This window comes from Neovison vison, chromosome 3, assembly GCF_020171115.1.
Source record: "Neovison vison isolate M4711 chromosome 3, ASM_NN_V1, whole genome shotgun sequence".
NCBI classification, from domain to species: Eukaryota; Metazoa; Chordata; class Mammalia; order Carnivora; family Mustelidae; genus Neogale; species Neogale vison.
In genome coordinates this window covers 233,099,610-233,656,923 of record NC_058093.1, presented here as the reverse complement: position 1 = coordinate 233,656,923, position 557,314 = coordinate 233,099,610, and the positions used below count along the sequence as shown (strand labels likewise).

The following is a 557,314-nucleotide window of genomic DNA, read 5'->3' as shown; positions in this document are numbered from 1 at the left end:
ATGTGATTTTTTTGCCAAATGAACCATATTCTTAGAATGAATGTGAGGCCTCTTCTTCTTCATTTCTCACGGGGCCTGTCTAAGCACATCTATGGGAGAAACATTCCAATGGCATCCTAAAGGAGAGGATGTCATGGAAGCTAGGCTCTGCAGAAAAGGGCTGTGGCCCTCTAGTTAACACTCCAATAAATCGTGGCCCTTGATAGAAATAGTCCTGAGTGGCTGTGGAAGATCTATTTCAAATAAAGAGTTACAAGGATTCAATAATAATGACAGCAGGGGCATCACTCGCTCATACTCTGCCTTCATGGGAACTAGCAAAGGATCCTCTTTATTCAAGGCACTTCTGTCAGAGAAACACCAGGAACAAATACACAACATCCTGTTTATTTGAACACAGCTTCGGGATGGATTTCTAGCTGCGGGATGTGTGGCCGTGTGGTATCTATAGGCCACTGAGGCTGCAAAGAAGATGGAAATGGGTAACAAGGCAGCCACACATCTGACAGGCCAGTAGTAGGGACGGCAGCATTACCGGGCAAAGTGAGAGGACAGCAGGGACCACCTCCCCACCGAAGACAAGCCCAGGGTTGGCTGGTGAGCCCCTCTCAGTCCTTCTCTTCCCCATGGGTGATGATGTGCACCAGGTTCTTATAGTCCAAGTTGCCAGTCACATCTGGGGGGAAGGCGGCGAACATCTGATCAATCTGTAATGAGGCAGCAGCACGTGCTCAGTGTGACGGGAGGGAAAGCAAGAGGGACCACTGTGTGCAGGTCCCTGTGCCAAGCCAGAGGCAGCAGGCCTGGGGTGGGTGTGGGGACACGACGCTCAGTTCCCCCTCCAGGAAGGCCTTGTTACCCCACTGCTGCATAGAGCTGTCAGCCCCAAGGTCATGGCCTTCCTGGACGGGGCAGCCCACAGCCAACTGATCAGGATGGGATCCAATCTGGGGGCCTCTCTCCATGGCTCCCTGGGAGGTTTGGTGCAGCCAAGACACTCTTTGGGCCTGAGCTGGGGGTCAGCAGCTCCCTCCGTGCCTCCCTCCTTCCTTGCCCTTCCTTGCTTTTCTGCAGGTGCTGACCCCATGGGCTGTCCTGCGGGGATGTTCTTGGGAACCCAGCCCACAGCAGGTAAAGCGAGGATGACAAATGCATGTGCACAAAGGGGCTGAGCAGGTTGTGTAAGGGAGCAAGGGGGCCTGGTGGGGACTGTGGCTAAAAACAGTCATACAACCCATCCAGGCAGAACCAGCCAAATGCAGCCAAATGCGCTAGGAGGTCAGACTTTTTGAGGGAATCTGACTCTTGGAGGGAAACAAGAAATCTAGATTTTTTTTTTTCAACATGCAATTTCCACATTTAAAAAGTATAGACTAGTTATTTTTTAAAATATCTCTCAGCCGGGGTGCCTGGGTGGCTCAGTGGGTTAAGCCTCTGCCTTTGGCTCAGGTCATGGTCTCAGGGTACTGGGATTGAGCCCTGCATCGGGCTTTCTGCTCGGCAGGAGACCTACTTCCCCACCCCCTCTCTGCCTGCCTCTATGCCTACTTGTGATCTCACTCTCTCTGTCAAATAAATAAATAAAATCTTAAAAAAAAATAAAATACCTCTTAACCAATACTAGCTAACACTTAACACTGTCCTTGTCATATACTTCAACACTTTATACATCTTAACTGGTTTAATCCTCACAGCATACTACCAGGAAAGTTTTATTACCCTCCCCACTTTATAGATGAGGGAACTGAGGCACAGGGAGGTTAAAGAGCTTGACCCAAGTCACCAAGCTGGTAGGAGGTGAAGGCAGGCTCTTTCAAGTGCTTGAGTTTCAGGGGGAAACCTAAATACAGTGTTTAGTGAAATGTGGAAACTGATGGCTTCAAGCCTGAGAAGGGGTTATTTTAAATACTTCACTAATAATATCAACAGGGCCGTTGATATTATTAACAGGACTTTGGGCAAATTAGCAAAAGTGCCCCTTCTTCCAGGCATATTACTGCCTCCTACCAGAAAAAGTCATATATACGGCTTAAAATACATATATATATATATATATATATATATATATATGTGTGTGTGTATAATAATATATAAATATATATATAAAACAACGGACACTTTACTGCCATCTGCTGGAACACAACTGAAACCAGCAGATAACTGGGTAGTGTATTTTACGAGCATAACAGCCAGAAGAATTGCACAGTGTGGAACCTACATGACAGTATGTGGCCCCCTGCAAATGACCCTCACTCCATCAGGAAATTGGTGCTCAAACCAGGGCTCCGAGCACTGTGAAGAAGGTGGACCTAAAGTCAGACAGAACTAGGTTTGAATCTAGACCCCCGCATTTAGCTCTGGTGATGTCCTTTCAGGCAAGTGACTAACTTCCCTGCGCCTCAGTTTCCCCATCTATAAAGGGACAATACTCGTAGTCCCTACTTCATAGGGTGCTTGAGAGAATGATATGAGGTAAAGGGCCCAGAAGCAGGGTCTCTGTCAGTGTGGGGTCAGGGGTGTTTTAAGAAAAAGAGGGTCACACAGGAGCTAAGGTGATTGTGTGTCCAAGATGCCATTACCTCCTCTTTGGAAAATCTCTCTGCCTGTGTGGTCAGCATCTCCCGAATGCTGCCAAGAGAAAACAGCAGTTGTTGGCACCAAGTGTGTCTGTGGGAAGCAGGGAACCCCCATGTTTTCCCCTACACATCCTACTCACTAATCAGCCTTGAGTACTCCTTTGCCTTCAGGGTCAAAAACTTTGAATGCGTTGAGAATGGTCTCTTCGGGGTCTGCCCCTGAAAGAGAGAACAGAGTTGAACATGCCGTGGGTGGCTGGGGACCCATGGTACCCCAGGAGGCAGGGCCCAGCTCCCTCCAAAGATGGAGGGGCCAAACCCAGGCTGTTTTGCTTGGAGGAAAGGCCCTGCCTTCCTCTGAGCGCTGAACCTTGGTAATCAGAAAGAGTGGGCTGGGAATCCAGTCACTTCTGAGCAAACCCGTGCTGAAACGTGAATCTAGATTTAGAAAGACTGGGATTTGAATCATAACTCCAGCACTTGCTAGCTGTGTGGCTGTAGGCAAGTGGCTTTCCATCTCTGAACCTTAGACCAAGGGTAAGAAGAGAACCTACCTCCTAGAGGCTAAACGAGGGAATGCATCCAACGTGTGAGGCATGAGGTCTGGCTCAGGGTAAGCCTTGGAGCAATGGGATCTGCTGCTTTTATTCCCGCCCCCCCCTGCAGGGTTCCTCTGCCTTCATCTCCTGCCAACCCTTGTCTGCCCTCCTGGTGCCCCTCATGCCCAAAGATGAAAATACACACACACACACACACACACACAGATGCACAAATGCAGACACACACGAATATACATATATGGACTTACACATGAACTTACCCTTAAGTTTCTCCCCAAACATTGTTAGGAACACAGTAAAGTTAATTGGACCTGGAGCTTCCTTGAGCATTTCATCAATTTCCTCATTTTTCACGTTCATACGCCCTACATCAAGAAACACACAGAGCCCCCCAGGCTGGGTCAGAAGTAGCTCTGAGGACCCTGGCATCTGCCCTCATAATTACACTGTAGGGAATCTAGAATAGGGACAATCAGAGATGGAGTGGGCACGATCAGATTCACTGGAAAAGATGTTCTCCACAGTGTCATTTATAATAGCCAGACAGCTGGAAACAACCCAAACATCCAATGAGGGGAGGGGCTAGCTATTTTTATAATAGTGTCTTCAGAACCCAGAACATTTTAAACAGATATTTTAACTTTTTACTTAAATGGGAAATGCTCATATTATAAATTATCCCTCTCAGTTGGAGGTGAGAGAGACAGATCAGAATCACCGGAGGGAACTTTTTCTGATGATAATTGCTGTAACCCACACAGCCTTGGAGATTCTGATATTAGCATTGGCCACAAGCCCATATAGCGCCTTTGTGCAAATTTTTAAAAGCCACTCCTTCTTAAGATAATTTATGTTTTAAATATAAAAATCTGCAGTGGCTTCAGACATGAATAGTAATCTATAGAATGGTGTAGTGCACATCCTGCACAGCTGTTCATGGTGGCCCTGAGTTCTGGGAGTGGGAGTGGAGAGGGGTGAGTGGTTGCAGGTTGGACACATATATTTTGAAAAAGCTCCATATACTCATGCTCACACTGTTGAGATGCTAAAGAGGTGAATCCAAAATAGAATGATTCTAATCTTAAAACAACCACAACAAAAAACCCACAAAAAACCAGATGTACCTAGAAAAGACTTAGAGGCTGAAATGTAACAGTGGAATGTGACCTAATGGTTAAGTTTTCTTTATACTTTTCTCAATTTTGCAAATTTTCTACAGCGAGCTGGCATTGCATTCAAAATCACACACACATAAAAAAATTTTTTAAGAAAAATGAAAAATATGTCAAGACACTTAAAGCCTCAACACTTTGCTGTCTTCCGAAGCTTGTCTTAAAGGCCAGCCATGATTGAGCTGTTTCTTTGAAAAATGACAAGCTCTTGACCTTTACAGTGGTCCTCCCTCCCGAGGGGTGGGAGGGATAAGGAGACCCTCCTGCGGGCCTGGCAGGGGGACATACCAAGAGCAGCAAAGGTGTCCCTCAAATCATTCTTGTCGATGAAGCCATCCCTGTTCTGGTCCATGATGGTGAAGGCCTGTGAAAGGGGGAGGTTGGTTGGTCAGCCCAGGAGAAGTTGAATGGAGGAGCCCAAGAGATTGGGCTATAGACTGGGGGAAAGGAGATTCTGGGATTCAGGGAGCATGAAGGCCATGAGATCGAGAATCAAAAATTGGAAACTGTCTGGCCGTTCCTTAAGATGTTAGGCATAGAGTTACCATAGGATTCAGTAACTCCAGGGCTAGGCGTTTACCCAAGAGAACTGAAAACATCTGTCCCCATGGAAACCTGTGTCTGAACGACCTAGCAGCTTTATTTACAATAGCCCCAACCTGGAAACCGCCCACGTGACCATCAACTGATGATGGATCCACCGTGGTCCAGCCCCGTGATGGACCCCTCCTGAGCGAGAAGAAGGAAGGAGAGCCTGACACCTGCTGGAACACGGGACACGGAGGAGGCCTGGCTCAGGACACTGAGTGAGAGAAGCCACGGCAAAAGGCCACGTGCTGTACGATGCATTTCCACGAAATGCCCAGAACAGGCAAATTCATGGGGACAGAAAACAGATGGGCGGTGGCCAGAGGCTGGGGGAGGGGGGCAAGGGGAGTGACTGCTAATGGCTACGTGGTTTCTTTCTGGGGTGAGGAAAATGTTTGGAAGTCACAGCTCTGCGACTTCAGTAAATAACCACCGAATTGTGCTCGTAGCATACAAAGGTGAATTTGGGATTGTGTGAATTACATCTCCACGAAATTGTTATTTAAAAAATCAAGTTAATACCCGGGTCTCCTCCCCCACCCCGACCCCTACCACCAGAGCCCAGTTAGCTATAAAACGGGGCTGGTAATCTTTCCCAGGGAGCACCCATGAACACTCCCAAGAGCCTTTTAAATGCCCAGGTCAATTTACAAACGACTAATCCTTTGCATGGTTTTTTGAGTTCTTTGCAGCTGTTTCTGAAAGTATTTGCGCCCCCTGCCCATGCCCTCCAGCAGCTGATCTCATTCAGAGATTGAGACAGGATGAGGGGGAAGGGGCATGGCGTCTTCTACCTGCAAGGTGACAATTTCAAGTTCAGATATGAATATTTCGTCCTGGGAATTCTTTCCCTGGTGGCCTATGGGACACAACATTCCTGTGATCGGAACATTAGTGAGGACAAAAGGGTACAAGTGTTCACGTCCCACTTGGAGCCCCAAATTGTTTCCCTTTTGATACAGAGCCCACCTGTCTCTGCGGTGTATTTTCCTCTAAAGGCCCAGGTGGAAGTGTGGATGACTCAGTGTGAGCCATCACGACTGCTGGAAAATTAATTCAGAGTCTATCCTTCTAAGCCTGCGGGCAGTGGCTTAATTTGGCCTAATTGGTACTTAGGTTTACTTAATAAGGCTCACTCCCATAGAATGCGATGGCGTTTCCACCTGGCTAGTGTTCAACAATGGGGGACTATATAATTTAAGATCCAAGAGATACTCTTTATCATCTCTCAGTTTGGCAGAAATAATATTTTAGGCTATAAATATCCAATGTTGATGGAGGTATAGGGGGGAAAATGGCACTTTTTCCTTTTGAAAAGGCTGATGGGGGCAGGTATTAGTACAGCATTTCTAGAGGGCTGTTGGTCTGGTTTTTAGTTCCTTGACCCAGCAGTTCTGCTTTTAGGAATTTACCCCAAGAAAACAAGCAAAGATGTGTTATTCATAATCGTAAAACAGTCTAAACAAAGGTAACCTGCAACCGTAGGGAGTGGTTTCAATAAATGATAGAAAATGTTGATGAGGAATTGCCCAAAGAAAAATAGCAAAATAGTTTAAAAGTATATACGCGCAATACAAAAATGACAATATCAGAATGTTAACTGATTATGTCTGGGTGGTGAAATTGTAGGTCGTTTTTATGTTCTTCTTTGTGCTTTTCTGAATCCCCCACACCCCCCCGCCAATATTTTCCACAAGAAACGTGCTTTGCTTTGATGATCGAAAAAAATATTAAAAATTTCTTTAAATAGTCCACGCACATGTTGAGGCGGGATCTGGCGTTGTTTGGAGGATTAAAAACATCTAGCCCAGAGGTTCCTGCCGGGAGTATTCTCTCTAACAGGTGGGAATCTCCCTCTGGGCGGATTTTTCAACAGCTGCACCCACCTCCTTAAATTCCTGGATCTGGGTCTGTTCGAACATGGAGAACACGTTGGAATTGGCGCCTTCTGCTCTCTTCTTGGCTTTCTTTGGTGCCTGGAGGGGGTTGCGAGGGAGCATCAGTGAAAGGAGTCAGAAAGCTGGGGAGTTAGAGTACTAGGTCAGGTGATCTTATCTCTGAGCGGGCCTCAGCTGCTCATCTGTGAAATGGGAGTATGAGGCCCACACTCATCTCCAAACCGCGATATTGGAGGGATCAGAGGACACGGAATAATGTGTCCCTAAGCACACTGGTTCTGCTGGAGCTGTAAGCCTTGCAGAACCTCCTTTCCAAACTAGGGGAGGTGGGGAAGCGTCTCGGTCTCCGGGAAGGAGGCAACACTTTCGGACCAGCCCCAGCAAGATCCAGCCGCCTTTGTTTCCGTGCATGTCACAAAATTTCCGTAATGCACAGAAGGAGGATTGATTGGAGAGGGGGGAACATCATGCTCGCTAAACCATGAGGGACACCCTTATGAAATGACACTTTTTCAGGGTGTTAAAGCCCACTGCTCCCTCCTCCCCCATTCTCCTTTGATCCGGGTGGCAGCGAAATCTCCAAATCTCTGCTCTAAATGTTCTGTCCTTGCATAGGCAAACAGTGCAGAGAAGAGCGGAGTTAACTTTTGTCCCCACCCTGCCCCATGTGAAATAGAGCAAATGCTTGAACACCATCCATACGTGAATTAATTTAATCCCCCAGTCAACTAGATGCGATTTTTTGGTAAAGATTTTATTTATTTATTTGAGAGAGAGAGAGACAGGTTCCCCACTGAGGGGGAGTTCTACTCGGACCTTGATCCCTGGACCCCTGGGATCATGACCTGAGCCGAAGGCAGACGCTTAACTGACTGAGCCACCCAGGCGCCCCTACTACTACCATAGCCATTTTACTGGAGAGTCAGCCTGGGCTCAGAGAGGTTGGGTCATTTGCCCAAGGTCACACAGTCACAGAAAGGCAGAGCGGAATTGCACTCTGGAGTCTGTGCTCCTAACCATTCCCCCAGGCTGGCCCTGATTTGGCGGCTCCCTGCTTTGGGAGGGGGGACACCTAACCAAACAACCCAGGGAGACAGGTTTTAAATTTGCAAGTTCAAAAGGTGAAAACAAAAAGATTCTTTTCCCCAGCTGCCTGAACAAGAGAAAAGAATTACAATTTGATCCTTAAAAGCGTTCAATCCCATTTTGCAAGCCCTGGGAGTTATTGATTCCTCGAGAGGTCAGTAGACAAGCCATAAAAAAGCCAACTCTCTTATTTTGTTTTTGCGAGTCCCTGGGAGCTGCTGTTATTTGTGGCTTATCGGGGCATTGATTGGGGTTCCTCTGTGCGCACATACCAAGCACTGCTTTTTTCCCCAGGGTCTGGGGCCCTCAAAAGCCACCTTTCGCCCCCTCCCCTCTTGTCCTCTACTCACAGGTGCTGTTTCCTAGCCCCCCCTACCCCCCACCTCACCCCCACCTGCGGCATCACACCTCAGAGCCCTCACTACTCACCATGTTGGAAAGGACACTGCACTGCTTCCCAAGAAGAATCCCTCGGGCTGCCTAGCTCTCCTCAGCTGGGGAACAATAAATACTTCCTCTCCATGTTTAAAAATAACCCCATGACCACTTTTGGCAGTAATAGGTGAGGCGGACACCACCTAAGGCCCCCCCCCAGCCCATGCCGTTCTTCTGAAGTAAGGGGAGCTCACTCGCCACCCAGTGACACATGAGACCCAAAAAGGCACTCAAGGTTAAAGAGACAGGCGGCTGGGTCACAGGAAAAGATGCAGCACGCTCTCGGCAACACTTGGGCGGCAGGCACTTGTGCTTGTCAATTTTGAGAAAGAAAACTGCAGAGAGGAGACTGCTACATTCTCTGACGTGATCAGGGTCCCACCCCAGGGCCTTTGCACCTGCACTTCCCTCCGCCTGGAGTGTTTTCCCATCAGACCTCTGCGAGGCTCTGTCCCTCACCTCCCTCAGATCTTCACTCAGGTATTCCCTCCTCAGTGAGGGAATAGTCACTCACTCTCTGCCTTCCTGAACCCCTTCTCTGCTTTGTTTTTCTGCAGAACACTTATCCCTTCCTGACATACTGTGGAATTCACTTATTTATTTTGTTCAGTGTCAGTGAACAGTCAGGTCAGGAGAGCAGGGTCCTTTTCAGTTTTCCCAACTACTCCCTCCCTGGCTCCTAGCTCATGATAGGTGCACAGCAGATGCTCAATGAATACTTGTTGATTGAGGAAATAGCATCTTTTACTTACCGAGTGCTTGCTCTGTGCCAGGAACCATGCACACACGTCTCATGCTCATAGTTCATTTTCCAGACATGCTGTGGGTTGAAACCACTTTATTCTCTGTGTCCCCAGCTTTCATCCCCCCCCCCCACTGTGTGCCAGGCACCGTGCTAGTGAGGGGGAGACTGCTTGCTGCCCAGTGACCAACTCCCTGCCATGGTGACACTGTGAGTAAGGAGTAGATGGACAGAGATAACCCATGCATAACCCAGATAATTTCAGGTAGTAACTCATCCTACATAGGAATGAGATAGATTTCAGTGAAAGTAACATGCAGGAGCTGCCTCTCATTGGCTCAAGGGTTCTCTCTGAGCAGAGACTGGAAGAGAAAGCTCCTAGCAGTGGGAACAGCAAAAGCCTCGGAGCAGAGGTGAATTGATTGGCTTCTTTGAGGAGCAGAAGGACCTGTGTGGCTGGAGCTGAGGGAGTGAGGGAGTCGGGGGGACCAGGTGAAGCCAGCAAGGCAGGCGGGCTGATCACAGGCGTGGGATTTCATTCCAGATGCAAGGAGAGCCCTAAGGGAGTTCAGAGCAGGAGACCCTTTGTCTAACCTGTCCTGGGGGCTGCCAGTGCCCCAGGACATACTGATTTGGGAACAAGACCAACAAGCACCACCGTGGAAGGAGAGACCCTATCAAGCAAATGAATCTACAGATACCTTCTCAGTTGCTCTGATGTTCTGGAACCTTCCATGGGTGATGAAGGGAGAAAACTGACAAGACCCTTGGCTCCCAGGAATGAACAAACTAGTTAATAAAGGAGTAAGGCAAATTCTGCCCTTCTGGCCTGAGTAGGGGGCTGTTAGAATGTCTCCAACCTGAGAAGGTTTGAAGCAGGAAGAGTGGAGTGACGTATCCTGCAGGCTGGGAAAGCAGACACAATTGCATTTGAACCTGAGCTCTGTGTGACCTTGGACAAGTGACTTCACCTCATTCAGTGCATAAAGTGGGAATGACAAAAAGACCTCCCTTATGAGGCTTCGGGCAGGGTGGAAAGAGATGAGGCCCAGGCAGGCATCACTCACCACCCCTCTCAGCTGAAAACAAAATTCGGTTTTGAGGGCACGAACCCAGGAACCATTTATTGCTGTGACAAAAAAAGATGTAAATTTTCTTTTCCCTCTTTCCAGTCACACGTGCGTCAGAATTACCCAGGAGCATCTTCCGACAGAATCTTTGGTAACAGAAGGTATGTTTTTTTTTTTTTTTTAAAGATTTTATTTATTTATTTGACAGAGAGAGATCACAAGTAGATGAAGAGGCAGGGAGAGAGAGAGATAGAGGGAAGCAGGCTCCCCGCTGAGCAGAGAGCCCGACGCGGGACTCGATCCCAGGACCCCGAGATCATGACCCGAGCCGAAGGCAGTGGCTTAACCCACTGAGCCACCCAGGCGCCCCAGAAGGTATGTTTTTCTGTGCGTGTGCAGGTGTGTGTACACGTATCTGTGTGCATACACACGCAGCACATAATACACACACACACATGCGCACACGGGTGCACACACCCCCCCACGCACGTTCTCACACCCATGCCTGTGTACACAGCTCAGTCAAGAAGAGCTTTTCTGTCCAAGATTCTCTGACAACACCAGAATAAATGTTTCCTTAGCTAATAGGCATACCATGGATTTTCGTTAAAACCCTTGTGTGAGCAGTCAGGGGCGATAAACGGCCAAGCAACATGGTTGTTGCAGCCGCTGTGGCTGTGCAGAATGTGGCGGGGGGTGGGGGGCCAGGGGGGTGGGGGGCCCCGGTTCAGAGGTTCAGATGGGCTCAGGCCCTCCAGAGGTAGGTGAGTGTGTCAGTGTGGCCCCGAAGGGCACCCACACAGCTAGTCCTCAGTGGACATGTTGTATTCAGCTGGATCTTTGGGAGGCGTTGCTGGGGGAGAGTTCTGGTTCAGTAGCTAGAGATGCAGGGTCTCAAACAGGGCTGTAAACTTCCTGGGACCTCAGTTTCCTCTTCAGGAAAATGGAGACCATAATAGTGCACACCCCATGAGGCTACTGGGGGGTGAGTGAAATTATGTATGTCAGTTGGATTCTGGGAACATGGCGGCCTGAATAGCACAGAGCCCCGGGGGCTGTTGGGACTTACAGCCCATAGGTCGTGTGTCAGGCCTTGGGATCTGTTGAGAGAACTGGAGACCCAGAGGTGTCCCCCCTGCCCGTGGGTTGGTCACCACTGAGGAGACCCCCCGGAGCCCTGAGACAAAGTCCTAGGAGTGGAGAATCTGGGAAGACTTGGGGTTTGGGTCTATGTAGACTCTCAGGTGTTTCAGCATCAACCTCAAGAGTGCATTGGAGAGGGATGCTTGGGGGGCTCTGTCGGTTAGGTGTCTCCCTTCGGCTTAGGTCACAGTCCCAGAACCCTGGGATGGAGTCCCCCATCAGGCTCCTTGCTCATCGGAGAGCCTGCTTCTTCCTCTCCCTGATGCTCCCCATGCTGTGCTTGCTCTCTGACAAATAAATAAATTAAATCTTTAATAAATAAATAACACATTTTATATATAAAAAAAAGAGAGAGTGCATTGGAGAGAGTGGGTGGGCTGGAACCTTTCTGTCCTCAAGGCTGAGAGGGCTGTATCTTACCTATGAGCCATAGGCTCACAAGACCCAAGTCCCCCTGGAGACCCTCTACCTTTCTACTGCCTGTGGGATTCCTACAGCTGAGAAGTGTTCCCCCATCACGCAAATCCCATGGAGCCAAAGAGAAAAATAACTAGCCCACCTGAGGTACCCAGAAGTCAGAGAAGAAGGCTGGGCAGGTGAATCAGAATAGCAACTTCTAGGAGCACCTGGGTGGCTCAGTGGGTTGGGCTTTTGCCTTTGGCTCAGGTCATGATCTCAGGGTCCTGGAATCGAGCCCCACATTGGACTCTCTGCTCAGCGGGGAGTCTGCTCCCTCCCCCAACTCTCTGCCTACTTGTGATTTCTGTCAAATAAACAAATAAAATCTTAAAAAAAAAAAGATTTCATTTCACAATGTAATCTTTAAAAAAAAAAAAAAAGAATAGCAACTTTTAAAATGATCAGAAAACAAACCCAGTGTGTTGGTTTCCTATTGCTGCTATAAAAATATTATCATAAATTTGGTGGCTTCAAAGAGCACCAGTTTACTATCTCACCATTCTTTTTTCTTTTCTTTTTTTTTAGATTATTTATTTATTTATTTGACAGAGAGAAATCGCAAGTAGGCAGAGCAGCAGGCAGAGAGAGGAGGAAGCAGGTTCCCCGCCGAGCAGAGAGCCCGATGCGGGGCTCGATGCGAGGCTCGATCCCAGGACCCCGAGATCATGACCTGAGCCGAAGGCAGAGGCCTTAACCCACTGAGCCACCCAGGCGCCCCCTATCTCACCATTCTTGAGGTCAGAAATGGAAACTGGGTTGGCAGGGGTGGAGAATCCTTTCTTTGCCTTTTCCAGAGGCTGCCCACATCTCTTGGCTCATTTGGGGGCTGCATCCCTCCAGTTTCTGACTCCAAACTCTCTGACCCTCCTGCCTCTCTCCTGTCTTCTAAGGATCCCCTGTGACTCTACTGGGTCCACTTGGATAATCCAAGATACTTCCCCGATTGCATCCTCAGTAACCACATCAGCAGAAGTCATGTAGGCTAACATAGTCACAGGTTCCAAGGATTAGGATGTGGATGACTTTGGGAAACTTTGATGCCACCCACATACCGCATCTGGAGAAACAGAGCAGCTGGAGAAAAACAGATCAACCGCTGAGTAATATTAATTACAACAATAAAAGTTAAGTTAAAATTCATGCAACTATACACCAGAAAAAGATCAATTTTATTGAATGGTAGTTTAAAAAAATTATCCATTGACAATTTCAAGAGAAGAGGTAGAGGAGAGGGGAAAAAAATGTAAGTAGTGCTTGTAGATGGACTCTGTTTTAAAGCAAGAATGATTTTGATCCCCAATTTGAAGGATATTAATTACTTAAATATTTATTGAAGCCTTACTATGTGCTGGGTCCTGTTTCCAGGGCCTGGTATCAGTAAAAGTTCATTCAGGTAAGCAGAGACACATATATAATAAGTCTGAAAGAGTGGGTAGTTATCTTCAACTGTAATATGGCACAATATTCTCCTTTAAAAATGTAGCAGTGTATTAATTTGATTATTTTTTTTAAATCGAGTATGTGGTTTACTCCCTAAAACAAAATAAAACAAAACACCAAGGGAAATTCAAGTGAAACTCTATAAAGTGACTTCCTAGAGCTTTAAGACCTGATTTCTAAGCTAAAATTTAAGTGGATGAATTGCAAAAATTGGGTGGTCCCTACTTTGATCCAAATATGAGGTTTGAGTTCAGGCCAGCTTGCCTGTGTGATCTTCTGCAGTTTCTCCCGAGTCTCAGTTTCCTCATCTGTAAAATGGGGATGATAACAGCACTCACCTCGTAGGGTTTTCATGAGGTTTGAATCAATGGGCCATTGTGAGCACTCCATAAATGCTAGCTATTTGACTGGTTTTTAGACCGCCACTTGGGTCCAGGAAGTTTCCAACCTTTTCCCAGGCCTAGGGGCAGGAATTTTTGAAAGGGAGACAGTCTTTTTTCCATGGACCATTTGGAGCCTTGCCATGGAGCACCATGGAGTGTCTCAGGATCCATGTCTCCATGTGAACTTGGATTTAATGCCTTTGCCTTGTTGACTGTGTTTTCAGTGGGTAGAAGGGAGGCTAAGGGTTTTATTTTTTATTTATTTGAGAGCGAGAGAACGAGCCGGGGGAGGGTCAGAGGGGGAGGCAGAGGGGCAGAGGGAGAGCTGCTGAACAGGGAATTGAAGCAGGGCTTTCCTGATGTTCTCCTAAAGTAAACATTAACATTTTAAGTGTCAGGGCCACCTGGGTGGCTCAGTCGGTTAAGCATCATCTGACTTCCTTCAGCTCAGGTCATGTTCTTATGGCCCTAGGATGGAGTCCTGTGTCCAGATCCCTGCTCTGCAGGGAGTTTGCTTCTCTCTCTCTCCCTCTGCCCTGCTTGTGTTCTCTTTCTCTCTCTCAAATAAATAAAATCTTAAAAATCTTAAAGAATTTTAAATTTCAAAATGATTCACGGTCAAATAGGCAAAATGAATCTACGGAGTTCCTGGGTTTAGTTGAAAAAAATATATATATGTAGTCCAGTTAAATCAGAATTTGAGATAAGCAATGAGTAATTGGGGGGTTTGGGGGGTGCTGGGGATGTTCTGTATCTTGATCTGGTTGCTGGTTCCACAGATGTACTGTGTTTGGGAAGATTTGTGGAGTTGGGCTTCTCTGTCAGTGCCCTTCTCTGTGTCCATGTTTCATGTCCACAAAATGTTAAATCAGTGCTATGTGAATGAGTGTATTCTTTTTTTAAAAAATATTTTATTTATTTATTTGACAGACAGAGATCACAAGTAGGCAGAGAGGCAGGCAGAGAGAGAGGAGGAAGCAGGCTCCCTGCTGAGCAGAGAGCCCAATGTGGGGCTCCATCCCAGGACCCTGAGACCATGACCCGAGCAGAGGCTTTAACCCACTGAGCCACCCAGGTGCCCCTGAATGACTGCATTCTTAATATAAAACAATTTGAAGTACCACGGAAATATATCAACTACAAAGCTTCCTTTCTATCACTGTGGCCAAATCCTCCCTGGAGGGAATGAATGTCTTTGTTTGGTATAAAGTCTTCCAGACTATATGTTTTTGTGTTTTTATAATTTTTTATTTTATTTTAATTCCAGTGTAGTGAGCATACAGTGTTCTGTTAATTTCAGGAGTACAATATAGTGATCTAACAATTCTGTGTATTATTCAGTGCCCATTGTGATAGGTGTGCTCTCAAGCCCCTTCTCCTTTCCAACCCTCCCCAGCAGCCACCAGTTTGCTCTCTATACATAGTTAAGAGTCTCTCTTTTGTTTTGTCTCTTTTTTCTCCTTTGTTCACTTTTTTTTTTGTTTCTTTTTTTTTTTTTAAAGATTTATTTATTTATTTATTTGACAGAGAGAAATCACAAGTAGATGGAGAGGCAGGCAGAGAGAGAGAGGGAAGCAGGCTCCCTGCTGAGCAGAGAGCCCGATGCGGGACTCGATCCCAGGACCCTGAGATCATGACCTGAGCCGAAGGCAGCGGCTTAACCCACTGAGCCACCCAGGCGCCCTTTTTTTTGTTTCTTAAATTCCACATGTGAGTGAAATCATGTGGTATTTGCCTTTCTCTGGTCTATTTTGCTATACTCTCTAGATCCATCTGTGCTTTTACAAAGGGCAAGATTTCATTCTTTTTTATGGCTGCATAATATTCCAGTGTAGAGAGGTATATACACACATATGTAAACCACATCTTCCCTATCCATTCGTCAGTCCTCACTTAGGTTGCTTCCATAATTTGGCTCTTGTGAATAATGCTGCAACAAAGCTCAGGGGTGCGTGTATCCCTTCAAATTAATGTTTTTGTATTCTTTAGGGAAATACCCAGTAGTGTAATTGATCGCTAGATCATAGGACAGCTCTATTTTTAATTTTTTGAGGAACCTCCATACTGTCTCCTGCAGTGGCCACACCAGTTTGCATTTCCACCAACAAGGCATGAGGGGTCTTTTTTCTCCACATCCTCACCAATACTTATGTTTTCCAGATATATTTTTAATCATTTGCTTTTTTAACCTGAGTTGCCCCTGTGGGAAACTGCGTGTCTCTTAAGTGTCTAGGGCAACGAGCTTTTGCCTATGTCCACGCTGTGTCACCACCCAAGTCAACACAGAACATTCCAGCTCCCAGAGCTTTCCCTAGTGCCCATCAACATCCCCCACAACTGTAACCTTTTTTTTTTAAACTCTAGCACTATAGATTCATTCAGCATTGTAGAACTTCATAACATACCTTCTAGACTTGCTTGAAATAAAATTTCCATTTTAGAATTCACAGAAAAGTTGCCATGTTCCCATATACATCCCCTCAGTTTCTCCTAATGTGGGACATTGGTACATGACTATTAACCACACTCCAGAGTTTCTCTGGATTTCTCTGATTTTTCCACTGCTGTCCTTGTTTCTGTCCCAGGATACCACCTTGCATTTCCTGACCCTTTCTCTCTCTCTCTCTCTCATTTGTACATGCAAATAGACATTTTTTCACACTGATATCATGCCACACACATGCGTAACATACAAATACACTTTTTCACACACATACACGCATGCGCCACTTGGGCCTTTCCACTCTAGGACGCACCTTGGAGACCTTGAGAGGAATCCTGGCCCTCACCTCACTAATGAGATGGGATGCATGTCTTCCCCTCTGTGCCCCATTGAGGGGCTGGTGACAGGGCCGGGTCACGCAGCCAGCCCACTTAGTTCGTGCTCTTTAGAACGCCAGCTGAGCGGGGCGCCAAGAACAAAACAGAAACTCCACAAACTTTTTTTGGAAGGGATTAGCTGTATTTTTAAAAAGGTTTAAAACAGTCATTGTGGGGGGAAATCAGAACATCGTGGGATGTTCTTACGCTAGTTTGACCATTACGCACTGTTTTTATCTTTCATTTTATATGAGGCTGTGGGAGTCAGCGTCTTTTCTGTTTTTAGGTTTTTCAGAAGTTTTAATCCAGCCCCAGCTGGGGGTATTTTAAAATTAATTTCTTTTGTAGGGTGCTTTCTCCTCTCTAGCTCCTGGATTTCAGATCCAAGCCGTTATGCCCCACCTTGTAACGTAAACAGGAAAGCCTTCTCCATATGGTTGTTTTGTAAAATTCTTTGACAAATCAAATGAGTTCATATATTAATATTAGTGAGTTAAAGAGTTAATCTAGTAACACATTAAAATTTAGGACAGAGCCTAGCTCAGAAAAGTGCCAGATACACGCTCACTATGTTACCACTGGAAGTAACTGGCTTAGCAGGTCAACTTGCCTTGGGGCGTCATGTGCCTTTAAGGGGGGTGGTGAAGTCAACCATCTCCAGATAGAACAAAGGCATACCAGGCCCTGCCAGCCCCAAGCCTGGTGGCTGATAGACTCTGTCATCAAGTGATAGAACCTATCTCCCTGTGTCAGGGCCCGCAGGCGTCAGCGGGAGCCACCGAGTGGGGAAGGCAGCTTCTCCAGCAAGTCAGACGTGGGGGGACCAGGCCTCGTGCCCAGTGGAGACGGGTCAGCCACATTAACCGGGACACTCGCTGTGTGCAGAGTGCAGTTTGGGCAAGCGACATCAGTTCAGCCTGCCTCAGTTTCCTCATCTGTGAAATGGGGAAAATAGTGGTCCTTACCTTCAACGTTCTGAGGAGGTTTGAATGAGTATGAGTATCGTTAGCTGATATTTGGAAAGTGCTAAGACAGTGCTGGTCCTACAGGGAGTGTTCAAGAAACTGTCAGCTCTTACTCTAGGCTGTCACCTGGATCCGGGGAGATGGGAGTCAAAGAGATAACATGATCAAATACGAGTTCATTTTTTCTCCCCTTCCTCTCCTAAACCCTTTTTCTATTAACGACTACTGCTCTTTTAGGCACCCAGACCAAAATCCTCAACCAATTTCATTCTGCCCCACCGGTGACAAAGTCTATCTATTTTGCCTCTAGAATGTCTTTTTTTTTTAAGATTTATTTATTTTAGAGAGAGTGCACATGAGTGGTGGGGCTGCGCAGAGGGAGAGAAGCAGACTCCCTCCTGAGCCACTCGGGTGCCCTGTGTGTAGAATGTCTTGCAAATTCACTTCCCCCAGTCCTGTCCCAGGTCTGGACTATGTTAATAGATCTCTATTGGTTTGAGGCCTGTCCTCTTATGACTTTCTACCCCTATCTTTCATACACACCCAGTCTAAATACTTTCCTCCATGCCTCACTCTGATGATGACCCATACATGTTCCAGAACCCTCAATGGCTCCCCATCACATCGGGAAGAAATATCCCCTCCTTGGCTCAACAGTGGAGATCTTTTACCACTTGACCCTGCTCTACCAGAATGGTGCAATGATTGAAAGCTGGGTTCCAGGTCAGCTCCTCTACTTCCTTAACTGTGAGGGCCCTGAACCAATGACTTAACCACCCTAAACCTCAGATTCCTTACTTGATAAACAGGGGAAACAGTGATGCTGACCTCGGAAGATGGTTTTTAAAGTAAAACTAGAAAATTGTGATACTAATGATAGCAGCTAACATTTATTATATGTTGACTCTGTGCTGGGCACTGTTCCAAGTGCCGTCCACATGGCAACTCCTGCTGTGTGTGTGAGGGGCTTTACATAATGCTGGGCATCGAGTACACACACGGTGAGTGTGGGCTCCTGTATGCCTATGCACGTGCATGTGTGTGTGTGGTTATTATGGTTTACCTTTCCAGGCTCATTTACTGTTCCAGCACCCCCCATCCCACACACACACCTGCTAGGCTCCTCACACAGAGCTCTCGCAGGAAGATGCTCTGTGGTGCCTGGAAAATGTGTTTGTTTTTTGAGTTGTTCCTCCTTCCGTGACAGCTTCATGACGGAGAAAGGACACCCTTGAACTGGCTGAGTACAGCAGGCATGTGTTGGCTCCTGGAGGGGTTGTAAAATCTGGTGGTGGGTCCTTAGGGATAGGCAGTAAAGACTGGGGATAGGAGGGCTGAGCAGGTCCCCAGTCACTGCCCCTTGAGCTTGCCAATCTGAGGTCCGCAACAAATCCAGACCCTCCCTTATCTAGAGTTTCCTGTGTGACAGGAATTGTGCTCAGTGCTCTACCCATCATCTTAGTTCATCTTCAAATAAGGTTTGAGGAAGGTACTAATATTCGACCCATTTTCCAGATGAGGAAACAGAGGCTCAGATAGGAGCGGTCAGTCTTCAGGGCCCACTTCAAGTGCCTGCCAGGTTTCAAAAGAGAATGTCAGACCCCACCCCTGCGCCTTTCCCCACCCTGATATTCTGATTTTGGGGCTTGGGGATCTGGGCCCCAGCTCTCACCACTCAACAGGGAACCCAGAGGTCGGATCTGGCCCCAGGCAGCCAGACAACCCTTTGGTGGCTTTTTCTCTCCTGGTATTTTTAGCTCTAGGTCACCTGCCTTGCCTGTGTGGGGGACAGAAGCACCCAGACAATTCCATTTTTACTGGTGCCCTTCAGACGCCCGCCTCCCCACACCCGCCCGCCCCACAGGCTCAGCTGTCTTAGTGGCGTGCCTGGCATTCCGGGGGCATTGTTCCTCTCGGTGAGGCCCAGATTCCAGCAGCAGCTGCTGCCCCAGCCTCCCCCCACCAGCTTTTCTGCACCCTCCACGGCCCGCCTGTCAGAGCCCCTTTGCTGAGGCCATGGCATCGTGACAACCAAACCTGTCACCATGGCCCCACTCTGGAGCTATATAAAGGTCGCACTCCTGGCTCATTCGTCATCCGACCTGAGGTTCTCAGGTGAAGGACCTTCAGCTAACACACAGCTTTGCAGGCCCGGGGCCCCGTACCTTCCCTGCACGGACATAGGTGTTCATGGGGCTTTGATTCTGGTGAAGGAGCCTCTGCCTCAGCTCTACTGATATTTGGGGTCAGGTCATTCTTTAATAAGGGCAGGGAGGCTGTCCTGGGCATTGCAGGACACGAAACAGCATCCCCAACCTGCACCCAGTAGAGGCTAGTATGTAACAACACCCCCGCCCCTTGCCCTGCCTTGGGACAACCCACAATGTCTCCAGACACTGCCAGCTGTTCCCCTTAGAAGGGAAATGATCTAGGTCGAGAACCACTGACCTAGAGAATTATTACTATGATGAGAGAGAGGGTTCCCTGACAGTAGAGAGTTTGAGGGTGATTTAGGGGTACTGAAGTCCACCAACCCACCCCCCCCCCACCTTGGCCCTTCTTCCTGGTGTCTTGTCATCTAGCGCTAAGGAAGAAGGGAAACTTGGAGTGAGATCTGGGATAGAATGATCCCTCAGCCACTTGCTAGCTGGATGAGGGATGGCAAGTATTCCTTGTACAACCTCTCTTTTCTCATCTGTAAAATGGGTTGGTAAGATTACTGACACCATGGGGTCAATGCTGTGAGGCTGCATTGAGATCATGTTGAACAAAAGGCTACTTTGTTTTTGCCTTCCTATTTCCTGTGGTATTCTAGCCTGCCCTTAGATGAAAAGGCAAGACTTTTCTGCTCATGGCTTTTCTGCTCACTCTTAGGTAAAGGACGGCTCTATGGTAATTTAATCCCCAGCAGTCTTACTTCAGTACTTAGAATGTTCAGCCCCAAATGGGTGCCCAGCTCAAAACTTCTCCCTTGATTTCATGTCCCTCAGTTCAGGCCTGCAGAGACTGCACAGCTATCCCGATCAAATATCTGCCACCACGACCTGGGTGACTCCAAAAACTTCCCCAAGTGTCTCCTTGCTTTCAGCCTTTGGCCCTCTGCAGACCATTGCCACATGGCAGCCAGAGGGACCTAATCAAAGCTGGTTGTCACCAGCCATACTTTTAAATGACTGCCAATGCTCTTAAGATAAAGACTCTTCCATTCGTCTAGACCTTTCTTCCCTTCTCTCTCTATCTAGATCAAGGTTTCTCAGTGTCACCATGCATGGCCCTAGAACTTTCTTTCAGGTCTCTGAGGGTACCTACAAAGGAGGAATAGCAAATGCACCACCCCTACCTCATTCAGTGCCCATGGCAGACATCACTAGCCAATCACAGCACCCTCTCTAATTGAGCCAGGATGACCATGCTAAATTGGAGTTGGCAGGGGAGATGAGCTGACATCCTTGACCTCTCCAACATGGTTGGATGTGGGGGATAGAGTGAGGTCATCAGCACTATTGACATTTGGGACTAGCTAATTTTTTGTTGTGACTGACTTGTGCACTGGAAGATGTTGAGTAGTGTTCCTGGCCTTTCCCCACTAGATGCCACCCAGTTGTGACATTCCAGGATGTCTCTAGACATTGCCACATGTCTGCTCATGGCTTTTCTGCTCACTCTGAGATAAAAGAGTGCTCAGGCCTTTCCCACAAATGTTCTGGAATCACTCTAGGACTGTCTTCAGTCCCTTTCATATTCAGTTTTTTAAAATTTTATTTTATTTATTTATTTGACAGAGAGAGACACACACACAGCAAGAGAGGGCACACAAGCAGGGGGAGTAGGAGTGGGAGAAGCAAACTTTCAGCCAAGTAGGGAGCCCCATGAAGGGCTCAATCCCAGGACCATGGGATCATGACCTGAGCCAAAGGCAGGCAAATGCTTGACTGAGCCACCTAGGGGCCCCTCATATTCAGTTTTATGGAACAAGTCTATAGGCATACCTATAATGTGCCAGGATGAAGGGCTCTGGAAAGATGAATGAATCCTGGTCTCTGTCCTGGAAGGTTCTAGAGAAAGAGACAGACTAGCAAGATGATAAGGCAGCATGCAGTGAATGTAGCAACAGGGCATTCAGTCAATTAACAAATACTTACTGAGGGGCCACTACATGTCAGGGGCTGTGTTGGGTGCTGGGGGAAAATGATAAACAAGATAGGCACCATCTCTGTCCTGTAGCCCAAGCAAACAGTCAGATGCTCATCAGATAATCAGACAAATAAATGTGAAATCCAACTGTGCTAAGCGAGGGAGAGAGGGGCCTGGTGCTGGAGACCTTTATCTGGGGAACTGGGTAAGAATGAATAAATTAACTAGACCACCAAAGATGTCAGCTTATCTTCCCAGCTCAACTCCAACTTAGCATGGCCATCCTGGCTCAGGAAGAGAGAGTGCTGTGATTGATTAGCAATGTCTGCCGTGGGCGCTGGATAAGAAAGTGGTGGCGCATGCCACATGCTCCTGTATTTGCTATTCCTCCTTTGTAGGTATCCTCTGACACCTGAGACAGAAAGAGAAATTCTAGGGCTATGCGTGTTGAGGAGAACAGGAGAGAATTTGGGGGTTGGGACACATAATGGAGCCATGTTATTTCCCCAGGAAAAGCCGGACAGAAAAACTAAGTTTGCCCTGTTCTCTTAGGTGACTTTGGACAAGCAAACAGGAGCCTGAGGGATTAAGGAGGAGTACATGCTAATATTCCTGTATCCCAGCCAGGGTCCGGGGCATTTTACAAAAGACAAAAATAGACAGGAGAGACAAGAAAGACAAAGAGGGACAGATCACAGAATCTGCTGTGGAATGAAGGTGTGAGGCCAATTAGGGCCTCTGAGGTGAATCATGGTCGTATCAGGGGAACAGGCCCCAGGGAAGGCAAAGGTTCTGCCTGGTACAATGCCCAGAGACTGTCCTCAGGGTGAGTGAGTGAGTGTTAATACAAATGGAGAGAATAGGCTGAACTTAATTCTGAACATAGAGCTGGGACCCCTGGATGAGTAAGGGATGCTTTGGGCTACAGGGGACAGAAGACCATTAACAGCAGCTTAAACCAACAGACAGTTATTTTTCACTTATAACAAGGAGTTTGGGAATAGGGAGTTCCATGGCCATTTGGTACCTGAATGGGATCAGAGATCCTGGTGGTGTTTCTGTGATTCTATTGGCTTTCCCTTAACGCTACCAAGACAGTGGCCACAGATCCAAGTAGCCTGTCTACTTCTGGTCAAGGAGGGAAATACCTTTTAAATACCACCAAAACAAGGTGAGGTGCCCATGTCTAGACCAAGCCTCGCCTACTTTCTTTGAGATCAAAGGCTCTTTGGCCAAATCCTGAATGGAGACGGAGTTCTGTTAGCAAGAAAATAGGTGGCAAATGGATTTGGGGTAGGCACAGCTCACCCCACCCCCTATAAAACAGCTGAAGTAATTTTTCCCAGAAATATATGGTGGAATATAAGATGTTCTGTAACCAGAAGCTTCTCTAGCCAAAGCGTCTAGTTAAATAAGTTCCTCCATTATAGAAGTTCTCAGGGGTGCCTGGGTGGCTCAGTGGGTTAAAGCCTCTGCCTTCTGCTCAGGTCATGATCTCAGGATCCTGGGATTGAGGCCCGAATGGGACTCTCTGCTCAGCGGGGAGCCTGCTTCTCCATCTCCCTCTGCCTGCCTCTCTGCCTACTTGTGATGTCTCTCTCTCTCTGTCAAATAAATAAATAAAATCTTCAAAAAAAAGTTCTCAGAGCCTTTTTAGAATAACAATTAATATGTACAGAGTACTGACTACTTGTCAGGCACTGTATTAGTTGCCTTATTTCTATTATCTCATTAAATCCTTCATAAGTCTATGGGACAAAGGATGTGGAAATTAAAGAAGTGGGCAAAGCCAGAACATGAACCCAAGATCCCAATTCTAGACCACTCTGCTAAACCGTATCCTACAGAGCAAACATTTACTAAAATGGGCAAATTATTCCTCTCTCAGAGGATGCTTTGCTGAGGCTGAAAGCCTGGAAATTTCCTCCACCAAGACTGCTTCTGGCTACTAGGAAAAGAATTCAGATTTAAATATCATGTCCTCATGTGGACCCCACCCAAATCAAAGTCTACCTCTGCTTCTCTTTTTCACAACATCCTGCTCTTCCCTTTCAGACCCCTTACTACAGTGTTAAATTAGATATTGGAATTTATTTATGGGCGAAGCCTCTGTCTCCCCACTAGAATATCAACTTCATGGAGGCTGAGATTTTTGTCTTTTTCTTGCTGTGTTCCCAGCACGGAGCACCATGTCCCGCCCACAGTGACTGCCCCGTACAAATGCCAAGTCAGTGAACAAATCTGGCCAATCCATTTCCTCTTCTGTAACTGCACATCCATTTGCAAGTCTGGGTAAAAATTGGGTTTAAAATTATTTTTTTGTGGCGTGGGTTGGATAGAAGAATACATGCTAAACGCAAAACCGGGGAAAAACTCTGGACTTGAACTGACTCTAGAGAAACCAGAAGTTTAAGAAAAGATCACTGGAAGCTTGATTAACTGAGAATTATGGCTGATTTCCATCAAGGTCAGGCCAGACCAAATTTTTCAACAGGAGAAATCCATCCATTGTGAGGGATGGACTTGGCCTGAATTAGGACTCAGAGCCGTGCAAGTGGGCCCCAATTCCTTCTTAGCCTCCCTTCCAGCCTGGAAAGTCCCCCACAGGCTTATCTAATGGTCCAGAGGAGAACACAGGAACCTCCTCCACCTGGTTCCTTTCCAAATTCTCAGGCTTAATTATTTGAAATGCATCTGGGCCATCAGCTGAGCACTGCAGTTCTTCACATTTCCCAGCAGGGGGCGGTGCAACTTTAGAGCTCAGCCCAGCTGGATCTGGTCACAGGCAAATTCAGGGAGAAGGAATATGGAAAGATGAGAGGGACATCTTTTCTCCCCCTGCCCCTCGCAGGCCAGCCAGATCCATCTCATTCCACCACTTTTGAAAATCAGAAGGGCGGGGATGAAAGTTCTTGTAAAGAAAAACCATTTGCTTCTTTGTCTCTCTTTCATTCATTCATTCATTCATTCACTCATCCCTCCAGGATTTATTGAGCTCCTACTATGCTCCAAGCCCTGCTTTAGACTCTCTGAATCAAGAGGGAACAAAACAGACAACGATACCTACCCCTCTGGACCTGATCTAGGTAGGAAGGAGTGGGGAGGAGATCAGAGGTGCTGAACATAATAAGCGAATTGCATATTAGGTTAGAAATGTTTATGTTCTGGGGCGCCTGGGTGGCTCAGTGGTTTGAGCCTCTGCCTTCCGCTCAGGTCATGATCTCAGGGTCCTGGGATCGAGCCCCACATCGGGCTCTCTGCTTAGCAGGGAGCCTGCTTCCCCCTCTCTCTCTGCCTGCCTCTCTGCCTACTTGTGATCTCTCTCTATCAAATAAATAAATATCTAAAAAAAAAATGTTTATGTTCTTCTGTGGAATAAAAGAAGGAAATACTATATAGCAAGAGGGAAGTGAGAGAGGTGTGTGTGCATGATTTTAAATAAAGTGGTCAGGAAGGGTCCTGGAGAAAATGACATTTGAGCTAAGACTTGGAGGAAGTGGAGAATAGCTGACGGAGAACATTCTAGGCAGAGGGACCTAACGGCGAGGACCAAGGTCATGCTGGTGTAATCTAGTTTACAATTTTAAGAAGTGCAAAAAGTGATATTTACCTACTGTGGGAAAATCAGATGTTGAAGAAGAAAATTATCATCTGTAATCTCTCTTCTCAGAAATAACTTGTTAGCGTATATTTTAGTGGTCTATTTTTAAGCACACGGTTATACAGATGTCCATATATGTTCTTTTTTTTTTTTAACAAAACGGGGGGGGGCATTTCACTCATATAGTTCGTTTCACAGCCACTTGTGTGTTTACTTATGTAACCAGAAGTTTGTTCTGTGTCAATAAATATTGATCCACATATCAGCTTTAAAATGTCCCATTTATAGATACCCCATATTTTATTCATTCATTTTCCCCTGTAATAGCATTTTGACTATTTTCCATCTTTCTTTATAAAATGGTGATGCAGCCACCATTCCTGTAACATTTTTTCATTGTCCAAGTATCTGATTATTTCCTTAGGAAGTACTTTTACAAAATGCTGGCCCGAAGTTCGTGCACCCTTTGAAGGCTTTTATATGTGAGATCTATGTGTTTGTCACGAAGACATTTGGGATGGCTTCAGGGGGACCCTATGGTGGCCTGAAGATGTGATCCTTCGTGTGAAATTGCCTTTTCTGAAGAAAAATAAATATCCTGTAGGAGGGTTTGTCTCCAGGGGCTGGCCATATGGATAATTTTTATTTTAATTTTCTTCTTTACACATTTCTATATTAATTTTTTCTATATTGGGCATGGATTGCTTTTTATATTAATTTTTCTCACCAAAGCAATATTTGCTTCTTATAAAAACCAAACACAAGAGAAGTGTGGAAAGTAGAAAGGGAAGGGTCCTATCTCTACAGAAGTTGCCATAATCGATTATGTGGGTCCAGGTTTTAGACATGGTCCAGCTCCTGTCCACATTTCTACTTTTAGTGACACATCTCTCTCCCCTGTGCTCACTCTGCTCTAGTCACACTTCTTGCTTGTCCTCAAGAACACCAGGCTCACTTGGCCTCAGTGCCTTTGCACCAGCTGTCCTTGGGGCCTGGAGCCCTTCTCTCAGATCTTCACTCAGTTGATTCTTTGTCCTCTGTGTGTCTGAGCCCAAAGGACCCCTCCTGAGAGAGAGCCCCTCCCTCCGACCCCCAGAGTAAAGAAGTCCTCCTCTGACCCAATCACGTTGTCTTGCTTACTTCCTTCTTAGCACATAGGGCAATCCGAACAGGTCTTGTCTTACTTATTTGCTTCCTTATTTTCGGTTTCCCCTATTAGATTTGAAGTTCCTTATAGGCAAGGATTTTTGTCTGTCTTGTCTACCACTGTCCAGGGGCTGGCACATAGAAGGTGTTCTTTAAACATTTATGAGTGCTGTTCCCTAAATGGACATACATAAACATGCATATGGTTGAAGACTAAATGAAGAACTCTCACAAATCAACAACAAAGTGATAAATAACCCAATTTAAAAAATGGGCCAAAGACTTGAATAGACATGGCCAAGAAGCACATGAAAAGATACCAACATCATTAGCTATTAGGGAGATGCAATCAAAACCATAATGAAATGTCACGTTACACCCATCAGGATGACTGTTTAAAAAAAAAAAAAAAAAAAAAAAGAACCCAGAAAAGAAAGTGTTGATGAGGATGTGGAGAACTTGAAACCCTTGCAAATTGCTAGTGGGAATGTAAAATGGCACAATTGCTGCAGAAGACAGTTTGGCATTTCCTCAAAAAGTTAAACAGAATTACTATATGGCCCAGCAGTCCCACTCCTAGATGTAGACCCAAAAGAACTGAAAGCAGGTCCTTGATTAAAATCTTGTTCACAAACGTTCATAGGAGCACTATTCGCAATAGCCAAAAGGTGGAAACAACCCAAGGTCCAGCGACTGAGAAATGGACAAACAAAATGTGCTCTACCCAGACAATGGCATATTAGTCAGCTTTCAAGAAGAAGGAAGCGCTGACGCCTGCTACAACGTGGGTGAACCTTGAAAACAGGATGCTTCGTGAAAGAAGCCAGATCCAAGAGGTCACATGCTATATAATTCTCTTTATATGGAATACCCAGACTGGGAAAAGCCATAGGGACAGAAAGCAGATTGGTGGTTGCCAGGGGCTGGGGGAGGGGACTATATAATGGGTATGGGGTTTCCTTTGGGATGATGAAAATGTTTTGGAATTAGAGGCAATGGTGGTACAACATCATGAATATACTAAATGCTACCGAGTTTTCTACTTTAAGACGGTTAATTTTATATTATGTGAATTTTACCTCATTAAAAAAAAGAATACTGTGATAACAATAATCAATCAATCAATCAAATTAAGATCATGTTACACATTTTAAAAAATCAAAAGGGCTCGTTTAAAACATAGCTTCTGTTCTTGCTTTCTTCACTTAATATATCTTCGATATTGTTCTCTAAGGGGCTACTTTAGTCTTTGTAATGGCTGCAGAGATTTCCATGGTGCAGAAGTCTCGAGTTATTTATTCGATCTCTTGCGGATGGACCGCCGGGGGTTCGGCCACTATAAACAACGCTGCATGGAGCTGCATGGAGCGTTTCGTCGAGGGCAGGATCAGACTGAGCGGGGCTGGGCAGGGAGACAGACTTCAGCAGCTCCCTTCTCTGTGAGCTTCGCACGCCTAGCAGAGGGCGTCACTTTCAAGCTTGTTCAGGAAGGAGGGGCAAAAGGAAGAAACAAACCAGATGAAGGCATGAGATGGGAGCCGGGTGAGGGGAGGTGGTGGGGAGAGAGGAAGGAGAGAGCAGAACATGGTCCCAGCGTGGGGGTGGGAGACAGGCAACCGGGGCTTGAGCCCACTCTGTACTCCCTCCTACATGTGAGACTCTGGGCAGCACACCTAGCCTCTTGGAGCCTTTGTTTCCCCATCTGTCAGACAGGTGCAATCACAGTCCCCACCTCACGGCATCGTGAAGATTAAATGAGCAGTTTCTGCAAGTGTATGGTCCAGGGCTGGGCACATAGCAGGTTTTCAGGAAGTAGGAGTTAATATTCGTGCTGGTGTTATTTCTAGCATCATTGCTATTCTACCTCGAGGAGCAGCTAGAGAGAAGTCCAGTATGCACATTCTACAGATAAAGAGGTTAAAGGAAAAGGCCACCAGCGGGGTCACATAACCCAGAACACACACGTGGCCAAGAAGAACTCATTCAGAGATGCACCACATTCCCAGACTCCTTCAGCTTCTCCCACAGCATCCTTCCCCCGCCTTGATGAGCTCCCCCAGATGTCCAGGATGGGAACTCCCAGCATTCCCAGGGAGCCAGCATCCGGTATCCAGAGAAAAAAGAAATGGGCTGCTCGGAGAAGGTTGGCATCTGGAGGTGTGGTTTGACCATCTCTGCTCAGGGCAGCTATGTGCCACCAACTTGAGGCACGAGAAGCAACAGCAAGCAGTGAGCACAGCACTGGGAAGGGGCAGTGAATGAGACCGTGGATCCTCAGGAACCTGACTGCACCGGCCCTGGATGCTGGAAGACTCCAGGAAGGTCCGTAAGTGAGCTGTGGGGACAGACCTGAGATCTGGGGCTCTCCTTCAAGGACACTTCCAGGCAAGACGACTTTGCCCAAGACAACTTTAGGGTCTGCCAAGACTTCAGCAGATGTTTCAGGACGTGTTTTGAGATCCACAGATGAGAACAGCCGTGGGATTCATAGGAGTGTTTTCAGTTTCCAGCCAGAACCACATCTGTGCTTTTCTGTAGTTGTAAAAAAAAAAAAGAAAGAAAAAAGGTCTGCCTAAAATTTTCTGATAGAAGTAATACATGCTCATAGCCAAATAAAGGTTAGAAAATGCAGATGAGTCTAAAGAAGAAAAAAAAAAAAAAACTGTCTCGAGCTCCCCCACCCAGAAAAGAGCAGGGGTAACATTTCTTCTAGACTTCTAATGTATTCAGACTCATGCCCTTCCCCGCCCCCGTACTGTACATATTGCTTCTTATTCTGCATTTTTTTACACTTAAAATATGTCATGAACACCTCTGCATGTCAATAAATAGAGCAGAATGTATCCTTTTTAAATGTATCCTTTTGAAAGGTTGCACTGTGATCCATGGAGGTGCCGGCATTTTTTCGCAAGCCCCCTCTGCCTGGACCTCTAGGCTGAGTCAAATTTTTGCCCGATTATAAGCCATTCTCCATCGCTATCCTTGTCTTATCTGACTACTTCTTTGGAATTAATTCCTAGTAGTGCAATTGTGAGGGTAATGGCACAGATCTCTTTCTAAAGAGATCTGATGCATGGAACCAAACTGCCTTCCAGAAAAGATGCTCATTTACACCCCAGCTCTACATTCTCCCACACCCTCACTAAAACCGCTTACTTGAGAGCTTGAATATATTTCCAAAGTGCTTTTTAGCCATCTTGATTTCCCCTCCTCTACGTCCTCGTTCTTCTTGTATTGCATTGCAGCATTCTGCCACATTCCACATTAAAAAAAAAAAGGTACTGTATTACCGTTATTTTTTTCTTTTTGCAAATACATTGCAAGTATTTTTCCAGTTTTCCGTGTCTTTATTTCATTTTTATTGCGGTAAAACATTTGTGTATTAAATATATCGTTGTAACCATTTTTAGTGTACCGTTCAGGGGCCGTAGGCGCACGCGGAGGGCTCAGTGGCCACCACACCCATCTGTCTCCAGAAATTTTTAATCCTCCCAAACTGAACTTTGTACCCACTAAACACCGACTCCCCATTCTTCCCTTCCCTCGGCCCCTGGTAACTTCTTCTCTTCTTTCTGCCTCTCTGACTTTGACTATTCCAGAAACCTCAAGTAGGTAGGAGTCATACCATAATTGTCCCTTGGTGACTGGGTTCTTTCACTTAGCATGACTTCATGGCTTATCCAAGGTGTAGCATAGGTTAGAGTCTCCTTCCTTTTTTTCTAAAAATAATTTTATTTATTTATTTATTTTAAGATTTCATCTATTTGTTTCACAGAGATCACATGCAGGCAGGGCAGCAGACAGGGCGGGGCGGGGGAGCAGGCTCCCCGCTGAGCAGAGAGCCCAATGCGGGGCTCAATCCCAGGACCCCTAGACCATGACCTGAGCCAAAGGCAGAGGCTTTAACCCACTGAGCCACCCAGGTGCCCCAATCTCCTTCCTTTTTAAGGCTAGATGATATTCCCTTGTATGGCTAGACCAGATTTAGTTTATCTATTCAGGCCTCAGTGAACTTCGGCTCTTGTCTATAATGCTAATATGAACATGATGTAGAAACCTGTGTCTGCGTCCCTGCTTTCAGTTCTTTGGGGTATGTGCCCCGAAGTGAATGTCCTTAACTTTTAACTTTGCCTCTTAACTTTATGACTTCTTCTTTCATATGCAGACGTTTTACATTTTGAAGTATTCATCTATTAATCTTTTCTTATTGCATTGGCTCTATACTGTTTTAAATACCTCTAGGCAAGGACTCTCTTTATTTATTACTGTGTAACAAACCACCCCATACTTTAAGGGCTTGAAAAAACAGTCCCCATTTCTATCGCTCATGAATCAGCAATTTGGACAGGAACCAGTGGGGTTGGCTTATGTTTGCTCCAAGGGGCTTCGGCTGAGGCAGCTCAGTGTTAGAATCCTTCTAAGACAGCTCACGCATGTGACTGGCATCTTGGTCCTGTTAGCTAGCCACTCGGCCAGGGCGCTACACTGAGGATGTCAGGTCCTCTCCATGGGAACCTCTGTAAGGGCCACTTGGACTTCCTCGCATCATGGTGGATGGGTTTCAAGAGGGAGTATCCCAAGAGATAAAGGTGAAAGGGTATGGTATTTCTGGGACTTAGCTTCAGAAGTCACACAGTCACTTTTGCTGTACTTCGTTTGTCCGGGCAGTCATAAAGGCCAACCCAAGTTCAAGGGGATAGGGCATAGATTCCCCCTGTTGATGCATGCTAGAAGAGCACATGGAATGGGAAGTATTATTGCAGCCATTTTTGGAAAACATAATCTTCCAAGTTTGCTCTCCGGTTCCAATAATTCACACCCCTCTCAAATGCAAAATACATCCCTCCAAGATTTCCCTGAAGTTTTAACCCATTAGAATTCAGGCTCAGAGCCAAGACGCAGGATTTCAAGTCCATGTACAGATGAAAATTTCCAAACATAATGCCTTGGGTATGGCTCCTAGAAACCTATCCTTTTGACCTGAAGATATGTGAACTAAAGAGCACGTCATCTGCCTCCCGCACCCAACATACAATGGGGGAACTTGCATAGAATAATTGATATGGACATATCCATTCAAAGAGGGAGGAAATGGGAGGTATACAGCAGTCATTGGTCCATAGCACTTCTGAATCCAGCTGGGCAGATGTTGCCCATTCCTGGGTTAGGACCCAGTATTGCTTCCTGGATAGGACTCTGAGCCGTCCTTCTTTTTCCATAAAATATAGCCTGTGTTTGCAGCTGAGTGGTTTTCTCAGCTTACTTCCTACCCATAGAAAGTTTGGAATCCAAAGACCTCATTTCATTTTGCATTGTTTCTGTTCCTTTTAGCCCCAGCTGGCGCTGCTTCCACTAGTACAATTCTATTAAAAACGTTGTGAGTTTTTTACAAATCTTACTGAGGCTCATACCATGAAAGAAAAGCCAAAATAACAACACCTTAAGATAAACCCTTCTCTACCTCGGGCTCTCATTGAGGCAACTACCTTTAAGATTCTTAGAAGCCTGATTGTACAGAGGAAAGTATCTGTGAGGCATGGCCTTTATCCCTAAAGGGACTTTTGTCTACTTAAAAGGTTCAATAAGGCACTGCATTGTATATTTCCGATGCCTTAACCAAGGAACTTATAGTTCCAACCCGGATTTGATATTTGGCCCAAGGCTCTTCTTCTTTTCATCCTCTCTCCTTCCTTCCATTCTTTTTTTTTTTTTTTAAAGATTTTATTTATTTATTTGACAGAGAGAAATCACAAGTAGACTGAGAGGCAGGCAGAGAGAGAGAGAGGGAAGCAGGCTTCCTGCTGAGCAGAGAGCCCGATGTGGGACTCGATCCCAGGACCCTGAGATCATGACCTGAGCCGAAGGCAGCGGCTTAACCCACTGAGCCACCCAGGCGCCCCTTTCCTTCCATTCTTTTCTTCAGTCGTTCCCCCCGACCTTTACTACATCTCTTCCCTCTCCTTTTACTAAGTCAGATTTATTGAGGCATACTTTACATACAATAAAATCCACCTTTTTTAGGGGTACAGTTGTGTAAATTCTAACAAATGCATAGAAGTGTATAACTACCATTACAATTTAAGTATAGGGCATTTCTATCACCCTAAATTGTTCTGTTACACCTCTGGAATCACTTCCATTTCCCACCCCAGCCCTGGAATCCCTCTTTTCTTTGTATTTCTTTTAAGATTTTTATTTTTAGGTAATCTCTACATCCAAACTAGGGCTCTCATGACCCCAAGATCAAGAGTCACATGCTCTACCAACCAAGTCAGCCAGACACCCCATCCCTCTTTTGTTTTCTGTCCTTCTAGTTCTGTCTTTTCCAGAATGCCATACGGAAAGAATCATATGGTATATGGCTAATTCTATTGCATGGATATTCCATGATTGTTTTATTCATTCACCTGTTGATGGGTAATTGGCTATTACAAATAAAGCTGTATGGTATTGGTACACAAGGCTTTGTATGAATACGTGTCTTCATGTTGGTTTCCTATAGTTGCCATGACAAAGTACCACAAATGCAGTGACTTAAAACAACACATATTTATTATTTTATATTTCTGGGGGGTCAGAGGTCTGAAATGGGTTTCACTAGGTGAAAATCAAGGTGTCAGCAAATGTGCATTCCTTTCAGAGGCTCTGGGGTAGAATCTGTTCCTTTGCTTTTTCTAGCTTCTAGAAGCCACCAGAAATTTCTTTTTAAAACTTACTGGTCCAGGGATACCTGGGTGGCTCAGTTGGTTAATCGACTGCCTTCGGCTCAGGTCATGACCCCAGCGTCCTGGGATCGAGTCCCACATTGGGCTCCTTGCTCGGCAGGGAGCCTGCTTCTCCCTCTGCCTCTGCCTGCCACTCTGTCTGCCTGTGCTTGCTCTCACTCCCCGCCCCCACTCTGACAAATAAATAAATAAAATTAAAAAAAAATAAATAAAACTTATTGGTCATTCCTCCATCTTCAAAGGTAGTCACCAGGCCTCACTCTGATACTTACTCTTCTGCTCTGCCCTTTCACTTACAGTGATCCCTGTGATTACACTGGGCCCACCTGAATAACCCAAGCCCATCTCCCTGTCTCAAGGTCCTTAACTTGATCAGACCCGCGAAGTCCCTTTCGATATGTAACATAACATATTTATAGATTCTGAGGCTTTGGACATGGGCATCTTTGGGAAGAGCATTATTTTGCCTCCCACAACTTTTCTCTCTCTCTGTCTCTCTCTCGGGTAAATACCTAGGAGCAGAATGGCTAGATTATATGGCAGGCATATATTTAACTTTTTAAGAAACTTGCCCAACTGTTTTCCAAAGTGGTTGTACTATCGTCCATTCCCATCAGCACCATGTGAGAGTTTCAGTTCCCTCCACATCCTTGCCAACATGTCAACTGGTCAATAAATTAGATTCCAAGGGTCTCTGTAACAGGCTGCCACAAAATGGGGAGCTTAAAACAACAGAAATGTGTTCTCTCACAGACCTGGAAGCTAGAAGTCTGGAATCAAGGTGTCTTCGCATTTCTTAAGGACACCACTCCTTGGATTAGGGACTACCCTAATCCAGTAGGACCTTGCTATAACTAATTATATCTGTGAAGACTCTATTCCCAAATAAGGTCACATTCTGAGGTTTTAGTGGACATGCATTTTAGAGGGACACTACTCAACCCACTAGTCTTTTGAATTTAGCCATTCTAGTAGGTGGGTGGTAGTTTCTCACTGCATTTGATTGTTTGTTTTTTAAGGATTTTATTTATTTATTTATTTATTTGACAGACAGAGATCACAAGTAGGCAGAGAGGCAGGCAGAGAGAGAGGGAGAAGCAGGCTCCCTGCCGAGCAGAGAGCCCAATGTGGGGCTCGATCCCAGGACCCTGGGATTAGGACAGAGGCTTTAACCCACTGAGCCACCCAGGTGCCCCATCTCACTGCATTTGTAATCTGCATTTCCCCCAGGAAACTAATGATACTAAGCATCTGTCCGTGTGTTTATTTGCCATCTGTACATATCTTTGGTGAAATGTCTGTTCAAATCTTTTGCCCAGTTAAAAAATTGCGTGGCTTATTTTCTTATTATTTAATTTTGAAAGGTCTTTATATATTGTGTATACAAGTTATTTTTCAGATATGTGACTTCCAAATATTTTCTCCTAGTCTATGACTTGGAGTTTTTTTTTAAGATTTTAAAAATTTATTTATTGGACAGAGAGACACATTGAGAGAGGAATACAAGCAGGGGGAGTGGGAGAGGGGGAAGCAGGCTTCCTGCCAAGCAGGGAGCCCAAAGCGGGGCACCATCCCAGGACCCTGGGATCATGACATGAGCTGAAGGCAGACATTTAATGATTGAGCTACCCAGGCGCCCCTGTTTTCATTTTTTCAATAGTGTTATTTCAAGAGAAGAAATATAAAAATTTCATAAAATCTAATTTACCAGGTTTTTTTTTTTTTTTTAAAGATTTTATTTATTTATTTGACAGAGAGAGATCACAAGTAGGCAGAGAGTTAGGCAGAGAGTTAGGCAGAGAGAGAAGGGGAAGCAGGCTCCCCGCTGAGCAGAGAGCTGGATGCGGGGCTTGATCCCAGGACACTGAGATCACGACCTGAGCTGAAGGCAGCGGCTTAATCCACTGAGCCACCCAGGCGCCCCTAATTTACCAGGTTTTTGATGGTTCACGATTTTGGTGTTATATTTAAGGAATCTTTGCTTAATAATCCAAGGTCTCAAAAGTATCTCTTTCTTCAGGAAGTTTTGTAGTTTTATATTTAGGCCTAGGAACCATTTTATGTGTGTGTATATATACACACTATATACACTTTTATATATCCACATATATATATGATAAACAGATATGGATTAGTTGTAGAATGTCTTCTATCACCTCACCGTTTCTATTCAACTTTGTACTGGAGGTCATACTTTGATAAGGCAAATATGAGAAATAAAAGACATTATACTGGTGAAGAAGTAAAATTTGCAGATGACATCAACCCACAAAGAAAGGCCTGATGGAAGCTACCAAAAAAGCTACCTAAACTAGTAAGTTTAGCAAGGTTGCAGGATACAAGATCATTATACAAAACTCAATTGCATTTCTTTACACAGGAAATAAATAGTTGGAAATTGGAGTTTTAAAAAACAATACCATTTACAATAACATCAAAAGTAAGAAATATTTAGGGATAAATCTGACAAAAGATGCATAGGACTCAGACTGAAACTGCAAAATATTATCAAGAAAAATTTTAAGAGACCTAAATAAATGGAGAGATACAGCTTGTTCATGGGTCAGAAGACTCAATTTTGTTGAGATGTCGATTCTCAAATCGAACTATAAATTTAATACAATCCTGATCAAAAATCCTAGCAGGCTTAAAAAAAAAAAATCCTAGCAGGCTTTTTGTAGAAACTGACAAGCTGATTCTAAAATTCATATGGAAATGCAAAGGACCTAGTATAGTCAAAATAAGGTTGAAAAGTAATAACAAAGTTGGAGAACTAACATTACTGATTTCAAGACTTATAAAACTACAGTATTGAAGACAGTGTCATATTGGTGCAAAGATAGATACATAGATCAATGATACAGGATAGAGTCAGAAATAGACCCCCAGGGGCGCCTGGGTGACTCAGTGGGTTAAGCCGCTGCCTTCAGCTCAGGTCATGATCTCAGGGTCCTGGGATTGAGCCCCACATCGGGCTCTCTGCTCAGCAGGGAGCCTGCTTCCCCCCCTCTCTCTGCCTGCCTCTGCCTACTTGTGATCTTTCTCTCTCTCTGTCAAATAAATAAATGGAATCTTTAAAAAAAAAAAAAAAGAAAAGAAATAGACCCCCATATAAATGGACAAATGATTTTTAATAAAAGTGCAAAAGCAATTCAATAGAGAACAGATAGTCTTTTGCCCATTCTAAATCGCTTTGTTTGTTTCATAATAAAACAATTTTTTAAAAATTGAGTTTTGAGAATTTTTTTAATCTATTTATCCTAGTTACCAATCCTTCTTAAGATATGCGTTTTGAGGGGGTCCTGGGTGGCTCAGTGGGTTAAGCCTCTACCTTCGGCTCAAGTCATGATCTCAGTCAGGGTCCTAGGATCGAGCCCTGCATCAGGCTCTCTGCTGGGTGGGGAGCCTGCTTCCCCCTCTCTCTCTGCCTGCCTCTCTGCCTATTTGTGACCTCTCTCTCTCTGTGTCAAATAAGTAAATAAATAAAATATTTTTTTTAAAAAAATGTGTTTTGCAAGTACTTTCTCCCTGTGTGTAGCTCCTTGGCTTTTCATTTTCCTGACGGTGACTTTGAAAGAGCAGAAAGTTTGAAATTTTGATGAAGTCCACTTTACCAGTTTTCTCTTTATGATTTGTGTCCTATACAAGAAGTCATAAGCCACAAAGATTTTCTCTGATGTCCTCCCCTTGAAGTTCTATACCTTGAGATTTTACATTTAGGTCTATGATCTGTTTCAAGTTAATTTTTGTCTAGAGATGTGCTTTTGTTTTTTCCTTTGTGGATGGACATCCAGTTGTTCTAGCACTATTTGTTGGAAAAACTACCCTTTCTCTATTGAATTGCCTTTGCACATCGGTTGAAAATCAATTGACCGCATATGAGTGGGTCTATTTTTCCTGGCTCTCTATTCTGCTCCATTGATCTATGTGTCTGGCCTTTCACCAGTACCACACTGTCTTGATTACTATAGCTTTATAGTAAGTCTTAAAATCAGGTAATAAAAGCCTGAGGTCTTTTCTCAGTTGGAGAATATTTTTTTCTTTTTCTTTTTTTTTGGGGGGGGGGCATCTGGAGAGGCTGGGAATGAGAAACGCTTTTGTTTGGGGGCCAGCAGGCCCTGGCTCCTTTATATTTAATATATTGTTCTTTGGACATCTTTCCCCTTTAGCATTTATCATAGGTAGCAAGAAAAAGCCAGATGACACTTTTAATATTCTGCTCTATTATGGAATTCATTACATAGTTTTTCTCTTTTCCGCGTTACTGCCGGTGACAATCTTGCTGCTAACCAGAAGGTTTCCCCTTCTTTCAGTTTCAAACAGCATTTTCCTTAGGTCCTCACTGATGTCCTCCACAAAGCTTCATAGACTTTTAGTATCTCCAAGGCCCTGGAAAGATCTCAGATGTTTGTTTGGGCTCAGGGTCTCTTGTGCAGTTGAAGACAGATGGAGCTGGAGATGGACCGGCAGGGGACATCTCTCTCCCTCAACACGGAGTCCCAGGGCCTCTCCTTGGGGGCTCCCCACATAGGCTAGTTGGGACTTCCTCCCCGCATAGCTGTCTCAGAGGAGCCAGACAGCCTGGCTGGGAGCTGAATGTTCAAGTGTGAGGGTTCCAGCTCACAAGGAAGGGACTGCGCCATCTTTATGACCTTGGAAATGACGTGTGGATAGAAGCTACTTCCAGCATGCTATATGGATCCAAACAATCACAAGCTCACCCAAATTCAAGGCAAGAGGACATTGATTCCACGTTTTGGTGGGGCAGTAGCAAGCTTCTAGGAGAGCATCGGCAACAAGAAATATTTTTGTGGCCGTCTTTGCAAAATAGAATCTGACATAGTAAGGAAACACCTCACTGATGAAAATTCCTCACTTATGAAAATTAAAGGAAAAAACCCTCCCATATTTGATAATTATTTTGTGCCTTTCCTCTTTTTGTCTTTCTTGCAACTTCCTCTGGGGATTTAGGTATCAAAACCAGTGGGATGTTGGAAGTAGCTCACACCGGCTCCTGAAAGCTGATTGTAAAATTTTCAGGAATTCTGCATGCTGGTTGTTAAACACAGCAATTATATTAAATTGCATTATATAATCTCACATTGGAATAGATTAAATTAAAAAACAGGTAAAAATATGCAACACTCATTACTTTATAATTATTTTATAAATTTTGCTCTTACCAAGGCTCTTGAGGTTAAGTAGTTTGTCGTGTCTATGTGGTGGAACTTCTGTTCAATGGTACGTCCTTGCGCGCCCCTTCCCAAGTCCACATTCAATGACTCTGCTCTGGTAGCTTGCCTCTGGCCACAGTGGGAACATTCCCACCACAGAAACTGGTACTTGCTGCAAATCAGGACTTCGTGCGTTTGCTTGCCTAGCGCTAAGAAAAGACCCAGAGAAGGTGTTAACAATGCAGGTGTTGTACACACCAAAAATATTCTTTTTTTTTTTTTTAAGATTTTATTGATTTACTTGTCAGAGAGATTGAGAGAGTACAGGCAGGCAGAGTAGCAGGCAGAGGCAGAGGGAAAAGCATGCTCCCCACACAGCAAGGAGCCTGATATGGGACTCGATCCCAGGACGCTGGGATCATGACCTGAGCTGAAGGCAGTCGCTTAACCGACTGAGCCACCCAGGCATCCCACCAAAAATAGTCTCCAGGTATTCAAAAACTATTATCTACTGTAGTCGCTCAAGTCATCAATGGATGAGTGAAGTTCTATTTGTGTTCCTCCTTCCACTGTCATCTTCTCCATTATGTAAGTGGAAAATCAAGGAACGTTCATCTCAGAACTCCGCTCGTGGCTGGAGTACCTCCCACCCCGATGGTCAGATCACGATGGACTTGCAGCCTCAGGTGGACAATGGAAACAGAGTTTGGCAAAAATCGATGAAATGTTATCATTTATGACAACATTTAATATGTATTATGAATATTATCAGTAACTTTTGTGTTATACATCCTTTTATTCTTTAAGTTTATGATTTAAAAATGCATGTACGGGGGTGCCTGGGTGGCTCAGTGGGTTAAAGTCTCTGCCTTCCGCTCAGGTCCTAATCCCAGCGTCCTGGGATCGAGCCCCGCATCCGGCTCTCTGCTCAGCAGGGAGCCTGCTTCCTTTCCTCTCTCTCTGCCTGCCTCTCTGCCTACTTGTGATCTCTGTCTGTCAAATAAATAAGTAAAATATGTTTTTAAAAATGCATATACGTACATGCCTGCCTACATTTTTTGAGGAGAACCAGTTGTTACCATCCACCACTGATCAAATCCTAACACCGGCAGAGTAAGTAACGGGGAAGTTAGCGGGGGTCAGAAATTGTAATAGCTAATGCTCTTTGGATGCTAGCTCCATGCAGGTGCCAGTCTCAGTCCTTCATGTACCTTCTTTCATTTCTTTCTCACAAACCCCCGTTAGGTGGGTACCATTTTCAAGATCAAACAACTAAGGCAGAGAGAATTAGAGTGATTTGCCCAAGGTCACACAGCTGAGAAATGACAGAGCTGGGACTTAAAGCCGTGGAGACTGGATCCAGAGCCCGTGTTCTTAGTGTTACCTCTTTGCTTCCTCCCCAGGGGCAGGGTGCTAAGTGTCCTGGAGAGTCGTTAAAAAATTGTAATGATTCCAATAACAACAGTAGACTTCTACAAAATCAAATACTTACTTTGTACCAGGCTCTGTGCTAAGTGATTTCCACATCTTGGCATGTTAATTCCCAAACATCATCTGATTTCTGCTCTCACCCCCATTTCATAAGGAAGGAAACTAAGACACAGAGATTAAGGTCACTTGACCAGGAATTGGTGGGCTGGGACTGGAACCATGGATCTGTCTGTATGAAGGGCCTGGGCTCTGTAACTACATTCTCAACCGGGACTCAGGCTATCCAAAAATGATACACCTCCCATGTAGGAAGCTGAAGGTAATGGATCCTCTGAGAGAACTCAGAACCCCATTTCAACCTGACCCCGTTTTGGGACCGTTCTTCTTTTTGATAAGTCTGCTTGTTGGGTTAAATCTGGAGCAGAGGCCAGGGTTAGCACAGGACTTCCCAAAATTGAGATTCAGCAATACAGATACCGCATTTGAAGGGCTGCACAAATCCAGCTGGGCCCTTCTGTCCACTGTCCCTGCCTCCAACTGCTTCCATGCAAGGATCGACAACAGAGGCAGAGAGAACAGCAGGGCTGGGCCACAGGGAGGAAAGGCGAGTCTCGGCAGAGGTGGGGAGGGCTGGAAGCGGCGAGGCAGAGAGAGGCGCGGGGCTTTATTAATTAATTAAGGGAGGGATGTAAAGTAGGACGGAATCCACAGAGGAAGCCAGCGCTCCGTCTTGAATTTATGGGTCACATTTCTGGTGGCAGTTCAGGTTGCCTAAAGAGAATAGTACCTTGGTCCATCGCCTCCCGACAAGCAAATGCGGCCTCCTAGGCAAAGTGGAATGTGCCCCATCCTGGCTTATAATCGAAAGAACTCCCTCCCGAGATTCCAGGGAGCAGCCTTGGCCACGCAGAGTGGTCATGGTGGGCTGCTCTGGAGCCACACTGTTGGTTCCAATCTTGACTGTGCTGGTACCTGCTGTGTGACCTCAAGTGAGTGAGTTGACCTCTCTGTGCCTCCATAGCCTCCCCTGTGAAATGGTAATAATAGTACCTTCCTATAAGTGCTTGAAATGACGCCAGATGCATAGTATGCATTCAACAACTGATAGTTACTATTTATTAATAAAGGATGGGGTCTTGGTGCTGAGGAGGAGAAGAAAGGTGCCTCAGTTTACCATGGATTCCACATTTGGTCCAAATGCCAGTGGGTGGTGGTGGTGGCAGTATCAGGTGCCACTAATAAGAGAAATGTAGTGGGAAGAAGAGTTATGGCAAGTACGGCAGTTGCCCACTGACAGCACACCCCTCTTTTCTTCCTTGCAAGAGGCAACCTTGGGGGGATTCTGGGAAGTTTATCTTTCTTAATAAGGGGAAAGTAAGTTATAGAAGAATCTCTCTCTTCTAAGACTTTGGTTATTTCCTCCTCTGAATGTAGTTGTGTGAAGATGTGATGCCTGGAGCTGTGGCAGCTATTTTGTGACCATAAGGGAAAGACCAAGAAAATGACACAGACACTAGCCCAGGGCCCCGAGTATTTGCCATTCTTCAAACCAACCCTGGGAGCCTTCTTCCTCGGATTTCTTGTTATATGAGAAAAATCAACCCCTGTTCATTTAGGCCAAGGTCTGGCAAATCTTTTTCTATAAAGAACCACATAGTAGTTTTGTTTTTGTTTTGGGGTTTGTTTTTTTTTTTCCATTTTTAAAGTGGGCTCCATGCCCAGTGTGGAGCCCAACACAGGGCTCAAACTTCTGACCGTGAGATCAAGATCTGAGCTGAGATCAATAGTCAGACATTTAATCAACTGAGCCACCCAGTCACCCCAAACATAGTAGATATCTCAGGTATGAATTTGTGGGCCCTATGGTCTCCATTGCAATGATTCAAGTCTGTTGAATCATGAAATCAGCCATAGGCAATATGTTAATAAAGGGATGTTGTTGTGTTCCAATAAAACTTTATTTTCAAAATTTCATGGGTGCCACAAATTTGCCCTGTGGGCCAACCCTTATTTTTGGCCATATTTCCTGAATTTACTGTTCCTTGAACCCAAAGCATTTATTTTTTTTTAATATTTTTTCTTTTTCTTTTTAAATTTATTTTTATTAGAGAGAGAGGTCATACGTAGGCAGAGAGGAAAGCAGAGAGAGCGGTGGAAGCAGGCTTCCTGCTGAGCAGAGAGACCGATGTGGGGCCCGATCCTAGGACCCTGAGATCATGACTTGAGCCGAAGGCAGAGGCTTAGCCCACTGAGCCACCCAGGCGCCCCGAACCCAAAGCATTTCTAAAAGTATATATGGGCTGCCTTGGAGGGCAGTCTCTCATCCTAAATGCACAAGCCCTCATTGCTATTAGCACTTACAAGTTTCTAATAAACTTATGTATATCAGTTCATTTTCTTCTACCAATATTCCTTCCTTCCTTCCTTCCTTCCTTCCTTCCTTCCTTTCTTCCTTCCCTCCCTCCTTCCTTCCTTCCTTAAACATCTGTTAAGCACTTGCTAGGTATCAAAAACTGCTCAAATGCTAGGGCTATAATAGGGAATGCTGGATCCTACCCTTGGGGAGCTCTCATTCTATAACAAAGGGAGTCCAGAAAGGCTTCCTGGGGGAGGTGCTAAATTAGCTCCAAGGAATGAGTAGGAATTGAAAAGGTGAAAGGCAAAGAGAGCATGCAGCGTTGGGTAGGTAGAAGAACATTCCAGGCAAAGTCCTAGGGTAGGAGGAGACCTGGCAACACATGGTTGGAATGGGGAGAGTAAAGGAGAATGGAGAAGAGCCTAGAGAGGTTATGTGGGGCCAGATCACATGGGTCTGCAGGCCTACCAGCTTTCGTACTGAGTGTGATGGAGCTCCTGCAGGCTTTTGAATACAGAAGGACATCAACTTATTGATAGCAGCTTAAACCAGAGAGATAGCAGGGGAGGTGGAAAGGAAATGGTGCTGAGAGATCTGAGAAGATGAGAATTTAGAGAGTAGATGAGGGAGGCGTCAAAAATGACAGGCAGGGCTCTGATTCTTGACTGTTCGATTTCACCTCCAAGAAGTAGTGCTAGGGCAGAGGGGAATTCAGGAAAGTGTTTTGGAGACTTTATGCAATGACTTTATCAGAAAGAAAGAAACAAGCAATGGAGAAGAACTCAGGATTCTGCTCTATAATCAAGCCTTGGCTTGTGTTTGTTCTGGGAAGTTAACTGAATTAATTGGACTTCAGCACAATTATCTTAATTTACAGCATTAGGTAAAATCTATACATGTCAAAATGTGCAGCACAGGAACCTAGTGGGGATTGTCAAAGGGGCTACTACATCTGCAGTATTCTCCACCACCCATCAGAGACGTGTTTTGAAAGATCCCCCGGGGCTCCAAGCACCCCGGAATGGACCCCTTCTCAGGAGGAGACCCCCGGACCCAAAAACCAAGCCGAGTCCACTGATCAGATGCAAACAGCACGAGGTTTATTGAGTTGACACAGGTACCCGCGGGCGATCAAGTCTTAGGAAGACTCGCGCGCCAGCCCTTTGTTCAGGGCCTTTTTATGGGGTTTGGGGAAGCAAAAGCATACGTACAGAAGCAGAAACATAGTTACAAGGTTCTTATTGGCTGGTTTGAATGTAAGGCATACTCGGTGTTTGTAGATTGGCTTTGAAGGACCCCGGCGCGAAGAGAAAGGTGGGGAGGGGGAGTGAGGAGGGGGAGTTGGACCTTATTACTCAGCAGAGAAACATCCTGCCTACGTGACTAGGCCCATGTACCTAGGCGACCCCCCTTGCCTATGTGACTATGCGCATAAAGTATCCTGTTGAAACAGGAGACCAGTATCACCCCCTAAAAGCCAAGTGGTTACAGAAAGGCAAGGGAGTGGTTAAACAATTAACTGGGGGAGGGGTCTAACAGGGGAAGGGCAAGCGATTACAGAAAAGCCAAGAAGCAGTTAGTTAATCAATGGCTGGGGGGGGGTGTCTATATGCGGAGTCTTTCATTCCCCCCTTTTTCTTTATCATGGATAGAATCTTATATCCATTCGCTCTGGTCCTGTACCAGGTCAGTTTGGGATCCGGTCTGTCGAATTAGCTGATATTGCTGTGTCACCAGTGGTTTTGCAGCCCCAATAGCGACAATAAAAGTGGGATGTCCCACTACAGTAGGTCCACTCTCTGGGTCTGTGAAACACGGGGCATAAGTGTTCTTAACATACTTTGTTGACTTCAGTCCCCATAGCTTCCCCAAGGATTTAACCCGAGTCACCCCGGGGGGGATGGTTGTGAAGGCGGTCAAAGTAATTTTCTACGTCCTAATTGGCTGGAGTTCCCATTGCTAGCTTGCAGATGTTAGGGTGTACTAGCTGCAGGGCTTGCAGATGGGCTTGAGGAACTGAGTTATGTGTCTTTGGAAATTGGGCTATTGATAAGGTAACTTCTTTGTTGTAAATCTCAAGGACATTTGCAAACAAAGGGAGACTCCTGCCTTACAAGACTGTGATCTCTGCAATATAAACATTTGTTCTTTTTTTTTTTTTTTCAGGGCAGTCAGGGGTGCCTGTGAAAGGTCATACATATTACCAAGGGGAGGGGTGGAGAGGGGGTGCAAGGCGCCAGCCCCTGCTCCCTCTTCAGCCAGCCTCCTGAACAATTTTGACCCTTAAATCTTTAAGGTGGTTGAAGGTGGAAGGTCTTATCTTCTGTAACTTCTTCCTGCTGAATAGGGGCGTAGAGCTGTCCCTACCTACTCAGGTCAACATTGATCAGTGGAGGAATGTATAGGGGAGTTACGAAAGGCGGAGGCAGCTGAATCCAGTGCTGACAGTGAAAAAGTATCTTTGCGCATGGTAAGGATCATCTGTCATGGTGAAGTCATTGCAGCGATGGAGTCTCGGCACCAAGTAGAGAAACAGCGAACAAAGCAACATATTAAGGCTAATAAGGCAATAAGAATGAGAAGCCCAAAAAGGAGATTTGGCTACAGTCCTCCTCCAAACCAGTAAGCTAACCAATTGCTGAGAGAGAGAGAAGGATCTTGTAGAGCTTTAATCTGGGCATTCATATCCTTTATTAATCCTGTGACATTTTTGTGATAGTCTGGGATGTACACACAACATTCTGTCTTGATAATTACATATATGCCACATGACATCCTCTAGTCATAAAGATGGAACAAAAATGGATGCTAAGTGATTATACCATTTAAAAAATAGATCGCATCCATCTTTGTTTTAAGTTGGGGAGACTAGCTGGAGTTGTAATGGTTTTAGTAATGCCCCATGAATCCAGGCAAATCCTAAGGTACAGCGACCTATCCACCCTGGAGGAAGCCAGGGCCACAGGTTTGTTTCACATATCCAGTGGGTTCTGTTTGGAGCTGGCCATCTAATGCCAGGTCACCTTGTCCAGTTAATAGCCTGGAGTACTATTATTTGGTAACATATTTCTAATGATAGCCATCCCAGATATCGTGTGTTATTTGCCCAAATATCACTCGTATGATTTCTTTGTTCCCAGCATAAAACTGCCTTCTGACTGAGCCGTCCAATCGTGGGTGTAAGCCACAGATATGCATCCCAGATTTGATATACACCATCCTTAGTAAGTTAAGGAGGGTTTTGTAACTTAGGCTCATATTTGATTGGGGAGTTATGGCTTGATAGCAATCCCCTTTTTTTTCCAAATTGCTCCATGGGCATGTAGTACCAGGAAGGCATATTTGGAGTCAGTGTTAATGTTTATTCTTAGGCTTTGGCAATTGCAAAGTGCTAGTGAACACTACAGTATACCTAGCTTTTCTTATTTTTTTTCTATGAAAACTATTGTCATCAGTAAACTGTCATTTATCTGGCATATCTGTAAGTATAGCCCAATATTTAATTAGTCGGCCTTCATCATTCTTTGGTGGCCTTTGAATTCTAGGAAAAATCTGGACCTGATGTGAACTCATTAGTTAGGGGCTGTTTTAGGTTTCGCTAAAGCATCTGTTTGCAATTGCACCTCAACAGAGGTGGCCTCTAGGATAAATATGACTAAGGGATGAAACCAATAAGAAGACCTTTGAGTGGTCCAGCCTTAACAATATCCTGATTACAGAGGATCACTGGCAAGTGAGAAAACTTGTCAAGAGATAAGGGGAGTTCCCCATGCATCATCCGATCTAATCATAAAGAAAGTGGGGTCATCCATTATCTCTATAAGTCCATAGTTAATCCTATGGAGTGCAATAGGCTGGCCTTTAGGCAATTTCATTATCCCAGCCACAAACAAGGTGTTAGTTAAGTTATACAATTATAGGGGAATCAATCCCATTTTCCAGTTGTTTAATCATGTGCCGTGGGGTCTTGTTAATATACCCACAAGATAATAAGATTGATTAAAGAAGCTATTGTGTAACTTCTCTGAAGTTTACCTCAAATTGTTTAGCTTAGGTAAACAAACATTTAAAGACAATCGAATCTAGAATTTAATATCCATAAAGGTGTGTTATTAAAATATAATTTTTCTCTCTAAGATAACCCTCATTTACAGAGATACCCAAATCAGGACTAAGTCACTTGTGAAACAAGTCCAGTTTTAACAAACTTGGCCCATTATTTACATAAGCTCAGCAAGAACAGTTGAGTGTGATCATATAGATCTTTTAGAATCTGCTTTGCTGGAACTTCTTATAAGGAATCTCTAGGTTGAACTTCTAGTAGCCTCTCCAGGCCAGAAGCCAAGCCACATACTTGCCATCAGGCATGCCTGCAATACCTGTCGATTTGGGCATATGCCTCTTCATGAGATTCTGCACCTACCAAGGAGTGACATTCTTTACTCACCTGGTGAGGCTGCTGGGAACTCTGTAAACAAGGTATCAGGCCAATAGTCCCAAGGGGCTTTATGGCTCCAGGTTTCATAAAGTCAACCTTAGTTCCTTAAAGCTGTCTGGTCATATCTGAGTCTATGCATGTCTTTTTCAATTATGACATTCCAGTCAAAGCCTTGGTAAAATAACCAGTTTCCAATGCTGTCCTGTTACAAAGAGAACAGATTCTTATTGAACTTATGCAAATGACTGATTGCCATGGAAGAAAGAATACTTATTGAGACCTTTTGGTTTCAGAGGGTTTAGATAGAGAGAAAAGTTGAATGCCTTGAGCACTTTTACATCTCTGTGAGTTACAGATAACTTAAGAAAAAGTATTCCTAGTCTGGAAGAGCAAACATTAGAGAACCAGCAATGTCTAAAACAAGACAAAACATTAAGAGACATAACACTATAATCTTGTAGTTCATTTAATCCCATGTTACTAAATCTGGTGAATGCACCTTTAGTTAGTTCTGGAAATTCTTACCCATTTCAGTTTTAGGATTTTCAAGTATATCAAATATCTGTATTTGTCCTGGAAGTCCTTTATATAAATCTCCTTGAAGATAAAACTCATTTTACAAGAGAATTAAAACAATTACAAATGACAAAACTCGGAATGGATATGGTTAGAGCTGATGAGACAAGAGTTTACAATTTAGCTGGCAAGGAAATCAGGTTACTTCTGTGACATATAACATTTCTGTAATTATAATATCAAGCGATGATCTTTTAAAACATTTAAAACTTTAGGAAATGTATAGAATCTCTAGAATAATTATAGCATTTTCCCAAATGTAACCCAAGGTTTATCATTGGTTTAAATCTTGTCAACAATTGCTAAAATCTTAGAAAGTTTTAAAGCACATGCCTAAATATAATTAGGGATGTTAAACACGTGATAAAACAAAACATAGAGACTGGGTTTTCTGGGCTGGCAAAGAGAAAACCATTTACATTCTCTTATTTGATCAATTAATCTAAGAAAACTTTGTCCTTTTAAACAAAGAAAATCAGCTTTTTTTTTTTTTTAAATACCAGTGTCTTTTCCCTTTTTAATTTTATTTTTAAGTGTGCAGTCTTAAGATAGGAGTTTTCTGGGTTTTTCTCCCATCATGAATGATGTCGCAGACAAGGGAGGGGGATCTTTTCCCTGCTGTCCTGCTCGCATTCCCCACAGGAACTTAGGAGCGTTTTAGCTAAGGCCTGTCTGAATAAACCCTAGACCAGGCTACTCCGTGGAGTAGATGACCGTTCTGCCATATGACGCCCTGCGAGACTCAGGGTGCAGCCCACTCAGACTCCGTAGCCGAAGCAGTGAAGCCGTACAGACAGATTTACACAGTCAGGCACTCTTCAGATTCAAACAGGTTGGATACCCTCCCTTTTGGGTATCTCTGGCTAATGGGAGGTGATCAATCTCCCTTTTTACTCTTTACAGATTAGAGTGAATTTCTATGGTTACAGGCAATGGAGGATGGCAACCGGGTGTTTTTGCAGTCTCTCAAGGTTGGGCTGCTTTCTTAATCTCTCAAGGCCAAATGGCCCTTATACTTGGAAGTATAATCTATGTGGAGGCAGGTCAGGAGAGTATTAAATCACCTTGGAGGCTGTTTTTCTTTTTTTAGTCTGTCCTGACCATATCTAAAATTCCTTTTCTGAAGATTTCCCTTCACAAACCTTTTACATCTTTCCTTTGCATTCAGGTTTTGTCCCAAGCCATTTTCTTTCAAACAACCATTTTATTGAGGACAAAATTACCTTCCCTAACCTTCAACAAAATGTATTCCCATTCCTTAAATCTTTCTTACATATCTCCTACTTTCCTATATATAGTTTCCCTTTATTTTCATCAGTCTTAGTTACACTAAGCAGAATTTTGTATTGTTAGAAACACCTTTAGTTATTAGCCATTTGTGAACTGTTACAACAGAATTCTTCAGGTGGCAAATTTATGAATCAGTTAAGTGGAAAACAAGTTTACCAGCAGATTTAAATACTCTTAGTTTCTTTGCAGTTAAGAAGTCAAAAGCACAAATCTACATCCAGTAATTAATGACTTAGCATTTTATCCTGTTTGGTTAAGATATAGATGTCCACAATTCAATTCCGTTTGTCATCCAAGTAAAACTTTAAAACTTTCAGGTTACCAAAGACTTTGAAAGCTACTTCAGCAATTACCCATTAGAACTTTGAGACAGACAATTAACCATCAGTTTAGTCATCTCTTTGCTAACAAATTTTAACAAATAACATGAGCTTATTTGACCTTCAGTAAACTTTGATAGAATAAAAGCTTCACATTTACTGCTGTAACTTTAAAGACACATCTTATCTTAATTAAACCAACAAACTTAACTTAGTTCCAATAGTGATTCATGTTCCACCTGGGCCCACTCCACTTTGAATGTTTACCTGAGACATGCATGGGAAGATCTGGAGTGGGGGTTTTAGGTCCAGGGGGTGCTCTTTTTGCTCCTTGACAGTGGAGAGAGGAGCCATGGTGCATGATCTAGAGGCTAGTCATGCAGGCTGCACGCACGTTGGTGCAGAAACATGATAAGGGGGAAACAGAGGAAAACAAAGTGCTGCCAGGAGGCAGAGAAAGGATTCCCGGTTTTGGAGCTCATAAGCCCCAACAGAGGAGCAGATGCCATGCTTTCCCACCAGCAAGGGGGGAGGGGTTAAGCAGTCCAAGTCGGGCCAGAGAACACAGGGAAACTTCCCCGAAACAAAGAGAGTTTCGGCAGCTGCTTGGGAATATTCCTTATGGTCTCTGTCTCGAGTTAGACCAACCCCAGTTGGTTCCAGTTATAGCCATTAACATGAGAAGTGAGTGAGGGAGAAACCCCCACATCTATTAGGAGAAACTCAGAATTTCTCCAGTGACCTAAAGTGAGACTTAAGGGGGTGGTAAGTGTTTGCCCCATTTTAGAGTCAAAGAAAACACCAAGGACAATAAGTAAGACACACAAAACAGTTAACAAGAAGGACGCTGTGCGATTTCGGTACAAAACCGAAAGCAAAAACTCAAGCGGAGATCCCGGGGGTCCGGATTCCCCCTCTCCAACCAAGGCCACGTATCTCTCTGATACAGGCTGAGCTCCAAATGCCCCGCTGCACCGGGGCCCAAATGTCCCGAAGGACTCAAATGTCCCGCCCGGGAGGACTACAAACGCCTCTGGAACGTCTTCCAGGGCTGCGAGGGAGAAGTCCGAGCCCGTCAGCTCCTTCTGGCCCCCGCCAAATACAAATGGATCCAATCGAACCCCAAACCAAACGCATGCGCAAATACTCAAATGTCCCGTCCGGCGGGACTACAAACGCCTCTGGAACGTCTTCCAGGGCTGCGAGGGAGAAGTCCGAGCCCGTCAGCTCCTTCTGGCCCTCGCCAAATACAAATGGATCCGATCGAACCCCAAACCAAACGCATGCGCAAATTCACAAGTAACAGGTTCAGACGCAGCCACAGACGCAACGAACAGACACAACGAATAAAGTGCTGGCCAGCTTACCTCCTGACAGTGGGTCGGTGGTCCTTGGGTGGGGGGTCTCGTATCCCGGACGAGCCCCCAAATGAAAGATCCCCCGGGGCTCCAAGCACCCCGGAATGGACCCCTTCTCAGGAGGAGACCCCCGGACCCAAAAACCAAGCCGAGTCCACTGATCAGATGCAAACAGCACGAGGTTTATTGAGTTGACACAGGTACCCGCGGGCGATCAAGTCTTAGGAAGACTCGCGCGCCAGCCCTTTGTTCAGGGCCTTTTTATGGGGTTTGGGGAAGCAAAAGCATACGTACAGAAGCAGAAACATAGTTACAAGGTTCTTATTGGCTGGTTTGAATGTAAGGCATACTCGGTGTTTGTAGATTGGCTTTGAAGGACCCCGGCGCGAAGAGAAAGGTGGGGAGGGGGAGTGAGGAGGGGGAGTTGGACCTTATTACTCAGCAGAGAAACATCCTGCCTACGTGACTAGGCCCATGTACCTAGGCGACCCCCCTTGCCTATGTGACTATGCGCATAAAGTATCCTGTTGAAACAGGAGACCAGTATCACCCCCTAAAAGCCAAGTGGTTACAGAAAGGCAAGGGAGTGGTTAAACAATTAACTGGGGGAGGGGTCTAACAGGGGAAGGGCAAGCGATTACAGAAAAGCCAAGAAGCAGTTAGTTAATCAATGGCTGGGGGGGGGTGTCTATATGCGGAGTCTTTCAGTTTGACTAAAGACTCTGGGAGGACTTGGCCCAGGAGCTGTGGGGAACTAGAAGGGGATGGAAAAGTGACAGGAACCGTGTGTGTGCCAGGCAATCTCTGCAGCCAGATCCAAACACGCTACCTATTTTTAAATTTAATTTTAATGTTTATCAAAATATTGCAAACATGTTGATAAATAGCCCTTATACCTGCCATGGTTTGCACATGACTGCAAATAACAGAAAACCCAAATGCTGGTAACATAAACTGGAAGAGTTGATTTAAATATTTTAGTTGTTCACAAATAGATGTCCAGAGGTGAGCAGTTGGTTAAGGTATTCAGTGGCATTAGGTCAGATGTTTCTTTCCTTTCTTGGTCTTTCCTCATGACCACAAAAAAAAAAGCTCCTCCTCAAGTTATCAATCACATCTGTGTTCCAGGCAGAAGGAAGGTGCCAGAAGTCTTTCCCAGATATCCCCCACAGGTTTCTGATTATGTCATCAGTCAAAACTGTGTATTTTGATCCCTCCTAGCTGCAAAGGAGTCTAGGAGATGAGAGTTTTTCTTTTTTAGTTTTTTAGCCTCTACAGAAGAAAGGCAAAGAGAAGGAGGTTGGGATGGGTGTGAGGCAGGTCAACCCTCAGTGTCTTCTGCTATCATCCCTGTCCCATATCTTCTCACCCTGAACTCTCATCTCTCTGAAGCAATTATTTTCAACTCTTTTAATGGTCTCTTCTGATGAGGGAGCACGGGGCTGGCTGAAGACAAAACAAAAGCTGGCGCCTTGCACCCCCCTCTCCATCCGCTCCCCCTCTGTCATATGTGTAGCATCCCTCAGGCAGCCCTGACTGCCATGAACAAGAAGCAAATAGTTAACTTGCAGAGCTCACAATCCTGCTAGACAGGAGTCTCCCTTGGCTTACAAATGTCCTAAATCTCACTAACAAAGGCGATTGATAGCAGGATTGTGACATCCCACCAAAAAGTCTCCCAGCTATCTTAATGTTAATAGCTGGTCTAAAGACAACATTGATCAAGCCGCAAGGGCAAGGCCTCCGGTATGCCTCTGACGTCCTGGCACCTTGTAGGCCCTCTTTAGCATATGAAAACTCCGTTGAACCCTCCCTTCCCCTCACCTTCCCCCAACTGCAGGGTACATAACCTGCCATCCCTCACAACCGGGGGCAGCCGCATCTCTGCCTGCCCACGGGTCCTGTTCCCGTGCTCTAATAAACCACCTTTTTGCACCAGAGACGTCTTAAGAATTCTTTCTTTAGCCGTCGGCTCCGAACCTCACCCCACCAAACCTCACCTAGGTTCGAGAACTTCATCATCTTCTTCCTCTGTTTTATCTGCATTTTCCTAAATGCAATGTTTACTCTATTATTTCTTTTTTTTTTTTTAAAGATTTTATTTATTTATTTGACAGACAGAGATCACAAGCAGAAAGACAGGCAGGCAGAGAGAGGGAGAGGAGGAATCAGGCTCCCTGCAGAGCAGAGAGCCCGATGCGGAACTCGATCCCAGGACCCTGAGATCATGACCTGTGCCGAAGGCAGCGGCTTAACCCACTGAGCCACCCAGGCGCGCCTACTCTATTATTTCTTGATTCTTTTTCCAGACAGACCTCTATTGACTCTCAACTATAAAAGGTAAAGATTTCTTTTTCTTCAGCCCTCCCCCACTACTCCACATGCTACAGACACCCACAGACTTCCCCACTTAATTTTTTTTTTAAGATTTTATTTATTTATTTGACAGAGAGAGATCATGAGTAGGCAGAGAGGCGGGCAGAGAGAGAGGAAGGGAAGCAGGCTCCTCGCTGAGCAGAGAGCCTGATGCGGGGCTTGATCCCAGGATCCTAGGATCACGACCTGAGCCGAAGGCAGAGGCTTTAACCCACTCAGCCAACCAGGAGCCCCCCCACTTCATATTCTGAGTATAGTTATGGTACTACTTTATTTTTCAAATAATATTTTATTTTTATATTAAATTTAACATTTAAAAAATAATCAACAGATGTTATTTTTATCATATGATCAAGGTCAATATGAGGAGTGAAAAATCACGGTGGTAGTATGTACTCTTGACATGATATGACGAAAATAGCACTTCACCTCTGTAGGTCTCCCTCTCAACGTCTACAACTCAGGCTACTCATGAAGGAAGTACCAGAGAAACCCCAGCTGGGGGACATTCTACAAGATACTTGATCAGTACTGCTCAAAACAGTCAAAGTTATCAAGAACAAGGACAGTCTGAGAAATTATCACAGCCAGGAGCAGCTTAAGGAGATAAAACCACCTAAAGCAATGTTGATTTCCTAGAACAGAAAAAGACATTAGGTAAAAACAAGGAAATCTGAATAAACTATAGTCTTTAGTTAATAACAATGTATCAATATTGGTCAATTAATTGTAACAAATTTACCAGCCTAATAGAAGATGCTAGTGGTAGGGGCAACTGGGTCTGAGGTATATGGGAGTTCTCTAAACTCTCTATACTATCAATTTTCCTGTAAATTTAAGACTTTTCTAAAAAGAAATTCTATTAAAATATTGAATTAATACAATGTTTATATTATGATGATTGCTTGTATTGTTCACAACAAGTCCTTATGTACTAAGACTACAACATTTTGTTTTCCCTGCCTCACTTTTTTTTTTTCTTTTTCTCTTTTTTCTTGGGAGGGGGTCTTTTTCTGTTTTTATCAATAACTTACCACAGACTCTACTATTAGTACAAATCTCTGAATACAATCAAGCACTTCAAGTAATTCATTGGTTATTTTTCAGCTCCAAGCACTACTGGATTGTCCTTTTAATTCTCCCTTTGTCAGAAGATAGCGGGTTTTTTATTTTTTTAATCTCTATTTTACTGCTGAAGAATGACTCATAGAATTCATTAGAGAGGGAAAAGAAATTGGATTCCCCTGTATCTGCTGGACAGTCCTTTCTTTCCAACACCTGGCTCTTCTCTGTAGGTTCCTTTGTGGCTGAAGTTGGGAAATTGATGGGGCATTGGGCTTCCTTGGGACTTGGCAGTCTTTGGTTCAGGACTCGTCTTTTTTTTTTTTTAATGTTTGTTTTTTAAGTAATTGTTATACCCAACATGAAGCTTGAACTCAAAACCCCGAGATTAAGAGTCCCATGCTCTATGGACTGAGCCAGCCAGGTGCCCCCGGAACACTCCTTTAGACTGAGGAACAACAACAATAATCATAGATTCCATTTGTTGAGCAAGGTCTGGGAACCAGGCACTGTGCCAAGCATTTAATACAGGATCTAATGTGATCTGGAAAGCAAGTCAGTGAAGTTGTTACCTTGGGTGGGGCACATGTCCCCTCCAGTGAGGCATTACCCCCAGGATTCTTGTTTCACATTTGGTAACTTTATTCATTTATTTCCCTGTCTGGCCTCCTAAAAGTCCTCTAAATTTGGGACCCCATAGACTCTCAACTCTAGGTAAGACTCTGTCTCCATGTTCCAAGGGAGAGATGACGTGTGGCCTCCTGCAGCTGCTAACACACTCGTTCATCTTGTAGGACTCTGCCCTCGGCTTCTTTCCCTTCCTGCATGCTGGGTGTGATGACAGCTGTCAAGAGGGGTCAGGCATTCGAAGTGGGAAGTTTTCCAGACCCAAAGAGGGGATTAGTACTTGCTGGCTGCAAGTTTCAGGGCTTGCCTTGGGGCTGATTTCTCTTGTAATCATTTACTTTGAGATTCATGATTCCCTTTAAGAACCACTTGGGTCACCTACTGTGAATCTGGCACTTTGTCAGACATCAAAGCATCTGTCCCATAAGGTCATGTGCCTCTGGAATCTTCGCTCTCATGGGTTTCCATCCAGTTAAGTTCCTGCTCCTGTGGCCAGGGTCAAATGCCATCTCATCTCAATCTATCCACCTTTAGTGAGCACCTACTATGTGCCAGGCATCAGGCATTATTGTGGTGTTTAGCCGACTGCAGTCATTGAAATTCCCCTTCTGTAAGTTCTAGCTGTCCTATTTTTGACTTAGTATTTTCTTTAAATTGACCCCCCCTTTAAAAAATTATTTATTTATTTAACAGAGCTCACAAGTAGGCAGAGAGGCAGGCAGGGAGAGGGGAAGGGAAGCAGGCTCCCCGCTGAGCAGAGATCCTGATGCGGGGCTCGATCCCAGGACCCTGGGATCATGACCTGAGCTGAAGGCAGAGGCTTTAACCCACTCAGCCATGCAGGTGCCCCCTAACTAATCTCCTTTTTATTTCAATAAATTATATTTGAGAAGAAACTTTACACCATTGCCATCACTGAAAAACCAGTATCAGTTGCTAAAAGCAGACAGTAACCTTAAAAATAAAAACAATGATGAAAATAAAAACTGTTGGGGTGCTTGGGTGATACCTTTGATTGAACATCTGACCCTTGGTTTCAGCTCAGGTCACAATCTCCAGGTCCCAAGATTGAGACCCGCATCAGGCTCCATACTCAGCACAGTCTCCTTGAGATTCTCTCTCCCTCTGCCCCTCCCACTCAAGCTCACTCTCTTTCTCTAAAATAAAAATATATCTTTAAAACATAAAATAAGAACTGTCAATGTTTGTCCAACTCATAATTACCTCTAATACCTGCCAATCATGTACATAGCCCGGGTAGGATTTTATCTCCTTTATACCTCACCATGCCCCCACAGGGTGGGTTCCATCATCATCCCCATTCTAGAGAGGTGAAATTGAGGATCACAGAGTAAAGGACTTGCCTAGGAAAGAGGGCTGGTAAGTCGTAGGACTGAAATTCAAATCCAGGTCTTAACCATAAGGCTTGGGGTCCAAAGCCCAGTCCTGGTTCTTGAGATGCCTACTCGAGTCTATTTCTGTTTCCTTGGCTGTCACTGTCATAGGAACTGAACTTCTTCAGAACCATGAAATCTACTTTTATACCCTTCAGGCATTTATCCACACATGTAAGAGGCAGAGATCACTGAGAGAGCTTCCTGATGATGTGGGAGAGCCCTAAGATTCATGTGGGACATCACATGATCCAGCCTGGTTCTCCACCCATCCACCTCCCTACCCCCAACCACCAACTGCACTGGTATCTCCAGAGAATCCTCTATCCTCTGATTATTCCAAAAGCCTTTTTCTTCTTTAGCTTCAAGGAGGTGGTACTGGTTTGGGGTGTATAAAATGCTGCATCATTCATGACTCCATTATTCCAAGTGACACTCAATGGCTTACATGCATAAGAGGATTTATTGACTCATGTAACTGAGAGGTCCTGGTGTAAAGGACTTCAGGCATAGCTGGATCCAGGCATTACACTATGTCATCTGAACTCTCTCTCTCCTGCTGTCATTCACTCTTCTCTCCACCTGCTTCCCAGATCTCCTCCTTCCTCTCTTCTGTATTGACTTATTCTCTTGCAATGGCAAAAGTGTCCATCAACAGCTCCATGCCTACAACTTAATCAGCTCAATCACTCCTATAGAAAGAGAGCACTTTTTTCCTAATAGCTCTGGGAAAAGTCCCGGCCAAATCTCAGTGACCCATTAGACACCTTGTAACCTCCCCCTCACCCCCACTTCTGGGTGGGACATAAGTGACATTCTTTAAGAATCTCCCAACTATCTTAATGTTGATGGCTTGCTAAAAGGGAAAAACAACCTTGACACCAACAAGACCTCCTGTATCCTGGTACCTTGTAGATCCTCTTTAGCATATCAAAGTTCTGTCGAATCCTCCCTTTCCCCTACCTTCCTCCAACCCCATGGTACATAAACTGCCACCCCTCACAACCCCAGGACAGCATCTCTTCCTGCCCACGGGTCCTGTCCCCGTGCTTTAATAAATGACCTTTTTGCACCAGAGACGTCTTAAGAATTCTTTCTTAGCTGTTAACTCCGGACCTCGCCCCACCTCACCTCACTTATATTCTAGAACTTCATCACTTTTACCAGAGGAGGGCAAGGAGATGTCCAGGAGGCTAGACAACAGATATCCCCTCTGGACGTAAAACTGGTATTTGCAAAACAGCAGCAAGACCCAGATACTCCTATTATTGGAGCAACAAAGAGCTGGATCACCTCAGTTCGTCAGACTCCCATAGTGTTTCTGAGGGGAGGTTACCAGGGCCCAGTAACTGTGAAATCAGCCCCTCTTCCCGGTTGCTTGAAAACGTTGACCTCTATCCTCTCCATCCCTTGCCTCTCCCAACTGGGAGGTGGGGAGGTTCTGTCTAGATACACCGCCTTTTAATTGATTAACCCAGACATCTTGAACAGGTTGCTTCTCTCTCACCACAAACCTTTAGCCAATAAACAGCCTTTGGGCAAGAAGAATTTAGACGGAGGCCAGAGGGTAGCTGAGGTCAGAATGAGACTAAGAAGAAGGGATTGTCAAAGAAATGGTGATCCTCCTTCCCCCTCCTCCTTCCCCTCTCTTCCTTCCTATTCTCCATCTCCATTTCTTTCACTAACCTTTACACCCGATTCTCTCTCCCCACGCACATGGCCCTACCAGGGTTCCCCACTGCCCTGTTTCCTCTATTTACGTCTTAGCACAGCCTGAGTAGCTCCCCTAACTGATTTTTGGACGAGAGAATCTGATTGGACCTGCCACGGCCAGGAAGCCCCAGCCTGAGCCAATCAGCTCCAGAAGGGCCAGGTCATGTGATCTCAGGCCCCGGCGTGAGAGAGACCACCGGGACTCTTAAAACAAGGTGGCAGCAACCAGGAAGCCATCCCCGGAGTATCCATTAAAATCCGCTAGCCTGACACTTAAAGCTGGTGACTTTTTACGTTTTATTTGAAAAGCAAGCCTTCCGGAAGGTATTCGTGAGGTGGAGGGTGTGCTGTTTGCCTTGCTGGTCATAGAAAAGAGATTTAAGAACATCGTCCAAATTTCCCCCAAAAACCCTCTACCGGCAATCGCCCTTCCGCGAAGACAAGGCTGCGGGAGCCACCGCGCTCCTCTGCGCAGCGCTCCTGGGCCCGAGATAACATTTATTTGGGCGCTTGCATCACACATGTGCCACATGACGGATTGCTGGACGTTGACAGCATGGCTCGGATACTAAAAACATATGACTCCATATGGAACGCCGTGGTGTGGGGTGGAAATCCTGGACGGCTCGAGGCTGCAGATGGCCATGTATAATTCACGGGATTTGTAAGACTCTGCATCTGCTCCGTTGCTCATTCTTCAGTTGTCAGACAGACATAATCCCGAGCCTCTTATTTTATAACACAGATCTGCCAAAGGGAGTGGGGAGGGGAGGCGGGGGAGGCAGAGCCGCTGCCAGGAGAACTCAGAAATAATTTGGGGGAGAACATTCGGCGTGTCAGCGAGGACAGAAGCACGCACCGCAGGAAGCCCAGGCGAAGTTGGAAACCGGCTGCCGGTTCCCTTGTCCCTCACGGGAGGCCAGGCTCCTGAGGAGATTTCTGGAAGGAGGTATGTTTTGATCTTGTCTCTATCCTGGAGCCTCGCTGTGGGGTTTGGGTTCCACCTGGCTTGGCCTGGTGGGCGAGCCAGCGGGTCAAATGTCACGATATGGAGGTGTTTAATTCCCTCCAGGCAGCGCTGCCTCGTGTTGTCAGATTGCAGCGTTGCGTGGCGAAAGGAGGACCGATTGCGCGTCACTTCCTTCCCAAGCCTCTTGAGCCCTTCTTCGCTAGAGGAGGTCCCTGTGGAAGTCTTTGCTGGTGCCTGACTCCTCCACCCCACGCTGGGGTCCCCTGCACCCAGATTTGGTGCAGGATAGGGGTTTCTTGTCTGGGGACTTTATTTTGGACGCCGGATGCTTGGCCCTTGGGTAGGACAGGCCAGAGCGCCAGGGAGGTAACGCCCCCAGGAGCTGCTCACTACCGACAAGGGAGGAGTGGTGGTGAATAAATAGTCCAGCTTTTCACCCGCCTAAGGCAGCTCTGAGCTGTGTTCTACACAGGTCTGCAGAGGGCCCTGCGTCCCAGTGGAGGGGGGAGGTGAGCCCTGGCTGCCCTCTGGGTAGAACTTGCTTATTACCATAACTTTGTTAGCACGAATACTCTTCTTGCTTTATCTTCTCTTCTCTACCTGCACTTCCTGGAATCACCTCCCTCCAATCTATCTGGTCTCAAATTCTCGCCTCAGGGTCTGCTTTTGGGGAACAGAAATTAAGACAGCAACCCTCTTTCGTGTTTCCTCAGACTTCTAGATTTCCTCTATCATACTCTTGTTCATATTTGGTTGCCAACACCTGGTTAAATGTCCGTCCTCCCTCTTATGCCAGGGGAGCAGAGACTGGTTCTGTATCTTGTTCTCCATTGTGTCCACAGTGCCTGGCACCTAGTAGGTGCTTAATGAACCTTTGTGACAGTAACACTGTGAACTTCTCCTGGCTTCCCTGCTCACCAGCAATGAGAGCCTTAGCAAATCACCTAACACCTCTCAGCCCCATCCATTCCCTCATTTGTAACAAGTGGACAGTATCTGTCTCATCTACTTCATGGAGTTGTAGTGAAGATCAAAATAAAGGATCATGGAGAAATTATAGTGAATTCTGAAATAATCAAAGCTGTGACCTACCAGGTTGCAATTTCTAAAAGTGTGACCCTCCTCTGGTTTATAGGGTCAGTTTCAGATGGTACTCAAAAGCAATTTTATTTGAACAATTGCATATTCGTTTGAATTAAATTAGAAAAAAAAAGTAGCCCATCAAACTTAAATGTGTTAATTGGGGATGCATTTGGTTTCAAATAACTGAAAACTCAACCAACAGTGGTGTAAACAAGTAAGGGGTTAAATTTTTTTCAATTACCAGGATTTTTGGACATCAACAGTCCAAGGCAGGTGCAGCTATCCAAATATGTTGTGAAAGATCCAGGCTCTTTCTAATTTCCTGCTTTCATCCTTGGCATGAGGCTTTTATCCTCATGGCCTCAAGTTGGTTGCTCTCCTCCAAGCATTGCACCCTCATTCCAGGCAGGAAGAAGAGAAAGAGGGGGAAGGGAAAAGGCTGTACCAGCTGAGTGTGTCTACCATAACCACCACCACCATTATCATCATCATCATCAGGTTTTTAAAAAAGATTTTATTTATTTATTTGAGACAGAGAGAGAGACAGAGAGAGAGAGGGAGCATGAGCAGAAGGAAGAGGGAGAAGTAAGCTCCCTGCTGAACGGGGAGCACAATGTAGGGCTACATCCCAGGACCTGGGATCATGATCTGAGCCGAAGGCAGATGCTTAACCTACTGAGTCACCCAGGCACCCCTTTCATCATCAGTTTTTTAAATTAGGAAAGCAAAGAGTTTTCTAGGAGCTCCACCCAGTGGACTTCTGCCTACATTTTATTGGCTAGAATTAAGTTCTCTGACCACTCCTAGCTACAAGGGAGTCTGGCAAGGCATTTTTACCCAGGCATACTGCTTGCCTGACAAAATTGGTTAGACTTCAGAAATAACTTAGTGAAATAAAAGGAGTAGATTTAAAGACAAATATTAAATAGACAAGAATATTGCTGGAACCAAGTTTAAGAAAAATCCAGTCCCTTTGCCCCATTCCTCTGTACTTATCTTTATTACTCAGAATTACACCTTGGTTAGCCTCTTTTCTTTCCTTCTGGCTCTGGTACTTGTGGTCTCCTTGAGGGCAGGGCTGGGTTTTATTCAGCATTATATCCCAAGCACCTAGCCCATTGCCTGGCATGGAGCAGGTGGAACACATATTCCTAGTCATTGTTTCATGTATTTTTTATTTATTATTCCTTGTTCTCAGCAGGTGCTAAAACACTTTGAACCAAGTCTTATGACTTTCTTAAAATAAAAATCAATCAAAAATATTGTATCAAGTGAAGGAAGGCTTATACAAAAGAAGTATATATCATATGATTCCATATATCTGAAGTTCTAGAACAGGCTAAACTAACCATATTGAGAAAAGCCAGAAGAGCAGTGTCCTCATGGGCAAGCAGAAGCCAGTATTGACTGGGAAGAACAGGAGGGAACTTTCTGGGCTTGGTGATGGTCTGTATCTTATACGGGTTAAGGTTATGTGGTTTAGACGTTTACCAAGACTCATGAAAAATGACATACAAAAGATTTGTACCTTTCTTTGTATTTCAATTAAAAAAATGGAAAACAAATATTGAACTCTACAACCTGATGCACAGGTTGAAATGTTGAAAAAGGATGTGTATGTTGCTTGCAACTTATTTTAAAGGGAAGGAGAAAAAAAGATGAATGGCTAGGTGGATAGAAGGATGGAGAAGTTGATAGTCATATAATGTGACAAACAGAACCTTATGTTAATTGTAGAATGTCTGAGGTGGGTACCTGGGTGTTCACAACGCCTTCTACTTTTCTGTATGTTTAGCGTTTTTTGTCATAAAATATTGGAGGGAAAAAGACCAAAAAAACATGTGACAACACCAAAATAAGATTGACGAAGGCTGCTCAGTTTGTTAGGGCTGCCATGACAAAATATCGCAAACTGGGGGCGCTCTTACGAGGTAGCTCAGGCCTCCAAGAATGAGGATCCCAGGGAATAAGGTGATGAACCTTCATGAGCTAGCCTCAGAAGTCACAGACACATCACTTTCTCCAGACTCCACTGGGCAAAGCTGTCACAAGCCCATCCAGATTTCAGTGGAGAGGACAGAGGAGCACCACATCTCAATGGGAGAACCATCTAAGAATCTGAGGTCACATTTTAAAACCACCACCCATCCAGAGAGACATTATCTAGCCCGTTTTCCTCAGGAGAAGGAGAGAGGAGAAAGAAGCTTCTCATCTCTGCAAAGAGAAAAATGAAATTGGGCCGTTACTCAGTAAACACATTGCTGTGACCTGCTTTTACTTGGGCGGTGAGGGCTTCTTTTGGCCATGCTGCTGCTGGGAGAGCCAGCGGACACCCGATCACAGCGCTGGACATGGCAACAGCTGATTTTCCCCCTTCTGCCCCATCTCAGTCCCTGACATGTTGACTTTGAGTGCGCCACCCATCCTTCTGTTCAGTTCCTTCCCTCCCTGCTCCCTGCAAACCTCCTGCCCTCAGTCTCCAGCCCGAATAGACTCTCTTACTTGGGAACAATGGAAGCCTATGTCATCCTTCCCTTCCTCGGGTGGGCCACCATCTGTATGAGAATCCAGATTACCCTTGCAGCCCGTGCTGGCGATTACCTCTGAGAATCTCCTCATACCAACCTCTCCTGGCAGGCTGGGGGTAAATCAGGGTTGCACAAAGGGAAGAATGTTATCACCGTAAACCAGGATGGGCCCGGCTTGGCTCCGTTGCAGAAAACACACTTCACTCATGCAGAACACGCCAAATTGAAAAGATTGTGGGTTAATCAAATCCTTTTCTCCTCTGTTTTTATCAAACTCAAGAGGGGCTGGCCTATTAATTAGAAACGCTTTTTCATGTAAAACACGGGCACTTTGGAGATAAGGAGGGAAGACCCTTGATTCTAGTCACAATGACGTTTTAGTTATTTCATTACAAGATGCCTCATTCACTGCCGGCCCCACGGACACGGTGCAGGCCTCCCATGGCTCTCCTGGAAACACTCCCTGAGACTCAGAAAGTTTCCCTGCCAGCAGACAAGGGCAGGAGTTTCTGTTCCTGAAGTCAGGAAGCATTTCTATACAGTGCTAACAGGAAAATGTAGCAGGCTTTTACGGTAGCCACTAGCCTCATGTGGCTCTTTAAATTTAAATTAATTAAAATTTAAAATCTGCTCTCATTTCAAGTGCTCAGTAGCCACATTGTGGCTAGTGGCTCCTATACTGGACAGCACAGATAGCAAATATTCCCATCATTACAGAAAGCTCTATTGGACAGCACCGTTTCTTTCAATGAGCTCACAAAACCTCCTGTTTGTCATTTGGGAGCAATAAGAAAAGGATGTCAGGATGGCTTAATATGAGCCATCTCCTCTCCTGAAAAAAGACAGGACCCTACTATATTTCTGAAGTGACACTTGTTGGTGCTTCCTGCCCAGCACTATTCCCCTTCTTTTGGTAAAAGCATCCTGATTTTTTTTCTGGGAGACACCCCTCTCCTACCTGCTACTCACCCACTCTTGTGTGGTTCAGGCGGGGCTGACCTCCCTGCCTAGCTCCAGTGGAAGGACATAAGCCTGAACAACTGAAATATTCTTTTCCCTTGTCCTTGGTCATCGGTTGAATCCTATTGGCCAGTTAGGCGTCAACTCTGGGACTTTGGCAGGAATCAATTGGCAAGGGTACGCTCTTTCTGTTGGGATTGCCAAAGTGGTGGGATATAAGCCAGGAAATACAGGTGGCCGTCATAGCTTATCCTGGAGAGTCAGCCCACAAGGGACTTCCTTGCAGAAGAAGACAGAGCAGAGAAAGACAGGGAAAGAGTCTTGGTGACACCTTTAGATCCAGCTGGATTTGGTAGCAGATCTAGCTCTGATGAAGCTGTCACCATTAATACCTTGGGGCTACCGATTCTCCCAAATTCTCTTCCACATCCTCGTGCTTCAGCCTGTTTAAACCGGGTTTCTGTCACTCACAACCGAAAGAATTCTGGCTAATCAATGCTCTGAGAATGCAGATCCATTTACAAAGGAAAAGGAGGCTATTTTTTTTCCTCTACTGACACATTTCTAGTCTTAAGCTATTATTAAGATCCTTTTCATCAGATGGGTCTCCCTGCACCTCCCTGGTTTCAGGTGGGCCCTAGTTCCATCATGAAACTCCCTGACCCAGGGAAGCCAGTGCCTTAGCCTGAGGAAACACCAACCGGATTCCCTCTTTCTTAAGAATTTGGATAAGGTTGTAATCAAGACTGACTGAGTTGGTGGTGGGGCCATGTCAGTGGGAGTACTAGACTGAATGACCACATACTTCACACTTTGGCTGCTGGAAGCCTTTGGAAACTCTGTTCTCCCCTGTGCCTGAGGCATGTGTGCCCTTTTTGTAACCCACCTTGAACTTGAGCTAGTTAAAGAAGGTGTCTGTTCCCAACAACCAAATATGCCTGGCTAAGAGAATATAAAAACTTGAAAGGTGTTATTTTTGGACCAAGCAATTCCACTTCTAGGAATTTATTTCCAGAAGGAGCCAAAGTATATGTCCAAAGATTTAGCTACGAGGATATTGAGGGCAGTGCTCTTCATCCTAGCAAGAAGCTGGGAAGAACCTATTTACAATAACAGAGGCTCAGCTAAATGCTTTCTGAGCCAAAATTTTAGGCACTCAATAAATACTCGCTGAGGGAACAAATGAAATACTAGGTAAACACACACAGACACAGAAAAAGAAATACTAGGTAACCATAAATTTCTGTTGGAGAGAGAGGCTGCTTAATGTGGAATATAGTTGTGATATAGTAAATGAAAAAGGTTAGGAAATGTTACATATATTCTGTATGATCTTATTAAAAAAGAAAATCACCATATGTTTGCATACGCACAGAAGAATGTTTGGAAGAATCGTTGGCACCAAGGTGTGAATAGTGATAGCTTCTGAGTAGGTGCAACAGTAGTTTTTTTTTTTTTTTTAAGATTTTATTTATTTATTTGACAGAGATCACAAGTAGGCAGAGAAGCAGGCAGAGAGAGGGGGAAGCAGGCTCCCCGCTGAGCAGAGAGCCTGATGCTGGGCTCCATTCCAGGACCTTAGGACCACGACCTGAGCTGAAGGCAGAGGCTTTAACCCACTGAGCCACCCAGACGCCTCAAGTAGTTTTTGTTTTCATTGGTTCCAATGTATTCTTGGTTGTTTGCTTCATTTTCATGTTGATTTTTGATAACAAGTGTTGGTCTCACTGCATGATAGTACGGGCCTTCTCTCTTATATAAAATATTCAAATGGTAAAATTTCTATCAAAACAGTAGTAAGCCTTCAAATGAATTTAAGTTCTGGACTACCAACCAAGGATTCGTACCTGCTCTCGATAATAACTGGGTGAACAGCACCATGAGAAAGAGGGTCTCGCCCAGCTGCCTCCTGTGTCCCCTTCCCGCCACCCCACTGTGAGATTTGGGAGGAAGGCTGCCTCTGGTGGTGGTCAGGAGCAGAGACTCTGGAGTTCAACCCTTGCTCCACTATCCCGTGGGTTTGTAATTTGGGGCAAGTTGCAGAACCTACCTAGACCTCAGTTTCCCCATGAGGAAAATGGGTACAATACATATATAGCAGAAGGTTGCCGAAGGCTCTGAGGAGGTGATGCAGATAAATGTCCCAGCCCCGAGCCAGGGCTCCATGACCAATACTACGCTTGCCTGAAGATCGGGAGATGGAAACGAGAATTCCCAGGTGATCAGCAATCCCGAGATAGAGACCCCAAAAGAATTGAAAATGGACAAAAAATACTTGTATGCCGGTGTTCACTGCAGCATTCATTATTCACTGTAGCCAAAGGGCGGAAACAACTCAGATGGCCGTAAGCTGATGAACTGATACACAAAACGTGGCATAGCCATACGATGGAATACTCTTCATTCATAATAAGGAATGAAAGCACCGATACTTGCTACAATGGGGCTAAACCCTGAAAATGTGATGCTCCATGAAAGAAGCCAGACACGAAAGGCCCCATGCTGTGGGATTCCACTTCCATGAAATGTCCAAAACAGGTAAATCCGTAGAAACAGAAAGCAGGTTAGAGGTGATCAAGGGTTGGGGGGAGCGGGAGGGAGGAATTATGGCTTCATGGGTGATGAAAAAGATTTGGAAATTGATAATGATGATAGTTGTATCACATTGTGAATATACTTACTGCCCTTGAAGAATATTTCTTAAAAATGGCTAAAACAGGGGCACCTGGCTGGCTCAGTGGGTTAAGCCTCTGCCTTCGGCTCAGGTCATGGTCTCAGGGTCCTGGGATTGAGCCCCGCATCGGGCTCTCTGCTCGGCAGGGAGCCTGCTTCCCTTCCTCTCTCTCTCTGCCTGCCTCTCTGCCTACTTGTGATCTCTGTCTGTCAAATAAATAAATAAAATCTTAAAAAAAGACTAAAATAGCAAATTTCATGTTATATATATTTACCGCAATAAAGTATATTCCTTTCTTTTTCTTTTTTTTAAGATTTAGTTATTTATTTTAATAAATAGAGAAAGAGTGGGGGGGCAGGAGGAGAGGGAGAGTATCTCCAGCAGACTCCCCGCTGAGCAGGGAGCCCCATATGGGTCTTGATCTCTCAACCCTGAGATCACAACCTGAACGGAAATCAAGAGTCAGACACCCGACCGACTGAGCCATGCAGGCATTCTCACAATAAAATATTTTTTCAAAAAACATGGGGTGAGGGTGAGTTCTGATTGCTGAATGCCTGCTTCAAACAACTCACCTCTTCTCTTCGAATTCAACATCCCATTTGGTGACCATATAAACACAGATTGCCAAATGCAATCAGCCACATTAATTTACCTCCAAATTGGGCCCTAGGGCCCTGTCCAGGGTTGGAATGGGGTAGAAATGCATGTTTCAGTCTCTCTATTCAGGGCAGTGTTTGTTGAACCTCTACTGTATGCCAAGCACTGAGCCAGTTGGTGGAAATGCAGTGACTCACACCATTTCTGCCCTCCTGGAAATTATGTACTAGGTAAAAACTACCGCATAGGGGTGCCTGGGTGGCTTAGTCCGTTAAGTGTCTGCCTTTGGTTCAGGTCATGATCCTGGAGTCCTAGGATTGAGTCTTGCTTTGGACTCCCCGCTTAGTGGAGAGCCTGCTTCTCTCTCTCTCTCTCTCTCTCTCTCTCTCTCTGCCCCTCCCGCTGTTTGTGCTCTGTCTCTGTCTCTGTCTCTCTCTCTCAAATAAATAAATAAAATCTTTTAAAAAATTACTGCATTATCACTTTGGGCTTAGAGGAAGTATCAAGAGCTCTGGTAACCTAGAAAAAAGTTACTAACCTTGATGGATACAGGATGTAGTCCCAGGAGGTTTCCTGTGGAAAGCTGCATTTACTCTAAAACCTGAAAAATAAAGAAAACTAACCAGAGACAGAAACCAGGTCAAATTAAGAACTTTACCTCAGACCTAAGCATGGAAGAGATTATAAGAGGGCTGTATGTAGGGCTCAAAAGAAAAATAATACTAAACAGCAAAATAGGTACAAGGGAACACTAAAAAATGTTATTTCTTCTGTGTTCTATGTTTTTCCAGAGAAAGATAAATATTTAAATTATTTCAAACACTCGGAACATCTGCTTTGCTGGTGTCCTATGCATGAACTGAATGTTTTCACGACAATCAGAAAAATATTCCAGACAGAGGGAAGAGTAAGTGCAAAAGCTCAGAGGCAGAATGGGCAGGCTTTTCCTGGGAATTTTTAGTCCTTGAGTGGTGGGATCATAGCATGGGAGAGGAAAGCAGCCAAGTGTGGAACTGGACAGGAAGATAGGGCCCAGGCCTGAAGGTTCCTTGCAGGTCATTTGAAGAATTTCAACTTGATCTTCAGGGCCATGGGAAGTCACTGAGGTTAAGCTGGGAAATGACACGGCACAGTGTTTTTAAAAAGATCTTCTTTCAAAGTTAACAAAATGAGATATTATTAGTCATAGTGGTTAGAGAAATTGCTTTAAAAAACAAAAAACAAAAAACAAAAAACCCTGCAGGCACAATTTTAACTTGACAGTGTTTCATAGACATTCTGGAAAGGGTTTTTTTCTTTTTTTTAATTCATTATGCTGACACTAACTATCAAACCCCATTCCCTTGAGCTCAGCTGTGTTGTAGCTGAAAACTTGTTCGGTATGTTTACTCCACACACCACCCAATTTTCCAAATCTCTGCAAATTTGCCCTTAACAGTAAAATACTGGGTACAGAGCATCTTCCCACTCCACCCAAATTATCCCCCTTGGTGTGTGCTAACAGTCTGATGCTATGATAGTTGTTACGATGGAAAAGATTGGAGCCCTGTCTTATTTGTAAGCCTTTCTGGAGGAACTTGTGGGAGTTTCCTGCTGTAACTTTGTTGATATCTCAGCCTGGGGTCACTGGTGGTTCATTGGCCCCCTCTAGCAGGAGAGACTGGGTATGCTGCAGTAACAAACATCTCCTGCCTTCTCAGCTCACGGCAACACGGGTTTATTTCTAGCTCATGTTATATGTTGTTCATGGGCAAGTTGTGTCTCTGTTCCTTGTCTCCTTGTTGGGATCCAGGCCGATGGAGTGGCCTCTCTCTGGGGCATCATCACTGGGCTCGTGGCAGAAGAAGAAAATAACATGGCGAGCCCTGTTTGCTCTTAAAGCTTCTGTTGAAAAGAAACGTGAACTCATCATCACCCCATCCTTTCACGCTCCGCCCTCCATTGGCTGTCTTTTAGCCATTGTTAATATTATCCTGAATAATTATAATGATAATGAAAATAATTAGACTAAGTCTCATTTACTGAGGACCTAATGAGTCCCAGACGTTTTGATAGTGCCTTCTGGGCCTGTGCAACAGGTGCTCTTATTATTAGCAATTCAAAGACAGAAGATAGAAAGCTTTGTGAAGTTGAGAGACTTGCCTAAAATCAACAGCTAGAGGGGCGCCTGGGTGGCTCAGTTGGTTAAGCAGCTGACTCTTGATTTTTTACTCAAATCATGGATTTCAGGGTCCTGGGACTGAGCCCTGCTGGCAGGCTCTGCACTCAGCAGGGAGTCTGCTTCTCCCTCTTCCTTTGCCCCTCCCCTACTCATGCTCTCTCCCTCTCAAATAAATAAATACAATAAAATAAAAAAATAAAATCAACAGCTAGTATGTCAGGAGAGTGAATTCAAGCCCAGGCGATCTCACTCCAGAGCCCATGTTTCCAGCCGCCTTGCCTTTGCTTCCTCCTTTCAACTCCTCTCTCCTCCTTGACCTCTACACCCATTGGTCATATTATTTAAGGCCTCTATCACCTAATTTCTTTATTGTTGCACGCCCTGGTACTTGTTGCCCAAACTATTGCAGTGTCTTCTAAACTGCTTTCTCAGCCTTAAGGCTTTGCCTCATCTTGGTCACACTGCCATATTTCTCTTAGGGAAGCTTGGGTTTGGTAATGCTCCTCTCCTGCTCAAAAATCCTAGTGGCTCCCCACTGTCTGCTAAAATAAGCTATAGCTTGGCATCCAAGCCCTCCATGTCTGACTTCAGCCTTGTGGAATCCCAGTTTATTCTTCTTCTGTTCCAGCTAGATTGGATTAATTGTGCTGAGAACATTATTTGCACTCTTACATTCATTCTTAGAGATTCTCACCACCACCACTCCCTAATTCCCACTGGAATTTTCTATTACTATTACTTGAATGCGAATCTCAGCTTCCCTTCTGGATCGTGAACTCTATGGGGAATCATGTCATGCTGGGGGAGGGCAAGCTATAAAAGTAACTTAACATCGTGTTCCATAAAAATAAGTTGACAGATGTAAAAAACAACACTTCTCTGCTAATAAAGCAAAGCCAATAGGACAAAAGACAGCAGAAAATAGAGAAGTTTTATACTAACTTGCATTAGAAAGAGACTAGCCATCATATATTTTAAAAATTAAGGTATAATCGTATAAAGAGCACTTATCTTGAGTGCCCAGTTCAATGAATGTTGGCAAATCTGTACCCTCTATAACCACCACTCAGCTCAAGGTATAGAATGTGCCAGTATCTCAGACGGTTCCCTCGCCTCACTTGCCCATTAATATCCATCCCTACCTCACCAGAGGGAATCATTATTTTAACCTTGATTCATTTTGCCTGTTCTTATCCTTTGCATAAATGAATTCATACAGTGTCTGGCTTCTTTCACTCAACATAATTTCTGTCTCTCATGGTTTTGATTACTGCATAAAGCATAAAGTGATTTGCACAAACTTAAGAGAAAAAGTTAACATTAAAATAATGGTTTTCACCAAGAAAGGACATGGAGAACCCAAACCAGTTTAGGACAATGAATCCCACCTCTGTAGCAAGATGATGCAATGATGGAAGGAACCAGAAGTTTGGTACTAATTTAACCCCAGGGCAAAGTACACATTCCCACATTAAAACTTCTCAAGAGGTTAAGGGTGGGAACTGGGTGGAAGGAAGAAAGGGGACAGAAGAAGGAGAGGTTTGTAGTTTTGTGTAAAATATTCATGTTTGGGGTCTTTTAAACACTATAGACTTTTCTTTTAAACACTCTGACTTTTCTCCCTGGCTCTAGGGGGTCAACACTTGTATAAGTCAAGTTGCCAGGGTGTCGGAGGGATCTAGGATTGGCCTCCTGACAACTACCACCATCCTGGACATCCAGGGGAGATGGGCAGGAGAAGGAGCCAACAAGCTTCCTGGGGATGTGGAAAATCTCCCCCACTTTCACAGCACCCTCCCTAGCACATGGCCCCAGAGGGAGGAGCCCGAGTATTTGTACCCATGTCATCAGCAATCGGTTAAGAGCCGGATTTGGGATGGGACGTGGAGGAGAGAGGAGAGGCCATATAATAAATTCCCAAGCACTTGAGGCTCTTCAGGTACTCAAGCTGAGAGATTTCTGGAAGCCTGAGGGCAGTGCTTGGACCAGGAGAACAGATGCAGACTGACAGGAGTAAAGCACACGGTGAGACTGTATGCATTAGAATGGAGAAGGGCTATGAAGGTAGACAGCTGGAGCCCTGATGGCGTCTGCTCCGTCAGGAAAATGGGAACACACCAGCACATGCCTCACGTGTTTGCCTTGTGGCTCACGAGAGAACCTGCTACTAATGCATTTAGCCAAGGTCCTGTCATGCAGTTGAAGGTCAGTACCGGACAGCGGCTACTCTTCACGCCGTACACTGAATGGGCAATTTGCGGGAGTGGCAGCCCCAGCTGGGCCCAGTGAAGGAGGTGGACAGGAGGCATGGACTGGAAAGGGAGGCCTGTAATCCGCAAGTCCCCTCTGCCAAGCAATAACTGAACCAAGCTGGAACACTTGGTGCTTTCTCCATAGTGCATGATTTGGATGCAGTGATAGAGGGAACCAGAAGTGTGTGCCTAATTTAATCCCAGAGCAAATAACACATCAAGACCTTGCCAGAGGGGGCTAAGGATGGAACAGGGTAGAAGGAAGAAAGGAAGTAGAGGAAGAGGGGTGGATTAGTCAGGGTTCTGCAGAGCAACAGAACTGGTAGATACATAACAGGAGATATGTCATGACACATTGGCTCACAAAATAATGGAGGCTGAGATGTTCCACCATCTGCCATCTGCAAACCCCAGGAAGACTGGTGGTATCACTCGGCCCAAGTCCCAAGGCCTGAGAACCCAGGGAGCTGATGATTTAAATCCCAGCTGGAATGCCTGAGAAGATAGACGAGATGTCCCAACTCTTAGAGCCATGCAGGAAGCGAAAAAAGGGGGTGAATTCCTCCTCCCTCTGCCTTTTGCTCTGTTTGGGCCCTCCGAGGATGGAATGGCGTTCACCCACTTGGGGGAGGACCATCTGCTTTTACTGAGCTCACCGAGTCAGGTGATAATCTCATCAGGAAACATCCTTACAGATTTACCTCGAAGTCATGCTTCCCCAGCTCTCAGAGAGGCCCTCAGCCCAGTTCGGTTGACACATAAAATTAACCATCACAGAGGAGTTTGTAGTCTTATGTAAGGCATAAATTTGAGCCTGACTCAAGGTCCTGGAATGGAACTCTTCCTTTACCTAAGGCCCCAGCTTGTGAGCATCAGTGGAAGAAAGAAACATCAAAGGTATGATCCGTGTTAGCACCGGGGCCAAAATGAGCAAGCCTTGCAAAGCAACGCCCAGCCCTGCCTCTCTGAGGCCACCTACTTGCAGGCTCATTGAAAGGCTGTGACTCTTGCTAACCAGCTCTTTCTCAAGTGAAAATGACAGTATTTCAGAATAGAAATTTCTGAGGCAGGACAAAATTTCAAAGACCAGGTTGGGGAGAGAGAGACATGGAAACGAGAGAGGAAGAGCATATGGAAGGACAGACAATGGGGAAGAAGTGAGGCAGAGAAGGTTGCTTGGCTCCAAGAAGAACAGGGATCTCTCCTTGCCTGGGGTGAATGACAGCAGATCAGTGAGCCCAGCGACAGAGTTGTGAGCCCCAGGCCAATGGCTGCTCCCACCTCTATTTCTCAGAACCATAGACCTCTCCTGCCTTCTGACAGGGCTGGCAACTCTGTCAGTTTCCTTTGAGGACGCTTCCAGAATGAAGAAGCTTCCCTGATCCAAACTACTTTGAGACCTGGGACAGGTCACTCTCCTCTCTAATCCTTTGTTTCCTCCTCTGTAAAATGGACATTGAAGGGCCCAGTCCCCCAATTCTCCTCAACTCCCTATCTTGCACTTGACCCACTTTATCCTGTATTAATTCTGTTGGCCCCTAAAGCATTCTGGTCTGGGACCCCTGATCCAGAGACTTCATAGCGTTTTCATTCTCTCCTGAGTGTCAGGTATTATTTCTGAGTCCCATATCTCTATGGTATCTTGAGATGAATGCAAATGCATCCAGATGGTGTCTTGAGATGCATGCAAATAGTAGGAGCCATCCTGCAGATCCTTTAGAAGTTTCTTAGTCCCCTTTTATTAGATCAACAGCAAATATTAAGCAGCTCTTTATCTGTTATTTGGAGATATTGCCACAAAACAGAGAACAATTCCAGTTCAGGCACCTTTGGTTGGGATTCTCTACGTGGTTGACTGGAGTATATCTTCAAGTAGCTTTCTCAAAAAGATTACATGAGCATTATATACTTTGAGGCTTTCATTCTCTTAGAATGTCTTTTTGTTGCCTTTTCACACAAACCATCATTTGAGTATAAAATTACTGGGTCACACATACTATTTTCTCTGTGATTTTGAGAATGTTGTTTTAGCATTTAGGGTTGCATATGAGGAATCTGATTTTTATTTTTCTCAGGTAACCTGTACCTCGCAATCTGGATCCTTGTAGGGTTTTCCTTCAGATATTGTCAAGTGTATGTCAGTGTGTGTGGGAGCTTGTTTTTAAGATGGGCAATATCAATTCCTTCCTTCCTTCCTTGTACATACATCTTTCCAGATTGAGAAGTGGAATCTTTCTTCCTCCTCTCCTTTGATATGGCCAATAGAACAAAGTGGTGACATTTGAGGTTAGGTCATAAGAAGTCCTGAAGCTTAGTTGGATCCTTTTATAATGTTCCCTCTGGAAGAAGCCAGCAACTCTGTGAGAAGTCCAGCAATGGGTCAAATCCGTTACATGCCATAAAGAACTACGGGAGAACATTAAAAATGGCAACCCCCAGACACTCTGTCTTTGTGCCTCCCTCACCTGTAACATTCCTGGAAGCCATTCCTCTCAGGAAATAAAATGCTTTTGACATTCTTCCCTCCATTCCTACCTGTACCCCCTGAATTTTTGTCTTCTGGAAATTACAGTCTCTAAATGGTGGCAGCACAGGTCAGCAAGAAGGGAGAGTATTTTCCATACAGAATTGTCCCTCATACAGTGGAGAAAACTCCCTTTCCTCCTCGCTACCCTGATTTTCTTGTTGGCACAGACTTTGGCTCTCAGAGTCTGGGGTTGCAAGTGGGAAAGGAGTTGAGTGTTTTCCTCCCTCCTTTTGTCCTGGAGGGGTGCCCTGTTTCAGACGATAAAACTTGAATAGGTTCCCGATTGTTTATCTCAACCCAGCTCCATCTGCCTTATATTTATGGAAATTCCTCCCAGATTCTGGCAACAGGCGCCTGTCAGTCTTGGGTGTCAGCACTGTGAGCTTTCAATTCTTGCTGTCTTCTTAGGTATTTTAGTAGAAAGCTGGGAAAATATGTCTCAGGGGCTGCTACTCTGGTGCCAATTTAAATCAATGACACCAAACCTCTTCCTTTTACAGTTCCACCTACTTTTTCTACTCACTCACTCATTCGATCAACAAACGTTCATAGAGTACCTAAAATGTGTGGGGGTACTGTGCCATGCACTGGGAATAGAAGGTGAATTGCAGCTTCACCTTACTCTTGAAAGGGACTGTCTTTTGGAGGGAGCAGATTCACAACGGGAGCATTAGTCCCAGAGTGGTGTGTGAGACCTATATAAACCAGAGAGGTTTGGTGACCTCTGGAAGGCTGCACAGTAAATCAGAGCAAGATCCAGAGAAGAGGCTGGTTCTCCTGGTTCTCCAGTGCACATTCCTGCCACTGTGCCTCCCGGGATCCTCCTTTCCCAAGTTTTTCCCCCAGCTTTCCTGCTGCCAGGATAACCCGTAGCCACTGCTCCCTTCCTCAGAGATATTTCTGTGTGGAGATCGTGCTCTCCCCAGCTCTCATCCAGTCCCTGGTCTTCCTTACCCTAGAGCACCTTCCAGGCCATAAACATCTTGTTCTACCGTTAGAGAGGGTGTCCATAAATCTCTGCTATCCCCTCCCAACTTGGTGGCTTAACTCCTTTGCTCTTCTGCTTTGACCAGGGAGTCTTTAGCATGCACAACATGAAGTCTGTGGCTTCAGGATCCAGAGAATCTGACTCAAAGCACCGCTGTACCACCTCTTTGCTGTGTGCCCTTAGCCATGTTGCTTGCTGTCTCTGAAGCTCCTATCTTCACTTGTAAGATGCGAATAAGAACACTCGTGTCCCTACTGAGATGTTTAAATTAGCTCATTTAAATAAGCCATTTAGCACAGTATCTGGCATACAGTTGGGGCTCAATAAATAATATCTACTATTATGGGTATTGTTATTGTTGCAAGTGTTCTCCCTGTTACACTGTATTCTCTTTTTAAAAAAAAGATTTTATTTATTTGACAAAGATCACAAGTAGGCAGAGAGGCAGGCGGGGGCAGTGTGGGGGGAATAGTGGGCGGGGAAGCAGGCCCCCTGCTGAGCAGAGAGCCCATGCAGGGCTGATCCCAGGACCCTGAGCTCAAGCCACAGGCAGAGGCTTAACCCACTGAGCCCTAGACTGTGTTCTCTTGAAGGGCAGGGACTATGTCTTTTCTGGGCTGCCTCCCCAGCACCAACAAAGTAAGTCACTGATAAACAGTTCAACCAATGTTTTAATTGGCATATTTAAGCCCAATCAAGGTTATCAGACTGTACTCTCAATTGTAAGAAAGTAAACTTGAAAAGGAAGTTGTAATCTAGCAGTTCCCAAAGTGAGATCCTTGAAGCCCCAGTTCTGTAGATTGCTCTGGGAGAAAACGATTCCTTGTACAACTCAATCTGGGAAACACTGACCCATCTATCTCTTTCTGGAAAAGTCAAATGAACCTTAGGATTTTAAAGGCTCTGACAATTCCTGCATGAAAGAAAACTGTGGAACTTTGTTGATCCTCCTGTCGCCTAAACTTAATTGACTGAGAAACTCTTTCCTCACAAAGCATCTATTATCAGCCAAGCCCCTGATGCACACCATTCCTGAGTCCCATCCTTTAGCTACCACCCTGGAGGGTTATAGCACCAATCTGATTGCCTTTAGGAATATTTTTAGGGGCTAAGTTCACATTTGATACATCCTTCATGGAGCACTACTACAAAAAGCTCTGCCAGCATCTCTCATGAAGCCAGGAATCTATGGGAAAACCAAAGGCTCTGTGACTTCTGTTTTAAAAATAGAGTAGTCACCAATGTGTATTTTTTAAAAATCCTCCATCTATTGTACAGACCACAAGGCATAATTAGTTTTCTATAAAGACAGAATGGAGATAGTTCATGGGTACTTACCAAAGGTCACTTGGAACAGTGGGACATTTGCAAGTGACCTGAAAACTTGCTATTGTCAAGGTCCCTTTCAAAAAGTCACACACATTCAAGTTCCTGGCAGAATGGCTGTTTTCCTTGTCTGGTAAGAAATATGACACGGAAACTACATAGTTATTCTTTGCAATAAATATTATGGTCAAGGGACGCCTGGGTGGCTCAGTGGGTTGAGCCTCTGCCTTCTGCTCATGTCATGATCCCCTGGGTCCTGGGATCAAGCCGCACATCAGATGCCCTGCTCAGCAGGGAGCCTGCTTCTCTCTCTCTCCCTCTGCCCTCCCTGCTATTGATTTTCTCTCTCTCTCTCTTTTTCAAATAAATAAATAAAATCTTTTTAAAAATGTAAATATTATGGTCAAATGAGATCTGAGGACTCCCAGAATTCCCCCCTAGCATGTTAAGCTAGATCAAGAGAGAGGCTCATTTCTCCCTCCTCCCCCTCCACACACTCACAGGCATCTACAGCCCAACCAATCACTTTTCAGTTCCCAGCCTATGCTGTATCTCCACCTAACTCTCTGCCCTTGCCATGACTCTTCCCCTTGCCTTGAACACCTTTCCCCTCACCAGCAATAAAAACTACCACCATACGTTTATTGCCTACTGTTGGCCAGCCTCTGCCAAGAGCTCTACAAATGTAACCTGATTTAATGGAACTTTAGGACCTCAAATTGGAAACTGGGGAAACTGTGGCATCAAGAGCTACATAACACGCCCCGCTTCACACAGCTTGGCAGGAGTAAAACTGGGATTTGAACCCAAGAAGTTGGGGTCCAGATTCCCTACATTTGCCCCTACATGTTCCCAGTTGATTTTTATTTTTATTGAGGTGAAATTCAAACAGCATAAAATCAACCATATGAAATGCGTGATTCAGAGGCCATGAACACATTCACAGTGTCATGCAGCCACCACCTCTGTCTAGTTCCAGGACTTTCTCAGGACCCCAAAAGGAACCCCTGTAACCTGTACCCAGTCACTCCCCGCCCTACCTCCCCCTGCCCCTGTATCCACCTGCCTGCATTCTCCTAGTTATTTTGCCTGTCCTGCTAAGCCTCCAGTTCCCTCTATGGATCAATGCCTCACTTCCCTGTAGGGAAATCATTCTTTGTTCACACACAATACAGCCAGGACCTGGGTTCCTGTGGGACAGTGGCTGGGTGTTGCTTACTCCTGTATCTCCAGTGCTCAGCCCTGAGCACAATGCTTGTTGAGACAACACAAGCTGGGAGTCTCACCCCTTTCCAGTTGTTCTTTGCCACCAATTGAATTTATCAAGGTCCTACTATGTGCCACTGAGTAAAAACTCAGAATACCTGTATGAAGACATGGGAAAGATTACCCCTGTCATACAGATGAAGAAACAAAGGCTCAGAAAGTTAAAACCATTTTTTAATCTTTCTTATGTGCCTTTGTAACCGTTGTTCCCCTTGCCTTGAAAACCCTTCCACCAGAATTTTCTGCTCCCAATGTTCTTGCCTTCTCTCCCCTGTTTGTTTGGGTTAAAGCCTCTGCCTTCGGCTCATGTCGTGATCCCAGGGTCCTGGGATCGAGTCCCCCATCGGGCTCTCTGCTCAGCAGGGAGCCTGCTTCCCCCACCCCACCGCCTGCCTTTCTGCCTACTTGTGATCTCTGTCTCTCAAATAAATAAATAAAATCTTTAAAAAAATAAAAATAAATTTAAAAAGCAGAAACCCAATTCACAAAGGAAATTCTCACATTCATCTTCTTATAAGGCTACCCAGGCTCCTTCAGACCCCAGCTCCTCTGCTTTTGGCTGACAGGAGCCTCCTGCTAATCGGAAGCCCTGGTCTGCAGTTTGTGTGTCTTTGATGAATAAAAAATGGAGACACGAATTAATTATTGCCTAATAAATTCAGTTTGGTTGACAAAAATCTTTCAAAACATAAGGCCCCCAAGTTGGAGCCAGCCCAGATGTCCATCAGCGGGTGGCTGGTGAAGTAGGTGATGGCCTGCTAGCATGCCAGGGAGGGAGATCTAACGGGCACAGACAGGGAAACATGGCCAGGATGTGGTGCTGGAAAAGAAAATTGCAGAAGAATTTGGACAGAACAAACTCATTCTCATAGAAGAGAAATAGACGTGTGAGAATGTAGATATAGATGTATTCATGGAAACAATGCTAAAAGAACACCATTTAAAAAAAAAACATTTATTCATCTGAGACAGAGAGAGCACATGTGTGTGAGTAGGGGAAGGGGCAGAGGGAGAGAGAAAATCTCCCCAACAAGCACAGAGCCCGATGTGGGTCTCCATCTCATGATGCCAAGATCACGATCTAAGCTGAAACTAAGAGTCGGATGCTCAACCAACTGAGCTACCTAGGCGCCCCAAGAACACCATATTTTAATTGTGGTAAAATACATATACAGTTGCCATCTTGACCATTTTTAAGTATGCAGCTCAGTGGTACTAAATACATTCACAGTGTTGCACAACCATCGCCACTATCCATCCTCAAACTCTTTTCATCTGTAGAACTGAAACCCTGTCCCTTTTATACACTAAGACCCCATTACCTCCCCTACCGCCTGCCATCCACCATTGTATTTTCTGTCTCTATGATAGTGACTACTCAAGCACCTCGTCTAAGTAGAATCGTACAGTATATATTTTTTTGTCTGGCTTAGTTAATTTGATGTAATGTCATCAAGGCTTATCCTATGTTATAGCAAGTGTCGGAGTTTTCTTCCTTTTTTTTTTTTTTTTAAAGATTTTATTTATTTATTTGACAGAGAGAGATCACAAGTAGGCAGAGAGGCAGGCAGAGAGAGGAGGAAGCAGGCTCCCCGCTGAGCAGAGAGCCCGACGCGGGACTCAATCCCAGGACCCTGAAATCATGACCTGAGCCGAAGGCAGCGGCTTAACGCACTGAGAGGCTGAATAATGTTCCGTTATGTGGACCTGCTCCATTTTCTTATTCTTTCAGCTGCTAATGGCATCCACGTCACTTCTGCATTTTAGCTGTCGAAACGGGAGAACACCAAATTTTAACAAAAACTAATCTTTAGGTAGGAGGATAGAATTATGAGGAAATTTTACTTCCTTTCCCTCACTGCAAATAGTTTAATTACCAAATGTACAAAAACATCTAAAATCTAGAGACAGCCCTGACCCCCACAAACATCTTATAGAAGTATAGCCTCAGTTTGGGAGATATGCTTTCACGTGTTTTTCTTTGCACATGTGAACATAATAATATGCATATAAATACTTTCAGAAAGAGAAAACCCAACTGTAAAATTACTCAGTCTGTCCATGGACATCGTATCGTGGGCATCTTTCCAAGTCAGTTCATGTGGATATACTTCATTCTGTTCAACTGCTTCTTAATAGTCAATTACTTATACGCTCCAAGTATATTTAATCAGTCCTTTATTGTGTAAAGTTAACATTTAGGTTGTTCCCAGTTTTTTGGTGTTATAAGCCATGTTGTCGTGAATATCCTTGAACAGTTATCTTTGCACAGGGGTGTATAAGTGTTGCAAGACAAGCGCCCAGAAGCAGAGTTGTTGCTCCAAAGGGCATACACTCTCAAAATCTGGATAGGTATTGCTCACTTGTCTTCCAAAAGAGTTTATTCTGGTTTACCCCCATCATCAGCGTGGATGGGAAATAACTTTCCACGCATTCTCAACCAACGCCAGATAATCTCCCAATTTTTAATTTCATAAAAATGAAGCTTATTACAGTTTCAGTCTGCCATCTTCCATTGTAAAAGCAGTCAAATTCTTTTTAAGTTTACTGACCAGTGGTTTTTCTTCTGTGACTATTTCTATGCTTTGCCTACTTTTTGTTTAAGGGGGAGGCTCTTCTGTTTCCTTAAGGCTTTCCCTTTCTACATGATGTCATTTGATTTTTTTATTATAACTAGCTAGTTCAAATCTACAATCCCTTATCTAAAACCCTTGGAGAAGATGTGTTTCAGAATTCAGAATCTGTTTGGCTCTTGGAAAGGCATCGGGCTCCATGTGGCTTATCTAACACTCCCAGGAAGTCTGGGGCAGCCCTCTTCTACTCAAACACATTAATATTTCTGCAGTGAAAAGTATAAACATTCCCACAAAGTGGGATGAATAAGGAATATAAATAGCCTCACATCCTTTCAATTCAGGTTTTGCCACCAAATGTGTTAGCAATAAAAACTCACAGTTTTCAGAGTTTTTTGGACTTTAGAATTTTGGCTAACAGACTGTGGACCTGTTTCTATCACTTTTTTTTTTCCTTTTGGCAGGAAAAAATAGTAAAGATTACTTTTTTTTTTTTTAAAGATTTTATTTATTTATTTGACAGAGAGAAATTACAAGTAGAGAGGCAGGCAGAGAGAGAGAGAGGGAAGCAGGCTCCCTGCTGAGCAGAGAGCCCCATGCGGGTCTCGATCCCAGGACTCTGAGATCATGACCTGAGCCGAAGGCAGCGGCTTAACCACTGAGCCACCCAGGCGCCCAGTAAAGATTACTTTTAAATTAAATAAATAAAGGCTCATGCAGGGAAATTCATGGCAAGGGACAAGATCAGAATTCCTTCTCCCATCTGCAGGCTTTGAGAGGATCTGGGCAGGTGGGTAGAGGCATGGATGTTTACACTTAACCTGAGGTCATAGGGGCAAGAGCCTCTATGTCCCTGTCACTGGCAACTTTATCCAGCTAGCCTCTGCCTTCTCCCTTGCACATTCTTTTTCCAGCTTAGTGGCCCTAAGCTCACTGCGCATCCCATATCCCTCAGGTCTGCCTCCTCTGCCCAGCCCAGCTGGGCCCACCTTCCCAGCAGCCCCTTCTTTTGTGTGACTGCTGCAGGCAGTCTCCTTAGCTCCACACCCAAATGCAGATGAAATTAATTCAGCCCCACGGAGTAGCCCAGCTGGGGGTGCTCTCCCCTTTGCCCATCCAGTGACGGAAGTCAGTGATTTCCGTGAGGAGGCCCTGATGCTAATTCTTCCCCCAATATATAAAACCAGGTGCTTCCAGGAACTGTAAATATGAATCTACTTTGGGCTTTTAGAGCTACTGTGGAATTGAATAATCATAAAAGATACTTCTTCAATGGAGATTTATGCCCTCCACGCACCCCCACCCCCAGTTCCCAACCGATAAAAAAACCATATTTTACCAAAATATATCTCCCATCAGCAGTCCTGGAACACCTCACTAACTGACTATATTTATTGGGAAATGATTCACATTAATTTCAGGCGTCATACTAATATTATATTTATGACAGACTGTGTGAGCTCCGGCAAGAGCCCTTTCCTCGTTCCTGGCATACATTCTCTGTTTCTGCAAATACATATTGTAAACACTGCCTGGAGAGATAAAATCATAAAACCAAAATAGGTTATCTTTGGAAAATCTGTTAATCCTAATCAAATAAGACAACTGTTTGCCTGATTTGAGAAGCTGAGAGGCCATGCCCAGGGTCTATGGGAGTATTTCTCTTGGAACTTTCTTATTCCAAATCTCATGACTACCCCCCCCACCCCCCGCCAAGCAAGATGTGATGTGACTTTTTCATGCTGGGGAGACCTTCATAGAGAAAAGAGGTTTGACTTATAAATCCTGCCAGTAAATAGTTGCTTAACGCACAGAAGGAGAAACCATAGGGAGAGAGGAGACCCGAAGTGGGATAATATGGTAGCCAGTTTGTCCAGTAAATCCATCTCTTGTGGCCAGATTTAGGTGAGTATGGGTATGGACTCAGATAGGAAAAAATGCAAACCGCCTGCCCCTAAGGACAAATCAGAGAAAGAGAGGAACAGGGGGCTGTTCTCTAACACTAGGAGAGAAAGACTCAAGGGTTTTTAAGAATAGATGATGTACACACACACATGCACACACATATCATTGCAGCTGTCATGTCCAGTAAAAGCCAGCATCCAGGACAATCTCCAGTGGGTGATATTTTGGGGGAAAGGGACAAACAGCTTTGTTCCACTTTGGGGTTGCTGTAGTTGGCTGTAGCTGTTTCTGCCTGTCTTCTGTACATTCCTGTATCTGAGAACAGCATCCCTCACCCCTCCCTCATCGCAGTCCCAACACTTGGTTGAAGCCCACCTCGACCTTTGGTGCCAAGGATGGGCATGTGACTTAGACCTGACCAGCCAGAGTGTGCATTCCTTCTGGCTATTGCAGTTGCTTCCAGGAGAGATACATGACCCAGGACTGGCTAATAAGAACAGCTCAGGTACCTAACCCCAGAGTTTGGCACAAGAGAGGGCAGAGTTTAAAGCCAGGTTGAACAAAGCCACTCCAGAATTTCTGCCGGATTGTTAGGGAAGAAAAAGACAAACTCTCCTTAGGCTGGGACTCTTGGGGGCTGGATATAACCTTGAGAGCCTGGCAGCCGTTTTGCCACCATGTGGGAGAACCTGCCTGAGAATAAAGACCGGAGAGGAAAACAGAGCGGAGTGGTGGAAAGCCAGATTCCTAGTGATGATAAAGGTGATGACCGTAATCCTACTAATAGTAATGGCTGACTTCAGCACTGCGCTTACCATCGTGGAGCTCTTCTCTAGAAACTGCACCTGTTGTAATCCATTTGGTCCTTCTAACAACTCTAGGAGATAGGCACTTTTATCACTTCCATTTCACAGGTCAGGTCACTCAGAAAGTGGTAGAGCCAGAATTTGAACCCAAGTAATCTGGGCCCAGGTGTGTGTTCTTAACTACTAGGCAACACTCCACAGACATGTACTATGTGCCAGGCTGTGTGGAGGCATGGAGATGATTCAGCCCTGATCCGTAGTCTCCAGGAGCTCAGGATCCAGGAGGGACATCAGGAAAGCATTTCGATTTTTAGAGAAACTCATTCTCTTCAGGAGAGCAGCTCCAGCGCTAACAGGCCTTCAAAAATGTCAGGGGTATTTTTAGCTCCTAGAGTTGGTAAGTCCGGTGGCAGACTAGAGAAATGAGACTGTGGTCTGGGGAAATGAAATGTGAAGTCATAAGAAACTCTATTTCAGGGGAGGCCTGGCAGCTTCAGGGAGATACAAGGAGAGAAACCAGGCTGCTGGGCATCTGGAACTGGGAAGAAGCATCACACTCAATGTGCCTGGGCCTGGAACTTTCCCTGGTCCACTCCCAGGAGGGTATGGAGGTCCTCCAGAAAGTACCACCTTAAAAGGTATACACAGGGAGTAACAACGAGATGGCCAAGTGAGAACAGAACGTAGGGAGGGGCCCTTTAGTCATTCAACAAACTCGTGCTCTTGCCCTAGAGCCTGATATACCATCCTTCCTCAAACATTACGCTGAATGAATGAGTACCCATTCCCTAAAGGAGCACCCATGCTAGTTCAGGACCATGCTAGAAGCCAGGAGTACAAAGGAGACAGCACATTCTCTACCCTCTTGTCGATGGAAGTGAGAAACTGTAGAGTGGTGTGGTCAAAACTGCTGCGGTTTGGTGGACCCATGGCTATGAGAACTCCATAGAGGGCCATTTAGCCCATTTGCAAGGTCAGGGAAGGCTTACTGGAACAGGTGACCCTTGAATTAGAGGCTTGAAAAACAATCTGAAGTGAGCCAGGCAGGGAGTGGAGTCAAGCTCAAAGGCAAAAGGTGTATCAAGAAGAAAAATAAGAAATAACAAGTTAGGAGTACCTGTCTGGGTCAGTTGGTAGAGCATGAGACTCTTGAACTCACAGTTACAAGTTCAAGCCCCACACTGATTTTAGAGCTTACTTCCAAAAAAAAAAAAAAAAAAAAAGCTAAAAGAAATAACACATTAAAATAATAGCTCCCTTTTCTTGTACCCTTCCTGGGGGCTAGACACTGTCTAGGTATATAAAGGCCAGATCTCATTTAATCCTTCACACAATCATAGGAGGAAAGAGCTATTATAACCTCCAACTTGCAGAGAAGAGGTCTAGTCCCAAAGAGTACAGGGCATGGACACCGAAACCAAGTGGCCCAGATCTGAATACTGACCCTGACACTTACCAGCTGTGTCACTAGGGACAGCGACTTCTCCTGGGCCTGGGGTTCCCCATATGTACAATGGAGAGATAATAACAGCACCTTCCTTGTTTAGGATTGTTGTCAGAGTCCTATCAATTGCTACAAGCGAAGAGCTTAAAACACTGCAGCATGTAGTCATTGTTCAGTAAGTGTTGAATGAATGAATGGAGACATCAAAGAATGAAATTGGGACTTAGAGAAATATAGTAACTTTCTTTTTTTAAGATTTTATTTATTTATTTGAGGCGGGGGCAAGTGGGGAGAGGGATACGCAGACTCCACACTGAGCACAGAGCCCAACCCCAACACAGGACTCAGTCCCACGAACCTGGCATCATCACCTGAGCCGAAACCGAGAGTCCACACTTAACTGACTGAGCCACCCAGGTGTCCCAACTATAACTTTCTAAGACCACACAGAAATTAAAACCAAAGCCAGAATTTGAATCCAGGTCTGACTCTGGATTCTGAACCTCTCTTCTTTATTGCCAGCTCAGGGTTTAGTAAAATCAAACAGCGAGGAAATTCATAACCCTTGTGGCTCAAATGGACGGATGGAGCAATTACCTCATGCTGGGAACTGGGCTGGTGATGGAACTTTCCATGCATCACCTCCTCCCTCAGCCCTAATGCAACCCCATGGGGTAGACCAGAATATTTACTTCATTTTACAGATGAAAAAACTGAGGGTCAGAGTGACTATGAGACTTGCCTGAACTGCATAACTAGCAAGTGGCCCTGCTGGGATTCGGCTCCAGCTGTGTGTCACCAGTTCATGATCTGGGCACACACAAGCCATGAAGCAGTTGATAAATGATTGTGCTGGAATGCACAGCTGGTTCTCACACACTCCTTGTTCTGTTCTCACCACAACCTTATGAAATTGCTGATGGGTTGTCAGTGTCATTTTAAAGACAAGGAAACTGAGGCCGAGAGGCTAATTAATTTGCCCAAGGCCTCACAGCTGGTTGGCTGCAGTGCCCTCCTTCCAGCACACCTCAGTTGCATTTAGTCAGACCAGCAGCCTCCGGACCTGGACAGACTACAGACCCCAGCTCCCGGTTTTCCCAGAGAGCTTCACTGGACTCAGCTAGGTCCAGAGCCTCTCTGTCCCTCCTCTCCACTTGCCTCCCCCTGGCCCCACCAGCCATGTGCTGTGTTCTCCAACCCCAAATGCACTTCCAACACTACAGCTACTGCAAATCATCTGTTTGCTGGTGCCCACCCCTTTGGTCTCAAGGCCAGTGTCCATTCATGGGAAGCTGATTACCCTGTGCACGGCCCGCACTGAATGCAATTCCATGCGGCAAGGTGTGGCTGCGGCTGCCAGGAAAGCCTCTGGGACCCTAGTCAGGTTCAGGGCTCCACATCTGGTGGCTGCAGCTGGCAGGCCTGGGAGAAGAAAGCTCCTTGACCCTGTCTACCCTTCCAAAACATGTCCCTTTCCATCCTCTGCTTTTCATTTTGTTGACACGATCACAGTCCTGGGTGGCACCTCTCAGGCATCCTGCCATGATGCCTCCTTCCCCCACCCTGTGGACACAGAGTCCTTTCTCCCCTGGCAGCCACCCTGAGCTCTGCTTAAAACCCATTGGTACCACATAGAACCAAGAGAACCAAAAAACAGAACAGGGACTCAAACCACTATTTGCACACTATGAGCACAGCCAAAAGGTGGAAACAACCCGAATGCCCATCAACACATGACTGAAGAAACCAGTTGTAGTCTATCCACACCACAGAACACGATTCAGCCATAAGAAAGAGCGAGAGAGGCTACACAATGGATGAATGTTGGCATGATGTTGAGTGACAGAAGCCAGACACAAAAGGTCCCATATTGTATGATTCCCTGCGTACGAGATATCTGGAATAGATGAACGCACAGAGGCAGAAATTAGATTGTTGGGTGCCAGGGACTTGGGGAGAAGAAGAAATGGGGAATGACTAATGGGTGTGGGGTTTCCATCTGAGGTGGTGAAAATGTTCTGGAACTGGATAGAAGTGGTCACACAACATTGTGAAACTATTAAATGAGACTGATGCTCATTTTTAAGTGGTTAATTGTGTGTGTGTGTGTGTGTGCGTGCGCGCCTCTGCGTGCATAACTCTCAGCTTATGAAAATTTTGTTTTTACTGTGGTAAAATATATATAAAATTTACTATTTTAATGCATTTTCTCCATTTCCATCGCCCCAAAAGGAAAGTCTATGCCCACTGAGCAGTCATTATCCTCCCCCCCACACCCTGATGACCACTAATCTACTTTCTGTCTATGGATTTGCATGTTCTGGACATTTCATATAAATAGAATCACAACATGTTATCTTTCATGTCTGGATTCTTTGACTGAGCATAATGTGTTCAAGGTTGATCCAATGTTGTGTAGTAGGAATCAGTGCTTCGGCCTTTTTTACAGCTGAATACTACTAGTCCGTTGTATGGACAGGCCACATTTTATTTACTCATTCATCAAATGTTGGACATTTGAACTATTCCCACCACCTTTTGGCTATTGTGAATAGGGCTACTGTGAACATTTCCATACATGTATTTGTTTAGATATCTGTTTTCCAGTTCTCTGGGGGAGATAGGTAGGAATGGAGTGGCTGGTCATACGGGTGACCTTATGTTTAAATTTGAGAACCGCCACACTGGTTTCCACACTGGAAATGTAAAATGCACAATTTTACATTTCCCACCAGCCGTGTAGGAGGGTCTGGGGTGGCTCTTAGGTTTCGATGCAGTAACACATGTGGAGGGCCTAGCAAGGGCTTGAAACACAGGAAGCACTCCAAAAGTATGAGCAATTGTGATTATTCTTGTGAACAGTTATTACTGTGCCCCTCCCCCAGGCCAGGCACTGGGGGAACCAAGATGAAGACAAAATTGTTTCTTTCAAGGAGCTCCCATTCACCTGAATGACTTCTCTTTGGGCTATTCCAAGAAACTGGTTTGATGAACAAAAATAACAATGATGAGAATAATAATAATAGTACAGATCTAATGCCTGCTTATAACATGTCTAGCGTTGTGCCGATTTCTTTATTCATTCCCCTGAGGTCCTCACAACAACCCTGGGTATAGGCAATATTATCAGTCCCTTTTATAGATCAGAAGACTGAGCCTCCAGTAGGGTGAGTATGCCTGAGCCTCACGGCTGGCATGGAGCTGGGATTTGATGGTGAGGTCGGTGCCTTGCCAGCCGCCCTCTCTGGAAATGAAGAGTGGGTCTGTTTACTCTTGATTCTTCCCAGATCTTGAGATTAACTCAATTTGGGGCTTTGCGTAGACACACCTAGATTCTAGCTGTAGATTTCAGCGTGACGGAGGCATCCAGTGGGCAACTTCTGGCACCATTGTCAAGCCAGGGCCAGGCTCTGAAGGCTCAGTCTTCGTTGAGTTCAAGGGGCCACTTTTTAGACCTGAATTCAGGAAGTGTCTGGGCCTCAAATACCCAAAGAAGAGGTGCTAAATTTCATTTGATTCTTCCTCTCAGGCTGCAGGACTTTCCCTCCTCAGTCCCCCATACCCTCACCAGCCACCAGCCACCTTCTTGGTGGCCCTGCCTCTTCGTGCATTCCTCCTTCTCTGCCAGACTCCACCATCCAGTTTTTTCTCAGAAGAGCAAACACCCAAACTGGTCTGCCTTCCTTGTTGCCCATGCATCCGGTTCTAGAAGGGGTTGGGAGGGACTCTTTCTGCGGGGCCCCAGTTTATATAGACTGCTGGGTGGGTTTCCATGAACCAGGATTCACACTGAACTTCTGAAAGCTTCCAGACTTGCTGGTGGCTTTCCTGGCATTGCCCGCTGGGGACTGAAATAACTGTGCCCACCAGGCCTTCAGGGCCAAACAGAGGCCAGGCACAGGGTCCCTGGGCCTGGGGGAACGTTACACACCACAGAAAACACCCTGAGGCTCTCAAGACCCCGGGAATGAGCCCTCTCTGCCCCTGCAGCTTAGCTCCAGCACCCTACAGTGGCAGTCTCCACACTGATCCTGCGTCCCTACAATAGCTATTTGGGTACCATACTTAGCTGTATTTTGCCATATCCACGAACCACCTATACTTTTCTTCAGATTGACTCACTTTTTCTTTTCTCCCCCCCACTTTCAGTTTGTGTTTTGGAGAGGGAAATTATGTCGCTACTGTAAATAAAGCAGTAATTTTCCTTTGCAGGAACAGAAGGTAACCTGAAAATAAATATATAAATATTAAATTTTAAAATGTTTTAATGTCCAACTTGGCACAGTCTTATCTATAGTTTCTCCCCCCACAGATTTCTTACTAATTACAAAGGGAAAAAATTATAGTGGAGAAACCTGGCAGATACCGCCCCCCCCATTCCAAGAGGTTAGAGATTGCAACACGAGAAATGGGACAAATTCCCATGAGCTACCTCCTGAAACAATGCACCCATGGAACCTGGCATCACTTTGATGGCATTCTTGCCAAAAGTGTACAACTTGAATCTAATTACAAGGAAGCAGGTTCCTTGTAATTCCTTTGGGGCAGGTTCCAAAATGGACTCTTCAAAAATGTCAAGGTCAAGAAAGACAAAGGGGAAGGCTGAGGCACTGTTCTAGATTAAAGGAGATTAAAGAAACATGACAAATCATCTAGGATTAGATCCTAGACTAGAAAAATAATTGCTACAAAATACAGTTCAGTTTTAGGTCAGTTGATGAAATTTGAACATGGAACCTAAAATTCAGGTTCTAGAACCATATTAATGTTAAGTTCCCTGAATGTGATAATTATATAGTAATTATATAAGAGGATGACCTTGTTCTTAGAAGATACATACTGAACTGTGTGTGTAAAGGATTGGGTAGTGACTACATTAACTCACAAATGGTTCAGGGGAGAAAGTATACACACACACACACACACACACACAGAGAAATACAGCAAATGTGGCAAAATGTCAGCATTTGGTAAATCTGGAAAAGTTCAAAGAGTTCATTGTATTTTTCTTGCAACTCTTCTATTATAATTTTTTTTTCCAAATAAAAGTGAAAAATGTCTGCTTGAGGAGCGCAAAAGGAGCTCACACATCACAAGGGAGGGGGTTTCCACACTTTAGGAAACATTACTCAGTTGGTGCGCGGTTTCTCCATCTCTAATTCTCTTTTGTCTTTTGTTGTTCTTACCTTCTTCCTAGTAGGTTCTGCCTCTTCATTCTCCTCAGAGAAATTTAGTGCCTATGTTAGCATCTCAAAGGCTCTGATGAGTCCTGCAGCCACAAAAATGTGTGGAATGCTTTTATTGGGGTGAAGGACTACTGTTCCTCTGAGCCTTACTATGTCCTTGTATGCCTGGTAGCCCTAGGAGATGGATGGTGTTCATTCTACCCATTTAAGATGAAGGAATTGAAGCTCAAAGAGGCAAAGTCACTTATCCAAAGGTTCCTAGGAAGCTACAGAGCAGGGGTTGGGATACCTTCCTCAATTGCCATGATACATCTGCTTTGGGACCCACAAAACAGTTGCTGGAGAAAATCTAGTGGCTGAGAACAGGGACTGTGGAGTCAAATCTCTGCTACTCGCTAGTTGTATAATCTGGAACAAGTTACTTATCTGTACCATAGGGCTGTGGTGAGAATCAGTACCTAGACAGACCTTACAGCAGTGTCTGACACAATGCCTGGGAGCAATGGAGAAAGGTTAAGTCACTTGGCCAAAGCAACAGAGGAAGTATCAGTCTCAGGGTTTGAACCCAGGCCTGGTAGACCCCAGTCTGGGTCCTAGCAGGCAAATATGAAAATACACTCAAATTGGCATTTTTGAGAAAAATTTAATAAAGAGACTATGATCCTGTGTCCTGCTGACCCTGAGCTAGCTCACCTTCTGGTTCTGGCTTCCATTTGCTCCCAGGTCACAGTCTCCTTTCCAGCTCCTCTTGCCCTAGTCAAGGCCAACAACCATTTTCCTGGTCTCTGGTGGCTCCAGTCAGTCCTTATGAGGACAGGACATATTACTTCCGGGCCTTTGCTTGGATCTCCAGCTCATTTCCCACACCCAGCCTCAGTGGGGATGATGAGTGCACCTCACCTGCCACCAAGGGAGTTTTAACAGCTGTGGAAGTCAGCACATCCATTTGCAAACCCATGAGTTACCAGAATGTTCCTCAGGCTCAGCCACCTGCATTCCTTCAAGTGAACTGAACCACAGTAAAGCCAGCGTGGGAGATAGATATGCAGTGAAAGAGAATAAAACAACAACAACAACGACAACAACAGGGTCAGAATCCATTTCAGCCTAACCGATATTTTACACAATTGGATACGTTTGACTAAACTAATACATATGTATGGAGACTGGTGCATTTCCATTCAAACCAATGTAAATTACCTTTGACCAATATATTTTCCTGGAAATCAATGCATTTTAACACGAGATAATATTTATGAAATTGAATTTTTTATTGAAGCTAATGCAATTCTATTCTATTTTATGCATTTTTATTAAACTAATGCATTTTAAATTAATCCATTGTATATTAAGTACAACAGACATTGGTACTTACAGTAAAATAATATATGCCCACTGAAATCAATACAGTTTCAAAACCTGGTGTTTTCCATTTAACTGAAAGATGTCAAGAATATGTAGCCTTGAGTTCAGGGCATGTGAATGTGAAATTATGTCTTTTCCTTTCTTTTTTTTCAAAATCATTATCACTTAAAAGATATTGTGCCTTGGATATGGCCAGAGACCCACGGATATAGAATTAATTCACAATTCTAACCACCATCTCAATTGAACATCCCACTTGACCGACCTTTTGACCAAGTGGACTGGTGATTCTCAATCATGAGGTGTGACATAAGTCACTACTTGTCACTACTAATAAAATCCTGAAGTTTGCAAACAGTTTACTTTGGAATAAAAGCGAATATTTTGAATCAGTCTGGGTACTAGCAGGCAAATATGATACACTCAAACTGGTATTTTTGAGAAAAGTTTAATAAAGAGACTATTAAGGTGAGAGCAGGTTTAAGAAAAGTAATGGTACAACCCCCTGGGACTAGTAACCTGGGGAGCGGTTATCATCTGGGCATTACTGGGACCTGGAGGGAGCAGCTGGCAGAGAGAGAGAGAGAGAGAGAGAGAGAGAGGGAAGCTAGAGCTTTCAGTAGAGAAACTCAGCCTCCTTTGGCATCCCACAGAGAGGAAGCTATAAAAATAAATAGCTGACCTATCTACTCCCCCCTTGTCTCCTGTTGATACTTTCCATTGACCAAATCAACTGGAAGCCAGAAGATAAGGGACACTGTTGTTGCAGTTCCACGGCAGCACAGAAGAAGGAGAAAGGTAAAGGAGAGTGAATCTGGACAGACAAAAAGAAGATACCCATATAGCTACTGAGTGTTTATTATACACGACGTGCTTTCTCGTTTAATTCTCACAACACCCTATAAGGAAACTACAATTATTCCCTTTTCCAGGATGGAGAAATTGAAGCTCAGAGATTGAGTGGGAGAACTAGGGTTTGAACAGAAGTCCACACAACTTTGTGAATGCAGTTTCTGGGAAAGAAAATGAAATTTAATAAAAGAAGACAAGATTTTTTTTTTTTTAGCCCCATCATACCCCTTCCCTTACTGCTTGAGACTGTGACATGAGAACCTGATATCTGGAGCTATGGCAGCCATCTTGTGACCATGAAGGGAGACATCACCACATTCATCACACTGAATACGGCAGTGCAGAGAGCACAAAGGAATCTAGGTTCTTGTTAATATTGTTGACTCCCTAAGCCAAGTCCAGAATCATCTACCTTCAGGCTTCCTGCTAATTAACCATATACTTTCATCTTTTGGGCCAAGCTTACTAAGTTTCGTGTTACTTGTCCTAAATGATACACCATTACTTATACATTACTTGAATTTATAACAAATATGTATTATCTTTGTGAAAAACACAAAATCAAATAATAACTTTAATCACTCCTCTCATCCAACTTCACCAAACTGGTGGAATTTTGGTGTTTTTTTTTTTTTTTTTTTTGGTCTTCTTCAGGACAAAACCCAGATGCACATGATTTTTTAAAGGCTGAATTCACAGACCTGTTTCATTACATTTTATACAAGTTTTTTTCATTATGCACATTTAGATGGCAGAACAGCTCAAGCATATGCATTTCTGTATTCCCTCTTGCTGAGGACCCCATTTGCAGCTCTCACAGGGCATAGCACTGCTATTGTTGCATTTTCTATGAGACTCCATTAAAAGCCAACTCTCTTCCACTTCCATCAGCTCTTAGTTCAGAGAAACTTCCAGAATTTTCAGGTCCAACCACAGTCCCTGTGGGTATGGCAAGGGTTGGCGGGGAATGACATTTCCCAAGAACTCTCAGCTGACACTCAGCATCTTCCTTCTATGAGAGGAGAATTTTGTTCTAAATTTCCCTCTAGCCTCTTTCTCTCTGAATACAGACTCAGAAGATTCTAGCACCTCAAGGGTTTTGGAGAAAACCTTCCACTTTGGAAAATTTACTAACTCCGCAAAGATTTGTGAGATGCTCTAATTTCATTCACTCATTCATTGCTTTAGCTCCGCTGAGCCTCAAATCTCTCACCTGGAAAAGGCAGGGGATGATGGTAGGACTTAGCTCACAGGATTGTGAGGGGAAGAAAGTTAAAACATGTGGAATGACTGGCACAGAGTGAAACTCAATAACTGTAAGCTCATATGAATAACAAAAGTGATATCATTACTAACTCTTTGAGAGTCAATAAAAAGTCTTAATATATCCATTCATATCACAGCTAGCTTCCTCGGTGGTAGCTGTCCTTACCATGGAGAAATCTAGGTCATCATAATCTCTCAGCTTTAGATGGGTATCTCTTTTGTAATCCATCCACAGCACTGATTAGCTAAGGAGATTCAATGGGAGTTAAACGTTTGGACATTAAAATCAGATCTAGGTTCAAATCCTACCTCTGCTTCCCAGCTGTGTGATCTTGGACAAGACACTTGCCTCTCTCAGCCTCTCCGCTTCCTCATCTGGGAAATAATGGCTGCCTCACCAACTAACTTGAAGATTAAATGAGGTTATACATGGAAAACTCTGAACACAGGGCACTTAAGAGCATCTGCCATCTCTTTATAGCTGTCATTTTTTTTTTTCTCTTGGCATGCACGGAAATAAGTATGGAGAGATGGATGCAAAGTTTTGTGGTCTACGTGCTATTCTGTCTCTAGAGACAGATGGAGAGGAAGAAAGTGCAAGGAGGTTATTGGTTGAGTTGGAAATTTCTTTTCTTAAATAAAAGTGATCTCAAAGTTTACAGAAAAGATAGAGGAGATCTATTATTAATATTTTAACATTGTTTTTAGATTCCAAATTCTTTGTGGGTGAAGACCCAGCTAATGAACCTTATCCTGCACAGGGCCTGGCACTCAGCAGGCACCGAATCAGCGCTTATTGCTCTAAATTCATCCCTGTTTTGGTTAGCTTGGGCTGCCATAATAAAATACCATGCATTTATTTTCTCACAGTTCAGAGGCTGGATGTCCCAAGATCAAGGTGCTAGCTAGCATGGTCAACTGGTGAAAACCCTCTTCCTGACTTAAAGACAGCTGCCTTCTTGCTATGTCCTCACATGACAGAGAGGGAAAGAGAAAGAAAGAGAGCTCTGGTGTCTCTTCTTATGGGGGCATTAATTCCATCATGGGGGCCCTACCCTAATGACTTCATTTAAACTTAATTATCTCCCAAAGACACCATTTCAAATACCATGATATTAGGAGTTAAGGCTTCCACATTGAATGGGGGAGGACAGAATTCAGCCCACAGCAATCAATTTGCAGTTCAGGCGCAAAGTAGACCAAACCTCAAAGTGAGAAAAGTGGGTGAGACTCATTGGAGAAGGAGGATGGGGAGTGAAAGAGTTTGGAGTGGGCACCATTAGGAAACCACAGGCCCACCTACCCTCATGGCATGCCCTGACTGTTGGTGTAATGGCTAGACCTTCAGGAGCTGGAATTCATGGCTAGGATTCACTGTTGTGACACTGAGTGTCTTACCTTCTCTGGGTGTACGTTTCTCTATCAGTAAAATTCCGACTGTAGAAAATAGTGCTGCTTATGCCCACAAGCCATTCCCCTTTCTTGTGCAAGCAGTCTTTTGGTTTTCCTTTGATCAGCTTATGCCCTTGTGGCTTTACCCTCCACCACCACGCTGCCCCAGCTTGGGAATTGGGTGCGTCATCTGGGCCCAATCTAGGAGAGTGGGGTGATTGGCTCAGACATAAGCATGTGATCTCACCTAGACTAATGAGAGTCTTCCCTAGGATATCTGATGGAAACTTTGGGTTCCATCAGAACCTTTGGGAGGAGGCTTTCTCTTTTCCCTGGGGACAAGAACCTGGAAGTTTGGACCCCTGGGCTAATGGCAGCTCTCTTTGCCACCCGAGGGAATAGTCTGCCTGAGGATGAGGCCAACACAGAAGAAATCAGAGCCCAGAGAAGGAGAATGACAGTGTCTGAAACCGAACCTCTAGGCGGTGCCAGGAGCCTACTGCATTGTTAAACTTTCCAGTTAAACAAACTAATAAATTATTTTTGGTGTTTCTCACCTGTACCCGTGTCACCTTATTGTCTCAGGTTTGGAAGCGCCACACTGCCTTTCAGTGCAGAAGAGAATTGTAATGTGTCCAAAATCTCATAGGTGTCAGGAACTAATACCCTCCTTGACCCTCACAACACTCGGTAAGATAGCAGAGCCACTGTTCTTGGGGATGGTAGGCACTATGGGTGCCCCCCCCCCAACATCTGCAAGTCAGGTGGTCCCACCTCTTCCTAAAGTACTGAATCAGGGCAGGCATGTGACCCAGTCCCGACCACTCAGATGTGAGGAGAAACCTGCTGGGTGGGGCTTCCGAGCGCCACCTCTGGGGTCCTCGAAGAAAACTTCCCGTGAACTTGCTTCTGGTGAGGAGGAAATCCTGAGGCACTGCAGAACAAAAAGTTGGAAAGCGCCAGCCTCTGGGGTTGAGCCATTAAATTAGCCACCTTGTGATATGTTCTATGTCAAGACTCCCCAGAATGGGAGATAACAGTCATCTCTTTCAACCAATTTGGAGTCAAGATTTCCGTTATACTCAGAACCATTGTGAGCAATGCACTCCCATTTTATAGATGAGAGAGGTAATTTCTGAGAGAGGAAGTGGCTTTCTCCCCTTTTATTGTCTAGATCATTTTGGCTGGGTGCAGGTGACAGAAACCCAACTCCAACTGCTTAAGAGAAAGGGAAGTTCAGAGTACAGGAGTAAACCAACGTCCTGCAACTGGTGAAAGGGTAAACTGAGGTACAGTCATGCAATGTTTTATTATTGCCTAGCAATATGAAGGAACAGATTACTGATATACCAATGACATGGATGAACTTCAAAGACGTTATGCTAAGTGAAGGAAGTCAAACTCACAAGGCCACAAACTGTGCGATTTCATTTATATGCCATTCTGGAAAAAACAAAACTTTAGGCACAGAAAGCACTTCGGTGGTTGCCAGTTGGGGGGAGAGCAGAGAGCAGATGACCAGGAGAATGTGGGATTTGGAAGCTGAGGTTAGAACTGTACTACATCTCGATTATGGTGCTGGTTAAATGTATGTGTTTGTCAGTACTCATAGAACCACAGTGAAAAGGGAGAATTTTGCTGTATGCATATTATACTCTAAAAACGTTAAATTAAAAGTCCTGGGGTCAGATGGAGAGTACCTACTTAATGGGTACAGAGTTTCTGTTTGGGGGGGGTGACAGTTTTTGGAAATAGATAGTGATGATAGTTGCATAACATTGTGAATGTAATTAATGCCACTGAATTGTATGCTTAGAAATGGTTAAAATGGCTTTTTTATGGTTTGTTTTTATTCTTTTTTTAAAAGATATTTATTTATTTGAGAGAGTGAGAGATCACAAGCAGAGGAAGGGAGAGGGAGAAGCAGACTTCCCTGCTGAGGAGGGAGCCCCAACTGGGATTTGCTCCCAGGACCCTGGATCATATCTGACCTGAAGGCAGACGCTAAATTGACTGAGACACGCAGGCTCCCGTAAATGGCATTTTATGGGACGCCTGGGTGGCTCAGTCGGTTGGGCCACTGCCTTCCACTCGGGTCATGATCCCAGTGTCCTGAGATTGAGTCCTGCATCGGGCCCTCCACTCAGCAGGAGTCTGCTTCTCTCTCTGCCTCTGCCTGCTTGTGTGCTTGTGCTCTCTCTCTATGACAAATAAATAAATAAAAACCTTTAAAAAAATAAAATGGCATTTTATGTTAAATATATATATATATATTTTTTTTTTTTAAAGATTTTATTTATTTTATTTGACAGAGAGAGAGGAGGAAGCTAATGCGGGGCTCGATCCCAGGACACTGGGATCATGACCTGAGCCGAGGGCAGATGCTTTAACCCACTGAGCCACCCAGGCACCCTGCCTATGCTGTATTTTCATCCCCATAACTTATTTTATAATCGAAAGTTTGTTTCTCTTAATCCTCTTCACCTTTTTCTCCTCTCCCCTCTTCCTTCCCCCTCTGACAATCACTACAATTTTTTTTTAAGTGAAAAAAAAAATTTTAAAAAAGGACCCAGGGATAGATTTCAGGCATGGCTAGATCCAGGATTCTCTCCATCTCTCAGGCTTTCTTTTCCACTGCCTTGATTTTATTCCCAGGAGGCTCTCCTCAGATGATAATGACAGAGATGGCCTTGGAAAGTTCCCAATATACTTCCTCTCAGCTTAGCAACATAAGAAGGAGGGAAGTGCTTCTTTCCCACTAGTCTCATTGGCTTGCCTTGGGACATGAGCTTGCCCCTCACCCAACCACTGGACCTGGAGTACTCCACTGGCCAGCTCTGGGTTATATGTCTATTCCCAGAGCTGGGGTGAATACTCCCACTGAGACCCCTTGGAAAGAGTTCAGAGGGAAGGATCTCAAAGAAAACCAAGGAGCTTTGCCAGGAGCCCCTACACCCAAGATAAATGTTGAATGGCCCAGCCGCAATTCTCGGCCCGACATTTATGCAGGCTGTGCCATTCTGTCCTTACATTCTCTCCAGCAAAGCCCACGTAGGTACAACATACACTCATCATTCCATCCCTGGGTTTGCATAAAAACCCACGTCCACGAAGTAGCAACTGCAATGTTTTTCAATCACACAGCAAAGATATTTAAAAATATCACCCATATGTGTTTTAAATACAGGCAAATAGCTGGCAAGGCAGTCGGCTTCACACCCGCGTGCCATTCTGAGTTATAATCTTCTCGTTTCCAACTCTCAAAATCACACGTTGAAGGCCAGACAAGCTCAGAACACTGCTAAGGCTGTGCGTCTACCCAGAATCTTCCCAAACCACACAGCCTTGCTTTCTTTCCTGGTAGAGGAACATCTATGATCCCGGGAAGGAATTTAAGTGCTCTTAGACTTGAGCTGAATCATTTGCCCCCCACTGAGAATACAGAAATGGAACCAGGAAGTTTTTTAGTGAAGTTTGAGGAAGTTTCCAGCCTCCTTAATGAAAGCCATTTCCTTACCAGTCCAGCCCACACCAGCTTTCTCAACACCCCCCTGTCTGCCTGTCTGCCTGCCTGCCTGCCTGTCTATCTATCATGCTATTTGGTATTAAAGTCTTTAAAATTCAATCTTGTTTATATTACAATCTTATAACTTAAGACTCCCCACATTTTCTCATCTTCCAGATTTATACTTTCTTTTAATAACCAAAATAATACCCTTTCACTATAAATAACAGATAACTGCAACTCTAACTGTTTAAAATTATAATAAGCATTCTTTATCTCGTACAAGAAGTACAGAGGTAGCTGGGTCCAATTTTGGTGTGATCAGTGGCTACATGATATCAATTTTCTATCCTGCCATCCTCTGTGTGGCCTCTACCGTCAGCCTGCTTTCCATCACGGCCCCAATATGGCTACCCCTGCGCCAGACATCACATCTAGGGACAGAAATGTCCATAAGAACCTTTCCTAGAAGCACTTCAGCAGCTCTTACCTCACATCTCTTGACTATAACTTAGTTACATATCCACTCTGAGGCCAGACGCCAGCAAGGGAAATGAGTGGAGCAGCACCAGGCAGAGAAGTAGGAAGAAGAGGAGAAGGAATGGAGGAGTTCGGGTCACGGGGAAGGAGAAATCAGAGAAGTCTTGGAGAGCTTGTGTAATTTTCTCTTTATAATCTCTCCTGAGATGGGTGCACATTTTGCTGATTGCCTCTCTTCTCTTCCTAAATGCTCCCTCCTGGCCCCTGGCTGCTCCCTGATCCTTCTGCCACCTCACTGCATGGGCTTGACTAAGGCAATTTCAAGTTTCACTAGTCTTGTCAACTCCCTGCGCACTTTATATGAAGCTGGTCCGTGCTCATAGCCCTTATGTATAATCCATAAGCCCCCAAACTCTGGAATATGGAAAGTTTTTATTTTCAAGTCTGTGGCAAGCATTTGGCCACAAAAATCTGCCCAGGACTGGTACAATGTGTAGAGTTAAACAACAACAACAACAACAAAACAACAACCCACTTAATGTGGACAGTCATACATTTTGCTGCAGAAATATTGATGTACTGGGCCACATAGGGCTTCCCAGACCCTACATATAATATACAGTATATGGTTGCCTGCCTCTCTGCCTACTTGTGACCTCTGTCTGTCAAATAAATTTAAAAAAAAAAGATAAAATCTTAAAATATATATATACAGTATATAGTATTCTGAAAACCTGAGGGAATTTGAATTCCAAAATACATCTGGTACTGCGGTGTTTGGATAAAGTTGGTTATGAAGTTTGACGATGAGTATCATCATTCCCATTTTACAGATGAAGAACTGAGACGCAGCTAAGTTCAGCATCTTGCCCAAGTTTACATAGTGAGTATGGCCTAGATTTAAACTTGGGATGTCTAATGTCAAAGCCAAGGCCATAACCCAATGCAACGCTTTAATCTTTCACATACACATGCACCATTTTTCCTGGACCTATGTGCCATATATTATTATTTACTTAATATTTTTCTTTAACCTGGCTCACTTTTTGCTTAAATAAATGTCTTTGTAAAAGGAAACTTCCTATCACCATTCTAAATGGAAATCTGGCATCTCTTGCCATAAATAGAAAATAGCTACATGTAAATAAATACGTTGAGAGTAAAGTAATGAATTAAAGCCTTGGATGCCAGAAGAGCTGAACCAGAGACATGTTCTCTGTTTAAAAGGGAGATTCTTTTTCCAGAGACAGAGGTATTATAGACATTCTAGCCCCTCAGTGAACTGTGGGCTTCGGAGTGATCAGAAAGGCTGAGAGACACTTGAAAGATAGCCATCTTCCTCCCCGTGGGATTTGAGGTTATAGAATGTCCTGTGGATGCTCTAGAAATATCTGAAGGTCATAGACCACACTTCGGGAAATACAGAGCTCTGCACACTTGAGCAGTTGCCAGCTCGCAGCCACCGCATGGTGTCTGTGCATTTGCTGTCCACCTACTGCCCTTGGACGACAGACCCTATCGTCCACGATCCAGCCTTGACTGATCAGCCCCTTCCCTTTCATTTTTGGCCATGACCCTGAAAGGATGTGGATCCAGAGCTTCTAGAGGCCTTGATGTCAGACTCATGGACAGAGTAGAAAGAGCAAGATCAAGCTGACATCTAGACAAAAGCAGACGGGAGGCAGCTCAGCTGAAAAAGTCCTGATGCATTGACATGAGCTGATCATTAAGCTGCACCAAACTTGAGGGCGCTGCTGAGAAGCTTTCAGGCGAGGTCAGTTTGACGGGTCAGCCGGGGTGAATGAGGGTGCCCATTACTCACACCACTAATCTGGGTGTTGCTGTAAGGGTATGTCCTAGATGTGATTGAAGTTTATAATCAGTTGACTTTAAGGGAGATTTTTCTCTGTCACCTGGGTGGGTCCGATTCAATTAGTTGAAGCGGCCCTAGGGGCAGAACTGAAACTTTCCTGAAGAAAAGAAACTTCCTCCTGTGGACAGCAGCTTCACCCTAGACTTCCAGTCTGTTCTTCATCATGGAAATCCCAAGGATTTCAGACTTGGCTATTGAGCCCCACAACTGCATAAATCAGTTCCTTGCAATAAATCTCTTACTATGTGTATCTCCTACTGGTTCAGTCTCTGGAGAGCCGTGCCTGATACAGTAGCAAAGGAGAACTTACGTGGAAGACTATGCATGTTTAGACCATTTTAATAAATAAATGTAACTATTTTATATTTCATTCATTCTTTACCACACTAGCAGGGTTTAATAGTTAAGCCTTTCCTGCCCTCAAGGAAAAACAACCAATTTCAGTGGATTTGACCATCCTAGTCCATCATGGAAGAAGAAGGGAGAGGGGGAGACTGTAGAGGGTTATCAAAGGCCTTAGTCTAGAGCATGCTGTGGGCAGGGACTGAACCTTTTTTCAGCACAGGTACTACCGCTTGCGTGTGGGCTGACTACAAAACGGAGTGCTCACCAAGACAATAGCCACTTCTTTCTTGCCCTCCTCAATGCTCATATTTTTGGGGACCCCAGGGCACCTTGCCTTAAGAAAACTGACATTTGGAAATTGGAACCTACCCAAATAATCAAACCGTCATCTTCAACAATTACTGTGTACTCACTGCGCACCAGGTATATTCACTACTCGATTTCAAGACCCTCACAGTGGCCCTGCAAAGAAACCCAAGTTCAGAAAAATGAAATGTTCCCAGGGCCACATGATAAGTGGCACACAACAGGTTTAGCCCTGGTTTTTGTCATGAAGCCAAACAATGCATCCATAAACAATATACAGTATAGGGTCACCTGCTTTTAAATTTTACATAAATAATATTGTACTGTTTGTAATCTGCAACCTGTTTCCTTTGCTAAGCACTACTATTTGTTAGAATTGTCCATGTTGAATAGTGTGGTTCTGAAGCATTATTCCCTCCATTTATAGATTTCCATTGTGTGAATACAGTACGATTTATTCTATCCAGCCTACTATTGATGGGCATTTGGGTTGTTACTTTTTTCCCCCTTTGTTTTTGTTTATTTGTTTTGTTCTTTTGCTATTATGGGCAATCTTTTGTAAACAATCTTATGGAAAGATACAAATCATTTATATCCTGCTGGATACACTTGGACAAGAATTCCTGGTGAATTTATCCTTAGAAATAGATTGCTGGGGCAATCGGCATGAGTGGCTTCTACTTCGCTAGATTCTGCCTGCCTGATTCTTTTCTAAGGTAGTTGTACCAATTACACCCCACCAGCAGTACATGAGGGTTCCAGTTGCTCTACATTTTTTTGAGATTTTATTTATTTATTTGACAGACCGAGATCACAAGCAGGCAGAGAGGCAGGCAGAGGGAGAGGGGGAAGCAGGCTCCCCGCTGAGCAGAGAGCCCAATGTGGGGCTTGATCCCAGGACCCTGCGATCATGACCTGAGCCAAAGGCAGAGGCTTTAACCCACTGAGCCACCCAGGTGCCCCCAAACATTTTTTATATCATTTAGTATTATCTGGCTTTAAAATTTTGGTCAATCTGATGAGTGCAAAATGGTATCACATTTTGGTATTAATCTGAGTTTTTCCTAACAACTAGTGAGGCTGAGCTTTTTGGGTACTTGTTGGCAATTTGAGTGTCCTCTTCTGTGAAATACATGTCTGGGGCTGTCACATGGAGCTCTAGAAAGAAATCTCTTTGCAGTAGGTCGTCTTGGGATATTTAAGTCTTTGTTTCTTTTGAAGCACCAACTTGCCAAAACAGTTGACATTTAAAACCTTAACAAAGAAGAGAAATAGGGTGAGGGCTAAGGGGAAGTTGAGGCAAAAGAAGTGGGATTCTTCTCTGTTTCTCTCAGTGATGCCCCTTAAGAGTCAGCATGATGGGGACGCCTGGGTGGCTCAGTTGGTTGGACGACTGCCTTCGGCTCAGGGCGTGATCCTGGAGTCCAGGGATCGAGTCCCACATCAGGCTCCCAGCTCCATGGGGAGTCTGCTTTGCTCTCTGACCTTCTCCCCTCTCATGCTCTCTCTCACTGTCTCTCTCTCTCAAATAAATAAATAAAATCTTAAAAAAAAAAAAAGAGTCAGCATGATGGACCTCATTCTAGCTATTTCTACAGGATTCACACGTTTCGGTTTGGATCTTCATGCTCCCACTCTGGAGTCAGGAAGGAAGCAGCACTCCCCTTTCTCACATGTGAAAAATGAGGTTTGAGAGGTTCTAGGTGGGTTGCCCAAGGCCACATGGCATGGGGACTGAGTGGCTCAGGTATAAAACCGGCTAGGATCCCAGAACCCAGAACCAGGGGTGGAGACCACCAAGAACACTGAAGAGAGCACCAGGGAACCTCACTTGTGGGCCAAGGTGGATCCTGTCAGGGCAGTTGGATGGCCTAATAGCGGGGCTCATCAGATTTCAGGGGGATCAGAGTCTTAGGTCAGGCTGAGAGCACAAAGCCACATGGCATCCAGGTTGGGTGAAACCACAGAACTGGCTCAAGAAGGGGTACAGGGTCTGGCCTGTCAGTGGGACAGCACTAGGTCCACTTGCTGCAGTGATAAGTAGGCCCCAGTGGTCCAGCATGAGAGGTGTGTTTCGAAGTCATGGGATAATCCTTGGCAGATTTTCCTGAGTGAGGGGTTCTGTCCTCCATGTGCCATCCAGGAAGTCAGGGTCCTCCCTACCCTTGAGTCTTGCATCCTTCTGGAACCAGTGGGCCAGCCCAGGCATATTCTTTCCATGGTAAAAGGCAACCATGCAAGAGGGCAGGTAGAAACATACAACATATCTTGAGATGGAGGCTCAAACTGGCACAGCAACGCTTCACCTCGTTCTGTTAGACAAAGCAGGTCATGTGGCCGGACTCAAGCTCCTGAGAGGCAAAGCTCCTGGATCTAAGCCACACAGCCAGGGAGCCAGAGGTTCAGGGTTCAGACATAAAAGCCTTGAGTCAAGGCTTCTGCCGAACGCCATGCCATATCCGAAAGTGTTTCCCTTGAGCTGGCATCATCAGGCAGCCAGTGCCCAGCAACTGACTTTTAAATAAAATGTGGAGCACCCAGTTTCCTGTACCTAATCTCTCTTCTACATTCGTCTCTTGTCTGAGCCACCATCTGTCCCTCCACTCTGTGGTGATGCTTCAGCAGTGGGGCGAAGCCTCGCCAGCCAGGTTCCTTCCACCTTCATGCTACTTAGCAACCTCCAGCAGATGCAAGTTTTCTGACACAGGCTCCCATGATTAGCAGATTCTCTTTAGTTAGCTTTATTTCCATTGCATTTATTGCCTCCCCAAGATTATCGTAATTCCATAGCCCTCCAGGATACACATCTCGTACATGGCCATTTGCCTCCCTTGGGATTGGGAGGAAGAGTGGGACTCTGGGGGGGGGGACTTTCTGGGGAGCACCTGCCCTCGAGCAGACTTCAGACTCTGGGGAAGTTTCCCTCTCTTAGGAGAGGCTGGGAGGTCAGAGCTGATAGGACAGCTCTGTAGGATTAGGGAACGGGAGAAATCCAGAGGACTCTGCTTGGATCTTAATCCGCTCTCTGGCTCTGTGGCCCTGGGCAAGTTTTGTGCCTCACTGTCCTCATCTGTAAAATGGGAAGAATAATAATGCCTACTTGATGGAGCTGTTGTGACATTAAATCATTTAATTCCTAGAGAAGGCTTAGTACAGCACCTGGCACATGGTGATTAAATTATAGTTAGTTCTAAACATACAGATATTATATGGAGCTCCTGAGGGTCATCTATCACCCAGGCCTCCAGATATCACTTGTTTCCCCCAAACCTCACTGCGGACAGTGGCAGTCTGCATTTATGGAATGCTTACTCATGTCAGGCTCTTTGCATGCATTATCTGGTTAATTCTCACCACAACACTAAGAGGTGCCACTGTGCATATTGGTTGGACAAGGGGAGTGACTTGCTCAAGGTCACATCTCAAAAGTGGCAGAATCAGGATTTGATTAAGAATTTGAACCAAGGGGCTCCTGGGTGGCTCAGTGGGTTGAGTCTCTGCCTTCAGCTCAGGTCATGGTCTCACTGTGCTGGGATGGAGCCCCATGTCGGGCTCTCTGCTCAGCGGGGAGCCTGCTTCCCCCTCTCTCTCTGCCTTCCTCTCTGCCTACTTGTGATCTCTCTCTGTCAAATAAATAAAAATTAAAAATCTTAAAAAAAAAAAAAAAGAATTTGGACCGGGGTCCTTCTGATTCCAGCCCTGCTTCTATTACCCCTGAACTATTCCTGTCTTTGGTCTGAGAGAAATGGAGAGGGTAATGGATTTTGTGTCCATGATGTTGTTTCCTTCTTCCAACCACTTGTTGGGGACTTTCCCCCACCTTACAGTTAATGAAGCCCACTCAAGGGATGGAGTGACTTGCCCAAGGGCCCACACCCAGGAAAGTTTAAGCCCTGGTCTCCATTTAAACACAGGTCTGGGGCATCTGGGTGGCTCAGTTGGTTAACCATCTGCCTTCGTTTGGGTCATGATCCTGGGGTGCTGGGATAAAGACGCACATGGGGCTCCCAGCTCAGTGGGGAGTTTGCTTCTCCCTCTCCTTTCCCTGCTTCTGTGCTTGTGTGCATGCTCACTCTCTCTCTCTCTTCCTGTCTCAGATAAATAAATAAAATCTTAAAAAAAAAAAAAAAAAAAAACAAGGGACTCCTGGATGATTTAGTCGGGTAAGCGGCTGCTTTTGGCTCAGGTCATGATCCCAGGCTCCTGGGATCGATCCTCGTTTTAGGTTCTCTGCTCGGTGGGGTGTCTGCTTGTCCCTTTCCCTCTGCTCCTTCCCCCACTTGTTCTCTCTACCTCACTCTCTCTCAAATAAATAAATAAAATCTTAAAAAAACAAAAACAAAAACAAAAAAACCCAGGTCTGACTTCAGACTCATTCTAGGCTGTCCAATGCTGAGATACACGGCAGTTGATTTTGTGTCCATGATGTCATTTAGTTCTTCCAAATGCCTGTTTGAGGACCCTCATTTTATAATTGAGCATACTGAGGCATGGGAGAGAAACTAGCACATGGCAGAGCAGTGATTTAAGCTCCTTCTCCTGCACCCAGTGTTCTTTTCCCTGACTTTGGCCAGGGAAATTGTTGCCCAGGGAAGGGAATAGGAGGAGAGAAGGCAACTCTAAAGGAATAGGGGTGCTCCGAAGTCTAGCTTTGGGTTCACTCTCTTCCTGTTAGCCAGCCTGGGTACTCACCAGAGCCTCAGTGGTCCCAGGGCACTTGGCTTGGAGGCGGGGTTGGCGTATACACCAAGTGTCCACCAGGTGGGGCTTTTGCCAAAGGCCGGGCTCCAGGAGGCCCCAGCAGAGGCGTTGCTGCCCCACCCTGGAAGGTACCACTGGGCACACACAAGTGCATGTATCACGCAGTATGCTCATTCACATGCACACACAGGCTGTGTAAGTCTGTGTGTGAGCACACAGGTGTGTCCCAGAGAATATGTTTCTGGCTTGTGTTCAAATGTACACGAATGAATGTGTGGTGTGCATGCAGGTGTGTGTGCACATGCGTATGTAAAGGTCTATGCATGAGAGTGTGCACAGGGGTGTATACAAACTATGTGAGAGCAGGTGTGTATATGTGTGTACACGAAAGGGGGGATGGTACATGGGTGGCAGGTTAGACCCTGGCCTGAGGTACTGAGGATCATTTAAAAGTCTCTTTCGTATGCTGTTTTCACAGGTAGGGTCTGGGACAGGGCCCCCGATGCCTGGCCCATTTGCCAAAGATCCTGATGGACCCCAAGGGTTTGGAGCAGAAGGGCTCATGCAGGAGGGTTAGATTTGCTTCCTGGGTCATGGAGCATTTGAAGTGGAGGGGAGGCTTTGCTCCCCCAGGCACTGAGGGGTTCACAGAGGTTTCTGGGGTTGAAGGGATGGGGACCCAGCCTCAAAGGAGAGCTTCCAGAATCTTCATCCTGGGCCCCCTGAGCTCTGGAGAGAGGCTGGAGACTGTGAGTTTAAGGGAAGGCTCTGAATTTCAACCCAGGCTGAGCCCCTCACCAGCTGGGAAGTGAATTAAAAAATTCCAAGTGAGTTCAAAGCCCCACAGAGATTTACAGGCTGCTGAGAAAGGGAAGGGGGTGATATTCAGGGTTGAGAACCTCAACCTTGACATCAAACAGAATAGGATTTGACCCCCAGCTCAGTTGCTTACAGGCTGGATGACCTTGGGCAAGTCACTTACCATCTCTGAACCTTTGTTTCCTCAGCTATTAAGGGGAGGAAATGACAATACTTACCTCCAAGTGCTGTTACAAAGAGGAAATTAGATAATGGGCAGAGCGAGCCCAGCTTGGGGAAAGCAGGCCATAAATGGCAGCATTATTATTTTCCTGTCCTTTGGGGACAAGTGGATCATCTTTTGTTTTGGGGAACCTAAGAGCCGAGAAATCAGAAGGTTTAAGGAGGCTGAGAGAGTGGTAATTTAGGGACTGGCTCCTGGGGTGACAGAAACAACCCCTATTAGCTACGCTTTGTCTGAATGGCATCTTCCAGAAGTACCTACATTGCTTTCCCTCCTGCCCTGAGCAGAGCCAGCAGGAAAAGCTAAAGCTAGGGTCAGGGCTTCTGTAGCACGACTAAAAGTGCATAGTTTCTCACTGCGCTTCTAAACCATGCTCAGCCACTGTTCTGTTGAGTGAACTTGGACAAGATATTCTGTCTTCCTGACCCTCAGTTTTCTTACTGGCAGAATGGATACAGCCATGATAGATGTGAGATTTGGGGAGAACGTTAGAAAGGTCCCTGGTGCATAGTAGGCATCAATATGACCGTGATGATGACAGTGCAGCAGTAACACAAGGACAAAATGAAAATTGTAACGATTCACATCTCGCTATCTCACCTTCTTCTTCTTCTTCTTCTTTTTTTTTTTTTTTTTTTTTTGGTTTGGCTTCCTATTTTGCTGACTAAATGAAATGTGAGAACCTCAGATGTGAAGAAGGAGCAATGAGAGAGGGAAGGGGCAGACATGGAGGACAAGGGAGAAGGCACCAGGGAAGACTGAGCAAATAAGAGTGAGCGATGAGTGAGAGAAGATGGACGAGACGTTTGAGGGGAGAGAAATTAAAAATAGAGACTAGAGTGGCTGTTTTAATGAAGGGAACCTCAGGGAAGAAGCAAAAAGGATTGTTAAGATGTTAAGTGCTTCATACCTTGCCCCTTAAGAAAAGCTGCAATGACAGTCTACACTCTTCATCAGGTTTTAGGGGTACAATTTGTGGAGTTTTATTTAAGTGGGTGGGTGGGAGTGCTGGTGGGGGTGCTCAGTTCTTCTCAGGGCACAGGAAAGACCTATGGCTGTCCTTGGGAGCTCACAGTCTTGGGAGCCGATGGAGGAATCAGTGCCCTACTGGGCATGAAGCCAAATGGGGACACTCGTGCCAGAGATGTGGGAGCTAGGAGAGATGGAGAGCCAAATGGGTTCCCTCAGTTCCGTGGTGGTTGTTTGGGAGGTCTTAGGTCACTGTCTGGTTTGCACACTCCACTGCTAAAATGGGATGCAGAATTGGAAGGCAGGTTCCTGCCCAGGGACCAGCTTCTCAGGGGCTCAGCAAAGCTGTGTGCATGAAGAGGAGCCTGTGCCAGTGAAGAGCAGAGTCCTAGAAACTCTAATTAGCTAATGTTTCTAAATCTCCTGGAAGCTGCCAAGTGCCAAGTGGTGTTTCATTCCGAGGATGCTCAAAGAAAATTCAGCCTTGGTTCTGCTATAGCTACAGCTCTGAAAGGGACCCTGGGCTATTACATGAGCAGAGCTGTTAGGATGCTTAAACAAACAACCAGACATGGCATAGTCAAGTCATTTTAATAAGGATATAGTTTTTAGTTAAAATGTTTTGTGCTGTTGGTAAAAAAGGAACACTTTTTTGGTTTGTTTCCTTAAATTTGTAGCATGCAGACACCTCTACCTGGGGCTTGATTTTTGTGTAGGTTGTGAGGTAGGGATCTGATTCTATTTTCTTTTTCCCATATGGGTAGTCAGTTGGCTCAGCACCATATTGAAAATGAAGTTGTCTTTTCCCCACTAGTTTATAAGGCCAGCTCTGCGATGTAAGTCCATTCTGTATTGGTATGAATCTATCCTAGGCTTTTATTTTTTATTTTTTTAAAAAATATTTAATTTATTTATTTGACAGAGAGAGAGATCACAAGTAGGCAGAGAGGCAGGCAGAGAGAGAGGAGGAAGCAGGCTCCCTGCTGAGCAGAGAGCCCAACATGGGGCTCGATCCCAGGACCCTGAGATCATGACCCAAGCTGAAGGCAGAGGCTTTAACCCACTGAGCCACCCAGGGGCCTTTATCCTAGGCTTTTAATTTTGTTCCCTGAGTCTATTTGTCCTTCTGCCTCACTGTTTTTATTATTATAGCTTTATAATTAGTCTTAATATCTGATAGGAAAAGTTCCTATACTTTATTATTCTTTAAATGCCCTGACCTTGGCCCTTGCATCTCCATAAGAATTTCAAGATGGGCTTGGCCTGTTCTGTGAAACACTTTATTGGGATTTTTATTGGAATGGTCTTAAGTTTATTGATTAATTCGGACAGAAATGACATCTTCATCGTATTAAATCTTTCAGTCCATGAACAGTCCATGTTCATGGACTGCCTCTCTATTTAGTCCATTCTTCTTTCATGGACATCTCAGATGGATATGGCATTCTGTGGTATGTTTATCTGTCAGGGTCTCAGGAGAAAACAGATTCCCTCCCACCCCAAAAGAATAAAGATTTCTGATGATAAAGTATTTGTGATCGTAAAAAATTTTAGATAATGATGTGAAAATTATAAGTGGCCTCTAAACCCATTTTCTAGAACTAATTCTGTTAACTATATGATATCAAGTTTTCTTTAACTTTTTCCTAAGTACCACATTTTAAGCAGAGATGGGACTATTTCTTAATATCCTATAGCCTAGATATGTTTATTTTGTCTTATATCCTAGATATCACTTCAACACATATAAATAACATTAACATTTCTTAATAATTGAATAGTGTTGTGTGGTAGGTCAGAGTCCCAGAAGGTACACTCAGCCAAGATTTGTAAATGAGACCATTTACAGAATTGTGGGCAGGAGAATGTTGAAGCACCCAGATGCTTACAAGAGGAGGAAGACATTTCCACCTCAGATCTGAAAGGGTGTGGGGAGGGAGAGAGCCTAGTGAGAGCAGAAAGACAACTTGACCAGGACTGTGTCTGTAAGAGACCCCATCACTGTCAGAACTGCAGTGAGGTAGGGAAGGAGCTGGGAAATAAATACCCTAACCTTTCCCTCTTCCCACCTTCTTACTACCAAACAGGTCCCCCATTGGCCAAATCCATCTGGATGCCAGAGAACAAGGGGGCCTGGGAGATAGAGTCCACAGAGGCTGGCTTCCTGGGGCCCTGCGCAGGGGTAGAGTGAATGGGGAAGGAGAGACAAAAGGAGAATAATCAGCACATTACAAATACACTTGTTTAACTAGTCTCCAACAGGAGTCAGGCAAAGGGAGACTGACCCTCTTGTGTTGTTCCTCTCCAGTCTGATTGGTCAATGAGAGTTGGACTTGGGTAACACTGCAGCTCTGCTTTCTGGCCATCCGCTTTTTCACCCATTTTTCCTCCCCCTAAGAGACAGGGCAAGCTCAAGCGCCCCAGGCCTGATGTGAGTGAACTAGGTGTCAGGCCTGGCTCTGCTCTTTCACAATCATTTGACCATTTCTCTCTCAGGACCTTATTCTTTTCACCTGCAGTTTGGGAATGCAGATTGCTGTTCCATGGATTGTGAGACCGCGAACAACGATAGCTACTAGATATGGCACATTTACATAGTGCTTCACAGAAATTAACTCTTTTAATCCTCAACATTTTTGTACGCTTATTAGCACCATTGTACACCTGGCACAATGAGGCACAAAGAGGTAAAGTCACTTGCTCGAGGCCACAGAGCTTGTAAGTGGCAGAGCTGGAATTCATATCCAGACAGTCTGACTCCAGAGTCTTGCTTCTAACAATATATTATGCTAAAGATTTACTTAAAAGCATCCCCAAACCAGTAGGTACTTAGTAATAGTAGAGGTTGACAGCATTGTGTTTGCACATAAGGAGTTGGTGGTTTGGTCTTTAGAGTTGGTCACTCCAACCTCTGGATCTGGGACCTAACCATGGGCCCACGTCCAGGAGTCCACATCCCTGCAGGTGTCAGCCAGGCAGTACCATATCCCCTACTCCACTCGGAGGGCTATCTAATGCTTCCAGATAAATTTGGAGTCTCTAGCTGTCTTTCTCCCTGCCTGGCAGCTGCGGTGGGCAGTACAGAGCTACCGAAGGACATTTTCTTTTGTTTCAGCTTTGATGCTGGGGATTTCGCATATCATTATGTTCATGGCTAAGGACCTGCCATTATCTTCCCTGGGATTCTTACACAGTTTATGAATTTCCTAAAGGATTCAGCTCTCTGTCTGCTTCTGCTTTCAGTATAGTCTATCCCAAGCCACACTCTTCTTCCTCTGGGGCAGGGAGAGGGTGTCATCTTTTCCATTGTAATTTTTAAAATACTTACCTTGATAAGTGGATCTTTGAGAATCAGGAATCAACAAGGAACCTGCTCAAGTGTTTTTATATCTGCACGTGTATGTGTGTGTGTGTTTGGGGCAGGGAGTGTGCACGAAGAACATGAAAAACAGCTTTTTGCAAAAACATTTAATATTTTAGTACTTTAGTTTTCAAATCTGAGGCTGATTACTAAAAGAGTGTTTCCTGGTTTACCGTCTTTCATTAAGGACCACCCATAATAATATCATTTCCCCAGCTAACTCTGTTTGGGGGTAAACACTTAACTGCTTAATTCATTATTGCTGAGCTTGAGACGGTAACAGATGCCTTTGGAATATAAGCCCTCACATCTAATAAGGCACTGGCTCATGATGCGCTTGGAATATGGTGGGGAGAGACGGCTGAAATTTATTTTGTGAATAAAGCAATAAGCCACTAAGCAAAGCTAATATGTTTCGGCCCAGGCAGAAAGACACGATCATTCAGTATTTATGTAGCAACCCGTTCCTCAGTGGGACTGCAAGTTTCTACCATTAAAATTGTCAGAATTCTTCAGAGACCCACTGCATTAAGTCATTTAAAAATATCACAGACTTAAAACAATCTGAATTATTGGATTTTCTTGCTGCTCTTCAGTAAGCATGTTTGCTGTGGCAATTTCCTGCTCGGTCAAAGGTGCAGCCTATGTCAGTCAGGAAAGTAGAAAAGTTCCATGCAAAATTTTTATTCTGAAGCCCAGTAGTCCTAACAACTGAAAAAAAGTCAGACATAAATTAATTTTTTTCTTTTAACTTTTTCTTTTGACATAATATTAAATTCCCAGAAATGCTGCAAGGAAAGTACAAATTGCTGTGTACACATCATCTAGAGTCCTCAGGTGTACCATTTTGCAACATTTGCTGTATCATTCTAGTAGATAGATATAAACAAATACTTGCATATTATTTTTGCCTGAACTATTTGAGAGTTAGTTGCAGACATGATGAGGTCTGTTCCTTTACCCCTAAATATATCACTCTGTTCTCTAAAAACAAGCCTCTTTTGTTATATAGCCACAATACAATAATCAAAACCAGGAAATTAACATTGATACAATGCCATTATGCAATCTATTGACTTTATCCTAAATTTCTCATTGGCTCTAATTAATGCACTATACAGTAAAAGAAAATCCTGGGTCATATGTTTTAATTGGTTGTCAAGTCTCTTTTGCTTCTTTAATCTGGAATAGTTCCTTCATCTTTCTATGTGTTTCATGTGACATCAACATTTTTAAAGAAAACAGGCTATTTTGTAGAATTCCCCCTTCACTTGGGTTTGTCTAATATTTCTTCACAATTAGATTCAGGTTATGTACTTTTGGCAGGAATATCACAGAAATGATACTGTGTCCTTCTCAGTACATCATATAGGAGGTACACAATGTCAATTTATTCCATGACTGCAAAGTCAGACATAAATTTAAAATTATCTTTCATCAAAACCTTGGTTTGTTAAAAATTGCTTTGAAGGGTTTCACACTCACTCCAGATTTTCTATTACAGGTCTTTAAAAAACAGACTCAAAGACAAGGAAACTGCAAGCTTTACAGATGCTCAGGAGAAAATGTAGCCATTTAAAAAAAATTGCAATGTGATAGTTATGAAATTTCTCTAAATTCATTTTGCAGAATGAGAGCTGTAATTTAAACGTGAAGTTATCGAGAGCTGAGATAAACCACACATCACGTGCAATTTAATCTGGCAAGGAAACAGGCCACTCGGAATTGCTAACTAGGCCTAATTCATTACATCTTGGTGAATGCTGTACTTTTGGTCTTACGAGTCTTTCAAATTGTGCATTAATATATTTACCCAGGCCTCATGGAAAATGTATGGGGATGGTAACAGAAATACTGTATCCTTGTTTAAATCACATTACATTTTTTAAACAGCTCAAGTGATTGCTCAGAAAGATCACACCTTCTTCTGAAGCATTTATGAAACAATTATTTACATTACATTAAAAACTTTAATTGCCTTGAAGCACGTGCTCCAAGACACAAATATTGGAAAATCATCAAAAATATCCATCACGATTCTCTCTCCTTTACAACTCTTCTAAACTTTATCTTTTTTACAACCTTCTGTATTGATCTATTGTCCCAGACCAAGAGTGATGTCAGAAGTCCAAGCTGGGTCATAAAAAGAGAATATAATTTCCATTTGCTGTCTATAAAAGCAAATCTTTTGACCAGAGAAAGAGGGAGGAAGCGTTCTTTTTGGGGGAGTAGGGAGGAGGGTGGGGTGGGATTTGGCAGGGGACTTGCCAGAGAGGGAGCGTGACCCCAGGGTCAAGAGTGGGGGTGGGATAAGTGGGTTAGTGATGGAGGGTTTTAGGGGGTCTGAGATCCTCCTGAGGGTGGGATGTTGGGAGGGGACTGGGAACCTCTTGCACAGAGGCAAAAAGAGGGAAAAATGTAAAGGAAGAAACTTATTCCTCATCCCTATTGTCCAAGGTCAGAAATTGCAGAAGAGGTAACTTCCCTCTAGCTGGGCTAAAGACTTTCTCCCAAAAGACAGTCGGAATAAAGGAGCCTCATACTGCAAAGGACCCTCGGATTATAATGATGATAACAATAGCAGAAATCTCTGTAGTTGTTGAGAATCCTAAAGACCCCATAGCAGGGCTACGGCCCCCTCAACAGATCATAACATCATAACAGATCATAACAATAAGCTAACCCATTCTACGCAAATTATAAAAGCCAACTCACTGAGGGGTTAAAGTGCTCCAGAGATTTGGCTAAGGATCCCTTCTAATAATCATCGAAACAGTAAAAGGGCTTCCCATTCTAAAGTTATGAGGAACCTTTATCTCTAGACCCCCAAATAATATCAGTAATAAGAATTCCTATTGCGAAGGATCTGAAGCCCGCCCCCATCCCCTCGCCCTGCAAGGAACCCTGATCTCTGGCTAAGGCGCCGCTCCCCAATAATAATCAAAACAATATAATGGCTTGGAAACTGCGCGCGGCAGTCGTGATATTTCCCACGACTCAGTGGCGCCCCCGGGCGGCCTCCACCCGCCCGCTGGCAGGCTCCCACACGCCCGCCGGCCCGCGAGTCTACGCGGCCCTACCTGCGAGCTGCAACCCTCCGATCCGAAGCTTAGCTGGCGGAGGAGCGGTAGCAGCCCGAGGCACGTGTTGTGTGTCCTCTGATTGCAAAAGAAAAAAAAAATCATCGCAAACTATTAACTTTTTTTTAAGTATGCAATGCAGGGAGTGGGGGGAGACAGGTGCGAAGTGGGGGGTGTTGGCGTTCCGCTTGCCGGCCTCCCGCAGCCCCCCCTCCCAAACTTCCCTTTGCATTGATCAGCACGTTACGTCAGTATTGATAAGTTTGCAAAAAGCCAAAGTCAAGTGCAATCGCGCGGCACACCGACCCCGGACTTGGGGGGGAGATGCAGCGAGCGCTCCGCGGGCCCGGGAGCCGGCTGCAGGCAGGGCAGCGGCGGCGCCGTCGCCTCTCGAAGAGGCTGCCTCCCCCCCACCCTCCCCTCCCGCCCCATCCTCGGCCGCCTCCCCCGGGCGGGCGCCGAGCTCCCCGCCCGGCGCGCTCCGCCCGCGCCCTCCGGGGGTCGGGGGGGCGCACGACTCCCGGGCCCGGCGGCGGCGGCGGCGCGGCGGCGCCGAGGGGCAGCGAGTGGAAGGAGGCCGGGGGACGCCCAAGGGGCCCCGGGCGGCGGCGCTCAGGGCCCGGGCGGCCGGCGGCGGCCCCGGGGCTGGGGGGAGTCCAGCCCGGATATTGAGTGCAGCCATTGAGAAAAGCCAAACTCTTGTGTGTGTGCGTCTCGAATAGCCCCCAAGATGGCCGCCAATGTGGGATCGATGTTTCAATATTGGAAGCGATTTGATCTACGGCGACTCCAGGTTAGTGCGGGCAGCGCCGGCCGCGCGGCCGTGGGGAGCCCTAGGGCGCGCCCTGGGCGCATTGGGGAGGTCCCCGGGAGGGTGGGCGGGCGCCCCGGGGCGGCGGGCGGCGGCTGCTGGGGCTCGCTGGGGCTCGGCTGCCCGCTGCCCATCGATAGGTATTAGGAATTGATCTCGCCGCTGCTCTTTGTTCGGTTCAATCATCGATTAGCCGCCGCGACCATGGAGAAGCGCTAGTGAGCCCTTGGCCCGGGGAGCAAGCCGGCGGGAGAACGGCCGAGCGAAGCACGGGGAAAGCAGAGGCTGCGGTCCCGGGCAGGGGGCTGCCGGCGGGACCCCCGGCAGCCCCCCTTGCGCTGCACTTTGCGCGCCTCCCAACTTCGCGGCGCCCGGGGAGGCCGCGGAGCGCGCCGCGTGCCTGTCCGCGGCCGGCTGGGGCTTAGGCGAGGGAGGGAGGGAGCTGGTGGGTAGGGAGGTGGAGGAGGAGGAGGAGAAGGAGAAGGGAGGAGGAGGAGGCTGCTGGGGTTGGCGTGGAGGCGGCTCCGCGCCCCGCCGGCCGCCGGCACCTCGGCCGCCGCCGCCTGCCTGGCTGCGCAGCCCGGACGCGCCGCCACCCAAGGGCCGTCGCTGCTGCCGCTCCTGCCGCAGCTGCCACCATCACCGGACTAGCCGCGTGCGCCGGCAGACCTCTTCTCGGGCCGGGTTCTCGGGGTTCGTCTTTGCTTCTTGCCTTTACCCCCATTCCACCCTCTTTTTAAGTCCAAATGGGGCGGGCGGTGGAGATGGGCCCGGGGCGCGCGCAAGTTTGCGCTGCCGCCTCCGGGGCCATGGAGAGCCTGGAGCTGCGCAGAGCAGGTGACTCCCGGCTCTCGGGCCCATGGGAACTTTTAAATGGGAGATTCCCCTGCAGTCTTCTTCCTCCTGCTTTCCCTCCCGCCACTCCCCTCTTTTCTTCTTTCTCTCTTCTCTTTCCCTCTCTTTCCCCAGGGCTACTCCCTCCCAAACACCAGCGCTTTATTCTCCACTCCACCTTTCTCTGGAAGTCTGTATGTCTCTCCTAGATTTGGGGGTGTTCTGTGCTAATCCCCTAGGAGGTGGGACTGGAGGTGGAATCTCAGAGAACACCCGCGGAGGGTACTGCTCTAGGCTCTGTACTTTCTGGGGTGCCCCAGAACGCTCCTGCCAAGTCCTCCCAAACCCTGGAGTCTTGCAAAGTCTCGGCATGCAGTGGGAACAAGGGGCGGGGAAGTGTTGCTGAGAACCAGGCGATTAGAACATCCTGCCTTGGCCTTGACATTCGCAGAAGAAGTGAGAGCATCAGTCTGGAGATAAAAAGGGACACACTTATTTCTTTTTTGAAAATCCGCCTGCAGATCTTAAGTTTCTTCTGATAAGTGGTTCCTATACCCTCCTCCTCCTAGCCACTTCCCAGCCCCCTCTTTTCTAACCCCCCACTCGTCCCCTCCCCCAGCCATTGAGCTGGAGAGAAAATCGGGGCACTCAGGCATGCAGTTAATAACTGCAAGTGCCTTGCAATTCCAGGTCCTCTCTCGAGTTGGGGCTACAGTTTGGTGACCAGCTGAGGCGGGCCAGGCTGTGAGCTGTGCTTGCCCGTTTAAATGATGCTAAAGTGGCCTTTCTGGAAGAGTGGGGGGTGTGTGTGGGAGGGAGGGAGGGGGGGAGAGAGAAATAGAGAAAGAGGGAGAGAGGGAGTTGGGCAGCCACATTGGGCTTGGCACGAAGGCCAATGGTAATCGTATTCCCTGCTAATGTTTGTAAATGAGACCGGGGCACGGCTGGGGGACAGCGTCTTTATTTATGATTGATGTTCTGTAACATAAGGAATGACAAGAACGTGGCAGACAAGAGGAGAGGAACCAGAAGGGCTGGCGAAAGCCCTTTGCAGGGTCCTATTGTTATTCTGGGCTGGAGAAAATTTCCGCGTCGAGATTTACAGCGCTGGTATTTGCTCCCGGTTGGCCAGAATGTCAGTTAACACAATTTTCATTAGATAACTCGTTTTCAATCCAGGGAGCTCCGGCTGCAGCTGGGAGGGGTGGCTAGAGCTGGGGCTGGGTGCTGAGGGGTGGGTGCGGCTCCCAGGGGGCCGATTTCTGAGCTGGGGGGAGGGGGTTTGAACCTCACTCGCTTCCTTCTCCAGCTCCTGGGTCTTTTGTGGAGCTGTTGAGGTCACCCAAATCTTGATTCCATTTGGACTCCGTTTGGACTCCCACTGATCTAGGAACCCTTTGTTAGGGTTTTAGAAGATGCTGAGGTAGAAAAGCAAATTTGAACTGGAAATGATCAAGGTGGAGGGGTGGAGAGTCTTGTTCAGGTGAAGGGGAAATGGGACCAACACCCCCACCCCCACAGGAGGATGGTGGTGGTGTTTATTAAGAAAATGGCTGGTGTGTCTGGCACAAAAGGAGCAGGCTCTCAGGGAAGGGGGTAAGCTCATTTACATGGATATTAAGTGTGGGGGGGTGTCCCTGAGGGAGTCTGAAAGGCTGCACACTTCTAGAGAGCAGAGAAATAAACGTGGCAGCCTTAGCTGCATGCAAACATTGAGACCTTCACATCTGCCACGGTCCCCACCCTCGGCCTGAAGTGTTCAGTGGCTCCCCTGCCCGACAGGCCTGCGGCTTCAACCTGCATTCTCACTGATGGCATTTTTGTTGGAAACGGATTATGAGCCTAAGCACTTTTGCCGGGATCATCTCTTGTGCATAATGCTAATGACTCCTACGCCACACTTTTATTTTCATTTTTTTCCCTTCCCACTTTCCTCTTATAGGGGAGATAACCAGAAAGGAAAACTTCTGCTGGCTTGTTCTGAGATCCCGGTAGGAGAGGCGGGCCCCCACCCCAGGCCCTGTGCAGGCCGACAGCTTTGAGCCCACTCGTCACGCGGCCCAGCTGCCTGTGAGTGTGAGGAGGTGTGTGGCTTCAATTCTTGGTTGTTCAGGTTCAGTGGTTTCTCGAAGCCTGGTTGCCGAGTGTTAAAGTGGCCGAGGCAGCAAAGGCGGCCTGTGTCCCCAGGCCAGACCATGCTGCTGACGCCACCCCAATCCTGGCAAGAAAGGTGACCTTGTACCAGCCCAGCATACAGCCCTCCGGAAGTATATATTTTTTCAAATATGGAAGCAGTCCAGTTATTCCTTCCAGTGCCGTCTCTGAACACAGCAGGGCCGTTTTCCTAGGATGGAAGTCAGTCAGCGAGTCTTAATGACTTACGGCTGATGGTAAAGATGCTCTGACATGTGATACCCTATTCCAGGACCCCCAAAACTGCTTCCCCCTTTCTTTTCTCCTTTTTTTCCCTCTGCTGCTAGCAGTCCCGGAGACAAGAAATAAAATTCCATCCCAAAGATAATGCTAGGCATATTTCATTTGGTTATAAGATTGCTTTATGGTGAACATTACTAACGCAGTATTTTTTTATGGCTTTTCTGTGTATAATCATTGTAACCGGATTCATACCTTTATGATTTTCTTTTTCTGCTTTACTTTGCCACTTTTTTAATGATGATCCAGGTCCAGTCTCCTGTGCTATCTTTTTGGTTTTTTTTCTTTTTTTCCTTTAAGAGAGCTAATCAAGCTGATGAGAGTTGACGGTGTCCAGTCGAAATGAGGTCTCCCACTCCAAATTCACATCTGTGTTTCTTAGGAGGAAAGAGTTTGGCTGGAAGGACCAGATAGGACAAGTTTTGGAGGGAGAGGCAAATTCTGCTTAGGGTTTGGGTGTTCAGGGAGGAAGAGCAACAGGGAAAGCAAGAGAGGCTAGGCTTTTAAAAGGAGTTTAGAGGAACGTTTGGGAAGGTGCACATGGGAGATGGTGCTTGATGGAATGTTTTTGCCTGCTCAAAGTTTAGAAAGAGCGTGGATGTGATTAAAATATTATAACCTTATGATATTCTGAAGTGCATAAATTTTACATATCAGCCACAGAGAGTTTAGACATCCATTAGAGCCTCTGACAGCTTGACTTATCTAAATGTGCTATCATTTAACAATGTGTCAAAATTCCTCTTTCTATAGATGACAGCAGTAAATAAGCTATCAGCCCTGTTGGCGGAATCCTAACTTTGGAAACTTCGCAGTAATAGAATTGCTGCCGGGGTGGGGAGCATGAGCAGACTGGGCTTGCCATAGCCGGGGGCCATGAGATAGGTTGGCATTAGGCAAGGGCTGTGGGTGGGTCCGAGGGAGGAGGACGAGGAGAGGTGGGGGGCACAGGGGGTGAAGGGAGATTTCTAATAGCAGCTCTGTGAATAAGACCAAACAATTGGATGGCCCCCTGGACCCTTACAAATCCAACCAGTGGGGGAGCCCATTCTATCTTCCTCTCCCATTGGGCCTTTTTTTGCAGAAGGAGCTAGAAACAGGTGTTAGAGAATTTATTTAAAGAACCCAGCAGTCTTTTCTGGGCATCCCAAAATTCTGATTTCTCATCTCGACAGAAATTGCTTCCCCAAGATGGGCTCTGTCTTTGCTAGAAGAAAAACAAGCACTGTCTCATCTCTGACCACCTTTGCTATTGGAGATCTTGAAGTTTCTTTTATAAATACCTGGGTTCACTGTAGAAAATTGCGAAACCACAGACAACCCTAAAGAAGTAAATAAGCTTCTCGGTGGGTTATTTCAGATGAACATGGTGCTATTTAGCTTTTCTAGTTGTGGTGGTGGTGGTTTCTCTTTCCTTCCTTCCTTCCTTCCTTCCTCTTCTCCTCCCCCTTCTCTCCTGTTAAAAAGAGGATTCTGTCTTTGAACTTGTGTCATTATAACCTTTCTTCTGGTGAATGGGATAGTAAACATGAACACCTTGCCTGGTGCTGATTTTGGTCCTGGATATTATATTGGTGGACATGGCTGTCCAGAGACTGGTTTTCTCTACTGGTTCCTGAAAGGGCTCAATTTCTGGTGGCTTCCAGTTATCTAATTCACAGGCCAAGTCTGGCAGAGGTTGAGTGTGGGAAGGGGACTCAGGTGGTAGCTTGCCTTTGTTCCTGGTTTTGGAATTCAGGATACACTCTCCTGTTTGATTTTTCTCATTGGGGTGTGCTCTTTACTTATGACCGTGGTTTATATTGCAGGTGTCAGGGAAGGTGGAGGTAGTTGGCAGAGGGGAAATGCCCCAAGAGCTCTTGTCTGTGCAGCCTCTGGCACTCCTGGATGAATCATCCAATATCCCAAATGTCCTGTTTCTTAACCCATCACATAGGCCAGTTGTACCCATCTGGTCTGCCATATCAGGTTGTTGTAAAGGTGAAGGAAGCTGACACACTTTGTGTGACAGTTAAATGCATTGTCTTCTAATGACCTTGGGGCCCACTGTGTGGTGATGGGTGGGAGGGTTTGACTTTCTAAGCAGTTTTGGAGACAAGAAATTATGTTCAGGATGGAGTTCTTGGTTTCTAAGCCTTGATGAACTATTCACAGAAATGGCTTGTAGTGTTTTGTAGGACCAGGACAATATTCTCATTATACGTAGATCATCCCAAGTCTTCTCCCCTGATTACAAGTCTCCACATCCTCTGCCCCCATGTTATCTCTCTGGCTTCATCTCCAGCCTCTCTCCCCTCCTCACTCTGCTCCAGTCACAATGGCCTTCTTTTTGTCCCTCATTGGCATTGAGCACTTTCCTACCTCAGGGCCTTTGGACTTAGAATTCCCTCCACCCAAGTGAGGCTCTTTTCCCCCAGATCCTTCTCTGGCTGGCTCCTTCATTTCATTTAATCTCAGCCCAAATATTAAGACCACTCAGCCTAAAGAGAGCTAAAGAAGCTTCTACAACCTTTTGTATTCTTTAATATGCAAATGTGCTTCTGTATCTCTAAGGAAAATGTTTCCCCAAGGGTTTTGACCTAGGAATCTTCTCCTGGTGTGGCATCTCTAGACACTCTAGGAAACCATCTAGATGGCCCTCAGAGGTAGCAAATGTTCTGTGAAAAGACAGATAATGACATACTTTAGGCTTTGTGGGCCGTTTGGTTTCTGTAAGTTCTCCATTCTGCCACTGTAACATGAAAATAGTTGTACACAGTGAGAATGAACAGGCATGGCTGTCTTCCCATCAGACTTAACAAAAAACACGCAGAGGCCTAGATCTGCCCCGTGGGCCAGAGTTTGCTGATCCTGGTCCTCTGGTTTTATGGGATGGCTGTCATACAGGCTGTGGCATGGCTGAAGTTTTTCACTTGCCAGTTAAGAGTATTAGGTGGATCAAATCTAATTACAGGAATTTGTTCTTTAGTCTTTACCTCAAGAGGAAAGTACAAGGAGCCAGGATGGTGAGGGGCCCCTGCCTGGCTTCTAATCCTGGCACTGTGTCATCTACTAGCTGTGTGACATTGGATGGGTCAGTTAACCTCTCTGAGCTTTGCTGTCCTTGTTTTTAAATGGGACTACTAATAGTCTCCACCTTCTAGATTGTTGTTGAAGATTAAAGCACTTTGAACACAAAGGTGTTAAACACATACTGGGCACACAGTTACCTACCGTTCTGCAAGTGCCTAACGGCTTATTTTCGGTGGTTATTTTGCTTGTAAGACAGGGTGAAAAACCAAATAAACAGCAGTTCCTAGAACTTGCTGGACTTGCAAGCTCTTTCAGAGATTTCTGGGTAAGTTTTCTTTCTTTCTCCATTGGGGACTCACTAGATTAATACATTACTAATATTGTATGTAATGTCTTATATTTTGGGAGCTGTGATCACAGAGGTTGCAGACCAGGAGCTGTTTATGGTCCACAGATGTGTCTGTTTAAATTAGTGCAATATTTAAAAACACTGTCGTGTAAGTTGTCAGCATTTACAACCCAGGAGATGTTATCTATGAAATCCGGATGTCCAGGGTCCCTTACGAATGAAGAGCTCCGGCCACACTGGGCAGGGAGTGAAGACCTGGGGAGGCATGCCAAGAAGAGGGAACAGCCAGTGCCAAGGGCCTGGGTTGGTCTCCAATAGATCAGGCCAGCTGTAGGGGTCATGAGGCAGGTCACAAGGAAGGTGAGATGTTAAGGCCACTGGCTGCCTTTTCCTAAGTGCCTAGTGTCAGAAGAGGCTGTACCTCCAGAAAAAATGAAAGGCCCTTGACCAGCTCCATGAAGATACAGGATTAGGAGAGCACAGAGCCTGCTGTCTCTGCTTCTTAGCAGCTCAGGCACCCCCCAGAGGGGGCCTGTGGCTGCCCCTCCTTCCTTTACAGTTCCTTTACTAACCCCCCCACCCCCGCCTCTGCCATCCTCCAGTTCAGCCAAATGAAAACAGCAATTCCAGGATGTGCGTTTGTCATTAAAGAGAAAGAAAGAAAGAGAAAAATCAATCCTTTGGCCTCTTTGGCCCGAGCTGGTCGTCTGCCCGAGACGCCCGGAGCCGAGCAGTGCTTAAGACTCTCCCGAGCCGCCGTCGCTCAAACTGGATAGGGTGAATGGCTCCCCGGGAACCATTATGGTCGATTGACTTGTTCAGCCACCTGTTTGGAGCGTGGGTGCTGCGGGCAGGGAGACCACAGGGGTCACCAAGGTGGCTCGGTCGGGAGCAGATTTCCCCGGGCAGGGCAGCCACTCTGAGGCCACTCTGCTGAGAGCACATATTTGGGGTACCTGTTGTCTGTTATGAGCACCGGTGGGTCCAGGAATCTGAGGGGGTGTGGCATGGGCTGCAGAATCCAGCCTGGTACCCTACGCCTCCCAAAGACATAGTGGGTGCTCTGGAACCGGGTGGCCTGGGCTCAAGTCTCAGCTCTCCCACTTACCAGCTGTGTAACATTGGGCAAGTCACTTAACTTCTCTGAGCCTTGGTTCTCTCATATGTCAAATGGGGATAGTAGTAGCATCACTTCCGTAAGGATTGTTGTGAGGATTAAGTGGGTAGATACATGGCAAATGCTGTGATATCTGTGCCCAGCATGTAGACGTTCCATATAATGTTAATCATTACTGTCATCCTCTACCCTACACTTTGTGGCATAATTAAGAATTAAAACTAATAATTATATAAATAACAATAATTAACAATAAATAGCATGAATATTATAACCAACAATTATATACTGGAGATGTCACGGAACAAAGAAGGCAAAGTGACAGCTCTCACTGAGCCCATAGACAGTGGGGAAGGTGGATGCATGGGACAGACGGGTATGTAGTCATGCGCTAGAATTAAATTCTGAGGTCCTGAGATTCTTGCTGGGAGAAGTGACCCTTCAGCTGAGATCTCAAGGATGAGGTCAGGGAAAAGCATCTCGGTGAGGGAATAACATGTGCTAAGACCGTGAGGTAGGCAGAAGATGAGTGCGTGTGAGGAACTGCGGGAAGGCCTCGAGGCCAGGCTGCACGCAAGTTCTGAGCAGGCCGGTGGACCCAGCCCCGTCCTTACGCTTGTCATAGGTCAACTGGAGGGTAAGGATGGAGAATGAAATAAGATGTTGCTGAGCTCACATGTGGCTCAGAGTGAGTGCTCTGTCACTGGACACCATGTAAGCAAACACTGTAAAAGCTTTGGGTAATGCTTTTATTTTTTTAACTAGATATTCAGCCCAATTCTTTGCTCTGTTGCAGAATGCCTCCTCCCGACCCCCATCTCTTGTTTCTATCTTGTGATTATTCACAGGGCAGCTAGGGTTCAAATCCCAGCTCTGGTCCTTCCTAGCTGTGTGTCCCGGAGCAAGTTACTTCCCCTGAGACTTGCTTCCTTCTATAAGATGTGTGTGGTAACGGTGACTTTCCAGCAGCGCCGTGAGAGTGCACCGTGCAGATCCCTGACCATAGGCAACATGATTGGTTGGTGCCCCAGATGCTGTTCTTAGAGATCCAGCCCCAGTCAAGGAGTGAATGCAGGTCTAACGCAGACCTGTTCCGGGGACACAAGGATTCCTCTGCTGGCTCCAGACTCCTCAGCAATCTAGGACACTTCCACCAACCAACCAACCACCAACCAACCAATCTTCCTTCCTATCTTTCTTCTGGCTCTTCTTCCTTCCTTCCCTCTCTTCTTCCTTCTGGCTCCTTCCCACAGGCATAGGCATTGATCTGATAAATCTCTTTACCTGTTAGCCCTGGCTTTACATCTGCTTCCTGGAGGACCACAGTCTCCAGCAGGAAAGAAGTGAGATTCGGACGTCTACCTAAGGCACCCAGTGCACAAGAGGCGCGCACTCGAGGTACCTGCTGTGTCTTGGAAGCCTGGGGAGGTGCCACTCTGAGCATTGCCTCTTCCTGGTTGCTTGTTCTGGCTTGGTCCACAGGCCCTGCGTGATTCGGTCCCCCTTACCCTCTGTTGTCCTGCCATTGTCTGTCCCTCTCATCTCCTGCTACTCTCCCACTCTGTTCAAGCCCCTCTGACCTCTCCCTGTTCTGTGAACATGTCAAGCCCATTCCAGCCGCAGAGCCTTTGCACTTGTTCTTCCCTCTTCCCGGGTTTTCTGTAGTTCTAGCTCTTTCACTGAGCCCTCAGCTTAAATATCACCTTTTCAGAGGGGTCCTCCCTAACGTCTGTTTCCAAAATAGCCTTCTCCCATCTCCTTAACCCCACCTGCTTCATCTAATGTGATAATGTGTATTTATTTGCTCCTTTACTGTCTGCTTTCCTCCCTGGGGAGGGTAGGGACATAATAAGTTCTCAGTCAGTGTTTGAATGATGGAGTGGTTGAATGCCACAGGAAGGGTGATGTGGGGCAGCTGCCTTGACTCTACCTTGGGGAGTGGCCCTGGGGGCACCAGCCCCTCCTAGAACCCCAGCTGTTTCACCCATCACTGGATCTTGAAAGTCGCCCACTCCTCGCCTGGGAATTGAGCACAGGCCTCAGGCCGGCAGTGAATGAGGGTTTATCTTTAGCTCCGTCAGTCTCGCTTTAGAAACTGGTGACCCCAATTCCAGCCTGGGAGGCGGCTCCCATCCTAATTAATAAATCCATTAATTAATTGCCAGCAGGCTGTGGACCATTAGCAGTGGTTTGGTGGCCTCAGTCACAGACAGCTCAAAGCAGGTCCTTGTGGCCTATGGGACAACTGTTATGGGGGACACAAAACAGCCAGTTAATGTTTTAACCTAGAAGATGTTACTCTCCCAGTGCCTGGTTCATGATGTTTCCCTTATCGGCCCAGGATTGAAGTCTCCGCTTCCCTTCCATGACCAAAGGACCATGTCTGGTCCTCAGTTTCTCTGTCTAGAATGGAGCTTCCCTGGGTTGTTGAGACAGGTCATTTGTTCATTTATTCATTAATTGCATGCTGTGTTAGGAGCAGTACGAGGTGCTGGGGGTGTGGCATCATAAAGCTCCTACTTTATAATTGTTTGGAGAGAGAAGTTCTTTAAGGGTCTAAGAAGTAAAGAGAAACAACCCAATACAGACACTTAGCTTAGGGCTGGGCATGCTGTAAGCCTTTCTGAAGTGGTGACTGTTATTAATTAGTATATTTATTAACATATACAAATTTCAGGTGCCTTGAGAGCAACCCCTGAAAGGGTTTGAACATGGGTATGGGGCAGTGGGACCTCCTGGTGGGCCTCACTGGCCAGCAGCTAGGTGGAAAAACTCCTTGCGGAGAAGCACTGAATAGGAGGTCAGACCCCTCCAGACGCTCTCTGTCTGGAGCTTCTATCCTTAGCGAGGCCAGGCTTGGCTTTTGCAAGCTTTGGAGCATAAGGGAATCCTGGCAGTTCTTTAATAGGTATCTGTTGAACCCTTTTTGCATGCTAGGCAGTAGTCAGAGCCCTTAACGAACAATATCTCATTTAATTTTCACAACAATCCAGGGAGGGAAAACTACTACTGTCCCATCTTACAGCTGGGCAGACTGAGGCACAGAGGGCTCAGTCCAAGGCCTCATTGCCAGGAAGTAGCAGAGCCTGGACTCAAATCCAGCTCCAGGGTCTTTGGCCACACTGTCCCAGCTCTTGATCTGCCCCTGACCCAGGGTACCTCTCCCAGAGCCCATCCCCTCAGTCCTGCCCCCTGCCACCAACCTGGCATTCCCCATCTATAGTCACTATGCTTGTCTTTTTTCCTTTATTTTTTTTTTTAAACCTCTTAAAACACCTTACCACTGTCAATTCATGGCAATGAATCCAGGTTCACGAGCCAGAGAGGCATGGGTGGGGTTGGGGTGTGGGATTTATTAATAACACAAGAAGGATTCCCTTCTCCTGGCCTGGAAAATGAGGGCCACTTGGCCATCCATCCCCAGCCTGCGCGCTGGAGTGCAGAGCCGCGTGGCGCGCCCTGTCGTCGGGCCTGCGTTCCGCAAGATGGAATTCTCGGCCTGGGCTGATAATAAGCAGGTATTGATTGCTGCCTTGGTCATTATCAAGATTTATTTAGTCAATATGGCCTCCCTGGTCAATAAATTGTGTCGTTGATAAAGAAGGAAGGGTATAGACTTGTAGGCTTTATTAAAAAAGTTTTTTAGATTTTTTTTTTTTTTTTCTTTTAGAAGCTAAGTCCAGCCCGCATTTCTGTGACTATACCAGCCATATTCTACATTTTGTATTTGGCTCCGTAAGCTCTCTCTTTTCCTGGTGGAGCTTTCCCCTGTCACTGTGGTTTCTGGAAGCTAAGACTCAAGGCCATGGCTTCGTCTGGAATGGCCCTTGGGGGACAGATTTGCCCTCACTTTTCTGTTTGCCGCTCAGTGCAGGCTGGGAGTCCATTCCCTGGATCCAAGGTATATTTGGTTCCTACTGGGTTTAGCCTGATAAGGATCACTAGGGCTTAGGGAAGGGCTGTTTGGGAAACAGAGGAGTGTCTGTGACAAACTGATGCGTTATCTCTGCCCAGAGAGGGCCTTAGCTATGGAGATGCTTTGGGCACACAAGTGTTTAGAAGATCAACACCATTCAGTGGTGGCAGAGGGGAGAGGGTTGCATGGGACATGCCTGATGCCTCCCAGCAAGGTGGCAGGTGCTCTTTCCCCTGTGCAAGTGGCCAGCTGGTGTGAGTTTTGGAGACCTCTAAGTGGCAGCTATGCAGTGGACCAGGGGTGTTGTGTCCCCCTCCTCAGAAATAGAGTTGGTGTAGGGGGGCCAGGGCTTGAGTTATAGTCTGAGAAGGGCTCTTTGCACCTGGCCTTGTGGATCTGGTTCCTAGTGTTTCCCAAGTGTTGCTCATGAGGAAGGACAATGAACAGGTGAGGTGACCCAGACCATATGAGAGTGCTCTATCCATGTCTTAGGCTTCCTATATGGAGATGCTATTGGGCGGAAGAGGGGTTAGATGTCTTCATGGGGGATTATAGATGATATGGTCTGGAATACAGAATAAAGAGGACTTTTCTCACTCTAGTTTTGTCCAATCTGTGAGCACCCACGTACTCTAAGTCTAGCAGGGACTGAGTGATTACCCGCCTACCATCCATCCAACATTCTTGCATCTCTTCATAAACCCGCTCACCCATTTTCATCCATCCACTCAGCAGTTCATCCACCTATCCACCTGTCTACTTTTTCTTCCTACTGACCCCATCCATCCATCCATCCATCCATCCTTCATCCATCCATCCATCCTTCCATCTTTCCATCCATCTGTTTGTCCACATCAACCAATGCACCCATCTATGCATTCATCCACTCAACCACCCAGCTACCCATCACGCCCCAATCACTTCTCCCCTGGATTTTGGTCTCTAGTTTGCTTTCCCGGTACCCACTCCGGCCACTCCCACTCTTTTTTGGCACATGGCAGCTTAGTGAAATTATTAAAAACCTGTTAAGACCGTACAGCGGCTCCCCATTGCCTTTGGGGCAAAGGCCCCAATGTAACCTTACAGGCTTAGCCCTGCTGACCCTGCCCACCATTTTTGGTTTATAGTATTACAAGTCTTCTCTCTTCTTGTTGATCTTCTGGCTAGTTGTTCTAACTGCTGTTGAAAGTGAGATATTTAAGTTTCTATTATTGTTGAATTATTTATTTTCCCCTTCATTTCCATCAATTTTGCTTCATGTGTTTTGGTGCTTTAATTAGTGTATGTATGTTTTAAATTATTATATCTTCCTGACAAATTGACCCCTTTTGTCATTATAAATCTCCCTTTATCTCTTGTAACATTTTTTGTTGTTTTAAAGTCTATTTTGTCTAATATCTGTATAGCCACTCCTACTTTCTAATGATGCTGTTTGCATGATACATCATTTTTCATCCTTTGATTTTCAATGTGTCTCTGAATTTAAAGTGTCTCCTGTAGGCAGTAAATACTTGGATCTTGTTTTTTTTTTTTTTTTTTTTAATCCAGTCTGAAAAATCTGTTTTTTGATTGGATTTTTAATCCACTCACATTTAATATTATTATTGATAGAATTAGACATGTCTACCATTTTGCTTTTTGTTTTTTATATGTCTCCTGTCTTTTCTGTTCTTCTATTCATCCTTTCTACCTTTTTTTGCTTTGAGTGATTTTTTTCTCTTGTAGCACCTTTAATTTCGTAATAATTTTTAAATTATTTTTTAACTATTCTCTTGAGATTTTTTTTTTAGCAGTTGCTCAAGGGTTTACCGTGTATATCTCATCAGAATCAGCTTCAGATTTATACTAGCTTAATTCTAGTGTGTTCTTTTTTTTTAAGTTTTAATTTTTATTTAGTATGTCCTCTGTTCTTGACCTTGATCTTGAGTCACATTCCCAGTGCTTTCCATGTTCCAGACATGTCTTCCTTCATTTTCCTGTGCATCACATCCCCTTGTATATGACCTGCTCCCCTCTGCTTGGGACACTCTTCCCACATACCTGTCTGTCTTCCCTCTCTCCCCTTTCCCCATTAACTCCTCCTCCACCCTGGGAACCTACTCAATGTCATTTCCCTGGGGCACTTCCCTCCTCCCACACCCCACCCCCAGAGATGGTAGTCCAACCTTCTATTGTACTTAACCATGGCAGGTATCAGACATAGCCCTGTGGATTATTAGTTATGCCTTCCTCCTTGTGTGAACTCTAGGCTCTATGAAGGCATGGAGCAGCTTGTCTCCAGAACTGGGCAGCAGAGGGGCGAGCATGTAGTAGACTCACAAAAAGTATCAGTCAGATGAATAGAGACGGATGTGAGTATAGCGCACTGATATTTCTGCATTGACATGTACAACTGCATCTTTACATGTGCATATCTTTGAGTACATGTGTGGGTCTTTGCACATTTGTATGTGTCTGTGTCCTTGTGTATGTATCTTAGCATGTTTCTGTATGTGTGCGTGTGAGTGTGTGTCTTTGAGTGTGTGTGTCTATATGTCTGCATCCGCATGTAGGTGTCTCTGAGAGTGTGCTCATGGGTGTATCAGTGTGTATCTATGTCCACAAATACACCTTATTGTGTATGTGCTTACATTTGTGTGCTCATGCTCTTGGGCAAAAGCTCCTTTCAACATCTCCTTGCCACGCAACTATTTTTTGACTAGTTTGATGTAACATTTAATGATTTCCCCAAAGCTAAGCATGGCCCCCCAGGTATTGATCCTCCTGCAGTGGAGGTTACTCGGAGTAATGTGGGGCCAGCTGGTGGGTGCTGCCTCCTCAGAATTGGCTGCCGCTCCTGCCATGCCCCTCCCAGCCCCAACTTGATCCCTTAAAGGGAAAAAACCCTGGTTGGCAGGTTGGTGCAGGGGCAGAGTGGGGCCCCTGCCAGCCAGACTGGCTCACCTCTCAGCACCGTGTGATACAGCCAGAGGATTGCCCCTTTCCATGCCTCAGTTTCCTTATCTGTGAAATGGTGGCAGCAATAACAGTGTGACCCCTCTTGGGGTCATAGTGTGGAGGAAGTGAGATAACACAAAGGAAAGGCCCAGCATGGAGTCTGGTATGTTTGAGGCCCTCCATAAATGTTCTGTCATCTGGTGTCCTGCTTGCTCCCTGTCAGCTCTTGCCTTGGCAGTGAGAGAGATGATTTCAGGCTGTGGCATAAAGGCAAATAACGAAGGAACTCTCTTCCAGGGTCTGGTCCCCTTCCAAGTGACTTCTCTGGAGCTATCCAAGGGCTACATAACCCTCTTGAGTGAGAACAACATGCTAAACCACAGGTGCTCAGGGTTCAGAGGCTTCTAGACATCTGCTTTTCCCCAGTAGAGATGGGGTTTTGCCCCAGGAGTTTCTGGCTTTTAGAAATCTCCCAGCTTTTTCCATTAGTCTCGAACGTCAGCTCTCTGTCTTGCGCCCTGCACACTTTCATCCTCCCTCTCCCCAAACTGCTGTGTTCTTCACACTTCCCAGCCTCTGCATTTGCTGTTCCCTCTGCTTGGAACACTGTTCCCCTTTGCTGTTCCTGCTCTTCTGCTAGGTGGAACACTATCCTCTCTCCCCTGCTGGGCTTCCAGGTGATTCCCTGGTTCCTTGTTGGTCTCCCCCATCAGATGGTGAACTCATTTCTCTGCATCACAGCTGCGGCAGCTATGCCTTGTGCCGTAATAGAGGCCACCTATTAAAACCTCACATTCCTGGCCTCTGTTCAGCAGAAGAGCTGGCATCCCTGGGCCTGCGTTTCCTGCAGGGCAGCAGTTAGTTGAGCTGGATAAAGGTGGTGAGGTGAGCGGGGGTTGAGCCCAATTATTCCATCGATGCTCCATGTGTGGCCCCTGTAGGCATGTCAGGACCAGCCAGGCCATCTTTGTGAATGGTGTGGAGGTGATTCTGCTTTTCTGGCCTCACTGTAGCCCTTCCAGAGAATAGGCAGAGTTTACATGACCATTCAGGAATGAGAGGAGCTGTGAGGTTTTTAAAATTATTATTAATTTTTATTTTATTTATTTTTAACTTAATGGACACTTACCATGGGTGGCTATGTGCCAGGCACAACTCTTAGTACTTCCTCATTTAAATGACTTAATTACCATAACAACCCTACAATGTAGTTACTATTAAGGTTCCCATTTTGCAGAGGAGGAAGCTAAGGCATAGAAAGGTTAAGCAATGTGCCCAGTTACTCAGCAGAGTCAGGCATTCTGACTCCAGCGCCTGAGTTCATAGGCTGTCCTGCCTCTTGTTACTTCTGAGAAGACTCAGAGCAGATACTATGCATAGTTGGGTATGGGCAGGTTTGCCTCCATATGTGACAGCGTTTTGTTCGTGATGGGCAGCACTGGCTGGCAGGAGGAGCCTGGGCCTGAATTCTTGGGAGTGGGCACTGACAGGCAGCTGGGATGCAGGGTCCCAAGGGCCAAGGTCAGAGCTGGTGACCATGCCAGGGACACTGGAAGAAGCCAGGGTACTTCCTGCCCTTCACTTCCAGGAGTAGCTAGACCCTGGGCCTCTCAGGCCAGCAGCCCGGAAGCCTCTCGGAGACAGTGCCATCCCTCAGAGGGCATCCTCCTCAGCCTCTGAATGAGGGGGTTGGTCCCACGGCCCATGGCCTACTTTGTGAAATTCATCTCCGGAAGAAATTATTTCTGAGGAGAGCAGAGCATCTTGGCATCTTGTGGTAGATGAGGTCTTCTGAGGCCTTCTGTATCCCCAGAGTGGGACGAGAGAAACCCAGGCCCAGCTCAGGCGTCCCACTTGGCTGCCACTGTGGGGCACTCTGGGGGAGGCACTCCTCAGCTCCCTAACCCCCAGAGCTGCCTAGATGCCTCGGCAGCCCCTTCGGTGCACATTACCTTGTGTCTGCCTGGGATGGCCCCTTTAGTGGGTTGGGGCTGGACCAGCAGCCAACAGTGAGTGGGCTGGGGCCAGAATGTAATTTGTTTCTCTGGGACGTATTGATGAGCTGCCCTAATTAAGCACCTTGCTAATAAGAATCAAACCACTTCACTGGGAGTTAGGTGGATCTAGCTTGAGCTTGGCTCTGCAGTGAACCAGCCATGGGTCCTGCGCAGACCATGCAGCGGCACGGGGGCCTCAGTTTGTCCTCCGCCGTGTGGGGCTTCATCCGTTCTCCCTCCTCCACACTAGACCCTGCTGCTTGCTGCGTCCTTCCTGCCCCACACAGCATGCGCTTGGAGAGCACAAGGGCTGTCGAGAGCTGACTAAAGAGGCAGAAGGCAGAAGCTAATTATGGTTTCCTTTTGAAGTTTTTGTCACTGGTCGTCATATCCATCGACCTGTTTCTTATGCTGGGTCTCTTCGGTGAGTCTGCAAGGAAGGGGAGATGTTGAGGATGAAGACAGTTGTTCAAATGTGTGACTGTTTAGGTCTATGGTAACGTATCAGTCATTTATTGCTACGTAACAAATCACTCCAGAACTTAGTGGGGGTAAACAGCTGTTTCTTCTCATAGAATCTGCAAGTCAGGAATGAAGACGGAGCCCGACTGCATCAGCTTGTCTGTACTCTGTGGCATCTGGGACTTCAGCTGGGAAGATTCAGTTTGGGGGAAACTTGAGAAGTCACACATCTAGTGGTTGATGCTGGCTGTCAGCTGGGGCCTTCAGCTCCCAGCCAGGACACTGGCGTGTGGCCTCTCCACATCGCTTTGGGTTTCCTCATAATAAGATGGTTGGGCTCTAAGGGTGAGTGTTCCAAGGGAGCAAGGGGGGGAGGAAAGGTGTTTTCCTGATCTAGCCTTGGAAGTCGCACAGCATCACTTCCGTTTTTTCTGCTGGTCAAGGCAGTTAAAAAGGACCACCTGGGTCCAGAGGGAAAGGCGTTGACCCTGGCACTCAATGGAAAAGATGTCAAGGTCACAGGGCAAGAAGAGCATGTGTGATAAGAGAGATTGTGGTGGCCATCTTTGGGGGAAACTGCTACAGTAAGAGCAGTAATGGTGATTCAGGGCCAAGTGTGACAGACCGTGAAGAAACGGGAGATTGTATGACAAGAGTGGGTGAGACAGGAAATGGCCAAATAGGGAGTAGGTGTGACAGGAGGTTGTGTGAGGGGGGGTAGGTGTGACAAATATGGCCATGTGAGGGGACTGGGCATGACAGGAAGAACCGAACAGGGCGATCTGGGTTGGCCCAAGTCTACCAGGATGGAAGTGGGCCTGGCGGCGACTGCACCATCTTTTCTCACTTGCCAGGTTGTCCCCCTGAAGACCTTGGACTGACCAGGCTGATTCTAAGATGGGGACTCAGGCATCAGGCAGGCCAGGCCAGTGTCCTCTTTAACTGGATCTTTCTTGCTCCCTGCCTCAGCCTCCATCATCACCCTCTCTTCCTGTAGACCCCCAAGCTCCCCACTCCAACCAGCAGACTCCCATTCTTCCAGAAAGAGCGGCTCCCACCTCAGCAGCCTGGAAGCGCTCCAACTACCGTACTTTTCTTCAAATAAAAGCAGCTAATTAACATTATTCTTTAATTATTGCCTTTATCAACAAGGGGTCTGATTTGTACCAGCAGGATAGTTGCTTTCCCTTAAACTACCCAAGTGAATGCTTCAGTTCCTGGTGCTTTTGAAATGAATTTGATGTCATCTGCCCAGAGTCACTTAATGGGAACGCCTGGGTAATGACTGAACGCGCTAACTCCGTTAGCAGCCCTGGAAGCATGTAATTTGGCCCCTCAGGCAACAGCACTTTTGAAATCTCTGGATAGTTTTGAACTCTCTGTTCTTAATTAAATATGCAATTTTTCACGGTAACCAGGTTAATTCTTTTGTGTTGTGTTGTAATACTGTTAGGAATTTTCATAGTTCTTATTAAACATTATTCAGGCATTGTGAATTCCATAATTAAAAAAAATGAAAAGAACAAAGCTTGATTCACTCCTTTCTTTTCCCTGGCTAATTTATCAAATGAATTTTGCAAATTTTTCTTTCTGTCCCCAGACAGTGTGGCAAGTGTTTTAAAGGGGAAGGATTTAATTGCCCTGTAGGGATTGGCTGGTTATGAAGGATTTGGCTGTTTGATTAGTAAACCCAGTTGGGAATGGTCTAATGCTCCATGATCTTAAAAATTGTCTGATTGTACCCTCTCCAAGGAGGCCTCTCTTTTCGTTATGTAGAGCATCAACTTCACACAAGTGTGGTTATTAGGTAGTGAGGAAGGGGAGAGAAAAAGATCTGACTTTATTTTAAATTGGGGATCTTGGGAGGTTCCCCCCACCCTCATTTCCCTGGCTGGGGAGGAAGGGAGAACATAGGAGAGGAACAGAGACACAGAGACAGAGACAGAGCAATTCTCAAACAGGAGGTACAAGAGAAGGAGGAGAGCTCCCGAGAGGGTGAGGCCCAAGGGGATGTGTCACTGCATCCTCGCAGATCATGGCACCTGCCGTGCTGGCTGACTGGAGAGCTGGCTCATAAACTGAGGAGGCCCCTCTTTGCAGGGTTTCTGGGTCCAGAGGGTTACTTTTCCATTTCTGGAATTGGGCTTGGTCTCTGAAAAAATGTGCAGAGCCACACTGAGCGTATTGGGTGGTGGGTAGAGAGGACCATGCCCCCCCAAACGTCCTGATTAGGACAGAGATCCCTGTCAGCGGGGTTCTAGTTAGAGAGAGCTGGCCTCTCCCAGTGAGGGGAGTATGACCCCAGGCTGATTCCTGGACCTTTTTGTTTCCAGGAAGGGCCTCATTTATGCTTCATCTTTCCCCATCTGCAAAATGGCAACTTACTTCCAACCTCTTCTTACTTTCCTGGTTCCCCTCACCCCCTAGCCTTAACTTTCTGTATCTAGAGGTGGGGAGGTAAGAGATAAAGATGGGAGAGGGTGGCCAGGGCAGATCACACAGGGCCTTGAGGGCCACAGCATGGAGCTGGGTTTTTTTTTTTTTAAGGGCAAAACCTCCTTGGATATTGGAGTAAAGGAGGGATGACTTGGAAGGGATGTTACCAGAGAGAAGGTGGTTGGAGGGGCTGCTGGGGATAAGAAGGAGGGGATATTTGTGCCAGAGGGTGGGTTCTGCCAAGTAGCCTCTCCCTCCCTCAACTCTCCTCTACCCAGATTTAGCATCTTCAGCCCTGAGCTCTAGGAAGCTCCCTACTTCAGGGTCAACCCCCAGCTGGTCTGACAGTTGGAGCTGGGGGAGAAGACATGGCTCACGCCTTCAGGGGGTGCTCGAGGGGCAGCATAGCAGTGGGTTTAAGCAGATGGTTATGATTTTCAAGAGAAGCCAGAAACCTGGGTTTTATGAACATTCTTCTAAGATGTAAATGTAGAAAAGAAATGGAAAATAATTAAATTCTGGGCACATGGATCAAACTTATTTGTAAATGCCAGACAGGACCTGTGGTCTCTGGGTCCCCACATCTGCTTAAGGGGGCTTTAAGTTGGTGAAAAGAATCATCTCAATATTGATTATTTAGCAACTGTTTTCCTAGTACCAACACTGTGCTGAGCTCCTGACAGGTACCAACTCATTTAATCCTCACAACTTGAAGAGGCAGGTGGAGTCTTATCTCCATTTCTCAGATGGGCAAGACCGAGGGTCAGAGAGCGATGCCTGGGATGTGAACCGTAGGCCTCAGATTCCCAACTCAGGTGGTCTTTTTGGCAGGTCATAGGACTCTGTGTAGAAGGAGCCCCACAAAATCATCACAGGGAGGTAGTAGTGACTTATGTTAGGTTACATGGCAATGCCCTTGCTTGATTCGGAGGTTAAAATCCGGAGTCACAAACCCTGGGCTCCACCTTGAGTGATCTTTATAAAAAAACAAAATCAGATCACCACACTTACTCCTCCAGCTAAAAACTTTCAATGGCTCCCTATTGCTTGTGGGATGAAGTCTGAGCTTTTACCTTGGCTTTACAAGGCCTGTTGTGATCACCTTCTCCCACCCTGGTCTGCTCTGCCATCTTATCTCTTACTAGATATCCTTGTTCCCAGCTCCCCCAGGCAGACTTAAATTGCTATTTGACCCACAGATGCTTTATGTTTTCTTTTTCTTTCTTTCTTTTTTTTTTAAAAGATTTTATTTATTTATTTGACAGAGATAGATCACAAGTAGGCAGAAAGGCAGGCAGAGAGAGAGAGAGAGGGAAGCAGGCTCCCTGCTGAGCACAGAGCCGATGTGGGGCTCGATCCCAGGACCCTGAGATCATGACCTGAGCCGAAGGCAGCGGCTTAACCCACTAAGCCACCCAGGCACCCCTGCTCTATGCTTTCTTACCTCAGACCTTTGATTCTGCTAGTCCCCTTGCCACTCTGCCAGGCAAGCGTCTCTCACATCTCTAATCTGGGAGGCTTTTCAGAACCTCCTGGCAGGATTAGGGGGGCTCCCCTACAAATGCATCATAGTTCATTGGGTTGTTGGGCTTGTCTTTTTTGTTTCAAGACCCCTGAGGATAGTATTTTTGTCTGTGTTGTTGACTCTTGTCACAGCACAGGCATGGTGTTGACAACACAGTTCTGCTGCTCCCAGAAAGTTTTGGGAACATGGATCTCACTTCTAAACTTTCTGGACCCCAACGGGAAGCATCAGTTTAATTTGGTTTGGAGAGGCTAAGAGGAGCAAATTGTACTTGCCTCAGACACAGCCCCGCCTGGCCCATCCCAGCCCATAGCTCCAGAAAGGTCTCTGGGAGCCAGTGACCTCCATGAAGAGGACGAGACAAGGCTGCTTCTCTGAGAGCCAAAGAAAGACTGCGGTGCTCAGATGCAAAGAGAAGGAAGGCTTGCTGCCTCCTCCCTGCTTCCTCCTTATTATCAGCTTAATCCTGTGGATGGCCAGGGTGCCAGTGATAAAGATGAAGGGGAATGACACAGTTATCTTCCTCCAAGAAGAGCTCGATGTTTTAAAAGAAAGCGAACGGTGACACCTGCCACTTCTTGGCACTGGGATACAGGGGCCTTCGGCCTGCCCTGCTGCCCCCTCCCCAGGGAGGCCCCAGGAAGTTTCTCCGCCATGGCCCTGTGGACACCAGGCTCTGTTTAAGGAGACTCTGCTTGGTGAGCCACAGGCTCCGGGCATCCTCAGCCACATGCACACGTGCGCTCACACCCTCATGCACATACACACACACACACATACACACGGAGGAGGGAGGAGAGGCACGTTTTCCCAGTCCTGCCATCCCCAGGATCCTGACACACAACGGCACCATGGCTGCCTTTACTCTGCCTTCTTACTGAGTTGTTAGGGGACCCGGAGGAACCAAAGAAGGCATTTTGGGTTGCAGCGTGGGCAGGGAGGCACAGGCATGGAATCCCATGACTGGAAGGGAAAGAAGGGATTTAAAAAATTAATTTTGTCTAATGAAAGCCGTGTTGCCACATTATTGGAGGGCTTTAAAAATACAGAAAAGAAGCGGGGGGTGGGGAAGATGGTGAGAATGCAGCCCCTGTTAACACTCCGGTGTGCTTCTAGCTCCTCTGTCTCCCTGGTTTCCCGTCAGGGATGTCTGAGCCTGTTTCCTGGTCTCTTCACTGAACGTTGGCAGGAGCCTTTTGCACAGCATTTTGCTGTCTGTAGAACAAGTATTTTTCCAGCCTGATATATTAGGAAGCAAATACATCACTCTCCCCTCAGCCAGACCTTGTCCCTGGGCATCTCCAGGTTGGTTTTTGGTTCTTCTTGCTTCGAAAAGACACCAGTAATGAAAAAAATTTGTGTTCCTGGGTTTATGTTCTTGGCCCTGTTCTTGGTTGGCAATGAGGGAGGGAGGACCTTGTGGCCAAGAACCTGTCTCCAGAGTTGGAGAGATGGGGTTCAGTGAGACTTCTGGCCAGTGCTATTCCATCTGTGCCTCAGTTTCCATGTCTGTGAAATGGGTATGCTGTCTCACAAGAATATTACTAGTATTAGATGAGTAAGCTTACCTGAAGTGTTTAACTGGGGACTGGCATATAGTAATACCTGGTAAGGATTACACCTCTTTTGTAGCCAGGAATGGGTCTGTCTGATTTGCTATTCTTCTCCAGCAGTCGTGCTTGGCATGGAGTGGGTGCTCACTTAGCCCCTGTCGAATGAATATAGCAGGTATGTTCACACATAGGTGCTTTTCTGCCTGTAGACATGTCTGTTGGGGAATCTCGCGTGGAAATAGATGTGTGCACATACACATGGACACACATAAACACATAGAGCGCCCTCTCCCTCCTCACCAGGGGGAGGGCAAAGGGCTATTTTGACTGGGGGGTCCGTGAACATTTTATTGTGATCAAATATTTCTCAGGTGCTTGTAATGTGAACCTGGTCCTTGCAGTAGATAAAACAGGGCCATGTAGCAAAGCCATGAAAAGCTATGGGGGCTCAACTCAGTGAAGGGGCAACCAGTTGAGAGAGCAGAGTGGGGAGGGGGTTGGGGCTCAGGGATTCATTCATTCATCCAGTCAGTCAGTCACTAATCCATATTTCTTTGGCACCTGCTATGTGCCAGGTCCTGGGCCATGTGCTGGGGACGCCCTGGTGATCAACACGAATGTATTCTTTGCCCTCGTGGCACTGTTGGTCTCCATGGTATGTGGAAGTAAATCCCTTAAGAGACTGACATTAATCAAATAATCACACATATTTGAAATTGCAAACCTTGCTGTGGGCTGTGGAGGAAATGAGTCAGGAATGATGAGATTGTATAACAGATTTATTTAGGAAGTTAGGGAAGGACTCCTGAGCTGGCTAGGAGAAGAGGGACTGTGGTTGTCCAGGTAGAGGATAGGAGTGGCGCATGCAAATGTCCTGGGGTGGAAGGACACATTTTTGGCTCTAGGAAGTGAAAGATGGTCAGTGTTGCTGGAGCAGGAGGTGAGGGGCAGAGAAGTGGGGTGTGTCTGGGGAGGATAGACAGGGTTGGCTTAAATAGGGCTTACGGTCCTACTGAGGCTTTTATCCTGAACAGAGGGAAACAGTGCCTGGGGAGGGGGGATTGGAGGGATGAAAGAGGAGGAGAATTGGAGGGGTCTTAGGGTGTAGAGCCTGGTGGGGGAGAAGTGGCGAGATAAGGAGGCTCAGCTGCTCCCATCACCCCGTCTCCTAACCAAAGACTGTACGCCGGGCCTCTCCAGGCATTCATAAAATTCAGCATTGTACAAGATGGAGCAGGTCAAGCAAGGGACAGTTTCCCTAGGCAAATGGGGAGGGGGTAGGAAAGACCTCAAATATATGCTTCCTTTCTGCCATTTATTATTTACCTAGGGGCATGTGAAAGAAAGATCCAAGAAAAAACAAAAAACAAAAACACCAAAAAAACCCCCACCAAATCTAACATTGCTCCAGGCACGCAGCCTGAGGGAATAAGTCTTTTTTTCTTCAATGTTTGTACATGTCTGAGTGTGTGAAATGTCATGCTAAAACTCTAAGCCCCACCAGCATAGGGGGCTCCGGGGCCTTTCAGAGCTGTCAAGAGGGGGCACTATCTCTCTCCATATCCCCACGGAGGGCTAGCATAGTGGGACCCGCCCTCTGCAAAATGGTGGGCTCTATTTCTCATCTGCTTTGTGTTCCAGTAACTCAAGCGTGGCCCGCCTTGGGGGCTGGAGTTTCTCAGGCAGGCTGGTTTCTGGAATGGTGGAATTCCCGAATGAGGCAGGGAGTCAGGGGGATTTGGCGGCTGCCCCTACATAGTGATATTCTGTGCCTCACACATTCTTATTAGCATCGTAATCACTCCAAAATACTGATTCATTATCATGCTCTGAGCTGCAGACTGAGGCAATGGGGTTTAATAGTTCCATATGAGCCATTCTGGGCTGTTGAGTAAATATTGCTCATTCTGAGAAATTGGGTAAATGTGTGTTTATGCTGGCGATGAGCAAGGCACCAGCCAAGGAGGTAGTTGGTGTCTGGGTTGGTGCCAGGCGGGGTGGTGGGGGACGGGGGCATACTTACACTCCCAAGAAATATCCAGTTCATGTCTGGCTGGCCTTGGAAACGTTCCTCTGGACCTAGAGATTAGGATTAGGCATGGGGCATTGCCCTGAAGTGCAGGTAGAAGGACACTCATGTTTCTTGTGCATGTGGAAGTGGTTCCAGGGTAGACAAGAAAGACCCTGAGCCCTCCATGCATGTATAGACAAATGATTGAATTCAGAACTGGAAAGCTGGCTACTGTGGGCGTCAGGAGGCAGTTTGGTAGAGATTAAATGTGCAGGTGAGTGTGTTCCATTCTGGGGTCCCTGTTCTGCCACTTGCTAATTATGGGACCCCAGGCAAGTTACTTGACTCCTCTGTGACCTCAGTTTTCTCATCTGTAAAATGGGGATGATAAAAGTACTTCCTATAGGGTTGTGTGGGATTTATACAAGCATATACTTATAAAGTTCAAATGGTATCTGGCATTGTGTATAAGAAATGTTTGCTAGTAATATGATTCTGGTGTGGTGTAGAGAAAAGATACCCATTTGGATAGGACTGTTTCAGGGGTTTTTTGACTTTGAGAATCTGGTGAAAGCTGTGGATCTTCTCTTCCCGAATCTGATAGAGATGCACAGCATTTTGCATATAGTTTCAGGGAGTTATTGAGTCCTCCAAACTTGGGGCCATTTACTCCAAGTTAAGAGCTCTTATCTCTGTCATGTACCACCTTGTGGAGTGGAAGTGAGTTATAGGCTTCAAAATCTTCTAGAACTCAGTTTTAGCCAAGACTTGGGTTTCCATCTTGGCTCTGCTTCATATTTGCTATGTAAAGTTAGGCAAGTGAAAAAACATCTCTGAGCTTTGGTCTCATACACGATGTGGAATTCTTTACCTGAAAAGGATTTGGACCATATAAAGGCCCTTGATCCAAAGCCTGGCACATAGTAGCCCTTCAGTAAATAGCCTCATCTTCAATATCAATGTTCCCCTTGATTGAGGATCTGAGAGCTGCTAGATGTAGGCTCTTCCCTTCTATTATGTTTATAGATCTGTATATAATTCCACTACCTGAAGTTCTTGAATCTGATCCTGCTAGTTGTCCCATCTGTTAATTCTCACACACATTTCTCACACACACAGTACACTGTTTCCCTGTGTATTTTGTAATTTTAGATTGAGAGCTCATCTTCGGTAGGATTGAATCTTTGGAGATTTGGAGTGGCCTGAGTTACTCCCATAGTAGAATTTGGCCAACTTTTTCTGTGAAGGTCCTCATAATAAATATTTTTGGCTCTGCAGTTTATAGTTCCTAATACATCTGCTCAGCTCTGCTGTTGTGCAACGAAAGCATCCATAAATACATTGACGAGTGGGTATGGCTCAATTTGGCCTGTGGGCAGGTAGGATTTGGTCCACAGGTCACAGTTCACTCACTCATGCTCTAGAGAGATTTTGTATTTGCTTTTGCATAATGTCCAGGGATATTACCAGAGGAGAATGGTTTTTGTTTTTTTAAATGTTAACTGCTTGACTGAGAGTATTAGTTCTCCAAGTGTGCTCCCTAGACCAACAGCGTCTGGGAACTTAGACATGAAAAATTCTTGGGCCTCATCCCAGATCTTCTGAATCAGGAATCTTGGGGGGTGGTACCCATCAATCTGTGTTATAACAAACCAGCCAGGTGATTCTGATGCACATAAATCTGATAATTCCAAGGGTAATAAAATATTGGACTTCAAACTATGTAAAGACAGACCTATGGTTACAAATTCTCAAGGGAGGCTACTTTCTGATTTTCCAATCTAGAGGCAAGGCTAAAACAGATCAAATTGTCTCCTCTTCTTTCTGTATTAGTGGACGGAAGTGTTCTAATCCACTCTGACTGAGGGTGAAGGTCTCTGGACTACCACCATGGGCACCTGTCCCCACCCCCTATTGCCAAGGGCACTGAAGTATCAGTTCACATACTTAGCAGTTTGATTTTGAGTTTCCTTTTCAGTTTTGGCCCTTGGGAATTTTTCTTACTTTCTTAGTGAACTGACCTATATATTTAAAGGGATGCTGGTATATTTTATCCAGCATTTCTGGGTGCTTCGTGGTGGGGAACATTTTTAGGTTGCCTTGTCTCCTATATTATTAGACACAGAAGTTCTTTCAATGCAATGAAAAGTTGAGTTTCTTCATTAGAATTCTTCTTTAGAATGTCTGGCTGCACCATGCTTTTCAGGTGAACTGACACCTGTCACTTGCCTTTGAGATCAGGGCCCACATTGTCACTCCCAGGGACCAGAGGCTAGGTATCTCCTGGGGAATCTCTCCATCTTAGCCTGTGTCCAGGGCTTGCATCCAGTTTGGCCAACATTTGTTGCGTCTACTGGTGCTAGGCCCTGGATGTGGGATGAAGGGGATTCAGCTGTGTACAGGTGACAAGCATCAGTGTTAAGGAATGCCACCCATGGTCTACTTGGGGACCTTCCTCTATCACAGCATGCAATTCCCTTTGTGCCACTCTAGGGGAGCTTAATTCCTTAAAGTGTTTTATTCTAGGTGTCAGAATGGGGTCACAATTAAGAGCACTGGCTATGAGTCCACTAAAATCAGGCTCAAGTCCCAGCTTTGCCTCTTACAAGCTGTGTGATCTTGGGTGAGCCCCTGACCTTTTCTGAACATCAACTTTTCCAACTATAAGATGGGATGACAAAGGGTTGCCAAAAGGATCCAGTGAGATCATTTGTGGAAGGCATTTGGCAGAATGCCTGGGACCTGGGGAATTCTCAATGAATATTCCTTTCTGTGACCCACATGGTCATTATGAGTCTGCTTCTCATGATAATGGACTTGGAGAAATTGGGCTGGGGAGGTGGCAGAGCCCTCAAGTGCGCATGGAATAGTAAAATCAGGGAGTGGGACAGAGACCGTTGATCACCGTGTTGTAGCACTCTGTTCCTTATCATTCCTGGAGTGGCCTTCCTCATGCTTTCTACCTCTTCCCCTCAATCACCTCACCCAACCCAGGAAGAGGGGGTGTGGCCACTCATAGTACTCCCACCCCTGTCTATGGTGATTAGTCCAGAGGGAAGTTGCATGGCTCAGTCTGGGCCAATCAGAGAGCTTCTCTGGGATTTTTCTTTTTCTTTTTTTTTTTTTTTAAAAGATTATTTATTTATTTATTTGACAGAGAGAAATCACAAGTAGACAGAGAGGCAGGCAGAGAGAGAGAGGGAAGCAGGCTCCCTGCTGAGCAGAGAGCCCGATGTGGGACTCGATCCCAGGACTCTGAGATCATGACCTGAGCCGAAGGCAGCGGCTTAACCCACTGAGCCACCCAGGCACCCCAGGGATTTTTCAATTAGAAGAGAGAGAGGAGTCTGTTTTGTCTCTAGCTGAGATGCTGAAAGGATAGAAGCCTAGAGTTGCCTGTAGCTATGGTTGTAGACAGCCACATGGGGACAGAGTGCAAGCAGCCTGCAGAGATGCTGAGTCAAGATAAGAAGAAAGACAGAACCCTGGCTGAATCATTGTGGAGGCTGCCTTCTCCTCTCTTTTTATCTTTTGATCATGGGTGCCCACCCTGTTGTTTTTTGTTGTTTTATTTAGGCTCACTTAGATTAACTTCCCACCACCTGCAATGAGAAATACCCCCTAAAACATCTACCTATGGAAGGTTCTGGAAACTTTTGTCCATTTCATTCTGCAAAACCAAATTTCTACAAAGGTGAAGCAGACACACATCGTGTCTGCCAATGGCCTGGTATTGACCTGCCAGGTGGTACAGGATGTGCCCTGTTGTTTGAAGAACATCATGTGGAGGACAAGGGGACAGAGGGAGGCTACACGATGTGCCAGGACACAGCCCTGGGCAGCACTCCACAGTCTGTGGGATTTTGAACACTCTTTCTCCACAAGAATTTTTGGAGAGGGGCTGCGCAGTGACTTGGCCATAGTCAGATCAGTAAATATCCCAGAGAAATAAGGTCCCGCAAGAGTGTCAGCAGATGTGGGCTGTTCCTGTCCTCGGGTCTCCCAATTCATTTCAGAGGAGCTTGTTGGGATCCCCTAGCAGGAGTCCTCTCGCTCCTCCCTGGTCACATTTGAACCAAGCAGGTGACTCATTGGGCCTGGATTTTGCCTGTTTAAGTACAGCCCGTAGACACCTGCGAAGTCCCACAACGTCTTCTCAGCCCGCCGCACCTGCTGACGTTCAGCACAGTTCTCCCCGCTCATCTTTGATCTCAAAAAAGATCATCTTGAAAAAGATTATTTTGTGTGCAGTTTAGCCAAATGCCACTTTTTCACATTTTTGCCCGAGTTGTTCTCCCCCCTCCCCTTCCTTTTATTTCTTTCTTGGATTTGCTCTGGGGTTGGTTTCCTCCAACCAAAATAACTCTCACAATGCATGGCGCTTCCTGTGGGTGAATGACATCTGTATGAAAAGATGGCAAAGCTGGCCGATTTCTGTCCTTTGAAGATGCTTGTCAGCGAGTCGGTGCCGGAGTGTCAGACGTCACCCGGGGTGACTGTGGAGACGCTGGCAACAGTGAGCTTTTTTTCCAGAAAGCCTTCAGCCCAAACTTTAGGCTCTCCAGGGACCTTGGAGCAGCATCCATTTTCTGAAGAGATTAAAGGCGATGCTGGTTGGAGCAGCTGGTATTTTCTACTATGTTCCCAGCAGGGCCCTGCAGCAGTGCTTTGTAGCTCACCTGCTCTGCCTTTCCTGGTTCGACTCTGTTCCCCTCTTTGCTGACTTGTGTGCTGCCTCAGGGGGTCTAGTAGCTCCAGGCAGACCCCTGAGAGGAGAGGAGAAGGGGTGCTGACAGTGCCCCTATGGCTCTCCTATGTGAGGGGTGGGGGACGATCTCGGGGTTATGAATGTGGATCGTTCTGGATCCCAGATCTGCCATCCTCACTGAGCCAGTCCTGTTGCTTCTCTGAGCCTCAGTTTTTTCATCTGTAGAATAGGGTCATTTGGTTTAGTGAAGATAATAAGGCAAAACTCACTTAGCATAGTGCTTGCTAAGTTATAGCTGATGCTCGCTTCCTGGACACCCTGGCTGACCCTCCGTGTGAGGGGTGCCTGGGTGGCTCAGTGGGTTAAGCCTCTGCCTTCGGCTCAGGTCATGATCCCAGGGTCCTGGGATGGAGCCCCACATCGGGCTCTCTGCTCAGCAGGGAGCCTGCTTCCCCCTCTCTCTCTGCTTGCCTCTCTCCCTACTTGTGATCTCTGTCAAATAAATAAATAAAAATCTTAAAAAAAAAAAAAGTGAGTGTAAGGGGCGCCTGGATGGCTCAGTCATTTAGCATCTGCCTTTGGCTCAGGTCATGATCCCAGGGTCCTGGGATCAAGTCCTGCATTGGGCTCCCTGCTCAGTGGGGAATCTGCTTCTCCCTTTGCCCCTCCCCCTGCTTGTGCGCTCTTTCTCTCTCAAATAAATAAATAAATTAAAAAAAAAAATCAAGTGAGAGCAACATTATTTCCCCTCCATGCTGTTTCCCTGTCATAGTAATTTTCCATACCTGGTTTATGTAGTGGATTCCTATTCGTCTGTCAACACCTGCCTCTCTTTTAAGTGTTCACTCTTGGCAACACCTCTGCCCCAGGGTTGACCACAAATAAAGCCCTGCTTTAATTATATAGTGGTATTTTGTCCATGTGTTTGTGTTCCCATCAAGAACAAATTACCTGGCCCTTGGGCTTCCTCACCCCCATACATTTTTTGCTTCCTCTGTTTCTATCGTCCCTTCTCCTTCTCTCTGTCAGAGTACAGTGCTGACTGTGATATCTAATTCAGGGAACGGCTAACTCCGATGAGTGGAGGGCAGACAGTAACATTAATGATGGATTCAGCCCTGGTAAACAAGAGGAAGTTTGGTGGGGAGGTGGGGGTGCCAGACAGCTGAGGAGACGTGACCCTACCCTGAGGAAATAAATTGATTTAAACACTGGGCTGGGCGGCCGAAATCCCTGGCTGCTGGCTGCCTCTGGCTCAGACCCAGGTTGTAGGTCTGTCCTCTTCTCACCCCCACCAAGACCGTGAGCTCTTCCCTTACCACCTTCAGTGCCCTGTGCTGGGGGCCAGTGACACATTGTAAGGGTCAGCACATTTTTGATGAATGAATAAATGCACTTGCTGTGGGCCTACTCAGTCATTAAAAAAGTAAGACATGTTCAATGTGGCAATTCTGGGAAAAACAAATAAGCAAAAATAAAATAAAAATCACCTGCTTCTGAGATAAATCTTTATCACTGTTTCATTAGACATTTTATCCAAATGTAACAAATCAGGGGCACCTGGGTGGCTCAGTTGATTAAGTGAGCTATTCTTGGTTTCAATTTATGTCATAATCTCAGGGTTGTGAGATCAAGCCCCGAGTCAGGCTCTGCACTCAGCAGGGAGTCTACTTGGGATTCTCTTTCTCCCTCTTCCCCTTGCCCAGCTCGTGCACGCACCGGTGTTCTCCCCCTTCCCTCTCTTGTGCGTGCACACGCACACTCTCAAATAAAGTAATAACATCTTTTTAAAGACCACTCAGATTAACAAATAGAACGTCCCTGCTCCCACTGCAGAAGCCATATCATGCTCCCTCCTGTCCCTGTCAACCTGCCCCCCAAATGTGACCCATTCTTTTTATTTTTTTTTAAGATTTTATTTATTTATTTATTTATTTGACACACACACAGAGAGAGAGAAATCACAAGTAGGCAGAGAGACAGGCAGAGAGAGTGGGGAAAGCAGGCTTCCCGCTGAGCAGAAAGTCCGATGTGGGACTCGATCCCAGGACCCTGGAATCATGACTTGAGCCGCAAGCAGAGGCTTTAACCCACTGAGACACCCAGGTGACCCATTCTGACTTCTAACAGCACGCATCAGTTTTGCCTGTTTGTGAATTTTATGTAAAGGGAATCAGCCAGCACGTGCTGTTTTGTGTCTGGCTTCTTCCACCAACATTGTGTTCTCAAGATTACCACCCAGGTTGTCGTGTGCAGTTGTGGTTCATTCATTCTCATTGCCATCTAGCTATTCTTTTGTGTGAGTAGCCCACAATTTACTCATCCGTTCTCCTGTTGATGGGCATTTGGGTGTCTTCCAGTTCAGGGCTCCTATGAGAACACTGTTAGGAATATTGATGCACGATTATCCCTCAGGGTAGAGGTGCAGACATTTTTCTTGGGAACATGTCAGGGTTTCTCTCTCTTGCCACTGTTGACATTTGGGGCTGGATGATTCTTTGTTGTGGTAACTGCCCTGGGTATTGTAGGGTGTTCAGCAACATCCCTGCCCTCTACCCACTGGAAGACAGTAGCATCACGCAGCTCGTGACAGTCAGAAGTGTCTTCAAGAATTGCTAGTGTCCCAGAGGAGGTGGGCAGACATCCCCTCTGGTTGAGACTCAAAGCTGTGTGTCAAGGAATGGAATGGCTGGGTTACAGGAAGGGGTGGGCATAACTTTGATGGTTTTCCAACGTGCTTGTACCAGTTTACCCTTCTGCCAGACATGGGTGACCTTCTGATAACTCCTCTAATGCCTTTATATGTAATTCATATACACATTTTACGGAATGAGACCATGCTGTAACTATTGTTCTACCCCATCCTAGATCCCGTGATCTTGTCTTTTATCATTTATTCTCCCATTAGAGAGTAGTAAAGTGGTGGGCCTTAACTCTGCAATCTAACTTCCTTTCGTTTGTTATCCAGGTCTGCCTTTCCAGCTGTGTGTCTTTAGCCAAGTCACTTTGTCACTCTGTGCCTCAGTTTCCTCTTCGGTCAAAAAGGACAATAATACCTGCCTCTTGTTATTTGAAGGGTAATATTTGGATGATAAATACTTGGATTTTTACATGATTTGAGTAGTATGTGTGAGGTGTGTGGAACAGGGCTTGGCATGGCGAATGCTGTGTGGACTGCTTCTATCCATTTTAGAGGCTATATGACGTTCTCTCAGTTTATGTCAGTAAGCCTTGGGTGTGGGATGGTAAGTGTTTTTAGAGTTTGTTAGCTGGGGAATCAGCCTCTCTCTGGCCTCTTGGATGCTCTTCTGGGGCAGAGCCAGCATGTGCAGGGGTTGCCAGATTTTGCAAAAAATAAAAATAATATCAGATGCCTAAATTTGAATTTCAGATAAACAAATAATAATCTAAGTATAGCCTATTTGATATTTGGGATGTATTTATACTAAATAATATACATTGTTTGTCTGAATTCACATTTATCCAGGAGTCCTTTATTTTATCGAACTGTCCTTTTTCTTTTTTTCTTAATTTGAGAGAGAGCATGTGTACACGCTTACATGTGGTATAAGTGGGAAGTGTAAGAGTGTGGTGGGAAGGGACAGAGGGAGAGGGAGAGAGAGAATCTCAAGCAGGTGCCCATCGTGGAACCTGACTCGGGGCTCCATCTCACAAACCTGAGATCACGACCTGAGCTGAAATCAAGAGTCCTACGCTTAACCAGCTGAGCCACCCAGGCGCCCTATTATCTAGTTATCCTCTTAATTACAGTTTCTTTCAGCATTGCAGTGATTAGCATCCTGGAAGCAGCACACACATTGTGTTTCCCAACCTAACATTCCCATTTGAATCACCTAGGAGGCTTGTTGAAGTGCGGAATCCCGGCCCTACCCCAGATCTCTTGAAATTGAATTTCCAAGGCTGGGATGAGAGGCCCTGGGTAACTCAGAACCAAAACTTTAGGGTAAACTCCTGTTACCCATGTTTCTGATGTGCTAAGTGGACAGTTGGGCAGGAAAAACTCTTCCTTGCTGCTCCCTCCCTGGTTAGCTCTCCCCACTGGGTGAAGATAAAGGGCCTGGCCCGGCCTCAGCTTTCCTGGGTCTCCTCTGCTCAAGGCCTCCAGTCTGGCTCAGGGGTTGCGGGGGTATCCCTACCTCAGGCTGCCCCTCAAGCTCAGCTCAGAGCCTGCCCCAGCTCTGTAGGAAGTGACACTGAACTTTGGCAGCAGGAGGGTTAGATAGGGGCGGGAGTGTGGGCACTAGGACCAGCTGCATTGATTTCTGTCTGCAGTTCTTGGAAGGCCTGTCATGAGGAAAACAGACAGTGGATAAACAGGAAAGGCGGCATCAGCAGCAGGGAGGACTTGGTGGTCCTGGGAGCCTGTCTCAGCTCAAGGTGCCCACCAGGTTCTGGCGGCTACTGTGGGTGGCATGGCGCCCCTTGGGCCCAAACCTGAGGCCTCTGGAGATTCCGCTGTCTGGCCAGGTAAGGTTGGGCCTGGCCGTGGGGCAGGGCCTGGGCTGAATCACTGCCTTTACCCTGTCTCTGCCTGGCCTCAGGGACTTATGGTCCATTCATTCAGTCCCCATGGGTCTTCTGTGGTCTGGATTGGGGCAGGCTGGGCCTGAGGACGGTGGTCGACAGAGGCGATGCTCACTGCGAGCTCCTATCCCCTTCCTGAGACCTGCCTGCAGGAGCAGTCGCTCCTCTGACTTTGGAGGACAGATCTGATTTCTTCTTCATCTCAGCCACTGCCAGGCACCCCTGGAGCCGCCAGGCCACAGCCAGCTGGGCAGGCCGTCCTTGTCTCCTCAACTCAAAGCCACAAAATTACACAGCTCAGACGGGATCAATATGATCAGGTCGAGGAGCCTTCAGAGGATGATTTTGCTTTGAGGAGAGGTCATAGGGGCCTCAGACTTATAAATATATTATTATTTAAGAGAGGATTCCTGGTGATCTATATGAGTCTGTTAGCTGGGGAGTTAGCCTCTCTCTAGCCTCTTGGATGCTCTCTGGGGCAGAGCCAACATGTGTAAGCAGTTTAGGCTGGAGTGGGTTGCGTGCTTTCTGCCCCTGCAGTGAGGGCTTCTCAGGGTTTGGGTGTAAGGAGGAAATATTCGCCTCCTTTCTACATTTATTTGTGGCTGAGAGCTTGTGCTGGGCCCAGACGTTTTGGGGGGAAGAACTCGTCAAGCAAATATTTTAATCATAGTGCTATCTTTCTTTTTTCTTTTGTTTGTTGTAGGCTCGGCATGGTTGTCGAGTGAGGGAGTAGTGTTGTGGCCACGCCAGATGAGGGCTTGCCCTTCAGAGTTTGTAGTCTTCATTATTTACCCCTGTTGGAGAGGAACCCAGGGATCAGAGAGATGGAGTAACTTGCCCAGGTCACTCAGTAGGAGGCTCTGGCCAGGTTCAGCTGTGGCTAGCAAGTGGAAAAAAGAGTCTCCATTTGACCAAATGGGAAACTGAGTCTGAATAATAATGACAGTGATAACAGCCAGTATTAATTGAGGGCTTACTATGTGCCAGGCACCATGCTAAGTGAGTTCCAGGAAGTTGGTATAATCACCCCATTTTTTTTAAAGTTGTGAAAGCTAAGATTCAGAAAAATGAATCCACTTTCCCAAAATCACACAGCTATCAATCGGCAGGACTGGATTTGAACCCAAGACTTTGGCTTTCAGGCTCAAGCACATATTATATAGGTTCTTTCTGGGTTCCTGTTAAAGCCTCATGCACTAAAGAGGCAGGTTGGAAGGTCAAGCATTTGGTTGGGAAATACGCAGTTGAGAAGGATGTTAATCCACTGCTGACTTTATCATATATTCCCCTAAGGAATGCAAAACATTTGGCATCATAATAGCCATAATATTAACAATAACAACAGATACCATCTGTTGAGTAATTCCAGTGTAATTCCAGTGTACCTCTCATACAGGTACAGGGAGAATCTGGAGAAATTAAAATACATAGTGTCTTTATTATTCCCATTTAACAGATGAGAAAGCTGAGGCTGAGAGGGACGGAGTCACATGCCCGTGATCACAGCCATGAAGTGTTAGAGCTGGGATTCGACTGTAGCTTGCCTGTCCAGCTCCCAGAACCTTCCTGGCTCTGCCAGAGGTGGCTCTGTAGAGCCTGTGTTGGTGGTTCAGTTCCTTCCACTTTCCAGTCTCCTTCCAACCCTGCCTGAGACTTAATATTTTCCCCTCTTAAATCATTCTCTCTAATCAGGTCAGCTGTGGAATATGGGCCCCAAAATAATAATGCCAGTGCAACTGCTGGATTTCCTGCTTGCTTAGCAGGATGGAAACTTTGGCGTGGGTATGTATGTGTCCTTTAAAAAACCCTTTATTTACTCTGCTCTTGTTTTTCTAAGATATGACTCTTAACGAGGCTTTAATTCAAGGTCAAAGAGTCTAGAAGTTGGCAAGAAAGCCCATCGCCCCTCTGGGCCCTACCAGACACATAAACAGCCAATGGCTGGCTTTTTTCATCTCCTCTTTTAAACAGTCCCATTGCAACAGAGCTCTTCCTTGCACGAGGAGGTAAAATATTTAAACTGACTGTATTGCCTGTTCCTAACTGTTTGCAAATGCAACCAGCACCCCACATCTTTGTTTATTTTTTCCCTTTTTGTAGTTCAAGGAAAATAATTTATTAACTTGGGAATTAGGGATAATATCGTACCCCAGCCCCACAGCCACCCAAGGCCCCGGCCAGCCTGCCTACTCTGCTTGGAGAGTTGAGAGAGGCTTTTCCGTCAAAGGCACAGCCGTGGTAAGACCCAGCCGGATGGGGCTAATGTATTCGCAGTCATGATACGAAGACCCCAAGTGTCTGGAACCCTAGCCTCTGGGGACCAGTGGGGCCACGCCATCGACCTGAACTCCCTGGACTGCGCCCCTGTCTAAATCCATCAGGCTTGCTAGCCCCAGTCTTGGACCACTGAATAATTTACGGTCCTGCAGAGCGGCGAGCAGCGGGTCACTGGAGTTCATGGGTTAATAACAGGTTTGGTTTTCGATGTCAGCAGCTCTCTTGATAACGTATGAAAGAATCCTATTCTGTTGATTAGATTTTGAAATGGATCAATTTTTAATCAGCCAAACACCTGACTCACTCAATAAGAGTTGCATTGTGGAGACAGGATGGAGGGCGGCTTTATTTACAAGAGTGTTTGTTTTTTGGGGGCCATACGCAAATTCCCACCCAGATCCCTCCTCCTGGAAGAAATTGACCGGATTATCTCCCACCTCAAATGGCAGCATTTGATTCACCTTCTGATTAGTTGGGAAATCCATGGGTCTGTTTAAGAGATAAGAACAGCAGCTAAAGGTTTGATTTAGTCATCCGTGGTTATTGATGGAAAAAGCATTTATTTGCCAATGGAGAAGTTTTGCTTAATGTAACAGCAAGGAAGAAGGGAGGAGACAAAGGGAGTCTGGGCAACAGCCAAAGGTGGCAAAGGCGTTTTAGCTCCGAAGGTAGCTGGGTTTCCAGCCCTGCACTCAAATTTTCAGAACTGAAAATCTGTGGAAGCGGGCAGATGAGTAAACTGGGTGCATACAGGTTCGTGGTGGAAGGGAGTTCCTCTGATCATTTTATTTATCCATTCAACAGACGGTCGAGCCGACAGTGAGTACCGAGCTCTGTGTTCGGCATCAGGGCTAAAGACGTCATTGAGAAAGACACCGTTGCTGCCCACCCAGAGCGTACGTTCTGGAGAGAGGCTGAGGCAGGGGGTGAAGGAGAAACAAGGCGTATAACTACAAAGTGAGGAAGTGCTGTGAGGAAGCTCTGAGGAAAAATAACAAGAATCCGTAGTTTCCACTGTGGTCCAGGAAGGTCTCTGTGAGTAAAGAGAAATGAAAAGCGAGCATCAGGCAGGCAGGAGAGCAGGGGTGAAGGCCTAGAGCAGGCATGCGGGGGGGGGGGGGGGCGTGGCAAGGGAGGCCAGGGGGCAGGTGAGTGGGTGACAAAGGGAGAGAGAGAGAGATGGAAGGGAGGCTGGAAAGGTGAACAGGGGCTGGGTGAAGTAGGGAAGGACTTTAGGTTTTATCTGTAGTGCCATGGGGAGCCCTGGGGAGGTTTTGAGCAAAGGTGTGATTTGTTCAAGTTTTGCCTTAGAAAAGGTCACTCTGAGGAAAGGGGGCTGTAGGACTGGCAGACCACTGCAGGGCCTACTGCAGCAATGCAGTGAGCAGTGATGGGGATGTGGACCAGGGACACAGCATGGAGTAGGGCGAAGGGATGGGTTCTCCAAATCTGGTCCGTGGCCAGGTGGCTCAGGAATAGGAGGTGGTGCTTTGGCCGGGTGGGGCCCTCGCCCAACCTGATGAGGCCTATAGCCCTAGGCCTGTGGTGGCCTGGTCCCATGAGAGTGGAGGGATCCTTTGTGGCAGAACATGGCCCATCTGTGGACTGGTCCTCCAGACTTTTCTTCAAAAGAAGAGCTAGGAATAGGGTGGTACAGAGGTTGGAGACGGACTATGGAGTCAGGTAGATGTGAGCGCTTACAGTCTCAGCACTGCCTTTCATAAGCTCGTGACTTCAGACAGGCTGCTCTTTGCACATATAAGCAAGTAAGAATAATTTTTGATATAGAACTTTCCAGAAGGACTCATAAGAAACTGCCAATAGTGATCGTCCTTGGCAAGGGGACTTGGTGTGGGTGGGAGATTGACTTTCTCCTCTATACCCCCTTGTAGCCTCTGAACTTTTGCCATAGGCAAGTATTGTCTGGTCAAAATTCTCTGTAATATTTGTGATAGATACGCTGCAACATTCACCAGGATAGGCCTGCAGTGGTCTTTAGAGCCAACGACTGGTATTAGCATCCTTGATTTACAGATGAGGCTCAGAGAGGGCAGTCACTTGCCTACATTCACACAGTTGTACCTGGTGGGCCCTGACCCTTATCTCTTCCCAGCTCAGCTTGTCTTTCTTGTTGCTGCTGGTTGAGGTTGTGGATTTGGTAGGACATGGAGGAGCTAGGCTTTCCCAGCATGAGTAGCGATTTCTCATTCCCTAGTGCTCTGCTCCAAGAACCATCGATTAGGCAGCTTTATTTATTAGTTTAATCTTTGTACATCCCTCAGTGCCGCTGTTCTTGTACCTGCACTATCTGTCTTTTGGGGTAGAGCAGAAGGGCCTGCTTGTACACCTATGTGTGTATCTGCAAGACTGGGAGTGTCCATGTGGTTTTGGGACTTGGGGGAGGACACCTCACTTCCCAGCTGCTTGTGTGACAAGCGGAGTTCTACAAACATTTTAATCCAGGCATTGCACAGAGTAATTGCTTGCTGGGGGATCTTCGAAAGAGCCATCTGATCTAGTGCCAGAAGTCCTGGAGTCTAGTTCTGACACATCTACTTGCTTGCGTGTGACCTTGAGCAACAACTCAGTTCCTCATCTGGAAATGATGTTAATATCATCTCTTTATTGCTTTGAACAGGTGGGGCACACTCCACCCCAGGACCTTGGCATGTACTGTTCCCTCTTTTCTTACTTGTCATCATAGCTTCCTCCTTCACTTATTTCATCATTACTCAAAAGTTATCCTCTTGTGCTGCCTGGGTGGCTCAGTGGGTTAAGCCTCTGCCTTCAGCTCAGGTCATGATCTCAGGGTCCTGGGATCAAGTTCCGCATCGGGCTCTCTGCTAGGCAGGGAGCCTGCTTCTTCCTCTCCTCTCTCTCTCTCTTTCTCTCTGCTTGCCTCTCCTACTTGTGATCTCTCTCTGTCAAATAAATAAAATCTTAAAAAAAAAAGTTATCTTCTTGGGGATGCCTTCTCTGCCCATCTTAACCAAAATTTCACAACACACACACACACACACTTAAACACACTTAAACACATACCATTCCTTCTCTCTCTTCTTTTCCCTGCTATTTTTCTTCCTTAGCACTTAACATGATTGATCATTGTATATCTTTTAACCATTTATCTTGTTCACTGATTTCTCCCATTAAAATATCAGCTCCAGCAGGACAAAATTTTTTGTTTGTCTTGCTTTCTTCTGACTTCCATCTAGAATGGGGCTTGGTACATAGTAGGTGCTCAGCAAATAACTGTTGAAAAAAATGAGTGAAGTAAATCAATGGAAGGCACTTAGAACAGAACCTGGTATATAGTAAGACTCAATAAATCTGAGTTATTATTACTACTATTACCACTGAGCTTTCCTGAGCCTCAGTTTCCTACCCATAAGATGGATGTGCTGTTGATGATAGCTATCACAGAGTTGTTGTGAACTTGCAGTGATGTGGTTATTGAGTTTAAGCTCAATATGAATTCCCAGCATAGTAATTCTTTAATAAATAGAAGCTATTATAGTTTTAAGTACAAAATGAGTAATGAAGGCCCCCTGGTTATGGCTGCATTTCCGAGAAGTGCAGTCAGTGCCTGGGATCCAGAGATCAGCCCTCACCACCCCATCGCTGGCCTGAGTAGCTACTACAGTGTTGGGGGTGGGGAGGGAGTCTCCTCTGGTTTGCCTTTAGCTGCTGTCTACTTAGTGCCCACTCAATGTTTGCAAATACCCCCCTGATTCCAGCTTTCTCAAGGAGTATTATTCCAAGCAAAATGCATTGGATTTTATTTTCATTTTTTTTTTAAAGTGTGGAAATTGTCTTTTAAGAAGGCAAAGACCAATTACTATTTAAGGTTCCAAGGAAACGTCTTCTGTGTCTTGCTATGTGGATAAAAGCCAGCCCTGAGCAGCACGTAATGTGTAAGTTTTGTAAATCCAAAAAAGCAGAGCCCACTCTGGCCAGGGGAATAAGATTTGTTCATTGGCCTGGTCCCAGGTTTGAGCTTCACCCCAAGAATGGAGGAGGAACCAGCATCCAGGACTCTTAATTGCAAGAAGCAGAAATGGACACAGCCTTCCACCAAGACTTCTATAAGGTGGGACTTCTCCAACCATAAGAAGGAGCTTCTGACACTGGCAAGCCAGAAGAGCATGACAGATGATCATAACAGTCGGAAGGGAGTAGGATGGGATGGGCTGGGGATTCCCAGCTGAAAAAAAGGGGTGGTTGCTAGATGTATTGAGAATTGGTGCTGGGACATTGGTCATCCACTATGTAGCCTGAGGCAGAGGTAAAAGCAGATTAGCAGATGCTGTCACCAGTCCCCTGGGACTTTTCAGTGTCCTCTGTCAAGCTTCCACCTGCTGATGATTCATCTCTGTGCCCTGGGGGCTTTGTCTAAAACCACAAAGACCACTTTGCCTGAGAGTGGGGTTGGCCAGAAGTGCTGGGACATAACCCCTGGGAGTAGTCCTCAGTCCAGGAATTGGTGAGTAAATACCCCAGCTCCCTCACCCCTGAGTGGAATATCTCCTAGGTCTCTTTTGTGCTTTTTTTTTTTTTTTTTTTTTTTTAAGGTGGTGGAGGTTATAAGTGATTTTTGTGTTTGGCTTTCTTAAGGAGGTTTTTAGGTTTTCAGCCCTGGGAATGTGTTCTTTTGTATGTTGAAACTGACCTGCTGCAGAGAGCAGCAGTATCCCTGAAAAGGCTGGGGCGGTTGCCGGTGGGGCTAACGTGGAGCTTGGTACCATCTCTGTTTTTGCTCACGCTGTGGACAGAGCAGTTCAGGCTTCTGCACTGAGTTCAGGAGAAGGGGAAAAGTGGAAATCGCAACGTATCATTTAAGGCAAAACTAAAAGGATTGGAATCAGTCTAACAAAAGACTGATGGCCTGACTTGGGTTTGCCTTTAGGGGATTTTCTGGATTCGAAACTTCAGTGAAAAAAGGTGTTTGAATTAGTTCATTATCTCTTGGACGTCTACTGTATGACAAATATTGTGCTGGGTATTTTGGGGGGAGAGATGACCGAGACCAGGTTTTCCAGAGTCTGAGAGAACCCATAAGCAGCAGTGAGCAGAGTGGACAGGGCATGTGGTCTAGGGGAAATTGAAGCCAAGGGCACAGGAGCAGAGGAAAGACAGATTAGATCAGCTGGGGGGCCTGGGAGAAAGGATAGGGCCCTCATACAAACCTTGAAAGCTGGAAGGCTTGACAGGCTGACAGACGGAGGAGTGTACAGCATGGGTGAGGGCCTGGAGGTAGGAAGGTCAGGACCAAGCCTGGGAAGCGCTGAACAGGCCAGCTTGACTCATGTATGTAAGCGAGATGGGGGTTAGGCTGGGGGAAGGGAGGGTCCTGAATGTCAAGAGGAGATGCTAAGTAGCTTTGTGGGCCATAGGTAGCCCTAGAAGGTGTTTGAGCAATAAAGTGAAATGTTTGGAGCTTTGCTTAAAAGGTTCTTTTGATCACAAAATTTCTCAACCTCCACACTCTTGGCGACATTTTGGACCATTTGGTTATGGGGGATGTCCTGTGCATTGTAGGATGTTTAGCAGCATCCCTGATTTCTACCTACTGCCTTCCTCCTAAATGAGACAACTAAAAATATCTCCAGATATTGCCAAGTGTCCCTTGGCGGGCACAGTACCCCCCACCTGAGAACCACTGTGTCAGATTGAGGGGGAGCAGGGAGTCCAGCCAGGGAGCAGCCAGCATGCTGGTGAACGGTGATAGAGCCCAGAAGTAGGGCAGGAATGGAGAAGGAGGACGCAGGTGCTCAAGGCCTTTGAGAACAGGACTAGAGGGCCAGTGATGAAAAGGTCAGGGAGACCATGGAGAAGAAGAATGTTGGAGTCTGGTGTTCCAGGGTCCAGGGTCCAAGGTCCAGGGCCCCCTGGGTCCATGGAGCTAGGGGGAAATGGAAAAGGAAGAAGAACCTTTGGGGTGGAGAGGGCTTGGGGAACCCAGAACCCATGCATCTTGGGGTGTCTCTGGGCCTTGGGACAAAGTGGATTCTTGCTAAGGGGGGAGGGTGGTATTGTTGAATGAAGGAATGAATGAGGCATTTTATTTAAAGGACTGAAATCCAGGAGGGAGCTTAAAGACTGTTTTCTATGCCATTAGTGCCTACCTACTGGATGCACGTAGATGGACCCTGGGGACCTGTGTGGCCTCTGATCTCCTGAAATTATTGCCCAGTTGAGGAGGGGGCGCTGAACAAGCAAACGCCTAGATTATAATAAATCCGTGGTAATGGATGGCACTCAGTGCCAAGGAAGGGAAGCACGAAGGAGCTTATGTGATGGGAGCCAAGGTTGGGACCAGCCCAGCAGCTGGTGAGGGGCTGCCATTAATGGGGCGGCCCACATTTGGCTCAAGAACCTGCTCATTCAAGGTTGCTTTGGTGGGAGCAGAGTGACAAAACACCCGTGGCACAGGAGAACAGCGGGAGCAGAGCAGACAACAGGATGAGTACTGGGAATAACCAGGGAAAGCTTCGAGGAGCCGAGAACAGAAAGCTGAGTAGAAGTTTGCAGGGGTAAGTGTGAGGGAACAACAAATGCAAAGGTATCATAGCTGTGCTTGGCAGAGACCAGGGCTTATGAGGAAATAGAGCCTTGACCCATCTCCTTAAACCTTATAAATAACTATGATTTCCCTCCAGGCTTCCAACAGTGAGGACCTAATTGGTGGTTTGGTGTGGTTGGTGGTGTCTGGGGCGGTGGGTGTTCTCAGAATGCTGATTTTCTCCTCTCCTTTTCTCCCATTTCTACCCAGTCTGTGTTTTCAAGGGAGCAGGTGGAGGGGCCCACAGACCCCCTGCCCCCCTTACACCTTAGCAGTTGGCAACCTGTGGATATTTTAGAGAGCGTGGTTTTTAGTTCCTTCAGTGTACTGCTGGAGAGAGAAAACTTAACTCCCGCCCCCTGCTTTTTTTTTAATAAGACCAATTTAAAAAAAATTTTTTTTCCCCAGAGCAGGCCACCGGCTATTTCAGAAATAGTAAACAGGAGTCAGTGCCAGGGCATAAGTGGTCGGTTTTAATTAGAACATTAAAGTATTTTAACGCTTACACTTTATATTTTTGCGAACTTGATTATATAGCATTTTAAATACCTGTGAACATTTTAAGGACTCTTGGCGATGAATTATTTGCAATTTCACAGGAAACTTCTATTTTAAAAGCAAAACGGTATGCAAGTGGCTGTGGAGGCTTGGCAGCAGCAACTACACTGTATAATGAGGAGCCACGTGCTGGGGGGTTGGCAGACGGCCCACCGTCATCCAGGCTTCCTGGCGACCCCCTTCTGGTGAGGCTCCTGCTGGGTACAGGGGATTTGTGGAAGCCTTAGGATCCAGCTTGGGTCTCCAAGGCCTGAAGATTGATTCTCTGTCCCCAAAATGCATCTCAAGAGTGTCCCTCAGCGCCCCCCCTCTCTGCCCCTTGGGGTGACCGTTCCCCACCCAGCATCCAGAGGAGGCTTCTTAAAACACAAAGCAGTTTTGTCACTCAGTTGCTCAGAAACTTTCAGAGGAAAGTCAAGGCTCACATCAGAGGCTCCAGGCCATGGGCAGTTGGCCCTGTTGACCTAGCCCTGTTGTCCCTCATGTCACTGCAGCCCAGCCACACAGGCCTTCTCATCGTCCTTTTATGCTCTGAATGTTAGGGAGCCTCTCCTATGTGCTAATCCTTTTCTGGACCCCGGTGATGTAACAGTGAGCGGGCCAGCCCGCAGAATTCCCTGTCCTCGCAGAGCTGCCCTGCTGCTCAAGAGAGAGGGGTGGCAAGGAAACAGATGAACACTGGGTGTGAGAGGGTGGGGAGGGGTGCTGGTTTGATGGGGGGGGGTATTAGGACAGGATTAAGAGGCGACGTTTATTTATTTAGTTAGTTAGTTATTTTTAAAGATTTTATTTATTTATTTGGCAAAGAGGGACACAGCGAGAGAGGAAACACAAGCAGGGGGAGTGGGAGGGAGAGAAGCAGGCTTCCTGCTGAGCAGGGAGCCCGATGTGGGGCTTGATCCCAGGACCCTGAGATCATGACCTGAGTTGAAGGCAGATGCTTAATGACTGAGCCACCCAGGCGCTCCAAGAAGCGACATTTAAAGGCTTGAATTGATGCGAGAGAGCAAGCCGGTGATGTGCTAGAGTTGACTTGTGCAGGGTCATGAGAGCCAATTACCCTCAACTCTTCCCGGCTTTTTATTCAGTGACATCTGGCTGGTTGCTTGGCTTCCGCCGTGGTGGGAGTATTTACACCATGGAAATGGCAGATGCTAGAAGTGAGGACTTTTTTTTCCCAGAGAGCTGCTTATGAAGCATTTGCCAGCACACATGTGGAACAGGTCATGCAGAAAGCCTGGGAGATGTTCCAGGCATTCCCTATGGGGGAATGTGTTTGGAAGACTTGAGGAACATCATGAATGGGACTAAGTGAGTAATAGGGAATGTGAAAGAAGACAAAGCCAGAGAGTTCCTTAAATGTTTTTGGTTTCTGAAAAGCTTGTTTGTGCCCCTGGACCTTTGCACATGGTATTCTCTGCACAGATGCTCTTCAATTGCGGGTTAATTCAATTCGCATCTCCTCCCAGAGAGGCCTTCTCTGATTTTTTTTTTTTTTTTTTTTTTTTTTTTGCTAAAGCACATTTCCCCCTCTTTATTCTTTTATCAGCACCCTCTGGTGCCCTTCCTAGTCGTTGTTTCAATTTGTAATTGGATATTGGGTTATTTACTAAGTTAGAGTCTGTGTCCCCTATTGAAGTGTAAGCTCTGAGAAATTATCTTGCTGCCTGCTGTCTTCTTATCTTCCAGTAAGGGTCCAGCCCGATTCTGGTTGCATAATTCTTAGGTACCTTATACTTAACCTGGAAGCAACGTGGAAGCAAGTTGAGACTTCTCTAATAATGGGCACAATAATCATGTCCCCCAGCTGCCAGCCCCTGTCAGTGAGAAAGAACAAGCTTTCCGCTCCTGTTGAAGACTTTGGAAATATTGGAGGTTAAATATTCCTATTGCATCAGACTGGCATCTTCATTGTCCTGAGAGCAGTGGATGTCAGGAGTTTAAGACATAAAGGAAGTTTATTTCATGATGGAGAAAGGACCCAGCCTACTGGCATCTGGGACCATGTGGTCAAAGGCACATTGAGGAGAGAAAAACATTTTGATCACAGGCAATAGGGTTGACCGACCTGATTATTTCGTTTTATAATGACGAGAGCTTAGAACATTGAGTGAGGTGATCAGCACTTAGGTCTTTCATAGTTAATGAGGAACTGTCCACTTTATATTGGAAACAGTCACTGTCCGGGACCCTTAATGAGGTGTGTGGGTAACAGGAGGGGAAGACTGTTAACATCGCAGAAGTGTGTGTAGACCAAAGAGGAAGATGACTCCTTGTTGAGGCCATGAAATCACCACCCTCTGTCTTTGAGGGTTCAAATCCTGTCCCTGCTCTTCCCAGCTATATGCTCTTTGTCAAATTGTTTAGCCTCTTATGACTCAGTTTTCCCTTCTGTAAAATGAACTAATAGTGTAGTTGTCTCAGGGAGTAGTTTATAGTTAAAAGTTAAATCCTTAAGAGGATTCAAAGTGCTGTATATGACAAATCTCAGAACAATTCAGAACTTGGTCAACACTCAAGAAATGTTACTGTTATTTGAGCTGTCAGAAGATGGTGTTGGCGCTTCCAAAACCTATGAAATGGGAACATTGTAGGCCTGTTCCAGTATAACAAGGACCTTCCTAAAGAAGATGCCCTGAATGAAAAGTTGCTACAGAATTTTCTGGCTCTTCATCTTGAGGCAGTACAGGTTTAACAAGAAGGTAATGGACTCAAATGATTATCACTTGACCCTCCTCGTAGGAGCAGTTACTAAATTTATCGCTAATCAGTGAACTTTATCCATTTCTGTCTATTGCTGGAGAGTAGACTTCGCTAGAAATCATCTGCTCAGTTATTCAGTTTTGCATTACTGGGGAGGGCAGGGGTCTTTCCTTCATTTACTGTTCTATCCTTAATGTCAGAACAGTACCTGCACATAGTAAGTGCTCAGTAAATATTTGTCAAAGGAATGAAATCCTATGCCTGTAGGATTTAAAACTGAAAGACAATATTCCAGAGAAGTGGAAACTTAATCTCACCCCAACACCTGCGCATGTGTGTTCACAGCAGCATTATTCATAATAGTCCTAAAACAGCAGCCTAGATGTTCTTCAGCAGGTCAGTGGTTGAACACACTGTGGTACATCCATACCATGGAACACTACTCAGCAATTAAAAGGAATGAACTATTGATAAGCTAACAACTTGGATGAATCTTGAAGGAATTCTATGGTGTGAAAAAAAGCCAGTCCCCAAAAAGATGACGTACTGGATGATTCCAGTTATATAGCATTCTTAAGACCCAGAAAAATGGAGAACAGATTAGTGGTTATAGAAATAGAGAATGGGATGGGAACAGAGAGGGAAGCAGGTATGGTTATAAAAGGACGACATGTGGGGGACCCTCGTGGTGATGGAAATATTCTGTATCTTGACTGTATCAATGTCAGTATCCTGATTGTAACTGACTGTGTACCACCATTTTGCAAGTTATTACTGTGGGCAAAAGTGGATAAAAGGTACAGGAGAGCTCTGCATTTGTTGCTATGACTGTGTATGAGCCTACGATGATCTCACAATAAAATGTTCAATTTTTTAAAAAAGATTTTATATATTTATTTGACAGAGGGTGACAGAAAGAGAGGAACACAAGTAGGGCTAGTGGGAGAGGGAGAAGCAGACTCCTCACCGAGCAGGGAGCCCGATGTGGGGCTCAATCCCAGGACCCTGAGATCATGACCTGGGCTGAAGGCAGATGCTCAACCAATTGAGCCACCCAGGTGCCCCAAAATGTTCAATTTTTTTTTAAAGTAAAGGAGTAAAAGCATTTCATCAAATATTGGAAATGCAATGGACTTAACCCCTTAACATTAACTCAGATCTTTCCAGCAGCTGCACGAAGTAGGTAGGGAAGGAAACAGGCTTAGAGGGACTTGTCTGAAGGTACACAGCTGGCAAATGGTGGAGATGGGACTCAGACCTGGGAGTGTCTGGCCCCAAACCCTGAGTTCTTTCCTCTAGATCTGCAGCTCTGAGTCTGTGTGGTTTGGATGCCAAGCAGAGCCAAGAAGCTTACCTCCTTCGTGCATCATCATATGATGTCTGACCACGGAGCTGGGCACCATAGCTGGTCTCTTAAATGACTGACAGCTCCATAGGAAAGAGATAGCTGAGAGTCGGCCTGGGTTTCCCCAGGAGACTGACTGCTCCTAAGTGACCTGCTGACTCAGGAGTCCTGATCCCCTTCCAGGCCTCCTTCCCTGCCTTATGCGAGGATGTCAGGTGTACAGTGTTGGTGTTTTGTGCCCATTTTACAGCTGGGGAGACAAAGGCACAGGACAGAAGAGGAACTGGGGGTTGTTTCAAGTGGAACAAGTGTGGTCCTCTCCAGCTCTAGCACTTGGGTGCTGATCATAGTTCCTTTGATCTGTGTTGTACCGTTGCTGTTTCCAGCACATATGCCCCGTGGTATGGTGGCCACAGCCACAGGCAAAGTCTGGCATTGCTGAGATCAAGTGTTTGTCCTGCACATCACCAGACTTTGCAAAGCCTAGGACAAGTGCCTTTTTTTCTCCAAGGCTCCCTTTTATCATCTGGGAATGGGGGTAATAATGAAGATTAAATAAGAAAACAGAGAACATTTTGTAGGGAACAGCAGTCCCTGGCAGTGTCTGTGGTCTAATTGGGAACTCTGATCTGTCTGCCCTGGGGCGCAGAGCTCTGAACAGAGTATGCTGAGAGGAGCTTTGCTCCTCTCCAGATAATCTTTGCTCCTTCCCTGGATAATCTTCCCTGGCATAGCTCCTTGGGGCCTGTGTTCCCCTCACCTGAGTTCTCCTTAGCTGTTGGTTTCCTGAGTAGGAGGCACATGCTGTCAAAGGGGCCACCCAGAGAATCTGGGAGGCTTCCTGCAGGAGGCAACATTTAAGTTGCAAGCTGGAAGATGACTGGGTGTTGCCAGGTGAGTGAGAGGAAGGAGAGGGAAAGGAATTCTAGGGAAAGGGAACAGCAGATACAAAGGCTCAGAGGTCAGAAGTTTCAGGTGCTTTGGGAAACTGACACCAGGGCATTAATGCTTGAATAGTAAATAGGCCCAAAGCCTAACTCAGTCACCCTGGCCCTCAGTCTCTTCTGGAGGGATCCCAGGGTGCTTGTGGCCAGGTAAGGAATTTAGACTTCATCTTGATGGCTAAGGGGGGCCATGGAGGACTTGAAAGAAGAGTGATAACAGCTAGACCAACACTTGAGAAAAGTGACGCTGGCTGTCCTGTGGAGTGGAGAGGAGCAGAGGCAAGCCCCAAGTGGAGGCTAGGAGACCAAGGTGGGGGCTGCTGCCACGTCTTGGCAAGCAGTCACAGGGGTCTGGAGCAGTATTGTGGGAGGAGACTTGAGTCAAAGTCTATGTGGAATTGACAGAGCTCTGCAAGGGACCAGAAGAAGGAGCATCTTGGGTGAACCAGATTTTTGACTTGCATTCTAGGCTAGGTCACTTAGAGGAGGCCCCTCTTACCTTTCTGTTCCATGATCTCATCTGTAAAATAGGGGTAGTTTCCATCTCCCCATCTCTTGGCATCTTTGGTCTCTGTGAGGGTCAAATGAAATGCTCCTGGAGCTGTTGCCCCACAGGGAGCAACAAAAACCCCAAATCCCAGACCCCACCCAGAGGCCTTGACTGTCCCCAGGGGAACAAGGTCCTTGATGCTGAAGACACAATTCTCTTATTTCGTCCAGTGGTTTTCCAAATGTGCCGCAACCTGATCAGTGTAACACAGATATACCAACTATCTTTTCTTTTCTTTCTTTTAATGGTGAAGACTGGCTTTGGGCTCTCCTCCTTTTTCCTGCTTATTGAGAAATAGTACCCTCATCAAATAGCAGGTTCCACAGCAATTACAAACCGGCATTTATTTATTTTTTTTTTAAAGATTTTATTTATTGATTGATTCGACACAGAGAGAGATCACAAGTAGGCAGAAAGAGAGGGTGAAGCAGACTCCTGCCAAGGAGAGAGCCCGATGCGGGGCTGGATCCCAGGACCCTGAGATCACGATCCAAGCTGAAGGCAGAGGCTTAACCCACTGAGCCACCCAGGTGCCCCCAAACCAGCATTTATGAAGCACCTACTGTGTGCCAAGGCCTTTCTTTGTGATACCTACTTCCCTTTCTTCTGGATTAAGAAGTGATGGAGTCCAACAGACTGGGCTGTGTGTCTGTCTGTGCCATGCATGCCCTAGCTAACTCCAGCTACTCCCAGCCTTAATTTGCTCATCTGTATAAGGGGTCCCTCTAGTCTCACCTCAGAAGGTGGCTGAAGAAGATAGTGCTCCTGCTTCTGACAGGAGCCAGGTGACTGGGCACAGTGCCTGGTACAGAGAATGGCTTCTGTAAGAGGCAGCTGACAATAAATAACCGGTGAGGCTAGCCTTGTTGTTCCTGTTCAGAGAAGGAAAGTGAGATTTATAGCCCCAAAGCTGCTATAGTGGATATCCTGACTCAGCCGTGCCCTTTCCAGGAAGGCCTGGAGGAGACAAAGCAGGGGTCATGGCAGACTGGATGGCCTGTGCGGCCCCAGAACCTCGTCCTGGTTCTCTAGCCAAGAGGGCCCATTTTTATTTTCACCCCAGCTAGTCTGGAACCTTCCAAAAGTCCAGACAATTGTCACCGTGGCTCTGTGCACATTTTATAGAATAGCACTGTATTAGCTTCCTAGGGCTGCCACGACAAAATACCATCAACTGGGGGGCTTAAAACAACAGGAATGTATTCTGTCATAGTTCTGGAGGTCAGAAGTCTAGAATCCTTCTCAAGGCTGTAGGGGAGGATCCCTCCTTGCCCCTTCTAGCTCCTGGTGGCCGCCGGCCATCCTTGGCGTTCCTTGGCTTGTGGCTGCACCGCTCCAGTTTCTGCCTCCGTTGTCACGTAGCTGTCTTCTCTGTGTGTCTTCTCTTTGTCATTGGATTTAGGGCTCAACCTAATCCAGTATGAGCTCATCTTTACTAATTGTGTCTGCAAAGACCCTTTTTCCCAATAAGGTCACAGTGTGAGGTTCCAGGTAGATGTAAATTCTGGGGGGATGCTACTCTTCCCAGTACAAACTTCTTTAGAAAATGTGAGGATCTTCACTTGCTCTGAGCTTTGTATGGAGTTCTGTGGAGAAGTGAGGAAGAGGTATGGGGATGGTGCCCACCCCCGCTCCACCACAGCCAGGAAGTGTCAGTCCTAAATATGAAGCTGACAGCAAAGCTGAGACCTGAAGTCTTCAGTGCAGTTGGCCTGGTCAGTCAGGAAGAGGAGCAGAAGAGGCTTCTCAGTGGGGCTGCACTGAGGCCTGGGGCTGTTCATCCTTCCTTGGTCTTTGACAACTCGGTTCTGACCCGAACCTCACTTTTCTACTCTGAGAATTGGGGATAATAACAGCACCTTCCCTTCTAGGTGGTTGTGAAGACATCACATATGACTTTAATGCTAGAGACTGCCGAGTCCCAGGTCTTACTGTTTGGAAAGAGAATCTGGAACTGGGGCAAAGGCCGTGACCTGAAGTGGTGTGCCTAGAACCGGGTTGGTTGTACTGCTCTAAGAGCAGTGCTCCCTCCTATCAGATCCAGCCCTAGTCTCTGCCAGCCCTTGGCAAGGAGGGGCTGAGCCCTTTAAGTAGAATTAACGAGAATGAATCTAGAAGCGAATCTTCTCAGTGACCCTGTGAGACAGAGACTGCCGCAAGTCCCTTTCACAGGAAAGGAAACTGAGGCTTGGGCAAATTGAAGTTACCAGCCCAAGGCTGCACAGCTAGAAGGTGGTAGAGTTGAAATTCAAATACAGGTACATTCAAGTTCACTTCTCTGCTTCCCTTTCCCTGACTTAAGCTCCTCCATGCCTCAGTTTCCCCATCTCCAAAATGGTGTCTCCTCCAGGTTCCCAGCTTAGAGGACCCCAGCTCTGGCAGAACTGTGCTGAGTCTGAGGCCCAAAGGGTTACATAAACCCTCATTTGCCCAGGCAGGTGTCTCAGCTTCCCCATCTCCTGTCCCTCACACCACAGCAACTTGAGATTTTTACACAGACGGGAAGTGTGTGTGGAGAACAAGCGTGTGTATATGTGTGCCTGTGTGTGTGTATTTGCAACAAATATTTTATAATAGACAAGCCTTGTCTGCCACTTCTAAAAGTAGTGAAAAAAAAAAAAACCCCACTTTGAGTAAGTAAAAATAACCTAGAGGCTGAGTCACTGAAGTCACTGAACTCAGCCGAAACCGGCTGCCCTGGCTGTGGCTGCTTGGGCACGCCAAGGGGCAGTAGTTGGGCCCAGAAATTTGGGGACGGCCCTCTGAGGTTTTAGGGGGAGAAGTCCCAGTGGTTAGTTTGCAGGTGAGATGACTGTCCGTCTACCTTTTTTACCCCCAAGCATTAGGGAAATGTCTCCCTGAGATGCTGCATCATCTTTCTCTTTTAAAAATGACTTGACAATTGATAATTTTGCCCTAGTGCTGGGCACCTTAGAGCTTTTATTTCTTGGAGGCCAAACATTGATGTTGTGTGAAATGGGAGATTGGTGGAGCCTTTGTGAGGATCTCGAGCTTCCTGAAAAATTTATTTACTGTGACTGTGATCCGCAGGAGCGAATTGATGTTTATCTATAGTCGTTCGCGCCAGCAAGGAGGGGAAAAATGCATAACTGCACTTTCCTCGGAGGTCTTGCGAGGCTGTTTAAATAAGTATCTAATAGTGAACTTTCAATAGCAGACAGGCAGCTTGATGGACAGGGTACAGCGTATTATTAACCATAAGCAGGCTTAATCTTTCCCCCATGTTTTAGAAGAAGCTTTATAACCTTCTAGCCAAGGAATTCATGAGGACCAGGTATTTGAAGCTAAGCAAAATTATCCTGGCCGTTCCAGTGGCAGAATCGATAATTCCGAGAGCCTCATGGAAGAGGGGAAGCAGAGGCTGCAGCTGGGCCACGAGTAAGCAGCTCCGGCCATCCCGTTGTAGCCGGAAGGTCAGGAGAAGTTTACAGGGGCCTGGAGCTGGCAGGGGGAGGCAAGGGTCATGCCAAGAGCCTGGCTTTCCTGCCAAGTAAGTACCTTCGGTCGCCTCCACGTTGAAGGGTCTGTGGGGACGGGGAATGGAGATGTGTGTCTTCCCACTGGGCCCCGGTTAGAACAGTGCTCAGCTGTTTGGTGGCACACACCATTTTAAGCAATAGAAGGGATTTACTTAATTGTCCAATGGGTCTCTTTTGCCCCTCTGTACAGAAATTTTGTGCAGCCTGGAATGCATCTTGTTTAACCAGGAGGGCTTTCTTGATCTCTGGGAGGTGGTGAACTCTCTTTATTATAAAGTCCCCTCCTGGTCCCCTACCTGGGGACTCAGGACCCCCTCAGGAGTGATGGAGCCCTCAGTTTCTGTTTTTCCCCCATTAGCTGGTCAGCTGCAAGAGCGCAGGGACTCATGTTCACCACAGTGTCCCCAGCTCTGAACACTACCTTGAGTTTCTTACAAGGCCCAGCCACTGTTGAATGATGGGCGTGGCTTTTGCTGAGGAGGAAAGAATTGTGGTTAAGAGCATGAAGGTCAGACCTTGGGATCAAATTCTGGTCTGTTACCTGCTGTGTGTTTTCAGCCAAGTGGTTGCCCTCTCTGTGTCTTTGTTTCCCTGTATGTAAGAAGGGATAAGGAGGGAGATGACTTTACCTTTTTCAATCTAGTTTCCTGTTTGTAGAATAAGTTTAACAATGCTAACTTCCTGACAGTTCTACTGAAGAGTAAATGAGAGAATGTTGGTGGAGGAGCTAGCATAAGGTCCAGTATAAAGATGGTCTTCAGTATTTATGGCTGTCACTATTATGAGTGTTTGATTAATATCACTATTGTTACAGTCGTCACTACTTTTGCTCTTCATGACCCGAGGGCACTCATAGCCTCTGTCCATTTTGTCTGCTTTGAGCACTGTTGCTGTCTTTCAAGGTCTCAAAACCATAATGGGGGCCATGCTGAGACCTGTACAGAGTCAGGAAACGCTGGTCTAAAGTGATTGGCCCTGGAAGTGCCCTGGAATGAGCCACCGCCCACCCCCCCCCCCCCCGGGCCCATAAACTGTGGCAGCTCTCTGCTTCACAGAAAGCTCTTTGCTGGAGTTGTGATCTGCCTCCAGAGCTCAGACCCTGAGCCCCCAACCCCCACCCTTTCCTCCAGGAAGGGCACAGCGGCTGGGAGTTTTCATGTCCCCCAGAACAAGATAGAGCTGGTAGCAAATCCGGGGGCAGGAGGCACAATGAGAACTGCTCATGGATGAGTGCCAGCTCCTGGCTTAGCCACTGGGCATGCTCCCCACAGTGTGCCCCCCACCCCCCACCCCACACCCTAACTCCCCAGTGTGGAGACTCAGGAGCTGCCTGGCACTCTGAACATTATCACCAGAGGCTGGTTAGCACTCCTGTGGCTACTCAGAGGGTGCAAAGCGGAGCCTTTCTGGGTGGGTATGGGGGCTGGGACCATGGTCTCAAGTTTCCTAACTGCCCAGGCCAAGTCTCTTTGTCCATCCTGAGCTGCTCTGGCCCCTCTGAGGGGGACTTCACCCCTCTGAGCCCCTCTGGCCTTTCTTCCTGCTCTCCAGAAGCTAGTTAGGTTTACCTAAATTATTGTCGTAATGCTCCCTATACATAGAGCGGAGCAGAGCAGGAGGCCAGGCCCCATGCTGGGTGTTCTCTGTGTGGGATCTCAGGAGTTAGTATTTATACCCATTTTCCAGGTGAGAGAACTGAGGCTCAGAGGGGTGAAGTCCCTTGCCCCAGGCCTCATGGCATTCTAATCGTCTGTCCTTCTCTGATGTCTTAAGTCTCCACTTCTCAGCCCATCTCCAGCTTCCTTCTTCCCTGTGGAAGGCACTCCGTTTTGTGAGTGGAGCTGGAATTGTCCGGGAGACCCAGCCAGAGGAGGCAGGGTGGGAGGGCAGCAAAGGTCTTGCCTTCAGAGGGTGAGTTTCTTTCCTCAAGATAAAGTATCAAGTCCTGAAAGTAGGGTCTTGCCAACCCAGTGGACAGAGCATAGTACCCCTGGGTGTCTGTACTCAGGATCTTTCCTGTCCCCTTTTCAGGGTCCCACCTGTCTTTAAAAACCTACACATGAGGTTAGCCTCATGCTAACCCTGTCCTGACTACTGCTGACAGAGCAGGATAGTAGTGGGGGTCACGGGGGCATGCAGCATGGAATTCGGATCCGTGTTGTTCCGGGCTGAGTGTGAGCAGCTCAGATACTCACATGCCTGTGTCGTGGGGATGAGCCCCATCATCTCCCCACCCACCCCACACCCCTCCCCCATCTCTGTGTCCTCTGAAGGACCCTTCCCCCCACCGCTCACATGCTGATCCCTAAGCCCTCTACTTCCAAACTGGAGCACGAAGAGTTGGGGATGAAGCAGAGGCATCTGGATCTTTCGTTTTGGCTTGATTTGTGAGAAACAAACGAATATGAGTGCTTATAGCAAGGCACCAGGCCGCAAGGGGAGCTTAAAAATTATGTTCATCACAGCAGTAATCACTAATGCATATTAATGTGTCTACTCTGGGCCAGATCTGCAGAACCCCTAGTTAAATAAGATGGGACTCCTACTCTCAAGAGGGTCACCAGGGAGAGAAGACCCCTCCACAAACGACAGCACAAGATGGAGGTTTTCTGTGGCATAGGTTACACACTGTATGGGTTCATGGAGAGCCAGGAGCTGGGAAGGAGTGGCAAAGGAACTGTTTGCAGCAGGGCTGGAAAAATGAGTTTGCTAGGCAGGGAATTCGGGTGGCCATTCTACACCAAGGAACAGTATCAGACATAGGGAACAGCCTGGGCACTGGCAAAGAGGTTGAGAACCAGGGGCATTGAGGGCTGGTGGGTCATTTAATTGGGGATCAAGATAAGCTTGGAGCAGGTGGTGGGTTTCCTATCAGGCCTCTCAGGCCACTCAGTCAGGTTTGGGCTTTTCCTGATGGCTCAGGGTGAGGACTGCGGGGCAGGGCGTCCGGAGCACAGAGGCGGATGTCAATTCTAAGAGCTACAGAAGCCATGTAGGGGTTTGAGCCAGGAGTGGCAGTAACAGGACCCATTAACTTTTGCAGAGACGTCAGGCTGCTGTGGGGAGGAGGGATCCTCAGGTAAGAACCATCAGGGAGCTGGGGAGGGGCTCCTGCTGCCATCTAGGTCTGCGTCAAGGGGAGCCTGGGCCCGGTGGTGGCACTAGGCCGCCCAGGAGAAGGCCAGTGTAGGGACGTTTCAAAGGGTGATTCAGGAAGCCCTGGAGGGAGGCTGTTGCCAGCCATCTGCTGACATTTCTCTTTCCCACCCCACAGTTTTACGCTTGGGATCTATGGAGCCTCAGTTGGTAAGAGAGTGATGTGTAAACAGTTGGAAATGGCTGGAGGGGGTTGCAGCCCCAGCCCCAAGGCAGGGTTTAGAAGAGCTAGGAGCCAATGTTTTGTCCTCTCCCTAGCAAGGACTTAGTTAGGTTCCTTTCCAGGTTTCTCTGTGCGACTGACTGCAAAGAAGGAAGACGGTGAGCGGTGCCCTCGCCAGCAGAAGCTGTTTGTTCATTTATGTTCTCAGCATCCACCTCTCAGGCTTATTATGCTGTGCCCAGCACAGGGAGACCTGGTGAGCACAGCGTACGGCTCCCTGCCCTTGGGGAGCCCCCAGTCATAGCTGCCAGAGCCAGACTGCAGACGGGCAGGTGGAAGCAGCTGGTGCAGAGCTGTCCCCTAAACAGGGAGCCCAGGGGCCTGTGGGTGCTGAAGAGTGGTGCTCAACAAAATCTGGGAGGCTGAGGATGCTTCCGGGAGGAGGCTGCCTGCATTATAGCTCCATGAAAGCAGGAACTGGGCTGCCCCCTTCAGTATGGGATCCCCAGACCCCAACAATCTGGGACAAAGCAACTGGAAGCTGAGACCTGAAGGAGAAATCAGGCACAGCTTTGAGGGAGAGACGGAAACATGGGTTGTGGGAGGAGGGAACAGCGAGGGCAAAGGCTCAGAGGTTGGCTCTGCAGAAGTCACCTGTTTAGAGTGCCTCGGGCCTCTGGGGTGAGCATGGTGGGGGAAGAGCTGAGGCGGGAGGCTAGATTATACATTTTGGGGTCTGGGCCTCTAAGCTCATAAAAATAGCTCATTTCCCTCTCCAGACTAGCGTGTGGTTTCCCTTCTCCCTTAAGTCCTCACCAAGTGATTGGGTCACTACCAGGGGGTGTGAGCTGAGATTCGAGTTTACAGGCGAGTTTGCCGGCAGGGCCAGCTGTGGGGTGGGTGGGTGGGTGGGAATAGCGCCCCAGTTCACACCCAGCCCCTTGTTTGTTGGGGGGTAGGCCCGCCATTTGAAAGCTGCTGTTCTTGTGTGGGGTGCTCATATCGGAGGTCAGGGTTGGATCCTGACTGGAGTGAAAGAGCGCTCTTCAGGGGAGGTTTGGGGCTATCGCTTTGCTTGATCCAATGTGTCATCCCTGGCATAAAATAAAACCAAGCTGGCTGGCAGGTCCCTAGGTCGTCACCCCTCGTGCAGGGTGAGCTGCAGGCTTGGGGTGTAAGGCCTGGGACCCTGCATCCCCTCACCACCCAGGCTGGCCTGCGAGTGGCCCAGCAGGCGAGGTACCGTCTGGCTGGATGGAGAGCCAAAGAGGTAATGCTAATGTCTTTTAAAATTAGAATGAAAATGTTTATTGCAGAGAGCAGAACCTGCGTCAGCGCGGAGTCCTGTGGGAAGGGGACTGCTTTATCGCAGCCTTTCGGTTTTATTTTTGCACATTCGCTTTTTATTTGCTGGTGGTGCTGCTTGACAGGCCCTTAGAGTGGGCTTGGCTGCCAGGCCGGGGCTGGGAGGACAGCACCGCCGCTGTGTCTGGACGGTCCTGCCCGGGGTGAGTGCCAGGGCCTGCCTTCGGTTGGGAGATCTTGGGGGAGTGAGAGCAGGAGGCTGTGACTTTGTGTGTGTGTGTCCATGTGTCTGTGTGTGCGTCCAGCCCGGTGTGTGGACACGGGTGGCTCCCTGGGCGTTTTTCTCCTTGTGCATCGTGTCTCTGGGGGGTTGTCCACGCGCAAGACCAAGTGTGGATCTTTGTGTGTCTATGTTCTTGAGTTGTGTGTGTGTGTGTTTGGGAGGTGGCCATGGGTGTGACTGGGTGTGGCTGGGTACGGGTCTGGGCGTGTTTCTCGGGACTCTACATGGCTTTTTCTGTGTGTGAATGTGTGTGGGCATCTTGGGGAAGCACATGCGTGTGTGACCATGGGTCCATATGCCCGTGTGTGTGTGTGGGTGTGCACATGAGTGTGAGGGAAGGTGTGTGTACGTGTGAGAATGCATTTGAACATGTGGGCATGCGTGGGAGAGTGCATCACATGGGGAGCGTGTGGTGTGCACAGGCACACTGCATGTGAGAGCATGTCGTGTGTGAGCATACATGGCATGTGAGAGTGTGAGCCAGGCTATGCATGGGTATACACTGGGAGAGAATACATGACAGCATGTGTCGTGACCATGTTGCCTGTGGGAGTGTGTCGTGTGTGAGCGCACATTGTGTGAGCCTGAACTGTGTTGCTGTGTATGCACACGTGTGAGAGAATGTACGAGCGTGTGTGTGGTGAGCACTTGCACGTGAGAGTGTGGATGGCGCTGTCCTGTCCTCTGGCCTATGGAGCCCCCAGAAAAGCCATCCTTGGGTCAGAGCCTGGCGGGATCCTACCCGCTTTGGGAACACAGCACTGCAGCACTGGTGACAGGCAACCAGCCTCCCCGCTGGCTCCGGCTTGGGTCAGAGACTCAGGGAACCTCCAGATGCCTCTGGGGTTTGTAGCATTTTTAACCCACCCTGCTCCAGCGGAAATGTTTGACAAGCTTTACCTCTGGGCCATACAGCAATGGGTGTTTTGTTTGTGGAAGGGATGGGGCTTTCTCAATATAAAGTTATGTTATGGTACAGAATGTGCTTTTCAAGGCATACCTGCACCCAACAATGGGAGCCCCTGCTAGACGGTTGCTGGTCTGGCCCGGGACATGCTGGTGCCTTGGGCTGGTTTCCCTGTGCCGGGTGGTGGGTGCTCTGGCCACAGCCCTAGAGATGGCCAGGGCTCCCCAAGATGGCCACACTGGAGGAGCCCTGAACCTTCCCCCCAACATGGCGCAGCCAGCCACAGTCATTTCTCTAGGGCAGAAAACCCATGCCCTGCAGGGAACCTGGTGGCTGTGGGGCTTTTCCATGGGGCCAGAGGAACCTCTTTTCAGTCCCTGTCCCCATCTGGTTCACCTCCTCATCATTGGGATTTGTCTTTTGTGGTAACACCTCTGCAAGGGGAAGTGGCTGGTGTGGAGGAGTCCAATTTTACGGAGTAGAAACCAGGTGCTGTGCAAAATTTAATGCAATCGGAAACCAGTTTTGAATGCAGATCTGAAGCCTGGCTTCAAAGGCTGTGTGGCCTTGAGCATGTTGCTCAGCTTCTCTGAGCTTCAGTCTTCTTGTCTGTGAAACAGGAAGCATGATAGTGGCAGCCTGAAGGCTATCTCTGACTGGTTACCTCAGGTGCTTTCGTGAACATGGCTGATTTGTGTGGGCTGAACAGCTTCAGTTTGGTGTATCTTACCTATGTGTGATCGTAGGCAGGTCATTTTGTCTGTGCCTCAGTTTGCTTATCTGTAAAATTGGGCTAATAATAGTGCCTACTGCATGGGATATTGTTGAGGGTTAAAGTCCTTACCTTACATAAAAGGTTAGCGTGAGTGCTGTAGAGCTAGAGCTGTTGTTATTTCTGGAATGCCTGAATCCAGATTAAAACATTCCATTGGCACACGATATCATCATCATTTTTTTTTTTTAACCCAACTTGTAACCTGCTCTTTCTGCAGTCTTGCCCCCTCTGTGTTGTCAGGCGGCTGCTGTGTGCCAGGCACCTGGCTAGGAGTGCCAGGGGGCACATGGCATGGCTTCTAGGATGCTTGTCCCATTGGGGGGGGTGGGCTGGGCCACATGCTACTGCTCATCTTTCCTCCAACGATTTGGCAAGCAGGTACAGACTTGGGTGAACCCACTCTGGGCAGTAGCCAGGGGCAGGAGCCAGCCGGCAAGAGAGCCACCTGGCAGTTCTCCCTGCCAGGGTGGATCCAGCAGGCTGTAGGCACCCAAAACTGTTTTGTGCACTTGTCAAAGGCGACTGGCATTTGAGCATCCGTGTCAGACAGCAGAGGGAGAGCCGCGTATGGAAGGGAATTTCCACTGAGCCGGGCCCCACATGGTGCCCAGAGCCCACCTGCCTTATACCGTGTCAGACACGCTGAGGATGAATTACCTGGTCTAGAGGGGCGGAGCCCTTCACATGGACAAGACCATGTGCTACAACACTTTGTATGAGTTAGCTTATCTAGCATTTGTGGAAACCCCTTGAAGTCCATCCTGTTTATCTCTACATTAACAAAGGAGAAAGCTGAGGTTTGGAGATGTTTTGGAATCTTTCAGATCTGGGTAGAAATCCTGCTTCCTCCAGTTTCTGGGTGACTTTGGGCCACTTCTTTAACCTCTCTGAGCTTCCAGTTCCCATTGCTTAGGGTTGCAGCAAGGATTCAATGAAACAGTATAGCTAAAACATTTAGCCTGGCATCTGGCATGGTAATGATTTCTTTTAAAAGACTGTTGTAATTATTACTATTTTACCTTTTTGCAAGGCAGTCCTTGCCAGTATAATAGAAATATTGACAAGATTCAACTCTGATGCCTTGATGTCTATGGGACTGGATGGGAGGGGGGATTATTTTTGTTTTAGTTCAAGACATTTTATTATATCAGTAGATAAGTTTGTGAGTTTCCTGCCTAGAGGAGATAATATTCCTATCATAAAGGTTTGATTGGCTTGTGGGGATCGAACCTCTTCTATCTCATTGAGAAGAAGCTTTGCTGGGTTTTTGCCCCTGTGCCCAGTCCTAAAACCAGACTCATTCAGACACTTGGATCAAAAGGTCTGCTGTGTAGTAGTTGTTGAGTACATGCTTGTTAGATGAGTGAATGGATTGTGTTCCTGAGCTTACTGCGGCGAAAGGGAAGATTGGATTCAGGCACAATCTGCTAGCTTCCCACAGAAGGTGGGGGCCTGATCTGGACATCTGTCCTCCAGCAATGAACACTTTGCAGAGCTGTGGGTGCCTGGAACAGCTCCTGGAGTTAATCACCTAACTATGGTTGTGATGGCCAGAGGTAGAGGAGCTGGCAGAAAACTGAGACATTAACACATAACTCCAAGACCAGGGGGTGGGTTTGAGGCAATGAACATGACCTCAACAGACAGGCGGTGCAGTGACTGTGGGGGAGGAGGAACGTCACTCATTCTTCCAATGAATATTTCTGTTCTCAGTGCTGGGATGCCTGGAGACACTTTGTGGGACCAAGTGAAAGGGAAGAACTGATGCATGAATCTCAAATAGACTTTTCAGGGACAGTGTCACAGTGAGGGAGAATCAGGGGCACTCACTACGATCATGGGTAGGATTCTTGTGGTTGTGTGTGAGAGAAGCTCACCTGGAAACAGCTTAAACAGAAAAGGATTTTTATTGCCTCACATGACGTGAAAGTTTCAAGTCACTAACTTCAGGCATGGCTGTATCCAGCTGCTCAAACAATGTTCTCTCATCCTGTTCGTCTCCTGGTTCGGCTTTCCTCTGTGTGGGTGCAGTTTGTTCTTGGCCAGGGTTTTCTCCTAGCAGCTGTGTTGCACCAGCGTAGCAACTGCCAGGGAAAGAAAGTACCTCCTTCCCAGTAGTTCTTTCTAGCAAAAGCCCCAGGATCCATTGTACTTGGACCACCTTAGGGACCATGCACTTGCCCATGCTATTCTGACCACCAGGAGTGTCCTCTTCCTCTCTTCCACCTATCTCAAACCTGCGCGCCCTTGAAATCCTGCTTGAGATCCATAGCTGCCACCTTTTCTTTTTGCCTTTATTGTCTTTTGTGTTTTTTCTCTCTCTTAGGGCACTTTTTTTTTTTTTGCTTTGTATCTAATTCAGCTATGTTCTACCTGCACTGTGTTCATATCAGGCCAGGGTCCCTAGCAGACCAGAGTTTCATTTCTTGCCTTTCTTTCCTCTCCCCCACCCCATGCCCAATATAAAAGATAGGAAGGGTGCCTAATAATGCCTATTGATGGACCTGGGGTATTGAATTTAGAAGCCAAATCCCAGGATGACTCATGGGGGGTGGGTCAGCAGGGCCCAAAGGGAACCCCAGGAATTGTCTTGCTGAACCCAGCCATTTTTGGTTGAGTCCCAAAGCCTTGACCTCACCCAGGCCACTTGGGGAGGTGGGAAAGGGGGAAGGAGTCCGATTCAGAGGCCCGGCTCTCCCAGGTTCAAATCCTGGCTTTGTGCCCTCTGGCTGTGTGTTGTGGGGCAAGTTGCTTCACCTCTCTTTGCTACCAGTTCCTCCTTTGTAAAATAAGATAATTTACACAATGCATATAAGGGAAGGACCCAGCCCACAGTGCATGCTGGTGCTTGTTGATTCCAGTGCTATCCGTACTGTTACTGCTGTACTGTTTTCAGAGTCACAATAGAAAGGGGGATTATGAACTCAATAGATAGATTTAACAGGAGGAAACAGCTGCCCAGGGAGCTTCAGAGACACCCCAAGATTGCAGAGCACCAAGTGGGCCCCTGCCCCACTTACGACCCTAACTTCTGCTTCAGCCCTTGCTCTTTACCCAGACTGTCTTTTTGGGAGCCACTGTGGCCCTCAGAGCATGTCAGTGCTTCTTTACAAGGAAGGACTGGAGTGTGGGGGCCTTGTGGCTCATGCAGAGGGTGAATGGGACCTCAGCCTTGATGGCTTCTCTTGAAACACTGTTTCTCCTGGCCAGGTTTCCACTGTCATGTCTTGTAGCCGACTGTCCTCTAAGCAGCTGCCTTTGACCAATCAGCCCTGTGAGCATCTCATCTCTGCCCCAGAACAGACCAGGGAAACAGACCGAGGACTGAGCGGTCCCTGCACGGAGAAGGGCCTGCTGCCCCCCAACGCGGCGCCGTGCCCATCTGTGTAAAGATTCATCGTCTGCTCTTCTCCCCCGGCACTCTTATTTCTTCCCGCTGCCTCAGAAATATTTGGGGGTGATTAAAAGGAAATGTTCTTTTAACTATAATGAAATGGGGTTTGGGGGTTTTGGAATAATCGGCTGTGGCCTTGGGGGCCGATGCTGGTTGATTTGATAACTGAGTTGATAGGCAACAAGTATTGATTTCTCTCCCCCTCTTCCCGGGAAGGTGACTCAGTGAAGGGGAGATGTTTTGAAATTCAGGGGAGAGCTGCTGTGAGAAGCCAGAAAGCTGTGTGTCTGTGTGTGTATGCTCTCTTGTGTGCGGCTCTGTTTCTCCCTCCGTGGCCTGTTACTCAGGACCTCCAAGAAATGGGGCATGCAGCCTCCCACCTGCATGGAAGAAAGGACGGGCTTTGGAGCCATATAGACAGACCCGAGGCTGAAGGTCTGCCTCTGTTGCCTCCTGGCTAGGGGACCTTGCACAAATGGCTTCCCCTCTTTGTTGACTCAGTTTTCTTGTCTGTAAAGTGGAGAGAACAGTGCCTGCTGTGGGGAGTTGTTCAGAAGACTGAGAGGCACCAGGGAGGGGGTGATGGATTTTGATGGAGCGAACCCTGGAAGCTTCCAAGAGAAGGGCCTTGAATGACGACACTTCCGATGCGAGAGAAAGGGGAGGGGCTGAACAACTCTTCTGTATCAGGAATTTTTAGGCCCAAAGATGGGGGAGGTGTGGAGCATCTGGTGAGATGGGGACTAGCTCTTGTCCAGTGTGTCCCAGAGAGGGGAGGTGGACAGGGAAGGGCAGGGATGTGGTAGAAAAGTTGTTCCAGCAGGTGAGATGAAATGGGTGATGGATGAGCTCAACATATCACTTTTGTTCCTTTTGAAATTCAGAAGCAGCGATAACATGTGACTCCCCGTCCTTTGGCTAAGCACTAATTACATGCCAGGCGTTGTGCTAAGTGTTGACTTCCAGCATCTCATTGACTCTGCACCGTATCCTCATTTTACAGAGCAGGAAACTGAGGCCCTTCGTAACATCTACTGGTGCATCCAAACGTATAGCTTCTGGTGACCGTCACCCTGTCCCTTAAATCAAGGCCTGGTGCTACCAGGCAGTGTTCCAGCTCCATGGCCAGCCTGCAGACCCTTCACACAGCCCACCCACCAGATGTGGGTTGTTGAGTCCTTGGGCCACCCAAGTTTCTTCTCTGTGGGAACCTTTTTTTGACATTTGACTGGGGAACGTACATCCTTCCTCCAGATTCCCTGCCTAATTCAGTCAGGCAAAGATGTCATGTAGACTTCACTTATAATTCTTCTCTCTGTGTTCCCTGCTGAGTTCTTCTGTTGCCTCCGGGAGTTCCGGGGGAGCCACGTGCTTCACCTGGGCAGAGCCTCATGATGGAGCTGCCCCCGTATTTACTAGATGTGACCTGGCTTAGGCACCTGGGAGGATGGCGGCATCTGCCCTGGCAAGTGGAATGCTCACTGTCTAGGTGGGGCCGGAGGGTGCAGGGAGCAGAAAGGTCAGGGAGGGAGCCTGTGATGCCTGAAATTAAAAATATACACAGCGATGGAAAGCAAACAAATGATATTGTGCCCCAAATCCCTTTGTGCCAAGCAGTGCCCAAGACAGTGACGGTGCAGGGACGTCTCCATCCTTGGGGAGGTCATCTGGGCAGCACATGGTCCACCCACTTCAAGGCTAAATTCAACTCCAAGGATCTTTGTCAGATAACCTCCTCCCGCCAGATGCACTCAGCGTAATGGAGAAGCCAGTGATTCCAAAGGGCCCCACAAGGTGGGAAATGAGAATTTAGATGGAAGGAGCATCTTCCATCTGTCACACACCTGCTCTGTGAGCTTGACACTTTCCAGCCACCATCACCCGTGAGCCTCACAACATAGACCCATTTCACATATGGGGAAACTGAGGCAGGGTTCAGTTCTGTACTTGCCCATGTAGTCTCTGAGGAAGTGGCCAAGCTGGGACCTGAACCTAGGGCTCTCTAACTTCAAACCACCCTCTTTCATTGACAAATGGGAAACAGGCCCAGAAAAGGACAGGGACTTGCTTGCTTTTCAGAGGTAGAACTTAATCCATACCTGCAACCATGGGTTACCTCATGGCTTGGGGAGGGAGAGGGTTTCTGGTTGTAAACCCAGGAAACAAATGGAGGCAAATAGAAAATAAAGTGTGATTAAGTGCCATGCAGTGGCACAGCCAATGGGCAAGCTGTTCTTGGTCCCCATTTCAGGACATGTTTGAGCATCAGGAGCTGGCAGTCCTCAGCTTATGACATCATATTCATGTCAGTTTCTTTGCTCTTTGAAACATGAACACAGTAACACTTTTTGTGGGGAAATGTTTCCTTGCCTGCTCCCCTGAGCTGGAGTAAACCAGGGGAGGGCAATGTACTGGAGGGGCGGGGAATGAGGTTGGTGTGAGATCAGAGGAGGCCCAGCAATTATCTCTAACTTGGCAGCTGTTGTAGAACTGTCTCCTACCTCATGGGACAGCAGGACTTGCACAGGGCTGGATATCAGGGGCCGGGGGTCTATCAGTGCTCGAAGGCCAGTCTCTTTCTCCTACCTTTTGACTCTCATTCCTTCTCTAAAATGGATGATTACCAAGGCTGCTTCCGTGCATTTGGGCAAAGGCATTGCATGTCTGTTTGGCCAGGCTCAAAGGGAAAGAGTTCTGGGATCACTTGGTACGCTTGCTGCGGGTGCTGGAGGTAGTGGTGGCGCGAACACCATGCAGCCATTTGTTCATTCAGTAGGCACTTTCTGAAAGCCAGCGGGGTGACAGGCACCAGAGGCAGAGCAGGAAACAAAGCAGACGTGGGCTGTACCCCGTGGAGATTACAGTCTGATAGACATAGAACAACGGTGTGTGTTCAGATCACCACTGGGTTCTCGACATTTATTGTTTACCTAGCACACCTGTGCCCTCAGATATTTATCGACTGGACAAATGAATGACTGAGCCAAATGCAGAGGAACATGTGATTCAAAAGAGGAACATGTGATACAAACTGCATGGGAAAAGAAGGAGGTGGGAAGGAAATACAGTGATCTCTTCTGATAAGAAAGTGCCCTGGGTGCAGAGGGCCCACAGGCCAGGGAGAGAGACTGCATTCAGCAAAGAAGCCAGAGTGAATTTATAATTCTGAGTGTTGCAAGATAAGAGTGTTGTGAAATGTCTTGAGGAAACCTCTTGAGGTAAGGCAGTTAGGGAAGGCTTCATACCTAATCTATTCAAACATTTTATTTTTTAACTTTGCATTTTGAAATAGTTTCAAAAGTATTTACAAAAAGTTCCAAAAATAGTACAAAGAATTCCCCATATTCTCTTTACCTAGATTCTCTGAATGTTAATATTCAGCATGACCACAGAACAATTATGAAATCAGGAAATTAACACTGACACAATACTATAATCTTGTATATTGATTTTACCCAAATTTTGTCAGTTACCCACTGATGTCTTTTTGTGGTTCAGGGTCCAGTTCTGGATCATGCATTGCATTAGTTATCATGTCCCTTTAGCCTCCTATAATCTAGAACAGGTTAAAGCGTATGTATCTAAATCGATCCAATCTGAGTGAATCCTGTAACTTTTGCTTAAAACTACTGGGAAAGAGGTACTTTCTTTCCCTGGAAGTTCCCAAGTTGGTGAAACAGAGCTGCCAGAGGAAAACCCTGGCTGAGAACAAAGCCACCCACCCACAGGAAAGCTAAGCCAGGAGATGAGCAGGGTGAGACAACATCATTTGAGCAGCTGGATAAAGCCATACTTGAAGCTATCTGATCTGGAACTTTCAGGTCATGTGGGCCAGTAAAAATCCTTTTTTTGTTTCAATTGTTATTATTCATTGAATTATTTATTCAGTGACTATCTCTACACTCAGTGCTGGGATGCAGGTAGATGCCTTGTGGGGCCACGTGAAAAGGAGAACTGTTTGATATGTGAATCTCAAATGGACTCTTCAGGGACTGTGTCCCAGTGAGGGCAAATCTGAGGCCACTCTCACAAGGGCAGCACTCTTGTGGTTGCATGACCTTGACACTTTTTGATGAGGACTGGCCATTTATAATATTTGTAGAATGTCCTTTAATTTATAAATGTAGGATGGTTACTCATGTTTGCTCAGGTTCTGCACTTTTGGCAGAAATGCCTCCAGAGTGTTACTGTGTCCTTCACAGTGCATCAGATCAGGAGGCACATGATGTCCATTTGTCCTGTTACCAGTGAGGTTAACTTGGTCGCTTACTTGAGGTGAGGTGGGCTGGGAATCTCCACTGTGAAGTTATTATTCCCCTTTCATTATTAATAAGTATCTTGTGGGGAAACACTTTGAGGCAGTGTAAATACTCGGTTACTCATCGTTCTTTTGCCCACTAATTTTAGCATATGTTGATGCTTCTCGCCTGAAACAATTACTGCTGTGGTGTTTGCCAAATGGTGATTTTTCTCTTTCCATCATTACTTCTGCATTTATTAGTTGAAGAGCTTTACCTTCTCGCTCCTTTGTTTATCCAATTATTTATTTATGTCACTAGGGACTCCTGGATTCATAGTTTATTCTGTGTCCTCCTCCCACTCTGTCCCCTCTGTCTCCTCCCCTGCATCTCTCCAGGCTTTCTGTCCCAGCTTCCTGCTCTCCCGCTTTGTTTTCCCCTCTTTTTTTCCTATTAAAGAAGTCAGGCTGTTTGTCTCAGTTTCCTTCCACTGGCTCTGGCCGAACATGTACCTATGGTGTCATTTAACGCTCTCCTCCATCGCCTGGGTCTCCTGTGAACTGGCAGTAGCCCCGAGGCTTGATCAGATACCAGTTCAATATTTTTGGCAAGACCACATCACAGGTGGCAGTGTGCCCTGTCGTCAGGAGGCACACGAGGTCTGGCTGTCTCCCTTTCTTTGACAATGAGATTGATCCGTGGGTTCAGGAGCTGTCAGCCTAATCCATCCATTGTCAAGTTCCCTATCAGCTCTTCATCCACTGGGTTTCATGCCCACCAATAATCATTGCCTAGGTCCATTAATTCATTAAAGGTTGTAAAATGTTCATACACTGACTCTTTCCCTCTTTCTTAGCTGGAAGATGTCTCTGCAGAGAAACCACCCCTCATCAATTATTTGCTGAATGAAAGTGTGCCCAGGAAAGGGAAAATAAATGTTTAATTCTTTCCCTTTATTTGCCAGTTTTCAAAATAAAGAGTTGGCTCCCTGGCATCTTCCAAAAGGGACCAATTAGAAGGGTTTTTTCATTTATTTTAAAAATATAAGCCCATGGGTGCAGGCATAATTGAAGGGTCTTCATCTAAGTTCTTATCCTTATTCATGCTCTCTGATGGGATACGGGTGCATGGGGCCTCTGCAAGTCAGCTTCTGAATCCTTTGGACTCCTCTAGTGGTCTTGGACAGCCTCCTTGCTTTCCAGGAGGGAAACATTTCCTTGGATATTTCCCACTTCAGCTGTGGACTCAGCTATAGGAGCTCTGGATCCTTTCACTGGGAAATGGTATTTAGAGATTACATTCTAGGTGCTGAATGAATGAATGAGGGGCATTTTCATCCACAGTAGATGGGATGGTCATCCCTTTCTCAGCCCTATCCCAGGTTAATGACTCACTAGGAGCCCCTTACTTTTACTCCTTTCCCCCAATGTCTTCATTTAGAAAATGTGGGTGGGTCTCGCCAGCCTGTAATGCATCCCCTCCTTGGGATTGGAATTTTCTTGGGGAAGGTCTTTGAAGTCAGAGAACCCTCGGAAGGCTGAGGCCACTTGTCCCTGGATGCCTGTTTGCATCCTGCTATGCTTTGTTTAACACTCAATGTGATATGATTTAGCAGAGGAGGATTGTCACTGCTCTTTGCCTCTTTGCATCTTTGGGGGGGGGCGGGGGGTGGGCGGGCAAGAAGAGTTCACTGAGGGACCATCAAATACAGACCAGACAAACGACAGATAATATCCCTTCACCAGAACAACTTAAAAATTAATATGGGCCTCTGAGTGTTATCCCCGCCTTTATCTGAGCAGCCTGAATGTCTGTGTTTGAGATTAAAACTCACATTTCATTTTTATATGCTGTGCTTAATCCAATAATGATTTCATGTTACAAACAGCAATAATATCTTTCAGCATAGTTAATCAGAATAGACTTAATGCTGTCACTATTTATTAACCTTTGTTGAAAAGCAAGAAGTTTCTCTCTAATCTGTGATTGTTGGTCTTGTCAGGCTCTATCAAGTGAAAAAACAGTTTTGGCATTCATTAAAACGGTGCGAATCCTGAAATGACAATTGGAGCTGGATGGTATTTGGTGCATGAAATCTTTGTTGCGTTCCCCAGGATGACTGAGAAGGCTGGGGAGGTGCAAAGGGGGGAACCCACACATTCAAAAGACTGAGTGTTTCATCCGTGAGTTCCTCTTGGATGAAGAAACTGTTCATGTGACTGGGGAGGGCCACAGGCGAGGAGAGGGTTTGGGCCTGTTGATGCCCCTCACCAAGGAACTCATCGTTAGTTCAGGGCAGTGGCTTTGAACGTGGATCCCAGACACCTCATCACTTTCCCAGCCCTGTCCCAGGTTAATGACCTCGTGGGAACCGTTTATTCACTTTGACTCTGTTCTCCCAACTTCTTCATTTGAAAGAGAACAAGGGTGGGTCTCCCCACAACTCCAAGGCCCACAATGAGTTGCAATCCAGTTGAGGGAGTCCATTGAAACAATACAGCTTTCAGATGTCAGTATGGACTTCAGATGTCCATTTCACTGGAATCCTTTTGGCAAGAGATCTCAGTCAGGAGTCCTTAAACTTTTGTGTGCACAAGACTGTCCTAGAGAACTTCTCTGATTCCTGGGGAATCATAGGCCTGGAGTGCCCTGGGATTTAGCAGGTCTACAAAGTTCCCTGGTGATGCTGAGGCCATTGGTCTGGGGACCACCCTTTGAATAGCACTGAGGGCTTCCTCTTTTGGGGTTTTCTGAACCATGCTAAGATATCATCATGGGGTCAGTGACCTGATGACCTTAGCTGGTCGCCTCATAGGAAGGTTTTGTCTGAGGTCTATGGCAACTCTTGGAATGCCAGAGCTGGATATCTTAGCTTACAGGAGGCAAGCAAAAGGCATTCTTACTCTCCCAGCAGAGATGACAGTGGTCTTTCCTGAATTACTTCTTTGAAACAGACAACTTGCGCCAGTGCTTCTCAAACTTTAATATGAACATGGATCACCTCCAGATCTTGTTTAAATACAGATTCTAATTCACCAGGACTGGGTGGGGTCTGAGAGTCTGCATTTCCAGCAGACTCCCGGATGACAGTGAGCTACCTTCCTGGACCACACTTTGGATATCAAGGCTCCATTGAATAGCAAGCAAACACAGTGATATGGTTGGTCAGTTCCTGTGCCTTCTTGGACTTGAATTACAGAGTCTGAGCCTTGTTAAATCTGCCAAGGATTTTAATTTTATATATATTTTTATTTAAGATTTTTATTTATTTGAGAGAGAGAGCAGGTTCGTGGGGCACACAGGCAGGTAGGGGGGCAGGGAGTTGCGGAGGGAGGGGAAGAAGGACAAACAAACTCCCAGCTGAGCAACAAGTGTAGAGCACCAAGTCCCAGGGGGCTTGATCCCATGATCCCAAGAAGATCATGACCCCAGCTGAAACCAAGAGTCAGATGCCCAACCAACTGAGTCACTCAGGTAGCCCTACCAAGGATTTTAAAAGAGAATTTCCCTTAAAAAAAAAAAAAAAAAGTTTTCAACTTACTGAAGCTTCTTCCAAAGGAAAATGGCTCTCCCAAGGGGGCTTCCTTTTTTTCTTTTTCCCCCTTGAAGGACCCTCAGACATCTTTCCTAGGAAGTCCCTATTGGGTGTTTACCTTCCAAAGGTGATTCAGAGAAAAATCTAAAACCAGCAAAGAGGTCTTATGCTGGGAAGCATGGAAAAATATTCCACTGGGCAATACAGTGATCATTGAGGATTGGGTGGGGGTAGCCGAGGTCAGTGGCCAATTGATCTCTCCTCTCATAGGAAAGCGTCCGCTTGGGCATCAAGCAGTACGATGAGTTTTTGCCCATGTAAACGGGGAGGTGAGCAGGTGCTGTTAATTATTTAGGAAGAATTAAGCAGTCTGGGTGGGTGGGTTTTATGCTCTGTTTGGTAATAAAGGTTGCTGCAGAAAGGAATTTTAAAATTCAGTATTCTCATTTGCCTCATCTTGCAAAGAAGCCGAGCCTCGGTTTGACTGGTGGGAGCATCTGGAATTAATGAACCAGCCTCTTACAGTGCAGAAATCAATGTTTGCTGCATTAATTGCACGATGCTGAAACCCCACTTTTTATTTCTGACTCGCAGAGCCACGGCCTAAGAAATCTCTCTTAAGTGGTGTTCTGGGGCTGTGCTGTTGCCTTTATCCGTCTGGGCATGGGGAAGGAACTGCTGCTTCACTGTGGATCATAACATGGGAAGATGTAGGGACATGGGAAACAGGACAAGCTGTGTGCTTTGGAGGCTCCAAAAGGGCAGAACTTAAGGATCACTTCCCTCTTGAATAGCTGGACCCTGTCCAGCCTTCTGTCTCCTGAGAGTTTCTAGCTCGTCATTTTCTTTAGGTTAAATAAGGTTTATTAAGAGTGTGTGTTTTTCAGCTGGACAAATGTCCCTTGACTCTCTTGCTTTTCCCACATATTAACCCTTTTGGAATGTGCACACCTTGACCCAAGATGTAGTTTGGGCACTGCTTTGGGCAGACTACCCAAGGAGGTGGCATCTGAGCCATGTTTGGAAGGAACAAATAGTAGGTTGCCAGGGAGGTGGGGGAGGGACAGATGTAAGGACAGTCCAGGCAGGGGGAACAGCATGCACAAAGGCCCTGGGCTAGAGCCCTGAAGCTTCTGCTAGCTGGAGTGGAGGAAGAAGCCAGGGAGCATGGATGGGTAGAGAAGGGCTGGGAGGGTGCCTGGGAAGGTATTTTGAGGCCTTGAACATCTGGCTAAGAACTTTTAATTCCCTTTAGTAGTAATGGAGAAGATGGCAAAATGCTTAAGTAGGAGATGAGATGACCAGTGCAGTTTTATTTTTAATTTACAAACAGTAATTTTTTTTGTTGTAGTATATAGTCCTCTGAGCTCTGACCATAATCAGAATATGGAACTGTTTCATCACTCCCCAATTCCCTTATGCCCCTCCCTTATATTCAAACTCTTTACCAACCCTCTACACTTGGCAGCACTGTTCTGTTCTCTGTCTCTATAGCTTTGCCCTTTTCAGAATGTCATATAAATGGAATGATGCAGGACACATAGATATAGATACAGATACAGACATAAAACCACATACATTCTTTTAAATCGACATTCTTTCGTTTAGCGCATTGTATTTGAGATTTCTCCATGTAGTTGTGTGCCTCGGAACTTTGTTCCTTTCCATTGCTGAGTCGTACCCCATTGTATGGTTCTATCAGAGTTTTTATTCATTCACCTGTTGGAGGATGTTTGAGTTGTTTGTCATTTCTGGCAGTTATGAGTAAAGCTGCTATAAACATTTGCTTACAGCTTTTTGTGTGAATATAGTTTATATCTCTCCAGGGTAAATACGTGGGGGGTGGGGATTGCCGGCTGATTTGATAAGTCTATATTTAACTTTTTAAGAAGCTGCCAACATTTTTTCTTAAGTGGCTGTACCATTTTGTATTCCTACCAATAATGGGTAAGAGTTCCAGTTTTTCCACATGCTCACCAACATTGGGTATATCAGGTTTTTGTCATTGTTGTTTTCCAATTTTAGCCATTCAGTTAGGTGTGTCATGGTATTTCATTGTGGTTTTAATTTGCATTTCTCTGATGGCTAGTGGTGTTGAGCATCTTTTCATGTCTAATTTGCTATGTGTGCATCTGTTTTGGTCACATGTCCAGTCAGATATTTTGCCCATTTCTTGAGTTGTTTTCTTATGGTTGAGTTTTGAGAGTTCTTTATATTTTCTGGAGGTAAGTCCATTGTCAGATACATGATTTGCTGGTATTTCCTCCCAGCCTGCACCTTGTCTTTTCATCTGTAGAAGTGTAGGTTTTTTATAAAGATCACTATAGCAAGTGGTGTTTCTAACTCTGCCCCTCTTCCTCACTTACCACATGCCAGCCTGGCTGGCCTTCTTTTGATCCCCTCTACCCCCAAGATACTCAGACTCTTTCTTCTCCAGTGTCTTTGCCCCTGCTCTGTGTTCTCTCTGGAATATTCCTTCCCCTGTGTCCTACGAAATCATGAATCTGTTCGTGTATATTTTCTTTTAAAATCTTTGTTGTTTTAGTATTCACGTTTGTCTCTGATTCATCTCAAATTAATTCATCTCAAATTAATTTTTTTGTATGGTGTGAGGTAGAGATTTGAGGGTCATTTCCCCCCCATGTGAATATCCTGTTGTTCTAACACCACTTGTTTAAAAGAATTTCCTTTCCCTTTAGATTGCTTTGGTGCCTTTTTTTCAAAAATCAAATGAGGTGTGGGTCTGTTTCTGGGTTTTTTATTCTGTTAAATTGTTAAATTGATCAATATGTCTAGCAATACTATAGTATAGTACAGCAATACTATACTTTATTGATTTAGTGTAGTACAGCAAAACTATACTTTATTGATTATATCTTTACAGTAAGTTTTGAAGTCAGATAGCTTGTCCTCCACCCTTGTTTTCCTGTTTCAAGATTTCTTTGGATATTCTTTGTCCTTTAAATTTTCATATACACTTTAGAATCGGCTTGTCAGTGTTTACAAAAACAGACACAAAAATCTCTTAGGATTTGGGTTGGGACAGCATTGAGTCTGTAGACCAATTTAGAGAGAATAAGATTTCTAAACACTGTTGAGTCTTCCAATCCATGAATATGGTATGTCTCCATTTTCTTTCTCCTGCTCTTCCTCTGGCTTACTTCTATTCCTTTTTCAGGTGCCATCTCCTGAAGGAGGTCATTGTTGCCCCTGATTAGATGATATAGCTCCTGTTGTACACTCTGGTGCCTCCTCTCTTTCTCCTTGGCACTGATCACAATGGTAATAATGATCTGCATGATTATCTGTTTTATGTCTGTCTCCCTTCTTTAGATGATAAGCTCCATAAGGGCAGGGATCAGGTCTGTCTTGTTCACAGACTGGCACACAGTAAGTTTTCAATAAAGGTTTACAAATGAACAAATGCCTTCCTGCTGTTAGGACACACATCTACAGGTCACTGACTGTTGTCATTCACAATCAGCACACCTTAGTCTCTGCTTGCTAATGAAGAAACCAAGGTCTAACCCTCCAAACCCTTTCTAGACCTTCCACCTAACTTTTAGTTCCTGCTGACATGCAGTGTATGTTGAGAACTTGACAGGTAGATGTGTGTAGTTATGATTTTTTTAAAAATGAAAATTTCAGATCATGATTATTATACAGAGGATTAATTTGTTTGGGGGGGAAAAAAGGTGTTGCTTTCACTGCATTAGTTGGAGCATTTGAAAAACCAGTGGCAGAATCTTGATTGAATTAGGCTGTGCTCATAATTAGGAAATGCCAAGGCCTGCACAATGTTGAGAAGTGGTGAGAACAAAGTGATGAAATTAAGAAGCCTTTTTTTTTTTTTTTGTAATGTTTAAGAAGTTGGCAGCTGAGGGGCATTGTGTTGTTAACTAATTGGTTTATGGACATCACTTGGATATATAGATTTCATTCTGCATTTTGATTGTAAGTCAATATGTAGGCCCTGGTGTTAATTAAATCCCCAGGGTAAGCATTTCTAAGGAAGACTTTAGGAAGAACTTTCTGAGAAGGAGGGAAATTGTTCAGACAAGTGGCCAAGGCATACTGTAGAATGTCAGTGATTCAGAGCAAGATGAGAGAGAGAGAGATACAAGAATGTAGATTTCTCTGCAGGAAGAGATCAGAGATACAGTTTACTCTGAATTAGATCTAGAGATAATTAATTCAAACAAAACAAAAACTTGATTGGAAATTTTGGGGGGCTTGATGAAGTGCAGTGGAAATAATCCAACTTTATCATAATCAGAGATCATAATTTCCTCCAGTGGTAATAGCTTGTGTTTTAGATAAAGCACTCTCTCTCATTTTAGTTGTACATATGGAAACATAACAGTAAACATGATCATTATTATTATTCCCATATCACAGATGAGCAAACTGAGTTTCAGAGAACTGATGTGATTGGTTTGAGATTACAGATCTAGCAAGTGACAGATTCAGATGTAGGTTTTGGACAGTTAATACCAGACCTTATTCTCTGTATCTTGCCAGTGATCCTGTGCTGGTTAAAATTTCCTGTTAAAGGCATTTGATCCATGTTGAGGATAGGGTAAGAGTTTTGGGGTGACATTTGTGGTTTTGGAGACTCTGGAGGTGTTCTAATAGTAATGAATGCTATTTATTTAGCTGTCTATCAGTCAGTATAGGCTATATTATATTGCAGTAACAAAAGACTCACAAATTTCCATGACGTAACACAGCAAAGGCATATTTCTTGCTTACCTGACATGTCCAGTGGTTTCATACCCATTGTGGGTAGGGCAGGGGGCTCTACTCATCACAGTTATTTAAGGACTCAGGCTAATGGACTGCTATAGAGCTTCCTGTGGCAAAAATAAAACTCCATCCTGGAAGTGACACATCCATCACCTCTACTTTCAACACACTGCCAAAACTAGTCACATGACCTCACTCGGTCACACGTAGTCAAGAAGTGCAATACTACCTTGTGCACAGAAGTATCTGGCAAATAGCATTAATGACTGCCATAGCACTCAGTGAAGAAGTAGTTCATTTAATCCTACACAAACATGTAAGATCACCATGAGAGCTAAAGTTTATTGATTATTTACCATGTACCAGATACTGTTTATCTAGATAAGAATATTTAGCCCCTGCTTCAGGTAGACACTATAATTATCTCCATTTTACAGATGAGGAAACAGAAGTTCAGAGAGGTGAGTTACTTGTTCAAGGTCACACAGTAGGAAGTGGTGGAGCCAGTATTTGAACCCAAGCTGTCTTGGGCGCAGAGCCCATATTATCATAACCCCATTTAAAACATGAGAAATCTGAGGTTCAGGAAATGAACCAACATGCCAAGGGCATTCTACCAGGAAGCAACCCAGTTCCTTTACTTTACTCTGTTTGCCATGTAAATTCTGTTAGTAACTACCAGCTATCTCTCCCCTCATTGCTTTCCTGTATGGACAACTCCAAACTCTCTCTTGACCTTGTGAGTCCCTGAAGTGAGTATTGTGCTAGCCCACGAGAGCCAAATGTTAAATTTCCAGGACTTTTGCAAGACACATTAAAAGGAAAGTTACATGAACTTACTACAGTTTAATGAAATATTTATTTCAAACCAAGATGCTAAATATCAAAACTCCTCACTGGCTAATTACTTTACTCTTATATGCTCTTAAGTTTAATTACACCTATCACATCAGTATAAAGGAGATACTATATAATGATATGCTACTGTACATCTCTGCCTTGCCCTGCAGTCACTGATGTCCAGTTGGTAGATTGAAGTTGGCTGTAGTGGGAGCATTTATACCACAGAAATGAGCAGGCACTAGCAATCAGGGCTTCTCTTTTTTTTTCTCTCCAGTTGTTAAACAGTTGCTAGCATACCACTGCCTGCAGCCTGCCTGCTTTTACTATTGGGCAATACCATCAGTGTCAGTCTAGGACCTGCTCGCCCTCCTAGTGGCCCTGGGTCCGGGGGCGGGCCAGCTTCCACAAGGCCACTGCATTGGACTAAGAGTCTGCATTTACCCTTGAAAATTTAATACAAGGCTGATGTCTCTCTGTTCAGGTTACTGGTTTTCAACTTTGACTCTCCATTGGAATTACCTAAGACAACTTTAAAAAATACAGATTTGGGGGGCATCTGGGTGCTCAGTCAGTTAAGCATCTGACTCTTGGTTTCAGCTCAGGTCATGATCTCAGGCACCTGGGATCAGGCCCTGCATCTGACTCTGTGCTTGGTGCAGTGTCTGCTTGACCCTCTCTCTCCCCCAGCTCATACACTCCCTTTCTTTCTCTCTCAAATAATTAAATAAAAAAATAAATAAAATTCTTAAAAAAAACAGAAAACATAGATTTTCTACAAGACACACCACCAGGTCATCTGATTTAATTGGGCTGGTGTGTGGCCTGGGCATAAGGATTTTTAAAAGCTTTCCAGCTACAGCCAGAGATTTATAGCTCTAAGCAAACCCAATGTGTGAAAAACCTGGGCCACCACAGAAAAACCTGGGGGGTTGATGATTTAATTCTAGAAAGCTTTCTTGATTTTCCCAACAATATTCTGTAAAGAACACTACAGGACAGGAGATGGCAAACTTTTGTCTTTAGAAAGCTAGATAGTAAATATTTTTCACTTTGTGGGCTATATGGGCTGTGTCACAGAATTCAACTCTTCAGTAGTGTGAAAGCAGCCGTAGATAAGATGTTAAAGAATGAACATGACTGTGTGCCAATAAAACTTTATTTACAAATGAGGTTAGCCAGATTTGGCCCATGGTCCATAGTTTGCCAGCCACTGTCTATGGTGTTACTTTGAATGGTGGCTATGCCTGTGCAAAGTGTTCTTAAAATCTATACATAAAATCACCTTGAATGTTCATCCCATTAAGTTGACAGGTTGAATACTCCTCCAGTTCCCTAAAAATACTTTAAACAGTTTTGGCTGTTTTCACTTGTCTAATATGCAAAAATCTACCATTGCCAGACAGTTCTTTTAAGGTGAGGATCCCTCTGTCCTGTTCTCCTGGCCTAGTGCTTGACCATTGGACCCCATTTAACAAATTCTTGTTGGATGAACACATTGGTCCAAGAAATAATGTTTACTATTTTTTTTTTTGTAAAAACCTTATAGAAAATTTCAAATGTCAACAAAAAGAGAAAATAGTATGGAAAATCTCCATTCTATACCTCTCAGGTCCAACACTGCAATGAAGTTGTTTGCTTGGTTGTGTTTCTCTAAACTTTATAAGGACTGGGACCATCTCCATTAGCCTGTACAGGGTTTCCCTGGTGCTTGAGCAGGGCTGGTTATGTAGTAGGTGCTCTCAGTGAACATTGTTGGATAAATGAAAGAATGAATGACCAGCTCGTGCATTTAGATGTGATTTATAGACTTCTAGCAGGTTCACTAGCAATTACATAGACTTGGTAATATTGTGGGTTAAATCATGATTCTTTCCACTTAAAACCACAAGTTGTCATGGTTCAGCATCTGCAGGGGATAGCAAAATCCCTGGAGATCTTTTTAACCCTGTTGGTTCTCTGGCTCCATTGCTAGGTGTTGGGTTGTTAATGAGACGGGTATATGGGGGAAGCCTGGTGGCATCTGTCACGTGAAGAAGAATCTAGCTTCCTCCCATCCCAGCACTGCCCAGTGCTTCTTTGACGCTTTATCTCTCATGTTCTTGTGAGGAAGGGAGTGACCACAGAAAAATCACATCTAATTTAAACCCCTTTAAAAGTTACCCGGCTTCTGGAGATTAGCTTGGAGAAAGTATGTCAGTGGTCCACTTTGATTTGCAATTTGAGATAAATGTGGGAAACGTGTTCTTGCTTCCTAGGAGAGGATTATGTTGCTTTGCAAGTTGGGTCTTTGTCACTTTTGATTTTAGAACACTTTCTCGTGCTTCCAGTAATGAGCAAAGACCAAACCCCACTGAGACCAGCCCAGGAGGTCCTGCTGTCTCAGAAGCCCAAAGTATTCTTGTTTCCACTGAACTCCTATGTCTGGGTTCCCGCCTGTCGCCCACCAGACTTTTAAGGGCTCTGCTTTGGGTTGCATCAACACTGATGGTTTATTTTAGACATAAACAAACCCTGTTAAAATTGTTTTAAAAAGCGGCGGGGGGGGCGCACCTGGGTGGCTCCGTGGGTTAAAGCCTCTGCCTTCGGCTCAGGTCATGAACTTGGGGTCCTGGGATCGAGCCCCGCATCAGGCTCTCTGCTCAGCAGGGAGCCTGCTTCCTGCTCTCTCTCTGCCTGCCTCTCTGCCTACTTGTGATCTCCGTCTGTCAAATAAATAAATAAAATCTTTAAAAAGGGGGGGGCACCTGGTTAAGCGTTAAGTTGGTTAAGCGTCTGACTTCAGCTCAGGTCATGATCTCAGGGTCCCGGGATGGAGCCCCACATCAGGCTCCTTGCTCAGTGGGGAGTCTGCTTCTCCCTCTGCCCCTTTACCCCAATCACCCCTCGTGCTCTCTCTCTCTCAGTCTCTTTCAAATGAATAATAGCTTTAAATATATATAAATAAATAATTTTTAAAAAATTTTAAATCCCTAATTTTAGTACCTTATGTTTTGGGGTGAATTGTTCTTTACCATATTGATTTAATGTGGACTACAGGCTGTGCTCAAGTAACCGTTGTAAACCCCCCAGTAGTTCTCAACCAGGGTAGCCATGAACTTGGTCAGATTTCAGATTTAGTAAACGTGATCAGGGAGCTTGAAATGGAAAGCAAAGAATGAAATAAATATATTTCCTATATATAATTTCATCTTATTTTCCTTATCAACTAATTGGTCTGTTAAGAGAGGCATGGTTTTAAGAAAATTTTTCCAATTGAAAAACGCCTGTGTAAGTTATAACCCATGGTTGCTTTAATGAGAGGTTATCGTTACAGGTATGAATCAGACACCCTTTGAATGGTGGAGCATTTGAGGCGAGGCCTTGCCTTCCCAAATTCTTAGGTTTACTCTTTACATGGCTCTGGCAGTGAACCCCTTCCACCGATATTTAAAATATATGTGCTCTTTCCAGGTGCTATATGTTCCTCGAAAACAAATCACTCCTGGATGAGTAAATCACATTTCTGCAGCTACTATCAAAACACTGCCCTCCATTCTGCATGCAGTCCCCTGCTGGAAGTTTCTGGTTGGACCGCCCGAGTGCTCTGTGCTCTAAATATAGCCATTTAACAAGAAGATTATGGCCCGTCCACTTGGGACTGCTAAAAAGCCTTTCACAATAACTCTTGAAAGCCTGATGCCTTTAATCCTTAACTTTAATTTAAAGAAATCTCAACTCATATTCCATTTTCCACATTCTCTCGCCGCCCCCACCCTTTTCCTCCCCTACAGATCTGTTCATTTCTTTGCCCCTCCTGTTAATGAGGAATGAGACTCTACGAATATAGTAGCTTCTGGAGCAAGGGTGGGCTAAACTGTTTTAATTTCTTGCAAGGATGTTTTTATAGAAGAAAATCAAGTCAACACTCAAGAGTACACACAGCCCTTTGCAGAGATGGGGAGAATTAATCAGGCCAGAAAGTTCAGAATATAAAAAAGGAGGGGGGTGGGATGGTAGGAAGGATGTTTCATCAAAATGAACTGCTCTGGGAGATGCAAAGATAAAATGGATTTCCCTCTCCAAGTGCCTTAAATATTGGCAGGCAGTAGGGTCAAGATTTTTTCTTTTGTTGTTATGGAAAGCCATACAGATAATTAATGCTGTTGAAAGAAGATTGTTCTGTTGGCGTCTGTGAGGCTGGCCCCCCAGTCTGGGATCTTCTGGAAAGAAACAAGTCAGGGAAAAAAAAGTTATGTACCGGGGGAGCTCTTGCCAATTCACACCAGCCATAAATAATGTCCGAAGAGCAAACAGTCACTGGCTAGTTCCTTGTGACTGCAGATATTTGATAGGGAGACCCAAGTCGTGCAAGCAGTAAACTTTAAATGGAGTTGAGGACCCATCTACCCACCCCCACCCCATTCTGTCCCAGACTCCTCTAAAACAATAATTATTAAAGAAAGGAAGTTGGAACAGAAGCCCGGGAAAGTTAGGCATCGGCTTTGATATTTACAGTTTTTATTTCTTCCTAGATGGATGGCCTTTGCTTTAATTTAATGGGTAGGAAATGTTTGATCCCTTCCTTAGATGTCAGACGCAGCCAAGGGGTCTGGGAGTCCTGACGGTCCCTTCTGGGCTCCCAGGAACCTTCTGTGTCTCTGGCTGACCCATTCCTGGAGGAACTGAGAAAAAGTTAACCTCAGAGCAACAATGGGAAGAATTAATGTTCATTCACCACATAGAATGTTCCAGATCTCATGCGCTATGTATACATTAACTCCCTTAACTTATAAAACCTATGGAGGGTGGTGCTATTTTTGGTCCCATTTTATAGATAAGGAAACTGAGGCTCAGGGGGGTGAAGCTCACAGCCTGCAAATTCAGAACTGGGATTTGAACCTTGGCAGTCTGGCTCCTGTTGACACTTTTTAATTGAGGCGACATTCATATAACATAAAAATTAATGATTTTGAGGTGAACAGTTCAATGGCATTTAGTACTTTCATAATGTACAACCACCGTTTCCATCTAGTTCCAAAACCTTTTTATCCCCCACAAAAGGAAACCTCACAGCCATCAGCAGTCACACTCCAGTAGCCCCTCCTTCCAGTTGTTTTGGACGGGAGCTATGTTGCCGTGTGTTGGAGCACTTCTAGCTTTTAGTCCTGGATGCAGGAGACACCCATCCATCCATTCATTACTTCAACAAATTCATTCATTCATTCAGCAAATGTATTTTGAGTATGAGCTTTATGGCAGACACTGGAAGCACATTGATGAACACACTCATGGCCCCTGCATTTTAAGCCTCATAGTCTAGAGATGGAGGGGACATGTGAGGCAGAAACTGCAAGTTCAAACTCCTGCAGGTGTACAGTAGGTAGGCTTAATGAGGGAGGAGGAGCAGATGTGAGACTATAAGGAGTGGTAGAGACTGTAGCTAATTAATTAGAGAGTGGGTGCCCAGACCAGTGGCTCTAACTAATGATTGTCAGGTGGGAATGCAAGCACAGTGTGGTCAGGTCACCCCATTTTTTAAAAAGGAACTGGAAATCTGGATCTTTGTATAAAATCCTTGACATTTAAGATACAGCAGAAACTAAACAAAACACATTTACAAAGGCCAAATGGGCCACCAGGTTATAAACTGTATTAGTCAGGGTTCTCCAAAGAAACAGAATGTGTGTGTGTGTGTGTGTGTGTGTGTGTGTATAAAGACCTTTATTATAAAGAATTGGCTCATACCAAGATGAAGGCTGAGAAGTCCAAGATCTGCAGATGGCAAACAGGAGACCTGGGAGATCCACTGGTTTAATTCCAATGGAAATCCAAAGGCCTGAGAACCAGAAGAGCGAGTGGTTTAAGTTTTAGTCTGTAAGCCAGCAGGCTCAAGATCCAAGAAGAGCCAGTGTTTCAGGCTGAATCTGAAGGCAAGAGGAAAAAAGCTAGTGTTCTAGTTCAACAGTCAGGCAGGGGGAATTCCCCCTTACTAGCCAGAAGTTCAGCCTTTGGTTCTATTCAGCCTTTCTACTGGTTAGACAGGGCCCACCCATCCTGGGAAGGCAGTCTGCCTCTCTCAATTCAAATGTCTACCAATTCAAATGTTGGTCTTATCTAGAAACACCCTCACAAACATACCCAGAATAGTGTTTTACTGAATATCTGGTCAAACTGACACATAAAATTAACCATCATAAGTCTACCTCTCGTCAACTTGGCACCATATACATCTCCTTAAACCACATTTAATCTCCAAATAGAGACAATAATAAGGTCATACTCCCACATAACAAAACACAGCTATCCTATGTACAACCAAAAATGCATTAATCCCTTCCCCAAAAGAGGAGATAATGTCCTAGATAAGATTTACTCCTCTCTGGGCAAGGAATGGGCCCCACTCAAAACCAGCAGCTTTTCAGGTCACTTGGTAAATTGGCCTGAGTAACATGCCCAAATGAGGAATATGTTGCCTCCAGAATCTAAAGAGGTCCACTAGACGTTGTCCCCTTTTACTTAGCCATAAGAAAGGGGCCGAATGCAATAATTATCCTTCATCTTAGACAAGATATGTCAACATGCCCCACATTTCTGGACTTCTAGAAATTTCACTGAGTAAGAAGACCCTGGATTTTTGTCAGATTTATTTTCTACCCTCTGACATAGAAGTCTTGCCAATAAATCTGAGTATTGCTACTTCTTGCTCACTAGGTCCGGTCAGCGTAATGCCATCAATGTAATGGACCAGAGTGACATCTTCTGCAAACTAAATTATGACATAGGCCTGGAGAGTTGATATGCCCCTGAGGTAGGACAGTGAAGTTGTATTGCTTGCCTTTCTGGCTGAAAGCTAACTGCTTCTGGTGGACCTTATTAATAGGTATGGAGAAAAAAGCGTTTCCCAGATCAATAGTTGCATACCAGGTACCAGGGGATGTGTTAATTTGCTCAAACAATGAAACCACATCTGGTACAGCAGCTACAATTGGGAGTCACTGCTTGATTAAGCTTACAATAATCCACCATCCTTCTCCAAGATCCATCTGCCTTCTGCACAGGCCAGATAGGCAAATCGAACAGGAATGTGGTGGGAATCATCACCTTGCATCTTTCAAGTCCTGGATGATGGCACTAATCTTGGCAGTCCTGCCAGGAAAGCTGTATTGCTTTGGATTTGAGATTTTCCTAGGTAAGAACAGTTCTTGTGGCTTCCACTTGGCCTTCGCCACCACCATTGCCCTCAGTCCATAGGTCAGGGAGCCAGGGTGGGGATTCTGACAGCTGCTGAGTATATCTGTTCCAACTCTTTGTTCCAAGACTGGGGAAATAACCACAACTGGGCTCACTGTGAGACAGGCGTGAGCTAAAATTCCATCGATCACCAGACCTCCAGAAGCCCCTGCTCTGGGTGAACCATAGTGACATTTCGGTTCAGTGTCAGTTCAGAGCCAGGAACTGGTAGTTCCTAAAGGGTCTGATTATTTTCTTTTCCCCAGTGTATAGTCACGCTGGTCAAAAGGCCAAAGAAAGATTTCACAGTATACATTTTCCATAGTAAACCAGAGTCCTTTCTCAAGGAGACTCGGCCTCCCTTTCATTCAGGGGATACTATAACTTTCTCTGTTTTTATGATTTAGACTTATGTTTACTTGACCTAGAACTTTCTGCTTACACAGATCAAGTTAGAATTTAGTTAAGTGTCTTATCGATTTCACTACTAGGAACATCTTCACCAACTAGCCAACACCATAGGTCTGGGTGAGACTTCTAATTGTGGCTTTGACTCTGCTGTCCATTACAGTAACCATGCTCATCTTTGCTTTGGCAGTTGAGTGCCATCATTTGGCCCTTGCTGCACCGGGATCCATTAATAATCTTGCATTTATGATTCCTAATTCAGTGACTTCAGTTACTACTGTGAGGTCTGGCCTACAGAGAACAACGATCACACAGCTCTTCAAGATTGGCAAGGCTAGGGGCACCTGGTTGGCTCAGTGGGTTAAAGCCTCTGCCTTTGTCTCGAGTCATGATCCCAGGGTCCTGGGACTGAGTCCTGCATCGGGCTCTCTGCTCAGTGGGGAGCCTGCTTCTCCCTCTCTCTTTCTGCCTGCCTCTCTGCCTGCTTGTGATCTCTGTCAAAAAACAAACAAACAAACAAAATCTTTTAAAAAATTAAAAAAAAAAAAAGATTGCCAAGACTCCTCTTGCAAATTTATTTCTCATAGGTGTGGTGAAAAGTGTGTCTTCTGAACCCTCCCAGGATGGTTGTATAGGTTTGGGTTTTGTTTTTTTTTTAATTTTTTAAAAGATTTTATTCATTTATTTGACAGACAGAGATCACAAGTAGGCAGAAAGGCAGGCAGAGAGAGAGAGGAAGGGAAGCAGGCTCCTTGCTGAGCAGAGAGCCTGATGTGGGGCTCTCCCAGGACCCCGGAATCATGACCTGAGCCGAAGGCAGAGGCTTTAACTCACTGAGCCACCCAGGCACCCCGGTTGTGTAGGTTTTAAATGATAAATCCACTCTAACATTCCAATCTCCTTGCATCTCTTTACCTATATTAAACTGAGGCAAGTTTACTCATTTCCAGTTCACTCGCTGTGGGCCACTTTTTGGCCCACTTTTCAGCCAACCAATAACCAGTTAGAGCCCTTTCTGACGTCCCAGGCTGCAACATGAGATCTAGAATCTACTTAGTGAGCTCCTATCAATAATCCAACTTTATGTTCCTTCCACCATTATACCACATTCTTAATATCCACTCCCACATATATTTATAAGATTCCTGTCTGCATAACTTAGAAAAGTCAAGAAGTTCTTTTGGGGTATAGCACTCTTCGTGGGTTGTACTTTGTACCTTACCTGTAGTGGCCTGCTGGGACTTGAACCTAGTTCTAAGTCTAGGAGCAAAGAGGGTTATTGGACGTGGGTCCTGGGGAGAATTGGCTTTGCCTCAAATGGCAACTCCTTCAGGGGAGACCATTACAAATTTCTTAGGCAATGCAGGGTTGATACCCTCACATAAAGAAGATGGAGAAGCCATTCCCACTATGGGCAAGGAGGCCTTCTTTCACTAGCAAAGAAGCCTCCTCAGAATTTAGGAGTTCAGTGTCCCGGATTTCATCAGGGTCTTCTTGTACGTCCCCATTCCGACTTCAAGGATCTCATTTATTCCCCATTGATGCCCTCACTTCAACAGCAGACACATTATAAACAAAGTTCTCTAACCCTTATGGGATCTTACGGTCCACCTAATATATTCTTTTTAAAAAATTTTTTAATTAATTTATTTATTTAACAGACAGAAATCACAAGTAGGCAGAGAGGCAGGCAGAGAGGAAGGGAAGCAGGCTCCCCGCTGAGCAGAGAGCCCGATGTGGGGCTCAATCCCAGCACCCTGGGATCATGACCCGGGCTGAAGGCAGAGGCTTTAACCCACTGAGCCACGCAGGCGCCCCCACCTAATATATTCTTTAACTGAATTCCCTTTCTCCTAAAAACAAAAAGAAAACAGTAGCCACACTGCAAGGCTGAGACTTCATCTTGCATTGTAATTCATCAAGTTGCCGGATGAAATTTCGGTGTTGATTTTCAGCAGTCTCAGCCCTGCAGCCACAGGCTATAAGGGTCTCTTTCTGGGGGCACAGAGAAGCTTTCAGATCATTTATGTGGTGCTTGAGCTGGGAATTCAAATCCCCGAGCTCATCCTTTTCTTTCCCTACTTTGTCCAGCAACATTGGAATAACCAGCTAATCTCATTATAATTCATTATTTTGCCAAAAATACTGAAAGTATCATATACACAGTCACTCAGATCCCTGCTCCTTATACGTGGTTGGTGAGGAATACCCAGTGGTGATATTTTGCATCTCTGTATTGCCATATTGCACCGTGGACTATCCGTGCTCTCTTAACTTCTGGAAATAGACTCATTAGAGCCCTTAAATCTAATCAGATTAGTGAGCCAGTTCCAAGAAGCCTTGTATCAATTCAGAAAACGCATCCTTAAAATTCTGTTCCTTTAGAAACATTCTCAGGACCAAAATCTGCATTTGAGTTCTCCAGAGAAATAGATCCAGCCAACAAGAAGTGTGTGTGTGTGTGTGTGTGTGTGTGTGTACACACAAAGAGATTTATTATAAGGAATTGGCTCATGCAATTATAGAGGCTGAGAGGTCCCACAAGCTAGAGACCCAGGAGAGCTGAATGTGTAGTTGAACCAAATACATTCAGAGTAATGCAGGCTCTGATAGAGATGTGAAGGAAATGTCCGGGGAGAGCAACTGAAATCTGCTCAGTAGGGTCAGGAAGGGCTCCTTGGAGGAAGTGACACTTGAACTGTGTTGTGAAGGATGAGGAAGGGTTTGCCAGAAAAACTGGGTGGGAATGGGAACTCCTGGCGTAAAGACCATGAGTGCTTGGGTTCTTATATCTAGTTCAGTGTGACCTAAACCAAGATAAGTGTGGGGACATGACAGGGACACAAGTGGGGAGTGAGGTAGACAGGCCACCCCGAGGGCCACAGGAGTTATCCAGCGCTTCAAGCGGGGCAGTGGCAGTGTATACTAGGAACTGCTCTGGGGGTTGTTTACTGAGCACCTACTGTGTGCCAGGTCCTGGGGTTTCAGTGGTGAGAACAGAGGAGGTCCCTACCCTCCTGGAGCTGACATTCTACAGGGAGAATAGGACCATAAGTGATAGAAAAGTGAAATGTGTGGTCATTCTTTGGCGATAAGTGATATGAGAAGGAAGAGCAGGGGCCAAGTGTGTGTGTTGGGGGAGCAGAGTCAGGGTAGAGCTAATGTGGTTTTAAATAGGGGCTCACTGAGAAGGTGACTTTGGGGCCCTTGATGGATATGAATACGGCAGCCATGAGGAGAGCTTGGAGAAAGCATTCCTAGCTGAGAGAGCCACCAAGGCACTGTGCAAAATGGCATAGCCACTATGGGAAACAGTTTGGTGGTTTCTCATAGAATTAAACATAGAATTACCATATAGCCCAGCAATTCCACTCCCAAGAATGTTCCCAAAAGAATTGAAATAGCTGTTCAGACAAAAACATGCACATGAATGTTCATAGCAGCATTATTCACAATAGCTGAAAGGTGGAAACAACAGTGTCCATTAACAGACAAACAGATAAACGAAACACGGTCTATCCATACAATGGAATATATGATTCAGCCATAAAAGGGAATAAAGCACCGATACATGCTACAACATGAATAAACCTTGAAAGTAGTGTGCCAGATGAAAGAAGCCAGTCACAAAAGGCCACGAAGTATATAATTTCATTTCCACAACATGTCCAGAATAGGCAAATCCACTGGGACAGAACATAGGGTTGCCAGGGGCTGGGGGGAAGAGGAAATGGGAAATGAGTGCTTACTGGTTTTGGGGGCTGATGAAAATGATCTGGAACTAGATAGAGGTGACTGTTGTAAAACAATCTTAACGTACTAAATGACACAGAACCAAACACAAAATGGTTCAAATGCAGGCCACCTGGGTAGCTCGGTCCGTTAAGCCTCTGATTCTTGATTTCAGCTCAGACTGTGATCTCAGGGTGGTAAGATCCGGCCCCGAGTTGCACTCAGCACATTGCACTCAGCCCCGAATCTGCTTGTCCCTCTCTTTCCTCTTGTGTTCTCCCACTATCTTTCTAACGCATACATACAAAAAACGGTTCAAATGTTAAATTTGTGTTATGTGTACTCTACCAAAATTAGTGCCTCTTGATTGAAGGGAGAGCGAGGAAGCTGATGTACATAGGTCCTGGGTGGAGACTTTGGTCTTTACTGCCAATAAGGTAGGAGCCAGGGAAGGTCTGCAGCAGAATAGTGAGGTCATGGACTTAGGTGCTGGCTCTGGCAGCCACTGGAGGCTAAACTCAAGGGACTGTGCCCAGGAGCCAGGAGACCCATGGGGAGGCCACCATAGCCATCCACACATGTCGCGATGGGGGGATGAGAAGGCAGGGGAGGGGGTGAGAAGGGATGTAATTTCTGGCTATAATTTAAAAGTCGGACCTGCGGGGCTTGCTGATGGGTCACATGTAAGATGTGAGAGAGTGAGGGGCATCCGGGATAACTGAGGTTTTAGCCAGACCTGAGTGAAGGATGGCGCTGCCCGTTCCTAGGTCAGGAGTACCTGGGAGAGGAGTGGCTGTATGGAGGAGAGGAGCAGCTCAACTCTGGGGCTGTGGACTTCTGGGCAAATAGGCCTCTGCCCTTACCTCGCCAGAGCAGATGGTAGGCAAGGTCTGGTCGGGGAGGGGATCAGGCCTGCAGTTGAGCAGCCTCAGGAAAAGCTGCAAGGTAGCAGGGTCAGGGAGTTTTGTGTCCAAAAATAAAGTGATGAGGACTCTATCAAGCCCTCATTGGGAGCCAGACGCTGAACTCTTGGCCTGTGTCATTTCATTTAAGAGACACAGCTCCCCCTGAGGTTGGAACAGTTGTTAACCCATTTTATAGATGGGCATGGAAGGCTCAGAGAAGTTAAGAAACTTGCCCGAGGTCACCCAGCAAATAAGCGGCTGGCCAGTATTTAACCTCCGGGAACGTGGCTCCAGGACCCATCACTTGTTTTTCAGGGAATGTTTTTTAGGGCAAGAGCCAGTGCCTGTGAAGGCAGTGCTGGAATTTGCAGGTTCTTGCTGTCCAAAGTCGCAGGTGGGTAGGGAGGGGTCAGGATTTGGTCTAAGAATACTCCGTGGAAAGGGCAGTAGGGGCAGCTCAGGGCCAGAGATGAGAGACTTTGGTCCAAGGCAGTCTCATTGCCCCCCTTCTTATTCTGCTGATATTATAATTATTGTTATTGTCAAATTAGATTAAAGTCAGTCCCTTTGGAGAAGGGAAATTTCTGGAAGGAAAATCACCAAGAGTTTACTAGAGGTTTTTCCAAGGTGGTGAGATTTTTCAAATGATTTTATTATGGAAAATTGTAGACATCCACAGAAACAGGAAAAGATGATGAACCCCTTTGTCCTGATTACCCAATACCAACTGTTGTCAGCAGCCTGCTATTCTGGTCTCAGTTATCCAACCAACCCCCTCCACTTTTTTTCCTAGAATATTCTGAAAACCTCAGAGAGATTGTTGCACTCATAGGTGGAGGTGGTGGGATTCTGAGCGATAATTATTTTTGATTCATCTGGATTTCCTAATTTGTGTATAGAGATGTATATTTTTTGTCTGGCTTCAAAAATTGCTGAACTTTTGGGCACCTCTGTTTCCTCATCTGTAAAATGGGGCTGCTGACAGGAGTCAGGGAGCTCATCTCTGTAAGCTGCTGACACAGGCCACAGCATAGGGCCTGCTGTTTGTACTATTATTTTGAGTGAGGTATAATTTTTAAGTTGTAGATTCTGTTTTCCGGCTCTTTGCCAGAACAGGAGCTGCTCTGTTCGGAACCACCATCTCCTTGCCCTGTCAGCCTCCCCCACCTGGCAGGTACATACACATGACATGGTGAGAGCCTACATTCTCCCACTGGCTGGGAGACCCTGTGCTGGCTCCCAACTTCTCTGTTTCCACATCTGTATGTCGAGATTGTCACAGCAGCCATAGGGCTGCCCCAGAGGGCTGCTTTGCCTGAATGGAATGAACTAGTGTGAATTAAGGTGCAATACGGTGCTTGGCGTCTGGGTTGGCATCCTCTCTCCAGTCTTCGGGGATGGGCATGGGGCTGGGACAGTAATGAGGTGTGGAGCCACCAGCCAGTGGAACAAGCTTTGGCCACCGTGCAATCCAGTAGTCAGGTCAGATGGGTTCAGCCCTGCTATGAGGTTTTAGACAAGTGCCTTAACCTCCCTCGGCAGCCATATAGACAGCTCTAGCCTAGGCTGTTGAGAAAGATGCAGAGGTTGGGGCTCCAGCTGTCGGGACTCCCACACCCCTACCCTTCTTCACCCCCCTCCCACCCAGTCCCCCAAACAGTGGCCATAGCCAGGCAGGCCGGCCAGCGGGAGGGGCTTGGCATGAGGACCAGCAGATGCCAGTCTCGCTCTGCGCACAGATGTATCTGCCAGTTTCTGATGGGGAGAAGCGATCTGGGAGTCACTCACTTCATTGATAATTAAATTCAAATTAAGAGAGATTTGCATTTATCAAAAGCCTGTTTGACAAGGTGTCACTGTTCCCATCCAGCACCCGGGCAGGCGCTGGGGAGACTGGGGAGTGGGCAAGGGGAGGTGCAGCTACGTGGGGATAGGGAGGGAGTGACGGGTAGGGGCAGGGGAGTGGAAAGAACAGCAGAGAGGCTGCCTGTCAGCCCTTCATTATTACAGAGGGTCATGGCTCGGTGTAAATGGGATGAAACACTGTGTGGCCTTCATCAGACTGCTTAACCTTTCTGAACCTCGGTTCCCCACAGCAGCCCCCAGGGACTCCTTCCAAGGAGATGGACTACTACCGTTTGGCTTTGGGTTAGGCAAGGAATCCCCAACCCTGCCACCCTTCACAGCTGGAAGCAGGAAGGCCATGGATCCGTGGGGGATGTTGGTGGTGCCCCTTGCCCCACCCCTCCAACTCCCTTCGCCAGCTAGTGCTGCCAGCTGTTGTGAGCTGGCAAATAGCTGCTCCCACTGTTCCCCTTTTCAGGGAATTCTCAACCTCTCAACCTCTAAACCTGCCTGCCCGGAAGATGTCCCATCCCACCTCACTCCTGACTGATTCAGGGGACCAACAGCTTGGTTCCTTCCTTTAAGGCAGAACTGCCCTTTGGTACCATTCACCCTCCAGAGCTCCCCCTGGGATCAGGTTGAGACTCGACTCCTGCTGAGTCCAGCTATCTGCCCAACTTCTGCCCCTGCCCCCACCTGCTTCCCTCACTCCTCCAGGTTCCTTCTGAGTGCCTTCCCTCCATGAGTCACCTGCACAAGAATCCCCACCTCAGGTTCTGCTGGTAGAGCATCCAGCCTAGGACAGAACCCAATCCAGACTCAAGTCCCGTCTTCAGTACTGTGTGATCTCCTGCCAGTTTTCAGCCTCCCTGAGCTGCATGGGGCACACGGGATAAGATAGGCCCCACTTCTTTGGGTTGTTTGCTAGAAGCGGGGAGAATTGTGGGTATGACTTTCCTTCTTGCCAATTAGAGGCTCTGTTGGTGTGAGTGGTCCAAGTGTGCTTGGTAGAAGGAGAGTGGAGAGGGTTTGGGGAGAGAAAAGAGAGAGGTGTGGGGGGGGCAGGGGGGTAGATTCAAGAGACATCTAGGAAACAGAATGTTGGGGTTTTAGAAGTAGATATAGAGAGGAGAGAGGGATACTCAAGGACGACTTCTAGGGTTGGAGGGCTAGGTGGGGGATGGAGCCCCTCCTGGGATGCAGGAATCTCCTCATACCCCTGGGAGCCTTCCCAGTGAAGAGGTCAGTGCTCGTGTTGGGGAGAATAGCCTTTACTTGCTGTGTGATTCTGGGCAAGTCACTCTGGTCCTTAGTTTGCTCATCTGAACAATCATAACATCTCTCCTGCCACTGACAGTCAAAGGGTCTACACTGTGGGCTCAATAAAGTGATATTGTCATCACCACAGATATTTCTCTAAAGAAGTGAGGCAGCAAGAAACACCTAAGTCAGACTTCAGAAGAACAGCCTGTGTAGTACGTCTCTGGGCAGTTGTTAAATTCCCCTCCGTGGGAGACCCAGTGATCCAGGAAGGAGCCCCTGGACAGCAGGTTCAGGAACAGGCTTATGTTCAGAAATACTGGCTTTTGAGGTCATGGTTACCGAAATGGTTGCTGTTCAAGCTCTGCATTGGGGCAAATCTTCCTGGATGCTCAGAGGGTGCTTGTCCTATGGCAGTGGGAGTTCCTGGCTTTATCTGATCTATTTCCCCACCACGTGTCAGACCAGCCAATTGCTTCTCCTTCCTTGGGAGGCTTTGTATTGTGGCAAAGAAAACCTGATATAAGAAAATCTACTATACAAAGTGGATGAACAAAGGGATGACTGTATATGCATTACACAGGCTCATCCATTGCTTGCACAGTGCTTGACTTCCCAAGGTCATTTCAAATAAGATAAGATTTCAAAAGAAAGGTTTCCTCTAAGAAACTCCCCGTTGTGTCAAAAGCGTGGGCCCACCTTCAATCTGCCAAACTGTTGTTCGTAGTTACAGGTCCTGGATGTTAAAATCGGACACACTTGGATGGACTCTGCCTTGAATTAGCTGTGTGACCTTAGTTGTCACTTGACCTCTCTGAGCCTCCATCTTCTTATATGTAAAATGGAGCTATGAACAGAGCAGTTGGGAGGAGTGAGGTGGTCATGGGGCCAAGTCCAGAATAACTGTCAGTATTTGGCATTTCCAGGTAACTTCTCTTCTTTACATCCTATTCTGGTTCAGCTCCCCCTCCTTCACTTTGCTCCTTGCCGAAAATTTTCCATTGTTGAGATGTTCTTTGTCAACTATGCTTGCAAAAGCAGTAGAAGAGTTAGGGTGAGCTGAAAACCCAGTTAACAACTTTCCAAGCACCCATGTAGGGCTTTAGAGGGGCCAGATTTCCTGAGCAGAGGAGTGGGAACAGCCAGTCCAGGATTCTGCTGATGGGGGACAATTGTTCTGGAAGCAAGTTTCACTTTTCCATCAGTATTGTAGATTGAGCTGGCAGCAAAGAGATTTTTGGCGTTTAATTGAGGTCTTTCTTTTTTTAAACAAAGAGTTATAATACAACCTGTCAAATTGAGAACTCCTTCTTGATACAGAAAAATATATACAGAGGGTAATTTTATTCTCCTGGCCATGGTGAAGGCAGGTCTTCAGAAGTAATCACCTACCAGCTTTGGCTGGGTGTGTCCTCATCTTTCATGTTAATCGGTTTCATTTAGTTGATGTTTTCTATTTACCCACAAAGCCAGAAAAAATGCCACAGCTAAATACGGTCCCTGCGTAGGCAGGCTGAGGTGGTCTGAAGTTAGGGAACAAGGAGGGCAGGATTGGGGTGGGTTGGGTTTTTTTGTTTATTTGTTTAGGGTTTTGTTTTGTTTTGCATAATAGGAATTGCAAGGATCTGCACCCCTTGTCATACCTTGGCTGGGGCTCCAAGGCTGCGGAGATCTCTGATGTGACCTCAAAAGCTGTGTGACCTTGGGTCGTTATACCACCTCTCTGAGCGTCAGTATTCTTCTCTATAAAGTGGCATCATATCTTTTCTGATGTTCCAAGTTGGCCTCTCTTGTGGCTCAGTTTTCCCACCTAGGTACAGTGCCTGAGAAGTGAGGGAGACCAGGTGACACCTATGGGACACATTTCTCCAGTTTTATTTTATTATTATTATTTTTAATCATCTCAAGAGATGAGAGGAGACGGCATATGAAGGGAGATCTTTTTTGTTGGTCACCAAGCCTCGATTCCTCATACCCCTGGGAGCCTTCCCAGTGAAGAGGTCAGTGCTCGTGTTGGGGAGAAGAATAGCCTTTACTTGCTGTGTGATTAGAATTAAAATTATAATTAAACCTGTGGCTTAGGCACAAATTAGGGATTCAGGGACTTAGTCTAATATCCGCCCTCCCCAGCCCACTATGACACACGGTTCTGGGCAGAAGTGTCCCTCCTCTCTTCAAAGGAGGCAATTTTTTTTTCTTAAGTTGACTCCACACCCAATGTGGGGCTTGAACTCATGACCCCGAGGTCAAGAGTCTCGTGCTATACCAGCTGAGCCAGCCAGGCGCCCCACAACAGAGACAGTGTTTTGCGATTATTAAGTGAGCAGGCTCTGGACACAGATACCTGTGCCTGCCACTTGTTTGGTAACTAGGGTTACGTGTTCTCCTTTTCTATGCCTCAATTTCCCCATCTGTAAGAGAGGCATGATACCATCTCCTTGGGCTAAGTGAGATGATAATAAAAATGGTGTTTGCTGAGGACTTGTTCTCTGTCTAGCCTTTTGCTAAGCATCATCTAAGTATCGAAGCATCTATGAACAGTCCCGTGAGGTGGGTACCTACATTATCCCCATGTTTCAGGTAGGGAAAACTGAGGCTCATAGAGGTAAAGTAACGTTCCCCAAGTCACACAGCAGGTAAGTAGCAGAGTTTAAGTCTCAGCTGTGGGCAGTTTCAAAACCTGGGCTCCTGAGCCCCAAGTTATGTGACCTCCTGATAAATGTCAAGGTCGCAGCTCTGTGCCTGGTACGTAGTAAGCACCCACTAAATATCGGCTGCGGTGACCATGACAACGGTGGTAATGCTTGGGCAACCTTTGCTTGGGGGCAGGGGACAGAATGTAGGATGGGTTTCCCGGTGAGTTCTATCACGGATTCATAAATTTCCATCAGATTTCCAAATGGGAAGTCTCATGCTGAGATGAGCCACATGCAAAGTACGGCCTTCCCAACTAGAATAAAAGGGATGTATTTATATATACATGCTCACACTTTGGTATCTCAGAAGCCAGGCAGAATATTGTAAAGCAATGTACAATGGCATAAAATATCGTCCCAATTTAATCCATCTATCTAGTGTTCCATCTAATTACTATATTAGAAAAGTCTTCAGACCATGTATTGAACATTATAAATGGGAATAAAATGATTCTGGTAATGGCTTAATAAAACAGGTGAGGTAGCTCCGTCTGTCTGCCTGTATCCTTGGACCATGGCCAGATTGATTTGTCAGGGAAGAAAGAAAAAAAAAAGAAAGAAAAGAAATGGGCTTGTGTTGTTGCACTTTGGAGATTGTCTCCATTAGGGGCCTTTGATTTTATTCTTGTTTTTCCTTATGAGAAGTGGTTATCGGTTCCTTTTGTTAACAGCAAAATATGTAGAACTGATGGAAAAACTGACAGCAGCCGTTTCATATTTTATAAAGCCGCTCCCGGCTTATAATTTGCCAGTTGGGATGAATCGGGGAACTCTGAAACTCCTGGTGAATTTGCAGCTGATGGCTGCAGTCTTATCTGAGAGCGTGTGTAACCATTGGGATTTAGCTGCCCCGAGAAGCCACAGCTGGGGGAAGTAGAAGGTCAAGAAATTATACAGCAACCATTTGGAACTAAAGCTGACCAGTCAGAGGAGATCTGGGCCTTTTTTTTTTTTTTTTTGATCTGGGCCTTTTGTGCATCAAATCATTCTTTCCTCCATGGGCCTAGATAGGTGTTTGCTTTTCCAGATCTTGGAGGCTTTCTGTATAAATCAGAAAATGACTTTCCCTTCTCCCACTCTCCAAATGCTCATTGTCTTTGTACCATGAGACCCTGTTCCCTTTCCTTAAAAGCTGCCATTGCTAGTGAGACTTGACACATCCCTGCTTGAATTCGCTTCTGGCTTTGGAACTGGTGTCCAGCAACCAGTGACAGGCAGGCCACACTACCCATAGATGTGTGTCCCTCTCTACTTCTGAGATACTGTGCTGTGATGGAGAGAAAAACACCCCTCCCCCCAAGTGTTGTGCATTGTTCCAGGCCCAAACTCTAATTTCTTGCTCTGAGTAGACTAATATGCGGGTGTCGGAGGTTAAATTCCAGTGCACCAAGAAGGTGCCCATCCTTCTCTGAGGCCTAGCATTCACACCAGGCGTCATCCGCGTTGTCATGGCTACACGGGCCCAGGACCCCAGAGACAGGAGCGCAGAATTAATGGCAGTCCCGAGTAAAGGATTCCTGTCTTGGCGAGGTTGATGGATTACATTGATGTACCATTTGTCATACTGTAATTGTTCTGGCAAATGTAATACCCACTAGTATAAACATTGTACTGCTTTGCTAATAAAACCCAAAATAGGAAGAGAAAGGATGATACAGTGTTATGCTCACTTAAAGAGACAATGCCTCCTTTCCAAGTTGGAGCCCACTTCTTCTTCCAGAAACCTCAGTGCCTAATGCCTTCTCCATCGATGTGCACACATGTGCTAAGCAGCTGTCCAGCACCCGCTGTCCCAGCATGTGTAGTGTGGGGTGTGTGTGCAGACATACTCTCTTAGTTTCCCTCTGTCAGCACCTCCCATAATTTCTCTCTCTTTCTCTCTTTTTTTTTTTTAACAATTCCTCTTCTTGGGGGTTTCATCCAGTGCGGCTCAGGACTGACTGACTAGTTATTGCTCAAAACTTTGTTGAGTTTCCTTGGTGCCTGCCTGGCATCCCTAATGGAGGTGTTGGTCCAAACTGACTTGGCATTCAAGGCTCTGCTCTGTCACCGCTGTTGCTCCCGAGAGGTCTTCCCGGACCAGCCCACCTTCCCTGAGTGCACGCCTCTCAGGCCTGTGTGACCCACAGTGAACCTGCCACCGCCTGGTACCCGTACTGCCTTCTCCCTATCATCAGATCATGAGGTTCTAGAAGGACTATTCCTGTTAGTAATGCACTCAGCCACAAATAACTGGAAACTCGGCCAGTGATGCCTTAAATTTATGGGTGTATTTTTGTTGTTGTTGTTGTTGTTAGACCTTTATTTTTGGAGCAGTTTTAGGTTCACAGAAAAATTGAGCAGGAAGTACAGAGAGTTCCCATACAACCTTTGCCCCCACATATGTATAGTCCCCCACATCAGCATTCCTTGCCAGAGGGGTACATTTGTTACAGTTGATGAACCTACACTGGCATGTCATCACCCAAAATCTGTGTAGTTTCCGTCAGGGTTCAGTATTCGTGCTGTAGGTTCTGTGTATTTGGAGAAATGTACAACGGCATGTATCTACCGTTAGAATATCATATGGAGTATTTTCACTACCCTAAAAATCTTCTGTGCTCTGCCTGTTCATCCTTCCCTCCTGCTAACCCCCAGCAACCCCTGGTGTTTTTACTGTCTCCCTGGTTTTGCCTTTTCCAGAAAGCCCTAGAGTTGACATCATATAGTATGTAGCCTTTTCAGATTGGCTTCTTTCACTTAATAATATGTCATTAAGGTTCCTCCATGTCTTTTTTTTTTTTTTTTTAAAGATTTTATTTATTTATTTGTCAGAGGGAGAGGGAGAGAAAGCGAGCGAGCACAGGCAGACAAAGAGGCAGGCAGAGGCAGAGGGAGAAGCAGGCTCCCTGCCGAGCAAGGAGCCCAATGTGGGACTCGATCCCAGGACCCTGGGATCATGACCTGAGCCGAAGGCAGCTGCTTAACCAACTGAGCCACCCAGGCGTCCCTCCTCCATGTCTTTTTACATGGCTTCATGGCTCATTTCTTTTTAGCACTGAATAATACTCCATTGTCTGGGTACACCACAGTTTATCCACTTACCAACCAAAGGACATCTTGAGTGTTTGTTTTTCTCAAATGACAAAGTTCACAGGTAGGTGACCCTCTGTCTTTCCATTATGCCATAATGGCCTCCATCTTCATAGCTGCAAGATGGCAGCTTCTCCTTCCGGTCTCATGTTTGCAGGCCAGGAAGGAAAAGAAGGGAAGGCCAAAGGTTTTCTTCCAGTGAGGATTTTGCCTTTTAGGTCAGGAAGTGAAGCCCCCTTCGGGGACATCTAATCTTCATCTCATTGTCCAGGACTCTCACTGGTCACTCATAGCTACACAGAAGGCTGGGAAACCAATCCTTGTAGCTTTCCATCCTCTGGTAGAAGGTGGTATAATGGTTGAATTATGTCCTCCTCAAAATTCACAGTTTGAAGTCCTAGCCCCCAGTACCTCAGAATGTGGCTCTATTTGGAGATAGGTAATTACCTTGACCTTAAAAGGTAGTCAAGTTAAAATAAGATCATTGGGGTGAGCCCTAATCCAGTATGAATGGTGTCCTTATAAGAAGAGGCAGTTCGGATGAGATGTACATGTACAGAAGAAAGACCATGTGAAGACACAGGACAGACAACCATCTACAAGCCAAGAAGAGAGGCCTCGGAAAAAGCCAACCCTGCCAACACCTCGATCTAAAACTTCTGTCCTCCAGAATTGTGAGAAAAGAATTTTCTGTTATTTAAAGCTACCCAGTCTGTGGTACTTTTGTTGTGGCAGCCCTAGCAAACAAATGCAGATGATAAAGGAGAAAGAGATTGGAATAGCTTTTGGGGAGCCAATGTATTGTCCTTGCCACAGGTGGGTTTTCTAGTTATCCTGTTTTACAGAAGAGTAAAGAGAGTCAGGGTCAGTGACAAGCCTGGGGCTACAGTCGCAGTCCAGTGTAATGGTCAGAGTTTCGACAGAGACCCCTGGGTTTGAATCCCAGCTCCACCACTCACACTTCTGTGCAGCTGTGATTGAATTGCTTCATTCCCCTGAGCCTCAGTTTCCTCCTCTGTAAAATGGAGGTGACAATAGCTCTGATCTCCCAGAGCTGATATGAGAGTTATAAATGAGAGGAATTATTGGGGAATTATATAGAGTGCCCAGGGTGTAACACCGTTTCGTAGGTGCTCACAGAGCTGAAATTGGAACCCAGATCTGTCTGATTCCCAGGCCTGGCATTCTGCTCTCCTGGGAGGGTAGCCAGGTCAGAGCAGCACAGAAATGGCTGGGATTTCTGTCCCCATGATCCATTCTCACTGTCTCTGTTCCCACAGCCCAAAGGGCATCCACTGTGCACTGTCCGCCCAGGGAAGCCCCCTCTTCCCTGGCACCCCTGCATGTGGAGTGAGGGGCTGAGCAGAAGCCTGGGGCCCTCTCACTCTCCCAGCTCCAGGATCCAGCTCTTGGAGGTTGGAGGCCCCGATGGTGAGATCACATGGAGCCAGGTTGGATAACAGACTCTGGTATTGAGAGGAGACCATATGAAAGTGGATGGTGTGCCCCCTCGGAGCTGAGTGCCTACAAGGCTGTCGTTGGGGGTCACCTGGCAGAGGAGGAGGAAGGCACAGCTGCTGGCCTATAGCAGACCCTGAGATCCTATAGCCAAATGTGGAAAAGACCCAGGTAGACATGTCCTGGAAGGTGATGTATCCATGAGGGCTCGGTAAGTGAGAACTTTTGGGTGGTCCAGATCCCCGGACACATGGTCAAGGCCCATGGTCCTTGGCCTGTCCCTGAAAATACTTCCTCTAATACAGTGGTGCCGCTGTGGTGGAAAACAGTATGGCAGCCCCCCCAAAACACTCAGAATTACCATGAAGTCCAGCAATTCCCCTTCTGGGCATATCCCCAAAAGAATTAGAAACAAGAACTTGAACAGATATTTCTATATCCATGTTCACAGCAGCATTAATTATAATAGCCAAAAGATAGAAGCAAGCCAAGTGCCCATCGCCAGATGAGTGGATAAACAAATATGGTCTAGTCATACAATGGAGTATTATTTAGCCTTCAGAAGGAAGGCAGTTGTTCAGCTTGGTCATGATTCCAGGGTCCTGGGATCGAGAGCCACATTGGGCTCTCTGCTCAGCAGGGAGTCTGTCTCTCCCTTTGCCCGTCCTCTACCCCTTCTCATGTCTTCTTCTTCTCTCTCTCTCTCTCTCTCCCTCATAAAAATAAATTAATTAGTTTTAAGAAAAGGAAGGCAGTTGTGACCTGTGCTGTTATATGGAGGAATCTTCAGGACGTTAAGCTAAGTGAATAAGCCAGTCAGAAAAAGACAGATACTATATGATTCTGCTGTATCATACTATGTGACTGACGCCCAGAGGAGTCAAGTTCATAGAGATAGACAGTAGAATGGTGGCTGCCAGGGGCTGGGGAGTTAGTGTTTTATGCGTACTGATTTTCACTTGCAAGATGAAAAAGTCCTCGAAGTAGATGGTGGTGATGGGTCCCCAACTAATCCTGTTCAATCGTACACTTAAAAATAGTTGAAAATGGTAACTTTTATGTTAAGTATATTTTACCACAATAAAAATACTGCTTTTGTTACTGCTGCTACTACTGGTAATACCAGTGATAATAAATGATGCTGCACTGCATACTTGACACAAATTATCACATGGGATCCTCCCAATAACCCTAAGTGGACACCGTTAATAAGTAGTTAAGGACACGAACAGTACTGAGGCTCAGAGAGGTTAATACATTTGTCCAAGGTCACACCGCTAGCAAATGGCTGAACTGGGCTTGGGACACATGTCTGTGTATGCAAAATGCAGTCTTTCAACCATACCACCCTAGTCTGCCCCAGATTTTGATTAAAGCAGGGCTGAACTTGACACTATTGACATTTTGGGTTGGATAATTCTGTGTTGTGGGGGGGAGAGCATCCTAAGCATTGTTGCATGTGTAGCAGCCTTCCTGGGCTTCTTCCACTAGATGCCAATAGCACATACTTTCCACCCGCCAAAGTGAGATGGCCGAAAAGGTCTCTAGACATTACCAAATATCCCCAAGGGGGCAAAATCACCCCCAGTTAGACCCACTGGCTTAACAGGCAGTTAAGAGAATATCAGACAGTTGCTGTCGCTGGCAGCCCAGAGAATATCAGACAGTTGCTGTCGCTGTCACCAAGGTAGATTCACTGGCCTATAAGTGACTGCTTGCTCTCAAGCTCATGAGAACCCACATTTTAAAGCCATATCAATGGATGGAAATCAGCACGTTCACAAAAGGTCACTGGGGTGGGTAGGGGGCACAAATGCTTTCTTCCCTATGGAAAAGATTTTTTCACAGGAGAGTCCGCACTGCCTAGACCCCCACATGCTCAAAATGTCCAGACAGCTTGAACATCCCTTTTGGCATGAAGCTGGGCCCGCCCTTACATGTAGCTTCAACAGTGCTCATTTGTAAAATGGCTCAAGTTAGCAAAAAAATGTCCGTGCAGGTATGTGTATGTAGATGGTCTACACACATAGTGGCATTGTAGCTTTTCAATTAAAGATACTGGGACACTTTGCAGGATGAATAAAGAAAGTGGTAGAATAGGATCCCATTTGGGGGAAAAATTCTACTTATGAATGTACCTGTTAGTTCATGTGTAATGAAAAGCCCAGAAGGGTAGACGCCAGAGTTTTCCAGTAGTTTTGTTCACATCTGTATCCCCAGTGCCCTGGCATACGGTAGGTACTAAATCATTCTCAATAACTGAGTCGGGTTTGAAAGACTGGGCTGTCAAACTTTCTTCTTTGTGTGCTTCTCTGTCATTTGAATTTTTTTAAGATTTTATTTATTTATTTGACAGAGAGAGATCACAAGTAGGCAGAGAGGCAGGCAGAGAGAGTGAGAGGGAAGCAGGCTCCCTGCTGAGCAGAGGGCCCCATGCAGGACTCGATCCCAGGACCCTGAGATCATGACCTGAGCTGAAGGCAGCAGCTTAACCCACTGAGCCACCCAGGCACCCAGTCATTCGAATTTTTTAATAATGAGCATATATTAATTTTGTGGCTAAAGGGGGAAAAAACTTCCCCCTGAGTCCCCACAGAAAGGAAATTAAAAAAAAAAAAAAAGATGCCTTGAATTTGCTTAGCTCTTCTCTTCCTTCTACAGAGCTCAGAACTCACGCACCCATCTTGCCTGAGCCGGGGAAAGAAGCAAGGGTTGTGCTTTATGGTCCTTGTTCAGTCATGCATTGATAACATTGGACTCCCAAAGAAAGTTGCTTCTTTATATTTATTTCTCTCACTTTGGTTTTTCCCCTGGGCATTTGAAGTGGAGTGGGGGAGATCAACAGGCAGTGGGCATGGACAGGAAGGCAGTCAGAGAGGGGGTTGGGCCCTGGAAGGTTCAATCTTGCTGCTATCCTAGGCGAGAGGTAGAGGGCTGGACCAGGTGACCCCTTCGTAGAGAGGGAGCGTCTATTGCGGTCACTTCCTTTCTCCTTGCCTGTGAGAGTCCTTCCAGAGCTGCCCAGGCACTGGGAGAAGCTTGGGGACATGTGGAAGTCGGAGAAGAAAAACAGGAACTAGATTTTGGGGGAAACAAGTTTCAGGACCACAAAGAAGACGGGCATGTCATCTTTTTTTGCAGTGATACAAGAGGGAGAAGAAACACACCCCCACCCCCAGCCTCCCGATCTCTGAATATTCCGAAGGCCTTTGAGTTTCTCCAATAGCATCTCAGATGTTTCTTAAAGTTTACAACTGACCCGATTCGTAGAAGAAGATAAACACCCTTCCTATGTTTGGAGTCATATGTAATTTTTATCTCTTGACCTTTAAATGTAAGCAGCAGTAAAATGAAGAACTATTGCCGTCATTTAACACTCTGGCTGTACTAACTGGTTCCTGCCTGAGAACCGTGGTTTTAAATTGGCTAATGCAGAATACTTGCAGAGCTAATAATAATTCAGATTACTCCTGTCAGCTATTCCGGTTTCATGGGTAATTTAGTAGTTGAATAAATTTTTAAAAAAATTCATTCGTTACCATGCACTGTTATGAATCAGTAGATGGTTTACCATTGGCAGCAGTAACTGTAAGAAGATTTAAATTGCTACTGAAAAGGATTTGAGTGAAGGTAATGTTTTATAATGTTCTAAGCCATATGCACTACTTTCAGGCCTCATCAGTTTTACATTGATTCCTAGTGAAGTGTTTAATTGCATCATGAATGCAATATAATTCAGTTCTTTCTGCTAATATGGTATATATCTCAAAGTGATATACAGCACTGACAGGGAGAATTCGCAGTTGCGTCCGGATTTGGGAGGGCAGTGAGAATTGGGCGCCTACTGGATGCATGAAGAGCAGGAGGCGGAGGGGGAGGCTGTAGCCTGGTGCCATCTTGCTGAGACTGTGGGGGGGGGCTGTCATAAGTGTGCGCGGGGAGGGGTGGGCGTGCTGTCGCCAGCCCTCAGTGCTGACGGCCAGCCAGAGAGGGGCTCGGTGCTGTAGGCCTTCCCTGGGAGAGCGGGGAGATCTCTTGGCTGGCCGAGAAGTCACAGAAGTCTGACCAGGCCCTCTCCCACCATCCGATGCTCATGGATTTCGCCTGGCCATTTTCTTGGCCATTTCTAAGTGGTTATCAAGAACTGGGCTTTCTGTTGCCATCTGTTTAGTTTTTCATGGAATATTTATTGAGCACCTAGAGAAATGCAGTGGAGGAGTGGGCAGCGGATGGCTCTTAGAGCTGGGGGCAAAACCCACCTGTGCTTTTTATTCTCTGCAGCCCATGAAGCAGCTCAGGGTATAGGGATATTCTTGCTGGCGTAGGCCCCTGAGTTCTGTTTTAAGAGGCAACTCTGCCTGCTGTCCTTCCAGGTAGAGGGATGCAGTCTTCCAGATTGCAGTGTGTGAAAGCAAAGTTCCTTCTTTCTGGAATTTGTTCATTTATTCACTGACTCATTCATTCAGTGAACTCATCCAGCCAGGTACTGTTCTAGCTTCTGGGGGTGTAGGGGTGGACAGATATGCCTGCCCTCATGACGCTTCTATTCTAGTAGGGTCAGACGGACCATAAGCAGGTATATAATTAAGAATACCAATTAGTCTCAGATAGTGTTGATGACAGGATCCACTTGATACCTTGGTTCTGGATTTTTTTTTTTTTTAAAGTATGTCCCAGTGGATCCATTTGCCTAGGCGACCACAACAAAGTACCACAGACTGGCTGGCTTCAACAACAGAAATTTATTTTCTTGCAGTTCTGGAGGTTGAGCTCAAGGTGTCAGCAGCATTGGGTTCTTCTGAGGGCTCTCTCCTTGGCTTGCAGATGGCCATCTTCATGTTCACCAGGCAGTTCTCCCTCTCTGCATGTCTATGTCCAGATTTCCCCTTTTTTATAAGGACAGCCGTCATAGTGGACTAGGGACCTCATTTTAACGTGCTTATCTCTGTAAAGACCGTATCTCCAAATATCCAGATAAGGTCCCATTCTGAGGTAATGACCCTTAGGACTCTAAAGTGGGAATTTTGGAAGACACAATTCAGTCCATAACACCCTGTGTAGAGAGAGCACCCGTGTGTGTGTGTGTGTGTGTGTGTGTGTGAGAGAGAGAGAGAGAGAGAGAGAGAGACTGTGGCAGGGTGGATGGAGGCTCTCAGTGAAGGGAACAAGGAAACAGTGCTAACTGCGCTCTAATCAGAAGGCTCTTTCTGTCAACCCCTATGAATGATGTGAAAGTCAGACTTGCTTGTCACGTCAATTCCTTCTCCAGCAGGACCTTAAAATCAGAGTTCATGCATTTTCAGATATCTGATTGCTGTGCAGCCACAAAGCAGAAGCCCAGGGCCTGGGGCTCCCCCCTCAGCCTGGCGCCTCGATGTAATCAGAGCCTCCTTTTTATCCCCACTCTCGAGGAAGGCCAGCCGGGCCACCTTTTTGATCATCATAACCTTGACGCAGAAGAATAATTTATCCATGCCCCCAGACGAGGAAATTGCAAAATATTATTTATGAAGGTGAGCCGACACGTCGTAATTCTGGCCCTGCGTTTCTGGATGTGGCTGGCCAGGATGGGGAAACGTGGGTGATGTTTGATAATAAAATGGGACCGGGTACCCATGAGATGGAGTTGTGGGAAGAACAAGGAGTGTGACATCCCACAAGAGAGATTTCAGGGAATGAGAGTTGTCCCAGAAGCTGCCCCAAACTGCCCTTCCCCGGACTCCCAGGTCAGAAGTGGGAGGAGAGAAGTTTCCAGGGTATAGAGAGGCTGGTGTGAGAGGGGCTACTGAACAGTACTTCGGGCAGAGGAAGGTATGCGGGTCTTCTGAGGATTGTTGCCTTGGTTTTGGGAGCTTGGGAGGTTTGTAGTAAAGTGGTCATGAACTCTGGCTTTGGATCAGGCCAGCCTTGAGTTTGAGTCCTGGCTCTGAAACTTCCTCTGTAATTTGTGACATTGAGCAGGTTAGGTCACTTTTCTGAACCTCGGTTTGCTCATCTGTACAAAAGGATTAATAGTAAATCAATGTGCAGTGTTAACTGTCTCTTCAGTGGGCCTGACTCTTTACCTAGAAGCAGTTAAGTTGCGTGACTAAGAGCGCAGCTCTGGAGCCAGATAGCCTGGCCTGGCGTCCCAGCTCTTAGGCCTTAGACCAGTCACTTCATCTCTTTGAACCTCCATTTTCCTCATCTGTCAAATGGGCATAAAAAAGATGCAATTTCATACGGTCCTCTTGAGCCTTGAATGAATGAATGGAAGGAAAGCATTTAACAGTGCCTGTCTCACAGTAAATGCTCAGGAAATGTTGGCCATTAATATAAGTTCCTAGGACACAGTTCTTGGCAGTCTTCCTTCTGAGAAGCTGTTCCCAACCTTGACTCGGATTTAGAGGCAGGCTGTCTCCCATCTGCCAATGCTGTCCTGTCGAACAACATGCTTAATTTAAAAATCTAAATGGATTTGCATTCCTTATGATTTGAAAAATTCTTCGGAGCATTGAGAAGTGCCCTATAAGGGGGCAGAATATGTATTCTCCGGGGAACTACCCTGGCTTCTGTCCGCTGCAGGGGAGATGGCAGACCCCAGTAGACCCCGGAATCGCTGACTGCCCAGCTCACAAACTGGAAGTAGCAAGTCCTAAAAGCACTACGACTCTCAGGCATCAGCCGTGGAAAGTTCAGCCCAGTAAATGTTTTGCAGCCTCTCAACAATTTGGGGTTCTACCGAATTAGCGTTTGATATTGAATTAGTATTCATTTTCTCTAATATGATATAAAAGTATAATCACATTAGTGACTTTTATAGCATATTAGATTATACATTTGGAACACATCCCCGCCTGAAGCAGCTTTAGGGGAAAAAAAAAAAAACACAAAAACCCGCCAACAACAATAACCAGCAAACCGTCTTCCACCCTGGCTCACAAGCCTGGGCTTTTCCAGCTGGGCTGCAGCAACCTGCATAGGAAATTCTCTACTCTCTGCCTCCTGGTCCCTATAGAGAAAGAATTTTCATTCCACTGCCCTGATTTGTGAAGCATTGAATTTAAGACCTTAATAGTCGTTCCAAATGAATGTTTCTTTAATCCCGGGGCAGAAACACGGTCTGTGGTTGAGATGTAATTAATAGCACTAATTACTCTTCTCTCCCTCCATCCACTTTTCCTCCTGCCAGCATCCCTGTTCCCCAAGAAACCTGGCAGAATCATCAGAAATGTTCACCTTTTGTTCCAGAATGTCCCTGGAAAACCAGAGGGAAACCAGAGCTCACCCCAATCATGACTCCCTCTCTTGGATTGTTTTTCCTCTGCCTCCCATAGTTCCTTTAGTTCTGGGACTCCCGGGCCTTCCAGAAGTTTAGATTTTCTAAAACCTGTTTCGAGCCATCAGGGTGACTCAACGTTTTGTGAAGGTCATGTTCTAAGGAGGTCTTTCCTGAGCATCTTTCTCTGCAGTGCAGCCTCATTAATGCATTGGTCCCAACACAGATGATGAAGTTCCTCACAGATTCAGCAGGGTACCTGTCATCAGACACCCAACCTAAGGCATCCCGTCAATAGGCCTATTGGACCAAAAGCTTAGCCTCACCAAACCTTTTCCACTGCAAAGAATAAAGCATTAAATTTTTCTGTACATATAATGAAAGCAAGTAAGCTGGTCAAAAGGGTTATTTTAAATGATTTATTTATTTATTTATACATTACCTCATTCCCAGATAACTGGAGGTGGGTTGACTTGCTCAGATAAGCTTTGAATGTAGGTAGCATCTTGCATGCAAACTTTTGACAGTTCAGCAGTAGCTTTCTGGAATGTCACAGTGAGAAGGATTCTTGGACCACATTCTGGATTCAGTCTGTAAACATTTGATGTGTGCCAGGCACTGCTGAAGGCACAAGGCCACTGCTTCAAACTGGACAGCTAAAATCCCTCCTCAAAATGAATTCACATTCCAGTTAGGAGAAGCTGATCGTCGGTACCGATAAGGCCAGGTCATGCAGGGCTTGAGCACAAGAGAGAGTTGGCATCCTATTCTAATTGCAATGGGAAGCCTTTGGAGGATTCTCAGTAGGGAAGTGCCAGTATCTGGTTTGTGTTTAAAAATCAAAGCTTTTTTTTTTATAGTCACTCTGGGAACAGGAACAGAGGGAGAAGCTAGAAGACCAGGTTCAAGGTGTTTTTAGGCATCTGAGCAAGGAATGGTGGAGGATGGAGCATAGGCAACAATTGATTTGACTTGAGCTCTACTGTAGAGATAGATCCATCTGACCCGATTCATCAGCGGCTGGATTGCAGGGTAGGAGTGGGCAATCCATTAGTAATGTCTGCCACTGGCCTACGAGGTGACAGTGGCCAATTGAATGCTACGTATTTTCCATTTCTACCCTATAAATCAGTTTTAGCTGGTCAAGAGAGTTGGAGAGGATGAAAGGGTCACTCAGGGATAGTAATTTGTGGCTTTAGTAACAGCTAACAACTAACACATGTTCCAGGAGGTGCATTTGAAGGGGAGTATTCATTGGCTGTCCATGCAGACACTGGGGTGGGGGGACTGCCACATTGTCTCAGCCTGAGATTGTCCAGGGATCGGTAAGCAAATGGGACCTTCAGAAGTCAGATCCATCTGTCCTGTGCAAAGGACCAATATGATTCCACAGAGACACAATCAGGGAGGTTCAAAGAAAAGAGGCAGACATCAGTGGAACAGGTTAATAGGAAAACAGTTTTTAATTATCTCGGGCGAAAACAGGATCACAGGCTTTTCCTTCTTCTCTCCACCCTACAAATAGGAAGGTCTCAGCAGTCTTGATCGGGGGCAGGGAGATTAATAGCAAATGACCAACTGGAAGCTCCCCCCCTTTTTTTCCTTCTTTTTCTTCTCCTCCTCCCCCTCCCTCCCTTTCCTCTCCCCCTACTCACCCTTCTCCCCCACCTCCTCCTTCTTCTTCTATAAACCTCTGTCTTCTCTAAGATGAGACACTTGGAGAAAGTCAGTCGTCATGTGATTGGGCAGGGTAAAAAGTTAGCTTGGGATTGGGCAGTGAACTGGACTTTGGGAGGCAAAAGCCATTTTAAAAGCTTGGGACACCCACATGAGAATGTGGCAAGACTGAGTTCTGGGGGACCCGTGAATCTCATTGCAAAATATTTTTAAATCTTTCAGGATAAGGGAAATTCTTGAGATAACGATATTGAACAGGGCTCTACGTGTAATGTGTAACTTTCTATTTAAAAGAAATGGTATAAGGACAGACTTTGTGGTTATACACCAGTCTCTTCAGCATCCATTCCTGCAAGGAGTTGAGGAAAAACTGTCAAACTGCAATCCCTGTCTTTGTGGTCTCGGTGCACAGCTGGCCCTGTGGCTTCGGGAACATCCAGCCCTAGACAAACTTAATTTCCTTCACTGGCGCACAGGCCAGGAAGATAGAGGGCACAGGAAATGGGACCCATGTGAGGCCTCTACCCCAGCCGCTTCCCCTCAGGTCTGGGGAGAGCCCTGCAGACCCCCAGCTCTCAAACCCAGCTGGTGTTTGGACCCCTCACTCCTGCCCAAAAAGATGTCGACAGCACCCACCTGGAACCCAGCCTGGCCTTTCCAGCTGGGATGCTGGGCCAGCTTGGAGAACCACTAGAGAGTATCCTATTTTAAAAGATTAATTTTCAAAGATACATTTTTCTATAAGCAGCATACATGTAATCTTTTAAACTGAGAAATTAAAGATAAGCCTAGAATGAATGGTAAGTGTCCTGAACTTCTAACCCCCTTTTGGTTACTCCACATTTATTTGTTTTTTCCAAGACACTTTAACCCATAGACAAGCATGCAAGTGCAGCCCCCTTACTAAAACAGAAAAGAGATGAAAAAAGTTCCTACTGTGTGCTGGGTACTGAGAATACAGCAACGAACAAAAGAAAAATGGTCTGTCATGGCATGAACAGTGTAGAAGAGGGCTGGGGGACCAATAAGAAGCATGTAAACAAACAGGATAAAAAAATCACAAATTGCGATCCTGCAAAGCAAATCAGGAATGTGCGGTGATAGAGCAGCACGGCAAGGAGGTTCCTAACCAGATTATGAAATATAAGGCGTCTGCCATGGGAAGAAGCATGGGGGCCTGGGTAGTGTGGGATGTGTCTGGGTGCGTGTGTTTTTATCTCTGTGTCAGGGCGTGTGCTTCTTGACCTCTGTGAATATCTGCATGTCTGGGTTTGTGTGTATGTGTGCGCATGTGCACGTGTGTGCGGCTTGGATAGGGCTGCCGCAGGATAGAGGGCTTATGTGACCAGAGCCTTTGGGGGTTGGAGGTGCAGGAGGAGAGCTAGGCTACACCCAGCTGTACAGGCCTCCTTAGCCACACAGGAGGTCTGGGCTTTTGACTTAGTGCCCACAGAGCTGATGGAAGGGTACAAAGAGAAGTCATGCCATCTGACAGTGTTATTGGGGATACCTCTGAAACAGCATTATGGGGGCAAGCAGGTGGCCAGGAGGAGGCTCGGTGGGGGTGAAGAACGGTTGGGGCTTCACAAAAAGTGGAGCTAACGGGGCTCACGGGTGGGTGATTTAATGTGGCAGAATGGAGTGAATGGAAATGCTTCCCAGGCTCCTGGCCTGAACATCTGGAATGGATGTGCCACCTTTTCTTGAGATGGGAAAGACACTGGAAGAAAGAGTGGGGAGCTCTGCAGGGGGTGTGCCATTGGGATGAGGTGAGAAACCTAGGCGGGGCCCTTAGAGGACCCGACTCTGTCCAGGGACAGGGCAGACCACCTGTCCCTGGCTCTGGGGCGCCGTGCAGAGCATCCTGCCCGTTATCTCTGCACAGCCCTAGGGGCACTGATGCAGGAAACCCATTAGAAGGATGTCTGCTCTGGGGACCTAGCCCCAAACCTCAGTAGCTGGGCGCTGTGTGAAGCTGGGTTATTTGCAGGGCTGTCTTCCCCAGGGGCTGGGACAGTCTTTCTAGAGGCCAGTTGGTGTTACCTTTAGCTCAGAAAGTAAAGATACACTGCATTGCTAAGATGATCATCTCTTGGGTGCCTTGGTTGAAGGTAATCTTTAAAGGCTAAAGCTGATCCTTTTCATAAGTGTGATGACTGGGTGTTCACACTATTGTGTGACATGTGCCCCCCTCAGACGTCATTACAACCTCAGCAATTACCCATCTGATAGTTTAAAAAAAGGGGGGGGGCGCCTGGGTGGCTCAGTGGGTTAAGCCGCTGCCTTCGGCTCAGGTCATGATCCCAGGATCCTGGGATTGAGTCCCGCTGAGCAGAGAGCCTGCTTCCTCCTCTCTCTCTCTCTCTGCCTGCCTCTCTGCCTACTTGTGATCTCTCTCTGTCAAAAAAAAAAAAAAAACAAAAACAAAAAAAAAAAAACTAAAGCTGCTGAGTTTTTTACTGTGTCAGTCCTAACCACCCATAAACTGAGTTAATCCTCACAATAACTGCAAGAGGCAAGTTCTGCACTGACTCCCATTATACAGATCAGGAAGCTGAGGTTCAGCAAAGCAGTGGTTGCGCAGCAGTGTGGTATAGACAGGATTTGAAACTAAGCCAGTCTGGCTGCAAAGCCTATTCTCTTCACTTTCATATGCTGTGCCAAACGCTTGCTCTAAAATGTCTCTTAAAGTCACATGTACCCTTCAAGGGGGCAGGGATGACCATCACACCCATTTTACTGAGGCTCAGAGAGAGGAAACACCTAGCTCATGGTCACAGAGCTGTTAAGTGGCAACATCAGAATTTGAATCCAAGACTAAGAAGCTGTGAACTTTCTTTTGGACATGGGACATGCTTCTGAACACCAGCTCCTGCCTCCCTCTACTGGCAGTGAGGGTCCCCCTATCCCCCCAGCCCAAAGTGTCCCAATGACCCACTGAGGGCAAGAGACAAGACTCGATCTTTGGGGTTGCCCTGGCAACTTCCTAAGCAGGGCTTTACAAATTAATGAGAAAAAGCAAAAGTTCATGGGCTCTTCAGAATTCTGTGGTGGGACTTGCTGAGATCCCATCTCAAAAGAGGTAGGTTTATCTCTGGAGTTCTGCCTGGGGCCCTCAGTGGGCAAGGGCTGGCGTTCATGTTGGACTCAAGTAGCACTAAAGCTGCAACTTCTGGGACATGAAGTCTCAGCCAGCTCATGGGGTTTGGGGCCCCTCTGCCCACTGGAAGACCCCAGTGGTTCATTGGGACAGTTGTGTCCGTCAGAGCATTGATGGGGCAGCACCAAACAGCTCGCGAACAGTGTGTGCTCTGTGTGGGATTCACCGTTTGCTTTAGCATTTAGACTTTAGAAAATACATGTTCATGTATGTGTGTGTTTCTTGAACCAGTGGTTGGAAAATCACACCCTGATTTAGAAAAACCTATCTACTGAAGCTTCCGGAAGACCCTTATTTGATTAGCAGAGCTGTTAAGGCTATGGGATTTGGGGTCATGCTGCTGAATCCAAAACCCAGCTCTCCTGCTTGCTGGCTGACTAACCTTGAGCTTGACTGCTCTTACCCTCTTCAGGTTTTTAGTTTCTCCACCTCAGTGCATTGTTTTAAGAGACAAACAAGTGCCTCGAAGTGTATCTGGTATATGCTGTGTACTCAGTTTGTGTTAGCTAAGTGTTATTGTTGTCACTATTGCCATCTAAAACAGGTTTTTCTGGAAATGGGCAAAGAGTAAACATTTATGCTTTATGGACCACATGGTTTCTGTTCCAACTACTCCTCTCTGCCATTGTAACAGGAAAGCAGCCGTGGACAGTATGTACATGCTTGGGTGTGGATGTGTTCCAACAAAACTTTCCTGTGACTTATATATGAACATGACAGGGAGCAAAGTCCTCTTTCCTCTGGGAGAATGTGACTCTGGGGCTGCCAGCAGCTATGTTCCCCAAATTACTGGGGAAGCCAGCCATGGTAAGGGAAACGGAGGACAGAGGGAAGCAGAGCCAAGAGAGAGAAATCAAACTCTGCCAGTCTTGTTTGAGCTGTTGGATCTAGTCATGCCTGAAGCTGCTCTTGCATTGTTCAGATATGTAAGCAACAGTTTCCCCTTTGTGTTTAATCTACTTTGAGTTGGGATTCTGCTGTTTACAACCAAGAGTCCTGAATTATATAAGCCTTCTCCCTGTTCATGCCTCTCTGTCCCAGTCAGGTAATAACTACTTAACTTGCCTGCCAGTATTATCAAGTTCATGATACTACCCAAGAGTATCCTTTAGTCCCAAGTATATAACTTTCTTTTCTGGGGTTGGGCTGGGGTGAGGTGTTAAATCGTTTCATTTGCAGATATGTGACTTCATTTCCATGAATCTTGGTCCTCCCCTGTAAAATGAAGTTAATCACTGGACCGACTGCTTAGGGTGGGTTAAAAGGGTTAATATTTATAAAGTGCTTGGAACAGTCCCTTGCACATGCTAAGTACTACCTATGTGTCTGCTGTTCTTACTACCTGGAAACTGAGCCCATAGCCTTTAGGCATTTTCCTGACAAGTGAAGGAGACTATCAGGCAGGTGTTGGGTCTTTCCATATTCCCAGCACCTGCGCATGCCCAGTATTGGGTAGGAGCTCGGTATTTGTTGAAGAGGAGTTAGTACAAGACGGGGCCTGTCACAGAGAGTGACCATGAGAGACCCATGTGGATTGGGGCAAACTCCGAGGTGTTTGCAATTAGGAGTCAAGCTATAATTGCTTCAGGGGTTTATAAGACCTTGAGTCACAGAGGAGTGTTGGGGGCCCACAAGCAATTAAGCAGTTTGAGTGTTTGGGATTTAGACTGTAGTTACCTGAAGGGTGGTCCAGCATGGACTGGTGACATTCCCATACCCGAAGGCCTATTTAGAAATGCAGGGACTCAGACCCACACTGGACCTCTGGAGTCAGAATCTCTGCTTGGGTGATTCTTGTACCCATGAAAATCTGAGAAGTGGAGACGACAGGCAGATGCTGCAGACATGACCCCTGTGTCTTGAGGGACTGTTGGTGGAGGTGAGGATGTGGGAGATGTGGGCCTGTCATCTCAGTCATTAGGAAGCATGCTGGCCTCCACCCTTTGGCACAGTGGGTGGTCACACATGCCCAGACACACCACTTTTCCAGTAAGTGGAATCTGACATTGCCACACAATGGTTGAAAAGACTGCCACCATGAGAAGGGTGCCCAGCTTCACTTAGTAAAACTAAAATGAAAAAAAAAAGCGGTATTTTGTGTTTCCCTGTCCCTCTCTCCCTCAGTCCCTTCTTCATAGGCTTGCTAACTCTGTGCAAACATTAATAGCAAATCAGTGGTATGTAGCTGGCAATATCATATATGATATGATTTCTTTTTCCTGATCCTCTTTTATCAACTGAAATTCTGAGGAAATGTAGATGACTTTTTTTTTTAAACGATTTTATTTATTTATTTGACAGAGAGAGAGAGCGCGCGCACACACGCACAAGTAAGCAGAGAGGCAGGCAGAGAGAGAGGGAGAATCAGGCTCTCCACTGAGCAGGGAGCCCAGTGTGGGGCTCTTTATAGAAAGTCAACATGTAGATGACTTTAAAAAAATCTTATAAAGGTGTCTGGCTGTCCAGCACGGGGGAAGGTCATGGCTGCGAAGGGGTTTGTGGCATGGCAGGCGGGGGCAGCAGGAGGGTCTGCAGAACCAAACCAGAGAGACCTCACCAGGAAAGTGGCCTCCAGATTGAACAGAGGTGGGCATGAGTTTGGGAGGGAGGACACTCACTATCATCCCTCTTTACCAAGTAATCAGTATTGTTGTGCTAACAAGGCTGGGGGCTAGGCCAAATGCGGAGAGCAGGAGCTTAAAAATCCACACAGACCTGTGTTTGAATCCCCGTGCTGCCGCAGCTTGCTCACCATATAATCTCAGGCAAGGAGGTTTGTGTTTCTGAGCCTTGCTTGCCTTATCTAGAAAATGGGCCTAAAATAGCACTGACCTCAGAGGGACCTGGGGTCGGTTAATGCAGCGGTAACCCAAGCTGGTTGACAAGAACCTGCTGTTAGCTTCCCTTCCCACTCCCAGGTGTAGTGACAACAGTGGGAGCTAGAAGCTGACCACAGTGGGGAAAGTCTACACCACAGAAATGGTACACATCAGAGCTCCCCCTTTCCTTCCAGTGAACTTGTTGTTAAGCATTTACTAGCATACCACTGGTTAAATGACAAGATGTATTTAATTGCCATGTCCAAAGCTTGGTAGTAGTGGTTACTGAGTACTACATTACTATTGTATTAATTATAGGACCATAATGTTCCTAGTAATATAAAAAATGGTTTTCATGATTACACATTCCATGTGTTGGCTCTGACATTTATTTTAACTGCTTGGAGGCTTTTTCTGAAAATCATCTGGCCCTTAGCCCCATTCTGGATAGCTGATATTGTTAGTTAGCTGAGTTCCAGATAGATGAAGTGTCTTATAGATATCCCAAATGAACATTTATTGAGCATGGACTAAATGCCTGGAGTTAGGAAAGTGCTCTTCATATATGATCTCATTTAATTCTCCTAACAACTCTATGAGACAGAAACTGTTATGAACCTGTTATGAAACTCTTATGGGACTCAGAGAGGTTAGGTCACTTGCCCTAGATTGCACAGCAGCTCAGTTGGAGGGGCTGGTCTTTGAATCTGTGCATTTTAACTCCAGAGGCTGTGATTTCAGCGGATGGATCCTGAAGGTTAAACGAGGAGAGGGCAGGTGCTTAGGTCCTTGGGATATAGGCCTTCCTCCTTGTTGGGAGGCTTTAGGGATGGGGGAAGGCCGTGGGCAGGGTCTAGAAGTCCTGACCTAGTCATTTGCTTGGCTCATGGCAAATAGTCTGATTTTACTAGATGTGTGCAGGCTGGGTTCTGATTGGCAAGGGGATGTCTCTGTTGGAAGAGAATCTTGGCCACTTGCCTCTTGGCAGCAGGCTCTTGGCCACCACTTGGAGCGCCGTTTGGAGGCAGTGAGAATTATTCGGCAACTTTGCCTGGGATAGTTTAAAGTGGGCTGGGGGCTCTGCCAGTCTTTCAGACAAACTGGCGGAGAGAGCAAGAAAGCAAGCGCCGCCATAGAGAAGCCTACACTCAGCTTCTTTGCTGTTCTCCCTGCCTCTGTCTGTCTCCATCTCTTGCCACCTCTTAGCCTCTCTCTCTGCCAGGACTTAAGGAGCCAGTAAGATGACAGGTGGTTTGGCAGCAAGAGAAGCAATATCTCCTGTCCCCACACGCCTGCCTTCCCTCAACTCTACTAAAACTTGGGGCCTTTTGCTTCTATAGCTCCCAGTTTCCCTGAAGATGAAGTTCAGACAACTTGATTTGGCTTGAGAACTTAGGCTGTGACCCCTGTCTCCTGGTTCGGCATCCTGTCTCCACAGGAGAGACTCAACTTTCTGTTTTTCCACAGTGACTAGTCCACAGCTCACTCAGAACATGGGGTTGAACTTGACTTACTTTAGGATTTGCAGTCATCACCATTTCTGTGTCTTTAAGGCTGATTGATCACGTGCCAAATGCTGTGCAAGCTTCTAACTATTTTCTATTCCTATCTCATTGACTCCTAACAATTAGATAGGTAGAACTTGTTTTTTCCCCATTTTACAAAGGGGAAAACTGGGGCACCGAGATGTTAAGTTACATGTCTGAGATCACCTAGCTAGGATATGGCAGTGATAGATAAGAACCCAAGCCAGTCAATGGGGCGCCTGGGTGGCTCAGTGGGTTAAGCCTCTACCTTCAGCTCAGGTCATGGTCTCAGGGTCCTAGGATCAAGCCCGGAATCAGGCTCTCTGCTCAGCGGAGAGCCTGCTCCCCACCCCCCACCCCCCCGTCTACTTGTGATCTCTCTCTCTCTGTCAAATAAATAAATAAAATCTTTAAAAAAACAAAAAAACAATCAAGTCTAGAGCTTGAGCAAGCTTGAGGGGGGCTTTCCTTAAACCACTTTGTGAGAGCCTATCACTAGCTCAGTGTCGTCACCTCCGCCCCCAGCAGCCTTGTCAGCACAACGGTCTGGTTTGCTGGCTCCTCACTTCACCCTAGCTCTGCTGTGTCCACACATCCTTGATGAATTAACCTTGGCAATGCTGGCCTTGCCTTGTCACACCAATAAAGTTAGTGCTGCAGAGAACGAGGCTGTAGAAAGTATAACGAACCCCTCTCTCCATCTGTCTCTTTTTCCCTGCAGATTCCAAGGTTGCTTGGATGTTGAGGAGAAGAGCCAGAATGTTCCTTATGGGAGTAGGGGGTGTTTGGAAACAGGAGAGACCCTTAAATTGGTTCCTTCCAGGGGAGACCTCCTACTATACCTGGATCTCATCCCATCTGTCCAGGGTGGCCTGTGTGGCTCTGCTCACCAGGGACTGATTGTCTCAGCATGTCCCTGCATTGCTCAACAACCGGACGACATTCCTGGACCAAGGCAGAGGGGAGTCGGATTGTGTTAGCAATTCTCCATCAGACTGTGTCATGTTCGGATTGTATTGTATTAGTAGTTGTTCCCACTAATGTGATGAGAAAGTTGCTAATCTGAGAAGACTCCTGCATTGTATTAGGGAAAACAAATATTAATGTGATTCGATGGGAAGTGGCTAATAAGAAACTAAGTTGCTAATATGACACGATGGATCGGTGGGAGGAATTTGGGTCGGGTGCTTGAACTTTTCTGGAATGTTCGGTGGTGGGCAGGGACTGGGGAAGGCAAAATGTCAGGAACTCTGTGTTACAGTCACTCAGAGTTAAGGTTCCACATCTGAGCCTCTTCCTCCCCCTTCCGACACCCAGTCCCTCACCCCTTTACTATGTTGAATAGTGTCCCCCAGTCCGAGAATAAGACCTTATTTGGAAAGACTGTGCAGATATAATTAAGATGAGATCATACCGCATTAGAGGGGGCCCTGAATCTGATGACCCATGTATGAGGAGAGGACACACAGGGAGAAGATTCTGTGACAATGGGGGCAGAGAAGGGAGGGATATAGCCACAGGCCAAGCAAAGCCAAGGACAGCAAGCAGCCACCAGACAGCGGAAGGAACAAGGAGGCCTCCTCTCCTAGAGGCCTTCCCTGTCCTAGAGGGAACACAGCCCTACCAACACCTTGATTTCAGACTTCCAGCCTCCAAAACTGTGAGAGGATATATTTCTGTTGTTTTAAATCCCCCATTTGATGGCACTTTGTTACAACAGCCTGAGGACACTGACTCTATCCCCTGTACCCATCACACCTCCAAAAAGGAGACCAAGATTTGGCAACATCCCTCTAACTCAGAGACAGCAAAGCAGCTTTGAGGGGTTCCTCCAGCTCCAGGGCTGGCCTGGCTCCTTGACCAGACCCAAGGACAAGGGCTTGCTCTCTTCCCCTGCTTTGTTCTTTTCTTTAAAGGGAAGAAGATTCCTCAGTCACAGGGCGACTGGCATATGGGCTCCGCAGCCTGCTTCGCGGCACGTTAATATGTGATTAAAGGGGTCTTAAAACACCCATTAGTCCCCCTCTGGTATCTAATAGCGCTTTTGGATTTAGAACAGAATATTATTTACTCATTAGCTGATAATAGATCCTGAGTACACGCCGTATGTATTGGGACAATTATTAGGTTGTGGGACTGCACAGAAACGTCATTCTGCTGCTGTGGCCAGTGACAGGGCTGCATCATCCGGGGGGCAAGGGTCAGGGTGGCCACAAGATGACCCATGGGCCCTCCAAAGAAGATGGAGGGCCTGCTAGAGACTGTTTGTGGTGGCTTGCTGTGGATGGACGTGAACTCCAGGTACAGATGGGGGGCACTTGAATGCCTCAATGGAAGGGATATTTTGAGGGGGGGTAACCAACAGTAACAGCCCCCACAGTGGTGACGGACTGAACCTGAGCTTCCGGCCCAAACCTCCCAAGATGAGATTATTAATTAGTCACATGACAGCCACCACCAGGATCACAGGGATGGGGTGACTTGCCCAGGACGCACAGTTGGTAAGTGGCTTCAGCTATGGCAGACCCACCTCTTCTGGTCACTGGACCTGAGTTCTTTTCAACATTCCTCTGTACTCACTTCTTGGTCATTCCAATCTTCCCTTTTCCCAATGGAAAAAGGCACTTTAACACTATTTCCTTTGATGTTTCGTTTGTTGGAAAGCTGCAAATTGCACATTGTCCCTCTTTAGTGTCTGGGTCCTTGACCTATGGCTAGATATGCTGGAAAGGCTCGGGGAAAGGGGGGGACAAGAATGGAAGGGAGTGGGATCAGGAGTGATGAGATTGGGCTAGTGTTTGGGATCAGTGATGCCAGGGGATAGCTGGGAATCACAGTGGAGAAGGGGAAGATGCAGGGAGAGGCCAGCAAGAGGTTTCACAGTACCCGTGGTGAAGCCTCATGGGTCTGAACCGACAGGTGGCGTTGGCATCAGGAGGAAGGACCGGATTCTGGTGATACCCCATCCATTGTGGACATCACAGGTCTCAGTGGCTGGTTCGACTTGTGGGTGAAGGAGATAACAAAGTCCCCAGTTTGATGGACAGAATATGGGGTGCAGGGTAGGAATGTCTGTAGTTTGATATCCTGATTTTCAGGTCATTGGTTTGCAGTGACTCAGTGAACGAGGGCATGAGCCCCTTGGGATGAAAGGCACAGCATAAGCTTGCAATACAAGCACCCACAAAAGGACAAGAAATCACTGAAAAACTTGCCCTTAGCTCAGACTCACCTCGGTTTTTCTGAGATGCACCAGATGGAAAGACGAGAGGGGCTTGTATAAGGGTGAGGAGGGCTGTCTCCAGCCAGGGCAGGCAGTTTAAGCCTTTTGCCTCCTGCTTTCCTTGGGGTGCAGGGAAGCCTCTGTCCCCATGTCCCTGTTGTACACAGGTGGCTGGGGGCGGGGGCAGTGGGTCCTGTTTATTTTAAGCACATAGAGGAACAGCGCAGGGTGCCCTCTCTGGTGAGTCGTTTCAGCATGTGGCCGCAGTGACACTGAGAAGTCAGAGATGGTGCCCAGAAATGCAGGCCACAATTAGAGGCCATACATCACCTCTGTTGGTTGCCCGAGTAGAGAATAGGGCTCCCTGGTGAAGGATTAGCAGGGAAGGAGCCAGAGAGAAAGTGTAGCTTGGCAAATTTGTCCTCTTGTCCATCTTCTTCTCTAGATACGTGGGTCTAGACCGCAGCTAGATAAATAACCAAATAAGTAAACCACTTCCCAGTGGGTGTATGGCATCTGCGTGAGTGTATGTGTGTTTGTGTCTGTGTGTGTGTTTTAATAAAGCTCACCATGAGCCAGATATCAATTTCTGTCAGAGAGACGCAGAGCATCTGAACCAGAACTAAATAAAAATAAACATTAAACAATTATTGGAATTTAGGTTTATTTAAAAAATCAGCAGGGTTGAGGGAACAAGCCACCCATTAGCGAGGCAGAACTATCGGGCCTTTTAACAACCCGCTGGTTCTTGGCTGCCAGGGAGATTTGGGCTGTACAAGCTGTGGAAACTCTGGATCCTATTGATTAAAGATGATGCGGTAACAGGCCAATTATATCATCGTGGCTGCTTGCAGCGCAGGCCAACGCCAGCTACCCATTTTTCTTTACGGAAATGGCTTTGTTTTAGGGGCTCAGGGAGGGTGTTTTGGTGTCCCCATCCTGGGCAAGGCATTCTTCCTCCTCGGATGCCTACAGTTGGTGGAGGCTGAAGCCAGAGCTGTCCCAGATTCTTGCATTTTTCTCCTCCCTGTCCCCTCCACAGACATCCGTAGTTCATAAGGAACCTGTGTCTTGTCAACCAAATCAATGCAAATAACCGGTGAGCGTTTCTCGACTTTTCAGTAATAATTGATCTTCCCAGAACTGATAGCATTTGGAAAACATAAGTAAGGAGAGCAGCAGCGAGCCAGATGTCCATGTTAAGAGAATATAATTGCTCTGAGTTATAGGAAAGGAAGTGATTTCCCTTCTAGCTTAAGCTCCAAGAGAGCAGAACAAACTGGCATGGAGCATCAAGAAGCTTCCAGTAAACTCAGGGCTTAGGACAGACTCTGTCTCAGCCGGCAGGTTCGGACAGCTGTGGGATTGGATCTTCCGAGCTGACAGGTAGATTTCCTGCTTGCAATGTTGTCAGTCTCCAGGTTTTTATTTGGAAGCTTCCTGCACAGCCAGTCACTGTTGGGGAAGGAGGGAGAGGTCTGTGGTTCCCTGAGGGGGTGGGTGGAAGGGGGTTTCCAGCTTAGCCACTGTGCTGTTCATCCACAGGATGGGAATCTCCCCTCGCTGGTTTGCCTTCTTTTCCTTCTTTCTAATTTGATGGTCACTTCCAGGCACTACTATAATTGACTCCTGATTTGACTGGGGTGATATTTAGAAAATCAGATGGGAATGGGAGTTTTCTGTGGCTTGGTGGATGGACAATAGGATTCCCAGGCTTGTTTTCTTTATGAACATCGGTCATTCTTCCAGGGCTCCCTTCATTTGTTCCTTTGTGCATTCGTTTATCTGCCCATCCAACACACAGTTACTGGGCACCTTCTCTGGGCCAGGCACAGTGAGGTGCTGGGGCGCATTGGTACCTGCCCTCATGGAGCTCCTAGTCTAGCTATGAAGAGACGCAGACCTAAAGCAATTGACTATTACATCACAATCACAATAGTGCTTCATAGAAATGAGGAGCAGGGAGTAAGAGCCCATGACCGTCAGAACCTGACCTTCTCCTGGGGTGCAGTTCTTACAAAAGTAATGTCTGTGCTGAAACTTGACACGGGGGGTGGAACTGAGCTAGTCCTGCGGTGCTCAGACTTGAGTGCGCATCAGAATCACCAGGAGGACTGGTTAAAAAGATTGCTGGGCATCAACCCCAGGGTTTCTGATTTGCAGGTCTGGAGCTGGTCTAAGAATTTACATTTCTAATACGTTCCCAGGTAACACTGCCGTTTCTGGTCTAGGGACCACACTTTGGGAACCACCAAGCTGGGCAAAAGACTGGAAAGAGGGGACAGCCGGGTAGTGGGAATTGTGGATACAGTTCCTTACAAGGCCCTGTGGCTGGCTTGGCAGTTTCCAGTCACAGAATAAGGGACAGAATGGTAGCAGCAAAGTGAGGAGGACTGTGGGGGAGGTGCGGCACGGGGAGCACAGTGTCCTGGGCCCCTAGAGGCCCTACAGGCTGACTGGAAAGTTTGGATTTTATGTGAAATTAGATGGGAAACCTGGAGAGGTTTTAAGCAGGAAAAGTGTCGGTATCCAGTTTGTATCTTGAAATACTCTCTCTGGCTGCCAAGGCAGGAATGAGATGGTAGAAGAGTGGCTGGCATTAATCCAGGGATCCTTACAAGAAAGCTCTGTAGGCATCCAGCCAGGAATCGGAGGTGGATAGACCCTCTGCTGTCAGCGAGCATGGAAAGCATGGACATGTCCAAGAGTGTTTGAGTCCAGGCACCCCCTTTCTGGAAAGTCTTCCTGATCAGTTTGGACTCATCCATCAATCCCTGAAACCTAATTTCTTACCTGAAGGAGTTATATGTTGACACTGGCCTTATCAGTTCCTTGAGGGCGGGACTGTGTGTGTCATATCTGCCTCCTGTAGCCCACCTGCAGCCCATTGGTTGGATATACAACAAATACCTTATAATATTTAGCAGGTTGTGGGGGCATCTGGGTGGCTCAGTCAGTTAAACAACCCACTCTTAATTTTGGCTCAGGTCATGATCTCAGGGTCGCAAGATCAAGCCCCATGTCAGACTCCACACTTAGTCCTTGAGATTCTTCATCTCCCCTCCCTCTACTCCCCCAACCCACAATCACACACACTCTCTCTCAAATAAATAAAGAAATCTTAAAATAATTAGCACGTCGTGAATGATTGACAGTTTACTAGCTAGGGTCATATCTGTTACCTCATTTGATTTTCCAGGTACCCTGAGCAAAAGGTAGAATTGAACCCATTTTGCAGATGGGGCAAGTTAAGGTTCAGAAAGGGCAGGAGATATTCCCAGGTTCACCCACCTGAAAGAAAGACAAGAGTCTCACCCAGGCCCAGAATGCCCTCTGGCCTGAACCTTAGATGGTGACCGGATTTCCCTTAGTAGGGTCAAGGGTCTCACCCAGGATGATAGAGCCAGTCCACCAGAAATATTAAATAGATACAGAAGGAATTGTCATTTTTCTGAAATACAAAATAGTTCAATATCAGCAGTTTCCTATGGTTCAACCTAAAACAAAGCATGCAGGGGAAATGTTGCATTTCTAGAAAATTCTGCCGCAGCATGAGGAATAGGAGTTGCAACGTAGTCTAAATTGTCTCTGAAAGCAGCTTCCCACACACACGGAAGCTGGTGAGGGGCCGTACAGGGATGCAGCATCTTAGAATCAGTCTATAATGCAATCAATTTTGTATATCCCTGGTGAAACAGCAACATTTATTTAACGTCTTTTATAGAGCAGCTGAGTTTTATCACAAATCACATTCCATTTCTATTCAGCTGGGACTCCTTGAAGGCTAAAATGCACTTACTTTTCTCGGAGGAAATTTACCAATTCCTCAATAAAGACCCATTTGCCTCTGTATGTAAAATTGACACATTTATTGAATATTAAACATTTAAGGGTTTTTTTCCCCTTGGTTCCCCCACCCCCTCACCCACACCTTTTTCCACTTTTCCACAAGGCTTCCCAGTTATTAGGGAAACTTCCTCAAAGTGGCAGGAAATATGTATATTCGTACAGAAGCAGCCAACATTTAAATTCGGGCCATTCTTATCAGTGGGAAATGATCAAGTTATGTCATAAATGTATAGGTCAAAATCCAGTGCCTCAAAGCGGCCTCTTTAAGCCCTGTGCTTTTCCTCTCTCTTTGTGGCCAGCTTGGCAGTCTTGGTCATGCGGCAGTACGGTGTTGAGTTCGTGACAAAAGTTTTTTTGTCCACACTTGTAACGTTTGCAAAAGGCAGGGGCAGCCTCCCCGACAATAAGTTGTGCTAATTATAGCATGAGGGTGTATTAATAAAGCAAGTTTTCTTTCATCCATATTCCTGAATGGTGGGGGACATCAATTAAAGTGTGCGCTTGGGACAATGTCTTTTCATTGCCGGTTGCAGTGTTTTTGTTTAAAAAAAATAAGCAGGGGACTGGACCATTTAGGGAACTTGTTTTTGTGTCCTTAACATGGGAGAGAGCTGAACTGTTGAACTTAGGTCTCAAATGTTGGGTCCAGATTTTCTGACTGATGCTAAATCAAGACAGTGACAGGTCGGGTGGGTGCGTGGCCCTGGGGTAGGGACTGTGCTTTCAAGAGTGCAAGGACAATTGTTGCATTTGAGGAGTATCTTCCTAATGACAGACAGACAGACACAGGTTTTGAACCCTAACTCCCGCTTTTCCTGAGCGCAGAAAGCTCCGACAGGTGATTTACCTCTTTGGGCCTCAGTCAGGGTTAAATGAGATCATCTATGGAAGGTTCCAGAAGGAACTTCAAACCTCATTGCTATTCTTCTGGGAACTTATCTGGCGTCAGATTTGGATGGAAAAAGAAAGGTCATTTCTTCCAGGTCTCTGTTCCAGGCTTGCTTTCCCTTCTACTGGGCCCAGGAGTTGACCACTTTATGCTGGGAAACCTTTGAGGACCAGGAACTCATTTAATCATTATCAAGGCTGTCTTCCTTATGGTGAACTGAAACCTGTTTATATGTAACTTCCTCTGCCCACACAGATCTGAGGTCCTCTCCTTTTTATCAAATATGTAAGGATGCCCCCTGTCTCTGAGTCTTCTGTACTCCGGGCCAGATGTCCCCCCCCACCCCGCCCGGCTCTTTGTAGATCCAGGTTTCTCAACCCCACACACTACTGACATTTTGGACCATATAATTCTTTGTGATAGGGGTGCTCTGTGCATTTTCAATGGTTAGCAGCATCTCTGGCCTCTACCCACTAAATGTCAGCAGTACCCCCCAGTTCTGACAATTGGAAGGTATCTCCAGACCTTGCTAAATGTGCCTGGAGGGCAAAATCTGCCTCCCCCAAGTTGATAACCATTGTTCTAGAGTTTCTGCTTCTCCCTATCCTGGACCCCTTTATCCAGACATGACACCTCACCTGGGAGGCTTTTACATCCTTACGTTTCTGTCCCCTCTGGCATGTGAGCGTTCCTGTGGCTTATGGCTCCGAAATGGTTTTTGTGCCTGCTGGGAGCAGAGCCCACTTTTACCTGGTACAAGCTGAACCTGCCAATGTTCAGAGAGCTCAGGAGAAACCAAAGATCAGGAGAAACCAAAATAAAATCACCCATTTTTTCCCCCCTGCAGCTTTCTCTGCAAAAGACAGACACCACCAGGACTAGAAGGTGTCTGGGCCTTCTTTGTTGGAATCTCCATTTTGAGAACAGGAATGATGAGGTCTGAGTTTATCCCATAGGTTTCATCTGAACGGGCAGAGCTAACTTTTCAGAGCAGGAGGTCAGTGATGGATTCTGAGTGCAGCTGGCTCCAGGTCTGGGTTAGCGATCTGGTTTTGCCACTGACTGATTGACTACACCCCTCTGAACCTCAGTTTCTTATCTGTGTAATGGGGACAAGAATAGCACTGTCTTGAGGCATTGTTGCCAGTTCAACAGAGTGACCCACAGTGACCTGCATAATCAGGCAATAAATTAGGGCTTCTATTTTGTGTTATTATGCTATTATTTGCAAATAAGAAATACACTTCCAAGGAATGAGAATAATTCACTTAAGATCAACCAGGAAGTCAGTATGAAAACACTAATTTGAGCATATTTTTTCCAAAAACTCCAGGGTTTTTTGCAAAGTTCTGTCTGTGCATACTAGGAGATTTGAAGATGATCCATTTTATGTGATTCTCACCCCATTAACAGCCCGCGGTTTTGCCAGAATATCCTCTTTTCACTTTCATTTTAAAAACCAGCCAGTGTAATAAATCTTGCCCCGAAATCTCAGCAGCACATCTTGGCTAGAGTGTATGATAAATCTAATATACTGTGGCCTCTCTGTACGAGATACCCCTTCACAGATCTGTATTTTTGGCGGACAGCCCCATGGTCTGGAGGATTATAATTTGCTCTTGGTTTGACAAGTCCAGCCCTCTGACTGGGTCATCATTGTTTCACAACTTCCCTGGCTTCAGGATGGACACAGGACCCTGTCCCCTGTCCTTAACATTTTCTTTTCCTTTTCTCTCCCTCCCTCCCTCCCTTTCTCCCTTCCTTCCTTCCTTTCTCTTTCCCTCTATCTCTTCCTCTCTTTCTTTTCTACAAATCCACATATATAGCTACCCTCCTCCCCACATTTAAAACAGGGAACATGGCTTAGAACCAGGTCTGAATTTGAACAGTACACATCTGGGAAGGGGGAAGGCCAGTGGAAACTCAAAGTGTACCTGGATTCTTTTCATGGGGAGTTGAGGCGCCCTATGATTCTGTCACATGTGGACCACATTGCTTTGGGAGACACTGAAAGGGCAGGGAGCCCCACTTTGATTATTCAACAAATATTTCTTAAGCACCTACTATGTGGCAGGATAGACAGAGGTGAACAAGGTCAGGTGCAGTGGGAGAGATGGGTGTTTGTGATATGGTCACTTGTAACAAAGTTGAATTATTTATGTCTGTGCTGAGGATTCTGATTGGAAAATGCAGGGGCTGTGGAGCCCCTAGGTGAACATTCCTGAAGAAGTGGCATCTTGAGGCTCCCTGGAAAATGGTGGGCACTTAACCAAGCTCAGGGAAGAGCCCAGGCTCTGAGGCAGGGAAGGACACAAGGAGGTCAGTGGACAGCCCAGGGCCAAGGGAGACTGAGACGGGCAAGACGGTTCTCTGGCTGCCTCTTAATAGTGGAACCTGGAAGTCTCATGCAGGCTTGTGAACTCCCCTTGTCCCTTTCCTGCCTCACAAGGTCCCTGGGAGGCCAGGAAACAGCCCCCAAAAGACTTCAAGGCCTGTGGAATGTGTTCCAGTCCTAGCGCCACCCTTGATGAACTGCTTAATTCACCTTCTCTCTTTCTGAGCCTCAGTTTGCTCACCTGTAAAATGGTGGTAATAGCAATAACCTCCCCCCCTCCCCAGGAGCGGTGTTACAAAGGTAAATCAAGAGAATGCCTGTCAGGTACACAGACCAGGGAGCAGTTTCTGGCACTCAGTAAGTACCAGAGAAATGTTAATGATTAATTTTCGCTTACCAGTCTTGTGACCTGGGAAGACTAAGTTTATCTCTTTGGGCCCGTTTCGTAATCTGCAAAATGAAGATAATAATTATACTACTGGAATAAATGAGTTAGAACGGCGGCTGGTGCAGAGCTTGGGCTCATCACATTGGCTGTTACCGCCGTTACTATTATTGTTGTTGTTATCCTCCGTTTCTTATAGCTTCACGTATCATGTGGTTGATGTTAAGGGGCTCATAGTTTTCATCCAGATTCAGGATCTACCACGTTAGACATGCCTCCCCAGCTGTTCCCCTCCACCGTGTGTGCTCCACTGCATCCCACACAGAAGCCCAGCCCCACAGCCTGCCACCCATTGGCCATGACCTTCTGAGTCAGTGTTCTCCCTCCCCTCAGACACTGAGCTCATCTAAGGGTTCTAAAGGAGCCTCATGATCTAAAACCTATAAAGAACGTAGCAAACTCAACAACCAAAGAACAAATAATCCAATCAAGAAATGGGCAGAGGACATGAACAGACATTTCTGCAAAGAAGACATCCAGATGGCCAACTGACACATGAAAAAGTGCTCCATATCACTTGGCATCAGGGAAATACAAATCAAAGCCACAATGAGATATCACCTCACACCAGTCAGAATGGCTAAAATTAACAAGTCAGGAAATGACAGATGCTGGCAAGGATGCGGAGAAAGGGGAACCCTCCTACACTGTTGGTGGGAATGCAAGCTGGTGCAACCACTCTGGAAAACAGCATGGAGGTTCCTCAAAATGTTGAAAATAGAACTGCCCTATGACCCAGCAATTGCACTACTGGGTATTTACCCTAAAGATACAAACGTAGTGATCCGAAGGGGCACGTGCACCCGAATGTTTATAGCAGCAATGTCCACAATAGCCAAACTATGGAAAGAACCTAGATGTCCATCAACAGATGAATGGATAAAGAAGATGTGGTATATATACACAATGGAATACTATGCAGCCATCAAAAGAAATGAAATCTTGCCATTTGCGACAACGTGGATGGAACTAGAGCGTATCATGCTTAGCGAAATAAGTCAAGCGGCGAAAGACAACTGTCATATGATCTCCCTGATATGAGGAAGTGGTGATGCAACATGGGGGCTTAAGTGGGTAGGAGAAGAATCAATGAAACAAGATGGGATTGGGAGGGAGACAAACCATAAGTGACTCTTAATCTCACAAAACAAACTGAGGGTTGCTGGGGGGAGGGGGGTTGGGAGAAGGGGGGTGGGGTTATGGACATTGGGGAGGGTATGTACTTTGGGGAGTGCTGTGAAGTGTGTAAACCTGGCAATTCACAGACCTGTACCCCTGGGGATAAAAATATATTATATGTTCATAAAAAATAAAAATTAAAAAATTAAAAAGAAAAACTAAAGGAGCCTCATGATCACTCACTGAGCCGGGGCCTTTTCTGCACCACAGCAGAGTCCAAAGGTGAGTATCATCAGCCCCACTTGGCAGATGGGGAAACTGAGGCACAGAATGGAATCACCGTGCCTTTGATCTTTCTGATAATTGCAGGCTACTCACCATTGCAGAAACACGCACTCTCCTCCCCTCCCCTCTGCTTTCACAGAGGCCAAAATACAGTCTCCGCTACATTGCTTCTCTGGCTCACGACAAGAACAGATCTCCTTAAAGGGAGAGAAACAAATCTTGCGGACCCTTGAGAATTGATTCCCTCATCCCCGGAGTCTGCAGACCTCTGCCAAAGAAGCCTTGACATGTGACATTCAAATCTTGGGCTATGAAATGATCTCTCAGCCGCCAGCTATCTCCGCAAAAGAGAATTTGAGCCGTCCCAACAGGCCAAGCAATAATTTCTTTGGATTAGTGTCAACATGAAAGAGCGAAAGAAATGGTCCAGGGGACCCCCAGTTTGGGAAATGCTGCCTTTGGCTGGCATCTTCCAGAACTTTCTTCATCCCTCTCTTGCAGGACCCAGAACAAAGGTCTGAGGATTGAGGCCTCCCGTTGCCTCTCCTCTCCTGAATATCTCAGCCCCAGCGTCCTGGGGAAAACTGAGTCGTCACCCAGACTTCCTAGACCCTGGGGCTGCCTATTCTCCTTGAAGAAGGCCAGTGGGCGAGGCTCCTCCATGTTATTGGAAGAAATACGGCCTAGAACCCTTTCTGTAAAAGTAACCTCCCGGCTCCTCCTTTATGGGTGAGGCAAAGTGCTTAAAATGCTTAGGGGGAATAAACAGCTTTTAATGAAGTTACATTGCCACATAATGGGCATCATAAAATTGCCTTCATACTGCAGGGTCCCAGGATGGCATTTATTATCGACTGTGCCGGAACAGCCTTTGCAGAGCTCCGGTAGCTGCAGAGAGAAGACTGCAAAAGTCTCCTTAAATTACCTGATTGAAATAACCGGCGGAATATTCCGTGGGGCCGCCGCGTGCCAGGGAAGCCGCCTTTGGGGTGGTCTGTCAGAGGCGGTTTGCGCATTCTGAAGAACACAGGAGTTTCATTGCAGCAAAACAGATGTTCATCTTGTTTCTCCATCGGCTGTTTGATGAGAAATTTATTGCTCTTCCGCTGGGCAGGAGCCCCTCTCGGCTGTGGAGTCTATTAGGCAAGCCAGCAGCTGGCGGGAAGCCAAGGTGAGGCTGTTTTGATGAAACCCATGAAAAGCCTTGGCTTGGAGGCGCCGGTAATAATGCACTGGCTAGACTCTCCTGATTGGGCCATTGATTGGCCTGATTTGATTTATTGATCAATACCCTCAAATTTGGCGTCTGAGAAGCTGCACTAATCTTTAACTGTTGTGAACATCTCTACCTGCTGGAGAATTAGACCCTGATAAGGAATGTATGAAAGGAATCGGGGCTTATCTTAATCACACACCGGGCCCCAGCACTGCCCGCGCCGGCGAGGGCCCCAGTGCACCGCGCCCCATCGCCAGGCAGGCTGGCGCAGATCTATAAATTGATGGAATTCAAAGCCTCCAGCATCGATTACCGTTATAACAAACAGTGGTGCACAGAATGTCTGATTATTTTTAGACAAAGATTCTGTTCTCTCAGCAGCAATTTTGCTGAGGCTGTCACTGTGTCAGATGTCTACTGTTGATTGCAATTAGATGCAATACAAAAAAAAATTAAACTATCTGTATCCTTAGTCTTATTTCCAGTTATTAAATCTCTCTCTTTGTTTGCCGTTTCCTCATGATATCTACAGCTGGATGAAATATTTGGTTGGCAGGAGAAATCCTTGTAATTCAGCAGGGGTGCAATGGCCCGCCGGCTCACTGGATTATCTCTGATGGGGTGCACATAATCTCGGGGGGAGGGGAGTTAACTGGGGGGGGTTTACATCTGTTTAAAAGTGTGCAGGCTTGATGCAAAAAAAAAAAATGTTTTCGGGCAGGGTGAGGTATAAAAAACAATCTCCAAAGCCCTCTAGAATGCCTGTGTTTTTAGTTCTCCTTGTTTCCGTCCACATCAGGCAGGACCTAAGCAGGGATGCATCCCTATCGATGAGTGGGGAGGGAGGGCAAGTTATCCAAGCAACCGACCTCAAAGGTTGGCGCCACTTGAAATAATTAATTCCCGCAAACAGAGACCGCACTTGGGACCCCTTCCGCACTCAATCATACCTGAAAAGTAGGCTGCAGGTAATTGTGGGTATGAACAAATTAGGCATTGCCTTTTACATGCGGCCCGGTGGCCAGCATCCTGGCGTTGGGCACCTGCATCCATCATCTTGGCGCTCTCCAGTTGATCTCTCATCTCAGAGCCATTAGCCCCAGCGTCCTTGATGGTGGAACAGCTGTAAACTTGAGACCGTCATGGGGTAGCCAAGACTGACAATTCATTACATGGTGGGATGGGGAAAAAGGCTCAGGTGACAGTGCCAAGGCCTTCCAGCTCCCAGAAGACAGCTCTGCTTGGAATTGGCAAGTGCCAGCTAATTTTAGAAAGTTCATAGTGGAGGGTAGAGAAGGAGGCGGTGGCAGTTTGAGCTCTAGGGTCTGCCGAGGAGTTCCTGCAGCAATTAGAAGGCTGGCATTGATCTGCATGGCAAGAGTCAGCAAAGGAGAGGCCTTGAGCCTGCCCAGAGGCAGATGTTCAAAAGCTCCTTTGAGAATGCTCAAGGGAGCTGGTGGTAAAGGTGACTCTAAGCTCCCCGAGGGCAGGGAAGAGGTTACTCTTACTCAGTAATAACCAGAATAACACCTGCCCCTTGTTCACCACCAACTGCCCCAGATCCTGTGCCAAGGATTTCCAGATATACTTTTCTTTAAGCTGCCCAGTTCCCTCAGGAAGTTGGTAATAATTATTCTTGTTGGTGGATGCTGAAACTGAGGTTCACAGGCATTGGGTGGCTTGCCCAAGATTACACAGCTAAGAAGTGATGAGGCTGAAAGTCAAGTTCAGGTTGGTTTCTGGAGTCTGGGCTCTCAACCCCAATGGAGAATACTCAATGAATATCTGTTGAATGAATGAATGAATGAATGAAGCATATACCTCCATTGGGGACTCAGTTGGGCTCCTGGATAGCTAAGGATGGCAGGCCATCTTTTCAGGGGGGAAAAGCAGAAGCCAGAAATAGAGAAATTTCAGTGACCTCCATGGGCTAGCCTGGTATTTGGGCTTCCCGGACTGCTGGGAACAGCTTCTGCTTCCTCCTCATTGGCACAGAGCTGTGCCCAAGTTCCAGTCCCTTCAGTTAGAAGAACAGGTATGAGGTCGCCAGGAAGCTTCCATGCAAAGAAATCTCAGGATTGAGGTTCAGCAATGGGAAGGAACACCAGTGGGATGTCGGGATTGGGGAGGAGCTCAGTGGTCATCTGGCTGGGACAGACTGACAGCCTCTGATGAGGATAACACAGTGGTTAAGAGCTTGAACCCTGAAGTCAGGTAGATCTTGGTTCAAAGCCCATTCTCAGCTCTGTGTGACCTTAGGCAAGGAGTTGAACCTCTTTGGGTCTCACTTTCCCAATATGCAAATAGGGCTGATAGTATGATCTACCTACCTGTCAAGGTGACTGTGAGGATGAAGTGAGGTGATCCATGTCAGCCCAGACACTGTGCCTGGCACATGCCATAGGTGGCGATGACTGCTGGTCTAGGACATTCAGGAACACCTAGCACCCACCATGGACAGATGTGACTAACAAGCTCTTTTGGGTCAGATAGAATTCCAGGTCAGGAACAGAGGTGTCAAGTAACCTCTGAAATCACAGAGCGAGTCCCTGATACATTCCACATCTTCTTGTCTCCCATTGTCACCCTCTTCTGGACAAAATCCCATTGTGCATGCGCCTCCTCCTTTTCTGTGTCAGCTGTCCCGACCCTCTGATAAAAGTGTGGCCAGCCGAGGGGAGAGGCAGTCCCTCATGCAATTGTGGGAGCAACAACCAGTCCCTTTGGAGGGCAAGCTGGCATCCTCGATCACATTTACAAACATGCCTGCCCTGTGACCTGGCCCTTGTCTATCTAAGAACTTAGCCTTTGACGCACCACACAGTGGCACCAAGATAATTGTCTCAGTACATTGTTGCAGTCCGACATTCTGTTAGCAATGGCAGAGCCCAGAAATAACCTAAGTGTCCATGAGTGAGGGCCCGGCTACTCTCCACACGGGAGAGTACTCCGTGGCTGTGAAAATAAAGATAGATGGCGCCCCACGTGCTGATAAAAGGAGCAGGCAAGGTAAGTTCCGTGAAAATGGCACGTAGCATGTTTGTATCTGCGTCAAACAAAAGAAGAGAGAGGCGTTGCTTACCCACGGGCTTGAGTATGAATGGAGTATCTTCGAAAGGACACAGAATAATGGTGGGCCCCTCTGGGGACAGAAGACTGTTGAGTGTTCAGCCTTGCCGTGCTGTTGCCATTTGTATCATATGCATGTATTACTTCAGCAGGGGAAAAATTTTACTATTTAAAGAAATTAGTGTAACGAAAGAACCTGGATTCTTGGAGTCAGGCTTAGGAAATACTGGCCCCGTTACTTACTGGCTGCCGGCAGTAGTGACTTCCTATGCCTTCATTTTCTCATCTGTAAAATGGTGACACAATGGGGGTGGTGACGAGTATAAGGGAGAGTGTGTGTGTAATCCGATAACCCAGTCCGTGCCATCCACCGTTATTAGTGGGTACTGTTACCAGCTTTGATGCTGAAAGGAGGTGCCATTGATAGCAGTGCTGGGCCCAGAGCCCTCTGTGACAGAACCAGTCCTGGCCTCATGGGGAGGCTGCTGAGGATGGAGATGGCTCCCTGAGCCCCTCGGGGAACACCCCGACCCCATCCCCTACACACAATCCTGAGCAAAGCCCCTGAACCCATGCATCTGGAAGGCTTGGTCGTGGATATCCCCTGATGCTCACAGCTCTTGTAATGCGGCCTGGTCACCAGCTCTGCCCAGACAGGAGGGACCGGGCAGGGGCTTGACAGGGGCAGGGTTGCTGCCCACCTGCCTGCTGCCTGCCATGAAGAGGCTATGGGTTCTCTCTCCCCTCCCTCCCTCTGTATCTGTCTCTCTCTCACCCTCTCGTGCTCTCCCTGTGTCTCTTTCTCTCCCTCTCTCTTTCCTGTCTCCCTCCCCATCCCCCTTGTCTCTCTTGTTCTCCCCTTCTCTCTCCCTTTCTGAATTTCTTTTTCACTCCCGCTGCCCTAATGTGAGTGTTTCCCCTCTTCTCCTTTCCTTTCTCAGTCTCTCTTGGTCCTTTATCTCTCATCCTCTCTTTTTCTCTTCCCCTTGCTACATCAGCTATCTGAAGGTTGCTGTGGTTGTCACCCCGAAGGGCCAAGGCAGGTGACAATTTGGGGTACCGACTGTGTGCACTAGGTCAGCTGCTGGGGATAAAAGGAGGGAAGGGGACAGACCCAGGCCCTGCCTTCCATGGGTGGACATTCCAGTCGGGGACCCAGATGCAACGGAAGTGTCACGAGGGCCCTGATGGGGAGGACAAGATGCTCTTGTCTCAGAGCTTCAGCAAGCAGGAGCAGGGGCAGCGCTTCCTAGAAGCAGTGACACTTGGGCTGAGACCCAAGCACGAATTAGTGAGGCAGAGAGTGGGGAAGGAAGCATTCCAGGCAGAGGGAAGGGCCTGTGCAAAGTGAACTGAACATATTTTAACCACACCCCCACACGGTCCCTCAGAGAGAGGAGGGCGACTCCATGGACTGGGCCTCCTGGCTGTGCAGAGTAGGGGTGGGAGAATGGAACTTTGACCAAAGTCCCTGGATTTGTCTCCCAGGTCCAGCTTCTGCCAGACCTCTGATCCTGGGCGACCTTGCCCTCTCTGGGCCTGTTTCCTCCTCTATAATGTGGAGATGGTGCTCACGTGAGAGGGTCACTGAGTTATACATGCATGAATGTGCACGAATGCTAGAAACACACCAGGCACAGAACCCGGGCTATCCAGGTATTCATGCGTGTTATACTTTTGGTAACATTATCTGTGCTTCCTGCTCGGTGGTGCCCATTGCCTGAAATCTCTATCATGCAACAGCCAGTGGGATTCCCTGAAACCAGCATCAGGACCAGGGCCTTTGCACATGCTGTTCCTTTTCAGTGAAAAGCTCTTCCCCAGCCACATGGCTGGATTCTCCACCCTCTTTAAGTCTTTGCCAAAAAGTCACCTTTTCCATGAGGCTTCCCCTGGCTGTTCTTTGTGAAATCACACTTCACCCTGACCCTCACCCTTCTTTGCCCCTTTCCCGGCTTTGTTTTCTCTTTCTACCTCTCCACACTTAAAAAGCATTTCAGTGGGGGCATCTGGTGGGCAAAGTCAGTTAAACGTCCAGCTTCTGGTTTCAGCTCAGATCATGATCCCGGGGTCATGAGATCAAGCTCCGCATCAGGCTCCGTGCTTAGCATGGAGTCTGCTTGAGAGTCTCTCTTCTTCCCCCTCTGCCCCTTCCACTTGTGCGCTCTCTCTCTCTCTCTAAAATAAAGAAATAAATCTTTTGGGGAAAAAATTTTATGTCAGTGGCTCCCATTGCTCTTGAGGTAGAAATCTAGGTAGGAGTTGGGGTGCATTGGGCCCCCCCACCCAGCCCTTAGAGGAGATCACCCCCCAGGTCAGTGATGCCCAAAGTTGGCTCTGTCTGTGTGAGACTGGCTGGGTGGGTCATCTGAGGCATCAGTCAACAAGTCTTCTATACAATGTCTGTCAACACTGGGTTCTGGCTGGAAATGTCTTCCATAGCCCCCTCTTCAAGTGACTGAGGATCGGCCTGCTTCTTCACCACTGGGCTCAGCTGCAAACAGGCATCCTGGAGCTGGAGGTAACAGTGGCAAGAGTGGTAAGACCTTATGTAAGTCACACCCCTCACTTTACTTCTCTGGCTGCAACTATAAAATGGATAGAGTCACACCCACCTTGCAGGTGTTCAGGGGCCCTGCCTTCTGGAAGCCTTCCTGCTAGCTACCACCACAGACCTGGCTGAGGGCTTTGGCCACATACCTCCCTGGTGCCCAAGCTTCTGACCACAATGCTGCTGATCTTTGTGTCTGTTCAGAGGGAGTAGAGGGTGGTCGCTAAATGCCTGGGAGCTGGAGCCAGGCTACCTGGGTTTCAGATCCCAGTGCTGGCACTCGCTTGCTGAGTGCTCTTGGGCAAGTAAGTTGACCTCTGTTGCTTTAGCTTACTTGTGTGTGAAATGGACAATACTAACACCTTACAGAGCTGTGAGGATTCAATGAGCCAGTGTGGAAAGCACCTGGAACAGTGTCTGGCACTGAATAGGCTGTGTGTTTGATGGAATGAGTGAGCATTGGTGGGATTCGATGGGATAACTCAGGGCTTCTCAGGAGCTGCTGGATGGCAATGGTCTAATTCGGTTATTCCTTACTGTTATTTAGCTGGAATGTATCTAACGAGAGAAACTTCTCTTCCTCTGCTGTTTGGTCACCCCAGGGTGCAGTTTGCGCAGTAAAGACAAGATGTAAACTTGAGTCTTTCCTTTCATTTCCTAGACTCAAAGCAATGAATTTGGTTCCCCAGTATCCTCCAAAGTGACCAGAGAAGGTTTTCATTTTGTATTATTATGAATTCCTAGATTTAAACCTCTTTGATAGATTTGAGCCATTGCAATTAGTTTCCTTCTTAATGCTGAAATCAATCTACCTCTCGCCCATGGGAGCCCCTTCAGATTAGTCCTAGTGGTCTTGACAGTGGCCTGCCATTAGGACATCACAGCCCATTTTCACAGTATCCCATGAGGCAGGTAGGCAGGGCAGGCCTTAGCAATGTGGAGCCAGGCATACTCGGGTCTGGGTTCAACCTCCGATTCTGCCCATTTCTGGACTACAGCAAGCCTTCCTGAGCCTCTGCTTATGCATCTGTGAAATGAGGTTAGTAACAGTGAATGGCATCATGTATGTTAAGCCTTTACCACAGGGCTTCGCACACAGTAAGTGGTCAATATATATATAAGACACACTGTAGGAAAACCTTGCACAGTGCCGTGTTTGCTGGGAGAGCTCAGGAAAGAAGTATTCCTTTCTATGATTTTGATGAAGAGTTTCAAGGGGTCTCTGGGACCTTCTCACCCTCAAAATTGGGGCAGGATTTCTCAAAGGACATATTAAAAGATCTTACCCAAGGGCGCCTGGGTGGCTCAGTGGGTTAAGCCGCTGCCTTCGGCTCAGGGTCCTGGGATCGAGTCCCGCATCGGGCTCTCTGCTCAGCAGGGAGCCTGCTTCCCTCTCTCTCTCTCTGTGACTGCCTCTCTCTCCGTCTACTTGTGATCTGTCTCTGTCAAATAAATAAATAAAATCTTAAAAAAAAAAAAAAGATCTTACCCAAGTCACTCTTCCTAATGAAACTTGTAAACCAGAGAAAGAGAACAAATTATTTATAGAAGTTATTATTGTACCCTCCAAGACAGCTAATCATGCCCAGGGCTGAACCCTCAGGCTAGCTCCTGAAAGCCATTTCTAGTCCTTCTCTAGAAGCCCAGGTGACCCCCTAGGACCTTCACTGAGACCCGCCACCTCTGCCTTGGACATATGTCCCGCTCTTCCCACAGCAGAACTTCCCCTGGCTTGGATCAGCTAAGGGCGCCAGGTCCCACAGAGCCCTGGGCAGGCACAGCTGCCAGTCACCCCACAACCTAAAAGCCATCAGTCAGATATTTTCACTGAGTCACTCTGTTTTTAAACTTGGCCTTTCTATCTCATTTTCTTATGTCCCTCAAGGACATATTTTCAAAACCTTAACGGTAGGCCAACCAAACTGGCACAGCCATTAAAATCAATGACAACTGATGTCAAGAGGTGCTTGGGAGTGCTTTGTAAATATGTCTTCTGGTGCTTGAGCCCCTCTTGCCTTGTTCCTTTGGCAGGTAGTTATTGAGCACCTGCTGCATGCACTTCTCTGAAGGAATGTTCTGCCTCTGTAAATAAGTTACTAACACAAAGTATCCAGGACATCAGAAATAAAGAGCAGATGAGAAGTGATGGAGAAAGAGGAAAAGTACAGATTATGGGGGCTGAGTCAGGGGGAGGGCCAGCTCTTTGCCTTCTGCCCAAGGAGGCAAGCATTGTGTGTGCTAGCTGCCATTACAGGCCAGGACACAACACTGAATCAGACAGGCATGGACCTTGCTATCAGTGTTGAGAAGGAGAAACAGAGGCATAGCAGGAGTGCCGTGAAGGAAGCCACCAAAGGCCAAGAGAGAATAAGAACAGAGTCTTATTTAGTCCTGATCATCAGGGAAGGCCTGAAAGAGCAGTTGTAGGAAAATCTAGGGGGAGAGAGGTCCAGGCAAGAGGAATAGCAGTGCAAAGGCCCTGAAATAGTCCAGTGTTTGGCCTAGGAAGTGGCTGGATCATAGAGAGCAGGAGGCATAAAGACAGAGAGGTAGCAGGGCCCAACCACACTGTGGTTGCTGGCCCTGGGCAGAATCTAGGGCATCAGCCTCAGAAGCAGTGGGAAATCTCTGCAGAATTTTCAGTCATAGAGTGGTGGGGTCTGATTCATGTTTGTGAAAGCACCCTTGGGTACTATGGCAGAACTGATTGTTGAGAGGGAGAGGCACTGGGAAGTCCCTGACTAGCTACTGCACCAGTCTAGGCAAGGGATGATTAGGGCTTGGTAGCAGTGGAGATGTCAAGAGTGGACAGATTCTAGAGTATTTTGGGGGGGAAGAAAAAAAAAAGAGCCTGTCCTCTCACCCCTTGACTCTCCCCCTACTCGTTCCCCATGCCTCAGAACAATCATTCAGAGAAATGTACAAATCACAAGCATACAGGTGAACAAATTGCCACAACTGAATACATCCACGGAACCAGCACCAAGATCAAGAAACAGAACATTCCCAGCCACCAAAAAGCATCCCTTGTACCACTTCCAGTCATTGCCCTCCGCCCCCCACCGCCAATATAATTACTCTCCTGATTTCTGACTACACAAATCACTGTGCCTGTTTTCATACCTTATATGAATGGAATCAGTAGCTGATTTTCTGCGTCTGGCTTCTTTTGCTTTACATTTGTAAGATTTATCAATACTGTTGTTTGTCTTTGTAGTTCATTGATGCTTATGGCTGTAGTATTCCACTGGGTAAATATATATTTCAAATTTATTTATCCATTCTATTGTTAATAGGCATTTGGATTGTTTCCAGTTTGGGGCTATTATGAATAGTGCTTCTATGAATGTTCCAGACCAGCACTTCTCAAACTTTAATGTACTCATGAATCAACTAGTGATCTTGCAGAGATAAAGACCCCAGTGTCTGGAGTGGGTCCTGAGTTTTTGCTTTTGTCACAAGTTCTCATGAAAGCCGTGTTGTTGGCCCATGACCGTATTTCAAATAGCAAGGCTGTATTTTGGTGAACATATTCCTCTGAAGGATGTACCCAGGAGTGGAACTGCTGGGTCATAGGGCAGCATGTTTAGCTTAGTAGACACTGCCAAGTTGTTTTTCCAGATATCAGTTGATATCTCCACCATGTTTGAGAGTCCCAGTTGCCCCACATTTTCATTGACTCTTGGTATTATCTGTCTTTCATTTTAGCCATTCTGGTATATATGGTAGAGGTAGCTCGTTGTGGTTTAAATTTGCATTTCCCTGATGACTAATGAGGCTGAGCATCGTCTCCTATGCCTATTGCTGTTAGAATCTTCTCTTTGGGGAAGTGCTAGTTCAAGTGTCTTGCCCATTTTCCTATTACATCATCTCTGTTTTTCTTTTTTTTTTTTTTCCTTTTTTAAGATTTTATTTGTTTATTTGACAGACAGAGATCACAAGTAGGCAGAAAGGCAGGAAGAGAGAGAGGAGGAAGCAGGCTCCCTGCTGAGCAGAGAGCCCGATGCGGGGCACGATCCCAGGATCCTGGGATCATGACCTGAGCTGAAGGCAGAGGCTTTAACCCACTGAGCCACCCAGGCACCCATCTCTATTTTTCTTTTTTTTTTTTTTTATCCATCTCTATTTTTCTTAATGAGGTTTCAGGAGGTTTTAATTCTGGACACAGTCCTTTATTAGGTGAATTGCACATACCTTCCCCCCACACACACACTCTGTGGCTTTTCCTTTGTAGTCCTATTTCCCCCCTTGTTTTTAATTCAATAGTTACCACTCCGAACTTGCAGCGAATGGGGACAGATTCCCACTTTGTCCAACATAACCAAGTTAGAGCCTGCTCCCCGAAGGATCATTCTTTCAGCTTCTTGCTCATTTACATATCCACAGTCCTGTCACTGGCCTTCCAAAGGGAGGGCCTCTTCCCACATTCATGGTAGACATTCCTCTGCTACCCCTACTCCCCCAAAGTTGCTCAAACCAAGATTCACTTTACCCTGATACTTTGGCATCTGATGTCTTTCTGCTTCTGGTGTTTTGGCCACTAGATTAGTTCAGGTTTTTTTGTTTGTTTGTTTGTTTTTTAACATCCAGAGAGTTGCCTGGCATTTAAGCCAGGCCCTGACCCTTTGTCTTCACAAAGATACACCTCTGAAGGTGGTAGATTCCAGTCCCACAGTCTGGAGGAGTCAAAGCAAAAGAGAGGCGGGTAGGCTGTGTATGTCTCCATGTGCATGTCCTCATGAACCCGATTTGACTCACGATCCGCTTTAGAACCTTCACCGTTGCTCTGCCCCCCGGCAGCCTGGTGCTTGGTTTTTAGTACAGTATGTGTGTGAATCCCGTGATCGGACCCCATGCCCTTCGGGGTCTCTCCCCACACTACGACCGCAGCGTTCCTTACGTTCACCCCTACCACCTCCTCTCACAGACCTCTCACTGCCTTCACTCCCTGCCCCTGCAGTGCCGTGAGGGAGAGTCTGGTGTCACAGGTCCAGAAGGAATCCCGCTTCTGGGAATCAAGGGCTTTGTTTCTCCTGCCGCATAGCACCGCTGGCAAACAAACAGCAGAGAAGCCGGGCCTGCAGCCTCTGAAGCCAGCCCGTGTAGGTTTGAACGTCGCTAGCCTTGGGCAAGTGCCAGGCAGGTGCTGACTTGCCTTTAGCTCTAGTTTCCCCAGCCACACAGCAGGTGTGACAGTGGTGCATCACTGGTGGGGCTATTGGGGAGGCTACACGGACACTAAGAAGATGTCCAGTCCACAGTGGACAGATAGATGTAGCTACCTACTGTTCTTAGTGCTGTTGTTATTACGATGCTCAGGCACGCTCACTGCCATCTCTCTCTTCTCACCTGCTGAAATCTGCCGTGCCTGTCCTCACCCCTGGGCCTTTGGACTTGCTGTTCCTTTAATGTACTTCCCCTGTTCTCCACCTGGGCCCCCTCCCTCTTCGCACTCCAGGGCCAACACCACCTCTTCCTTTGGGGCACCCCCATGACCCTCCAGCACTCGGGGGCAGGTCCTGACACAAAACAAGTTTGAGAATTAGGTGTTAAATGAAAAAGTGAACGCGTGAGTGAAGACAGGAGTGAGAGAATGAATTCGTGATTGCGTGAATGAATGAAAGAAGTGTGTGCGAAGGAGTTTGGAGCTGGCCTGTCTTTTAGGGATGGTGGTTGGGGGCCAGCATCCTGGTGGCTCCGTGGAGAATGGATTGCAGGGAGTGAGGAGGGATGCAGAAGTCCAGGAGAGGAGGAAGGGTATGGGATTCTGCAGGCTGCACGTCATTGCCTCCAAACATGCTTTGACCCCATACAGGCATCCCTGACAAGGCCAATGACAGACTGTTGCAAAGGTGTTTTCTACAGTGGAACAATTTGAAATAATTAGAACTTTACAAAACACGCTGGTAATGGGTATAAGAAAACACTTGTGAAGTATAATCAGTTATTAGCAGCTGATCAATTATCCTCATGGATAGCTGGGTTGGGGGGAGAGGAGAAGCAATAATAAGCCCCTTGATTAACTAATTTGAATATCTTTGGAGAACAAATTCCGAAATTTCTTTCTATTTTCTCCCTGCTATTGTAATGGCCGCACATCTGCTAGAAAAAGGCGGGATGGAAATGGTAATGAGCATTTTGCTGTGAACCCGCTCCTTGTTTGGGATCCTGGGAGGAAGGAACTGGAGGTGTGGGGGTGGTGAGCCAGCTGGGCCTGGGGACCTCACGCTGGCTGGAGGGCAGAGTCAGTGGTCAGCCGTACCCTGTGGTTTAGCCTCTGCCCCTGACTCCTGTAGAATGTTGGGATGGGAGGAAGCTGACTCCCCTGGGCTGCATGCATGAACTAGGGACACCCCTCTGAAAAGCCGTGTAGATCCTCCTGAAGACCTGCTAGGGTCAGCTGGGCCTGCGCCATCCAGGATGGAGTGGACAGTGAGATAAACCCACATTCTGCATGCTACTCTCAGCCTCTTTGGACGATAAAAACTGAGAGTGATGAATCTGGACAGTGTTAAGGACCCCCATGTCACACCAAAGGCCACGTAGCTTGGGCTCTGCAGCCAGACTCCTGGCTTGAATCCAGCCCTGATACCTCAGTTGAGTGACCTTGAGTGAATGACTTAACCTTTCTGTGCCTCCATGTGCTCCTCTTTAAAAGGGAAATAACAGAGCCTGTCCCACAGGGTTGTTTCAGCACAGGACCAGGAATATCCCAAGCACACTCTAAATGTAAGTCATCATTGTTATTATTCTCTCCATCCCATGTAATTAACAGGCTAGACCAGAGTTTGCAAACTGGCAGGCCAAGGTCCAAATCCCCCAGTAAATCTGTTTTGTTTGGCACAGACTGCATTGTTAAATTTTTTTTTCTGAATTTGTTGCCAACAATTAAAAATCAGGAAATTTACAAATTAAAAATCTGGATTCGGGTTCTTCTGTTGAATCAGACTCTCTCACCCTACTGGGCCAATCACAATCCATGTGGCACCAGCCAGAGCTATCACTGCCCTCATTCACAGGGACACTTGTCCTGTTTGCCATGTCTTCCCCACCCTTTCATTCCTTAATTGCACCTGCCAGGCCCCTGCCTTTTATGAGTTCTGCTGGGAATTGCTAGCACATTTGGATGAATGTGCATTCAGATGAGAATTTGACTCAATGGGCAACACCCTCAGCCCCTAGGTGGCCTTGCCTGAGAGAGAACAGCAATCTCCAGCCTTGATTATGTTTGCCCTTTGGAATACCCCCACTTTCCATGTCTTAACTCCTGAAGAAAGTCCTCTTCTGCCCCTTTCCCCTCTCCACCTCTACCGCTCCTCCTCACCCTTCTACATGGGATGTTCTGGAGACCCATAAACAGGGGTTTTGAAATGCCCACCCTGAGGAACCAGGCTGCTGGCCAGGACACCATAGAAGGCCACATACTATCCATCCTGTGGTGGGCATCTGCGGCCACTGGTCCATATTCCTCTCATTCAGACAAGACCTTTTTTTATATTTAATTTGAAGCTATTCCAAAACAGCCTCTGAAATCACCTTTAAAATTCCTCCCTCCTCCTCCTGCCCAACAACTTTTTTTTCCCCCTCTCCTGACTGTTCCATCGCTTAAAAATGGCTTAACCAATTTGGGTTATTTTTAGAAAAATGCCTGGCATGTTGGCTGACAACCTGTATTCTAAGTTTCAACCTGATACAGAAAAGACAGAGTTTATAAACCCCTACGGGGGAAAAAAGAAAAAAAAAAAAAGAGAGAGAAATGCACAAAACATTGCTTTAGAATGGAAATCATCTGAAACTGACCCCATGGGTTCTGGCTGGCAAGGTGTCAGGTGACACAAGGGAGGGAAACCAGCCACCTGCTCAGGGTTTCAAGGGCACAGAATGGAATTTGTTCTTCTGAGCTCCCACCAGCATTGCTGGGAGAACTGGATGCTGCATCCTGTGATGCAGGACTGTGAGAGGCAGGACAGACACGTTTCTGAATACTGGTTGTGCACATCCAGTGCCCTTAAGCCAGGGTAGTACCTTCTCTGAGCCCTCAGTTTTGCTATCTATGATATGGGGATACTATTAATCACTTCAGGTAAAATGAAGCCTCACACCAAGTGACTTGTCCATAAATGTCTGTCATGATGGTCCAGTACAAAGATAAAGAGGGCTCCAAAAAGGAAGCTCCATGAGATTTATGATTATAAATGGAACATAGCTTTCCCTACCTATTTCTGATTTCTTTTGAGTTTTTTTTTTTTTAAGATTTTATTTATTTGACAGACAGAGATCACAAGAAGGCAGAGAGGCAGGCAGAGAGAGAGAGAGAGGAGGAAGCAGGCTCCCTTCTAAGCAGAGAGCCCGATGCAGGGCTCGATCCCAGGACCCTGGGATCATGACCTGAGCCAAAGGCAGAGGCTTTAACCCACTGAGACACCCAGTTGCCCCTCTTTTGAGTTTTTAAAGACACCTTTATTGAGGTATGATGTACACACAATAACATCCACATATTATATGTATACATTTCAGTGGTTTTAATATTTATAGAGTTGTGCAACCATCACCACAATCCAGTGTTGGAACATTTCCATTGCCCCCAAAATTTTTGCCCTTGCAATTACTTCTTGATTCCACTCCTAGCCCCAGGACATCATGAGTCTACTTTCCGTGTCTATAGATTTACCTTTTCTGGTCATTTCATATAAGTAGGTTACATAATATGTGATCTTTTATGTCAGTTTCTTTCACTTAATATTATGTTTCTAGTATTCATCCACGTTTTTACTGTTATAAGCATTTTGTTCTTTTTATTGGTAAATAATATTCCATTGTACAGATAGACTGCATTTTGTTTGTCCATTCAGCATCAGGTGATGCACAGCTGTGTTGTTTCCACTTTTTAGCTGTTGTGAGTAGCAGTGCTGTGAGTTTGCATGTACTAGTCTTTGTGCGAACATATATTTTCAATTCTCTTGGGTAGAGGAATGGAATTACTGGGTCGTAAGACAAATTTATGTTTAGCTCTTTAAGAAACTGCCCAACTGTCTTCCAAAGTGGCTGGACCATGCTTTCCCACCAGCAGCATTTGGGCATTCCAGTTGCTCCACATCCTCACCAGCACTTAGTTGTGTCTTCTTGAGATTTGAGTATGTATTTTTGGTCCTTGGTTTCAGTTAGATTTTGACCTTGAAATTCTGAGAGTGATTTGAGTGACCTGAAGAGATTTGAAGAGATGGCTGGCAGGCAGGGACCATGAGATGCATGGGACAAAAACCACATGTCTTAGATGTTCTTAAACAGCTCTTATAATAGAACTTTCTACAATAATGTAAATGAAGTATATCTGAACTGTCCAATATGGTAGCCACTAGCACTGGTGGTTGTTGAGCACTTAAAATATGGTTTGTGGAACTGAGGAATTGAATTCGTAATTGTATTTCATCTAAACTACTTTAGATGGGACGCCTGGGTGGCTCAGTTGGTTGAGCAGCTGCCTTCAGCTCAGGTCATGATCCCAGCGTCCTGGGATCAAGTCCCGCATCGGGCTTCTTGCTTGGCAGGGAGCCTGCTACTCCCTCTGCCTGCCACTCTGTCTGCTTGTGCTCACTCTCGCTTCTCTCTCTCTCTCTCTGACAAATAAATAAATAAAATCTTTTAAAATAAATAAATAAATTACTTTAGATGTACTGAATTTAAATAATCACAAGAAGCAAATGACTACCATGTTAGTGCAATTCTGGAAGTTCAAGATCATTGCTCAGTAGGCTTTCGGTCCTTGATGAATCTTTCTGAGAAATGTCAGAGTTCAGCTCTTTTAATCACAGATATCTGGGATAAGGATTGGGCTCAGGGGTTGTAGGTCTGCATGTATCCTGCAATATGATGTCTAGATAGTATGCGTACCTCAGGATGAGGAGGAAAGTAGCAGAAGTTGTTCTGGGAATTTAGGTCAAGGTATACTGTGGGGTCAGGAAAAGAACATGGATGGTCTCTGGAGCCAGAAGAACCCAGGTCCAAATCCCAGCACTGTCACTTTAAACCAGGCTGTGACCTGGGACAGGTGACCTATCTTCTCTGAACTTTAGTTCCCTCATCTGAAAGAGGAAGTATTAACATCACTTTTGAAGGGCTACTTAAGACTCAAAGAAGAATGACTATAGATCCCCTAGCCCAGTGTTTGTCACTTAGTACATGCAGAAAAATATCAGTTTCTATTATTGTTGTCTTTATTGTTTTGTTACTCAATTTGGTCCCCAGGTCTATATAAATGTCATGTAAGTCCTGACTTCACATCCTCACCCATGGAACCTAAGGTGGTAGACTGTGAGTACCACAGGCCATGAGTGACCTTGTACCTGGCACAGAGTAGGTGCTCAAAAGCATGTTTGATAAATGAGTGAACGAATAAATGAATGCATGAAAGCATATCTTTGGCTTGTAAATGAGCAGAATGGAAGCAACATGAGGGTTCCTTGTTTGAGGTGAAAAAAAATTTTCTTTACCCTTCAAGATTCTTCTGGCTGTTGTAAGAATCAAATTGGCATGAGACAGTTTAACAGGAAGAAAAGCAAACGTTTAATAACTTGTACGTGTCCTATATACATGGAATATCCTGGAATACTGAGTAACTCCCTGAATGGCTGAAGCCATCACCTTAAAAACCATCTTTAGCTAATGGCAAAAGATGCCTGAGGTGGGGATGGGGGGGGTTAGTTATGGAAGGTGACTCGATCCCAGGACCCTGGGATCATGACCTGAGCCAAAGGCAGATGCCGAACCCACCGAGCCACCCAGGCATCCTGAGAGTGAGCTTGTTAATACAGATTTAAGTTCCTACCTTTTCCACTGTTAATAGTTTCTGGAGATTGAGAGTATTCCCCCCTCTTCCGGTACTGAAAGGGACACACCCCTACAAATGGAGATTTCCCTTGAAAGTGTAAATGTCTCTTACAACAGGGTAACTTCTACTTGGTTTTCAGAGTTTCTCTTGTGTCTTCAGTTTCTTAAAAATAATCAACCTAAAATAATCAGTAAGCCAAAGAGGCATATCTTGGGGTGCCAAAATCTGCTCCCCTGAACCTGAAAAAACAGCACGCCCCTTCAGAAAGTTTAGCTTGACAACAATACCAGGTTCAGTGCCAGCAGTGGCCTGTTTTTTGTGGGGCAGAGATGGCTTTCCCATTCTGGAACAAGTGCTTCAATTCAGCAGGAACGCACTGCAGCGGAAGCTGGTCTGGAATGCCCCCAGAGAGCTTGTCAGCCAGGGACACCCCCTCCTACCACCAGCCCCACAGGTTTGTCTGGGGAAACCCACTAGTCCCATCTCATTGATCCTGAATTTTCTCCCACCCTTGCTTTTCTTTGCCTCTTCCTCCTAACTCTTCTTGCTCTTCCTTTCCTGCCTGTTGGCCCCAAAGTTCTTTTCATTCTTATGGAATTGTTATTTTAATTTGTGTGAAACATTCTGTAGTTATCAGAGTCTTTTCATCTGTGTTATAATCATTGGAGGCACAAGGAAACGCAGCAAGGCAAATGCTCATTCAAGAAATGTCTAGGGGAAGGGCACCTGGGTCGCTCAGTTGGTTAAACATCCAGACTCTTGTTTCAGCTCAAGTCGCACAGGTCACGGTCTGGGGGTGGTGAGATCAAGCCCAGCATTGGGTTCTGTGCTCAGAGTGGAGTCTGTTTAGGATTCTTTCCCTCTTCCTCTCCCTCCCGCTCTGCCTCTCCCCCTCTCATGCTGGTGTGCTCGCTGGCTCTCTTTTTCTCTCCCCACCCCCGCCAAGTAAAATAAATAAAATCTTTTTTAAAAAGACAGGGAAGGACGGAGGAAGGAAGGAAGGAAGGAAGTGAGGTATTGTAGGTAGGTCAGTCTAGGGGCACAAGGGAGGAAGGAAAAAAGGTTGGTCAGTCTAGGGGCACCTGGCTGGCTCAGTCAGTGGAGCATGTATGCAACTCTTGGTCTTGGGGTTGTGGATTTGAGCACCACATTGGGTGTAGAGATTACTTAAAAATAAAATATTTAAAAAAAAGAAATAAAGAAAGAGAAATGTCCATTAAGCTTTGCTGTATGCCAGTCATAGACATAGGTGCCAGGAATACAGAGAAGAAGTCAGACCTAGTGCCCTCCTGAAGCTTTTAGTCTGGGAGAGGAGGCTGAGGATGAAATATGCAGATAAGCTTATCCTTGCAAAAAATGATGAATACCGTGTGGAAAAGGAGCAAGGAAGGGGTGGATCTACTTTAAAATTGGGGGGAGTGGGGACAGGGAGGATCCCACTGACAAGATACAGGCATTGGGGGAAGGGGAAGGGATTGCAGATAAAGGGAACAGGCTTTTGCAAATGCTTGAGGTGAGGGCAAGGCTGGTGCATTGGAAAACTCAAAGTGCCTAGAGTTGGGGAGAGATGCCTCCGCACGTACACACATAAAGCCAGAGCCTTGAGCACTGGCTGGATCCTGTTGGCCCCAATGAGGAGAGTCTGGATTCTAATCTAAGCCCATCACAAATAAATTATGGAACAGTTTCAAGCCTGGGAAAGACAAGAACTGATTCACGTTTTGAACAGCTCAGTGCAGCTGCTATATGGAAATGGGACTGTAGCAGGTAAGGGTGAGAGCAGCCAGAGAAGGAAGGAGGCCCCAGAAATAGTCCAGGCGAGGGATGGTGGCAGCTTGGACGAAGGCGGCAGTGGGGGGTGGTTATTATTTCTGGACAAGTTAGAGATATTTAAGATACTTGGCTGGGATTCATTCAGTATTTTTATTATCCTCATGCTACAGGTGGGGAAACTGAGGTTCAGAGAGGGGCAGTGCCTTGCCGAGGTCAGAGCTAGCAAGTGCAGCAGGCAAGATTCAAACCCAGGGCTGCATTGATACCTCAAGCCCCTTGCTCCACCCTCCTCCTTGGTACTTACTTGTAGGTAGCTCGGCTTGATGTCCATCTCCCATCCCTCCAGCTCAAATGTTGCTCACAAAGCAGCAGCATCCGCATTTTACAGATCAGGAGGTTGAGGGTCAGGCATTATCAGGCTTTCCCAGCTAGAGACAGCAGAATCAGGAATTCAAACCCAGCCTATGTCTAAGTCTTCATCTAGGCCCAGTGCTCGAAAATGTGTGTCCCGTGTGCTGGACCTCTCTAGGCTCTAGAAAAAGAAAACAGACAAGATGAGCAGGAAGAAGGGAAAGGATGTCCACAGTCCCTAGTCCAGGTCAGGCCATTCTGTCATTCTTGAGTTTCCTCTTTGTCAATGAATACAGTAAAAACCCAATTCTGTACAGACTGTGTGTCTTCTGGTAGAGAGATATTCTGTTATGCCTCAAAGTATGGAGATTAAAGTCTTCTCTGGTATGAGGAGGGAACATTGAAGAGAAGGGCCTTAACAGCAGCATCATTTTGGAAAATGGCTTTTGTGGTTTAGGGAGAGAGCAAGACACCCCATTTTGCAGTGAGGGTCTGAGTTTCGTCTTAGAACGTTCCCCATCAGATCAGTGCCTGCCTCGTGTGAACATCCCTGTCCATCACTTTACTTAGAGCACCAGGAAGGCAGTCGAGGGCCCCCGGTCAGTTTCAGGTAATTAAAATCAGCTTGATGGGAATTTCACACTAATGTTATTCATAAACATTTTCATAAAATATAGGTAGGTAAAAAGAGATGATGTTGATTCCCCAAAAAAGTTGTTTTTTTTTTCTTCCAAACCCTTTTGTTCTTTCCATTTTGGAAGTGGAAGAATTGTATATTAGTACCCAATAGGGCTTGGTGTTGATATAAGACTGGAACCCTGAACAGGAAATAGCCAATTAGATTGTTTATTGAGGTGTCAGGGAAGTCTCAGACAGGAGATTTAGTTGCGGGGTCATCTGAATAGCAGAAGGGTGCAGGGACCGTCAAGTGACCCTGCCTAGGCAGCCCCCCCTTCAATCAGGAACACCTTCCTGGAGGTGGCATCTCAAGTAAATAAATATTTTGCAATCGTAAAAAGAATAGCCACGGGATAAGGAATGTAACCAAATTGGGGCAGGCCAGGATGTCCCTGGGAGTCAGTTACACCCGCAGAATGGAACGGGGTAGCATTTACTTTGAACTCTGGCTCCCTCTTCCCCCTTAACATCCCTACAAAATATTTTTCTTTGAAAATGTTTCCATCTTCACACTTTCAAAACAAGACTCCACCAGACCCTTATTAACACAAATTCCTCCCATTTGTTTAGGAAGAAATTGCATCTATAAATTTCTTCAGATCCTCCCAGGATGCCCTCGAGATATGTTGCCTTTATTTAACCAAGGAAACAGTGGGGCAGTGGGAGGTCTGGCACTTGCCAAAGTCAATAGCAAATTAAGGGATGAGCCAGTGTAGGGCCTGAGTATCCCTAGTGTGAATCGCTGCCCCCGTTTGAGGGCCCTCTCCCTCTGTCTTGCCTTCAAGCTCACCGTTGCTAAGTGGCATTAGTTCCTTTCCAGTAAGTTCTGAAGACTCATTCCATCTTTCTCCTACCTGCTGCCCCCACTCACCCTCACCTACCTGGCAGGTGGCAGGAGTTGGTGGGCTACTCTCCCAGCCTCCAGGCTCTTTCTCCTGCCAGTGTGGCTTCCAGAGTTGCCTGAAGCAAATGCCCTTCTCTGCTTGAGCAGTTTTCTCTGGCTCCCAGTTGCTTTCACCTTAATCTCATGGCTTTCTGACCCTAATCCCCATGAGTCTCTAACATGCTTCCAGGGGGTCAGCCACTTCCCAGCACAGCCTGGGTTTTCCGCCCTCCACACGCTAGCCCATGCATCTTCCTCCTCAGGTGCCTTCCCCCAGATGCCAGTACCCATGTAACTGTTAGCCACGGTTTTCTCCCTGCACACGTCCCTTAGGACGCCTGTGTTCTTGTGTGCCTGTCGTCTTCTGCCACTGAGCTACTCCAGGCTCCAAAAACCCCACCAAGCACACAGTAGGCTCTCCATAAGTGCTTTCTTCTCTACCTGGATTGTATACCTGTCATCATCTTTGCCCTGTACATCAGTGAATTTTTTCCAGAGCATTCTGAGGTTCCCACAGACCTTCTTATAACCAGTGCACCCCTACTTCGAAAGAGGCTGCCCAGAAATTTGAATTTGAGAAGAGACATTGAAAACGGCACGAACTTCAGAGGTGGTGCCCTGGTTTGGAGAAGACCGTTTCAGGTTCAAGGCCCAGCATTGCTTTTGCCTGACTGTGAGGAGTGGCATCATCTCTTTAAGACTAGTTTTCCCCAGCTGCAGGAGACGAGATGAACCAAGACAAGAAAAGTGACACCGTATGTAAGTGCTTAGTTCCTGTAATGTGATGAGTCACCACCACTGTGGCCCCAGCAAGTGCATGGCACATAGTAGGAGCTCAATAAGTGCTTGACTTAATGAATGTGTGAATGAATGAATGAATGATTACTTGGTGTGATTCCCCATCCTTAATGGAGCAGCTGCCCGACCAACTTGCCCAGCTGGACCAGATGTGTTAGCCCTGAGAGAGGGGTACTAGGGGTCCCTGACTCCTCACTTGACACCCGCCAGGGTGAGGACTACTTTATTTTCCTGGCACTGTGAGGTTTTACATTCTGAGAACTCCAGAATATAAAGCAGCAATCAAGGGCAGGAGGAAGTGATCGGATGTGGCTCCCAGCTCGTGGCGAGATAATTAGGTGTTTGATTGGCATCCTCTCTTAAGGACAGCCACCTCCAGGTCCTGCCTGCTGCAAGAGCCGGCGTGCTTTCCTACCTGATGTTTAGGGATGTGGTAGGGCCCTGAAGGTGGGGCAAGGCACTGAGTGGGGGGCAACTACAGGGGGAAGGGAGCTGAGGCCCAGGGTTGGCCAGCCTGTCTTTCATTCATTTATTTATACATTCATTTATTCAATAAGTATTGAGCACCAAATATGAGCCGAGCATTGGAGATACTTACATGATCCAAACAGATCAGGTTCTTGTCCTTCTGGAGCTGACATTGGAGGGGCGTAGGCAGTGGAAATAAACAGTCAACAAACAAGAGAAGTAACTACATACATGTGTCTGTAGCAAGTGGCATGAAGAAAAGTAAGCAGAGTGAGAGACAGGTAAAGTAGGAAGGAGGTGCTTGCTATTTTGAATAGGATGGTGAGACAGGCCTCTGTGAGAAGGTGATGTAAGAGCCCAGACCAGAGGAAACAAAGGAAAGATCAATGTGGAATTCTGAGAAAACAGCATTTGGGGCAGAAGGAACAGTCATTGCAAAGACCCTGTTGTGGGAATGCGCTTGATGAGTTCAAGAGCCAGCAAGGACCCCATGTGGCTGGAGGAGTGTGAGCAAAGCAGAAGTAGCAGGAAATGGGGCTAGAGATGAATCACATGGAGCCGTGATGTTTTGGTGAGTACTTTGGTCTTGGCTCCCAGTCGGTGCGAGCCATGGAAGAGTTTTGAGCAGAGGAGGGACAGGATGTGACTTAGGTTTAATAGCATCCTTGTGGCTGCTGGATGGGGAAGGTACCGGCAGCAGCAGGGAGCCCAGTGTGGAGGCTCCTGGGTTACCCAGGCAGGCAATGACAGTGGCCTGGCCTAGGGAGGCCAGGTAGACAGGATGAGATATGGTTAGATCAGACTGGTAGGATTTGCTGATAAAAACAGTGTCCCCACCACAGCCCTGGGCCTCAGGACATAGAAAGTTGCTACTCTCTTGGGGCCTTTAGGTTGGCATTGGCTCCAACCCAAGCAACACCTGAGGCCCCCTGAGCATCCAGCCCTTCCAGACACTTCCTGCAGCCTGGACCCCCTGCCAGCCACAAGTCTCTCACCCTGCCTGTGCCACCAAGAGGGATTGGATGCCATGTGTCCCTTTAACACTGGTGAACCCTAGAGGCAGAGTGGCCAGGGGCTCTGCCTGAGCTTACAGAGCTAGTAAGCAAGAATGTCTGAATTTAAACCCACTCTGCCAAATGTCAGTTCTTGGGCTGCCTCCAATGAGAAGCAAATTGCCACCCGGATTTTCTGGAAGCCAGACCCGTGAGGGCTGCTAGGAGGGCCTGATGGACTATAGTTGTAATTATCTGTGTTTTCTTTGTGACCCATCACCCCATAAGGGCAGGACCTGGGTCTGGCTTGTTCCAGGCAACATTGTAGGTGCTTAAAAGGTGAGTAAATGCGTATAAATGGATGGATGGAGGAACAGACAAACAGAGGGACAGAGGCCCAGCCATGCTCCTGGTCTTCAGGCCACGTGGGTGCTTGTGGAGGACAGACAGGTCAGGGCAAGTTTACCCCCTCAGTATCTGGAGGAAAGAATCCAGAAAGACACAAGTTCAAGTCCCCATGATGCCACTTCCCAGCCATGTGACCTTGGATGAGCAGGTACTCCATTTAAAATGGCACCTGCATCACAGACCATTCGTTTGCTCCCCCAACAGATGTTTCTAGAGAATCCACTGTGTGCCAGGCACTGTTGCGAGAATTAAATGAACTTTCGTGTGCCAGTTAGCATGGACCTAGTATCTCCATAGTAAGCCCTCTATGGGGCAGTTATTGTATTATTGTTATCACTGCACTGGGAGTTTGCTAAGAAGTGTTGGCAGTCTCACCCACACATCCAGGCCTCGAGGTTTGGCCACATTCCCCTTAATGGGCTCTTTGACCCGAATGTGAACTGTCTGTCACCCCTAGCCCAGCTGATGGAATGCAGTAAAGCTAGCTTGGCAGGGAACTGCTTCTCTTAGGCACCACCCCTTGCCCCAGCCTCGGATAATTGGCCCGATACATCTTGGCATCTGAAATTTACATACGGTGCAGGGAGTGATGGATGGCTCTGGTAACTGGACTGTCTCTCAGCTGCGGCTCAGTTATCCATCTCGGCAGGCTGCGGAGCCATCCGTCTTGTCTCCTTGTTCATGGCAGGCCGGCATGTGCCCTCCAACCCCGGTCATCCTGCCTCGGAGGCCCTTCTGCAGGCGTCACTCCCACCATGCTTCACAGCATCCCCTGAAACCCTTCTACTCAGTGTTCAGCTGAGACTCTGATGTTCAAGCCCTGAACGACTCTATGGACCAAAGATGCAGAATGAGACATTTGGTATGCACAGAGAGGGTCTCACCTTGCTTCTGCCACAAAGGACTTCTCATGCTTATATCTGCTAAGAGTCATTCATTCACAAATGTTTATTGAGTGCCTACTATGCACTTGGCACTGAGCTAGAACTCCTGGCTACAGCTGTGAATGAGAGAGGTACAGTCCCCACCCTAAGGGACTGAAATTCCATTGGAGAGTATGAACACTGAAGATCCTAGACATTATGCCCATCACTTTACCTACTTGCAATCTGGTTCTCAAGGGATCTTTAAAATAAATCTATGGGCACAAATTTTTACCTCCATTTTACAGACACAGAAACTAAGGTTGAGTCATTTGTCCAAGGTCACGCTGCTAGTGAAGTGTCAAAGCCAAAATTTGGATACAGGTCTGTGGGCTCTAAATTATATCATTGTTTCCCAGACAGACAAGGCTCTTTCAGAGTTTCTGCCACATAGCATTCATTCATTCATCCATTCATCCATTCATTCTTTCATCCATTCATTCATTGGACCAACAATCATTTCTAGAGTGCATACTGTGTATCGGCAACTTTTCTAGGCAATGAGTATATAGTAAGGTAAAAAGGACCAAAATCTGTCTTGTTCTTGGGGAGTTTTCATTGTCTCAAATAAGATAAGTGAAATACACAGTGTGTTTGATACACGTTAAGGAGAATAAAACCAAATACAGGAACAGGGAGACCAGTTAAGGGTTATTGCAATAATCCCATTCCCTCTGCCTGTGATGCTTACCTTCTGTCTGACACACACATCCTGTGGACCCAGGTCAAATACTCCCATCTTGGTGACCCTTTCCCCCTAGTCACAGTAAGTCATCTTGCTGTCTTTTCCCGTTATACTTTCTTCACACTTTTATACTGTATTTAGGCACACAGTGTTGGAATCGACCTGTCTTCTCCACTGCACTGTGAACTTTTCAAGGACAGGGACCATGTAGGCTGGTTTCTGGATACCTGTACCTGGCACAGAATTGTGGCTCAGTAATTAGTTAGAGGGATGATTGGATGGGGGTGGGTGGATGGATGGATGATTAATTAGATGGATTATGGATGGATGAGTGGATAAGTGGATGGGTGATTGGACGGGTATGGGTAAAGGGCTTCCATCCTAGGTAACACCTTACTGGGCACTGGCAGCCCTTGCCCCATCAGTTTCCATAACTCTTCAGAGGCAAGACAGAAGATATATTAGGGTTTCATTCTTCCAAGCATGCTCTGGAGATCTTGTCTTCACATGTTGGCCTTTGTCCCCTTCTACCAGAATTATTTTATGCCCTAGTTTGTCTACCTTGGTTTCTGTGCTCTTAGAGAGTACAGGCTGTATCTGATTCATTATGGCCCTCCCCCTTATCTAATGCCTAGCACACTGGAGACCATGGATGGGTGGATGGACAGGTGAATGGATGGATGAGGGTCCATCATCTCTGGCTGGATCTCCCTACAGAAAAGAGAAAGCAGAGTTCCATGTTTGTGTTTGGGGAAGTTGGTGACTGCTCATCCTGGTTTTCCAGGCCTGACCTAGAATTTCAACCATCACTTTGGCCACATATCCTTATAGGAGGTGAGGTACTTAGTACACTCCATAAATATTAGCATAAATATACTAATAGGAACTCAGAAATGTTAGCTATGAGCTCTTATCTTCTAGAGGGAACTTCTTTCTGTGTAAGATTTCATTTGAAGACAAGGTTCTAGGGCTTTAAAAAATGAAATCTGATGTTTTATCATAATATTTCCAAATAGGACAAATATATATTTGAAAGGACTAGCAGGAACACAAAAGAGATGCCTGGACTTGGAAGGGAGAGTTTATGCAGCCTTCCTGGAAGAGGGGACATTTAAATTGAGACAAAAGGATGAATAAGATCACTCACAAAGAAAGAATGAAATCATCCAGGCTGAGGGAATGAAGTCTGTGGAGCAATACAGTTGGGAGACCCTGCTGCATTTGGATTCCTGCAAAGAATTCAGTCTGGCTGGGAAGGAGAGGAGGAGAGGGGAGGATGGCAGAAGCTGACAGGGACCCAGTGACACCTGAGGTCCTCACTTCCTTAAGCCCGATCCCCAACAATAACTGCATTCTTTTTAGAAAGTGTCTTCTTAGAGTTGATTTTGGGGGGACATGTCTGAATCCCCCAAAAGTGTGGTTGTCTTTGGAGCTGATTGTCTTTGAATCTGACACATTGTTTGTGCTGTCCCCCCAGGATATATGACAGGGGAAGTGACATACATATACATAACTTGGGTTGTGTCTTAATGTGTTTCTCCTGTGAGAACATAGCATCTAGCCCGAAGTTTTGTATGTAGTTGACACTTTAGGATCACGTGTTGAATTTCAAAAGCAGCTCTTGTAAGATTCCCCTTCCCTCCTGCTTGGGAGGCACAGTTTAGCTCAGAATGTTCCACCTGCCTCCCTAGAGACATCGCACAGTACTCTTTCCCCACGTAAGACCCACCCTTCTCCCTGAGCAAATCCAATCTGTTTAACAGCTGTGTGACTTGAGCAGGTAGTCTAGGCTATCTGTGTTCTCAGTTTCCTCATCTTTAAAATGGCAGAATCAGATTCAGGTAATTTTGAAGTGTGGGACATAGACTGACTTCTGGACATGAGATGATTGTAAGCAGTCAGTAGACCAGGCTTTAGAGGGATCTACTCACGTCAGCAGGAATATGTATTCCTTCTCAGTGCTCTTCCATTCCTTCTAACAAGAGGAAAGTCTGTCTGGTGCTACACTACCTTTAACATCTCTCTAGCATTTGGTAACTAACCTTGTTTTATACCAACGACACATAGCAGTGCTTTGTTTTATTGGTAGTTTATTTCAATGGCTGCCATCTGTTTATGACCTGGGATTCTCTAGTGATTAAAAAAAAAAAAGGTATCCTTTTCAAATGTACTTACTTAGGTCAAAAAGAAGAGGGGAGGTTTATTATGAAGGTCAAGAGCAGGCAAACTTAATCTATGATGCTAGGGTCAGAATAATGGCTATCTTTCGGATGTATTCACAAGGAGGCACAAGGGAGCCTCTAAGATGCTGGGAACACGAACATTCTATATCTTGATCTGGGCAATGGTTGCAAGGGTGTAGAAATTCAGTCTTAAAATTGAGCCTAAAGCTATACATGTCTTAAAAAGAAAGAAATAGGAGTCAATTTGAAGATAAATATTAAATAGTAATTCATGTGGCATATTAATATGGCAAAGGCATGCCAGAGGGGTGTGTGTGGTTGAAGTTTGAACAATGATGGACCGGGCGACCCAAGTTTCCTTCTTGTTCATACGTTCCGAGACTCTGAGTGCTTTGGAGCTCTAAGTCTCAAGGTTGTTGCCCAGCGCTCTGATGGCAGATCCTCTCAGAGCTCGGGGCACTTGCTGGGCAGTGGGCACCTACGGTGGGGAAGCAGCAGGACTGTAGAGCCCATCTTCCCACAGAAGAACCCTTCCATCCTACCCCAGCTTCTTCCTGCTGCTCCTGGTCCTGGTTGCAGCTCAATCCCAGCTTCCTTTTTCTCTGTGCACTGGCCCGAGCCTCAGCTGCATCCATCATCTGCTTCAAGCTCATTAAAATTATTTCTTTTTAGTTGCAAATGGGCTGTTTATGATGATCATTATTTGAATGGTCTGCGCTGGGCTCCGGGCTGTCTGTCTGCTGCTGATGGCAGGTTAATCAGATGAGTCTCATCCCGGCCTGGGCCTGGTCCAAAGTCTGGGGCTGTGTTAATCATGGCTCCCCTAGGGCTGGGGGCTGAGGGCCAGGGTGGGAGAGGAATGGAGTTCTGCTTGATCATCAAAGGAGGGCCTTGCTAGTCGTGTATGTGTGTAGTGGCTCAGACATTCATTTCTAAAACTCTGCTTCTAAAACTCAGCTTCAGACCGGTACTGGTTTACGTTTATGAGAGTTTTTTCCATTCCTTCAAAATAAATACAGTGCTAGGATCTTTTTCATTTTAAGTGTTTTTACTTATTTTTTTTAAGATTGTATTTATTAATTTGACAGAGAGAGAGACAATGAGAAAGGGAACACAAGCAGGGGGAGTGGGAGAGGGAGAAGCAGGCCTCCTGGTGAGCAGCCCTGATGTGGGGCTCGATCCCAGGACCCTGGGGAAATGACCTGAGCCAAAGGCAGATGCTTAAAAATTAAGCCACCCAGGCACCCTATATTTTGTTTTCTTAAATAGGCTTCTCACCCAGCGTTCAGTTTCACAACCCTGAGATCAAGACCTGAGCTGAGATCGAGTCAGACACCCAACTGACTGAGCCACCCAGGCACCCCAGGCATATTTATTTTAAAAGACTCTCATTGATTCTGTTGTTGGCCCTTTGCTTTGTTAGTGTTCAAATGCCCTATCTTTTAGGATGAGTGGGAGTGGTTTTTAATGTTTTTCTTTGATGCAGTAAAACTTGGATATACTCTGTTGATCTTCCTTTTTCTTTCTTTGGTGATATTTTTATGGACCTGTGAAACCCAGAACTCTTAGAATCACTGATCTAGTGATGAGACCTGAGATGTTTTCTGAACTCTCAGTTTATCCAAATAACAAAATAATATCAGCCAACATTTATTGAACACTTGGTCCTGTGCTTGATGGTTTATACAATTATAGCATTTAAAACAAGCTCCCTGAATATCCCCCTGGCTAGTGGAAAAGTGGAGCAGAAGTCCTACGAAGAGCCAGGCATGATAATTTTGCCTTTATTATCCACCAATGGGATAATCCACACCTGTATTATTAGAATTGACTGTAACTTATTTCTTAGTTGCTTCGTGAATCCCAAACAGACACACTGATGTGCTTATTACATGAGGTGAGGTACGTAAGGAGCTTAGCATGGTACCCGATACATATAAGCACCCAATGAATGATAATTATGATTATTATTTACTATTACCGTTATTGATGATTTTGTTTTTAGTGAGCTGACCATAGAAATGTGGCAAGAACTTAGGGTTGAAGTATGAGCATTAGAAGTAGGCAAAGTTGAGAAGAACATAGACATTGTTTGCTCTTCTCTGGCTCAACAGGAAAGACACCATGCGCTGGGCTTAAGTAGGCTTGGGGCTGGGGGGGGGTCTGCCAACATTCCCCAGCCTGGTCTTGCCTCTGCTGTGACTTCAGTGTGGATGCAGCAGACAGATTTATACCCACCAACATCCTGGGAGGTTCTGGTGAAGGGATTCAGTCACACAGCATAATTGTCTGGTACAACACTTCAAGTCATTGGACTTATCCTGCTGTGAAATTTCCTCTCAGGGCCTAGGTTTGCTGTTTTGACTGAGGAGTCCAAGTCCAACATCAACCAGGTACATCGTTTGCTGTGGTGTGGGGAAGGACAGTGTCCCAGAGATTAGAACATAATGTCAGAAACTTGATAATCCAAAACCACATCATGTCCACCCAAGTCCCTGTTCTGCTTGTTCCGCAGCAACATAAAATCACATCTTTGTCTCCCAAGACAGAGGAGAAAAACTAAGGGAACCTGTGAGCATTTTATCACAACTCGCATTGACCGTGACACTCCAGTTCCTTCTCTCCTGCCAAGTGAGGTTCTGTCCACCTGGCTGCACCACCTGGTTGAATTTTATCTACCTTTGATCAGTCCTTTTGCTGCAGACTTCTCCCTAGTCACTCAATATTTTGGTTGTGGTCGATTGTAGTGTCTTTATTGGGAACTATTTTTAAATGATAAATCTAAAGTGGCCTTTTTTCTTCTGTCACTCTGGTGGACTGTCAGAAACTGCTTCTGTCTCTCCTCTCTAATGATACCTTCTTCTTTACCCGGCTTAAAATTCCATTGAGCATTTGTACCAGCAGCGCCTGCACCTTCAAGTCCGTGTGTCTAGTGCTGTGGCATAGAATTGACTTCAGCACCTTGGAGAGCACCACACCTCTGAAGCCCTACTGTATTTCACTACTTCCGTAACTTGGCCTTCTCTCTTCTAGTCCCGTGGTTCTCCAAGAGGTTAGACATTTCTCCAGAAATAGAAATTCCCTTCCCAGTTTCTCCCTAAGGCACCCTAGGCAGAGACACTTCTACTGGGCTTGGGGTAGGCTCTCCTGCCTCTGATGGGTATGAGGTTTATGGTGCTACAGTGAACTGCTATAGAGCAGATTTACCGACTCAGACATGATATAAGACAATTACCATGCATTTCGTCTCTTACAGGGAAAAGGATTTGCAGCGGGTTAATAGTACTTTTATTTCATTATCTAATGGTAAAAGTGTTTCATTGTGTGTGCAAGATGAATGCGTATTAGCGATGACAAATGGGGTCTTTCAACACGGTGCCGGGCCTCATCATACATATGTTAGATTAAAGAGTTCACCCTAGAAATACACTCTTGCATCTGCGTGTGTGTTTTTAATAAATCTGATTGCAGAAATTTATTGCATCACCGGATTTAGGAAATTATGGGGCTTGATTGCTGCAAATATAATCGGGTGATATATACAGAAATGCTCCTCGAGTTATGGTCCAGAAAAAAAGCCCATCTCGGGATGGTGCAAGAAAGCAGCAGACCACATAAACAGAGCATTTCTTGAATTATGCAAATGAAACCCATGACAACTCATGGTGAATTGTACTCCCCTTGTGAGACTGCCACCATTAAAGCGAAGAAAGCCAAGAGAGGGGTGATCAAATATACATGTAGAACCAGCAGACGCTGTCTGTGATGTGTGTGAGCTGGAGCGGCCCCCCTTCCATCCCTCACTCTTTTTTTTCCCCTCGACGGTACGTCCTGTAAAAACCTGGTCTGGCGCCTTCATTGCACATAAGCAGACAAGGCACCTTCCAATCCATTTCTTCTGAATCCAGGAGTCTTCAGTGAAATATTTCTTATACTTGAAGTGAACTTTAAATGATTTACTGCAGGATACACAAAAGGTCAGCTTGCTTCTTATTGGCACCTTCATTTTTCCAAAATCTACTGAAATTAAAAAGCCATCTATATCTTAAAAGGCGTATTTATGAACCCTTAAGTGTAAGTAAGTCATAGTTGGAACAGTTCCCACCTCTGATATATGAAAGCTGTCGACAGCACTTTCTTACACTATAATATGCCCATACAATATGCCGCACTTTACTATTTTGACACGGTTTGGAGATGTTTTCTACAGTTACTGACAAGCTTATGCCATCACTCCTTTGGAAATTTAAGAGGTGGGGCAGAGGGGTGGGGGAGAGAGTGGAAAAAAAAAAAAACCTCCACCCAACTTTATGGGAGATTATTGATCTTCCGATGAGCAAAAAAAGCTGTCCTGGATTTTTTTCAGTTGCATCCCGTTTTGTAAATTATTCATTTGTGCCAGGAGTCAATATCCTGTCTTTTCTCAGCTTTGTAAGTTAAGAAAACTTGTTCAGAATGCTGTTTTGTACGATGATGAAAAAGGAAAAGGAGGGGAAAAAAAATCTTTCTCTTTTCTCTCTCTCTCTCTCTCTCTCCCTTTTTTTTTTGTTTTTTTTGTTTTTTTGTTTTTTTGTTTCAGAAGGAGCTTAATTCCGTCGCTTCCGAGCTGTCTGCACGGCAGGAGGAGAGTGAACATTCTCATAAACATTTAATTGAACTCCGCCGGGAATTTAAGAAAAATGTACCTGAGGTACAGTATATTTGCTGTTATAGAATTAACTCAGTAGGAATGCAGATTTTTCTCTGTTCAAACTGTATTTTGGAAACTGTAGACATAAGTGACTAACAAGAAAAGAAGCTAATTAGCCACAAAGAGACATTACAGCCCCCAACCTTTGGGTGTTTCTTGGTATAGTGGCGCTCAGTGGTGCTATCTAAAGTGAGGGCAGGATGCTTCTCCTTTGAAGTCTTTGTTTCTGCAGGCTCCCTAAAACATCCACTACCCCCCGATATTCATCTCTAGTCAAATGCTTGGCCTTGACAGCAAAGACAGTTTGTCTAGGGTTCGTGATCTTATTTTCCTTTTCCATTGGTGTCGGGGAAGGACAGCTCTAGGCTCCTCCACCCTCTCTGGGCCTTCCCTCAGTCTCCTCTAAAACACCTCCCGCTGCCATAAAGAGGCCTTCTTCTTCCCCTTCACTTCTTGCTTTGCAGCTCCAGCCACCAACTCTGACTTTCCCAGCTGCCATAAGGGTGGTCCAGACAGAGCAGTCCTGTCCCCTTACCCCCATAGCAAGGGCCTCCCAACGGAAGAGACTAGAATGGGCATGTTTTTGTTCTTTACAGGAGTGAATGTGTTAATTCCTTTACTTTCTCTGTCAGGCCTCCTGTTGCTGCTCAGATCTTTAAAAAAAAAAAAAAAAAAGGATGAAATAAACACAAAGAGGAATAATAAAGCCTTCTGATTCCATGTAATGTTATCAAAGATGTGACACATCAGAGCCACTGGGTAACAGAGACCCTGACTGCCCCCAAAACCAACTTTGCTTCTCTGTGGTCAGCAGAGGTTAATAGTTGACCTCTCTGTCCTAACCTACTCGGGAGGCCTGGATCTTGGAGGAGGGTGGGGCAGCATTTGGCATTCTGAAAGTATCAGATATTGATTCCACTCTGCCTGTTAGAATCACCCAGGGGTCCTGCTGCCCTCTTCCTGATAGAGGAGGAGGCCATGGAAAGATGGAGAAGAGGCAGGCCAACCCAGGTATTGGGCTACATGAGCACAGAGTGGTCAAGTCTTCTAGCTGTGAAATTCTCCTCACAAGTCATAAGTACCTTCAGTTCTTCAAGGCAAGAGAGGGAAGCGGACTATAGCTAGAACTTGCCCATGGAGCAAGTATGGAAGGAATCTTAGGTTTGCGAGGTGAGGGAGGGTACACCTGGAGAAGGAGCAAGAGTCTCAGGTCCAAGTGTCTCCCATGTCACACCTTCAAAAAGGCCAATTCAAGTCCTGGGCTGGACTCCCCGAGCTAAGAAGGCATAGGTGATGGTGAGCACCCTTTGCTTCCTTCTTGGAACAGAGAACAATTTGGTATTTAAGCTGATTTTCTGCCCAGAAAGAGGGTGCCAGAAGCTTGGCCTCTGACTCTCCGTTCTGTGGGATGCACAGATGAAGCAGCCCTAGATCTTCGCAGACCTACGTGCCCTCACTCTGGTCAGCACAGATTCTCCATTTCATCCTCTTCCCCCAGGCCACATGGGAGCCCCCAGGTGATGAGGGAAATCCAGGCCAGGTTTTAAGCCTCTGAGTTCAGCTTACATAATTTTAATACTGCATAATTATGCAATTATGTAATTAGGAGGAATAAGTTTCCATTCCTATTATAGTCGCGCCTCTGAAAATTCTCTTTTTTGGAACTAGTCTCTCCTGATTGGGAGAGTCATGCCAAGGCTTTATTTAAGAACATCATCTGGCTGGTGCCCAACTCACCTCCTGCTGGCGCCTATGCTCAGCTTCCCTCCCAGGGGTGAAGCATACAGGATAGGGGGCTTCTAGAAATGGTCAGCATCGGCCCAAAGTCCTACCAACCCACCCCCACCCCCACCCCCACCCCAGGCCCTCAGATTTGAATTCCCTTGAGTGTGGTGTTATGCAGATAGCATATTTGGATTGCCTGTTGACCTGCATCCAAATTCCAGCTGAGCCACTCCCTCATTGGTGGACTTGAGCAAGCCAGCCTATCTCGGGACCTTGGTCTCCCCTTTCGGAAAATCAGGGGACAAGAGAGATGATTTCTGAGGCCCCTTCCAGCTGCAACGTTTCCTGAATGTGGACCAGAGGTTTAACCTGCTGATACGTTTTATTTGGTCTGTAAAGTCATTTGGGTTTTACAATAAGTTACCAACATTTGGCATCTCAGTAGATTTCACCCAAAACCCCAGATTTCTAGTATCTTTTGAGACTCTTTGGTGGATCTGGTCACACAGGGGCTCAATGCCCACATGGCGGTCACCAGCTAGAGCTGAGCAGCTGCTACCTCCATTACACGGTGCTTGGGGCTCTCCCGATCCTTGCCTCCCAGCCTGCCTCCCGTATGTCCATTCCCTGCACCCCAGCCTCTGTGGGCATTTGAGTTCACAACCCGGGACCTGGGTTTTCATGCATTTCCTTTTCCATGGCTCAGCACATGCACTCATAGCTCCTTGTGATCAAATCCACTAGATTCACACACTCTCCCTATGTCCCTCTTGAAGATCCCAAACATACCATCAGTATATCACCAGCTCCAAGGAGCCCTGGGGGACACTAATCAGTGAGGAGGGGTACCCAGGACCCAGAGGCGGGATCATTTTCAGGGACAGAAACACAACCTTATCTTGTAATGAAGAGATTTATTCTTTACCTGAACATATGTATTCTTGTGCCTATGTCTTCCTTCCCTGCTTCTCTCTACTGTCCCCTCTCCCCACGCTCTGGAGCCCCCCTCAACTCCTTCCACAGGGGTCTCTTGTGGGACGTGACTGAGAGCAGTCATGGAGTCACTCGTGGGTCTCAGGAAACTGAAGCATTTAGGGTTGGAATCTTGGTGACACTAGGTTCTAAAAGGCCTCCCTCATGCGTGCTGGGGAGAACTCACAGGAGACAACCAAGGGAGCCTTTGGGGCTGAGAACCTCATGGTCACTTGTGAAAGGCAGGAAGTTAGGGTCCAGAAACAGGAGACTCCCTTCTGAAGACAGCTCACTACCACAGAGTACATCAGACATTTACAGAGCCCCTCCTCTGAGCTGGGCACCAGGAGGGTGCCAGAAACTGCCCGTTCTGGAGAAGAAAGAGAGACAAGTACAGAAGTGATGTTGCTAAAATGTAAAATGGAGTCTTTGCCAGAGAAGGGCAGTTGGGTGGGGAAGCAGACAGAGATGGCTACCTGAAGGAGACAGCCCTGAGCAAATGTTTGAAGGACAGAAGGTTTTTATGAAGGGACTTTGGTGACATGCTGCTGGGTGTGGAGAGTCGAGCCCACCTCTTCAGCAAGTGTCAGTCGTAGAATGCACCACTAGTCCCATGAGCGCTTTGCGTAAAAAAACGTTCCCTGGTCAGATCTGTTTGGGAAGCACTCCTTCCTTACCCCCCTCTTCCGGAAGTTCCCAATGTGCATTATACTAAAGGCTCCAAAAAGTCCTGCAGGGAAGAAACTTGATGTTGGGCTTTATTTCCTAGGCTGATTTGGCTTGGCACCCTATGTGTGTGTACACGTGCGTGTGTCTATTTGTAGGTGTATATATGAGAAACCCTGAGGAAATCCCATGGAGCACACGTCCCACGGGATACCTTTGGGCAATGCTGGCCTGGGGGACAACAGTGCATTGCAAGCAGGGGCCACGGGGGTATCCCACCTGGCACTGTGGTGAACTCTTCGCTGATCTCTTTTTCAGGAAATCAGAGAGATGGTGGCTCCTGTATTAAAAAGCTTCCAAGCTGAGGTAAGACCCAAGGCCCATGGCATGCCACAGAAACATTCCCTGCTTCCCTTTCCTGTCCCCCCTGGAGTTGCCAGAGGAAGCCAGCAGCCTCTGGAAGCTTGGGAGAAACCTGCCCATCCCCACTGCAGACTCCACCCCATTCCTTCCAGATCAGCCAGTGGTGACTTGATGAGAAGGGGTTCTCTGTTCTATTGGATGGGATTCTGTGTCTGGTCCCAAGAAATCTCCCTCTCCCTAGACTTTGTCCAGCCTTACAGCAGCTCTGCTATATACAGTTTCCATGACCTTGAACAAACACCTCACCTTCCAGGCTTGGTTTCCCATTTTTAAAATCAAGAGGTTTGAAATCAGTGACTTTTGCTGTCCCCTGGCATTCTGCTTGGCTTTGATTCTCTAAAGTGGTCTTGCAGAGAAGTCCAAGTAGTTGCCAGCCCACCCTGAAATCCTCTCTACTGACCCACCATCTGAGTATAAAACCAACCCTACTGACCTTCTCTCCTGACAACGCATCGGTCCCTATTTCCTTCGGCAGTAGCTGGGCTGTCTTCAGCCGGTTATTTCTCTGGCCTTCCTAGAGCTCATGGGGCTGAACCTCCCCCCATCCTCTTGGCTTGACTTTGTGACCAGGATTCTGAAAATGTCCACTTGTCCTGCTGGCAAGGGAGGCAGGCGGGGAAGAGAATGGAGTTACACCAAGGCAGGGTAGTGCAAGAGGAAGCCATTTGTCAAATGTTCCATCTTCAGGGGGGCTCTTCTCAGTCTCCCTGGATTCAGGCAGGACCTGGGAAGGATTGGCCCTTCTCCGAGCTCTCCGGTGGAGATGCATTTTAAGTCTTTCGTCCGCCAAGCACCACATTACTTTAAATCTGTCTCTTTGGAACCGCGTAAGCGCATAAGGCAATATTAAAGTAAACAATAACTAGATTTACACAAATGTCGCTGATTTCCATATTTTTCATCCCTTCATTTTATTACTCAGTTGACTGATGTGCTTATTTATTTACAGGGCCATCCAGTATTGATTCATTTGGTTGTGAGGTGCCTGATCTGAAAGGGGACGGCGGCGGGCTGGGGCGGGAGCTGGGGGAACATATCAGAAAGACCAATATTGTTGGGAATTTGTTGTCATGGCTTTGTGTTTTTAAAAAAGAGGTTCCCATCTGCCAGGCCCTGGTCCCATGAGGGGCTCTCAGTACACAAGCCCTCTCAGGCAGCTGATCCCTCAGGGCAGCCCAGAGATAGGCACTGAGCATCACTTTCTCAGCTGTGCCCTTGCTTCGGCTGGTATGGACAGAGCTTCTCTTAGCCACTTAAAGCCTCAGTTTCCCTCTCTGTTCATGGGAATAAAGACACTCCTGATCTTTTTTGTGTTGTTTAAGGACTGAGAAATAATGTAATGCCTGGCACACAGAGAGCTGCCGGGCAGTAAAGAGCAGACTTCGGAGCCAACCTGGGATGAACCCTGCCTCTGCCGGTTCCTCACTGTTTGACCTTGGACAAGTTCCTTAGCCTCTCTGTTACTTTGTCTTCTTATCTGTAAAACTGGGTAATAATTCTATCTCCTTCATAGGGTCATGACTGAGGAAGAACAAAGTGCTTAGAACATTGCTTTATTTTAGTAGTCCTGGTTATTTTATTATTCCTGTTATCCATCACCTCCAGTGCCTCTGCTAGTCTTGGACTGGATTCTACCTCTTTCCTGAGTATGTGTTCAAGGCTTTTCTCCAAAAGAGGGGGTTTGCTATCCCTGAAGGAAACAGCCGTGACTTACATCACCTTTTCAATAGGAGAAAGAGTTCAGTGTTAACATTTGGATAATGATCCAGAGATTACCCCAGTGCCACGTGGCAGAAAGCACGTGCAAATCAGACTGAGACAGGCCCAGCCTGAATCTCAGTCCTGCTGCTTCCCTAGCTGTGTGGCTGGGGAGAGGTTCCTTAACCTCTCTGAGCTTCAGCTTTTCTCCTCTCACCAATGAAGTTAGCAGTAAGGATTCAAAGAACTAAGGGTAGAGGCAGTTGACACCGTGTCTGGCACACAGCTGGTATTCAGTAACTCACTGAGAGAGAGAAAGTTTTAGTGGGTCCGAAAGGGAAGACGAAGCTGAATTCTCATTTCCAAATATAGGTAGCATGTTGAATTCACTGTTTTAATAGCTGAGGATCTCCAAATAACTTCGTTAATTTTCTTAAGAGGGCTTTCCATCGTCCCTTTTATGTACCAAAAAGACTACATTTGTCTGGAGTTTTATTCCTGAAACCCCTGCTTTCTTGATGATCTATTGACTAATCCGTCGCAGCCGCCAGGTCCCTCCCCGTGCCTCAGGGGAGAAACGTCGCCAAAGAAAGGTGTTAATAAAAAGCATCTTCTTCGTCCAGAACAAACTGCTCACGCACAATCCGTTTATAATCCAAATTTGATTTTCATTTTAATTTTTTTAATGAGGGTTCATCCTTTATGCCGCTTCCCTCTCGCGATCCACCAGGCTCCAGGCTCAGAGCTGAGGATTCCCAAGTGGGCATTAATCACCTCCCAGGAATATTCCCTGAGGCAAACACCGTCTCAAGTCACATAAAGTAGCCCATAAAACGCCAGGGCTGAATATCGTATCCGTCATTTCTTTTTCCCCAGTGTGAGCCTCTTGTTGAAATATAACATGTTCAAGTTCATTCCTTAATTTCACTTCACCGGCCGTGGCGTATAAAGAATCTGGGCATCCTCTTTATCTCTTCATTCTGTATATGTGTGGCCTTTTTTTTCTTTCTCGTGTGTATGTGTGTGCATGTGCATGTGTGTGTTGCGCACTCACACTGGTGGGAGGGGTGCGGAGAGGAAGTGAATTTGCCCTGCTGTGAATCAAGGAAGGTTTTTCTCTCCGCCTTGATTGCTTAAAGGACAGTCTTGATTCCCCCTGTTCAGGGAAACAAAGACAGCCAGAGAAGGTGGCTTAATGGAGACAGCTTGAAATGGCCAAAGTTTGAATATCCTTGCGCGCAGAGAAAAGAGCAAGACGAAAGCCCCGCTAATTACAAAAGTTGCTTTATGAAAGATAATTCAAAGCAATAATTTAGCAAACATAATCAAGTCGCACAGATGGGGTTGTTGATGGATGGATTGCAACATGCAATTAGCAGCTCTCGCAGTTACATATCATTAACCCTCCGAGCACAAAAATTATTTTCTCATTATTAGTTGAAAAGGTAAAATTAAGCTGACTAGACAGTAAAGGAACAAACTACAATTAATTACCTTCATTTATTACAGTCATTATTTTAAACTTATTTTTACTTGGAGAGCGAGATGAAAACATCTAAATTAAAAGTTTTGTTATGCTAAACCAGAGGTGAAACTTTTCTAAGGAGTGTGTGTGCTGGCCCAGCCAGGAAGACAGCAGGGCCACTGCAAGGGTTTTTTTTTTTCTCTCTGCTTCCTTCTTCTTCCACCAGGAAGGGGATGTGGCCTGTGAGATAGAAGACACTTTGGTGGAGTCAGAGCAGACACATTAACCAGGGCCTGATGGAAACACTGCTGTTTGGGACCCACAGGGGCTGCTGCCTCCTCTGACCCCCCAGGGTCTGAGTCCCACCCAAACACTGACAAAGACGTGACGTTGGCAGGTGCCTTCACGTCTCTGAGCCACTGTTTCCTCATGACAGCTCCTAGGATTGCGTGAGTTCAGTGAGATCCTCTGTCAGGTGGCTGGCGAGTCATTGGTTCTCATCATGGGGGGGTGTGTTTGGTGGCACGGAGCCAAGATATGCTCTCTCTGTCCTCTCAGGACCCAAGGGAGTTTGTGCAGCATGACCACCCTCTCAGAGCTTAGAGATGAGACCGAGGTACCACTTATAAGAGACATACTCATCATCTGTTGAATCCCTGCAATCACTTATTCACTCAACAAACCTTCACATAATCCCTATTGCATACCAGGTGGTGTTCTAGGTGCTGGACACAGTGAAGGTCATGACCTGGCAGTCAACTAGATGCTTCTTGATGTGGGGGAAGGCAAGTATTTGTGTCAGTTCCAGAAGGGCCGCCTTTCTACTGGGCGCCTCACAGGTCCACTTAACAGATACTCCTGGAACATTTACTATGTGCCAGGCTGCAAGCGAAAGCTGTGGAAGGTCCAGAGATGGTGAGACACCATCGCTGCCCTTAAGGAGTGTCACTAGGGGTTCATTGAGTCCCTGTGATCGAAATAATGCCCAGTCATGTCAAGAGCTCATGGGAGGCCTCTTGATTTCCTCCCAGAGCTTCTGCTTCTTTGCTGAACCTCACACACTACCTCCCAGGCCCTGTGTAACTGCATTCTGTCCGGCATTCCCCCACAAGAGATGGAGCTTGGTTTCCATTCTTTGAATCTGGGCCTGATGGAGGTGACCCTCTGCCAGTAGCAGGTGGAGGCCTTCAGCAGACTGGTAGTGCTGTCTCTTGCGTCTTCCAGCCCCACCTGTATGTAGGCCCTGGGGGATGAGACTCCATATGCAGGAGAAAAGCTGGGAGCACCAAGGCCCCAGCACCAGTCAAGGAGCCGTGTTGGCCATCCAGCTCAGTGGAGCCATCAGGCAGTGCAGCTGTAGCAGCCACCTGGCTGTGACTGCCTGAGAGATGACAAGAGAACTGCCCAGCTGAGCCCCATCAACCCATAAAAGCATGAGAGATAATAAGAAGTAATTGCTCTGGGCCACTCCATTTTGGGGCGGCTGGTTACGCAGCAGTAGATCACCAGAATAGCCAGGATTCGCAGAGCGCCAAATTCTTTGCCCTCTTTCCCCTGATGCTCAGCTCTCTTCTGCTTCTCTCCTCTCCCCTCTCTCTTCCACCTTCTCCTCCCTTAGCCTTTTAGCAGATTTCAGCCTTCTCAAAACATTTCCCCCAGCACCAAGTTCTTTGGCATCCATCTCTGGAGAGCACAGCCTCCCCGCCCCCCCCCCCGCCCCTCCAATTCCAGAGGGAGAGGGCCGGTTGCTCCCAGAGCAAAGTGCCTCATGTTGCCCTGCAGACACCGAGGTGGGGAGGGTCAACAGTTTGGAAGATTCTGTCTCTTCTCCTTTGTATTTCTTCTGATGGGATTGAGGTACAACTCTGAGACAAACCCCAATGGCTAAAGGAGTCTAGAGCAGACCCAGTGGAAGGTTTGTGTATGGAGGAGCAGAGAGGTGGCTTTGAAATAGAGATTTGCAAGAAAGCAAAAGATGGAGTCTCCCTGCCTCCCCTGCAGCTCATGTGGGTGGCAAAATAGAGCACCGTGACGTCCAGCTTGATGGCTCTGCCTCTGTGGATGTTTGTTGGGTGAGTGGATAACTTAGTCAGTCAAGGAGCAAGTAAATATGTTTACCTGTAGTCCGGTCAGATATCCTCTACTATGTCATCTCTGAAGTTGGATGGGGACGCTTGTCCCCCGATTCACATGGGATCAGGGGTGCCACAATGGTCAGAGATACACGATATTATGACCTGCTGTAGTTCGAAGCTTTCCAGAATCTTCCCTGCAGGCCTCACCAAGGCCAAAGGTGCCAACACTGTCTCCCCTGAGTCCCTCTCATTTTGAGATGGGCACACAGCTGGAAATGCCTTCTTTTGCCCACATCGGCTTGCCGGGATCTTGTGGTTGATCAGACCTGGGCCACGATGCCCATGGTGTCACCTCCTGATATGGGTGACTCTAAAGCCTCATTGTCCACTGTTACCATTTAGTAAACAGCCAGCCTTGGCACTAAAGGAGAACCTTGCATTTGTTAGAGAAGTCTCTCCACGTGACTTTCCTTGCACATCGACTATATGCTGCACACTTTCTAATGGTTATGTCATGTGTTTTCCATAATATGTCTGTCAGGGAGAGGTTCTGTGATTATCCTCTTTTACGTTTGAGGAAACCAAGGGCTCACAGAGGAGGTAGCCAGCACCCATCCAGTGCCTTGGTCTGCACCCGCGGCAGGAGGGAAGCAAGGGAGCATGGATTCAGGCCCAGGAGGGTGGTGTAGGATGATGAAAGTCCTTAGGTCATTGGGTCCCACCACTGACAGGCCCCTGCCTGCCTCTCCCCTCAGCAAGCAGACAGCCTGACTCGTTCCTACCTCAGAGTGTTTGCATTTGCTGTTCTCTTTGCCTGATTGACTCCTTTCAAGTGTCAGATCCTCCAGGAATAAGGAAGCCCTCCCTAACCAGCTCCCCACCCCTGCCACTTTTCACAGCACAGCCCTTACACTTACCCAGCAGGACATTTCCAGGTGCCGGATCATTCAGGCCTTGGGGCTGCTTCCAGGGCTTTGGCTCTGACTTAGAATTGGGTGGGAGCCATAGGAGACTTTAGAGCAGACCAGATCAGACTCAGTTTTCCATAGGATCCTTCCCAACTGCTAATCAGGTGGCATGAGGTAGGGTGTGCTTGGCCTTTCAGAGATGACTGAGAGGAGGAGACTGTGCCCCTTGTACCCTCTACCTGAACCCCTCTTCACCGCCTCCATCCAGTGCCCAAAGCCTGAAATCATTGTTGGCTTGAAGGAACACCACCTGTTCCAGCCCCAAACACTGAGTATCTTTTTTCCCTCCCAGGCACTCAGGGGCAGGGAAGGAGGTCCTAACCCAGGACAAGATTCCAAGGAGGTCAATCCGTGTTCCTGCAGCCGAGCTGCCTGAGAAGGCATGGAGGGGTTCCTCACGGCTCAGCTCACCTAAGACAGACATGTCTCTGCCTGCCCGGGGCCACAATCCCCCAGCTGGCCCTACAAGCCATGTTGTAACTTGGTCCCTATGCTCTCCTCTTGTTCTGCATGTACCTGCCAGACTCCTGCCCTTCCCTTTGAGCTGAAATTTAATTACAGGGCCCCCCCTTTTTTTGGCCTTTTACATTGTTTGCTCTTCCAGCTACCTTTGCTGTCCTAATTCCCTTGCTCCCCAAACTACCCTTTGTCAAGAGGCTCCAAGCACTGGCATGACCATCGTTTGTAAGTGAGGTTTATTAGGGCCACAACTGACATTAGATGCATGTAGTCCTGACCAACCAGCAAGATCAGGAAGAAATGGCCTCACTAACCAGAACCCACTGAGAAAGAGAAGCACTGGCGGCATGTGTGGACTCTGGAGCCAGGTTGGCAATAACTTACTTCCTAGCTGTCTGCTTCCTGGCTGTGTGTCCCTGGGCAAGTCACTCAGTCTCTCTGGACCTCAGTTTTCTTGCTTTTCATGGAAATAATAATAATACCCACCTAATGGGACTGATGTGAGGGTTGAGCCGATACTTGAAAAGCCCCGGGCATAAAGCCCAGCACATAATGTGCGCTCCTTGAACATAAGTCGGCATTCCACCTGGGTGAGCTGAGACTTGTCATCACGTTTATTCTTCCCACAAGCCTCACGAGTAGGCTTCTGGTCTCACCCATTCCTCACATGAGGTCACTGAGGCTCAGCAGCCAGCAGATTTACTGAGCCCTTAGCAAAGTGTCTCATGCGTCCCTACCTGTCGGCAGCAGGTGAGAGAGGCGCTGCTGGTATCGGCCTCTCTTCCAGGTGAGACGTGGGTTGCTGGCCTGAGCTCACTCAGCTCTTCACCAGCAGGGCAGAGGATGGGAGAGGCAAACCTCAGCTTGAAGGTCTGAACAGAGGTCTGGGGCTGCAGGAAGCACTGAAGATACAAATTCTAGATTGAGGGCTAAAATTGGACACTTGCAGGTGGTTAGGACCGGGGAGGACCTCATTGCTCAGCCAGATGCATGCCTTTCAGTTGTGACCTCGCTGAGATTTTTCAGCTAGAATCCACTAGGGAAGCCTGACCCATAACGGGAGCTGGAATTCAAACCCAGATCTGCACACCCAGCCCAGAGTGTGGCATATAGTAATTGCTCAGTAAACAGGGTGTCACTTACAAGATGCAGTGAGGGCTTCTATCCCTCTCACTGCCCCCTGGCTCGCACACATGCACACACATTCCCTACCGTCTCCTCTTTGATGACTTAATAACCTTAATGGTGCAATCCTGCTTGGCTCCCATAACGAGTCTTGCCCCTTTGGCTTTACCCTGCCCAGCTTGGGGTAAAACTCAGAATGAACTAAACATCTTTCTGAATTTAATATTAAGAACCCGCCAAAGCGTCATTGAACCTGTCACGCTGCATTACAACCAAATTAAGAACCAGCAGCGATCCTCTTTCACTCGGTATCATATGCCTTATAAAGTAAATTATTAATGCTTTTTTCCCCCCAGTTAAGCAGTTATTTGCAGTTGTTCCGGGTATTTCTCATTAGAAATAACATCATCTAAAGAACGATATTGATTGATTTTTTTTAATCTTGGAATCATGGACGTGAACCACATATTTATATGACATTCCCTTTAACTAGAATTCTCATGCTTTATTTTTATATTATTGATCTTTTTGACACGAATTGCTTTTTGGCCTTGTGCAAACGTTGTAAGCTTTCCGCCTGCAGAGGAATGGGTCGGCGTCTGGGCCGGGCTGGGAAGAGTGATCGCTCCAGCGGCGTGGTGGTAACATTCCCGCACATTTAACAACAATTAGTCTATGCTGACGCCATGGTAGGCTTTCGTGTATGAAAATTTACAAGCCTTTTAATGGACTGCATTATGGAAGGCCATGCAGGGCCAGTCGGTGGGGAGATGAGGCCGCCGGGCACGCATCCATCTTGTGGCACTGTCAGCCAGTGTCTCTTAGCACTCACATCTGCCCGGGGTTGGGGAATGGCAGGGAGCAAAGCAGAAGCTGCCACAACAGAAAGCCCACAATGCCATCATGGGACGTGTGGCCATTCCCATGGTCATTCATGCGTCCATCCAGTAGATGTTTGTTGAGCACCTACTATGTGCCAGGCACCTACTATGTGTCCCAACATGAGGTGGGGAGCATTAGTATTCACTCATGTTCAAGAGATAGTTGAGCACTTGCTGTGTGCCAGGAACTGTGCCAAGTCCTGACAGTGAGAGGGTGAACACCAATTACTTAATCATCGGGCGCCCTTGGATATAAGCTGAGAGATGCACAGACCTAGGTTCAAATCTGTCCTTTGGCAGGGTTTTCAGTGAACCTCAGTTTCCCTGGCTATAAAATAGGGGTAGTAATAAATATAAAATAGGGATCCTCCCAGGGATCCATGCAGATAAAGAACTCGGTGTGGTGTGAACCTCCCAGAGGCGGGACCGTAGAATCATGATTATTTGGTATCGCTGCTCTCCATCCAGCACCCCTGGAACACATATGCACACCCCTGCTTCCCTTTTCAGTTCCATTGAGAACTTCACTCTCCAGCAGACATTTATTTGGCCCCTACTGTTTACCAGAGTGAGTGCCTGGCTCTAGGGATATGGCAATGAGCACCCCAGATCCTATTCCTGTCTTCATGGCACTCAGAGCCTAGTGGGAGAGACAGATGGACACACGCCCCTCAGTACCACTGCCAGTCATGGCTATGATTGAGTTTCACGTGGCTAGGATGTGGGATGGGAGAGATTAAACCAGACCACTCATTCCCTTGTTCCAAAACTATTTCTTGAGCCTCTACTGTGTCCAGACCCTATTGAGGGCCCCTACTGTGGGGCAGGGAACAAGAGAGACAGGGCCTCTGGCCCTGGGGCACTCAGAGTACACTGGGGGACATGGCACATTTACATCTTGCACATAAATTATTTGAAAGGCAGTATGTGCAACAGTTAGGAGCAGCTCTGGAGCCGGACACCTGGGTTCAAATCCCTGCCATGCTACTTGCATGGCAAATGACCTGGAGCAAGTTATTTTTCTCTCTGTGTGCCTTGATTTCTTCATCTGTAAATGGGACTCATACATACCTTATAAGGTAAGCATGAGGCTCAGAGGAGGTTATAGATAAAAGGCTTAAAGCAATGACTGGTGCAAAGAAAACTGAGAGCCATGTCAGAGGCTAAGCGCTGACCATGGCTATGACAATATTCTGAATCTGAAATCCTCCAGCAGTGTATTAACTAATGACAGATGAGCTGAATGCTGCCAAGGCAAATACAGTTGCACCCAGAATGGCCCCAATCCTGCCTTCCCTTTGATCTAGCAGAGAGGCGTGACCCCCTAGGGTTGTTGCCAAGGTGGAGCCCCTAAAGTGTCATCCCCAGATTTAGGTACTGGAGAAGGAACCTTCCTGGATGTGGGTATCCTCCATGAGGCGAGCCCTGCAAGAGGCCCTCAAGCATCCAGTATCACAGTCTGCCCCTCCCTGTGCCCTGAGCATCAGGAATGAGACCCAGAGAGGTTAAGAAACCCACCTAGGGTCACACAGCCAAGGAAAGGAAAGGCCTGGATGCAGCTTCGAGTCCATCTAATCCCCATACCCAGAGTGGCCTCAATCAGGCAGTTGATGAAGGCAAGGGCACTGGACTTGGGGTCTCAAAAAAAACCGAGTCCAAGTCCCACCAATGCTCGTTGGCTCTGTGGTCTTGGGCATGTCACTTCACCAGCCTCAGTCTTCTGCTCTGTAAAATGGTTCTTGTAACTCCGTTCACTGTGTTTACTAGAGGGGTGGTGGGAGAGAGACAGGCAGATTGCCACGTGGTCACCAGGCAGAAAGGAAACCTTTCCCTCTGACTGACCAGCAGCATCTTTCCTTCTAAGGCTTTGCCACTCAAAGTGTGGTCTGTGGGCCAGCAGCATCCACATCCCCTGGGAGTTCAGTGAAAAGGCAGTCTCAGCCTCCCACCTTTTCCAGATCTCCTGACTCAGAATCTATCCTTGAACCAAGTCCTCTGGTGTGATTCATAGGCACGCTGGAGTTTGAGATGCTCAGCCTTAGACCAGCCCACTGGCTTTCAACCCTGGCTGCCCAAAGGAATCTCCTGACAGCTTTTAAAAAAAAAAAAAAAAAACGAGATCTGGGAGTCATCCCAGAGTGGCTGGCATTCTTGGTCTGGTATGAGTGTTGGGCATCAGGATTTTTTTTTTATCATGTTATGTTAGTCACCATACAGTACATCGTCAGTGTTGATGTAGGGTCTGTGATTCACCTTTTGCATATAACACACAATGCTCCGTGCAATACGTGCCCTCCTTAATACCCATCACCGGGCCAACCCATCCTCCACCCCTCCCCTCTAAGACCCTCAGTCGGTTTCTTGGAGTCCACAGTCTGTCATGGTTCATCTCCCCCTGTGATTCCCATCCCTTCATTTTTCCCTTCCTTCTCTTAATGTCCTCCATGCTATTCCTTATGTTCCACAAATAAGTGAAACCATATGACAGTTGTCTTTCCCTGCTTGACTTATTTCACTCAGCATAATCTCTTCCAGTTCAATCCATGTTGATGCAAATGGTGGGTATTCGTCCTTTCTGATGGCTGAGTAATGTTCCATTGTATATATGGACCACATCTTCTTTATCCCTTCGTCTGTTGAAGGATAACAGGGCTCTTTCCACAGTTTGGCTATTGTGACATTGCTGCTATGAAAATCAGAGTTTTAAAAGTTTCTGCTTGTGATTCTAATGTTTGAGGAGCTCTGCCCTAGAGGCTCCCCATCTATTGAAGGAGGCTGTCAGGGAAAATAACCAGGGCATGCTTGTCAATGCTGAACAATGGCACGGGGTGAGTGACTTGTGTCATCTGCCACTTTCCATGGTGTAAATCCTCTCAGCATGGAATTGGGAAGAGCTGCACCACTCACCATGCAGACATAATAGATGTGAGTAGCCTCAAAGCACAGAGACAAGTGAAATGCAGTCAAATAATTACGAAGTAATGAGTACTGAATATGTATTAACTTTTTTTTCCAATTTTTGCGGCAAAATGCACATAACTTATAATTGACCATATTACTGCTTTTAAAAGTACAGTTCAGTGACGTTAAATACATTCACACTGTTGTGCAACCATAGTCACATCCATTTCCAGAACTCTTTTCATCTTCCCAAACTAAAACTTTGTACCCATTAAACAAGAATTCCCCATTCCCCATGGCTGGCAACCAACACTCGTTTCTGGATCTCACTTTGACGACTATAAGTAATTCGTATAAGTGGAATCAGACAGTTGTTGTCTTTATGTGGTTGGCTAATTTCATTCAGCAAAATGTCCTCAAGATTCATCCATTTGTAGTATCGTTATTTTTAATATAAATTATTTATTATAATTATAGGTTCACTTGATTTAATTTTTAATAATGGCTGTGTTTAACAACCAGCTTGCAAAATTCCTGAAAATTTAACACTCGGCTTTTGCACGCTGCTACAGGGCAGCCTCCAGCACAGGACCAGAAGTAATCCCTGTACTAAGTAAGAACAAGGCAGGCTTTAGGACGGAGGTCAGCAAACGATGGCCCTTGGGCCAAAGACTGCTTGTATAAATAAAGTTTTATAGGAACACATCCCTGCTCATTCATTTATGTGTCATCTATAGCTGTTTTCATATCACAAGAGCAGAGTTCAAGAGCTGCAACAAAACCTTTGTGGCCTGCAAAGCCGAAGATATTTATTATCTGACCCTTTACTGGAGAAGTTTGCTGACCCCTGGTTTTAGGTGTATAGGGAGTAGAAGAGATTGAATCGACTTATTCATTCATTTGTTTACTCAGCAAATATTTGCAGAACGGTTCTGTATGCCAGGCACTGTTCTAGGCACAGGCTCAAATAAGACAAAGTCCATTCCCTCCCAGAGGTGACCTTCTGGGAGATGACAGTCATAATTCAGACACTCACAAAGCAAGTAAATATAGTATAATTAACATCTGCAGCAGGGGCTGTGATGGGGAGCTCCATGGGGCTATGAGAGCCTCCTGAGTTGTCAGGGAGGGCTTCTAGGAGGAAATGACCTGTGAATTAAAGCAAGAGTAGGAACATTTGAGTGTGGCTAAAACCCCAGGAAGGGAAGAATGGCATTCTGGGTAAAAAGAACAATATATGCAAATGCCCTGAGGTGGGAGGGAAGTGAGACCTTTAGGGCTAAAAGCCAGGAGAGGTATCCTGAGTCCCTAGGCCCTCACCTGTGCCCTGGCATCTGTCCACCCCCAGATCCACCTTGCCAAGCACAGCATCACCTTAAATCAGGCTCACCTTGGCATGTTGGTATTCATTGCCTCTCTACCCTCAAAGGCCATTTCCTAAAGTCTCTCCACTCTCTTCCCTCCTGGCCCTAGAGCCCGCACTGCAGCAGACGAAGTTCTCATAATTATTTTCTCCCTGAGGTTTATAAACTCCTGCCCTATAATAAAATTATTCCCAGCACAAGCACAAAATAACAATTAAAATAAATAAAACCAAATACTAGTGGGGACCAACAAAGATTAAGATTAGCCAAATCCTATGTCCTAGAACCAAGCAGAGACCCTGCCCTGAAACACAGAGGTGGGGCCAAGGGGCAGGAGGGTATTTCCATTTCTTCTGGGTACCACATTCCATGCTGGTTGTCTGATATCTGGGATGTTGTGGAATAGTCTAGGAAATTCTAAAGTAGAGATTATTGCTTTTCTTTATAAGGAAGCAACAGTCTCAAAGAGGTTGAGACCTCAAGATCATCTAGCCATCGAGAAGAGCTGGGATTTGAACCCATGTGTGTCAGCATGAGTCCTAGTAGGCTCATTCTATGGAAACATCAAACACGACTGGAGTTTATTTCTCACATCACGATCTAGTGCTGGTTGATAGGGGGAAGGTGACTCACCATAGTCATTCAGGGACCCAGGCATGTCCTATCTTCCAGCTCTGTCCTCCACTGTGTTCCAGAGTCCCCTTCATTTGATTGATACAGGGGGGAAAAGGAAAACATGGTTGATCTCTTGGGAGGTTCTCAAGGTCCAGGCCTGGAAGTGGCCACATCATTTTTGCCCACATTCCTTTGTCCAAATCTCAATTACAAGGCCATGTCCAATTTCGAGGGAGGCTGAAACAATAGTCTAACATGGTATGCCCAAGAAGGGGAGAAAAACTCAGGGTTATGTGAGCGCATAACCCTGTCTGCTACCCTACGGACTCCCTGCTTGAGAAAGTACCCCCCTCCTTAGCTGCTGGGGAACGGGATGGGGCCCAGAACACAGAGTTTTGTCCACAGCAGGAGCAGTACATTTGGGACAGATGATTAGGAAATGGAATTCAAGGGTCTTCCAAATCTGGGGGTAGGGGGGCAGAAAAGCAAGAGCAAGGAATGAGTTCAATAATTTGGCAGGTGTTATAAAGCCCCTACTGTGTGTCCTGCTCTGCACTGGACTGGCAAAGGCAAGAAATGAGTTCTGTCCAACAAGAAGGCCAAGCCACTCCTGAGGAGCCCACATTCACAGTGCACTAGGAAAGGAAGTAGGAGGAAAACGTCCTATGTGTGCCATGGAGAAAGTGATGACTTTGTAGGCAGGCAATAGGGAAGACTTCCTGGAGGAGGGGAAGTTGCGCTCAGGTGAGGAAAACAGATAGGACGGAGCACGGAGAGGAGAATGAGGTGTGGCGGTGAAGAGCACAGGCCTTGGCGTCAGCCAACATGGGTTCGAGCCCCAGCTGGATCACTAGAGAGGTGATCTCAAGCAACTCACTTCCTCTCGTTCCAAACTCTAGTTTCCTCATCGGTAAATTGGTGCCCACCGTAGAGGTTTGCCATGAGGATGAAATGAGATGGTCATTTAGCGACGGTGCCACTGAACCTCTCTGGAGCTATGATCCATGGGCATCAGGGAAGAAGACAAGGCTAGAGAAGACATTCGAGTACGACAGAGGGGCCCTGAGTGCTGGGCTTAGTCCACACTTCACCTTCTGGGCAGAGGAGGGGTTGCAGAGTTCCTTTTGGTGTATGAGGACAGCAGCACCAGAAGCCTTTTCTAGAAAGATCCCTCTGGAGGTATGTGGCATGGAGGGGGTTGACTCAAGAAGCAAAATCTGGAGCAGTTGAGACCTACAGCAATAGTGGTGTCCTGTCCTGAGGCAGGGGCAGAAGAGTGGCAGACAAGACAAGGCTGGTATGAAAGAGCTTGGAGGTGGGGCCCAGACTTAACGTGGCAGATGGAGATCTAGGGCCTGGGTCTCAGGCCCCAGAGGACAACAGGACATGACAGCATAGCAGAAGAGCCAGAGGCAGAGCTGGTTTTGGGAAAACAATCCCAGTTGGTTTGAACACCCAGCCAGGTACTCCTGGACTCAACCTGGCTCTGCCTTTCACCAGCTGTGTGACCTTGAGCAAGTCATCTGCCCTCCCTGAGCCTTAGCTTCTTCATCTGGAAAACAAGGATAATATTATCCCTCCCTAATAGGGTTGTTATTGAAGGAATCTGTAAGATTATGCCTAGCACATAGTAGGTGCTCATGAAATGGTCCTTGTCCTCACCATCATTTTTCCTATTGAGTCAGACCAAAACTAGGTTAAGAAAGGGCAGGTGCTGAACCAGTGGGTTCCTCAGACACTCTGCAGGCTGTGAGGATACTATTACTAATAACAACATCAGCAACCAAAGTAGCAGCCAAACCCTCCTGAGTGCTCTGTATATGCCAGGCATTCTTCCAGAACCTCTAAAAGTATTGGCCTTTAACAGAATCGCTGCAACCCTCTGGGATAGGGGTTGTTACTGTGCCTGTCATAGAGATGAGCAAACTGAGGCATGAAGGTCAAACAACTAGGAGATTGGGTGAAGAGCCCAGGAGCTTCTGTTTGGGAGGTCAGCTCTGCCTGGGAGGTAAATAAGTCTACAATGGGCCCTACTCTGGGCCCCAAGGAGTGCCAGGCCCAGCTCTTAACCTCATGCCCTGAGACGGGAGAGAGAGTCTCAAAGAACCCAAAGGACTAGTGGCTACAGCCTTATTCACATTGGTTCAAGAGAAAAGCCCAGAACATTTTATTTTGTGTGTGTGAGACCTGGGTTCAAATTCTGATCTGTCACTTGTGGAGGATCTTTGAGTCATAAAAAGATTTTTTTTAAGTCTCTCTGCTTTAATTTTCTTTTCTATAATAATTACAAAGATAAATACCAAATAATTGCCAAAAAACACATTGCCTTCTAAAAGCAGCAAAAACTCTTCCAGCATCCAAAACAAAGGAAGGTCACTGTATTCATCCCCATCTGCAGATAGCTTGACTCTGAGTTATCCTGGACAGAGAACTGTTGTGCAGGGTTTCTAAGCCTTTGCACATTCTGTTCCCTTCCCCAGAATGCTTTTCCTCCATAAGCTCCCAGCAAATCCTTGCTTGTCCTTCAAGGCTCCACCCAAATGTGACCTTGACTGAGCCGTCCTAGTCCTCCAGGTCCCTATCTTCACCTGTGCCCCGTGGGCCTTTCTGCCATCCCCTCTGGAAGAGGTTCTTTTAATGGGCAGGGATGAGGTTTTGACATCTCTGCCTCTTCTGAAAATTTGCTATCACAGAATCCAGCCCCACTGTTTTCCAAATTAATTTATCCAGTGCTCTCTGCCAGCAGCCCACGTGAGCTCTTAAGAAGGCAGACAACACATGGTATGCCTCTCTGCTTGTAACCCTCCAGTAACTTCCACTGGAGCCCAGAATGAAATCCAGACCTCTGACCAATGAGGCGCTTGGTCCCCCAGCCTCCACCTTATCTCTCACCCTGTTCCCCTTCCCTCTTTGCATCCTTTATGCACGTTCTTGAACACTTGCCCTCCCCACCCCAGAGACTTTGCACCTGCTCTTCCCTCTACTTGATGCTCTCACTCCACCAATTTTGTCCACTTCATGCAGGGATTCTTGACCTTGGCACATTGGGCATTTTGGACCAGGTAATTCTGTGTTGTGAGGGCCATTCTATGCGTTATGGGATGCAGAGTAGCATCCCTGGCCTGGACCCACTAGATGCCAGAAGGACCTCCCTCTGCAGTTGGACAGCCAAAATGCCTGCAGACAGCGCAATTGCTGAGAACCACTGACCTAATACCTACGCGTCTTCCAGATTGCTGTCCAGATGTCACTTTCTCGGGAGGGGCTCTATGATCTCCCCAATTTTAATCACACTTCCTTGTTCCTTACACTCACAGCATCCTTCACAATATTTAGCATGGTTTATAAATATATATATTTCTAATTATTCAAATAATGTTTGTCCCTCCCACTTAACCAAAGTAAAGAGGGAGCGCTTTGTCGACTATTATGTTCCCAGGTCCTACACAGAGCCTGACACACAGTGGGTGCTACATGAATATTTATTCCATGAATGCTGACATATAGAGAGATTGGCAAACATGACCATGGTGGTTTCCCTGTCCCAGGCAGCATTCTAAGCACTTTACAGATACCAATTCATTATTCCTTATGACCACCTTATGGTAGATGTTATTATTGTAATTTTACAAATGAGCGAAATAAAGTACAGAGAGGTTAGGTAACTTGCCCAAGGTCACACAGCTCAGAGGGAGCAGAAGAAAGATTTGCACTCGGGCAGTCTGGCTCCAGAGTCCTTTACTTCAACCATTATTTAGTAAGCATCTACTGTGTGCCATGCCATGGGGATACAGCAATAAATAAGAGGTACATAGCCCACAAATACACTATAAAATATATATATACACAGGTATCCCTCTCAGTTCCAGAAAGGTGGCTCTGTTTACAGGTACAGACACTCAAGCGCAGAGATGCTGAGATGCTGAGCAAGGTCTCACAGCCAGTTGGCAGCCAAACACCTCTCTTTATTCCAGGCTTTACGTGCTTCCTACTACACCCTGTGTCCACAGGGTAGGGACACTTTGACAATTTAACCAGTCAATTATAATAATATTTTTCTCCTGGAATGTTTAAACAAAAAAAAAAAGTTGGCTTGCCAAGGTATAATCATGGCTCAGAGGCCAACCTGACATTAGTTATTAATTAGGCCATTATGCATTCCACAGTGATAATTGCTTTGCTGCAAAGTCACCAAGCATGAAACGGACCCAGCACAGAAACGCAATCTATCAATCTGAGAAGTCGCAGCCCAGTTGCGTTCTCTCACCTTGAGTCGGGTGTACGCCATAGCGGGAAACAAAAAGAAATTAATGATACATCGATAGGCAATAGCAAGCCAGACCCTTCCCAGTCCCGCCCCAGGAGATCACATGCCTGGGCGCGGGGACAGCATCTAAGTGAAGTTTATCAGCGAAAATGGCCATTTCTCTCTGATCTAGACGGTAGAAATCTGTTTATCTCCTTTCCCTTTTTTTTTCACCTTGTTATTTAGGAGGAGAGGAAAAAAGCCATCTCTCAGCCATCTGTTTGCCTTGCCTGTTGCTTTTTGTAATGAGTAGGGTGGGGGAACAGCAACACCGGGGATCCTGGCCCATCAGGAGCCATCCACTACCTCCGTCTGTGTTCTGTTTCCATCTAAGTTCTGTCCCAGGCCTGAGCAGGGGAGAGGAGAACCCCAGCTCCACCCAAATTTTGGAGTGGGAGGTGTCCATGTGGAGGGGAGCTGGGAGGCCTGTTTTAAGAGAAAACCTTGGATTGAAAAACAAAACAAAACAAACAAACATCCACTGAAGCTAGCCTTCACAAAGAGAATTTATTACTGCCTTAATTGTGATGATATTTATGGGGCATCTGTTGTACACCAGGCACATATTTGTGCCACTGAATCCTCCTAGCAGTCCTATGAGGGAAGAACTGGTATTCTCCCCATTTTACAGAAGAAACTGTATGTAGCTCATCAAGTTGAGGGGATTTGCCAGAAGGCCTCAGCTAGTTAGCGGTAGAGCTCAAATTTGAACCCAAGCCCATGAGCACAGCACTCTCCTGAGACCACATGAGGGGCCAGAGAAAGTTCAGCAGGGCTTCCAAGAGGGTGGACGAGGAACCAGAAGGGCTGCGAAACGAGGAGGGCGCTTCTGCTACACAAGGGGCAAGGACCCTCGCCATGCCTCCCTAGGCCAGCTTTCTCACACATGATAAATGGAAGGTGGCCCCCATGACAGCCATCTCAGCCTCTGGGTTCACCCCATCACTGATGCTGACAACCCAGACAAATCAAAAGCAACCTGTCTCACATTCAAACTCCTGGGATCATGAAGATCATTAGCCTCGCTTGAGACCAGTGTCGGCCCCTAATGCAGTCAGCTGCGGACGGGAAGATGTCTCAGTACAAACATCATGGCCCATCTCAGGGGAAGAAGAAAGATCGTAGCCTGGCGAGCTGGCTGTTGGGCCTCTTCTGACCTCTTACCAGTTTGGTCCGTTTATGCTCACACCCACTGCCCACCTCTCCCTCTCATCTCACCCTTCACCATACTAGAGTCACTAATTCCTGCAGATACTTAAAATTTGTTAACAGTTTTTTTTAACTGAGATGTAATTTACATATAGCTTATATTAGTTTCAGGTGTGCTATGTGTCTCTCTCTTGCCACAATTAAGTCTAGTTAACATGCCTACCACACATGGTTACTTGCTTGTTTCCTAACAGTAGTTCCTCGGTATCCCCTAATATCCAGGTGATGTTTCAGTGTCACTGATTGGCTCCTCCATTTTTTAAATCTTTTTTTGGTCCATATCACAACTCCTACAGGGCCCATTGGGATTGGTTGATGGGCCCAGCTGTCCTAGTTGGACTGGGCTGCAGAACTTCGGGTTATAAAGCTGGGAAGGTCTTAAGGTACAAAAGTCTTTGGCCTAAAACTGGGAAAGCCCCGGGGACAGGGCTGGCCACACTACTTCCTCTCATCTGTAAATTCCTTTTCCATCCCCAGCTTTTTTTTTTTTTGGCAGTTTATGTGTGGAAGTAACTGGACCATTTTTCCTCAAGACTTTTCCCAATCACAGCTGATTGAACCTTTGTCCATCCTTGGTCTCAAGCAAGGCCAATGGTACTCATTATCTCAGGAGTCTGAATTTGAGACTGGCCTAGACAAAGAACAGGATGACAGACCTTGCCCCTTGTAGCAAAAGCTCCTAACTCACTTCTGATTCCTTCTGGTTCCCTGTTCCACCCTCTGGCAAGCCCAGCTGCGCTTTCTCTAGCCCCTCGTATGGTCTCAGGAGAGTGCTATGCTCGTGGGCTTGGGTTCAAGTCCCAGTTGCACCACTAGCTGTGGGACCTTGAGGAAGTCCCTCAGCTCTAACTGTGTCCCCATGGTATGGTCTGATTTGCTTCTCTGTCCCCTGTGTTTGCTGTGCATGGGCAGTTGGATTGGAGACTTGATCACATTCAGGTTCTGTGTTTTCAGTAAGTCTATCCATAGCTGGTGCTGGGTGCTTCCATCACGAGATACACAACACACCTTCCAGTCAATCCCTGGGTGGGGCTGGGGGTCAGCTGGAGGCAGGGAGCAGTTTGATCAGTGACAAGCCAGGTATGGCTGCCTGAGGACACCTAAGCCCCTTCCCCCAGTATGTCAAGAAACCTCAGCCAATGTCCTCTGATAGTTAACATTCATCATTAATAATGGAATCGGAAACCAAGAGATTTCATAGCTGTGCATGGTAATTAAATTATTTACATGAATCTACTCTCACTTGATTATTTCCACGTTTCCCACCAAACATGCCTTTCCTTCATTTGCTGCCATCCTGGGCTCTCAGTTGGGAGGATGAGAGTTATCGGGGGCTTTGCAAGGGTTGCCTGTCTTTGAGAAAAGAGCAAAGAAGATGGGGTTTCTCATCTGCGCCCCCTCCCCCTGAAAAATGAAGCGCCTTCCCCCAACAAAGTACAGAGGATGCAGCAACCTTTGCATGTCTAACCTAAAGTGAACTGTTTTTTGTTTTTTTTTTTCCCCTATAAATCAGGTTTTTCCCAAGTTTTGTCATATGGGGTGGGGGGAAGGCGAAGAGGGGAAGAGAAAAATTGCTTCCATTAAATTGATTCTGTTAGTGCCCCTGGCAAAGAGAGAATGAGAGAAAGTGTGACGAGAGCATTTGAACTAAAGATTTGCACTGGCATCCTGTGCCAGGTACTAGTGGACGGGGTCGGGATAGAGGAAAAGAAGCTGGTTGTCCCCCACCCTGGGTGCCTTCTGTTTGTGTCCAGGTACCTGATGAGGCTCCCAGTATAGTAGGGGGAAATGTTAGGGGCAGGGTGCCATTTCATACCCCAAAGCAGGGATACAGGGGCCCAGCAGGTAAGCTGAATGAGCAATGCAGACACAGCTAAGATGACAGGAGTGGAGAGAGGCAAGCCTGCGCTAAGGAGTGGCCTCTGCCCAGCACTAGCTGACTGTAGAAGTCTGGTCTTGCAGCACAGAATGTAGGCTGAGAGCACAAACTTGGAAACCAGGCTGCCTGTCTCCAGATCCCTGCTCTGCCCACTCTTCTGCCTGTGTGACGTTGAGCAAGTGTCTTGACCTCTCTGTGCTTCTGTTTCCTCTAATGGGGACTAGAAACAATACCTTCACGTACCACTGATGTGCTGGAGGGGCTCATACAGTGCCTTCCTTTGCAGTGAGGTAGCTTGAAATCTGCCACAGTGGGATTATTTATGCCACAGAAATTGGCAAATACTACAAAGCAGGGCCTTTTTTCCCCAACCACATAACCAGGTGTTAAACCTTTGCTAGTACTGCGCATCACTGCACCTGCCCTATAGGGCTTTTATGATGAGCATTTTTAGACTTCGTGTGTGTGTGAAACACAAACAGTGCCTGGCACACTTTAAGTACTCAGTAAGTATTCGCTATTCTTTCTGGGGGGTTGTTTTATAGTCTTGTTATGCAGGAATGTAAGCCTGCTGTGGCCACGTTTTCTAATTTTTCCAGACAAGCTGGAAATCTCAATTTTTATGTTAAAACCTCTTGATTTTTAAATTTTGGCTTAAAATGAACATTTTTTTAAACTTGAACAAAACCAAGTTCATGAGGGGATTTGGACCACGGACGGACCCCCTGTTTGCTACTTCAGACTTGGAGGGAGGGGCGATGAGTATCGTCTGATTACTCTAGGCTTTTTCTCACCTCCCACCTTGGCATTCACCACCTTCTCCCTCCTCTGCACATCAATGACCTGTTCATCCTTTGTGAGCCAGTGCCTCCTCCTTGAAGCCCTCCTCTAGGCAGTGCCCCTGCAAGATAAGCCACTCCCTCCTTGACTCTCTCTCCAAAGTGCTTCTTGCTCTCTGCCCTTTTCCATGGTCTTTCTTACTGTAGGACTTGTCAGCTGGGTTTGGGGTTCATCATCCTCTCATAGTTCTTGGCACACTGAAGATCATAATGCATAGCAGTAGAATCAACCTCTATTAAGCACCGTCTGTTTGCCAGTCTGTGAGCTGAGCAATATTAGTGCATATTACCTTTAATCTTTACCGTATCACTGAGATATGGAAAGGCTCAGAGATGGCCAGCAGCCACCCAGAAGTAAGAGGGACTGGAAATGGCATCAGCCTCCTTCAGGAAGCTGAGCGGCCCCTGAGAACCACGGCTGGAAGTTACAGGCAGAGTGGCCCCGGCTAAGTAGTGCCCTGAGTGTCCAGCTTAGGCCTCATGGGCCTGTCTTGAGTCACACTCCTCAGAGACATCCAGAAAGGACATTGCTATATTTAAAAGCCCGGGCAGGGTGGTGCTTCGTGACATTTGGGTGGCCGCCTCTCCATAAAGGGCATGCATGCTCTTTTAACTCTGCTCTTCGGAGCTGGCATTTTGGAGAACTTCCACTATCTCCCCTCTCGCAGCCACCTGGGACCCCTGCAGTCCTCCCTCTGGGTGCAAGGATGCCACGGCACATGGCTGATGGAGCATGGGGCAGAGAGAGCTCAGGGCCATTGAGTGGGCTCAGGAGGCAGCAGCTGTCATTGGAGCTGGGAGCACTGACCCCTGGACCGCTCCGTATTTCAGAAGGTGCTGGTGGCTGTTTCAGGGGGACAGCCTGGGGTGGTTCTTGGCATCCCTGACCCTCTGCCCACACTGGCAATTTGGCTCTGGCCCTGTTGTTGCAGCAGCTTCCACCTCCCACATTCCCTGTGGAAAGCATCAACTTCTAACACTGTTGGAACCCTTTGCCCAGAAATCCCCAGAACCATCTATGACTTGGCCATCTTCATTCCGTATTAAGAGTGAACAAAGCTTTTCTTTAAGCTGCTGTCCCTTCATACCCAAGCTGGTCTCTTAAGTGGAGAAAGGAGGCACACAGAGGTCAAGAAAGGATGTTCATATCCATCCCTTGCACATTCATGTAGAGCGAGCTAGGTGAGCACCGTGCCAGCTTTATTACTGCCTTGATTGATTGGATGCCCCAGTAGCTCTTCATATCATTGTACCCATTTTACAGTTATGAAGGCTGAGACTCTGAGAGTTCAGGGACTGGCACAGCCAGGGATGCAGGCTTCAGACCCCGGTCACTCAGCCTTGTGCTCTGTGGTCCTTCCTTGAAGCCCCAGGCCTTTATTAAGCCTCTGCTGCATGCACCCCCTTGCTCTTCTCTCCCCCTGACTTGTGAACTCACCCCTTCCTCTCCAGGCCCAACTTGGCTTCACCACTACCACCAGAACATACAGATTGCCAAGCCCTGCTAGTTCTTTCTCAATTTTGCCTACGAGTCCCTCACCACCAGGAAAGCAGAATCATCCAGATGCTCTAAATGGCCTCTTTTCTCTGAGCCTGGGTGGACTTGAGTGGGAGGACCTGACCATTCTGTACTTATTCCATGGAGGGCTCACACAAAGATCTTGGTGCATTTGGGAAAGGCAGTTTGCCTGCCACACGGGCCTGCATGGAAGCGAGAAGTAGGACCAGTATGGGACACTCTGCCCCTCACTCCTGGTTTTCATCAGACTGCAAAATCACAATTTGAAGAGGGCGAGGAGGTAGGAAGGGGACAGAACTCAAGAAGAATGTGGTGAAGACAAAGCAAGGGGGGAAAGGAGTGTCTGTCTGTCTAACACAGAGAGAAAATGCTGATGCCTTTGGGGGTCCAGATAGGCCCACACCTGTACTACAGGAGGCCGGGAGGCTTGGGGGAATTGAGACCCCCCAGTTTGTCTCAACAGGAGACAGCTAGTTGGCTCCAGGCGATGGTTGTCAGTGGAAACGTAGGCCTAGGGTAGCCAGATCCTCTGATTTTCCAAGAGAAGCCAGCAATTTGGATCTCTTCTGGTTTTTAAATGCTGGCTCAATATATATGCACATATTTTCATGCTCACAGTATTTTATGGAGGTGTAATTTACATACGGTAAAATGCGCAAATCTTAAGTGTGTAACTTGATGAATTTTGATGCCTCAAATATTTTTAAAACACTGGAGGGTCCAAGAAAATATGCCCTTGGGGTGCATCTGGCCCTGGACCCCACCGTTCATGACCCTTAGTCTAATGTATTTTGTGACCCCCATGAGCATAGTGGGATGCTTACACAACCATATCCCATGGAGAAGGGGACAGGCTTTGGGTGAGGACTCAGTGATAACCCCATTACTCTCACAGCTAAGGCGTAGACTCTGGAGCCCAGGGTGTGAAATAGCCTTGCCACTTGCTGTGTGACTTCGGGCAAGTTACTTCACCTCTCTGATGCTTGTTTTCCCCACGGATAAAATGAGAAAGATAATGATACTAATCTCAAAGAGCTATTGGATTAAATGACTTAATGTGGGAAACACTCAGCAGTGCCTGGCACAGAGTAACTGCTTTATACATGTTCACTACTACTTTTTTTTTAAGTTAATAGACTTTTTTTAGAGCAGTTAGAGAGAATTTGAACAGACAGTATAGAGCTTTCACACACTCCCTCTTCTCTTCACCCCAACCCTGTTTCCCCTAACATCCTCCCTTAATGAGATCTATTTGTTACAATTGCTAAACCAACATTGATACATTGTTATCAACTAAAGTCTATCCTTTACATTAGGGGTCACCCTTTGTGTTGCACATTTTGTGGGTTTTGAGGAATGGCATAACGTCTGTCCACCATCATACAGAATAGTTCTACTGTTATTTTAAATCAAGAATCTTTGTTCGTCCCCACGGCTACTGCAGAGAAAGACCGGCTGTAGCTTATGAATAACTTCTGGTGGGCTGGCAGGAACCCCATTTTTTACTCTCCCACTCAGGAAGTGTCGCACATTCAGGCACATGAGGGGACATTTTAGAGGTAAACCCGAGTCTGTTCTAATTTACCCAAAATGGAAGCTACGTTCCCACTTAAGGTTGGGAGTCACACAAATTCCAGCCCCCAATTCCCTGCCCCACAGCTGGCTCTGAGTCCAAAGACCCATTTCACACCCTAGTTTAGCCCTTCCTGTGTGACTTGGAGCCACTCTGGGCCTCTCTGGGCCTCTCGAACAACCACACTCCCTTTCCTGGGACACCCCTGGGAGTGTGTGGAGCCTCAGACGCACTAATTTCTGTGAAAGGTCTTTGTACATTATAAAAAGCTCTAGATTAAAATTGGAAGTATTATGATTATAATCAGTTAGGCAGAAAAACTGAGCTGTTAGCGAAGCAAGTCTGGCCCTCAATGGCTGAGCCACAAGAAGTCAGTTGCATGCAGGGGCTGCGTGACAGCCATCCATAGCTCGTCCCTCTGGGGTGAGGTAGCCAGGAAGTCAGACACACAGCTGGAGCCTGCCTTTGGCTAGAACAGCAAGGCTGAGCTGGGGGCACCCACCCCTGGGTTGTTTCTGCTTTCATAGCCTGCCGGCCAAATGCCAATCAGCACGGAGCCACGTTTGCGGTATCGGCAGCTCCCAAAAAGAGGAAATTGGACACAGATGCTTCCAGCACCCATGAGAATGAATCTCAATCATCCAGCTTCATCCACTGGCCACACCCCGGCGGGCAGGACAAGAAACACAACTCCTGTCCTGAATAAATATATATATATATGGCTTTGTGGCTTATTATATGAGCATATAGTTTATTTTTTTAATACCCCAAAGCGAAACTTATTTGTAAGGCTCTAAAGAAAGCCTCCTGTCCCTTTTATGCCAGGAGCCCTCGGAAGAGAAGTGAAATTGTGTATTCGCTGCTAAAAAAAGCCCTGGCTTATACAATTTTAACAATAGAAAAATGATCTTTGTGCTTCAGTGCATGGATGCTTAAAGGAAAACAGGCAGTCTGTTCAGGTGGCTGGTGAATTACAAATGAGTGGTTTGCCTTTGTTTTGAGTGACAAGCAATTTAAATGCAGTCTTACGTGGAGGCCTGGAAATTCTTTTCCCCAGAAGAGAGAGCACGAGAGGAAAAGGAAAAAGAAAAAAGCTTCCTTTTTGAACTGAGAGATTATATTAGTTGCCACTGAGCAGAGGTGAGAAGTTAGAACTTCATTTGATAATTATAAAATCAGTAGTTTGTGATTGGACGTAATTGATGATTATACTCTTGCTAATAGCAAGCCTGCCAACCTGCACTTGTGGGACATTTCATTTTTGCACCGCTTCCAAGCCATGAAAGCCAGCCCGGCGTGGGGTGCTGCTCACGATCTCAGGGAGCCTGACATCAAATGCATTTGGGGGCCTGTATTATGTTGGATAAAAAGTGTTCATTAATGCCAACATTTGAAAACACTTTTCTCTGTGCCTTATTTTTAGCCTGGGAATAATTACAAATATTAGAATAAAATTGCACCGTGTTGTTCTCCCCTGCCTCATCCTCTCCCAGCAGATCCACCCCTCAGTCAGAACCTGGGTGGGCTCCTAAGCCTTGCACTGCCTTTGATTAAAATACCGGTGGGGTGGGGATCAGTGTGTGGGGAGGAGAGTGTCTTTCTGTCTGCCTAGGTGAGTTAGAACCATCGCACAACAAAGTCGGAAGGGAACTTAAGGCCAGCACCTTCACTTTACAGATGGGGAAACTGAGGCTCGGAAAGGGGGTGTGCCTTTCTCAAAGATGAGCAGGGTCTCGAGGCCCCAGCCAAAACCAGAACCCACATCTACTCACTCCAAGGTCTAGCTTCTCCCGTTTTCTACCCAGCTGTTGGCTTCCCTAAGATAAGCACTGGGGTTCTTTGGGGGCCCATCCTGGGCCTCTGACCGCTCCCACCTTGGCTCCTCCGTTACTCCATCAGAAAGCCCGCAAGAGACCTCCTGCAGAACCTCCAAGACCACAGCCTGGTTTGGTCTGCTCTGGGGGCAGGATTCATTATCCTTCCTGATGAGGGGTTTTTTTTTGTTTGTTTGTTTGTTTTAAGTTTGTAGTTTGTAAAATTAGCTCAGAGAACCTCTTATCTCATTCATTCATTTGTTCATTCAGTCAGTGTTGGGTTAGTGCACACTCCTGACCTGCCCTGTGCTGGGCTGCGAAGGGGGGAGAAAAATCATAACAGTGGCCATTTAAGATCATCCAGTTGTTCGTGCTCTCAGCTGCGGAGCCCCTCCGATTCCCCTCTCACCACCACCCCCCCAATTATCTCTGTGTTCCTGAGGAACAAAGCCTGTGGCTTGAATTCACATCCATCCAGACCAGAGCATTTCTCCCACTTCCACTGCCAGCACCCTGCTCTGAGCTGGCGTTTTTGCTTGCCCAGACTGTTACAGTAACCACCTCCCTGGTCTCCCTGCTTCTATCAGAGCCAGACTCAGTCCATTTTCCACGCAATAGCCAAAGGCATCCTGTTAAAACGAATGTCAGATCATGTCTCTTTCTGGACTCAAACCCTGACATGACTTCTCATCCTCCTTAGAGGAAAAAGTCCCAAGTCTTCACAGTAGCCTGCAAGGTTACACCCCGCCCTTCTCCTTCTCTCCCCCTCCACTTACCTTCTACCACTACAGCGGCCTCTTTGCTGTTACTCAAGCCAAACTCACTTTTGCCCCAGGGCCTTTGCACCTGCTGTTCTCACTTCCTGGAATACTCTTCCCCCAGATCACTGCACAACTTAGTCCCAGGGCCTTCCCTGACCCTGCTAGGCAGTGCACACCCTGCCCCAAACCTGTGTCCTTCTCCCTGCTTTATTTTCCTCTCCTGCGCTTGATCATGTTCACACATTCTATAATATGATTTATTTTATTGCCCATCTCTGCCTTTATAGAGTGTCAGGTTCACAAGGATACAGGTTCCATTCATTCCTGGTTGGTGCTTAATGCCCAATGACTAGAATAGCCTCCATCTTTAAGAGGTGCTCAATAAGGAGGGACCCCCACTTCTACCAGTTTCTCTCCAGCCTTAGAATCACCCCCAAGGACGACATAGAAACACTGAGGCTCATTATTCAGCAGTTGTTTATTGCGTACCTGCTGTGCGCAGAGTTTCCTAAAGGGGAACACAGCAATGAATGGACAGACCCACTTTCCCATGGGGGAGCTCAGACCTAAGAGCTGACAAATCCCGGCTTGAGAAGATGGCTTCTGGAGCTGGGCAAGTCTAGGAATGACTCCTCAGGGAAGGGGTGCCTGCATGACTCACCCCACCAGTGTATTCAGGGGAAATCAGCTAGGGCTAAAAGTATAACCTGCTGCAAGAGGCCTGGTTTCTAAAATCTCAAACCTCTGCTGTCAGACAGCTGTTTTCCCTTTTGGCATGTGTCATATGGTCCCATTAACAACCATTTGTCCATCCTCTCAGTAAAAGGGCCCCAGCCTGCTGGCTTCTTTCTGCCTCCTATCAAAGTAATATTTTAGTCCCCAAGACGGCAGATTGCCCAAACCCTATGCCTCCCTGAAGAGCTGCTGCATCCTTGGTCGCTCTTTAAACTCTTTGTACCTCAGTTTTCTCATTCTTAAAATGGGAATAACCATAGAGCCCGCCTGCCTTAGATCGGGCTAACAGAATATCACAGACTGGGTGTCTGAAACAATAGGATTTTATTTTCTCACAGTTCTGAAGGCAAAAAGTCCAAGATCATGGTGCTGGCACTGTTGGTTTCTGGTGAGAGCTCTCTCCTTGGCTTATAGACAGCTGCCTTCTCACTATGTACCTCTTTGCTCCTACATCCCTGGGGACTCTTCCTCTTCTTATAAGGACATTAGTTTTGAGGCTCCTGGCTGGCTCAGTTGATAGAGCATGTGACTGTTGGTCCCCAGGTTGTGAATTCGAGCCCCACATTGGGAGTAGAGATTACATTTTAAAAAGGTAAAATCTTTGGGTCAGGTCATGATCCCAGGGTCCTGGGATTGAACCACGCATTGGGCTCCCTGCTCAACAAGAAGCCTGCTTCTTACACCCCCACTCCCCCTCCTTCTGTTCCCTCTCTCACTGTCTCTCTCTCTGTCAAATAAATAAATAAAATCTTTATTTATAAATAAATAAAATCTTTTAAAAAAAAGAACATTAGTCCTATAGGATCAGGGACCTGCCATTTTGACATCATTTAATTTTAAATACCTCTTTAAAGGCCCTATCACTAAATATAGTCACACTGGAGGTTGGTCTTCAACACAGTTCATTTTGGAACACCACCACTTCATGGGAGTTTTGCAAGAATCAAGTGAGTTAATGCATGTACAGCGCTGAGTATGTGTTTGAGGGACCTGGGGAGGGGGCAGGATGGTTCCCCTCAGGCACACACATAGTAGGTGCTCAGTAAATACCACCTGTTATTGTTGTAGTTACTGAGCTCCTGCCCATGTCCATCACCGTTGCAGGTTGAGGCATTGAGGGGAGTATCTAGAAGCTGGACCTGCAGCCCTGGGTTGGGGGGGGGGTCTCAGAGCTCAAGCATGGAATTTGAATTAGCAATTTACACCTGAGGATTCAAAATAGTGACAGGTGGCCAGATGCATTAATTCTGCTCCATCCTATCGGGATATGGAGGTTTCTGATGCTGACTTCTGAGCCCCTAGAATGAGGTCTTTCTCAGACCCCCATGATCCTCCAGGGAATGCCCCCCAAGATCTCAGAAGGCCAGAGAGGGTCTAAGGCCTCTGCCTCCTGTGGGTAGGAGCCAAGAGAGCCCAGATCAACAATAGCCAACAAAAATAAGAGTCAAACTCTTATTTCTTATTTAAGCCTAACATTAAATTGTAATTTTCATTTGCTCAGCCACATCAGTGATTTATAGCAGAGAGAGCATTAGCACTCAACCCAGGAATGGAGCTCCGAGCAAACACACTGTGTAAGGCAGGGGGAGTCAAGTTCTGCTGAAGACCTGGGTGCTTGGCTCCTCCTGGCCTCCCAGTCCCCTGACCACCTAGCTCCTCCCACTCTTTCAGACATTCTAGCTGCTTCCACGAAACTCCCACTAGAGTCAGTCCCAAGCAGGGATTGGAAGCATGGGGTTTGGAGTCCAGCTAAGCTGAATCAGGGTCCCAACTCCCACAGGCTATGGCCTTCTCCATTCCGTGCCTCAATATCTTCATCCATTAAATGGGCAGTAACACCACCTCCTCAGAGTTATGAGGATTAAGTGAGATAATACATGCCCAACATATAACACAGTGCCTGACAGTTAGTGCTCGGTAGTCACTGCTATTATTAATGATACCAGTTCTTATACCAGCCCAAGATAAATATTATCCTGTTCTACAGGTGGTAGAAAACCAGAATATTACTATAAAGAAAAGGGATTGATCTATCAGACTTATCTAAGACTCATCTTAGAATTACATGTGAGTCTTCTGGATAGTTGAGTCAGACCTCCATATGCAGGTCTCCCTGAGTACCTTTACAGCCTCCCAGATGGGTAGTTGTCTACTTTGATGCCTCACCTCATGGGGAGCTCAGTATTTCATAAGGTAGCTCACTTTGAGAACTTAGAGCTTTCTAAGATGGATCCTCCTTGAAATTTCCTTCATCCTCTCACTCCTGGTCCACCCCACCTCTGGAATATTTACAGCTATCAACGTAATGGCCAGAAAGATCTTTAGCTGATTACATACCATTCTTGGGTATGTCCCCCTGAATCTGCTCCTCTCTCTTGGCTAAATATACCCCACAGCCCTCCCCATCTTTTGCCTCTGCCTTGTCCTGAATCAGGAATTATCTCCTGATCATCTTTCGAATTTGTTCTCCAGGACCCCCCCCGGACCTGGGCACCAAACCTCCCCAGCCCCTGAGCAGCCCCCACGGTGAACAACTTGCTTCCCCCATTCACAGCATCTGGGTTTCTTCCTGTCTTTCATCCTCCACATGCCTCTGCCCCCCTCATTCTCCATGTACGCCCTTAATGCTCCCCTCAGGGTCTGTGCCCCCCCGGATGCTCCCCCTTCATTCGGACCCTCTTATTCCATGCTGCCTCCCATGTTGGTGCCTCCCTGACTCTCCATCACCCCCTTCTCCATGCTCCCCCCAGTGACCATAAACACTGCAGCCCTCTGTGCTCCCCGCAGTGCCCATGAACACCGCAGCCCTCCGCACCCCCTTCTCTGTGCTCCTCCCAGTGCCCACAAGCACCAGAGTTCTCCATGCCCCCTTGCTTCCTGTGCATCCTCTCAGATCTGCACCGCCAGCCTCCAGAGGGAGAACCAGGCCTCAGCATTTAAGGGCACGCCCCACATCCCTTGCCTTCCTGAGCTGATTCCTTCTCTCCCCAGATCTCAATTCCTCTTCATCCTACTCAAAGGTCCTGATCCTGAGATCATCAGATCACCCCGCCTCCTCTCCATTGTCCATAAGTCTTCAGTTTCTTTTAGAATTCTGCCACATCAGACACACCCAGTTCTGTCTCCCAGAACCACCACACCCACCCTCCCCAGAGCCCAGGACCCAGTGGTAAAGGAAAGCTTTTCTCAAAGTATGTTCCACAGAACCCTAGCTTCCAGGTTCACTCTCCGAAACAAAAAGTTCTGTGGCTTAAATGCATTTGTGAAAACATTGGGCTACGCTGAATGGAAGGGGACTTTTTCCAGCAGCTCTTGTCAAAGCGTCCATTTTGTTGGTATATTCTGTACATATCCACGCAGAAAGCGTGTGCGGACTTGATCACAAGTCCTCCTGTCCATGCCCAGGGGACCGTGCAACATGCTTTGGGAAGCACTGGTTTCTGGTTGAAGCCTGAGCCCTGGAATGAGAAGACTGGGCCACCTCTGCCACCGACTAGTTCTGTCCGTTTCTTCCTCTGTAGAACAGGGGGCCATAACCGGGCTCGCATCTGAGAACTGGAGGAAAATCCAAAAATAAAGCACTGAGTGCAGAATAAGGTTCAGTTCCCAGAAGTTCTGACCATTCTTTGTAAAGAGCTTGGCCAGAGAAGTTCTCAATAGCCAGCAGCTGTTGTCACTACTAGCTCGGACAGCTCGTGGAAGCTCAGCTTCAGGAGGCCCCCAAATTTGCTTCTTTTAACCACTTGACAGATGAGAGCTAAGTAGCCAGAACAGGCTTTTGCCTCTCCCCTGACTTAACTGGCTTTGCACCTGTTATTTTCATACTTGGGGGACCAAACACGTTTTCACCCCTCGTATTATAGCGGGTGGTGGAAATGCCACGTGCTCCATCAGACGCTGAGCTATTTCTGATGGTGACCTTCTTGGTGTCTGTAGCTGGCCGCCACCTCCTCCTCCTCCTCCTTCCCCAGATGGCCTTCAAAGATCTGCCTGTCACAAGCCAAATCTGTCATCCTGGACACTTTCTCCCGCCCTTCTGTGTGGTCGGGCCCAGCCATGAGGCAAAGACACACATGGCCTTTTATTTGTGCCAAGCTCACCTGTCTGGGCACATGGTTGAAACGCCCTAAAGTTGCAGACTTTGGAAAAGACATCCTGTGTGGTCAGAAGAAAAATTAATTAAGTGCCTTATTAGAAAGCTTTTTGCCAACTTCTGTGGCCACTCTTTGCCACATGCTCACCCATTCCTCCCCAGTAGCTTCCTAGGCAGATGGAGAGTATCTTTCCCACTTGATGGTTGAACAAACTAAGGCCACGAAATGCTTAATGACATTAGGCCCAGCACCAGATCGGGCTCTAATGCCATTAGAAATTTTGACCTGGCCTTCTAGAAACAGACAGGGTTATTGCTCTAAACCAAGACTGAACAAGGCAGGGCATCCACATGGCTCCCTATCTGCAAGTCATCTTTACCGTGGGAAGCCCTGAACTTGAACTGATTAAAACTGAGAACCGTTCCAAGATGTTTTTTGATCTCTGCTTTTGAAAATATTGTCCAGTCATTAGATGAGTCTCGAATGCAGGGATTGGCAAACATTTTCTATAAAAGGCCAGATAGTAAATATTTTTTTATTTTATTTTATAAGGCTTATGTATGTATGTATGTATGTATTTTAGACAACGAGAGAGAGAGAGCACACACGTGTAAGCAGGGGGAAGGGGCAGAGGGAGAGAACCCCCAAGCAGGCTCCCCGCTGAGCACGGACACCCCCCCCAACATAGAGCCCCATCTCATGATCCCGAGATCACGACCAAGCCAAAACCAAGAGTCAGACGCTTCACCGACTGAGCCACGCAGGCACCCCTATTTTATCCTATTTTAAGTAATCACTACCCCCAGCATGGGGCTCAAACTCAATGACTCCGAGACCAAGAGTCACATGCTCTATTGACTGAGCCAACCAGGTGCCCCCGCATATTTTTTTATTTTACAGCCAGTGTCTTTGTCACAACTATGCAACTAGACCATTGTAACATGCAAGCAGCCATAGACAATAAATAAAAGAATGGCCGCAACTGTATTCCAAGAAAACTTTATTTACACAAACAGATGAAGGTCCACATTTGGCCTAAGGACCATAATTCGCCAACCCCAACCCTTGATTTAGACCAACACTATCCAGTAGAAATATAGCACAAGCCATATATGTAATTTAAATTTTTCTAATAGCTACATTACAAAGTAAAAAGAAATAGGTGAATTTAATTTTAATAATATATTTTACTGAACCCAGTAATTCCACAGTGTCATCATTTCACATAAAATCAATATAAAAAGTTACTGAGATGGGTTGCCGGGGTGGCTCTGTCTGTTAAGCATCTGCCTGTCGGGCTGCCTGCTCAGCAGAGAGCCTGCTTCTCCCTCTGTCCTGCCTCCCCCAACCCCTGCTCATTCTCTCTCTCTCTCTCTCTCAGATAATAAAATCTTTTCTTAAAAAGTACTGAGGTATTTTACAACCCTTTTTTCATCCTGAGATTTAAAAATCCCGTATTTTACACCCATAACCCATCTGAATTTGGAATAGTCCCATTTCAAGTGCTCAGTGGCCACGTGTGCCAGCGGCTGCTGTATTGGACAGCGTAGCTCCAGTGGGCAGACCAATATCATAAGGAGACAGTCACACTGGTAAACAACATGCCCTTACGAACTGATAAGCACCGTGAGAAGAAAGCAGAAGGCACTATAGGCAGGGACAGGGAAGCATTGAAGGAATCTTCTGGTATTTGCCCCAACCCTGCTCACAGTTCTTTTTTAGCAGTCAGTGGAACATTCTTTTTTTTTTTTTTTTTTTTTTTAATTTTATTTATTTATTTGAGAGAGAGAGAGAAGGCTCATGCATGAGCTGGAAGGAGAGGGGATCCAAAGGCTGTGCACAGAGCACAGAGCTGGACGCGGGGCTCAGGCCCACGGCACTGAGATCATGACCTGAGCTGAAATCCAAGAGTTGGCCGCTTAAGCAACTGAACCACCCAGAGGCCCCAAGTCAATGGAACGTTCTTATGCCTTTTCCCAAGCCCCACACATGCTCAGCATAGATACTGTAAAATGAAACATTCAGACTTTGCTGGCTCATCTCTGATAATTTTCCACCTAGGGTTCAGAAGATGAATTGCTTTCATTTTTCATGGCTTTTCTAGGCTTCAGATCAGCAACACAGCAGCCTATGACCTGGTACAGCCATAGATGATGTCACGAGGCAACATATGGGGTCCAAGCAACTATCCCCACTGAGTGGGATGGTTTTTCTCTCCAGGAGAAAGGGCCCAGCATCTGGATCAGAGCAGGAATTTGAACCCCCAGACCTCATATGAATCCCACTGTGCCGTCTACTTACTGGGTGACCTTTGGCAAGTTACTCAGTGTCATCGAGGTTTTCTCATCTATGTAGTAGGATAATGACAGCAGCTACCTTTACTGGTGTGTCCATGGAGAGAGATGATCATGGAGAGTAAGAGCATCTGGGACATGCTGAATATTACAACAATAATAATTACTATTGGCCCATCAAGGTTGCCCCCCCCAAACTCAGAATTAATTGCTTCCAAAAAAAAAAAAAAGAATTAATTGCTTCCTAGTGTTTGCATCACCTTCTCCCATGTTGTGGTTCCTCTTGGACGTAGCTAGTCCCCAGAACAGGAACTGTGCCTTGTCTATCTCAGCAAGATCAAAAATCGACCTGCAGTTGATTTTTCCCTTTCCTAGATCCTGGAACATTGTTTGTTTATTTATTTATTTATTTATTTCTAAAGATTTTATTTGTTTGACAGACAAAGATCACAATCAGGCAGAGAGAGAGGAAGGGAAGCAGGCTCCCTGCTGAGCAGAGAGCCCAATGTGGGGCTCGATCCCATGACCCTGGGATCATGACCTGAGCCGAAAACAGAGTCTTTAACCCATTAAGCCACCCAGGTGCCCCTGGAACATTCTTTATGTTTGCCGTTGCCTTTCTCTTCTCCAGGAGACAATGCATAATGTTCCCTCCACCAAAATGGGCCAGATTCTCCCCACTTAACATACTCTCAAGGCCCCCTTGTACTTTCCCTTTGAAGCATTTAGCATTTGTAATTAATGAGCAACCTGGAGGATCTGCTTTGATCTCAGTCTCCCTGCTGGACTGAGTCCCATGAGGGCGGGGTTCCAGTCTGCATCATCCATTGATGAGCTCCCAGCACAGGGCACATAGTAGGTGCTCAGGAAATGTTTGTTGAGTGAATGAGAGACTATCATTCCCTCTGGAATTTAAAAGACCAGACACTGTTCGCAGAATAACAAGAGAGCTTAGGGAGTTTTCGTAACTGACCTTTTTAAAATCATTTGCTCAACGTCCACCATACATTTCCCTCCACCTCTCTTAAACAACGAATTCTCTGTGGACCTCATAAAACCTTCAGGCTATGCTGTCCAATAGAAATATAATGTGATCCATGGATGTATTTTTACAGGTTGTAGTATCTACATTGAAAAACAAGTAAAAGGAAACAGGTGAAATGAATTTTAATAAAAGACTTTATTTGACCCAGCATATCCAAGAGGTTACCAATTCAATATGTAACCAGTATACATGATGAGCTGTTGACCATTCTTTTTCTCTTGCTAAGTCTTTGAAACCTTGTGTGCACTTTGCACTCCCAGCCCATCTCAATCTGTGCTTGCTGCGTTTCAAGTGCTCAAGAGCCACCTGTGATTTGCGGCTGCCATATTGGAGGCCTTACAAGAACCACTGTGGTTTTCACATTCTTCTTCCCAGTATGCACTGCGAGGTGTGGAGGCGGAGCCTTTCTTAGGTGGTCTTTGTAGGGCGCTAGATAAGCACAGCTGGGGTTTATCACCCAGCACTAGACAAAACCTGTCCCCGTAACAGGCAAGAAGGAAGGGGTCGGTCATACCTAGAGGTGACCTATATGGGGCTTAATGTATCCCATAAGATTTACAAAGGGCTTTGTATGTGTTAAATCATCTGACCCTCCAGCAAGGGAGGGTGTGGTGTTATTATTTGCATTTTACAGAGGGGAAAGTAGAGGCACAGGGATTGCCATGACCTGTCTGCTCAAAGACACAAAGATAGTAAGTGATGGACCTGGGATTTGAACCCAGGGGGCCTGGATCCAAGGCTTGTGCCTTAGTTGGCCCTTCTCTGAATAGACCATCTCAGAATTGGCCCTTGTCATTTCTCCAAAATGGTGTCACAAACAGGACCTAGAGTTGGGGCAACCAACCCTCTTAGATGTGCTCATCCCCCAAATTGTGTTGAGCACCTTCTGTGCACCACACAGTGCATTCACAGAGCTCATGTCAAGGGAAGGAATTTGAGACACTCCCCTAAGTGGCGTCCCTGGGATTGGTAAGAGAAGCCCACCTCTGAAAAAGGGAGATTGACACGTAGATCCTCCCCGTAGATTCATCATTGAAGAAGATGGCACCAGAGGGAGAGGTATATCATTGTCAGGGAGAATGAAGATGTTCCAGTGCAAAGGGAGATACCCCACCCAGAGTGTTCTCGACGATGTAGGGACGGTGACCTGCAGGTACCAGGAGCTCACACCAGCCGTGTGCCAGGGAAGCCCAGGATGATGCCAAGGAAACTGGCTACCAAGAGCCAGCACCAAGGCAGCTGTGAGGCCAGAGCTTGGAATTCCTAGCCAAGAACAGGGAGGGACGAGATGGTGCTGAGCCCCAGAAATGTCTTGCCCACCTTATCTTAAGGAACATCACTGGCAGAACAAAAAAGTCTGTGAGCGAGAGAACAAACGTAGGAAGGTAGCTCTTCACAATGGGGTTACAGAGCCGTTTGTGTTTTCATCAGCCAGGAAGCATTTGTTGAGCTGTTTGACATCTCATGAGAGCTTTAACAAGTTCTCTGTAATTTTCAGTGGCAAGAAATATTCCCCAGATGTGTGCCACTTTCCCCCAGAACGTGTCATATCTGGATCTCCAGCAGGACCCTTTCATAACAAAAACAATAATAATAGCTATTAACCTGCTGTGTGTCAGGCCCTGTGCTAAGCACTTACATGCAATTTCATTCAATCCACAGAAGATACCCAGAAAGTAGGTTCCATTTTTCCCCCATTTTTCAGATGAGGAAACCTTAGATCAGAGAGGGCCAATGACATGCCCGAGGTCACACAGCTAAAATGCAACAGGGCCAGGATTTGAACCTGGACTTTCTTTCTTTTTCTTTTTTTTTTTTAATATTTTATTTATTTATTTGACAGAGAGAGGTCACAAGTAGGCAGAGAGGCAGGCAGAGTTGGTGGGGGGACCAGGCTACCTCCTGAGCAGAGAGCTTGATGTGGGGCTCGATCCCAGGACCCTGAGATCATGACTTGAGCCAAAGGCAGAGTCTTAACCCACTGAGCCACCCAGTGCCCGAACCTGGACCGTCTAACTCCATACTTTTGACTTTCATTTCCCCTCACCTCCCCCCATCCCATGTTTGCACATGTAGGAAAGTGATCATATTTCCTTGTAAACTCGGATGCCGTGGTTACACATGACTCTCTCTCTTGTTTCCAAAGGTGGTGGCCCTTAGTAAGAGAAGTCAGGAGGCCGAGGCAGCTTTCCTGAGTGTTTACAAGCAGTTAATTGAAGCACCAGGTAAGATACATTTGGGTTCCATAACTGGATAATTAATGACATTGAAGAGCTAGCCATTATTGGTCATTACACAGGGGCCTCCCCACAGTGGGATCTAGGGACAAGCGAAGGCTCCTGGGCAAGGCTGAGCCCTCCACAGGCGAGGGTTGTTGGGGGCAGTGAGAGGTCCACACCCAGCCTGGTGTGACATGTCCCCACACAGTTCCTCCATCCTCCCCCACCACCTTCCAATGTTAGCTAGAAAGCTTTGGGGGACTCCTGGCAAGATCTCCCACCTGGACCTTCTTGGGGAGCCAAGTGTCTTACCTGCCAGAACCCCCATCCCATTGCCACAAAGGACAGATGGTGCCCAGGGCTGTCTGCCAGCTGAGGGCACTGGAGGAAAGACCTCAAGTGTTTCCCCACCATGGCGCAGCCAACCTCAGCTCAAAGAACACATACTTACCTGACTCTCTTTACATGAAATATGAAGACAGGCAAAGATGAATCTGTTGGCACTATTCACAATGCCCAAAATGGGGAAACAACCCAAATGTCCATGAATGGATGAATGGATAAATAAAATGTGGTCGATTCAGCCATAAAAAGGAGAGACGCGCTCACACGCGGCTCGCATGCGCTGACACGCAGCAGGGACGGCCCTCACGATCACAGTGCTGAGTGGAAGAAGCCAGACACAAGGTCACATAATCCCAAGACTCCACTTATATGGAATGTCCCAAATGGGCAAATCCAAGGAGACAGATACCAGACTGGTGGGAGGGGGTTGGTGACCGCTAATGGGTGTGGGGTCTCCTTCTGGAGGGATGGAAATGCCCTGGGGCTAGGTAGGGGTGATGGTTATGTGACTTCATGAATGTGCCAGATCCCACTGAACTGTTCACTTTAAAATGGTAGATTATATGTTCTAAGAATTTCATCTCAACTGAAAAAAAAAAAAAAAATTAACCTGTGCTGTTAGAATTCAAGAGCGTGGTTTCTGTTGGAGGGCCAATAGTTCCGAAAAGGGATTTCTGGGGGCCAAAGATGCTGCTTCTTGATCTTGGTGTGGATTGTAGAGCTGTGAGCTGTTTGAGCACACTTAGGTATGTGCCTAAGATATGCAGATACATGTCTGTAAAAAAGTCTCCCATTTCCAAAATGGCCCGTCCTCTGCCACCTTCTCATTTCATGACTCCGAAACGGGAGCCCAGGGAGGTGTAAGTGATTCACTTACAATGGTGGGGCTGGGAGGGTACCCTCTGCCAACTCCCGCCACCCAGACAGCCTCCTGGTCCTTTCTGGGGCCCTTCTACACAACCACGGGGATTAATGCTATCGGGTGACGAGGGCTGGGGGTTTATGAGGAAGAACATGAAATCCTAGCTAAGCCGAGTCATGGAAAAGGCGAAGTCATTTCTACTCTAGGGAGGTCGTTTGTGGGATCTTTGTGTTTGTGGGTGGGGAAGTCCCTCATTCCGTCTGTCTTGGGCAACTAGGGTGGCTTGAGTGGTGTCCTCCCAAAATTCATGTCTACCCTGAACCTTGGAACATGATCTTCTTTGGAAGCAGGGTCTTTGCAGATGTAACTAGTTAAGGACCTCAAGATGAGACCATGCAGATACAGGGTGGATCCTACCTCCAGTGACTAGTGTCCTTGTAAGAGGAGGAGAAGACACAGAGAGACCCAGGAAGAAGGCCATGTGAAGACTGGCTCAGGCTGGAGTGATGGGGCTACAAGCCAAGGAGGGCTTGAGGCTGCCAGGAACGGGAGGAGACAAGCTCCCGAGCTCTGGGAGCGCCTCAGGGTTTAGAAAGCACACGCCTGGCATTGAGTCCGCTCCATCGTCTGCATGTTACAGCCCCAGGGGAACAAGCCAACCAGCTCCCTTCGCGGGGTACCCCGAGGTTGAGTCTGGCGCCAGGAGAGTGGGGCTCAGGTCTCCGCACACACGCTGGTATGTCCAGAGTGGCTGCTCCGTGTCACAACTCGGCTGCATGGGGGAGGCTGTGTTTGTTTTCTGGGGCTCCTATAACAAGTCACCACAAACTGGGGGGCTTCAAGCAACAGATGTTTATTGTCTCCTAGTTCTGGAGGCCGGAAATCCGACATTAAGGTGCCCACAGGGCCGTGCTCCCTCTCAAGATTCTAGGGGAAGCTTCTTCCTTACCTCTTCCAGCTTCTTGTTGTTCCAGGTGTCCCTTTGCCTGTGGCCCTGTCATTCCAGTCTTTGCCTCTGTCTTCACGAGGCTCCCTCCTCCCTATGTCTGGGTCCCAACTCTCTAGCTCTTTTCTCTTATAAGAACACTAGCCATTGAATTTAGGGCCCACCCCATAATCCAGGGTGATCTCCTCCAGAGACCTTAGCTGAGTTACATCTGCCAAAGACCCTTTTCCCAAATAAGGTCACTTCACCGGCTCCAGACATTAGGACATGGGTATATGTTCAGGGGTCCGTTCAACCCCCACAGAGGGATGTGCACACTCCATCCTCTTTGCCCTGGTCCTACACTCCCTGGAAGGCAGCATGCTGTGTGGGTCTTCTCAAGGAGGGTGTTTGGGCAGTGAGAGTGGCTCACTCTCACTCTTGGGAGTTGGACAGTACAGCCTTTGGGGTTCTATGCCCACCATGAGGACGTGGCCCCCGGGCCATGAGGCCAAGACAGCCATGTCTGCAGCCCTGGCCATTGTCCCCCTCACTAAGGACCACATTGGGCATGTAGCAGATGCTCTACTTATATCTCTACCCTCATTAGAGCTATCTGGAAAAAATAATTGGGAAAATAAACCCTCATATTTACAATCATTTTTCAGTCCTTAAGGTCCCACAAGATCAGCAACAAGTGACATTGGAAAGTGACCCACAATAGACCCCAAAAATGTCTCCTAGGAGTCTCCACACAAGGCTCCTCCCCTAGACCCCATGTACCTCCCCTGTAGCACCAGGGGGCAGCACTGAGATGGGCTTGTGATTCGGGGCTCAGGCTGGAGTCCTACCCAGACCACTCGCTCGCTGGGTGACTGCAGATGAATTAATTGACTTCGCGAGCCCCTCCCTCCTCTTGTATAAGTTAGTGACTGGGCTACACTTGTTGTCATGTATGTGTCTGGCTTTCCTAGAAGTGAAATTCTCTAAGCCTGGTACTGACTGGTCATATCAGTTTTGTATACCCAGAACCTGGTACACAGTAAGCACCTAATAGTTGTGCTTGAGAAACAAGACTCACATGCAGAAATGGGGAGAAGGGTTATTTGAATGACAAGGCGCCCTTTCACCTGAAGCCCTCTGCCTATCACGTGTTTATTTACATTTATTTAAGTGCATTTATTAAGTGCCTGCTGTGTGCCTGGCACTTGCTAGACACTGAGAACCTAACCATGAGCCTGCAAATGCAGACAGGGGCCCAGGCCTCGGGGAGCTTGCATGCCGCTGGCAGGTGACCAGATCATCCCTCGAATAATCATTGCTTACGGCGAACCTAGGGGAGCTCCAGCAAGACTAGCGCTTGAGGGTGAGGAGAGGCTATGGCCCCTGCTTGGAAAAGAGTCATTAATTCCAGGGTTCACTGTTAAACCCTCATCTTTCTCTAGATAGGGCGGTTAACACAATCACAGGGCCAGAGTGCCAGCCCCAGGGACTGCGAGAGTTCCCAAGACCCGTGCAGAGCTTTCCAGAAGGTCCTCGTGCCCTCCTGCCCCTCCCCGCGAAGGGGTCATTCCAAGTCTGGTGCTGACTCCACGCATCTGATTTCGCAACTCTGCTCCCCAGAAATGGAGAGGCGGGGGAGACGTACGTCCCTAGCTGTCACTGAGTTGGAGAACAAGGAGCCTTCACTGATGGAGGCATACTGTTCGAACGGCCCCTTTAGGGGCTCTAATTCATTTCCGAGACATTTAAGAATAACAAAATGTTTTAATGATTTCTTAGGGGAATTAGGAAGACATATTTTTGTTCTCATTAAATTTTATCCTCAGACACAAGAACCAAATGTCAGATGTGTTTTTGGTGCTTGGAGCTTCCCAGCGCACTGTCCCCCCCCCACACACACGCTGTTCCAACCCCCTCCAGAAAAATAACACTCCTGGAAAATTTGCCAGGATGCACACTCTCCTGTTTTTATATTTCTTGACAGGCAGATTATTTGTCGAAATACTTTCCACCCCCCTCCAAAGCCACACAAGTCCTGATTCAACATTTTTGTTTTGAATGACTGCTGCCAACACAAATCTTTGGCAGAGAATGCGATATGGCGTGATTGCTCAGCAAGTATTTTGATAAGTGTGCAGCCTGTATGTCTGTAATTACGAAAGAAAACCGTAAATCTTTTGGATATTGTTCACACAGATGTGGCGTGAAGTGAGAAAAAAAGCAGTAAAACGTGTTAAAAGCATAATTAATGTCATTGTTGTGGAGGATGGTTTGATTTAAACCTTTCTGACTTCTGTATCGTTGGCGGCTGATTTCTTTATCGCGCTCGCAGTCACCAGGTACCGACCCAAGCTTCACAAAGCTAACTTGTTAACTGAGTGCTTAGTTAAAAGTACAAGGGGGGAAGAGGGGAGGAAGAAAGAAAGAAAAAAATGAAAAGAAAGGAAACAAGGAGAGAGCAAGTAAGAGAGCAGGCAGAAGAGGACTGCTGAAGAGATAAGAAGAGAGAGGTGAGTGCCCCCAAAATGGGTTTTTCTGCTTTACTTTGGTTTTTTAAAAATCCAGTGCAGGAGACGGCAACTCCTGACAGGTGTTTCTCTCCCTGCTTCTTTCAGGAGGCAAAGCTGGTCAGCTTAGGTGTTCCAGCTGCAGGGTCAGACACAGCAGGGTAGGACTCTCAGTTCGGTAGTTTTGAGCTGTGTGACCTTGGGCAGGGCCCGAACCTCTCTGAGCTCTGAGTTCTATGTCGTTAGCAGAGGGGTAATAATAGCAGCTACTCACTATTGGACACGAAGGTTCACTGTGCTGGGTGTGAAAGGATTTGGCAGGGTCTGATAACCAGCAGCCCACTGCAAAGCTGACATCAGAGTGTAAGCTACATAGATCACAAGCGTTTGCTGCTGATCTCACAAGGTTCTGTCAGTTATCGAGGACATGGGGTGAGCAGTTTAGGCAACAGGGTGACTGAGTCTGGAATAGGAAAATGCTTTACAATGTTTGGGGCTTTAATTTTTTTTTCTCCCCAATTATAAAAGTCACATATGCATGCTTTCGACTTCAAAAAATATGGAAAAGTAGAAAAAAAAATATGGAAAAGTAGAAAGAAGGAGACAGAACTCCCTACTAGAGAAGCAGTGGGAACATTATTTTTCTTTCTGATCTTTTCCCTATATAATTCCTCAAAACCGTAGTTCATTCCGCTTGTACCATTTTGAATCATCCTTCCTTTTACCCAATATGAGCATACGTATTTCCCTGTGTGATTAAAAATCCTGAGTAACTTTGGTTCATCATGTGTAATGGTCTCTTGTGTGGCTGTGCTGTAATTTTCTGGACTGCCCTCTCCAATGTTGGGCATTTAGGGTGCTCAGGAATGAGCAGCTTATTGGTACTGTGCTGTAGTTCTGAGGACAAGGAAGAGAACTTGGGAAGGAAAATAGATTGTAGCCATGCATTGGCCCCAAACCCAGAATTTATTCTGAACTCGTGCATTTGTTACACTAAGTATCTTTTCAAATATTATGAGCCTCTCATATTCTTTTGTGAATCACTGGTTCATGTATCTATAGCCCATTTTAATGTCAGAGATCACTTTCTTATTGATTTGTAGGCACTCTTTATATATTAAAGATAATAATCTTTGTCCTGGTAAACCTGTCTCATATCTTCTCCCCTAGTTTGCTTTTTGTTTATAATGTCTCTTGTATATGGTACATAGCAGGCATTCAAAAAATATTTGCAGAAACGTAGAAATTCTTATCAAACCTTTGCTTTTATGGCTTCTGGATTTCATGTCATATTTTTCAAAACCCCTTCTTGCTTGAAAGTTTTGGGGTTTTTCTTTTTTAGTACTTCTGTGACCTTAATTTTTAGAGAATGAATCTTTGACGGAAGTAGTGAGGGAGGTTAAGAATTTAGCTTTGCTTTTGTCCCAAATGACTAGTTCTACCGCCATCTAGTGGATAAGCCACCTTCACAAATACAGGTAATAAAGATTTTAGTACAACGAGAAACTCTTGTTTCTGTTTGCTCTCACTTCCTTCCCTTTCTCCCTGAATATGCCTCTGCTCACTTGATCCCGTAGGAAACAAGGTCAGAGTTTCCCGAAGATGGCAGCTGACTTTAGAAGGCATTACACCACCATCTCCCCTGCCAGAAGTGCTCCCCCACCATGGCGGCCCGTCTAACTTTAAGTATTCTTGGTAACCAAGGACTGGAGGAAGATTAAACGAAAGCATCTGGCATGATACTGGTAGCCAGTAGGTGCTCAGTGCATGGCTGTTCCCTTGCAGAAGGAAAGCCAGGCACATCAGCTGTGGCTTTTCATCGGTTCCTTTGGGAACCTACTAGAGCTGAACCCTGTGGGAGCTCAAGCCTGAGCCTTCTTCTGTCCTCAGAGACTCGGAGGCTGGCAGGGCCATCATGACCCAAAGTCAGACTGCCAGAGAAAGGGCCCCGCGGCTGGACAGCCGGAGGAGGTACCTCAGAGAAAGCAGGCTTTGAACGTGGTCCTAAAGCATCAGCTGCCACCCTTGCAGGGGGGTTGGAGGGTGCCTGTGCGTCAGGCTATGCAGCACAGCCCTTCACAGAAATGAGTCCATGATCCCCTTAGTCCCCTTGACAGCAGCTAAGCTGTCCTACTGTGCAGCTGAAAAAATGTAGGCTCGGAGAGATCAAGGCATTTGCCCAAGGTCACACAGCAGAGAGACAGTAGAGTCTGAATTTTGACCCGGACTCCTAACCTACTTGCAGGTTCATTTTAAAAATTGAAAGGATTTGGACAAAACCATTGGACATTTGGCCTCCAAAAAGAGTGACAAACAGCTGAGGGTCTTTGTTGCTGGTAGGATAAGAGGTTCTAGACTGAGAGGATGGGCCCTTTGCTGAAATATAAGTGTGTTACCCAGAAGAGGAACAAGTTAACCCCCCCCAGCTAAGAACTCCTTGTTCTCCCAGCTCAAGCTTCCAAATTCAGGGAGCTGAGTGATACCAGGAGAAGCACTAGCAGGACCGCAGGCCAGAGGGCCCTCCTAAAGAGCAGGGCCAATCCCTGTCCTGCCATTGTGCTCCCCTTGTCATTCTTCACTTTTCTGCTCCTCAGTTTCCCCATTTATAAAACATGGATAATAATCGTACCTAATTATAGGCCAATTGGTGGATTTGGTGAGAGAAAGAACATTGAGTATGGTGCCTGGTACAGAGTAGCAGCCCCATGCAATTCATGAGACAAATATTGAGGACCTACTCTTTGCTGGACCCTCCACTCACCATCAGGAGCACAATGTGAAGCAAAACACACTGTCACTGCCTGCCTTTCTGTGAAACTCCGTATATGGGAACTTTATTTGTTTTATAATGGACTTGGCTTTGAATCGGGCTCTGGTGCTCCCTGGCTGGGCCATCCTGAGTGGCTGGTTCTGCCTCTCAGCCTGTTTCTTGGTCTGGAAAAACACACCTACCTCCTGGGACCTCAGAGAGGAGTAACCGTGGTGCAGAGTCTAGAAGGCCCTCTGGGTGTCTAGCACCTAGCATGTGCTCAGTAAACAGTCCCTGCAGCTATGCTGGTGTTGAATTCCCACCATCATCCTGTGCCAAGAAGGAAGACCTTCCCCAGCCCCTCTGTCCGTCCTTCAGCCAGAAGACCCCCCGGAGCAGCCGTCCTGGCAGTGGATGGAAGAGCGGGTGGGCGGACACATGGCTCACGGCTGTGTGGACGGGCCCCACACCCCATCTGCTCTCGAAAAGTTAAGATTAAAGGATCAGAGTTAGTCTCTCTGCCGCCGTCAGTAGCCTGAGCCTCCCGCCCATGCAGGCGCCCGGAGCCTGGGCCCAGATGGGAGAAGGCTTCTGTCTCCAAGATATTTTGGAGGGGCGCACGCATACTTCTGCATATATGTGTTTCTAAACAGCCTCTCGGACAGCCTTCGCGGCTCCAGCTTTCCTAAAAAAGCTCTGAATGCCACTTTCCTTCAGATGGACACAGTGGGAGGAATGAGACAGCTTTTCCTAGCTCCCCGGCTCCCCCCCACCAAAAACCCCATAGATACTTTCTGAAGAAACACCACAGCATCAGCTAGCGGTGGGAGAGGGAATAGACGAAGTGCCTCCGTGAAGCCCGGTGTGGTATTAAAATATTACAAGTCCGTTGGCAGTATTCTCTAAGGTGTTAGATCCAATGTAACCAAAATGAATTAGTCATTTTATTAAGCAGTTTATGCATGAAGAGCAGGTTGATGACTGTAGGACAAAGGCCCTCCGCTTCCTGACAGTGTCCCCCTCCCTGCACTCCCGTCGGGACCTGCCACCTCGGATGGCTCGCGTCTGATCTCCCGTGTCTGCCAGCGTGCTCGATTAATCCAAAAGATTTGTTGTAGTCAAACATTTCTGATTTGGGATTCTCCCTGTTTGGCGCTTTTTCGTCCAGGTTGGATCCAAGGCCCTTGGCTTCCCACTGCCACTGCCCTCATCCAGGTATCGACTGTATGTCTGTCGCAGGAGTGAAGTGAGGGAGTCCCGCACCCAACTCTGGGCAGCTGTGTGTCTTGGCTGAAAGGTTCGGCTGGAAGTGCTGAGCCCGACAGAACCTGGGCTCCCTGCTCCAGACGAGGAGATGCGGGGATGTTTGGTCACTTCTCCTGACACTAGGATAAGAGGCTTGCCAGACACCAGAGTGGGGACACGGGTCACTTTGGAGATTGGGGGCTTGGTGGGACCCAGCACTTCCCCTCATGGGCTCACCTGACATGGGAAACAGCTACAGTGTACCTGGCACAGCAGTGAAACTTTGAACACATTGCATGCCGGGTGTCACCTACTTCCTTCTAGATAAACTTTAATCCAGTGCTAGAGCATCTTAAACACCTATAGAATACCTGTGCATCTCCCTTTTTAGCCAAGGGAGAGCCAGCCTTGGGATCCCAGTCTTAGGTAACAAGAGAGTCTAACTAGAATTTAATAACATCAGTTTTCACTCAGTGTGGGGCTTGAACTCACAACCCTGAGATCTAGAGCTGCATGCTCTCCTGACCAAGCCAGACAGGCGCCCCCTCTTTGTGCTTATTTTTATGGTTTAAGGCATCTTCTATTTATGATATAGGATCCCAATTATCTATTTACGATAATTTAAAATATTTTTAGTTAAAAAATACTGAGTCATATAAGGACAAATGTCATTTTGGTAATCCTTTAGGGGCAGGTGGATTCAGTAGAAGTTGTGAAGTGCGTATGCCAATGTCTGGCGTTTGGGCTGTACTGGGTTCAGATTCAGCTCTGCCTTGTTCTGGGTTGCTGGCCTTGAACAAATGGCTTCCCTTTGCTAGGCCTCAGTTTTCTCATCTGGAAGATGGGGATAGAACCATCTCATGGGGATATAACATGATTTGATGATTAAATGAGATGTAAATATATGTAAAGTACCAGGCATACGTGAGTGGGGGGAGTATGAGGAAATGTCAGTTCCCTGGAGCTTTTGGCCCAAGACACTGGGTGGAGGTCATATCTACCCCAGAACCTAGCTCCCCAGATGTGGGTGCCCCACCTGCTTCAGGATCGATGGTAGATGGGGTTTTGGAAACAAAGACCAGGAGCTAGTGGTTAGAGGGCCAGAGCCTGCTCTGAACCCAGCTTCCACCCTCGGCGGTAGCACCCAGAGCAGCCTGCAGGGAAGGGAGGTGAGGCTGGCACCGGAAGTCTCCGGACATTGCCAGTCTCTGTCAGCCCCGCATCCTCATCTCTAAAATGGGTCAGTTGTTGTGAAGATTAAGCTAAGTTGTGTTTCTGGGACAATAACTGGGGCAGGGGGTGGGCAGCTGGTCACAAGGGTCCACCACCCTCTCTTGGTCTGGTGGGGGCTGTTTCTCCTGGTGGTGATTCCTGTGTCTAGATTATTCTCTCTCTCCCCGCTGCTGGCTCCCTCATCTTCTTCAAGGCTCTGTTCAAATGTTATCTCCTTCAAGAAGCTTTCCCTGACCAGCCTGCTTCCATTAGCAGCATTCCCCCCACCAAGCATGTCAGGCCTCTCTCTGCCCGGACCCTGCCTTCTTTTTCTTCTCTGTCCCCTTACTGCCATTGGTTTATTTGTCCTTTATCCATCTTTCTCTCTGGAGTGTCAACCCCAGGAAGACAGAAATTCCCTCTTATCTACTGCTCTGTCTCCAGGGCCCGGAAACCTCCCTGGCACACAGCAGGTGCTCAGAAAATATTTGGCAACTGAACTAATGGTGTCTGACACATAGTAGATGCTCAGTAAAAATGTACTGGTGAATAATGACTGCATTAGTGACTATTCACTTCCTATTGCTGTTATAACCAATGACCGCAGACTTAGAAGCTTATCACAATCCACATTTACTGAGCACCTACTATGTGAAATGCCAGGGCAGGGCCCCAGGGGGAAAGGGAAGACTGAGGAATGAAAGCAAGACACTCCCCACTTCCCTGTGGCTGTCAGGTTCTCTGAAAGACCTCTTCCAAACATTTTAAAGATCTCTTGTCACTTTTCTCTCTTTCAGTTTGTGTTTGTGAGAGTGGCCAGTGACATTTAGCTGATGAATCGAATAATGCTGTTGGACAAGGGAAGGGGGAAAGCCTTGAATTTGCCAGTCCCCAAGGCTGAGCATTTTACCTCTGTGTGATTTGGCAAATCTTTCAGTCGTCTGGGTGCTAGTCATTTTTTTCCTCCGTAACTCAGACCCTGGCAGCATAGCTCAGGCTCCGTGGATTTCTCCCAGATAGGGGAGGTGGGAAGAAATGAGTTTCTCACACACTGTAAAACCTAAGAATTCCCACTATGCACCAGTGGGGAGGAAATAAAGGGTAAAAAATTACCCAGGGTAGTAAGAGACCATTGTTGCTGTGTATTTTCCAGAGCAGGGACCCTATTCGACCCACGGCCCAGTGCCTCAGTAGATCTGGAAGATAAAAATGCAATAGAGTGAGAACCAGGTCCCGACACTTTCTCTTACACAATGGGCTTGTTCCCTGGATGCCAGGTAACATGGTGCAGCAGGAGAGAAGTAGATTAGACTTTAAGTGAGGACTTCCTTCCTATGGAACTTGGAGTCTTGGCAGTGCCTCAGTCCTGCCTCTCTCACAGTTGGTATTCAGTCAGTTACCACATGTTATGGTTTGAATTATGTGCCCCAGAAAGATACGTGGAGGTCCTAACCTCTGGTACCCTCTTTTAGAAAAAGGGTCTTTGCAGATGTAATCAACTTAGGAAGAGGTCATCAGGTAGACCCTAATTCAGTATGCTGGGGTTCTTATAAGAAGAGGAGAGAGACACAGAGGAGAAGTCTTGTGAAAACAGAGCCAAGACCAAGAAACAATGGCCAAGGAACGCCAAGGATTGCCAGGAATGGGGATGAAGGTGTGGAGCACTGGGGGAGAGCAGACTTTGGACCTGTGTCCTCCAGACCATTTTCTGGGGCTGCCTACCAACTAGGTTGTTGGAAACCATGAAAATTTATTCTCTCAGTTCTGGAGGCTGGAAGTCCAAAAATCAAAGTGTTGACAGGAACAGTCGGTTCCTTCGGGAGTTGCTGAGGGAGAACCAGTTCCAGTCCCCTGTCCTACCTCTGGTGGTGGCCGGCCATCCTTGGTGGCAGATGCATCACTTGAGTCTCTGCCTCTGTCTTCTCTGGGACTTCTCTGTTTGTCTCTCTGTGCTGTCTCCTCTTCTTAAAAGGACACCAGTCATTAGTCAACCCCAATCCAGTTGACCTCACCTTAACTTGATTCCTTCTGCAAAGACCCTGTTTCTAAAGAAGGTCAAGTTCCGAAGTTCTGGATGGACATGAATTTCGGGGAACACTACTCAACCTAGGACACCACACGCCATCAGTTCTTCCTGTCTACCTCTGAGCACTCTCCACTTCTGCCGCCTCCCTGATCGGGCATCACTGCTCTGACGGTCCTGGTAGCTTCCCCTCAGACTCCCTCTACAGCTCGTTTCTCACACAGCAGCTCAGAGGAGCCTTTGAAAAAGGCGAAATAGAACCCATCACTCCCTCCCCACTGCCCTTAGGGTAAACCCAACCCCCCCACCCAACACCTGACCGGGATGACCGTCACACACAGACAAGAGCTCAACAAATTTATGCTGAGCGAAGCCTGTACGTGGACCCCTAGGTCCCCCTTTGAGCTCCGCCCACTCCAGACTCCTCCCTGGAAAGTGCCAGCGCCACACCACGGGTTTCACATCCATAGACTCTGATTCTAGCAGCAGCTCTGCAGGAGAGGCCCCATGGCTGCCCCCATTTTACAGATGGGAAAACTAAGAGTCCAAGAGGAGAAAAAGTAGTCACATGTTGGTTTTGGTCCTGTGGAAGCAGGCAGATACCAGAACAGCGTTAGATAGGCAAGAGGTTTTTTGCGGGGGGCGGGGGGATGCTGTGTAGGATGAAGGAGAGGGAGAGGAGGAGGTGCCGAGAGCCTTTAGATGGCAGTGTGGTCTGAACCTGGGGTGAGGGGAGGAAGCTTGGCGGGAAGATCCTCGGACTGCAGTGCAGCTCTGGGCAGGTCTTGACTGGGCTGACAGGCAGCACCAAAGGTGTACCAGTTTGCTCAGGCTGCTCTGACCAGACCACAGACCAGGTGGCCTAAGCAACAGACATTTATTTCTCACAGTTCTGGAGGTTGAAAGTCCAAGATCAAGGTGCCAGCAGGCCGGTTTCTGGTGAGAGCTCTCCTCCCAGCTTGCAGGTGGCTGCCTTTGCTGTCTTCACAGCAAAGCTGCCTTTCCTTTGTTCACGTGCAGAGAGAGTTCTGGCGTCTTCCTATTCATATAAGGACACTGGTCCTCTAGGATTCGAGGCCCTTTTCTCCAGGTGTGGCTGGATCAGGGGGTTAGGGCTCTACTACATGGATTTGGAGAGACACAGTTCAGTCCATGATACAATGTTTGCCCGTCCCAGCATCATCAGGAGCAGACCCACTCTGCACCCCCTGCCATGCTTGGTTAGGCTGGGAGCAGCCCCAGGCAGGTGTGACCTGTGCTGACACTCCAGTAGATCAGAAGAGTCTCCATGGCTGCCACAAGTCTTCATAATAAGCGGAAGGGCAACACTCAGAGTCTGCTGGGTGCCAGGCACCGTTATGGGGCTCAGCATCTCCTGGGAGCCCTGCACAGCCCAGACGCAGTAGGTCTGCTGTCCCCATTTTATCACTGGGGAAACTGAGACACACAAAACCTAAGCAGCTGTCTCTGGAGATGTCACAGCAGGAAACACTCTCCGTGTCCCAGCCTGGCCCCCTCCCGCTTTGTCTCAGGGTGGCTTGGGAATTCACAACATTCATACTTCTTGGGTCAGGCTAGCCTGTGAAGTTGTCTAATATAAACATTCTGCTACACATCCCAGCTCTACGGGATACTCCACAGCCAAAAGCACTCACTTTGACAGGACCCCACCCCTATCTGATTGACATCCAGGGTTAATATACTTGTAATAGGAATTTAAGTGGAGAGCCCAGAGAAGTCTGGTGCTCTGTCTGAGGCCGCAGAGCAGGCCAATGGCAAGGCCAAGAACAGAACCATCAGTCTAATGCTCCTAGCCTAATAGTAAAAAATTCCCATGCCCTGCCTCAAGGCAGTTTGGCCTACTGCAAAGAATCACCTGGCACCCTGAGTTCAAGTCCCACCTCTGCCACTTTTGAGCCAGGTGACTTTGAGCACATGACATCTCTTCTCTGGGCCTTCATTTTCTTGTCCAGAAAATGGGGAATAGCAACATCTTCCTTACTGGGCCTCACCTTGGGGACATGACTTCACCCTACTGCTTATGCCTCAGTTCCCGCATCTGTAAAATGGGAACACAACAGCACATACCTCTTAGTGCTGTGGTGAAGATCATGGGAATTATAATTCGTGTCACGTGCTTTCGTTGTTATATTTCAGTCACAGTCTGACTTTGGCTGAGTCATCAGAATATCCCCCTGCCACTTTCTCCCTCAAATCGGGGAACTAGGAAGGAAGTGTGGGAAAAAGAGGCCCAAGAGCCTCTCTTGGTCCTTCCACCAACTCACTGGTGGACTTCGGGGAAGTCACAGGATCCCACTTTAACCCCTCTGTGCACTGGGGAACCTTTTGGTCCCTCCCCAATATGACTTTGCACGCTAGAATTTTTGGGCCCCAGAGGAGATTCAAAACAGGATTGTTGGATTCTGGATCTCCTGGGGACTGATGAGAACATACGAGGCCATCCCTGGTCCCGAGACTCCACAGAGCATCACCACGCAGACAGCTGGCCTCCAGATCACCTCAAGACCGGGCTTGCTACCTCCTCTCACGTAATAGCAGCCTTAGCACCCTTCCCGAGCCCATCTAGGCACCTAGCACTGTGCAGATCTCCGTTTTCTCTCATCCAGACGTCATAACCACACCCTACACACGTAGCCCCATTTTACAGATGAGAAAATGGAGGCTCTGGGAGGTTAATTAACTGTCCAGAGTTATTAGCCAGTTTGGAGCCAGACCTGGCACCAGCAGCCCTTGGAACATATTGCCTCTGTTGGTATCTTTGTTTATCTTCTCAGTAATAATTCTTGGGAATTAGAAACTGTTGTAGTTCTTCCACTGTATTAGAGGGAAAATGAGGTTCATGGCTCTTTGGGAGGAGGATTTGGATCCAGAGCTGGGCTTCAGCTTCTGTGAGCTTAACCACTATGTTCTACCCTGTAGCAGCAAATGAAGGTGAAAAGCAGGAGCCTTAGAATCGCTGAACCTCTATTAAGCAGGGATCCGGCCAACCCTGCTCCTGCAGCCTCTCCAGGGGCCCGTCTCAGGGCAGCTCCCTCTGGACAGAGGGGTACTTCCGCAGGCCCCTTGGTCTGGAGCAAGGCAGCAAGGAGTGGCCCACAGGGCCTCCAAGCAGAGTGAAGGAGGGAAGCGTCAATCCCTGATCGCTGGAAATGGGGTGGATGACACCCTTTATCACCCAAGTGTAATCGTTTGGCTTAGACGGGCTCGTGGCCAGCCCGCCCCCAAGCCATGAGCTAGATCTTTTTCACCTCCTTGGAACCAGAGTGAGCCCTCTGTGGCCCACTCGGAGCTGCACCCTCCCGTGTTTATCTAACTTCCCTGACCCTGGCAAGTGCTCACGGCCTTTCTCTTCTTTCTGAAAAACCAGGACACAATAGGAAGCGTTTCCTTGAACTTATTAAAAAATCCAGACTTGTAAATTAATTTGTCCGTGTTGTACAAAGGCAGTGCAGATGGACTCATTAGCATGCACACAACAAATAATTATAGATGAATTTTTAGCTGGCCTGCCTAATGCGCTTGCTGGGTTAATTATGTCAATGTATAATTACATCAGCCCGGGGAGACATAATGGCATACCCCGCTGAGCAGGCCCTGCCTAATGACGGGGCGTGGGGGGAGTGCTGACAGGGGAAAGAAGGCAACGTTCTCGCGCACCTGCTTACCTCGGCACAAACGCCCATTGTCAGAGCCTCCCGCCACCTAAACAAACAGACAGGAGGAGAGGGATAAAGTGCAGAGGCGACCTTGTTCCAGCCAGACCTGAAGGCTCCTGTGTGTAGGCACTGCCCCATTTCTTCCCTCAGCAGATGTTTGTTGGGTCAGATTGTGTGTTGGACTTCATTCACCCACCAGGGGTCCAGTGGGGAGTGAAAACAGACGCAGTCCCAGCCCTGCCTTGTGGAGTTGGCAGTCCAGTGGGTGTTAATTAGGTAGACTTGCAAATCAGTGAAAATTTTAAGTACAGTGAGTGCTCTAAAGGAAAGGTGTGGGGAGCTGGGAGAGCTCAGGTGGAGGAATGACTGGTCAAGGCAGGCTTCCTGGAAGAAGTGGCATTTGAGTTGCAATATGGAAGGTGATTAAGCATTAACTAGCTGAAAGAGGTTAAAGGAGAAGGCATGGTGTTCCTTGCAGTGGCTTTTGCCCAGACAAAGGCTCCGGGGTAGGAAGGTGCATTTGAAGAACTAAAAGAAAGCCACTATGACTGGAGCTCGGAAAGGCAGGAATAGCCAAAGCTTCTGTTTGTTCCAAGGTGACCAAATGCCAGGCACTGTGTTAAAATCTTTGTGTGTGTGGATCCTCATCCCTGTGAGGTCAGTGCTTTTATGGGGAGGCACAGAGAGGTAGACTTGTTTGCCAGAGGCATTGCAGTCCTGAAAAGCAAGTATAGATTAGACCAGGAACCAGGACCCACACTCGTAATGCCTCTGCCCCCAACAGAGAGCAATCACCAAGTGGATGGTGGCAGGAGGCTCCAGGAAAGGGACCAGCAAGAAAGAGGGCTCTGGTGCTTTTGAAAGGACTGTGGACCAGACGCAGGCCCCTTGGTCTGGAGCAAGGAGGCCCCGGCTTTCCTAGGCCCCCATGAACACCCACCTGGACTACTTGGGTGGAAATGTCCACACCTCTGGGACAGGAAGCCTTTGTGGCATCTGAGAAAGAGACCCAGACTTGAACCTCACCTCCACCCTTTAGCAAGTCACCTGGCTTCTCTGAGCTGGTTTCCTGAATCCACACCAGCCTCCAGGGGATGCTGGGAGCATCAGGGGAACCCATTCCTGTGAACAGCTTTGTAACCTAGAAGAGGCCACACCAAGCTCTGGCATTATCCAGGTGTTTTTAGTACCTGCCCATGGTGGGCAGCTGGGGAAAGTCACCTGAAGAACTGCTGGGGTCTAGATCTGAAGGAAGAGAAAGTACCTACTAGATGGGGGGTGGGGGGACGACAGAATTCCATACGGAAGGACCTACGGATGCCTCATCTTTTTTTTTTTTTTTTTTTAGATTTTATTTATTTGATAGACAGAGATCACAAGTAGGCAGAGAGGCAGGCAGAGAGAGAGGGGGAAGCAGGCTCCCTGCAGCGCAGAGAGCCGGATGCGGGGCTCGATCCTAGGACCCTGAGACCATGACCTGAGCCAAAGCAGCCGCTTAAGCAACTGAGCCACCCAGTCGCCCCCAAGTATGGCCATTTAAATAATGGCTTCTGTAGCGGTGAAAAGCTGGACGTAAGACACTTTCCAACTTCTCAATAGCTAAAAGATGAGGCATCTATGTGGCTCAGTGGGTTAAAGCCTCTGCCTTCGGCTCAGGTCATGATCCCAGGGTCTGGGATCGAGCCCCACATCAAGCTCCTTGCTCAGCGGGGAATCTCCTTCCCCCTCTCCTTTTTCCTTGCCCCTTCCCCTGCTTATGTGCGCTCTCTCTCAAATAAATATTTTCTTAAAAGATAGAACTTGCATGTAACAAATGATGGTGTGTTGGTCCAGGTCCATTGAAAGGCACCCCAAGCCTTAGATAAAAAGCTAGATAGATAGTATTGAGGAAGTGCAGGGGAAGGAAAATAGGGAGTGAGGTAGAGGAGGCCTCAGAGGAGGGAAGGGCAGGGACCTGGGTGGAAGCATCCGGTTGGTTTGGTCTTGACCATCTGTCAGCGCTGGGCAGGCCTTGGAGGAGTCGTTGGTCGTCAGTGCAGTCCTGTATCCCTTAGGAATCTGTCCCCTCCCCCGCCAGCTACCTGCGCGCCAGGGGAAGGCTGGTTGTAGGAGCGGGGTCTTGTGTACTGGCACCTCCCGGGGTTGGTGTACAAGGCACGGTCTCATGGCCACCACAGATGGCACTGTAGAATCCAGAATATGCAGTTATTGTGACAATTATTGTTATTACTATTCCCAGGTGGGCAAGACACCCACACCCATGGGGCTGGCACACGCTCCCCTGAGCAGGTACCTGAAAAAGGCTACTCCCTCACAGAGCAGAAATTCCACATTGCTGTCCTAAGCCGTTGGAGCAACTCCAGAAGGCTCTCGTGGATGGTCCCCTCCACTCCCTGTAGGGGAACCCACCAGGCCCTACGGCCTCAGCCTGGGCAGCCCTCAGCCCTCAGGGCTCCCCCCCACCCACTCCTGGGCTCTTCTCTCTGTGTATGCAGACCCCGTGCCTGTGTTTGAAGCGACACGCAGCCTAGACGACAGACTGCAGCCCCCCAGCTTCGACTCCACTGGGCAGCCGCGGCGAGACCTCCACACTTCGTGGAAGAGGCACCCCGAACTTCTGGGCCCCAAAGGTACTGTTAAGGCCTTCATGGGATGTCCCTAATAAACAAATCGGCTGTGGATCTTCAGCAGCCTGGCTTGGCCATCTTTTGTGGGTTGGGGGTAGGGACACCTAGGAGCTTGACTTTATCACTTTCCATGTAGGGTGGGTTATGGTACACCACTGCTGAAAAACCCAATCCCAAATCGCAGAAGCATAATATATTTAAAGGGTGGCAGGTTGGAGGGGACACTCCATGTGGTCACTCACACACCCAAGCTGTGGTGATCCTGCTGTCTTCAACACATGACATCCTGAGTCACAGTGACTGTTACAACCAGCCAATGGGAAGAGAAAAACTGCAGAGGATCATACCGAGGTTTATGGGTCCAGGCTCAGACGTGGCACACAGTATCCCAGCCACATCCCGGTGACCCAAACTTCGTCATGGGGCCCCGCCCAGCTGCAGGGGAGCCAGGAAGGGCAGACTGACTGTGTGCCCCCACAGGGGAGGGAAACAGGATGTGGGGAACACAGCACTGGCCCGGCATCGAGCGAGGCAAGTCAAGAAACTGGGAGAGCTAAAAATAGAGTTCAGATATACATATATGATGATTAAAAATGTTTAAAAGCAGGAGAATGATGAACAGAAGCGAGCATGGTGGTTACCCGTGGTAGATGAAGGAGGAGGTCTCTGGGGAGGAGCAAATGCGGCCCTGAAAGCTCTTGGTGACCATCTGAGTCTTGGGTGTTGGTTGAGCTTCAAGCCAGACACTGTCATAGGCACCGGCGACATAGCTGGGAGCAAATAAGGCCCAAATCCCTGCCCTCGTGGCTCTGACCTTCTAGAATGTAAGGCTGACTGTCAACCAATAAATGTTAAATATAGGCTTACTGTCCACCAATAAATGTTAAATATGCAGTACTTCCGGTGTAAGAAAGGCTTTGGGGGACAAATGAAGCAAGAGGAGGGGACGAGACTAGGGAATAAATGAGGAGAATTTACCTCAAAGTTCAGCAAATTTACCTTTTTTTTTTTTCTTTTTTTTTGTAAAGGGCCAGAGAGTATATACTTCAGGCTTTGCAGGCCACATATTTTCTGTCACAACTACTCAACTGTGTGAAAAAAAAGCCATAGAACTTGGGTAAATGAGTGGGTGTGGCTGTGTGCCAATAAAACTTTGTAAGCAAAACAGGAGGTGGGCCAGATTTGGCCCAAGAGCTGTCATCACAGCCCCTGGTCTACCTCCTGGAGTCATGGAGATCATGGGCTGAGGCCCACCAAGTCAGTCTGACTGCTCCGGCACACTCGCCTTCCTTCCAGTGCCTAGTGAGCACCTACTGAATGCCTGGTCCTTGGCAGGGTCCTCTGGGGAAGATTAATGGTGACTAAAATGCAGCACTTTGCCGGCTCTGTTCCTGTACTCAGAATGCCTTTCCAGCCTCCCTGAGAAACCAGCTCATACAGCGATGGCTCTGTGGCCTCAGAGGTCCCTCTAGGGTTTGAATTTCCCTCTATCAGAATAATGACGCTTGTGGGAACTGCCTCTTGAGAGCATTTACTCTGTGCCATGTGCCTGTCACACGGTTTCCCACTGTCTCCTCCTGTCAACTTTCTGGGGTGTCACTGGCCCCGTTTGACAAACGGGGTAACAGTCTTAGAGGCAGCAAGCAGTCGAGCAGGGATTCAAACCAAGGGCTCTTGACCTTGGCCCTGGGCTGTTTCTCCATGAGAACACTTGTTGCTGTGCCTCACGATGGTCAAACCCCATTTGTTCGCTGCTGTGTCCTCAGCCCCTGAAACGTCCCGTGTGTGTGTGTGTGTGTGTGTGTGTGTGTGTGTGTGTGTGAACAAGCCAGGGCCTGAAAACTGTCGGGCCCTCAAGGGACCCACTCTGCAAACTGCCCAGCTCTGCACTCACCAGAGGAGCCTAAAACCAGGACAGAGCTTAAAGGAGTCCGTCGGACCCAAGGCCAGAAGCCCAGATTTTGGGATTCTTGAGACATCCTTGATGGCCGGTCCCTGAGCACCCTTTCTCCCCATGATAAATTGAGTGCCCAGGGCACACACACACTGACTCCCTAAAGGAGCCACCACGGGCCTGCGAAGCGAGACCTGATATGGGCCCTGTGCAGGCGTTCCTGCAGGTGCAGTGGGCTGTGACCGAGCCTCTGAGTGTGTGCCGTCAGCTGTGGGGAGGGGAAGTTAAACCCACAGCTACCCCATGGCCCAGCACTTTCTCTCCTAGGTGTCTACTCCAGAGAACTGAGAACAGGTGCTCAAACACATGTACACACATGTTCGCAATAGCCCTATTCACAGCTGCCGAAGGTGGGAACAAGCCAGATGTCTATCGGCAGATGAGTGGGAAAACAAAATGGTGGCCTGTCCATGAAATGGAATATTAGTGAATCATAAAAATGAGTGATGGTCTGATCCATGCTACAACCTGGATGAACCTCGAAAACATTTTGCTAAGTAAAAGAAGCCAGACGCGGAAGGACATATATTATGTGTGATTCCGGTGATAAGAAATATCCAGGATATGCAAGTCCCCAGAGGCAGAAAGCAGATTGGTGATTGCCAAGGGTGGGGGGAGAGGAAAAGGAGTGACTGCTTAGTGGGGACGGGCTTCCTTTTGATGACATTCTGGAATTAGTGCTCACGGTTGCACAGTACTGTGAATGTACTAAATGTCACTGAATTGTATACTTGTATGTATATTTTACCATGACCCTTAAAAAAGTAAAAAGGCCGAGGAGGCAGGAACAGGTGCAAGAGGGTAAAGGAAGCTTCTGGGCGTGCTGGCTGTGGCTGGCACACTGGAACTGGACATTCATTCACATGCCCTCCAAGGGCAACAACCCAGCTGACCCTGGTGATGGCAGGTCTCTCCAGCTGCACTCTCTCCATCGCCTGAGTTTGGAAAACTAAGTCCCAGCCCTCCCAGTCCCTCCGATTTGCAGAACACAGCTCTGGCTGCCATGCCACTTCCAGCGATGGGTGGTTTTCCCTCTTTTTTCCCTCCAGAGCAGAGAGAGGGGACGTCTCCGGCGGGGCCCACGCTGACTGAGGGGAGCCGCCTCCCGGGCATTCCCAGCAAAGCCCTCCTGACAGAAACTTTGCTGCAGAGAAATGAGGCGGAGAAACAAAAGTGAGTGGGGAGGAGCAGGTGGGCCCCCCACCTGGCTGGGAGGTGGGACCGTCAGGGAATCCAGATGTAGGTTGGAGGTGGAGATGCAGGCCTGGCCCATTTCAGCAGCTCAACAGCCAGCCCTGGGCAGCTCACATCACCTGTCTGAGCTTCAGTTTCCCCAGCCGGAAAGTGGGGCTAATGGTGATGTATTAGTCAGGATTCCCCAGAAGGGGAAAGAAAAAAAAGAAATTTTTCTATTTTAATTAAGACATGTGTTTTAAAGACTAGTTCACACTGGTGGCACTGACAAGTCTGAATCGGTAGAGCCAGCCAGCAGGCTGCAAACTGTCAGGCAGGAGTCAGTGCTGCAATCTTGAGAAGAATTTCTTCTTCCTTAGTTTTATTCTTAAAATTCTGCAACTGATTAGACAAGGCCCACCCACATTATTGAGATTATTCTCCTTTAACTTAATGTCAGCTGACTGTAGATGTTAAACCTCACTACAGAATATCTTCACAGCAACCACAAGATTAGTGTGTGGTTGAATAACTGGGTACTGTAGCCTGATCAGGCGGACAGGTGCTATCAACTCCTAGTCTGCTGTGAGAGTGAATGCATGTGCTTAGCCCGGCACTCACTTGGAGAAGTGTGTCAGTAAATGGTTGCCCTTACAGTTGTTGTGGGAATAGTAATACCTGCTTGTTATAAATATGGATCCTTGGGGCATTTCTAGACCAGCTTCATGTGGCCATTACATGTATCCTTCCGTTCACTTACTACTTCATTTTTTTGTTCCATGTATTTATGGAGCCACCTGCTGTGTGCCAAGCACTGTTCTAGGGACACAGCAGTGAACAAAGGGACTAACCTCCTACTCTCCTGGAGTTTACTTTCTCATGAGGAAGACACAAAGAAACCAGATAAATAAATGGTCTGCTACATGATGATAAGGGTTGTGAAGGAAAATAAAGGGGGGGGAAGGGATACGATTGAAGCCAAAGTTTTAAATAGGGTATGAGGGGAGGCCTCACTGAGGAGGTGAGCAAAGCCCTACGAAGGTGAGGGAGGGGAACTTGCAGATATATAGAGGAAGGGTGTTACAGACAGAGGGGACAGCCAGTGCAAAGGCCCGGAGGTAGAAACATGCCTGGTGCATTTGACCAGCAAGGAGGTGGTGTGATTGGAGGAGTGTAAGAGAGGGGAAGGGACAGGATATAGGACCAGAGGTAAAGGGGCTCCTTCCCTAGCGTCTCTGAGCCAAACAACATAAGGCCCAGGCTTTGTATAAACCCTCCCCCAGTTCAGCTGCAGTCCCTCTGTCTCTGCTGAAATGCGTGCATCACACCAAAACTCTGGACTGCAGTGGGCTGGGTGACTATCCCAAACAACTGACCCAGAAACGGGTAAAAATGCCTCTCTGGGTACAGGAATAGTAAGTAATGGTACTGAGGGAGTACCAGCATCACGCTGAAGATTTTCACAGCACCCATGGAGGCAAAGACCATCAGGAACCTTATTTTACAGATGAGGAAATTGATGCTCGGAGAGACAAAGTCACTGACTAATACAGGTCCACACAGTTAGCAAAAAGCAAGGCAGCCAAGTGCCTGAAGGTCATGTTTAAGGACCGAGTAATGAGGCAGTGGTACATGTGATTACAGAGAGCAGGTGAGAGGAATAGGAAGCCAGGAGGGCTGACTCAGGGACCCAGGCAAGGCCCATGCACATGGGCATGTGCAGAGCCAGTGTGAGCAGGCCTGGTCTCTCCGCAGGGGCCTTCAAGAAGTACAAATCACTTTGGCAGCCAGACTGGGGGAGGCAGAGGAAAAGATCAAAGTCCTACATTCAGGTATGTATCTGGCACACTTTCCCTGGCCCCGTGCAGCTCCCCAGCCCAGTAAGGCCAGGAAGGGGAGTGGGAGGGGACAGTCAGTGACACTATGAACTCAGGCTCAGGTATTTTGGAATCAGGAAGGCAATGGGGGAGTTTGAGGAGGAAGGGGATAGTTCAGCATTACCCAGTGGGGGTCTGAGCCCAGTCTCCAGAGGCCACATTGCTGTGGAGAGAGGGTTTGAGAAATAGAATTAAATCAGGAGAAACACAGTGCCTGCAGGGGCCAGACTCACAACTAAGCCAGCCAAGTTAGGGAAGGCACTAGGGCAGGGTGGGGTCTGAGGCAAACTGGACCACTTGGGCCTTGGCTAAAGAGATGGCCACTGTGAGCACCAGCCAGGCATGGCCATATGACCCAGTGTCACCAAGCCTTCGATTTCCTTGGAGAAATCAGAAATCTGGAATTTTGTAAGAAATTTCTCATTTATTGTAATATACACATATCTGTTGATTTCATTGCTCCTCTCTGTCCCCCTCACTTGCCAGTCTGGACCTTGGGATAGGTGAGCTCATGGACAGATGGCCCAACCCAGGTCCTGAAGTAACCTGTGGGACAGCTTATACCCAAGGCCATGGGTCAGAACACCCCTACTGCTTACATGGGTCCTCTAAGCTTTATAGACCCCTAGAGGATCATCCTGTCCACCCTCCAACCAGCTTGAAGCCCCTCCATGGGCAGGAAACTCTACTTGTCACTGGTTCTAACCAAAAGAAAGGTCTTCCCTTACCCCCTTGAACCTCATTCTGCCTTCTGAGCCCTGCAGAAGGAATGGGCTCCTGGGGGAGTGGGGGGCGCTTCACCCTGGCTCTTTAATTTTTCCCAGCGTTAAAGGCCACACAGACAGAGCTGCTGGAACTGCGGCGAAAATATGATGAGGAGGCAGCATCCAAGTAAGTGAAAACCCTGCTGAGGCGTGTCTTCTCACTCTGGCCCTCCCAGACATCCCTCCTCCCTCATATCCTACCAGATATGTCTCTTCCCTCTGACCTTCTCAAATATGCCTCCTCCCTCCAACACCCCCATGCATGCCTCCACCCTCAGGCCCTCTCAAATATTCCTTCCTGACTCCTCCCTCCAACTCACTGCCTTGAAACACCTATTTCATTAAGCACCCCGTGCTCCCTAGCCCTGAAGGCACACAGCTGCTCACTGGTCATTTGCTGTGCCATTCATGTGCCAGACTATAAATGATGTTCTGGGTTGTGGCTGAGCAGGTTTGCTGGGTGGGGGCCTTCACCTTACCCCAAATTCCTAGAACTGTCTCCACCACAACTCCATAGTCCAACCCTCAGGGGCTGAGTGTCAATTCACTTAAATTACTCTGGACTCAACATGGCTTTAAGACATCATTTAAAAAAAAAAAAAAGACATCATTTATTCCACAGACACTTATTAAACACCTACTGTTTACCCAGTGCTGTGCTGGTCCCTGGAAGAAATGCTAGAACATGATGCTGTGCTTAGTTGAGGAGAAGAGACAGACAATAACTGATAATGTACAGAGATAAATTCATTCCTTCACAGATTACTATTGAGCACTTACTGTATGCTTGGCACTGTTCTGGGTGCCTGGTGAATGCTAAGAAAGGAAGAACCAAGAGCAGCAAGAGAGAATCACAGGGAGGGTTGGGTCCTATTATCCAGTGTAGTTATGGAGGGCTTCCCTGAGGAGATGACCTTCAGAATGAGAAGGAGATAGCCACGTGGAGAATGCCAGGTCAGGTGCTTTGAGCAGGGGGGAACAGCTTGCATGAAAGAAGGCCCCAACATACCTAAAGCACACTCACAGCTTCTAGTCACCAAATGCTCCTCGCAGGCCTCCTGTGCACCCCCAACCCTATGCTCAGCAAAGGGGTGACCGAGGTGGATACGGCCTGTCCTAGCCCCCTTAGTGCTGGGACCGTGGGGGTTGGGGGAGGGCAGCAAATAAACAAATGACCAACACGGGGATAGCTGAGGGACGCCTCCTAGGAGGACACTTTGGAGCTGGCTTTTAAAGCTCAGGGTCCTGTCCTCTTGAGGAAGGGTATTCCAGGTGGAAGGCCCAGCAGGGACAAAGACTGGGAGGCATAGCTCTGTCTGCACCTAGGGGTGCGGCAGGCCAGGTTGCCCGGAAGGGGTGTTGTCCCATTTCCAGACATACTGGGTTCTTTAGTGCCCAGCCCCGTTTCTCTCCAGTAGGAAGGGTAGAGGGCAGCCTCCTTAACCTCCCATTGCGGGCCTTTAGTTTCAGGCAGGGGCTGGGGTTATCGGGGTAGGCAGGGGCTGCCAGAAGCCCTTCTCAGGATCTTCTCTTTCTGTCTCAGGGCAGATGAAGTCGGCCTGATCATGACCAACTTGGAGAAAGCTAATCAGGTGAGAAGATGTATGCTAACACTCACTCTGCCCAGGCTTGGGGGCTCGGGCTGGGGGAGGAGGGACTGAACCCAGTTGATATTTGTTGATATCAGTGCTGTGTGCCATTCTGAGTGCTAGGGCCAGGAGGTGCCCGGACCCTGAGCTCCCGGAGGGAGGAGGAAGGGATGCTGACGGGACACTCAGAAATAGGGTGACCAGAAAGCAGCAGCGGGGAGGGACGCCTGACCCAGACTCAAGGGTCAGAGAAGACATCATGAAGAAAGGGCGTGATGCTGAGATCTGATGAACAAATTGAAAACGGATGCCTGGATGGCATTCCAGGCCAGGGAACAGCCTGGGCGAAGGCCAGGAGGCCACTTACAGAGAACAGCGGTGCCTTCCCTGGTGGCTATACAGGAGGCCTCTCCAACGGGAGGAAGGCGGCAAAGCAGTGACCGGTGAGCCTAGAGTGCAGGCCGAGCTGGGACATGGGTCTCTCCCAAGCAGACCAAGTGAGGAAGCGTATTCCACAGAGCCTGTGGTGGTGACAGGGGACAAACCCCTGCTGCTTCTTTCCCTCCCTCCCCATCACCAGGTCTCCTGCAGCCTTCTCCCTTGATCCCAGCCCCACCAGCCAAGCACTGGGCAGACCCCAAACTTCATTGGGTTCCCCATCTTCTAGTCCGAGCCCAGGTCCTGGAAAGTCTATGAGACTCTGCCAGTCTCCGTTTTCACGTATGTAAATGGGGTCCTGCACCCTGCCTTCTTCTGGCCTCAGACCTGTTGCCGTCTGGTGGGCAAAGCTGGCAAGAGCCTGAATGGAGGTGAAGTGTAGCCATGGGCTCCGGGCTGGAGTCTCTACCCGCACCCAGCTCCCTGCAAACCCAGCAGCCAGGGTCATGGCCGAGCAGTGTGACAGCAAGTGGGTCACACTGGTCACAAGTGGGTCATTGCCTTGGGGGAGCACACTTAGCAGCCCAGGAGCAGTTCTCTGGAGGAAGGGCGTTCTGGGCAGAAGGCACCGCAGGAGCAAAGGCCCAGAGGCATGGCTGTGCAGGCTTTAGGGCAGGACCCTCCCACCTGCAGAGGAAACATAGAAAGGGGTAGCATTTTCAGGGTAATTTTTTAAATACATAATCTATTTACATAGTTCAAAACACAGAAAAGTTCATACTTGGGCAACTCCCATCTTCTTCCCCAACTCGGCTTGCCAGTTCCCCTCCCTTTGGCAGCCTCTCTGTTTCTAGGGTCTCCTTGTAGAGCTCCATCCACAAGCTCATGAATATATGGATTTTTACCCCTTTTATTTTTTTTTATTTTTTTAAAGATTTTATTTATTTATTTGACAGAGAGAGATCACAAGTAGGCAGAGAGGCAGGCAGAGAGAGAGAGGGGGAAGCAGGCTCCCTGCTGAGCAGAGAGCCCGATGCGGGACTCGATCCCAGGACCCTGAGATCATGACCTGAGCCGAAGGCAGTGGCTTAACCCACTGAGCCACCCAGGCGCCCGGATTTTTACCCCTTTTAAAAGCAAAAACTATAACATACTGTACCCACCCTTCTGAACCTTCTTTTTTCCACGTGTATATCTTAGAACTCGTTCTGTGTCTGTATAGAAACAGTTTATTCATGGCCGTTGGTATTGCCCTACAGGGCCACACTGTCATGTAACCTCGGGGGGGGGCTTTCTGTGAAGGGTCAGAGAGGAACTATGCCCAGCTCTGTGAGTCTGTCACAGCTAATCTGCTTTCCCGTATGTGAAAGCATAGACCGTATGCGAGCGAATGGATGTGGCTGTGTTCCAGAAAAACCTGGTACACAAACCAGGCATCCGGCTGCAGTTTGCCTGCCCGTGGTCTAACCAGTCCCCGACTGGTGAAGACCATGGTATTTCCAGCCACATACCATCATCGTCAGTCCCACGGGGAACACCCTGGCACCGACACTATTTCAGACCTGCATGAGCCAATAAATAGGATAAATTCTGAGAAGTGGAAGTACTGGGTGGAGGATCTGTGCATTTTTATCTGACAGATGTGACCAAACTGCTCAGTTTACCCTCCCTGCAGCTAGTGAAGAGAGAGGGCCTGTTCCCCTGCAGCCTCGCTAGTACCATGTATGACCCAGCTTTTGGATCTTCGCCAGTTTAATAGGCTTGAGGGAAGAGATCTTAGAGCAGTTTGAACAGGAAACAATTTTTTTAATGTTCATCTTCTCTGAGTATAAAAGTAAAACCTCGTTATAGAAAGTATGGAGAAGAAAATAAATGTCATCGTATGAGGGTTTCTTTAATCTGTGTTAAGATTATCCAAAATGTGAACAAGAGGATTCTGGAGCAGAGCAGATCAGCGTTACTATTTACATAGTAAATAGTATTTACTATTATTACTATTTACATAGTAATAACCTGGCCAGTTTGCCCCAGCTCTTTCCCCTGAGGGTGACATTCAGTCATCATCCTGCAAGCACCAGATTTCTTACTGGGGACAAGAAACCCCCAGATGTGAATCCAGGTGGTTATATAGGAGAGGGAACTCTTTGAGAGGGAGAAAACTAGCTCCCTAGTGTCCTGACAGACAGAAGGGTAAGGATCCTAGGTTTTTAGCATGTGGAATGCAAATATTTCTCTCCATGGGGGAGATAAGACTCATAACTTTCTAGTAGCTATAAACCCAGCTTTCCAACCCAGGGGTTGTGTCCATGGCCGGGGTTTCCTCCCGCTTTGAAATGTAAACACATATCTTCAGAGAGGAACATCTGCTGTTCTCACCAGCAGATGTCAGAAACTGACTTCTGGGCTTGTCATTTAGCCCCATCCTGTTTTAGTCAGATTTGCTTGGGAAGCCGCAACTATGCAGAAACATCAAAGTATTTCTCTATACCCGCACACCCAAAGTCTTTCCCAAAACAAAACTTACTTGAGCCATTTCTGGAACAAGGCAGGATACTAGTAAGTGAACAATTTGTTCACTAGTAAGTGAACAAATCAATTAATGAACAAATTAATTTTAAAAATTAATTAACAAAATGTGAACGTGGATGTGTGTGAGTCTCCGTATGTGTGTGGTAGGTGTGGCATCTTGATTGCCAAGATCAGCACGGAAGTTAACTATAATCGTTATGACCTGTGTCACCAGCTGAGGATAAAAATTATAGTCACAGCTTTTTTCATTAAGTTAACCAACTATTGATACCTAAAATACCTAATGACTTGTAATTTACCAGATCACTTACTTTGCAAAACAAATCGATGAGGTAGTTCTTTTTATCATCCTCATTTTACAAAGAGGGAAACTGAGGCTGGGCAGATAAAATCTCCTCCCCAAGGTCACACAACCAGGGAATGACAAAGTACAAATTTCTCTCAAAAGCCACAAGGCTACATTGTGAACATTTGGAGGCTTCCTTCCAGGCTTTTTTTCTTAGAAATTTTTGAGGAGTTAAGTTCCACCATAGACCGAGTTTGGTAAGCCGGCATCCCAATTTAGATGTATTTCATTGCCCGCATTTCACAAGAGGAAAACTGAGACCCAGGGAGAGGAAGCGACTTGCCCAGGGGCCTGCCACAGCTCATGGGCTGGGAAACACTCTGCAAACACTCCATCCAGGTGGCACTAGGTGGCAGGGGAGCTGGAGACAAACACCAGTCCTGCCTCAGGTGTGCCGGGCGATGGCAGAAGGCCAGGGTGGGATCTAGTGTGACCCTGCTCCCCTCTTAACCACATTCGCCTCCACTCTCCTCCCCCAGCGAGCTGAGGCTGCCCAGCGGGAGGTAGAAAGTCTTCGGGAACAACTCGCCTCTGTTAACAGCTCTATCCGCCTGGCCTGCTGCTCCCCCCAGGGACCCAGTGGGGTAAGGATGGTGCGGGAGCCAGAGGGAAAGGTTGGGAAAAGCCATGTTGGTGAGTATGAATATGTGGATGACATTTTGTGGATCAGTCATGTACCTCTGTGTGAAATTAGGCACATGAAAGTGTGTGGATACAGTGGGCATAGCATCTTAATAAGGTCAGTGTATAGTTAACTATAATTACTATGACTTGCTTCACCAGCTGAAGGTCAAAATACAGCCACAGGTCTTTGCAAGCTCAAGCTTCCATGTGTGATTAATAGGAAGTCCAGCATCTTCCTTTGGAGGCTCTCCTTTACCCCAAATTGTCCAAGAATGCCAGCAAGTTACTCAGGCCAAAGAGGACGATTTCCATGGCCAGACGCCTGGCAAGACTGGGTGGGAGGGGAAGTTTGAGATCTTGAGCAGAGGTGCAGTTCTGGTAGCTGCCACTAGGTGTCGCCATTGACCACTGGTTCTCAAGTCCTACAAAACCGCAGTAGGACCACTTAACCAAGATCTGAGGTAAACAGTTCTATCAGCCAGTTGGGTCCCAGAACATGCCAGTGTGATTCCAGTAGGCTTTCCCAAACAGCCACATGCTACAAAGCACCAGTCTTTAGTCATCAATCCTGAGGTTCCTATGTTAAGCCAGCTTAGCGCACCTTTCTCTTTCCTCATGGTTGGGGCTGCCTAGGGTCCTGAGGTCAGAGGGATTTCAGTCAGAGTCACCCCAACCGACCCCTCTGTCCTGTGTTAAGAGTCTTCATCGCAGAGCACCTGGCTGTCAGTAGAGCACGCATCTTGATCTCACAGTCGTGAGTTCAAGCCCCACATTGGGTGTGGAGCCTACTTTAAAAAAAAAAAAAAAAAAAGTCGCCATTGCTCCTCTCCCAGGAAGCTTTGGGTTCCTTATGTCAGCTGGTCCACCTTCCTTCCAGATCTCTGCATACCAAGGGATTCGATTCCCGACTCCTTACATGACAACAGGCTTGCTCCAGGGTGATTTGCTGCGGCCCCGCACACACCTGAAGTGGCCAGCATAGATTTCACTCCACCGGACTCCCCGAAACACTGACCACTGTGCCCGTATTGGTCTTTCTGTTTCAGTGTCGGACTGTGTCTCCCCTGACGTGTGTCACCATGAATGTGTATATCTCTTTGTGGCCTTTGGGCAGATAACTGTATCCTTAATCTAACTGTGCCTCAGTTTCCTCACCTGAAAAGTAAGACCTACCTTATAGGGCTGTTGAGAGGATTACATGTAAAGTACCTAAAATGGTTCTTAGCTTATAGTCTGAGGTGGTTTTGCCCACATTGCATGTGATCTCTCAGCACACACATGATTCTGTGTGTCACAGTGACCTGTCCATGTGCACACATCTCTTTGGTGCCCAGGTATTTCTGTGTATCTGCGTGTCAGCAGGAGTACTCCCGCAGGTACATGCATCAGGGTGTGCTGTGTGTGTGTCTGTGTCCCAGGAGGCAGTGTGTGTAGACGTCAGTGTGCCTGGATATCTGCACAACACAACGAGCGAGCATGAGAGAGACCAAGAGCAAGAGGGCTCCTGGGGTCGCCTTAGACGGAATTTCCCGATGGTTCTTAATTAACCCCCATGGAACCTGGCAAATGCCTGTGCTAATCAGCCACAGGGAATTTTGCTGGTTTGGGGGGTAAGTTTTTCTAAGCACCACAGTGGCGCTCGATGCTAATTAATTTAATGTGTTAATGGCATCCGCTTCCTATTTTAATTGGCATTTATCTCCCTGGAAGAATAGCCGGTATTGGTAGTGGTAGGCTGTGTTTTCTGCTCCATTTTTTTGTTTTGTTTTGTTTTGTTTTTGTAAGGCTTCTTAGATTCATTTGCAGCTGCTTAGGACAAGCCCGACTTCAGGTCCTCTCAAACATAAACTTCTTCTTCATCTAGGACAAAGGGACCATTTCCTAAAACCTGGAGAAGCCATGGGGCTTGGGGCTAGGGGCAAATTAGGAAGAGAAAGGAACCACCGCTCACATGGCCTGTGGCTGTGCGGTCTCAGGTATAATCCTGAGGGGTCTGCCTGGAATGAGTGGAAACGCCTCCCTGGGATAGGACCTGTGCCTGATTTAGAAACCTAAACCTTGATCTTGATGTTCTCTCTGCTGGGAACACCCAATCCCCACCCTTTCCTCACTGGACTACTTCCCTTTTTTTTGTCCTTTCATAACGGAGGTTTTATTGAAATATAATATGTGTAAGGACACATGTGCATATCCTAAGTGTACAGCATGTTGAATTTTTCAGAGATGCCATAACCAGCATCCAGATGAGCAGGTAGAATGTCCCCAGCCCTCAGAATGCCCCCCTGGGGTCCCCATCCAGGACATACTCCCCAAGGGAGCCATTCTCCTGACTCTTAACCACACAGCTGGGCTTTGCCTGCTTTTGTATCTGGTCAGAGTCAGATCCCGCACACACGCTTTGCGGTCTGGCTCCTTTCCCTTCATATTCTGAGAGCCTGGTCCGTGCTGTGTTAGTAGTTGTGGATTATCCGTTTTCAGAGCTGTAGCGTTCTCTATGGTGTGGGTGTGCCGCAACCCGATCCTCCCTTCTCACTGGAGGGCATCTGGTGGCCAGAGGAGGGTTTCCAGCTTGGGGCTGTCACAGAGAGGGCTGCTGCGACCGTTAGCTTGGTGTTCACATGTGTGCCTTGTGCGTGGTTCCTGCTTCTCGCCCCCCACATATGCACCAGGCAGAAGTGCGCATATCCACCCTTAGCAGATGCTGCCAAGCAGTTTTCCAAGTCACTAACTTGTTCTAGAACTTCTTCACAGTTTATACACATCTGCCTCCAGAAAATCTTCCCTACCCATTCTCCCCCCGCACCCCAGTTTGAATACTAGAGGGAAGGCATCCTGGCTGGTAGAACTGGCCTGAGCAAAGGCTCAGAGACAGGAGGAGGAAAGCCAGAGCCTGGAAGGAGAAGCTGAGTCACTCCAGGGAGCACAGCACCAGGGGTGGGGGAGGATGCCATGGATGGATTTCCCCTTTTGTCTGGGATTCAGGGGTGGGGAAGCCAGCCCTCCAACCCCCTGCCCCACACCTCTTAGCCCCTCAAAGCCCCACTTTTTCTTCAGGATAAGGTGAACTTTGCGCTGTGCTCGGGCCCCCGGCTTGAAGCAGCGCTGGCTTCCAAGGATCGGGAGATCCTGCGGCTGCTGAAGGACGTGCAGCACCTCCAGAACTCTCTGCAGGAACTGGAGGAGACCTCGGCCAACCAGATCGCGGACCTGGAGCGGCAGCTCACGGCTAAGTCTGAGGCCATAGAAGTAGGTCTTGGGAGAGGAGGTGTGCAGACAGGAGACGGGCGGGGTGTCCCCCAGGCAGAAGGATGTGGGCCAGCCTGAATCCATCTTTGCTTTCTCCTCTAGAAGCTGGAAGAGAAGCTTCAGGCACAGTCTGACTATGAAGAAATTAAAACAGAGCTGAGGTACTATGGGGAGCGGGACCCCACCACCCCCAGCCCTCTTCCTGGGTGAGGAGGGACCCTGGACATAGTTCATGATCTTCCTTCCTCCCACTACACCCCACTTGGTGATACCCCTGTCCCTCCCCCAGGGCAGCCTGGGTCTCAGAACTGAACCATACTTGGTTCTTTGCCCTCCGGAGCCACCTATCCGAGAACTTGCAAGGCGGCTCATGGCCTGTGTGGGAACTGGCGGAATGGTGCTTGCACCGGATGAGCTCAGGCTGGCCCGCGGGGCTTGGTTAGGGCAGCACCCCTCCAGCTATCACTGGAGCCAGCTCACAGCCTGCTTCCTGAGCCCGTGGTTGACCCGGGTGCAGTGTTCCATGGGGTCCTCGGGGTGGGGCCGTTGTTCTCAGTCAGGGAAGAGGAGCGAGAGGAAGTACCTCTCAGACCTCCCCCTCAAGCCCCACAAACTTGACTGGACTCGGAGTCTCTGTGCTTTCTCTGGCAGTATCCTGAAAGCCATGAAGCTGGCCTCCAGCACCTGCAGCCTCCCGCAGGTGAGCTTTCCGCCACTGTCCCCGCAGTGCAGGCTGCCCTCGGGCCTTCTGCCACCCGTGCCCTCTCAGCCTGGCTTCTTGTCTCCTCAGGGCATGGCCAAGCCCGAAGACTCATTGCTCATGGCAAAGGAGGCCTTCTTCCCCACGCAGAAATTCCTTCTGGAAAAGCCGGGTCTTCTGGCCAGCCCTGGTAGGGAAAATGAGATGCTCTTGGGGCTGAGGGTCTATGATAGGGGCTGCCCGTGGGCCTCTGGCCTTCTCTGGGCCCACACACCACTGCCTTCTGTGTGGGCAGGAGAGGGATGGAGGAAAGGGGTGCACACTGAATGAGCAGCTACTGTGTGGTGGTGCTGAGCTGGGGGTTCCCCCGGGTGAAGCCAGCTGGCAGCGCCCCCCACCCCAAGTGTCCACACACACCTACCCCACATAGCTCACTCAGGCCCTCCCAAGAACCCTCCACAAAAGGCTCCATCTCTGAGTCTCGATGAGCGGCAGGAAGAGGTCACAGGACACGAGGAGGGCGTTCCCATTGTAACCCCCACAGACATTGCTCTCTCTCCAAATCACCTTCGCTGCTCAGGCCTTCTCCCCACGCAGTGGCTCCATGACCTCTGTGGCCCCGGCCAAGGCTCTCTGTGCTGCCTCTGTTTCCTCATCTGTGAAATGGGGACCATAACAGATCTACTCCGTGGGTGCTATTCACCTGTGTGATGCAAGCACGGAGGACGTGTAGGAAGAGGAGGGCATCAAGGTGGGCGGGGGCCAGGAGTGCGCATCCTGCCACGGTGGGCATTGGTCCCAACGCACCACCCGGGGGCCAGGGGCTGGCCCAGAACAAGTGCTCAGTGCATGTTAATGTAGGAGGGAAGGGTCCCCGGGACTGGCATGTGGGCCAGGCCTGCACAGATGGGAATTTGAGGGTCAGAAAAGGAGCTCTTAGCACTGCTGGACGCCCAAAGCACTTCTCTCCCCTTCCCCACCTGCCCTCTCCCCCCCTCTCCTCTCCCTGAATTACTCTCTCATGTATGCGTCTCTCTACCTCCCACTTTCTGTCTCTTTGTCCCTCTATCTCTTTCTGCCTCTCATTCTGTCTCTGCCTCTGTCTGTGTCTCCCTGGTTTCTTGTTTGCCTGGTGTATGCCTGGTTTCTTGTTTCTCTCTGCCTCTCTGTTTCCCTGTATCCATTTCCCTGGTATCTTTCTCACTCTCTGTCACTCTCAATATTTCTCTCCCTGTCTCTCTCTCTCTCTCTCTCTCTCTCTATCTCTCCTTTCTTCCTCCATCTATCCGTCTTTCTCGACGTTATAGAAGAGGACCCTTCGGAGGACGATTCCATCAAGGACTCTCTGGGCACGGAGCAGTCCTACCCATCCCCTCCGCAGCTCCCTCCACCACCAGGGCCCGAAGACCCCCTATCCCCCAGCCCTGGGCAGCCCCTGCTGGGTCCTGGCCTGGGCCCTGATGGCCCAAGAACTTTCTCACTGTCCCCCTTCCCCAGCTTGGCCTCTGGGGACAGACTGGCAGGGGACGCACTGCTGTCCAAGCACATGATGCCCCCGGCCACCTTCAAGGGGGAGGCAGGCGGCCTGCTGGTGTTCCCCCCAGCCTTCTACGGCGCCAAGCCCCCCGCGGCCCCTGCCACCCCCGCTCCTGGCCCCGAGCCGCCTGGGGCCCCCGAGCCAGTGGACGGGGGTGGGAGCAGCGCAGCCGGGGCAGGGGCCGGAGCCGAGGAGGAGCAGCTGGACACGGCGGAGATCGCGTTCCAGGTGAAAGAGCAGCTGCTGAAACACAACATCGGGCAGCGGGTGTTCGGCCACTATGTGCTGGGGCTGTCACAGGGCTCAGTCAGCGAGATCCTGGCCCGGCCCAAACCCTGGCGCAAGCTCACGGTGAAGGGCAAGGAGCCCTTCATCAAGATGAAGCAGTTCCTGTCAGATGAGCAGAACGTGCTGGCTCTGAGGACCATCCAGGTGCGGCAGCGAGGTGAGGGCCCATCCCAGGGCACAGGGGCCGAGGGCACAGGCTCCGGCCTCAGAGCCGGACTCTGCCACCTCCCAGCTGTGTCACCCAGGGCAAGTGACTTTACTGCTCTGTGCCTCAGTTTCCCCTTCTATAGAACAAGGAAATATATCCTCTCTCCCTTCTTCCTGGGACCTGTGGCTACCCCTTGCTCCCCACTTGGCCCTAGTGGGACAACTCAGACTGATCATGGTGGGAGAAGGCTGGGCCAGGGGCTGCCCTGGCAGGTAGATACTTCCTGAGGACCTCCAAGCCTCAGCTCACCCATCCGTGAAATGGCCCGGGTTCCTGCCAATCTTGCCAGACTTGACTTTTAGGGTATCCCATGTGAATGGCCCAAGGTTTGACCTCCCAAACACACCTGAGTTTGAGTTCCAGCTCTGCCATTCACGCACTAGGTGACCTGGGACAGCTGACTTAGTTTCCGTGCCTCAGTTTCCCCATCCATCTCCATCTGTCAGGCATCTCTGAGGGTTAAATGATTAGAAATCATTCAGCACGGCCCCAAAACCTAGTACCTGCTTGAGAACTGTTAGCTGTGGTGGCCATCGTTGTTGTCACCATTATGATTGGTATTATTATTATTAGTTCAATCCAAAATCATTTGTAGATCCAGCCTGTCACACAGACTGGCCAATTGGTGGTCTTGCCACACACACTTGAGGTCTGGCCCTGGAGCCCCTGAGGGAGGAAGGGACCCACCCTTCACCCTGCCCAGCTCCAGGGACTGACCCACAGCAAGCAGGTCCCCACGACAGATGCCCCCTTGCCTCCCCCAGGCAGTATCACCCCAAGAATCCGCACACCAGAGACAGGCTCGGATGACGCCATCAAGAGCATCCTGGAACAGGCCAAGAAGGAGATCGAGTCCCAGAAGGGGGGTGAGTGTCACTGCCGCAGGCGAGGCCTGAGGCCTCCAGGACCTGCCCTGAGCAGGAGGTGAGCCCTTGTCTGCCTTCATCCCCCACATCGGGAATTCCAAGCAGGTCAGAACCTCTTCGCCAACCAGCCTGCAGCCATGTGAAGCCTGGAAGGCACCGGGTCCCTGTTAGTGTGGAAGCCACTCGCCGTGTGTGACTATATCCACTCAAATTACTGGAAATTAACTAAAATTACAGCTTCGGTTTTCTGCACAGTGACGAGTGGCAGCCATATGGGACAGCCAAGCTACTACCATCACCCCGGTCTGGATTGTCCTGGTGTCTTCGACTTTGAAGAGACACAGTGATCCGTAATCACACAGGAATTCTGTCAAAAGTCACAGGTCTGCAGTCAGCCTCACGGGGCAGCAGGGCTGCGATCCTTCTGGAGGTTCCAGAAGAGAATCCATTTCCTTACCTTTTCCAGCTTCTAGAGGCGCCCACAGTCCTTCCCCTGTGGCCCCTCCTGCATCCTCAAGGCCAGCAGCATAGCAATTTCTGCTCTGCCTCCCATCTTCCTGCTTCCCTCTCACAAGCATCCCTGTGATTATGTGTGGCCAGCCCATGTAGCCCAGGATCGTCTCCCATCTCAAGATCCTTAACTTGATCCTATCTGCAGAATCCCCTTCATCATGTGAGGTAGCATAGTCTGGGCCCAGGGACAGGAATACCATTGGGACACCATTATTCAGCCAAACTGAGTGTACTTTCTCCAGCAGCCCCTCAAACACAGGGTCCCCCAGGGCTCCCCCCACCAGGCCCTTGACTTTCCTACCCTTCCTAGATGAGTCCGTCCATTCCTGGAAGTTCCACCAACACCCAAAACACCCCCTCTCCAGGCCACACATCTCGAGAGTTCCAGAGCCCTACACCAAATGCTAGCTGGACATACCCACCAGAGTCCCCCACTGGCATCTAAGACTCAGCATGTCTGAGATGGAACTTACTGTCTTCCCTTACCCCTCACTCACTCCCCATACCCACCAGCTCAAGGCTGGGAACCTGTCATAGAAGATGCCTGGCGCCCAGGTGGGTGAGCGGCCGTCCTTGACTGCCATCACTTGCTGGAGCTGTCCCGCTAGCCTCTTCACTGGTCTTACCAATGATATTCTAGGTCCCAGCGTAGCCCATTCTCCACAGAGGCCAGAGGGATCTTTCTAGAGCAGACAAATGGTCATGTCATTACTCCCCTTTCCACAGCTCCCCATTCCCCAAAGATAAAAATGCCAACTCCTCAACAAGGCCCCAGACCCTAAGGTCTTGACTTCTCCTGACTCCCTATACCTCTCGAATGAGTTGCTTATAGCCACATCCAGTCTCGTGCTGTTCCCTGTGCCCCTAATGCCATCCTCACCCCTGGCCAACTCCTGCTCATTCTCAACAGTTCAACTCAGAAGTCACCTAGTCTAGGAAACCCCCCACCCCCATCCAGATGGATTGGATACTGACCCTCTTTGGATTCCCCATAGTCACCTACATTGCTTGATGCAGTGCAACCAGAGTGGCCGGGCTGCAAATTTTGGCTCTGCTGTTTATTAGCTGTGTGACCTTGGGCAAGTTTCTTAGCCTCTCTGTGCCTCAATTTTCTCATATTTAAAATGGGCACAATATCAGTACTCCTTTCTTAAGGTTGTATAAGGTCAAATGAAATCAGTCCTGCCAAGCACTGGGGGCCTGGCATGTAGAAGATGCCCCTGAAAATGTAGCTATCATTACAGGTAATGTTACATTTTTGTCTCTGTTGTTACATTTGTTCAAGTTACAAATACCTCTGCTGATACGTCCCTGCCCCCTACCCAGCTGTCAGAGGGCTTTTTGCAGCAGGGGGCGGAGTGGCCTCCCCTGCACCCAGCACCGCTGTATTGCTGCTGACTTTGAACCTGATGCTGGCTTTCACGTTCCCACTTTGTGGTGTCTGCTGCCCCTTGGTGGCAAATCGGAGCAAACTGTCCCGATTCCCCAGCGTCTGAATGTTCCTGGGAGCCAAGTGTTCAGCCTGGGAGCCAAGTGTTGGCAAGTTCCTCTTGCCAAGTCCCTGGGAGGAACAGAGGAGCCCGCCCCAGGACCCTACACTGCCCCACCCAAATAATCCTCTGAGGCCCTGCTGTGTACAGATGAATTCTTTCTTGAGCTCCTGTGCAGGAGAGGCAGTCGTTCTGTAAACATTGGCTAAACATCTCCTGCATGCTGGACATGAGGTACAGCTGCGGACAGGACACAGCACTGGAGTGTAAAGAACCATGAGAAACAGATTCATCAAACTCTCCCACTAAATAAACGGGACAGCTGAGAGCAGAGAGGAGGAGACATGCTTGCAGTTGCACAGAGACCTAGGGAGAACCCAGGTCTCCTGACTCCCTGTACAGTGTGCTCCCACAGGTGGGGGTGGGGGGTGTCAGGAAGAAGACAGCAGAGGAATCAAAAAGGCAACATCAGCGGGTGCCTGGGTAGCTCAATTGGTTAAGCGTCCGACTCTTGATTTTGGGCTCAGCTCATGATCTCGGGGTAGTGAGATGGAGCCTGCTTAAGATTATCTCTCCCTCTGCCCCTCCCCACCCATGCACAGTCTCTGTCTCTAAAAACTAGTAATAATAAGACAAAAATATCGGGCAACATCACAGCAGAGTGGACCAGCCAGGGGGGTTTCCATTCAGGGTCTCTGAAGAGGTAGCAAGAGACTGGGTGTTTGCTCCACACCCTTGACAAGAGTGGATGCTACGCAGAGAGCAGCCAGCAGCCCCCCAGGGAGGACGTGAGCACGCTGACTGCTAACTCGAGAGCTCCACTCTCGGAATTAAAGAACTACCCAGGATGGGGGCAGAGATTTATATTCAAGCTGTTCCTTTATCGGTGTTCACAACAGTGACCAACTAGAAACAGCATAAGTGTCCATCAGTGGGGGATCAGGTAAACACAGCAGAGAATATCCCTTCAAGTGGCAGAGGCAGCCGTGAGATGTAGAACTTTGAGTCATGAGAAAAAATGCTCGTGTTGATACTAAGTGGGGACGCGCCAGGCTGCGATCCCACATCAAGCGTGATCTCCCCGTGTGTGATATTAGAAAGCGGAGCAGAAGGCAATACATGAGGCTATTCTGTGTGATTGCCTTTGGCAGAGAGATTAACTTCATTTAACCACTTTGTTGCAGTATCTTCACAGTATCTCCAAAGCATGCTTTGACTGATGCTGTGAATACCTTTGCCCGTCAAGCCTTGCCCTGACCGTGGGCCTCTGGCCACCCTGTGTCCTCCTCCCAACAGGTGATTCCAAGAACGCGACAGCCCCACTCAGCATCACCAACGGCACAGCCCCCACCAGCACGTCGGAAGATGCCATCAAGAACATTCTGGAGCAAGCACGCCGCGAGATGCAGGCACAACAGCAGGCGCTGCTGGAGATGGAGGCCGGGCCCCGGGGCCGCTCGGTCCCTCCCTCACCCCCAGAGCGGCCCTCGCTGGCTGCTGTGGGCCAGAATGGGGCCCCGACCTACGTCAAGCAGGAGGACAGCAGTGGCGGCAGTGGCGGGGGAACCAGTAGTAGTGCCACACAGACGTCCCTCACGGTCCTGTCCCCCGCGGCCTTCGTCCAGAGCATCATCCGGAAGGTCAAATCGGAGATCGGAGATGCCGGCTACTTTGACCACCACTGGGCCTCGGACCGCGGCCTGCTTAGCCGCCCCTATGCCTCCGTCTCGCCCTCCCTGTCCTCCTCCTCCTCCAGCTACTCTGGACAACCCAATGGGAGGGCCTGGCCCCGTGGGGATGAGGCCCCCACAGCCCCTGAGGACGAGTCGGCGGGGGGCGAGGAGGAGCCCCCCAGGGTGGGCGAGCTGAAGTCTGAAGGGGGCGTCCCCGAGGCAGGCAGCGGTGGGCGGCTGGCCTACTACCCCGCGTACGTGCCCCGCACACTGAAGCCCACCGTGCCGCCCCTGACCCCCGAGCAGTACGAGCTTTACATGTACCGGGAGGTGGACACCCTGGAGCTGACGCGCCAGGTCAAGGAGAAGCTAGCCAAGAACGGAATCTGCCAGAGGATCTTTGGGGAGAAGGTGAAGACAGTGGGGCCCACCCCCAAGGAGCTCAGGGGGCCATGGGGCCCATGGGACCTGGGGAGGGAGGACCGCCTGAGGACCCAGCCCCCAGCACTTGTGGTCTGGAAAGAGAGGTTGTGTGTATGAACAGGAACAAGGCAAAAGCAGGATTCGAACCCAGGTCTGCATGACCCAGACCCTTTTTCCTGCATCCACCTGTCTCTGGGTCCTGTGGGAAGAGAGCCATAGGCAGGACTGACATTCAAGCAGTGAAATGTTTCTGTCTGGTTAGGGATAGCTACTTACCTCCCGTCCTCCAGAACCCTCCATCCCTCCCAGTGATCTGACCACTAAAGGGTTAAGGCTCAGCCCAGCAAAGGGTGCCCTGCAGTGCCAGTGGTTAAGTAGTTTTTAATAGCACCTCTGCCCATAGCAGAGGAGCAGGCAAAGGGTCAGGTGAGTTGAGAGATAGGAGTGACCTAAGTGGAAGGCACAGGAGGACTTCCTGGAGGAGGAGGCATTTGAGGGCTCTTAAAGTCAGGAAGGATTCTTACATGCAGGGATATCTGGAAGGGCACTGCCAATGGGGGGCGTGGCCCAGGCCCACGGCAGGCACCTGGGAGATGAAGAACAGTCAAGGCAGCCCTGGTCTCCCAGAGAATCAGAGTGAACAGTGGTCTCTACAGAGGGAGGGAGGGGAGGCCCAGGGATGGCCCAGGAGCCTGCCTCCCTACCCTTCCTGCCCCACCCATCTCCAGGTGCTGGGCCTGTCCCAGGGCAGCGTGAGCGACATGCTGTCCCGGCCGAAGCCCTGGAGCAAGCTGACACAGAAGGGGCGAGAGCCCTTCATCCGCATGCAGCTGTGGCTCTCGGACCAGCTCGGCCAGGCCGTCAGCCAGCAGCCCAGCGCCTCCCAGGGTGAGTGTGGTTGGGGCCCTCTCGCAGGATGCTGCCTGCCCCCCAGAGCTGCCATTCCCAGGGGCCATTACTTCTCTCTGGAAGACAGCAGTGCCATCCTTCCTCCAACCAGAGGAATGCCCTCTGTTGGTGGTTTAGACTCTATGCCTAGAGCAAGTGGAGGGAATACTTAGCGTGTGGAGCTGGGGCCGCGCCCTCCCATCCCCTGAAGAGAATCACTGATTGACCTCTTTTTCTCAGCAAGGCAACGCGCAGCCTCAGAAAGCTTAGCACAGAAATTTGGGCTGTTACCAGTCCATTAGTGATGCACAGGCAGGGTGGGGTCTGAACGTTGCCCGGGTGAGGAAACTGAGGCTCAGAGAGTTGCCCAACGTCACAGAGCAGAAATGGCAGCATGGAGTCCAGGGAGGGACTTATCTAGGAAGCCCACACTCCCTCCCTTGCAACACCCAGTGGGCAGGTCAGTTGGAGTCCAGATGAAGTGCAGAGATCAACAAGAAACATGATGTCAGACAACAAAGCATCCCAGGTGATGGTGTTTATTGCAGAAGTTCATGCCCACAAGACAAGACAGCACACTGTTGCCGCATTGGCTACAAACCTGTGCGTTAAAATGTCAAAAAGAGGGACACCTGACTGATTCCATCGGTAGAGCGTGTGACTCTTGATCTCAGGGTCATGAGTTCAAGCCCCATGTTAGGCATAGAGCTTACTGGGGTGGGGGGGGGAGTCAAAAAGAGCCACCACTCTCCAGCCTGGGAAGAGGGGTTCCTTGGGGGAGGAGAGGGCTCTGGCTGTCTCTGGCTTTTTGTCTTTAAAAGAAACAGGGAGATTTGAAGCAAAACAGGGCGTATTAACATCTATTAATGGCATGGACCTGAGGAAGGGAAGGGGGATTGATGTTTTCTTTTCAACATATTTCTATACTTTGAAATACTTTATATTTAAAATTTTTGATTGAAAAACCCTGTTCCATGAGGCAGTTGTGAGGACTGATGTTGCCGTTCTAATGACGGCTGCCGTTGGTCACACCCAAGGCTGGGCACTTGCAGTAGCTGCTTCTTTAATCCTCACATCAGTCTTCACTGGAGGAATTATTTGTCATTCCCACCTTCCAGAAGAAGAAACGGACGGTCTGAGTAGTGCAGGGATGTGCCCAAGGTCACTGGCCAGTTAGTGGCAGAGCCAGGATCAGAACACAAGACTGTCAGCCATTAGGGTCCCTAGGAGCGCCTACCCCAGAGCCCATAGCTGTGAAAGAGTTCTCATCCCTGTGTCATGTTGTGTTGTATTGTAATTAGTCTGTTCATTGTTGTAAAACTCACATCACGTAAAATTTACCATTTGAACTGCTTCAAAAGTGTGCAATTCAGCGGCATGTAGTGCATTCGAAACTTTGTGCAACCCCCAGCTCTCCAGCACCCCAGGACATTTTTAGCCCCCCAAAAGGAACCCTGTGTGCATTAATCAGTCGTGCCCACCCAGCCCCGCCCCAGGTCCGGGAACCACCAGCCTGCTTCCTGTCAGTGTGGATTTGCCTCTGCTGGCCGTTCAGATCAATGGAATCGTACGCTATGCGGCCTTTTGTGTCTGGCTTCTTTCACCGAACATCATGTTCTCCAAGCTCATCCCTGTTGTAACCTGTCTCAGTACTTCCTGTATGTGGCCAAATAATATTGATTCCTTTGGATACATACCTCAGAGTGGAATTGCTAGGTCAGGTGATAATTCTATAACTTACTGAGGACCTTCCTCAGAGTGGAATTGCTAGGTCGGGTGATAATTCTGTAACTTACTGAGGACCTTCCAAACTTACTGAGGATCTTCCAAACTTACTGAGGTGGCCTATAGTGACTGCACCATTTTACACCCCAGGCAGCAGTGTGGGGGGAGGGGTCCTATTTCTTTCCATCCTCTCCAACACCAGCCATTCTCCATGTTTGACTGAAAAAGTCCCTGTGGGTGTGAGTGGGCATCTTGTTGCAGTTCTGGTTTGTGTTTGCCCAGTATCAGATTGTTTGGGTTTTTCAAAACGTCTTTGTTTTGTAAGGATAGGGTTAGGCTAAGATAGTCAAGAGTGGTGTTCCTGGTGGAAGAAACAGCACAAGCAAAGGCTAGGAAAAAGGATCCTTCACAGATTAGGAAAGGAGTGAGGTCCGGTGAGTGTGGACACCTTGTCCCCCATGCCTCTCTCCCACAGACCAGGAAGCCAGGGCCCATGTTCATGGAGGCAGAGATGTGAGCAGTGGCTGCTGGCTTGGTGGGGCGTGGCTGATCCAACCAAGGCCCCCACAGCCACCAGCTGTCCACAACCTAGAGGCAGGAGAGGATCCATTGCCCACAAGGTCCCGCATAGTCTAGCCATAGGGTTGGGTATGGACCTGTTCCAGCCCCCATACCATCCATGGCCCAGGGAGTTGGGGGTGAGCCTGATGCCAGGGGAGGCTTCCACAGTATGGCCTCCCCGACGCCAGCTGCCTGCCAACAGAGTCTGGTTCAGTGATGGACTCTTCAGCACTGCCCACAGTGGTCAACATGGGCACTGCGGCCACTTGTGTCTGAGGCTTGCTTCTCAGAATTCTCTAGCTCCCCCAGAGTGGTCTCCCCCGCCCACCTGAGTCTCCCCTACCATCATTGTCGTTTCTCTCCCCCTCCCTTGCCTTTCTCACTGCCTTTCTCATGTGTCTCTTTGTCCCAATCTCTCCCCACCCCAGCCCCTTCTTTCCCTGTCCCTCTCTCCCATTCTGTGCCTGTCCCTACCCCATGTGCCTCTGTCTCTCCATCTCTCTCCTTCCATCTCTCCCTCACTGTCTCTCTCCATCACGACCACTGTCCTGTTTGCCCAGGACACTGGACTTTCTATACTGCAGCCAGCACAGTCCTGGGCAAACAGGTGTTACCCTGCTCTCCCAGCTGTGCCCCACCAACATCCCTGTCCAACACCCTTGCTCAAGCCCCAGCCCGCCTGACTGTTCATGTTCAACCCCTGGCCCCTTATGATTAGTGTGTTCCTCCTGATAGAGTTGATTTCTGAATCTTTCAATAATTTTATTAGAAGTGGTCCTTGGAATCTGAGTAGTCAGAAAAGGCTGGCGTTCTGCCTGGAGGCCGGCTGATTTCAGGCTTATCATCGGGGTCTCCCTCCGTCACATCCTGCTCCCTCTCCAGTTGGAAATCTGGCACTTTAGGAGGGGGTGCAGGTGTTCCAAGAGGCAGATGCCTTTGGAGACCCCCGATTCTCCTCCAGCTGAGCCCAGCTCCTCTTCCATACCCGTGATAGATGGACTCTTGAAACAGCCTCTTGCTTTCCCAGGCTGGCCCTTCCCCACCAGCTCTGTATCTCTGCCGGTGACAGTGCCGGGGGTCACATCATCTCCAGCACCACACAGAGGCCACCTGGATGACCAGAATCAGCCTGATTCGGGGCCGGGGAACAGCAGTGTCTTCATGATGCCCAGTGTGGGCTTCCAGCTCCATGGGGCTGCGATGCCACTGCTCGGAACTTTAAGGGTTCACCTTGCACCTTGCAAGGGTACACAGGGGTCCTGTTTCAAAATTTATTTATTTTATTTATTCACTCAGCAGACCTGCCCAGTGGCTCCTTCCTCCCCACCCTCTAAAACTCACCTATGACTAATGTGTGTTCCCGGCCTGCCAGGGACTTATAGTGGATGAGAAGACAGTGTCAGATATAAGCAAATTCTCAGCTTGCCACTAGTCCCTGTGTGACCTTGGACACATTGCCTAACAGCCCTGAGCCTCAGTGTCCTCCTCTACAAAATGGGGTGACATGGTAGCTACCTCCTAGAGATGCTGTGAAGGTCACTTGAGATCACATAGCATTATGCAGGGCATGTCATAAGTACCCAATAAAAGGAAGTTTTACTAATTATCATCATCATCATCGCTGTCATCAGGTAGGGGTAAGGTCTGGCACAAGAAAGAAATTACAGTGAAGTGTAACAATGTAGTCAAGGTGCTATTAAACCTTTTAAGTGTACCTCAGAGAAGGGGTGTTTGGGACTGGGTCTTGAAGGATGCATAGGAGGTCAAGGGTAGGGAGAAGACCTTCAGGATGGCAAAGTCATAGGGGCATAGAAGAGCCTAGGAGGTTTGGGGCAGGCGGTGGTGGGTGGGTGATTGGGGCTGTGAGAGTAGCTCCAGGTCTGTGCGATGGGTCCTCCAAGAGAACCCAAAGCCTTAAACTCTAGAACAGGGAGAACACGTTTCTCGTGCAAAGGTCAATAAGGAGCCGTTTCAGATTCTGGAGCACGGTAATCCACCTGCTCTCCACAGGGAAGGAAGAACCCATCCAGAGCAGAAGCTCAGAATATTCTTTCTAGAATCAAAGCCACTGCAGGACAGTTGTGGGACACTTTTCACTTTCTAGGCATCATACATTTTTATACTTAGTGAATTTCTGGCTGGCAGCAGCCAAATGTCTTGAAGAAGAGGTACCTGTTTCTAAATTGCTGGAAGGTGCCATGTGGACCAGCACTGGGATTCCTCGAACCTCCACCTTGGCCCCCACCCCTTTAAGGGCATCAGCTCAGTCCTCTCCCCTACTCCCGGGATAGACGGGAGGCTCAGTTCATGTCCAAAAGCCCAGTGGGTGACTGACTGCTCAGGTGGTGGACTCTTGATGGCCCCGAGGAGGGCTGCTGTAGGCATAGTGCCACGTGCTCCGTGGTACCATGTAACAGATTCGGGGGCTGGGGGGTTGGCAAGGTCGTCCCACCCAACGGGTCTACCAAATGGCTTTTGCCAAATGAAAACCGTGGCTTATGAACTCAATTTTTAAATATGCCAGTGTACCATGGACATCTTTTCTTTTTCTTTTTTCAGCTTTATTAAGATACATTTGACATAGTAACATTGTCTAAGTTTAAAGTATACAATGTGATGGGTTTTTTGTGCGGTTTTTTTTAAGATTTTATTTGTTTATTTGACAGAGAGAGAGACAGCAAGAAAGGGAACACAAACAGGGGGAGGGGGAAAGGGAGAAGCAAGCAGGCTTCCTGAGGAGCAGGGAGCCTGTTATGGGACTCGATCCCAGGACTCTGGGATCATGACCTGAGCTGAAGGCAGATGCTTAACGACTGAGCCACCCAGGTGCCCATAAAATGTGATGGTTTGATAGGCATATATATTGCAAATATTTACCACAGTAAGACTAGCTAATGCATCCTTCACCTCACACAATTACCATTTTGTTGTTCTGTCGGGAAGAGTGAATTTCTCCTGTAGCCAAGTGTCAAGTATATAATACCCAGTTGGTCCCCACAGTCACCACACTGCATATTAGATCCCCAGAACGGACTCTTACTCTGTGGACAGCTTTTCATTACATCTTTTTCATTGCTCTGGGAATCACCATATTTTATTCGGTTGGGTTTATAAAGGGTTCCCAACTTGCTTTTTGGAACTTTTCATTTTTGAAGTAATTTCTAATTAATTGACAAGTTGAAACAACAGGACCACGGATTCCCTGTACCCCCCACACAGACTCACCAGTTGCTAATTTTGCCATGTCTGTACCCTTTCGCTCCTGACCATTGGAGAGGTTAGTTCACTTCGTGTCCCTTTATCCCTAAATACTTCAACAAAGCATTGCCCAAGAACGAGAAAGCTGACAATGGTATGATACCATTGATGTAGCCCACTATCTTTGTTCAGGTTTCTTTGGTTGTCCCAATAACAACCTTTATATCATTTTTTTAAGTAAACTCTGTGCCCAACTTCGGGCTTGAACTCACAACCCCCAGATCAAGGGTCACGTGCTCCACAGGCTGAGCCGGCCAGGCACCTGCCCCATCCTTTATATAATGTTGTTTCCCCCTGTCCAGGATCAGATTCAGGAACACTTGTATTTTGTAGTCATGTCTCTTTAGTCTTCCAATTTGAACAGTCTTCTGCCTCTGTTTGTTTTCCAGTTTTAACATTTCTGAATTATTCTACAGACTGTCTCAGTCCGGCTTTGTCGGCTGCCTCCATGTGATTAGGTTCAGGCCACATTCAGAGCAGGACTATCACAGAGGTGACACTGTGTCCTTCTCACTCCCTTGCATCAGGAGGCACTAACTGTTGATTTGTCCTTCGATTGGTGATGTTACCTTTGGTCCTTTGGTTAAGGGGATGTCTGCCAAGTAGCTGTGCTGGAAAGTTACTGTCTTTCCCTTTGTAATTAATAAGTATCTTACAGGGAGATACTTTGGGACCATGTAAATACCCTACTCTTCATCAGGCCCTCATCTGCTAGTTTCTGCATCCAGGATGGTTGCCCACATTGGCTCCAGCACACAAACACCCAAACCCTGTGTGTCTGTTCCAAATGGCAGTAACTGCCTTCTCTGTCTCTCTGTGGCCCACAGCCAGTCCCACGGAACCGAGGTCCTCGCCATCGCCGCCCCCTAGCCCCACAGAGCCGGAGAGGAGCTCCCAGGAGCCCTTGATCCTGGCACTGGAGGGCAGCAAGGAGAACCAGCAGCCGGAAGGACGCTCCAGCTCCTCGCTGGGGGGGAAGATATACTCGAGCAGCCAGACCACGGGGGGCATCCAGGAGATTGTGGCCATGTCCCCCGAGCTGGACACATACTCCATCACCAAGAGAGTCAAAGAGGTCCTCACGGACAACAACCTAGGTACGGGGTGGTGGGAATCAGGGATGCTGCCCTCCTCCCTGGGTTGGCTCTTACTTGCCTTGAGCTGAGTGCCCACAATGAGATCCTGGGGTCTGGGGTCCAGCCTGCAGGAGCCCATCAGCCCACGGGTATCCAGGATCCTCTGGAAGGCATCTGACTCTGACCCTAGAGTAGGACAGAGGGGGGTGAGTACCGGTCTGATGTGACCTGAAATCCTCAGCCTATGGTGATAGTGATACTCTAGCACAGTCCTGACCCAGTGCCGAGCCCCTTACCCTCAGGGGACACAGAGGAGAACCCTGTTCTAGAACTCTTTCACTCTATGGATCACGAACTCCTCTGAGTCTCCACAACGGGTCGTGCCCCTGTCCCGGAGAGATGCACACAAAACCCAGATTCTTCACTATAATTTCTATTAGAAAATTAAGACATGTTCTTTATTTTAAAATACCAAACAGTGCAGAAAAAAAAAAGACTAAAAAGTAAGTAAAACTCCCCAAGGCCCCAATCATACTCCATAATTTTTATATATATTTGATACTTTCTGGAAACATGCAAGAATATAGGTATACCTGATTTTTTACATATTTTCTATGTAGATGAATTTACATGCATACTGTCCTATAACCTGCTTTTTAAAAGTGAACCCTGTTTTGTGGACACCCTTCCACATTAGAATGACCAGAAAGTCTTCTTCCCTGTGGCCCAGTGTTGCAGGCCAGGGATGCCCCACATTTCTGACCCATTTGATGGGCATTTACTTATTTCCAGTTTCCTTCTGCCTCTGAAACCACATTAGTATATATCTTTGTGCCTCCAGTTGAGCAAATACAACTGGAGGGAATTGCAGGGTCAGAGGATACGCACATTGAAATTTTGATGCCGTCTGTCAGATTACTTTCTAATGAGGTGACACTAATTTGTACACATAAAGTTTTCTGACCTATTCAGGGATCTCCTAGGAGTGAAGGAAATCTGAATTATGAAAGCATTTTTGTTGGGAACTGTCGGGTCCCTTGCCCGCAACCTCCTATTTTGCAGAAAATTTCCCTCCAAACTCCTACTGGGTGTGCGTCCCACTGGGTGTATGATCCTTCCCTCTGAGTTCATGGAGATGTCCCGGGTCCTCTATTTCTTGTCTCTCCTGGGCACACTGGGGCTAGCCTGGGATAACAGGTTGCCCTCCCCTGTCCCTAGGGCAGCGGCTGTTCGGGGAGAGCATCCTGGGGCTGACACAGGGCTCCGTGTCTGACCTGCTGTCCCGCCCCAAACCCTGGCACAAGCTGAGCCTGAAGGGACGGGAGCCCTTTGTACGCATGCAGCTGTGGCTCAACGACCCCCAGAATGTGGAGAAGCTGAGGGACATGAAGAAGCTGGAGAAGAAAGGTGAGCGCTGGGTACTCTGGGCATAGCTTCAGGTTTTTCCTTTGGAACCGTATCTAGTTGTAACCCAAGGAAAGCCAGGGCCCCAAGCATCCCATCTCAGCCGGGTGTGGGCCTGCAAAACACAGCCATCCCCCAGCACATAATTGAAAGCAACCAAACCATTTACTGTTTCTCCCATGAAAACCCCCATACCCCGCCTCTCTCAGTGTCCTTCCTTACACCCGTAGCTGCTTCGAGGTCTTTTGTCAGCCCCAACCGTGTATTCCCCAGAATGCTCTCTCTCCAATTCCCCTTGGCCTGTCACCCAGACTCTACACAACACGGCACAAAAGTGGCCCAGCGGACAGGAATTCTCCCTCCTGGGGGTGGGCAAGAAGATTGCAAATTCGTCCATCATCCACTGTTATATCCCTGAAAAACTGAGCGGACACTGAGCGCCTGCTGTGTGCCCACCCAATCTCGTGCTGTGCCAAAGGGAGTCTAAAAAAAGCTCAAGGTTGGGAGGTGAGATAAAACCAACTGGAAAGCTGTCACCCAGGGCAGCAAGGCAGTTCCCGGTGAGGGCGCAGGGCCAAGCCAGGCTGCCAAGGGCACACGAGCTGTTGGCATCAGACAACTCTGCAACTGAGAACTGACCTATCCCTTCCTGGCTCTGTGACCTTGGGCAAGTTGCTCCCTCTCTCTGGGCCTCATGCTGCTTCATCTGAAGAGAAGAGCCTCAGGGCATTGCTGGGATTGAATTACACCCTCTATTCTGAAGTGGGCTTCTCTTCCCCCATTTTGGAGATTTGGGATGGAGAGGCACCATGCAGTTACAGGGTCCATTACATGAATGTCCTGCCCTCGCCCCCAAGACTGTAGTGCCCTTCAGTGACCCTTCCGTCAACCAAGAGAGCACGGCATAGCCCCCGGTGTTGAACACTCCCCTCTGTGAGGGCCCAGCCACGCTCTCTGCATGCTAACGACCAGACCAGACGTCAGGGGCAGGTGTAGGCAGACCAGCGTCTCAGCGCAGGGTTCGGGAGGATGTGGAAGCCCAGCCCGGAGGGAGGAAAGGATGAGACTGGCAGTGTGGCCCTGAGTGTGGGGCACGAGCCTGGAGCCGCCCCTGCCCCCTGCTCCTGCCAACACTAGGGGCCCGGCCTCTGGTCGGCACCCCCTCAGCGCTTCCTCCCCCCGCCCCAACCCACCCCAGCCTACCTCAAGCGCAGGTACGGCCTCATCAGCACTGGCTCCGACAGCGAGTCCCCGGCTACCCGCTCCGAGTGCCCCAGCCCCTGCCTGCAGCCCCAGGACCTGAGCCTCCTGCAAATCAAGAAGCCCCGAGTAGTGCTGGCGCCTGAGGAGAAGGAGGCGCTGAAGAAGGCTTACCAGCTGGAGCCCTACCCCTCCCAGCAGACCATCGAGCTCCTCTCCTTCCAGCTCAACCTCAAGACCAACACCGTCATCAACTGGTTCCACAACTACAGGTGCGGCGCGGGGCGTGCCCACTGGGAGGGGGGCGGGTGCCGGCGGGACCCCTGCCCCATCGCAGGCCCAGGGGGAACCCAGTTCAGTCTGGGGGGGAGGGGCGGCGCGGGGAGACCATTGCAGCCTGGTGTTTAGATTCAGAGTCGAGGCAAACCCGGGTATAAACCCCAGGCCCAGCATTTCCAGCTGTGAGCACCCGAGCGCGTCGCTTCAGCTCCCTGAGTCGTAGTCTCCTGACCTATAAAGTGGGAACGGGAGTGGGATCTGCTTCCTGGATTTGAGGATTGATTCAGGGGGCTACCATATCTACAGGACATGCTGGCCACGCAGTATGGGGTAGCTGATGATATTGGGGTCACCTGTCTGAATTATTGCTTCACCCAGTTTGCGTCTGCCTCTGAGAAGAGACAGGGAATGGTGTTGGGGGCACAGGCCCCAGGAGCCCTAACTACCCAGTGAGCCTCATGTGGGAGCCCTGATTTGGGGCTCTTGGCCTCTCCCACTCCCGAGGCCAAAGGAGAACCCTCAGTCTCCTTAGTCTCGCCTGCCCGGGGGAGTGGGTGATTCCTATTTCTGTGGCTACTTCCCACTCATCGCTCCCTAGTCTTGGGGGTCACTGGTCTCTAGTGGCTGGGGTTCCAGGGAGTTCAGTCCCGGGGCTGGCTGGGGGCAGTGACTGGTTCAGCAGTGTCCAAGGAGACGGCAGAGGGGCTTCCTGAGCTCAGCAGAGAGCCCTGCGGGGAAGGCTTGATTGGATTCCATCTCTGAGCCTCCCTCCCCAGCCAAGCTTCCTGAGCAGGAAGGGTCTCTGGTGTCCATGCAGTGCCGGAGAGAGTCCCTCCATGTGTTCCAGGGGGCAGGGAAATGGTTTCTTGCTCCCCAAGGGAGAAGAGGAAGGAGGAGCCTGGAAAGGTGGAATGTTTGAAATCTCTTTCCACAGCCCAGGCATGGGCACCTCAAAGACTTGAGCTCAGTCTCACCTTGGCTGTATGTTCTTGGGAGAGTCACTGTACTTCTCTGAGTCTCATCCCTGTTTACAGACAAGGCAGACAAGGAATCTTGTCACAGATTATTTCAATAATTATTCCACAATGCTGAATCAAGGAGTGAATGAAAAAACTTTAGACTTAAAAAATTGTGAAATATTTCTGCTTATGATCAGACTCAAGGACTTCCAAATAGCAAACGACATAGGTCCCTAAATCCTCACGTCCTCCTTCCCTTCCTGGGGGATATGCGGATGTCCTCTCCCTTCTTGTTCCCCGTAGGAACTGAGCACTCCATTTTTATCCAACATATTCATCCAACAAATAGTTACAATGTATGCACACTGATCCAGGATCTGGAGATACAGGGGTTCAAAGCCATCATCCCAAAGCGCCTGGGTGGCTCAGTCAGTGAAGCGTCACCTGCTTTTGGCTGAGGTCGCGATCTCAGGGTCCTGGGATCAAGCCCCACATCAGGCTCTCCACTCAGCAGGGAGCCTGCTCCCCTCCCCATGATCTCTCTCACTCTCACTCTCTCATAAATAAATAAAATCTCAAATAAATAAAATCTTTTAAAAAGCCATCATCCCTGCCCTTAGAGAGTTTTAAATTATGAACCAGATAATTTTACCACAGCCTAATTACTATACAACAGGGAGGACTAAGGGGCTGAGGGAAAAGGAAGTTCTGTCCAGGGGACACTCCACAGAAGAGGTGGCATTTGAGCTGGGTTTTGAAAGATGACTAGGAACTTGCACTGAGGAGCAGAGAGAATTCCACTCCCAAAAGAAAGAAACTGGTCTCAAAAAGTTAGAGGAGAATATATCATTTCATTTTGTAAATGTTTACTGAGCACCTAGTCTGTACCAGGCACTGACGAGAACAAGACAAAGTCCTTGCCCTTATCATCTCCTACAGACCCGCAGGGACGGACACTATTAAACGAGCACTCGTATGAATGCATCATTACAAATTGCAGTGAGCTCTGGGAAAGGTGAACAACAGGATGTTTCGAGAATAAATTATCAGGGAGGGGAGCCTGGGTGGCTCAGTCAGTTAAGCATCCAACTCTTGGCTTCGGCTCAGGTCATAATCTCAGGGTTGTGGGATTGAGCCCCGTGTCAGTCTCTGCACTCAGAGTGGAGTCGGCTGGAGATTATCTCCTCTCCCTCTGCTCCTTCCCCTGCTCCTGTGCACACACATTCATACTCTCTCTCTCTCTCAAATAAATAAATATAATCTTAAAAAAAAAAAAAAAAGAACTACCAGGTACACCCTAGTATAGATTCTGGAGTCAGGAATTTTATGAAAAAAAGAGAGAGAGAGAGAGAGAGAGAGACTAATTTATACTATGGTGTAAATGACTATTAGCCTCATATTTATATCTGTTCTATAGTTTGGACAGTCTAATGCTGGAACTTCAGACATTGAGCCATCCTAAACCCCCCTCCAAGCTCACCTCAGTGGAACCCACAAGGACTCTCCCTCTCCTCAGTGGAACCCACAAGGAGACTGAGGGTGAAGGTGGAGTCCCCTTGCTGGTGGACTAAGGCCTCCTACGTAGAGGGACTGGAGACTGAACCAAATAACCCCTCAGAGTCCTTCTAGGTCCAGACTACTGAGATGGGACCCCCAGCCCAACTGCTTGCCCTGTGATCATACCAATCCTTGTGCCTCTCTCAGTCTTGTCTCCTGTATCTAAAGGAATGAGACTAATATCCTTTTCCTAAGGTTATTTTGAAAAATAAATGAAATAATCTGGAAAAAGTGCTTGTCATGGTGCCTGATGCATGATAAGTACCTCTTAGTGTGATGTTTATAACTTATAATCGTTAGTATTACATATCAATCACATATACTTTATTATTAATATAGACGGGCAGAGGGCCACAGCAGGTAGCTGAGGAAGCCCTTCTGTTCTATGACCCTGAACAAGTCATTTCACTTCTCTAGACTTCCTTTGCTGTCAGGAAAATAATGACGGGGGTTAGTCCCAATCCTGGTTTGTCTGCTCTAAAACTAGTGTAAGACTGAGTTGCCCTCCGGTGGCAGGGAAACCACAGAAGTGAAGAGAGGATGAGTGGGTTCTGTGATCTCTCTCACTCTCTCTCACTTTCAAATAAATGCCGTGGTGAACTGTACAAGTCACTCTTTGCACCTCAGTTTCCCCTTCTGGGCTGATGTCTAAGAGTCCCCACAGGAAAGAAGCAGAAAGATGTTGCCGCAACCCACATCTGGGTTTGGCTTCGAGAAGTGCTCTAGACTAGTGCTGTCCAAAAGAAACAATGCAAGCCACATGTGATTTGAAATTCCCTAGTAGCCATGTTAAAAAAACCAGATACTCTCTCTCTCTCTCAAATAAATAAATATAAAACCAGTATACGAAATTAATTATAATAGTCTATTTAGCCTAATGTAACAATTTCAGTGTGTAATCAATATAAAAACTTTACTAATGAGACCTTCTACTTTTTTTTTTTTTTATTAAGCCTTCAAAACCCAGTGTGTATCTTAACCCGTACAGCACACCTCAGTTCAGACTAGCCACATTTCAAGTGCTCAAGAGCCACGTGTGGCCAGTGGCTCCTCTACTGGACAGCACAGGTCTAGATCAAGAACTTTGGAATCTTTAACAATCCTGAGTTCAAGACCAGATTCCACTACCTACTGGCTGTGTGAGGCTTGCTTCCTCTTATATGAAGGAGGGTTAATAACAGCACAGCACCCATGAGTAAGGCTGTTGACAGGACTTACTAAGACACTGCATGTGAAGACCCTCCCCCTCCTGGGGAAAGTGGGCGGGGTCACAAAGCCACTTGACTGGATGGAGTCCAGGGGTTAGCTGGGTCCCCCATCTGGCCCCTCGCTCACCACCATCTCTGCCCCAGGTCCCGGATGCGCCGGGAGATGTTGGTGGAGGGGACCCAAGACGAACCAGACCTCGACCCCAGTGGGGGTCCTGGTGTCCTACCGCCAGGCCACTCCCACCCAGACCCTACCCCGCAGAGCCCCGACTCTGAGGCTGAGGACCAGAAGCCTACCGTGAAGGAACTGGAGCTTCGGGAAGGCTCGGAGGAGAGCATCACACCCCCGACCCCCCAGGACAAGGCCCAGGTGAGGATTAAGCAGGAACAGACTGAGGAGGATGCAGAGGAAGAGGCGGGCAACCAGCTCCAGGACTCGGGGGAGCCAGACAAAGGCCACGGTTCCCCCAAAGAGGTGCATCCTGACCGTTCGGGTAACGACAGACTCCCTAAAGTGGCCCCGGGGCTCCTCCTTCCAGGCGGGACCACGCCAGACTGCCCCTCACTACAGCACCCCCAGGAGAGCGAGGGCGGGGAGCGGCTCCACCTGGACCCTCTAAGTTTTAAGTCTGTCTCAGAGTCCTCGCGCTGTAGCCTGGAGGTGTCCCTGAACTCACCCTCGGCTGCCTCCTCACCGGGCCTCATGATGTCTGTGTCACCCGTCCCCTCCTCCTCAGCCCCCATCTCCCCGTCCCCACCCGGCGCCCCTCCTGCCAAAGTGCCGAGTGCCAGCCCCACCACCGACACGGCTGGGGCTTTGCACCCCAGCGCCAAGGTGAACCCCAACCTGCAGCGGCGACACGAGAAGATGGCCAACCTGAACAGCATCATCTACCGGCTAGAGAGAGCTGCCAACAGGGAGGAAGCCCTGGAGTGGGAGTTCTGAAGGCAGGGGCGCGAGGGCGCGGGGCGTACCAGGGGCCAGCGCCCCCCCCCTCGCTCACTCCCCCAGACAGGGTGGGGGAAGGAAGGAAGGAACTCAACCATCCAAACGGGGACAGCAGTGGTATGCAGTTTACGGTTTTTGTTATACTCCTAGTTCTCTGACGTGAGTGAGCGGGCGGGGCAAGTGCCACTGCCTCCTCTTTCTGGCACCCCCTGACCCACAGAGCACCCCCTTCTCCACCCTGGCCTCTCCGCGGGAGGCGGAAGCGATGTGGCACCACACGTTCACCTGGAAACTCCAAACTCTTTTAGAAAAAATAAATATTTATAGACCTCTTTTAGATATTTTAATAAAGGATCCTTTGGAATTTATTCCCAGCCAATGCTGTTTTGATATTACAGAGAGTTATAAAATCAGGATGCTGTCACAACTGTTGCGAAGTATACACTGAAGTTGTGTCGTTTTTGCCACTAGATGAGATTAAAAGAAGACAATTGTTCAAAGCCATCACAAAACACTCTAAGACTGACCAAAATTTAGATAACCCTTGAACTGCTTTTTTTTTTTCCGTATCTGTCTGTGAGACACAGCACATTGCTACTGCCCTTCCAGAAACCGTGTTGAAAAGAGAAAGTCCAAAAGACTCTAAATGAAAACCTCGATGCCGTTGAGGATGTGTTCCATTCTGCTGGTCTGTCGTGCAGCCTCAGTAACCCGGAGCGTCCCGTGCTGTTGTAAATGTTGTAGAGGCGTGGGCCGTGGCCAACCCTCCTTCCCAAGACGTGACAAAACTGCTTCCTCGCCCTCTCGTCAGAAACCTGGGGGCTGCCAAGTTTGGACACCCAGCCTGTCCATCTCTAGACAAGATGTGTTTCTGGATTCTCCGGGAAACCAGGCGAGGGGTCAGGTGATTGGAGGGCAGCAGTTGAGCCAGAGTGACCCCGCTCCCCTGAATCGTGGCCCTGGCACAGGATGTTTCCCCACTGGCTTTCCAGAGCAGGACTGCGGTGGCCATCTTCCCCTCCCTGTGTTTTAAGAGAATAACAGCATTGGTCATCCCACAAGCTCCCAGCACCAAAAAGTAGATTCCTCCAACTAGAGACCCCAATTCCCCTTTTTGCCATCTTCACTCTCAAGCTGACCCAGGTGCTGTTTCTGGAAGGCCTCCGCAACTCCCAAGTTAAGGCAGAACAAAGCAAGAAGGTTGAGTTCACCACAGCATGACCACTGTATCCCAGGCTCTAAGTCTACCCTCCTGCCTTCCGACACATGACCTTCTCGGGAGCGGAGACTCAATCCCCCCAAACTCAGAGGAGCCCTTCCTCTAGAACCTTCATCACCAGGGTTTCTGGCGGAAGAGTTCCCAGTGTGGATAGAACAGCCACCATATTGGTTTTCAACGCTGTCTCTCTCTCCCGTTTTTATTTCTTTTCCTTTGTCAAACTCTCCGTGGGAAAGCTGAATTGGTGACTCCCCAACTGAAACCAGAATGAAGATGAAAAGGTGGCCACAATCGGTGCCAATCCAGTGCCCTGGGGGGAGATGGCTGAGGGCTTTCAAGGATGCAGCAAAATCCAGTAACCGGAAGGGGACAATTGAGGGCTGTTCCAGAAATCTCAACTCTCATGCACCCAGGCCAGGCTGCAGACTCCACAATCAATGAAAAAGAACACAAACCCTGCAGGAAAACATCCTTTTCTGTACACCCAGGCTATGCATTGAAGAGTTTTCCACTGTATACATTTTTATCCAGATGAAGGTATTTTTATATTTTGACAATAGGAAACACTGACCAATTTTCAGAGTAATCAAATCTGGAACAAACGAAACATCTCCTTTTAGCCACCACCGCCCTGTCTCAATTAAGACGACCGTGAGGGAACACACAACTTTCTACTGTTGAAACCCACACAACATTGAAACCCAGGCTCACCCGCAGACTACAGACCTTAGAGGACTCAATCTGGCTTTTGTGTGACGGGATTTGATTAAGCACTTAGCATATAGTCTTTTGAACACGGAAATCCTGTTGTACTGAAAGCTAGCAGACCCATGAACAACTTTGTCAGGTTCGCGTCCTATAACGGTAAAAACAAAACAAAAACCCACAAAACCGTTTCTATGAGAGATTGATGAACTTTGTTTAAAATTTTAAAAAGAACACGTTCTGTAAACGCGTCACTCAATACAGAATTGTATAATAATGTCTGGGTGTCCTGCTTGCTTTATTCTGGAGCTGGGGATGCAAATTGGAGGTCCAAGCTGGTCCTCAGAGATGTTTTACAAGACATTTTTTTGGGGGGGACTGGCTTTTAAATTAGTTTGCCACCATTAAAATATGGGGACGTGTCACATAAAAATCTTAATTACTGACTTCTCTTGAAAACCATAAGATCTGGCCACACTGGATCCAAGTTCTAAGGTAACAACAGTTCCCCCCTTTTAGACAGGACACTTGCCTGTGATGCACCTCAGTCCTCACCTGTGCCACCTACCTATGTCCCGTGGACATCTCTGTAGGCGACTGTGCTATGGGCTCTGGCAAAGGAAAATCGAAGGATTAGATTCCATGTTTGTCCTCAGTGCAGCAGGGTGGAAGCAAGTTAGACTCTGGGCCTGAGATCGTGCCTTGCCCCCAAATCAGTGGCCACAGGACATGGCCCCAGGATCACCCAGTGGAGTGAGGAGGTGTCCCCGGCCTCCCGATATGAAAAGGCCAAAACAGGCTTCCCAGTAACCAACAGAGCATCGCCCCTTTCCACGCTGTGTAACTCGGACCTTGATTTCCCTGTCTGCAAAATGGGGGTATCACAGCAACCAGCCAGCTCAGGAGGTGGTTATGAAGAAAAACCACGCGTGTAAATTACGTTAGTGCCGCACGTCAGGGCTCGACGTGACCTGTTCCCATGAGCAGAGGTCGGGTTCTTTCAACCTGTGATGGTGAGTCTCTGCTTCAAGCTGCAGGGGTTTTTTTGGCCAGTAATGTCAGGAGAGTCCCTGAGATGGCATTACTCACCCGTGAGCCAAGGCCACATGGTGTCCCAAGACAGACCTCTCCTTTCTGGAAACTTTCCACATGTCCTTAAAGTGGTAATCAAATGATTAACCACCTTCATTAGGATAATTAATTACTCCAAACCCAGCAGGATTGCCCCCTGGGATGCCTAAGCACCTCATCAAGGCAGCGAGGGCGGAGGCCAAGGCCCCCATCCATGGGGGTTCCGAGCTAGCCCTTAAGGGTGACATCTCGGGCGGGACTGGCCTTTGTTCAGAGTTGAAGAGAAGGATGAGAGTCAGTCAAGAGCTGCAGGGAAGGGGGGGGAGGGCAAACCACCTGGGTTCAACCCTGGCTCCATCTATTGGAGCCGTAGGGCCTTGGGTATAAGCCAAAGCTGCTCTGTGTTTCAACTTCCCAAGCAGTACAGTGGAAAGAATAATAATGGCAGCTTCCCTATAAAGTGGTTGTGAGGGTTCAAATGAGGCAACGCCACGGACTGACTCTTTGGACCCTCGGTTCGCAGCTCTGGAAAAACGGAAGGCAGAAATTCCCAGGATATGGCCCCATGGTGGTGTAGGTGGGGACTGGAGTAGAGAAGAAGCCACATCTGTCATCCACAAGCCACCTAAGAACCTGCAGAAGCAGGTGCCCCCGGCCTCTGGGAACTAAAGCTCCATCCTGGGCCATCATCTTTGGTGTTGATATTGTCTGCAGTCGCTGCCCATCTGGAGTGGAAAATGCAGTAAAAATCACAGACATATGGAATACTGAACTAGGGAGCATAGGTGAGTGGGGGTTGGAGAGACCAGAAAGATAAGAGAAGGCAGGGAAGGCCTTGGAAGAGGGTGGTGGTAGATTCCAATCAGGGGACAGGGGAGACAGAGAGCGCTGAGTTGGGGGAAATTGGGTGACTCTCAGGTTTTTATCGAATTTATCAAATGCCTACATGTGCTCAGTGATCCAAAGGCAGAAACAGGGGGAACCATGACAGTATGAGTAGTGAAGTCCAGGAAGGCTTCCTGGAGGAGAGGACATCTCAGCGGACACCTGAAATACTATAGGAGTTAGAGGAGAAGCAGGGGCCAGAACATGGGGGAACAGGTCCAAAAGAGATTGGAACTTGAGATGGGGTGGATTGAGGAAGGATGAAGGTCAGATCCCTAAGCCTGTTGGGCCATGGTAGGAAATATGCCTTTCTATTGAGGGTACTGGGAGCCATGGACGGTGTGAGGCAGGCCGTTGCTGTGGTCAGACTTGCATTCTTAGGAGGTTAGGAGGTTCCATCTGCCTGGGGAAGTGGCAAGCCAGAGGAGAGAAGCAGGCCCACCCCTACATAGGCCCTGACCCTCAGGCCTCTTTGGCCCTTGCTTCCTACTCCTGCCCCCCTTTGGCTCCTAGTTAAGCTCCTGCCCTGGGCCAACAGCCCCACTTCCCATCACCTACTGGTGAGTGAAGAAACCAGACCTCACCTGGCTGATTAGCCCATGACTGCCAGGCTGGCTATTCTAGAGCTCATTCCAAAGGCCAGGTTCGCAGGGAGTCTGCTTCTCCCTCTGTCTCTCCCCCTGCTCTCTCCTCTCTGTCTCTCCTCTCCTCCTCCCCTGCTCCTCTCTGTCTCTCTCTCTCTCAAATGAATAAATAAAAGCTTTTAAAAAATAAATAAATAAATAAACAAAGATTAAGGCCAGGCTCTCCATAGCCAAAGGCACAGCCTATATGCTGCTTTAGAATCTAGGCACACTTTACGGGCACCTGGAGGCTGACGCCACTCCCGTAAACCCAAGAGCAGTAAGGAAGGGGCAGGGAACAGCACCTTGAGTAACCTTAGCCAAGATGACTCCTCACCCCAGGTCAGGTTCCCATCTGCCACAACGAAGGAATAAGACCACTGGTTTCATGACCTTCTCCAGGCCCTCAGGGTGTTTTAAAAAGCACTGGTTTTGGACTTAGCCTAGCCTGGGTTTGACTCTCCACTATCAGGTAATCTAGGGTCCTTCAATGAGACTCAGTTTCCTTATCTGTAAAATGGACCAGATCATAATAGCATCTACTTGTGTTTGCTGTCTCTTACCACACAACAATGCCAAAACTTAGTGGCTTAAAACGGTAAATGTTTACCTCTCAGTCTCTGTTGGGTCAGGAATTTAAGAGTGGTGTAACCGGGTAGTTCTGGGTCCTGGATCCCTCATGAGGGTACCAGGAAGCTGCCAACCACCGGGGCTGCGGTCTCCTGAAGGCTGTTCTGGGGCCGGAGAATCTGATCCCAAGATGGCGCCCTCCATGACTGGCAGGCTGGGGCTGGCTTGTTGGCTGAGGGCTTCCGTTCCTCTGTCAGGGCTGCTCACGTGTCCCCACAGCACGCCAGCCAAGAGGGAGCAAGGCAGAGCCTGCAGTGTCTTCCATGACCCAGACTTGTAAGCCCTACTGTCACTCCCACGGTATTCCCTTGGCACACAAGCCTGCCATGACTCAGTGTGAGAGGGGACAACACAAAGGCATGGACACCAGGAGGTAAGGCTCATCGGGGCCCATCACGGGGTCTGGCTACCACACCACCTTAGAAGTTCTTCGAAGATTAAATGAGCATTTCCTACGCTGTGGCCCTAAAATCCCTGTTTCCTACTCAAAATGCAGCTTCCTGGGCCCTGCCTCCAACCTCCTGACCCAGATTTCTGGGAGCCAAGGCCCAGGAATCTGCATTTTTAAGCCATGCCCACCCCCTGAGGTGACTAGGACATCACAGGTGTCCGCAGATGGGAGGAAGAGCTGATTTTTTGTGTTGGCCCCACTGGGTGTGCCAGGCCCCAGATGCTGGTGAAACAGGAGAGCATGGGTGTGTGAAACATCTGCTGGGTGTCTTAGCATAATCGGGAACAGCTGGGTTGAGAGCAATATGGATCCTCTTAGAGATGTGCGAACGGTTTATTTGGAAGATCAGGAGAAGACCCTGTGAAATCCAGAGGCAGGAGTTTCAGCCAGGCTTTGGGGTACCAGACGGTCTCTCTCTCTCAGGCCCCCTCACACCTGAGTCTGTTCCTCCAAATTCAAATTTCCCAGGACCCTGCCTGGCTCAGCCTGCGTCTGAGACCAACTCCTGCCTGGCGACCATAGTTGGGGGAGAGAAGAATCACATGAGCTCACGGGGCCCGGGAGGCAGCGATTGGCATCTCAGTGCCAAGCCCTGGGTGGGTGCGCACCAACAGCAGCGGTGATCCGCACCTTCTGGAAGGCCTGGGTGCACTGCCCTGGATCTCGGCCCCACAACCGGAGAAACAACAACAGTTCCCCCGAACAATGAAGGGAGTGCAGTGGCAGTGGCCCCAGCCTGCAAGTGCTTCCCAAACCCCTCCTGGTAAGAAGAGCCATGGCCGTGGCCCCAAAAGTGTGATCAGACCAAGCCAGCTCTGACCCCTCTGTCAGGAGCAGGCAACCATCTTGTAACCCTAAGTGAAAAAACAGTTCATGGGACCCACCTTTCAAAAAGTCTTCATCAGGAAATGCAAATTTGGAGTTGAGCTTAATTAAGGAGTTTATCATTCTACTCTTGAAGAGTTTCATTTTAGATGCCGCGACTTTAGAAATTGGGACAAGTAGTAGGAACTTTTCAATAACCAAGTTTGTGTAACATGAGTTAAGGTGTCTGGGGATGGGTTGGGAGGAGTGGACAGTTGGGACAAAACAGCTCCTCTTAGAACGTATAAGTACAGTGCTATTCTTTCAGTATTTGTTTGCTCTGAAGAGGAGATGGATGTCCCAGCGAATACCACCCAGCACTAACCTTCTCCCCACTGAGCTGAGAACAGCCCTACACTTAGTCACCTAGAGCCATGCTCCTTAGAGGGAACAGCTACAGTCATTCAAACTTACCTGTTAGGAAGCCTCTGGCTGAAAAAAAAAAAAAGTCCACTCAAACCTTTAAACAAGAACATTTAATACCTCAAATTACTAGATGTCCAGGAGTAGGGCAGGCTTCTGGTCCATTGATTTGTCAGTTCAAGGATATCTTCAAATATGTACAACCCAGCAGGGCAGATTTTCCTTAGCGTGGCCTACTCATGATCACAAGATGGCTGCCACAGCTCCAGGCATCAGATGTAACCTATCCCCAGAGAGCAATGAAGAGCTCTTCATTGTATCTCTTTTTATTTTATTTTTAAAGATTTTATTTATTTATTTGACAGAGAGAGATCACAAGTAGGCAGAGAGGCAGGCAGAGAGAGAGGAGGAAGCAGGCTCCCTGCCAAGCAGAGAGCCCAATGCGGGACTCGATCCCAGGACCCTGAGGTCATGACCCGAGCCGAAGGCAGTGACTTAACCCACTGAGCCACCCAGGCGCCCTGTATCTCTTTTTAGAAGCAAGAAGACCCTTCTACTCACATCTCTTTGGCTGAAATTCAGTCACACAGCCATTCTTTAGCAGCTAAAGTCTAGCTGATCCCTGAAAGTCAAGAGGGAGCAGCACAATTAACCGTTTAGGGTAGATGGATGTGGGCAGCCAGCCCATAGCTTTTGGCCTGGTTGCCCTCCTTGAGGTTCTCACCCCTACCCCAAGTGGCTTCTCAGAATATCCCTCTGAATATATACAATATCCCCCAAAAGACTGTTTGGTGAGGACAATTTCCTCTACTTTGTCCTGCTTCTGGGATGTTTTACTCACCCTTAGACACATGCTCCAAACATCCCCCCTTGGTCTGGCGGAAACACTGACATACTAGCAGGTAGATGTCCAATGCTCTGGTATGGACTGACTTGTCTCCCCTTCCCCTTTCAGCGGGTTGCAAGAAAACATTCCAGCGCTCAAAAGCCTGGCACGTGAGGACACCCTTGTGACCCTCCCTCTTGGAGCTGTCTCTCTCCTGCGACTTCCCCCATCCTACAGCCCAGGCCCTGCAGAGACTGTGGTCACAAACACCACAGGGAGCGCCCTGACTCAGCCTGTGTGGGGAACCACTTCCCTGGCTCCCATGTCAGCTGTGGTCCCGGGAGAGGTGGGAGTAATTACTCAGCACATCCTGGGTGCTCAGGGTGGCATGATTTCCTGACCCTGATCGTTTTCATTTCTTATTCATGAACTTGTTCGGAGGACTGAGGATGGTAGGTTGCTCATCCTAAGCCACATTTTCCTGAGTGTGCACGGTTTTTCCAGGCTGGCAAGGGAGACACGTGACTCAAGTCCTGAAACCACATTAGGACCACCTTGGGCCAGCCCCTTCCCATCTGTGAATCCCCCAGTAGCCCAGCAAACAAGCTTGAGGAGTCTTGTTTGAGCACCACCACCATCCACCCTGTGCTCACAGAAGACATCACTCATCACAGGCTCTTTCTCTCTGAACCAGCATTGATGTCAGAAATCTCTTCCAGGGCCCTAGGCAGCCACCACGAACTGATCTGTGAGAAGAGGCAGGTTTTGACTCTTGCCTCTGCCATCCCTGACGTCCCTCCCAACTGTCAAGCCCTAGCCCACAGTTAACTTTTAAAGTCTTCACCTTTCCCCCTCCTTCCTCTCCCCTCTGAAAAGGAACTTTGCAACTCCACCCCCCCACACACCATATTCCTCTGGAAGGCTCTGCCCTTCTTCCACAGGATTCTAGGTGTTTATGTCCCTACTCTGACACTTTTACAGCTGTGTGAACTTAGCAGCTTTCTCAACTCAAGTCTCAGTTACCTCATCTGTAAAACGGAGCTGTTATCTGCTGTAAGATGTTGAGAATGTGCCCGGCAGAACATCAGCCATGGGCACTCGCATCTACAAGTCATTTCTCCTGTAGGGTCTCCTCTGCAGTGAAGGATTTTGGTGGGGAAAAATGAGACAATCAGCCATTTTTTTTTTGACCAGTTTTTTTTATTTTAGCCTTTACATGCCCCTCCCAGGCTGCCTGATATCTCTGTACCCACCCAACTCCGGAGGCAGCCTGACCCCATCTTGTGCTTTTTTGTGGGGGTGGGGTGATAAAGGGGAGCAATGGTAGGCACTGTACCTTTACAGAGCTTGTAAACCTGTACCAGGATGGGGGCTGACACCTCACCCCACCAGCTGGGTCTGGCCAGTACCTGGGCTCTGGGCAGATCTTAACATCCCTGGAGACCCAGAGCCTATAGACAACAGCAGCCATCCCTACCCCCTCCACTGGGGACTTGGAAAGGAGGGGCATGGGAAGCGTAGGAACACCCCAGAGGCACCTGTCAGCAGAACAGGACGTGTAGAGACTGGGAAGAAGGTAGAAAACCAGGTGAGATTCTTGAGGTGACGGTCTCCAGCCCAGGCTCCTGATCCTGATCCCTGGGAGCCGTGCCAACTGCCCACCGCCGACCCTCAGCCAGCCCAGAGCTGGGTAACCTCACCCCCTCCCACCAGCTAACAAGAAACAAAAGCAGTGAAAACACCAGGCTCTGTTGCTGGGGGGAAATACCCTAAAGTATTAAAAATTAAATTAAAACTGAAGCCCCAGTCAACTGAGCCAGCAGTGAGCTGGTGACTGCAGACACAGGTACCCCCCCCCCATTCTTCCCCGAGCCCCAGGGTCTCCAAAGACAGCAGGAAGGGGCCTCAGGACCAAGCCCCACTGTCACCAAGAGGGACCCTCTGGGGAAATACAGGTTGGGGCATATGTGTCCTCAGGTGGTCCCCAGTGTGGGGCACTGAGGACTGTAAACAAAACCCAGCTTGAGGGCCGGGGGTGTCCCAGCCCCCCGAGATTCTCCCTGGAAGAAGAATGGCCACTGTGGTGAGTACGTAAAACAGCAGTCGGCCTCGAGGCAAAGCAAGACCTGGTCTCCCCATCAAAATATTGGGGGTGGAGGTGGACGGGGACTGTGGAGTGAGGGGCTTCCAGAAGCTAAACACAGCGTGGCAGCTGTTTCTTTGCAGTACCAAATCAGCACCCAGGCCCTTTCTGGGTGGTGAGTCAGCTCCTGGCCACCCATCCCTGGGGAACCCGGCTAGAAAGTCAACTCAGGCCACACCTGCCCAGCTGAGGGCTGGACAAGGGCCAGAGCTGGGGCAGAAAACCCACTTCCGAAGGAGACTGAAGTGTGTGGTTAAGGAGTGTCGGGAAGGCATGTGAGAACCCCCACAGGGACACACGCATGGCCCAAACCAGAGGGCCGCTGCTGTGCTAGCAGTACCTTCTCAAGGCCTGGCTGAGTCCCAGGGCAAAGTCCTGCCTCGGGAGCAGGTCATCTCAGGGCACAGGTCGCGCATGAAAACCTGCACCTGCGCAGCCTTCTACACCCGCCTGGGGAGTCAGGAAGGCGGCCTGGAGCCAGGCCCTGGAGCAAAAGGTCAGACCCAGGTGTGGTGCCGCCAGGCCAAGGCTTCTCTCTGTCCATGTCCAGGGCCAGTCCCAGCGGCCAGGACCAGGGCTGAGTTGGCATTGCCTTTCAGGCCCCAGATCCTCACGTGATCCCAGTCACCCCAGTGGGGGCCTGTTAACAGCAACAGGCCTTTGCCGGGTGACTCCGGCCAGCATGGGGCCAGAGTTCCCTGGATACCAGGACTCCGGCTTCTTGAGGCTCACCGAGGCCCCGGAGGCTCCCTAGAAGAAGGCACAGGGCTCCCTTTGAGTCCCACAGTACTAAAGCACCCCTCGAAGCCGGGTCCCAGAAACCAGGCCACCCCGACTTCCCTCAGGAACCCCCCTCCACCCTGGTCTCCCAGGGCAGGGCCTGTCAGAGCGAGGCCTGGGGCTGGGGTCCAGCTGGAACCAGCTCCCCCACCCCAGGGGTGACGTCAGGGTTGGGCCCGGCTCCTGAGCCACTGGCTTCTCAGCGCCCTCACCTCCTGCCCGTACAGCTCGTGCAGCCGGGCGAAGGAGCCTGTGCGGAGGGGCCCGTTGGGCGCCGAGGCCCGCCGCCGGGGAGGGAGGGGCGGTGGCGCGGGGCCCGGCCGGGAGCCCGCAGCCGAGGCTCCCGCGCGGCTGGGGGCGGGGTTGGGGGCGGGGCTGGCGGCCGGGGGCTCCGCGCTCCACACGGCGCAGCCGTTCTCCTTGGGCGGGAGCGGGCGCGGCCGGCGCGGCGGCGGCGGACAGTCCCCGGCCCGCATGGCGGCCAGCTGCTGCTCCAGCTCGCGCACCACGAGCCGCAGGTAGTCGAAGCTGGCCCGCGACAGCGCCTTCACCCAGCCCTCCATGGCGGCCTGGCTCTCGGCGGCCAGCACGTAGGTGCGCGCCCGGGCCCCCGCGAAGCGCACGGCGAAGGCGAACTCCTCGGCGGCCTCCACCAGCTCCACCGTGCAGCCCTCCAGGATGATGACGCCCACCGGCTCGCGGCTGGCCGGGTCCTCGAAGTAGAAGAGCATGTTGCCGCGCAGCACGAACCAGCGGCGGTGGTAGGCCGCATGCCGGCCGCCCTTCTTGTACAGGAAGCCCGCGTTGTCCACCGGCGCGTCGCACGTGGCGTAGAAGGCCAGGCTGCGCTCGTTCAGCTTCATGGCGGCCACGCAGGGGCCTGTCCCTGCTCCCCAGGACAGCCCGCCGTGACTCACACGGCCACGGCCACCAGGTCCCTCCCCGCACCGCGCCTCGCTGGGACCTCACTGCCACCCTTGGCCACCCACGGCCCTCAACACCTCCCCACCCCCGCACAGCTGAGGAAACTGAGACTCCTGGAGCAGAAGCGGCCTGGCCACGCTCACGCAGCTCTTCAGGATCAGAGCCAGGGCCCAAATGCAGGGCTAACTAGCCCCCGAAGTCTCCCCAAGGTAAGGTGGAGCGTAATTACTGCAGGCCAAGCATTTTGTATGTATTAACTCATTTCATCTCGCAGCAAACCCCCGCTGGTAGGGCTCCCACCACCCCTATTTGACATGTGGGGTAACAAAAGACAGAGAGCTAGTTACAAAGCAGGTTGGGAGGAACTGAAATTCAAACCCAGGCCTCATGTCAGGCCTGGAGGTTTTCAGCATCCCCAGAAACCAGACCGGCTGTCTCTTTGTGGTCCCTTCCAGGTCCCAGCACCGCTTTTACAACTGGCTTTGATTTGCCTATCCCTGGAATGGGGATATGAACAGAACTTATTTTGGAAGGCTGTAGGGCCTTCATTTATCAAACTTCACTCATCAGATTTGTTAAGGACCTTCTATGTGCCAAGGACTGTTCCAGGCACGAGGAGTACAGCCATAAATGAGAGAGGGCCACTGCCCTGGTGGCATTGACGTGCTAGTGGCAGGGGAAGAGGGCAGACCATTAACAAACAGGTAAAGGTACGTCTGCCAGGTGGTCTTCAGTGCTATAGAAAATAAAATACAGGGAAGGGGCCAAGGGTGTTAGGGACCAAAGGAATGTTTGACTTTAGTGGGAGTCAGGAAAGGCTATACTAGAAGGTAACATCTGAGCAAAGACTTGAGGAGGTGAGGGAGGGAGCCCCAGAGACATACCAAGCAGAGGGAAGAGCAAGTGCAAAGGCCCTGAGGTAGGAACCTGCTACTATGCTTGAGAAACAGCCAGGAGGCTGGTGAGGCCAGAGCAGAGGGGGAAGGGAAGAGGCAGAAAACACTGTTATGAAGTGACCCAGATAAAAGGCCCAGGGCTTGGCCCTCACTTATAGGAAAGGGATGCAGAGCGCATCTAATACCCACTTAAAGCAGAGGACTCCAACTCTATACATTTGGCCAGTGATTTTTATCCACTTTTCCCCAAAGAGTACATGATGGGGGCAACACTGGCCAGACGGGATTAACTGGGAGGTGGAACCTGGGCCCCCAACATAGCCATACCTTCCCTTGGAGTATTTCATGGACAGTTTGTTTGGGATTCACAGCCCCACTCTGCACAGGACAGTAGCAAAGCATGTAAAATCCCTGGATTGCAGAAGGTACTCAATTAACATTTATTCCCCAGCCTGGGTGGTGCCTTACTCAGGGGCTGGAGGAATGAGGTACGGCTGGTGACTCTCTTGGGAGCATCTGCCAAGCCAGGCAACCTGACCCAGAGCAGAGGGGAACGACCGCTCCCAACTGAATCCACGTCATCTAACTTGCCTGAGCAGTCAGGGAAGGCTTCCTGGAAGAGACAACACGAGCTGTGATTTAGTAGCGATCAGCCTGTCTTGACCTAGCAGTGGGACCAAGGTCAGACAGAGGCCCTGAAGGCTCAGGGCATGTAATCCCTGCTCTGCCTACCTGAGCTGAGTGACTTTAGACACAGGCTGCCCTGCTCTAAGCCTCAGTTCCTCTCTCTGCAAAACAGGACTCATGCGTCCTTCCTCACACCCCAACAACTCCATGTGGACCCTGGCTCCATTTCACACAAGAACCACCCACCCTACTTGCCCCATCGCCCTCCTACCTCTCAGGCCAGCGCTTGCCTCCCTGCCCTCTGCCTGGTCTGGTGCCGCTTGCTCTTCTCTGGGTTCAAATGTCAGCTCTGTAGTGTTCGGGTCGTGTGAGCCGGGCAACCTTTAAGCTTCTCTGGGCCTCCTTTTCCACATCTGTAAGATGGGATCATGACGGCACCTACATCAGGGTGTTGCGATGTGACAGTGACTCTGTAGAAGGTGCCGAGCCTGGTGCTGGACACACAGTACACCCTCAGCAGTGGTAGTGTTGATACTCTTCTCGGCCTCACCAAATGCTCCCCTCAGCATTCTGCCTCACCCCCTCACCCCCACTGTGCACTGATCAAGCCCAGTTGATTCCCCCCCCCATCCCAACCTCTTCCAAATCACTTCTAATATCTCTGCCCTCTACCCCTTCCCTGTCCTCCATCCCTATCATCACTTACCTCACAGCTGCCGTAGCTTCCTGGTTGTCTCCCTGCCTCCACCCTTGCCCCTTCCCTATCCTCTTCAGGGTAAGAGCCAAACTCCCTCCTTGGCCCCTCCCCGGGCCCCACTACAATCCATTCCCCACCGAGGGATCCTGTTAGGAAAAGTCCAACCACACCCCTCCTCTAATCTAAACACTCCCATGACTCCCTGCTTGTCCCAGTATTAAATTCAGTCCTACCCATGGCTTCCAAATGCCCTTCCCCTCCCTCTCTCCCCCTTGCTCCTTCAGCTCCAGCCACCCGAGCCTCCTTGCTATTCCCCAAACACACCAGCCTTTGCCCTGGCTGTTCCCTCTGCCTGGAATGGCCCTCTATTTTCACATGGCTGACTTCTCATCCTTCAGTGTCAGCATGACCATCAGGGAAGCAGTCCCTGACCACCCTGTACGCAAGAGACACACACCCCGTCACTTCCCTGCACCCCAACCTGAAATTACCTGAGTCATCTCTGCCTGCTCTGGGAGGGCAGGAGTTTCCTGCCCGAATTCCAGTGCCTGGCATGTAGTTGATGCTCAGATACCTGTGGAATGAATCAGACAGTTATCTTCTGAAATCTCTCTACATCCCCAACCCACATTCATAGATGTGGAGAATGGAGACAGAGAGGTTAAGTAACTTGTCCAGAGGCACAGTGTTGTGCCCAGAGTCACATGCTCCAGGCAACCAGCACAAAGGGGCTGATCCTGAGATGTCCCCACCCCATTAAGACCCAAGGAAGAGCAGTTTCCCTCATGGCTCAGCAGCTGTCCCCCTGCTGCTGCCCAAATGGGGCCAGCCTGGCCCACGATCACAGCCCAGCACAGAACCTCACTCTGCCCATGACTCTTGCCTCCTCCAGCCCAGGGGAAAAAAAAAAAAAAAAAAAAAAGAGGGCAGGAAACAGAAGGCGTGCAACCTCCAGCTCCTGGGAGGGCCTGGTCACCCACTTATCTCCTCACTCTCATGCTGTTTTCCAAGTTCAGAGTCCACTCCGGGTACTGCTGTTGATTCAACAGCCTTTGGCCAAGCAGGAAGCTAGAGGGAGCCTGGCCTCTCTCTGGTCCCAGGGCCGAGTTCTCTCCTCCATCTAAAATATTTCATTTCACCTTTCCCAGTCTGTTTCCTATCTGCCAAACTGGCTGCGGAGTGGGTTGGATGGACTAGAATGAGGAAAACCCACTGGCAAACTCTGGGAAAGGAACCAAAAGCACTGCCACTGGGCGTCAGGGTGAGCCTCATCAAAAAGTGAGAATATTAATCTCTATCCCTTTGGGAAGGATTGAATAAATCCCAAGAAATTATTCGGCAAAATGTTTACCAGGCAGTGAGCACTCAGGAAAGAAACTGTCCAAAAGGCAAATTAGTTAGTTCAAGGTCTTCAGGGACACAGCTGGCCCAGAATCCAGGACTCTGGGGAAACTGAGGCATGACATTTGGGATTCAATTCAAGAAGCCAGACCGCAGGTGTTGAGATTGAATCCAGCTGCACAAATGTCCCCAACCGTGGAAATGGGGGAGAGGGTGTGGCAGGTACAGAAAGAAAAACGTGCTGAGAACCCCGAAGAAGAGGGCCTCTACAAGACCAGGGGCCACAGAGAGCCCAGGGCCCCCGCCCAGGCCCGAAGCAGCCCCACTGCCCGTTGCAGAGGCTGCTTCTCCAGGTCTGGCACTGCTCCTGGCTGCCCTCTGCTCCTTTCTTTGTGTCTGGTGTGCTCCTTAAAGGACAGCCAGAGCCCAGATGAGGTGGTTCACCGCAGAACGTGGGAACCAGAGCTCCACCACGGGTGGAGGTCCTCTATGGGGCGGGGGTCGGCGGCCAAGCTCGGCCGGCAGCCGGGGTCCCCAGAGGGTCAATTACCAGTGGCGTGTTATCGCAGATGGGCAGCTCTCTCCAGCAGAGGTCTCCCAGACCGCCGCGGATCCCGAGGCCCACGGCGGCCCGAGCCCGGTCTCGCGTCCCCTCGCAGGGCCACCCGCAGGTCCCCCCTCGCCAGGCCGGCCTTACCTCGCCGTGCAGCCTAGGGAGGTGGCGGCAGCGGCGGGACGGGAGGCGCGGGGCCCCGGGGCGGCCCGGCCATGGCCCGGGACCCGCTGGGTGGCGGCGGCAGCGGTGGCGCTTTGTCTCCTGGGTGGCGGGGCTGGCGCAGCCGCGGGAGAGCGCCACTCGGGCGGAAGGAGGCGGGAGCAGCCGGACGGTCCACGACCCCCAGGGCGCGCCCCTTTAACCCTTCGCAACCCACCCACGCCGGGACCGCCCCGCCTTCGTCCCGCCCCCGGATTGGCCTGCCCCGACTCGGCACGCCCCTGGGTTCGCCACGCCTCCGCTGGCCGGCTCCTGAAACCGCTCTTAAAGGGACCGCGCCTAATTCCCCAACCCCCAGTGCCCTATCCCAGGAAAGAGGCCTAGGCCCGGGAGACCGCGCGCTTCTAGGGGTAAGGACCAACGGCGGATTTGCAGGGGAAAAATTATCTGGGGTCGTGGGCGAAACCAGGTCCTGCAGCCCTAGGCCTGGAGTCAGAGCTCTTCCCTGACTAGCGTTGCCAGATTTAGAAATTTTAGCTCCTAGCCAAATCTGAAAAACAACTCTGCTAAAAATTTGTAATTTATTAAAAAAAAAAAAAACCAAAACCTGAATACAGCACATTTCGGGTGTTTTGACAAAGTCAGTCGAGAACTGTATTATATAAACAGGGTGTCTGGCAACCCTACCCCTTGTCCCAGTGAAGAGGGAAAGTCCTGGAGTTGGGCAGGCATGGGGTTCGGGTCCCACAGAGCCGTTTGATTGCTGTGGGCCCTTGAGAAGTCAGTTCATGTCTCTAAGTCTCTGATTCCTCGTCTGTAAAGTAAAGACAATGAATATAAAGTTCATGGCACACAGTAGGTGCTTTCAGCAACAGGAGCTGCTGTTCTTTTTATTCCACCCAAAATACCATTGTTCTACCTCCTGGACCTTTTTTTAATTTCTGGCTCTTGCTGCCACCCTCCAGGACTCAGTCATTGTCTGGTCCTGGCCTGAGGACAAGAGAGGACCAGGACAACCAGGATCATGTATTCGTTCTACAACCTCTTACTAAGCACCTACTATGTTTCAGGTGCTGTTCCTTAATCAGTCAACAACTGAGTTTTGGAAGTGATCTGTGCTAGGAAGACAGTCAGCCATGGTGAGGTAGAAAAAATGTGAGTGAAACTTTAGACAAGGTGCTCAGAGAAAGTCTCTCTGAGGAGCAGAGACCTGAATGAAGTGAGGGAGAGAGCCATGTAGATGTCCGGGAGAAAATTGTTCCAGGCAGAGGAAACAGCACATGCAAAGGTCCTGAGATTGGACCATCCCAAGCATGTTTGGAGAACAGGGAACAGGCCCAGTGGGCCTGTGAAATAATCGTTGGAAATGAGGTCAGAGAGTATTGGTTGAACCAGGTGGCTTAGAGCCTTGTGGCTCATAAGATTTTACTTTTACTCTGAGAAGAATGGGGAGCCATGGGAGGGTTTTGAGAACAGGAGAGAAACATGGTCTGTCTTGGTTCAACATGGTCCTGGCTAGTGTGAGGAGGGTGAACTACAAGAAGAAGGGTAGAGGCAGGATACCAGGGAGGATCCTATTATATTAGTCTAAGCAAGTGATGGTTGTCGCTTAGAGCAAAGCAAAAGCAGGGGTGGGTGGAGAAGAGCAGTTGAATTCTAGGGCTTACCTGATAGTGAAACCAGCACAGGAGAAAGTAGGACCAAGACCCACAACATGGAGCGAGACAGATACCTAAATGCATCTGATAGTGACTGAACCCCTGAATCCACCTATACCGGATGCTGCCATAATTCTTTAGCCAGGAAAGCCTCGCCCGAATTTCCGCAACTGTAAACACTCACCAGATTAGGAAAATGCCAGGCACAAAGATTTCTGCGTCTTGATGTGGCGAAATTTTCCCAGAAGTCTGTGAACCTTGGTTTTCAGCGCCCCTCATGCTGCAGTTGGGGTTTTCCATGGGTGAAAGAGGCATAAAGCAACCACCTGGCATCTTTTTTAAAAAAAAATTCCTCAATATTTATTGTAATTTTAATTGAGGTGAAATTCATGTAACAAAAAATTAATCATTTTATTTATTTAAAAAAAAATTTTTTTTTTGCATAATATCTACACCCAACATGGGGCTTGAACTGACAACCCTGAGATCCAGAGTTGCATCCTCCACCAACTGAGCCAGCCAGCCAGGTGCCCTCAAAATAAACCATTTTAAAGTAAACATAATATATAGCATGGTGAGGGACACCTGGGTGGCTCAGTCTGTTAAGCATCTGCCTTTGGCTCAGGTCATGATCCCGAGGTCATGGGATTGAGTCCCACATTGTGCTCCTTGCTCAGCAGGGAGCCTGTTTCTCCCTCTGCCTGCCACTCCTCTGCTTGTGCTCGCTCTTTCTCTGACAAATAAATAAAATCTTTAAATGCATGTGTGTGTGTGTGTGTGTCTGTGTGTGTGTGTACATACATATATAGCACGGTGACTAGTTGATAACACAGTTTGTATAATTTAAATTTGCTAAGACAGTAGAGCTTAAATGTTCTCATCGAAAGAAGAAAAAAAAAAAAAAAAGAAAGAAAGAAACGCTAGGGGCGCCTGGGTGGCTCAGTGGGTTAAAGCCTCTGCCTTCACACATGGAGCTCAGGTCATGATCCCAGGGTCCTGGGATTAAGCCCCACATTGGGCTCTCTGCTCAGCAGGGAGCCTGCTTCCTCCTCTCTCTCTCTCTCTCTGCCTGCCTCTTAGCCTACTTGTGATTTCTGTCAAATAAATAAATAAAATCTTAAAAAAAAAATAAGAACGAAATGCTAAAACACATTGATGATGTGTTAACTAGGGAAGAGGAATCTTCACAAGGTTTATATATATGTATCAAATCATCACAATGTACACTTTAAATGTCTTACTTTTAATTTGTCCATTATACCTCCATAAAGCTAAAAATAAAGAAAGAAAAGAAAAAAGGTAGAGCTTTGAGCTTTAAAAAGTCACCAACGTGGGGCGCCTGGATGGCTCAGTGGGTTAAAGCCTCTGCCTTCGGCTCAGGTCATGATCTCAGGGTCCTGGGATCAAGCCCCGCATCAGGCTCTCTGCTTGGCTCCTCTCTCTCTCTCTGCTTCTCAGCCTACTTGTGATCTGTCTGTCAAATAAATAAATAAAATCTTAAAAAAAAAAAAAAAAGTCATCAACACTGCGCCTGGGTGGCTCAGTTGGTTAAGGGTTGTACTGTTAGTTTTGGTTCAGGTCATGATCTCAGGGTCGTGGGATCGAGCCTCACATCAGGCTGCATGCTGAGTACGGAGTCCCCTTCACATTCTTTCTCTCTGCCTCCTGGCATGCATGCTTTCAATCTCTCTCTCTCTCTCTCTCTTGCTCATAAATAAATAAATAAACAAATAAGTAAATAAATACTTCTTTAAGAAAAGTCACCAGCACAAAATAAAAGAAACAATTCAGTGACATTTCGTACATTCATGATGTTTAATCACCAACACTATCTAGTTTCAGAACATTCCTGTCACTCCAAAGTAAAACCCCACATCCTTCAGCAGTCACTCCCCTTTCTCCCCTCCCTCCAGCCCCTGGCAACACCCAGTCTACTTTCTATCTTTTTTTTTTTTTTCATGGAAGTGTACTTGACACACTATGCTACATTAGTTTCAGGTGTACAATATAGTGATTCAACAATGTACTTAGGCTCTGTTCGCCGCAAACGCAGCGGCCATCTGTCACCGTGCAACGCTATTACAGCATTATTGATGGTCGTCCCTGTGCTGTCCTTTTCATGTCTGTGACTTCTCTTCCACAACTAGAAGCCTGTGTCTTCCGCTCCCCTTCACCCATTTTGCCCATCTCCACCTCCCTCCCCAAGGGCAACTACCAGTTTGTTCACTGTATTTATGGGTCTGTTTCTGGGTTTTGTTGTTGTTGTTGTTGTTGTTATTTGTTTGTTCATTTTTGTTTTTTAGATTCCACATATAAGTGAAATTGTATGAAGATCATCTTTCTCTGTCAGGCTTATTTCACATAGCACTATACCCTCTAGGTCGTCCATGTTGTTGCAAATGGCAAGATTTCAGTCTTTTTTTATGGCTGAGTAATATTCCATTTTGTGTATCTACCCCACATCTTTATCCGTTTATCTGTGGGTGGACACGGGCTGCTTCCACATCTTGGCTGTTATAAGTAATGCTGCATTAAACACAGGATTGCATATAGCTTTCCAAATTAGTGTTTTTATTTTCTTTGGATAAATACCCGGGAGTGGGATGACTAGATCATACTGTGTTACTATTTTTAATTTTCTGAGGCATCTCCACGCTCTTTTCCGCAGTGGTTGCACCAATTTACATTTCCACCATCAGGAGAGTCCCTTTTCCTCCACGTCCTCAGCAACATATGTTATTTCTGGCTGTGGTTGTGGCTGTTTTAATTCTGGCTATTCCAATGGGAGTGAGGTGCTATCCCATTGTGGTTTTAATTTTCATTTCCCTGAGGATGAGTGATGTGGAGCATCTCTTCACGTGTCTATTGGCCATCTGGATGTCTTCCTTGGGAACATGTCAACTTATATCTTCTGCTTATTTTAATCGGATTATTTGGTTTTGAGGTTTAGGTCGCATGAGATCTTTATATATTTTGCATATTAACCCCTTATTGGATATATCATTTGGGAATATCTTCTCACATTCAGTAGGTTGCCTCTACTTTCTGTTGCTATGGATTTATCGATGCTGGATATTTCATGTAAGTGGAATCATCGTATAGGGCCTTTTGTGCCTTACTTCTTTCACTTAGCATAGTGTTTTCAATGTCCATGAGCCTTACAGCATTTATCAGTACTTCCTTTCTTTGTGGCCAATTCGTATCTCACCGTACGGGTATGCTACATTTTGTTTATTCTTTCATCTGTTGAGGATATTCTGTCATTCCAGCCTTTGGCGGCTGTGAATGGCTGAGGAGCTTTGTGGCTGGGGACCGGGGAGGGCTGGAGAAGAGGCCGTGATTGAGATGGCCTGGAAAGGGGAATTTGAGAACCAGAACTGAGTTGTGGCTGCGGTCACCAATCCTGATGATTTTACCTCCAGACCGTGTCTGAGTCTGTCACTTCTCCATCCTCGCCACCACTTCCCCATCACAGGCCACCGTCAACGCTCAGCTCTCACCAGGACAGCTGCTATGGCCTCCTCTCCCGTCTCCCGGCTGCCCCTCCGACCCCGGCACCCGGTGAATCCATCTTCCTCTGAGGGAATCCTAGTAAAACTTAAGGCAAACCAAGGCACGACACTCTCTTACTCAGAGCCCTTCCGTGGCTCCCCACTGCCTCAGAAGCACGTCCACCTCCACCCTGTGAGTGACAAGGTCCTACTTGTCCTACTGGTCCTCTGCCCACCCCTCCAGCTTCTCATGCTTCTCATGCCTGGTGTCCTATCCCCACTCCCTCAGCTTCAGCCACCTGGCTTCCTTCTGCTCCAGCAGCACACCGTGCTCAGGGCCTTTGCACATGTGGCCCATTTCCAGGCTCCTCCTTCAAGTCCTCACCCAGCCATCCCCTCTTCCCAGCCCCACCCCCACTGAGTCCAGTGCCTTTGTTTCCTCCAAGTCATTCTTTGTTTCCTCCAGTCATTCTTTCCACCAGCATTTATCGAGCATGACTGTGTCCCAGGGACGAGGGATACAAGGTAAAAATAAGTACATGCCTGCTCATAGCAGCAATATTCCCAATAACCAAAAGTTGGAAGCAACCCAAATGTTCAAGTGTCCATCAACGGATGAATGGATAAATAAAATATGGTGCATCCATAAAATGGAATATTACTCAGCCATAATTAAGGAATAGAGTTCTGGGGCACCTGGCTGACTCCATTGGTAGGTCGCCTGACCCTTGATCTTGGGGTTGTAGTTTCGAGCCCTGGGTTGGGTATAGAGATTACTTAAAAATTAAATCTCTGGGGGGCACCTGGTGGTACTGTTGGTTAAGTGTCCGACTCTTAGTTTCTGCTCGGGTTGTGATCTCAGGGTTGTGAGATTGGGCCCTGCATAGAGCTCTGCTCAGCGCTGAGCACAGAGTCTGCTGGGACTCTCTCTCTCCCTCTTCTTCTGCCCCTCCCCGGCAAAAAAAACTTTTAAAAATAAATAAATAAGAATAAATAAAATGGTCAATTTTATGCCATGTGAATTTCTCTTCAATAAATTAGGGGTGGGTATATTTAAAATAAGCTGTACACCCAACGTGGGGTTCCAGCTCACAAGCACAAGACCAAGAGTCTTGGGGCACCTGGGTGGCTCAGTGGGTTAAGCCTCTGCCTTCAGCTCAGGTCATGATCTCAGGGTCCTGGGATCAAGCCCTGCATTGGGCTCTCTGCTCAGCAGGGAGCCTGCTTCTGCCTCTCTCTCTCTGCCTGCTGCTCTGCCTACTTGTGATCTCCGTCTGTCAAATAAATAAATAAAATCTTAAGAGTCTCACACTGTACAGACTAAGCCAGCCAGGTGCCCCCTTCAATACGATGTTTCAAAAAAAGAAAAAAAAAAAAAAGACAAGTGCTCCTCCCCTCTCTTACTAGAGGGGGGTGAAAAGGAAGCAACATTCACATAGCACAGTAGATGAAGTTAGGAGTCAAGGAGAAAAATAAAGCAGGGGAAGAACCTAAGAAGTGCGAGTGATAATGAGCTTGCCCTCCTGGGTCGTTAGGAGGGGCCAGGAAGACCTCCCAGAGAAGGCGCTTTTCAGGAAAGGCCTGAAGGAAATAAGGACACAAACCATGCGGATATCCAGAGGGAAAAGCATTCTTGGCAGAGGGAACAGCAAATGCAAAGCCTCAGAGGCAAGAAACATAGTAAGGAGGCCAGTGTGGCTGGAGAAGAAAGAGCAAGAAGAGGAGAGATGAGATCAGGAGCCCCGGGGGCTTTTCTCAGAAGGCGAGATGAGGAGGAACTCGCTAGGAGGCCAGAGGGCACATGCGATGGGGGTGGTGGGCAGAAAAAAACGCAGGAAAAACCAACTGTAGGCCATGTACTTGGGACTGATGACTCTGTGCCTAACCTGTCACTACCCCAACCCCCGTTAGATGGTAGGTCCACAAGGGCAGGGAGTTTGCTTTTCTCACACCTGCGTCCCCATGCCTGGCACAGCTTTGGGCACATAGTCGGGACTGGGTGACTGGCCCATGACTCAGGGCCTGAACCAGTCCTCCTGGGAAGGTGCCCACAGGACCTGCCATCTCACTTCCAGTTCTCACCACCCCCCTCCCTTGTCTTGGCCACGAGCAGGGGAAGACCCGCTCCAAGCTGGGGTCTGAGGCAGAGTTTCCTTCCACAGCGGCCACCCCACCCCAGCAGTGGGCAGGACCTGCCAACCCCAAGAAGGAACTGAAATTGTCCTCCACCACAACTTGTGGGCCTGGCACACGGCAGGCTGGGAGGCACATGGGGGAAGGGGAGTGACCGGAAGGGCCAGAGTCCCTGACTTCAAGGGCCCCTCCTCTGGTATCCGCGCCAGCGGCCTGAAACTGCGTCCTGGGTATGAGCGAAATTTTGCTGAAAGCACAGAGACCTGGAAGGTCTTGCCAGCTCATTCCATAGCACTGCCAGTTCCTCTCCTTGTCCTCTCCATCCCTTCCGGGGCCTTTCCCCACTCCTTAAAGCCTCTCCTTGCCACTGACCCCCGAATTACTGAATTCTTTCTCCCAAGGACTTAAGCCTCCTCCCAGTTTCACCAGCTCCTTAGCTAGTTAGTTAAAAGGAGGCTCCAGGGACGCCTGGGTGGCTCAGTGTGTTAAGCCGCTGCCTTCGGCTCAGGTCATGATCTCAGGGTCCTGGGATCCAGTCCCGCATCGGGCTCTCTGCTCAGCAGGGAGCCTGCTTCCCTTCCTCTCTCTCTACCTGCCTCTCTGCCTACTTGTGATCTCTCTCTGTCAAGTAAATAAATAAAATCTTAAAAAAAAAAAGGAGTCTCCACAGGCACACTCGTGATCCTGAAATCTGGTCACCTGCTCTGCCAACTAAGCCAGCCAGGCAGCCCCCTGCAAGGTGTACTGCTGATCTGCCAAGCTCTTTCTCCCCAGACCCTCACATGGAATCTGCAAGGCACAGAGAAGGTGAGTAACATGCCTGTGGTCACACAGGAAGGGGCAGAGCTGGCATTACTACCCAGACCTGTTGGATATCAAAGCCTAACCATGCAGCTGGCTCCACCTCAAGTCCAAAGAAACGGTATTCCCCTTATTCCGGTCCTGCACTAGCAAAACCTGCAAATAACTAATCCCTTCCCTTGACACAAGCCACTCCCATTCCCAGAACAGCAGAATGGCTGCCTTTAGTCTGTATATGAAGTGTGATTTGTTTTCCTTCCTCTTAGGCTAGATTGGCCTGGTCCCTGAGCTGCACCCTAGATGGCAGAAGGGACAGAGGAGTCTTACATTTGCCAACGAAATTAACGGGCTTAATGTGTATAAGTGGGTTCCGATCCCCACTCTTCCATTTTCAAGCTGTGTGACCTTCAGCAAGTCACTTAACCTCTCTGTGCCTTGGTTTCCTCATCTGTAAAACAAGAAATAACAGCATCATGTCATCCCGTTCCTACCCTCACCCCCCGTGTCTCATAAGGTGTTCAGGAGGGGGTTCAGGAAAAATGGCTCATGTTCACTGAGCTGTGCTGTGTGTTTTACTTGTCAGGACAATGCTGACAAGTAGGAGTGATTTTACCATCCCCATTTTACAGATAAATAAACCAAGATGAAATGGCCTGGACTCATGCAGCGAGCAAAATGAGTTCAAATCCAGGCAGTCCCACTTTGAGTCTAAATCTTGCCGCCCCATCTGGTTAAGAATAAAAAGCCCTAGGGCGCCTGGGTGGCTCAGTGGGTTAAAGCCTCTGCCTTCTGCTTGGGTCATGGTCTCAGGGTCCTGGGATCGAGCCCCGCATCAGGCTCTCTGCTCAGTGGGGACCCTGCTTCCCCCTCTCTCTCTGCCTGCCTCTCTGCCTACTTGTGATCTCTGTCTGTCAAATAAATAAATAAATCTTAAAAAATAAAAAAATTTAAAAATAAAATAAAAATAAATTTTAAAAAATAAATAAATAAAAAGCCCGCAGAACAGGGTTGGCAGGTAGTAAATCCTCCATAACTGTGGGGTGTTACCACCTTCTGTTCACAAGTTTTGTTGGCAGTTCACACCTTCGAGAAATAGAAAACATAAAAAAAACAGGGGCATCTGGGTGGCTTAGTCAGTTAAGCGTCTGCCTTCAGCTCAGGTCATGATCCAGGAGTCCTGGGATCCAGCCCCACGTCCTGCCCAGCGGGGAGCCTGCTTCTCCCTCTGCCTCTGCTGCTCCCCCTGCTTGTGCTCTCTCTCAAGTAAATAAAATCTTTGAAACTAAAAGTAAATAATAAGTAACAGATTTTTTAAAAAAAATAACAAGAACTGAAAAGCTGTGATGCCAGACCTGGGTTTGAATCCTGGCTTGGAATCTGAGTAGCTACGTGACTTAAGGGAAGTCACCTTCCCCTCTCTGGGCCTCAGTTTCCTCACCTGGAAAACAGAGATAAGGGTTGTTGGAAGAATTCAATGAACTTTGAGGTCCTTGCCAACTTGTCACTGTCCGTTTATTTAAGAGGTCACTTACCGATAATCTGTTTCGGAGCACAAGAACAGACTGCAGTATCTGTAGGGTCCACCTTTGGATCCCCAGTGTCCGGCACATAGTAGGGGCTCAGAAGATCTCAGCCTGATGAGGGGAGTATTTTCCTGCTCCCCATGGCACCCCAGCTTCTCTCAGCCTGCCTGGCACCTGCTACTCCTTACTTCCAACCCCAAGACCATGTCCTCATCTCCTATTTCAGCCATGAGAAACCCATAAGGGACCTTCTATGGGGGATGGTTCCTGGGAGGCACCACTGTTTTTCTTGGGTGGGAGTCTCTCCGTTGCTAAGTGACCAAAAGCCTGCCCACAAACAGGGCTTCAGCCAATGAGAGCCAACCAACTGACGCACCTGGTTGAGAAGTCTAAGAGTAACAGCGTTTCAGGTATGGCTGGATCTAGCTGTATACATCAGTAGTTCTCAGTGTCTCCATCTCCCAAGTTTTGCTTTGCTCTGAGTGTATTCATTCTGAGACACAGTGGCCCTCCAGAAGCTCCAAGCTTATGTCTTCCCAACTCTCAAATTTTCAAATGGAATAGGACACTCTCTTGCTGTTCTGCCTGAATCCGAAATTGATTCTCACAGGTCCCTGCCCATCCTTGAACCAGTCATTGGAGCAGGGATGGGAAGGTCAGCCCCAGAGAACATCTTGATCTGAGGCTACCTAGAAAACCAGGTGCTGCTGCCATAGCAAGGGGAAGCCAGGCCACCCTGATGGCCACCGATCATGGGCAATCACCCCAAAACTGAAGAGAGCCCTGCTTGGGGAAAATGGAAACGTGGGGCTCGGCTGCTCTCTGTGCACGCCCTCAGCTTCCTACTTCTGTTTCCAAGAGTATTGCTGAATATTTCCCTCTCTCCTCACCTCCTCTCTGCTCCTTCTCTCCTTGGTCCTGTGCCTCATGCTGCCTCAGAGAGGTGAAGTAACTTGCCCAAGGTCACACAGCCAGCACATGTGGCAGAGTCCAGAGGCGTCCCCAGGCAGCTGATGGCAAAGTTCTGCTCTGGGCTCAGGAGTAAGCCAAGGCCAAGGTGCTACCCTAGCCCAGTCCCAGACAGCCCACAGAGGACACTGCAGCCTCCTCACACCAGTCATCTCTGCCCTCAAATATGCACCTGCCCTGTGGCTCCATTTTCTCCCCAGAAAGGACCTGATTGCCTGGTGGCCATCCTTGAGCATAGAGCTGCTGCTGGACAACCTTCCCATGGTTGCTTTGGCTCACCTTGAAGCCATGCTCAGTCACCTAAAGGCTGGCCAGGGGCTCAGGTGGCCACTAGCATGGTCCCTGGGGTCTCAGAGCCACCCTGGGTGATCTGCAGGTGAGGAGTGACTCACACTCATGTCACATTCTCTGTGGGACCATCCCCAGCCTCTGCCAGGCTAGGGGTAGAGACCAGGCTCCAGCAGCCCATTTTGGGGTAAAGACCAGCCTGTGGGGGACTGGAGGAATAAGGGAGACACATCTCCAAACCTTAGTCCTCTACCTAATCCTTTTTGGTTACATTTTTTTAAATTGAGGTGAAATTCACATAATATAAAATTAATCCTTTTAAAGTGAACAATTCCGTGCCATTTACCACATTCACAATGTTGTACAACACCCACAGCTTCCTAGTTCCAAAACCTTTTCATCCCCATAAAAGGAAACCCCATACTTAGAACCAGGAACTCCCCATCCTCATCCTCCCCTCCCCTGACCCAGAACAAACAGCAATCTGTGTTTTTTCTCTGTGAAATTACCCCTTCTGCATATTTCACGGAAATGGAATTATACACTATGGGACCTTCTGTATCGGGCTTCCTTTACTCAGCACATTGGGGTTTTTCTGTGTGTGGAAGGGGGTTTTGTTTTGTTTTCTTTTTGTTTTTTAATTCCATGTGAATTTGTCTTTTTTAAAGCTTATTTACTTAAGTCATCTCTATGTCCATCCCGGGGTTTGAACTCACAACCCCGAGATCAAAAGTCGCATGTTCCTCCAACCAAGCCAACCAGGCGCCCCTCACTCCGCATATTATTTGGAAGCCCATCCATGTTTTATCATATGGTAGTATTTCCTTTTTATGGTTGAGGATAGATCACATCTTGGTTGTCCATTCATCCACTGATAGACATCTGGGTTGTTTCTACCTTTTGCCTCTGTGAACACGGAATGGGCATTCAAATACAAGTGTCTGTTCGAGTACCTGTCACCAGTTCTTTGGGGCTGTATTGTAGCTAACATTCTGATGCTTCTTGTAGTGTAGATAGGGAAGGGTCGCATTCTCAGGTGTTCGCAGTCCCCTACCCCTCAGTGTAAAGGGGGGACCCGAGAACAGGTTTAGCTCATCATAAGCATCATTGATCAAGTGTCCTGTGCTACACAGATGTTTTTCATTCAATCCTCACAAATACTCTGTGCAGTAGGTATTATTCTCATCCCCATTTTGCAGATGAGGAAACTGAGACTTAGATCAAGCCAGCACGAAGGTGACAGAACCAAGGCTCGCGTAACAACCGTGTGCTTTGGAGTCACCATCCACCAATAATCACTTAGCACCTACCTTTCGTTTGGTCTCAGCACAAGGTTTTGAAGCACCTGATGTGTGCCTGAATCCTGCTCCATCCCCGCCATTCAAAGGTGAGCAAAAACATTGCCTCCCCCTCCAAGAGCTCAGAGTCTGGGGGGTATACAGACAGATGCATGAGTAATTGAACCATAAGAGACAAGCCCTCTCTCCCTCAGAAGCTTGTGGCAGAGGAAGCCAAAGGAGGCCAGAGGAGGCAGTGTCCCTATGGAACCGGAGTAGACTTTGAGCACTTTGAGCATCATGTTTCAGGGGATTTTGAAGGATGCATAAGAGTTTGCCAAGAAGAGGAAAGGAAAAGGGAATGTCAGGCAGTGAGAATAGTGTGGGCAAAGGTCTGGAAACAGGAAGCGGGGTCAGAAAGAAGTTTGGTGTGGCCAGAGCACAGGGTGTTTGGTGGATATGTGGCAAGAGGAGGTCACTGAAGATGAAACTGTGAAGGGGCCTGGCCTGTCAGGGTGAGGCTTTTATTCAGAAGGTAGTAAGAACCTTGGAGGGTTTAAGCGGGGTAGAGAGGTCGCACATAACCAAATTTGTGCCTTGGAAATTAACAATAACATTTGTTGAGCACTTACCGCTTGTAGTAGGGACTTTTACATGAATTAAGTTAATTTTCACTACAATCCTGCTCAGGACGCCGCTTCCCAGGCTGCCACCAGAGGGCGCCAGAGGCGCGCGCAATTCGGCCGCCGCCGCTGACCCGCAGCCTGGGACGGCGGCAAAGCTCGCGCCAGGGAAGCTCTTGCGCGGTGCGCCGATCCAGGGGCAGGGGTAGGACTGCGGAAGTGGCAGGTTGTACGTCCTGTGGGGAGCCATTAGGGCCTTTAATTGCCGGGATTGGAAGTAATTAAATAATAATTATCTACTGGGCCTTAGGCCACTGAGTCACTTCCCCTCCGAAACCAGATTCTCTGGGGGAAGAGGGGACAACTCGTAGCTCCCCAAGGTCGGGCTGGGGGCCCTTGGGGTGGGCGCAGGGCGCCGTGCTCCTGTGAATCGGCTGGCATTGACTTGGTGGGGGCTCTCTGCGGTGGCCCCGTGCTCAACGTGGCCCTCTGCCTGGGTTGTGCATGTGCAGCTCCTCTGAAATCTGGGTGGAGGCAGCCATACCCTCTCAGCTTTGCAGGGCCCAGCATGCTGGAGACCAGCTGGAGCCACAGCTGGGGCAGCTGATGGTGGGGGTGGGGGAGCCCGGAACGGCGGCCCTTCCCTTGAAATCCTCCTGCCACCCAGGTCCTTGATGACCTCCGAAGGGCCTCTGGGGTCATTCTTCTAACATCTTGGACCTTCTGCATCTCTCCTCTTTTTCTTCTGGGTCTCCAGCAGAATCATCCTTAAGGGTCTATTCGTGGCACCCTGAACTCTTCCAGCCTCTACCCACATCACCCAGTGCCAAAGCTGCTTCTATATTTTTAGGTATTTGTTACAGCAGCTTCCACTTCTCAGTATGGACGTTCTATCTTAGGCCATTCAGAAACAACAGAAATGTATTCCTTACAATTCCGGAGTGGGAAGCCCTAGATCAAGGACCTGGCAGATTCAGCGTCTGGTGAAAGCTCCCTTTCCAGCTCAGAAATTGTGGCTTCTGGCTGTAACCTCTTCTGGCAGAAACACAGGGGGATCTCTTTGGGGTCTCTTTTATAATCTTTATATAGGTCATGAAGGCTCTGATCTCATGACCCAATCGCCTCCCAAAGACCCCACCTCTTAACACCATCCCCTAGGAGGTTGGGATCTCAACATGAGTCTTTGGAGGATCTAAACATTGAGTCCATAGGGGGCAGAGCAAGCGCTCAGGCCTCATCCTGTGGCCCAGACTTTGTTTCCCACGGGGAAAGGATAGGTCTGCAGAAGCACATTTTATCGATGTGAACACCAAGGTCTCTGCTCATTAGCTGGGTGACCTCAGGCAACAGTCTTTACTGTCAAACCTCAGTGTCCTCATCTGTAGAATGGGTGTGAGGCTCTCGTGCCCACAAAGCTGATCTCTTTGGCCACCATTCTTCACAACTACTCCCTGAGGGACCCATGACTCACATCCAATTACACATTATAATCAACACTCTGTCGGATACGTACTGTTCATACAGAAGCGCTATCCAAACTCCCAGCCATCCCTGTAAGTTTTCTCATCAAATTCTCCCACACAGCCCAACCAAGCCAGCCCTGTGACGGTCCCCGTTTTACAGACAAAAAAATTGAGGTCTAGGGAGTCCAAGTGATCACCCAAGCTAAGAGGATACCGAACGCAGAATTCTAAACCTGTCGGGGTGACCCCAGAGCCTTCATGCTTAACTGGGGTCCCCTCAGACAATGCTGTTCTGTCTTTGAAGTGGGGAGATTCTGATCAGGCCTAATGACTTTACTTTTCAATGACTCAGTTTCCTCATAATAAAATGGGGATAACGGGGCGCCTGGGTGGCTCAGTGGGTTAAAGCCTCTGCCTTCAGCTCAGGTCATGATCCCAGGGTCCTGGGATCGAGCCCCACATTGGGCTCTCTGCTCAGCAGGGAGCCTGCTTCCCCTTCTCTCTCTACCTGCCTCTCTGCCTACTTGTGATCTCTGTCTAATAAATGAATAAAATCTTTAAAAAAATAAAATAAAATGGGGATAATAACAACAGTAAGAGTACCTAGCCCACGGCTGTCATGAGAACGAAATGAGTTAACTGATGGAAAATGTCCAGAGCCACGCTGTCGAGGGCAGAGATCACTGCCCACATGAGGCTATTTAAATTTTAATTCATTAACACTACAGAAAATTAAAATTTAGTTCCTCGGTGACCCTTGCCAGAGTTCAAATGCTCAATAGCCTCATGTGGCTCGTGGTGACATTGTGGACAAGTGCAGACAGCTCCTCTCCATCATCACAGGAAGTTTCCTCTGCCAGCCCTGACGTGGGGCAATGCCCGACCAGGCACACGCAAGCCTCTGCAACTGGTAATCGTATTGTTATTAATCCTAGATCGTTAGCTATTATGATTACACTATTATTCTATTACTGTTAGTCCTCTTTCTAGCCTATTGTTACTTTATTATTTTTTTAATGTTTTTATTCATTTGAGAGAGTGCAAGTGAGAGCACGAGCAGGAGGGAGGGGAAGATGGAGAGGGAGAAGCAGACCGTCCGCTAAACAGGGAGCCCCACACGGAGCTCGATCTCAGGACCCCGGGGTCATGACCTGAGCCCAAGGCAGCCGCTTAACTGACTGAGCCACCCAGGTGCCCCTATTTATTATTTTAAATCCTGTAACTATTAAGTGCTATTATTAGTCCTGGGGCTGTTAACAATGATTATATTACAATTATATTACGTTTGTTATTATTATTATTATTTAAGTTTATTTTTTTAATCATCCCTACACCCAGTGTGGGGTGGGGCTTGAATTCACGACCTCGGGGTCAGGAGTCACATGCTCTTTCCACTAAGCCAGCCAGACGCCCCATGTTACATTTATTATTAATCTTATTACTCTTCTACTTTAGTTTTTATTTATTATTATTAATCCCGGTACCGCTTGTTATTATGGTAACTATGAATCCTAGACCTGTTATTATATTTATTTTTGCTACTAATATCTTACTGTTATTTTATATTTACTGTTAATTCTGTAATAACTAACAGTAACTTATTATTATTATTTTTTAAGATTTTATTTATTTATTTGACAGAGATTACAAGTAGGCAGAGAGGCAGGTAGAGAGAGAGGGGGAAGCAGGCTTCCTGCCGAGCAGAGAGCCCGATTCGGGGCTCGATCCCAGGACCCTGGGATCATGACCTGAGCCGAAGGCAGAGGCTTTAACCCACTGAGCCACCCAGGTGCCCCAGTAACTTATTATTTTTAACAAGATCTATTAACAGTTGTTACGTTATTATTCTATTGTTATTGATTCTTTTATTAATTCCATACTGGTTAACTTTTGTGTTGTTATCAGTACCAGTTGTTAATATCATGTTAATGGTATTAATAAGCATTTACTAATGTTGTCATCGGCTGCTGTTTCGTTACTGTTATTAATCCTGAGAGTCTCCAGCCCCTAGTTGGCAGGCAATAGGCGTTCTCCCCCGTCGGTGTGAGAGCAAGGGCGGTGGCACCTGCTGGCTGAGGCTACCTCCCTTGCTTCAGGGCAATTCGGATAAACCTCCTTCTCACTCTGGGCCCCAGGGACCTATGAAGTGGGAGGAGCCACGGTGAGAAGAGGAAAATCGCAGTTCAGAGCGGGGGTGCTCTCAAATCTAGGGCAAGGCGACAGAAGAGGTGTTCGTTGTAAACCCGTTGCCTTTAGAAGGAAAAGCATGAACAGAGTGAGAAGTCTCTCGCGGAGAGAGCATTGAAACAACCAACTTGGACTCGAGGGGACGCCTGGCAAGAAGAAATTAAGCGAGAAGGGAAACCACTTTGGGCCTCAGAGAAATCTGGCACGAGAGAAGGCTTGCACTGTGATTAAAAAGGGGAAGAACCACAAGTCTCCATTTAAGTCAGCAAAACTGCTGTCTGGGCAGTGAGAGGGAAAGTGCTTGTGGCTGGCAGCTTTCAGCAACCATTTGACAACTGCTGTGTACCTGCTGCTCTGTTGGCACCACCTGGCAGCTGTGTGACTGCAGGCAGGTAACTGCTCTCTCTAGGCCTCAGTCTCCCCAGATGCCATATAGAGATAATAATATGGAGTGATTGGTTTAGGCTTCCCTAATACCTCACCCCCCCCCACCTTGTCCCACATCCTCAGATGCTGTGTGAATGTTACTGGCGCACCTTCTAATGGGTTGCCAACTCCAGACTTTGCAGCTCAAATCCAAACTCAACAGGTCCTTCAAAAATTCCCCGTGGCTCCCTATTGCTCTCAAGATAATTCCCAAACTTGACACCAGGACCTTAAAGTTTCCATGTGGCAGGCCTACCTTTCCAACTTCATCTCTTCCCATCTGTAAGCCTGGGTATCACACTGCCTTCTGGGCTTGCCTCAAATGCACCAAGCTTATTCCCACCTCAGGACCTTTGCACTCACTGTTCCTTTGGCCAGGAATGCCCTTCCCTCAGACTTTATCATGCCCAGATGTTTCTTGCTACAGGATGGGGAAAGGGGTGGTCTCACCTCAAATGCTAGTTCCTCAGAGCGGTCCTCCCCAAGCCTCCAGTCTAAGACAGCCCCTTCCTACTATCTATCTTTAACTGTTTTATCTTCCTCTCAATCCATTATCCCATTTATTCAAGTACTTATGCTGTGTGTCCCCTCGCCAGAATGTCTGCTCCACAAGGGCAGCCTATTTGTCTGTCTTGTTCACGTCTGTGTCTCCAGCACCTACAACAGTGCCTGGCGTGTTGGAGGCATTTAACAAGTATTTGTGGGAAAGCACATGTTCATTGCTAGAGGTCCTTCAAGGTTATGTGATTTCAAGGATCCTACAGCAGACCAGCCCTGATCCCCGTCTGGGTGGAGTCTGGAAATCCCCATCTTCTGGGGAACCCCTTTCTGCATCTCCAGGGGCAGAACTCAAGCCTGATTAACAAACACGCAGGTAGTAGTGCTTTCCCTTGGGCAAAGCCCAACGCTAAGTGCTTTAATGCACTGACTCATTTAATCCCCACAGTAACCCAGTGGAGTGGGTACTCTTACTCTTTCCATTTCACAGATGAGGAAATTGAGGTATGGAGAAGTCAAGTCATTTGCCCAAGGTTAGTAAGAGGAGGAGGCAGCAGACCGGAGAGTGTGTTGTCTGGGAAGGGGTGATGAGGTTCCTGCAAGCTTGGACTAATCGACTAGTTTCCTGTTGTGGGAGGGAGAGAAGAGTAGACATTCCTCTCTCACCACGCTGCCCCGTGTTGGGGGAAGGGCCCGCTGACTGTATGCTCCACCTCAGACTAGGGGGCACCCCACTGTCAACCTCACCCCACGTAAGGCCTGCAGAGAAAATGAAAGCACGGGGGAGAGCAGAGAGGGAGGCCCAGAGGGCATGGGTGTCCGCGGTCCGGGAGGGCTTCCTGGAGAAAGATGTATTCCTGAGGTGTGGCCCCGATAGTAGTGGCCCAGGGGAGTCGCCCGGTCCAGGGGAGGTCGGCCTACCCAGGCACCAGCAACGACAAGAGCAGAACCGAGGGTGAGGACAGAACCCGAATGGGGCGGGGCTACGGCCGTGGCGGGTCGGTTCAGCAGAGTCGCGGATAGTCGGGACCCGGCGGGGTTGGGATCCTTCCCCGGGGGGTGACGAAAGCTGTGGTCGCTATTGCACGGACCCGCCCGGAGCGTGCAGATAAGGCCTTGCAGGAGGGAGTCGCAGGGGCGCGCCCCCTCGAGGCCAAGAGGCTCGACCCCGCCCCGCCCCAGGCCCCGCCTCTCCCCATCTGGCCCCGCCCCCGCAGCGCTGAGGCACCTGGGGGTCTGCAGGGGCTAGGTGGGTGGGGCCAAGGTTGCCCCACCCCTCGGTCGTTCATTCCCTTCTTTAGCCCTCGCGACGCGACCTCGGGTGGGCGAGGTGTGGGCGTGGCTTGGTAGGGCCCGCCTCTCTCCGAGCTCGCCTTTGAGACCCCAGGACCCAGTCAGCCGTGGCGGATCCGGATTAATGGGCGGGACCATGTCCGACCACGCCCCTAGGAGCCGCCCCCCTCCCCGGCCGAGTCTGGCTCGGGGAAGGACCGGGGCGTGGTCTCTCCCGGTCCCGCCCCACCCTAGCCCCGCCCCTGCCGTGGCCACCCTCCCCCGCTGGGCTCCGCTCTCACAGCCGGTTCCTCTTTACATAACGGCGCGAGGCGGCATGGGCTCGGGCCACCGCCTCCGCCCGGCCGCCCGCCCGGACTGTCGCGGCCCGTGGTGGCGACGGCGGCGGCAGCAGCAAAGTTTCCCCGGCGGCGGCCCGGGGGCGCATCCCCCCGCAACTGTCAAGCGCTGGCGGCGGAAATGATGAGGCGCTGGCCATTTTCCGAGCCCGGGTTTCCTGCCTGAGCCCCGCTCGAGCGAGCCGCGAGCCAGGAGCCGGCGCGCGGGAGAGAACGCGCCCGGGGCGGGGGCCCGCCCGCCCCCTCGGGATTTCGGGGGGCCGGGGGCGTGCGACGCCATGGGCCGGCCGGGCCCGGACCCCCTCTCTCTCAGGTAAGCCCGCCTTTCCCGGCGCTCCCTCCACCGGGTTGGGAGGGCTCTGATGGGGGAAGAGGAGGCCCCCTGTCCGGTTCTGCCCGGTGTCTGCGCACTCCCACAACAGTCTGAAATACTGTCCTGCCCCTGACCCGGGTGGGGTGTTCAGGGGCGGCCCTTCTCCAGCTCCTGCGACACCCTCCCAGCCGACACCCCCACCCACACACGTGTTGGCGATGTCATAGGGGAGGCAGTGGGGAAGGCGCTGAGAGGGTATGGTTAATACCCCCAGTCTACCCCTTAAAGTAGCCCAGTCAGTCGAGGGCAGCAGTCCCCCTCAACTTGTGTGTGGTGAGGAGGGGTCCAGGGTCAAGCGCTTGGTACCTTGAAAGTGAAAGCAGTCAGATGGGGCTGTGAGGATGGAAGAGCCCTCTGGGAGTGGGGCCACCTGTCCCTCCCCATTCTCCCAGCCCAGACCATGTGGCTAGGAGGGTGTCTCTGGATTCTAGAAGCCCCTCTCCCCAGTCACCATACCTCAGAGGTGGGCCAGGCCAGGTGCCCCCAAGCCGCTGAGTTTGGGGCTTCCCAAGGGTTCAAGAGTCCTGGAACTCAGTTCTCTTTGAGTTGGTGCCCTCACATCCCAGACCTGGAGCTCAGGTGAATCCTCCTATCTAAGAAAAAAAAAAGTGGGTGGGATGGGGTGATTTGCCTTTTAGGTCAGCACGGCTGGGAGGGACATTTCAGAGGCCTTTAATGCTTGGTGCAGAAATCCCCTCCCTTCCCTCCCTCTGCCCATGGGGGCTTTTGGGATGATGGGGATTGCATTTGAGGAACTGGGGAGGGGGGCCTTCCTGCCTGTCCTGCCTTTTTTTTTTTTTTTTTTCCTTTAATTTCCTCATTCTCCTGTTTCTCTTCCCCATTCCCGGCCACGATGATGTAGGTGAGGAGGTCACTGCCTGCAGCTGGAGGCCTCCAGGGAGGGGCATGGCCAGGCCTGACTGAGCGGGAGGAAGTGAAATTGGGCTGCGGTGGGGGCTTTGGAGCAGAGGGTCTGGCAAAGCAATGTCTGCAGGGCCAACGTCCAGCTTTGGAGGCAGGAGGGGCTGAGATCTGACCCCCATGCACCTCTCCTGGGAGAGGAGCATCCCCTGACCCCCACCAGCTGCCAGGCTCAGCTAGGGCAGCCAGCCCATCCTGCCTTCCCTTTTACAGTCCAGCTGCAAGGCCCCTACCAGGCGATGGGCACATGGGTCTCCAGGGCTAGGGGCGCGAGTCATGTCTGGCTTTCTCATCACTGACCTGGCTGCCAGAGCGGAAACAGCTCTGAGGGCTCCCTGGGGCTGCGGGGGCTGGAGACCCAGCCCTAATGGGGGGAGAGCAGGCAGAGGCCTCCCGGGCAGGCTGGGGTCAGCCGATGAGAGGCCAGGGCCCGCTTGGGAAGTTGGAAGGGTTTTTAATACACTTTTTCTGAGCTTTTTCCCACAACCCTCCTCTGGGAGGGAAAATCTTCTGAGCCAAAGGGTGAACATTCCTAGAACTTGTGCGAGTCCCTGTGGACCACAGAGGCAGCCAGCTGGGAAGGAGCTGGACTGAAGTACCAGCTGCTGGGGTCTGAGGACCTTCCGGGGTTTAGCAGTGGGAGAGGAGGATCCTGGAGGCGGAGGTTCCATGCTCCCACTGCTTCTGTTCAGCTGAGGGCATGGCCAAGTGACACCTGTGAACCTCAGTCCCCTCCATGTGAAATGGGATTAATAACAGGTTTATGGTAGGGATTTAATGAGTCATTGTGTGAGAAGCACCTGCTGCCTGGCAGAGAAAAGTTTCAATTACAGGTGGTGGTGGTTATTTTATTATTATCATTACCATCATTATCTTGATTTTCCTGGCTGTGGAATGTTTGTCCATCAGCATCCCTCGAGCATTTCCAGCACGTGTGTGGTTCTGGGGGGCTCCTGAGTTTTTAGGAGAAGAATTGGAAAGATGCAGGCAGGATGAGGGGATGGTGCTTCCTGGCTACAAAGCCTTGCTTAACTATCCCAGCCTCAGTTTCCTCGTCTGTCAAATGGGTGTGAACAGAGTACCTAATTCTTAGGGTCATTGGAACCATATGAGCGAATTTGCAAAGTGTTTAGAACATTTTGATCAGGAGTGATAGTAGTAATAATGATGAGACTGTTACTGTTTGTTGTGGATGTTAGCTCTGATTGTTCTCCTTCTGATCCTCTGTTTTCCCTCCCCGCCTCCCCTGCTGTTCCTGTAAACCCTGGACTTAATCCTTCCTGCTAGATAGAACTTTCTAGAACAAATCAGATTCTGTAGAACCCCTCCAGATATGGGCGGAGCCTGGGCCCAGCAGACACAGGTAGCCCTGAAGCAGGTCAGCCTTTGGGGGCCCTTGGATATCTTGGTCCAGCCGTGTTACCCTAGGACACCCTCCACCTCCTGGATGGAACCTCTCCAAGGACAAAGGGGGAAGGGCTGGAGGCACTTGGAAGACCTCCCAGTCCCAGTGCAGCCCACTTTGGGGGTTGGGGGAGGTATGGAGATGCACATAAAGCAGTCAGAGCTGGGCCTCCCCTGACGATAATAGGTAAGGATATTATTATTAGTATATTAAATGAGTTGCCTCTCCTGTTAAATTCCCACTTCTCCTTGGTAGCAACATGAATTTTGGAGCCAAATCCAGGATCTGCCAGGTTCTAGCTGTGAGGCCTAGGACAAATTATCAGACCTCTCTGGACCTCATCTGCCCAATGGGGACCAAGAGTCTTAGTCTTTCAGGGGTATATGAACCTGTGCGTAAGGTAATATATGGAGTGTGTGAGCCCGGCGCAGTGTAGGGACTTGAAAGGCGTTGGCTGTAATTGCTATGGCTCTGTGCCCCTGGGCTTGTCCCTGAGCTCTGCTGTCCTCCTCTATGACATGGGAGTACTAATGCCTGGATTATATTGAAAAGAGGCGTGCACAATGCCTGGCATGCAGTCGGTGCTCAATAAGTGTGAGCTGCTACTGTGAGTGCCCTAGAGGGGGCTAACACTTCATTGCCGGGTTTCCTGGGAAAATGGTCCCAAGGGCCACCCGCCCCTCTGCGCCCCCCCCCCCCAGTGTTCAGCATCTTTGGCTGGGCGGGGCAGGAAGCTGCTTCCATCTGGCAGATGGGAGAAGCCTGCCTCAGAGTCCAGAGGTGTAATACAAGTTTCTTGTTCCCAGCCAGACCCTGTTCCCAGCTACCCGCCCTCCCTGAGGAAACTGAGGCGGGCCGTCTGCCCAGGGGAAGTGACTCAGCTGGGGTCACTTGCTGAGTCAGGCTTAATTGGACCCAGGAGCCCTGCACCCCAGCTCCCTGGCTTCCGGGGGCCTGTAGTCCCTTGGAAACTGGGCAGGTCCAAAGGCCACAGCTGGACACAGCTCACTTGGGTCCTGTCCCCTGGGCAACCATCATTCCTCAGCCGGGGCTCTGAGGTCCCACGGACCACCCCTACGCTTCGCAACCTGGTATTCTTCTTCCCAGCAAGGGCAAGGGGCACTTCCCCAGGAGAGCAAGTCCTCCTGGTGTCCTCCGGCCCCGCCTCGACCGGAAGCCCAGCAGCTGAGCAGATGGCTGGAAGATTTGTCCTCCCACGCCACCCTGTCAGGGGTCGGGGAGGGGGGCCATGCTGCAGGCTTCCTTGTGAGCCAGGCCGTGAGCCCCTGGGGGCCTGTCCGGATGTGGGCCCCCACCCCTGTTGGCCGGGGGGGGGGGGCGGCGGTGGTGGTGGTGAGGGAGGGCAGGCTGCCACTGCCCCTTTGTCCCCAGGGAGGCCTGGGAGGGAGGAAGTCTGCCCTGCTCACCGGGCGCTGACTCACAGGGTGCCTGATGGAGGTGCCGGCCTTGGGGAGCTGGAGGACTGGAAATGTGACTGGGGGAGGCGGTCACAAAAGAGGGCCTTGGGCATGAATACACCCTCTGAGAGCCGGCCTCTCACGGGACAGGCCAGAGAAGGTGAGGAGTGTGGGGAGAGGTTCACCTCTCCTGACACCATTGCAGGGTGCAGGACACCGAGGGGGTGTCCCCGGGTAGAGTCTCAGCCTTCTCAACTCGGGGGCAGTGAGAAGAAGTCACATGCTGGTATGGAGGGGTGGTGCTGGGGCTGGGGAGTACTGCCCTTCCTTGGGGGGATAGTCCCTGGCTTTCTCCTGAAGCCTAGCTGGGTAGGTAGGTGGGGTGTTAGGCTGGGTGTGGGCACAGAGGACTTGAAAGTCCCTGGGCACTAGGTGACCCCAGAGAGGGTGCCTCAGGACTCCACGGACTGCTCAGTGATATAGGGCAGAACCCACCTCTCAGCCTCCCCAGGACCTCAGAACCTTTATTCCCTACATCCCAGGGGCTTCTCCACAGTCTGGACAGCCTGAATGGTGTGAGAGGCAGTGGGCTGACTCCCAGGCGTGTGTGTTGGAGTCCCCCCCCCCCCCCCGCAACTCTCTGGGCTTCCTTGGGCAGAGGGTCTGGGCTGCTGGAGAAGTTGGTGCTATAGGTGGGAAAGGACAAAATGCTTGCTGTGGCCTATAGTCAACCTGGAGGCCTCCCTGGAGGAGGTGTCTCCCTCCGAAAATATGGGACTTCCTGCCCAAACATCTGTGAGCTGGGGGCAGGGGAAGCTGTGGACCTGGGGGAGGATGGAAGCTCTGGACTGGCTCATTTTAACTTCATTTACCACAATTTATTCTCCCCAAGCCTTGGCAGGTGGAATTCCCACAGGTGGGTAACGATCTTGTCTGCACCTGGGCCTCATAATTAAGTGGGAAATGTTAGCTTCCCCAGATTATGTTGTTACCCAGGGTGATCGGATAGAGGAGGGGCTGAGGAGCCCCAGTCTCTGGGGTCATGGGTTAGAGTGGGCCCCACAGTTCAGATTCCCTGCCTAGAGCCAGGATTCCCAGGTGTTCAGCGCCTCATTTCTCTCCAACTTGGTAGGGGCTCGAGGGTTGCTTAGGCTGGATCTGCTTCAGCGGGGGACACCAAGCTCGGGCTAGGGTTTTAAGGCCTGCAGGCACTCTGGTGGACATAGTTGTCTTGAATGTGGGGTCCTGAGAGGCAGATCCACCCCCAGCCCAGCCCAGGGCCCTAGGATGGGCAGGGGGACCGTGATTTCCATGCGTTTGCTGTGGGGACTTGGGGGGAAGGGGGTGCCAGGATTGACCTTCCTGCTCCGCATAACATCCTTCTTGTCCCTCACCCCACCATGGGATTTGGGAAATGCCGGCGCCCCACCTGCACACACATAGCTGGGAACTCCCCGCCCCAGAAGCCCAAGTGCATTAGGCGGGAGGGACTCTGCAGATTTGTAGGCCCCTCTGTGTGAGTGCGTTCATCCCTTTGGCCACCCGGGCTTCCAGTGCTCTGGTAGGTGGGGGGAGGGGGGAGGAGGGGGCCAGTGGAAGTGCCCCCAAGACCCTCCTACTTATACCCCCAACCCTAAGCCTGGAGATTCCTGGGAGTTCCTCAAGTGATTAATAAATGCTTTCTGCTAAGAGGTTTTCAGGCTTTAATCCCACAGCGGGTGTGATCTGATCAATTACTTAGCATATAGTAAGTGTTCAATAAATGGCTGCCACCGGGGCTCAGGCCCAAGGAGAGGACCATCTTCCTGCCTGCTGCCGCCCAGCCAGGAAACCTCCGAGGCACGCCCCCTCCCAGACGTGGGCCCCAGCTGAGCACTCAGTGCTCTGACTGGTGACTTCCTGCCCGGAGCTCCTGCCTGGAGCCACCTCTCCCCTGAGAAGGCCTTTTGTTCAGGCTCCCTTGACGCTCCCTGCTGGCCCAGCCCACAAGGCAGGCTCCCTCTCTGGCTTCTGTGATCAAAGGCCTGAAATTCTCTGGAGCTGGTGCTCTTCTCTGCTAACAGTAAGAGTAATAAAATAGCCACAGCCACTTGTTTGCTGAGCCCAGCGCCTCGCAGACCTCCGTTCTCAGAATGTTCCTAGTGAATGCCGAGAGCTGAACACTGGCCCATTTTACAGATGGGGGCACGGGCTCAGAGAGAAGAGCCCCCTTTTCTGTACCGCACAGCGAAGAAGTGACAGAGGCAGGAGGCGGCCCCAGGTTTGGCTGGTAGCCCCACAAGTGCTTGTCTGGGCAGGGGGTGGGGATCTCGGTGCGTTTCTCAGAGCCCTGCAGCCCTTCTGTTTGTCCCTGTCGGTCAGGAGTACGACTCCAAGAGCAGGACTGCCAAACCACAGCCCACCCCAATCCCAGGAGTTCATTAACTCATACAGGTGCTATTTCAGGAGCATCTACTCTGACCTGGCCGTGGGGGTGACCCGAGCGAGATGGCCTCTGCACCTTCCAGGGGCAAACAGCCCTGGTTGAGCACACAGGACAGAGAGCGGTTCTAATCCCAGCTCTATGCCTCACTGGCCGTGGGGCTCTGCGCAAGCTAATCTTCCCTTGTCTTGGCTTTTTTATCTATAAACTGGACGTATTGATATGTCTCCCCTCTACCCTCCAGTGTAGATTAAACTAGTGAGTATAAATGCAAAGTGTTTAGCACACGGCAGGGCATCTAAAAAGCCAGAAATAGTGTCGTTTATTCTTATTTTTGTTTTTTAAATTGTATTTCTAAAATTGAGATATGACTGGGGTGCCTGGTGGCTCAGTCGGTTAAGTGTCTGCCTTCAGCTCAGGTCATGATCCCAGGGTCCTGGGATCGAGCCCCACATCGGGCTTCCTGCACAGCAGGGAGCCTGCTTCTCCCTCTTTCTCTGCCTACCGCTCGCCCTGCTTGTATTCTCTTTTTCCCTGTCAAATAAATAAAATCTTAAGAAATAAAATTGAGATATGATCAACATACATTAGTTTCAGGGATACAACATAATAACTAGATTTCCTGTGATCATTTTACAATGTATACAAATGTCGAATCATTGTTTTTAAACTTATAACCTGTGGTTGCTTTCCTGACCCCCTGGTGGCTTTGGGACCTGGGCAGGGGAGCTGATGCCCCCTGACTTCCGCAGGGGCTGAATGAGAAGTTTATGTCCCTCCCCTGGGTTTCCTTCATTCAATATACATTCGCGGGGAAAGTGAGTCTTCCTAACGGTGTGCATTCTGGCACTGAGCAGGCATTTTGGGACGGCTTCTGTGGGGGTTTCTATTGCCAGCAATCGGACCTCCCATGCTTCGGTTTCTCTGTCTGTAAAATGGGAGCAATTATAGGCCCAACTTCCTAGGCCTTCCATGAAGCCTAGGAGAGTTAATGCTTTGCAAAAGCAGAACCAATGCCTGATGTCTAGCAAGTACTTGGTCCACACTGCTCTTCTGTTGGGGGAACCGTAAGCGGTGTGGTTAGGAGGGCTGCCGGCCATCCCCCAGGCAGTGGGGAAGCCTGGAGCTGGCACACTGTTCCAGGAAGCCTCCTGCCAAGGTTGGGCCCTGCCATTGGGCATGGGGACTCGGGGGTGCCTGGGAGGTGGGTTGGCCCGGTGAGAGGTGGTTGTTGGGGGGGGACTGGCCCCAATGCATCTCTTGCGGGACTATGGGTTGCAAATGCAGCTGATCGCTTGCATTCATACATTCATTCATTCAGTGGGCATTTACTGAGCTCCTGCTGCATGCTAGGAACTGGGGCTGGAGCAGGGACCAGATTGGGAAGCTCATAGTCTGGTGCGGAAATAGCCACTAATTTAAAAAATAACAGCTATCTAAAAAAAAAAAAAAAAGATTTAGGGACGCCTGGGTGGCTCAGTGGGTTAAGCCTCTGCCTTCAGCCCAGGTCATGATTTCAGGGTCCTGGGATCGAGCCCTGCATCAGGCTCTCTGCTCAGCAGCTCTCTCTCTGCCTGCCTCTCTGCCTACTTGTGATCTGTGTCAAATAAATGAATAAAATCTTTTAAAAATTTTATTTATTTTAGAGGAGGGAGTGAACGCACTTGGTGGGAGGGCAGAGGGAGAGAATCTCAAGCAGACGCGATTGGGGGTGCTGGAGGTCACAACCCCGAGGTTATGACCTGAGCTAAAATCAAGAGTGGGACGCTTCACTGACTGAGCCGCGCCTGGCTGTTGAATGCTAACATGTGACGGATGTGCTGAAGGTCAAGTTCAGGACTTGACTCTGTGTGCTCATGGAAGGTTCTCCAATGTGAAGTTGGAAGCCGGCTGAGAGCAGGCAGGGCTGAGGGGACACTGAAGGCAAGGCCCAGAGGCTGCAGCCAGCACGTGATGCTGCAGAACACACAGGGTCTCCTAGAGGAGCAGGAGCTTGGGTCTGGAATCCTAGAGCTTTCTGGGCCCCCTAACCTGCGAGAACAGTGCTTGCCTCACCTGTGTGGCTGCATGGGGGTGGCCATGGGGTTAACTAAGGACAAATCACACACACAGGTCCTCAGCAGCAGGGCAGCTTTCTGGGCAGTGTGGGGGCCAAGAGCACATGTTCCACCCCTCCCTTCCCTTCTGCCTGGCAGCCTTCATTGACTGTGTGCAAAGCGCTTACTGCGACGAGGTCTCCGCCTTCCTCACTGATGCAGACACTTGCTCTGCACTGCCTGGGGCGTCCTGCTGCAGTCACTGCAGGGTCCCCAGTGTGGCCCAGGGAGGGCAGGGCAGCGCAGCCCTCACTGTCCTGTAGCTTCCCTGCAGGCCTGCCCCCCGCCCCCCGCCCCTGCCTAGATAGAAGGTATGTATGCTGTGGGGTGTGGTAGAAGGAACCTTGGTCTCCAGGTTCTGGTCTCCACCTTGAGTGCCTCTCAAGGACTCCTTATAACCATTTCATGAAGTGGGTACCATGGTGCTCTGCATTTGACAGATGAGGGAAGTGGGGTTCAGAGAGGTCCAGTCAGGTGTCAGAGGTCACACAGCCTCCACATATGTGTGTAGTATAGCTTGGTGCCTGGCACAGAGTAGACCCTCAGTAATAGTTTTTTACTGGGGAGGGGGCATGGTGATAGAATGAACAGCCGTCATTATGTCATCCCCAAAGGGGCCCAGGCCCAGCCAGGCTTAGTTGGAAGGACAGCATTGATTGTAACTAGAGAGGTCCAGGGTTCAGCACCTCGGACAGCAGAGGGTGGGGGGCTTCTACCATTTCAATTGGGTGGTGCCGAAGAAGGAGCCATGGGGGTAGGAGGAGAAGGGAGCCCCAGGTGGGATACGTAGGCAAGGGTCTGCCTGTCCTGACATCCCCCCCTCATCGGAGCAGGAAATAACCTTTGCATTCCTTTGTGAGTCTTGTTAATTCCTTTTTATTTGTCGTTTTATATTTATTTTTATTGACACCAATGTTACACTCTCATTGTAATATTTAAATAGTAACAGCCAGCCTTTGGTAGGCTTTTCCTAAGTTCTAACGCCTTTATATTTATTAACTCAGTGAATCCTCATAACACTCCTATAAGGCAGGTACAAGTGTGTTCCCCATTTTACAGATGGGGAAACAAGAGAGAGGTCAGTAACTCACCCAAAGTCAGGTAACAAGTCAGTGGCGGTGCTGGCGTTTGAACCCAGGCTCAGTGTTCTCAACCAGAGAGACATGTAGCAGCAGTGTTCCTTGGTTACTTGAATTCCAAATCCGGTTCTTCCCCCAGAAGTCACCACTGTTTTCAGTAGCTTTGGGCCAGCCACACCTTTCTTGCCTGCCACTTAAACACATTTACATGGACATCAAAATTGGTAGTTCGGTTTTGTGTGTGTTCACGTATATGGGACCACAGAGTCTGCATTGTTTCATGGTTTGCCTTGGGGATCTCCCTGGGGTGGCAGCGCAGACCTTCCCCTACCTCCTCCACTGCTGCAGAATACTGCAGCCTGCAGATGCAACGCCGTTTGCTTTACCAGTCTCTGATGGGCATTTAAGTTGTATAAACACCAGTCAGACACATTCGGGGATTGTCTTGTACCTACCTCTCTTCACAGGCAAGCAAGCATTCTCTCGAATACTTGAAAGTGGAATTCCTGGGTCTGAAATGCACCCTGCCAAACTGCCCTCCAAAATGGCTGTATCACTCAGAGAACTAGCAGCACTGTAGGGGAGTGACCATTTCGCTGCACCTTCACCAGCACCGGGTATTATCGGTGACTTCCGATTTCTGACGTTGTGCCTGGTGAATAACCTGTGTCGCGGTGGCGGGTTTAAGTAGTCTTTTGCTCAGCTGCTCACTCCTTTGTCGCCCACCCCTCTGTGTCTTTCAGCCTGGCCGCCCCACCTCGGTCTCCGCCATGAACGGGCCCACCCTGCAACCCTCCTCGGCCTCCTCCGCGTCCTCGCCCTCCTCTTCGGCCGCCGCGACGTCGTCGCCGTCCCCGCGGGGCTGGAGCGAGTTCTGCGAGCTGCACGCAGTGGCCGCAGCCCGGGAGCTGGCGCGGCAGTACTGGCTCTTCGCGCGCGAGCACCCGCACCACGCGCCCCTGCGCGCCGAGCTCGTGTCGCTGCAGTTCACCGACCTCTTCCAGCGCTACTTCTGCCGCGAGGTGCGCGAGGGCTGGGCGCCAGGGCCACCGGGGACCCGGGCCGCGCCGCCCGCGCGCGACTACCGGGACACGGGCCGCGGGTCCCCGTCCAAGGCCGAGGCAGCCCCGGCCGAGTCGGGCCCGGGTCCCGCCGCCCCTGCGCTGCCCAAGGCCCGTAGCTCGGAGGAGCTGGCCCCGCCGCGACCGCCCGCCGCCTGCACCTTCCAGCACCTGCGCCACAGCCTGCGCCACATCCTGCGCCGCGGCTCGGCCGGGGAGCTGCCGGCCGCCACCGGGGCCGCGGGGGAGGCGGGCGAGGGCCCGGCCCGCTCCGGCCTGGCCAGGAAGCTCCTGCCCTGGAGCCTGGCCCGCGAGCCGCCTCCCGAGGCCCTCAAGGAGGCGGCGCTGCGCTACAGCTTGGCAGACGAGGCGTCCATGGACAGCGGGGCGCGCTGGCAGCGGGGGCGGCTGGCGCTGCGGCGCGCCCAGGGCCCCGACGGCGGTGCAGACCGCGTGCTGGAGCTCTTCGACCCGCCTAAGGTAAGCTCCCCGCGCGACAGCCCCGCGGGTGGCCACATGCGCCCCGAGGGAAAGCATGCCTTGGAAAAAGTGAGGCGTTTCTTTCAGGCGGTTTTGGATTTGCGGAGAGGGTGCAGAGATGGCCCGGGGTTCCCTCGGACGCCCCACGCAGCCGTGCCTGACCTTAGCGGCTCGCGTTACTGCGGCATGTGCCTAACCGAGACAGCGCGCGGCTCGCGGCGGTTTTTCTGTTTCAGCATATTCCATATTCGATTCGGTTATCGTGGTGTCTCTTTAGGGGCCTCACGGCTTTGACAAGTTCTCAGGCTTTCCTTGTTTCTGATGATGGTTTTGAGGGTTTTGAGGAGTAGTGGTCAAGGATTTTGTAGAAAGTGCAGAGACACCGTAGATGGACTTCACGTGGACTGTGACAGGTCCCTCTGGTCCTTGACACCCCTGACCCAGGTGGACCATGACCAAGAGGAGGGGGTTCTCTAGGGGGTTGAAAACCGTCCTTTTGATTCCTTTGCATGTCTCATGATTGGTGGATGTCTTATTTAAAGTGTTAAAAATTCTGTGTTTTTCCACAACTTAATTCAGCTCTGCAGGTGAGGCTGGAGGCTTAATACCTGACAAGCTCTATCTTGGACTCAGGTGTATCAAATTGATGCAACCACGTGGCTTTCATTTGATTCCTTTCTCTTTCTGTCATGCTGCTGGAAAGTGAGCAAGGCACATGTGATCCTAGCCCCCGGAGGGTCCCGGTCTGAATGGAGGAGACTTATTCATTCAATTAATAGATGTTTATTGAGCACGGACCGTGTACACAGATGCTGATGCTGGGGTCCTGGCATCTTAGTGGGAGCTACTGGGCAAGGAAACCTACAACCGAATAGGGAGTTATAAATTCTGCACAATGTTATAAAGGAAGAGCAGTGGGGCCTCTGGGAGTATCTCCGAGGGGTCCCGATTTGGTGGTTGGGATCGGGTGTTGCCAAAGAATCCCCTTGTGTGACCTAACCTTCGGCATTGTGTCCCGGGCATTCAGGGCAGAGGGTGAGCGAACGGGAAGCCCCACGAGGGCGGCCATGTTCACACACGCCCAAGTCACCCAACACCCACAAGGCTCCCTCTGAACTGGATACAAATGGAATCACGCAGCATGTTGCCTTTTGCGTCTGCTCCTTTGGCTCAGCAGAATGTTGTAGAGGCTTGTTCGTGCTCTCCTGTGCATCAGGAGCCCGTTCCTATCTCCGTACCACAGGGAGCTTACACCCACCTGTCGGTGGTATTTGGATCGTTTCTACTTTGGGACTTTTAGGAATAAAATTCATAAAAGCTACGAAATTCGCAAATAGATCCCTGTGCGGACATGTGCATCCATTTCTCTCAGGGAGATTCCTAGAGGCCTTGTTAGGTCATGTGGCAAGTGCGTGTTTATCAGAAACGTCTGTATTTTTTACAAAGTGGCTGCAAGAGATCTTCTGTCCCCACTAGCAGTGTATGAGAGTCTTTTTCCGTCCCCCCTCCGGTGGCTGTGTATACTGGGTACTCACTGCAGCTTTAATTTGCATTTCCCTGATGACTCATGAGGTTAAACACATTTTCATATGTTTATTGGCCCCTGGAATTAACTCTTTTATGTTTGCTTATTGTTTTTATTGAGTTGTCTCTTCTCATAGGAGTTTTCATATATGCTGGATATACTTCCTTGTTTTGTAAATATCATCTCCAACTCTGTGGGTTCCCTTTTTTCTTCTTTAATGGAATCTTTCCATGAACACAAGTTCTTTAAGTCCATCTTATCAGCTGCTTTCCTTACAGTTATTGCTTTTTGTGTCATGTTTAAGAAAATTTCATCCCCTTGGGGTGATGAAGATCTCCTGGAAACTTGATTGTTTGGGCCTTCACATTTTGGACCAAAATCCATCTGGAATTCGTTTTGATGTACAGCGTGAGGTAGGGGTCATGATTCTTACAGTTGTTCCAGCACGATTTGCTGATGTGACCATCTTTTCTCTATTGGATTGCAGTGCTGCTTTTATCCTAAATCCAGTGTCCATTGGTGTGCTTCAGGAAGACTCTCCCTTCTGTTCCACTGGCCCATGTGTCTGTCCTTAGGCCAACACCACCCTGTCCTAATTATCAAAGTGTCCTAGTGAGCATTGAACTGGTGACTTTTGGACCAGTCTTAATCCTGAGTGAAGAATTTCTCAGTGTCAGGGCACCTCGCTGGCTCCGTCGGTAGAGCATGTGACTCTTGATCTCGGGGTTGTGAGTTCGAGCCCCAGTTTGGGTGCAGAGATGACTTAAAAATTAAATCTTTAAAATGAAAAAAAACTCTCAGTGTTTCAGGCAGGGGGAGCAGCACAGACAAAGGCCCTGAGGTGGGTAGGCATTCTGTGTGTTTTGAAGACTATAACAGAAGAGGCCTGGGTGGTGGGAGCACAGAGAGGGAAGATGGGGCATGGGGCATATGTGTGGTTAGAGGGTCCTGTGAAGAGTTAGCGTTTTATTCCAAACACAACGGGAAGCTGTTGGAAAATGCAAGTGCAGATAAAAACTGTTTTCTCATCATTTTTAAAGTCTTGAGGTTATGACACCGTGAAAGGCAAATAACATCCCAAACACGTGGTCTTATCTGTGTGACAGCACGGGGTCCCTATAAAACTTCACTTTCAAAACAGCTTCTGGGGTGCCTGGCTGGCTCAGCTGGAGGAGTGTGTGACGCTTGATCCTCGGGGTCATGAGTTTGAGCCCCATGTTGGGGGTAGAGAACACTAAATAAATACTTTCAAAAATACAAGTAAAAAATAAATTAAAAAAACAACTTATGCTTAAAACAAACCATCTTGGAAAACCAGGTATCAGGAGTCAAGTGGACCTGAGTTTAAATCATGACTTAACCTTTTCCCAGCTCTGGGGCCATAGGCAAGTGATAGCCCCTCTCTGAGCCTCAGTGGCCGCCTCTGTACAACGGGGCTACTCACAGTTTCGCCTTGTGGAGTTGTTGCGTGAACTGGCCTAGGGAGCACTCAGTGTGAGTGCTTCTTCTTGTTATTGTGATGGTCATGGTAATGACTTTGGGACTGAGAACAGTTTTATTCCCAGTGCTGGTCTGGGTCCTCAGTGCCCAACTGGGAGGCACAAATGTTGTGTGTCGTGTTCTGGCCCTGGTGAAGTCGAGGCCTGGGGGAGGGCAGCTGGGGCCCTAGGGCTGTGTCGTAGGCTCGGTGGTTGGTCCAAGACCTGGGGTGTCCCCCACAAAGTGAGCTGCCCTTTAGGGCCTCTCCCAGCCCCTGCACCAAGTATCTGGTTTGACGGAGCAGCCCAGCTCCAGCAGCTTCTAGCAGCCCCCCACTGTGTTTGGAATAGTCTAGGAGCTGTTCCTGAATGTTTCCTAGAATGACCTGGAGCGTCCAGGCTCCAGGCTGAGGATTCTTAGACTCTAAGTCTTGACGGAGTGTGCCTGCCAGGTGGGCAGTCTTGACCTCTGAGCCTGGAGTTGTTCAGAGGAGCAGCTTTGAACAGAAGGCAAAGGAAGGCTGCAGCTTCGATAGCCAGTGGGTGGTGGTTAAGGGCCTGGGCTCTGGGCTCACGCCCACACCATGGCCCTTGCACGGTGCCGAGCCCCAGCTTGGAGAAGGTCCCGCTGCTTTGAGCAGGCAGAGGTTTGGAGGACACGAGCTGAGACAGGGCAGCTGCCCAGAGGCATGTTCCTTGGGCCTCAGCCAAGCACATGCCACCCAGAATCTGAGGCCAGGGAACCAAGGACTCATGGGTCCTCAAGATTCACCTCTGCCTCTGACCAGCTGTGTCACCCTGGCTGACCTCGTCCCCACTCAGCCTCCTTCACCTCTAAGCAGGGGTAAAAGCCCCTCAGGGTCATGATGAGGCTCTCAAGGGGAGCTCCTTGCTAATGGGGGTGTAAGTGGAGGCCGGAGCCGGGCTGCTGGTGGGGGTGGGGTGTGTGGCTGGAGGGTGGTTGGAGGAGACATTTGTGGCTATTTCCAGTGTCCAAAGATGGGTGGTTATGGCCATCTCTGGTTTCGGTGGCAACCCTGTGGGTGAGCGGGAGATGGGCCTCCCTTCTGGGTGCTCACCTTCAGGAGAAGCACAAAGTATGCTTCACCACACTGGGGGGTCGTCCTCAAAGTAGTCCTGCCCCTGGAAGGAGGTGATGTCTGAGATGAGGAAAGGTGCCATTTCTGAAAGATTTGGGTGTAGGAGTCCCAGGTCAATGAAATAGCAAGTGCAAAGGCCCTGGGGTGGCTATGAACCAGGAGACTTTAAGGAATGAACAAGTGGCCGGGGGAACAAGTGGCCACGGGAATGGAGGGAACAAGCACAGAAAAGGTTGGAAAGGTGCTGGGGCTGGGTTAGGTGGGGGCCTTGTGGCCATAGGGAGGACTTGGGGGTCTCACACTATCAGCAGTGGCGTGATTCTTCTCTTAACGAGACCCTCTGGTCTCCATCTCCACTCGTCCTATGGCAACTCCCCCTCCTCAGACATCTGAGTCCCAGGGTTGGGCTAGAATTGAGGGGGGGGGCAGCATATTTACTATCTTGCCTGGGCACCTGCTTGTGCTGACCATTGCCCTAAACACTTGACCCGAAGTCCCTACCCCTGAGGTCAAGGCTACTGACCCATTTGACAGGGGAGAAACTAAGTTCTGGGAGAGGCAAAGGGACTCGCTCAGGGCCATGCACCTGAGGGGACAAGAACCCTGATCACAAGGGGCTCCCACCTCCAAGCCTCTGGCCACGCTCTTCAACTGCTCCCTGGAGCCCGAGCCCATGGAGTGTCAGCCCCCCGCCAGGCCAGGCCTGGGACATGCCATTGTACTCAGCAGTTAAAAGAAAAAACAAAGTTGGATTGGTTACCAATATTTAAAAACATAAAATGTAGAGATTTCACAGAAGAATCCAGATTTCTGGAGTCTCTTTTTAAATTTTTTTAAAGATTTTATTTATTTGAGAGACAGAGATCACAAGCAGGCAGAGAGGCAGGCAGAGGGGGTGGGAAGTAGGCTCCCTGCTGAGCAGAGAGCCCGATGTGGGGCTCGATCCCAGGACCCTGGGATCATGACCTGAGCTCAAGACAGGTTCTAACCCACTGAGCCACCCAGGCGCCCCATAGATTTCTGGCTTCTCTTATAAAGTCAGTGGATAAGCAGGGACCTGGGTGGCTCAGTCGGTTGAGTGTCTGTCTGACTCTTGATTTCTGCTCAGGTCGTGGCCTCAGGGTCATGGGCTCAAGCCTCACATTGGGCTCCCTGCTTGTGGGGCCTCTGCTTGAGATTCTTGCTCCCTCTGTCCCTCTCCTTCCCCTCCCCTCCAAACAAATAAATAATCTTGAAAGAAAAAACCCAAACCTGTCAGTGGATCCTGCAGAGCCAGGCCGGCATCACAGGGCGTGGACCCAGCCTATGGGCTGCAGAGGGAGAGCCTGGCAGGAGGCGGTGGGCGGACAGGGTTGGGGGCGGGGTGGGGAGGGGAGAAGGAACTGAAGCAGCTCCCCTGGAGCTCAGGGTCCGTTTTCAGATGGAGCACAACCAGGCCGGCCATAGCACTTGGGCTGGCTCTCTGCTCTTTGGGGCCTCAGTTTCCCCATGTATCCAGGCCTTAGTTGGCTGAAATGGTCCCAAAGCCCCGTCAGGTCTGGGGGCTGAGCCTCAGTTTCTCTCCTCCGCACAAGGCGGTGATGGTGGAGTTCTAGCTGCAGTCGGAAAGTAACTTGTTCGCCGACATTTATTTGGCGCTTGTTATATACGCGGGACTTGACTGACCCGTCTTGCTGAACCCTCACAGCGGCCCTGTGAGAGCTCCGGAGTTGCCCCCATTTCACAGATGAGGAAAGGAGGTGAAGAATGACGACTTGGCTGAGGTCACACAGCTCGTGAGTGGCCGGATTGGGACAGGAATCCCGGGGAACCAGGCTGCCCCGGGTGCCGAGTGGGCCTTCAGCAGGACTTACGATCACTAGTGGCCCCATCGGGGTTGGGGGGGGCCGCTGTTCGGAGCTTGCAGCCCGGGAAAGGCTCCCTGTGACCACTTTGTCCAGTGCTGCCCCCCTAGAGGGGCAGAGCCAGTGTCTCCTTCCCCCCGCATGTTCTGCCCTTGGCCTCTGCTGCCTGGCCTAGAGAAGAGCTAGAGGAAGGAGGTGGGGGACACCTCGGCCAATAGCCCTGCGCACCCCCATATACACTAGAGGCCTCAACTAGCCCCAGGAGGAAGTGGTCTGGTTGGGAGTAGCTGTGCTGCCGCTCCTGGGGCGGCTGGGGGTGGGCCAGTTGGACACTGTGGTTCAGAGCCGTTCCCGCTCTGCTCTTTCTGAGCTGGGCGGCCTGGGGCAAGCGACTCAGCCTTTCCGGGCTTCGGTTTCCCCATCTGTGAAATGGGGATGGTCACAGCACCTGCCTGTGGGGCTGCTCGTGTGGCAGAGGCCACGGATGCAGCATGCGTGGACTGGGTGGCTGGGGGTCGGCCTCAGGCCCTGCATCTAGGCAGCAGACCTCCCTGGGGTGCCTGGAAGCCCTCCGGCCCCGCCGTCACAGAGCCCATTGTCCAGCGGGGGACAGTCTGGGGGACCCAGTTTGTGACAAGAGGCCCCCAGACCTCGAGCCCCCTCGGCTCCTCAGCCGCGCCCACTGTGCGTCCAGGAGGAGGCGGAGTTGCAGGTCTGGTGGTTCTCGGAGCCTGTGCAGCCGCAGGGGCTCTGGCCGCCCGTGTGCTGGCCAGGGGCCCCCCACTCCCGTGGGGAGCGCTGCGGCTGAGGGTGCCACTGTAGGAGCCTGTGGCTGCTCACTGTCCGATCCGGTTGGCACTGGCACTGCGCCTGCCTTCCAGGTAGGGAAACTGAGGCTGGGAGAGGCAGAGGGAGCCACAGGGTGGATGCCGGGGGCCTGAGCCTGGAGCTCGTGCCCCTGAGTGTGGGAAAGAGGAAGCAGAGAGAAAGGGATGTCCGCCGGAGGCCTGGCGGTTTCCTCTCGGAGGCAGGAGGAAGAGGAGGAAGAGGAGGAGGGCCGGGCAGGAAGCGGCCAGGCGGGAGGGGGCACCCTCCCTTGGCTCAGACAGACCTCGGTTTGAGTCCTGCCTCTGCCCCCCCGCCAGCTGTGTGACCTTGGGAAAAGCACTCGGCCCTCTCTCACTGTGCCTCAGTTTCCTCAAATATTTCCTAAAACTAGTGGCGCAACAGCCCTCACCTGTGGGGAGCTGAGGGGGCGGCCGAGCTGCTGTCCAAGAAGCACCTGAGGGCGCCCCGCGCCGCCGGCAGAGCTGGGCTCTGGTTGTGTCATTACCAACATTGGTTATCGATCTGACACACCGTGGAGGCGGGGGCTGGCGATGAAGCCATCTCACCGGTGAGGAACCAGGCACAGAGAGGTAGAAAGATTGCCCAAGGCCACACAGCTGGGAGGCGGAAGAGCCAGGAACAGCATCTGCTATAGGCCTGTCAAGGCCAGGGGTTTGCGTTTCGGCCCCCCAACAGGTGGAGAAGTCACCCACCCCTCACGGCCAGTTCTGGGCCGGGCAGAGACCCCTGTTCCCGTGGGGACAGATGGGGAGTGCCAGAGGCCAGTGGCGCCCCAGTCCCACTCTCTCTCAGGATGACCAGAGGCCAGGGCTCCCCCAGTGAGAATGGGGTTCCTGTCCTTGCTCCGCTCTGGGCTGCTTTGGGCCCCGGGCGGGTCCCCACCCCTCTCTGAGCTGTGAAATGGGCAACAAAGGGGCTTGGTCTGGGCCTTCCGGGACTGGTGGGGGTAGGAAGGAAGGGGTGGTGGTGGACGAGGCACACACAGCTGCCCCTTACTGGGGCTCCGCGTCCGATCATTTCTGAAGAGTATTTTGCCGCTCACAAGAAACCCCTGACCATGCTGACGCCGCGGGCAGATGGTATCGGAGTTTCCTTTCAGCTCAAATTCTGTGAATCCACACGCTAGAAAGTGCTCCTGACTCCAGCAGGGGAGGGCGGCGGACCACCCTGGTTTATCCTCACCCTCTGACCCCAGAGCCTCTGGGGGTGCTTCACCTGCCCCCCAGGGCCCTTCGCCAGCTTCCTGGAAGTGCGCGTTCGGTTTTCGTTCGTTCGGGGGACGGGGGCCTGGGACAAGACCATCGCAGTAGTCTGGGCTGTGAGCGTGGCCGCCGGGGAGAAGTGCAGCAGGGGGACGGGTTTAGGCTCAGATCTTGGCTCTCATGTCCTTGATATGTGACTTTGGGCTGAGAGCTTGGCCTTTCTGAGTCTCAGTTTCCCATTCTGGAAAGCGAAATGTCAGTATGTGGCATTTTGGGGGTAACTGAGTCAAAAGCAGGCTCAACAAGGGCACAGCGTGCTCCCACCCGAGAGGGCGCCGCATCCCGGAGGTGGGTCCCTGGCTGCTGTCTTGGGGCTGGGCCACAGCCCGGCTGGCCCCCACGGTGGCCGTCTTGGGCACCAGCTGGCAGCCCCAGCGAGCCAGGCAGGCCGCTGCTGGAAATCCCCCACCCACGTCTTTGTGAATGGAAAAGGAAACCAAAATGCACGAGAGATCTCCGTGCTCTGAGCCGCCGGCCTTCGGTGGTGATGGGGGGGGGTGGGAGCTTCCTTCCCCAAGGCAGGAGGGGCCTCCTCAGCTTCCTTTTGGGGGCCCCACACCCTTTTCCTATCTCCCCTCTGTGCTGGGGAGGAGGCCAGTGTCGTCCTCCGGCCGTGGACTCCGCTGACGTCTCGGGGTCTGACACCAGCGGGTGACACCATCCACAGAGACGACCGAAGCGGCGCCCGCCACCAGGCCTCGGGAGCCTCCCTCACTGGGGGCTGAAGCGGGGGGTCCCGGCGCTGGCCGAGGCAGGGGTGCTGAGAGCCGCAGGAACAGCTGCGTTGGGAGAAACTGGTCTCCAGGGAATCATGCGGCACCGAGGGCCCCTGCTCTGTCTCATCTGAGCCGTCTCATCTGAACCGTCACGTAATCTAGGAAACTCTCATTTGCCGAGAGCCTCCACGTTTGAGCTCCTCCGGGTTTTGGTTTTGCGTTTTCTGCTCGTAGAGCTCACGGCAGAGACTGTAGAGCATTCCCTGAAAACCGCCTCCGAGCCTCGCACCTGGAGAGAACCAGCATTTTCCATCTTGGCAGAAGGCTTGGTGACCTTTCTTCTTGCATTTCCTAACTTTCCCCCCAACTGCAGTTCTTCGAGCATTCACTCCTTCTTCTTTCTGAGCTTCTCTCTGGAGCCCGCTGTGTGCGCCAGGCGCGGGGGCGCGGCCAGACACCTTAGGACAAAAACCCCAGCCCCGGGGGGGACGCACACTCCTCGTTCTGCTTTGTGACCTTTCACTTAACAGAGCTTGGACATTTTTCTGAACTACCTTCCAAGAATGTCTTTTTTTATACTGACTACGCAGTATTTCATTTACACAGAGAGGCTGTGATGTATTTAATATTATCCAGACTCCTAATTCAGCCATTTCTCACTTTCCTGCTTGGAGAGAGAACTGCGCGACATACACTCGTCCATAAATCTTCGTGCCCAGCTCTCATTATTTCCTTAGGTTAACTTCCTAGAAAGGGAAGTGCTGAGTCGAAGGCTTTATGACAGCTTCTACAGCGCGCTCGCTGAGCTGTTTGCTTTTCCTTAAGATTATTTATTTATTGATTTATTTGAGAGCAAGTGAGGGAGAGCGCGCGAGCAGGGGGAGGGGCCGAGGGAGAAGCAGCCCCCCCCTCCCCCCCCCAGCAGAGCCCCATGTGGACCCTGGGATCATGACCTGAGTCGAGGGGGGGCCCTTAACCAACTGAGCCACCCAGGCGCCCTCTGAGCTTTACCGAGATGCAGTTCACAAGCACGGAAAATGAACTTATTTCAAGCGTACAGCAGCAGCTTTGGGTGTATTTACGGACTTGCGCAATGATCACCGTGATCTGATTTTATTAGAACACTTTAGTCATCTCAGAAAGAGACCTTGCACCCATTAGCAGGCACTCCCCACTGTCCCCTCCCTCCGCCACTGGTCTGCTCTCGGTCTCTCTGCATTTGCCTATTAGGTTGTTTTTATAGAAGTAGAATACGAGAATTTGCCGGTCTTTTGGGACCAGCGTCTTGTACTTGGTGTCATGTCTTCAAGGTTCACCCATGTCGTGGCAGGTGTCAGCGCCCCACTCCTTTTATGGCTGAGTCCTATTCCACCGTGTGGACACACGACGTTCCGTCTGTCCATCAGTGAACGGACGTTGCGTTGCTCCCACTTTCCGGCATGCGGCGTGGCTCCCGTGCGGACGGGGCTGGGCTGCCGTTAACATTCGTGTGTAACCTTCTGTGCAGACGTCGTGGGTTCATCTCCCTTGGGTGTCTGTCTAGGAGTGGTGCCGCGGGGTTGTATGGTAATTCTCGGTTTCACATTTTACTGCCAGACTGTTGTCCGTGGCGGCTGCCCCGTTTTGTTCCCAGCAGCAGCGGGCGAGGGCTCCAGCTTCTCCACATCCTAGCCAACTCCTGTTATGGGTCTTTTTTTGATTGTAATCATCTTGGTGGGTGTGAAGAGCTCTCATGGGGTTTTGATTTGCATTTCCCTGATGGCGACTGATGCTGAACATTTTTTTCATGTGCTGAACTGGCCACTTCTATGCTTCTGATCCTTTGCAGATAGCCTTGCAGAAGGGCTGGGGCCGCTCACCTTCTCACCACCAGCAGGCCCAGTACTGGATATTTAAGACTTATGCCAACTTCTAGGTGAAGTGGTTATCTTGCCCTTTCTGACTGCAGTGGAACAGACCATTTCTCCAAAACCCATAAAAATATTGAATTCACATAATATTTCACCACAGGAGAGTGCAGTGCATTGGTTTTTACTATATTCGCTGTGTGCACAATCACCACTGCTAATTCCAGAACATTTCCGTCGCCCCAGAAAGAAACCCTGTACCTGTTAGCAGTCAGTCCAATTTCCGTCCCCACCCTCCCCAACCCCTGGCAGCCACTAGTCTACTTTCTGTCCCTGTGGATTTGGACCATTTCTCTTCCATTTCTTGGTCATAGACATTTTTGTGACTTACAGGCCATTTACAACACTGTCTGCCTTTTTTCTTGTTGATCTGCAAGAGCTCTTTACATGAGCATAAGCTGTCACATGCTGCTAATAATATTCCCCTATTCACCATTTGGCTTTTCAATTTCTATCCTGAGGTTCTTCATCTCTGGAGGTTTTTAAGTCCGGGCAATAAAATACAGTGATCTTTTCCCTTGGGGTTTTGTCCTTTGCTTTTTCTGCCTCAGGCCCCTCCCACCCTGGATCAGATAATTACTTGGGTTCTATTCCAGTTTTGTCTCGAGCTTTATTTTTCACTTCTAATTATTTAACCCATCCGGTTTCTCTTCTTTCTGGCTGGTGTGATTTCCTGTTGTTTTCTGATGTCCGTGAGGTGCTGTGTGTGCAGGCACATGGCCTGCGGAGCGCTCAGTGAACAGGCTCAAGGTAAGGGTGGCAAGTCTGTCGGACGCGCTCAGAGGCATGAGGGACCCCCCCCCCCCTCCCGGGTGCTGTGCTGGCTGCGGCTGCGACCCGGCCAGCTCCTTGCTCTCGCCCGCATTTCCATCTGTTCGGGGGCTCTGAGCCTTCCTGGCACCCCTGCAGCCCCCCGCACCCCAGAGGCCATCATTTCCGCCTCTTCTGAATCACCATTCTTCGAAGGCAGGAGGTGGGTCTCGGTGGTGACGAGCCCCCCTCTGCCGCCGCGCTCCCCCACCCCAGGCCGCCGACAGAGGCTGTTAGTTCTCAACCACAGCTTTTTCCACCCTAAGCCGGCTCGGCAGCCACCGGGCCCTGGGGCTGCAGCTGAAGCCCGAGTTGCTGAGGTGAGGGGCTTCCCCCCGCTGCTCTGGCTTCACAGCAGGGCCCTTGGTGGGCACCTCGTCGAAGGCCTTGGGGCCCAGGACCCCTCGGCCTGGTGACACCCATGGTGATCACCTGCAGACTCCAGTGGCCCATCCATGTTCGGGGGCAGGAGTGTCCAAGTCCGCAGTTGCACCCTACCGTGCGGCCGGAAGGCCCAGGTGGGCAGTGCCAGCTTTGACGCTTGGGCACAGCTGGACACATGGCCTGGACTCTTGGAGCCATGGCTCTGTCTTGACCGCAGCCCCGCACTCATGGCTTGGGGTGTCCCCAGGATGGAGGTGGCTGGGAGCAGTGGCACTGTGACAGGAGGGCATGGCCTGGGGCAAGGGTGGATGGGGATGGGGCGCATTGGTCTCGGGGCTCTGCAGTCATGTGGGGGCAGGGAGGATTCCTGGCGGGGTCTCCCGGAGCAGGATGTGGTCGCTCAAGGTGTGGGCTGGTGGCAGCTGGTTTGCAGCGGGCGACGGGGAGGGCGGGGTAGAGGGGGTTTCTGGCTGGGTCCTGACCCTGCTTGGGACCATCTCTGGGCTTGCTGGCTGCCTGCTGAGCACTCCCAGACTAAGAGGCCATGTCCGTCCTCAAAAATGTTCCAGGCCAGCCATAAACTGACTGAAGGTGGTGGTGGGTGACCAGCCCATGAGGTCCTCAGGGTCTTTGATCAGCTCCAGGGTCTGGAGAGTTGTTGATCCTAACCTGCCACCTTGAGAGCCCAGGTTTGGGCCAGGAATGGTGCCCTGCGTGGGGGGGTGCAGCTTGAATACAGGTGTGGAGGTGGTGTTGGCCAGTGTGGGTGGGGGGCACTGGTTCCCTCCATTCCTGCCCTGTAAGGCTATGTCCTGGGTGGTGCCAGGTGTGGTCACTTTAGTCACCCTGTTGGGGGGCGAGATCAGCTGACAAAGGGGCCGACGGAATGACTGGCTCCTTGGCTCATCTGTCCAGTCATGCCTACGAGTGGGTACGGCAGGTGTGGAACCTGCGTGGGGGTGGCCCCTCTTAAGCAATGGTCCCCCTAGGCTTGGGTGTGGCCCCTCCATGGGCAAGCCTTGGAGTGGAGGTTCACGCCAGTCCTCACAGATGGTTCCTCCACACTCGGGCACTCTGTGTCAACCAGGACTCCTGCATCTCGGAAGAGGGTCGAGTGAGTGTCAGGGAGATCCCAGGCCAGTTGTTTGTTGGGGGGCTGTCTCCCTCTCTATGGGGGGGGGGGAGTCTCTATCTCCAGGTGTTTGTCAGGGGAAGGTTGCTCTAGCATCTTGGAGCTCTGTGTCCCTGTTCCTGTGATTCTGGGCGGGGTGGGGGGAGGAGGTAGGGGTCATCTCGAGAGGGGGCTTTGTGACTGTGTCACTGTGAGTCTGGCATGTGGGGGGACCCTTACAGGCATGAAGGGGAGCTCACTGCAGGTGAGGCTTTAGACAGGCCCCCAGGCCCTGTCTCAGCATCTCTGGCTAATCACCTACACTATAGGGGCTCCTTGGGGCTTCTGAGGGTCCAAGAGTGGGCGAAGGGGAGGATTGTGTCTCTAGCATAACTGTTTCACTTGGGGTGTGTGTGTGTCACTGTGTGCTTGCCCTTCAGGGGCTCTGGGGACTCTTTCTTGCCAGGGAAGGGGGGAAGCTGACTTGGCCCATGTGAGTTTTCCAGAAGTGTCTCCCATCCCTTTCCCGTTCCTCTGAGAGGGGCGTAAGGCAAAGGCGCCAGACCAATGGGGAGATCTGGCTCATAGTGAACTGGGGAATCTGGGGGACTCCTGTGTAGTCAGGTCACAGGCAGGTCTGCTTTCAGAAGCCCTAGGCTGCGGGTTCCACGGTCATTCCCGTTTTAGAGAGGAGGAACCAAAAGCACAGGAAAGTGAAGTGATTTATTCCGGGTCACCCCAGAAAGAAGTGGCTGAAGCAGTCCTTTGAAGGGCCTGTGGAGTGGGGTTTGGGGCCCCAGGAAGGACCTGTGGTCTGTAGTTCCAACACTTCTTCAGCCTTCAGCCCCAGAACAGGCTCATTGCCTTCACTTTGCCCCCAAAGGAGCTGGGGAACGGGGTGGGGGGGGTGATAACTCACCACACCCCATATCTGCTTCTGCTTCCCCACATCTATCCACTGGGAGCCCCGGGCACCCAGCCCAAGCATGTCCTGGGGCCGCCCCGTTGCTGGGCCCCACCTCCGAACAAGGTCTTGGTGCCCTGTCCCCACCCCCAGAGGAACTCCCAGTCGGACGGTGGGGGTAGCTGCCTCATCAGGAAATTATGGCCGGGCCTGATAAGACCCACGTGGAGGGAGAGGCACGGGAATCGCACTAACCACAACCGAGTGAGCAGAGAAGGCTCTCTGGAGGAGGGGAGGCTCCCTCTGCCGAGGCCACACTCTGGATCAGGCACCGCAGCGGTCTGAGCCCTGACTCTCCGCAGCTCCTCTGTGTGGCCCGGGGCAAGCGGATTCCGCCTGTCGGGCCCTCCCGCTCTCCATCTGTACCCGGGCGGGGTTACCGGTGCCGGGGTGGAGCGCCCCGAGGCTTGCTTGCTTGCGGCCAGCGCCCCCCTCCCCCAAGTACCCTGTCCGTCCTCCAGAGCATTCCCTTGGGTGGGGCTCCGCAGTGGAGGAGGGACCGCAGCATGTGTCCCCCAGGCCCCGGCCCAGGGCCGACTCGGTGCCAGGGCTGCTGCGTGACTAGACCGAGGCCCCAGCGGAGCCTGTTTCACAGGATGATAAATGCAGGGAAGGAAGTACGGGGGTTTCTGTGATGGGGACTGTGTATTTAGTCACTGGGATCAGGGAGGGCCTTCCTGTGGTGGCACAGGGGTTGAGACCCAAATCTGCGAAGAGCTAGATTTGTGAAGTCGAGGGGGACCCCCTCCCCGAGGAGCGGCAGGTGCAGCGGCCCGAGGCGGGGGTGCGCTTGGTCCACTTCCGGAAGTCGGAGGCCAGGGCTGTGCTCAGAGAGGGAGCCGGCGAGCTCCGGGAGGTCCTAAGGACTAGGCGCCGCGGGGTCCTGCGGGCCATGGTGAGGACTGGCGCTCCACCTGGGGCGAGGCGAGGCCCAGAGAGTGCTGAGCGGAGGACAGCGTGGGGAGCAGCGGGACTCTGGACCCACCCGGGAGTAGCCCAGGAAGGACTGGTGGGTGGCGGCTCTGTTTCAGCGCTGCCCACCTCCTGGGGGCTGGGGAGGTCACCCTGTTTTCTCGGCTCTCACTCTGTAGCGGAGCACCCACTCTGCCCTCAGCAGCTGCCCTCCTCCAGATTTCAGGCCCCCGGCACCCCTCGGCCTGCGTCTGTGGGAGGAGCCTGGGGAGGGGGGCGAGGGAGGAGGCGGGGTCTGGCCTTCCCGCCCAGGACTCCCCTCAGGTTCCAGTGAGTTTCAGAGCCACCCAGGGCTCGGGTTAAAACACAGACATCAGGCTCACTTGCACGGGTTACAGGCCAGACTTGGGTTGTGATTGGTAACCCCCGGAGGTTTTCTGAGCCTTGGCGCCGCCCTTGTGAAGCGGGGATAAAGCACCAGCCCCCAGGCGGCTGGAGGGGCGCGCGGAAGGCCCCCACCACTGCTCCTCCAGCAGACAGACGGCGCAGAGCAGGCCATGAGGGTCTTCCCTCCACACTTAATATTAGAGCTGTCCCTTACACTGGGACAGTGACCTTCCTATTTCCTTGGTCCTGGCATCTCTTCAATATGGTGCTCTTTTCTGTGAAACTGGAGAAAAGTTTTAAATGGTGGTGGCTTATGAAGTCAATAGTCCCGAAGCCATTGATGGGACAGCCCAGGCCGCAGTGCCTGACATGGGGGTGCTTCCAAAGGGGGTCCGCCAGCATTTGCTGCCCCAGGCAACTCCCCTGCCATCTTCTGGGTCTGGCCGTACCTTATGGCCTCTGAGCAGGGGCTCTTGCTGTGCTCTTAGCCTCCAGCGCCTTTCCTTCCACCTCTGCCACTCAGGTGCTCTGCAAACACTTAGAGCCGCTGACTCTGCGCCTGGCTGAAGGCAAAGCTGGAGAGAAGCGAAGCCTTCCAGAGCTTAGGCATAAAGTGGGGAGAGAGCCACGTGGGCCGACTACAGTGAGAAGGGGGGTGGCGAGTAACAGGAGGAAAGCTTCGCAGAGAGGAGCCTCGCTGCCGCACAGACGGACTCTTCCGAAGGCCTGCGTCCGCCCTCCGGGGCCTTCCCGTACCCACCTTGCCCACTCCGTCACCAGCTTCTCGTGGGAGGGTGTGGCACTGTCGGGTCTTACGAGAGGGAAGACAAGCCGGACAGGTGTCACCTGTGCATAGAGGACGAGGCAGAGCTGAGACCCAAGGCCCGGGATGGGAAGGTTGCCGTGTGGCTGTTATGCAGGCCCCAGAGACGTGTCTGAGTGGGACACCGGGTCACGGGAAATCACGCTGAAGTCACGGGAACACACGCGTCCCTCAGGTTTCTCGGCTCCGGCACGGCCAGAGCCTTCCGTGGACTGTGCGTAGGATACCTGGGCACAGGAGGCTGCCCTCTCTTGGGAAGAGTCCCTCTTTTGCACTGGCTGCCAGGTACCTCAGCGACAGTTAAGTGGCAAGTAGAACTCTCCTCTATGTTCTAGCAGCCGTCTCCCTCCCACTGAGAGATCCTAAAATCTTTGGAGGCGTGTGGGGGGAAATAAGCCAGGGTATTCTCTTTACCTTGTATGTAGGCTGCTGTTTTGATACCATCAGTAGGACTTGATTGAGCACCTTCCATAGGGAGGTTTCATCCTTTGTTCATTCATTCATTCATCCAGGACTAGGATCTGCAGTTTGCTCTGAATCTTTTAAGTTTTCAAGCCATCCTCCAAGACCACCTCCCAATCTCCCTCTATTCCTGGGAGGTCAGCAAGATCTTTTTACTGTCCCCAGGTCACCAAGAGGAAACTGAGGCTGCAGTTAGTGCCATGCCCAAGATCCCAGAGGAACCAAGTGGTGGAGTTAGGACTCGTCTAACCACCTCAAGCAGGGCTCCAGGCCACTGAGAGGCTGCAGCGAGGGCATGGGTGCTGGGGTGGAAACGTGGCTCGGACCTAGACCTCCCAACTGTACACGGTCTCCTCCTTCCTGTGCCACTGCTGTTCCTTGTAGGAGAGGAGGGAGGGCCCCAAGTCCTGGGAGAGAGAAGTCTGCCAGGGGCACGCGATGGTCTGAGGGGATTCCCGCTGGTGAGACGCCTTCCCCTAGGCTGTGGCTGGATAAGGGCTTCTCCAGTGGCCGGGGGGGGATGCCATGGATGGAACATGTGAGGGCCTGCCCTCCCCACACCTCTGGACCCTCTGTGCCAGGCCCTTTGCTACCTGGGTGGGAGTGAAGTGGTGCCTTCCCTTCCAGCTTCCCAGGGAGCAGGAGGGAAGAGCTGGTCCGGCCCAACTAGAAGGTATGCTGCTGTCGGGCAGGAGCTCCCCAGAGCCTCTGAAGTGTACATCCAGCTGCCATTTCCCCATCTCTGACTTAGACAAGCCCAAACTGACCCTCAAAGCCTGCACACCGCACAGGGACTTCAGGCTACCTCCTCTAACCACCTCACTGTGCACAGGAGTCCCATCGGCCTCCTCAGGTGCTCATGTGCTTCCCCACCTCAGGGCCTTTGCAAGGGCCATCCTGGTGCCTGGGAACCTAGCTGAGCTCTCCTCAGAGCTGAAGGGAGCCCGTCTTGTTTCTGTGGCCCTTCACGGCTTCCCCCACCTACCTGTCTGGGTCCTTCCTGTCTCCTTCACGCTGGGCATCTGTCTCCCTTATTAAAATGTAAGCTGTGAGTCAGGGGCTGGGTTTTGTTTCCACTGCGGTACTGCACCCGGAGTTCAGTGTTCAGTGAGGGCTTGGCCGGTCCCTGCGCTGGGGTCTTGAAAGAACAAATGGGGATAGGCCCCATTCACGGTGCTCCCAAGGACATGGCAGAGTGGGATAATATGCGTGTAGCCTTGGAGCTCTGGGCCACCACTGCCCTCAGCCCATGCTTGTGCCTCTACCCTAACTTAGCACATGGGCAACAGCAACAGGTCATGGGACAGCTTCCAGGAGACAACGTGAGGGGAAAACAAGGCTGAGAGAAATGGGAAAGGAAGTCTGGTTCCACTTGTCCATCTCCGTCCCCCAGGCAGATCTGAAGCCTCTGAAGGCAGAGGCAGAGGCACCAGAGGCAGGAGGGCCCATGGGTCAGTGGGGGTCAGGAAGGACCAGGTAAACCCACAGGTTGAGGCAGAGATGTCCATGCCACCCTCTAAAAGTGTAAGAGATGACAAACCTAGAGCCCGAGAAGTACAGTCTTACAGAAGCACATGGAACTTTCTGCCCAGTTTTTATGTCCACTGAATAGACTAACTGTTCTCTTCGGGCTTACCCTGCTCTCAGGCTCATTTTAAAACAAACTCGAAGCACCTGAGTGGTTCATTGTGTTGTCTGGATAGTCACATTGAAATACATTAAAAAAAAAAAAAAAACAGAGAGAGAGACTGAGCACAAGCAGGGCAGGGAGGAGAGGGACTTGAGCCGAAGGCAGCCACTTAACTGACTGGGCCACCCAGGCGCCCCTGAAGCACATCTTCATATAAACTGCACCCTGCTGTTTTTCCCTTACCTTCACTAGGGCATTTACAGAGGCAAGCTAGGGGACACGTGGATTTCACCACAGGATGGGCTGAAGGAAGGCATGTGTGTCTGTCTGGTCCCTGGGTCACATGGAGGGGAAGCTGTCGTACTGGAACCACAGGGGACCCCGGGCTTTACCCACCTTGGCTGGCCCCAGCCTGGAAATTTCACAGCTGTTTGTCAGGCCATTATTTTTCCCACTTGCAGTAGCTCGCCCAGTCACCTTAGCAGCTGTGCAAGGAGAGAGTGACTCTTAAATCTCTCTGCTTTATAAATGACAACACCGACAGAGGGCTGAGCCACTTGGCCAGGGATACAGAAGTAGCACAATCAAGACTGAACACTACCATCTAGAGAGAGAAGAAAGTGTAGAGCCTAGATAAAGTCAGGTATAGAAATGCAAGCCCTACTGTGGGGACAGTGTCAGAGCTTATCTGCTTCTTTGCCTCTGAGCTCCCTGGCAGCCAGGGCAAAGAAAGAAATGGTTATTCCCCCAGAGCCTGAGGGGCCATAGGAAAGCAGCTAGCTTTGTGGATGCTGGGAGGCGAAACTTGCTTCCCAGGAGGGGATGTAGTGAGTGACATGATACTGCTTACACCATGTCGTCTGGAGTGCTTTGGCCGTTCCAGTCACTCAGGTGGGACAAAGCGCATGCTAGAGAGGGGAACGTGGAGTCCCCTAATGTTCCTACAGCTGCTGATCCAGCCCCGGGGTTTGGGCTCAGCATCCCATCCCAGCTGTTTGCTGAACCAGGAAGGCACCCATTGGTCCTTCCACGTGTGACCGGTGCTCTCGAGTCCTGCTCTGGACCGTCCAGCTAGGGCTGTGGCCACAGGCAAGGTTTATCCCGCACCAAGTGCTCGCTCACCACTCCAGTCTGAGCAGAGCCTCTGGCCTCTCTCTTCCATCAGACAGCACAGTACCTGGACACACCAACTCTGGGGTTCAGATCCTGGCTGTGCCCCCAGCCGTGTGGCAACAGGGTAGACGACTGGGCTGGCTGGGACAGCTGTCCCCCAAGCTGCCTGACAGGAGTCGGGAAGAACATGTATTTCAGTCTGTGGGCAAATGGGGGCCAGCACCCGTGCAGCAGGGCTGGCTATGGGGGAAGGAGGGGAATCCTTTTCACCACCGCCTGCCAGGTCAGCAGTTCCGCAGCTTCTGGGGACAGAGCTGGCATGGAGGCCCCACATTCAGAGTGAAACCAGTGGCTCTGTTGGTTAATCTCAGCATTCACCCTGGGGCCAGGCCCAGAGCGGAACTGAAAGGGAGACTAGTTCTGTTCCTTCTTGGCCTGGCCTACTTCCTCCCAGTGATCCTGAGGGCCTGGAGCCAGTGGGGAGGCTTGCAGGCCAGGCAGAGCCAACTGCAACAGCAGAAGGAAGGAAACAGCACTTGGACTGTACCCGTTGTGCAGAAAGGAAACAGAGGCTCTGAGAGGTGGAGCCATACGCACTCCAGCACGGCCAGGGCCCGTGTCAGTACCACATGGGATTCCTGTGCTCCCCACATCTCACGGGCTCCCAGGCTGAGAAACTGGGGTATGAGGGAGAAGTAAGAGAAACCGGAAAGATTAAAAAAAACCCTGGCTGGTGGTCACTTAGGGCTGGGACTGGCTGGCCACCTCTCTGTGCCTGCTATCACGTTAGTGAGATGAGGCAGTCCACCACGGCAAACGTCCGGGGCTCCTAGAGTTGTTCTTTCCTCTGGACTGCTGGGGGCAGGGGTTGCCTGGACTGGGAAGAGCCCCCGTTTGTCCAAACCTCTCCTGCCAGACTGTTGCATTCCTCACTGTTCACCAGCCCTCCTGCAGGTAGGGAGTAGCTGAAGGCAGGTGGCCTGCCCCTAAGGTCACCATCCTTCTATCAGAGATGACTGGTGCCTGTGTGTCTTGAGCAGTCACACACGTGGCTTTGGGGATGGGCTCCTGTACCACTTCTTGAAAAGGCAGCTTCTGCTCGAGATGCGGAGGTCAGATTCCCCCAAAGTCACAGTGCCAGGAACAAGCCTTTGGGCCTGCCTTGTTTCCATTCCTCTGCCCCTGCCCTGTGTTGGCTTGGTCGGGCTGGTCCTAGGTGGGCCTGGCGGTCTCCCGGTCCTTGAGAAGGAAGAGGTACTGGAGAGACGGGGCCCAACTAGCCTCCCTGTCCATTCCTCCATCATCTTTGGCTCCTTCCGCTGTTCTTATCTGCTTCTGGCCCCTACTGGAAGCAGCCATCCATCATCTCATGACCTCGCTAGGAATAATCTTATTACCCTTATCACAAGAGGAAGAGGAGGAGATGGGGGGGCAGTAGAGGGGAGACCTGCATTCTGAGAAGCTGCTGCCCTAGAGATGCTGGCTTCTGTGCTCTAGGGCCCCAGGGCTTCCTGCATCCTAGTCAGGTTCAGTCAGGACCTGGGAGAGGAGCCCTTGCTTGCAAAGGGGTAGGGGACCACTTCCCGTGCACTCTGAACCCCGTGTATGCTGGATGTCACGGGAGACTCCTGGGTCCAAGGTTTTGTGTAGGTTTCCAGCTGGTTCTACCTGGGCCAGCCATACCAAGCTTTGTTCCTTTAGGGATGCTGGCAGGAGCCCCAAGAACCTGTGGCTAAGCTGCTCTGCCAACCCCCACCCGCAGCCAGATCCATCTGTCAGCCTTGCAGACAGACTAGCTGGGCGTGGCAGTGTGAACTTCTAGGCTGTGCGCTGTGGACGGAGGTGAAAACCTGATCTACCCTCCCTCAGGCAAAAGACTTGACCTCCAAGATTTGAGCTGCTTCTATTTATGAGGGCCCGGAGAGGCCTGCACTGATGAGGAACTGATGGCAGGGGGATAAACTAAAGGCAGGAGAAAGGCCTGAGCCCCCGGCACAGGCAGCGCCACGGAGGGAAATGTGACGTGGGTTGGATGCCCTCATGTCCACTCTCGGCGCTTCTTTTGATGAGGTCAGCAGCCGTTGTGACCTGGCTGGGTTGTGGGGGGGGGCGCTCTTTGTTCCACCAGTGGAGGAGGGACAGAGGTCAGCAGGCACACGTGTCAGAGACAGGTTCAGGTACACTGGGGCACGGGAAGAGTGGTCAGAGGCTATAGGAGAAGGGCCCTCGGCAAGGCTCCAGCAAGCCACAGTGCTAGACCTTGGTCCAGGCTTGGGGTGCCCGCCTGGCAGCACCACAAGCACTCACTCACCCAACTAAGCCCTTGGGGAGACTGCAGGAAAGGAGAGGCCTGGGTGGACGAAGGGCCATCAGGAACAAGCCTCGAGTGCCCTCCCTTGGTCTCCTAGAGTTCAAAGCCCAAGCTACAAGCAGCCTGCTCCAGTATCCAGGAGGTTCGGCGGTGCACACGCCTCGAGATGCCGGACAACCTCTATACCTTTGTCCTGAAGGTAATTAATGGCTTTTCCCATCCGGGGGTCACACCTACACACCCAAGGCACCCACACAGCCACTCCCTTTCTCCTTGCCAGGTGAAGGACCGGACAGACATCATCTTTGAGGTGGGGGACGAGCAGCAGCTGAATTCCTGGATGGCCGAGCTCCGGGAGTGCACAGGCCAAGGGTGAGGCCCCAGACTATAGGGCCCCACTCCTGACCTTTCCCTACTGCCCTGGTCTATCCAGATCCTAACCTCAGCCTCTTCAGCAGGCTGGAGAGCACAGACCCAGAGACGCACACTCCCTCAGCCCCCGAGTCTGGCACATCCAACTCCCCACGGGGAAGCACAGATTCCCTGAACCAAGGTGAGTGGGTCAGGCCTCCGTTCTCCGGGTAAGTCGGAACCAGCTTCAGCCTCGGATGTGAGGTACCCACCGGGGGTGACCATCACCCGTCCTGTCTACCAGGTGCTTCTCCTGGGGGATTGCCGGACCCAGCCTGTCAGAAAACAGATCACTTCCTGTCCTGCTATCCCTGGTTCCATGGCCCCATCTCCCGGGTGAAGGCAGCCCAGCTGGTTCAGCTGCAGGGTCCTGATGCTCACGGAGTGTTCCTGGTACGGCAGAGCGAGACACGGCGAGGGGAGTATGTGCTCACGTTCAACTTCCAAGGCATAGCCAAGGTACGGGGCATGGTAGGTGGGGCTGTACCTCCGCCACCCCCACGTTCGAAGCCCTCAATGGCTGAGCCTACTCTCCTCTCCAGCACCTGCGCCTGTCGCTGACCGAGCGAGGCCAGTGCCGAGTGCAGCACCTCCACTTCCCCTCCGTCGTGGACATGCTCCACCACTTCCAGCGCTCTCCCATCCCACTCGAGTGCGGTGCTGCCTGTGACGTCCGCTTGTCCAGCTACGTGGTCGTCGTCTCCCAGCCACCAGGTGTGACCCTTGATAAAGGGGGTGGGTGGCACAGGGAACCAGAGGGTAAAAGCTTGCTGCAAACCCAGGGGCACAGAGATCTGTTTTTGTGTTCTTCCAACATCTGCCCCATCACATTAAGACTGACGCGCTGGTCTCTCTCTTGGTCACTTGTCCCCCAGGTTCCTCCAACACCGTCCTGTTCCCTTTCTCCCTTGCTCACTGGGATTCGGAGCTGGGCCTTCCCCACCTTAGCTCTTCTGGCTGTCCGCGAGGGCATGGCCCGGAGGGTCCCCCCAGCCGGCCCTCCCCCCCAGAGCAGATATTCCACCTGCTGCCTTCGCCTGAGGAGCTGGAAAACAGCCTGAGGCACCTGGAGCCTGAAGCTGCCAGTCGAGCCCGGGACTCAGACTACGAAATGGACTCCTCCTCCCGGAGCCATCTACGGGCCATAGACAATCAGTACACACCTCTCTGACCGGTGGTGAGGAATCCCGGGCCTCACACATGGCCCCGAGGAGCACAAGCAAGCGGAGATGTGAACTTGTGAATGTAATTTTCTTTCCTTCCTTCCAGAGAGAGAGTTAAGGGACACTGTTAACTGCTCCAGTTTCGATGTGACCCTTCTATTTGGCCTGTTAAAGGGCCTCCTGTAAGTTTCATCGTCCACCACCTGTTTACAGATGTAGTTCTTGTTCGCAGATGCCACCAGTTCCTGCCCTGAGTCCCCAGGACCAGTCCCATCCTCTTACGGGAGGTGGTGGGTGAGGGCCAGAGCTGGCGGCAGAATCTGGGCTCTCTTTTTCACTGACACTGTCACAGCTGATGGCAGACTTTCGGGGGGATGGGGGTGGGGAGGGTTGTCAGGAAGCCCAAAACACTAACAAGCCCTGGATTCTCCTATGGTTTGCCTGTTGTAGCCTCAGTCCACGTGGCAGGTCTGCTGTCACCCACGTCATAGGTGAACACACACCGCTCCTGCTCTGACTTGCAGCTTTAGGACAAAGCTCAAGGTTAAAAATTTTTTTAAACATTTTACCTCAGATTAATTTTTCAAAGGATTCAGGTTTCCAAACTCATTTATTGCTTATGTCATTGCACTCTTTAAACTAATACCCATGCGATTTTGTAGTTCAGAGACAGCTATGCAAACTCTACTTAACTAGTTCCCAGTCTGAGCCAGCACGTCTGGCTTCCACGTCTTTCATCCTCAGGACAGTCACCTGCTGCTGAGTAGCCACTGTCCTTACTAATGAAGAGAAGTGAAATACGTCACCCTTTCAGGGAAATTCAGGCAATTACTGAAATAGGAGGGTGGCAAGGAATAATTCTACCCTGGTGCCTTATGAATAAAAAACTGGATTCTGGTTAATAGCAGTTTTATGGTGAGAGTTAAACTAGTTTAACCAAGGGGTAAGGGAAGGGACAAGCAAAAAGAGAGGAGGGGCTCCTGGGCCATCCTTCACCAACGGGGCTGGCTCAGAAAACCCCAGACATCTAATGGCTTATAAACTATCCCACAAGGTTTTAGGCTCGTTCTTGAGCCAAAAGAGGAGCTGGGAATCTGGTGCCACAGCTAATGAGAAACTCCTTTAACAGCCACAATCAGCGTTCTGTGCCAGCCACTCACTGCTTCTCTTGATGAGGAATGTGTGCCCGCACTCGCGGGCACACTCACGGGCACGCAGCGTCTCCGCCAGCCGGGGGCCTGCGGTCGAGCCTCCCTCTATACTTGCCTTTCACCAGTAATACAATTCACAGGGGAGCTGGCTCCCCCCAGGACTTTCACACAGAGGCTCTAAAACAAGGGGGCAGTGACGGAGTGGAGCCAGCTGCTCCCGGGTGCCAGCAGCAGGCTCATCCATGTGGCTTCTAGGAAACTGGGAGTTCAGCACAGCTTAACCTTTACAGATACATCAGTCAGAGGCTAAATTTAAACCCGGGCCTAAAACTACTGCTTGCCTTATCTGGGGGGACGGTTCGGTTTGCTCCCTCGAGCCATTCTCTGTATTCCCAGAAGTCAGACTTTTGATTCTAGAATTTTCTGGGGTTTTCTTTTTTTGGGGGGGGGGCGTCGAGGGGGCCAAGCAGTCACCTCTTCACCACTTTAGAAACCAACACTCCTGGGTGTGTCCAGTAGATTATAAAGCAGATCAAATCCAGATTTGTGGTTTTTTTCTATGTTCTGAATTTCTCTTAGAGAAAACTCCTCAAAGGAAGTGCTGAGAAGGCACTGGTACAGATTGTCCCCTTGGCTGCACAGGAAAGGGGCCAAGTAGGCACAACCCACATGAGTCCCGTCCCTCTAGCCAGAAGGGACGGAATCTAAACACCTGGAATGTGACATCGTTAAGCCAGGGACCCTCACTGCTTAGCTGCTCACCATACAATTCTCAGGTAATACGAAAAGGCAAGCCAGGCACAGCAAACTAGCAGCTCTGACCCACTGGCTATGAAGGACAAGTCCAGACTCAGCAACAGAAAACTGGAAGTCACCCACCTCCAGACTGCTTCAGTTAATATGCTCAAGAAAAACACTTCCTTTTAAAACATGTCCGAGTTCCCAGGAGAGCTCAAATACGGCACCCCAAAAAGCCCCCTCAGGGCCTGAGAAGAAGTGACACTGAGCCACTGCCTTTTCTTTCTGCTAGAGCAGGTCGAGATGGAGGAAAAGGAGCCGTGGGTCCCCTGGGCTAGAAGCCTTCTTCACAGGCAGTGACCCTGCTGGCTACAGTCAGCCCAGCATGGTCACAGCACACCCCACCACCCTCCTGGCCCCAGGGTGACTGGCAGCAAGAAGCCAAGCCAGCAGCCTCCACCGAGAGCCCGGGCTCTGAGTGCCCAAGGGACAGTAAGCACCATGATCCCTCCAGTTAGCTCTAAGGACAAGACAACAAGGATAGCTTGACTGCTCCCAGCACCATCACTTCCTTCTTCTGTCTTGAATGAACTTTTACATACTAACAGTCACCAGCACCAAAGAATTAAGTCAACTAACCTGCCTTGAATTTTAGACCAGCAATCCATATGGCTTTATCTGGTATAAATCTTCTGCCTTTGATCATTTCTGGACCGTGTAGGAAAAAGGAATAGCAATCATTAAAATCTTAGGCCAGAAAACACTATTTTTACATAACAGTTTCTTAACCTAAAATCAAGGCCTTGAACTCTTCCCTAAGTGTTGCCTGAGATTCCTTCATGCTTTTAATTCAGGGCTACGTCTCTTATTGCAAATGTCACGTGAGCTCTAACATCTCCCACAGGCTTGAGGAACTTGAAAGTATATTATCCACCATTAACAAGGACACATCGGACACCCAGTGTTTGGCTGGAATAAGCAGCACATTGTAATGACAACGGCGTAAATGGATCCATTCTGTATCATTATAGGCAGAAGATATTTGGCAAATTTTTATGTATTGTTTATGTACTGTACAAGTAACTTATTCTTGAATAATGCAAATTTTGCTATAATGTACAAATTGCTACACATGAATTAAAAGTTTTCAGAACTGACTTGTTGCCACAATATTTAAAGGCTCTATCATTACAGGACTGCTGTCTCTGCAAAACCTGCTCCGCTCCGCTGCTCGCCCCCCCTTGTCCTCCCTGACACGGCAGCATGAGCGCCGCTGTGAGTCTACAGCAGTAAGCGACTTTGTACGGCACTGTGCTGTTTTAGCTTTTCAGTCTTCTGGATGTATCAGTTTCTTTTTAAAAAGTGTCTCCTGCCCCCTTCTGGTAAAATAGGTGTGTGAATCAGGACGACTTCTGACTAACAACACTCATCTGCGTTCAGGAGATATTAAAAAGGAAGCTTACAGAACCAGCGTCAGGCTGAGGATGTGGTATCTCAGTGCTGCCCAGCTCTGGCCAGCCTTCCTCCTCCTGGAGCGGACCTTTATCCACCAAAGAGAATGTCTCAGTCTTGTCTCTTTCTAGAGATACCTTGAACCAGAACTAAAGGTGAAGAAGAAAAGTCATTTGACAACTAACCTTCCAGGATTATTTAAGAAAGCACACTCAGCCCTCCTGCCTTGATACGAAGTATCCTATAATAGAAATATCTTAAGCTTATACAAACACAAACTTGATGTCAGTTTTTAAAACTTTTTTTATTTTTTAATTTTTTTTAAGTTTTTATTTTATATTATCTACAAAGTAAAAGTTTTTCCCTTAACTTAAAAGTTGAACCACTGTAGACAGTGATCACTCCATCAAACTTTATTTATAAATAATAACCCGTCATTTTGACGGTAAGAATTTACTGAACCTTTGTCAAGTTTAGTAAAAGGGCGTTCCAAGTCTTGATTTTTTTTTTTTTTTTTTTTTAGCAGTAATAGCAGCAAGAATCACTCTTGTTACTTCTTTTGCTAGCTGATGTGTTCATGACTTTCGAGGGTCATTAAAAAATAAATAACTTCCAGTTTCAGCAAGCAGAGCTGGGGTACTTGCGGGACTCTGGAACAGCATATGGAATTATGGAACAGCCCACAAGTTCCTAAATGCCTCTACTCGGTCCAAATATCTTCCACTGCAAGTGAACTGTTAGCATTCCTATTGGATGTTACAAGAAATCAACATATATTTTTTAAAAACAAAATAAATGAAATTCTAGTTTTCTGTGCTTCCAGTTGGTAGAAGCAGTAGAAGGGAGGAGGGAATTTGGCCTTTCGGTTCCTCCAGGGCAGCCTTACAACTGCTGTTGGTGGTGGGCTTGTACTGTAAGAAAGAAAAGTGGATATTTAAACAGAAAACTGGCAACACCGCAAATCAGCCTAGTGTCTCTGCAGCACACACCTGTACACTATCCTTGTACTAGCTGAACAAGACTCAAAATTTAATTCACTCTTCCCCCTCCCATCTGCACCAAAAAGGGAAGGGGTAGGTGGGTGGGTAGAAAACAAACCAGTCAGATGTAAAACCACTTCAGGTCAAACTCCCAGAAGATTTGTTGCTCATGGGGTAGAGAAAAAGGCCTTAACATACCCCCTCCCCAGATACTAGCCAAGCACCAGTATTGATTTCAGAGTAACAGGTTAGACTGAAATATCGCCATGGCAGCCATCAAGTGTTAGAGCACAATCACGGGGCCTTCTCTCCCTGTCAGGGCATAGGCTGGAGCTAAGGCTACACTCAAAACCAATCCACACACAGCACACTTTCTCATCAGTAGTCTTCTCCAGAGCTACAATCAAACTCTGCCATGGTGGTAACCACCCCTGTCATACTGGGGGTGGGGGGCGGGGGGGGCACTAAGGAAGGCGAACGCTGCCCTATCCAGCCTATTGTAACAAGGAAGGCCAACTGAGTCCTAAGCATGCGTCAGTCACACAGAATGCTGCTGCTGCTTCTCATCAAGCCAAATCCTGTATACCATCAGAACACACACAGACTCGGCTCCTGGAAGCCTCAGGCCCTGACACTGAACTGATCATCACAGTCTCTACTGTGCACACTCTGACGGGTCTTCCTAGTTCTCAAATGCGGGGCTTGAAGCGCTGGCCCTGCCTGCCATTCGATCTGTGCGAGCAGAATGCTTTGGGGTGCCCGGCGGCCCCTGCACACACACGCCTCACCTGAAGGGTGCGTCATATAGGGGAAATGCGCTGTTGTCGAGACTGGAATGGGCTGTAGTGCACTTTGAGCGAGGGCGGCCTGGGGACCGCCGGGTGGCTGTGTCGTCATTAGCATCATTGGCGCATGGGCAGTTGGATGAGAAGGAACCATTCCTGACTGTACATGAGCCTGAAACAGAGAGCTCTTTTACGCATACAGGCAACATCTCCAGCTTAAACAACATGTCAACTGTGTTCCTTTAGCTGGGCTGGGGCAGGAAAGGCCAACAGGGGGCCCTCAGGGCCCTTTCTTTCCTCTGTGGACACTCCCTAGTGGATCATCCATTGACCTACAGACATGCGTCACCCTTTGCAGGTCCTGCAAGGCTGAGGGTGCAGGCGCCCAGCAAGCCTGGGTAAAAGTAAGGGCTGCAACATCCTAGCCTTCAACATTTCTGACTGCTGGATCCTGTGTATGTCAGGCAAGACCGTCACAAAGCTAGGTATCTGATCCGAGGGAAGCTTTCTCAACTTCTTAGGAAGAGATGCAATGATGCTTCAGGATCAGGCGTCTGAGTGGGGCCTGAAGCAGTTTTAAAGGTAACCTCCCTTTTAATTAGGAAAGCGGGCGATGACAGTCATCTATGGATTCCTTCGCCCTCTTGTTGTCTGCCCCTCCCCTCTGCTTGTCTGCTCACCGGCACATCTCTGTGAAGAATGAGTCTGGGCAGCGAGAGAAGAGACAGCCGGGCCCCTTTATTCTAAGAGATGTGCTGACTGAGCAGGAGGAGGAGGCTGCAGTAAATGGCTCCAATGAAATGGGGGAGGAGTGATGTGAAATTTATGGGGCAGCCCCGTGTCCCTAAACCAAGTGATAGTGAGTGCAACCTGGTCTGTCAAGCTAGAAAAGGGTTAGCCAGCCCAACTGCTGGATCCCAGCCCTGGGGAGACATGGCAGGCCCAGAAGAGCCTTCCTTTCCTGCCTCCCTGTGCACTGTCCTAGACTACAATAAGCCTTGCATGAAATGCTGCTTTTACTGTCTTACATATTCCAGTGGGCCCATGGCGTATCTGGACTTCCCTGGAAGTGTTAACCTTTTTCTCTTTCAGCACAAAAACACAGAAGTGAGGTTTTAGGAACTCTAACTTAAGGTAAATTCACGTATCTACTTAGCCACCAGCCTCTGCTAACCACCTCGAGGACCCCAGCTCTCATGAAGCTCCTGATTCAGCCAAACCACGCTGGCCCACACCTGACCAGACCGGCCCCCTCCCCACTGTCAAAACCAATCATCCGCTGCAGTGCGCCACACCACAGGACCTTCCTCACTTGTGCAGAGGAGGACGCCCAAACTCCCCAGAGCTGCGGAACTCTAGTCACAATGTCGCCTTCTGAGAGGGAGCTCCGACTGAGCTGCGTCTCCAGCCCCCAGCACGCCAGCGCCTCGGGGGCGCACCGTTTGACATGAAATGGAGTTCAGTGAGCAGGCTAGCCTACACCTGCCTCAGACAGTTCTGTTATGAAAGCAGCAAAAAGAGCCATCAAATACAGCCGATTCACCCTTAACAGCTCCAGGGAGGGCCTCAAGGACAGTGTTAGAGCCCAATGTCAGTGCAGCTCCTTATTAAGATAATCTAACTTGGCCCTGGATTGCATGGACTTTAGTCAGCAGCTGATGCAGCCGGCAACCACGGAGATGGCAACCACACCTTTCAACCATCAGAGGCTCACACTGGAGGAGAGCTCCAGAGAGTCAGGATGCTAAGAAAAATGGGAACGCCTGAGTGCTTCCAACTTCTAGTTACACTCACCAATGTATAAGGCCAAGCCCTCTCAAGAAGTACAACATATGGTCAAAGCGGATGTACTGACAGGCAAGGAAAACAAGGGGAAAGATTTCTCTGGAACTCGTGTAACTAACAGTCAAGCGGAAAGGCTCAGGGCAGTCACCTCAGAGAGCTGAGAATTTGTGAAGGCTCAACCTCCCTGCCAGTCTTCTCTCTCTCTCTCTCTCTCTGTGTGTGTGTGTGTGTGTGTTTGTGTGTGTGTGGGGGGGGGCGGAAGTGAGGGAGGGAGAATAGGGTAGGGATAGAGAGAGAGGGAAGGGAGAAGAGGAGAAAGAATGTGTGTACTATGTATACACATATAGCAGTGAAGCTGTATAAACATAGCAAAGCAGACACAGGAAGGAAAGGACTGGGTTGCATTCCAAAATCAGAAAGATTTATAAGGTCTCAGATGGGAAACACTGAAGGACTGACCAATCAGCAACTTCAAAGACCCCATTACAAAACCACACCAACATTCAGTTAGGGCCAGATCACATGTATTTGAGTGGGGAAGGGAGACAGGCAGATGGCATCACACACAGGGTTTCCTAGCCTGCAGAGCACCTGGCTCTTCACTGCTTCTCCAATAACTTTCTTATTCTACTTGGTCTCCACAGAAAGTTGGCTAAAGCTGGTTTACCTGAGGTACGTGGGCCATGTGGGGAGGATTGGTGTATGCCGGCTGAACGTGAGAAGGATGGATTGTAAAGACGGTCTGTTGTGCTGTTGGGAAACTATTCTGTGGCGACTGCGTATTGGAGGCAGGGGTCATGGAAGGTGGGGTTGGTGCGAGCCCCGCGTGGTAAATGGCAGACTGCTGCTGTGGACTGGCCAGATGGAGCGCCTGGGCGGCCTGGTGCTGATGGTGCTGCAAGGCGACAAGAAAGAACTGAGAAAACCATTTCTTCAATGAAAAGCAGATAAGGTCACATACAAAGCTGAACTCCATACGTGAGCGTAGGCTCCACTGGGCCCACTGAAGACGAAGGCCAGTGGCAAGTACCAGAGAATGTACAGGGTGGGAAGGGCAGGGCTGGGGGGCACCCCCCATTCAGAGACACTCCCTTCTGGGCACAAGCCCAATTCTCAGCCCGGCGGTAGCAAGACACCAACCAAGCAGAGGTAAAACAAGTCCACTGCCCCAGGGAACTGAAAGATGTCAAAGAGATCCTCAAGCGCCCTGTTAACAAACATGACTACAGAAACTAACAGGGAAAAAACCTCATTGTATAACTGTCAAAAAAAAAAAAAAAATCCCAAGCAAATCTCCTATACAATGTTAAATTAGATTTTTCCATCAATTATTTCTAGAACTTAACCAATCACTTCATTCTCAAGATGTATCTTAATATGCCTTAAAAACAGTAACAACAAAAACCAAACGCCAGGGCCACAGTGGGCAGAGTTAGCTGTCTGCTGGCGCCGCGAGGCAGCGCTCTGAGGGGTTTTGATCAAGCGATACCCAGCGCGCTCCTCAGCAGCGGAAACGCCCAGTGAACAGAACGAGGACGCACTTCTACAAGGACCTGGGTGTCTCCTTACCTGAACAGGACTGGGTGCAGGATGACTGCCACCGTGCTGGCTCTGCTGCTGTCCGGTGGGGGTAGCTGAAGGCTGAGGATGTGGAGTATGTGGGTGCAGGGTAGCATTAGGGTGCGCATACTGCTGAGCAAGGGAGCCAGTGGAAACTGAAGTGAAAGAGAAAGGTGTGCGTACAATCGACATGTAGGACCGTCTCAAGTGCTCCTCTGTGCCTCATCAGCTGAGCTTTCGTGATACTCCACGCCTAACTTAGGTTTTCACCAATCTGTTTTCGACTCCACTTAAACCATCCATTTTCTTGAAAATCTAAGTGTGATGTTATCACTTACCAATTACACTAGCATTTTATTTCTATAACACAGCTGTACACATTAAAATCGAATTAAATTTATTCTTATAAACAGTCACCATATTTTCCTGAAAAAGGAACTTAAACAGATAAGCAGAAACAATCCACACACACACACACACTCACACTCTCTCTCTCTCTCTTTAGCTCAAGGCCATCATCTGGCTAACCTCACCATGCTACTGCCCTGGAGCAGGCACAGTGTCCTGTGGGCACGGACTGCAATGGGGCTGGGAGGGAGGGCAAGGTCAGGGCTCTATCTTCACAGCAAAATGACCATAATCAGTCTCAGCGGATCACAGAAGTCCCTCTGCCATTCAGTTCATACCCTGGATCCTCCCTACTCAAGGATCTGCCTCACCTTTGCTTTAAAAAATCTAGTAAATGGAATTACCTAAACTGTGTAGAAAAATGAACTCCCTTCAAAGCATCCCAGACTTCAGGAAGATTTTTACTAGCTAGAATAACTTCAAAGGAAGTATGATAGGCCATTCTAAGTAAAAATGTGTTCATTAGACCTGAGAACCTAATGCCAATTCTTTATGGATCTCAGCAAGACCATACCTTGATACCAAACAGGAGATTACATATAAATTCGTTTGTTCATGTATTCCCAAAACAGCAATCTGAGAATCAAAATCACAGCGAGTTCACTGCTTCTAGTAACTCCTGGCAGCACGGATACAAATCTAACCACAATGTGGCAATGAGCTGAGCACAGTGTTCTTAAGACACATCCCTAGCAACACAGGACTTCAGCATTCTCTCAAATTCATCCTAAAATTCCAGAGAAGCTAAGTTCGTACACAGAAACAATCCAAAATAGCTCATGTTCTTCCTATGACATGTGAGCAAATACAGACATACAGGGGACTGACAGGAAGAAACAAGCGCTGCTATGAGAACAGGCACTCTAACTCCAACAGTCTAATAGGCAAGACGGCCAAGAGTCACCAGCATAGGTGACACCCGGCATGTCCCAAAGAAATGTTATGCAGAGGGTTAGGCACATGAAGCAATTCTGTTATGCCTGACATTGTAGGACCAAAGGCCACCAATATTCCAGCCTAAGTGGTTATCTCCCCAACTGTATGTATGTATTTTTTAAAGTAGACTCTATGCCCAGCATGTGGCTTGAACTCACAACCCTGAGTTTGAGAGCTGCACACTCTACTATCTGAGCTAGCCAGGCACCCCATACACGTATCTTTTAAACGAGGCAAGGGTGAGGCAAAAAGCCAGTGCTAGGATCACCTGTGCATCCACTGCCAATGTCATAGTAGGCATTAATATTTGTTAATACCCAGATTAAACAAAACACTTTCATTTATACAGTGAAAAAGTTTCCCTAACTCTAAGAGTTAATACACACTGGAACATATTAACAAGGAAAATTGTGGCAAGATAGTCTCTGGGTGTTTTTAGGAAGAGTCCATGCCTGTTTTCTGGGAGCTAGGAAGAATAATGTGCTAATTGCTTTCCCTGAACTCCATGGTCCCCAAGTCTATAAAGTCAGTGTCTTTCTACTAATTCATCTGCTTATTAAGCAGCCATTCTTCACCATCATATTCATTAGGTTAACTTTCAGATCCCCCCAAACTGTCTAGGCACTGACTTGGTCTAAAAGACCTGATATAAATTTCGAACCCAACTCTGCTCTTATAAAAATGTTATACTCATTCTTCAAATTTATTTTTAAATAACTACAATAGCCACATGTAGCTAGTGGCTTCTGATTACACAGCACAATTTACAGTACACTTTTATTATCACTGAAGTTCTACTGGAGAATGTTGTCTAGAGTCACTCACAGGCCTTTAAAAAAAAAAAACTTCTGCCACAGTGTGGAGCTAACGATGCTGACCCTGAGATCGAGTCACGTGCTCTACCGCTAAACCAGCCAGGCGCCCCTCACGCTCCTTATTTTCACACTATTAGCATCAAAATCCTCCCTATCCCCAAGCTTCTTAAATGTTTCATTTGCAACAATACTAAATATATCTAGGGAAAAGCAATTCCTGAATACCAAGACCCAGTACGGAATCTCAGAATTTCTATTTTTCAAACTTTATTCAAGAGAGGTTTGTACTTTAACCTTCTAAGTGAAGTTTTAAAAAACAATAAATAAAAAAATAAACTCTAGCTGGGTGCTCTATTATTAATTTTCTGACATAAAAACATTACCTCACACAAGGAGAATATTACATCCATGATGTCTCATAATGAAGTAATTCATCAATTTAAAAAGGTTAAAATCTTGAAATTATTTGGAAAAAAATTAAAGATAAAATATGTTTTACCATGCACTTTTAAAAGGTGTCAAAAGGCAGAATAAATGAAACAAGATGGGATTGGGAGGGAGACAAACCATAAGTGACTCTTAATCTCACAAAACAAACTGAGGGTTGCTGGGGGGAGGGGCATTGGGAGAAGGGGGGTGGGGTTATGGACAATGGGGAGGGTATGTGCTTTGGTGAGTGCTGTGAAGTGTGTAAACCTGGCAATTCACAGACCTGTACCCCTGGGGATGAAACTATATTATATGTTTATAAAAAATAAAAAAATTAAAAGGTATCAAAAGGCTATATTCTAATTTATATCTCATTTGCATTCATAGCACAAATACTTCAAGTAACCCAAACTGTGCGCATCTACACAGGCTTTTGTTTAAAAACAAAAACAAAAACAAAAAAAACCAAAACACCTGTACCCCTGAAACAAGTAATACATTATGTTATTTAAAAACAAAAAAAAAATCCTTTCCCTACATAAGTAACAGCAAACTACAATGCATTCTAAGAAAAATCAAGCACCTGTAAACATGCATCATTAACTGCAAATTAAACTTTGAAAGGTATAATTAGAAATAACTTCCTTTATCTTCTTGCTTAAAAGATATCTGCTAAGCAAGGACCTCATCCAGGAACTCTTACCCCCACTCAAGTACGAAAACGGGGCATCTAATTGGGAAAAAATGTGAAACCGACACATTTTAATTCAATACTTATATAACAAAAAAATTCAGTCTGGTTCCTTGAAAGGCCAGTTAAGAATGGGACAAAGGTGGGGTAGGAAAGATATCCAAAGGTTGAGGGGCAGAAAGACTGGAAGAAAAGAGAGCCAAGAGGAAGGAACCAAGATAGAATAAATGAGGAAAATTTACTAGAATCAGGGAAAGGGAGAAGGGGAGAGTGGAAGACAGTAAAAGCTAGGCTTTACTGAGTCTAATTATTTCATTAATTTAGCTAACGATTCCAAAGACTAAAAATAAATTTTCTTCAAAATTCTGATTTAGCTATTCATCGGTTAAACTTTGATTTATAAAAATCAAGTTGCCTTTATGAAACCTGGATGAATTCAGGCTAATCAAAGAAGCACTGCTTTTCTGGGTTTTACCTGGTCCAGAAATCTCCCATTCACTGTGTTCCCTGATACAAATGTTTAAAACTCTAAATGTATGACTTGTCAAATCCTCCTAACACTAATAACTACATTATAAAAACTGTTTCCTAAGCCATGATCCTACTGAAGCCAATTCAGTCCACAACGCTGTGCGTTTAATTTTTAACTAGGTTTTATCATTTTGACCTTGGATGCACAAGTCATGAGAGATCACCAGCACTTCAAAACTAAAAATGAAAACAAAATATTCCAATTTGATGTTAAATTCAGAAAAAGCAAGTGAGGAAAACTGAACTCTTAAAGGGGAGTTAACGGGCAACTAGATCAAACCAGGACAAAATGGCTTCTTGGGAGGGGGTGGTACAAAGCAGCAAATTAAATTACAAACAGCGGCCCCACTGTTAGTTTCTTTTAAAAACTATTAATTCCTTTCAGGGGGAGTTGTACTAAGGCAGTTAATACTTAGGTTTGATGATTAAGGACCTTTTAGCTACTTACCAGGAAACTGACTCCAAATTTACTATCAGACACAGTAAGATGGTGAGGATAACTACATTTGAGACCTCAAATTGAGTACATAATAAAATTAATTACTGACACTGTCTTTTACAAACTGTATCACATACAAAGTTTCCCTTTAATAGTATAGATATACAGCAAGACTCCTTTTTAAAGAGCATCTATTAAAGGATTAAATTTGTTAACAATTCCTAGCACCAAATGAGTAACATGTACACACTTATTTTTGGATACCAAGTCATGACACAGTCAATGAAAACTTAAGTCAAAATGTTTTCTCAACTTTTTAAAATCTGGCATTTAGTAGATTCAGACATTAAGTCTGTCTAAAATAATCCAAAATTTAGTATTTAAAATCTTAATCCTTAATATCCCTTAAAATATAGTATCGCACATAAAGTGACTCATTACTGACATACATTTCTGAAGGACTTGTGCAAGTTAGTACTTCTCTATTCCAAATACCGAAAGTCTGCGACTAGCCTTATTCAAAAACTGCCCTACAAAATAAAGAAGACACACCTTACACGTTCATTTCTAAAACAGAGCCCTGCCCAGACTTTCTCCATTTAGGAGCCACCGTTTATTTACCTTTTCACTGCTGGTGAGAGAGGCCAGTGCTGCCAAACATAATCCAGCAGCAAGGCTGCGCTTTCCTGGTGAAGCTCAAAACATCCTGGGGTGTCTACACCTGAATATTTTAAACCTTCTTCAGTCATGCAAAGACTGAAAAGACAGAAATGTTTCTTCCCTAGAATTTCAACCCTATTCAATTAAAAAATCCTTGTAAGGATAAATTTCTTCTTACCAGGATACTGAAAAAGCCTGCTATTTTAAGCCTTCTATACTAAATTTGTGGCTTGGATTAAAAAAAAAAAAAGGCAGTTCAGCAGAAGTTTCTTTGAACAAGGAAAATATTAGGCACTTCCAAAACAGTCGTCACATGTTTGCTTGGTATGCAAAAATTAATTTCTGACGCAACTCAATTTTTAAATTAACTCCAGCTTTCTTAAGCTGGGTTGTATTTTTTTTTTTTAAACTCTGAATTGTTTACAAATATACATATATTCAACAATTTTGGCTGGCACAAGGAAAATATTGCTCAACAAGTCTACTCCCTTAACATGTATTCTTTAAAAAGTGTTTTACTGTTCAATTAAAATTAGTATAAAAAACCCAACTCACTGGCAAAGTAGAAAGAAGGGCTTGTCTCCTTGTTGTATGGTAATTTGGGACATGCTGAATTTGGGAAATAGAAAGGTAAATTAGCCTTTTGAGGTGTGCATTTTCCTAATTTTCTGGAAAGGTTGACATATTTAGTAATTTCTTTTTGTATTCATGCATAAATCATTTTTCTTATTTTACAAGAGATGACAAGCACTTTAAACATTGCTACAAAATTATACAAAGGACTGAACCAAAAGACACTTTCTTCTGTACTTAATGTGTCGAGTTCCACATTCTGACTTGCTTAAATAAAAGGTATAAAATCATTATCTAATCAAAGAGCAGTATGGCATTCCATTGAACAACCTGAATACAAATAACGTACCAAAATAAGAGAATATTTACCAAGTTTAATTCAAAAGACTCAAACAATTTTGTAAATCATGAAGAGAAACATCATTATTCTGTAAGATATTTATTAGGCATCTGGAAGTGAACCCAAAAATTTAGAAACATAATAATGGTAATATTAAACATGGGTATAGTATCATTTCTTATTAAAATGTCTACATAAATCTGTGTGTCTGTAAGGACATTTGGAAGGATATGCACCAAAATGTTAACTGGTGGTTGTCAGGTGTTGGGGATAATAGGTGTATTTTAAATCTTTTTGCCTCATGTATTTTCTCATTTGCTTGCATTAAACTACCAAAAACAAACTCAAATAAACTCAAAGAGGATTCTAGATCTAATTCTTCCTGACGGCTTCAGTTAGTAAAGAAAGTTTCATTACTACTATTTTTGAAAGGGAAAATACCACTGCCATAGAACAAAATTAGGTGAACTAGAAGACCAGGAAACAAAAAGTAACTTCTTAGGAGGGAAGGGGCAAAGGCAATGATTTAAGTTAGATTAAGGTCAGAGATGAAGTTTGTGATCAAACTCCTTTCTATAACAGCTAGAAAGAGAACAAGGTCAATAACTATTTAGAAAGTTTAATATCTCTAATAATTTAGCTGTTCAATAATCTGTCAGCATATTTATATTAAATACACCAACCATTTAAAGAAAATAATCAGTCTTTTATTTTGTAGTCATTAGTGTCCTTTCTATTCTTAAAGCCTTTTGCTGTGGCTGTTAACAATGAATGAATGACAAAAGGGTGACACATAACTGTCGCCAACATCTGGGTGCATATTCTTTTATTTGCATAAAAAGTTGAAAATATTTAGATAGAATGAAGCTTAAAAATAGACATAATTCATACTCAAATATTTGGTTCCTTTGGGAATATGAAATATAAACTGTTCAAGGGAAGTAAGTATAAAATTAGCATTTCTATGCAACAGATTTAAAAGTACATTATTTTAAACTAAGACAAAAGTGTCTATATCTGGCATAATTAAGTCTTGGAAGAGCTAAAATAACTGAAGTAAATTACTGAAGAATTAATGACCTTGCTTTACTAGATTAAATTATGGTTTATGATGGCAAAGAACAAAATATTTCATTTTCTAGTGTTCTTTTTAGAGTATGAAATATCAAAACGAGACCGAGTAAACAACCGTATCAACAACCATATCATAGCAACAACCATAAGTCCATAGCCTCACCTCAGCCTACCCTTATCAAGAGATGTCAATTAGCTACAACATGTGTAAACTGTAGGAGAGGAGTTTCAGATCTGGCTGAGCAACTTTCTCCCAGCAATAAAGAACTAGTCTTAATGACAGATCATTCCAGATTTCACTGGACGTTAGATCTAGTGTTTTGTCTGCAGTATTTCCTATTTACGCACATTTGAATTGACTTCAGGGTCCAAGGACAACTACTTTTCAAATGGAAATGTTTTGGGAAAGCAATTATAAAACCATTAGTGTATCAAACAGTATTTAGGATACAGGCTATTTCAAACCAATGAACATCCATCCAAAAGACAAAACCAAATGCTGGCAGTTAGTGAACTCACTGAGGAGAAAGATTCTTCTCAACATCACAGTATTACTAGAATGTCTCAGAAGCATGGGTACAAAAACAGCTATTCTCTAAAAAGTAATGGAAATTTTAACTCAAAAGTTTTAGACCTTATTCCAAGGGGAGTATGCCAGAACAGGGGAAGGGAGAAGTGTTTTTTCTATTTTTATAATCATGATGTATTTATCAGAAATATATAAAAAATCATAATAAACTTTTTCACATAATAAGCCTTTAGCAAACCATAAGCCTTTAGCAAAAAATTGTTAAAATGTATACAAGCTGTGTAGAAGCATGTATGATGAACACACTTTTATGCAATTTCATATATACTTAGTCCTAGTTAAGACAAGCCAATGAAAAACAATCACAACGAAAATCATAAGTCAAAATCAGTCTATCGGTATTTTTTTCAATTAAATTATGAATGAGTTTCTTGTAAGAAAGTTTCCCCAAACGTGGCAATTACATCATTTTAACTTAAAGGGCATAATCCACAGCAGAAGGTTTTAAGTGGTAAGGTATAAAGATTGGGTTTAAGAATTTTACAAAAACAATGCCTTTAATCATTTAACATGCCTGTCACGGGGCGTGTGCAGTGGAAGCGCACCTCCGGGAAGAAAGCGCGAGCAGCAGGTCATGGATGACAAGAAACTTGACTGCTGCTGCCTGAGGCCTATTCCTATGAACCTACAGAGTATCATATAGCCGTAGTCATTTAAAAAGTTTTAAAAGGTTTTAAAAAATGCAATGTCCATGTAATTACTTGTAATGGTACTTTCTTTCTCAGAGTGGTGTACTTTCCATTTGTATGAATAAATTTAAATTTCTCTCCTCCCAGTCCAAAAAACTGAAATGCCAATGGGAAAACCTAAATGACAGTACAGGAGTGCTCAGGAAAGTTCAAAACAAAACTTACATCTTAATGAAACTAGAACGAATTAAAGTTTTTTTTGAAAAATATGGGTCCACTCACGGACTCTATTATTTTAAGATATGAGTGGAAATGTCATTTTAAATTCTCAACATTGAAAACCACATTATTTTAGTACTTTACATGGATGCGAAGGTGACCTGCACAAAACTCTCCAGCCACAAAACTAAGATGGAGATTTTTGCCTATTATTCCTTTACATATTGTTTTAATTATTTTACATAGGATACTTCTCATTTTTATTTTACCACTGCTTATATGATTATATTTAAAGTGTGACTCATGTCTGAAGGAGACCCAGTATCATACTATTTTGACCTCTTAAAATCAGCATGAGGCAGACATACAGTAGCATTCATTTTAATAAACAGCAATAAAAATATGTAACGCCAATGACTGCCCGAGGAAGGAGTGGAGCAGAATGTTTTCTTGTCAGGGAGAGCTTTCATTGTGTCACAACTTTCTTGGATGCCTTAGGCAGCCCATACCAAACTGTGTAATACTGATGAGGAAGAAGAGGAAGATGCCTTTCTCCACAAATGATACTTTCCGTTATACAAGTCATTCAATTTCACTTAAAATAAGGAAAGACGTTTGAACACAAATTTCAGCAACAGAAGTTGAAATGATTTGCCAAGAGTTAAAGAAATGGGTTAATCTTTTCTTTAGATTCTTGACCCTCATTGGTACAAAAGGCTAAGTTATTCTTAAAGTTTCTTTTCAGAGCTTTAAAACAATTAATAGTCACACACACTGAAAGAGACAAACAAAATGCTTCCTACCATACATCGCATGCGTCTGCTCATGAGCCCCATACTGAGTTGCTGAAGAAGACACTAAACCAGGCTGGGCGTGTGCCGGCGGCGCCATCATTCTAGCGTTACCCTGTATCACAGGGCTATAGACATGAGGATGCTGTGTTCAAACAAAATATAAAGAAAACACATTAAAGTATCGAACAGAATCAGGCAAATTTTAGTCAGACGTCTTAACTCCACACTTTCCAGGTTTAGAGAAACAACTCTGAAAATCCTAAAACTGTTTTTGGCTATTTCCTTTGAAATACTTACGCTGATCAGCAACCTTCTTACACTAAAAAGGCCCCCAAATCCTTAGCTATCTACCTCACCATGACACAGAACACAAAATATAAAGGAAGAGCCCTTTACCCTATTAAAGGTTAAAACTGAAAGTTACTTAAATGAAACAAAAATTAAGAGGTCACGGCAGCCTTACCTGAGACTGATAGTGTGGCACATGCTGAACGAGAGGCTGATTTGGAAACTGCTGAGGACTATAGGCAACATATTGTGTGGAATAAGCTGGTGGGGTGGCCACAATCGGTGGGCCCGCCGCAGACGCTGGGTGCATCATAGTGCTCTGATGATGCTGGTCCTGCCGCTGCTGGGGCATATTTGGTACTGAAAAAAAGATGACTGAGTATTAGAAAATACCCTCTCCTCAGAATCAGACACATGCACATAGTATCGGACACATGCTCTTACACGTGTCTCATGTAACCTCAAACACCAATGCCCAACCCTCAGCACAACTGACTCATCCTTCAAGAGTCAGCCTGAAAGCAACCTCCACAGAGACTCTCTCCAATGACCCCCAATCTGACTGAGTCCCTGCACATCGACACTTACAGCACTATGAAAAGTTTCCTACATACTACTTTCTGAGATAATCCCTGTCTGACACACCAAATTATGCCACTTGCTACAGAAGGCTATTAGAGTTATTTAAAGAAAAACAATAGTACAAGAAAAGAGCCAAAAAGCCAAAACCCAACACTAAGCTTTCCTCTTTTCCCATCACTGAATTCTTCTACAATTTCTTGCACATTCTCAAAACACAACAACACATACTACCATGCAGCAGGTTTCTAATAGTTGTTTTTAAAAATTACTGTTAAGGGGCGCATGGGTGGCTCAGTGAGTTAAACCTCTGCCTTCGGCTCAGGTCATGATCTCGGGGTCCTGGGATCGAGCCCCACATCGGGCTCTCTGCTCGGCGGGGAGCCTGCTTCCTCCTCTCTCTCTCTCCCTGCCTCTCTGCCTACTTGTGATCTCTGTCAAATAAATAAATAAAATCTTTAAAAAAAATAAAAATAAAAATATAAAAATTACTGTTAAGTCTTTTATTACTTTTAAGATTTTATTTATTTGACAGAGAGAGAGGGAGCGAGTGAGCTCATGAGCAGGGAGAAGGGGCAGAGGGACAGGGAGAAGCAGACTCCCTGCTGAGCAGAGCGCCCCAGATGGGGCTCTCAATCCCAGGACCCGGAGACCATGACCTGAGTGGAGGCAGATGCCCAACTAGCTGAGCCACCCAGGCAGCCCTACTGTACGTCTTTTATTATTCCACACAGATTTTTGCCTTATGGTCCTCCCAGTGTTAAAATTCTAAAAATTAATTAAAAATTCAGCTAAAAAAAAAAAAAAGAATTCAGCTCAACTGGTGCGCCTGGCTGGCTCAGTTGGTAGAGGATATAATTCTTATTCTTGGGGTGTGAATTCAAGCCCCACACTGGGTGTTAAGAGATTACTTAAAAGAAATTCAGGGGCACCTGGGTGGCTCAGTCTGTTAAGCCTCTGCCTCTGACTCAGGTCATGATCCCAGGGTCCTGGGATGGAGCCCCACACCCGGCTCCCTGCTCACGGGGAGCCTGCTTCTCCCTATCCCTCCTGTTCATGCTATCTACCACTTTCTCTCCCTCTCAAATAAAATCTTTAAAAAAAAAACCTCAGCTGTCACATCCTCTGTAACATCTTTTCCAGTTCCCCCAAAACAACGAGCTGCATGCTCTGTGTACCTTCTCCTCACTCGTCTATTAGAGCCCTGCACTGACTGTCGTCTGTAATGGGTGGGTGGTATGATGTCAACAAAGCCACTTGAGCGGAGGAATCATGAACCACTGCTTACAACACGGCAGAAGGCACAAAGAATGTGTAACTTGGCATGTTCATAAAATCATCAGAACTAATTACACAAGTAATTACTAATTTAGAGATAGAATTTGTTTAAATATTTGAATTTTCTTGCTAAAAATTTAATGACTTGCTGAAATTTAAGAGAGCTAGTAATATAGAGTTTTATTTACTTAGAGAAGGAAATGTGGAAATAGAAGAAATGTGTATACAGTAGTATTTTTCTGAACTTGATCCTGAGAGTCCATATATTGAAAAAGCAATTCTTTTCAGTAAAGCTGCCCCAAACTCCTATAACATTTTTTTTTTTAAAGATTTTATTTATTTATTTGACAGTGAGAGATCACAAGCAGGCAGAGAGAGAGAGGAGGAAGCAGGCTCCCTGCCAAGCAGAGAGCCCGATGCGGGACTCAATCCCAGGACCCTGGGATCATGACCTGAGCCAAAGGCAGAGGCTTAAACCACTGAGCCACCCAGGCGCACCTCAAACTCCTATAACATTTTTAACAAATGAAAGTTTACGATTTCTTTTGATACTTGATTATAACCCTTTTTACTATTTGATACTTGATTATAACCCTCATATATTGAAATAATTAATTTAAGTCAAAAAGCCAGTCAAGTGTACCATCTTTTTTAAAATTAAAATTCTAGGAACTCCTGGGTGGCTCAGTCAGTTAAGCATCTGCCTTCAGCTCACATCATGATCCCAGAGTCCTGGGATTAAGCCCCACATCGGGCTCCCTGCTCAATGGGGATCCTGCTTCTCCCTCTCTCTCTGCAGCTTCCCCTGCTTGTGCACATGCAATCTCTATAAAATACATAAAGTCTAAAAAAAAATTAAAATTCTAGTTATACACACAGAAAATGCTTGAATATAATTTTTTAAAAAGATTTTATTTATTTATTTGACAGGCAGAGATCACAAGTAGGCAGAGAGGCAGGCAGAGAGAGAGGGAGGAAGCAGGCTTCCTGTTGAGCAGAGAAGCCCTATGCGGGGCTCGATCCCAGGACCCTGAGATCATGACCTGAGCTGAAGGCAGAGGCTTTAACCCACTGAGCCACCCAGGTGCCCCGCTTGAATATAATTTTAAAACATAAAAAAATTCTACAATACAACATAAAATCCTCCATCCCACTATTTACATACATTTTTTCCCACTAACAGCAACTGTGTGTGGCCTTCTACATTATCTCCTATGCATTAGCACATATGCCTATGTATTTATACAGACATATACTTGGGTTTATGGCATATTTTCTTCCTCAAATTGAATCTATATTAATAGTAAACTATAACTTAGATGGACAGTAGTTTAATGATTTCCATATGTCCAGTGGTTTTCAACTGAGAGCAATTTGTCTTTCAAGGGACATGTGGCAATATCTGAAAACATTTTGGTTGCCACAAATGGGAGAAGGGGAGTACTACTAGCATCAAATGGGTAAAGGCCCAGGTACTTAGGTGGCTCAGTCAGTTAAGCATCTGCCTTCCGCTCAGGCCATGATCCCAGGGTTCTGGGATCTGGTCCCACATGGAGTGGGGGTTTGGGTGGGGGGGTCCCTGCTTAGCGGGGAGCCTGCTTCTCCCTCTCCCTCTACCCCTCGCCCCTGCTCATGCTCTCTCTCTTCTCTCTCTCCCACTCGCTTTCTCCCTCAAATAAATAAAGTCTTAAAAAAAGAAGTTTTTAAAAATGGGTAAAGGCCAGGTATGCTAATAAACCAAAAATATCTGTCCCAAAATGTCAACAGAACCAAGGCTAAGAAATTCTGTTCTACATTAATAATAATAATAATAATGTCTACATTAATCAAGTTCTTGACTTTGGCATATTTTTAAAAACAACAAAGTTTTTCTCACAAATTGCAAAAGAAAACCATTACATTTGTACCAAGAAGACAAAGTGGTTTTGTGCAAAGGCTTTACTATCATGCAGGGATGATATGCCTTATACAATCCATGACTGTGTTTCAGAAGCAAATCCTTGACAAATGAAAGAGCATGATACAAAATTAACATAAAGACAGAAATAGTCTGCATATATAGTACTTCATAAATTTACTTCATAAGTAACTACTTAAACTGCAGTGGAAAACACACTGGTTTTATAACAATAAAAAAAGAAAATACCTAAGTATAAACTGAAAAAATACACACTATCTTCTAAGAGAAACTTTAAAAAAAACACTAAAGATACAAAAGCAGATTTAAAGGAGAAAGGCGTAATTGTTCTTGCATAAGAAGACTAAATAAAAAGACAGTAATTCGCCCCTAATTTATAAATTTAGTATCATTCCAATAAAAATGCCAACTGGAGAAGTGAATGTTAAAAACAATGAGTTTGTACTAAAAGAACAACAAAAACCATCACTGGTCAACCTTTAGAGGATAGTATAAAATCAACTCATTATTTTGGGAACTTTCTTGAAATGATAACATTTTAATTACACAAACTATACCTCACAGTAACCAGTTTTTCTTTTTCAAAGATTTTGTCAGAGAGAGAGAAGAAGAGAGCACAAGCAGGGGGAGCAGCAGGCAGAGGGAGAAGCAAGCTCCCTGCTGAGCAGGGAGTCTGATGCAGACTTGATTCCAGGACCCCGGGATCATGACCTGAGCCACCCAGGCGACCCTAAAAATTTTCTTTATAGAAATATTCCAACTAATAATTGAGTAAGGGATAATAGAGAATGTCACCATTTTGCAACCCCTTAATGAAATGATGGCTCTAGGGCTAGACAATGATTGTCAGTGGTTGCTAAACAGACAAGGGCTGGTAGGAAATGTTATTCTGAAGAGATAAAGCTATTCTATTATCACAAAAAGGTGACATCATATGACTTCTCATGACAGTATACATTTCACCTATGAAACATTCTAGATTAAATCTAAAGAACTACAACCTGATCTTATCAAGCCTCTCTAGACATTTATTCTCAGTCTGCGAGCGTTACAGAGAACAGACGGCCACTTTAAACACTACGAAAGAGATGCAATTCCTGAAATTCAAATTGTAAAAGAAAAAAATATATAGGACAAAGCAGCTAGATTTAGGTAAAATGTAAAGGGGGAAAAAACAAAAACTAAAGGGAAAACTTTAAGAGAGACTTATCATTAAGAGAGATACATCAATCAAAAAGGTGCATTTTGGATGACAGTAAGCTTTCAGTGAGTGGTAACCACTGATCACATATTTTATATATGTATAAAACAATAAGGTAAAAGCTTCAAACAAAGAGAGAATTACCAAATTACCAAATGTGACAGAGACAAATGCTGAACAAATGCTGTTAGAAAAATGGTGCCATGGACACCGGGGTGGCTCAGTTGGTTAAGTGGCTGCCTTCAAGCTCAGGTCATGATTCCAGGGTCCTGGGATCGAGTCCCACATTGGGCTCCTTGCTCAGAAAGGGAGCCTGCTTCTGCCTCTGCCTCTGCCTGCTTACACTCTTTCTGACAAATAAGTAAATTTAAAAAAAGAATAAAAAGAAAAAATGGTACCAACAGACTTGCCTAAAACAGGGTTGCCACAAACTGTCGCTCTGGGAAAAAAGCAGTACCTGTAGAGTGTAACTGAAGAAGTACGCCTGGACCTAACACTGTAAGACAAGGCTCCACCCTAAGAACAGGAGCAATGCAAGGGTCATGTCACTTAGAAGACTTAGCCAGTGCAATAAAGCAAGAAAAATATACAGTGACTGGCCTATAATTATGTACACAGAAAATTCTAAGTCTAAAAGAAGCTACTAAAAACAATAAATGTATTTAATGAAGTGGCAAGACACAAAGTCAGTATTAAGAAATCAAGTGTATCTCTATATACTTGGTAAACAATGTTAAAAAATTTTAAAACATTTAAAGAGCAGCTTAAAAATATAAAATACCAACAACTTCTCACTCTGAAAACTGTTACTTAAAGATTTCTAAATGAACTAGATACTAAGGAAATTAATACTGCATAGAAATGTTAAATTTTATTGTTAACAATTAGACAACAAATGTTTTTAAAATATATTATACACATTATATCAAAATGTAAATAAGCCCACCTCTAAGATGGGCTCCTCTGATCCCGCCTCCTGGTATTCACACTCTTGTGAAGTCCCCTCCCATTGTACCAGGTCTGCTTCGTGTGATCTATAGCATACCACATTGCCAAGGCTAGATTGTAAAACACACTCCAGTTTCCATTTACATCAATTTCTCTTTCTGAATACTCATTTTGGGAGAAGCCAGCTGCCATGTTATGACCAGCTTTATCCTGTCAATATCTCTGAATCTGGAAGCAGATCCTGCAGCCCCATTTAACCCTTCAGACCCCATAGTTCTTTTTCTTTCTTTTTTTTTTTTAAGATTTTATTTTATTTGGCAGGCAGAGATCACAAGTAGGCAGAAAGGCAAGCAGGCTCCCTGCTGAGCAGAGAGCCTGATGCAGGCCTGGATCTCAGGACCTTGGGATCATGACCTGAGCCGAAAGCAGAGGCTTAACCCACTGAGCCACTCAGGTGCCCCTTCAGACCCTATAGTTTTAACCAATATCCTGACTGCAACTTCATAAGACACTGAGACAGAACCACCCAGTTAGGCTACACCTGATTTTCTAACCCTGAGAAACTGTGTGAAATAATTTATGTTTGTTGTTTTAGGCAGCTAAGCTCTGTGGTAATTTGTTAAAAGATAGGTAATACAGGGGCACCTGGGTGGCTTGTCAGTTAAGTGTCTCTTGGTTGCAGCTCAGGTCATGGTCTCAGGGTCATCAGACTGAGCTCTGCAGGAGGCTCCACACTCAGCAGGGAGTCAGCTTGAGATTCTCTTCTTCTCCCCTTTCTCTCTAATAAATAAATAAATTCTTTTTTTTTTTTTTTCCAAAAAAGGGATAATACAGTCACTATTTTTACAAGGTTTTCAATGGAAAAGAAAAAGAAGCAAGCAAAAAGTCACTGTAAAAATCTTGCAATGTTAACTTGAATTAGATGTATCAGTATGAATTTCCCAATTTTGTCCACTGAAAAGGCCAAGACACAATAACTCAAAGACCAGAAAATGGTTTATAAATACTTTTTCTGCAAAAATAATTAGGATTCCTTGAAGGAATATGGATCCAGGTCGGGGTTGAGACACAGATTAGCCTGACATATCTTATTTACAGCAGAAACTAAGGAAGCTATCAAAGACAAATGAATAGGGGAGTCTGGGTGGCTCAGTCAATTAAGTGTCTGCCTTTGGCTCAGGTCATGATCTCAGGGTCCTGAGATTGAGCTCCATGTCAGGAATCCCTGCTCAGCAGGAGTCTGCTTCTCCCTCTGCATCTCTTCCCTGCTCTTCTGTGCTTTCTCTCAAATAAACAAATTAAATCTTAAAAAACAACAACAAAGACAAAGGAATAGTACTAAAAGGACACAGGAGCCAACTTGAAGGGAGTGGCATTGATGAGATGGGGCAGGGGTGCCTGGATGGCTCAGTGGGTTAAGCCTCTGCCTTCGGCTCAGGTCATGATCCCAGGGTCCTGAGATCCAGCCCCACATCACATCGGGCTCTCTGCTCAGCAGGGAGCTGCTTCCCTTCTTCTCTCTCTGCCTGCCTCTCTGCCTACTTGTGATCTCTGTCTATCAAATAAATAAATAAAATCTTTAAAAAAAAAAAAAGATGGGGCAATAGGGGCAGCAAAAACTTGAAACATACGAATATACAAAAGTATATGAAAATCCATGCATTCCTAATATTTTTAAAAATAATAAAAGAAAGGGGGGACAGTCACATCTTTCAAAACAAAGCAATTTCATTAGACACTACTGAAAAGTGTCAAGGGCAAAAACTCCTCATTGAAAATTGGCACTTAAGGCAATTTTAAGCCCTTAAATTTAAGCATCTATTCTTACTTTCCTGTACCAACTATTTGAGGATAACTATATCCAACCCTAGTTGAAAAGAACAGCCCCTTACAGGATGATTCTAGCTAATACATAGAAAAGAAATGCTAGGAGTTCAGAAATTACTGTTTCCAAACTCCTAACCAATGATTTTCAAAATATGATCACGGACCTTCAGTATCACTAGGGAGCTGGTTTTATAAGCTGTACCAGAAATTTAAATTCTCAGGCTATACCCCAAATCTACTAAATTGGAAATTCTGGGGCTGGGGCCAAGAAATCTGTGTTTTTAACAAATTCATCAAGTGATTCTGATACACACTAAAATTTGAGAACCAGAGCCCTAACAAATTTCAAAAAACTTTACATCTGGGGAGGGGAGGACTGGGCTATCACCGCCTAAGCCCTTAATTTTACCAATTATCAAAGTAGGACCAGATAATGAGCATCTCCTGAACGATCCAACATCTGTTAAAGATTCTTTACCATCTTCTGTTAAATATCTCACAATCATCTGTTAAATATTCTTACCTCTCTGCCACAAGAAAATTAAATTAAACTTAATATAATTGGTGACATCACAAGAAGTGAAGAGACCATCTAGAATACAGGACATTCCTATGTAACAACTGGTTTCTGTCTCAAAACAATGGCAGGGAAAAAACAGCAGAGGAATTAGACATGTAATAAACATACTGTATGGATCTTATTACTTTGATCCATATTCAAAACAAACCAGCTGTAAAAAAAATACCAAGATAATGTGATTGTGGTGATTACTAGATAAAAAGGAATTGCAATTTTTTTTTAAAGATTTTATGTATTTATTAGAGAGAAAGAGAGCACAAGTAGGCAGAGCAGCAGGTAGAGGGAGAAGTACACTCTCTGATGAGCAGGCAGCCCAATGCAGGACTTGATCCCAGGACCCTGGGATCATGACCTGAGCCAAAGGGAGACACCTAACAGACTGAGCCACCCAGGCACTCTGGAATTACTATTTTTATAAAGTGTGGTAATTAGCACTCTGGCTAAGAAAAATGTCCATATTCAAAAGGATAAACACTAAGTATATAGAAATAAAATGGCATGATGTCTGGGATTTACTTTAAATACTGCAGCAAAGAAACAAAGCACCCCTCAAATAAAGGTGACAAAATCTTGATAATCACCAAATCTGAACTATGGACAAAGCAATTATGTTGTCACTTTCCACCTTCATAGCACAGACTATGTTTACAGCTGCTGTTTGAGGTGTGCCTGTTCCACCTTCCTAGAAATGGCTCTACAACACTGGCTGAGGGGCTCTCAGGGCGTGTAACTTCTCTCTTTGGGAAATGATACTGCTGCCTGAATTAAAGTGCCGCCCTCACATCAGAGCCTACAATAGTGTTTGCTTTCATTGTAATCATCTTTTTTGTTTTAACATAAAAACACACCATTGTACTGTCTTAAGTAATCGTTAAAATATCCCATAACCAGGGGTGCCTGGGTGGCTCAGTGGGTTAAACCGCTGCCTTCGGCTCAGGTCATGATCTCAGGTCATGATCTCAGGGTCCTGGGATCGAGTCCCGCATCGGGCTCTCTGCTCAGCAGGGAGCCTGCTTCCTCCTCTCTCTCTGCCTGCCTCTCTGTCTACTTGTGATCTCTGTCAAATAAATAAATAAAATCTTTAAAAAAAAAATATCCCATAAACAGGTAGTAATATACGAAAACCTTAATATTGTTTTTATTTAAATTAACATATCTTATTGGTTTCAGAGACAGAGGTCAGTGATTCATCAGTCTTATACAATACCCAGTGCCCTCCTTAATGTCCACCACCCAGTTGATCCATGCCCCCTACCCCCCTCCCCTCCAGCAGCCCCGTTTGTTTCCTATGATTAAGAGTCTCTTATGGTTTGTTTACCTCTCTGATTTCATCTTATTTTTTCCCTCTCTTCCCCTATGATCTTCTATTTTGTTAATTAAATTCTACATACAAGCGAGATATGATATTTGTTGTTCTCTGACTTCTCTCATTTAGCACAAAACCCTCTAGTTCCATCCACATACTTGCAAATGGCAAGATATTTCATTTTTCTTTTTTTAAAGATTTCATTTATGTATTTGAGAGAGAGAGACACAGCGAGAGAAAGAACACATTAGGGGGAATGGGAGAGGGAAAGCAGGCTTCCCACAGAGCAGGGAGCCCAATGCAGGCTCAATCCCAGGACCCCGGAATCATGACCTGAGTCAAAGGCAGACACTTAATGACTGAACCACCTACGCTTTTAAAAATTATTTATTTATTTATTTGAGAGAGGGAGAACACAAGCACGGGGAGAGGCAGAGAGAGAAGCAGACTCCCCGCTGAGCGGGGAGCCTGATGCAGGACTTGATTCCAGAACACCAGGACCATGACCCAAGCCAAATGCAGACACCTAACCGACTGACCCAACTAGGCGCCCTTTTATTTTTCTTTTGATGGCTGAGTAATACTCCACTGTATATATATACACATCACATCTTCTTTATCCATTCATCTGCTGATGGACATCTGGGCTCTTTCCGCAGTTTGGCTATTATGGACAGTGCTGCCATAAACACTGGGGGGCAGGTACCCCTTCAGATCACCATATTTGTATCTTTGCAGTAAAACATAGCAATGCGATTGCTGGGTCATAGAGCAGCTCTACTTTCAACTTTTTGAGGAACCTCCACACTGTTTTCCAGAGTGGCTCCACCAGCCTGCATTCCCACCAACAGTTTGAGAGGAAGACATACCTTAATATTAACCTCACTCAAAATGGCACTAGAAGAACCTTTCCTCCACCTGAACTTTTTTAGATCCACAGAATTAAGATTAATCCTAAAACTAGATAACTTTAAATTATCTAAGCTACAGCTCTTTCGGCATGTTCCAGTATTCCAAGGCAAAGAATACCATACTTGTTTAAAAAGAAAAAAGTAAGAATTTTAATCAACATCCAAAAATGATTACTTCAAATACTTAGGAAAGCTTATTAATTTAAGAAGTGGAAGTTTTAGGTTAGGAGAATATTGCTAGGCACTGAGTACTTATCAACTAGCTCTCAACTACCTGGATGGCAAAAAAGGACACCCTTTAACATTTGCCCACATTAAACAATCTCCTTTTAAGATCAGTATGTGTTTTTTTCCCACAAAGGCTATTTAACCACACGTCTAGAGTATTAGATTACAAAGCATTCTCATTTTATTATTTTTTAAAGATTTATTTATTTGAGGGTGGGGAAGGGCAGAGGGAGAGGGAGAGAGAATCCCAAGCATACTCTACAGGGAGCCCAACGCAGGGCTCAATCTCACAACCCTGAGATCACAACCCAAGCCAAAACCAAGAGTTGGATGCTTAACCGACAGTGACACCCAGGCTCCTCACAACATTCTCATTTTCAAGATGAGGAAATATCCCTCTACTATGAAGATTTTGACGGTTTCTGAAATGAGCTGCCCTCAGCTCAAAAAGAAATTCCAGATTGGGGAGGGGGAGTTGTATGTTATTATGAAACAAAAGGTCAACAACCTGGTAAACTAATTTAGCAAACACTTTTCAAATTTAGTAAAGAAAACTTCAAAATTCAATTATTCTTTCTGAAAAGGATCTTAAACAATCACAACTGATGAACATTTTCTCCTCCCCTAGTCTTGTTTATTAAAATGCATCTGAGGGGCACACGGGTGGTACCATTTGTTGAGCATCCAACTCTTGGTTTTGGCTCAGGTTATGGTCTCAAGGTTGCGAGATTGGCTCTGCTCTCAGTGAGAAGTCTGCTTGAGGTTCTCTCTCCCTCTGACCCCTCCCCTTTCTCTCTCTCTCTCTAATAAATCAATCTTGGTGGGGGGAGTGCATTAAATACCTTACCTAGTATTGGGTATCACAACTTAATGCACAGGCTGACCAAAAATGAAAGCTCAACGACAAATATTCATTCATTATAAATCAGTTCCCGAATTCATGCAGCATGCTGACTACAAGCAAACACAGGCAGGATTATTCTCACCTTTACCTGCTCTATATGTCTTGGCTTGATTCACTGGCATGGGCGTCATAGGTATAGGGTATAAAGGCTTGAGGAAATTAAAAAAAAAAAAAAGATTAAACTTTTCAGATAGTAAGAATATATTTTACTATTTTCTCTTAGTTGTATATTGCTAGAAAGCTAGCTCTGAGGTTTCCTCATTCTCCAGGAGTTATTAAAAAAATAAAATAAAAAATAAAAAAATAAAAAAAAATAAAATCACCCCATACCTAAAAGGACAAACCCCAAACTACAGTAAACCTGAACTGTCTTTCTTTCTCACCAGAAAACATTCTCAGATTTAGGTTTTTATACTAACAACACACCATGCTATTGCATGCCTCCCCCTTTCAAGTACTTTTGTTTTGCCACTACTGCCTTAAGTCACCACACACTGACAGAGTGCTTGGTGTGAATACAAATAACTAAGGAGGGAAAACGAACATCAAAATCTAGGACTTACTTGCACGCCTGGGCTCACTGGGACTGGATACATCATATTTGGTGCAAAACAAACAGGCTGCGTGTAAACTGGAGCTGGCTGTTGGTGGCCCACCATGGATGGGCTGGGCTGTGCTTGAGGACGAGGTGAAGTTGGGGTTGTAGAAGGCTTTGGCTACAAAAATAAAAATCAACCATCTTAAGGTGAAAGGCTAACTGTTATTTCAATCTGAAAACTGATCTTTCCCATCTTTCTAAGCTCTATTTGCTTTTAGTGCCTTTTAATGAAAAAAAGTTTTAGAAAATAAATTTCCACGTTTCAAAAGGAAAAGCACTTGGGAGAAAGTTAAATTTGCCAATTAATTTATTATAATAATCTGCCAACTTGTCAATAATACTTTAAAAACAGTTGTGATTTTTAATGAACTAAAGTATTTTAAAAATTTACTAAGTGTATTATAAATTCAGTAGAATAAAAATAGTTTATCTATAAACCTGAGAGCCTAGCTTGTCAGCCAGTCATAGTCAAAGATTTACCCCAGATCACATTTAACTGATAACAAAACAAAACAAAAATCTTTTCAGTGACTCAAAAATATTCATAAATGACCATATAAGAAAAAGGAACTTAAACGACAAGTTGTTTCAACATCCTGTGAGTTTAGATGGCAGGTATGTGGAAAATACTATTACCAATAATAAATTAATTTTTTTAGAGACAATGATTACTTCAAAGAGAGAAATAAACTTACCTGAGAAAAGGAACGAGGGTTGAACTCTTTTGCATTAGGATTCAAAGTTGATTTTCTCACTTGCCTACACCAGGGGAAAATTAAAAGGGGCCAATAAAATTTGCATGGAACTTGTGTTTCTCTCAAGTCTTCTACACTTTTTTTAAAAAGTGCTAAACATACATTAAGCAATTCTTACTAGATCATGAATTCTCTTACATTAAAATGCATACATGTATTTCCCACACCTTAATCAGATTAAGACATGCCCCCAAAAAGGCAATTTTTTAAAAAAGTGGGGGCACCTGGGTGGCTCAGTTATTTAAGCATCCGATTCTTGATTTTGGCTCAGGTCATGATCTCAGGGTCCTGGGATCAAGCCCCACCTCGAGGTCTGCATTCAGTGGGAGTCTGCTTGAGGATTCTTTCTCGCCCTCTCCCCATCCCCGAACCATGCATACGCATGTGTACAGCAAATAAATAAATAAATCCTAAAAAAGTGTTAATATATCTTCTCTCAAAGGCAATCAACAAATCAACTGAGAAGATAAAATATCGCTAAAGGCAATCCCTAATATACCAATTCTCTAGAATGCAGTATTTTCTTTCCTTCTCTCTCTTTTTTTTAAGATTTTACTTTTAAGTACTCTCTACACCCAACATGGGGTGGAACCCACACACTGAGATCAAGGTGCATGCTCTGCAGACTGAACCAGCTGGGTGCCCCCTAGCATGCAGTATTTTCTAATGCAACCAAGTGTTTTCCTACATACCACCCACATACCACTATTGGGAAATAAAAATTTTGCCTCATATTAAGAATAAGCACTCTCTGACAGATCAACAGGCTGCATTCCAAAAGTTCGGCTGTAAATGGATTGTATGGAACCCAGAATAGATAAATTAACAGTGGTTAGGCTGAAGCTAGCCCACAAAGATCTGTACAGTTGATGACATATCAAATGTGGAGGATTAAGTTTATCTTAAGAAATCTAACAATTAATAAAACGTTTTCTGATGGAAAACATTCTGAATTCCAAGGAGGAGCACCAGACACTTCTTTCTCTTCCTGGCAGCAGCAGTTCTGGGTTCTAGCAGCAGGGCTAGGAGGGCGTACTGACCAGCATTCAGGGGATATACTTCCCAAAACTCCCTGTACATTTACAAAAAAAAGTTCTTAATTTAGTCTAGATTTTGGCCATGGGGAACAAAACTGGGGAAGGAAGGAAACAGAGTACAAAGACTTAATTTACTTAAGAAGTCATCTGTTTACAGTTGTTTGTAACCTGGGGGGTACTCAGAAAGCAGTCCAAAAGTCCAGATAGATTCCGGAGCTGAAAGCCCCTGTACACTCTAAGAAAAAGTAAGTAACAGGATGTGCTCAATTCAAAGTTTACTCACTCGGCTGCATCTTTCTTCTCCTCTTTATCATCCTTCTCTTGTTTACATCCTGGACTGGAAGTCTGAACCCCTTGGGATGTGACCTCAGGTCCCCTCTTGTGCTCCGTGTTACTGAGGATTGAAGGGGAAATGCTGGGACTGTTCGGTTTGCTGCTGCTACTGGTGCAATTGCTGCTGCTATTTTCAATGAAAGAATCCTTAGCATTTGGTTCAATTTTGTCTTTGATCAAATCTCTTGATTTTTCTCCCTCTCTATTTTTGTTTAGCAGTTGCTCCATAGATTCAGAAGTAGAACTTGGCTGTAACTGAATAAAGAAAACAATTATATTTAAATATTTTAAATAACTCCATAATCAATTTTCTCCATGAGCATAAGCAAACTAATACTATTTATAAGCATGATATACCAAATAAGGCTTTTTACATTTTAAGAGTAATGTACTTACTATAAAGCAATAATAACAGAACATATATACAAGACACCCATAGTCATCTAGGCACTCAAATATCCTAACCTCAAAAGTTAAATATCTACTAACTGCCTACCATGTGTCAGAAATTGTACCCTCTGGGTATGGAAAATACGAAATAGTTCCTATCCTCACCCTTACCACCTGGGTGAGATCAGATACCTAACAAAAATGTGGTAAATGAAATGGGATCCTAAAGGAAAAGCAATTTATAGAAAAAGGTTTCTCAGTAGAAGTGCCATGTAGTCTAAGGCATAAAAGTTTGGGGTGAGAGTAGCCTGGAAAATGGAATTATCTAAGCTAAAGAAACAACATGCTTAAAAACCCAAGGGAAAGGGAGAAACAGAAAAACACTAGTGGACCTGGGCCTGGACTGCAGAAGTGGTGGGTTGGCAAGTCCGAAGCAAGTGGATTCAGAGGGATAGAAGGTTGGTCAATTAGATCTTCTAACCTTATTGAAGAAGGAAAGTGCAAAACACAAGTACCAAGACGAGTAGAAGGCTAAGATGTTAGTGAAGTAGGTGCTGGGGTTTTTAAGTTTACAGGCTAGAGGAAATCGATGCTACTACTGTCTGAAGATGATTGATTTAAGATGCCATACTCTGGGGGCACCTGGGTGGCTCAGTGGGTTAAAGCCTCTGCCTTCAGCTCAGGTCATGATCCCAGGGTCCTCAGATCAAGCCCCACATCAGGCTCTGCTCAGCAGGGAGCCTGCTTCCCTTCCTCTCTCTCTGCCTGCCTCTCTGCCTACTTGTGATCTCTGTCAAATGAATAAATAAAATCCTTTAAAAAAAAAAAAAAAAAAAAAAAGACTGGGGCGCCTGGGTGGCTCAGTGTTGGTTAAAGCCTTTGCCTTCGGCTCGGGTCATGATCCCAGGGTCCTGGGATCGGGTCCCGCATCGGGCTCTCTGCTTGGCGGAGAGCCTGCTTTCTCCTCTCTCTCTGCCTGCCTCTCTGCCTCCTTGTGATTTCTGTCTGTCAAATAATAAATAAATAAATCTTAAAAAAAAAAAAAAGAATGTGTATTAAAAAAAAAAATGCCATACTCTCTAGAAACGTAAGAGAAGCAGCTGAAGGAAATGACAAGAAAAAGAGAAGGAGAAAGACACCAAGGAGAAGCAGCCGAAGTGGCAATGTGAATAGAGCAGCAGCCCCAGGCATCAAGAAGGGACTGCATGGGCTGGACAGAAAAAAAGTGTCTCTCCCCAGCCTCAGGATGGGCAAACAAATGTCAAGGTCTCACTGCTCAGGCCCTTGGCAGGCTGGGATCTTGGGAGCATCTCCAGCTTCACCACATCACCAAGACAGTCACAGAATCCACAATCAGTTCATGCCGAAAGGTGATGATAGGATCATTTATTTGAACCCAGTGGCAACTCAAGTTACAACAGGCATTTAATGTTTAAGCCAGCATTTGTTCAGGTAATTTTTAGTAGCAGCTACCTACATTAACAGACCAACTGCATACTGCAGAGATCTCTTGAGTATTTACAGAAGTCTTTGAGTGAGACAAAAATGAGACTTTTTTAATGTTACTCATATAATGGAAAACATACCTAAAGTACTCACTATGGTGTGGACACTGTTCTAAATGATTTAACTCATTCATTTAATTGCTACAACAGACCTATGTGATGTAGACGCTTACCACCACCTCGTAAATGGATAAACTAAGGCACAATTCATGCTTTTCAGCATTCAGCTGTATTTCCAACTGCAGTACACTAAAGAAGCCTAAGTGAAAACTGAGATTTTTTTCTTCCCCTGAAACTAAACCACTTTTTTCCAATAAAACATAATACATAAATGTATTGGTTTCAGGCATACACCACAATCATTCAATATACATATATGCTGCAAAATAATCAATGTCTAGTTAACAGCCATAACTGCAGTTAAAATTTTTCTTTTGACAACTTTTAAGATCAATTCTTTTAGGAAGTTTCAAATATTACAGTACAGTATGACTGACTAGAGTCACCATTCTGAACATTACACCCCGATGACTTATTTTATAAACAGAAGTTTTTATCTTTTGACCCCATTCACACATTTCACTGTCCCCTGCCTGTGATAACCAATCTGTACCTGAAGGGCCTTTTTTTTTTTAAAGATCTCACACAGGGGCGCCTGGGTGGCTCAGTGGGTTAAAGCCTCTGCCTTCGGCTCAGGTCATGATCTCAGGGTCCTGGGATCGAGTCCCGTATCGGGCTCTCTGCTCAGCGGGGAGCCTGCTTCCTCCTCTCTCTCTCTGCCTGCCTCTCTGCCTACTTGTGATCCCTCTCTCTGTCAAATAAATAAATAAAATCTTTAAAAAAATAAAATAAAATAAAATAAAGATCTCACACATAAGCGAGATTTTTTTTTTTACATAAGCGAGATTATGCAATTATTTGTCTTTGATTTATTTTACTTAGCATGGTGACCACAAAGTCCATCCATGTTGTCACAAATGACAGGATCTCCTTTTTATGCCTCAATATTCCTGTGTGTATCTATATTACATATACCTAAATATGTATATGTATTTGTATATACATATATATACACCCCATTTTCTTTATCCATTCACCCATCAATGGGCACCTAGGTTGCTTTCATGTCTTGGCTACTGTAAATAATGATACAATGACTGCAATGATGCAATGGGGATCCAGCTATATTTCTGAGTTGGTATTTTCATTCCCTTTGTATAAATACCCAGAAATGGAACTGCTAGATCATATGGTAGTTCTATTTTTAATTTCTTTATTTTTGAGGAACGTCTTAGCACCTACAGCAATTTATGTTTCTACCAAAATTGTACATCTTAGCCAACACTTGTTATTTTCTTAAATTTTTTTGGTAACAGCCATTCCAAAAATGCGGGTGATATCTCATTGTGGTTTTGATTTGCATTTCCCTGGTGATTAGTGGTAAGCACCTGTTCGTGGACTTATTGGCCATCTGTATGTCTTCTTGGGTAAGTGTTTATTTACATCCTCTGCCATTTTTAGATCAGTTTTTTGGGGAGGGGGTGTGCGCTACTCAGTTACAGGAGTTTTGTATGTTGGATATTAAATCCTTATCAGTTATGTGATTTGCAAATATTTCCACCATGCAGTAGGTTCCTTTTCATTTTGGTTTCCTTCACTGTGCATTATTTTAGCTCTTGTTACTTCTGCTTTTGATTTTAAATAAAAAAAATCACTGCCAATCATTGCCAACATCAAGGAGCTTACTGTCTAGGTTTCCTTCTAGGAGTTTCTGTTCAAGTCTTTAATCCATTTTGAGTTAATATTTATGTAGAGTGTAAGACAGTCCAGTTTTATTCTTTTTTAAATTTTACTTATTTGAGAGAGAAGGAGACAGACAGCACACATGTGAGCAGGGGAAGGAGCAGAGGGATAGAGAGAGAATCCCAAGCAGACTGCGTTGAGTGGGGAGCTGATGCAGGTCAATCTCCTGACCCTGAGATCATGACCTGAGCTGGAATCAAGAATCAGATGCTCAACCAACTGAGCCACCCAGATGCCCTAGTATTATTCTTTTAAATGTGGTTGTCCAGTTTTCCCAACACCATTTAATGATGATACTGGCCCTTCCTTATGCCTTTTTTTTTTTTTTTTTTTAAGATTTTCTTTATTTGAGAGAGAGAGAGCAGGGAATGGAGCAGAGAGAAGCAGACTCCCTGCGGAGTATGGAGCCCAACATGGGGCTCAATCCCAGGACCCCGCGATCATAACCTGAGTCGAAATCAACAGTCAGATGCTTAATCAACTGAGCCACCCAGGCACCTCTCCCCTTCCCAGTCTATATTCTTGGCTCCTTTGTCATAAATTAATTAACCATATGTGCATAGCTTTAGTTCTGACCTGTGTATTTGTTTTATGCCAAGAACATACTTTTATTACTGCAGCTTTATATATAGTTTGAAATCAGGGAGCATAATGCCTCCAGCTTTCCTCTTCTTTCTCAAGACTGCTTTCGCAGTCTGAAATGTACTACGGTAACACAATTTTTAGGATTATTGGTTCATTTTCTGTGAAAAATGCCATTGCAATTTTGACAGAGACTGCACTGAATCTCTAGGTTGCTTTGGGTAACATGGACATTTAATGGGAAAACTGAAATTCTTACGTGATTTAACAAACAAGACAACTGATTGCCAGTAAAACACTGGGGTATTTTTTTTTTTTTTTTTTTTGCTAATAAGAATTAATATTCACTGAATACATACTGGATGTGTCATGTACTAAATTAAACACTTCACATTAGTATCTCATTTAATTCTCATGAGAACAATGAAATTGGTTCTACAATAATTCCATTTCAGCTTGGTAGTGTTTCACATAGGGTATTTGTAAAGGGATGATTCAAATCAGACAGTCTACTTACCTCCAAACCCCATACTGTTAATCTGTACAGATCAAATTACTAGCAATTCTTACACAAATAAAGTTATCAGCATCGTGCACATAGCTATATTAGATCCTGCAGATGGCTGTCAAGTAAAACAAAAAGAAAAAAGAAAACCACAGAGTACTCTTACCTCTGTCTCAATGAAAGACTAGAGATTTCCGTGAATCACGATAGTTTGAGGCCACGTGTATACTATGAGGACGGCTCTGATAATTCACTCACTGAATAGCAGCAGTACAGCCTATGTGTTAGGTACTATCCAAAGCACTACTAGAAACTTAAACACACAAATGGCTGGGCCTATCTTTTACTAACCGTGTGATTCTTGGCAAATTATTTAATTTGTCTTTACCTCAGTTTCTTAATATACACACTGGAAATAATAATAGAGGCTGCTTCAAAGTGATGATAGGACAATAAAAGATTGATCACATAAGCACTTAAGACAGCACAGGATACATAGGTAATATTCAATGTGTAAACTACTAATGTTATTTTACCCTAATTGAAGTATAAAGTTCACTCTCAAACATTTTTTAATACCATCTCCTTGCTTTTCAGAACTCCTTTATGGACAAAAAAGTTACTTATACGAGACTTAATGTTACATTAAATTATTCAGGCTCCCAATAGTAATAGATTAGAATTCCTAAAGAGGTAGTGTTCTAATCCTACAACCACCTGGACTTTAAGAGTCAAGCATTAAAGAAGATTTATAGAAAACTGTGAACTGATAATATGAGAAACAAAATGTTTTCTACTAAATGAAGTTACAAGCTTATTAAAAATACACTATCACTAGGGGCACCTGGGTGGCTCAGTGGGTTAAAGCCTCTGCCTTCGGCTCAGGTCATAATCTCAGGGTCCTGGGATCGAGCCCCACATCGGGCTCTCTGCTTGGCAGGGAGTCTGCTCCCCATCCCACCCCCCACCTGCCTCTCTGCCTGCTTGTGATCTCGGTCTGTCAAGTAAATTTTTAAAAATCTTAAAAACAAACAAACAAAAAACCACTCTAACTCTATTGGTGCCTGGGTGGCTCAGGTGGTTAAGTGCCCGACTCTTGATTTTAGTTCAGATTATGGTTTCAGGGTTGTGAGATAGAGCCCTGTGTTGTGAGATGGAGCACTGTGCATAGAACCTACTTAAGACTCTCTCCCTCCCCCTCTCCCCTTTCCCTCCCCACCTTAAACAAAACAAAACAAAACAAAAACACTAATTCTGAGACAGTGTGTTGCTGACATAAGTAAAGACAGATGTATGGAAGAGAATTCAGAATCCAGTAATGGAGCTTCCATAAGAATGCAAAATTATTCAATTCAGTATCTTTTCTAAGATCTTGTTTGTTTTAAAGAGAGAGAGAAAGCAAGCACAAGCAGGGGGATGGGCAGAGAGAGAATCCCAAGCAGACTCCACACCCCCCAACATGGGGCTTGACTGATCCTATGACCCCTGAGATCATGACCCAAACTGAAACTAAGAACCTGACAACCAATCAACTCAGCCACCCAGGAGGCACCCCCAATTCAGTATCTTTTAAAAGAGAAGGTGTTGGGACAAGTAAGAGCAACAAGCACAAGAGTAAATTTGGAAGCCTACCTCACACTATATATAACAATTACTCAAAATGGATCACAGCCCTAAATTAGACTCTTAGAAAAAAATAAGAGTAAATCTTTATGACTATGGATTAAGCAATGGTTTCTGAGATATGACACCAAAAGCACAAGGAACAACAACAAAAAAGAGATAAAGTGGCTTTCAGTAAAATAAAAAATTTTTGGATAAGGGTCAACATCTAGAAAGTGAAAAGACAACGGACAGAACAGTAGAAAAAAATTGCAAACCATGTATCTCATGTGAGACTTGTACACAGAATAAAGAACTCAATAATAAGACAACTCAGATTTTTAAATGGGCAAAGAATCTGAATAGACATTTCTCTAAAAGAGATTTGTAAGTGGCCAAGGAACACATAAAAAGATGCTCAACATTGTTAGCCAATAGAGAAATGCAAATCAAAACCACAATGAGATACCACAAGGATGTCTACAATAAAAGAGACAATAACAAATGCTGGCAAGGATGTGGAGAAACAGAAATCCTTATATGCTGGTGATGGAAACCACAATACTCCAGTTGCTTTGGCAACAGTCTGGAAATTTTCCTCAAAAGGTTTAAGGCAGAGTTACCATAGGACCCAGAAATTCTACTCTTATGTATATACACCCAAAAGAAATGAATATATATGTCCACAACAAAAACTATACTAACATTCATAGCAGCATTATTCGTAACAGTCAACATATGGGAAAAACTCGAAGAGACATTAAATGATGGATAAATAAAATGTGGTCTATTCATACAATGGAGTATTATTAAAAAGCAATGAAGTACTGGGGTGCCTGGGTGGTGTAATTAGTTAGGAGACCAATTCTTGGTTTCAACTCAGGTCCTGATTTCAGGATTGTGGGATCAAGCCCTATGTTGGGTTTCCTGCTCAGCAGACAGATTGCTTGAGATTCTCTCTCCCTCTCCCTCTGCCCCTCCCACTGCTCGCACGCTCTCATGTGCTCTAATAAATCTTAAAAAAAAAAAAAAAAAAAAAAGCAATGACAGAAGCTCCAACATGGATGACCTTTGAAAATATTATGCTAAGTAAAGAAGCCAGACTCAAAAGGCCTCATATCATGAGATTCCATTCATATGAAATGTCCAGAATAGGCAACTAACTGTAGAGAGAAAGCAAGCAGACTGTCTAGGACCTAAGGAAAGGGGTGTGGGAGAGATGTTTAAAAGCAAAAGAGGAATGACTGCTAAGGGATATGGGGTTTCTTCTGGGGGTGAAGAAAATGTTCTAAAACTGACTGTGGTAATGGCCATTTAAATCTGTGAATATACAAAAAGCCATTGAATTGTACACTTCATATGGCTAAAATGTATGACACGTAAATTTTATCTCAGTAAGACTGATACTACTAACCCATATGCTTCAGAGTAAAAATTTTCTTTCCTTCATAACATGATAAATTCAACATAAGAAAGGACTGAATGCTTGAGTCTAAAAAGTAATGCGAGAAACTAAAAGGGAATAGGCAATACCTATAACGAGCTCATTTACGTCAAATGGAAGATTATGCAAAACAGTATCACCTATTCCTTAGGAATCTATTCAGATGCAGTGTAAAGAACTGCGCAGAAATGAAACCCTCCCCTCTGGCAGAAGCATGCAGCTGAGGAGACCAAGTACATAAAAGAGCTTTAATTGTGTTGGGAGTACATGACATATTAAACTGGCTATCTGGGCATTTGGTTGTAATTCTCCATATCATGTCCATGGATTAGCTATGGCTTAAAAAATTAAAATTTAAGTTCATAATCACTAACAGCATTAAAGCTGAATAGATAAGTTGTGAGAAAATGTGGTATGTAATATTTTGAATGGTGCCAATAAATATGAAGCTATCACCAAAAAATCATTAATTTATAGGAAGCTAATACAGACTATGAAAAAGCTGCCCTTTGACTGATTCATCTCTTAAGTAAACCATATTTTCCAAAGGCTGATCATCAGATCTTTTCCTCTAAGAAGCTAAGTTTCAGGATAACTTCTTGCATTGGTCCCAAAATGACTTGATATACAAAGTGTATTATAGTAAACGTGTGCAAAAGAACGCAGTGTTCATCCAAAAGAGATGGGAGAATGTCCGGAGTCTTAAGACAGAGAACTGGTATTAAAGACCAATTTCTACCACAATACATTTGTGTACAAAGAGTACATCTGCAACTATCCAGAACACCAGGGTCCATTACATCTCCCACTAGCCCCATCAGATAATTAATACCCTGGCTTTGTTCTACTCTTCATTGAATAAAGTAATCAAATGGGCATTCAATAAAAACTTCTGTTATGACTGACTCTAAATGTCAAAATTATATTCTCTTTCATTTGGTATCTGTATAGTTCTCGAGCTGCTGATTTAGTTACCTACTCAAAAGCACAAGCAGAAACACCTGGGTGGCTCAGTCCGTTAAGCAACTGACTCTTGATTCGGCTCAGGTCATTATCTCAGGGTCGAGACCAAGCCCTGAGTCAGGCTCTGCGCTCAGCTGAGAGTCTGCTCAAGATTCTCTCTTCCCCTTCTCCCTTTATTCCTCCCCCCACCCGCAAGGTCTCTCTCTCTAAAAGTAAGTAAATACAATAAATAATTTTAAAGCACAAAGACAACTTTAAGAACGTTTAGCTTTCTACAGACATGATTCACTGTTTCCGAGTATGCATATAACGCATTTTTGCAAACGAAGGATCTAAAAATTTGTAATCATGTTTACTATTCATTTTTAAAGTTCTAATTCATTAATCAATAACAACACTTACCCTAAAATCATTCTTAAACTTCTTTAAGTCATCAATCTGCTTTCTATGTTCAGAAACAATTGGTGATATACCTATAAAATTACAAACTGTTAAATATAAATTCACTGCAAATCTTTAATTTAAAATTCTTTAGGATGAGATACTGGAAATAAAAATAAGCTTTTTATTCAATATATTATTTATAGATTTTGACATTTGTCAAATTATGCATTTAAAATGTGCATAATCCTAAGAAAAAATGTTGACCAAAACCAATCTGTAATAAGCATTAGCTTAGACATCTCCTTCCTATTTCTGTAATTATACTGAAAGACTTTTTAAAGCTCTAACCTTTATTTTCAGTCTTTGAGAAGCTAGGTGATGTCTCATTGGGCTTCACATTTTCTTTATTCCCTGCAGGAGAATTTTGCCTCTGATCTTGAAGCCTGGAATCCTTAGCTAAAAAAATACGTATTTTTAAAAAATAATAGTAAAGTAAAATGGGGAAATATTCAACAATTTTTATTTCCTATGGTTTGTGGAAAAAAAATTTTCCATTTAACCAGAAGCTTTTCCCTTGGCAGACAAATGAAACACCAACAACTTTATTTATATTGATATTCACTACCTAAGAATGTTAACCCTTGTAACAACAGACATTCAAGAATAAATATGAAACTGTATTATACTTCATTTACACAAATTTTAAATTTACACACAAATACAAACCTATGAATAAATACAGCATTTTTCATATTAGTGTAACACTTATAACACTCAACTTCACAAATGACATGGAGCTGGAAGCCCCTTCTTACATACCCTCAATAGACGGGGTGACAGCTCTGTTGGATGCAGGACTGGCAGGTGTAGGAGACGCGGCTGGAACAGGCATAGCAACAGCTTCAGCTGGAATAATACCAGCTTGAGGAGAAGCAAGAACTGGCCCACCAGGAGTATTTCCAATACTGTTCTGTCTGGGAGACCTGGGCCTATGAGTTTTAGGGGATAATCTTGGAACTACAAGAAAGAAAAAATTGATCCATTACATTATTAGCTCAAATGTCACTTCTTCAAAGAGGCTTCTTAGAAAATTTAGGTAAAATACTCCTCGTTAACCACCATCCCTATTACTCTTTATCCCATCACCCACAGTGGTGGTAACTGAAAACACAAATAGCTGAAGAATGACAGCTATTACTAACACCTAAGCACAGCTGCAGTTCTTTCTTATAACTAAATAGATCAGATTAATTCCAAAAGGCAGTACTTTAAATGAAATTAGAAACTGGATTTTGGGGTGCCTGGGTGGCTCAGTGGTTTAAGCCTCTGCCTTCAGCTCAGGTCATGATCTCAGGGTCCTGGGATTGAGCCCCGCATCGGGCTCTCTGCTCGGCAGGGAGCCTGCTTCCCCCTCTCTCTCTGCCTGCCTCTCTGCCTACTTGTGATCTCTGTCTATCAAATAAATAAATAAAAATCTTTAAAAAAAAAAGAAACTGGATTTTAAGACAGGATAAACCCCATTTTTTAAGATGAAGACAGCAACATTCTCCAAAGAATTCTCCAACTAAGTGAGATGTTTCTTTAACAGTGGGGTGGCAGATCCCAAAGAAAAAGGCTTATTTGTTTCTCCTTCAAATAATAAACTCAAACACCTTTTGGCAGCTTGCAGCCAATCCTGTATGCTCTTTCCAGCCACCTCAAGAGGCACTTTAGAAGAACTAAGAAAATCGAGGAACCAATTTAGCCAAAAGCCGAAGATAATTCACCAGGGTTCCTGTTCCACCTGACCTCAAGTAAACAACTGTTAGGTTTCTTAATCCATTAAAAACCCATTTGTAGAACTCAGATTCAACGGTTTAAAGAAAATGGTTCCAATTACAATTTAGTGGTTTTTTACTTTCTTAAGTCATAGGATCATGGAAGGAAACTATCCAACAACTGTCATTTTTCTAATTAGTATTAAAAAAAAAACTGCAACACCACCCTGCATGTATTCCTAGTAACAGTTACTGTTTTCACTTCTATTACTACATTGTTACTCTCAAAATTCACTTCCAAATTCTCTAAGCAATGTCAAATGATGAATGGTACAACTGAAGAAATAAAGATTTTTAGAAATTCTATTTTTTTGTTAAGTGAATTATTTCCTTCTAATAATTAACACCTAATTTCTAATTAGATTATGTTAATAAAATATCTAATTTCTAATACCTAACTTCTTTTGGTCTTCCTTGAAGACCAAAGAAGAAAACAGAATATACAAAGTAACTGACCATAAAATTATGCATACATGATGCTGAGCAATGTGTATCAACGAAGTTTAGGGAGTTAGGTATGTTTTTGTTTAAGCCTGAAGATCTTTTCTTTTAAAAATCCTATCTGCTGGGGCGCCTGGGTGGCTCAGTGGGCTAAAGCCTCTGCCTTCGGCTCAGGTCATGATTCCAGGGTCCTGGGATCGAGCCCCGCATCGGGCTCTCTGCTCAGCAGGGAGCCTGCTTCCTCCTCTCTCTCTCTCTCTCTGCCTGCTTCTCTGCCTACTTGTGATCTCTGTCTGTCAAATAAACAAATAAAATCTTAAAAAAAAAAAATCCTATCTGCTGATTAAGACAGACTATGACTAAAAAATCACAATCACTGCATGTTCTAACTCTCCACAGTTATCATGGAAGCAAAACAATAAGTAGCAAAAGCAGTTTGGGACTGAGTTTACAGTTAGTCTTTTTATTTATCTTTTATACTTTTATAGCTGCTGTCAGCACATTCTTCAGGCTAATCACAGATAAAACTTGGGCCCATCATGTATTGATATTCCTTATTAGGGAAATAAAATCAGGAATTAGTACCATATACAGATGCTACAGGAATACACAGCACTGTAAGCCCAAATGGAATGAATCCACAGACAAAATTGCTAAGAAGACAGGAAATACAGTCTGTTCATACTATGTTACATACTGTATTTGTTTAATATTTGGGTGGTACTCTATAGAACTATGATGTATATTCCTGAACTTATGAACCTCATATGAATCTTATCACAAGTCCATAAAGTAGAACAGGCAAAAATTACTCTAATTCATTGAGAAAACTGAAATTCAGAACGATCATATCGTTTGCTTTAACATATGGTGAATATGTGGTGGAAACCAGAATAAAAATATAGGTTTCCCAATTCCTAGTTATTCCAATAATTTTAATATATACATTGAACTCAGCCCTTCTTCCATGCAGCGGGGTTACAAAATTTCCACGTCATTATGCTCCGAGCCAAGTGTTACCTACCCCCGCTGACCACTGATGACCATGTGCCCCCCGCAGGACTAGTTCTTGCTGCTGGAGGAGCAGCTGCTTCACTTGGTGGGGTATGGGATACAAATTCTAGGCCACTGGAAATGGAACCCCTCCCAGCAGAAACTCTGTGATTTCGAGGGTGTCGCTGGGCCTTTGGGGACATCCTTGGAGGCCCTAAGAAAGGAATAGTGAACATCACATAAATGCTTCAACATCCATCAGTACAACTTTTCTGCTAACTACACAGACCCTATTCACACATACACACGCACACACTCTCTCTAGCTTCTCCTTGGTTATAAAAGAAAGAACAAAAACAGAAAAACGTATTTTTGGCCATATTCCTTCAGAATTATTCTGTGGAATGCCACAAAAGGTTTTATAAATAAATTTTATATTATTTCCCTGTTTTTTAAAGAAAGGGAGGGATGAAGTTGGTGTCAGGAAATCAAACAGATGTTGTAACTCTTCAAAAATTTGTATTCATTTGTTTCATCTATATTCATCACTTGTGGGCATATAAAAATAAATATATTATAAAATGTTAACAGAAGTTACGCTACATGATAGGATCAGTCTTATTTTACCACATACTTTTAGCTTTTCCCCCTCAAACTTTATTATTTCTAAAATTAGAAGATTCTGAAATAGACTATTAATCCCTATATACTTTTATATTATTGAAATATGGCAATAAATTTTACAACCCATGCCTTAAAACAGTCTTCACCTATAAGCAGTTTCTCAGGCTGAACAGGCTACTGAAAATTCTACTGTTAAGGCATGACTGAAAGACTAAAATAACTGGCATTTGGAGAAGAAATGTGCACTACATGAATCATCAAAAATTCTAGATCATTAATTGTCACCCCATTAGTGCCTTCTATTTCTAAAGAAGTCTACTCTGCATTCAAACAATCAATCAAGTGAAATCAGTAGACAGAATGGCTCTCAGTAGAAAAGCCTGACAGTGCTAATACTCAGCAAAATACTCATCCTTAAGGTCATAGCCAAGGGTCCTCACCCTTACCTTCCTGCCAAGATCTTAAGAATGTCAAATAAATTTGTACCCTCAGTAGGAATTTAATCATGGACACAATCTTAAAAAGAAATATTAATGTTATATATTATAGTTTTCAACTGGAGAAGTGATTTATATAAAATAAAATTAAAGAATTAGGTATATGCATATCATAAATTTTTTATACCCACTTAGAGAAAAAGAGTAAGAAAGCCGGTTGGCATAGCTCAATGAAATCAAACTCTAACTTAAAAAAAATTTCATTCTTTTTGGTAATACATAAAATACAAAATACTCTCCCATATTAAACACAGAAAACCACTGAATTTCATAGTTCTACATTTGAAGTTCACCTAACTACATGACTGGAAAACATTTTAATTCAGATCAGTTAAAAAGAAAAACTGGATAATGTAGCAGCTCTGAATACCCAGAAGGTCTACTTTCTACGTGAACGGTCCCTCTTACAAGCAATGTACAATTTACTATAGTGAAGATGTTCATACTCACTGAGTCCTGCTTTACTCAAACATGAACCACAACAAATACCACAACAGATTTTAACTTTTCACTTAGTGGCCACCATCACAAGCACTTTCTAGAAAGGAAGTCACCTTGAAAATCAGTGCAACATGCTGTTCAAGGTCAGCCACTTTAGTCAGGATCACATGACCTCCCTCCTGCCTGGATGGCAACAATTTATTAAAAAGTAGCCAACGTGGGTTTTCTCCAGGGAAGCACTTTATGCCAGAAAACGGTATTAATCTCAGCATAATTTCTATCAACTACGATTTTAATGAATAAATCGGGACTAAAATGTAAACATATATACCCTAAAATAATATCAAAAATACATATTCAGACAACAGGTTTTTACCATATGCACTGCATTTATATTAAAGTGTCATTTGTCTACAATACCTCCATGATTTGATATGTAGTAACGGTAGACTTAGCATCAAACATTGCATGAGAATTACAGGATTTTTTGTTTTTGACAAGGGCAAATGGTTTTTAATAACAATGTTTTATTTTAGATCAAAGACTGCCAGATTAGACTTTCACTAGAAAATATTACAAAGCTAATTTTCTTAAATTCCCCAAACATAAAACGAATCTCTATATTATAATCTAAGAGTAGACACACAAAGGCAGCTGCATGGAATATCCTTTTCAAAAAGGACCCCTAAATCACCATTACTGCCTATGGCCAACAGGTAGGTTCACGAGTACACTGGCCAAGGAGCTATAAAATGAAGGTTCTACAGTAAGTCCAAAACTGGTGAAGAAAGTTCATCGTTTATCATTAACCACTATTTATACTGTATATTGAGAGGGACAAAAACCTGGGGCAGACCTTCTGGGGCTGTAAAGGAACATCATTTTTACCAGGCAGAGATAAACCCCCATTCTTGTAATCCAGGATAGTTCATAGCTTCACACAGCATTTATCAAATTTCTCTCCAATGAACAAAAGGTTAATAGAAATAGTTTTAATAAACTAAAGTTAAAACACGGAAATTATAGGTTACTAAATAATGAAGAGGAAACTATTTTGTAATTATAAACTCACATAGGAGTTAAACAAAGACAAACAAAAACATGAACAAATTGTGGTATTGTACCTTCTGAAGACATGCGTTTAGGCATAGTAGAGACAGGAGCTGGAGAACCATGAGCAGAGGGGTGAGACGGGGGTCTGGATGGCCGCGAGGGGGGCCTGGAGGGCGGCCGTGTAGGGGTGGCTGCCCGAGGTGGAAGAGAGTTGGGACCTGACTGGTAGCGAGAAGGTGGGCGAGAGGAAGGAGATGGGCAAGGCGATGGCCAGGGAACACCTGACAGAACAAATGATATGAAGGAAAGTATAAAAACTAAAGAAAAAAATGAGGGAAAAAAGTAAACAGAAAAAAAAGTAAAATGACAAAAATGATTTCTTGTACATTTTAACCCTTTGAGGACAGTCATTTGATTTGTGATAAGTTTTAGCATAACTTAACTGACATAAATTCACATTTTACTTTAACCTCCTTAAAATTAAGTCTGTTTAAATGAACATACGTTCCCAAAGGGTTAATTAGGATCTACACATACTATTGAAGACAGTTAAGACTTTGCCTATTAATCCTGCTTCTGTAACTGTTTCTCAATAATCAATTATTAAAAGGAGTATTAACATAAACTAGATAATTTCACACAATAAATGACAAAACTCAGGAATAAGATTACTTACTAATTTTAGCTTCTGAAACAGGAAAATAAGCAGGAGCTATTATATCCCATTAAAAATGCTGGTTTTAATATAACCATTTGTGATTCTCATCTAATTTGTATTTGAAGGTAAAATTTAGTTTTAAATCTCATTAAGCAAGCCCATTTAGTAGAAATATAACATTACTTCTATTTTTTAGCGTCATAAAAAAGGTTACTATTCATTGCCTTTTCAAAAATCATTTTAATCTTATCAAATTAGAAAAAGAGGGGAGACCTGCTAATTTATGCAGTTAACACTTACTTAAGTGACTGCTTAATAAGCAATGCAACTAGAAAGCAGTCATCACCACATAAGCTGACACTGATGGATACGCAGAGGTCAAGATACAGCTAATGTGTAACATTACATATCACTTACCTTAATCTTAGGAACAGTCCAGGTCTCCTCTCCACAGGGTTCCACACACTTGAGTATTACATATTTCCTAGCCCCCTTCATGTTTTTTACTTGAAAATTCTGTTCATGAACTAAAATTCTTTACTCAGAGAGCAAAGAAATTTCACCCCCAATACTAAGTACAGAAAATACTCAAGAGTGTTTATTTGGAGAGGAATTCTGGAGATTCAACAGAAACAACTGAAATTGGAAACTTAAGTGTTCTCTACTTTTCTAACTTTCTGAACCTAAATATCTTAAACTGAATGTCCACTTTGTTCCCTAGGTTATAAACATGGTTCTGCTACGGTATTTCCGTACTGCCTATAGCACTTCCGTCCAGTATCCCTGACTCACGCGAAAGATCCATGACCTATGAGCTATATTCAATCTTAGATTTAGAAGTAGAGCAGAAAAATATCTTCCTCCTGAAGATGCAAGTCTCTTTCACTGTACTTATGATTAATTGCAAAAACCGGTCGTTTTTATTGTTTTTTAAGCACTTTTCTTTCTTCATCTTCTTCATATGACTCTTGGTCATGTCTTGTATAGCAAATTACCTCAAATCGTTTCTTGAAATAAGCAGAGTATAAACGTGCAAACAGTTAAGGAATTTAATCTGTGTTAACTACTGAGCATTTCACACAAACTAGGATTTCCCATATAAACTACGTTCAAGTAATTTTATCATACAGGGTTTTTAAATTGAGAACCTACCCAAAGTTTCCAATTTCTTTGTATGTGGAGTGTTTTTTGGCCAAGTGAATTATCTTTGGTTAAATTTAGCACTTTATCTTAACACTGAGTATTTCATCACACTAAATACTATATATGCCAATGATTTATACTAATTCTACTAATTTAATATCCACAAAGGCAAATTTTAAATAGTTTTGAAGTAAAAACTACTCCACAGAAATCACTGAAGATGTGCATGCTTTTACCAATTATGTTAAACTTAAATATTCAGAAAACTGTATATTTGATTGAGGACATTGACAAATTTGGTCAAAATACTTGCCTCCATTAACTACTCTTTGGTCTGAACCAGAATTCGGGTTGAAATCTGAAGTGTGAGAGGTGGATCTTGACGGCATGGAGCCCGATCCAGGCTGGCCCATACGCGGTGAATTCTGTCTCCCACTTCCCCAGGATATGACTTCTCTATTTCTTTGTCCAGGAGGAATATATTTATTTTCCCTGAAAATGAGAGAGTCTCTAAATTATTTTATCCTAACAGATATCAGGCCAATGAAACAAATCTAAAAATAATTTAGGCAGAAGTGAATGCTTGTTATAAAAAGGTTAAACACTAAACCAAAATATCTCACTCCCTAACACCCCTAATTCTTCCATGTTACCCTGAACTCTAGCCTCTGGCCTTTCCTTTCTCTCAGATTCTCCTCCTAAGCAAAAAAGTTAACAATTTTGTGTTCATTCTCATCCTACTTCACCTCTAAATGGCTGAGTCTATCAAATATGGTCCATCTTCTTAAGACTTTCTTTGTCCTTGGCCTTCTCTGCTTTGTTTTCTCTTGGAACTCTTCTTTTTATAGCTATTCATTGGTTTTTTCATTCAATTATCAGCAATACTGACAAGTCCTAAATCCGCACTGCCAGTCCCACAATCTCAACATCTCCCACTGAACACTTTCATTCAAACCATCACTCTAAGCTGCATCTTCAAGAAAGAATCTGTATCTTACTCCACCAGGTATGTAGTATATGTTTCTCAACACATTTACAAATAAATTAATCAAAGACCTACAAGCCCCTCAAATGCAATAAATTTAACAAAGGGCTCATTCTATCTCCCCTCAAATTTGCTCTCTGTTTTCTATCTCCGTTCTATCTCCATTTCTATCTCCATTCCATCTCCAGTACAATTACGAATCAACTTAGTTGTCAAATAAACCTCAGGCTCACCCATGGTTTTTCTAACTTTCTCTCACCAGCCCTGGTCTAGATGGTTACCAAGTTTTCACACTTGAACAATTTCAATACACTAACTGGTCTCCATGTTTCAGCCAATTCTCAAATGTCCCTGAGTTCGTTCACACCATCCCCTGCCTATAGGGTGCTCTTTAACAGGACACAAACCCTTCAGGACCTCAGTTCCTATCACCAGCTGCCACCACTGCACCCTCCACATCACCCGTATACCAGACATATGAAACAACCAGCCTCATCCTCGGTTGGCCAGGTTCTTTCACATGTGTTTTCATCATGCAAGGAATGCCTCTCTCTTACTTCTCCATGGGCAGCAGACAATGCTACTATCCTATCAAAAAATTTCTCTTCTGTGAGGCTTTCTCTGACCCCACTGGATACATGCTAGTTCTTTCTCATTCTGAATACACCTCTAACCCAGCAAATCCTACTGAACTGCGGTTATGTTCTGTGCAGCATCCCCCAACCTGATCGCTTTTCTGTAAGCAGCTCCTCCACACCTTGGCTTGCTCATCACTGTACCTCCAACACCTGGCTTCACAGAGCTGATGCTCAAAAAATATTTTCTAAAATTACTACAATCTTTTCTCTAAAAGAATCTTAAACCAATTCCCCTTGCATTCTCTACCTAAGCTACATTAAAGGAAGATGAAATAATAATAATACACCTTCTCACACAGACCTTGAGTTGTGTATCCAAAATACTGCATCATGATTTCCTTTAAATACCTAGTGTTTATGCTGTGGCCCTCACGTTCACTGGAATTTCTCTGAACGGCTGTGTATTTTTCTTCTTCACTCCTATCATCATTTTCCAGGGCCACCCGGGCTTTGTACTGGGCACTTGATTCAATTTCTTCTGCTAATTGGTTTGCCCTTGCTTCTCGTTTTAAAAATTCTTCTGAGTTATCCCTTTCTAAGGGTACCCTGAAACAAGAGGGGGGGGAGCAAAGTGAGTATTTTGAAGGCACATTTTATGTATCTGTCCTAATCAACTATTAAGAGAGTTTAGAGTTTGAAAGACTGATAAAAATATAAAACACTTAGGTGATCTACTCATGTATAAATCAAAATTAGAAATTTTTTTTGTTTCACTTTTCCCTAGAAGAATATAAATTTCCAAAACTGGTTAAATGGACTATTCTCCTATAACATCTACACTTGCAAACTTGAGAATTTTTACAACTTAAAACAAGAACAAAATTTATCTAGAGCATAAAATTAGAATACAGGTAAACTAAACTATATTTATGCCCTGTTTTAAAGAGAATTTATAAGCTTAAGCAGTAACAGGATTAATTCTTTCACGTAATTGTTTAACTTAAAATCTGACAGAGGAGCGCCTAAGTGGCTCAGTCAGTTAAGCATACAACTCTTGATTTCAGTTCAGATCATCCACTCAAGGTTATGAGATCAAGCACCATGTCACACTCCACACTGGGTATGGAACCCGCTTAAGATTCGCTCTCTCCCTCCTCCTCTGGCCCTGGCCCTCTCCCCCTCTCTTAAATAAAATACATTAAAAAAAAAATCCAACAGAAAAATTTATTCAACATCCTAATGTAAGTTGATGAAAGTCAAAGACAAATGTACTAAAATAAAAGCCAGGTTTTTAAACTTACGTATATGAAGATAAACTGCTATCATATGTAGACACTACACCATAATTTTCTTCATTATATCGAAACATATCATTGGGATCCCATCCATTAGACTAGAAGAAAATAAAGCATTTTTCAAAATGACAAAGTATTTGTCATGGAAATTGCTTTAACTCAAGTACAATCAATATCTCACATTAATAATATCATCTGTAACAGCAAAATCTATCCACAACAGTTAACCACTACTAACTTCTTGGGCATAATTCCAGATTCACTCTATGCATTCGTTAAGAGCATGATCAGTTAGATAAAGTTCCTTTTTAATTCAAATAAGATCTTCTTATTCTGTAACTTGCCTTGGTCTTTTAGTAAGTCTTAAGTACCTTTCCATACCAGAATGCCATTCTTTATAGTGGAACCACAGTGTTTCAACTGAATGGAAGTACAATAAATCTAACTCATGTCCTCCTGATGGACAGGGTGTTTCTAATTTTTCACTATCAGAGATAATGCTGCAAAAAAATCCTTACACATCATTATTTGCAAGTCCTATGGATATACCAAGACAAAAGTAAATTCTCAGAGGTGAGACAAACTATAGGTGTGTTTTAAACTTTTATAAATATTGCCAGAATGCTCTCTGGCAACTTAACAGTTTATCCATCTTACTATCAGTAAAAAAAGAGTACCTGATTTGTATCCTACGTAGGTGACGTGGTGCATAGACCTGAGAACCTCTATATTAGGTTATATCGAATTCTTTAATAAAAGTCTGAAAATGAATAATGATGTTCTGCCTATATATTTTCAGTTTCATAGCTGGACTTAAACATTAAAAACAGATTTGTTATAAAAACTTCTCCACAACAGTCAATGGAAGATTCTTCATCCGATTCAAATTTTGGTACCTAAACATTCACTTTTGGCAAAAGACTTTGCTTTCTCTCTACCTTATTCTAATTATGTTTCACATAATTTATAGAATCCTAATGATAGTCTTTACTACTAAGCATTGATTTATAGATGATGTGTTAACAGAAAAGTAAAAATAATACACATTGGGGTGCCTGGGTGGCTCAGTGGTTAGGCCTCTGCCTTCGGCTCGGGTCATGGTCTCAGGGTCGTGGGATCGAGCCCCGCGTCGGGCTCTCTGCTCAGCGGGGAGCCTGCTTCCCTTCCTCTCTCTGCCTGCCTCTCTGCCTACTTGTGATCTCGGTCTGTCAAATAAATAAACTTTAAAATAATAATAATAATAATAATACACATTAAAAAGCTTTTAGAAATAGCAGATTTTGGGGCGCCTGGGTGCCTCAGTGGGTTGAGCCGCTGCCTTCGGCTCAGGTCATGATCTCAGGGTCCTGGGATCGAGTCCCGCATCGGGCTCTCTGCTCAGCAGGGAGCCTGCTTCCTCCTCTCTCTCTCTCTGCCTGCCTCTCTGCCTACTTGTGATCTCTGTTAAATAAATAAAATCTTTAAAAAAAAATAATTTTTGTGGAGAATGATCCTAATTTTAAGAAATCTACTTACTGCTTTATTTCTAATGCAACTTAACAATGTATCTTAATAGTGAGTACATCTTCCTCATATAAGAAACCCAAGAGTCTTACCTCTAGGAAAGGTCAAGAGTCAATTAAGACACTAATTTCCTTAGGCTGCCTCATTCTGTAAAGCATTCAAAGCAAAACATGCCAGTTTTTCCACTTTCCCATGTTTCCCAACTTAAATTTGTAAGTTGTTTATTATGATCTAATTAAAAACATGGAAATCATTCATAAGCATCCCAAAGAAAGATTCGTCTAAATTTACTGCCTGGGGGGAGGTCTCTATATAGACAATAAAAACTGCTGATTTAAATATACCCACCGGAATGATGACAACATACTTAAATTAAAACCAAATGATATCACACCACATCACATGACCACAGTCTGATACTCAGCAAAAACACTTTACTTACTACATCATTTTCCAAAGCCTCCAGTTCCTCAGTAGTTGTGAGTTCACCTGCATCCCAGGGCTCCAGGTCCTTCTCTTTGTGTTCACCATTCACTTTAGCACTGATAGCAGAGTCAGTAAAAGCATCTGCAAAGGATGGACTTAGCTGAAAGATCATATAGCCAGACAATGGGTGACTCTAATATACACACATAAATTATCAACAGAGATATGCTAAAATAATTATGATATAGAAGGTGTAACATTCACTAATGGTATGCTTTCAGATGTATTCAGAACACTTTGAGTAAGGTATGTTCTTCCCATATAATTTTAAGCCACAAGAAATGTTTTAATGTATTCACACAGGTCATTATATTAAAAATAATTACTTTGTATTTCAGAAGTGACCCAGAAACTATCAACCCATCTAAAATAGGATGTTGGGAGGCGCCTGGGTGGCTCAGTGGCTTAGGCCTCTGCCTTCGGCTCAGATCATGATCCCAGCGTCCTGGGATCAAGCCCCACATCGGGCTCTCTGCTCTGCAGGGAGCCTGCTTCCTCCTCTCTCTCTGCCTGCCTCTCTGCCTACTTGTGATCTCTGTCAGATAAATAAAGAAAAAAATCTTTAAAAATAAATAAATAAATAAATAAATAAATAAATAAATAAATAAATAAAATAAGCCTCTGCCTTCGGCTCAGGTCATGATTCCGGGGTCCTGGGATCGAGCCCCGCATAGGGCTCTGCTCAGCGGGGAGCCTGCTTCCTCCTCTCTCTCTCTGTCCGCCTCTCTGCCTACTGTGATCTCTCTCTGTCAAATAAATAAATAAAATCTTTTAAATTAATTAATTAATTAAATAGGATGTTTTGGTTTAACAGATCTAGTAATTAAATAAAAGCTCAGAGCTCCTATATCTAAACATGTGCAAATATTTTAACTTTCCAAAGCCATGTCTATATGCAGGGGTCAGTATCCTAACATAATCTTGCCATTAGTAACGGAAGCCATTCTAAATGAACAAATCCTTCAGAAAACCCATTTTTCCCTATAGCCACTTTGTTACACAGTTCAGGTGCTACAGTGTCACCTGTCCCCAAAAGGTTCAGGAGGCAGGCCTATCTACCTGGACATCCCATCAACACTTATTTATAATTATTGTGTCCTCTCTTCCTCTCTAATGTTACCGAGAAGCAGTAGCTTGTGAGAGCATCAATATGTATAGCTGATAGGAAATATCTCACAGCTGCTATCCAACAAAGAAAATTTTTCTCTAGCTGGGTGTTAGGACCAGGTAAGTAAAGGTCTACTTGGCTAACAACAGTATTAGAAAATGCTTTGGAGATACAGGCTTGCATTTAAATGGCTGGGCCCATAAGGTATCACGAGGCACAGGGCCAGGGGATAATACTTCTGCTGATCTGGCTCTGTCAAAGGATACTAGTTCCCAGTCATTGTGCCCTCACCACACTATAAGTGGCCACCAAGGAGTAGGAGGAAGGGAAGAATCAAAAACTGTGGCTCTTTTAATAGAGACAATTCCAGAGGGATCTTTTATTTAGTATGACTTCTGTAACAGTCACTGGTTACCTAGTGGGCAACGTGATAACCAAAATAAAAAATTTGAGCCAGCAAATTTAAGCCAGCTTGGTACTATAAACCTAACTAGCTCTTGCCTCCTCTCATCCTAAAGTAGGGGTAGATGGGCATGTACATGCAAACCAAGAAATAAAAGCATAACTGCACCTGTGGGCTTAGCCACTAGCTCTACCAACAGCATGGCTTCTGCTGCTAGCAATTATAAAAGCGAAGAGCGTACCAAGGAGAATCCCCAAGAACAGCAGGCCTCAGCTTAAAGGAGGATGGAGCATCCACTGAAAGATTACTGTACTTTGGTAAAGCTCTCTAAGAGCTTCTAACAGACTGGTGGTGTCTTCATAATGCCACTTTCAGCTGGAAGCCACTAATGGCCCTAGAAACTTGGCTTTATGTGACATTCACCTAAGTTAAGCAATACTCTCTACCACCTTGTAATTGGATAAATTCTTAGTAAAAATTAGTTCTGCCAAGTTTATTTTTAAGAACATGAAATACTTTAAGAAAACATCAATAATAACTTACATTAGGATGCTGAAATTCCCTATTTTCTCCAGAAAACTAGACTACAGGAAAATTCCCAACCAGTCATGTCATCTTCTAAGAAAAAGCAATAGGATTACTACTATACTGCTGATCCTATGTTTAATCACATTAGTTCTTGGAAAAGCATCTACTTCAGTGAATATTTATTTACATGGAATCCCAGCACTAAAGATGATACTCTTTATCCAAGAAATTAAAGCTCAAAGCAGCAAGAGATATTTTTACACAATGAAATAAATTGCCTTTTTCTCACTAAACATGTGTAGGTACATGTGAGTGCATGTGTGTATCAAAATATTTAGGAAAGACGGGCTGAACCAAGTTGTCCTCAAATTGATAAATATATTTTTATCAGTTATTCTAAATAAAATCAAAAAGGATCCCTGAATGGAAGTCAGTGTGGAAAAACAAGCATTTAACAGTTCACCGAGCCAAGTTTTACCCTGCTGATCACAATTGGGCTATCTTAAAAGGACATTATTTTATTTGTCCCAGGGGTACAGGTCTGTGAACCATCAGGCTTACACATTTCACAGCACATACCCTCCCCAACGTCCATCACCCAGCCACCCTATCCCTCCCCTCCACCCCCCAGCAACGTTCAGTTTGTTTTGTGAGATTAAGAGTCTCTTATATGGTTTGTCTCCCTCCCCATCTCATCTTGTTTCATTTTTCCCTTCCCTACCCCCACAACCCCCGGCCCTGTCTCTCAAATTTAACAGGACATTATTAAGTAACCTATTTTTTTCATTACATTTTTATCATAAATTTCTGTTTACAGTATCAATATTGTAAAAGGAATTAACTACTCACATGTTGTTACTTAGCATGATAGTTTTCTTTTGAGGCGGTAATAGGGGGGAAAGAAAAGACAAAAGGTGTGTTTCCCTTAATTAAGAATGATATTCCTCGATTTTAAGACCTCCTCCAAAGAAATTCTCTTTTTAAAGATGAGTGAAGGGGCGCCTGGGTGGCTCAGTGGGTTGAGCATCTGCCTTCTGCTCAGGTCATGATCCCAGGGTTCTGGGATCAAGCCCCATGTCGGGCTCTCTGCTCAGCGGGGAGCTTGCTTCCTCCTCTCTCTCTGCCTGCCTCTCTGCCTACTTGTGATCTCTCTCTGTCAAATAAATAAATAAAATCTTAAAAAAAAATAAAGATGAGTGAAGAGTTTAGAGAAAGATGTGGGGGGAAGAAAAAAGAAATGAGCGGAGGTAAAGAGTGAACACAAAAATGAGGCTATACAGTCAGGATGCTAAGGGAAACTCTGGCCACAAATACTGTATTTCAGGTCAACTCTGTGTTTTATTATTAGCTTCCTTCTAGCTGGAATATTGGAATACCTGGATATTTCATTCTACACTGTTACCAATATCTAATGCTGTAAATTCTGAAAATTCCATGTTCAGATTTTTAAAAAAACAATGCTGGTATTAAAGAATACAGTTTGTAGCCAAGTTTCTGCAAAGTTCGAGAAATTAACTGGCCATAATCTAATTACAATTGTGGGAATTTGCATGCATATTTTTCCAATGCCATGTGAGAGTAGATTAATTTTCCATTATCCTCTATGCAAGAAACAAAAGCATAATAAAAGCAAGATGCAAGAATACAAAAAGGATGCTAGGAAAATGTTACCTGTTTTTGGAGCAGTAACAGGTATAGAAAATGGAAACAATAAAAATTATAAAGATAATAAATATTTAAATTCATGTGCTTCATTCCCTGCCTTATAAACATTGTTTACCAAAATCTCTAGACAGAGGGGGAAAGAATACACAATTATCCCCCTACCCACACATCTGCAAACCCCTCAATGTCACCACCCCCAAAAGCAGATGGGCTCTCAAAATCTTCTGATTCTAGGCAGAGATCTCGTCACCCTGGGTCAGTGGCGACACCTGGTGGTAATCAGAAAGAAATGTTTCAGCCAAAGCACCACCTCTTGTGGGTAGCCCACAGCCCCACACCCAGAAAACAGGATGCATGTTCTGCTCCTCAGCTTTTCCTCTTTTACCTCTCAATTATGCTCATCTACGACTCCAAAAAATCCCTCAAAGTTGTCTGAGAACTTTTTGAAGGATTAGAATAGTGGTGAAATAAAATGCTAGTGGCATGCTATAAATTAATAAATACAAATTTAAATTTATTCAAACCACAAAATAACATAAAACTAGATGAAACTTAAAAATCATTATCAAAAATTTTTAAATGTTAGGGGCACCTGGGTGGCTCAGTAGGTTAAAGCCTCTGCCTTCGGCTCAGGTCATGATCTCAGGATCCTGGGATCGAGCCCCATATCGGGCTCTCTGCTTAGCAGGGAGCCTGCTTCCTCCTCTCTCTTTGCCTGCCTCTCTGCCTACTTGAGATCTCTGTCAAATAAATTAATAAAATCTTGAAAAAAAATTTTTTTAATGTTATAAATGAAAAATTAAAAATCTGTACCAGACTTAACATCAGAAGCCCTCAAATGCACTTCCATAAAAGTCTGCACCAGAATCCTCTACCTATTTCCTCTCTCAATTAAATCTTTTTTTCTCTCTTAAAGATTATATTTATATGAGAGAGAGAGAGCGAGTGAGCACGCAAGCAACAGGTAGAGAAGACTCCCCACTGAGCAGGGACCCTGACACAGGGCTAGATCCCAGGACCCTGGGATCATGTTTTCTCAAACACTGAAATTCTAGATCAATTTTTTAAAACTTATTTGTTGTTGATCTGTTTTGATGAATACTGTGACTTTTCTCAAAAACTAAAAAAATATTTTCTCAAGGTACCGGGATGGTGTAGTTGGTTCATTGTTTCCACTCAAGTCATGATCTCAGGGTCGTGAGATTAAGCCCCATGTGGGGCACTGCGATCAGCTTGGAGTCTGCTTGAGATTCTCTCTCCCTCTCCCTCTGCCCCTCCTGTTCATACTCCCTTTCTCTAAAATAAATATAAAAAAATAAGATTAAAGAATAGCATAAAGAAACAAAATGGGGAATGAAACTGGACCTCTTTCTTACGCCATACACAAAAATAAACTCAAAAAATAAATATGAGGGGCGCCTGGGTGGCTCAGTGGGTTAAGCCACTGCCTTCGGCTCAGGTCATGATCCCAGGGTCCTTGGATAGAATCCCGCATGGGGCTCTCTGCTCAGCAGGGAGCCTGCTTCCCTCGCTCGCTCTCTCTGCCTACCTCTCTGCCTATTTATGATTTCTCTCTGTCAAATAAATAAATAAAATCTTTTAAATAAATAAATAAATAAATAAATATGAGACCTGATACCCTAAAATCCTAGAAGAGAGCACAGGCAGTAATTCCTGACACTGGCTGCAAGAACATTCTTCTACATATGTCTCCTGAGGCAAGAGAAACAAAAGCAAAAATAAGCTATTAGACTACATAAAAATAAATCTTCTGTATAGCAAAAAAAAAAAAAGACAAAACTAAAAGACAATCTACTGAATGGGGAAAGGTATGTGCAAATAACATATCTGATAAAAGGTGCTCTCTCTCACTCTCTCTCTCTCTCTCTCAAATAAATAAATAAATAATCTTTAAAATAATGAAGAACTTAAAGGCGCCTGGGTGGCTCAGTGGGTTAAGCCACTGCCTTCGGCTCGGGTCATGATCTCAGGGTCCTGGGATCGAGTCCCCCATCAGGCTCTCTGCTCGGCAGGAAGCCTGCTTCCTCCTCTCTCTTTCTCTGCCTGCCTCTCTGCCTACTTGTGATCTCTCTGTCAAATAAATAAATAAAATTTAAAAAAAAAAATAATGAAGAACTTAGAAAACACCCAAAAAAAACCCCGCAGTCCAATTATAAAATGGGCAGAAAACATGAACTGTCATTTCTCCAAAGACGACACACAGATGACCAACAGATAAATGGAAAGATGCTCAATATCACTCACCATCAGGGAAATACAAATGAAAACCACAGTGAACTATCATTTCACACCTGTCAGGATGGCTAAAAATCAAAACCATAAGAAACAAGTGAAGAAGAACCCTTGTGGACTGTTTTTTGTTGTTGTTGTTTTAAGTAATCTCTACACCCAATATGGGGCTTGAACTCATGACCCTGAAACCAAAAGTCGCATGTTCTACTGTCTGAGCCACCCACGGACCCCACCCCCATTTAAAAAAAAAATCCCCCCCCCTTTTTTAACCCTCTTGCACTGCTGGTGGGAACATAAACTGGTACAGCCACTGCAGAAAACAGTATGGAGATTCCCCAAAATATTAAAAATAGAATTTCCATACAATCCAGTAATTCCACTACTGTGTATTTACCCAAAGAATATGAAAAGACTAATGCAAAAAGACACATGCACTTTTTTATTTATTGCAGCATTATTTACAATAGCCATATTAAAGCAGCAGCCCACATGTCTACTGACTATGAGTGGATAAAGAAGATGTGATATATATGTACAATGGAATATCATTCAGCCATAGAAAAGAATGAAATCTTGGCATTTGCAAGGACGTGGATGGATCTAGAAAGTTTAATTTTAAGTGAAATAAGTCAGAGAAAGACAAATACTATATGGTTTTACTCAGACATGGAATTTAAGAAACAAACTAACAAAGGGAGGGGAGGAAGAGACACATACAAACCAAGAAACAGACTCAACTCTAGAGAACAAACAGATGGTTACCAGGAAGCGGGTAGGAGGATGGGTGAAAAGTGAAAGGGTTAGAGTACACTTATCATGATGAGCACTGAGTAATGTATGGAACTGTTGAATCACTACATAGTACACTTGAATCTAACACTAATCTAACACTGTATGTTAAATACTGGAATACACACACAAACACACACACGCACACACAAAACAAGAAGCAATTGACGTGTTCCCTGAAAATGCTAAATCTTCAAATAACAGTATATTATACAAAGACTGCACATGCTACAGATTAAGGTGTTAAGGTTTTTTATAAAGTTTTTACCTACATATATTTCTATAAACTATTAAAACAGGTAGAAAGAAAAAAAAAAGGAACAAGATGGGAATAACACTGTAAGGGCCAAGGGGTGTGGAAAGGAATAGTAACAAAGGGTAAGTGGAGGCATTATTCTCAGGCAAGAGGGAGAAAAAGGAGTAAGAGAGAAATGGGGAAGGGGAGGCCTGGCTGGCTGTCAGTGGTGCATGTGATTCTTGATCTTGGGATTATGGGATCATTCAAGCCCCACAGTGGTGCAAAGCTTACTTAAAAAATAATAATAATAAAATAATAAGGAGAGAAAAGCAAGGAAATGGGGCACAAGGAGAAGCCTCTATCTAGATTAGAAATTCTTAACCTTTCTTCTTTTATCCATGGACCCCACAAGCATAGGAGGTATTTAAATAAATCTTTTTTTAAAAAACTCCTACCTTAATAGAAAAGGATGTCATTTTTTCAGAGAAGAACCAATTAATCCTATATTTGCCTCTTGGGCACTGAACAAGGAAAATGAGTTTTGTGACCCACAAGCAGAAAGGGGGTTGTTTTTACCCTGGTTAGCACAAAAATGAAATGCATTAATCTCTAAAGTATGTATCTTTTCCTCTTAGGGTTTCAAACTGAACTCAGATAAAGCTGATTTGATACAAATCTTCACAAATGAATATACTGCATACATGGATATAAACCCAAAAATGCATGCATTTCCAACACACACAATACCTAAGGCAAATTAATTATTTTAAGAGAATTTCAAAGAGCCTTTATGTAGGTATGCATTTATACTTAAATCCCTTATTTGTGTTTCTGACTTTTCTCGCTTGTATAAGCATCATTTGGACCTTATTTTTTTAAAGTTAATACTTGGGATTTTGTTTTCTCTAATACTTTAAAAGGATTATTAAAATGCCTCCTAGTAGCAACCTCCTATAAGAAAAACATACTCTGAATATGTCATGTTGTAGGAAAGCCGTTCTTAGATTTGACTAGGAATAACTGCTTTCTTTAATATCCTGAAAATGAGTGGTACTTACAGTTTCTAATCATCTATGGCAATATGTCCATGTAAGAAAAAAAAAAAAGCTGGCCCATGATCTGAATGTAGTGAATTTAAAAACACAGTATTTTAAAACAATCTGAGGGGTTTGAAGTGGCGGGGGGGTGGGAGGTTGGGGTACCAGGTGGTGGGTATTATAGAGGGCACAGCTTGCATGGAGCACTGGGTGTGGTGAAAAAATAATGAATACTGTTTTTCTGAAAATAAATAAATTGGAAAAAAAAAACATAGTATTTTAAAAATATTAACTGAAAAATAAATCAATGCTGGGTACCTACTCTCTGTGAGATATTATGCTAGACAGCGTGGGGAATACACATCCCTACCTAGTCTATAAACATGTTTCTAAACTGCAGAAAATTATAATGCATTAGGAGAAAAAAGTGTCACACATTGCTTTGTAATGCTGAGCATTCAGGACATGAGGCAGACAACTGGCTCTCCCACTATGCTCCATGTAACCCTATGATTTCTTAGGGGGTACCTCAGCGACAAAAGGAAAGCTGAGTAAGATAAGATTCTAGGACACCCTCCTCCCAACTTTCCTCCCTCACCACTACCTTGTTGTAACTGGAATTCAGCATGAGATTGATGGGGTGTAGGGGGAAACAAACCATTCTGTGCTAAAAATAAAATGTAGTAAATTTTAGTAGCCATTGGTGTAGGCAAAATAATCAGACCACAGTGAACAGGGAAGGTCAAGGAACAATATAAAGAAGAAAGGAGGTTTGACTTGGTTTTAGAAAAGTATTTAAAAATCTACGAAGGGGGCACCTGGGTGGCTCCGTATTGGTTAAACCTCTGCCTTTCGCTCAGGTCATGGTCTCAGGGTCCTGGGATCCAGCCCCGCATCAGGCTCTCTGCTCAGCAGGGAGCCTGCTTCCCCCTCTCTCTCTCTGCCTGCCTCTCTGCCTACTTGTGATCTGTCAAATAAATAAAATCTTAAAAAAAAAAAAATCTACAAAGGAAGGAAGTTATTTAAGGCAGAGTAAATCCAGCAGTTAGGTAAGCAAGCTCAAATGTGTCGACACAGGAATGTGTAGCATACAGAAAATGCCTCCTTGGGTCAAGAAGTGGATTAGTATTGAGGAATAATGAGGGACAGCTGGGTGGCTCAGTTGGTTGAGCAGCTGCCTTCGGCTCAGGTCATGATCCCAGCGTCCTGGGATAGAGTCCCACATCGGGCTCCTTGCTCTGCAGGGAGCCTACTTCTCCCTCTGACTCTGCCTGCCACTCTGTCTGCCTGTGCTTGCTCTCCCTCTCTCTCTGACAAATAAATAAATAAAATCTTTAAAAAAAAATATTGAGGAATAATGAGATTTTAGGTTGAAAAAGAGAAGGGAAGGGAAGGGCCCTGAATGCCCAGGTATGGCATCCCAACTTTATTCGGTAAGCTACAAAGGCTACTGAAGATTTTTTTTTAAGATTTTATTTATTTATTTGACACACAGAGAGAGAGAGAGAGAGAGAGAGATGACAAGTAGGCAGAGAGGCAGGTAGAGGGAGGAGGAAGCAGGCTCCCTGCTGAGCAGAAAGCTTGATGCGGGGCTGATCCCAGGACCCTGAGATCATGACCTGAGCATAAGGCAGAGGCTTAGCCTTTGCCTTATTTTTGAATAAATAATGGATTTTTGAACAAGAAATGAGATGATGTAAAAAAAGCAGGGGCACCTGGGTGGCTCAGTGAGTTAAAGTCTCTGCCTTCAGCTCAGGTCATGATCTCAGGGTCCTGGGATCGAGTCCCGCATCGGGCTCTCTGCTCGGCAGGGAGCCTGCTTCCTCCTCTCTCTCTCTCTGCCTGCCTCTCTGCCTGCTTGTGATCTCTCTCTGTCAAATAAATAAATCTTAAAAAAAAAAAAAATTCCCTTCCTTTAAAAAAAAAAAAAGAAACACGGTAAAAATCTGACCTTGCCAAAATACCAATTACGAAGTTGTTCTGATTATTACAGAAAACGAATTTTACAAAGTAGACATGCATAAATGCTACCATCAGTGGAAAATTAGTAAATCAGCAAAAGGTAGCAGAGCAGACAAGCTCAAAGCTTAGTACCTATCCTACTAATGAGTTAAAGATTTATATTAAAGACTATAAAACAATACTGCTCTAATCTAAAAATGAAAAAAAAATTTTTAAATACATTTGCAATAGGGATGCCTAGGTGGCTCAATTGGTTAAGTGTCTCCCTTTGGCTCAGGTCATGATCCTGGGGTCCTAGGGTTGAGCTCACATGAGGCTCCCCAATATTCAGCGGGGAGTCTATACTTTTTCCTTTGACCCTCCCCCCCTGCTCTCTCTCACACTCAAATAACTAAATAAAAATCTCTAAAAATAAAGTATATTTACAATAGTAAGCTCCATTTTGGATAACATTTTTAACCAAAATAAAAACACTGAGGAATAAAGCTACCAACAGAAGCATAAAACTTACACCCAGATAACTATAAAACATTTTTTAATAAATTTAAAGATGACCTAAATAAATGGAAAGATATACCATGTGCTTGAACTAGAAGACTTAACATCGTTAAGATGGTAACATTCCCCAAAATGATCTCCATATTCAATGCAATCTCTATCAAAATCCCAGCTATCATTTTATAGATATTGACAAGATGATCCTAAAATTCACATGGAAATGCAAGGGACCCAGAACAGACAATCTTCGGCAGAAAAAAACAAAAAACCACTAACACTTGAATTCAAAGTGAATTGAATTGTACTACAAAGGTACAATAATTAAGGGGCACATGGGTGGCTCGGTCAGATAGACGTCCAAATCTTGGTTTCAGCTCAGGTCATGATCTCAGATTGAGCCCTGCATCAGGCTCTGCACCCAGCGCAGTGTCTACTCACGATTCTCTTCCTCTTCCTCCCCCTTTTGCTGCTCTCCTCTTCTCCCCACCCCTGCACACACTCTCTAAAATAAACAAAGTCTTTAAAAAACAAAACAAAAAAAGGTACAATAATCAAAATAGAATAATACTGACATAAGGAGAGACATATAAAATCTATAGGATATAACTGAGAGTACAGAAATATATCTTTACATTTATGGTCAACTGAACTTCAACAAAGGTTCTAAGATACTTCAATGGGAAAAGAAGAGTCTTTTCAACAGACCGTACTTGGACTAGTAGATATCCACATGTAACACCATTAAATTGGGGCTCTACCTCACACATCATATAAAATTTAAATGAAAAATGGATCAAACACCTAACTATGAGACCTTAAACTATAAAAATCTTGAAAGAAAGCAGAGGAACAAATCTTTATAAACTCAGAGTAAGCAACTTTTTAAAAAATACAACACAAAAAGAAAAAATAAAAACGCAGATAAACTGGACTTCATCCAACTTGAAATCTTTCGTGTTGTTGTTGTTGTTTTTTAATATTTTCTGTTTTTATTTGACAGAGACAGCAAGAGAGGAACACTAGCAGGGGGAGTGGGAGAGGGAGAAGCAGACTTCCCACTGAGCAGGGAGCCCGATGCGGGGCTCGATCCCAGGACCCTGGGATCAGGACCTGAGCCAAAGGCAGACACTTAACTACTGAACCACCCAGGTGCCCCGAAATCTTTTGTGTTTTGAAGGACACCAGCAAGAGTGAAAAGATAACCCACACAATGCGGAAAAAATATATGCAAACCGTTTCTGCTAAGGGGATAAATGGCATCCAGAATATTTAAGGAATTAAAGAATTCTTACAACTCAATAATAAGACATACTAATTTAAAATGTAGGCAAAGAACATTTCTCCAAGAAAAATGTGCAAATCTCAAAAAACAAGAAAAGCACAATAAGCACATGAAGAGATTCACATCATTAATCACTACAGAAATGAAAATCAAAACCACATGAGATGCTACCTCACAACCACACACTAGGACAGCTATTATCAAAGAGAAAACTGCTGATGAAGATATGGAGAAACTGGAGCTCTCACACACTGCTGATGGATGGTCAAATGATACAGCCACTCTGAAAAACTATCCCGGCAGTTTCCTCAAACCACCCCATATGATCCAGCAATTCCACTCCTAGGTACATGCCCAACAGAAATGAAAACATAATGTCCACACAAAAATCAGCACATGAATGATCTTAGCAGCAGCATATTCTCAACATAAAAAGCTGAAACCGAAATGTCCGTCCACTGATAAATGGATAAATAAAATGTATACCCAGAATGGATGAAAAGGACATTATGCTAAGTGAAGTCAGGGGGAAAAAAAAAAAAAAAAAAGAAAGAAAAGAAAAAACAAAACAAAACAAAACCCATGCTAAACAGAACAAACTGGTGGTTGCCTAAGGGGAGGTGACGGGGGTACATAATAGATAAACGGGATTAAGGGACGCCTGGGTGGCTCAGTGGATTAAAGCCTCTGCCTTCAGCTCCGGTCATCATCTTAGGGTCCCGGGATCCAGCCCCGCATTGGGCTGTCTGCTCAGCGGGGAGCCTGCTTCCTCCTCTCTCTCCGCCTACTTGTGATCTATCAAATAAATAAATAAAATCTAAAAAAAAAAATATATATATATATATAGTCTGTTAATTAGTCAACAACAAATGTAGTCTAGCCCTACAATGGAATATCACTTGGCAGTGAAAAGGAAGAAGCACTGATAGATGGATGGATGAACACATTATATACACACTAAGTAAAACAAGCCTGTCTCAAAAGGCCACATACTGTGTGATTCTATATGCAATAACCACAAAAGGCAACCTACAGAGACAAAGAGAAGATTAGTAGTTGTCCAAGGCTGGGTAGGTTGGAAGGAAGTACTGAATGACTCTAAAGAGTACGAGGCTTCTTTTTAGGCTGAAGATACTCTAAAATTAACTATAGTGAAAGATTCTATGAATATACTAAAAACTGAATTGTATAATATAAATGAATAAACTATAATGTATGTGAATTATATATCAATAAAACTATTTTTACAAAAAATCTAATTTTGCTCTTAACAGTCCAAAAGAGAAGGACTATGTGACCGGGGTCCCCTTGCCCCCAGCCCCCCCAATTACCTTACTGAAAGGCAACTCAAAAGCTGGAGGAACTTCAGGGCTTGAAATCTATTATCTCTACAATGCTGTCTCATAAGTCAGCAACAAAGAAAAATGCCAGTATTACAACAGATAAAATCTTTACTTCTCTGCAAAGTATATGGCATAAGGAGGTGGAAGCTGTATTTTCTGGGAAACTTCAGACTAGCCAGAATCCCTACACTGTCTTGCATCGAAGGCATGCAATTCAAGAGACCAGCATATATGAACAGCAGCATTCCAGTTTTCAGGATTTGGAGCTTGATGCCTGTTATACTAATGACTCAAAATAATACAACTATCCACAGGAATAAAGTTTAGGGGCACCTGGGTGGCTCAGTCAGTTAAGCATCTGCCTTTGGCTCAGGTCATGATCCCAGGGTGCTGGGATGGAACCCCACATTGGGCTCCCTACTACACAGGGGGCCAGCTTTTCCTTCTCTCTGCCACTCCCCCACCTGTGCTCTGTCAAATAAAATAAATAAATAAATAAAATCTTTTTAAAAAGTTTTTTGTCTGACTTCAGTTGAACTGGACTCATTTTGACAACTTTCAAATAACACTGGTCACAATACTGCCGACTGCTTCTTCCATCAGGCATACTGCTCTGCATTCAAATGCATATTTGACTGATAGTTTATCAAACCAGTGATCATATAACCCAAATCATCTGCTTTATCTTAACCTGAAATAAAGCTAAATAATGTCTTTGCACATTGCCTGTTTAAAGCTAGTAATAAAAAAAGGACTTTCTTAGACACAGTGCTTATCAATTATTTGAGAGAGAGAGAGATCACAAGTAGGCAGAGGCAGGCGGGGCGGGGGGGGGCAGGCGGGGAGAGAGCCTGATGTGGGGCTCGATCCCAGGACCCTGATATCATGACCTGAGCTGAAGGCAGCGGCTTAACACACTGAGCCACCCAGGCGCCCCAGCAGTATCTCTTTTGAAATGACAAACAAGAGGCAAAATCATAAAAGCTTCGAGGCTACAAGCCCCAAATTCCTAAATCCCTTTAGGAGAAAAATTGTATTTTATCAGATTTTATTGTGGATGTATGTAACTTTTGGGATCTGACATCATTTAGTCATTTGGAAATAAAGACTACACTGTTTAAGAGCCACCTTGGAAAGAATAAAAAAGGGATGTCACCCATTTAAAAGCACAGCAACATACTTTTTCTGAAGCTTACACAATTTCAAGATGCAGCTTTTGAGGAAAAAAAAAAAAAGACCTGGGAGGGGGTTCTTTTCTTCCTGACAAGTTATATGCTGCTATAAAAAAAATGTCATTATGTCCTGTTCTCTGACAACAAAATAATATAGCCTAAAACAGTGCTTACTTTTTAACTGTGATTTCCATAAAAACTTCTGAGGCCTAGAACTCAAAGTAAATTTATTACCACCCAAGGAAGAATGACAAATCCTTAGCAAGAAAACTGAGATGGAGGCTATCTGAACAGCTGCAGTAGGCAAGGACCTAAGGGACGGCAGCTTCAAAAACTGCGAATACAGTGCAGGGAAAGCACCAATAACGGGCTTTTTAAAACATGGCTAAGCCACTTGAAAAAATTCTTTCCTGAGCAAAATGCTGCTCCAAGGACAAGGAGAGTGTATCATGTTGGGAGACTTCAGTTTCAGTCCACGCATCACCTACTGTGTTAAAAATACAGAAACCAAATACTAAAAAACAGAGTTTATGGTTTTCTAAGTCAGCATCAAATCAAACCACCAAAATAGTTTTCTTTTGTTCTTTTCTGACATCTGGACTAGGTACCCTTTTGACTAAAGTGTGGAAAGAATCAAGATGTGGAAAAGCAAAGCCCAGATACTGTTCTTATTAAATTCAATTTGTGTCTCTGTCTCTCTTATGGAGCCCAACAGGTAAGCCAAGACTCCAAGCAGGAAACCGGGTAACGTGAATCAATGCACCACTTTGAAAGGGCACACAATATAGGCCTTTCACAATCAACAGCCCTATAAATGCTTTTCATGTTATAGTATTTGACCAAAAGTTTAAATAAATTGCTTAGTCAGCAGCTCTACTTGGCCAGCACCAAATTATGTCGAAATGTATTAATAATGAAGAAGTCTTATATTCTTCTTATATATTTTACAGAACTATGATAAAATATTACTAAAATCCCTTGAAGAAAAATATATCCAACTTAAATATGAAAAAGCAGTTATTTTCCTTACCAATAAACTCTGAAAAATGTACAAACTGGATTCTCTAATTTAAACTTAAGGCAAAATATTTTTAGACAAACTATTTTATCTTTTTACTAACCTGCTATATAACATGAAAACACTGAATACAACATTTGAGAAGCAATTTTCTTAAAATTTTAATTAGCAAAATAAGAAGTTGAGCTAAAATTTTCAGAAAAAAAAATTTTTTTAAAGATTTTATTTATTTATTTGACAGAGACACAGCGCAAGAGGGAACACAAGGAGGGGAAGTGGGAGTGGGAGAGGGAGAAGCAGGCCTCCTGCTGGGCAGGGAGCCTGATGTGGAGCTCAATCCTAGGACCATCCTGGGTTCACGACCTGAGATAAAGGCAGACACTTAATGACTGAGTCATCCAAGCGCCCCAAATTTTTCAGAAATCCTACTTTTTTAAAAGAAACTTTACCATTTTAATATACTGCTGTACAAGACTTAAAAATCAACCAAGTATTGGGGGTAAAAACTTAAACCAACAGGAGCACCTAAGTAGCTCAGTCAGTTGAACATCTAACTCCTAATTTCAGCTCAGGTCATGATCTCAGAGTCATGGAATCAAGTCCCATGACAGGCTCGGCACTCAACATGGAGTCTACTTGTCCCTCTCCCTCCACCCCTCCGCAACTCACTTTCTCTCTCAAATAAATAAAATCTTTAAACAAAACAAACAAAAAAACCTCTTAAACCCACAAACCATAGACTTCTGTGAAAAGATCTAAATGAAGATCAATAGCCAAGACTCCACAGAATCAAATGCACACCAAAGCCAGATTAATCTAACAGAGTAAGAGAAAAATGGAAACCCACGTTGTGAGGCTTGCTTTATTATTAAAAAAAAAAAAAAAAAAAAAAAAAAAAAGATAGAGGCATCTGGGTGGTTCAGTCAGTTAAGCATCTGCCTTCAGCTCAGATCATGATTCCAGGGTCCTGGGATTAAGCCCCACATGGGGCTCCCTGAGAATCAGGGAGCCTGCTTCTCTCTCTCCCTAGTCCCCTCCACCCTGCTTGTTTCCTCTCTCTCTCCTCTCGAATAAGTAAAAATTTTCAAACAAACAAACAAACAAAAAAACCCAAGTGACAGATAACAGAAAATGTTAGACTTCTATTTTCTATATTATCTCCAAAAGAAATCAGAAGAAATTCTAACAAAGATGCCAACAGAAAGATATTTTGTGGGGTATCAGGAGGTGACATCCTGTTTTCAGCCTTTCCATTAGACTCCTGATTCAGAACCCATTTTTAAGGGGTAGGGGGAGTCTTTAGTCTATACCATCAGAAAAAATGAAATCTGTCTAATCACTGCTAGAGCAATTTTTTAATAAAAGGTAACAGTTCTTATCTCAAAAGTTAAAGAGAGAGGGGCGCCTGGGTGGCTCAGTGGGTTAAAGCCTCTGCCTTCGGCTCCAGTCATGATCTCAGAGTCCTGGGATCAAGTCCTGCATTGGGCTTTCTGCTCAGTGGGGAGCCTGCTTCTCCCCTTCTCTCTCTCTGCCTGCCTCTCTGCCTACTTGTAATCTTTGTCAAATAAATACATAAAATCTTAAAAAAAAAAAAAGTTAAAGAAAGAGAAGGAAAAATGGAAAGAGAGTGATTTTGTTGAAAATTTAGGGGGGAGGAGAGTAAATTCAGAAATGTTTAGGAAGCAAAAAAAGAATTTGGGAACTAACTGCCAATACCATAGCCAATACAGTATTCTTTTTTTTTTTTTTTTAAAGATTTTATTTATTTGACAGAATTCTTTTTGCAATTTATTCTTGATTCTATAGCAAAGTGTTGAGACCTAGGTTAAGAAAAAGCTAGTAAATAGAATTAATTCCAATTTTTACAGCTGTACAAACACCTTTCTGTTTCTTTGGAAAATATATAAAATACGATTCAGACTGTTCTTTTCTTATGTAAATTAGAAGAACTACTCTTCAAGTGCACATGCTCCCTTAAAACTCTCTGCCAGGACTGATCTGGGTAAAAAAACAGTCAAATGGAAAAGAAAATGCAGACAATTATTCCACATCCCTTCACTGCCCTGCTTTATTACTACTTTTAATATATGTGCTATTCATAAGACTTCACTGAGTGTGTGCAGAGCAACAGAAAAAATAAAACTAAAACCAGACAGTAACTGGGTATACTAGCATTACACACTACTGCCAAGTAAATGGTCTTCCTGGACTCATCTGAATTACCTGCCAGAAGAGCTCAAAAATGCTACTTCGGCTCAGGTCATGGTCTCAGGGTCCTGGGATCAAGCCCCGTGTTGGGCTCTCTGCTTGGCAGGGAGCCTGTTTCTCCCTCTCTCTCTACCTGCCTGTCTACTTGTAATCTCTCTCTCTCTGTGTCAAACAAATAAATAAATAAATCTTTAAAAAAATAAATAATTAAAATGTTAGGATCATTTTATCACTTTCTACAAAAACAGAGATACTATCTTTAGTGATTATTTTGAGGAAAAAGGACAATTTTACAGTGTTACGTATTTCCATTGCAAATATGGCATATTTCTCCATTTAGTCTAATCTTTTATTTTCTTCAGTAGTGTTTTTATCAAGTCTTCAGCCTATTCACATAAACTATGCTTATTTCTACACTTTAAGTCTTGTTCCTTTGTGAAGATGTTTTCCTTTTAAACCATCTAGCTGATTAATGCTGTCCAATAGTTAGCAATAGTATTCATATATCTTAAATAAGTCCACCTTACTCTTATTAGTTCTAAATATTTCTATTTTATCTAAACAAAATTCTATTTTATTCTAGGCTTTCATTTGCTTTTTATTTTGTTTTTAATAAATGAAGAATTACTGTTTTGATCTTCGCCTACACATGAAGAATACAGCAGAGAATTTTTATATGCTCTAAAAACATGAGGAAATGAAATTTTAACATATCAGAGATATTTTAATAAACATGCAATACTTCCCTATCACATACCTCCAACTACTGTTTAATGTTTCATCACCTGTTCTACTATACATGTTTATTTTTTTTAATTTCAATAATCTCTGTGCCACCTCCATACTGGCCTCAGTAAATGTTAGTTTCCATTCAACCAGTTCCCCCAGCATGGACACACAACCTTCTCTTACTAGCCCACAGCAGAGGAAGTCAACTTTCTGATGGTTCAAGTTTTAACAGAAGACTATTAACAGCACAAAATTACTCAGCTGACTCAACATTAAAACTAGTCCAAAGCCCACAGGCCGAAGCCAATCTCTTTACAGGGCTTTCCTGCACCACTCCCTGGATATCCCCCAGTCAAGACCACCTGCTTATCCATCACCTCATCTGCCTACTCACCAGAGGGCCTACCCTCCCTCCTGCCAAAAGGCAGACTGATCATTAGTATTTGTCCAGCATTACAGCTGCTTGCCTGTCCAACATTAGCATGGCTTGCCCATCTACAGAGCCTACTGATTGCACTCCTAGCTCCAAGAATGTGCCTCTTCAGCTGCAAGGCTTGTGGCCTCATCACCCTACTATAAGACCACCCATGAAAGAATTTAGAACACATTCAGACTCCTCAGAATTCAAGGTTTTCCAAGTCACAGCCTGCGGAGATTTGTCTCTTCCTTAGATATGACTGATACAGCCTTCCTAATGTCATGCCTTTCAGAAAAGATCATTCCCAGGGCACCTGGCCGGCTCAGTCAGCTAAGCATCTGCCTTCAGCTCAGCCTGTGATCTCAGGGTTCTAGGATCGGCCCCTAGTTGGGCTCCCTGCTCAGCAAGAAGTCTGCCTCTCCTCTCCGTCTGCCCTTCATCCTGCTTATACTCTCTCTCACTCAAATAAATAAAATCTTAAGGAAAAAAAAAAAGAAGAGATCATTCTCTGTTACTCCTAGGACCGTGCCCTATCAGAGCTACAGAACAACCGCATGAGAATGACAATAGTATCACGTATTACTTTATTTCATTCTACCTCTAATCACACATTCACACCCCAAATTCCTCCAACTACTACAACAATTCTACTTGTTTCTGAACTCTATTTGGAATTCAATGCCACCAATTTTAACATTCCATTTTTCTTGACTTCCTTCATGTGCCTTGGTATTTCCAACTGTGAAAATGCCTGAAGCAGGGCTTCTTAACATGGAGTACATGAACTCCCTAAGGAACTGTGAACACTATAGAATTAAATATAAAAGTCTGTGTGCGTGTTTTTTCTAGGATTAGGGTATACAGTTTCACGAAGTTCTCAAAAGGGACCCAAAATAGATTAAGTCTTGAATTTCTCTGTACTGTCTATAAAACAAGCAGAGCAATGAACACATTCCAGGGCCCAGTAAGTGTTTGCTGGCTGGCTGTACACATAAGACCACTTCTAGTTTTCTCACTCTTTGCATAAAATAGTTTTTTAAAAATACAGGAAGGTCCTAATTTCATTCATTCAAGAGACATTTACACTGTGCCTGTCCTATGTGGGAAAATACTACGCGAGGCAACAGGATTTAAAAAAACGAAACAGGGGTGCCTGAGTGGCTCAGTGGGTTAGGCCTCTGCCTTCAGCTCAGCTCATTATCTCAGGGTCCTGGGATTCAGCCCCGAGTCGGGCTCTGCTTGTCAGGGAGCCTGCTTCCCCCTCTCTCTCTCTGCCTGCCTCTCTGCCTCTTGTGATCTCTGTCAAATAAATAAGTAAAAACTCAAAAAAAACAAAAATAAGACAAAACAATGTTCATGCGCAAGGAGCTCAAAGTATAATAGGGGAGAAAGAAACATCTAATTACATAAAACAACATGGCATAAAGGCAATACAAAAGATGCTGGGCTTATGTGTGGGCTGCTGAAATTAGAAGAGTATTAAACAACTGATAGGCAGTTAAGATCAGTGAGCAAAGAAACAAACACTGGAAATACACACACAATTAAGACCACTTTAACAGAAAAGAAGCCTAAAAATAGGGAAGAAATGATGAATAAAACACATGAAAAACAGAGGCGCCTGGGAGGCTCAGTTGTTAAGCATCTGCCTTCAGCTCAGTCATGATTCAGGGTCCTGGGAATGAGCCCCACACTGGGCTCCCTGCTCAGCAGGAAGCCTGCTTCTCCCTTTCCCACTCCCCCTGCTATATTCCCTCTCTCACTGTCTGTCAAATAAATTTTAAAAATCTTAAAACAAGGGACGCCTGGGTGGCGCAGTTGGTTGGACGACTGCCTTCGACTCAGGGCGTGATCCTGGAGTCCCGGGATCGAGTCCCACATCGGGCTCCCAGCTTCATGGGGAGTCTGCTTCGCTCTCTGACCTTCTCCTCGCTCATGCTCTCTCTCACTGTCTCTCTCTCTCAAATAAATAAATAAAATCTTTAAAAAAAATAAAATAAAATAAAATAAAAATCTTAAAACACACCCACACACGAAAAACAGAAGAGCAGCTTCTGAGGGAGGATAAAACCAACAGTGTCAAAAACCACAGAAGTCTGCAAGACTACAAAGGACTGAGCAATGAGAGGTTGCAGGAGTCAAAAGAAACTAGTAAGAGTTAAGATGTTTAGGTAATGGAGTGCCTGGGTGGCGCAGTCAGTTAAGGGTCTGCCTTCGGCTCAGGTCATGATCTTGGGGGTCCTGGGATCAAGTCCCACAATCTGCCTCTGCCCCTCCCCCCCCATGCTCTCTCTCAAATAAATACGTAAAATCTTTGAAAAAAGAAATTTTGGATAAGAAAGGAAGAAAGGATAGTAAGTAGGAGTTCAGGATAAAAGGGAATCCTTTTCAGGAAGGGAGGGACTTGAACAGGTTTTCTGGCTAATGGGAAAGACTACCTGGAGAGGAAAAGACTGAAGAGTCTTGAAATCAGAGGTGACATAAAAGAGCAAGAACCCAGGAATGGTAAAATAGAGTCAAGGGCATGACCAGAGAAGTTGGGATTCAGCAGGAGGTGAAATATCCCATTTATTAAAACCAAAGGAAAGAGAGCAATGATAGCAAGGGGAAGATAAAGTTCAAGGTAGGGGAGGGAGCAGCTGGTTGATGATGGAGGGCTTTCCCAATAACTACTTTCCTCATTTGTGATTTTTTCAGTTATTGTGACAAAAAGCTGGTAAGAAAACTGACTCTTCAAACTAAATCCAATTTCAATGGTCACAAATAAGGAACAGATGAAATTACACAGTATTAGAGCAAAAGCATGAGTTAGAGACAAAGTATGTTCAAATTATTTCACCAAAGAGTACAGTATGTATTTTTGATCAGCCCTAACAACCCAAATACAGTAGGAAAAAAGATCTAGGACGAAAGTTGGCAATATTTTTCTGTAAAGAACCAGAAAATATTGTTTGACTTTGCAAGCCATATAGTCTCTATTACAACTACTCAATGTTATCACTGTAGCATCAAAGTGGCTATAGACAATACATGAATAAACAGGCATACCCTGTTAAAATACAACTTTATTTAGCAATGAATGGATCTGGCCCACAGACCTTAAGTTTGCTGACCCATTCTTTAGACTGAGAACACAGCAAAGGAAACGAACCAGTAGAAAATAGCTTAAGTTAGGAGAATGAAATAAGAAAGTAGACACAGGGGTCGTCTGGATGGTTCAGTCAGTTAAGCATCTGCCTTTGGCTGGGATCTTGATCCCACAGTCCTGGGATAGAGCCCCTGTTCAGCTGGGAGCCTGTTTCTTCCTCTCCCTGCTGCTCCCCCTTCTTGTGCTCTCTCCCTCTCTCCATCAAATAAATAAATAAAATCTAAGGAAGGAAAGAAGGAAGAGACCACAGAACCAAAATGTAGTTGAGTTGGGGTATTAAATCAAAAGCAAAATATGAGGGGCGCCTGGGTGGCTCAGTGGGTTAAAGTATCTGCTTTCGGTTCAGGTCATGATCCCAGGGTCCTGGGATCAAGCCCCACATCGGGCTCTCTGCTCCGTGTAGAGCCTGCTTCTTCCTCTCTCACCCTGCCTGCCTCTATGCCTACTTGTGATCTCTGTCAAATAAATAAATAAATAAATATTTTTTTTTTTTTAAAAAAAAAAAAGGAAAGAAAGAAAAAAGAAAAAAACATTAAAAAAAAAAGCAAAATATGAAAAGGAGCAAAAGAAAAAAGCAGAAAGAGAGTGAAGGAGAAAAGCAGACAGAGAAACACTAGAAAGAGAAAAGAAACCAAGTAAAAAGTGAGTAGATCTAATACACCAACTCCAAGGTAGAAAAATGCAGACACCAAAGCAACTGAATGCCCTAAATTCTAGGTGGCAAAATGAAGCAGGTAAAATGAGAAAGTATAAAACACAAACTAATTTTCCAGTGATAATTTAATGGTCTAACTATGGATGTGCAAAAGGAACCCACAGCTTACAAAATCATAGTTACTTTTCATTTTGTCTACAAATCAATCTGGTAACGTATTCATTCACAAGATCAAACTAAACTTATCCACCATATAATAAAAAAAAATTATTTCTAGGCCTCTTATTCACTTGCATATGTGTATGAATAGGACAACCTTATAAACGTATTAAAATGAAAAAAACAAACTTATAAAATCAATAAAGTCAGCATTAAGAAGTTAAAAGTCATAAAAACCTAACTTTTAAAAGTCTCCCCAAAAATAAAGTCAAAGACTTAAAAAAGAATCTTAAATAATATAATAATTTGCATATTTATATTGAACAAGAATTTTTTTTTTTTTTACCTTTGACGCTATTTGTGGGGAAATCCTTTGAGGTAAATACATTTATTTTTATTTATTCTGACACAGCTAAACAACAAATGAGACCACATAATTTATGTCACAGTAGTACAATGTTTAAGAACATGATCTGGGGGGCACCTGGGGGGCTCAGTCATTAAGTGCCTTCCCTCGGCTTGGGTCATGATCCTAGGATCCTGAGACTTAAGTCCTGCACTGGGCTCCCTGCTCAGTGGGAAGCCTGCTTCTCTCTCTCCCACTCCCCCTTGCTTGTGTTTACTCTTTCACTGTCTCTGTCAAATAAATAAATAAATAAATTTTTAAAGATTTTATTTATTTGTCATAGAGAGAGAGAAGAACACAAGCAGGGGGAATGGCAGAGGCAAAGGGAAAAGCAAGCTCCTCGCTGAGCAAGGAGCCCAATGTCGTACTTGATACCAGGACCACAGGATCACGACCTGAGCGCTAGGTTTGTGTCATCACTTTACCAAGTTACTGAATTGTGTCTTAATTTCTGTAACTAATGAACCATGCCAATTAATAACTCTAAAAAGGTTTCCTTTATACTAATTATTATCTCCAAAATAATACTTATAGAGGGCAACTTCTGCCAGACAGTATTAAAAACCTGGCTTAAGAGACCTGAAATCTAAAATAATTAAAAAATTAAAAAATAAATAAGTAAAAATAAAAAACAAAAACAATAAAGAAATCTGAAATCCTAAACACATGACTTATTAATTTAGTGAATTACAACTTTGTAATTCACTAAACCACTACAGTCTTTATATAAAATACTTTAAATTACTCCACTATGGGATGTCCTCATCAAAAAAACTATGTATATAGCAAAATACATCCAGCCCGTTATGAGTGTACAGAACAGTCAAAGCTGTCACTCTGATCTGTATGTTCTTGGCTTTCTACAATGAACGCAAATTTTCTGAGAAATAAAGACATAACAAAATAAAAAAATAAAAAATTTAAGGACATTATTTTGAAGAGGATCGAAAAATAGGATACCATAGATATTTCCAAGTAATATTTATCCTTCCAAATTTGGGAAACGCCAATTCAGTTTAAGAACAAAAAATAAGGTGTGCCTGGGTGGCTCAGTGTTTGGTTAAAGCCTCTGCCTTCAGCTCGGGTCATAATCCCGGGGTCCTGGGAGGGGTCCTGGGATAGAGCCCCGCATAGGGCTTTCTGCCCAGCGGGGAGCCTGCTTCCTCCTCTCTCTCTCTCTCTCTGCCTGCTTCTCTGCCTACTTGTGATCTCTGTCGGGTAAATAAATAAAAGTCTTAAAAAAAACAAAAAAACAAAGTCTATTGTGAATGGCTGTTAGCTAAACAGCCTGGTACCCAACAGAGTAAGAAATATTTTGTTGTTGTGGCCCATACTTTTTTTTAGAGTACTACATACTTTATGTACTACATTCAACTGTAACTGTATTTTTGTGGTCCCAGGCATAAACAAGATCAACTCCAAAGGCAGAAACTAAAAAAAAGACTTGTTTCCTTGTGTGGGCCATTGAAGGACTCTTACACAGAGTTGTGAATCAGAAACACAGACATCTGAGTACAAGGTACAAAAAACAGAACACAGTGCTTTCTGCAGCACGGCAAAGCGGTTAAAGGTACCTAGTCTCTGAAAAAAACAAGATGTGAAAGCCTTGTTAAGGGTCCAAGAGAAAGGCTTTAAGTTTCTAGTGGCTTCTATTTCTAAATAACAGTGTAGAAAAATGAATACAACAAAAACAGCTGTTGGTATAGACTGAATAATGAAAATCAAAAATTGTGGTGAGTTAAAACTCCAAAGAGAATGGACTATAGAATTTGACCAGAAAAAAAAAAATCAATTTAAGAATTTTAGAACCAAGTTCAAAACTGCCCAGAAGAGCCTTTCAATATGCTATGAACATTCAACACTGCAAAGAATGCTCTCCAAACAAGTAATAGCATTCCCATATTTTCCTCCTCAGTGGACATCTGAAAAAGATTAAATATTTTTAAAATTCTTTTAAAGATTTTATTTATTTGATCAACAGAGATTACAAATCGTCAGAAAGGCAGGCAGGGAAAGAGGAGGCCGCAGGCTCCCCACTGAGCAGAGCCCCCGCCCCATGCGGGGGTCAATCCCAGGACCCTGAGACCATGACCTGAGCTGAAGGCAAAGGCTTTAACCCACTGAACCACCCAGGCGCCCCTGAAACAGATTAAATTTTAATATAACTACATCACCCCTTTATATCGTCAAAACATACTCCCATACTCTGAATTTTTTTTTTTTAAATAAGCATGTTCTACTTCTTTACCTTTTTCATCTTCATTGGACAATTGTTTTTCCATCTACAGCTCTTTGGCTTTCCCCCTGAGACCTGTGCTTTATTTCCAGGTCACAAAACTAAAACATTTATAGAACTAAAGGCATAATAAAACTAAATAAGCATGATTTATAACCATTTTAAAACTAAAAATTTATAAACTAAAGAATTGTAAGCCAAAAAGGATAAGAAATTTCAGCTGAATATGATCTATAGCATTCTTGACCATGAAACTAGAAAATCCTTTACAAACTTTAATAGAACTCTTATATCTATCCTACCAAAAGTACCAAGGACTGTTTCTCTAAAGTTTTAAGTATTTTTCAACAAAAATGCATTAAAATTCCCATCTGTCATTAAATAGATTACTCTTTAATTTTAAACAGGTTATTCTTTAAAAAAAAAAAAATTCTTTAAAAAAAAGTCTGTATAATTGATGTATAGAGTCCTTGTTTAAATAAATCTTATAAACCATGAAGCATTTTTAAGAAATCAAAATTTACCTCTTCTTGCATAACTGGAGTCCATATCTTTAAACTGTACCACAACAAAGTCTGAACACTTGAACAAAATACTTTCCATTATTTCTTCACGTTTTGGCCCCGAACTGGATTCCATACTTTTCTCATGTGCAGCATCAAGTACCAAATCACACTAAAATGAAAAGCATGAGTAAATATTCAAATTACTTATAAAATAAAATATGACAGAGATTCTTCAGCACATCAAGGTACTATTTCTTATGTCTTTGACAAAAATAATCTATCTCAAAAGAACCTTATAATCGTAAGTTTTTCTCAAAAATATGACCAATTATTTATTCCATCATTCAAAATCCTCTTATCTGGAAGTTGGTCCTTGCTACCATAGTCTATTTTAAGTACATTAATGGTGATGATGAAGAAAATAATGAACCACTTAATACGTCTTTTAACCTCCAATGCTTGAAAAGGTCAAGATATTTTAATAAGCACACAGAGCAAGTTTAATTATATGAACCAGTCTACAAAATAATCAGTATTTCAAACTAAAGAGCAAAACCAAGGTGTAAATTTTAAGATTATTTATTTATTTATCTCAGAGAGAGAGAGAGAGAGCACACAAGCAGAGTGGCAGGCAGAAGCAGAGAGAGAGAAGCAGGCTCCCTGGTGACAAGAAGCCCAATGCGGGACTTGATCTCAAGATCCTGGGATCATGACCTGAGCTGAAGGCGGAGGCTTAACCTACTGAGCCACCCAGGCATCCCCAAAGTGTAAATTTTTAAAAGTGCTTTAAAGAACATGAAAATGTCAGAAACAACTACAGACTGCTAAATCAGGAACTAACACACAGTGTCAGGATGGCATACAAACATACAGCAGTTGATGATTCACGGGCTTTTACATTTAACAAAAAGGAAAAGAGTAACAATTACCTTAGGACTGTATGTTTTAAAAACTCCTTCATATATACCTCCGTTTTTCACTTGTACTTCACATTTGGATCCCTAAAAACATACAATTAATTTATCAAAGAAACAGTGTGCTATCCAGTCAAGAGGGATAATTGTTTTCATTTTACTTTTTATATAGCTCACCAGGCTTCACTCAGCACATCAGGTATTCACCGACAGAACAATAAATTCTAAAATATTAACAATACATTGAATTCTCAAAATTCCTCAGGAGGCACTGCTCAGAGATTGCAGTATGAATTTAAACACTGAAGTTTAAATAAATAAATAGATAGATAAATGCTCAAGTTAAGTATTTCTGATTCTGGCTTTATTAGGTGACAAAATAATGCACTAATCAACTACTACTATTATTTTATACATACTAGGGTTAAGAAGAATGCTTTTATAGTGTGGCACAATAGTTTGGATGGAGTTCTAAGCTTTTTCCCCTACATAATCCGATTAAATGTGACCTAAGAAACGTTATTTTGAAAATCATTCGTCTACATTTTGGCATCATGAAATTACTTTACACTCCCAAGGCAGCTTCTCCCCAATAATCTGGTAACTTACAACAACTGATGTAAGTATATGAACCATCCTCATATTTGCATAGATTCCATCAAAAGAAATCTGGAATATTAAGAAAAAAACACTATTAGCAATTAGTATTTATCCTTATATATATATTAAAATTAACATTTATTTTCTTAAAAAATGTTTAGTTAGGTCTGTAATGCCTTACATGCATTAAAGAAAGACTTGGGTTTACTATGATCTTTGTTTCCTTAGAGAACAAAAGCTTAAATTTTCAACAGTGAAAACAGTCATACCATCTAACTATGTTTCTGACTACATGTGATACAAAAAAGCAAAAGTGAACTTTCATATATGAGGAAAAACAAAACCACAGAAACAGGACAGAACAAAGGCTGGGGAGCAGAGGGAGGAGGGATCACTACTAAATGGCATGAGTGATTTTTCAAGGTGAGAGAACTGTCCCATTATCTTGACTGTGATGGTGGTTACATAGCTGTACGCATCAAAACTCGAAGACCTGTACACTAAACAGGGCTAAGCATATATACATAAATAAACGGGGTGCAGGAGTGTGCACCTTTGTCAAAGACCCTTGACTATCTTCTCTTAGTACATATGAATCAACGCTAGTGCTCTCAGGTCTCATCAGTCACACCACTCTTTACTACATACTACGAAAGCATGCGTCCTTCTGATTTGAAATAAGAGTATCTGTCCAGTAATGCCAAAATCTGAAAGATAAATGACAGTTTCTCATTTATTTTTCCATCACATGGAACTGCCCTTCATGCCCAGTTTAATTTTATTGATAGAGTTCTAAAATTTAAAATAAGAAGGCCCTTTCCAAGGGAGAAAAATGAAAGGACTTAAAAGACAGCACTAATTCAAAATCAAAACCCCAAAGAACTCTGCAAACTCCAGTCCTGTTCCACTTATCTTTTGGGGTATTAATCATTTAGATTTGCCTTTAGCCATTTATAAAACAACAAATGACTTATTACTTTGCATGAAAAATACTATTTACAAACAATTTTACATTTTGTATGAAGAATCATGTCCAAAAACACATATAGCTAATAATTTTATACCAAACAGTACTGAGGTACAAAAGTTGTATGAGGTATAAAACCCAAGATTTCTTCTCATCTTGGCTTTCGTCTATGGTGCAGAAATAACATTTTAGTTACCAGTTCTTCCAAACAAGTGACATTAAAATTACTCACTGTGGATTGAGTCAGTCCTTTGCTGTTTCGACCTCTGAAAAAATAAAACGTTTATTAAGTTCAACAGGAGAAACAAGCTTAAAATTTTTTTTCAAATTTAAGTTTCATAAATATTTTCAAATTAAAATATTTTCAAATTTAATCATCTTATAATTCCATTCAAATACAGCACAAGCAACCTGTGGGGAAGGCTCATCTAATATCAAGTATAAAGGCTACCTAAGAATGGTTCCCTATGGCTTCACTGGCTCAGAGACCCAGAACAGGTGTGTATCATGGGAGGGAGAAAGGAGGAAGAATGTGAACATGATCAAAATAAAATAAATGAAGTAAAAATAAAAACAGCCTACTGCAAAAATAACCAATACCAAACATAATAATCTTTAGTCCCATAGTAACCTACTGTTCTGTTACAGAAAGCTACTTAGGAATAAAATGTAAATTCCACTCCTGATTTAACTGACATATTATTGACTGACATCAAAGTCACCTCCTGTGTTTTTCTCTTGCCTCTAAAAATAGGCACCATGTTTACAACTGCAGAAAAACATCCGAAAATAAGTTAAATCATTCAAAGCACTTTCACTTCTAAGTACCTCCGTCAGGATCTATGTAACAAGTACCTTTCTCTACCAATCCCCTACCTCTGAAACAACGCAGTATACCAGTCAGCTGTCAAGTTATTTCCAGTAAGGTGGACTCAAGTGAATTTAGTTATAGAGCATAATACAAGCTAAGGCTTATTCCACTGGAAAAGATTAGGCCCCTTATGAAATGATAAAAACATTAATAACATAAAATGCTATATTCCTCATAAATAACAGAATAAAGGAATAATTTTAAAAAACTGGAATAATAGAGCTAGAATCTCTCTCTCTCTCTTTCTCTTTTAAGAGAGACAAAGAAAGTGTGATTAGGGAGGGGCAGAGGGAGAGAATCTTAAGTGGGCTCCACACTCCGCGTGGAGCTAGACAAAGGGCTCAATCTCATGACCCTGAAATCATGACCTGAGCCGAAGGCAGATGCTCAACTGACTGAGCCAGCCAGGAAACCCTAGAATCTTATTTTAACAAAATAATCAAGATACTCAAATTAAGTCACAGATTCAAAGAGAAGCACAATTCAGGTCTAAACAGTCTAATAGTATGAATGTGCCAATTCCCAGTAAAATGGCACTGATCTTAGAACTCCAAGGACAGGGCTGGTTTGCTTTCCAACTCAGTAACCCTCTCTCAACTAGAAAATAACATCTTAGACCAAAGCACCTCTGAAAGTCCTTCCATTTCTAATATTCTGATTCTGTAACTCTTTGCCTCACACAAAGCACAGAAAAATTCCTGTAGTCCATGGAATAGGACTAATAATACCATTTATAATACTACAAACCATATACTATGGCAAGCACTATGTCAAACTCTCACCCCAACTTTACAGGTGAAGAAACTGGACCTTAGTTAACTATCTTGACCAAAACCATCTGGCTAATGAGCAGTGGAACTGGTATTTTAACCAGGTGACCAAAGTCTAGGCTTTTCATTTCTAGGTTATATTCCGCCTCTCTGAAATTGCATCACAAGGAATAAACTAATTTCACAATTAAACCTAACCAAAAAAAAATTTTTTTTTCCAACACCATTTGAATTTATTGGGTTTTTCTAATTATCGGTAGTCTAAAACCAAAGGCTACCAAATAGCTAAAAATCCTGTGTGGGTTATCTTATCTTGGTGGTTGCTGAGATGCGACGGTTAAGACTTAAACAAATGCCACCAATTAAGTACCTTTCTTTTTTTTTTTAAGATTTTATTTATTTATTTGACAGAGAGAGATCACAAGTAGGCAGAGAGGCAGGCAGAGAGAGAGAGAGAGAGAGAGAGAGAGAGAGAGAGAAGCAGGCTCCCTGCTGAGCAGAGAGCCGGATGTGGGACTCAATCCCAGGATCCTGAGATCATGACCGGAGCTGAAGGCAGCGGCTTAACCCACTAAGCCACCCAGGCGCCCCCCAATTAAGTACCTTTAAATTCATGTGGCATCCCCATAAAGCTATTTAAAAGAATTTACAGGCCCTCTATAGAAGTCACACTATTTTTTATTGATTATATAATTACATCTTTGAGTAACAAAGAACTGTTTTGACAATCCAGTTTACTAATTAGAACAAATCATGCAACAAAGAAAATAACAGAAGACCCACAGCAGTATAAAGTGGTACAGAGTGTAGAAACAGATTTCCACTGCCCAAACCAGGAAATCAAATAACCAAGGGGAATGTTAGCATACCATAGTAGCATTTTCTGAAGCTTATGCTACAAATTCAAATTCATTCTTTTTTTTTTTTTTCCCCTTTTAGGATCCACTTAGATTATGCTTCACTTTTCATTTTCTTCTTTAACATTTTGGAATAAAGCATCTTAATGTTTCTTATAGAAACAAAAACAGAATTTCAAAGAAGCCAAGTCAATTAAGTGTCTGCCTTCAGCTCAAGTCATGATCCTGGGATCAGGCCCCACAGGCAGGGAGCCTGCTTCTCCCTCTCCCACTCCCCCTACTTGGGTGCTCTCTCTCTCTCAAATAAAATCTTAAAAGGGGGGGGAGCCAGGATCATACTCTACTCCTAAATATACTTATGATTAGGTGGATCATATTTAACAAAATAATCATATTCAGGATTGTTACTGAGTATGAAGTTAAGGTGTCATTCAAGATGCCAAATTAATATAAAGAAATTTTTAAAATAACAGTTTGTATTGCTTCAAAATAACACAGAGGGAGGAAATAGCAGGGATTATACTGAAGTAAGACTGGCATGAATTGCTAACCATTAATACTAGGTGCCAGGTGTGTAAGGGTTCAATATATCATTCTGCCTGCATTTTACAATTTCCTTAAGTCAAAAAAAAAAAAAAAGGTACCTTCTGATATGATGCAATCAAAGTCCAGATTTAATCAAGATCTACTAGTTTACAGGAAACACGGTGTGGGAGAATATGTTAACTGCTACCAAGAGGTTATGATCAGTTAAACCAAGACTGTGGTAAATATGACATAACAAGTAACAGCTTCCTCAACAAATAAACAGCAGGAGAACAACAACAACAACAACCAAAAAAACAGTGCAGAGGGAGAGAAAATTATAAATTTAAGGATACACGTAAATCAAAAGCAAAGTGTGGCTTCTCAATTTCAAAACTTACTACAAAGCTACAGTGATCAAAATAGTGTGATACTGGCATAAGGACAGACATGAAATCCAATGGAATAGAGAGTCCAGAAATAAGCCCTCAGGGTTTAACAAATATGTTGAACCCTTACACCTTATAACATACACAAAAACTAACTTAGAATGGGTCAAAGATGCAAACTTAAGAGTTAAAACTATGAAACTCTTGAAGAAAACAGAGGGGACAAGTCTTCATGACTCTGAATTTGGCAATGATTTCTCAACTATGACACCAAAGTGAATAGACAACATAAAAAAAAAAAAAAACAGTAAAAAGGTCTTCATCAAAATTAAAAGCTTTTGTGCAAAGGATTGTCAGAGTTATCAGAGTGAAAAGACAATACTTTTCAGAATGAGAGAAGATATGTTCATTCCACATATCTGATATGATAAAGGGTTCATTCCATAATACATAAACTGTAACCTGGTAAGAAAAGTACATACAACCTAGTTCAAAAATGGCCAAAAGACTTGAAAAGCACTCCTCCAAAGTCGTCATAAAATTAGCATGTGAAAAAAAAATGCTCAACATCACCAGTCACCAGGAAAAATGCAAATCAAAACCACAATGAGCTACCACTTCACCCCCACTACTGTAGCTATTATCAAAAAGACAAAAAAATCACAGGTGTTGGCAAAAAACTGGCAAAACCCTTCTGTACTACCTGTGGGAATGTAAAATGGTATAGCTACTGTGGAAGATAGGATGGCAGTTCCTCAAAAAATTGAACAGAATTACCGTATGATCCAGCAATTACCACATCAAAATATATACCCAAAATAACCGAAAGCAGGGTTCTGGGGATGATTAGATGGCTCAATCAGTTCAGTGTCTGACTGCAGTTCAGGTCATGATCCCGGGGTCTTGGGATCTAGCCCTACTTTGGGCTCCCTGCTGCGTGGGCAGTCTGCTTCTCCCTCTCCCTCTGCACCCCCCACCCCATTTGTGCTTTCTCTCTCATTTGCTGCTCTCTCTCAAATGAATAAAATCTTAAAACAAAACAAAAAAGAACTGTGATTTATTAACTTCTATCTACTTTACTGTCCAGGACATCTTTAATTTCTTAAAATTAAACCAAAAAAAAACTCAATTCTACACAGCCTTAAAATTCAAATGCCACCTTTTCACGAAGCCTTCCTTGGATTACACCATTCCAAATCAAACACACAGTGCTCTCTTCAACTCTCCAGACTGGAATCTGACATAACCAGATTTGTATTATAGTTACTATAATATGACCTATCATATGCCGACTACTCAGGGCCATCAACTGACCAAATCAGAAAATAATGCCTCCTCCAGGGAGTCAAACCCCACACTAGAGAAAAGAGTGTGATCAGCAGCCAGTGCTTTTGTGAAAATCAGAAGGGGTACCAGAAATGGAGGTAGCCCCAAAGGCACTTTTTGTGGACAAAGAAACTCCTGGATTTCAACATGCATTCATGTCCTTGGCCAAAAGCTCCTGGATGAAATAAAACCTAAACCAAGCCTGGCAGACAGTATCTTACACATCTTAGTAACACCTACCAAAATCAGCACAGAAGAACCATAGCTCACATATAACATATAATTAATAAACAATGAATTAATGAGCCCAGCCAAAAAGAAAGAAAAAGATGGAGAAAGATTTCAAAGTAATCATTACATAAATCAACAGTCAGCAAAATATAGCCCACAACCTGTTTTTGTTGAGATTCTGAGCTAAGTATGTTTTTAGGTAGTGAGGAAGATGGGGAGGGAGGGAGGAGGGAAGGGACAAGCCAAGAAGAATATGCAACAGAGAAGTTATATGGCTTATAACACCTAAAATACTACCTCTCTGGGTCATTTCAAGAAAAATCTGCTGACCTCTGCACTGAGAAAGTGGCTGCGATGTCAACAACTGCAATTTAAAAAATAAAAGTTTACTGCTATTTTACACCACTACTTCTAAAACAAATCTGATAGCTTATTAAATACTTTTATCATGGAAGTTTAATGCAAATATAATTGAAAAAATGTCATCAAAGTGCTCTTGTTCTTAATTATTTTTAAGCTTCACAATGGAACTGAGGATGATCCAAATTTTGAAAAAAATCAACATATTTTACTAACATCTGATGTCAATACAAGCAAGTTTCACGAAGCTAGGGACTTTGTATCGATTTCTGAATCAAACGCACGTAGCACAAACTGATGAAACAGTAAATAGTAGATTATACGACAGACTTGACATATAACACCTTGTGAATCTCATAAGAATCTTTTTTTTTTAATTAAGATTTTATTTGAAAGAGATCACAAATAGTCAGAGAGGCAGACAGAGGAGAGAGGAGGAAGCAGGCTCCCCACTGAGCATGGAGCCCGAAGCAGGGCTCGATCCCAGGACCCTGGGATCATGACCTGAGCCGAAGGCAGAGGCTTTAACCCACTGAGCCACCCAGGTGCTCCAAATCTCCTAAGAATCTTGACTAGAATTATAAAAAAAAAAAAAATTGACGAGACATCTGAACTGGAGGTTCTAGCCTGGGCCCTATTAAGGCAAGAAAATAAATAAGGGTTGCCTGTGTGGCTCAGTCCTTAAGCAATGATCCCTGCTTTGCCTCAGGTCATGATCCCTGCTCTGCGAGAAGCCTGTTCTCCCTCTCCTACTCCCCCTGCTTGTGTTCCCTCTCTCCCTTTTTCTGTCAAAAAAAAAAAAAAAAAAAAAAAAATAAAACCTTAAGGAAGGAAGGAAGAAAAGTCACCATGATTGGACAGAATAAAGGAAAATGTCTTTAGTAATAAAGACAGCATGATCATTTATGCAGAAAATCCTAAGAGAATCTTCAAAAAAACTACAAGAAATAAGAGCTTAGCAAAGCTAACTCAAAACAGATCAGTGACCTAATCATAAAAGGGTTAAATGAAACTTTTAAAAGAAAATAGGGGGGGAAATCTTTATAACCTTTGGTTAGATGAAGACTTCAGACAGGACAAAAAATGCAAACCATAAAAGCAAAAACTAACAAATGAGACTTCATCGAAGTTTTTAGTATTCTGTCCTTTGAAAGACTGTTAAGAAAATTAATTCAATCCAAACAAGGAAATATTTGCAAAATGTCTAATAATAGATTTACACCAAGAATATACAAAGAACTCCTACAACTTAGTAAGAAAAGATAAATAGCCCAGAAGTGGGCAGAAGACTTCCACAGTCGCTTAACCAAGTAAGACTTCATAAAATCAAAGCCTGAGAATACTAACCGCGAGGAAGGATGCAAACCAACTGAAACTCTCACACACCACTGCTGGGAAAGGAAATGCAGATTTCTTTTCCTGGAAAAGAGTCTGACATTTTCTTATAGAGTTAAACATACTAGGATGCCTGGGTGGCTCAGTTGGTGAAGCATCTGCCCTTGGCCCAGGTCACCATCCAAGGGTCCTGGGATAGACAGGACTGCACTAGGCTCCCTGCTCACTGGGGAGTCTGCTTCTCTCTCTTCCCCTCCCCGCCAGTTCGTTTTCTCACTCTCTCAAAAATAAATAAAAATGGGGCGCCCGGGTGGCTCAGCAGGTTAAGCCTCTACCTTTGGCTCAGGTCATGGTCTCAGGGTCCTGGGACTGAGCCCCCCATCGGGCTCTCTGCTCAGCAGGGAGCCTGCTTCCCCCTTTCTCTCTGCCAGCCTCTCTGCCTACTTGTGATCTCTGTCAAATAAATAATTAAATCTTCAATAAACAAACAAACAAACAAATAAAACTACTTTAGGGGCTGGGTGACTCAGTCATTAAGCATCTGCCCTCAGCTCAGGTCATGATCTCAGGGTCCTGAGATGACCCTGCATTGCATCGGGCTCCCTGCGTGGCCGGCAGCCTGCCTCCCCTACCACTCCCCCTGTTTGTGTTCCCTCTTTTGCTGTCTGTCCCTCTCTGTCAAATAAATAAGTGATCTTTTAAAAAAATAAATAAATAAAAATACTTAAAAAAATAAAGTTAAACATACTAATACAACCTAGCAATCCCACTCCCAGGTAATTATTCAAGACCAAATGAATGTGAATGTTCAGAGGTGGTTTATTCACATAGCCAAATGCTGGAAACAGTTCAAATGTCTATTACCTGATGAATAAATAAACATACTGTGATAGTACATCCTTAATAGAGGAATACTGCTCAGTAATAAAGTTACAAATTACTGATACATGCTACACACAACTTGGATGAATTTCAAAAGCACTGTGCTAAAGGAAAGAAACTAGACACAAATGATCCCATTTATATGACATTCTGGAAAGGCAAATCTATAGATACAGAATCAGATCAATGACTACCCTTGGCTAAGGGAGAAGAAAGGATATTTATTATAAACGTACAGTGGGAACTTTAAAGGGTGTTTTTTGTTTGTTTGTTTGTTTAAGATTTTATCTATTTATTTGACAAAGAGAGAGATCACAAGTAGGCAGAGAGGCAGGCAGGGAGAGGAGGAAGCAGGCTCCCCACCAAGCAGAGAGCCTGACTCGGGTCAATCCCAGGACCCTGAGATCATGACCCAAGGTGAAGGCAGAGGCTCAACCCACTGAGCCACCCAGGCGCCCAATGGTGCTATCTCAATTGTGATAGTGATTGCATGACTATACACATTTGTTAAAACTCAAAGAACTTTACACTGAATAGGATGAGTTTACTGCATATAAACTATACCTCAAAACCCTGCCACTCCCCAAACTAAAGGCAGATCCAAAGAAAAAAGAAACTCCTAACACATATACCTAAAAAAAGGTTGAATTTTGTAACAAAATTAATCTGATAAACACTCATTATACTGGGATACCTGGTAGCTCAGATGGTAAAGTGTCTGCCCTTGGCTTGGGTCATGATCCCAGGATCCTGGGTTGGAGCATCATGTGGGGCTCCCAGCTCAGTGGGGAGTCTGCTTCTCCCTCTCTCTCTGCCTCTCCCCCTGCTTGCGCTCTCTCTCAAATGAATAAAAAAATCTTTTTAAAAACTGATTATATTGCAAATGTAAATTTAGTGAATTTTACTGTATATAATTATATAATTATACTTCAGTAGTAAAGCTAATTTACCTTTTAAGAGACACACAATTGGGAAAATTTGAACTGACTAGACATTAAATAATACTTGAGAATTTTAATTTTTTACATGTGATGTTTTTATTTTCTTTTAAGTAATCTCTACCCTCAATGTTCAAGGGGCTTGAACTCATGACCCTGAGGTCAAGAGTCACAGGCTCTACTGACTAAGCCAGCCAGGTGTCACTACATGTGTTGTTCTATTTTTAAAGATTTTATTTATTTATTTGACAGAGACAGACATAGCAAGAGAGGGAGCACAGGCAGGGGGAGTGGGAGAGGGAGAGGCATCTCATCTGAGCAGGGAGCCCAACATGGGGCTTGATCCCAGAACCTGGGCATTATGACCTGAGGCAAAGGCAGCCACTTAAGGACTGAGCCACCCATGTGCCCATACATGTGTTGTTTTTAAAACTTTCATTCTCTTAGAGCGATATCTATTGAAATATTGCTTTAAAATAATATGGGAACTACATTAACCAAGATAATATGATGTCGACATAAGGACAAATAAAAGAGCTATGAAACAGCATTCAAAGTCCAAAAAAAAAAAAAATTTTTTTTTTAAATATTTTATTTATTTGATAGAGACAGTGAGAGAGGAACACAAGTAAGGGTAGTAGGACAGGGAGAAGCAGGCTTCCCGCCAAGCAGGGAGCCGGTTATGGGGCTTGATCCCAGGACCCTGGGATCATGACCTGAGTCGAAGGCAGACACTTTATAAGTGAGCCACCCAAGCACCCCCCCACACAAATTCTTATAGTTATGGTCAATGACTTTTAGGAAGAGCCAAAACAACTTATTGGGGAAATAATAGTCTTTTCAACAAACAGCGCTGGCATAATTACATATCCATATGCAAAAGAAAGTAGTTGGACCTCTACCTCATACCACATATAAAAATTCAAAATAGATCAAATACCTAAATGTAAAGACTATAAAAACTCTTAGGAGAAAAAAAAAAATAGGGTTAAATCTTCAAGACCTTGGATTTGGAAATGGATTCTTTTTGTTTGGTTGGTTTTTTTTTTTAAATGTATTTATTTGAAGGGGACAGCCTAAATACGCACCTGAGCAGAGATAGGGGAAGAAGCTTCCCTGGCCTGACGTGGGGCTCGCAAGACCCTGGGATTATGACCTGAGCTGGAGGCAGTGAGTAACCAACTGAGCCACCCAGGTGCCCTTAGCAATGGATTCTTAGATAAGACTCTAAAAGCACAAACCATGGATATATATTTTATATGGAACTCGATCAAAATCAGAAATGTGGGGTGCTTGGCTGGCTCAGTCAGTAGAGCATGCAACTCTTGATCTCAAGAGTTCAAGCCCCACACTGGGCATAGAGCTTACTTATTGAAATAAATAAATAAATAAATAAATAAATTTTTTTGCTGCAAAAGACATCAATAAAACAATAGCCAAAAAACTCCAAAACCAAAAACATGAAAAAAAAAAACCAGAAATATGAAGGACTATGAATAAGTTATGGAAGAGATCTCAGATATCCCCTAACACAGGAAACCAAAAGCACAGGACTCCAGAGTGCACTCCTTAAAAACAGAGGGAAAAAAAAAAAAAAACAGAGGGCAACCATATCAACAGCCAAAGTTCTACTCTACTGCCTTTTAGACAGGTCAGTTTCAAATCCTAGGCCAGCCACTTACAGGAGGAACCCCAGAATGGTTATTTAACCACTCTGGTCCCCAATCTTCTTATCTGTAAAACGCTAATAAGAAAAGTCATAAGGTTGGGGGTGCCTGGGTAGCTCGGCTGGTTGAGCATCCGACTCTTGGTATCGGCTCAGGTCGTATCTCAGGGTGAGAGGATGAAGCCCTGCATCAGGTTCCATGCTTGGTAGGGAGCCTGCTTCTCTCTCCCCCTCTGTCTGTCCCCCTGCTGACACTTGTTCTCTGTCAAATAAATAAAATCCTTTAAAAAAAAAACAAATTTCTCTCTTTCCCTCTACCCCTTCCCCCCATTCACATGTACTCTCTCTCTCTCAAATAAATCTTAAAAAAAAAAAAAGTCAAAGGGAGGGGCGCCTGGGTGGCTCAGTGGGTTAAGCCGCTGCCTTCGGCTCAGGTCATGATCTCAGGGTCCTGGCATCGAGTCCCACGTCGGGCTCTCTGCTCAGCAGGGAGCCTGCTTCCCTCTCTCTCTCTGCCTGCCTCTCAGTCTACTTGTGATTTCTCTCTGTCAAATAAATAAATAAAATCTTAAAAAAAAAAAAAGTGAAAGGGTTGTTGAGGATCAAATAATACTCAAAATGTACATACATAAACATATGTGTACACATACACACTCTCATTTGGACCAGAGTTATAAGCTTATTTTATGTCAATTAAACTTCATTAAAGGTGTAAAATAAAGTCTGGCACACAGGAAACACTCAAAAACTAGTTTTTTAACTTTATATTTGACAAATATTTATTGAAACAGCAAGATGAATACAGCCTTGTCTTCAGGCAACTTACACTTCAGAGGTTATGTCTAGGACAGAAAGTTTAGAATGTGTCTTTTCATATGCATATTTTATCTGTTTCCTTCACCACTTGAATAAATAAAAACATACAAACAACCCAAGAGCACTCCTTTTTTTTTTTTTAAAGTAGGCTCCATGCTCAACAGAGGGCTCGAACACATGACCCTGAGATCAAGAGTTGCATGCTCTGTCTGAGCCAGCCAAATGCCCCCCAAGAACACTCCTGGTAACTGAAACACATTTAAAAATCTAGCTAAGAATAAAATTCCTTCCCTTATCATTTCAAAATTCTGGGGGTCCGGGAAATATGCAATCTCCACTGGAACTGCCATCCACAATATAATTATGGAACTTTTTATTTCTTCACTTTTTACCATTCTGCTCCTTCATTACCATCTTTCAACAGTGTAGCTATGCATGTCATTTGCTAGTTTCTACAACTATTTCAACAGGCCTGAGTAAATGCAATCAAAATACTTCACTGACCCAGATTTCTAGAACCAGACACTGTTGTCTGGATGTAACTAATATTCTCTGACACACTTAGAAAGAATACTACATACCTCCAACCCCTTTCCAGTAGAAGTTGTAATAATGTTTTTCTCCTCAGGTTTTCATATGGCCACCTGCTTGTTATTTAGATCTCAATTTAAATGTCCCCTCCTCAGAAAGGCCTGCCCTGACCATATTATCAAAAGTAGCTCCCCCAACAGTATAACACCATTTTAGTACATATTAGTAACTAATCTTTAGTGCATCACAGAACTTAATATCTGAAATTCTATTATGTGCTCATCTATTTAATTTCTCTGTCTACCTCCCACTCCCAGAATATAAACTCCATGGAGGCAAATACTTCTGTCTCCTTCACCACTATGTGCCCACAGCTAAACAGAGCCTGGCACACAGTAAGTACTCTAAATTATTAATTAAGTATACAGAACAGTTTATGTGAATTATGACAAGTATCAACTAGTTCAATTTCTTTTTATAGTACAGAGTAACTACAGTTGTCAAGACAAAGGACAACTAAAACCTAGAAATCTAATTCCCAGCTCTTACAGTTAACTCACTTTAGGTGAGTCATTTTGTTCCTCCCATTTCAGTTTTTTATTAGAAAGGGAAATTCTGTAACTAGTACTTACTGAACAACTATTTCCTCACTGAAAAGATGAGTAAAACTAGGTTTTTTTTTTCTTTTTAACAAACTAATGTGGAGTGGCAACTCTAAATTCACACAAAACAACTGTCAGATTAATCCAGTTACATAATCATCTAGAATCAACATTTCAAAAAAAACTACCATCCCCATAAGAACTAATTCAACTTCTCTGCAAACAGCTGGGATTAAATCTGACCCTACTATCACTTCTAGCTCTGTGACCTTAACCTCGTAACTTCAGCTGTTTGTGTCTCAATCTACGATCTGTAAAATGGTGATAAATACAGTACCTTCTGAAAAAGAACTAAAACAAAAACCAGTATCTGCACATAAGGTTATAAAAAATTAAATGATATTCATATGGACAGCCTGGCTTAAGAATAACGCCTGGTACGTTAAATGAATGCTTAGTAATTGTTGGCTTAATACAATTACTTTCCTCATATTACAGAACAAACTAAAGCTGTAAAAATATATCTCTTTAGGGCACCTGGGTGGCTCAGCAGGTTAAGTGTCTATCTTCAGCTCAGGTCATGATCCCAGGGTCCTTGGATCAAGCCCCACATCAAGCCCCACATTGGGCTCCCTGCTTCCTCCTCTCCCTCCACTGCTCACGTGCCTGTTCTCTCTCTCTCTCTCAAATAAATAAAATCTTTAAAAAGAAGTTATCTCTTCAAATGAAGTTTTACTTAGAGGAAGGGATAAGGGGCTTGACCATAACATGAAGCCATACACAATTAGATACAACCTCGACACACCAAAAGTTCCACAAGACTCAGATAAAAAGGAGTTTCAGGGCTCACGTTCAGTGCCGTCCAACAGAACTTTCTATAATGATTACAAAAGGGGTGTGTGTGTCTGGGTGGCTCGGTCGTTAAGCGTCTGCCTTTGGCTCAGATCACAATCCCAGTGTCCTGGGATTGAGCTCCATTCGGGCTCCCTGCTTAGTGCTTATCCCTCTCCAGCTACCCTGTGCTTGTGTTACCTCTCTCGCTACCTCTTTCATAAATATATAAAATCTTTTAAAAAAAAGAAAAGTTCTATACCTGTACTGCCCAATATTACCGTAGCCCAGGGGCACACACAATGGGTAAGGAATTGAAATATGGCTAGTGTGACTGAGGACTCAATTTTAATTTTAATTAACTTAACTGTAAATTTAAACAGCCATATGCGGATAACAGCCACCATACTGGACAGTACAGTTTCAGTCCTCTCCCTGAGCTTACTTCCTCCACACAAGGCCCTATCGCCCTTCCAAAGCAGTCATCATCCCCTCTGACCAGATGTGCTTCCATATGGTAAACTCAAGTCTCTGTCCCAATGGTTCTACCCATTGGTTATTAATCTTTCCTGGGGACTCAAAACAACTTTAATCCCCTTCAAAAGACAACAAGAGGAGTACAGGTGAAAAAAAAATGAGCCATCACTGCTAAAGCTGAGTGGTAGCTAAACAGGGCTCATTAAACTCTTCTACTTTTACATATGTTGAAATTTTCTATTAAAAAAATTCTCATTGGTATTTATTTCCAAACTCACTTCATTCCTTCTCTAACTATAGGCACTTCCAAATCTGGCCCTCCCGCTTTCAGTAAGTGCCTCCCTTACATTTCTTCTGCCACACTGTGAACCACATCTTTCTACACATGCCATGTTGACAGCATCTTCTGCTTTAGCAGAAACTTCCTTGCCAGGAACTTTCTCTTCTCTTCCACGGCCTCACTGAAAAGTGCTCATCATTCCTCAAGATCCATCTCAACCCTCCTGCTTTCTTCAAGGTTTTTTTCCCTAACCACCCACCCACAGCAGTCACTCCCTCCCTCCTCAGTGCTACCAGCTTACACTATCTGAATGCCTGCCTTCCCTACTACACTGAGAAACCTGGAAGCAGAGATGTTTCATTCATCTTTTAAGGTTTTAATGTGATTCCAGTTAGTTAACATACAGAGTTAGTTTCAGGCATACATTACAGTGATTCAAGAATCATTCTCCCAGACACATCTTCAAACTTTTACCAAAAAGGGGTGCCCGGGTGGCTCAGTCCTTAAGCATCTGCCTTTGGCTCAAGTATGATCCCAGGGTCCTGGGATGGAGCTCCGCATCGCATCGGGCTCCCTGCTCCTCTCTCTACCCCCCTGCTTGTGTTCCCTCTGTTGCTACCTCTCTCTCTCCCTCAGTGTCAAATAAATAAATAAATCTTTAAAAGAAAAAAAAAAAACTTTTTTTTTTTTTTAAGATTTTATTTATTTATTTGACAGACAGAGATCACAAGCAGGCAGAGAGAGAGAGAGGAGGAAGCAGGCTCCCTGCTGAGCAGAGAGCCCAATGCGGGCCTCGATCCCAGGACCCTGAGATCATGACCTGAGCTGAAGGCAGAGGCTTAACCCACTGAGCCACCCAGGCGCCCCAAAAAAAACTTTTACTGAATTAATGAACAGTATACATATAAGCTCAACAAAATGCTAAACTGCATACACTCATCCAGTACTACCCAAAACCTACCAATAAGCACTTTCCAGCCTTAACTTGCTCACGTAGTTTCTACCCATTTCCAAAAATGCTTATTAACAGCTAAAAGTTACTTACTACATACCGGGCACTGATTTAAACACTTTACATGCATAATTCATTTCATACTCATCATCCCCATTTCACAGACGAAGAAACCCAAGCACAAATGAAATAGCCGGCCTTACGTTACAAAGAAAGGAGCTAGGGTGCTAAACGAATTGTTGTATGACTTTGGACAAGTCATTTAAAGTGCCTGTTCCTGTGTAAAATAAAGAAGATGAGTCATGATGATCTGAAACGCAAGCTTCCAATTTTAAAATTCAGATTTGTGGGAAGGGAATAGGATGCCAAATAGAAGGAACACTGATCTGTGAAAAGAAAAGTAATTTTAGGCATTCTCCATAAAATAGTTTGAGGGAAAATGTCAATCTTTATTCTTGTATTTCATAGCAAACTACTATAGAGAAATATGGAAATGTTCTCAAACACTAACATATGGGACAAGCTAAGTTCTACAGGAGTTAATAAAAAGAAAAATGAGAATTTGTTTCAATGGAAGACTTAGGCTAGATCTAAGGGATCTAAGGATGAGGATGAGGATAAATATAAGGACATGGAAACACAGAAAAATGAGGGAAGAGCAAGAAGGGAATGAAGGCTGAGCCTGGTACCTGCAGAGGTGATGAGAAAGGAGACTATAGTGATTTAAATGGGTCATGTTTTGAAGAGCTGATGAAAAACAGGACCAAAAACATAAAATGGGGTTTTATAAAGGGTCAGCAAATGCTCTGTTTATGTCCCAGGGTTTTATACACAAAAAGACTGTATGTGGCATGCAAAACCCAAGTCATCTGGCTCATCACTAAAAAAGCCTGCCAATCCCTAGGTTAGATCATGGAAAGGTGAAGAGGACCTTGGGCTTGGGAACAGGGTGATTTCTGAACAAAAGAAGAGTTTAAGTCTAAGAGCAAAAGGTAGGCTAGGTTAATCTGGTGGACAAAATTAATGTGTTGCAATAATGAAGAATAAAAGAAAAAAAAAATGTATGATCACCTAAAATGATGGTCTGACCCCTACACATAACTGCAGCAGTAATTTCCCTGAAGTCAGCAATCATTTCCTCAACTATTAATCCTTTCTCTCTGGAAGACTAATGTGTGCTAAGTCTTATTTAGTGTATCCTAGCCCCAGGGCTATGCAGCCTCTAACTTGACTAAGACAGGGCGAGTGGAGAAGTGGGTTCTACACTAATTTTCCTATAGAAAATTAGTGTTTGGGTTCTTAGTTCAAACCACAAACGCCTTCTCAACCCATGATATATACAATACTTAGTTCAAATTAATTATGGGTTACAACTGACAATCTGACAAAATAGGCAGGTATAGAAAACTAACCACCATTTATAATACTGTTTACAGATTTTAAAATAAAAGTCATGAACTTTTAGATCCAGATTCCTTTATAAATAAACATAACTGCCAGGACTAAGGCATGGATAACTGAAGCCATTTTATGGCTAACAATAATGACTGAATTGTTTCCATGGATTTTTATCAGTTCCATCGGAGAGCTATACTAGAAGCAGCGGAACAGTTATTAAAAGCGAAAGCAAGCTCGAGGCCTCTGCGGGGAGGGCCGGGCGCCTCCACTTTCCCTCGCGTGCCCTGGTGGCAGGGCTGGGTGCGGTGGGAGTGAGTGGCCACCAAGAAAGCCCGAGGCCTTCTCTCCACAAATTGTTTCCTCGGTCCACATGCCTCAGCGCAGGAGCTGACCAAGTAGCTCATTACAAAGTTTTGGAATGCGGTAGAGAAAAAGAAAAAACAGGGGCGCCTGGGTGGCTCAATGGGTTAAAGCCTCTACCTCAGGTCATGATCTCAGGGTCCTGGGATGGAGCCCCTCATTGGCCTCTCTGCTCAGCAGGGAGCCTGCTTTCCCCTCTCTCTCTGCCTATCTCTCTGCCTACTTGTGATCTCTGTCAAATTAATTAATCTTAAAAAAAAAAAAGAAAGAAAGAAAGAAAGAAAGAAAAAGTAAAGACAGCTCCGCAAATTACTACGGTAGTTTGCAACTTGCTACCTCCAATTGTGGGTTTGGGGAAGGAGTGAGAATACTGACGCAGAACAGTGCTGGTGGCAGGAGGTACAATGGCGGACAAAACCACCCATCCCCACGTTCATGGAGCCAAGAGTTCACCAAGGATGCCTGACCCTGAGAAAATGACCACAGCATATCAGAGCAACCAAAGAACCTAGAAAGAAAGAAGGAAAATTTCTTCCTCCCCCACCCCGCACCCCCTGACAGTTTGGTGACCTGCAAAGGGAACTTCGCTGGCTGGATACAGCTTCCTCCAGGGCAGCTGCAGCTGAGAACACCGCAGAAGCCAGGCAAACAAGCTAGAGCTGGACAACTTGATATAAACTTCAAAGAAATCACCACAATAGCTCATGTACGGACAATCTTAATGCCTCTGCGCCACAGAAGGGTCACCAGAGACATTCTAACTGCCAACTAGAAAAATCTGTCAGGTTGCTGCTGTCCTTTCTCACTTCTTCTGAAGAGGTTTGGAGTCAGATATCTAAAAATCTTCTCGACTGGCTGCCTTCAGAACTCAGAAACTAGGAGTATAATCTTCTCCAGGCATTAACTGTTGTTTTCCTTTTGTTTCCACAGAAATGCTTCTTATTAAATATCTAATTGCTTGCACCACAGACCTAACTTTGGAAGCCGACCTGCATTTCTGCCTCCTAAATTGAGACACAAGTGTTTAACTGAACTGGCCTATTCTCTGGACTAAGAGACTAGACCAGTGAGATAGGGCAATTTACCAACTCAACTTACAAACTGTGGAAAGTTTCTTTTTTTTTTTTTTTTTAATTTCTTTTTTTTTTTTTTATTTATTTGAGAGAGAGACAGTGAGAGAGAGCATGAGCGAGGAGAAGGTCAGAGAGCGAAGCAGACTCCCCATGGAGCCCGATGCGGGACTCGATCCCGGGACTCCAGGATCATGCCCTGAGCCGAAGGCAGTCGTCCAACCAACTGAGCCACCCAGGCGTCCCACAGACTGTGGAAAGTTTCAAAGATGAGACTGAAGGGAACAGAATATGCCACTTTGGCATGTAAATTATTTTAACCTGAAGGCAATCAAGTCTCAATCAAGTCTCAGTAGACTCAAGAAAAACTGACTGATGATGGCTAAAAGAAATTGCCTAAAAGAAATTTAGATGGGGAGCCTGGTCCAGAAAGAGAGTTATTACCAGAGGTGTTTTTTTTAATCTGAAAGACTTACCCACATGGCAGGGCCAACATCTGCCTAGGAAACATCTGCTCTTTTCATCTTCCTGCAAATTGCCCTCCTTCCCTTTGAAGCCCCAGCCCCATCTCTTTCCTCAGCTCAGGATGGCATGTGAATTTCCAGTGCCTGACTGCCTCTGAGTCTCATATTTTTGTGGGACTTCTGTACCTACAAAATTAAATTTGGTTTTCCTATTAAAATAAATAAATGCAAAAGTGCTTAAGTATCACAGGCTTAGACTCTCAGCTTCATCTCTTCCTAGCTCTTCGACCTTGGGCAAGTTCCTTAATTTCCCTGAACTACCACTTTCTCATCTGTAAAATGGATATGGCACTACCAACCTGACAGGCTGATCTGTTCTAAGGAGTAAAGGATATAGACAGGCCCCTGGGTGGCTCAGTTGGTTAAGTGACTGCCTTTGACTCAGGTCATGATCCTGGAGTTCTGGGATCAAGCCCTGCATTGGGCTCCCTGCTTGGCAGGGAGTCTGCTTCTCCCTCTGACCCTCCCTCTTCTGATGCTCTCTCTCTCTCATTCTCTCTTTCAAATAAATAAATACAATCTTAAAAAAAAAAAAAAGGGGGCGCCTGGGTGGCTCAGTGGGTTAAGCCGCTGCCTTCAGCTCAGGTCATGATCTCAGGGTCCTGGGATCAAGTCCCGCATCGGGCTCTCTGCTCAGCGGGGAGCTTGCTTCCTCCTTTCTCTCCCTCTGCCTGCCTCTCTGCCTACTTGTGATCTCTCTCTGTCAAATAAATAAAAAAAATCTTTAAAAAAAAAAAAAAAAGAAGTAATGTACCTGGCACGGTTCCTGAAACCTAACAGGTCCAAAATAAATGATAACTATCATTATATAAACAAAGTTCTCCATAAACTGTTTTCACATCACAGATACCTAAACTTTTTCAGAAAAATGGCTGCTACTAGTACTACTACCACTCAACTCAGAAATGCTAGCTTTTTCCTAACGTTTTATATAGGAAAAAAGTTTTTGTCAACAGGGGTTCTTATTCTCTAACCTTTCAGACTGGGTTAAAAATATGCAGACTTCCTATAACATTTGCATACTATAAACAACTAAATTCTGTATCCATCACAAATGCAAATTCATCACTTTCTTCTCCATTGTTCATCCTAAGGAGCCTCTGAAGTACATTTCTTCACCAGGTGAAGCAAATTCAATTAAAATAAGAAGCTAATTGTAATTTCCCTTAAATCCATAACCAGGGCCTTCTGGGTGGCTGTTAGGCATCTGACTTCACCTCAGGTCATGATCCCAAGGGTCCTGGTATGGAGCTCCACGTGGGGATCCCTGATCAGCAGAGGGCCTGCTTCTCTCTCTCCCTGCTACTCCCCCTGCTTGTGCTCACTCTCTGTTAAGTAAATAAAATCTTAAAAAAAAAAAAAAAAAAAAATCCAGGGTGCCTGGGTGGCTCAGTCTTTAAGAGTCTGCCTTCCGCTCAAGTCAGGGTCCTGGGATCATCAGGCTCCCTGCGAAGCCTGCTTCTCCCTCTCCCATTCCACTGTTTGTGCTCCCCCTCTGTGTCTGTCTCTGTCAAATAAATAAATAAATATATTAAAACAAACAAAAAAAATCCATCACCAGTTTTCTTCTCACCTCACCTGCAGACCTTTTCAGAGATCCTAAGACAACAATATTAAGTCATTCCAGTTTTGCCACTTTCTAGCAGAGTAAATTTAAACAGGCACTTAGCTTCTCTGGGCCTCACCTTCCTCACAGGTAAAATGGGACAGTGCAACAGGTTATCTAATAGCATTGTGTGATAACCAATTAAGAAAAAAATATATGTATGTGTACATGTATATATTTACATTAAGTGTATATGCCCAAGCAGAAAAAGCTCAGGGTGGGTTCCACTCAGTAATTTCCCCCCCTCCCTTTCAATTATAACCTTACTCAGCCTTCACAAGCTTAGACCACAAGGATCCTCAAACCTACTGATTTCTGTGATTAGCCAGTGGCTGCCCCTAAAGCATTAGGAGTAAAACATTAGCAACACACTAGACTACTCAGGGCCCCTGGCTGGCTCAGTCCACAGAGCCTGGACTCTTGATCTCAGGGTTTTGAGTTCAAGCCCCACAGTGGACACAGAGCTTACTTAATTAAAAGAATATATATATATTAGGGGCGCCTGAGGGGCTGGGTGCGCTCAGGGAGTCTGTTTCTCTCCCTCTGCCCCTCACCCAACTCCTGCCCTTGCACTCACTCAAATAAATAAATGAAACCTTTAAAAAAATAAAATTTAAATTAAAAAATATTAGCTATTAAAAAAATACTAGACTACTCATAAGAGGGCCTATATTCTGATGAAAGCAGCATATTTTCTTTCCCTTATCTAAGAGACTTCCTTCCAAGAGGCAAGCATTAGCAACTCAAACATATCATGAGGAGGCAGTTAGAACTTTCTGCCTTGTCTCCCCCCGTTAGAAGGTAAGCTCCAGGAAGGAAGGGACCTCATCTGGATTGATTACTACAGTATCCCCAGGGTCTAGAAAACGAGAAATTTTAAAGAATAGTTTTAACTAAGGTATGCCTATAAAATAAATAGCATGTTCCTTTTTGAGATGACAGCTATTCCTTGACAGAGTAAATTCATCTGCTTAACAATGAAACCCAGGCTCATACACTCAATAAGGAATTTACCACTTATTGAGTATGCTAAGTTGTACGACGCACTTGTCCCTGTCCTCAAGATGCTCTAAACCTAGGGGCGCCTGGGTGGCTCAGTGGGTTAAGCCTCTGCCTTCAGCTCAGGTCATGGAATTGAGCCCCATGTGGAGCTCTCTGCTCAGCAGGGAGCCTGCTTCCCTCTCTCTCTCTGCCTGCCTCTCTGCCTACTTGTGATCTCTCTGTCAAAAAATTAAATAAAATCTTAAAAAAAAAAAAATAAAGATGCTCTAAACCTAGAAGGCAATACAAATTCAGAAGCTCTTTCACTTCCAAACAAGTTAGAGCCCAAATAGTTCCTTTTCACCAAAGATGATATATAAATGGCAAACAAGCATGTGAAAGGAAGTTCAATATCATTAGGCAATAAAGAAATGTAAATTCAAACCACAATGAAATACCACTAGACTGGCTGAAATTAAAGATTAACATCCCAAGTGTTCCCAAGGAATTAGAGCAATTAAAAAATCTCATACACTGCTGAGGGGAATACAAAATAGGACAGGACTTTAACAGTTTGGCAATTACTTTTAAAACTAAACACTTGTCGGGACGCCTGGGTGGCTCAGTTGGTTAAGCAGCTGCCTTCAGCTCAGGTCATGATCCCAGCGTCCTGGGATCGAGTCCCACATCGGGCTCCTTGCTCCGCAGGGAACCTGCTTCTCCCTCTGACTCTGCCTGCCACTCTGTCTGCCTGTGCTCGCTCTCGCTCGCTCTCTCTGACAAATAAATAAATAAAATCTTTAAAAAAAAAAAAAAACAACTAAACACTTGTCATACAACTCAGCAATCCCATTTCTATGTACTTACGCAAGAGAAATGAAATTGTAATGACCACACAAAACCTATACACAAATACTTACAGCGGCTTCATTCATAATAGCCAAAACTGCTAACGACTGTCCAATACTTGATGAACAAACTGTGGGGAAGAAACTACTATTACACGCAGTGACACAAATTCTACATTATTCTACATGAGAGAAGCTAATCACAAAGGCCATATACTGTATGATTCCATTTAAATGACATTCCAGAAAAGACAAAACTATGACAACAGGAAAAGGACCATAATTGCCAGGATTAGACAATGGGAACTGATCGGTAAGAGGCACAAGAAAACTTTGAAGTGACATTCTAATTGTGGTGGTGGCTCCATGGCTCTGTTTGTGAAAATTCAAGAGCTATACACTAAAAAGGGTGAACTTCATGTAGATCATGTTTTAATATAGCTAATTAAAATGCAACCTACCACAATAAGGGAATAACTGTCTACCGACCTGAGCTAAACCATAGTATACTGAGCAACACATTTTTTAAAATCTCTTGTGTAGGGGCACCTGGGTGGCTCAGTGGGTTAAAGCCACTGCCTTCAGCTCGGGTCATGATCCCGGTGTCCTGGGATCGAGCCCCACGTCGGGCTCTCTGCTCCATGCAGAGCCTGCTTCCTCCTCTCTCTCTCTGCCTGTCAAATAGATAAAATCTTTAAAAAAAAAAAAAATCTCTTGTGTATCATCCACATGTTTGGTTGGACAGGAGGAGGTTTTGAAGCTTACAGACCCAATATATGAACTTCTATTGGGCATCTTTTCCCAGAAGACAATATTTTCTTTTTTTTTTTTTCCCCAAAGATTATTTATTTATTTATTTGACACAGAGAGAGAAAGAGATCACAAGTAGGCAGAGGCAGGTGGGGCGGGGGAGGCTGTAAGCAGGCTCCCTGCTGAGCAGAGAGCCCTATGTGGGGCTTGACCCCAGCCCCCTGAGATCACGACCAGAGCCAAAGGCAGCGGCTTAACCCACTGAGCCACCCAGGCACCCCAACCTTTTTTAAGAAACCTTCTTAGTGTCATGGGAGCCACCTGAGACCATGTACTCAATGACCATGAACCTGGAGCACTATCTGCAAGTCCTGACACAAGTTTCAGCAGCACTTTACTTTAGCCTTCTCCCAAATCAGCATGGTTAGCTGCAAACTTCCAAGTTTTCCCATTTCATCCATTAATTATCTTTATTTTTGGCTGATCATTACTGACTAAACCATGGTACTTTTCATTCTCTGTCCTTCAGAATAATTCATCCTGTCCCCAGCCATCATTTCCTACTAATTTTTTAAACATCTCTCATTACCGTAAGTTTACTTATTTAAGTAATCTCTACACCCAATGCAGGGCTTGAACCACACTGACATCAAGAGTCACATGCTCTGTTGACTGAGCCAGCCCAGGTGCCCCAATATCTCATTTCTACCATAATTAAATGTTTTATTCTGACTGGCACCGTCAATACTGCTGCTGCACTTGTTGAACATGACAGCTTTAAGAATGGTTAAGTATAAACATCAGGGATGGCTGACTATAAAATGACCACAGTCATAAATAACCTCCCCCCCCCAAAAAAATACCACCCATCTGTTGGTAGACTTAACCCACTTTTGTTCTGGGCAGTAGCTATGCTACCATCTGATTTCATTCAAAAGAGAGTTTGTAAGGGTAGAAGCTACTACACTTAAATATAAGGCACTATGCATTCAATACCACGGGAATGATACCTGCCAAAAGCTTTAGCAGCACAGGAGAAACCACATTTTCCAAGGTATATATGGTAAGACACAACGAGAGAGGATCCGGGCTAAGCCATCAAAGACCTATGCTGAAGAGGATGAGAGGACTACAGTGGCATAATTTGATTTATGCTGGAGAATAAATACAGTGTGCAGTCTGCAGAGGGACTTGGCGGGCCAAAGAATCTGGATTTGATTCAGCTAGTAATGAGAGCCGCTGAAAGTTTCTCAGTAGTAAGTGGGTAAGTGAAAGATGTTTGGGGAAGATTCTTATGGCTATGGAGTATGGAAGAAGTATCTGGACATGAAGAGACCAACTGGGAAGCCTGCTAGGCTCCAGGCAACAGATAATGTCTGGTGCCCATGATATAAAGACTCCCCTCACCACTTCTATCCACATTTCTTCCCTAAGGTCAAAAGAAATCTCAGAATCCTCTGCACAGGGCCCCGGGGTGGCTGACATGAGCTGAAGGCAGAAGCTCAAGTCAAAATCCCAGGGTCCTGGGATCAAGTCCTTCCTGCTCAAGCAGGAGTCTGCTTTCTCCTTCTACCCCTCCTCCCACTCATTCTCTTAATCACTCTCTAATAAATAAAGCATTTTAAAAAAAAAAAAAAAGACAAATCCTCTACATAACATTCCAACCAGAATTGGTGTTATCAGGTAAAACCGACTTGCCATGTAGATAGAATGAGTATGAGAAATGGATAGTCACAGAAGGAAGGAAAAGAATCCCTGGCAAAAACAATAGAGGAAATTCATTTACTGAGAACTAAAGAGTGCACATGGCTGGCTCAGTCAGTTAAGCATCCAACTCTTGGTTTCAGCTCAGGTCACGCTTTTGGGGTCCTGGGATCAAGCCCAAGTCAGGTAAGGCTCTGCACAGAATCTGCTTGGGGTTCTCTCTCTCCCTCTCCCTCTATTCCTTCCCCCTCTCAAGCGCTCCCTCTCAAATTTTTTTTAAAAGGAGACACACTTTCACTTGAAACATGACAAAATAAGAGCAAGAGTAGAGTAGAGCCTTTGCTAACTCGGAAAACTTCAGAAATGTTTTGTGGGTTTTGTTTTTGTTTGTTTGTTTGTTTTTTGGGGGGATAGGTGAATCTTTTCTTAGATTACTGAAAAAACACCAAATTTTAAAAATAAGTCTTAAGAAATATGTTATATTAGGGGCACCTGGGTGCCCAGTTGATTAACTGTCTGTCTTCAGCTCAGGTCCTGATTCTGGGATCCTGGGATGGAGCCCTGCATCAGGCTCCCTGATCGGCAGTGGGAAGCCTGCTTCTCCCTCTTCCGCTGCTTCCCCACTCCATGAGCATGTGCTCGCTCCCTCGCTCTAATAAATAAAATATCTTTAAAAAACTGTATATTCGTATCACTATATCATACACCTGAAACTAATATCACACTGTAGGTTAACTAACTGGACGTTAAATAAATTTTTTAAAATGTTATCCTAGAAAGAAAAGGGAACAAGATTCCTGGCAAATAAGCTCTGTGGCCTTCGTCTCCTCACCCGTAAAGAAAAATAAGTACTAAAAATCCACCTGAGCCAGTTTCCAGCTCCAAATCTGTATAATACTGAGTGCTTTCCATGTACCAAGAATGAAATGTAATAATAAAAACCCAGTATCGGGGCACCTGGGTGGTTCAGTGGGTTAAAGCCTCTGCCTTCGGCTCAGGTCATGATCCCAGGGTCCTGGGATCAAGCCCCACATCGGGCTCTCTGTTCAGCAGGGAGCCTGCTTCCTCCCCTCTCTCTCTGCCTGCCTCTCTGCCTCCTTGTGATCTCTGTCAAATAAATAAATAAAATCTTTAAAACAAAAACAAAAAAACAGTATCTCAATTTTTAAGGAAGGTATTTTTTTTTCCTCCTTTTTTAGAAAGATTTAATTGGGGCACCTAGGTGGTTCAGCCAGTTAAGTGGCTGCCTTCAGCTCAGGTCATGATCCCTGGACCCTGGGATTGAGCCCTGCATCCGGCTCCCTGCTCCAGAGAGAGACAATCTCAAGCAGGCTGAGCACGGAGCCTCCAGTGCCTACAGGGGTAGCAGGGAGACATGGGACTTGATCCCAAAACCCTGAGATCATAATCTGAGCTCAAACCAAGAGCTGAATACCCAACCGAATGAGGCACCCAGATGCCCCCTCTCCTTTTAATAGGTGTCACAAATAAAAAAAGTTTTTAATAAAAAAACTGAGACTAAGAATGAGTGACCTGCCACAATTATTCAAATAGCTCACCACTTCTAAGGGCCAATGACTGTTTCAACAGAAAGACTGTTTCTGCCCTCACTGCTCTTAAATTTTAGTTACCAAGGGGTGAACCTTGATTCTAGCCTAGACTGGGGTTACCAGATAAAATAAAGGATGCCCCATTAAATGTGAATTTCATATAAATGAATAGTTTTGTTCCATGCAATTTGGGACACATTTATACTTTAGTTATCAGTCACTGTTGATCAGAAATTCAAGTTCAGCTGGGCATCCTATATTTTTACTTGCTAAATCTGGCAACCCTAGCAGAGATTTAACTATAAAACCCTTCCTCAGTCCTTTTACTATATCTCAGTGCTCTAAAATATTACAGTTTATATCACAACACAGTACATATACATTAAGTCAAAGAGTTCTTTAAAATCATTCTTACCTCTAAGAATACAATGCATTCTAGTATCTTCTATTCTTTTTCATTTTTCTAGAAATGCTTGTCATGACTCACTAAAGTGATTTTTACAATTTATTAGGGGGTCCTAATGTACAGCTCAAAAAATACTTCTTTGAAAAATATGAAAAACAATTTACCTTTGTGTTGAGTCACTATTATAAGCCCATCAACTAACTATATTGTGCTATAAAATAGTAATGCCTCAGGCTGAATGCCTATAGAAGGCATACAGCTATAACTTAGAGTCAAATGGATTCTTTGAGTTCTTTTGTCTGTTTTTTATAGTTTTCCAATCTCTTCACTTTTTGTCACACAATTAGTATTTCTTATTGCTGTCAATATGTTTGCCTCTAAATGTACCCCTTTCTGGGGCACCTGGGTGGCTCAGTTAGTTAAGTGTCTGACTTGATTTCAGCTCAGGTCACGATCTCAAGGTCGTGAGAATAAGCCCTGTGTCAGGTTCCCCACTCACAGAATCTGTTTGTCCCTCCCCTATCTCTCAAATAAATAAACTCTTTAAAAACGTAAGTAAATAAGTTTTATTTCTCTATGGCTGGCAATCTGTAAATCAAAAATGTAAGCTATGTACAATCATGTGTAAAGTAAAAGCAAATAAAACTCTGAAAAGAGGCCCTGAAGAGCTCCCCTTTCTGTAATCTACACAATCTTCAATGTAAAAACCATAGGTCTTTACCTAATTTCAAGTGTTTCAGGAACAAAAACAGGTAACTACATACTGTCCACAAAAAGGATTTTTGGGGAAAAAATTATTTTGAGCCCCAAAGGAAAAATGCACAATTTGATTCAAAACTAACCTCTCCCTTCTTTTTAAACTAAAACTATAATCAGGATTAATTTTGCCTATTTACAAGATTACTATTGAGAATATTATTTAATAATTCATAAAACCAGTAAGAACATAAAGTGGCAATCAAAAATATTTGACTACTGACAAAACTGTCAAGTACAACACTCTACAGTTCTTATATGCTTACTAAAAATCTGCTACATTCATTTATAATTACATCACAGACAAGTTTCATGCCACAAAGTGATAGGATTTACAAAGCCATTATAGAATGCCATTTTATCCAGTTTCCAAAATGCAGTTACGTATTAATCATGGCATGAAATTGCTATTTTATAGACACTTCAAGGCTCATAATATATGCAATCTACACCAGAGTATTTTTAAATTAAAAGGAATTTCCAATTTTCACATGACAACTGCAAACAATTTTCAGCAAATAAAATCTAAGGCCAATAGTTGTGGCAAATTTTCACTTCTTTTTTTCTTTCTAAAGATTCCATTCATCCATTTGACAGAGAAAGCACAAGGGGGAGTAGCAGGCAGAGAGAGAAGCAGGCTCCCTGCAGAGCAAGGGCAGGCTGATGTGGGACTGGATCCCAGGACCCCAGGACCGCAGGATCATGACGTGACCTAAACCGAAGGTAGTCACTTAACCAGCTGAGCCACCCAGGTGCCCAGTTGTGGCAAATTTTCATTAGCAACCACAGATTCATAACAATACTAAACTATTAAAAATAATAAAACCAAGGGGGGCGCCTGGGTGGCTCAGTGGGTTAAAGCCTCTGCCTTCCACTCAGGTCATGATCTCGGGGTCCTGGGATTGAGCCCCACATCAGGCTCTCTGCTCAGCAGGGAGCCTGCTTCCACCTCTCTGTCTACCTGCCTCTCCGCCTGCTTATGCTCTCTCTTCCTGTCAAATAAATAAACAAAATCTTTAAATAATAATAATAATAATAATAATGAAACCAAGGACTTAACATTTAAGTAGATTTCATGCCACATATGTACAAAATTGCATGTGTCTTCCAAAAAGATAAAAAACTAGACCTCCTATTTCACTGAGCCAAACTTCAAGGTTACAAAAAGATACCCTGAAGGTCGACTGTCTGTGATTGTCGTATTCTTTAAAATACACAGGATAGGGGCACCTGGGTGGCTCATTGGTTTAAAGCCCCTGCCTTTGGCTCGGGTCATGATCTCAGGGTCCTGGGATGGAGTAGAGCCCCGCGTCAGGCTCTCTGCTCAGCGGAGAGCCTGCTTCCCCGCCTCTCTCTGCCTGCCTTTCTGCCTACTTGTGATCTCTGTCAAATAAATAAATAAATAAATAAATAAATAATTTTTTTTAAAGATTTTATTTATTTGACAGACAGAGATCCCCTGCTCAGCAGGGAGTCTGTTTCTCCCTTTGATTGGTCTCCTCTCATGCGGTCTCTCTCTCTCAAATAAATAAATAAAATTAAAATACATACCGTAACTATAAAGTCTATGTCTGCATTTATTTAAAGAGAAGAATATAGGGTGCCTGGGTGGCTCAGTGGGTTAAGCCACTGCCTTCGGCTCAGGTCATGATCTCAGGGTCCTAGGATCGAGTCCCGCATCCGGCTCTCTGCTCTGCAGGGAGCCTGCTTCCTCCTCTCTCTCTCTCTGCCTGCCTCTCTGCCTACTTGTAATCTCTCTCTCTGTCAAATAAATAAATAAATAAATAAATCTTTAAAAAAATAAAAAATAAAAAAAAAAAATAAAGAGAAGAATATAATAAAATTCTACAAATAAGTTGTTTTGGTCAAGTCCCCCAACTTCTCAAAGGTTAGGGGTTCTTCCCTTCTAAGATTTTCTGTTATTTCTTCCTGCTCTAAAATTCTAGTTTTAGGAGGAAAATATTTTAAAAGACAGACAATATATACTCTTGAAGCTGCAACAGTTATGTACCATATGATTCCATTTTGTTTATTCTATATATGTTCACAAAGAGTCTGAAAAGATGAGCTCCAAACTTCCAATAACAGTATGTCAAAGGAAAGATTGTGGGTGATTTTAAAGGAGTTTTGGCTTTGTTTTTCTGATTCTCTGTACTCTTTTCTACAATGAGTATTTAAATCTTACTGTTTTTCAAACTATGAGACAGAACTTTCATATATAGATAAGGCAGTACCTGTACAAAGACTATTTATTAAATTTTTTTATTTTAAAAAAGATTTATTTTTGCACATGCGCAAGAGAGCGCACAGGTGCACAAGCAGCGGGGAGGGGCAGAGGGAGAAGCAGACTGCCCGCTGAGCAGGGAGCCTGACATTGGGGGCTTAGGCTCCATCCCAGGATGAAGGTGGACACTTAACTGACTGAACCACCCAGGCACTCTCTATTAGTTTCAAGAATAAATCTGTTCTGTTGAGTCAACATGGATGGACTTAGAAGGTACTATGCTAAGTGAAAATAAGTCAGACCAAGAAAGACAAATACCATATGATTCCACCCCTTGCATGAAAATTTTAAAAATAAAAAATAAATAAATAAATAAATAAACAAAAAGCAGAATAAGAACTATAAATACTGAGAACTGATGGTTGCAGAGGGTGGGGAAAAAAATGGGTGAAGGGGAGGAGGAGATAAAGTCAGTCACTGGAGTAAAAAGAGCATAAGGAATACAGTCAATGATATTTTAACAGTGATGTAATGGGACAGATGATAACTGTACTTGTGGTAAACATGGCATAATGCATAGATTTATCCAATCACCAAGTTCTACACCTCAAACTAATGTAACATTATATGTGTCAACTATACTCAAAAAAAATAAGAAGGTCAAAAAAAAAAAAAAAAGAGAGAGAGAGAAGAAATCTGTTCTGGACACTGGTTCAAGTACATTTCTTCTCTCCATTATACTACAGGCAGGTTAAGATCTGCTGAAGATCCACAACCATGTTCTATACATATCTTCAAGTCACAAAGCTTGAAATCTTATATATATACATATATATACACATATATATGACATAAAAATCTCTTGAATTAATTGGTGTTTTAAATAACAGGAAAGCGGTTTATGACACCACTCCTACAAAACTGCAAATCTGCTTTGTTTGGCAAGCACCTCAATGGAGACTACTACTATTCTACATAGAACATTTATCTTCAAAAGCAGAAGAAATTCTTTTTGAGTAGAAAAATATACTTTAAGGATATCAAAAAACACATTAAAATGCAGCTCAACCTATTCTAAGTAATGCTAGTAAAGGTCACACATTCAAAGGTGCCTACATTAGATTCTAGATTTGGATGCTACAACCTTTCAAAGGCTTGATACCAGCTTCACAGTCACTGATAAGTCAATCTTCTGATAAAAACATCCCTATTTTCGAAGTCTAACATCTAAGCAGGCAAAAAAGACTCAAGAGGAAAGAGCACCCTACTTTTATTTTAGTAACATTCTTGCTAAAATATGAAAAAGACCACTGTACAGACCTCTTAAAATCACGATATGGTATCAGTCATAAATGACCCAGATGTGCTTCAAAAACAAAAAAACAAAAACAAAAACAAGTACTTTCACTTAAAAAGATACAGTAGCAGGCAGGCCTGTTAATCAACTATATTGTAGCTGAAGTTACTACAATGATTTCAAATAGCTACAGAAACAGGGTTTTGTTCAGCCTCAACTCTTTACATATCAAAACGCTATCACTATCTATCCAAAACGGAAAACTACAACTCCAGGAAAAAAATCTTACAGAGACTTAAAATCCCTTTCAAGGTATAAAAACACACTTTGCCACAGTGAAAATAAATTCTAACACAGCTGTAGCTACACAAAACAACAATAAAAAAATTAGATCCTCCTTTAAGTCGAAACATATGGCTATTAAATAGCTATGATATGAGTTAACATCCCTCGTGTAAAATCTGCAAAATTATAAGTCTAATTAGACACAGAAAATACAAACTTAACATTTAACCAAAAAAGGAACACCATAACTGACACCATTAATGTTTTGACTTTTCAAAATGCAAATCTTTAAGCAACCATAGGATTACTTTTTCTGACAAAGATCTGATCTAGGTTTTTTTTTTTAAGATTTTATTTATTTGACACAGAGAGAGAAATCACAAGTAGCCAGAGAGGCAGGCAGAGAGAGAGGGGAGGAAGCAGACTCTCTGCGGAGCAGAGAGCCCAACATGGGGCTTGATCCCAGGACTCTGGGATCATGACCTGAGCCGAAGGCAGAGGCTTTAATCCACTGAGCCACCCAGGCGCCCCCTGATATAGGTTTTTGCCCAATCCAAAAAAGTCTATTTTCTCTAGGTACTTAGGATGAAAATTAAGTCAATTAGGTTAAAATACATAAGTCCATTAGAAAAACAAAAATGTACAGCTTTTAATAGCCATCTACAGCTTGCCTCTGATGACTTCGATTGTCAATTAACTTTTCTGGTCCAACTGCAAATGTGGTTTTATCAATACCCACTTAAAAGAATAAGTTAACAAAGGAATGATACAGTTTAAACCTTCTAAGCTACAAATGGGACCATATGACTGACCAGTCTAGAGTTAAAGCAAATGGCTAACTACCTCACCATCAAAACTCTGCTCTAATCTTACCTCCTCAAAAAAGCCTCCCCAATCCACTTAAAAGTGCAACCCACTCCCTTCCCTCACACTCTCATATTATATCCTTAATCTGCTCTCCCCTAATCCCATAGCTCTTACCTAATATTATACATAGTTTGCTAATTTAATGTCTCAATTAATGTCTGACTCATCATGTTAGAATGGAAACACGAGGAGAGCAGTTATCTTTTTTATTCATTGGTATATCCCAAACACTTGTAACTGCCTGTACATGGATTTTCAATAAATTTCTATGTACAATGGTGTCAATGTTTTAGGCTCTTCTAGACTATATTTAAAGAGACGAATGTCTCGCAGATTCTTAAATGAAAACTTACACTAAATTGCAGCATAATTTCGAAGTTGCAGTGCCTTAAAAGAAAGAAGCAGTTACGAAAGTACTAAGTTGAAAATGACTAAAATAAGTTTTTACTCACATTTAATCCTGTATCCAAAGACATTCTAATGTTGTATTATTTAGGTTTAGGAATGGGTAACAGAATGGGTAAACCCATTATTTTTTTAAACAGGAAAGGGAATGTGGGAGAGGAAGAGATATAGGTTAGCCAGAGATAATTCCCAACAGTGCCATGAAATTATATAAACGTCAACAAAAGTGACTTGGTCACAGGCTAACAGCTAATAAAAAATACTTTTAGATGAATGAGGGAGATTAACAACAACAAAAGCTTCAGAACAAGTTTCTCAGGACTTGCATTCCTCTACTTAGAGAAGTATGAGCACAATAGTTAAACCATGTATTCTCATTAGTGTTAACAGTTACTGTTTTCAAAGCATCTTCCCTTATATTATTTCATTAAGTCCTCAGAGAAACCAAATTCAAATTCAAGTATAAATAATCAGGTAGCTAACAAAAGTACTTAATAATGTATTCACTTGACAGTAAATGCAATTTTTCCCTTGAAAATCCCCCACAGTGTCTGACAAAGAAACCATTCTATAGAAGAGCCACCTTCCTGGCAATGGAAACTAACACAAGTCTTCTCAAGAGTAATATGGCACAGCTAGCAAGAGCCATAAAAACCTTGAAGCCCTTTGACCCAGTAAAACCACTCCTGGGAACTTTCTCTAAGGCAATAATTAGACTAAAGTCAAAAGCTATTGGTATAAAGATGTTTAGTGTACCACTAACTATAATAATAAAGATGTAGACACCCAAATCCCAACAGTTGAGTGGTTAACCAAAAACCTAAAGAAAATTTATATTACAATGCTAAACAGAAAAAAAAAAAAAAACACAAGATAACTTGCACAATCATTAAAACTACATAAAAATGAAAAGGTAAAAACCGAAAACAAGATTTTGATTAACAGATTTTAATATTATGGGTATGTCGTTCTAAGAGAAAACGGTAACCTTCTAAAACATATATGATAATTTAAGGCAAAATAAATTTTTGAAAGCCATAAAAAAAACACTATTTTTTAAAAAGTCAAACATAATGAAATGTTATTTAAAGAAGACATGTGAATTTCTTGACTTTCAAGAATATTCTACTATCTCTAAACACGTCAAACCCAATGCTGCATTTTCTTTCTTTACCCCTGGCCTCAGGGACATATTTTAACTGCTGACAAACACAAACATATGTAAGGAGACCTTAAAAACTGTAACCAGTTTACAAAGAACCCAGCAGCAGTGGTTCAAAATCCAAAGGAACTCTAACGTGAAATCTATGTAATAAAAGTACACATTATATGAATCCAATAAAGAGAACTTCACATATCTATCAAAAAGAACAAGGGCAAGAATTCCATGTCTCAAATGAAAGAACTTAAGGCAAAGAAGAATTTAAATTAATCTTAAATGTAAAGACTCAAAGAACAGAAAACGCTCTTTGGTACTAAAACATTCCAAATATTTTTGATCATTCAAGCCACTCTGCAACAGATTATAATTTTTAAGCCTAAGGAGAGCGGTCGCAACCTAAAAGCCTAAGTTTTAATTTCTAATTATATGAACAAGTAAAATATATCTACCAAATCTCTATGATACCTGAGAAGAAAAATACCGTGGATCCTTTTCTGTAAAAATTAGGTACAAAATTTGTCCATTTTTCACTGTGGATACCACTGAAAAAGGGAAACTGAAGTTACAGAATCCTAAGTGGAAAGAGCTGGGAAAATAAGCACTTTATCTGAACTAGTTAGGGTAAGGTTAACGTTTGAGGGTGGTTCAGAGAAAGGACAACTGTGAAGGGGAGGTAGGGTAGAAGTAAAAAAACAAAAACAAAAATACAATGTTCGTCCTTCCCCCCTTGAAAGCAGGATTCCTTAAAAATCAGCCCGGATTCATCCTGAAGGGTAACTTCTCGGGCCATAAATGAAAATTCTTTGAAAACGGATCGCTGAAAACCTGTTTTCAAAAAGAAAACTCAGTGCGCGGAAAAAAAAAAAATCCCTTATCCCACCTTCTCAAGCCCAGGATGTCTATTTCCGGAGGACCCTCGTCACTGACTACCAACCCCGCCTAGGTCTAAGGGAGACAAGGCAGTGCCGAACACGGATGGGCTCGGGGCACAGAGGAAATAGACTTGCGTGCCCTTGGTGAGCTCCGGCGGCACTTCCCAAGTTAAGGACACTGGCCACAATGGAATGGAGTCTATTGACATTTGCTGCCCCGTTTGAACACTAAGCATTTTCTTAGTTCGTGAAATACGAACTGTCAACCACCCCCCCACACACACAAACCCTCCCCAACAGGCCTTCCCGCACAAACACACTCTCCAAAGTCAGACCCGGTTAGAGAGACAGCACACAGCCCCCAGTCCCTACCACAAGCCTAGGTTTATGGGGAAAGAGGAGGAGACGACGCAAGTAAACACCCGCATTTCTGCTTTCAGGAATCCCACCACGTCTCCAGATGCAATCCCTCTCCCCTCGAAATTCTATGAATTGGGGCGGGGGTTGGGGAAAATGCGCAGCGTGCCCGCTCCTTGCCACCACCAACCCCCTCTGTCCCCGATCTGGCCTGGACTTCGGACGCACGCCTGGGTCCTGCCCTCGCCCACCACTATTCAAAGGCGCCTTCTCGGCCTCGGAACAGCATTGCGGATCGGCCACCACCCGCGGCGGAGAGGCCTTGCGGGGGAAGGAGGGAGGCCGGGAGGGGACCGGGCACTCCCCACCCCTTCCTCAGGTGGGGGAGGGCGGAACGCTGCAGGAGACTGCACAGAGCCCCACGATTCCTGGAGTTCTGGAGCCCCCGCCGCTACCTCAGATTTAAATGGGGAGGGGAGCGGGGACCACTACCCACCCACCTCAATCCGGTTCTTCGAGCTTTCCCAGGGCAGGGGAGTGGGGTGGTTACGCACACCAGACAGACCCTAACGATTCCAGATGAGCCCCGTGGCTGCCCCTTTAACGGACAGGGGGGACGCTGCCCTAACTTTCCCCCTCCCTTGTTATTCCCCAAAGGGGGAGTTGGCAAGTTTCAGGAGACTGAACCAAAACCTAAAGACCATTCCACGTTAATATTTAAACGCGGGAGGGAGGGGAGTGCGGGGGGGCACTGCCCAAGCATCCCCTCCACGTTGGGGCTAAAAGAGGGACAGGGGCTGACAATTAGTGAGACCTGTAAATCCCTCCCGAACACTTAAATGGAGAGGGGGAGGCTGCCCAGTCCTTCCATCTTGACCGTTTGGGGGAGGGGGTGGGGATGTTGCAGGAGGCTGGACACAGCCTGACATTCCCGGAGGGACCCCGCAGTGCCCCCCCATCCAAACCCCGAGGCTCCAAAGGGGAGAGGGAGCCCCACCCCCACTGCGGGCCCCCAGCACACCCCACCAAGCCTGGCCGGTCACAGGGCGGGGACGACGGTGTGGGCCGCGGGGGAGGGGACTGGAGGCCTGAGCTCGTCCAGGCCCGGAACGGAGGGGGCTGGGGCGCGACACCCACCTGCCCAGGCCGGGCCGCCCGCCGCCTGCGCTCGCCGCCGCCGAGGAGGAGGAAGCCACCGCCGAGGACGACGAGACTGAGGACGGCGACGGCGCGGCGGCGGGCGACGTGAGAAGGCCGCCGCTGCCGCCGGGCTTACGGGCATTGGCGGCCGCGGGCGGCGGCTGCTGCTGCTGCTGCTGCTGCTGCTGCTGTTGCTGTTGCTGGGGCTTCAACGACATGGTGAAGGGCCCATACACCGGCCCGCACGCCGGGCGGGGACAGCCGGGAGCCGGGCGCGCCGAGGAGACGCCGGAGCGCGGTGGGGACGCACGGGCGCCGAGCGGGGAGGCGCGGGATGGCGCGGCCGGGGGGGCGCCCGGGCCGGCTATGGGGAGAAGGAGGACGACGAAGGGGCGGGGAGGCCCGCCGAAACCGAGGAGCCGCCGGGAGCCGGGCAGGGACGCGCCGCCGCCGTTGCCGTTGCTACCAAAACAGTCTGAGGCGGAGGGAGGCGAGCGCTGCCCGGAGGGAGGGGGGCCGGGGCCGGGCGGGGGAGGGGCGGCGGAGGGATACGGGCCCGGAGCCGCGCCGCCGCCGCCGCCCCGCCCGCCCCGCCGCGCCGGCCGCGGGAGCGAGCGCCGCCCGGGCCACCTGGCCGCGGCGAAGCGGCGTGGCTCGATGGCCGCTGCGGGGCCCCGAGGAGCTGCGGCCGCCGAGCGCATCGGGGGTCGGGCACACAGAGGCGCCGCGTGGCGATGCTGGGTGGGCGCGGTGGTGCGGAATGGGGACTCTTTACCGGAAG

The 557,314-nt window shown here is 46.5% G+C and overlaps 5 protein-coding genes and 1 pseudogene across 15 annotated transcripts; 3 read left to right on the top strand and 3 right to left on the bottom strand.

Moving 5' to 3' along the window:
* Window positions 1–608: 608 nt before the first annotated feature.
* On the bottom strand, window positions 609–6,866 carry MYL2 (myosin light chain 2). Its single transcript, XM_044241110.1, has 6 exons — window positions 6,783–6,866; window positions 4,597–4,672; window positions 3,397–3,501; window positions 2,717–2,795; window positions 2,580–2,628; window positions 609–707 (listed from the first exon to the last, which is right to left on the bottom strand). The coding sequence occupies exons 1-6, from the start codon at window positions 6,816–6,818 to the stop codon at window positions 609–611; spliced, it is 444 nt and encodes a 147-aa protein (XP_044097045.1). The 5' UTR covers window positions 6,819–6,866.
* Window positions 6,867–113,573: 106,707 nt separating this feature from the next.
* CUX2 (cut like homeobox 2) lies at window positions 113,574–372,185 on the top strand. Of its 2 annotated transcripts, XM_044244277.1 has the most exons (22): window positions 113,574–113,637; window positions 272,833–272,943; window positions 276,625–276,672; window positions 314,495–314,573; window positions 332,611–332,745; window positions 335,746–335,869; window positions 337,625–337,701; window positions 338,571–338,637; window positions 340,054–340,102; window positions 343,832–343,936; window positions 347,031–347,222; window positions 347,325–347,383; window positions 347,874–347,922; window positions 348,013–348,112; window positions 349,230–349,904; window positions 350,720–350,821; window positions 354,121–354,908; window positions 355,649–355,808; window positions 362,180–362,449; window positions 363,647–363,835; window positions 365,031–365,304; window positions 369,180–372,185. In XM_044244277.1, the coding sequence occupies exons 1-22, from the start codon at window positions 113,575–113,577 to the stop codon at window positions 369,979–369,981; spliced, it is 4,518 nt and encodes a 1,505-aa protein (XP_044100212.1). In that variant the 5' UTR covers window position 113,574; the 3' UTR covers window positions 369,982–372,185. The 2 variants fall into 2 exon arrangements, with proteins under 2 accessions (XP_044100212.1, XP_044100213.1); XM_044244278.1 differs by lacking the exons at window positions 272,833–272,943; window positions 276,625–276,672 and having other exon boundaries at window positions 113,578–113,637.
* On the top strand, window positions 222,932–223,028 carry LOC122903913 (annotated as a pseudogene).
* Window positions 372,186–378,799: 6,614 nt separating the features above from the next.
* Window positions 378,800–385,864, bottom strand: PHETA1 (PH domain containing endocytic trafficking adaptor 1). 4 transcript variants are annotated; one of them, XM_044244275.1, is made up of 4 exons: window positions 385,580–385,864; window positions 384,180–384,262; window positions 383,263–383,429; window positions 378,800–381,430 (listed from the first exon to the last, which is right to left on the bottom strand). In XM_044244275.1, the coding sequence occupies exon 4, from the start codon at window positions 381,405–381,407 to the stop codon at window positions 380,709–380,711; it is 699 nt and encodes a 232-aa protein (XP_044100210.1). In that variant the 5' UTR covers window positions 381,408–381,430; window positions 383,263–383,429; window positions 384,180–384,262; window positions 385,580–385,864; the 3' UTR covers window positions 378,800–380,708. The 4 variants fall into 4 exon arrangements, 3 of the variants coding, with proteins under 3 accessions (XP_044100210.1, XP_044100208.1, XP_044100209.1); XM_044244273.1 differs by having other exon boundaries at window positions 383,263–383,404; window positions 385,580–385,861; XM_044244274.1 differs by having other exon boundaries at window positions 383,263–383,404; window positions 385,727–385,860.
* An 18,837-nt stretch (window positions 385,865–404,701) lies between these two features.
* SH2B3 (SH2B adaptor protein 3) lies at window positions 404,702–442,175 on the top strand. Of its 2 annotated transcripts, none has more exons than XM_044244272.1 (8): window positions 404,702–405,025; window positions 415,170–415,967; window positions 437,653–437,754; window positions 437,836–437,927; window positions 438,014–438,108; window positions 438,211–438,425; window positions 438,509–438,680; window positions 438,842–442,175. In XM_044244272.1, the coding sequence occupies exons 2-8, from the start codon at window positions 415,197–415,199 to the stop codon at window positions 439,135–439,137; spliced, it is 1,743 nt and encodes a 580-aa protein (XP_044100207.1). In that variant the 5' UTR covers window positions 404,702–405,025; window positions 415,170–415,196; the 3' UTR covers window positions 439,138–442,175. The 2 variants fall into 2 exon arrangements, with proteins under 2 accessions (XP_044100207.1, XP_044100206.1); XM_044244271.1 differs by having other exon boundaries at window positions 438,011–438,108.
* A 580-nt stretch (window positions 442,176–442,755) lies between these two features.
* Window positions 442,756–557,013, bottom strand: ATXN2 (ataxin 2). Of its 6 annotated transcripts, none has more exons than XM_044244264.1 (25): window positions 556,531–557,013; window positions 521,565–521,598; window positions 520,375–520,434; window positions 519,781–519,852; window positions 518,870–519,020; window positions 493,047–493,171; window positions 491,108–491,199; window positions 490,215–490,412; window positions 488,557–488,735; window positions 486,514–486,723; window positions 483,859–484,041; window positions 481,396–481,593; window positions 480,925–481,032; window positions 480,595–480,665; window positions 471,349–471,653; window positions 469,969–470,032; window positions 469,239–469,391; window positions 468,758–468,824; window positions 457,171–457,355; window positions 456,717–456,849; window positions 453,045–453,098; window positions 447,590–447,735; window positions 446,688–446,915; window positions 444,239–444,407; window positions 443,262–443,381 (listed from the first exon to the last, which is right to left on the bottom strand). In XM_044244264.1, exons 1-25 carry the CDS (start codon window positions 556,749–556,751, stop codon window positions 443,353–443,355), a joined length of 3,435 nt encoding a protein of 1,144 aa, XP_044100199.1. In that variant the 5' UTR covers window positions 556,752–557,013; the 3' UTR covers window positions 443,262–443,352. The 6 variants fall into 6 exon arrangements, with proteins under 6 accessions (XP_044100204.1, XP_044100199.1, XP_044100200.1 ...); XM_044244265.1 differs by having other exon boundaries at window positions 468,764–468,824; XM_044244269.1 differs by lacking the exon at window positions 444,239–444,407 and having other exon boundaries at window positions 442,756–443,381; window positions 556,531–556,812.
* Between the last annotated feature and the right edge of the window lie 301 nt (window positions 557,014–557,314).

Excerpts from the sequence above, each read along its gene's own strand:
- MYL2 (XM_044241110.1), bottom strand. The coding sequence starts at position 6,818 with ATGTTCGAACAGACCCAGATCCAGGAATTTAAGGAG. Across the intron at positions 3,502-4,596 it reads GGACACCTTTGCTGCTCTTG|GGCGTATGAACGTGAAAAAT; the intron begins GTATGTCCCCCT and ends TTCTTGATGTAG. Across the intron at positions 2,796-3,396 it reads GTTTGGGGAGAAACTTAAGG|GGGCAGACCCCGAAGAGACC; the intron begins GTAAGTTCATGT and ends TCTCTCTTTCAG.
- CUX2 (XM_044244277.1), top strand. The coding sequence starts at position 113,575 with ATGGCCGCCAATGTGGGATCGATGTTTCAATATTGGAAGCGATTTGAT. Across the intron at positions 276,673-314,494 it reads TAAAAAGCTTCCAAGCTGAG|GTGGTGGCCCTTAGTAAGAG; the intron begins GTAAGACCCAAG and ends TTGTTTCCAAAG. Across the intron at positions 335,870-337,624 it reads AATGAGGCGGAGAAACAAAA|GGGCCTTCAAGAAGTACAAA; the intron begins GTGAGTGGGGAG and ends GTCTCTCCGCAG.
- PHETA1 (XM_044244275.1), bottom strand. The coding sequence starts at position 381,407 with ATGAAGCTGAACGAGCGCAGCCTGGCCTTCTACGCCACGTGCGACGCG.
- SH2B3 (XM_044244271.1), top strand. The coding sequence starts at position 415,197 with ATGAACGGGCCCACCCTGCAACCCTCCTCGGCCTCCTCCGCGTCCTCG. Across the intron at positions 415,968-437,652 it reads AGCTCTTCGACCCGCCTAAG|AGTTCAAAGCCCAAGCTACA; the intron begins GTAAGCTCCCCG and ends TTGGTCTCCTAG. Across the intron at positions 438,109-438,210 it reads CACAGATTCCCTGAACCAAG|GTGCTTCTCCTGGGGGATTG; the intron begins GTGAGTGGGTCA and ends CCTGTCTACCAG.
- ATXN2 (XM_044244264.1), bottom strand. The coding sequence starts at position 556,751 with ATGTCGTTGAAGCCCCAGCAACAGCAACAGCAGCAGCAGCAGCAGCAG. Across the intron at positions 519,021-519,780 it reads TTAAAACATACAGTCCTAAG|TGTGATTTGGTACTTGATGC; the intron begins GTAATTGTTACT and ends TTTTCATTTTAG. Across the intron at positions 481,033-481,395 it reads TGTCACCCCGTCTATTGAGG|CTAAGGATTCCAGGCTTCAA; the intron begins GTATGTAAGAAG and ends GTATTTTTTTAG.